This window comes from Ovis aries, chromosome 18, assembly GCF_016772045.2.
Source record: "Ovis aries strain OAR_USU_Benz2616 breed Rambouillet chromosome 18, ARS-UI_Ramb_v3.0, whole genome shotgun sequence".
Classification (NCBI taxonomy): domain Eukaryota; kingdom Metazoa; phylum Chordata; class Mammalia; order Artiodactyla; family Bovidae; genus Ovis; species Ovis aries.
Genome location: NC_056071.1, coordinates 29,385,570 through 29,891,842, shown reverse-complemented (window position 1 = coordinate 29,891,842; position 506,273 = coordinate 29,385,570). Strand labels below are relative to the sequence as shown.

Sequence of the window (506,273 nt, the reverse complement as noted above, 5' to 3'; positions counted from 1 at the left end):
TCCTTTGTCCATGGGGATTCTCCAGGCAAAAATACTGGAGTAGGTTGCCAAGCTCTCCTGCAGGGGATCTTCCTACCCCAGGGGTTGAACCCAGATATCCCACATTGCAGGCGGATTCTTTACCAGCTGAGCCACAAGGGAAGCCCAGAATCCTTACGATCTAGTTAATAAACATCTCCAGCACTGAAAGCACCCCAGTTGGATTTTTTGTTGCTTGTAGCTGAAGACAGCTGACGTATCACCTTGAATGCCGAAGGCCAAAGGCTGAGGCTGAATCTCATCCCAATGGCATCACCACCTCTGATAGCTCCGACTCAGCCTCCCTGGCCTCAGATTTTCCATCTATCAAATGGAGTGATGCTTCTGGTTCTGGAGACAAACAAGAAACCCTCAGGCTCTTGCCCTCTTATTCCCCTGGAGGAGGAAATGGCAACCTGCTCCATTACCCTTGTCTGAAAAAACGAATGGGAAGAGGAGCCTGGTGGGCTACTGTCCCTGGGGTCACAAAGAGTTAGACACGACTTAGCCACTGAGCACACACACACCCTCGTATTAGCAGGAAACTTCAAGTCAGGCTCTCTCCCCTGCCTCTCCAGGGACTCTTCCCATCACCCCTCATAAATTTCTGCTCCAAATAGCCCTCTTCCTTCCCCGCAAAGGTCCCCTCTCTACTCCTACCTCCACGTCTTTGCCTCTCTCTGCTCCCCAGACTCCCTCCTGACATGCCTTCCTTCATTTTCCTTCCCTGCACAAATCCTCCCTTCCCTCAAGGCCTGCCACAAAGCTTGCGCACTTGAGACCTTCCTGTCCCAGCTGCCCTGGGGCAGCCCCAGATGGATGACCATGCAGGTTGCGGGCTGAAGCAATTAGGGAAGGAAGTAATAGGAGGATTCTAAAGAGACTCTAAAGGGCTCTGCTGTAGAGAGGCCTTCCTCCTCCCTCCTCAACTCCCCACTGAGGCTTGGCCACCTCGGTGGCCAGTAGCCAACTCTGCTTTGGTTTACACTTGCTTAGTACTGGGGGCATCATTAAGCCTTTTACACCGACTACCTCATTTAGTCCTCCCTTATCATCATCCTCTCCTCACAGAGAAGCAAACCAAAGATTAAAGAATTTATGTGACTTGGAACTTGCCTGGTGGTCCAGTGGTTAAGCCTGCCCCTTCCAATGCAGGAGGCATGGGTTTGATCCCTGGTCAGGAAACTAAGATCAGCGGGGTATGGCCAAAAAATAAAAAAAGAGAAAAGAAAGAGTTTATCTGATTCATTCAATACCTCACAGTTGGTAAATAGAGTGTTGGGCTTCGACTCAGGTTTTCTGATGCCAAAGCCCATGTCTTAATGTCCCCTCGTGTCTGTTACCAACAACCTCTCTTAACAGTGAGTTTCATCCTTCCTTTCTCCAATTCTGCCTCCAGAACCTCTCACTCTGATCCAGAGCTGGAAAAGGTGAGTCCAGGGAGGCTGTTGGGGCTGATGGCTCTATTGGATGAGAGTCCAGCCCTGGCGCATGATCATTGTCCAATTTCCCTTTGTTAGTTGCACCGCCTAAGGATGCTTTGGCCCCAAGGAACATAAAACCAGAGGGTCTGATGTGGACAACATGTGTTATCATCCATACAAGGGGTCTGGAGGCAGCATGGCCTGGGTGAAATTCATTAGGGCCCCAGCTCAGTTTCTCTGTGATTCTTCTCATTTACTGTCTCCCTTAACTTACTGTGCCTCAAAGAGTTGGACATGACTGAGCAACTGAACTGAACTGTCTCCCTTCTCCAGCTCCAATGGCTCTGGTCTACGACCGCACACACAGCCACAGAGGAAGAAAAGTGATTCCTCTCCTTTTGTCTCATTTTCTTCAAAGTCCTCCCTGCCCAGGCTCCGAGGAGACCTCCCTTCACGTCTCATTGGCCAGAATGAGACAGAATCATATGCACAGGTATGGCCATCACCGGCCTCAGGAAGGGGATGTCTTGATTGGGGTGATGGGGATGTTGAGAGCCAGCCACTGTGGCCACCACAGCCCTCTGTCCACCAGGTCCACAGACACTGCTAGGTACCAATTCCTGGCAGGCCCTGCTGGGACTGGGGCTCAGAGAGGACACAGACTGGTCTCTGCGCTGGAGGACCCACTTATGGGTTCTAGAAAGATCTCTCCAGATGGGAAGTGGTTGGGAGAGAGTGAGACCAGAAGAGGGTGTTATAATAACTCTGAGAGAGGACTGAGCCCTAGGTGGGCAGGCCAGGAGGAAGGCATGGACTGGTGGGACATTACAGAGACAGAGGAGAAGGAGGGAGACATCTGAGTGCCTCTGAGAAGAAAAGGAACTGCTCTCAGGCCTCCCTTCATCACCAGTTTCCCTGGGGAAGGGAATCCAGTCTTGAAAATCATAATCACAGTTGCATCAAAACACCATTCACCTTGAAGTCCAGGCAGCTGCGCTTGGAGCCAGACTTTGCTCCTATTTAAGGAGGGAGTCCCTCCATGAAGGCTGAGCCCCATCCTATTTTGCATGACATTTGAATACATTTCCTTGAGGAACTCAAACTCAAGAAGTAGTAGGTCCATGGATTGAGAACAAAGCGCAAAATCAGTTATTACAACATTGCCACAGCCAGCCCCTTGGAGGGGTTTGGCTCCTGAAGCCAGTTCATCCATCCTCTTGAGCCAAATAAACAACAAAAACAATAATACAAGCCAGCATCAAGGGAGTATTACTGCCTGCAGGGTCTGCATGTACTTTACATGCTTGATCTCACTGATGGCTCTCTGCCAGGATCAGCTATGTCATTTGCAGCATCAATGCAAAATGAAAGTGTGGGGCCTCTAATTAACAAGGCAAGGGACAAATTGCCATTAAAGTTTCTAAAATATAGTCTTTCCCTTTCCCATGTTCTGTCAACTTGCTTCATTTGCTATTTAATGTTGCACCCCGTTGGGCATGGGAACACTTGAGGGACAAGTGCCCTCCGTCTCTTGACTCACTTTCAGAGGAAATCCACCAGCTGCTGGGTTTCCCCTCCTGCCAGTCACGAGACTGCATTCTCCGGCTGGGGGCAGGGAAGTCAAGCCAGGCATCTCCCTTTCTCATGGTAGAGGGTGATCCCCAAGACTACTGCAAGCTCATACCAGGACGCCCTCGGTACATGGGTCAGGAGTGGGCAGGAGACCTGAGTCACCTGCCGAATGTGCCACGGTGCCATCAGCTCAGTGCGGGGACTGCCATGCCCCGTGCTGAAATGCTGCCAGGCAACACTGAGCCTCCCCACACCTATGCCCGGGCCCTGCTGTGGGCAGAGGGTGACAGTGGTTGCTAGGCAGGAGGGGGGAGGGGAAAGCTGAGAACTCATCAGGGGAGGTGGTAGGAGATGGGGCCATGCATGAGCCAAGCCCTGAATCCATGCCTCATTGTCCCATCAGACTTCACTTAAAAACAGAAATCCGAAGATAGCATTATAAAGGGTTTCAAGATGTACATCCTTGTGGGAAACCCTGCTCACTACCGCCTGTTCTCCACACATCAGGATGACATTTTCAGACCAAATTAGATCATATACTTTCCATGGTCACCTTAGCTATGATTTCTCAATGCACTTTGAACAATAGTCATTGGCCTTACATGGCCTGTAGATACTGCATGATCTGACCCTAGCCCACGATTCAACCTCATCTCAAACAGGAAGAATCTTGAGCAATAGGTTGGAGCCTTCTAGAAAACGGAAGGCGTTGTAGAAAGGAGCATCTCAAAGCTCCTTGGTGACTTTAGGCATTCAGAAGGCCCTTACCATGAATTTTATTCAGAAATAGCATCACCCGTGGTCCAAGGGGCATTTGTCTTGCCCCTCTCTGCCTGCAGTTCAGGAGACCTGGATTCTAACTCTGGGTCAGGAAGATCCTCTGGAGAAGGAAATGGCTACCTGCTCCAGTATTCTTGTCTGGAGAATCCCATGGACAGAAGAGCCTGATGGTGTACAGCCCACGGGGTCGCAGAGCCGGACATGACTGAGTGACTATCACTTTCACATTTGCTTTTCTCACTGTTGTCTTGATAATACCTGCCACTGTCCAAGCAGGCCAGGTGACACACATACCTTTCCTTTCTGGAGAAGCAGAGCACGCTGCCATGATGATGGCATGGCCGTGGGGTGCCTGCTCACTCCATGGTTGAATTGGACTGGTCCTGTACCCAAGCACCATGGCCCACTGTTCCTAGGGGAAATGCATCAGGCTCCTCCAGTTGGCCAGAGGCACATGTCCACCATGCTGGGGCCCCCGCACTCAACCATAGCTACCCTGCCCCGGAATGGAACAAACCCAGCAGCAGAGCACCCACCGGCATTTCCTGAGCCTTCCTATCTTGGGACGTGGAAACAAACAAGGCAGAGCTCCTGCCTGTCTGATGGGGGAGGAAGCCCACGTAGGGAGGTGTGCTGACTGCAGAACAGCGGTGGGTGCAGGAGAGAGGGGAGTCCCCCCTCAGGAGGGGAGCTGGGGCCTGAGTAGCCGGAAGGAGCTGGCTGGTGTGACCAGTCAGCAAGCAGTCTCCAGAATGACAGCCAAGGCCTGCTGGGGTCTCAGCACACAGAGCTGTGTGCTAAGCACACACGCCTGAGACCTCACACCATCCAGCAGATAAGGAAGCTGAGGTTCAGAGAGTTCAGCTAACTTGTCAGTGTGCGCATGCTCAGTCGTGTCCAACTCTGCAACCGCATGGACATAGCCTGCCAGGCTCCTCTGTCCATGGCATTTTCCAGGCAAGAATACTGGAGTGGGTTGCCAGTTCCTGCTCCAGGGGATTTTCCCGACCCAGGGATTGAACCCACATCTCTTGTGTCTCCTGCATGGCAGGAAGATTCTCTACCACTTGAGCTAGAGTTCCACCCTAAGTGGAGTCTTTCCTTCCTAGAGAGTAGGCCTGGAGGTGAGGGGCCAGGGCAGAGTCTGGGGCCGAAGCCTGATGAAGAGGGAGGGGAGTGAGGGGAAGTCAGCAGCTGGGGAGGAAGTTCAGGGACCAGGGGCCCTGTGGGGTGGGGGCGGGGCTCCCAGATGGCCTGTCTGACACCTGGGAACATCCTGGCCCCAGATCTTTGCAGAGGGGCCCATGGATGTGGCCTCTGGCCCTTAGGATGTGCTATAGATTCTACTTTTCAGTTTTCCCCAGAGAAGCAGTTGCAAAAAAATAAAGCTTCTTCCCACTTATGTAGCTCTTCAGAGTTGACAAGGAGCTTTCAGATTTACTAATTTGCAGCCACCAGGGTGTGACTCTAAGTTTCCAGTCATCATCATTCTTCAGAAGCCAGGTGTTGCTGGCCGGAAGGCTTAGAAGACATCACAGAAGTGCTAAGTGGCCAGCAGGTGGCCAGCAGGGTCACCAGGACCCCCCACCCAGCCCTGCAGATGTGGGGGAAGGGCTCCTTCGGTGAAGGCTGAGAACCACCATCGCCAGCTCACCAGTCAGAGGGTGGAGAAATGCAGAGGTGGAAGGGCCCGCAGAGACCCTCTTGAGGGTCTCACATGGCAAGAAGGGGGCCTATCAGAAGACCTGTGGGACTTGGTTAAAAAACATAAGGCCAGATCTCAGCTTAGACTTACTGACTGGGTAGTGGCAGGGAATCTGTCACAGTTTCTAGTCACCGTCTGTGAGTCAGACGCACACGCTTGGAAGGGAACTCCTCTCATTCCCTTACTGCTCCGTTTTACAGATAGGGAAACAGGCCCAGCAGGACAGAACCACTGATCGGATTCTTTTTAATAACAGAGAAGGCAGGGTATAACCACCTCTCACCCCCTATTCCTGCTCTGGTCCTTTCTAGCCTGTTTTGGTTTGTGTTTTCCATAACGGCAGCTGTCTCAAACAAGAGCATCAACAGTTTTTCAAAATCCCCTTCCCAGTTGGGCTGGACTTCATTTGGTCAGAAAGTATCTTTGCTCACAGTAAGGCAAAGCTTGATTTTGGCCCAGCTGCTGTTTAATTATTACTGAGATCCTGGCATTCAAAGGCAGGAGACCTTGACTTCAGTCTTGTCTGGGCCAGGAAATCAGTAAGTTGAGAAATGGGGAAGGGAGCACGGATGCAGCAAAGGAGACAGCATACGCCAAGGCGTGGAAGCAGGGGACGACTGGGCGCATCCAGGTGAGGGGTGGGAGGTGGGGAGAGCACTCAGCTTGGAGACCAAAGAACAGGATTTGAATCCTGGCTCCAGCCTCACCTCACCGACAAAGTTCCTCGTCTGGAACAAGGGGATGATGAGCCTATGTATTTAACAGGGTTGCTCCAAAATTTATACAAGATGTTTCTAACATGCCTCGCCCAGTACTTAAGCGCATGAGGTCATCCAGCTCCGCTCCCATGCACAGAGGCCTGTCAGCCCACGGTGATGACAGCATTTCAGACCTGGCATTGTTGCTGCTAAGGGGCTGTCCTCCCAGGGAGTGACTGGAGAAGATGTACTCCCAGGACTTTAGACAGCAGAACAAAGCCCAGGAGTGGCTGGTGGCCTGAGCAGTGTGGAGGGCATGACAATAGACTCTCATCAGATGGCGAAACCCCACGTTCTTGGGGAGCCGGGGCCCAGCTCTTGAGTTTCTTCCCAAGCCCTGTCCTCAGCAGCACCCCTTTCCAGATATCTCTGAAAGACATGTGTTCTCATATATATATTTTTTATTTTTACATTTTATTTTGACATAGTTTAAAAAGAGTACAAGGAACTCTCATCCTCTTTCTCCAGATTCAGCAGATCATTTACATTTTTACCACAATTCTTTCTTATATCTCTCTCTGTACTTACACAGATATGCAGATAACACCACCCTTATGGCAGAAAGTGAAGAGGAACTAAAAAGCCTCTTGATGAAAGTGAAAGAGGAGAGTGAAAAAGTTGGCTTAAAGCTCAGCATTCAGAAAACAAAGATCATGGCATCTGGTCCCATCACTTCATGGGAAATAGATGGGGAAACAGTGAAAACAGTGTCAGACTTTATTTTTTTGGGCTCCAAAACCACTGCAGATGGTGATTGCAGCCATGAAATCAAAAGACACTTACTCCTTGGAAGGAAAGTTATGACCAACCTAGATAGCATATTCAAAAGCAGAGATATTACTTTGCCAGCAAAGGTCTGTCTAGTCAAGGCTATGGTTTTTCCAGTGGTCATGTATGGATGCGAAAGTTGGACTGTGAAGAAAGCTGAGTGCCGAAGAATTGATGCTTTTGAACTGTGGTGTTGGAGAATACTCTTGAGAGTTCCTTGGACTGCAAGGAGATCCAATCAGTCCATCCTAAAGGAGACCAGCCCTGGGTGTTCTTTGGAAGGACTGATGCTAAAGCTGAAACTCCAATACTTTGACCACCTCATGCGAAGAGTTGACTCATTGGAAGAGACTCTGATGCTGGGAGGGATTGGGGGCAGGAGGAGAAGGGGACGACAGAAGATGAGATGGCTGGATGGCATCACTGACTTGATGGATGTGAGTCTGAGTGAACTCCGGGAGTTGATGATGGACAGGGAGGCCTGGCGTGCTGTGATTCATGGGGTTGCAAAGAGTTGGACACGACTGAGCGACTGAACTGAACTGAACTGAACTGATTACCTATGCTTAGTAATGAAGTAGATATTATCTGAGTAAGCTAGAGACATGGAACCCTTTACCCCTAAATTCTTCAGTGCGTTATTTCCTGTGAACAAGGACATTCTCTTACATAACCACAGCACAAGTTTCAAAACCAAGAAACTGAACACTGTACAATGTTCTTGTCTAGTCCGTCTCCTCAGTCACCTTTGATTCCATCGGTCGTAATGTCCCTTAAGTCTATGCTTCCCTCCTGGTCTCCTTCCATCTCTGGCAGTTCCTCTATCTTCCCTTGACATTCATGACACTGATACTGGGGAAAACGGCAGGCTGCTCATTTTGTAGAATGTCTCTCCATTTGGGTTTGCATCTGGTTCTTCCCTCATGATTACATTCAGATCACACACTTCGTATGACAGGAACACCACACAAGTACTTTTGTGTTCTTCTCAGTGCCTCGTATCAGGAGGCACATGAGGTCAACTTGTTGTTGGTGATGTTAACTTTGGTCACTTGATTTGGGTGGTGTCCACCAGTTTTCCCTTTCATGTTTAAAGAGTATCTTATAGGGAAAATTTTGAGGCTATGTAAATATATGTATCTGTTCCTCATCACAGCTTCGCCTGCTTGTTTTGACATCCATTGACAATTTTCTGACTCCACCCTTCCATCTATATTTATTAGTTGGCAGCCTACTGAACAGAAGTGTTTCCTTTTCCTCATTTATCTATTCATTCATTTATATTAATGAAGACTCGGGAATTTCTATTTCAATAGGTTATAATCTGTTATTACTGTTATCTATGTTGATGCTCAGACTGTCCCAGATTAGAGCAGTTTCTGTTTCCTTTTCATATGACGCTATTTGTTTTTGAGTACTTCTTACTTACCTGCCCCTAGCTCTAGAATCAAGGTTTCTCCAAGGATCCCTGGTTGTTTTCAATAGTGAGTCCAAAGTTTTGCTCTTTTTATTTTTAAAGTCTTTATTGGATTTGTTACAATATTGTTTGTGTTTAGTGTTCTGGTTTTTTGGCCTCAAGGCATGTGGGATCTTAGCTTCCCCACTAGTAATGGAACCTGCACCCTCTGTGCTGGAAGGCGAAGTTCTAACTACTGGATAGCCAGGGAAATCCCTGAAGGTTTGCTCTGAACTCACTGCTCTTTACCTTTGTCTCCCCAAAATGGGTGGAGTAGATTTTTAAAGAGTCATGATTTTGTATGAATAGATGAGCTGAGAAGTTTCAGGTCATTGCTGATCTGAGCCCTGAATGATGGATGGCTGCGGTTTGGAGGAGCCTAGAGAAACATGAATTCTTTTATTATTATTATCATCATCATCACTATTAATGACAATAAGCACTTCCATTCATTCAGTGGTGCTGTGTGCTGGCCTGGGAAGAGGCAGGGCACCTCATGCAGGTGTTGCATACCAGGTTGAGGGTCTGGACTGCAAGCTAGGAGAACTGAGGGACCACCGAAGATCTTAGAGCCAGAGGGTTCCATCTCCTTTCTCCCCGTGAACATCATGCCTCTTTCTAGGGCTGCCTTCTCAGTACCGAAAGTCAAGAACTTGTGGCCAGATCACACAGAAAGCTGATAAGGAGACAAACAGAACAATAATCTGACACCCTTTCCCAGCAGAAAGCATATGACAAGGCCCAGGAGCTAGTGCTGGGGAAGGGGAGGAAGTGGTGAGATACAACAACCCGGACATTTCGAAACTGCCAGGCAAGAAAATCAGGAACCATCGTGGTCAGAGGACGTGACTCTCCTGACGGGACTCCCTTAGTACAAAGACAATGATCTGTCACTTTCCCCCCCCCTCATCCACACTTTTCAAAGCATCTAGAGAAGGCACAGGTTTGTGACCTCTGAAATTTCTCTCCACAGGGCTGCCATGTACAGTTGAGTAGGTGGTTCACTGCTTAAGACGTGAAAGGCATGAAGCCCAGGTCCCCTCCCAAAGGACCTGCTGCCCCGCTGCAGGGAGAGTGCCCAGCACAGAGTCTCCAGCTGTCAATTCCTTCCTTCTCAGTTGCAGGGGGCCGCCTTAGCTGAGGTCACACCTTTCCTGGCATGACTATTGGCAAAAGGATAAAGGCCCCTCCACTGAGATCATATGCTTGGACAACTCTGATGAGCTGGTGCTGTGTTTGCTGAGCTTGACTGAGCCTGAAACACACAGGTTGACTTTTCCTCTGCCCTGTCCTGCTTTCTCCCCCTTCCTTTCAACAGGTGTGAATCTCTAATAAACATCACGTGCTCCAAACTCTGCCTCAGGGTCTGCTTGTGTAGAATACAAACTGCCACACAAGAAGGTCCAGCCAAGGGGATGAGTGAGGGCTGAAAACCAGAGCTTGCTTCTGTAGCCAAGCAGTATGACATGGGACTTCACCCACCAAAGTAGGCACCATTTTCTAATTCTCCTCCAGCCTGCCTCAGGGCTCCCCTGTCCACTGCGCTCCGTGGTCACTCTCTCTGAGTAAGCCCTTTTCCTCTGAGCTCTGCACTTCCCATTTCCAATAATCCTCCAGAAAAGTCTTCCCTTTGGTACAAGAGACCTGGAGCAGTTCTGTCTCCTGTTTGCACCAGAGAAATTGTCTGGTAGATTTAAACTTAGAGGACCAGATGGGGAGTCATTCATCTCTCCAGGGAGCTGCCTACCCAGAGGATGTCAGAGATAGAAGGACCCCAGAGATTTCTGCAGGTGGGCCTGTCAGAGCCAGCAAAGGGTCAAGTGAGCTAGTCATGGAACCAGGTGTGGGCAGCCTGTCAGAGCCCACCCCTGGCCTTGGGACAGCCTGGGTGCTCCTGGTTAGTACCTGGATTCACCTTACTTTCCAGTATAGAACCAGCACTTCCCTTTGGTTCTCATGCCCTTGGTCCTGCCTTTTCCTACGGCCCCTCTTCCCACTTCTCTCCTTCCCACTCCCCTCCTCAGTCAGCCTGGAAATCACTTCCTCCCCCTGTTTGCCCCCAGAGCCTTTTGTTCACTTTCTCTGGCCCCTTCCTTCTGCTCCGTTGCCTGCTGGGCTGCTGGGGCCTCTGGCTTGGCCAGTGTAGGAGAACTTGTGCCTGGGCTGGTGGAAGCTGGAGCTGAGGCCTCACCCTGCAGCCTCTGCTTCCAGAGGGCACTGGGTCCTCCCAGTCCCGACCAGGACACTGTCATCTGTGGTAGTCACCATTACTATGCTCCTACTGTGTGTCAGACGCCGAGCTGAGCTGAGCTCTGCACTTCTCGTCCTCAGAAAGCAACTCAAGGAGAGTGTCATTGCCCCTGTCACAGGAGAACTGTACAGGATGAGGAAATTAAGGGTCTGGGACTGGAATCCCAAGTCTGTATATTCTAATCCCCATCCCCAACCTATCTTTCTATTATAACCTCCTACCTCTACACAGACTTAAGTCCAGCCAGCGCTACAGCAGCCTCTCTAGGGGGCCCCATAAAAACCAATTCAGAAAGACACTTGGCAGTAAATATCAAGGAATTACTGAGGAATTTTTAAAATTTGATACGGTGTGTCCAGGAATTCGAAAACTACCCGGAGGAAATAACAAGAAACATGGGAAACAATTTATGTACAAAGATGTTTGTAAAAGTATTATGTATCATAGGGGAAAAAAATCCCCCAATCTACATGTCTAAGCCTAATTAAATTATGGTGTTGCTCTGCTGAAAATATGCTGCAGCCATTGAAAATATTTATAAAGAGTTTAATAATCACATGGAGAAAACATTTATGACTAACGCCAAATGAAAATAGCAGGTTATAAAATTATACAGCTTGATCTCAACCATGTAAACTTGCTCTGCAATTAAAATGAGAATAAAGAAAGTGCGAGCTTCCGCAGCTCCACTTCTTCCGTGTCCCCTACCCCATGCAGACTCTAAAGCAATTCCCACTCTCGTGGTGTCTCCTTGCTTTGTCTCTCTCCCCACTGGACGATGAGGGTTTCAGACGGGGAGCAGTTGGTTTTCTTCCTCCCTGGTGGAGCAGCAGCCAGACAGAATCCATTGTTGAGTAGACATTCAATCCATCTCTAAGGAACAAATGAGCAAATGAAGAAAAGGAAGGGGTGGGAAGGCTGGCCCAGGCCCCAAGATGCTCACTTCCTCAGAATCAGTCTCCTGACTGGCATAATCTTGCCTTCTCCTGCCCTGGCTCCAAAAGCCTTTGACAGCTTTGTCACCCGAGAAGCAGGGCGGAATTTCCCCTGAGCAGCTCAGGATGTCCAGGAGGGAGCATCCCTATGACCCTGGGTCAGGGGGTTGGAGACGTGCCTGAGCTGCCTCTGGCACCTTACACACACCATTCCCTCCAATCCTCACAGGTGTGCCATATTAGCATTGAAAACTCCCATTAACATGTATGAGCTTCCCCAGTGGCTGAGACCGTAAAGAATCTGCCTATAATGCAGGAGACCTGGGTTCTATCCCTGAGTCAGAAAGATTTCCTGGAGAAGGGAATGGCAATCCACTCTAGTATCCTTGCCTGGAGAATCCCATGGACAGAGGAGCCTGGTGGGCTGCAATCCACGGGGTCACAAAGAGTTGGACACAACTGAGCAACTAACACACACACATTAACATTTACAGAAACTGAGACTTAGAGTTACAATTTGCTCCAGCTCTTACAGGATTAAGCGACAGGGCTGGGTTTCAATCTCCAAAACCCACCCCTGGACTATAAAAGTGACCTCGGCCTGTCCCTTCTCCAGTGTGAGCCTCGGCTTCCTCTCTGGACAGTGAGGCATCTGACTCCGAGGGCTCAGCTGTCCCTTTCCACTCAGATAGCCTGTGATGATAAAATGTCCCAACTCAAACTCAAACTCAAACTCCACTTTCTTTTACACACATCACCCCCCCCCCCCGAAAGTTACTGGAGGCAGCTTGGAACCTTGAGGACCACGGGACTGCAAATGAGCCAAGTGATGCCATGCTCACAGACCCTTCACAGATAGCCTGGGGCTGGAGAACAGCTCGTGCCCGCCCCCACCTCCCTGGATACTGGCAGAATGCCCTGGAGCATTGGAGCATCACATCCAGCCTCAGAAAGACAGGTGTATCAGGTTGCTGGCCATTTCCCCTGCTGAAACTCCTGGGCTGGCAACTGGGGGTCCTGAGAGTGTCCTCCTGCTGTCTTTGCTCAACTCAGCTCTCATGGCCAAAGGGCTCCGAGAAACACAGTCATCTCCCTCCACTGTCAACATATACCCTGCCTACGGGAGAGACCATCGTAGTAACAGCCCACACCTGCACCGTCTCCCGCCCGCTCCAGCCCAGCAAGGTGCCCAGGACAGGATGGCAGTCCCATTTTACAGGTGGGCATCCTGAGGCCCAGAGAAGGACAGTAATTCTCCATGAGCCACACTAGTAAGTGGCAGAGCTGAGACTAACCTCTAGCCTCTCAAGCCAGTGTTTCTAGTGCTTTCCCACCAGAGCCCGTGTTTGTCCCATTCAAGTGGTACACATTTATTAACCCCTGCCACAGGCAGGACACTGTGGGACTGCAAAACAGGCAAGACACAGCCCCTGCCCTTGAAGGGTTTGCAGTTGAATGCAGCAGGGGAAGAAGCAGGGGTGAGGTGTCAGAGATATGGTCTGCGAAGCTGCCTGGAATGGTAGGTGCATAGCAAGATGCCTGGAATACCTGTTGAACAAAAGGTGGATGGACTGAACGAATGAACTGCCTTACTAACAATGGAGAGGGGAGGCAGGGATGGAAGAAATTGCCTGAGCCAATGTGTGACACACACAGTTTGACACACATGCAGGATACACATCTGAAAGAAAGGAGAAACACAGCTAAAAATAGCTCAGGAAGCCCACTGTAAATGCCAGGCCCAGAAGTTTCAAAGATCCTCTACAGATAAGGGCTGCTGTTACAAAACATGTTTTTGGACCTTCGTTTGGCAGCAAGACATGAATGATCAGGCAAACAATGGCAGCTCTGGGAAACAGGGGTGAGGGGAGAGGCTGGAGGCAGAGGGGCAGGGGAGGACTCCAGAGAGACGTGAGGAGGCTGGCCCCGGTCCCGGATGGATGGATGTGGGAGAAAGGTGTATGGGTCTGGCTTCTGACACTGCCTTTCTCTGCTCCTAACAGCTGGGATTCCCTGCTGGCCAGCCTCAGCCTCACCCCATCCCAAGGGTCAGTCCTGACTCAGGAAAGGAGGACAAGAAGGCATCCAGCCGCAGGTATCATTAGCTCTGGCTGGTCGTCAGTTTCGTATCTGGATGAAGCACAATAACACACAGTGGGCACTCAATCCATTACTGTAAGCCTAGACCCTGAGCCACACTTTCCAGATAAATGTCACTCTGGATGTGGGACCGCCCTGCCCACAGCCTGCCAGAGCTGGAGTCATGGACCTGAATCCCAGCACAAGCTGCCTAGAGCCCAACACTAGGAGCCATCTGCCTGCCCAGCCATAACACCCCCTAGGTTGGGATAGTAGAAAGTGGGAGGAAGATTTGAAGCCAGACAAACTGGGGCTTGACTTTAGCTCTGTATTCTTGGAAAGTTACTCGACGTCTCTGAGCTTCGTTTTCCTTATTTATCGGAATCAGCCAACAATACTCATATAACAAGATGTTAAAGACGGGGCTTTTCTGCTCCCACAGAGTTCTGATTGCTGTCCAAAGGTGAAGACATGAAGAGACTTCAGGGAACTACTTGTGCTTGCAGGACCTGCCAAAAGGGGCTCCAAACAGACCATGAATGGCTGCCCAACACCCGCCTTCGGCTCCATATAGAAGTGAGGGCAGAGAGAAGACTGATGAAGACGATTCTGAAGAGAGTTTAGGGGAACGCTGATGTTTCTTTTCCTCTTCCCTCCTGCAGATTCCAAAAATGGCCTTAGGGCTTGATCGAAAGATCTCTCTCTGGAGAAATTCTCATCTCTGCTTTCCTTGAGGTTGGCTGTGCTCCCAGGCACACTCTTTCCATGTGGCCACTCATGGCTGCTCAAGGCTTACATCCTTGTTTTAATATCCTCAAACAAAAAAGAGACAGGTTCTTATTCAAGAGTCCAGTCAAAGTTCCAGCCTGACTTTCCTTTGCCGGATTGGGGTCATGTGCCCATCTATGAACCAATCACTGTGGCCAGTGTGGGATGTGCTGCCATGATTGGCTGGATCTGGGTCACATGTCCTCTCCCAGAGCCTTGTGGATCAAGAGTAGAGGAGGGAAAGGAGAGGGCTGCAGGAGAAAAGGGAAAGGGGTGTTGGGCAGAGGGAGACCTCCATAATCCCTGCTTCAGCCTGGGTGCCGCCTTCCTTGATCAGCATGTCTCCTTCCTCCCCAGTATTCTCTGCCTCAGCACCTTCCCGATTTCCTTCATTGTTCATATTGCTATTTAGAGTTACATAGTTGCTTCCTTGAGCTTCCCAGGTGACTCAGCGGTAAAGAGTTCACCTGTCAATGCAGGAGACGGAAGCGACCCCATGGACTGTAGCCTGCCAGGCTCCTCCGTCCATGGGATTTTCCAGGCAATAGTGCTGGAGTGGATTGCCATTTCCTTCTCCAGGGGATCTTCCCAACCCAAGGATTGAACACGGGTCTCCCGCATTGTAGACAGACGCTTTACCGTCTGAGCCACCAGGGGAGTAAAGAATCCGCCTGCCAGTGCAGGAGACGGAAGAGACGTAGGTTCGGTCCCTGCATCGGGAAGATCCCCTGGAGGAGGAAATGGCAACCCACTCCAGTATTCTTGCCTGGGAAATCCCATAGACAGAGAAGCCTGGCAGGCTACAAGTCAATGGGGTTGCAAAGAGTCGGACATAACTATGCACACACGCATAAATATACTATTTGTCTCTACTCTCCGATATCGGCTCCAGACCATTGGAACCACACAGCTCTTACTGCAACTCGCCCAGTGCCTGACATCTAAGAGATGCTCCGAGAATAGTTGTGGCATGAATGGGTGTTACCCTCATAGTGAGTGCCCTTTCTCCAGGCAGGGACCATGCTTATTTCCTACGAGTCTGTCACCCACCCCTGCCCTAGCTTGCCCCAGAGGTGCTTACACTCGTCTCCCCACACTCCCAGCCCCAAGCTCACTGGCCTGCCCCAGGCTCTCCTTAACTGAGAGTCATGCCCATGGGACAAAGGTCCAGAGGGCAAAGAAAAGTCCTCCCCAACACTGTCCTTCCACTGCTCACTGTGTGTCTGTCATTCACAGAAGCTGTGGCTGTGTCTTTCTGGAGAAGGCCATCTTCAGGTCCTACCAGGGAAGGTCCCTGCTTTCCTGCTAGGAGGTGAGGAGGCAGGAAACAGAAGTGCAGGGCCAGGCACTATGGAGGGAGGGCTCAGCCTCTCTTGGTCTGCATTTTGGAGGGTCTCCTCCAGCAAGGAGGAGCAGGTGGTGCTATTGGAGCAAGGAAAGAGGGAGCCCAGGTACACGCCCAAAGGAGTTTCCGTGTTTCTGCCTAATCCAGTTTCCCTTCATTCTCCCCAAGCCTTTATCTGCAGGGTCTTTACCATCCGTGTGAGGCACCGCTGAGCTGTCACTTGGGAGCTGCCCTTGGTTCTTGCTCAGAATCTCTGATGTTGGAGGAACAGCGCCCCCTGAAGGCTGGCAGTGTGGGGCAGTGAAAATCAGCAAGAGCCCCCTAGCCCCCATCTTATGGCTGGAAGAGCTTTGTGTCAGAGTCAATCTGAGTGTTTCTGAGTGTTTTTTAGTGTGAGAAGCCTGAGCCTCTTGACTTCAGTCCAACAGTTAGTGAAGCTGTCCCCCCTAAAGGATCGCCTGGGGCCATGGGCAGGTGCGAGGGAGTCACCTGACCCCAGAGCGTCCCTGCTCAAGTCTTCTGCCTGTGGAGACCCGGCCCCAGTCACTTCCCAGCCTTGGGGTGAGGGCTGGCTGTCCCCCTATCCAGAGCTGTGCAGGCGGGGCCAACTCAGCATTCAGGACTTGCCAGCAAATTCTTTGGTGATGCTGGGCCTCTCAGCTGGACCCCGCGATGTTGTCTCTGAGAGCAGAGAGGGGGAGAATGGCTGCTCCTCAACTCTGGCATTCCTACCCCAAATCCTGTAGTTTTAGGAGTTCAGCCTAGTGGTGCAGGGAGGATGGGAGGCGTCGTGTCTCTTCAGACTTCCGAAACGTCTCCTCCAGGCACAGGGAAGGGGTTTTGGCACTGGTGTGCTTGTAGGTTTCCAGACTAAAACCTCCATCTCAGTCCTATGACCCAGAAATTCTGTTCCTGTGCCCATGATGGAGAAGGGAGGGGCAGCCTGAGAGTCCTCCAGCGGGGGCGTGAATGAGTAACACGTGGCTGATGCACTGTAGGCAGACTCAGCAACGTGGATCTTAAAATCAAAAGTGTTCAGTGAAAAAAGTAGGAAAGCAGATGAGATTTTATAACAGAATACCATCTCCGTACATTCTTAATACAAGTATAGGTGGATGCTTATTTTTAGCATTGTACTATTGCCTCGGGTATTAATAAAATGAACATGACTATCTGATATCAATGTGTAAAAGATTTCAAAGACTCTAAGGGAACATTTTTCAACCAAAATTTGTATGCTCACTTTGTAGACCAGCATGATCATATGATAGTTCTCCTATGTTAAATTATTTTTATTTTGCAATTTCCCATACTTCTTATAGTTGAAAGGTATTACAGTGGTTACTCTCAATAATTCTGTACTAGTTCAAATGTACCAAAATTATATCAATTGACTTTGGAATAGTACACCTAAGTGGAAATGTAAATTCATGTGTTATTCACAATATATTTTTATCCCTCAAAGTATTTTTCATTTTCACATTGCTCAGGCCCTGAATTTAGAATGATATGCTTATTCAACATTTGGATTAAAGTCCTGATAACGTATGCTTCTAAGTTTCCCCTTATACTTAAGAAAAACAAATTATTTTCTGAGTTAAAAAAATACATTCACACAAAACACATGCAAGAACACATACAAATAAAAAGATATGCATTAAGCACATTAGAGTGCTTACCTATAGTGGATAGGAGAACAGGCGGGAACTATGGGATAAGTGCCTTAGACAGCAAGGAGATCAAGGAGTCCTAAAGGAAATCAACTCTGAATATTCACTGAAGGACTGATGCTGAAGCTGAAGCCCAAAACTTTGGCCACCTGATGTGAAAACCCAACTCATTGAGAAAGACCCTGAGGCTGGGAAAGATTGAGGGCAGAAGAAGAGGGTGACAGAGGATGAGATGGTTGGATGGCATCACTGACTCGATGGACATGAGTTTGAGCAAACTCTGGGAGATAGTGAAGGACAAGGAAGCCTGGTGTGCTGCAGTCCATGGGGTCTCAAGCAGCTGGACACAACAACTGAACAACAATGGGATAAGAAGAAATTCATTAATTCAAAATGAAGGAAGGGGCCTTACTCAAAGATGATAATGGACCATAAGGCTAAGTAACTCAGTCTCCCTGCACACAGCCAAGGGCAAAACTGATGAAAAAGCCTGCAAGCTCCAGTCTCCAAGCCCAGAGTCAAGTCCATCTGCTCCAGCTCTGGGGCAAAGGTCTTCCAAGAGTTTCAGTCAACAGCACAGTGGCATTTGGTTTATCACCCACCCATCCAGAAGATTCCTAGGAACGTGTGGTCAAGGCTCAAGAAATTGCACCCTAAAAAGACTATGAGACTGAGAAATGCGCCCCCTAGAGGCCAGGAGGGTGGTCAGAGGTCTGTTTGAGTTGAACCAAAACTTCAGGAGAATAGAGGCTGGGCAAACTGTCCTGGCCGACCTCTAAGGCCTTGATTGCCTAACAGCTCAGGGCTCGGGCTGCTGTGACTATGATGGCATGGCCCTGGCAGTGCACTGGCCAACTGGAAGCCTGCTGGGCTTTTTGTCCTTACATCCCGCTCCAAAATCAGCCAGGATTCCAAGGACACGAGCCTCAAAAGCACTGCCTTTCTTACAGAGCCCTGAAAAACTACCAACCTTTGATGTCTGTGATTTGTTCTGTATCACATATAGGAGCCCTCAGCACAATTATAGAGAAGACAAACTTGGGTGGAAGTCGGTACCATTCCTAAAGTCCTGTGCTCATTCTTCACTCTTCCATGCAGGGCCAGGGACTCTCTGGCTGCACGAGTCCGTCCTGTGAAAAGACCTGATGCACTTGTTCTCACTAAGGCATAAGGGTTTGAAAAGTTTCCCTTTCTAGAACAAGCAAGATGCTTTAAGAGCCTGGTGTGCACTGTGAAAGGAAAATTAAAATGGAGTCAGTATTGCTAAGAGAGCTCTCTAAAATGAAGCTGGGAGGCACTGAGTGAGTGTGATTTATGCTCACCTCAGCCCAGATGAAATCTGAACTTTGACCCGTTATTGTCTCAACTCGGGCAGTGTTCCAGACAGTCAAAATACCATTTGGACCCTTACCCTAAATAACTCATGACAGCCTTTTCCTCAAGGAGAAATATTTCCTTTCCCGTGTCAGAGTCCATCATAATTCCTGCCAGACCATTTTAACAACTTGTGGTCTTGTCCTTTATAAAACCCTGACTCTTTTTCTTCCCTAGAACCCTCTTTCCATTCTACTCAAATCTGTCTCTCAAATTGCAATTCTTTTATTAAAAAACAACAACAACAACCATTATTTATTTATTTGTCTGTGCCAGGTCTTATTTGCACCACACAGGATGTTAGATCTTTAGTGTAGCATGCAGGATCTTTTTTTTTTTAAGTTGCAAATGAGATCTAGTACCCTGACCAGGGATCGAACCCAGGCCCCCTGCCTTGAGAAGACAGAGTCTTAGCCACTGGACCACCAGGGAAGTCCCTCAAATTGCAGGTCTTCAGACCCACACAAATTTCTTTGTTCTTTGAAGGCTGGATACTGATTATTGTTTGACAACAATGCTACTGATGCCAAAGGGACAAGTACTGAGGGAGGAGTTTTGGGCAGCTGAGAAGCAAAGATTGTTCAAATGAGGCTGAGAGACCTTGGCCAGCCATACCAGTAAATCTTGGGGGGCAACATCCCCTGATGTTTGGTCTTGGAAAGCATGCCAGTTTCATTTTGAAGGCACAATATGAATTCAATTTCAATAAGGGCTGTGACTTTTTTTTAGAAGGTAAGATAGGTACAGTTGATCTTATGATTTCCCCTCAAACTGAACCAAAATGATTGTGTTATTTATAATGTTACTCCAAACAGTCAGATTTTAAATCCTTAAAGGATAAATCAGGCCCTTTAAGATGCCTTCCAGGGAACTCCTTGGTGGTTCAGTGGTTAGGACTCAGTGGTTTCACTGCTGGGGCCTGGGTTTGATCCCTGGTCAGGGAACTAAGATCCCACAAGTCATCTTGCTGTGGGGTTAGGGCTGGGGGCCAAGAATATTATCCTCTTTCCATTATCTCTTAAAGTCAAGCATTTAATTTTGGATTTTGGAAACATCAAGGGCCTCTCAATTTTGCTTCATCTCAGATAAAATTCCCATCCTCCCACCAGCAGTTGCTGGCATCACCCTGAGGACCCATTGACCCTGAGCCCTCCATGGGCCTCCCTCAATCATATGGCTCTCCAAAGCATAAGGAGTCAACAAGACCAAAGACACATAATCACACAGAGCTGTGCATATCTTCTAGAACAAATTTCAGGTCCCCGAGACTCTGGAATAGCATGCCCACATGGCCCCTAAACTTGCAAGGGCCTCTTCCTCACAGCTCTGCCCCACTAAGGGTGAACTGAACTGTTAGTGCGTGTAGCCATTGGCCCAGAGGATGGCCAAGGGGCAGCTTTGGCAGAGGCTATGGATGGAGCTTGGATATGTGAGCCGGGATGGCCACACACATGTGCACAAGGTTCCTTGCAATGTGGGACAAAGCAGGGGGGCGGGGGTAGGAAAAAGGGAGCCCTTTTCAAGGTTCCATGTTCCAGCACAGAGTTCAAGGATTTTTTTTTTGGCTGCTCTGGGTCTTAGCTGTGGCAGGCAGATCTAGTTCCCTGACTATGGATCGAACCTAGGCCTCCTGCATTGGGAGTGGGGAGTCTTAACCACTGCACCACCAGAGAAGTCCCAGAATTCAAGAGTTTTTACCTAAAATCTGGTTTTCCAGGCCTGTAAGAAAACACATTTGTCAGGGTAACAGGATAAAATATGTTTTACTTAGCAATTTGTTAGCTTGATTTATACTCTTATTATGTAGATGTCCCATGGCCAGTGGCCTCCATTTGTATTCTAACCTTGGGCCATGCAAATACTGGGGGCAGGCCTGACCCAGGACTTCTTTTGTGAGGCTGATGTACAATCACCCACTCTCTTGTTCTACAAGGCAGGGAAGTAGAGAAGGAGAGGCAAAGGGGACTTACAGGGTAGAGAAAAACTAGTGCCCCCAAATGTCCCCTCCAGTCCCTCTTCCACAGGCTGCTGCAGGGATCCTTGCATTTCCTCAGTGCTTTATATTTTTAAACATTTGCTTGCGAAAAATCTCAAGCATTTCCAAATGTAAACTAGAAGAATGAATTCTCATGTCCCCATCACTCACCTGCTTTCTTTATACCCCACTCTCAGGTCCATACATGACTACTAGAAAAACCATAGCTTTGACTAGATGAACCTTCATTGGCAAAGTAATGTCTTTGTTTTTTAATATGCTATCTAGGTTGGTTTCAGCTTCAACATCAGCCCTTCCAATGAACAGTCAGGATTGATCTCCCTTAGGATGGACTGGTTGGATCTCCTTGCAGTCCAAGGGACTCTCAAGAGTCTTCTCCAACACCACAGTTCAAAAGCATCAATTCTTCAGCGCTCAGCTTTCTTCACAGTCCAACTCTCACATCCATACATGACCACTGGAAAAACCATAGCCTTGACTATACAGACCTTTGTTAGCAAAGTAATGTCTCTGCTTTTTAATATGCTGTCTAGATTGGTCATAACTTTCATTCCAAGGAGTAAGCGTCTTTTTACTTCATGGCTGCAGTCACCATCTGCAGTGATTTTGGAGCCCAGAAAAGTAAAGTCGGTCACTGTTTCCACTGTTTCCCCATCTATTTCCCATGAAGTGATGGGACCAGATGCCATGATCTTAGTTTTCTGAATGTTGAGTTTTAAGCCAACTTTTTCATTTTCCTCTTTCAAGTTCATCAAAAGGCTCATTAGTTCTTCTTCACTTTCTGCCATAAGGGTGGTGTCATCTGCTTATCGAGGTTATTGATATTTCTCCTGGCAATCTTGATTCCAGCTTGTGCTTCCTCCAGCCCAGTGTTTCTCAAGATGTACCCATATACAGTCTTGACATATTCCTTTCCTGATTTGGAATCAGCCTGTTCATGTTCAGTTCTAACTGTTGCTTCTTGACCTGCATACAGGTTTTTCTAGAGGCAGGTCAGGTGGTCTGGTATTCCCATCTCTTTCAGAATTTTCCACAGTTTATTGTGATCCACACAGTTAAAGGCTTTGGTGTAGTCAATAACACAGAAATAGGTGTTTTTCTGGAACTTTCTTACTTCTTTGATGATCCAGAGGATGTTGGCAATTTGACCTCTGGTTTCTCTGCCTTTTCTAAAACCAGCTTGAACATCTGGAAGCTCATGGTTCACGTACTGTTGAAGCCTGGCATTGAGAATTTTAAGCATTACTTTGCTAGCATGTGAGATGAGTGCATTTATGCAGTAGTTTGAATGTTCTTTGGCATTGCCTTTCTTAGGGATTGGAAAGAAAACTGATCTTTTCCAGTCCTGTGGCTACTGCTGAGTTTTCCAATATGCTGGCATATTGAGTGCAGCACTTTCACAGCATCATCTTTATGGATTTGAAATAGCTCAGCTGAAATTCCATCACCTCCTCTAGTTTTGTTTGTAGTGTTGCTTCCTAAGGCCCACTTGACTTCACATTCCAGGATGTCTGGCTCTAGGTGATCACACCATCGTGGTTATCTGGATCATTCAGTTCTTTTTGTATTGTTTTTCTGTGTATTACGGCCACTTCTTCTTAATATCTTCTGCTTCTGTTAGGTCCATACCATTTCTGTCCTTTATTGAGCCCATCTTTGCATGAAATGTTCCATTGGTATCTCTAATTTTCTTGAACTCTCATCTTTCCCATTCTACTGTTTTCCTCTATTTCTTTGCATTGATCACTGTGGAAGCCTTTCTTATCTCTCCTTGCTCTTCTTTGGAAATCTGCATTCAAATGGGTGTATCTTTCCTTTTCTCTCTATAGATATACAGTCAAATCACTGTGTTTGGAATGGCTCCCCTGCCTGCTTACCCCACTGACAATATGCACACGTATGCTCATTTGTTCCATTTTATTTATTTACTCCTAGAAATTCCTTTTTAAATTTAATTTTGTGTTTTACATGAAATATTTACTTGGTTCCAAAGCCAAATATACAAAACAACATTTATTCCAATAAATTCAGCTTTTATCTCCATCCCTCCCCTCTGTACGGTCCCTCACCCCATCAGTAATCACTTCTCATTGGTCTGTCATTCCATTGTTTATTTTAAATACAAGTAGATACATCTGTATGCTTATACATTTGATCCCTGCCTTTCTTAAATAACTGTTATATACACATTCCCTTTTTACTCAGAATATAAATGGAGAAATTCCTCATTCCCAGCTACAGCTGCCTGATACTTTTTTATTCAACCAGCCTTTTGATAGATATATGGGCTGTTTCCAATACAAAGTCTACCAACTAATTGCTTTTTGTCTTTTGGTCTAAGGTTGCTTGCAGGCTAAGTTGCTTCAGTCGTGTCCAACTCTTTGTGACTCTCTGGACTGTAGCCCACCAGGCTTCTCTGTCCATGGGGTTCTCCGAGGCAAGAGTACTGGAGTGGGTTGCCATTTCCTATTCAGAGGATCTTTCCAACTCAGGGACTGAACCAGTGTCTCATGTCTCCTGCATTGGCAGGCAGGTTCTTTATCATTAGCACTACCTGCGAAGCCTTGGTCTAAGGTTATCTGGATGCAAATCCTAGATGTTGTATCATTTCACAGAGGAGTCTTTCTAAAGTACAGGTGTGATCAGGACCTTCTCCTGCTTGGAACCCATCAACAGCTACTCCTGGTTCTTAGAATAAAGTCTCAACTCCCTAGTTGAGCAGAGAGTGCCCATCAGCTCTTACCTTGCCCAGCTCACCAGGCCACCTGCTGCCCTCTTCTCCCCAGCACCTCTCCTGTTCATCTCCACCCAGGAGAATGGGTCCATACTTCTGTAACCAAGCAAAAAGGGCTCGCATGTATCCACAGCACAGGAAGTCCAACTCTGACAGCGGGTGTTGGCAGCAAAGTGAGGCTTTATTGCAGGGTGCCAAGAGAGGGAGTTGGGAGACAAGCCTCAGACCCACTCACACTTGGTCTTTGAGTTGGAGGCTTTTTAAAGCAGAAGAACAAAGAAGCTGGGCTTACTCATGGCCTTGTGACATTTCTGTGACATTTCTTAATCGTGGTTTCAGGAGTCAGGAAGTCTCTGGCCGGGCGGTGCATGGCTCCGGGGTCTGTTAGCTCATCTTGCCCTGGAGAAACAACCTAAATTTGTAGGTTATCGAGATTACCTACAACAGCAGTTTTAGTCATCTGACTCTGGCTGATTAGTGTTCAGTGAGCACAAGATTGACTTCAGAGAGGACAAGAAAGGAAATAAAATTTTAGATAGAGAGGTCAATCAACTCGGTTTCAATACCCTGACTTCATGCTGCTTACACATTCTCTATTCTCTGCTCACAAGGCTTTTTGAAAGGCTTTTCGTCCTTCTTTTATTCAGCTTGTGTAAACCAATTACCATCAACGCATGGATCCTGGACTGTGATTTTCCCATGTTTATCCCCTGACCTCATGGCTCCTTCAGAACTGAAGCTGCAAATATCCCCAGTGCCCAACAGAATCCCAGCAGCTCCATGGCTTTAGGAAATGTTTGTTGCATGAATAAATATTGTCTTTCCTTTTAAATGAACAAAATCAGCTCCAGGTCACAGCCCTGCCTCTCACTAACCACAGAAGAAGTTGTCCCATAATGAAATCTCCTTGGTGTTTTCTTTCTGTTACTCTTCTGCAGGAAAAAGTTTCAATTAGGTGTTTACAAGACAGATTAAAGCTATCATCACTGGGGGGTGGGAGGGAAGAAGTTATAATCCAGAAAGTCAAGCGGTTCAAGAATTTTATGACAAAAACTCAGTTTCTGTTGGAAAAAAACCAGACTCAGAGAGCCAGCAATGAGAGGGCCTGGCTCCTAGCTCCCCCACAGCGGGTCCCAGGTCCATCTCACATTTGGACCCTTCAGAGTTTTCTGTAGCCACTCGTTCCGGGAAACAAACTCACTCAGAAGGACAATGCAGATAGTGGAGGGCAGTTTATTACACTGGCGGGCCCAAGGCAGTGTCTCCTCTTAGCCAAGGACCCCGACCAGCATTTGTGAAAATCTTTTATAACCCATGTGCACGTGTCTGAACCCACCACCCCAAATTCCTTGAGACTTACATAAACCAAGGAAAATACAACCCCAATAACCCCATCATTTATGTGATATGTGCTCATGTGCTCAAACAGTCAAACAATTAGCCAATAATCAATAAGCCCGAGGTTACACTCCGATAGATACAGAAAAATACATGGCCTGTCTGGAGGAAGGGGTGACTAGTGTATGTTTTCTCTTAGGCGATGAGTAACCTAGGTACGTGGAGAAGGCAATGGCACCCCACTCCAGTGTTCTTGCCTAGAAAATCCCATGGATGGAGGAGCCTGGTGGGCTGCAGTCCATGGGGTCATGAAGAGTAGGGCACGACTGAGCGATTCACTTTCACTTTTCACTTTCATGCATTGGAGAAGGACATGGCAACCCACTCCAGTGTTCTTGCCTGGAGAATCCCAGGGACGGGGGAGCCCGGTGGGCTGCCGTCTATGGGGTCGCACAGGGTCCGACACAACTGAAGCGACTTAGCAGCAGCAGCAGCAGCAGCAGCAACCTAGATACGATCTTCAAGGTTCCCCTGTCTGGAGGGGGTCTTATCCTTCTGTTGTTGTTTTGTTAGGCACTAAACACAGAGTTCAGAGTCCATTGGAAAGGTGGCCGAGCATGATCAGCATGAACAGGCCGAAGATGGAGTCCAGGCCCTATGAATTCCTTCTTCAAGTTAAGGAAACCCCCCTCTTCACTTCTGAGACCCCCCACCAGGGCAGCCTTGGAGAGCATTCTGAGCCAGCTTCAAGATGGGTCTCTCACTGCTTGGAAAACCCATTCTGTTCAGGCCCACCTGTTGGTTCAGACTTTAGGCTGCCTGCCTTTTATCCCTGTCTACACTGAATGTGGCTAAAGACAGGCATGTCCTTCTCAGGTAAGCTCAAATTGGGGCCTCGGCCCACACCTGGCCTCAGGATGGGAAGCCCTCACTGTGTGCACCCCTGGGGAGGGGCCTGTGAGGCGTGGGACTGCATGCACTCATAGGTTTTTCTCATCTTCTGTAACTATTGATATTTTAGTAGCACATATCCAAGGAAGCTTGTGGGCAACAAAAGAGAAGCCTGGGGAGAAGAGAGAGACGTTCTGGTTTGAAAAGAGGTCAAAGAACCACAGAATCAGAGGAGCTCATATCGAAAGGGATTTTGGTACTCACCTGTGCTATGCTATGTCATGCTAAGTCGCTTCAGTGGTGTCCAACTCTGTGTGACCCTATGGACTGTAGCCCCCCAGGCTCTTCTGTCCCTAGGACTCTCCAGGCAAGAATACTGGAGTGGATTGCCATTCCCTTCTCCAGGGGATCTCCAGGCAAGAATACTGGAGTGGATTGCCATCCCCTTCTCCAGGGGATCTCCAGGCAAGAATACTGGAGTGGGTTGCCATTCCCTTCTCCAGGGGATCTTCTTGACCCAGGGATCCAACCCGCATCTCTTACGTCTCCTGTGTTGGCAGAAGGTTCTTTACCCAGCGCCACTTGGGAAGCCCTTGGTACTCACCTAGGATATCCCAAAAAGGACATGTCCCCAGGATCACCAAAGAGGCCCCTCTTTGATCTGTTTTATAAGTATCGTGGTGGACTATCTTGCTTAAAGAAAGAGTTCTGTTTTTTTTTTTTTTTTTTAAATCTGCAGAACATTGACCCTAGAGCAGCTTCTTATGTGATACAAGAATACCCTTTATTATGGTGTTTCTGTCACAGTGCCACCCAGACTTACATGGTCCCAGAGTCAGGGGGCTCCCTTTTACCCCTAAGATGCTGCACCATTGTTGGGCAGCTCTAATGATCCAAAGGAGACACTTCCCCGCACTCCTCCCTGCCACACACCCACACATACCTCTCTGTGGTTCTCTGAATTGGTCCTGATCCTGGTCATCTTCCCCATGGTCTGGGCTGTGGTCTGTTGAAGGCAGAGCCCACATCCTCCTCCCCGCCACCTCCACCTCACCTCTTCTCCTTATTCTGTGTTCTCGGGTCCTTGGTCTACTCCTTTGATAGTTAACAGATCGTTACCTGCCCTAAAGGCATTCTCTGGTCAGAAGTAACAATGTTTTATGGCTATCACTTCAGTTGGCTCTGCTACTGATTCAAAATAGCAGTTGTTTTTCTCTTTAATGGATATTTTCCCCCTTTCCAGTTGTTGAGTGCTCTCCCTTTTTAAAGATGTGAAGATTCCAAGCAGGCCGGAGCATGTCTGAGATTTCCTCCCCAGGCATTTCGCAACACTCACTGCCCTCCTTCCCTCCTGCCGTGGAGGTTGTTGCTGTCAGGGTCCATGAGGTGATTGCAGATGCGTAGACATACACAGCAGACTTTCTAAACTGTAAGCAAAGCAATCTGAGGACCCACAGCCATAGAATAGCAGGCCAGGTAGAGGGTTTTCCCACTTGACCTCTAGAATTACCTGGCTGCTGCTGCTGCTGCTGCTAAGTCGCTTCAGTCGTGTCCGACTCTGTGCGACCCCATAGACAACAGCCCACCAGGCTCCCCGCCCCGGGGATTCTCCAGGCAAGAACACTGGAGTGGGTTGCCATTTCCTTCTCCAATGCATGAAAGTGAAACGTGAAAGTGAAGTCGCTCAGCCGTGTCCGACTCTTCATGACCCCATGGACTGTAGCCTACCAGGCTCCTCCATCCATGGGATTTTCCAGGCAAGAGGACTGGAGTGGGGTGCCATTGCCTTCTCCCAAATTACCTGGAGGGCTTGGTAAAACACAGACTCCTGAGTTTCTGAATCAGAAGATCGGGGTGGGGCCTGAGAATCTGCATGTCTAACCTGTTCCCAGGTGATGCTGATGCTGCTGGTCTCAGAGCTACTCTCTGAGAACCACTGGATGAAATGGAGACGACAGCAAGGTTTCAAGGAATGGAAGTGTTTCTAAGTGTCCAGCAGAAAAGGGTGCAGTGAGACCCACACACTCCACAGGGGCCTGAGTTCACCCCGGTTCCTTCCTCAGGTGCCGCCTCTCCCGCCCACGGCACTGCCCCCACAGGGAGTCTCTCAGGGCTGGGAGCAGGCACATTGTTTTGTGGACACTTCATCTCAGAGACCAAAGGAAGCTGATCCTCTGGACCCAGATTTGGCCCTTGAGGAAAAATTGGCATGAAAACAGTCATTTCGTCTTGGAGGTGGCAGTGATCAAGAGAACAGCCTTCAACAAGCATTTGAACAACACTCCTGTGTATGCCTAAGGGCCCTGCAGACTGTCCTAGCGATCTGAACAAGGGCAATTTCAAAATTCTGGGCCTATTCTGGCGATGAGCTATGGGAACAAAAGAATATTGGAGCTTAGGGAATGAGGAGTCAGTACATAGATGACAGGTTGCAGTTCCACGCCAGGAGATGTGGCTCCTAAGAGATGAGAAACACTTCAATAACAACACTGGCAACCTGACTTTGCAATCCTAGAGGATGCTAGGAAAGAAGAGAAGCTGATCGGAGTGGGGGTGGGGTGGGGGGAACAAAGTAGGAGGCTGGGGTGTCATTCGGGCAAAAGGTGTTAGAGTCTGGGGGGTGGGGTGGGGGTTGTTGTTGGTTTCTAAAATATTTAACACCACCTGAGCATCAAAGACTGACAACAGACTGTGAAACCTCCTAGTCCCAGAGAGACCCCTGGCAATTAAGTTTAAAGGGCAGGAGCTGTCAATTGGCAGCCAATATATGTATAAAAGGAGCCTTCATCTCTGGCATCTTAACTTCAGCTGTGGAATTCATCTCACCTTGCAGCCTTATCAAAGGTTTGCCCTTCTGTTGCTTCAAAAAAATAAATCACTTCATTGAGATTTTGAAATGCCAAAGTTCTCAAACCAGCAGCAGCTATCAAAAATTAAAGGAGCTTTAATCACAAGGTATTTCCTGTTTTAACTTCTAAGAGAAACTGCTACAGCACTCACTGAGGCTTGACAACAAGTGTTTCATGACGGTGGGTTCCAGAGCTTTCCTTCACATTGTGTTTTGGCCATGCCTGCTTCATCTTTATTATTACTTAGCAAGGAAAGAATTTCCTTTTTCTCTAGTCTAAACATTCCCCATGAGAAAAACAGTCTGCCTCTCTGTTGAATAATAGGCCCCAAAGCCTTTTAATAAAAAAATCAACATCCATTTAGGAATTAATGGTAGGTAAGAATCGCATCATTCGTGTTCATCGTATTTCTGCTGCCTGACAGAGTGTAAAAAGTAGATTGCCTTTCTCAGCCTGCTTTGAAGGAGTCGATTCTGTCTCCAAAATGTCTCCACCATCTGTTCCAAGCACAGTTGTCTTACCCAAGGGCTCATTACTCCTTCTGAGATGAGTCAACCCCCTCCTACCTGATCTCCCCACTTCTGCACTCCTTCCCTTCTCATCTTACTTATGATAATTCTGTACACACTTCCCTAACACAGATCTTTCCCTAGGGCCCACACATCAGGTCCACACACCTCTTAGGGGAGGGGATAGCAGGGCGGCACACCGGGCTATCTTCAAGGTGGGTTTCCCGCACCTGGCCTGCCTTTCCAGCTCCAGCTTGCCCAGGCTCACAGTCCAGCTCCTGCCTCGATGCATTGCTTTTTAGTCATGCAGCCAGGAGCACATTCATTCACTCCGCAGATGCTGCGCCCCGATTTCAGTCCTGGGCAACAGTTTAATAATAATAACAACAACAACAACAAAAAACCAGCTAACTGAAACCTTTCTGTATGCCAGGCACTTGTGCTAAGTCTCTTCAGGTAAGAACTCATTTGATTCACACAATGACTCTATTAGGTAAATATAGCAACTCATCACCTCCATATATAAGTAAGGAGACAGAGACTCAGAGAAGCTAAGGAGCTTGCCCAAGTCCAGGCTTCATAGCTCGTCACCCATTTATTCATTCAAATGGTCTCTGGAGTAACTACTATGTTCATGTATTATCCTAGGTACTTGGGAAACAAGAGAGAAGGAAACAAAGAACTCTGCCCTCGTGGAGCTTACTTTCTGGTAGAGGGAAATGGACAAGAGAAGAGATGTTCCAAGTGAATTATCTAGTGTGTTTAAAGGTGATGAGTAGTACGATGGGAACTAAAGAAGAGCAGAGCTTAAGGAATGGGGAGTCAGCATGTAGGTGGCAGTTTTCAGTGTTAATAAGGTGGTCCTGATGGCTGCATTACCCAGGTGACCTTTCACCAAGACCTGGAGGAAGTAGAGGAGACACCCTATGGCTCTCTGGGAGAAGAGCATCCTTGGGAGCAGGAAGAACAAGTGCAAGAGTCCCGAGGCAGGAACATGCCAAGTGCCTGCTCTGTTTAGGAATCATAATGGTGTCCAGTGTGGAGGGAGAGGAGTGAATAAGGGAAAAGAGCAGGGGCAGAATCCTGTAGCTATTCGGTTTCCATTCTGAGTAAAGTGGCAAAGCACGGACTTCCCTGGGGGTCCAGCGGCTGACTCTGCACTCCCAGTGCAGGGGGCCTGGGTTCCATCGCTGAGCAGAGAACTAGGTCCCGCATGCTGCAGTTAAAGATCCCACAGGCTGCAACAAAGATCAAAGACCCTGCATGCGGCAACTAAGACCACTGGTAGACAAGCACTTTTTTCCAAGTGGCAGTGGGCAGTGGGGCCAATTGCGTTCTACGGTCACCTTGTTTGGAAGAGATGATGGAGAAGGGGGTGGTCGGTGGGGGGTGGGGAAGTCAAAAGATGGGTGGAAAGACTAAGAGGCAATTACACGAATTCAGGCAGCAGTAATGAAGGGGTGAGAAGCGGCTGGATTGGACTCTAAAGGTTTTTACTTCAGAGCATGGGGACGGCTCCATGGAGCCTGTTTTACTCCACCTTCGTCCAGAGTACTCTGCCTCCTTTCCAGGTAGTTATACAGGGGTCTCCTTAAATTATCACAGATTCACTTGAAATCACACACCCCAAACTGGAAATACTTCATTTAAATTCATTTGATACAAGCATTACATTAAAAAAAAATAACCTCCACCTTTCAAATTTCCTACAGACATTTTCTGTCTTTGAAAGTTAAATTGTTAAATCCATCATCTCCACTTTTAAATTCCTCTCGTAAAAAGGCAGTGTTTCTTCCTGTCTGTTTAAATCATATTCCACCCTGAAATTGGTTATGTAACTTAGGAATGAAAACAATGTCATGCCTTACTTTTCATCTGTCTCCTGGGAGGTGGCTACAGGAGCTGGAGTGGGAAATCAGTAGAGTCATAACCATAAGGCAATTTCATCTACTTTTTCTTAATTAAATGGGAAATATAAAATTCTTTTCAATGAATGTATTAAATAGAAAACACACTCCAGTTCCAACTGGTTGCCAGGTAAGGCAGGCAAGGACAAAGACTCAGAGCTGAAAGAAAATATAAAGACCCACTCCTTTGAACTCTTCAATCTTCCTCTGATGAGAAACCAGACTGGGAACAAAGAGAGCTGCCCGGATTGCACTGAGGTTAAGTGGCTGAAACTCAGGTCCTCCTTCGGACACCAGCCTAGTGCTTTTCCCAGACACAGTGAGGCAGCTTCCTGTCAGAACCGACCAGAGAAAACAAAATTATGGGCTTTCAAAACTAGACTCTTAAAGTGATATCCAGAGCAACTAGACCAGTGTTTCTACATGGGGTGAGTTTGCCCTCGGGGGAATTTTGGAAATGTCTGAAGACGCTATTTTTTATCTTTACAACTGAAGGGAGGGTGCTACTGGCATCTGATGAGTAGAAGCTGACGATGCTGTTAAACATCCTGCAAAGAATAATTCAGTCCCCAAGGTCAACAGTGCCAAGGTGCAGAAACCCTGAACTAGATCCAGCGACATATTAAGAGTCACCTGGGTGTCTGCAGACCAATTGGGCCAGAATCTCTAGGGGAGGGGGTCAAACAACGGTGTTTCTGAAAAACTCTCCAGGTGAAAGTTTGAAAATGACTGGCTCAACCCCTACCAATTGGAAAATGAATGAAACAGCCAACCAAAGAATGTAGCTACCCCTCACTGTGTGTCCACCAGAAACTGAAGGACATATAAAGCAGTTCACATCACCGTCCTTGCCTCAGGGAGCTTGCAGTTTGCATGCGGAACAGACCAGGAAACACTATCACTTGTTGTGGGTTATTTAGGTGAAGAGTATGTGGAGGAAGGGCTTTAGCAAACAGAAGGCAACACTGAGCACTGAGAAGTCAGAGGGCTGGCTCCTGGGTTGCAACCAGAGGCGAGTTTATTGGTAGGACTACTTCATCCATTTTGTATCTTTGCATTTACTTCTGTGATCAGAAAAAGTCTCATTTTTCCAGTCTGCTAAAATTGGGTTAAATAAGGTACACTATCTTATCCTCCAAACTGTAATTATACATGATTTGATGATATTAAATATAAAGTTACTGAGTCCAGAGAGACTGTTTTATTGCTTTTTAAAAAATTATACAAGCAATTTGATATAATTTATGTATTAAGAAAATAATTGTCCCTCAGCTGTGTTTGGGTTAATTATACCCACCTTTCCCATTGGGAACTGGATTCCTTAAAGATATCATGGGGCTTCCCTCGTTGGGAATAAAGAATCCATCTGCAATGCAGGAGACACAGGAGATGTGGGTTTCATCCCTGGGTCAGGAATATCCCCTAGAGGAGGGCATGGCAACCCACTCCAGCATTCCTGCTTGGAGAAACCCATGGACAGAGGAGCCTGGTAGGCTACAGTCCACAGTGTTGTAAAGAGTTGGAAATGACTGAAGTGACTGAGCATGCATGCAAGGATATCTTGGTCAGATTCCTAAACTTGCCTGTCATTTTCTTGGTTACAGCTCCCCCACTTCACAGTATAGGACACAATATTTAAGATATGGTCTTTTTCATTTTTAAACTAGTGTCTAGTCAAAGCCTGTTTCCCTGCCTCCCTAGAGGCACTGGTGGCTGTTGGCAGTGGTTTTCAATCCTAAACAGACCCCTTGCTCCCTGTAATAATAATAATGTTGTTAACAGCTGCTTTACTGTCTTGAAATAAAACTCATATGTAATATAACTTACCTACATATAAAATTTTTTTGAATCATTATATACTGATTGTCCCCTCCTCCATATATTCTCCATGCCCCTACAGCCTGCTCTGGGCCCAGGGAGGCAACCTCCACAGACTGCATCACCCGGGCTTCCTGCAGCATTAAGCCCATGGAAGGCACTGATACAAAGGCCGCAGCAAAAGGAGAGAGATAAGTGTATTTTCCCCTGCCTCACCGAGCTGCCAACAGTGTTGACACGTCTCTGTACATGCGGTCACAGCTCATGTGTGTGTGGGTGAGGGGTGAGTGCCTGTGTGCCTAGTCGCTTCAGTCGTGTCTGGCTCTTAGCGACCCTGTGGACTGCAGCCCGCCAGCCTCCTCTGTCTGGGGGATTCTCTAGGCAAGAATCCTCAACTGGATTGCCATGTCCTCCTCCAGGGGGTCTTCCCAACCCTGGGATCAAACCCACATCTCTTATGTCCCCTGCAATGCCAGACAGGTTCTTTACCTGTCTAGGAAGCTCAGGAGACTGTATACCAGCCTGTTAACGCTGCCATAACCACAGACGGTGTGGCTTCAACAACAGACATTTACGTTTTCTCACTTCTGGAGGCTGGAAGTCAAGGTCAAGGTGTCTACTCGGTTTATTTCTGGCGAGGCTTCTCTCCTTGGCTTGCAGACAGCTGCCTTCTCTCTCTGTCCTCACTTGGCCTTTCCTCTGTGCACTTGCACCCCTGGGGTCTTTTCTTCTTTGCATATGGACGCCAATCCTATTGGATTAGCGCCCCACCTTGTGACCTCATTTAATGATAATGACCTCTGTAAAGGTGCTAACTCTAAATACAGTCACATCCTGAGGTGATGGGGAGTTAGGACTTCAATGTAAGAATTTGAAAAGGCTATTATCTTAACATGTAAATACTTGGGAATGACTATCCCAGAGGACATCTGGAAGTACTGCTGTCAGATGTTTGTACCAAGAATGAGCTTAGATACAAAAGGAGGATACCAAGGTTTTTATCAGGGACTCAGGTGGCGCTAGTAGTAAAGAACCCACCTGACAATGCAGGAGACATAAGAGATGTGGGTTCAATCCCTGGGTCGGGAAGATTCGCTGGAGGAGAGTATGGCAACCCATTCCAGTATTTCTGCCTGGAGAATCCCATGGACAGAGGAGCCTGGCGGGCTACAGTCCACGGGGTGGCAAAGAGTCGGACACGACTACAGTGACGACGCATGCACGCACGCACATACCACTGGTGGCAATGTCATTTGGGACCTGTTTTTCTGCAATGGTGAACAACTCTTGGAAAAGTTCTAAATCAGAGGAAGCTTTTGATTTACATAGTATTGAATTTCTGGAAACGCAGTATACATTAAAACTATGTGAAAAATAGTTTGCTTAAAGTGGAGTTTGATTCTAGGCTCAGATGATCATAAGCAGGAGTTTCACCTACACGAATGTCCACTGGGACAGTCTAAAACCAGGTGAGACAAAGTACAATTATTTCTTGTACAGGATTGCACCACAAATGGCAAGACGCCTGGGCCCCCGACCTTGCACTTCAAATGCTCAAAAAGTGCCCCCAGGGTGTCCCCCTCCAGCACTGTGTTCAGAGGATGTCAGTGGCGTGGAGTAATTGTGGTCTCTGCTGTCCTCTGACCCTTTCTGGTGCTGGAGTCTGGGAGGAGGGGTGGAGTGGCAGGCAGTGTGGGGAAAGATCACGGTCTGTAGTGAGGAGTCTCTCCTCTCGCAGGTGGTTATGGTGATTCTGTGGCTCAGAGTGACCCATCAGGGAAGTCTTCTGTGAGACTTCCGGTGTGAACTCATATATGAGTTTGTTTTTTTCTTTTTAAAACATTTTAATTTAATTAATTTATTTGGCTGCATTGGGTCTTCGTTATGGCACTCAGGATCTTTAGCTGTGGCATGAGAACTCTTAGTTCCAGCATGTGGGATCTATTTCCCTGACCAGGGATTGAACCCAGGCCCCCTGCATTCGGTGCATGGGGTCATAGCCACTGGCCACTAGGGACTCATTAGCAGTCACTATTCATACCCCTGCATCCAGACCTAGGTGACCGCTAATCTACTTTCTATCTCTCAAGATTTTGGAGTCATATGGATCATGTGGCTTTCGTGACTGACTTCTTTCACTTAGTAGATGATATAGAGGGTCATCCATGTTGTAGTTTGTATTGGTACCTCATTCCTTCCGTAGCCAGATAACATTCCTTTATATGAATACAACACCTTTAATTTATCTATGTGTCAGCTGGTGCACATTTGGATTGATTTCATGCTTTTGACTATTATGGGTAGTGCTGCTATGAACATTTTTGTACAGTTTTTGTGTGTGTATGTTTTCATCTCCTCTGGGTATATAGTGGGTTGGCCAAAAAGCATGTTCCAGGTTTTCTATCGGAGAAGGCAATGGCACCCCACTCCAGTACTCTCGCCTGGAAAATCCCATGGATGGAGGAGCCTGGTAGGCTGCAGTCCATGGGGTCGCTGGGAGTCGGACACGACTGAGCGACTTCCCTTTCACTTTTCACTTTCATGCATTGGAGAAGGAAATGGCAACCCACTCCAGTGTTCTTGCCTGGAGAATCCCAGGGACGGGGGAGCCTGGTGAGCTGCTGTCTATGGAGTGGCACAGAGTCGGACACGACTGAAGCGACTTAGCGGCAGCAGCAGGTTTTCTATAAGATGTTCAGAAAAGCCCAAACACACTTTTCGGCCGACCCAGTACTTAGGAGTGGAATTGCTGGGTCATGTGGTAATTCTCTGTTTAACTTTTTAAGGAACTGCCAGGATGTTTTCCAATACAGCTCCATAATTTTACATTCCCACTGGCAACATACAAATGTTTTAATTTCTCCACTTCTACATAAATGCTCGTTATTATCTGCCTTTTTTATTATATACATACCAAGTAGGTGTGATGTGTTATTTCATTGATTGTGATTTGCATTTCCCTAATGATTAGTGAGGGCTTCCCTGCTGGCTCAGATGATAAAGAATCTGCCTGCAATGCAGTAGACCTGGGTTCAATCCCTGGGTTGGGAAGATCCCTTGGAGGAGGGCATGGCAATCCACTCCAGTGTTCTTGCTGGAAAATCCCAAGGACAGAAGAGCCTGGCGGGCTACAGTCCATGGGGTCGCAAAGAGTCGGACTGAGTGACTAAGCACACAGTGATGAGAGATGTGGGGCATCTTTGCATGTGCTTATTGGTCATTTGTATATATACCTGGAATAAATGTTTATTCAGATAATTTGCCCATATTTTAATTGGATAACCTTGAGTTATTTTATTTTTTATTTTTAAAATTGAGTGGTAAGAGTCCTTTATATATCTTAGATTAAGTTGTTTATCAGGTATGATTTGCAAATATTTTCTCTTATTCTGTGGATTATTTTTTCACTCTCTTAATGTTATCTTTAAAGCACAAAAGTTTTAAATTTTGATGAAATTCAGTTTAGTTTTTTCTTTTGACCATGGTCACAAAGATTTACTTACACAGTTTCTTCAAGAGTTTTATAGTTTCAGCTCATATTTAGGCCTATGTTCCATTTTGAGTTGATTTTCATATATGGTTTGAGGAAGGGGTCCAATTTCATTCTTTTGCATTTAGCTATGCAGTTGTCCCTGCACCATTGGTTGAAGAGACTATTCTTTCCCCACTAAATTGTCTTGGCACCCTTGTCTATCACCGCAGTCTTATTTCTGGACTCTCAATTCTTTTCTCTTATGTCGGTGCTACACTACTTGACTGCTATACCCATATGGGTTCTTAAATGGACATTCCAAGGGCTGCCCCCGTTTCATACTTCCCTTCATATGGGAGACTGGCTCCTGTTCAACTTCTTTAATTCTCTCCATTGCAAACACCACAGGCTTTCACCCATGGCCTCTTACTGCTGGCCCACAAAGCAAACAGTTCTCTTAGATGAGAAAATGTGCCCATTTTCAGGGACTTCTTGTGAAAAGCTCAAGTATTCATATATACCAAAAGTTGATGCACAGGCTCCTTCAACACTGAGCTGTGGACTTTGAAATATCATCTTAGCGATATTCTCCAAGCTATGGGGGTAGTGAAAATAATTTAGGTAAAGTGTGGAAAGAGAAAAAGCCATGGATAAAATGCCAGATGGTGGGGAAAAAAGCCCATAACAGAGTTTGAGAAGCAGTGATCAAATGGGAAGGAGAAAAATTAGAAGAGCATGGCCTCATGAAAACCAAAAGCATTTTTCAGGAGGCTGAAGTCAGGAGACATGTGCTCAAGAAAATTTATGTGAATTCCATAGCTGGGCTTCTGTTTGGACTGTTCAGTTCAGTCACTCAGTTGTGTCCGCCTCTTTGCGACCAGATGAACCGCAGCACCCCAGGCCTCCCTGTCCATCTCCAACTCCTGGAGTCTACCCAAACCCATGTCCATCAAGTCGGTGATGCCATCCAACCATCTCATCCTCTGTCGTCCCCTTCTCCTCCTGCCCTCAATCTTTCCCAGCATCACGGTCTTTTCAAATGAGTCAGTTCTTTGCATTAGGTGGCCAAAGTATTGGAGTTTCGGCTTCAACATCAGTCCTTCCAGTGAACACCCAGAACTGATCTCCTTTAGGATGGGCTGGTTGGATCTCCTTGCAGTCCAAGAACTCTCAAGAGTCTTCTCCAACACCACAGTTCAAAAGCATCAATTATTAAGTGCTCAGCTTTCTTCACAGTCCAACTCTCACATCCATACATGACCACTGGAAAAACCATAGCCTTGACTAGATAATGTCTCTGCTTTTTAATATGCTGTCTAGGTTGGTCATAACTTTCATTCCAAGCGGTAAGTGTCTTTTAATTTCATGGCTGCAGTCAACATCTGCAGTGATTTTGAAGCCCAGAAAAATAAAGTCTGTCACTGTTTCCCCTGTTTCCCCATCTATTTGCTATGAAGTGATGGGACCAGATGCCATGATCTTAGTTTTCTGAATGTTGAGTTTTAAGCCAACTTTTTCCCTCTCCTCTTTCACTTTCATCAAGAGGCTCTTTAGTTCTTCACTCTCTGCCATAAGGGTGGTGTCACCTGCATATCTGAGGTTATTGATATTTCTCCTGGCAATCTTGATACCAGCTTGTGCTTCCTCCTGCCCAATTAAATCCATCTGCAGAAACAACCTTGCTAAATGGTGTATAATCAATCCTACTGTTAGAATGTAATTTAGGGCGAGGGCTAATTCTTAAATTTTCATGTATTTTTGAAACTATAACTTTGACTTAATCAACTGCTTATATTTTGCCCTATTTGCATATTAGTCTGTCTTTCCCCTCCCTCCTCCTCCAGTGGACACAGACTTTTTTGTTTTTCCTGAACTATTTGAAAGTAAGTTGCAGCCATTGTACTCCTTCCTCTTCTAACAATAGTTCAGCATCAGCACGTAAGAACAAGGACATTCTTATAATCACTGTTCAGTTGTCAAAAGTAATGACATTTATCACTGATACAATAATATTAACTACAGTGCATTTTCAAATGTCAGGATTACTCCATTAATATCCTTTATACCTATTTTTCCTTTCTCTAGGACTATGTGGTGTTGACACTTGAACAACACTGGGAAGTAAGGGTGCCAACTCTCTGCAGAGTGGAAAATCTGAGAATAATTTTCACATGACCCTCTCGACGTGCTGTTCCTCTACATCTACAGATTCAACCAACAGTGGATCACATAATGCTGTAAAGTTTACTGTTGAAAAAAATTCCATGTATAAGTGGACCCCATAATTCAAGCCCATGTTATTCAAGGATCAGCTGGAGTTTTTCAGGAATACCATAGAACTGATGGGGTGTCCTTCTCAATGACCATATTAGAAACACACAATGTTGGTTAGTTCCTGTATTGGTGATATTAACTTGGACTACTTGGTTACAGTTTGTCAGTTTTCTCAGCTATAAAGCTACTATTTTTCTCTTTATAATGAGAAAAGTAATTTGTGAGAAGATACCTTTAAATTGTAAATATGTTTCTTATCAAATTTTCACCCATTAGTTCTGGCATCCCTTGATGATTTTTTTAACTCCAGCATTTATAAGTTGACATTCCATTATATGGAAGAGCATTCTTTTCTCACTCATCTATTTTTTAATTCTTTACTTTATTTCACCATGGACTTGGATTTTTATTTTATTCAAAAGCTTATAATCTATTATCATGATTTATTTTGATGTTTAGATTATACTGTATTTGGCCAGTGGGAACCCCTACAAACTGATTCCAGCATCCCTTTGATTTGTCCCCATTCTTCTTCTTTCAAGCAATTTTAAGAATTCCAGTTTAGTCATTTAGTTGACTCACCTGGCCCCTGATTTGCTCTGACCTCATGCGGAGAAGGCAATGGCACCCCACTCCAGTACTCTTGCCTGGAAAATCCCATGGACAGAGGAGCCTGGTAGGCTGTGGTCCATGGGGTCACTACGAGTCGGACACGACTGAGCGACTTCACTTTCACTTTTCACTTTCATGCATCGGAGAAGAAAATGGCAACCCACTCCAGTCTTTGGGCCTGGAGAATCCCAAGGACGGGGGAGCCTGGTGGGCTGCCGTCTATGCCGCACAGAGTTGGACACAACCGACTTAGTAGCAGCAGCAGCAGCAGCAGCACGGCTAAGTCTAAGAAACAAGGCAAATGAGATCTATCTGTGCATTGTTTATTTTTAAAGCATTTAAGATTGCATTATATATTTTGCACAATTTTATGCTATTAGCTTATGGTCACATAAAAAAAAAATCCAGCTCTCTATCAATGTAAATCAATAGTAAGGCTTCTTAGTCATCATAGCTGACTGAAATCCTGCTCCAAACGCACTTAAATGCTAGACAAAATACAATCCAAAACATTTAAGATTATAGATCAGAGTATAAGAGCAATAGAGAAACCTCCATGTGCTAGAAATAATAAAGACGGAATGAACAAGGACATGACGGCTCACAGGGGAATCAGATAGGGCCCCCGAACGTGAACCTCAGCCCCCGGGGCTGAAGTCTTAATGCCAAAGAACAAGAAAGGAGATGATGCTTCTACAGTGGGGAGCTGGCCAGGACCAGAAGGAGGCTCTCTCTGAGATGAAGACTAGAAAAACTCCACTCACTGGTCTAAAGAGGAACAAGGAAGTACAACATCTGCCAACCATCATCGATGAGAAAGTGTTAGTTGCTCAGTCGTGTCTGACTCATTGCTACCCTGTGGATTATAGCCCACCGGGTTCCTCTGTCCATGGGATTCTTCAGGCAAGAATATTGGAGTGGGTAGCCATTCCCTTCTCCAAGGAATCTTCCTGACCTAGAGATCTAACCCAGATCTAACCCAGGCAGATTCTTCACCATATGAGCCACCAGGGATGAGGGAAACTAGTCACCAAAACTGTGCTCGTGCAGATACACAGGGAGTCCAGGTTCATACTACTGTGAAATTAGAAACTTTTAGGCTAAGAAATTTAACACAGAAACCTGTCTAGAACTGATAAAACTGACAAGGCCCAAGGAAGACTTCTACAACCTCGGATATGCAAGTCTCTCCATGCAAACAGATCACTAAACGTGAATTCAGTCAAAATTTGCAAACCATAATGAAGGCGCGTCAGCAGACTGACAAATGGGACAACACCTAGAACCAACAAAATAACCTCAAAGATTACTTAAACATAAATATATTTAAACATCCAAAGTGGGGGGGGGGCGGGAATCTTTCTTAAATGAGACTGCAAGTCAAGAACAGGCTAAGAGACATTAAAAAAAATTACAGTCATTGAAACAAACTGATATTATGTCAGCTTTCTCTCATCTTGTGCCATTAGTAAATTCATTCAGTAACTATCTACTATGTGGTAATCACATACTGGCCACTGGAAACACAAGGATAAAGATACAGGAGTAGTCCTCAAGAAACTTATATTTCATTCCTTTATGCAAGGATTTTTAGATAAAGTGATTTATCTAAATCACATTGATTTGTAGATAAACTGTTATACTTTTCCTCTTTGTCATACAGGAATTTTATAAATGTTTATCATGTTTTTAAATTGAGCAGGAGAGTGGCATTAATACAAACCACCCTCATCTTCCCTTCTCTAGGCTCTCAGTTTGTTGCTTTGCTTTGGCGGGTTGTTTGGGAGTTAGTTTTGCTGAGGTGCTGGGGTATAAAAAGTGGACGGGCAGAAGGAGCACAGCTGGAGTAATTGCTGTAGGACGGTGAGGTGAAATACCTGTAAACAGCTAGTCACAGCTCAGCCTTAGCTTAGCCCAACTGCCCTTTCCTCACCACCACGAATGCAGGATCACAATTAAAGGTAATCAAGAATTTTTTTTTTTTTTTTACAGAGTATGCTAACAAAATCAGTCTCTTGCATGAGGTCATTTGTTGTTAGATGGAACAACAAAACATCAATTCAGACAGGCCGGCACAAAGAAAACCCACCTTTGTTCATGCTTTTACTGTGTTCTTGTGATAGGATGGTCTCTTTACCTGTGTTACCAACCATTATTAATGGGACCACAGAGCAGAAGAGTGATGTCTTCTGTTCTTTGGAAATTGGCCTCAGAAGAGAAGAAAAATAACTTTGTAGAACAGAAAACAAAACTAGGGTGTTTTTTTTTCTTGTTTAATCTTGTTTTTTGGTTTTTTTCCCCACAAAACCAGGATTAAAGGCTATGTGAATTTTTAAATCCCTTTAACCATTTTTAAAATTTCCAGAATTTAAATTGTTTACTTTCTATAGCTCATGAACTGTCTTTGGTTAATTTGCAATAAAGATATGGTGAACTCCAGGTTACAATAAATTTGCCATTAAGATATGGTGAACATGCGTTATGAAAGTGCATTTTCCTTTGTACTTGAATTGAGTACTTTTTTTTTTTCCCAATTAAAACTGAGACTTTTTTTTTTCCAAATAAAACAGACTATGCCAAAGCCTTTGACTGTGTGGATCACAATAAACTGTGGAAAATTCTGAAAGAGATGGGAATACAGACCACCTGACCTGCCTCTTGAGAAATCTGTATGCAGGTCAGGAAGCAACAGTTAGAACTGGACATGGAACAACAGACTGGTTCCAAATAGGAAAAGGAGTACGTCAAGGCTGTATATTGTCACCCTGCTTATTTAACTTATATGCAGAGTACATCATGAGAAACACTGGGCTGGAAGAAGCACAAGCTGAAATCAAGAATGCTGGGAGAAATATCAATAATCTCAGATATGCATGTGACACCACCCTTATGGCAGAAAGTGAAGAGGAACTAAAAATCCTCTTGATGAAAGTGAAAGAGGAGAGGGAAAAAGTTGGCTTAAAGCTCAACATTCAGAATACGAAGATCATAGCATCTGGTTCCATCACTTCATGGCAAATAGATGGGGAAACAGCGTCAGACTTTATATTTTGGGGGCTCCAAAATCACTGCAGATGGTGATTGCAGCCATGAAATTAAAAGATGCTTACTCCTTGGAAGAAAAGTTATGACCAACCTAGAAAGCATATTGAAAAGCAGAGACATTACTTGGCCAACAAAGGTCCGTCTAGTCAAGGCTATGGTTTTTCCAGTGGTCATGTATGGATGTGAGAGTTGGACTGTGAAGAAAGCTGAGCACTTAATAATTGATGCTTTTGAACTGTGGTGTTGGAGAAGACTCTTGAGGGTCCCTTGGACTGCAGGGAGATCCAACCAGTCCATTCTGAAGGAGATCAGCCCTGGGATTTCTTTGGAAGGAATGATGCTAAAGCTGAAAGTCCAGTACTTTGGCCACCTCATGAGAAGAGATGACTCATTGGAAAAGACTCTGATGCTGGGAGGGATTGGGGGCAGGAGGAGAAGGGGATAACAGAGTTTGAGATGGCTGGATGGCATCACTGACTTGATGGACATAAGTCTGAGTGAACTCCAGGAGTTGGTGATGGACAGGGAGGCCTGGCGTGCTGCGATTCATGGGGTCACAAAGAGTCGGACACGGCTGAGCTACTGAACTGAACTGAACTGATGGTGAACATGCATTATGAAAGTGCGTTTTCCTTTGTACTTGAATCGAGTACCTTTTTCTTCCCCCAAATAAAACTGAGACATTTTAGTAGCTGTTCTGGATGCCCTTAAGTAGCTGAGCTACTCACTGATATCAGTTGTAAAAAATTTCATAGCAGTCAGAAAGTCTGGCCAAATATTTATTTGACAAAAACTCAATGTTGAAATGAAGCACATTGGTTATCACACTTGTTTCAAGAACTTGACTTTAATTTGCTTTCCCAAATAATTTTTTAAACTTGAAAAGATCTTATAGAAGTTTTTTAAAGAAGAAATTTCTCACTTAAAAGGAAATACAGTAACACAAAAACCTGAGAGATAAATGCATAATTTAATGCATAAATTTAAAACTGCAAAGGAATCCAAAAAGGACATATACTGTAATAATTCCAACTATGTGATGTTCTGGAAAAGGCAAAACTAAGGAGACAGTAGGTTTAGTGTTTGCCAGGGGTTGGGACGGAGGACGAATGAATAAAGGCAGAGCAGAGAGGATTTTAGGGCAGTGAAACTACCCTGTAGAAAGGTAGATATGTCATTATACATTTGTCCAAACCCACAGAGTGTGCAACATCAAGAACAAATCCTAAACTGTGGTCTTTGAGTGATAATAATGTCCTACAAGACTTCTCTGTCCCTGGGATTCTCCAGGCAAGAATACTGGAGTGGGTTACCATTTCCTTCCCCAATGTGTCATCAGTTGTAACAAATACGCCACTCTGGTAAGGGATTTTGATAGTAGAGGTGGCTGTGTATGTGTGAAGAGCAGAGTTCATGGGAATCACTACCTTTTGCTCAATTTTGTTGTGAATTTAAGACTGCTAAGACTTTAAAATAAGTTGATTAAAAAAAAAAAAAAAAACAAAGGAAAGAACTAAGGCTAACTGAATGTCCTAGCTTTGTTTAAGTTCACATCACAAACTATAAAGTCATTTTCTGTCCTGTATATTTGCCCAATCAGAAACATGTATGAACTGATTTGTGTATATACTGTCAGCTTTTCCATTTTGAAGTAGTTCCTGGAGTCTAACAAAGGAAGTTATTAAGTCCTTCAGCCAGAATCAGCAAATAATTCAAAAAGTCTCATTCTATAAGAATAAATTCAAATTATCCTATTTCTATTAAAATAAAAATAAAAGCTTTATTTTTAAAGAGGCTTGTTTAAAACTTAAATCCCAACAAAAGCATTAAAAATAAACTTTTCTATTTTGAATTAGCAAAAGAAATAAACTTTTCTATTCTGAATTATAGAAACTCTGTTCAAAGCAGATTCTTTTTCTCTGAATGCTTATAAAAGCCAATTATTTAATACTAAATCTTCTCTTAGCAAGGATAGGATGTGCTCTTACCAAAATCTTAGCAGCTTAACATAATAAAAGTCTTATTTTTTGATCATGCAAAGTCCACTGAGGGTCCACCTGAGCTTCCTGGGGTCACTCAGTAATCAAGACTATTTCGGGACTTTCCATAAAGAATCCACCTGCCAGTGCAGGGGACATGGGTTCAATCCCTGGTCTGGGAAGATTTCACGTGCAACTAAGCCGTGCAACATAACTACTGAGCCTGCACTCTAGAGCCCCTGCTCTGCAACAAGAGAAGCCCACACACGGCAAGGATGAGTAGCCCCCAGCTTGCCGCAGCTAGAGAGCGCCTCTGCACAGCAATGACGACCCAGCACAGCCGAAAAGCAAGAAACCTTTAAAAAGACCACTTTGATCTTGTGGCTTCACCATTTCAAGTAAGGCATCCTTTACACCACCAGGGCAAAGGCACGGCAAAGGTTTGTCACTGGTCTGCTTTGGGAATGACACATACTACTTCCACTCACACTTAATTGGTTAGAACCAGCCCTTGTTCACCCACATGGGGACTGGAAAGTATAATTTCTTTATGCCAGGGATTAAAGAAGTACAGATATGGATGACCACTAATAATGTCACCAAAATTCTTATATCCACGTGAAATCAAGGCTGAATGTAGAATGCTAATTCTTAACTCATCAGATTAAAATAAAAGCTGTATCTGATCCTCTAACAATTCTGGTATAGATTTTGGAGAATCTAGTAAGAAAAACAAATGATTATCATGCTAATCAAACTAGTAATTCCAAATATCCTAATTTCAGTAAGGTTGACAAAATGGCAGATGAGTGATAATTGTGTATCTTTTAATTCTTAAAGAACCAGACAAGTATAAGTTAAAATGAAAACCATGTACTTCAGCCACCAGGGTAAGCAAGCTATCATTAAAGTGTGAGAGTTTATAATCTGCATTCACAACTCATATCAGCAAAAATGGGAGCAAGAGAGGTAAGCAGACAGTTAATTCTATCAGAAAAGAGTTTCAGGTTTTCTCTATTACTCATAAAAACTAGCTGAGTCTCCCAATGCTGTGCATGCTATAAAAGAGACAACTTCAGATTGGAAAAAGATTAACAGAATGCATAGCTGGCCTCTTCACCCACAAATATAGATAATTTAAGAAAACAGAAACTGTGAGTTAAAGCTAGGAAAAAAATAAATTTCTCACCTTCTCACTTTTCTTACTCCCCACAAAGGTAACAAGCTAACTTCCTGAATAAGGTTAAAACTGACTGCATAGGTGTGGACAAATGCTTATCAAGTGTGATTTTAATTTCAGTATGACTGATCTCAGGCTCTGCTGGTAATTTCAACCTGTGTAATCCTTATGATTGTTTCCAGGCTGAGAGAGCAAGACCGCATTTGCTATACTAGCAACTGAAATGTGTCAGGTGTACATTCAATCACAATATGATTCTTTTATCCAAAAAAACCAAAATAAGAATATGAAGCAAGAATATAATTTAACAAAGTTTTGAGAGAATTTACTTCTCAAATACAGGAATAAATGAGGTCAGGTAATGTATAATACAACAAAACTTTTGCTGAATTCAAGGTTTACCTGAAAGAACAAAGAAAAATCAAACAAACATATAAAAAGATAGGACATTTCATTTTAATCAGTCAAAAAAAAAAAAAGAAAAGAGTTCTGGACAAAGTCAAATTCCACACACCGTAATGCTATAGTTATACATTAAATATAATTACTATCTATACATATGCAAAAATATAAAGTTCTATTTCATACAATAAAACCCTTTACAGAAACCATTTTAAAATTAAGCAGAACTTCTCAACATTAATATGTGAGGTATAAGTCCTTCTAAGGTTCCTTTAAAGGTTTTAAAACAAAATGCTAAATCTAAAAACAATGTCCTTCTGTCAGTTCCCAAGTTAAACCTACTTAAAACAAAAAATTGATAGCTTAGTCACATACTACTTAAATAATATTGTTCAGGCATCTCTGAAATCCTCTGGTTTTTTTTTTTCAAGTATGGAAACAGAACTCAAATATTTCACAATACAGTACTAAACAGATGGGCTATTTAGGAAAGACTTTTTTGTCATATGGCACAACATTGTTTCATTTCTCCAATGCATTTGGAAATAAATATCAGGCTTTTGTTTTACTTTTCTCCTAAAAGGCCAAAACTATAATGTACATTAAGATAATTTTGACTCTGGTAAGACTTAAGAATGTAAAATATAACATCAACATTTTATCACAAAAGTAAAGCTGGTAACAAACTATAAAAGGAGCCTGTGCTCTACTCAGATACACCCGGGGATCAAAGCTCATCATGATAAAAATATTCATCATGAAGCTGTCTGCCATAATCTGTGGCTTCACTTGTAAGAAACAAGTCCTGGTTCTCCAGAATCTCTTCTTCGGAGAGCTTTCGGTCACTATTCAAATCCATTTCATCAATTAGATGAAGAGCCTTTAAAATAAAACAAAAAGGTGTCAAGCATAATGAGTATTTTTCAGCAAGATGTTCACATTTTAATGGGATCTGATTTGTCAAAATCATTCAGGTATACCAAGTACTCATTATTGTCTAAGTACCTGAAAGTATTAACTATCATGACTGGGTCTGTTTACAGCATTTCTCGTTACCTCCTTTCTTACTTTCTGCTGGGTTCTGTCTCTTCCCAACTCAAATCCAATTCAGGATATCTCAAAGTCAAGAAAAATTAGTATAACCCATTTTGAGCCCCAGAGGTAAATACCAACTTTCATTATTCTATTGTACTATTGAATTCATACATAATACCATCTTAACTTCCTTGTCTCTTTGACAATCTAAAACAGATCATAGATTTAAATCAAGAAATAGCAATGCATCGATCCTAAATAACTCCATTACTTCCTTCTTTGGCTTACGATTCTGAATCTCCTTTACTATAATAGCACAAATCTGGGGATGAGAGAGTCATTCTGTAATACTCACCTCTTCCTGCGCAATGCCCTGGTTATTGGGCACAACCCAGGACAACAGTTCTTGTGGGTCAAGTCTGCCATCAGCATCTTTGTCGTAATCATTCATGAACCTATCTTTCTCAACAAGTATCCACTCTGGATCTTCATTTGCGGCTATTAACATTAAAAAAGAACATAAACATGGATACACAAGAATATCACAGGCATCCCAAAAGAAGTCTGATATAGCCCCAGATAGAGGAAATGAATTTACAGCTTACCACAGAAAGGAGGCCCCAAGAAACAAAGAGCTTAACTCTAAAGGGCTGAAATAAGCGCAAACTCAGTAGTAATTTTCAAAAATGATACTCGAGTTTTAAAACAGTTGCACAGAGGGGTGGGGTAGGGAGGGAGATGAGAGGGAGGTTCAAAAGGTAGGGGACGTATGTAGAACTGTTGCATAGGGACCTCCCTGGCAGACCAGGGGTCGGGCCTCTGTGCTTCCAATGCAGGCACCGTCGATTCAATGCCCTGGTCGGGGAACTAGGATCCCACATGCTGTGTGGCGTGACCAAAAAGAAAAACTAATCAGCTTTGTTATAAAACTGTTCTGGGATAAAACTCAACTGAAAAAGTGAAAAAAAAAAAAAAAAACAACACACAAAGATGAAAGTCTACGTATCATGCATCGAACCTGGAGGTGGGAGGGGGAGTTCAGGATGGGGAACCTGTGCACACCCGTGGCGGATTCATGCTGATGTACGGCAAAACCAATACAGTATTGTAAAGTAATTAGCCTCCAATTAAAATATATAAATTTATATTAAAAAAATAAATAAATAAACAGATGGAGATTTTTTAAAAGTCTATGTAAAAATCTCATGGAGAAAAAAAATTTTTCAACTGTTACATATTATCACAAACTAGTAATTTTGCTAACTGCTGCTACTTGTTCTGATATTGTTGGCCAAAGTCTGAACTGGGTAATGGTTTTATGAACATCATGTGACTAAATCTCCCTGTGTGTTCTTGCAAAGTAATGCCATAGGTAATTTTAAAGTGACATTCACAGTAAGTGATGCTAAGCAAAAATTCTGAAAAGACAGCTGCTTATACGAAAAGCTGCATATGGGGAGGGAGGTGGGAGGGGGGTTCATGTTTGGGAACACATGTAAGAATTAAAGATTTTAAAATTAAAAAAAAAAGCTGCATATAAAACTTCCTTAAATTTTAAACAGTAAGCCACTTTCCATAGTTTTACTCTAGTATTTATAGGATTTTATTTATTTTTTTCTTCTAAGATCTACATGCAAACGTACAGGAGTCTGTTTAAAAATATCAACCTTTACTTCCTCAGGCATTTGAATTGATAATTACATTGTATTTGTTTGAAAAGGAAGAAAAATGCTTGGCTCTACATGTGGAACTAAAACTGAGCAAAACAGCATTCTCAGATAAGCTGTAAGTCTCTTTGTTTCACTAGTATTTTATTGAACTGAACAAGGAGGTATCAGGCCCATTCTTCCATTTTCCTCTGTCAAACAGAGCTCTCAATGAGCAAGACTATCTTTCAATTTCTTCCTTTTTTCCCCCTTCCTTCCACACATCCCCAGCCTACTTACTTGGGTCCCGCCTGTAGTCACCGAGAAATTCTTCCAAACTAACAAATCCATCACCATTTTTGTCATGTTCTTCTAAAGCCTCTTGAATGACAAATTCCTATTCCATGTAAGTTCGCAAAATAAAAAAAAAAAAATCTGTCACAAAAGTTTCAATCCCATCACCATCTGAATCAATCCTACTATAGAATTAATTATTGAATTATTTTTACTATAATTAATTAATCCTACTATGGAAATAATTATCCTAATTATTCTTTAGGAATAATTATTTTGTCTCTACTTGCCACGCAATCTTTCTAAACACTGGAATTTAGAAGCAGGAATAAAACCCCAAATATTAATAGCTTAGAATTTAACATCCTTAAGTTTCTATTATTGAGCACTCTACCTCACCCTCCTGAATAACCTTGGCAATAAACTCACATTTCTATTTTCTGCACATTACCTCCTTCTGAAGAATGATATCTTATACTATCTTTGTCTTTAATTTCACTTTCCTGCCAATCCATTAACAAGCCAAAAGAACCCTCATCTCAGATGTCTCTGCATAGAACTGTTGCCTGAAATGGGTCAGTACCCTATATAACTTCAACTTCCTTGCCTCCTCTTCCACCCTAGACTGCCCTCAAATCGGTTCCCGACTCTTTCTAAGGCTCCTTCCCAACTAATCCCTTTTGACCCAAAGATCACACCCTTTCCAGCTATGCTTTCCCAAGATGACCTGCTCCAGTGCCTGCCTACCTACACTCCTGTGCCCCCTTGGAGACTTTTCTGATTATGGCAGCCCTCATGCTATACAGCAGACCCACATCACTTTCTCCTTTATTCCAGAATCAGAGGAAGATACACAAATATAAACCTAATCCTTATAAATTTATTTTTTGCCACTTCTGTGGGCTCTCACTGCAGCTTGGAAGTCTATCTCTGCCTCAGCTTCCCTAACACTCTATGGCTGGTTTTTGACATCTCTGTTTTCTCTAAGCCTTACCCCAGCTCTCTCCAACATGCTCTTGGCAAAGACTTCCTGTTTTTCTAAGCATGGGAGAAATCCTTCCTTGTTTCCTAGCATTCCATCCTCACCTTTAACCACCTCTTTTTGATGCCTGCTCCTCTCATCCTTCTCTTTGATCTCAGCAGTTAAGGCTCTGCCCCTCAGGATGAAGCCCTCAACTCTCTTCCTAGATCCCATACTTCCTCATTTCCTGAGAGCTTTCTTTTACTCTTAACTCCAGCCTCTCCAACCCTTTCCACTAGCTCCTTCTTCTATGCCTTTAGAAACAGTCAAGTTCCCACGACTCTGTTGCACTCTTTAACCACCATCCTGGTCTTTCTTCTCCTCTCAGAGGTTACATCTACTGTTCTCATTTCCTCATTACCTGCTGCTGCCTGAATACTTTTTCAGCCTGGATTCCAGCACCACAACTACAGTGAAATATATTCTCAAATGTCTCTTATTGTAGTCGAATCCAGGGGCTTTATCTACATCTGCATGAAGCAACACTTAAGTAGAAGTTGTTAGTTTTTTAAAAAAATCAAATACAACAGATTTTTGATACAGAAACCAGGGGATGTTAACCTGGAGACCCAAAGATTAGTTTTGGAGAGAGGATCTGAGAATCTCTTGAGATTATTAATCCAGTATTTTATGTGTATGAACATGGACATGTTCAGGGCTTTTCTGGGGCAGGGTACACAGCTTGCATCATATATTTTTTAAAGGAGTCTGTGATCCAATAAAAGAATCACTGATCAAAATGATTATTCCTCCATTCAAGTAATCCTCTTGGGAAACAGACTTATTTCAAGAATGCTGCCTTGGTTAAAATAATTTTTAATATTATGTGAATCAAAATATTTTTTAAATTCCAACTTTTAATTCAACGTAGAATCACTTAGTTGATCTTATATTCTGCCCTTTCCCATCCTACATACCCTTAAAGGGGAAAAAAAGGAAAAAAGGATCCACAAAGACAATTAAGGTAAACAGAAATTAATGGAGCTGCTCTGAATGAGACACCGTCTTAGGATCACCCATCTTGTGTGCTGCTGTCAACTCCAACTCAGCACAAAGACCATCCTTTCCCATCCTGACATATCCCATTCTGCAATGGTACTGCTTTTGTATCGTTACTCAAGCTTCCAACCTCGGAGTCATTTCTGATTCTTGCCCTCTTCCCCTCCCATGATACATCAGTCAACATTCCTGTCTGTGCTTTCTTCAGAATGTTGGTCATTCATCAATTCATTCCATTGCCACTTTCTACTCCAGGGCCATACACATAATGCCTAAATTATTTCATTGCTGTCACTGGTCATTTCCCTCCTCGGTCTTCAACTGTTCCTTATTCCCCAGATAATCAAGATCCAACATCCTCTGCCTACCATGCTAGGGCTCAATTAGCTTATCTTTACTTAATTCTGGCACTTAAACAAACTGTGCCCAGCAATGTTCTCAAACTAGGTCATGTACTTTGTGGAAAGTAAGAAATCCAAAGCCTCACAATGGCAAGAGAAATGGCACTGATGGTGGTGTGTTGCCACTGAGCTAGAGAGAAAAATGTATCTGCAGTCCTGCTATCAAGGCAGTGGCATCCAACCATGACCCATTAAGCAAAAAGCTGCATCTTCCCTCCCAGAAATGTCCAGGGAACCAAGCCACACAGCTGGGGGCTGATGCCGGGCAACAGACCTCAATGTAAATGTTTCGTCTGTTTTTTAAAAGCCATTTCTTATGTTAATGTTTACTCTCCAATATGATAGTTTCTGCTCTCAAGAAGTTTACCAAGTCATAGCAGGGACTTAATCAGTGTTGAACTATACCTAGAGTTCAACAAAATTTTGAAGAGCTGGTACTTCTTTTAAGTACTAAAGGGATGAGGGGACTCATTATGCCTAAAGTTGCAAAAACATTATTAGTCATTAGCAGTTGCATCCCCCCACCTCATCCCACCTCCATACCCTATGCAAAGGGATCTAAATGTGATAGTGTTCCCAGACCAAAAGTTTTCACAAGTAACCTTGTAAACTAAACAGGAAGTTCTAGTGTTACTGATATTGAAACACCTGCGAAAGTCTGAAAGCTACAAAACAACAAGGAAGGCTGAAGATAACCCAGTTATGAAAGAGAAAGTAGCCAGGGAAAGACTGATACACATACATACTTCAGAGATTAAGAAAACCTCATTCCTTACCTTCTCCCTCCCTGTACACACCCCCACTCCACCCGAAAACCTGCTTCCCATGCCTCTTCTGAAGCAAGGAGAAGTTTAGATCATCTCCTAAAATTCTGTTTTGTATATAATTCATTTTCATTACTGTGTAAAAGTAAGTTTTAAAGTTTGGGCTATTCAATAGTTATCTTGAAATTTTTTCTTCCTTACCGTCATATAATCAACTTCTTCAGGATGCTCAAAAGCAATAAACTCTTCAAGGTTCAAACCAGGGCTTGAATCCTGATTAGCTTTTTCAAATCGCTTCTTGTCCTTTAAATGAAGCTTTGAAAATTAAATATTGAACATTTAAAGGTTTTCTCATTCATCCCATAACGTCATTAAAAATACTTTGAAAAATACAAGCTATGTGAACTCTAAAGTACATTTATATCCATTATCACATTTTATCTTCACATCATCCCTTTGATGGTAAGTTGGGCAAATAACAAGCATTTACTAGAAGCACTACAGGGACACAGAGAGACTCAGATTTGAATCCCAGCAATGCCACTTATTAATTTGTTACTAAGGGCAAACTGCTTAACCTCTTTGGGCTCCTCAAATATACAATTGGGATAATTTGACACCAAAAACAACAGAAGCAAAAATAAACAAGTGGGACTACATCAAACTAAAAGGCTTCTGCACAGCCAAAGAAATCATCAAGAAAATGAAAGCTACTGAATGGGAGAAAATATTTGCAAATCATCTATCTGATAAGGGGTTAATATCCAAAATACATAGAGAACTTGTACAACTCAATAGAAAAATGAACAGTCCAACTAAAAAAATGGGCAGGTCTGAATAGATGTTTTCTGAATACATACAGATGGCCAACAGGCACGTGAAAAGATGCTCAGCATCATAAATCATCAGGGAAATGCAAATCAAAACCACAGTGAGGCACACCTGACACCTGGATGCTATACAACCAGATAATCCAGCAATCCCACTTCTGAGTATTTGTCTAAAGAAAATGAAAATACTAACTCAAAAAGATATACAAGCCTCTATGTTCACTGCAGCATTATTTACAATAGCCAACACATGGGAACAACCTATGTCCACTGATGGATAAATGGATAAAAAAATTATATAATATATTCCATTATATATATATAGTAGAATATTACTCAGTCATAAAGAATAAAATCTTGCCATTTAAGACAACATGTATATATACCTCAAGGGCATTACACTTTGTGAAATAAGTCAGAGAAAGACAAATACTGCATGACTTCTCATATGTAGAATCTAAAAACAAACAAAAAAATCCCTCTAAATCAAAGTTCACAGATAGATAGAGAGAACAGACAAGTGGCTGCCAGAAGTGGCTAGTAGGGAAATGAGAGAAATCAGTGAACTGTTTTTTGTTGTTTTTTTTTTTTAGTTTAAATAAACTGAACAATTCATAATAAGAAAAAAATCTCTATAAAGCAACTGGGATGAGAATTCCTATCAAGCAATTAGAAAACATATTAGGTATTCAATAAATGTTACATGTTACTATTATGGATGGAAAAACTGAGATTAAAATGACTTATTGAAAGGGATGTCAGGAAAACATCTAAAATATATTGAACTTGGATCCTTCCTGTTCTTTCTACAATACTACACACTATCTTCTTTAACAATTGCAGTAATTTTTTGAATGGCCCCAAAGCAATGGATTTAGACTATGTATTAGTTCTTGGTGTGCCTATTTCTGTTTTTGGTCTTCAAAATGACTTTTCAAAAACACTGTAACAGGTTTCAAAAAATAGTCCTCTTATGAGAATACTTTTGGTAAATATTTGGAAGTCTGCTCTTTGTAGGCTCTTTATAGTGCTAATTCTGTATGTCCAGATGAATACATCAAAAGCTGAAAAGCCCCTATCTTGGGGTTGAGTTAAATAATCATACCGTTTTCTACTTTGTCATGCCCATCTTCCTTTCCTTTCCCCTCAAGTACACTCTAGTAGGAAACCAAGCAGCAGCGACTATTCGGGGAAAAGCTGCTTTTAATCAATTTTCTCAAAGGTAATTCTGTAATTAAGAGTACTGGAAGCCAACAGTGGCATATTGCTAATCCTGCATACATTTTATTTTGAGAAATTTCTAGGAATAATTTTCCTTTTTATAAACTGATGTGTATTAAACCGCACATTTTTTAAAAAGCACAATTTCAAATATTTTAGAAACTTTTATGTGTTTCACTGTTGAAAAGAAATGCTCTTTTCAATTTTTTAGAATACTAGTGGTTAGGTAGCACTCGTTTACTGAAACAGTAGTTCTTTTACGATGACTGATTTACAGTGGAGAGGCTCACTTCTTTCCCCAAGGAATTTGTCTTTTAAACACCCAGATTCCACTAGCCAGTTATATTCACCCAGTCACGACAGAGAAAAAAAAATGCTTCCAAATAGCTGCTTTTAACTTAATGTTTCATAATTTTAAATAACTAAATAATGTACATGTTATGTTCAGGTTTAACATGGGGAAAAGTAGAAAAACAAGAACTTGAGGTACTTAGCTGAGTCAATCAAGTTTTTTGAATAAATCACTATTCAAAATACTAAAGTGCTTAGATTTCCTTATGAAAGAACCCTTCAATCTGGAGCAAAAAGGTTCATGTTTCAGCAGAGGGAGCTGAATTTGGCCAAATCTGCCTATAGAAAGAAAGGATCTCTTTCAACAGCTGAGATTTCTTTAAAAAAAAAAAAAAAAAAGTACTTTTCCCATTTACATTTCTCAGGTTTTTAAAAAATAATGTGATTTTTAAAAGTTTTATTTTTGGTCATTTAAAGAACACAATTTATTAGAGACTCATATTAAAGAAGCTAATACACCAAAAAACTTTTTCCAAAGCGGCAAATTTCTAAAAGATGACCACAAAGGACGGTCAGCTTCATAAAACCTCAACACTTTTTTTTTTTTTTTCTGTATAAAACCCTTGTATTCTAGTGCATAGAAAGTGCTATACACAGTAGTAAAAAGATGGAAACTACCATAGTCATTTATTTTTATATTGTAACAGAAACTTGTGAAGAACAAAACTGCCATCTTTTGGTAGACTAAAGATTTTACATGAGGAAATATATAACCTGTGAAAACAGAACAAAAGTCTAGGTCTTAAAACTCTGATTAGCCACGTGCATGATTCTATCTTACACAAATAAATCCTCTTACACATGCACATTCAGCAGCTGGCTTTAGAAGTTACAGGAATTGAGCTTTTGCCAGGTAGGTGCTCAAACTTTAATTATCCTGCTTAAAAGTGCTGACTATACTTGTTCATCAGGTCATAAAGAAATACTTTTTTCCGGCATCTCACAGCCTGCGAGTCATTATTCCAGGTTATCTCTATTCTCTATATGAAAACATTAAAAGTAACATATAATTCAGCTATCAAATTGATTTTTGTTTTTAAATAGGCTTCCATACAGAAACATTTTATTTGGATATCCAATTACTTTTTATGATTATTTTATGGTACAATGTTTAGGCTGTAACTTTAAGATCGATGCATTCTTCATCTTTTTATTTTTTATTTTGCAGAATCATGCAGTTATGTCTGGGTTCATTTTTACATCCCACATCCACTTTTAGTGGGTTATATATGTAAATATATATATAATTCTAACAAAGTATTATAAATAGAATTTCATGTAGAGACATATTCCTATGTTGTTGAAGAATAAGCAATAGGACCAATAGGACTCCCATTGAGAAGTGTTCATTTCAGGGACCCATTAATTCCTTTAGGCTACAAGGTCCATCTAATTCATTCTTTAAAAGTACAGTCTTATAATCAACATGTCCTGAGTACCTGGCTGGGAAACACAGCATTAAAATCAGACATTCTGGGTGAGTGGGCTCCTGCCGGCCGAGGTTTTGGCAGCGCGCAGTGCCCAGGGAGTTGCCAGTTTGGAACTTCAGATCGTAAACTTCCTGTCCTGAACTCTGTGTTCTAGGTTGGGGGTGTCCCGCATCTAAGGCAGGAAGATGGTGGCCGCAAATAAGACAAAAAAGTCACTGGAGTCGATCAACTCTAGGCTCCAGCTGGTTATGAAAAGTGGAAAGTACGTGCTGGGGTACAAACAGACTCTGAAAATGATCAGACAAGGCAAAGCGAAACTGGTCATCCTTGCCAACACCTGCCCAGCCTTGAGGAAATCTGAAATAGAGTATTACGCCATGTTGGCCAAAACGTGTCCATCACTACAGTGGCAATAATATCGAACTGGGCACAGCATGTGGAAAATACTACAGTGTATGCACACTGGCTATCATTGATCTAGGTGATTCTGATATTATTAGAAGCATGCCAGACCAGACTGGCGAAAAGTAAATCATGTACAATTTTTCTTTAGTAAAACTAGCCAGAGCTTGTTTAAAAAATAAATAAATAAAATAAAATCAGACATTCTGAAAAAAAAAAAAAAAAACAACTGCTCATAAACAGTTTATGTAACCAGTCACGTATTTCTTCGAAGTGAAGATTTTCTTCTCAATACCATCATGTATTATTACATTTCACCCTCCACTCTACAAAGAATATAGATTTTAAAAAACTACACAATTTTCCTACTTTTTGGTGGGATAATAATGAAATCTTTTGAATGAAAAACAAACAAACACACACAGAATCTACTTCTGGTAAGATTTTAAAATACTGTATTTAACATTTGTATTAATTCCCTGGCAAAGAAGTCATGAGGTCATACCATGGTTTGGTTTTAGAAAAAATTTTGGAATGTGAACGATGCTTCTAAGATGAGTTAATTCCTACAGTAAAGGAGAATAACTAGCAGCTAGACAAATTCTAGGGCTTATCATCATTTGTTTTCTTTTTAGCACTAAGTAGTGGAAACACTGATCTACACTCTTTTTAGTCTGCTGTAAGATGAAGACCCAACTAAGGAGAAAAAGAGGATATTTTCCCCTATATATTAAATCTTGTCTGTTCTAAAGCTGGTACAGTTAACAAATGCTTAAACAACTTCCAAAAGCTGATTGTATGTAAGTGTTAGAGATAAACATGTGACTCACGTGTTTACTTCAACAATTTTCTTTCAGATTAACATAGAAAGATTTACCAGTTCAACTGCTGCTATTTGTTACTATTTCTCCATACTGTTATCCCCATTTTTAGATGCGAGGAAACTGAGGCATAGGAGGCTTAATTTAAACTAAGGTGCACCAGTCATGTGGTGTTGCATGCATGCTCAGTCCCGTTTGATGCTTTGCGACCCTCTGGACTGTAGCCCACCGGTCCATAGGACTTTCCTGGCAAGAATACCGGAGTGGGTTTCCATTTCTCCTCCAGGGGATCTTCCCAACCCAGGGATTGAACTCGCATCTCCTCCAGCTCCTGAATTGCAAGTGGATTCTTTAGCTGATGAGCCACTGGGGAAGCCCTTGCTGAATGTAAAGCCAAGCTGACTGGCCCCAAAGCTGGAGTCCTTACCCTCCTCACTGGCAGTACAGGCATAGCCAATGCATAATCATGTCAGCCACAAACTAGCACTTGCCACGGGTGCTTGCCATCTACCTCTACAGGATTAAATCCTGTGCTGCTGCAGCTGCTCGCCTCCAGCACCCTCTGAAGGAGCTCAGGACGGACAGCAGAAGCCAGGCACTCTGAGTTCTGGGAAAACTGGCAGGACAGGTCTTCAGATAGTTAGATATTCTCAGGAGATAATTTTATGAGCCCAATTCTTATATCTCCTCATCTCTAGAAAAGCACTAAAATCCTTCATGGTTGACAACTGTTTCTCATGACTAGCAGAAGCTTTATAAGACCAGCAGAAATTTTCTAAAAAAATAAATGTGCTTGACTGTATGTACTCCCCCTTTACCAAAATCACATATATACTGTCCTTTCCTTCCCCCCTACATCTTTGGAGCAGTTTCTCAGAGCTATCTGAGGTGCTGTCTCCTAGGCTGCAGTCCTCATACTGCCTCAAATAAAACTTAACACACAACTCTCAAGCTGTGCATTTTTTTAGTCGATAATCCTTAGAAGAGAAACAACCAATTTTGAGTTAGTGATGACCTACAGAGTTCAAGTGGCCAATATGGTTCTAAAATAAATAGCATATCCAATGCTACACTATGGCCACAGTAAAAACTAAATTGTAGATACCAACAGAGGAAGCTCAAAAGTTTTCAAAGCACCCTTGACTAATATTTTGGGACACAGCCTTTGCAAACAGTTGTTTGAGTTTATTTTTTCCACATACAAATATCTCTTTTTAAAAAAAGTCTTTAAAACTACCTCTGAAATACAAAGTATTCACAATATCAATTTTTAAGGCTTATAATAATGTCTTAAAGAGTTCCTACTAATTACTAAGTCTTTAAAAGTTCCTGTTAATTCCTAAATATGTCTTCTTCAACTATTTTTAAGAAGTATATTTCAACAAATTAAACCATGAGACACACCACAACTCACAGTGATACTAAATTTTTAAAAATACGTTATTTAAAATGGTGCAGCCACTATGGAAGACAGTGTTGCAGTTCCTCAGAAATTTAAAAACAGAATTACTATATATGAACTGGCAATTCCACTTCTGGATGTACCCCCAAAAGAATTAAAGGCAGGATTTCAAACAGATATTTGTACATCCATGTTCATAGCAACATTACTCACAATAGCCAAAAAGATGAAGCAGCTCAACTCACCATTGATTGATGGATGGTTAACAAAATGTGATATATACATATAATGGAATATTATTGTCTTTAAAAGGAAATTTTGACACATACTATGACCTGGACAAATCTTGAGACTGCTAAGTGAAATAAGCTAATCACAAAAAACATACTGTATGATTCCACTTATATGAGGTACCTAGAATACAGTAACTCTCATTCATATGAACCTTCAAGTTGCAAGCTTTCAAAGATGTGAACATGTGTCTTCCTGTCCAATCACTTAAGTTAATTCACATGTCTGGCATCCAGTCACATGCAGGCATCCTCTCCAGGTGCTTATGCTTCTGTGTACCTTACTGTACAGGGTACGGGCTTTGAAGGTGGCATTAAAGGTAAAGAATCAGCCTGCCAAGGCAGAAGACATGAGACGTAGGTTCGATCCCTGGGTCGGAAGATGCCCTAGAGAAGGAAATGGCAACCTACTCCGGTTTTCTTGCCTGGAGAATCCCATGGACAGAGGAGCCTGGCATTGCAAAGTCAGACATGACTGAAGCAACTCAGCATGCATGCAGGCACTGTATAAAATACAGTAGTACAGTCTCCTTATTGCAAGCCCAAGATGTCCAGAGGCAAGCTTAGAAGCAGCAGTGATGTAGCTGGTACTACTTTACTTTTCAAGGTACTATACTGTAAGATTAAAGTTGTTTAATTTTTTTGTATTTTTGTGTATATTATTTGTGCAAAAAATATTATAACCTATTATAATACTGTATAGCTGATTCTGTTTGTTGGGTACAGGCTAACTTTGTTGGACTTATGAATGCATTTTTGGAATGGAACTCGTTCATATGCTGGGGAATTACTGTAGTTGAATTCAGAGACACAAAGTAAAGAGGTGATTGCCAGGGGCTGGGGGAAGTGGAAACGGGGAGTTATTTGAGGCTTCCCTGGTGGCTCAGATGGTAGAGAATCTGCCTGGAATGCAGGGGACCTGGGTTTGATCCCTGGGTGGAAAAGATTCCCCTGGAGAAGTGAATGGCAACCCACTCCAGTATTCTTGCCGGGAGAATTCCATGGACAGAGGAGGCTGGCAGCCTACAGTCCATGGGGTTGCAAAGAGTCAGACATGACTAAGTGACTAACACTTTAATGGGTTTAGAGTTTCAGTTTTGCAAGATGAAATAAATTCTGGAGATTGGTTGCCAACAGTGTGAATATAATAAAAAATATGGAACTGCACACTTAAAAATAGTAAAATGGTAAATTTTATGTGTATCTTACCACAATTCTAAAAATGTTTAGTTATTCTATATAAACCTAGGTACTTAAAAATGGGAATAGGCCTCTATAATCTTCCAATATGATACAAAACCAACCGTTCAATAACACAATAAAATAAAATATTGTGAAACATATTCAAAATACACTAAAAAAGCAAACCAGGAAATGAGAACAAATGATGCAGCTAAGAAAAAGATGCAGGGATAATTGAAGTAGTCCAGAATAAGAGCGCTAAATCTGGCTAGAAAGGAAACATCAAAATGACCACTGAGGTGGAACAGGTGATTGCCTAGAGAACAAGGCAATCCAGTCGATGACCTCAGGCTTCTTGTGCTCACTCATGCAGGAAACTGAACAAATATGATCAAAAGAAAAAGCTTGTGCACATATACTCACCTGCCTAAAAGACTCCTCTTCTGCATCATCAAGAGCAGTGTTCTCATCAAAGTCGATCACCCGATCATACATCTGAATGTTGTATTCATCCCATGACACACTACCATCACTGTTTTTATCATACTCAAGAAACTGCTGTTTCGCTTCTTGCATAGCATAATGTTTAAAAGACATTTGAATCCATGAACTGAGTTCACCTATGAGAATTTCCCAGAACATAATGAATGTGACAGTAATTCTGATACTTAAGAGAAGCGAGGATTTCTAAACATTCTTTAAAACAATAAAAAAAAAAAACTTTAGTGTTTATAAATATTTGAGTGAGAACTGGTTTAGCTGTGTTCATAGAAACAAGAGTAGGAGACGAGGAGAGCTGTTTGGAATCTAAGAATGTTATGTGTGATCTACCCAGTATGTAAGCCCTTTGAGTATGGAGAGTTTTGGTATATTTTTTTCACTGAGGTACTCCAAATGACTAGAAAGCACCGGGCTCAACAAGTATTTATTAAATAAACTACCAATTGGCCAAGAAAGCACTTGACTTTTAAAACATATTATCCAAAAAATTGCAGATAACTTTTGCTAATTGGGCTTTCCTGATAGCTCAGTTGGTAAAGAATCTGTCTGCAGTGCAGGAGACCCTGGTTTGATTCCTGGGTTGGGAAGATCTACTAGGGAAGGGATAGGCTACCCACTCCAGTATTCTTAGACTTCCCTTGTGGCTCAGCTGGTAAAGAATCCACCTACAATGCAGGAGACCTGGGTTTGATCCCTGGGTTGGGAAGATCCCCTGGAGAGGGAAAAGGCTACCCACTCAAGTATTCTGGCCTGGAGAGTTCCATGGACTGTATAGTCCATGGGATCACAAAGAGTTGGACACGACTGAGCAACTTTTCCTTTGCTAATTACCACAGATCTCTCAGGAAGCACAAATATTTGAATAGCTAACCACTTATTTTAATATGTATTAGAAAAAATGTTCTTCATTTACAAAATATAAAGTTTAAAATACATTTTACATTGAGTTGAAGTAAGACTATATCAAGGAAATAATAGTAAGTATGATCTCAATTCTGAAAAATGCACTCAAGTGACGGAAGTTTGAGAAACATTGTTACAGTATATTACCATTAACTATGTCAAATCATCTGGAGGAAATTTTAACAAAGTTATGGGTAGCAATTATGATTTATGTGTGTCTTGTAATTGCTTTGTCTTAACTGGGAATCTGAAAACATGGAGGAAAAGTTTCTAAATCTGAAATGTCCACTTTCAAATCAACTTTTAAAAATCTATCTTAAAATACTTTAAAATATCTATAGAGATATTTTGGAGAAGGAAATGGCAACCCACTCCAGTGCTCTTGCCTTGAGAATCCCAGGGACAGAGGAGCCTGGTGGGCTGTCGTCTATGGGCTCGCACAGAGTCGGACACGACTGAAGCGGCTGAGCAGCAGCAGCAGCAGAGATATTTAGTATATGCATCATAGAGAAAAGGGGGTGAGGGGAGAAAAATCTGCATATTTGTAAGAATAGCAAGAGTACCCATTTGGTTTAAAGATAATACACCATTTAAAGAATGGTATTCCTCTGTTAGCTTGGGGGAAGTCAGGTGAATGCTGCTGCTGCTGCTAAGTCGCTTCAGTCGTGTCCGACTCTGTGTGACCCCATAGACGGCAGCCCACCACGCTCCCCTGTCCCCGGGATTCTCCAGGCAAGAACACTGGAGTGGGTTATCATTTCCTTCTCCAATGCATGAAAGTGGAAAGTGAAAGTGAAGTCGCTCAGTCGTGTCCTACTCTTAGCGACCCCATGGACTGCAGCCCACCAGGCTCCTCCGTCCATGGGATTTTCCAGGCGAGAGTACTGGAGTGGGGTGCCATTGCCTTCTCCAAGTCAGGTGAATAGAGAAAAGTAAAGATACTTTGCCTCTCCTGAAACTTTAAATTGGGGTAGAATAATTATGGTAACCATGGAACAATTACTTTATACTAAGTCCTCTACAGATGCTGTCTTTAATTCTCAAAACAAGGCAATTATAATAATTGCTTTACAGTTGAGGAAATTGACATTAGAAATTGAGGACTCATAACTGATAAGTAGCAGAGTCCAGATTCAAACCCCATGTTTGGCTTCAAAGCCCACACTCCTTCCACTGAACTTTGCTGTCTCTCAAGAACCCGAGTCCAGTCCTGGCCCTTAACGTGCAAATAAGCAAAACTTCCTGAAGAGTCCTCAAGAGGAATGATCATCCAGGCATAACAGGATACAGAATGGAACAGAGGCCAGAAACAGGGCTTCACACTTCAGCTCTGCTATTAGAGCTAAGTTTACCCTCTCAAGGTTTTGTTTTCTCATCTATTAAATGAAGATTTGGACTAAGTTTCTTTTAATTTTTTTAAAGCTTACTATTAAATATTTGAACATATATAGGCCCTTACAGATAAATGCCACCAAGTTTTCCAAATCATCTTGTGCACTCTCTAATGAATCCAAAGTTGGACCTATTCTTATTGGATAATTAGTCTAGAGGCTCTGTTGTTCACATAGAAGGAGCAAAACCTTAATATTGGTGACCACACCTGAGGGCACTTCATTGACAACACATCTTGAATTTACCAATCAGCTTGTAATTCTCTCTAGCAACTTCATTCTTCAGATGTTAAGCAGCATTTAAATGACAGTTATAGCAAAACAGCTCCTGAATTTTTGTTGAGGATCAATTTGGAAAAGTTGATAGGGTTTTTCAACTGAATTAAGCAATGGGGAGAGGCAGGTGCACAGCTATTTATTTAGAATATTCTTTTAATAATCTGTGCATTTCGTTCCTGACTCTAGAACCTATCTAAGAGCACTCTTTTTTTTTTTTTTTTTTTAAGTGAAGGATATTAAAGACTGAATTGAGGGAAGGAGATATGGATTCTAATCCTGGTTTTGCCACTCATTTGAGGAAGGTACTTATGCCTCTGGGTTTCAGTTTCTTCACCCCTACAAAAAGAGGTGGATATAATGATTATATGGTTCCTACCGAGTTATAATAATCTGTCATAAGCACAATTCACATGAAACAGGTCCTTTTCCACTTGCTTATAAAAAGAAGCAAGTTCTTAAGATTCTAATGAAGCATTTATCAAAAGAGCAATAAACTTAATGCCTTAAGGTTTTAGTTTGTTTCTCCAAAATGAATCACATTGTTGACGTTGATAAAAAGTCATGTGAGGAGTCCGGCAATTGCTCTAGGTATGACCTGAACACCAGGGTCAATGATGCTTATGTATTACTGGAGAGAGCACTGAGCTTTACTTGGTATCCTATGTCTAAAGATTTGGAGGTATAAAACCTACTCACCATGTCCTTTTTACCCCTCTCACATAGCATCTCTAATTGATTGCAACACTAGTCATCTACACTCAACAGACACCCTGCTTAAACGTTTGTATTTGTCTCCTACAAAGGGATGTCTCCATTGTTAGTTGTGTAGGACGTCCTTACTTTCGGTGAGAAAGCCATCTGAGTCCAAGTCAATTTTCTTTATGATTGACTTCAGTCTTTTGTGTTGCTCTTCGGGGGAGAGTTTAACATATTCATCGACTTCTTCCTTTGGGAGGTAAGCGATATACAGGGGGGATCAAGCATTACTATCAGGAGGGTAAAATGGTGGAGAAAAACAGAGCTATTAGAGACCTTCCTTGCGGAGGGCTTTTGGGGTGACCCATATCTGCTCTCCAAGGGCCCTGCCCCCAATGATCCCCTCAGTGATCCTGCCCCTTGTAGGAGAGTAGAAGGGATCTGGGTCTTGGGCCGCACTATTTTCACGAGCTTACAGACCCCGGGGTCCATCGGAGAGTGAGCAGCGCCCCGCCCGGCCCCCATTGTCAGGCTGCCCCGACCAGGCCTCGCCCGGCCGCCCCCTTTGTCCCGCGGGGACAAAGCCCGCGGCAGCCGCGCTGCGAGGCCCGGCCCTCCCAGCCCCCGGTCTGGCCGCCTCACCTGGCCGCCCAGCAGCGCCTCGCGGTCGTAGTCTGCGCGGTGCTCGCCCTGCCGGTAGTGCAGCTCCTCGGCTTCCCCGGCGCTGGCTGCCGCGGCGCACAGCAGCAGCAGCCCCAGCGTGGCGGGCCTCGGGCCCAGCTGCATCGCGCCAGCCAGCCGCGGACACACAGTGAGGCGAGGAGGGAAGCAGGCGGGGCCCACGCCAGCGGCGGCGCTCGGATGGGAGCTGCAGAGAGGCGGCGCGGCGACGTACGGAGGTGGGAACGGAATGCGGAGAGGTCCGTGGCCTCAGTTACTAGTGTGCTGTAAGGCTGAGGCCCGAGCCACAACTGCGATGGTGAAACTGGTCCGGCCGAGGCCTATATAGCCCCGGTGGGGGTGGGGGGGGGCGGGGCGAGGCGGGGCGCCAGGCCGCGCCGCTGATTGGGTCGCACGGCGCTGGGGGCGGGCCGCGGCGATGTGGCGATCTGCCGCGGGCCCAGAGGTTCCCGGAGGCTGGCGATCGTGGCCGGGAGGGGAGACCCCCGGGGGAGCCTTTCCTTGCGCCACGACACCCTCCAGAAGACACGCCCTCACTCCACCCTCGCCGTGTCTCTGTCAGTCAGCCTCATTCCTGCCCGAAGATCCCTGTCTAGTCCATGTAACCGACCCTGCTTTCATCAATGAGAAAGGCTGCAGATTTGGATGAAAACAATAGAGTACCTAGGAAAATCTTTGTATTTCCAAATCTTTAATGTATCTCTACTTACTTATTTGACCAGAGCAGAACGAATGAACCCGGGTACTGAAGCCAGATGTTTTGTATCTGATGCTCAGTTTCGCGATTTACAAGTTCTGTGACCTTCGCCAAGTTTGAGGTTGCTTAGTCGCTAAGTCGCTTCCTACTCTTTGCGACCCCATGGACTGTAACCTGCCAGGCTCCTCTGTCCATGGGATTTTTCCAGGCAAGAATACTGGAGTGGGTTGCCGTGCCCTTCTCCAATGCGTCATCCGCACCAGGGTTGGAACCCGCGCCTCCTGCTTTGGCATGCAGATTCTTTACCACTGTCCCTAAGTAAAATGTATAATTCAGTAAATTATGTTTAAGACATAAATTATTCTTTAAGACTAGCATATACTTGGCCTACTTAATATTGCTCTGCAGGAGACCTGAGGCTCCTTCTTACAACCAGTCCCAAACATTCCCTGCCACCTGCCTGGAGAGCTGGCACTCAGGATACTTACCATCCAGGCATTTAAGAAATATTGACACCTTTTGTATAGTTATAACTGGACATGGAACTACAGACCGGTTCCAAATAGAGAAAGGAGTTCATCAAGGCTGTATATTGTCACCCTGCTTATTTCACTTCTATGCAGAGTACATCATGTGAAACACTGGGCTGGATGAAGCAAAAGCCAGAATCAAGATTGCAGGGAGAAATATCAATAACCTCAGATATGCAGAGGACACCACCCTTATGGCAGAAAGTGAAGAACTAAAGAACCTCTCGATGAAAGTGAAAGAGGAGAGTGAAAAAGTTGGCTTAAAACTCAACATTCAGAAAACTAAGATTGTGGCATCTGGTCCCATCACTTCATGGCAAATAGATGGGGAAACAGTGGAAACAGTGACAGACATTTTTTTGGGCTCCAAAGTCACTGCAGATGGTGACTGCAGCCATGAAATTAAAAGACACTTGCTTCTTGGAAGAAAAGTTATGACCAACCTAGATAGCATATTAAAAAACAGAGACATTATTTTGCCAACAAAGGTCCATCTAATCAAAGCTATGGTTTTTCCAGCAGTCATGTATGGATGTGAGAGTTGGACTGTTAAGAAAGCTGAGCACCTAAGAATTGATGCTTTTGAACTATGGTTGGAGAAGACTCTTGAGAGTCCCTTGGACTGCAAGGAGATCTAACCAGTCCATCCTAAAGGAAATCAGTCCTGAATATTCATTGGAAGGACTGATGCTGAAGCTGAAACTCCAATATTTTGGCCTCCTGATGCAAAGAACTGACTCATTTAAAAAGACCCTGATGCTAGGAAAGATTGAAGTGGGAGGAGAAGGGGATGATAGAGGATGAGATGGTTGGATGGCATCACTGACTCGATTGAGATGAGTCTGAGTGAACTCTGGGAGTTGGTGATGGACAGGGAGGCCTGGTCTGCAGTCCATGGGGCTGCATAGAGTCAGACACAACTGAGTGACTGAACTGAATTGAACTTTATATAGTCAAGGTATATGAACATGGGTGTCTGTTTTAAGGCTTATGGTTCACGTTCACTATCTTAGGAAACAAAGTTATAACTTTTTCTTAAAATATTAGCTATAATTTATTTTTGAGACTTTCAACAGGGAAAGAAAGCCTACTTAACATCATTTCTGTGTGAAAGTGGTTTATTATTCAAATATTTGTTGGAAGGTTAATATTATGATTTATTTATAGAAATGCATAATAAAGGAAAGAATGATTTTTCCGTACTTGACCAATGGAGAAGCTCATATAAAAAAGAGGAGAATTATTTTGAGGAGTGCTCAGAATATCCAGTTTAAACAAATTCATGAGGCAATTAGAGTAAAAAGATATTTTAGCTATCTCTTGTCTTGATTTGCATTATAATACTCAACTAAAAATTAAACTTTTAGTAAATTAGAAATTTCAAATTTAACATATTCTAAATTTACAATAGAATTCTAGAATTCGTAAGACAGTCAAAATCTGCCTAAACTGAGGATTTATAATCATGTGTCACAAGAAAAGCTGAACAATAGTAAATAATGACTTGCTTGCCTGCTAAGTCACTTCAGTGGTGTCCAACTCTTTGCAACCCTAAAGGGAGCCCACCAGGCTCCTCTGTCTATGGGATTCTCCAGGCAAGAATACTGGAGGGGGTTGCCATGCCCTCCTTCAGGGGATCTTCTGACCCAGGGATGTAAACCACATCTCTTCCGTCTCCTGCATTGGTAGGTGGGTTATTTACCACTAGCGCCACCTGGGAAGCCCTCAAATAATGACACCGTAATAAATTTTTTGTTACTTGGCCTCTAAAAACCTCTTGACTCATTTATAATATGGGAATAATAATAAGACTACTATAGAAGTTTATTATGAAGATTAAATTAAATAATATGCATTTAGAACAGTAGCTGGCATGTATGGTAAAGTGTTCAATAAATGTAAGTTTACATTATGTGGGGAGAAAAGCAAAAGATGGTTGTGCAGAAGGAACATAGTAAGTACCTAGGAAATTCTTTGCAGACAGAATGCACGTGGAGGTGGTTTTTATTCTAGGCCTACCTACAAGGCTCTGTGGTTTCTGCCCATTATCCTAAGTACACTAAACTAAAAAGAAATTCATAGGCTGCAGCTTGAGCTTTCTTTCATCAATTGCTCCACTTAGGATCAGGCCTTTTCACACAGAAGAAAAGGCTTTCTGGGTCCTCTTTCACTTCTCACAGTCTCTATGTGGATTGGGTGCCAAGAATTCTGTTTCAAACTGAATGGGCACAAATCAGACACATTTCTTGAGTCAGGTTGGAATTTAATTGTTTTTAATCAGAAACTTCTGGGAAGTGTACAGAATGAAGAGTTCAATGGGATCTTTCCAGTGTTATGAAGTTCAACATAGAATAAAGTTTTAAGTTTCAGAATGTGAATAGAGGGAACACCTCAGGATTGATTTCTCTAAAACAATTTTGAAAAAAAGAAAAGAAAAAACTTTTATTACATTTTAAATTTTAGCTTTAGTTCTGGGCTTTGAGGCAGTACATGAAAAAAAAAAAAAAAAAAGACTAATGTCCTCAACTCAGCTTTGCACATATTGTTCTCCAATAAGTACAATGTAAAATTTGGCCAGCTCCTGATGTGATTCCAATTACAAAATGTAGGACACAAGATATTATGGAAGTTCTTCTGAACCCAAGGTCTCCCCAGATGGAGGCTTTGAGGCAAAAGAAATCTAATGATATCTTAAGAGGAGATAGACTGAACAGCATAAACGTGAACAGCACCAGAAGGTCTGGGTTTTATCTTCCTTCAGCCCCTAAGCAGATCTCTTTCCTTTACTGGCCCTTATTTTTCATTTGTAGGAAAATGATTAGGTTAGCTCAGAGAATCTTACTTTAAGATCTTTGCCTGTAAGGTGGATCATAAGTGGTATGATAATCACAAAATCCCGTGCAAAATTTTTTGCACAGTAGATTTCTGGAGAGGAGGGCTATAGTTTTGCTTTCTTTAGCGTCTCAAAAAAATTCAGATGGTAGCACTTGTAGAAGTCTCAAAGCAGCTCTTCATCTCTTAAAATAAATAATTTTATGATCTTGGCAGTTAGGATTGTTAGGAAGCAGATTAAAGACCTACGTTTAAGAGAGGCAAGACTGATCCATTTTCATTAATTGTAATTAATCCATTTTATTTAGTGAAAAATAAATATTTAAAATAAGCAGGCTGTCAATAAAAAAGGCATTATGAGAATCCAGAGGTCAGCTTTCTTGCCCTATAAAAGCCATAGTACATAGCAAATATGTTTGTTTTTTTAATTTACTCATTTGGCTGCATTGGGTCTTAGTTGTGGCACACAGGAGCTTTGTTGTGTCAGGCAAAATATTTTCATTGCAGTGTGTGGGCTCAGTAGTCTTGGCTCATGGGCTTAGTTGCCCTGCTGCATGTGGGATTTTAGTTCCCCCATCAGGGAACAAACCCGGTCCTCTGCTTTACAAGGTAGATCCTTAACTACTGGACTACGAGGGCAGTCCCGCAAATATGTTTTTATTTGTATTTTTGAAGTATAATTTACATACAACAAAGTGCACAAGTCTTACATGTACAGCTCAATGAGTCTATACATATACAAACCTGCAAAACCTGCCCATCGCCCCATAAGTCTCCCTCCTATTCCCCAAATATCACCTCTGCCAAACATAGTTACTATTCTGACCTCTGTCATCATAGGTAAGTTTTGCCTGTTCTAGAACTTTATGTCGATGGCATCATACAGGATGTAAAACTACTAGTCATATACCCTTCTGCTCTGTTGGGAAGCAGTATGGTGCCAGGGAAAGAGGACAGACAATTTTGGAATCAGAAGCACAGTGCTTGAATCAGTCTCTATAGCTCACCCACTTTGTTATCTTGAACAAATGACTTAATCTTTTTAAAATTCTGTAAAAAAAAAAACAAAACTGTAGTAATAAAAACCTGTCTGGTAAGTCTTATGCTGCTGGTGCTAAGTCGCTTTAGTCGTGTCTGACTCTGCGCAACCCAATAGACAGAAGCCCACCAGGCTCCCCCATCCCTGGGATTCTCCAGGCAAGAACACTGGAGTGGGTTGTCATTTCCTTCTCCAATGGATGAAAGTGAAAAGTGAAAGTGAAGTCGCTCAGTCGTGTCCAACTCTCAGCTACCCGACAGACTGCAGCCCACCAGGTTCCTCCGTCCATGGGATTTTCCAGGCAAGAGTACTGGAGTGGGGTGCCACTGCCTTTTCTGGTAAGTCTTATGAGAGTAGCTTATTAAATACTTTATGTAAGGTGTCTGGCTCACTGAAGGGGCTCAAGTTTGTTTAATTTTCCTTTCCTTCTCCCTAGAAAATTTCTATTCCACCTTCTAGATCCTGGGTCTAGGAGTGCTTCCTAAAGGAGGCCTTTTCTAACTTCCTACCAAGCAAAATTGCTATTTTCTTGGGTCTCTTTATTTCATTATTGTGCTTTGTATGTTCCCCTGCTATAGCATTTAGCACAGTCTACTGTCAGACATGACTAAACAAAAACAACAACTGTACCTATTTGTTGGTATTACTACAAGAATTTGAGAGTCTTGAGGTCAGGAACTATGTAATTTCACCTGTATTTCACCAGTGCCCTTACTAATAAGAGAAGTTCAATAAATTTTTGTGGAATAAATTAATTCTGGCATTCTTGTAGAAGTATGTACTGTAGATAGCAGAATTAACTTTGAAACTATTAAGAGAAAGAATGTATAGATTTTGAGTTTATTAAAATGTGTGTTTCAATGATTAGTGGCTTAAAAAACAAAGCAATACTTAGTATACATGGTACAGACACTGTGTTAAAGGTGCGTTTCCATGAAAATAAGTGAAATTTGGCACAATAAACAAATTACATGGAAAGGCTAACAAATGGAATGAATTTGTAGCTTTTCCAAAGTTGGAAGACACAAGACAAAGGAATAGACTACAGGGCAATGAATGAAGGAGCAACCTACACTGAATGGTTACACAATTAGGGGCATTTTGTTGGTTGTTTAATCTTTCATTAGTCTTTTGAGAAGAGAAGATGTGGAAATTCCAGGGTTACAATGGAATCTTAGAAGATGACACAAAATATGTAGGTGGGTGGGTGTCATGTTAAATATACTTAGAATATACTTTCATTTCTAAGGAGTATCTAAAGTGTGTGTTGCTGTTCAGTTGCTAAGTTACATCTGAATCTTTGTGGCCTCTTGGACTGTAGCACCCCAGGCCCCTCTGTCCTCCACCATCTCCTGGAGTTTGCTCAAACTCATGTCCATTGAGTCAGTAATGCCATCTAACCATCTCATTCTCTGCCATCTCCTCCTTTTGCCTTCAATATTTCCCAGGATCAGGGCTTAAGTAGTCATAAAATTGTAATAACCTGTTAGACATAATTGCAACAAATTCAATTTAACTGTTTCTTATTGAATGCGATTTCCCTCAATTAAACAAGGATCTGTCCCAATGATCAAATGTAATGATAGCTCCATCCTGAAGTTGAAGCCATCCTCTACATCCGGCAATTCACATTTATGGCCCTACAGCAGTTACACCCATCTCTGGCCCTAAAGGCAGCCTAAGTGGACAGATATTAGAGTGCCTTCCCTGACTTACTCCCTGCACACATAGAGTGACCATACGTCCTGGTTGACCTGGCATAATTATTAATCCTGTCCACTTTCACACTCAAAAATATTCCGAAATGAATTGACAAATTTTGTCACCTTACCTTTGGGCCTCACACACAAACTGTCCAGTCCTCTCTCAGCCCCCTCTCCCCACATCCCATGTTTTATTAAGCCTCAGAACCCTTTCCCACACTCTTTCCCTCAAGTTCTCATCAATTAGTCCTTGAAGTGTTACTCAAACACATCAGCAGTAAACATCAAGAATGCAAAGCAGGAAGGGATGAAAGTTGGTTAAAGAAGGCAGTGAAAGAAGGAGTAAAAAGAGGAGGAAGACTGTATACTAAAGTTTTCTTACAAATTATCATGAAATTTATTTTCTTTTGGCATTGCGAAACTAGTTTTGAAGATGGTTTTGTGAGAGGAAACCCCAAACAGAGTGCCTTCTTTGAAAGCAGAGTGACTTCTTTGAAAGACGCCACTTCCCGAACCTGTAAGTTTTGGAGTGTTTATGGGAACAAAACACAGGATTGCTTTGTAAGCACATCAGGCATTCGAGACTTACGTGTTGTCAGATCTGCTGACAAAGAGAAAAACGTTCCTACGATTGCAACTCCGTACAAGATGCTGTCTGGGGGCGCTTGTGAGAAATTTGCGCCTCTTTTTTTTTTCTTGGTTCATTATCTGGACACGTTTGAAGTTGATTGCTGTTAAAAAAAAAAAAAAAAGATTTGTCCTACAGTGTAGTACAGAAACAAAGAGTTACACAAGTATGGCATGAGTACTTATTTATTTTAGGGAAATCACTATATACAAATAAACAGAGAAAAAATGATCGGAAATCCCATTCTTTTAAAAAATATATTTTTTGTTTTTAGTTGTGCTGGGTCTTTGTTGTTACACGTGGGCTTTCTCTAGTTGCACTGAGCAGGGGCTACTCTCTAGTTGAGCTGTTCCGGCTTCTCATTGTGGTGGCTTTTCTTGTGGAGCACAGGCTCTAGGGTACACGGGCTTCAGCAGTTGCGGCACATGGGTTCACTAGTTGCCTCTCTTGGACTCTAGAGCTTGGGCTCGGCAGCTGTGGCACATAGGCTTAGCTGGGCTGCAGCATGTGGGATCTTCCCACACCAGAGATCAAACTGTGTCCCCTGCATTACAAGGCAGGTTCTTAACCACTAGATCACCAGGAAAGCCCAGAAATCCCATTCTTATAAATGACTACTATAAACGTTGGTGTTGAACTTTACAGAGGTTTTCTGTATGTATTATATACACTTTTAAAGGCAGATACATCTTATGTAAAAATAGTATTAAAAAGGAAGCTGCTACTATCAATAAAATAGCTCAAGAAAGCCAAGGAGCATAGCCCAGAATGACCTACAAGGTCTAGAGACCCTTAAAAATCCTCAGCAAGTATCCACATTCCATTTCAGAAATATTGATTTATGAAATAATAATAAGAGCAATATCATAACTTATGTCCAATATAGAGCTTAACATACAGAAAGAATTGTAATATATGACAACAGCAGCAGTAAGGTATGTGGTGGGTAGTAACTGTAACTAAAGGTTTCTAAAATCTTTGCATTGTTCAAGAGGTGGTGAAAGTCCTAAAGAAGTTTCCGTAAGTCAAGGATGCATATTATAACCTGTTTTATAACACTGAAAATCAGTAAGAGAATGCATAACTAACAAGCAAGCTAATAGAGGAAAAAATAAAATAATAAAGAGAAATATTTTAATTTTAAAAAGGCAAGGAAAGAGAGAAAAGGGAACATAGAATGTACTGGATAGGTTGAAAAGAAACCATAAGATAGTTGGTTTAAGCCCAATTCTCTCAGTCACTGTATCAAATATGAATGGAATAAATACTCCAATTAGAAAAGCAAAAATTAAAGACTGAATGTAAAACTTCAAATATTTGCTGCTTTCAATAAATATACCTTAAGTATGAAAACACAGTGATGCTGAAAATAAATGAATAGAAAAATATATATCTGCAACCAGTAATCAAAAGAACCCTGATGTTGTTATACTAATATCAGACAAGGTAGTCTTGATGATGAAAGGCTTTAAAAAAGGTAAAGATAACATTTCATAATGTTAAAAGCTCAATATTTCATCTTTCTTAGGCACACAGTGCTCTTTAAATTTGTAGAATATCTGAAGGTGATTGATTTCCTTTAATTTTTCATTTTTGATAAAATGATACAGATGTTCTCATTTAAGTATTATATCTTCATCTCATAAAAAGGTAAAAGAATCCCATAGGACCTTTAGAAATCATAAATTTCTGTTTATTGATTTCATAAATCCATATTTATTTAGAATTAACCCCATATTTATCCTAGCAATTCTGGTAAGAGAGTCATAGTGAAGACCACTTGGATGCTAGAGTAGAGCCACATCTGTAGCAGAGAATTTTATTGAGCAGAGAGTTATACTCTATTTTAACCTTGAAAATCATCTACAGTTGTGCTATTGTGCCTTGCTAAAGAGTGAACATTTGCCTATGAAGACATTTGTGAGGACAGGTCTCTATCTGCTTTTACCTTAAACCAACAGTCACTGTATGGTACTGTATTCATACAATGCACAATACATGAGTCTGAGGATCAAAGAGAGGAAGTAGGAGGGCCAACTCACCATCACTCCCAAAAACTCATTTGAAGAGTTTGTTCTTCCTGGTCCCACAATGTCTAGGTCCTTTGCTTCTGTAGTTCTCAGATTCCGGAAAGAGTACACTTCCACCAGGGAACAAAGAATCCTATTTGACTTAATACTATGACTGCCACCTTGCCACTTTGGGGGTCTTTGTGCCAGTGAAAAGGAGCTACTACCTTGTGGGGGAAAATGACTTTGCTAATCACGAGGAGGTGGACCTGTTGCTATGTATGGAGCAAGCAGGAATATTTGGCACTTGGGTGATCCAGTAAGGAACCTCTTGATATTCCATGGTCAGTTTTAAATGTAAGAGGAAAAATTCAGCAACCATGACCTGATAATGGCATGATAATCAGGAGCTCAGGATACACAGGGATGAGGATTTAGGCAACTCACTGGACAAATCACATTTGGTTGTTGTTCAGTTCCTGAGTTGTGCCTGACTCTTTGCAACCCCATGAACTGCAGCACTCCAGGCTTCCCTGTCCTCTACTGTATCCTGGTATTTGCTCATATTCATGTCTCTTGAGTAGGTGATGCTATGTAACCATCTCATTCTCTGCCGTCCTCTTCTTTTGCCTTCAGTCTTTCCCAGCATCAGGGTCTTTTCCAGTGAATCAGCTCTTCACATCAGGTGGCCAAAGTATAGGAGCTTCAGCTTCAGCATCAGTCCTTCCAATGAATATTCAGGTTTAATTTCCTATAGGATTGACTGATTTCATCTCTTTGCTGTCGATGGGACTCTCAAGAGTCTTCTCTGGCACCACAATTCAAAAGCATCACTTCTTCTGCACTCGGCCTTCTTTATGGTCCAACTCCCACATCCGTACATGAATGACTACTGGAAAAACCATAGCTTTGACTAATGGACCTTTGTCAGCAAAGTGATGTTTCTGCTTTTTAATATGTTATATAGGTTTGTCATAACTTTGCTTCCAAGGAGCAAGCATCTTTTAATGTCATGGCTGCAGTCACAGTCTGCCATGATTTTGAAGCCCCAGAAAGGAAAATCTGTCACTGCTTCCACTTTTGTCCCGTATACTTGCCATGAAGTGATAGGACCAGATGCTATGATCTTAGTTTTCTGAATGTTGAGTTTTAAGCCAGCTTTTTCACTCTCTTCTTTTACCCTCATCAAGAGACTCTTTAGTTCCTCTTCTCTTTCTGCCATTAGAGTGGTGTCATTTACATATCCATGGTATCATCTGATGTTTCCTAGAGATTGTTGATATTTCCCCCAGTAATCTTGATTCTAGCTTGGGATTCATTCAGCCTGGTATTTCACATGATGTACTCTGCATAAACGTTAAATAAGCAGGGGGACAATATTCAGCCTTGTACTCCTGTCCCAATTTTGAACCAGTTAGTCATTCTATGTCCAGTTCTAATTGTTGCTTCTTGACCCACATAATGGTTTCTCAGGAGACAGGTAAGGTGGTCTAGTACTCCTGTCTCTTAAAGAATTTTCCACAGTTTGTTGTGACCCACAGAGTCAAAGGTTTAGTGTAGTCAATGAAGCAGATGTTTTTCTAGAACTTCCTTGCTTTCTCCATGATTCAACAGATGTTGGCAATTTGATCTCTGGTTCCTCTGCCTTTTCTAAACCCATCTTGTACATTTGAAATTTCTCAGCTCATGTACTGCTGAAGCCTAACTTGAAGGATTTTCAACATAATCTTGCTGCTGCTGCTAAGCAGCTTCAGTCATGTCCTACTCTGTGCGACCCCATAGACGGCAGCCCACCAGGCTCCCCCGTCCCTGGGATTCTCCAGGCAAGAACACTGGAGTGGGTTGCCATTTCCTTCTCCAATGCATGAAAGTGAAAAGTGAAAGTGAAGTCGCTCAGTTGTGTCCAACTCTTAGGTACCCCATGGCCTGCAGCCCACCAGGCTCCTCCATCCATGGGATTTTCCAGAAAAGAGTACTGGAGTGGGTTGCCATTGCCTTCTCTGTGTAATCTTGCTAGTAGGTGAAATTAGTGCAATTGTACAGTAGTTTGAACATTCTTTGGCATTGTCCTTCTTTAGAACTGGAATGAAAACTGACCTTTTCCAGTCCTGTGGCCACTGCTGAGTTTTCCAAATTTGCGGGCATGTGAGTGCAGCACTTTCATAGCATCATCTTTTAGAATTTTAAATAGCTTAGCTAGAATTCTGTCACCTCCACTAGCTTTGTTTGTAGTGATGCTTCCTAAGGCCCACTTAACTTCACACTCCAGGATGTCCAGCTTTAGGTGAGTTGACCACATCATGGTGGTTATCCAGATCATTAAGATCTTTTTTGTAAGACACAGTTCTGCGTCTTCTTGCCACCTCTTCTTAATATCTTCTGCTTCTGTTAGGTCCTTACCTTTTCTGTCCTTCATCAAGCCCATCCATGCATGAAATGTTCCCTTGATATCTCCAGTTTTCTCAAAGAGATCTCCAGACTTTCTCATTCTATTGTTTTCCTCTAATTCTTTGCATTGTTCATTGAAGAACGCCTTCTTATCTCTCCTTGCTTCTCTGAAACTCTGCATTCAGTTGGGTATATCTTTCCCTTTCTCCCTTACCTTTTGCTTCTCCTCTTTCTTTGGCTATTTGTAAAGCTTCCTCGGACAGCCACTTTGCCTTCTTGCATTTCTTTTTCTTTGGAATGGCTTTGGTCACTGCCTCCTATACAATGTTATGAACCTCCATCCATAGTTCCTCAGGCACTCTGTCTACCAGGTCTAATCCTTTGAATCTGTCACCTCCACTGTGTACTCATAAGGGATTTGACTTAGGTCATATCTGAATGGCCTAGTGGTTTTCCCTACTTTCTTCAATTTAAGTCTGAATTTTGCAATATGGAATTCATGATCTGAGCCACAGTCAGCTCCAACTCTCGTTTTTGCTGTCTGTATAGAGCTTCTCCATCTTTGGCTGCAAAGAATATAATCAATCTGATTTTGGTATTGACCATCTAGTGATGTCCATGTATAGAGTCAGCTCTTGTGTGATTGGAAGAGGGTGTTTGCTATGACCAGCATGTTCTCTTGACAAAACTGTTTGCCCTGCTTCATTTTGTACTCCAAGGCCAAACCTGCTTGTTACTCCAGGCATCTCTTGACTTCCCACTTTTGCATTCCAATCCCCTGTGATGAAAAAGACATCTTTTTTTGGCATGAGTTCTAGAAGATGTTGTAGGTCTTCATAGAAGCCTTCAAGTTCACCTTCTTTGACATCAGTGGCTGTGGCATAGAGTTGGATTACTGTGATGTTGAATGGTTTGCCTCAGAAAATGAACTGAGATCATGCTGCAGTACCGCATTTCGAGCTCTTTCGTTGACTTTGAGGGCTACTCCATTTCTTCTAAGAAATTCTTGCCCACAGTAGTAGATATAATGGTCATCTGAATTAAATTCACCCATCCCAGTCCATTTTAGTTCACTGATTCCTAAGAAGTCGATGTTCACTTGCCACTTCCTGCTTGACCACATCCAGTCTCCCTGATCCATGGACCTAACATTCCAGGTTCCTATGCAATATTGTTCTTTACAGTATCAGACTTTACTTAACAAAATATGCATAACCGTTAATCATCGCTATAACTGGTCATAAGGTTAGAGGTGATATTTATTACTTCCTTCTTTTACTATTCATTCTGTGCATCTATTGTTCTTTGTCTATGCTGTAGCTGGTTGTGGCCCTTTACCTAGGTAGTCACCCCAACTTTCATTTCTGAATGATTCAAATCTTTAGTGGTCTTGCCTTTTTTGGGTTCTTTCTTTAATCTTTTCTACTAGAGATGGAAAAACAAGGGATGCCCCAGTGATTCCTCCTAGGTACCAGATAGAATCCTCTCTGTCCTCATTGTTAATTGGGACAGTCCACTCCATCCAGTATTGTAACCTCTCCTCTGGCTATTAGATTCGTGGCACGAGGACCCCAAAACAGTCAGGTGGCAGTTTCAATTTCTCACTCAATTGGACCATCATTGTGTCCCGTCATGAAAGCATGCCTCCCTTGGGGGTATGGCAGATGAGGTAGATGCTTCTCTTCATATCCCTTTGGCCCATCTGAGTCACCTGCAGCTGCAGTAGAGGCTACCTGCACAATGAAAGCTTTTCCCCACTTCTCTAGTCTCTCCCTCTAGGTTCTCTCACACTCTGCCACAGGAAAGCCCAGAAATGTGACAGAGTTAATGTCCTTTAGTTGGAGTTGGCAGGTATATGTCCTGCCTTCCTGTCCTCCAAAAGGACAATTCTGAAGTTTATTCCATTAGTTTTTTCAGAGGTTTCTTGGTGATAATGAGCTTCAGTTTCCCATGAGTGATTAATTTCTCATCCTTACACACCTTATTGTCTTTTCTTCTTTCTCTGACTTACTTTCCTCCCTTCATCACTTGTGCTCATTGGAGTGATCTACCAGATAAATTGCCTGGATACAAGGTTCTGTCTTAGGACACGAACACAAACTAAGATAGGAATCAAGACCTATAAAAAAAAAAAAGAGGCATTTATGATTGGGAAGAAGGGAAACTAAATTTTGTCAGCGGCTTATTAGGTATAATAGTTTCCAGAACCTAGGTATTGTGACTGTAAGAGAAACAGCACCATCTGTTGGTCACTGGCTCAGAGCATAAACTGCCTCCTGGTAGCACTGGATCTCACAGATTTGTCCCACAAGTAGTGCTATAATTGGCGCTTCCCAAGTGGTGCTAGTGTTAAAGAACCCGCCTGCCAATGCAGGCAGATGTAAGAGACACAGGTTCAATCCCTGGGTCGGGAAGATCCCCCTGGAGGAGGGCATGGCAACCCACTCCAGTATTCTTGCCTGGAAAATCCCATGGGCAGAGGAGCCTGGTGGGCTACAGGCCATAGGGTCACAAGGTTGGACATGACTGAAGCTACTTAGCACAAATGCAGTGCTGTAATTATGACTTCAGTAGGTCATTCCATCAATCTGTTGGATTAGATGTTCTCAGATGGTGGGGTACGTGATAATAATAGTGAAAAACAAGAGTCTGAGCCAATTTCTCTTGCTTTCAAATGAGGTCTTTGGTGAGAAGCAATCTTATATGGATATAATGATAATGAGTCATGGAATCATCACATTCCATAACTCCACAGATCTTGTTGCTGGTAGAACTATTTTGGATAAGGAAAGAAGAAAGAAGTATCTATTCGAGTGAGAATAAATCTCTGGCCCATTTTGATGGAAACGGTCAAATATAATCAGCATGCCCTCAGTGCCCTGAGGAAGAGTGCCATAACAAGGGTTCAAAGTTGGCTTCTGCTCTTGCAGTCTGAGCTCTCTGCCTTGGGGAGGAAAATCCGCAGTGTGGAGCCCTTATCCCTATTGCCATGGCTACTAGTACACAAGCCTGGTGAACAAAGACTGGAGGCTGAATAATGGAGCCAATAAACACTCACAGAATGGGTCTTCTCCCTGATTATTAACAGCTTTCTCTGTTTTTAAAAATTAATTAACCAACTGAAGTATAGTTGATTTACAATAATGTGTTAGTTTCAGGTGTACAGCAAAGTGATTCAGTTATGCATATTTTCCTTATTTTTCAGGCTCTTTTCCATTATAGATTATTACACAATAGTAAATCCTTGTTTTCCTTCTTTCTTTCATCAGTTTTGTAAATGGTAGTTAGTATCTGCTAATCCCAAGCTCCTAATTTATCCTTCCCTATTCTGTTTTCATTTTCTGCCAATGGGTGAGGGTGAGCACCGAAAAATCGATGCTTTCAAACTGTGGTATTGAAGAAGACTCTTTAGAGTCCCTTGGACTGCAAGGAGAGCCAACCAGTCAATCCTATAGGAAACCAACTCTGAATATTCATTGGAAGGACCAATGCTGAAGCTGAAGCTTCAATACTTTGGCCATCTGATGCAAAGAGCTGACTCACTGGAAAAGACTCTGATACTGGGAAAGATTGAGGGCAGGAGGAGGAGACGACAGAGGATGAGATGGTTGGATGGCATCACCAACTCAATGTACGTGAGTTTGAGCAAGCTCTGGGAGATGGGGAAAGACAGGGAAGCCTGGCATACTGCCATTCATGGGGTCACAAAGAGTCAGACATGACTGAGTGACTGAACAACAACTTCCCTTTCCTCTTTGGTAACCATAACTTTGTTTTCTATGTCTGTGGGTCTATTTCTGTTTTGTAAATAAATTCATTTGCATTATTTTTTAGATTCCACATTTAAGTGATATCATATGATATTTGACTTTCTCTGCCTGACTTACTTCACTGAGTATGATAATCTCTAGGTTCATTAATGCTCCTGCAAATGGCAATATTTCATTCTTTTTATGACTGAGTAAAATTTCATTGTATACACACACACATCTTCTTTATCTGTTCATCTGCTGATGGACATTTAGTTTGCCTCCATGTCTTGGCTTCCATAAATAGTGCTGCTATGAACATTGGGGTGCATGTTCATCTTTTCCAATTAGAGTGTTCATCTTTCCTGGATATTTGACCAGGAGTGGGCTTGCTGAATCATATGGTAGAAGAACTTTCTCTTCAGTGGATGCGTTTGGGTAAGCTTTCAAATAAGAAGCAAAAATCTTCATGCATGCATGCTAAGTCACTTCAGTCTGACTCTTTGCAATCCAATGGACTGTAGTCCACCAGACTCCTCTGTCCATGGGATTATATGGGCAGGAATACTGGAGTGGGTTGCCATTTCCTTCTCCAGGGGATCTTCTCAACCCTGGGATTGAACCTGGGTCTCCTGCATTGCAGGTAGATTCCTTATTGACTGAGCCACCAGGGAAGCCTGCTGAGCCACTAGGAAAGCCCAAAAAGGCCAATTTTGAGAGATCCATTAGTAGCTCAGCTGGTGAGGAACCTGCCTGCCAATGTAGGAGACACAGGAGACACAAGAGACAAGGGTTTGGTCCTTGGGCCAGGAAGAACCCCTGGAGAAGGAAATGGCAACCTGCTCCAGTATTCTTGCCTAAAAAATGCCTTGGATAGAGGAGCCTGGTGGGCTACAGTCCACGGGACTGCTAAGAGTCAGACACAACTGAGCACGCACACATGGTGACTCATGGTATTCATATTCCTCTTCCATAGATTTCCTTGTTACCAATATTTCAATGTTATTCTTTACAAGTCTCTGAGCAATAGGCAAATGTTACTTACTACCTATGAGCCACAGTAGATCTGTACCTCAGACTATGATCCTTATAGGCTAAGCGGACATCCACATGTACTACCCAAAGCTCTCCCCACTGGGAGAGTTGATTTTCACATTTTCTTTCAAACCTGCTCCTGGGTAATATAATAACAATCCACTTCCAGCTGATGCCAACATATGGTGCAGGCCCATCTTTAAACTAGGCCCAAGTTTTATTTTATTCTGCTTTGTTTTCCTCTAAGTGATGGTCATAGGGAACTCCTCATGAGGCCCTAGAGTCCCTGCCATCTGCCTGTGCCACTTACTTGTGTCCTCCTGACCCAATCAAAGGTAATCTTTCTATGCTATTTTTAATTGATGATGGTTTGTTGGTATGTATGTCTAATATTGGGCTTCCCAGGTGGTGCTAGTGTTAAAGAACTCACCTGCCATTGCAGGAGATTTAGGAGACTTGGGTTCGATCCCTGGGTTGGGAAGATCTCCTGCTGGAGGCACAGCAACCCACTCCAGTGTTCTTGCTTGGAGAATCTAATGGACAGAGGAATCTGGTGGGCTATGGTCCATGTGTCACAAAGAGCTGGATATGACTGAAGTGACTTAGCACACAGGCACATATCTTATGTCGTGGCACGTCAAGATCGGCAGATCAGAGAACATCAATCTTTATGTCATCATGATCGTCTATCAGAATCTAGTGCTCTTTTAGCATAAGAGAGCATGGTATAATGTAAAAAACTTGAAGTCCTGTGCTTTGAATCTCTTATTGGGATTTGTGCAAGGGTCCATACAGCATCCTCACTTATCACAGAAACTTAAGATCTTCTGGATTATTAGACTTGATTGGCAGAGCCTGGATGTGCTGCAGAGCTTTTTTATTTTCTGGGAACACAGGTTTCTCAGTAAATGGCTCAGAGAAATACATCCAGATGTGGTGTATGTTGCCTCCAAAATCCAAATGGGCCCACCATGATTGTGCATCTTTCTTAGTGTTCGGGTGCACAAGGTACAGAAACCTGTCTTTAGCTTTAACACAGGGTTTCTTGACTTTTTCATCTTGATGTTTTGAACTTGATAGTTCTTGATTGTGAGGAGGTGCCCTGTACATTGCAGGATGTTTAGCAGCATCCTTGGGTCTCTGCCCACAAGATGCCAATAGCCACTAACTCCCTTCCCTACAGCTGTGACAACCAAAAATGTCTCCAAATAGTGTCTGCTCAATGTTCAGTAGGGGACAAAATTGTCTTTGGTTGAGAACCCCTGCTGTACAGGAATAGTGCAATACTCCTTTCACAGAAGTTGTGTGTCTCTGGCATTCATGTATCTTACTGAGAATATTTGCTACTTCCTGTTCACTGAGTCAGTCAACAGATGCTATTAGTGTCTGGATCAGATGAATGTTCCACAGGATGTCCAGATGGTCAAGGTCCATGTGGGCTACACTGTGACAGTATTTGAGAATTGACATGGACCTGAAGTAAAACTATAAAAGTCAGTTACTGTTCCTGACATACGAAAATGTGTTGCTTTGATTTTCTGTGCTAATTGATTTGAGGGGAAAATGACTTGCCAGATCAACAGCTGCATACTACATGGGCAGGACTAGGTTGATGTGTCTCAGCAAAGATGCCATATCTGGATCAAAAGGTGCAAGTGGAGTCGCTGCCTAGTTTTGTTTTTTTTTTTGACTTGACAAATATTTATTAAGCACCTATCACACATTCAACACTGTTTTAGGTATTAAGAATGTACCTGTGAACAAAGGAATCATGATTTATGTTTACCTATTAACAATAGTTTGATGTAAATCAAAACTACAGTGAGATATCACCTCACACCAACCAGAATGAGTATCATCAAAAAACCCACAAACAACAAATGCTGGAGAGGGTGTGGAGGAAAAGGGAACCCTCTTACACTGTTGGCAGGAATGTAACTTGGTACAACCATGAGAGAACAGTATGGAAGTTCCTTAAAAAGCTAGAAATAGAGCTACTATATAACCCTGCAATCTCACTCCTGGTCATACATCTGGAGAAAAACATGATCCAAAGGATACATGCACCCCAATGTCCATTGCAACACTGTTTACAATAGCCAAAACATGCTGCTGTTGCTGCTAAGTCGCTTCAGTCGTATCCGACTCTGTGCCACCCCATAGACGGCAGCCTACCATCCTCCTCTGTCCCTGGGATTCTCTAGGCAAGAATACTGGAGTGGGTTGTCATTTCTTTCTCCAATGCATGTATGCATGCTAAGTCGGTTCAGTCATGTCTGACTCTCTGCGACCCCATGGAGAGCAGCCGACCAGGCTCCCCTGTCCATGGGATTCTCTAGGCAAGAATACTGGAGTGGGTTGCCATTTCCTTCTCCAGGACATGGAAGCAACCCAAATGTCCACTGACAAAGGAACAGATAAAGATGTGGTACATATAAACAACGTTTCAAAATCTCCTGAGTAGAAGCTTGGATAATCTGAATTTCTGTCTAGTTTTGCCACTGTCAAAAGCAGGAATTATACAGAAGTGAGATGAGACTCATCACTTTTGCATCTATCAAATCTTTGATGGTGGCACCGATCCCTGCAATTCCCAGAGGGCTGTGATACTGCATTTGGCTTGGAGAATTCAATGGACAGTCCAGTCCATGGGGTTGCAAAGAGTTGGAAACGACCGAGTGACTTACACTTTCAGTTTCATTTTACCATTTAATTAGGGAAGGGCAGTTCCAGGGGCCACTTGGCTCTGCCTATCCTAACAGTCCTTTTGCATGGGTCAGGAAGCTAGTGCAGGAAATCTACCAGTTGCCAAGCCTATCTAGTCTAAACATGCATTTAGGACCTGGAAAATTAACTCAGCATGGGTTTACAGAACTCTCTGAGCCCTCTGTGTGATTGACTTGGATATAAGCTTATTATCTGGTTACCCGAAGCCCTCAATCTATCCAGGGGTCCCAAAGGATTAGCATAAATTCAGATCAGTGTCTAATAATCCTTCAAAGTCTGGATATGTCCTTGCCCTCAGTGCATGCTCATTCTTTTAAACGCCACAGGTCCTTTGGGGAAAGTCTTAGAGAAAGATTTATGGTATACAGTTGTGACAATGTTGCAGTGTCCTTCCTCAAGAGGACCCAGTTTCTCCTTTAATCACTGGACCCTGGGTATGTACTATAACCAGGAACTGAATTAGAGGCCAAGACTTCCTCTTGTGACAATTCAAGTGAGGCTTCTGTGTACCAGAATGTTAGTTCTCCGGGTTGTGTATATCACGGAAAACTTTGGTAGGCTACCCATCCATTAATATTTCAGTCCTAGGGATCCTGTCATCAAGTTGGTACCCCTACAGGTCCCTGAGGATCAAAACATTCTGACTACCACTCTGCTCCTGCTGTCCATTGTGGTCCATCATGGTAACTGTGGCTCCCTGTCTCTATGGTTTATTATTGGCACATGGCCCCTGCCACTCTGGCAGCATTCCCACTGAAACCAGGAAACCCATTTCAATCATCCTTGGTCCAAAGTGGAGAGGCATTGCAGAGCTTTCAAGGAGGCCTGTGTTTTTCTAATGTTTTCTCAGTGTCTTAGTGCCCTCTGACCCTTTCTATAAAATATAGTCAGAAGGGTGAGCTGGTTGCACATAATAAATTTACTCCAACATTCCCATCACCTTGACTCTTTCATGTGTGACCCTGTAGCTTGACTTTTTTGTGTGAATCTTTACATTTCTTTCTCCCCGTTATGCATGCTGCCAATTCAGTTGAGTTCAACTCTTTGTGACCCTGTGGATCCATCAGGCTTCTCTGTTCATGGGTTTTCCCAGCAAGAATACTGGAGTGGGCTGCCACGTCCTACTTCAGGGGATCTTCCTGACCCAGGGATCAAACTTGCACTTCCTGTATTGCAGGAAGATTCTTTACGCTGAGCTACCAGGGAAGCCCTCCTTCTCCCCATTATTTGAGTGAAATTCTGACTGCTTAGTTTCATTAAACGTAGGCCACTACTGAATCCTGGTTTCAATCAACCAGATCAGGCAGGTTGCTAGAGGTGCTCCCTTTAGAACATTAAGAGCAGAAAGACACCTGTGTTTAATCTGACATATTATATTCTAGCCTTTCTTTTGTAATATCCTTAGAATCTACTCTGATACAGTTTTCCAGGCTATTGCTAATGCAAATAGAAAAGATACTGTAATTGCTTAGGTGTATAAGCTCATTTATTTATTATCTGGAATATACCTTATAATTCTCTCCTGGTTCCCTGGATTTAACTTTACAAGTGGATTTGGAGGTGGTAGGGGGATAGGATTTGGGGGAGAATAGATTTCTCTTTTCAAGGCAACTGCTGCATATATATTCTTTCAACAGGGGAAGGTCAGTAAGGAGATGGGGCTTGGGGGATATTTATGGGGCTAGTTGGAGGTCACCTCAAATGTCCCCATCTTAAGTCACAGGACCATGCTAGTTTCCAGTTGATGTCCTAACTTTAAGGCAGTGACTTAGGCTGTGAATTCAATGTCATCACATTTTAGCAACTTGAACAAATATATTTGGTTCTGATCCTCAACCATGGTTTGTCCTTAAGTGGTAAGAAACAAGAGATTCTCCACGCTACTGTAGAAGCTTTCTGGTTCTCTGATCACACATTTAGCTGAGAGTTTAAAGCTCTGAATTTAATATTTTCCCTCTCTAAGCTGCCTAATGCTTGTGAAGTTGTCAGCCTACTCTGTAGTCCTTATAATTATCATGACTAACACATAGTGAAGTACAGTAGCTCCAAATTTTATTTCCTTACTTTCATCTGGCATTTTCTTACAAGCAACTGCAGATACTAATTTAAGCAATTATAGTACCATTGCTTGCCCTGGATTACTAGAATTTTATTTTCCACTTGTTGGAAGTGATAAAGGCATTCAAGTTAAACAGGTGAGCAAATTAAACTCCTGGTGAACAATGGAAAGATGTGATGTTTTCAGAACCTCAAAGCTAAGACTGTCAGGCAGAATCTAGAGCCATGGCAGGAGGTTCCCAGGTGGAGTTGGAGCCACAGAGATGTTGTATTAACCACTGGAGATGATGCTCAAGGGAGAGCAAGAGAGAAGAAATCTCTTGGCTTCTCCTTGCCTACTGTTGAAAGCAAAAAGAAGCAGTGAAGCCAGGGGATTCACCTGAGAGAAGCAAGAGTGGCTGGTTTTGTAGTCCTCTGTAATTCAATTCCAGTCTTATGGAAAACTTTACTTTTTACTGAGTGAGTCCTTGTTCCTTGTTTTCAAGGGGATCTAACTATTAGAGTTTGTACAAAGTGCTTTGGAAGCCCAGTGGAGAGAGCAGCTGAGGTGAGAGGGAGTTTGCCAGGTGGAAAAGAAGAGCAGGTGTATACTGGAGGGACCAGCGTGTCAGAAGTCAAGAGGTGGGGCAAGACAGGCAGCTAAAGAAAAAGGGACAGTTGTATGATAGTACTTGCCTGTCACTTCAGTATACTAGGTCACTTCAGTCATGTTTGACTCTTTGCAACCCCCTGAACTATAGCCTGCCAAGCTTCTCTGTCCGTGGGATTCTCCAGGCAAGAACACTGGAGTGGGTTGCCATTTTCTTCTCCAGGAGATCTTCCTGAACCAAGGATCAAACCCATGTCTCCTGCATTGGCAGGCTGGTTTACTACCAGTGTCACCTGGAAAGCCCTATATGACAGAAAAAAGTGAAAGTTAAAGTGTTAGTCACTCAGTTGTGTCTGACTCTTTGCAACCCCATGGACTGTAGCCCACCAGGCTCCTCTGTCCACGAAATTCTCCAGATAAGAACCCTGCAGTGGGTAGCCATTCCCTTCTCCAGCGGATTTTCTTGACCCAGGGATTGAACCCATGTCTCCTGCACTGCAGGCAGATTCTTTACCATCTGAGCCACCAGGGAACCCTCTATATGATAGTACCTACCTCATATTTGTTTTAAGGCTAAATGAAAAAAATAAACAGTCACTGGTACAATCTGAGCTCTAACTGTACACTAACATATTTTAAGTGCTTTCTAAAAATTGATTCATTTAAGACTCACAAAAACTCATTAAAGTGTATCTTAAAACTACATTTTACAGATGAGAAAAAATAAAGTTTAGAGAGTTATTTTCCCAAGATCACACACTTACATGACCTGACCCCAAAGTCAGTCTTTACTTTTGCTGTTCAGTTCAGTTCAGTGGGTTTGGTGAGAGATTTCAAGATGGAAATAGTTGTTTAGATGCTTATGGAAATGAGAGTGAGAGGAGAAAGGGGACAATGATAAGAGGAATAAGGCCCTAACCACCTTTTATGAAAAGGCAATATGTGCTCTCTTTACCCTACTCATTTTATTTAATTATCATCTCTACCCTGCTCTAGGAAGGCAAGGATTTTTATCTATTGTTTACTTATTAACTCCAAGCATCTAGAATAGCATCTGACATACAGTAAGTGCTCAAAAATCACTTGTTAAATGAAAGAGCAAGTTTTCTAAGAAGGCAGGAGGTGGGAACGGCCTGAACCACCAACAGTATGGTTCCTACCCTCACAGCACTTAGAGTCTAGCTGCGAGGTAGACTCCATTGTATTCCATAACTTCCTGCATACTGTGGGTAAAAAAGGGGAGGGAAAGGTATAAAGAGCTTGAGTTTCTCAGCCGGCTGAGAAGTGAATGGGGTAATATTTATGTGATAATTAAGGTCTGAATGGTTCTGACATCGTTGAATTACTTAATTCCTATGTCTTTGAAGTACGGAAAACACAATTGTTAGGTCTTTGTACTTTGATCCTTTCAAGTCTGGCACCCGGGCGGTGCCGAATAAAGCTTTGCGGCAGAGGGTAAGCTGTGTTTCGCTTAGGACTGCACTTTTCTGAAGCAATTTCAGTTACAGATTTCTGAGGCGGACTTCTCGGTTCTTTATCTATGGGACAGACTATGGTGATAAAGGAAGCAGAGGGAAGGGAGGGACTGATTTCGTGAGAGAAACAACTGTGTGGCCAAAAGTGGGATGCAAGCACGGCCTGGGGAAGGGAACAGACCCGAGAAGCAGCCGCGCCCCGGTCACGAAAGAAACCCACGCCCTACCTCCCGCCTGGGCGGCCCGTCGGCGGGAACCTGGCTGCGCTTGCGCGCGGGCTGCCGGTGAGTGGAGCACTGAGGGGCGCGGCCGCAGCTGGGAGTCACGTGGTGCGCCGGCCAGCCGCCCCGCCCCTCCGCAATCGCCCCGCCCCGCCCCTTTCCCGGCGGGACGCTCGGAGCCGCCCCGAACTGCGCAGGGCGGCCAGGGGTGAGTGTCCGCGAGGGGCGCGCGTTACGCAGAGCCGGGAGATCCTGGACTGGGGTGCGGGTCGGCGGAAGGCGTAGAGGGGGCCGAGGGGACAAAATGGCGGCGGGGTACGCCCTTTCACCCCCTCCCCTCACCTGGGAGTGCGAGCGGAGAGGGACAGGGAACACTGCTGGGGGAGGGGAGCCGCGGCAGCTCGGGAGGGCCATGGGGTCCTCCGAGGAGGCCGAGGGACGGGGGTGGGCAGGCTCTGGGCCTGCCCTGCGTACTCATCTAGGGGTGTGAGCGACAGGGGACTCCGCGCACCCCCTGGGCCGAGAGGTGGGCGGGGGGCTGCTTTACTCCATCAGAGGGGCGGCCCAGGGCGGCCGCGGGTCGACGCTTTCGGAATGTCCAAACTGCTAGGGGCTAACGGAGGAGCCGTCCTCCCAGCCTTTCATTTGACAGGTGATCGTCACCGTGTCATTCTCAGCAGGGTTTACCACGCTTTTCCTGCACGTTGACTCGGGTATTAGCTCTGCCCGGGAAGCAGGGCGGGAAAGGTCTCTGCGTCTTACAGATGCGTGAATTGAGGCCTGGAGGGGTAAGGAGTTTAACCAGGGCCTGGCACCTGGGTGTAGTAGAACCTAACCTTCTGCCTCTTTTGGTGCTCCTTGCCCAGCCCTTCATTCGCGCCTTCCCTCCCGTGCCAGTGAGGGACGGGATTGTTTGAAAGCAGACAGAAAACTGGTCCTCCAAGCAGCACCTGCTGCTGTCAAGTGGCTCCCGCTGAGATGGGGCCCGCCCGCTTGAGAGCAGCTTCTTCCTGTTGTTGGTGATCTGTATTCCTCATTCTATTTGTGCCAAGTTATTCTAACATGAAAATAGCTCTTCAGTATAATATCTTATTGAGTCATTCCTTATATATAAGCACATGTTGATTTTACCAGCGTTAGCAATTTCGTTCCCATCAATGTCAACGATCCGAGGTGGAACAATGGGATAAGCATTGTACATTTTACCAGTGGGGAAACTGAGGTCATTCCTCGCCCCAGGTCAGCCGCTGGTAAATGGTTCATCTGGAATTAAGCTTTTTAAACCTAAGGTTGATATTCTGACCAATGCCCCACTCTGGTTTATATTGATGCTCTGGTCCTTGTTTTTTTTTTTTTTTTTTTTTGTCGTTGTTGTTAAATATGACTTTTCTTCAAAATGTGTTCGTCACAGATTGACTTATGCTGCATATTGAAGTGATTTGAATAATATCCATTAAGGAATTAATTACAGAGTCAATTTTTATTATGATTTGAAAAGGTGTCAGTGGAAGTGTGGCTTAATGGCTTTGAAGGCAAACTGATCTGAGTTTGAATCCCAGCTCTCCTGCTTGTCCTTTGACAGACAAATTTTTCTGAGCCTTGGTTTCCTCACCTATAAAATGTGGATATTATTGTCTATCTCACAAGTTTGTTGATAGCAAGTAAATGAGGTGTCTTAAGCTTTAGAACTGCTTCTGGCCCATATTAAGCACTCAGCATATGCTTTTTCCTTTTCTTTCTTTCTCCCCACTCCATTGAGCTGCAATTTTTTTTTTTTCATTTTCTGAACCCTGATGGTTTAGGTCAGTTTACCTGGTGGATATGTATGGAAGCATAATCAGTGTGGCTATATAGATACAGTTATGAAAAAATTGGTTAATTGAGCTCCAAAGGATCTAGTGTTTTAAGCACAGACTTCAAAATTGTTCTTCCAGCTTCATAGATATTTAAGAATCTCTACATGTTTATTTGATACTGACTTCACTGATTCCTTCATTTAACCACTATATGAAGGGGATTGACGTTGTCGTCTTTCACCTTCACACCCAATCACAACCCAACCTAGTTTAAAGAAGAAGCAAAAATTCTTTGGGAAATCATATAGGAACATTCTTTAAACACTTAGAAAGTGGTAGTGGTATTTAATGGGAAGATAAATAGGATTCTCTGTAATGGTACAGTCTAATATCCTTTGTGAAATCAGCATTTCTGAAATTGTAGAAATGAAAACGGCTAATGGCTTGTATAACAAAACAAGTCACTAATAAAAATCTGTTTCCAGTTTTATGCTGGGATGGTAACCTTTTCACAAACGTGTGTCTGGCTTTGGCGGTAGGTCTTACGGAATATAAAGAGAAAGATCTACAGTCCATCAGTGGAGACATCCTTAAAAAATATTAGGAAATATTTTTTTGCTCTGTGACATGAAACACAAAAGATTTCATGAAACTTTACTAAAATAATTTCTACATTTTAGTGATAACTTCCTAAAGTAAGTTTATTATATATTTTGAAAATATATGCAAAGTGGAGAGAATAGAAAAATTAATTTCTATGTACCAATCTATTTCAGCAATTACCTGTGCATGGACAATCTTGCCCCACAAAAGCTGTCACTTCCCATTCTTTTGGAAGAAAATCTCAGACATCATATTTCATTTGTAAAGATTTCTCTATGTGTCAAGCTTGCTTTTAATATATTGTTGGAAAGGAGAGGTAATTTTGATATTTTCAAAGAGGCATGGGTTTATGGAAGAAAATAAATACCTCTTCAATTCAGTTCAGTTCAGTCTCTCAGTCGTGTCCAAATGTTTGCAACCCCATGAACTGCAGCATGCCAGGCCTCCCTGTCCATCACCGACTCCCGGAGCCTACCCAAACTCATATCCATTGAGTTGGTGATGCCATCCAACCATCTCATCCTCTGTTGTCCCCTTCTCCTTGTGCCCTCAGTCTTTCCCAGCATCAGGGTCTTTTCAAATGAGTCAGCTCTTTGTATCAGGTGGCCAAAGTATTGGAGTTTCAGCTTCAACGTCAGTCCTTCCTATGAACACCCAGAACTGATCTCCTTTAGAATGGACTGGTTGGATCTCCTTGCAGTCCAAGGGACTCTCAAGAATCTTCTCCAACACCACAGTTCAAAAGCATCAATTCTCTGGCACTCAGCTTTCTTTATAGTCCAACTCTCACATCCATACATGACTACTGGAAAAACCATAGCCTTGACTAGATGGACCTTTGTTGGCAAAGTAATGTCTCTGCTTTTTTTTATTTTTTTATTTTTTAAATTTTAAAATCTTTAATTCTTACATGCGTTCCCAAACATGAACCCCCCTCCCACCTCCCTCCCCATAACATCTCTCTGGGTCATCCCCATGCACCAGCCCCAAGCATGCTGTATCCTGCGTCAGACATAGACTGGCGATTCAATTCTTACATGATAGTATACATGTTAGAATGCCATTCTCCCAAATCATCCCACCCTCTCCCTCTCCCTCTGAGTCCAAAAGTCCGTTATACACATCTGTGTCTTTTTTCCTGTCTTGCATACAGGGTCGTCATTGCCATCTTCCTAAATTCCATATATATGTGTTAGTATACTGTATTGGTGTTTTTCTTTCTGGCTTACTTCACTCTGTATAATCGGCTCCAGTTTCATCCATCTCATTAGAACTGATTCAAATGAATTCTTTTTAATGGCTCAGTAATACTCCATTGTGTATATGTACCACAGCTTTCTTATCCATTCATCTGCTGATGGACATCTAGGTTGTTTCCATGTCCTGGCTATTATAAACAGTGCTGTGATGAACATTGGGGTACATGTGTCTGCTTTTTAATATGCTGTCTAGGTTGGTCATAACTTTCCTTCCAAGGAGTAAGCATCTTTTAATTTCATGGCTGCAGTCACCATCTGCAGTGATTTTGGAAAGGAAAAGGAAAGGAAAGTGAAGTCGCTCAGTCGTGTCCAACTCTTTGTGACCCCATGAACTGTAGCCTACCAGGCTTCTCCGTCCATGGGATTCTCCAGGCAAGAATACTGGAGTGGGTTTCCTTTCCCGACCCAGGGATCAAACCTGGGTCTCCTGGATTGGAGGCAGACGCTTTAATCTCTGAGCCACCAGGAAAGCAGTGATTTTGGAGCCCCCCGAAAATAAAGTCAGCCACTGTTTCCACTGTTTCCCCATCTATTTGCCATGGAGTGATGGGACTGGATGCCATGATCTTAGTTTTCTGAATGTTGAGCTTTAAGCCAACTTTTTCACTCTCCTCTCTCACTTTCATCAAGAGGCTCTATAGTTCTTCTTCACTTTCTGCCATAAAGGTGGTGTCATTTGCATATCTGAGGTTATTGGTATTTCTCCTTGCAATCTTGATTCCAGCTTATGCTTCTTCCAGCTCAATGTTTCTCATGATGTACTCTGCATATAAGTTAAATAAGCAAGGTGACAATATACAGCCTTGATGTAGTCCTTTTCCTATTTGGAACCAGTCTGTTGTTCCATGTCCAGTTCTAACTGTTGCTTCCTGACCTGCATACAGATTTCTCAAGAGGCAGGTCAGGTGGTCTGTATTCCCATCTCTTTCAGAATTTTCCACAGTTTATTGTGATCCACACAGTCAAAGGCTTTGGCATAGTCAATAAAGCAGAAATAGATGTTTTTCTGGAACTCTCTTGGTTTTTGATGATCCAGCGGACGTTGGCAATTTGATCTCTGGTTCCTCTGCCTTTTCTAAAACCAGCATGAAATACCTCTTAGTTGATATATTCATGGTAATAAATATAGGAGTGATCAGAATTGAAAACTTCATTAAATAACTTGGAATTATAAAATGTCTCTATTGCTTTTCAGAATACTTACTTTACTGTTATACACTTATTTTCCAGTTGGCAAATGTGAAAGATTAACAATAGCTTTGAGTGTGCTGACATCAGGATTGTTTAAGTTCCAGTCTCAAAAAGTAAATACTCAAGATTTTCTTTTATTTTAGAAGAGGCAAAAACACGAGTGATAAATTTTATGAACATGGAAGAGTAACTGATTGAAACCCTAATTTTTCTAGAATTTACTGACAAATACGAGACAGTTCGTGGATAGAAGTACTGTCATTACTTTGGTTAGTTGGGCCTATATTTTTTAGAGTCATGCTGATAGCAGACTTCTTCCTATTTTGGGCATGCCATTTGATTCTTGCCTTTTCAGAACCTGTGCGCCTGAACTCAGAGAGGACAGATGCCTTTCCTGGCACTTGAGCCAGTCTTCACTTTTTTATCTCTAGGACTCTCAGGTGTCTGTACATTCTGGGACTGCAGGGCAGGGTAGGACAAGTGAAACTTCAGTTCCTCACAGGCAGCAACCTGTTCAGAAACCTTGGGCCCAGTTAGTCCTAGTGTTCATTCCCTGCTTACTAACTTTTTGTGTGTGTGTGTACTCTAGTTTCTGCTTGGCCATTGTTTTCCTGTAGCCTGTAGTTCTCAAATTTAATTTGAGTAGCCCTCTCAGTATTTTGCCATATTCATTTTTTTATATTAGCTGATTTTTCATTTATGGTGGTGTTATGGTTCCTTTTAAAATTTAAGTAAAAATGTAGTTTTTTCCATAGAGAAATGTTATGTAGATAATAGTACAGATGGTAGTTAGGACAAGTATGAAAGTAGTAACTGAAATTTTGGAAAGTCTAAGTCCTTTTTTAAAAAAGCTTTATTGAGATATTTCACATAGAAAATTCATCCGTTAAAGTGTACATGTCAGTGGTTTTTTTTTTTTAAAAATTTGCATCTACAAATCAGTTAATGTGACATGCCACTTTAACAAAAAGAAGGCTGAAAATCATGATTATCTCAATAAATGCAGAAAAAAGCACGTGACACCATTTAACACTCATTTATGATAAACACTCTCAAGACAGTGTGTTTAAGAGGAATATATGTCAACATAATAAAGGCCATATATGAAACAAACCTTCAGTTAATATCATATTTAATGGTGAAAAGCTTAAAGCTATCTCTCTAAAATTGGGGCAAGACAAAGATGCCAACTCTTGCTACTGTTATTCAACATAGTATTGGAAATCCTAGCCAGAGCACTCAGGCAGGAAAAGGAAGTAGAAGGCATCCAAATTGGAAAGAAGATGTAAATTCATCACTATTTGTGGATAACATGATTTTATAAATAGAAAACCCTAAAGATGCCACCAAAAAAACTATTAGAAATAAATATAGGGGAATTCCCTGGCAGACCACTTGTTAGGACTCCATACTTCCACTGCAGGGGGCACAGGTTGAGCCCTGGTTGAGGAACTAAGATTCCACTTGTTGATAAGCCAAGAAAAGAAAGAAGAGAAATAATAACTACAGTATAGTTGCAGGATACAAAATAAAAATACAGGAATCTGTTGTATTACTATATGCTAACAATGTGCTAGCAGAAAGAGAAATTAGGAAAAGAATGCTATTTAAATTTGCAATAAAATAATAAAATAGGAATAAAAGTAAGGATTTGAAAGACCTTTAAACTCAAAAATATAAGACATTGTTGAAAGAAATTTAAGAAGACACAAATAAATAGATATTCCATGCTTATGGATTGGATTCAGTGCAATCCTGTCAACATTCCAGGGATATTTTTCAGAGAAATAAAGCCAAAAATTATGAACTTTATATAATATTAAAATTTATATGGAGGCACAAGATACTGAATAGCCAAAGCATCCTGAGAAAAGAACAAAACTGGAGGTATCACACTCCCTGATGGCAAACTATTTTGAAAAGCCATAGTAAGCAATACAGCATGGCATTGGCAGAAAAATAGATACGCTTACCAGTAGAAGAGATTTGAGAAATAAACCCACTCATATATGGACTACTGATTTATGACAAAGGAACAAAGCTCATACAATGGAGGAAGGACGGCTTCTGCAACAGATGCTCCTGGGAAAACTTGACAGCAAGAGGCAAAAAAAAGAAACTAGACTGCTATCTCACAGTGTACACAAAAATCAACTCAAAATGAATTAATGATTTAAATGTAAGACCTGAAACCATAAAACTCCTAGAAGAAACTGTAGGTAGTATGTTCCTTGACATCAGTCTTAGCAATATCTTTCTAGATTAGTTTCTTAAGGCAAGGGGAAACAAAAGCAAAAGTAAACAAATGGTACTACATTAAATTAAAGAACTTATGTGCAGTAAAGGAAACCATCAACAAAACAAAGACAACCTACTGAGTGGAAGAAGGTATTTGCAAATGATGTATCTGATAAGGGGTCAATATCCAAGATGTATAAAGAACTAATACAGCTCAACAGCAACAAAAAGGAACAATTCATTGAAAAGTGGGCAGATGATCTGAATAGTTATTTTTCCAATGAAGACATGCAAATGATGACAGACACATGAAAAGGTGTTTAACATCATTAATTAATAGGGAAATGAAAATCTAAACTATAGTGAGATATCTCTTCATACCAGGTAGAATGGCTATTATTGCAAAGCCAAGAAATAACAAATGTTGGTGAGGATATGGAGAAAAGGGAAACCTTATGCACTGTTGGTGGGACTATAAATTGGTGCAGGCACTTTAGAAGATATTATGGACATTCTTCAAAAATTAGGAATAGATCTACCGTATAATCCAGCTATCCCACTTTCTGGTATTTATTTAAGGAATATGAAAACACTAATCTGGAAAGATAACTGTGCGCCCTATGTTCATTGCCACATTATTTATAATCACCAAGATGTGGAAACAATCTAAGTGCTCATCAACAGATGAATGGATAAAGATGTTTTATATATATATATATTTGTATATACACATAATTAAATACTACTCAGCCATCAAAAGATGAAATCTTGCCATTTGCAACAACAGGGATAGAGCTTGAGTGTACTATGCTCAGTGAAGTAAGTCGCACGGGAGAAAGACAAATACTGTAAGATTTCACTTACGTGAAATATAAAGACAAAAAACAAGTGAACGACCCAAACCAGAAGAAACATGTGGATGCAGAGAACAGAATAATGGTTACCAGAGGAGAAGGGACAGGAGGGGAGTAGGGTACAGTGGATAAAGGTGGTTAACTGTGTTGACAGATGGAATCTAAATTTTTGGTGAGCACACTGTTGGGTATACACAAGTAGAAATATCATGTTGTGTATGTGAAATTATGTAACAGTACAAGCCAAGGTCACCTCAATAAAAAATAAATCTTAGAAAAGGCTCCTGCCAGTGGTTCAGTCCCTGGGGAGTGTTCTAATTGGCTTATGGTCTCTGGCAGATACTTCAAGATTAGAAAGTGGGTCCTCATCACTTATGGTCTATGCACTTTTTAATCAGGTGTTTTTGTGCTGATTCCTGGGTTGAGTAAATCTACCTGTGAGTCAGAAAGCGAAGATCATGGCATCTGGTCCCATCACTTCATGGGAAATAGATGAGGAAACAGTGGAAACAGTGTCAGACTTTATTTTTTTGGGCTCCAAAATCACTGCAGATGGTGACTGCAGCTATGAAATTAAAAGATGCTTACTCCTTGGAAGAAAAGTTATGACCAACCTAGATAGCATGTTCAAAAGCAGAGACATTACTTTGCCAACTAAGGTCTGACTCGTCAAGGCTATGGTTTTTCCAGTGGTCATGTATGGATGTGAGAGTTGGACTGTGAAGAAAGCTGAGCACTGAAGAATTGATGCTTTTGAACTATGGTGTTGGAGAAGACTCTTGAGAGTCCCTTGGACTGCAAGGAGATCCAACCGGTCCATTCTGAAGGAGATCAGCCCTGGGTGTTCTTTGGAAGGAATGATGCTAAAGCTGAAACTCCAGTACTTTGGCCACCTCATGCGAAGAATTGACTCATTGGAAAAGACTCTGATGCTGGGAGGGATTGGGGGCAGGAGGAGAAGGGGACAACAGGATGACATGGCTGGATGGCATCACTGACTCGATGGACATGAGTCTGAGTGAACTCTGGGAGTTGGTGATGGACAGGGAGGCCTGGCGTGCTGCGATTCATGGGGTCACAAAGAGTTGGACACAACTGAACTGAACTGTCCATTCCCAGAAGTTCTGTAGATTTCCTGGACATATTTTCTATTGTTATTTAAAGACAGTTGTTTGGGGGGCTCATCTCTCCTGTGCAGGATCTAGGGGTTGGAGTGCTTGATGTGGAGCTCAGATCCCTCACTTTTCAGAGAAAAGATCCGTACCTTCTGGAACCTCCTGATTGTGAATTGACGCAGCTGGTATTGGGGTTTTCCTTGGCGAAACTATCTCTGCCTATCTTATCCTTTGCCTCTCATATCTGTATTGATGTTCTGCCCTTTGTTGTGGAAGTTCTTTTTACCAAGTTTTTATGTCCCTTTCCAAGGAAATTATTCATGTATAGTTTTCGATTTGTTGTATACATGGGAGGAGTTGAGTTCAGGATCTTCTTGCAGCACTATAAGAACTCTCCCCATCCTTTTTTTTTTTTCCAATATAAATCTTTTCTTAGAGCAGTTTTAGAATTGCAGCAAAATTAGGAGGAAAATACAGAGACTTCCCATGTACTCCCTGTCTCTACTCATGTATAGCCTCCCCATTATCAACATCTGTTGCCAGAGTGGTACATTCGTTACCATTGATGAACCCACACTGGCAAATTATTGTGACCTAGAGTCCATAGTTTACATTACTCTCCACTCTTGGTGTACATTTTATGGGTTAGGACAAACGTATAATGGCATGTGAGGACTTCTCAGGTGGCTCAGTAGTAAAGAATCTGCCTGCCGATGCAGGGAGCAGACCCATGTCTCCCGCGTTGGCAGGTGGGTTCTCCATGACTGAGCCACCAGGGAAGCCTAAGGTAACATTTTTAACCTGATGCAGTGGTGACGTTTAACCTGACATGGGCTCCTGGTGTCACTTCTGTGCTTGCTCGCTCTATTGATTTCTTATTCAAAGGGATGGCTCCTCAGAAATTCTTTGTGGTATTTAAATTTGTGCTACACATGTCCCTTAATGTATTTATTAACCTACAAATTATAGTTCACCCAAGTACGTTTAATTAGGTCACATTTGCTTATTTTTTTTTACATTTGTTTCCTTTGTCTTAGGAGACAGACCCAAAAATATGTTGCCTCAATTTATATCAAAGAGTGTTCTGCCTGCATTTTCTTTTAGGAGTTTTATGGTTTCTGGTCTTACATTTAGGTCTTTAATCCATTTGGGTTTATTTTTATATTTGGAGTGAGAAAATGTCCCAGTTTTTTCTTTTACGTGTAGCTGTCCAGTTTTCCCATCACCAGTTATTAAAGAGACTGTCTTCATTCCTGTTGTATATTCCTTCCTCTTCTGTTGTAAATTGACTGACCATAAGTGCATGGGTTTTTCTCTGGGCTCCCTATTCCATTCCACTGATACACGTGTCTGTTTCTGTGCCATTAGTGTATTGTTTTGGTTATTGTAGTTTTGTAGTGTAGTCTGAAGTCAGGGAGTGTGAATCCAGATTTGTTCTTTTTTCTAAAGATTACTTTTGCTATTCAGTTTCTTTTGTGATTCTAAATGATTTTTAGGATTATTGGTCTAGTTCTGTGCGAACATGTCACAAGTATTTTGACAGGGATTGCATAAATACGTAGATTGCTTTGGGTAATATTAACAATGTGAATTCTTCCAGTCCATAAACATGGGTCATCTTTCCATTTCTTTGTATCATTTTCAGTTTCCTTCATCAGTGTCTTAGAGTTTTCAGAGTGTAGGTCTTTTACCTCCTGGGTTAAGTGTATTCCTATATATATATATATATATATATATATATATATTTTTTTTTTGATGTGATTTTAAATGGGATTTTTTTTTTTTTGCTTTCTGATAATTCATTATTAGTGTGTAGAAAAGCAGCATATTTCTCTGTGTTAGCCTTGTATCCTGTAACTTTACTAAACCTGCTTATCAGTTGTAATATTTTTTTGGTTAGGACCTTAGGGTTTTTTGTATATAGCATCATGTCATTTGCAAATAGGGACAGTTTTACTTATTTCCTTCCAATTTAGGTGTCCTGTTTCTTTTTATTGTCCAATTGCTATGTGTAGGATTTGCAATTCTACTATGTTAAAGAGAAGTTGTAAAGGTGGAAATCCCTGTCTTGTTCCTGATCCCAGAGGAAAAACTTTCAGCTTTTCACCATTGAGTATGATGTTAGCTGTGGATTTGTCATAAATAGCCATTACTATATTCAAATGTGTTCCTTCTGTACCAACTTTGATGAAAGTTTTTGTCATTAATGGATGTTGAATTTTATCAGGTATTTTTTCTGCATCTATGATTATGTGATTTTTATTCTTCCTTTTGTTAATGTTGTGTGTTACATTGATTGATTTACAGATATTGGGTCATCCTTGTATCCCTGGAAAAACCCCTGCTTGGTCATGTGTGTGATCTTTTTATATATTGTTGAAATCAGTTTGCTAGTATTATGTTGAGGAGTTTTACATCTGTATTCATCAGATGTTGCCCTGTAATTTTCTTTTTTTGGAGTATCTGTGTTTCTTTTTGGTATCAGCATGATGGTGACATTGTAGGATGAATTTGGGAGTATTTATTCCTCTTTGACTTTTGGAAATAGTTTGAGAAGGATAAGTATTAGTTCTTCATGTGTTTGGTAGAATTCCACTATGAAACCATCAGTTCCTGAACTTTTGTTTGTTGTTAAGTTTTTTTTGATTACTAATTCAATCTCACTGCTAGTGATTGGTCTATTCAGGTTGTCTATTTCTTCTTGATTCTGTCTTAGAAGTTTGTATGTTTCTAGAAATTTTTCCATTTCTTCTGTTTGTTGCCATATTCTCATATGACTGTAGTATTCTCTTATGATTTTTTTTTGTATCTCCATGATATTAGATGTAGTTTCTTCTCTTAATTTCTCATTTTGTTTATTTGGATCCACTTTCTTTTTTTCTTGATGAGCCTGGCTGAAGGCTTTAAATTTTGTCATTTCAGAAAACCGGGTGCTGATTAAATTGATCTTTTCTATTTTTTGGTCTCTATTTTATTTATTTCCTCTCTGGTCTTTATTATTTTCTTCCTTCTGCTCACTTTGAGCTTTTTGTTCCTTTTTTTTTTTTTTTCTAATTACATTAGATGCTAGATTGGATTATTTGTGAATTTTTTTTCTTTTTGTTTCCTGACATAGGCTTATATTGCTATAAACTTCCCTCTTAGATTTGCTTTTGCTGCATCACATAGGTTTTGGAGAGTTGTGTTTTTATTTTCATTTGTCTGAAGGTAATTTTTCATCTTCTTTTTGATTTGTTCATTAATCCCTTGTTGTTTTTATTAGTGTGCTGCTTGGTCCCCATGTGTCTGTGTTTTTCTCGTTTTTCTTCCTGTAATTGATTCTTTTTTCATACCATTGTGGTTAGAAAATTGCTTGATATAAACTTTCTTCAATTTGTTTAGACTTGTTTTGTGGCCTATCATATGATCTATTCTGGGGAACACTCCTTGTGCACTTGAAAAGAATGTGTTGATGTATATCTACTTGTTTTAAACTGGTAGTCATTTAAATCAAAGAATATTCTAAAAGATCTGCATTTTTCTCACTCCCACTATATTTTATATTCTTTACATTATATTTTACATTTTCATATGTATCCCTTAACTGTTCATTGTAGTTATAGTTGATCTTACAGTTTTTATCTTTTCATTTTTATGCTGAGTTATTTAAATGGTTGATCCTCAGCCTTTGCTGTATATTTACCATACCACAGCCCTTAATAGTAAGGGCTAAATGGTTACTTACTGTAATAGTGGAATTTTCCACTAATAGAAATTCTTACTTCTTGTTGTAGTCTTGTCTTTTCCACTTAGGGAAGACCTTATAACATGTCTTTTAGGATCGGTTTAGAGTTGATGAACTTTTACTTTTTGCTTGTCTGAGAAGTTCTTTATCTCTCTTTCAGTTCTGACTCATAATTTTGCTGGGTAGAGAGTATCCTAGTTTTTCCCTTTCAGCATTTAAAATGTTTCCTGCCACTCCTGTCTGGACTGCAGGCTTTCTGCAGAAGCCTTATGGGTGTTCCCTTGTATATGACTCTGTTTTTCTCTTGTTGCTTTTAGAATTCTCTCTTTAAGTTTTGCCACTTTAATTATGATATGTTTTGGTTTAGGTCTGTTTGGGTTCATCTTGTTGGGACCCTCTGTGCTTCCTGTATCTGATTATCTGTTTCCTTCTTCGGGTTTGGGAAGTTTTCAGCCATAATTTTATCAAATACACTTTTGAATGTTTTCCTTCTCTCTTCTCCCTCTGGGACCCCTATAATGCAAATCTCAGTATGCTTGGTGTTTTCTTAGATGTTGCTTAAACTGTTCTGATTAAAAATTTTTTTTCTTACTGTTGTGGTTGGGTGATTTCCATTTCTCTATCTTCCAGATAACTTGGGAAATCTTCTGTATCACCTAGTCTGCTCTTAATGTCCTTCTAGTTTTTTTTTTTTTAAATTTCATTTATTGCATTCTTCAGATCTGACTGGTTCTTTTTTGTTTTCTAGTTCCTTTTTAAAACCCTCTCTGTGTTCATCTATTCTTCCCCCTAATTTAGTTAGCATTCATATTCCTGTTTTGATCTCTTTTCCTGATAAATTGTTTATGCATATTTTTTTCTTTCACTTTAAATAAATTCTTCTGTCTTCTCATTTTGATCAACTTTCTATCTCTGTAAAATTAGGTGAAACTGTTAAGTATGGTGATCTTAAAGGGGTATCCTTTTGTGGGTGTGTCCTTATGCAGTCTGTGTGAGCCTATTGGCTTTGGTGGGAGAGCTGGATTTGAAGTGAGCACGAGTCACATCTTACCCCAGATTTGCTGGCACCTGTCCCTGTGATGGGAGGTGGGGCTGTAGAGGGAAGAGCAAGAGTCAGAACCAGGTGTGAGCCAGGACTTTGATGCTCAGTAGAGGACACACCAAGGTGCTGGAGCAGAAGCCTTAAGGGTGGGGCCAGACTGCTTCTATTCCCTCTTCGTGTATGCTCTGCTCTCACAGCACTGGCATCATTCCCCAGAAGGGAGCTACACTGGAGCAAGAGGGGTGGGAGCAGCCACTCAGTGTGGGTTGGGGCATGCGCTGGGACTGTCTTGGCACATCAGAGTCCACACTACTTTGCATCTGCTGCCTCTGGGAGTGCCAGTAATAGCTGCCCTTGCCTTATTAAGATGCAGAGCTGGGTCTGAGTCGGCACCATCCCTTCACCTCTGCCCTTCCCCTTGACGGTGTCGACCTTCACCCTAGTGGGGAGCTGTGTGGTGGAGCAAGATGGGCCAGGACGTGCACTGGGGTGGTCGGGAAAAGCAGCTAGAGTCACAGGCAGTCTCAGTCTGCTTCCTCTGCCTTGTTTTGGGAGCAAGGAAGCAAGTGTATGCCTGCCCTTAATGAGTGGAATTCAAGTTTCTCACAGTTCCCCTGCCAATCCCACTGGTCTGCACACCAGTGAAGGAGATTTGTCTTTCTGGTCTCAGACTCTAGGCCTGGGGTGCCCAATATGTGGTCCAAACCCTTCTCTTTCCAAAGAGGATCTCCAAACCCAAGTAATTCCCCTACTTCTGTGTCCCCTCCCTCAGGTGTGGGTTCTCACCTGATCACTTCTCTTTGCTTTCCTTCTTGACTGTGTGGATCTTTCTTTATAGCATTTGTTATGTAAGAGTCTTTCCACCAGGCTCCACATTGCTGCTTGTCTATTTCCAATCTGTTGTCCAGTGCATATGGATCATATAATATTAATACATAAATTTGTGTCTCCCTTAAAAAATTGTTGGTATCTAGCCTACAGTTGTCTTTATTGGAAAGTTCACTAATTGATTCTGGAATGACCAAAAGAAAAAGGTCAAAAGAGGTAATTCTGCTTAATCAACAAGCCAGCCTACTTCCTTCCTTTCCTTAAAAATCTTTGTTCAATGCCTACCATTTTAAACATACTATCTTAAATAGAGGAAAAGGAAGATCACTGAAATGCTGATCTTGTCTTTCAAGATTCTAAAATGTAATAGAGGAGAAAATTGTCATCCAAAGGAAATGGGGGAAAAATATAACACCAGTTGAGCATCTTTATGTGCTGGTCTTTATGTCTTATTTTAAAAACCATTTGGGGACTTGTTATGTAACCAATATTGTGTTAACTAGCAGAAACTCTAGTGTGCTACCATTTAACTGTAAAGTAGATACTATTCTCTTTACTCAAGAGAAAACTGAAGTTCTGAGGGATTCATGACTTGTGCACAAGGTCATGTAATTAGTGGCTGTAATAATTTGCTAAATTGAGATTCAGTCCCATATCATTGTGCTGTCTTTCTCACTGTGTTGTGCTGATTTCAGTACACGTGTTTCTCATCTAATCCTCCTAACAACCTTATAAATTAAGGATAGCCTTCATTCCGCACCCCCCCCCCCCCCCCCCGCCAAACTGTGTGTCCTTTGATCAGTTTTACTGAGGTATAGTTTACAAAAAGCATGCCCACTTTTTAAAAGTGGGCAGTTCAGTGAGTAAGAACACAGTTATACATAATTATGAACCGCTGCTGCAATCCATCTTCCCAGAAAGTTCCCTTGTACTTCTTTCCAGTCCTTCCCCTCCAACTAAGGTAACTCTCTTTTGATATTTCCACCTGGGGTTAGTTTTGCATGTTCTAAAACTTGATATAAATGGAATCATTCAGAATGTATTCTTTTGCATCCAGCTTCTTTTTCTGAGCAGACTGTCTGAGATATCTATTTTATTGTATATTCATTCCTTTGTATTGCTCTCTGTTTTACGATATAGATGTACCAAGATTGGATTATCTTTTCTTTTTGATATTTGAGTTGTTTCCAGTTTGGAGAAATTATGAGTAAAGCCCCATTGAATATTTGTAAATAGGTCTTTGTGTGGAAAAAATTATCTTGGGTAAACAATCTCGCCTTCGTTTTTATGGGTTAGAACAATGGCACCCCACTCCAGTATTCTTGCCTGGAAAATCCCATGGACGAAGGAGCCTGGTAGGCTGCAGTCCATGGGGTCGGGAAGAGTCAGACATGACTGAGCGACTTCACTTTCACTTTTCGCTTTCATGCATTGGAGAAGGAAGTGGCAAGCCACTCCAGTATTCTTGCCTGGAGAATCCCAGGGACGGGGGAGCCTGGTGGGCTGCTGTCTCTGGGGTCGCACAGAGTAGGACACGACTGCAGCGACTTAGCAGCAGCAGCATACCGATATTTGAAGAGGCTGAATAACTTCTCATAGTCACATGACCATTTGGTTGACTCCAGTGCTTGTATACACTTTTTCTACTGTATCACACTTCTCCCTACTTTTCAGAAGTGATGATTATAGGTCAAGTAGTCTTGGAATTCAGATGAAGATCTCTTTCAGCTGGGGATATCAAAATGGGCTTCATAAAGAGGACTTTTTTGAGTTGGTCTTGATGAATTGGTAGGCTTTGAGTATGTATAGAGTGAGAAGAGAGGAACATTTTGAGCAAAGATTCTTTAACATGGGTTTCGTGTGTTAGTAAACAAGTGTTTAGTGAATGCCTCTCAGAAAGCAGACACTGTTCTGTATTCTGAGGCTATAGCAGTAACCAAAGATCATCAAGCCGCTAACTTTCTTGCGGGGAGAGATGGACAGTACACCAAGTAAGTTTAAGTAATGAACGCTCTAGAGAAGCAGTGGGATAGGGAGTGCCAGTAGTGGGAGTCAGAGAAACAGATTGCAATTTTAAAGAAGAGTGCTTTCATAGGCCTCACTGAGAAAGTTACACGTGGGCAAAGATGGAGTCAGTCCTGAGCATTCCCGATGAGGACTTTGAAGTGTAAACCCCTGAGGCAGGAGTGTGTCTGGCATGTTGGGGAACGTACAGAGGCCGTGTCGCTGAGCTGGAAAGAACACCAGAGAAGAGAGGAGGAGGAGACGTGGTCGGAGATGTATGAGGAGTTAGGAAGTTTAGAGTGTGGGGACTTTGACCACTGTGGAGGCTTTGACTTGACTTTTCATGAGACGTAGAGGCATTAGAGAGTTGTGAACAGAGGTGGTGCATTTTTTAAAATGTAACATTTTTATTGAGATATAACCCATATAACCAACAAATCACCCAGTTAAAAAGTGTTTTTTTTAGTATATTCATAAAGTTGTACAATCACCACCATGTTGAATTTTAGAACATTTTCATCATCCCCAAAAGAAATGCTGAACTCATTAGCAGTAACTCCCATTTTACTCTGACTCTATAGCCCTGCTGCTGCTAAGTCGCTTCAGTCGTGTCCAACTCTGTGTGACCCCATAGACGGCAGCCCACCAGGCTCCCCCGTCCCTGGGATTCTCCAGGCAACAACACTGGAGTGGGTTGCCATTTCCTTCTCCAGTGGATGAAAGTGAAAAGTGAAAGTGAAGTTACTCAGCGTTGTCCAACTCATAGCGACCCCATGGACTGCAGCCTACCAGGATCCTCTGTCCATGGGATTTTCCAGGCAAGAGTACTGGAGTGGGTTGCCATTGTGTTCTCTGAACTCTGTAGCCCTAGGCAAGCAATAATCTGTTTTTCTGATTCTACGGATTTGCCTATTTTGGACATTACATATGAGTGGGATTATGTAATGTGTGGTCTTTTATGACCGGCTTCTTTCATTTGGCATCTTGTTTTCAAGATTCATTTATGTGTAGCATGTACAAGCACTTTATTCTTTTTTTAATGGCTGAATAAGATTTCCTTGAATGGATATAGCACATTTTATTTATCCATCAGTTTTTGGACATTTGGGTTGTGTCCACTTTTTGGCTATTAGGAATAACGTTGCTATGAATACTTGTATGTAAGTTTTTGTTTGAACATGTTTTTATTTGCAGTGCTGCATTTAAAAGGGAGTGGATTCACTTGGTGAAGATAAGTGACCAAGACCGTTGTCTCAGAAAGTTGGGTTCCAGTTGCTGCTTATTTTTCTTTGTTCAGCAGCGTTTCTTACAGGATTAAAACACTGTTTCTTGCAATTTCTCTGTTCTCTCTCTTTTTTTTTTAATCTAGTTTCCTAGCTTTGAATGAAGATTTGACCACCATTAAATAGATTCCCTGAAAAGTAGGATCTGTTCTGTGTAGACCCTTCAGTTCAGTTCAGTTGCTCAGTCGTGTCCAACTCTTTGCGACCCTATGAATCGCAGCACGCCAGGCCTCCCTGTCCATCACCAACTCCCGGAGTTCGCTCAGACTCATGTCCATCGAGTCAGTGATGCCATCCAGCCATCTCATGCTCTGTCGTCCCCTTCTCCTCCTGCCCCCAATCCCTCCCAGCATCAGAGTCTTTTCCAATGAGTCAAGTCTCCTCATGAGGTGGCCAAAGTACTGGAGTTTCAGCTTTAGCATCATTCCTTCCAAAGAAATCCCGGGCTGATCTCCTTCAGAATTCATTAGTGGGTCATAATTCAGTGAAAACAGTATTTAAATAATGAAATAGAGCAGGAAATATTAGAGTGCATCTCTCACAATAGAGGTAAATGTAACTTCATGAAACTTTGTTTCAATAAGAAGTATGTATTCGTAGATTATAGTAAAAGAAGTTTCAAGCCTACAGATTAGGATATCAGAGACTGTTTATGTAATTAATACTTTTTCTCTTCTATTTAATTATTTTTGGAGAGCATTGAGGTATTGTTCAGCATAAAACATGCTATAGTATAACCAAATGAAATATAAAGGAGTAATGTTTTTGTTGTTGTTGAATATAATGAGAAACTTAATGGGAATGAAATTTTTATCTTTTTATAAACAAATATGATTTTATGACAGTGTTATGGCTAATAGTATGTACTGTATATATATTTTTTATTATAGGAATCATACTGCATGGATTTGTGTGGTAAATGAGCTTCTTGGCATAGAAAGGAATTAAAAAATGATGGTAAGTGATCAGTTTACCTTAAACATTAACCTTAGTTTTTTTAGCCTCCTTCTACCTTCTTTCCTTCCTTCCCGTTTTTCATTCATCTTCCTTTTTGATGTAATATTTGTTACCTATAAGATACTCTATGGAACATGTGTTATAAAGCACAGCAGTTAAGGTAACTAACAGTGAGTGTACTGTTCAACCCTAGAGGCATAGACTCTCACTCTTAACATTTGTATGACCTAGGGCAAGAATACAGATGGAAGGAAGTTAGCTTTTTTCTTAATGTCTTAATCTTAAAAAGTTATAAATTAGTTTATGTCAGCAGCTTGACCTACTTTCCTACCCAGGGCTCAGCCAGGTCTTAAAGGAGAAATGCTCTCCCTGGGGTTGGCAGGGTGGAAGTTGGGCCAGGATGGTCTCTGAATCTCAGATGGGCACTAATGTGGTGAAACTCCCCAGAAACCCTGGGCAGATGAGTTCTACTTTTTAAACTCAAGATTTATAGGCAGTTCTAAGTATCTACTCAAACTATCTCACTCAAACCCAAGAGGAGGAGGAAATGCAGTTTATGGGATAATCCAGGTGCCTAGAGACTTCTTTAGGAAATGGGGGGTGGCCATTTTTAAGTAAAATTAGATATTTTTATCTTGGTTTCCCAGCACAGAGGCTGTGGTTTGCCTTCTTCCTTCTCTTCCTCATTGTTCGCTCTTAGGGTGGGGAGGCCTCAGTTCAGTGTGTGAATCCCTCTGGATTAATTCCTATATACTCAGTTACTTGCTATCTTTTTGTTTTGACTTTTTTGATGTTTTGATATTTTGATAGGTGTAATCTTCTAAAGTGTAGGACTTAGGGCAGGAGCCTCCTCTTTTGGGTGTAAATGTAGGATTATATTTACTTATATTTTCCTTTCCTATCTCATCCTAGCCCATTCCACACTCCAGTTCCTTTTATATCTTAAAGACATAAATAATAAGTTCTGAGTTTTAAATTTTTAAAATCTGTCATTTGAGATAATTTTTCTTCTGCCTTTTATATTCTGAAAATTTCTTACAGTGAGGGCCGTTCAGTCCTAAGCTCTGTTTTTGTTTGTCTGAATCTTTTTTCCTGCCCTGATTTTCAAAGACGGTGTTGCTGAATGTAGAAGTCTAGATGAAGAAAATTTTCTCTCAGTATTCTGAAAGCATTTATTCCACTGTTTCAGCCTCTTTTTAGTCTTTCAGAAAGTTGTGTGCTTTATTTGTTTAAGGCTGTGCTGCGTCTTCGTTGCTGCACGGGCTTTCCTCTGGCTGCGGACAGTGGGCGCTGCTCTCTAGCTGCGGCGTGCAGGCCTCTCGTCGCTTCTCTGCGGTGGAGCTCAGGCTCCAGGACGCATGGACTTACGTAGCTGTGGAACAGGGGCTCAGTTGCTCTACAGCATGTGGGATTTTCCTGGATCAGGGATCGAACCTATGTCTCCTGCATTGGCAGGCGGGTTCTTTACCACTGTGCCACCAGGGAAGCCTCTCTTTTTGATTTGTTTTGTTTTAATATTATATACAATGTTTCATGCTTGCTTGCTAAGTCAATTTAGTCGTGTCCTACTCTTTGTGACCCTATGGACTGCACGCTGCCAGGCTCCTCTGTCCATGAAAATTTTCCAGGCAATACTAGAATGGATTGCCATGCCCTCCTTCAGGGGCTCTCCCTGACCCAGGGATCGAACCCACATCTCATTGTTTCCTGGGTTGGCAGGTGGGTTCTTTACCACTATACAATGTTTATGTGGTTCAGAATGCAAACTCTTTTTTTTCTTAATATATACATTTTGTTGAAGTATAGTTGACATACAGTGTTTCAGGTACACAGCAAGGTGATTCTGTTATATACATACTATATTTCAAATTATTTTCGGTTATAGGTTATTGCAAGATATTGGCTGTAGTTCCCTTTTATATAGTAACCCTTTCTTGTGTATCTATTTTTTAAATTAGATATCTAGTATTCTGTTCATACTAACTCAAGCAGGTAGAATCAAAATGTCATAAATTTTTTAGCTAGGCAAAAAGTCATACGTTTTCTAAAATATATAATTATACATACTATTTATGTATTTATGTGTAAAGGCTTTTCTGCTATGCTTGATAAAGTCTTGAGAAAGAATAAAAAAAAGAGAGAAATTGGAAAACAAACTAAATGAAATGGGAGCACTGAATATGAAAGAAAAAAATGAAACAGACTAGATAAAAGTAAAAGATCATCATATAGTCCAGTTTTTAAATATGGTTGCTCATTAGAAACACATCTGGAACTTTGTAGAAAAATAGCAATACCTGGGTATTTGTATTTTTCAAAAAATTCCAAGGTAATTCTGGTATGTATCTTGATTTTAAACAGTGATTAGAAGTTTTTCTATTAAATGGTAGCTTTAGTGATATAGAATTCCATTATTTTCTGTTGACTGATCATGATACAATGCTATTAAGTGAGTAATAGTTATATAATTATAATAGTAAAACTTTTTTTTATTTTTTAAAATTTAAATTTATTTAATTGAAGGCTAATTACTTTACAATATTGTATTGGTTTTGCCATACATCAACATGAATCTGCCACGGGTGTACACGTGTTCTCCATCCTGAACTGCCCTCCCTCCTCCCTCCCCGTACCATCCCTCTGGGTCATCCCAGTGCACCAGACCCGAGCATCCTGTATCCTGCATCGAACCTGGACTGGCAATTCGTTTCTTATATGATATTATACATGTTTCAGTGCCATTCCCCCAAATCATCCAAATAAAAGATAATTATATTTGTAAGTTACAATGAAAACATGATTGACTAACAATATAAAATAATTACATACAATTTGAGGGGGTAAGTAGAGTGATGTGGTTAAATGGAAGTACATACATGCACAGGTTTTTATCCACCCAGCCAGTCTAGGTCACTTGTCCATTCTTCTGGCATGTAATCTGTTTGCACTTAAGGTAATTATCCATATGTATGATCTTATTCCCACTCTTAATTGTTTTAGGTTTATTTTGTGTAGGTCTTTTCCTTCTCTTGTGTTTCCTGCCTGAAGAAGGAACTTTATGCCTAGAGAGTTTCCTTTAGCATTTGTTGTAAAGCAGATTGGTGGTGCTATTCATAACTTAAAAGTTAGCTATTCATGACTTTTGTTTGTCTGGAAAGCTTTTGATTTCTTCATCAGTCTTAACAGAGTCTTGCTGGGTGAAGTATTCTTGGTTGTAGTTCTTCCCTTTCATCACTTTAAATATATTGTGCCAATCCCTTCTGGCTTGTAGAGTTTCTCTTGAGAAGTCAGCTGATAACCTGATGGGAGTCCCTTATATGTTATTTGTCATTTTTCCCTTTTTGCTTTTAATATTTTATCTTTGTCTTTAATTTTTGTCAGTTTGATTACTGTGTGTCTTGGTGTGTTCCTCCTTGGGTTTATCCTGCCTGGCACTCTGCTTCCTGGACTTAGTTGAGTATTTCCTTTCCCATGATACGGATTTTTTCAGCTATTATATTTTCAAATATTTTCTCAGGTCCTTTCTCCCTCTCTTCTCCTTCTGGGACCGCTATAATGTGAACGTTGGTGCGTTTAATGTTGTCTCATAGGTCTCTTAGGCTGTCTTCGTTTTTTTTTTTCTCTTCATTCTGTTTTCTATATTCTGTTCTGCGGCACTGATTTCCACCATCTGTCCTCAGGTCACTTGTCCGTTCTTCTGGCTCAGTTGTTCCGCTATTAATTCCTTAGTCTAGTGTGTGGTTCCTATCTGGTTGCTTGTTATTTAGTTCTTCTAGGTCTTCGGTAAATGTTTATTAAATCTCCGTTCTATTTCTGATATCCTTGATCATCTTCACTGCAATTATTCTGAATTCTTTTTCTGGAAGGTTGCCTATCTCCGCTTCGTTTGGTGGTTTTTCTGGGGGTTTATCTTGTCCCTTCATCTGGGACATAACTCTGCTTTTTCATCCTAATGATTAACTTCCTGTAATGTAGTTTTTGTTCTAGCTGCTGTGGGATTGTGGTTCTTCTTCCGTCTTCTCTCTGCCCTCTGGTGGATGAGGCTAAGAGCTTGTGTAAGCTTCCTGATGGGAAGGTTGTTGTTTCTGTTGTTCAGTTGCCAAGTTGCATCTGACTCTTTTTAGCCCCATGGACTGAAGCACACTAGGCTTCCCTGTCCCTCACCTTCTCCCAGAGTTTGTCCAAGTTCATGTCCATTGAATTGGTGATACCATCCAACTATCTCATTCTCTTGTCACGCCCTTCTTCTCCTGCCCTCAGTCTTTCCCAGCAGCAAGGTCTTTTCCAATGAGTCGGCTCTTTACATCAGTTGGCCAAAGTATTGGAGCTGGAGCTTCAGCCTCAGCATCAGTGGTAATGAGTATTTAGGGTTGATTTTCTTTAATATTGACTGGTTTGATTGCCTTGCAATCCAGGGGACTCTCAAGAGTCTTCTCCAGCACCACAGTTCAAAAGCATCAATTCTTCTGCACTCTGCCTTCTTTATGGTCCAGCTCTCACATCTGTATATGATTACCGGAAAGACCATGTCCTTGACTATACAGACCTTTGTCGGCAAAGTGATGTCTTTGCTTTTTAATATACTGTCTGCATTTGTCATAGCTTTTCTTGCAAGGAGCAGTTGTCTTCTAATTTCATGGCTGCAGTCACCATCCACAGTGATTTTTGAGCCCAAGAAGAAGAAATCTGCTACTGCTTCCGCCTTTCCCCCTTCTATTTGCCATGAAGTGAGGGGACCGGATGCCATGATCTTAGTTTTTTTAATATTGAGTTTTAAGCTAGCTTTTTCACCCTTTTTCCACTTTCATCAAGAGGCTCTTTAGTTCCTCTCTGCTTTCTGCCATTAAAGTGGTATCATTTGCATATCTGAGATTGTTGATAATTCTCCTGGAAATCTTGATTCCAGCTTGTAACTTATGTAGCCTGGCATTTTGTATGATGAGCTCTGCATGTAAGTCAGATAAACAGGGTGACAATAAACAGCCTTGCTGTATTCCTTTCTCAATTTTCAACCTGTCAGTTGTTCTGTGTAAGGTTCTAACTGTTGCTTCTTGACCAGCATACAGGTTTCTCAGAAGACAGGTAGGATGGTCTGATATTCCCACCTCTCTAAGAGTTTTCCACAGTTTGTTATGATCCATACAGTCAAAGCCTTTAGAATAGTCAGTGAAACAGAGGTAGATATTTTTCTGGAATTTTCTTGCTTTCTCTATGATCCAGCGATTGTTGACAATTTGATCTCTGGTTCCTCTGCCTTTTCTAATCCAGCTTGAAGATCTGGAAGTTTTCAGTTTCACATAATGCTGAAGCCTCACTTGAAGGATTTTGAGCATAACCTTACTAGCATGGGAGATGAGTGTAATTGTCTGGTAGTTTGAACATTCTTTAGTACTGCCCTTCTTGGAAATTGCAGTGAAGATTGACCTTTTCCTGTCTTGTGGCCACTGCTGGATTTTCCAAACTTGCTGACATATCATGATATCATATCATATCATAAAATCTGATAGGATTTTAAACAGCTCTGCTGAAATTCTGTCAACTCCACTAGCTTTATAGGCAGCATTGCTTCCTAAGGCCCACTTGACTTCACACTCCAGGATGTCTGGTTCTGGGTGAGTGACCTCACCACTGTGATTATCTGGTCATTAAGACCTTTTTTGTACAGTTCTTCTGGGTGTTCTTGCCATCTCTTTTGATCTCTTTATGGCACTAGGTGGCACACTGTGACTTTGGATGAAAATACATATATTTCATTTAAATCTCTCGGAAGAAAAGAACCTATATGAAAATACTGTTCGAAATAGACATCTGGAATATTATGGAGTATCTTGAACTCATTTATTGCATTTCAAACCTGATGCTTAAATAGTTTAAAATTTATGTTAAGTTACTACTGAGATTTTTTTTATAAGAATAGGATTATTAAAATTGATCAAAATATGTGAGTTTTTACTGAAAAGAGTTCATTCAGCTTATGTTGCAGAAGGCAGCTGTCCTTTAAGCCAAAAAATGGTTTTCAATCATGTGTTGTAGTAAGATGAGTGTTACAGTGCTTTTCTTTATAAAGTATTGGAATTAAGAATGATGACAGTCCTGAACTGGTGGTTTTTCTTTGAAAGTGTGTATGTGTACTAAGTATAAAAGAACTAACCTCATAATTTGTAGTAGAACTGAAATGTTTATAGAGTAAGAAAATACTAGGGCTATAAGTATGAAGTCAGTCACCAGCCTATAGGTGACATTTTAAAACATGTGGATAATGTGAAGAAATGAAAATAAATGTTTTCAGTGGCTGCTAAAGTCATTAGGTGAAAGGTTGATAGAGAAATGTTTAGATTTCAAGTTTCCTGGTACTACAACATTGTTATCTTGTAGTCATTTTAGTTCTGAGAAACCCACTATTTTATGAAGTGCATTGTCTCTCAAATCTAATCCCTTTAATCTCTTTGTCACTTCCACTATATAATCATAAGGGATTTGATTTAGGTCATACCTGAATGGCCTAGTGATTTTCCCTACTTTCTTCACTTTAAGTCTGAATTTTGCAATAAGGAGCTCATGATCTGAGCCATAGCTAGCCCCAGGTCTTGATTTTGCTGACTGTATAGAGCTTCTCCATTTTTGGCTGCATGGAATATAATCAATCTGAGTTTTTGGTATTGACCATTTGGGGTCCATGTGGGAAATCATTTCTTGTATTGTTGGAAGAGGGTGTTTGCTCTGACCAGTGTGTTCTCTTGGCATAACTCTGTTAGCCTTTGCCCTTCTTTCTTTTGTACTCCAAGGCCAAACTTGCCTGTTACTCCAGGTATCTCTCAACTTCCTACTTTAGCATTCTAATCCCCTCTGATGAAAAGGACATCTTTTTCTTGGTGTTAGTCCTAAAAGGTCTTGTAGGTCTTCATAGAACCACATGGTACCCCAATAAAAACTGAACTATTAGAAAAGATGCAGGCAGTAAATGCTGGGGAGGAAGCCAATAAATGTACATTGTAGGGTGGCAGAATAGAAGAGAAAATGTTATATAAATGCCCTGAATTAGGAAGGAGCTTGGTGGCTATAGGGAACTGATTAAATGTCAGTGGAGTTGGAGCATGGCAAACGGGAAGAGTAATGGAAGATGAGGCTAGAGAGGTAAATAGAGGCTGGCTTGTGCTTTTAGATAATGCCAGATTTCTTAAGTGGTTGTGTATTAGTTTAACTTTCTGTCAGCAGTGCAAGCAGTTGCCCAACTCCTTGCCATCACATGGTGTTGTCATTTATTTAAAAATGTTTTAATAGTTTCAGTGCTTACTTTTGAGTACCTTTTTATGTGATAGTTGGTTATTTATATGTCTTTTGTGAGTGCCTATTCAATTTTCATTTTCTTGTTGGGTTATCTTTCTTTTTCTAATTGATTTAAGGATTTCTTTATTCTGGGTATAAGACCTTTGTTACTTTTACACATATATCTTCTTTGTGGCTTGCTTTTTTATTCTTTTAATGATGTCTTTTTAATATAAGAATGTGTTCTTAATTCCAGTGAAGTTCAATTCATCATTTTTTTCCTGTATGATTAGTGCTGTTTTATATCCTGATTAAGACTTTTTTCTATACCTGAAGATCATGAAAATATCATCCTTTATTATCATTATTTTTAGGACCTTTTATTTTCCTGTCATTTCAGATTTAAGAAAGGTTGCAAGAGGAGTACAGATAATTCTTTGATATTCTTTCACTAACTTTACCAATTGCTAATTTTGTCTCTTTTCCTTTCTCATATTCTCTCTTTTATTTTATATGTGTATGTGTATATAAAACATACATGCATACACACACATATAAAATCACATATAGGGAATTCCCTGGTGGTCCTGTGCTTAGGACTCTGTGCTTCCACTGTAAGGGGCCTAGGTTCCATCCCTGCTTGGGGAACTAGGATCCCACATGCTGCATGGTATGGCCAAAAAGAAAAACACCTATACAGACAAAGACATATGCATATGTAGCTACACACATGTACAGTTGTTTGTAGACACATCCCTGCATCAAGCAGATCTCCTGGAGAGGGGAATGGCTTCCCACTCTAGTACTGTTGTCTGGAGAATTCCATTGATAGAGGAGCTTGACGGGTTAAAGCCTTTGGGGTTGCAAAGAGTCAGACATAACTGAGCGACTAACTCTTTCACTTTTTCATAAATACATGCATATTACTCTTCCATGAACCACTTAAGAATATTTTGATGTTGAGGAGACAGCAGTGAGCAGTGGTGTGAAGAGATCTTAGTTCCCTGCCCAGGAATTGAACCTGGGTAGCCTGGGTGAGCGATTTTACTTTCACTTTTCACTTTCATGCATTGGAGAAGGAAATGGCAACCCACTCCAGTGTTCTTGCCTGGAGAATCCCAGGGATGGTGGAGCCTGGTGGGCTGCTGTCTGTGGGGTCACACAGAGTCTGACATGACTGAAGCGACTTAGCAGCAGCAGCAGCAGCAGCCTGGGTGAACTCAAGGGACATGAGTTTGAGCAAACTCTGGGACATAATGAAGGACAGGGAATCCTAGCATGATGCGATACATGGGGTCATAGAGAGTCGGATATGACTTAGCAACTGAACAATAACAACAGCCTGGGTGAAAACCAGGAATCGTATCTACTAGACCACCTGTAGGGCTAAAGCAAAGTTGCTTTGGCTCTTGCGCCCGTTGAAAAATGAATTTCTCAAGAAGGTAAAAGCTATAAAAATAGGTACAGAGTTTATTATTAGAGACGTAGCACAGCAAATGGGAGGGCACACAGAGAAACAGTTTATTTCAGATAGAAGCAAGGCAGAGGCATACACCCAGAGAGAAAGGATGTGGGTGTCCTGCCTGCGAGGAGGAGCTCACCGAGGGGTGAGTCAAATCACTTACCCAGGCAGTTCTTTCAGGTCTGTTTTGAAGAATGTCATTTGATTTGGGTCATATTTTCTTCTTATAGACTCAGATTTTGTGTTTTTGGCAGAATATCACGCGAATGGTGGTGTATCCTTCTCAGTATATCACATCAGGAAGCATATGATGTCAGTTTGTCCTACTATTGATCATGTGGACTCTGATCACTTGGTTAATATAGGGTGTTGTCAGGTTTTTCTCATTGAAGTTTGCTTTGTCTTTTGAAGTGAAAGTGAAGTCGCTCAGTCGTGTCTGACTCTTTGCGACCTCATGGACTGTAGCGACGGTAGCCTATCAGGTTGTTCCATCCATGGGATTTTCCAGGCGAGAGTGCTGGAGTGGATTACCATTTCCTTCTCCAGGGGATCTTCCCCAGGAATTGAACCCAGGTCTCCCGCATTGCAGGCAGATGCTTTACCATTTGAGCCAAGTAGTATGTTATTTGTTGAGAGAGACTTTGAGGCCTTGTAAATATCCTGCAACTCATCAAACCATCTACCCACTAGTTTTAGCATTCACTGATGATAATAATTATTAATTATCTACATGCCTATCTATCTGTCTGCCTGTCTTTCAGGCTTCTTGGATTTTTTATTTTATTTAATATTACATTCTACTACTGCCATTTATTTTGATGCTCACATTGTCCTTGACTTAGCTGGTGGAAGTTCCTTCACACCGGCTCTTGTATCTTTTCATATGCTTCTATTATTGTTTGGGTCCTTCTATACTTTCTAGTCTAACAAGCTATTCTAGATTCATCTTATAATTTCCCTCTCCTTCTTTTTCTCACCTTATTACATGGACTAGGAACTTCAGTATCATGATGATGGAAGTGGTGATTGTAGGCATCCTGTCTCTTTCAAGATTGTATCATTTAATATGATATTTGCTGAAATTTGTGAAAAATTTTTATCATAAATGGGTATCCAGGTTTATCACATGCTTTTTTCATCTGTTGAAAAGAATATCAAACTCTTCTCCTTTATTTAGTTAATATGATGAATTGCATTCATTGATTAAAAAATGTTAAATCAGCCTTGCTTCCTGAAATAAAATCAACTTGGTTGTGATGTTTTCACTGGATTCAGTTTGCAGATGTGTGTGTGTGTGTGTGTGTGTGTGTGTGTAGGTATATGTAATGTAAAAGTTCACATTGTTACTTTTGAAGGAGTTTGAACTGCTTATTTCCTTTTCTTGTCCTCTTAGGTTCTAATATTCAGGGTCATGAGTCACTCTGTGACTTGAGATTTGAGCCTTCATGTTTGTCTTTGGAAGAATGTAGTATAATTTCTCCTTCAGTGATTAAGGGAATTCACCAGTGAAACTCATTTAAGCCTGGATTTTCTTTTATGGAATTTCTTCAGTAAATATTTCTTCAGTATTTAAAAATTTTAAATTTCTTTAGTAAATACTCAGATTTTTCCATTTCCTTTTGTGCCAAAGAAAGAAAGAAAGATAGCACTAAGTCGTGTCCAACTCTTGAGATCCCACGAACTGCAGCCTGCCAGGCTCCTTTGTCCATGAGATTCTCCAGGCAAGAATACTGGAGTGGGTTGCCATTTCCTTCTCCAGGGGATCTTCCCAACCCAGGAATTGAACCCAGAGCTCCCTCATTGCAGGCAGATGCTTTACCGACTGAGCTACACAGGAAGCCCCAAGATTTTATGCCAAGATTTGGTTAAATTGTGTTTTTCAAGGAATTTGTGCAAATTATAAAAATTTTCAAATTCATATTTTATTTATAACATTCTTTTATCTTTCTGATGTCTAGAGGCTCTAGAATCTTAGTGATCTTCCTTTTTGTTTTTGGTATTGATAATTGTTGCCTTCTTTCTTCTCTTTGCTTCATCAGTCTTGCTAAGAGGCATATGCATTTCTTGGTAAACATTCTAAACACTTGCTTTCTTAGGTAATATACTGTTAAGAGTCAAACTTAAAAACTTTCCCTCAAGACTGATGTGTATACTTTTTATTGAAACATTTAGTATTTGAACATTCCTCTGTAAAATCTCCTTATGGCACTAGGTGGCACACTGTGACTTTGGATGAAAATACATATATTTTGTTTAAATCTCTTGGAAGAAAAGAACCTATATGAAAATACTGTTTGAAATAGACATCTGGAATATTATGGAGTATCTTGGACTCATTTATTGCATTTCAAACCCTGATACTTAAATTAAAAAGTTTAAAATTATATTAAGTTACTACTGAGATTTTTAAAATAATAGATTACTAAAATTGATAAAAATATATGAGTTTTTACTGAAAAGAGCTCATTCAGCTTATGTTGCAGAAGGCAGGTGTCCTTTAAGCTGAAAAATGGTTTTCAATCGTGTGTTGTAGTAAGATGAGTGTTATAATGTTTTTCTTTATAAAGTATTGGAATTAAGAATGATGACAGTCCTGAACTGGTGAGTTTTTCTTCGAATGTGTATATGTGTACTAAGTATAAAAGAACTAACCTCATAATTTGTAGTAGAACTGAAATGTTTATAGAATAAGAAAATACTAAATTTCAAGTTTTCTGGTACTAAACGTTGCTATCTTGTGGTCATTTTAGTTCTGAGAAACTCACTATGTTATGAAGACTCTTGAGTTATAAAGAATATGATAGTAAATTTTATGATCTGATATATAGCTATGCATATTTACCTATACAGTTTTCTTTGACTGCATAAGAGAATTATCTGAAAAAGAGATGAAAAGTAGGTGACCTACTGACATATAGTCATCTGGCCTGAAAAGAATAGTGATACTTCTTGGTTAAAACAATGCTTAGATAATCTAAATGATAAATGCCAACCTAAGTTATATAAAGCTAATAATCATTGGGAGATGTCTTTAAGCAAAAGGAAGCGATTTTATGATATTACATTGATTGGAAAATATGGGAATAGAAAAGCGATGATTCAAGTGTTTTGCACAGAATGGAGCTGGAACATTGTTCACGAACTAATGAGTTTCAGTGAAAGCTTATGAGTCATATAAGTAGATGTCATGTGTATATCCAGGGTAAGGTCAGAGTAATGAAGAAATGTGAATACAGGTGTTTATTTTAAAAATATCAAAAGTTAAGTTCTGGAGAGGAAAATTTGGGTTAACTTTATAATACAGTATTAGAGTGGAAGGGAACAGTCTTTGTTTTCCTAATAGTTTGAGCTAGTTGTTTCATTTATGTATTTTGAAATTCAGTTCCTGTTACTCACATATTTGTCTTCTTTGATTATTCCCTTTTTCCCTACATATGCAGTTTCACTTTCTGTGGATCATCACCATCGGCATAAAAATACGCTGGCACTCATTTAAAAAACCTCAATTCATTTCTGCTTTCTTCTTTCTCAGTTCACCTTTATTACAATACTCAAAGTTTTTTTTTTTTTTTAATACTTACTGTCTCCATTTTCTTACTCAACATTCTCTTGAACTCTCAAGTTGAGTTTTTGACCCTACTGTTCTACCGAATAGATAGTAATAAGTGACTGATTTATTTATTATAGATTATTTATTTTATCACTGTCTGGACACTGCAGAGCTGCCTATCTTATTGTGCTGTTGCTTCTTTAAAGGTGAACTTTCCGCCCCTCTTCTGTATGCTTTTAAAATTTTCCCTGTGCTTCTGGTTATCATCAGTTTTTCTGTGCTAGTCTCAGCATGGTTTTCTTTGTATTTGTATTTGTCTTGCTTAGAGTTTGTAGAGCTCCTGAAATAATTGAGCTTATATCTCTTGTCAGCTTTATACTATCAAAAGCATTAGTGGAACAGTTGGTGAAATTTAAACAATTACTGTAATTTAGATAATTTGGATCAATGATAATTTTCTGATTTGATAGTCATAGTATAGTTATATGAAGGAGTATCTTTTAGATATATGAAATACACATTGAAGTACTTAAGGGCAAAATGTATCATGATTACAGCTTATTCTCAAATGTAAATTGTTTATTATAGAAGTTGCTTGTGAGCTCCTGCCCTAGCATATAGTGACTTTTTTCTTCTCTCAAAGGCATTTCTGTCGTTCAGTTGCTCAACTGTGTCCTACTCTTTGCAACCCAATGGTCTGAATTACACCAGGCTTCCCTGTCCTTCACCATCTCCTAGAGATTGCTCAAACTCATGTCCATTGAGTTGGTGATGCCATCCAGCCATCTCATCCTCTTTTGTCCCCTTCTCCTCTTGCCTTTGATCTTTCCCAGTCTCAGGCTCTTTTCCAACAAGTTGGCTCTTAGCATCAGGTGACCAAAGTATTAGATTTCAGCTTCAGCATCAGACCTTCCAATGAATATTCAGGGTTGATTTCTTTTAGGATTGACTGGTTTGATCTCCTTGCAGTTCAAGGGACTCTCAAGAATCTTCTCCAGCATCACAATTCAGAAGCATCAATTCTTTGATGCTCAGCCTTCTTTCAGGTCCAGATCTTACATCCATACATAACTACTGGAAAAACAGTAGCTTTGACTATACAGACTTTTGTCGGCAAAGTGATGTCTCTGCTTTTTAAGATGCTGCCTAGGTTGTTATACCTTGTCTTCCAAGGAGCAAGCATCTTTTAATTTCCTGGCTGCAGTCACCGTCCGCAGTGATTTTGGAGCCCAAGAAAATAAAGTCTGTCACTGTTTCCCTTGTTTCCCCATCTAGTTGCCATGAAGTGATGGGACCAGATACCATGACCTTAGTTTTTTGAATGTTGAGTTTTAAGCCAGCTTTTTCACTGTCCTCTTTCACCTTCATCAAGAGGCCCTTTATTCCTCTTGGTTTCTGCCACAATGGTGCTGTTATCTGCATATCTGAGATTGTTGATATTTCTCCTGGCAGTCTTAATTCTGGCTTGTGCTTCATCCAGCCTGGCATTTTGCATGTTGTACTCTGCATGTAAGTTAAATAAGCAGGGTGACCATATAAACCTTGATATACTCCTTTCCCAATTTTCAAAGTCATACTTCTCATTAATAAGTTCCTTTGTTTGAGAATAGTTTGTTGTATTTCTTTCATGTATTTCCCAAATAAGCAAGCAATTAAAATCGACCAGTAGCTGAGGAGAACCCAAAACATAAAGAGTAATGTAAGTGTGTAATGTAACCACACTGAAAGGGTGAAGATGAGAAGAACCAATTTAAGTAATTAAGGAAAATAACAATTTAATGAAGGAAACAACTAATTTAGGTAATTAAGGAAAATACAAAATCTAGTACTTTGGATCCTGTAAGGCTAAAGATAAACCTGTATAGAAATATAATCTTGCTAATAAATGAGTTTCTCACAGATATGGGTTAGCAGTTATGAAACTTTTTTTTATTATTATTTTTTGACTGCACAGCGAAGCTTGTGGGATCTTAGTTCCCTGACCAGGGATTAAACCCAGGCTTTTGACAGTGAAGGGTATTCCCTGGTATCTCAATTGGTAAAAAAAATCTGCCTGCAGTGCAGGAGACCTGGATTCAGTCTCTGGGTCGGGAAGATCCTCTAGAGAAGTAAACGGCTACCCACTCCAGTGTTCTGGCCTGGAAAATCCCATGGTCAGAGGAGCATGACAGGCTACAGTCCATGAGGTTGCAAGAGTCAGACACGACTTAGTGACTAAACCACCCACCTCGGCAGTGAAAGGACAGAGTCCTTACCACTGGACTGGACTGCCAGGGAATCCCCCCTGCCCAACCTTTTTCTAAAACTACATATATATATATATATATATGTGTGTGTATATATATATGAACTGAACAGATAAGTAAATATATTTTAGATGATAAGAGCTGGGTTTCTTACTAATGGAGAAATAAATTACAAGTAAGGAAGGAGGAAGGCTAAAATGAACTTGTGGTGTAGGATTGAAATGAGAGGTTCAATATCTTTCAGTTTCAATATCTCTGTACAGATAAATACAGAAATACAGATTTGTATATTGTGGATTAGTGTGCGTATATATAGTTCCTGTTATCTGTCCTGATTCTGAGGGTTGACTAGGTGGTTTTTCTGCCTGGGGGTGCCTGGGGTGCTGGGATGCCACAGTCATCTGGGGCTTGACTGGGCTGGAATGTCCAGGATGGCTCAGTGGATGTTGTCTGTCAGCTGGGAGTTCAGCTGGGGCTGTCAGCCAGAGTCCTGCCATTATGTGGTATCTCTCCTGGTAACTTTGGCTTCTCATAGCTTGATGGCTGGATTTCTAGAGTGAATATCCCAAGAGGGAGCATTCCAAGAGACCCAGGTGGAGACTGTGAAGCTTCTTATGACCTATTTTCGGAAACTAGCTGTGTCACTTCCGCCTCATTTTACAGGTCAAAAAAGCAGGTCGCAGAGCCAGGTTGTAGGGGAGGGGATCATACAAAGATAGGAACATCAGGAGGAGGAGTTTGTTGAGGGGAAGTGGGGCATCTCTGGAGACTAGGTACCGTACAGGTTAATCCGTATGTTACCTTTTGCTCCTATGGGCTTGGTCCTCTAATGTGGACTGTTATTCTTTGACGACAAGTACACTACCATATGGGCTTCCCTGGTAGCTCCGCTGGTAGAGAATCCACCTGTGGTGCCGGAGACCCCGGTTCGATTCCTGGATTGGCACGATCCCCTGGAGAAGGAAAGAGCAACCCACTCCAGTATTCTTGTCTGGAGAATCCCCATGAACAGAGAAGCCTGGCAGGCTACAGTCCGTGGGGTTGCAAAGAGTAGGACACGACAGAGAGACTAATAAGCACAGCACAGCATCAATTCAGTTCAGTTCAGCCGCTCTGCCGACTCTTCGCAACCCCATGGACTGCAGCACGCCAGGCCTCTCTGTCCATCACCAACTCCCAGAATTTACTCAAACTCATGTCCATTGTGTCAGTGATGCCATCCAGCCATCTCATCCTCTGTCATCATACTACCATATATTTTTGTATTCTTCTCAGTATCTTATACAGTGCTTTGCACGTAGTAATTGCCCAGTAAATGTGTTGTTGCCTAAGGATTCCAAGGATGCTGAGAGTTTAGATTGGCAAGAACCAGAAGAGAAGACAAACACACCATTAATGCTGGACTAGGATTTTGGGTGGACTCAGTAGGGAACTCTCTTCAGAAGGCGGTCAATTGCCCACACGGAGTTGGGGTTGGGCAAGGAGGCTGCATCCTTATGTTCATGGGCATGCTTTAGAGCTCTTTTATTTTCATAGATTCTTGGCTTAGACAAGTGGACTATTTTGGTATAGTGTTCATTTGTGGGAAGGTAATTTGATTTTGGGGCTTTCCCTGTGGCTCAGCTGGTAAAGAATCCACCTGCAATGCAGGAGACCTGGGTTCAATCCCTGGGTTGGGAAGATCCCCTGGAGAAAGGAAAGACTACCCACTCTGGTATTCTGGCCTGGAGAATTCCATGGACTGTATAGTCCATGGGGTTGCAAAGAGTCGGACATGACTGAGCAACAGTTTGGTTTTGGGACTTGGTAATAGGACTTGGCTTCCATTTGCCCAGGGTCTTGGTGCGGCTGAACCTGTAGCCTAGTGTTGTTTCAGCTGTTTGGGACTAGAGAAGCAAGAACACATACACACACACACACACACAACATTGTGTGCAGGAGGGCAGAGTTTTAAATTTTGCAACTTAAATTTGTAAGTTTATAAGAATTATTTGTTTATTATTTAATAATAATTTATTATGTTAATGTTTAGATTCTCAATAACTTAGAGATGAAATTATGCAGTGGAAATTTACAACCGAGTAAAGATTTAGTTTAGCATTATCTGTAAGGAAAAAATAGACATCTTGAAAAACATTTTATGTTGTGGAGAGCTTTCAAAGGAAATATGTAGCATATTTGTAAAAACTATGTCTTAACCTGTTGATACATAATGAGGAGTGGTGCTGAAATGGATACACAGCAGTGTTTGTGCTCCTTAGGACACTTTTTAAAATCTTAGGTGGAATTTATTCTTAAAATGATTTATTTTTGATGTTGTAAAATTCAGTCTTGTAAAATTTTAGAACTGAGAAAGATCTGTGCCTTACTCTTATTTCTGTTTAAGCACCTTTCCAATCCCAAATTAGTTTTAACTGTTTTCTTTCTGAGAAAAGAAGAGTAATGATGAATTTGTTTGCCAACTATATTTTGTATGTTGACTAACAGACTAATGCCATGTTCTCTTATCTGTGCATAGGCTTCATTCCAGCGCTCTAATAGTCACGACAAAGTAAGGAGAATAGTTGCAGAGGAGGGTCGTACAGCAAGAAACCTAATAGCTTGGAGTGTTCCACTAGAAAGCAAAGATGATGATGGTACGTATTTTTAAAAGTTTCATTTTTGTTGTAAATTAGAAGATACATTTAGTCTTGAACAGTAGGCGGACTGAAAACTGTGTATGTATGAAATCAGAAATAATTTTTAACTGCTTTTTAAATCTTACCTAATATGCAAATGTAAATGACATAGTTTCAGTTTCATACGAGGATGAAATTGGGTGTGTGGTTATGACTGGCAGATGGGTTTTCTTTAAAAATATTCATTTATTTCTTTGGCTGCGCTGGGTCTTAGTTACGGCACACAGGATCTTAATTGCATCACGAGAGATGTTGCAGCGCGCGAGCTCCAGAGCATGTGGGCTCAGTAATTGTGGCACATGCATAGGCTTGGTCGCTCTGCAGCATATGGGCTCTTGTAAGACTTCTCAGACCACGGATGGAACCTGCATCCTCTGCGTGGCAAGATGGATTCTTTACCACTGCACCACCAGCGAAGTCCCGCAGATTAGTTTTTTTAAAAGTTATAGGAGATTTAGATTTTTTTTTTTATTAAATCCTTCTTATAATATAGGTTTAAAAAATTCATTGTATTTACTGTGATTAGATACAATTTGATGTAATGGTTTAGAAAATAAAACACATTTCTTTTAGTTCTCATTATTATTTGAACTAGAAAAAGTGTCTTCTCTCTTCAGTCAGTTGAGTTCAATGTCTAGCAGTGTGAGCTTCGCCTAGGTCCTGGAGATCTAGAAGATTGAATAGGGGATACAGGAAACAGAATGTTGGAGTGTGCCAAAGTAGACCTCACTGTGAAATTTTCTGAAGGCTTGCAGGGTAGGCAGTACTGCAGCCTTGGAGTTGTATGATTTTTTTTTTCCTGGTTAGATTAGTTATGTATTTTAGGAGGAAAACTCCAGGAGATGGTGAAGGACAGAGAAACCTGGAGTGCTGCAGTCCGTGGGGCTGCAAAGAGTCAGACACAACTGAGCAACTGAACAACAACAACTACAAAAATTGCGTTGTGTTCTTTCCATTGCCTTATAGGAGCACATGATGGTGGTTTTTCTTGTTGCTAGTGATGTCAGCTTTAGTCACTTGGTTAAGGTTGTTTTACCCAAATTTCTCTGCTGTTAAGTAACAAATTATTTCTTTTGTAGTTAGTAATTTGTGGTAAGATAGTTTTAGAATATGTAAATACCCTGTTTCTCTTGAGATAGTCTACCCACTGCTTTTAGCTTCCTTTGATAATTCTAAATTTGATAAGTTGCTGCTCTGGTGGTTACAAAGTGTGATGTGCTAGTCCCATTGTTCCTTTACTGTTTGTTAGCTGACATTCTAGTGTAAGGAAAAGCTTTCCTTATCCCCCTTTGTATTTAAAAAGCATTTTAATGTATTTTAGAAAGCTTTTTATAGACTCATGGTTTCTTAGTTAATGAATTATAATCCATCACTCTTATTTTGAGGGTTAAATTTTTTCTAGATTTGTCTAGTTGAAGATCTGTTAAGCTGGCTCATTTCTACTTGCCGTATTCTTCTCTCTGAAAATATCCTTACACAGTGGGATGTTTCAAGCTATACGGGAATTCACCTAAGTTTATATTCTTTATTTATGTTTGAATTTTTTACACTTTAGTTTTACTTAAATTTTCTTTAAAATCTTATTTATTAAATTTATTTTATCTTTTTTACATTTATAACTTTGATCCATTTGCAGTTTATTCTTATATATATGGATTTAATTTTATCTTTTTCAATATGGGTAACAAGTTGTCCCAGGATCACTTACTATAAAGTCTGTCTTTGCTCTAGTTACTTGAGATGCCACCTTTATTGTAAACTGAGTTTTCATGTGTACTTACATTCTTTTCTACTAGTTTATCTAATTCATGTGTGAGTGCCGCACTATTTTAATTATATAGGCATTATGGTATTTTAAAATATCTGCTTGGACCAGTCCTTCCTTAGTAGCTTCTCATTGTCAGTCTTCCTAGATATTTTAGAGAGTGGTTATTTTGAATTACAAAAACTATTAAATAGAAGGGAAGTTAAATTTTTCTTTTTAAATTTAGCTTCATACTAGCTAAAGTCTTCCTGTGGAGCTTACTATTACTTCATTTCTTTGATTGAAAAATATGGCAACGTTATTTAGTACAAAAGTAGCATGAATCCTGAACATATGTTATGGTTGCTCTGTGTTATAATTTCATGAAGTTTTATTTTCTCAAAGTAATCCGAAGGTGTTATTTATTAAAATTGCTTCTATTCAAAAAATTGAAAGGAAAGAGAATATAATAATGAATCGAATCCTATATCAGTATATCTATGTATATCCTAATACTGCATGTAAGTATATAAAAAATTGGCCAGTACAGTTTTAAAGCTTCATATATGCTTACTGCAAAATAATGAAAATAAGAGCATAGAGAACTAGAACTTTCTGAATATCTATAATAATGACAAGGGAAGAATGTTAATATCATAATTTTTAATAAGGGTTATTTTATATTGTTAAAATGTTGCCACTTACAGCATAATCTTTATTTTTGCTTTTTAAAAAATAGCTCATTCTTTTATGGCTATATGCAGATATTTCTGAGGCTAATAATTCAATTTTTAAAAGTTTTCTTCTGTTCTTTGTTTTATTCCTGTTTCCTTTGATACTTGTTTTAAGCTGATTATTCTAATGGATATTCTAAAAAGCCTTCTGGTACATTCTTCTCTGTGATGAAAGGATGAATAAACAGCTGTGTAGGGGAGTAAAGAGTTCTCTGCCTCTAACCCTGGTAGAATAGTGAGACAGGCCCATTGATGTGCAGATAAATTGTTTGTAGGTGTTACGGCTCACTTCATTCTTACTGTTTCAACTGTTCTGGTTCAAAATTACTTTGCAGAAAGGAAAGTTATTCTGTTGTACATTACAGAATTTTACTCCTGTTTTGGAATAACTCTCAAGAATAGAATGATTATAAAACAGTAGTGTCTTTCTTAAAAAGAGCAAGTGAGAAAGCTCTAACTGCAGAAATACTAAAGAACCGAGAATCTCCCTTTTCAAAATGAAACTATATTTCATAAATCAGATAAATAAAACAAAATACTGAGTTTTTATTTATTTTTAAATGAAACAAAGATGAATATTTTTAATGATAAAAGGTACAATCCACAAAGAAGATCGATGTCATAAACCAGCAGAAACTAGATACATAAAGCAAAAATCAGAAGAAATATAAGGCAAAAGATATATATAATCATAGTGAGACATATTAACATTTCTCTGAGAATATTTTTATCAAATACAAAAAAATAAGAATAGGAGCATCTTAAATGATGTCATTAATACTTTATAATAGATTTCTATTATCCTCTACAAATATTTTTAACATTTAGTATCTCATTCATTGTAGTTAGATGTCCATAGAACATTTAGAAAAACTGACCAAAAGGTAAATATTACTAAATTTCAAAAAGTAGAATTCTTTTTCTGTGTGTGATTCAGTTATACATATACACATATGTTATTTCTGAAATTATTTTCCATTATAAGTTACAAAATACAGAATATAGTTCCCTGTGAAAGTGAAAGTCACTGAGTCATGTCCAACTCTTTGTAACCCCATGGACTGTAGCCCACCAGGCTCCTCTGTCCATGGAATTCTCCAGGCAAGAATACTGAAGTGGGCTGCCATTTCCTTCTCCAGGGTAACTTCCTGACCCAGGGATCGGACCCGGGTCTCCAGATTCTTTACTGTCTGAGCCACCAGGGAAGCCCTGTGCTATGTAGTAAACCTTTGTTGCTTGTTGCATATCTAATTTTTAAATTAGAACTCTAGCATTCTATTTATGCTAAGTCAAACAAGTGATGAAGGTGAAAAAGGAGAGTGAAAAAGCTGGCTTAAAACTCAACATTCAAAAAACTAAGTTAATGGCATCTGGTCCCCTCACTTCATGGCAAATAGATTGAGAAACATTGGAAACAATGACAGACTTTATTTTCTTGGGCTCTACAGATCACTGTGGATGGTGACTGCAGCCATGAAATTAAAAGACGCTTCCTCTTTGAAAGAAAGTCTATGACAAACCTAGACAGCATATTAAAAAGCAGAGACATCATTTTGCCAGCAAAGGTCCGTCTAGTCAAGGCTGTGGTTTTCCTAGTAGTCATGTACAGATGTGAGAGTTGGACCATAAAGAAAGCTGAGGGCTGAAGAATTGATGTTTTCCAACTGTGATGTTGGAGAAGACTCTTGAGAATACCTTGAATTACAAGGAGATCAAACTAGTCAATCCTAAAGGAAGTCAGTCCTGAATATTCATTGGAAGGCCTGATGCTGAAGCTCTAATACTTGGCCACCTGATGTGAAGAGCTGATTTGTTAGAAAAGACCCTGATGCTGGGAAAGATTGAAGGCAGCAGGAGAAGAGGACAACAAGGATCAGATGGTTGGATGACATCACTGACTCAATGGACATGCTGCTGCTGCTGCTAAGTCGCTTCAGTCGTGTCCGACTCTGTGTGACCCCATAGACGACAGCCCACCAGGCTCTCCGGTCCTTGGGATTCTCCAGGCAAAAATACGGGAGTGGGCTGCCATTTCCTTCTCCAGTGCATGAAAGTGAAAAGTGAAAGTGAAGTTGCTCAGTCGCGTATGACTCCTAGCGACCCCATGGACTGCAGCCTACCAGGCTCCTCCATCCATGGGATTTTCCAGGCAAGAGTACTGAGTTTAGCACAAACTCCAGGAGATGCTGAAGGACAGGGAAGCCTGGTGTGCTGCAGTCCGTGGGGGTCACAAAGAGTCGGACATGACTGAGCAACTGAACAGCAAAAACAAGTGGAATCAAAATGTCACAAATTTTTTGTTAGGCAAAAATTCCTAAGTTTTATAAAATATATATTATGCATATTATTTATACAAGCTTTTCTACTACATTTGATAAAGGCTTCAGAAAGAACATAAAAAAAAGAGATGGAGAAATTGGAAAACATAAACTACATGAAATGGGAGCCCTGAACATGAAATAGAAACGGAAACAAACTAGATAAAATTAAAAGATCCGCATATAGTCTAGTTTTTTAGAAGCACATCTGGAGCTCTGGTGAAGGAAAAACAATGCCTGAGCATTTGTATTTTTCAAAAATTTCCAAGATAATCTGATGTGCATCTGGATTTTAAAAAGTGATTACAGGTTTTTCTATTAAATGGTAGCTTTGGTGGTAAAGAATTCTATTATTTTTCCATTTACCAATCATTATACAATGGTATTAAGTGAGTAATAATTACATAGTCACAATAATGAAAGATATTTATCAGTTTTCAAAATCAATAGCCAGACAAAAAATAAAAGATTATTGTAAGCCATAATGGGAACATGATTAACCTAACAATATAAAATAATTACATACAATTTGGGAGGTCAAGCATAGTGACCAGGAAATACTGAGTTTTTAAATGGTAAAAAATTTATTCTTAATTTTATTGTCAAAATAAAATTTGAATTCAAAAAGTATTTTCAAAAGAGTTGTATGTAAGTTGAAGGGTATCACTCATTTGACTTTGTTTTTAAATTGTCAGACTATCTGATTTTTTCCTGTTCTAAGAAAACCAGTCAATTAAAACAGTCTCTGGTACCTTGGAAATTTGTTTTTTATTGTATCTGTAGTTCATGTTGGCCAGTTCAGTTTAGTCACTCATTCATGTCTGATTCTGTGACCCCATGGACTGCAGAACACCAGGCCTCCCTGTCCATCGCCAGCTCCTGGAGTTTACTGAAACTTATGTCTGTTGAGTCAGTGATGCCATCCAACCATCTCATCCTCCATCTTCCCCTTCTCCTCCCGCCTTCAATCTTTCCCAGCATCAGGATCTTTTCCAGTGAGTTGGTTCTTCGCATCAGGTGGCCAGAGTATTGGAGTTTCAGCTTCAACATCAGTCCTTCCAATGAATACTCAGGACTGATCTCCTTTAGGATAGGCTGGTTGGATCTCCTTGCAGTCCAAGGGAACTCTCAAGAATCTTCTCCAACACCACAGTTCAAAAGCATCAATACTTTGGTGCTTAGCTTTCTTTATAGTCCAACTCTCACATCCATACATGACTACTGGAAAAACCATAGCTTTGACTAGATGGACCTTTGTTGGCAAAGTAATCTCTGCTTTTTAATATGATGTCTAGGTTGGTCATAACTTTTCTTCCAAGGAGTAAGTGTCTTTTAATTTCATGGCTGCAGTTACCATCTGCAGTGATTTTTGAGCCCCCCAAAATAAAGTCTGCCACTGTTTCCACCATGTATAGATTAGTCTATGGTCTGTGGCAGGGGATTAGGTGTTAGCATGCCTGGAAGATTTGCATAGCTCAGTTTTATATTATCTATTTGTTGATCTATATATTTATCTATTTTTGCCTTAAGGAAAATCTAAATGTCAAACTGGTGGAAAATCAAAGAGGACAATTCAAGGCACTCATAAAACAGCAAAACAGGTACAGCATATATAACTTTATATTTTTGTTTTTAATTTCAGTTATAAATCTACTTTTTCAGGATTTGGATATTATGTTTTATCTTCATATAAAAATTTAATGTAACAATTTTATTTAACAAATGTGTATAGCATGTTATGTGTCTAACTTGTACTAAATACTTTACATAGATTAATTTGCTTCTTATGACAACCCTTTGATGTTATAGGAATTATTATTATCTTCATTTACAAATGAGGAAACTGAGGTAGAGAGAGTTTATGTAACTTGCTAGTATGTAACGCAGCCAAGATTTGAACCTATTCCATCAGTTTCTACATTTTACACTCTTAACTCCTCTGTGGCACATGCCATATTTGTGAGTTCTTCTATGATCTATTTTCTCAGTATAATGATGCCTTTCAGTTGTAGGATAATCAAGATGTATTGAATCTAAAATTTTTCAAATTATTCTACTAGGATTTTAGAACACAAGCCTACCTTATTTTAAAAATGTTTTTGCATATTTATAGTTAGCTTTGTAATCTGTAGGTATTTTCTCTGACCTTTTCATACAGTTTTAGTTTGATGTTATCAAATATACCAATATGTATTATGTAAACCAAAAACTATTCATAAGGAAAACATGGACTTCTAATCAAGGTGGCATTGTGAGTGCATAAAATATTCTCCACGTCTTATACACAAGAGGCATAAATGATAAAATATATTTATTTAGTGTATAATATTCCACAGCTAATTTCCACAAGGTTTTTTTCAATTTATTTTTAAATTTGCTCTACCATATTGAGTTGGTTTCTGCCATACAGTATTTTTTTTTTTAATTAAAGAGACAAAGGATTTTCAAAAATGAAATAAAAATCCCAGTGGATCAGGAGTAAAACAAACAAAAATATTCACAGGTAAATGGAGTTAGGGACACACACTTAATAGACAAGTCCTATGGGATAAGGAAGGCTGAAACACCCTGACTGTAGTAGGAAAACAGATCCAGACTCATGGTATAAAACTTCAGGTTTGTGCAGTGTTCTGCACTAGGAGACAAAGAATGCTACAATCTGCCTGGGGTTGTGGCCTGTGATAATTGACATCTGAAGCAATAAAAGAGAGTGGCCCTCCAGCTCATGACTAAGTCTGCTATATTCTTGAAGGGTGAGACCTTTAAGTCCCCAATAAAAGACCTCTGAAAGTGGGACCATGGTGGGCCAGATGATGGTAACCGTAAAACTAGTACACATGTAGTGAGCGTGAGCAAAGTGAAAAACTAAAGTAAAAGAAACAAATGCAAAATAAGGTTGCAAAGTAAAATATCAAAGCACAGGAGGAAAAAATATAAGATGTAAACAACAAATGAGAGATGAGGTAATGAAAAAAGGTCACTTTTTAACCATCTGTTTATTTATTTATTTTTAGCTGAGCCAGGTCTTCATCACTGTGCGGGCTTTTCTCTAGCTGTGGCCGCTGGGGGCTACTCCCCAGTTGTGGTGTGTGGGCTTTTTACTGCAGCGGCTTCTCTTGTTTCAGAGCACAGGCTCTAGAGCACATGGGCTTCAGCAGTTTTGGGCTCTGGAGCATAGGCTAAGTATATAATAAGCCTGTGTGGCACACGGGCTTTGTTCCTCAGAGGCACATGGATCTTCCCCAAACAGGGATTGAACCCATGTCTCCTGCATTGCCAGGTGGATTCTTTACTACTGAGCCATCAGGGAAGGCCCAAAAGGTCATTTTTTGAAAGAGGATTTTCAACTAAATGAGTTTAAATTCCTCAAAGGAAAGATGAAATAAAAAAGGGAAAATTCTGAAATAAAAGATGGATGTTAATTTTGAACATTTATAGATAAAAGTGAACATTTTAGAAATGAAAATGTCAGTGAAATTTTTAAAACCTACAGTTAGTAAGAATAAATGATATATTGGAAAAAGAGATGAAAGAATTTATGAATTGAAAGATATTACTTAAGAGGATTTAGAACATATCTCAGAGAACTGAAGAGATGGAAAATAGGAAAGAGAAATTGATTGAGAAATTCTAATATATGCCTTCTAGGACTTTTGAAATAGAGGATGAATAGTGGACATGCAATATTTGGAGAAAATACTGTTGACATTTTCCTTACTTTGAGTTCTCAAGAGGGTAACTGTAGAGCTGAGCAGGCTAAATGAAAATAGATTTATACTTAGATACATTGTAGAGAAGGGCTGTGGTAAAGAACCTGCCTGCCAGCCCAGGATCCCCTGGAAGAGGAAATGGCAACCCACTCCAGTATACTTGCCTGAAGAATCTCATGGACAGAAAGAGTTGCACAGAGTCAAACATGACTGAGCAACTTAGCATGCATGCACATTGTAGAGAACCCCCAAAATGTTAGAGTTAAGGATAAAACTGTAAACAAAACCACAGAGGAATAACAATAACCCTTGTTATGAACAAAAGAAGAGTGGAGCAATATCTGCGGTTATAAGGTGAAATAACTTTTAATCGAGAATTCTGTGCCCATTCAAATGATAGTTCACATGCAAGAGTGAAATAAAACCATTTTTAGATGTACAAATGCTAAGGGTTTGCCACCTACAGATTGTTAATGAAAGGACCATTAACGATATACTTCAGCAAAGAAGAAAAGGTAACCTGGAGGAGGGAGCTAGATAAAAAGATAGCTGTAAAATATGTCAGTAAATCTCATTAACTATTGATGTTTTAAAAAAACACTGACACAGTTAAATTTAGAAAGGTGGAGCTACAATCTTAAACAATATTAAGACATAGAAGATAGATTGTAGGAGTTTGGAGGGAAGTTAGTGTGATAAAATCCTTGTCTTCTTTAAGGAGTCTTTGTTTAAGGCTGGCTACTAAAGGAAGAAAACAAGTGGGCACGATTTCCAAATAAACAGAGGAAAAGAGAAAGTGAATAAACCAAAGCTTACTCACTCCAGTATTCTTGGGCTTCCCTGGTGGCTCAGATGATAAAGAATCTTTTTGCAATGCAGGAGACCTGGGTTCGATCCCTGGGTTCAATCCCTGGGCTGGGAAGATCCCCTGGAGAAGGGAGTGGCTGCTGACTCCAGTATTCTTGCCTGGAGAATTCCATGGACTGTATAGTCATAGGGTTGCAAAGAGTCAGACATGACTGAGTGACTTTCCCTTTCAACCAAATAGAGGACAAGAGAAAGGGGAAAAAGGAAAAATCATAGTAAGTGAAAAACATGAAAGATAGTGGTAGATATTAAATATAAATATTTTAGCAAGCATAATACATATAAACTGATTAAATTCAGTTCCTAAAAGTCAAGGTGGTTGAATTAAACCTCTCATTTTAAATTGAACTATATACTGCTTAATTTAACATTGCTGGGAGAAATATCAATAACCTCAGATATGCAGATGACACTACCCTTATGGCCGAAAGCAAAGAGGAACTGAAGAGTCTCTTGATGAGGGTGAAAGAGGAGAGTGAAAAAGCTGGCTTCAAATTCAACATTCAAAATACTATTAAGATCATGGCATTTGGTCCCATCACTTCATGGCAGCTAGATGGGGAAAGTGGAGAAACAGTGACAGACTTTATTTTCTTGGGCTCCGCAGATCACTGCAAATGGTGACTGTAGCCAGGAAACTAAAAGACGCTTGCTCCTTGGAAGAAAAGCTATGACAAACCTAGACAGCATGTTAAAAAGCAGAGACATACTTTGCTGACAAAGGTCTGTATAGTTAAAGCTTTGGTTTTTCCAGTAGTTATGTATGGATGTGAGTTGGACCCTAAGGAAGGCTGAGCACTGAAGAATTGATGCTTTTGAATTGTGATGTTGGAGAAGACTCTTCAGAGTCCCTTGGACAGCAAGCAGATCAAAGCAGTCAATCCTAAAGGAAGTCAACCCTGAGTATTCATTGGAAGGACTGATGCTGAAACTGAAGCCCAATACTTTGGCCATCTGATGTGAAGAGGAGAGTCATTAGAAAAGACCCTCATGCTGGGAAAGAGTGAAGGCAGGAGAAGGAGATGGCAGGGGACGAGATGATTGTATGTCATTACCGACTCAATGGACATGAGTTTGAGCAAGCTTCAGGAGATGGTGAAGGACAGGGAAGCCTGGCATGCTGCAGTCCATGGGATCGCAGAGTCAGACATAACTGAGTGACTGAGCAACAGCAAATATACTGCTTATAAGAGACACATTTAAAATGTCAAGGAAAGGTTTGAAACAAAGAGAAAAAAATCCGGGCAAAATACTTTATATTTTAGATGTACTCTAAAGCTAGAATAGTAGTGTTCATATCAAACCGGGTGAAATTCAACATGAAAAGCATTGATAACAGAAAGAAGGAAATTATATAATGGTAAAATGAATAATCATGCAAGGAGTATAAAAGTACAAATCTTTTAGGTACCTAACAGCATAGACTTGAAATATTTAAAGCTCAGTTTAATAGAATTACAAGGGGGAAAGATATATTCATGATCATAGTGGTAAATATTAATATCCTTTACTCAGAAACTGATAGATCAGAAACAATGGCAAGAATATAGAATTAAGATACAATTATACTTGAGCTCATATAAATACACACATGTATGTGTATGTGTGTATATTCATTGGCACTCAGTGTACACAAAGCATATGCAAAAATTGATCACTTCCTAGGTTATAAAGAAGTCTCAGTAAATAGAAGTCAGACAAGAGTATAGAATCCAGGCACAACCTGTTCTCTGACGGTAATGCAATTAAATTACAAATAAACTATGATTATTTTCATATAATATAAAAAATAAATTATTGATGGGTTAAAGAACAAATGAGAAAATAAAAAATTTAAATTATCTGGAAGGATGTATTTATGACATTGAACTACGAGAAGCTTTCTTAGATAAGACAAGCATAATTGATGGATATATTAAAATTTATATACTAAAAAACTTAAGATGAGCTTGACTGGGAGAAGATATCATGTATTAAGACTTTATAAAAGCTAAAATTCATCAGTAAAAGGACAAATAAACCAATAAAAAATGGGGGAAATTTGAATAGCCTGTAAACTTATGAAAAGATGCTCAGTTCAGTAGTTATCAGGGAACTATGTCTGCATTACTCATGAAATTCTACCACTTTGCCCTCTAGAAGTGAGTATCATCAGCAACATCTTCTTTGTTCCTCTTTTCTCTGAACATGCCCTTTCCCTTCTTGCTCTAGCTGAACGCTGACTCACCTGTGGGGATTCTGCTTCCTCCAGTTGTCTAAGTAGTAGTTGTCTCCCTCCCACCTCACCCCCACAGCCCTCCTGCCTCTGACCCTAGAGGTGGGTTATGTTCCCTGCTTCTTCCTCACTGGTATTTTAGGCAGTCTTTCTCCCACCTCCTAAAACTCCTCAGATTTAAAGCGTGTGCCATCAAGCTATGCCACCTGCTTCCCCTTCCCGTGGCAGCACTTAAACAGAATTCCAGGTCACTTCTCCTCATTCCTTGAAGGTATAATTTTCAGGCTCAGTGTGCGTGCTGTACCATTTGCTATCCTCTAAATTTCCTACATTTCTTTCCTCTAGTGGTTTTGTCTTCTGCTCATTCCTGTGGTCTTGCCTTGTTCTCACTAGCAGTGACTCTCCTTCTAGGATCTCAGTCTCAGCTATCCCTCTTCTACCTGTCATCTTTCTTTCTTTCTTTTTCTCTCTGATCATGTGACTCCAATAATTCTTTGCAGTCTGTAGATTCCATGCAATGTATAATTTACTGATCCTACCACCCTTTCATTATCCCTTATACTCCATATAAGGAAAACAATAGAATGGGAAAGACTAGAGCTCTCTTCAAGAAAATTAGACATACTAAAGGAACATTTCATGCAAACATGGGCACAGGAAAGGACAGAAATGGTATGGACCTAAACAGAAGCAGAAGATACTAAGAAGAGGTGGCAAGAATACACAGAAGAACTGTACAAAAAGCATTTTCATGACCCAGATAACCACGATGGTATGATCACTCACCTAGAGCCAAGGATCCTGGAATGCGAAATCAAGTGGGCCTAAGGAAGCATCACTACAAACAAACCTAGTGGAGGTGATGGAATTCCAGCTGAGCTATTTCAAATACTAAAAGATAATGCTGTGAAACTGCTGCACTCAATGTGCCAGCAAATTTGGAAAACTCAGCAGTGGACAAGGACTAGAAAAGGTCAGTTTTCATTCCAGTCCCAAAGAAAGGCAATGCCAAAGAATGCTCAAACTACCACACAATTGTACTCATCTCACATGCTGGTAAAGTAGGCTTTGTCAGATTATCAGGGGGAGTTGACAGAGTTCTAAGAGAGGGAAGTGAGAAATCTCAGTTTTCTCCTTCCCCTTTCCCTCTCTTTTTCTTTCTTTCTTCCTTGTTTTGTCTCAGAAGTGATTGATTAGATTAGTATATAGCATTTGTTATTTTGAATTTTATTTAAAACATGAAGTTCAGTTGTGTTTAACTTTTTCCAGAAATTTAGATCGCTTTGTCTTCTGCTGTATATCTTGGAAACAGGCACAGTAAGCCATAGCAACGAGATCAGTTCAGTCACTCAGTCATGTCCAAATCTTTGCGGCCTCATAGACTACAGCATGCCAGTCCTCCCTGTCCTGTCCTGTTCATCACCAACTCCCGGAGCCTACTCAAACTCAAGTCCATCAAACTAGTGATGCCATCCAACCATCTCATCCTCTGTCATCCCCTTATCATCCAACCTTCAATCTTTCCCAGCATCAGAGTCTTTTCAAATGAGTCAGTTCTTTGCATCAGGTGGCCAAAGTGTTGGCGTTTCAGCTTCAGCATCAGTCCTTCCAAAGAATATTAAGGACTGATTTCCTTTAGGATTGACTGGTTGGATCTCCTTGCAGTCTAAGGGACTTCTCAAGAGTCTTCTCCAACACCACAGTTCAGAAGCATCAATTCTTCAGCGCTCAGCTTCTTTATATAGTCCAGCTCTCACATCCATACATGACTATTGGAAAAACAATAGCTCTGACTAGATGGATCTTTGTTGGCAAAGTAATGTCTCTGCTTTTTAATATGTTGCCTAGGATTTTCATAGCTTTTCTCCCAAGGAGTAAGCATCTTTTAATTTCATGGCTGCAGTCACCATCTGCAGTGATTTTGGAGCCCCCCAAAATAAAGTCTCAAACTGTTTCCATTGTTTCCCCATCTGTTTGCCATGAAGTGATGGGATCAGATGCCATGATCTTAGTTTTCTGAATGTTGAGTTTTAAGGCAACTTTTTCACTGTCCTCTTTCACTTTCATCGAGAGGCTCTTTAGTTCTTCTTAGCTTTCTGCCATGAAGGCGGTGTCATCTGCTTATCTGAGATTATTGATATTTCTCCCAGCAGTCTTGATTCCAGCTTGTGCTTCATCCAGCTCAGCATTTTGCATGATGTCCTCTGCATATAAGTTAAATAAGTAGGGTGACAACACACAGCTTTGACATACTCCTTTCCTGATTTGGAACCAGTCTGTTGTTCCGTGTCCAGTTCTAACTCTTGCTTCTTGACCTGCATACAGATTTCTCAGGAGACAGATCAGGTGGTCTGGTATTCCCATCTCTTTCAGAATTTTCCACAGTTTGTTGTGATCCACACAGACAAAGGGTTTGGTGTAGTCAATAAAGCAGAAGTAGATGTTTTTCTGGAACTCTCTTCCTTTTTGGTGATCCAGCAAATGTTGGCAATGAAATAGTTACCTAATTTTGAATCTTGGCTTTGTCTCTTAGTGTGAGACTTTGGGTTTATCATTTAATTTAGCTACACCTAAGTTTTCTCCTGTAAAAAATGGAGCTAATAGTAGTAACTGTGATGGGCTTCCCTGGTGGCTCAGTGGTAAAGAATCTGCCTGCCAAAGCAGGAGACGTGGGTTCAGTCTCTGGTCTGGAAAGGTCCCACATGTCTTGGGGCAACTAAGCTTGTGTGCCACAACTATTGAGCCTGTACCCAGAACCTGGGAGCTGCGACTACTGAGCTCGCATCCTGCAGCTGCTGAAGCTCTCGTGCCTAGAGCCCCTGTTCTGCAGCAAGAGAAGCCACCGCAGTGAGAAGCCTGCACACCGCAACTAGAGAGCAACCTCTACTTGCCACAACTAGAGAAAAGCCCAAGCAGCAATGAAGACCCAGCACAGCCAAACAATCAGTAAATAAAAAATAGTAACTATGGTAATACTTACTTCAAAGATTAAATGAAATATAGCTATATGGAAAGCACTTAACACTGTGCCTGGCACATAGCAAGCATGCCGTGAATGTTAAGTGCCGCTGCAGTTATTATCATCACTGCTGTTATTTTTATCAGTGGTTGGAAAAGAACCCTATATTTTGAAACTTTATACAGACTTATCAGACAATTTGACATGTCTCTTCTACCTTTCTCCACAAGTTTGGCAGTTTTGCCAGTATTTTATTCACATTTTTCTTTGAGCATATTTCGTTTCCTCTTTATCTTTCCCCCTCTAATCATACCTAACATCATATAGGTACTTACTGTGGGCTAGGTGCTTTGTGAAATGTTCTGTGAACAGTGAAGCAGAAGCTGGAAGTTTAGGTTCTGGTCCCAGTTCTGTCATTCAGCCTTTTGACTGGGTGAACAGATTGACTGTTACTAAGCCTTCGTTTTGTCATGTACAGAATAGGGATAATAATACTTGTCCTGTCTTTATATAATACTTTGTTTTGAATATTAAATGATATGTTTTCAAGAGGTGGGACAAATTCAGAGAGTAGCACTGACATATGTACACTGCAATGGTGAAATAGCTGGCTGGCGGGAAGCAGCTGCAGAGCACAGGGAGCTCAGCTCATGCTTGGATGACCCACAGTGGGGGGTGGGGAGCAGGAGGGAGCCTCAACAGGAAGGGCATATGTGTATACTTACAGCTGGTTCACATTGGTATAAGCAGAAACCGACACAGCACTGTAAAGCAATTGTTGTTTAGTTGCTAAGTTGCTTTACGACCCCATGGACTGTAGCCTTCCAGGCTTCACTGTTCACACAGGATTTCTCAGGCAGAAACACTGGAGCAGGTTACCATTTCCTTCTCCAGGGGATCTTCCTGACCCACGGATTGAACCTGCATCTTCTGCTTGGCAGGCTGATTCTTGACCGCTGAGTCACCAGGGAAAGCATAAAGCCATTATCCTGCAATTTAAAAAAGCCCTTCATAAAATAAAATATGCAAATATAAAGACTGCTATTTTTGTCTAACTTAAATGTCCGATTTGCATAGTACATTGCCCTTCAGATGGAGTTACCTAGATGTAATTTATTCCTTTCTAGAGTCTTTCTTAATAGAAGTCTCACATAGAGCAATCACAGGGAATAGAAACATCTTAACTTGAAAGCAGTTTTGCCTATTATGCATTTTAAGAAAGGCTGGCTAAAGTATTTGAATAATATACATATGGATACATGATAGGGTAAATACATAAATGGGTGAAGATGAGTCACAGTAATTTTGAGAATTTCATACTAAGATTAGTGTCTGAATTCACAGGAAGCTACTAGTGCTTCACTGATTATTCTAGAAAAAGTTTGTGATGGAGGTATAATTCAGGAAAATTCAAGTGAACTTTAAGTTTGTGTGGAATATAGGGAGAGAAATGAGGTGGTCTGGAATATCTGGTAAAGGGCTGTTAGCACAGGGCCTTGGGGTGCAGTGTAATGGGAAGTCAGTGGTGTAATTGTAGAGCTCTAACTGGAAGATGGTCTCCTGTGGCTCTGTGATCTTGGACAAACCAGCCTCTAAATCTCAGTTTTCTAAGCTGTAAAGTACAGCTAATAATACATACTTTAAAATTTGTATAAGGGGATATTTGCCATCATAATTAAATTATTACTACTAGAGTTGGAAAGTACTTGGAGAGCCGTTAAGGCAAAGGTTTTGTGGGTTGTTGATGATTGCTTTAAATTTTGTTGCTTGAGTGTTGAGAATTTGGGCCTGGATTAGGACTGTCAGATAAAATACTTACTAATTTTTATTTGCTGGGTCTGACAGCCTTCATCTGGATGAAGGACTGTGGAAGGAGGATGAGCAGCTCCATTTCAGCCTTTTAAGTGTGTGTGTCTTTGTGTGTGTAAATGTTTTGTTTGCTTGCCTTTTGGTAACGAAGATTCTGTATAAGCCAAAGGCTGGCTATAAAAGAGTTTTCAAGTATAGAAGTCACTGTTACTTTGAAGGCCAAAGCGTAAAACAAAACTGAAGCCTCTTAGCTTCTATTTTGGGTGTTCTTCACTCTGGGACTCTTACATGAAGAAGGGAAAACAAACAAGCTAATAGAAATGGCTTACACACATACAGGACAACCCAAAGAAACTTGGAATTGTTTGCTGTTCTAACTGTAGTACAAGGATTTATTTACTTATCAGTTTAAGTAGCCACAGAGAGAAAAGCAACTTGTTTGTACTTCTAGTGAGAAGGTTCACGTCTTCCTATAAACTACACACTCATGTTTGTGGTGGAATGATTCTTTGGTAGTCTATAAAAGTGTAGAATATAATCTTGTATTTCCAAAATCTGCCTGTGCAAACGAGGAAAGACTGGGTCATATGAATGCTGTAGTTACTTTATTTGGTGAATCTGCTCTACAGCTGATGCTTGGTTTTCTTCATCAGTATTCTTTTCTAGTAAATTGTTTTGTGTTTATATATTGATTTTTACTTGTAGTGGAAAAATGGTTTAAGATAAAGGTAAGTAACAATATAAGTAAAGAATATGTCATTTCTAAGTGAAAAGAATATATGCAGCAATTTCACAGTGATGAAATGGGTATCTGTTATTTGTTAGTGTATTTAAATGTGCCACACATATATTTTAGTAAACCAGGAGCCCTTTTAGTGCTCCTTTTTGACCAAGCGTCTATTCATCATTAAAATCATCCTAGTTTTCAATGAGACATGTAATTGATATTACAAACCTGCTGCTTTTGTTTAAAATGAGAAGCTTTGTTTTGGTGAATTCAGTATGATGTAAGGTGAAAAGAAAGACATCATGTTTTTAAGTATTTATGTTGAAAAGTGTGATTTATAAAAAAATCTAGTTCCTGGAAGCATCAGAAAATTTTTTTTCATGTTTTATTTCATCAGAACACTACAGTAGACTGTAAAATGACATCATCTACAGCTGGAGATAAACACTTTGATAAAAGTCCCACTAAAACAAGACACCCTCGGAAAGTTGATCTAAGAGCTCGATACTGGGCATTTCTTTTTGACAATCTTCGCCGGGCAGTAGATGAAATCTATGTGACTTGTGAATCAGATCAGAGTGTGGTGGAATGTAAGGTAAGGTTTGCTTTAAGTTTTTGTAATCCATTTGACCTCAGATTCGCCAGTTTTTGCTCTATCTAAGTTGATTATTTACCTTCAGTATTAACTATAATCTCCATGCTATACACTACATCCTCAGAACTTACTCATCTTAAAACTGAAAGTCTGTACCCTTAACTGGCATCTCCCTATTTCCCCTATCATTTGCAGCCACTATTCTACTGTCGGCTTCTGTGAATGCGTCAGGTTTTTCTTCGTTTTGATTTTTTAAGATTATCCTTGTTGTTGTTTGCGTTACCTAATTGTGTGCTTTTCTATTCTGTGCAAGACTGGGTAGAAAATTGTCTTGATATATATAGTCTTAGGCGAGAAATTAAAAGATAGGTACACACACACACACACACACACACACACACACACACAGAGTTTATTACAAGGTCTCTCTTGGCTGCATTCTCCGTTGGTACTGTAGGTGGCATTAGTGAGTTTTTCACATTCTTTGGTTTCATGTTTAACGTCTTTAACTGGACATTGCCCCTTTTCTTGGAGAAGGCAATGGCACCCTACTCCAGTGTTCTTGCCTGGAGAATCCCAGGGACGTGGGAGCCTGGTGGGCTGCTGTCTATGGGGTTGCACAGAGTCAGACACGACTGAAGTGACTTAGCAGCAGCAGCAGCCCCTTTTCTATTGAGATCACTCTCATCAACTTTGGTGAGGGGAAAGTGAGATTGATGGCTAACCGTAAACAACTCTGAGTGGGATTTGGAAGTAGTTGTAAGGTGTGTTTTCTAATTTTAGATAACCTTGTGTTTGTAATAGGATGTCAAACAGACACATAGCATAATCTGTCTCTGAAAATGCACTGGAAAGCCCGGACTTTTAGTAGATACAAACTATATGCTGTATCTATACTAAATAAAATTATCTTGAGAAAAATCAGGATGATATATCTTCATAGAAAGATTACAGAGGCAGCTTCTGTTTCTACAGTGAACATGGTTAAAAATCCTGAAAGTCATTATTTAACCTTTGAAATATATGAAGAGTCAAAGCAAAGTTATATGTTGAAACAATAGCTGTTTCCTCTAAAATTGGAAACAGCCAAAATGTGTTTTAAACTAACTTAAAAATATGACTCAACAGAAACAGGTTTCCGAATGAACAGTGATTGAAATCATCCAAGTTTATGCTTTGGTTGTCACAATTAATATTGTTACTATCAGCTTGTAAAACTTTTTTATGTTTTAAGAAAATATTTTTAAGGAAAATCATATTGTTAGGGTGTAGTCTCCACTCCTTGTTTTCCATTTCAACCTGCGGGGAACTGGATGTGTGGCTCTGGGATATTGGGGACCCTGTGGAATATAGAAACTGGTACCTGTATCTCCCTTAGAGATTTCATAGCATTACAAGCTTGCTGGAATAGCTCATGCCAGCTGGGCTTAGAGGGACTTCAGGGTAGTAAGCTTTCTTTGGAAGGAATTAGGATGGGACTTGTCACTGATCGAGTAAAGAGGACCGCCAGTGCATCTCATGATTTCTGTGAGGGAAGGATTGTAGACATCGGTGAAGATGTTGGAGTAATAGGGACTTCCTGTGAGGACACTTGGTTAGGTGTCAGTAGAATACACCAAAGTCTGATAGAGTTGAGGCAGATCTTGCTTTGGGCAGAGGGAGCCAGGGTGGACCTGACCACTGCCTAGAGACCCATGAGTGCTCCCTGTGCAGAAACTACCATGTACTGCAGAGATCAGTGGGGACTGCGCACTCACATTGATCCAGAGAAGGGTCAGGGATGCATCTCTGCCTGGCAGCACTTGACTCTGTTGTTGGTCAGCATCATCTTAGTCCCTGGAGAAGGACTGGCTGATGACTACTGAAGATCCATCACTAATATCTGGTAAGCTCTGTAAGTGGAATATTGCTCTGTTCCCACAACTGCCACTTACGGCAGGGACATAAGTTTGTGAATGTAGGATAGTGTTAAGGGGTACAGAGGAGGAAGAGACGAACGACTCGGTGAAAACAACCCGAATTCCTCCCCCACAACAGGCATCTGCTAAAGGCTGTCCAGTTCTCACCTGTGCTAGGTTGTCAGACAACAATAGGCAGATTGTCTGAAGGTAGGATGTAAAAATCAAACTTTGATAATTGAATGTGACTGAAAAATTGCGGATTTCACTGAGCATACTCAGCAGGTTTAGGATTCAGCTGAGTAGCTAGTTATATGTGGAAAAAGATAAAAGTATTCTGTTTATATCTCAAAAGTTGAGACTTCTCATTTCAACAAGTTAAGTAAGGATCAAAATGATATGTGAGAAAATGCTTAGAAAAGTATAACATACAATAAAAAGAAAATAAATTTTATAATTAGATGAAAGGAGAAGTCACAGATGGAGAAAAGGGAATATAGATCCAGAACAGAAAAGAATCATTATAGAAGCAGGAAGAATATAGGAGAATAGGAATGTCCCAAAGGCCATGGAAGAAGGACTGGTACATAGGTTAAGAATGACTGCAGTTGAGAGAAAGCTTGGCATTCAAGAGGGATAAGAACAGATGGGATCAAGGTGGAAACTTGTGATAAGAATTTGGAATTCCATTTGAGGGGTTCTTTGCCCTTTTATATTTTCAAGAAGTAGGAGGTATGAGGTTGGAAGTTGGAAGAGGGTGGAAAGATCTGAAATGACTGTGATGGAGAATGAAAGGGCAGACTTTTGGAAGCCACAGGGTTGCCCAGCAACCTTGAAGGTCACAGTTGAGACTGGAAATTCTTCTCTTTCCTGTATGTGTAATTTTCCTTATTAGAGTCTTCTCCTATCAGCACACTACTTGCTTATTTCTCTTCCATTCTAAACTACAGCAATAAAAACAATAAAAAGAAACCCCCAAACCCTATCTCTGTTTTACTTATTCTTTCATCTACTGTCCCAGACCCCATTTTCCTCCTCTCCTTCTTAGCCAGGTTTCTTAGAAGACGCCTGCCTTTTTGCGGCCTCCATTTCCTTTTCTCTCAGGAACTCATTTGTCTACTCCAGCCTGGCGTCACGTCCCTATCAGAGCTCCTATTAAACTCTTATTAAAGTCACTCAGCGTTGCTCAGTCCAGTGGGTGTTTTTCTGTCCCTCCCTTGATCTCTGAGTAGCATTTCACACTGTTGAGCACTCCCCTCTTGCAGCACTCTCTCCTTTGGCTTTTATAGAACCACCACTGCTAGTTTTCTTCCTTCTTTGTTGGTTGCTGCCTCTGCTTCCTCTTAGTTGGCTTTTCCTTTTCCACCTGACCTTTAGCTTTTGGGAATTCATTAAGGCTCATCTTAGACCATCTTCTTTTCTCACTATTAGTTTCTCCCTCTGCGATTTCTCCATGCCATGGCTTAATTTATTGTTGCTTTTCTGATGATTCTTAAATTTATATCTCTAGCCTATACTTTTCTTCTGATTTTCAGACTTGTATATCCAAATAGCCTCGTTGGCATCTCCACTTGGATATTTCATAAGCATGTCAAACTGATGTATATAGAAACAAGTTCATGATGACTCCTTCTACCCTAAACCTGGAGATATATTTTTCTTCCCTGAATTGGCAGGTAGTCCCTCCATCTTCCTCCCTTTACCCCACACCAGCCACTGTCCAATGAATGGACCTCTTTGAGTTCAATTCAGTTCTGTTGCTCAGTCGTGTCCGACTCTTGATGACCCAATGGACTGCAGCACACCAGGCTTCCCTGTCCATCACCAGCTCCTGGAGCTTACTCAAACTCATGTCCATTGAGTTGGTGATGCCATCCAACCATTTCATCCTCTGTTGTCCCCTTCTCCTGCCTTCAACCTTTCCCAGCATCAGGGTCTTTTCCAATGAGTTAGTTCTTTGCATCAAGTGGCCAAAGTATTGGAGTTTCAGCTTCGGCGTCAGACCTTCCAATGAATATTCAGGACTTATTTCCTTTAGGATGGACTAGTTTTATCTTCTTGCTGTCTAAAGGACTCTCAAGAGTCTTCTCTATCACCACAGTTCAAAAGTATCAATTCTTTGGTGCTCAGTTTTCTTTATAGTCTAACTCTCACGTCTGTACTGGAAAAGCTATAGCTTTGACTAGATAGACCTTTGTTGGCAAAGTAATGTCTCTGCTTTTAGTACTCTTTGAGTATTACCTCCTAAATCTTTCCAACCTGTCCACTTCTCTTATTCTCTACTGCTACCATTCTAGTCCAAGCTGCCATTATATTAGTAAAATCCCTGGATCACAATTGAAATCTTCTAGCAGGACTCCCTGCATCCTTCCAATCCATTCTCTATACGATAGGCAAACTGATACTTAAACATGAGCTCTGATTTCTTTGATTATAGCTCCTCAAAAGTTTCCCTTAGCTCTGTGCATTAAAATCTCCAGCATGACCTTCAAATCTTGAGTGAGTTGATTTGTGTAAACCTCATTTCACACCACTTTTCTCTCCTCCCTTCTGCCTCATTTAAACCAGCCTTCTTTCGATTACTCAAACATCCCAGGTACCCGCAAGTCTTCAGACCTTTCCACATTCTGATTTTTTTTGCCGAGACACTCATCCTCACTTTTCTTGCCCAGCACCTCTTCACCTCCCCCATCCCTTTTATCTAACTCCCATTCCTAGTATAGGTTTCAATTTAAGTGTCACTTTCTCAGGAGAGCTTATCATGTTTCAGACTAAATCAGGTTCCCTGCTGATATAGAGTTCACCCTCTTATCTGCATGGGATTGATTCCAAGACACCTCTCCTGCCCTTGCCATGTGGATACCAATATCCACAGATGCTCGAGCCCCTTTTATAAAATGATGTAATGCATTCAGCCCTGGATATCCATGGGTTCTGCTTGGGCACGTATGGCCTGACTGTACTCTCATAGCATACTTTCCCTAGAAACATTTTATCACAGTTGAAACTACATAATTGTTTATTTTGTTGTTTTTACATCTGTCTCCCTTACTAGACATGAAGCTCCCAGAAGACAGAAACCACACAGTCTCGTTTACCACTCTGTCATCAGTTCTTGGAACTGGAACTGGAACACAGTAATAGATAAATACTGTGTAGATAAATAGTAACTAGATGTTAAATGTCTGTGTGAAGCAATGAGACCACGTACATTGTTGTGGTAAAGATATGTCTACACAATTATATGGTTCCCTTCTACTCTGATGGAATGCTTACTAGCCATTCAGTCACTTGCTAAAAATGCCCAAAGATGGCGGGTAGATGAATTAGTCATGGGTTGGTATTTTTAAGGCAGATTCAGTGGAATTTCATTAAGTAAAAGATTGAAGAGGTTAAGAGAATAGTTGAAATAATGGACCATGGAACTGAAGTTTCATGGGGAAGGAAATGGCTATCACAGAAGCCTGATAGATGTGGATAAAGTAAAGAAGTTAAGTATTTGCAAATATCCTTTGGACAGATAGGAGTAGGTAAAGTGGACTCTCTATAGATAAAAATTAATGTTTATATTTTTAAAGTCACTGTTTACATACTCTAAATTATTAGCTTGTTTTTTAATGTCCTTGATCTCTCAGGCACTGAAATATTTTAGTCTCCCACTACTATTGCAGTTTCTTCAATATCTCTTTGAATTTTGGGGAATTTTTACTTTACACATTTTACTGTCTTATTATTAATTATAGTGTGTTGTATTTTTTCAGTTTAAGTTTAAACTTTTTATTTTATATTGGAGCATAGTCAATTAGCAAGGGAATGCTCAAAATCCTTCAAGCCAGGTTTTAACAGTACATGAACTGAGAACTTCCAGATGTACAAGCTAGATTTAGAAAGGCAGAGGAACCAGAGATCAAATTGCCAACATATGCTGGATCATAGAAAAAGCAAGGGAATTCCAGAAAAACATCTACTTCTGCTTCATTGACTATGCTAAAGCCTTTGACTGTGTAGATCACAACAAACTGTGGAAAATTCTTAAAGAGATAGGAATACCAGACCACCTTACCTGCCTTCTGAGAAACCTGTATGGAGGTCAAGAAGCAACAGTTAGAACCAGACATGGAACAACAGACTGGTTCAAAGTTGGGAAAGGAGTACATCAAGGCTGTATATTGTCACCCTGCTTACTTAACTTCTGTGCAGAGTACATCATGTGAAATGCCAGGCTGCCTGAAGCTCAAGCTGGACTCAAGATTGCTGGGAGAAACAAGCATAAACTCAGATATGCAGATGACACCACCCTACTGGCAGAAATCGAAGAGCAACTAAAGAGCCACCTAATGAAGGTGAAAGAGGAGAGTGAAAATCTGGTTTAAAACTCAACATTCAGAAAACAAAGGTCATGACATCCAGTCCCATCACTTCATGGCAAATAGATGGGGAAAAATTGGAAACAGTGGCAGACTTTATTTTTTTGGCCTCCAAAATCACTGCAGATGCTGACTGCAGCTATGAAATTAAAAGATGCTTGCTCCTTGGAAGAAAAGCTATGACAATCTTAGACAGCATATTAAAAAGCAGAAACATGACTCTGTCGACAAAGGTTTGTATAGTCAAAGCTATGGTTTTTCCATTAGTCATGTATGGATGTGAGAGTTGGACCATGAGAAAAGCTGGATGCCAAAGAATTGATGCTTTTGAATTGTGGTGTTTGAGAATACTCTTGAGACTCCCTTGGGCTGCACGAACAAATCAGTCAATCCTAAAGGAAATCAACCGTGAATATTCATTGCAAGGACTGATGCTGATGCTGAAGCTTCAGTACTTTGGCCACCCGATGTGAAGAGCCGGCTCACTGGAGAAGACCCTGGTGCTGGGAAAAGTTGAAGGCAGGAGGAGAAGGGGGCGACAGAGGATGAGATGGTTGGATGATGTCGTCAACTCGATGGACATGAGTTTGAGCAATCTCAGGGGGATAGTGAAGGACACGGAAGCCTGGTGTGTTGCAGTCCATGGGGGTAGCAAAGAGTCAGACACGACTGAACAGCAACAGCAATGCTGATTTTGAGCATTATAATAATCATTTTGAGCATTTTTGTCTACTTACACTTAGTCACAATAGGTCTCTAATAATGGGAAATAGCATAAGAAGATCTGGTCCATGTTTCAATGCCATTCTCCCAAATCATCCCGCCCTCTCCCTCACAGTCCAAAAGTCCGTTCTATACATCTGTGTCTCTTGCTGTCTCGCATACAGGGTCATCATTACCATCTTTCTAAATTCCATATATATGTGTCAGTATACTGTATTGGTGTTTTTTTTCTGGCTTACTTCTCTCTGTATAATTGGCTCCAGTTTCATCCATCTCATTAGAACTGATTCAAATGTATTCTTTTTAATGGCTGAGTAATACTCCATTGTGTATATGTACCACAGCTTTCTTATCCATTCATCTGCTGGTTAGGTTGTTTCCATGTCCTGGCTATTATAAACAGTGCTGCGATGAATATTGGGGTACATGTGTCTCTTTCAATTCTGGTTTCCTTGGTGTGTATGCCCAGCAGTGGGATTGCTGGGTCATAAGGCAGTTCTATTTGCAACTTTTTAAGGAATCTCCACTCTGTTTTCCATAGTGAATGTGTATACCATCATGTAAGAAACGAAGCGCCAGTCTATGTTCGATACAAGATACAGGATGCTTGGGACTGGTGCATGGGGATGATCCAGAGAGATGATATGGGGTGGGAGGTGGGAGGGTGATTCAGGATTGGGAGCTCGTATATACCCGTGGCAGATTCATGTCAATGTATGGCAAAACCAATACAGTATTGTAAAGTAAAATAACCTAAAAATAAAATTAAAAAAAAAAAAAAAAGAACATCTGGTCCAGCAACTTCCAAATGAGTTGCAATTAAAAATTAGTTAGCCACTGAAGCAACATATTTGTATTACTACCCAGGCAACTGCAAATTTTATTTATCCAAAAAGATCCTGGTAAGGATTAAATTATAGGAGAGTGCTTTTCATTAGCAGATTTTCATTTGGTAGGCTTTTATTTGTTGAATATATTATGTATGTATTCTTTTTCCAGCTTGCTTATATTGAGAATTAAGGGGAGATATTTGAAAGAGGTAAATGATAACGGAATGAAGATGACTGGGTGAATACTATTATTAGACAGTTTTTGAAAGTGATTTACTTGCCATTTTGCTTTCAGATGATTTCTTTTTTAAACATTATATTAGCAGTTTAAGAAATGCATTTTCTTTTTGTAAGAGTCCCTTCTCATGTGATGGTTATTTCCACTTCTTTCATCATCACAGAGGGCACAACTGTATTCATTCCTGCAGCTGAGTTGGAGGGCTGTATTGATGTCTGGGCCCAAGGGTCTGTGCACCTAGTATTGTGTGTCAGGAGGACAGAGGGATGGCGCCAACCATCCTGCTGTGCGCCAGTAACTAGAATTAGTTACAAACCGATCGAATCCGTTGCAGCCAATTGGTAAACTAATTGGTAATTTTAGCTGTACATCTATATGTAGTTATCTGAATGCCTATAACATTACTTTCAGAGCCACTTTTGTTCCGTTTCGTCCTGCTTAACAAAATAGCCTTCATAGCTGTAAGGAGAAAGATGTGCATCAGTGACTGTGAGGCTGCTCCAGCTGCTTGTCTTGTTTGTATTCCCTTGTTCGTAAAACATGACTCAGGTTACAGCTGCATGGTACCACTCTGATCATTTCTGATAACGGTGAGCTAAACATTCCTTAAAATAGGTTGTTTAAGCCACCAAATGTACTTTCTCTGTGCCAACTTGTATCAGAAGTATAGCTGCTTATATTCTTGCCTTTTTGAAGGTTTCTTCTTTTTTTCTTTCAGTGAAAAGGGAAATCAGTAGACAACTTTTAAAGGAAATTATTGTGAATTAAATCTTTCTGTGCCCTAAAGTAGGTCGCTTAAGTTAATGAATTTAATTAAAGAATTTGAATTGTATTAGTAGAATTGAGAAAAGGAAGTCAACTAAATTTTTAAAATTTTCCTTTTCCTGATCATAGAAAACTTTCATTACCAGTGATTTGACAATAAGATTACCTTAGAAAGAAAATAAACAGTTCTTCTATGTCAGGAGAGTCTTTTAAAGTAGAATATAACTTTTATGACTAAAGTGAGGGTGGTACTATATTTCAATTATGAATAACTTGGCATATATTTATTATTAGTCTTGGGTCTGGTTTCCAAAGTGTACCTGTATGTTTAAAAAAAAAAAACATTGTAAGTGAAAAGTGTTTTTGAGGTCTTTGAGGCCCACTGATACTAAACCATGAGTCCAGTACTTTGTTATGGAAAAGTAATATATTTTTAAAACAAATAACCGTTTTTATAGCTAGCTGTCATTTTCTGATAGTCATCTTCTGGGAGAATTGGAAAGTTGCCTTTTATAGTAAAGTGAGACTGGCATGTCTTTACAGTAAGATGAGAATAGGATGATACTGGTAAAGTGAATACACTTTAAAGTTCTTTTTTTTTAGTTTTTTATTTTTTAAATTTTAAAATCTTTAATTCTTACATGCGTTCCCAAACTTATGCATTTAAATGGCAACTATGGCCAATTAAGCAATGTCTGCACATAGCTAAACTTGACATCGATTCCCTTTTGTCAGACATGGAGTGGATCTTAGTGGCTTATGCGTTTAAATCTTTCTTGTGTAAAATTTTCATTGCCACTCTCATGTAAAACTAGTCAGTGCTAAGAAAAAGGTCTTTGTGAGATGAGTCGAATGTAGTGTCACAGTAATGTGATTTTGGATTTTCTAAAGAGGAAAATTAGAGTGCAGATTAACTGAATTAGAAGTGATTCCTGTGAAATCCAGTCAGTTTTAAATGTATTTTGTTATTGGAGGCTTAGTGTCTGTGCAAATGCTGTATTTGATAAACAGAATGCAGGTGACCCATATTATGAAAACTGGTTTTACATCATGCATAATTATAATGTCCTTTGATATATTCAGCTTTGTATCATTTGCCTTAGAAATGCTGGTAAAATTTTAGACATTTACTTTTCCAAATATATTTCTTTTTAAACTGATGATTTCACATATATGTTAGCAGAATTAAAGATTATTTAAAAGACTAACCAGTATTTTTTTTTTAAATTTGATTTCAGAAAGCTTCAGTTTAGTAGTAAATGTAAAAAAAGTTGATGAGGAACACTGGAGGGAAGCATGCCCTTGATAATGGATTTGCTAGTAACTTTTTTCATTCCTATCTTTTCTTCTTTTTATTTTTCTTGCTGCTGGTATAGAACATCTTGGAGGTATGACTTAGCAGAAAGAGCAGTGGGCCAGGAGTCAATGCAGTGGGGTTTGGGTTCTGTGCTGTCACAACCAGATCACTAAACTCAGTGTTATCTTGAAAATTAAGTGACTGACTGTAGACTATGTGACTTCTTCATTCATTAGATGATCCTCTGACATTTACTCATTATGTAACATCTTTTGTCACTAATGGTTTTACTTATTCAGCCCATTCTTTAGAATAAAAATTTCTATACAAGACTAGAGAGGGTAGAAATTTGCTTTAAGAGGGATTGTAAATTGTAATCAATTTCTGTCATAAAGTACCACTGATAAATGTTACATTGGACATCTGAGGGAATAATCTTCTGTTTAATTCACTCAGGCTAAAGAGCAGCATTTGCTAGCATGCTACTGATGTTTCAAATCACTGAATACGTCTCTCTTGTGGTTTGAATTTATTGATTCAGTGTTTTGACACATAGTGGATTTCTAACACATTTTATTTTGGTGAGTAAATCATAGAATCTTAGAACTGTTAGTAAAGTTGTCTAATCCACCTACCCATTATACAGTTACCCTTGACCATATTCTCTCTGGTAACTAATTCTCTTTTTGAGGCAGCTCTGGCAGGTGAAACTCTGTCATTTTCACTGAGCATTCTTTGTTCTGTAACTTGTATTTATGTGGAAATAATATAATCCCTTTTATGATAACCTCTTTTATGTGAAGATGTTTATCATACCATCCCATTAGTCTTTAAGCCTAGTCATCCAGTTCTTACTGTAGTTCCTACTATGATGTGATGTTAAAATCTTCCTTATTATCACACTTGGTTAATTGTAGTCTACTTTACCTATCTATCCTCCTTAAATTGTGCTTATCATGGCTTAGTGGTTAGCAAGTAGCTAGCAACAGAATTAGACTCTAGGTGATTAAATAGAAAAATTAATTCTTTCAGAGGATAGGCCACAGACTTGATACTAAAACCCATGAATCAGGGTTAGAAAATAGGCAGAAACCAGGGAGGTTTTGCAGAGAAACATCTGGCTAGGATGTATTGCTATTTTTTTTTTTAATACCACCATTTCCTCTTTATCTTTGCCTTGCTTGCTTGAGATTCAGAGTCCCAGGCAAGTGAGTCTGATTGGTTAAGTTCCGATCATATTATGTGCTTAACTGTCAAGTAGTAGAGAGCAGAAAGATCTTCTCCTTTTTCGTTTGTGCAAAAACCCAATTCCCCAAACTAGAAAGAGAGTGGAAATTCTGGTTAGCAGTAAAAAAAAAAAAAAAAATATTTCATGTAGACAGAAAACTCACAGAGGAAGTGGTCTCATTTTACCTTATGCGATCAGACCCCCAGCCTTTTCATAGTTGCTGTTATAATTGTATTATTGAAGTGTGAGGCCATACTCACTCTTTCCTCTGGCTCAGCAAACTATTTACTCAACTTGAGTTTAGTGTCAAGTAAAATTACAGTCTTTTCTATATGTGTCATGTTTTGTTAAGACCAACCTCTGCCTAACATTTTACTTGCACAGTTAGTTACTGGATCAAATGGTAGAATCAGAAACTTATCATTTAAAAATATCTCATCTTTTTAGATTTGCCACATTACTATAACCTGTCCATGCTGCCCAATAGAAATATAACATGAGCCACATATGTACTTCTAAATTTCCTACTTGTTACATTAAAAAGGCAAAAAGAAACATATGAAAATAACTTACATAATATTTTAAATTTAACCCAATACAGCAAAAATTATTTCAACACAATGGTAGCAAGTCAGAAATACGTAAGAGCCAGCATCAACAACTTCCCATTTGCCAAATCTGGAACAATTCAAGTATTAAAATAAATAATGATAGTAATGGATCATTCAAGACTATAGAAATTGATGAATCCATACTATTATGAATAAGTAAATTAATAAATAGTCAAATAAGGGAGAAGAGAAAGCACCTTTTCTATAACAGAATGCTAAGTAATAAATGTATAAGGAATGATGGAATTAGAAAACCATCATTTAGAAATTATTATAATAATTTATCCAGGCAGGAATCACCAATGAATCTTAAATTAGTGAAATTTGTTGAAGAACACGATATTTATAGTTACAGAATATCTCCCTAAAAGATAGTTTTTAAGTACAGAGAAAAATAGGAAGTTTAAGTGGGGAGTTGTTAGATACCACTTATCAAATTATCAAGTTTATTATCATTAGTAATAGGACATATACATAGTGGGTGCCTCTTTATATTAGGCACTGAGAAGACCACAGCATCACTAATGTAGTATTTCTGATAATTCATTTAATTTGACCTTAAATTGATTGACATATTACAAAATAACTGCCTGTATTCTTTAAAAATATGAGGTCATGAATGACTGAGGAAGAGCAGTAATAGAATGAGGAAGACAGGACAATTAAATACAAGCATGATTCTCAGTAGGACCTTGGATTAGATTATTTTTCTTCTCTAAAGCCACCCTGATTATTTAACTTATATGCAGAATACATCACATGAAATGCCAGGCTAGATGGCTCACAAGCTGGAATCAAGATTGAAGGGAGAAGTATCAATAACCTCAGATATTATGCAGATGACACTACCCTGTTGGCAGAAAATGAAAAGGAACTAGAGACTGTTTTTTTTTTTTTTTTTTTTTTTTTAATGAAGGTGAAAGAGTAGAGTGAAAAGCTGGGTTAAAACTCAACATTCAAAAAACGAAGATCATGGCATCCAGTCCCGTCACTTCATGGTAAATGGGTGGGGGATAAATGGAAACAGTGAGAGACTTTATTTTCTTGGGCTCCAAAATCACTGCGGTTGATGACTGCAGGCACAAAATTAAAAGATACTTGCTTCTTGGTAGAAAAGCTATGATAAACCTAGACAGCATATTGAAAAGCAGAGACATCACTTTGCCAAGAAAGGTCCATCTAGTCAAAGCTATGGTTTTTCCAGTAGTCATGTACAGATGTGAGAGTTGGACCCTCAAGAAGGCTGAGCACTGAAGAACTGATGCTTTCAAAGCTGTAGTTCTGGAGAAGACTCTTGAGAGTCCCTTGTTCAGCAAGGAGATTGAACTAGTCAATCCTAAAGGAAATCAACCCCGAATATTCATTGGAAGGACTGATGCTTAAATTGAAGTTCCAATACTTTGGCCACTTGATGCAAAGAGCATCATTGGAAAAGACCCTGATATTGGGAAATATTTAGGGCAGGAGAAGAAGGGGGCGACAGAGGATGAGATGGTTGGATGGCATCACTGACTCAATGGACGTGCTGCTGCTGCTGCTGCTGCGTTGCTTCAGTCTTGTCCGATGCTGTGCAACCCCATAGACGGCAGCCCACCAGGCTCCCCTGTCCCTGGGATTCTCCAGCAAGAACACTGGAATGGGTTGCCATTTCCTTCAGTGCTTCATTTCCTCCAAAGCATCAGTTCTTCAGTGCTCAGCCTTCTTGAGGGTCCAACTCTCACATCTGTACATGACTACTGGAAAAACCATAGCTTTGACTAGATGGACCTTTCTTGGCATAAAGTGAAAAGTGAAATTGAAGTCGCTCAGTCATGTCCGACTTTTGTGACCCCATGGACTGCAGCCTACCAGACTCCCCCGTCCATGGGATTTTCTAGGCAAGAGTACTGGAGTGGGTTGCCATTGCCTTCTTTGCAATGGACATGAGTTTGAGCAAACTCCGGAGGACAGGAAAGCCTGGTGTGCTACAGTCCATGGCGTCACAAAGAGTCAGACATGACTTAGTGACTGAACAACAACAAAAGTATACTAGTGGAACAGTTGGTAAAATCTGAGTGAGCTGGAGGACCCACACTTCCTGAATTCAAGCTTACCTCAAAGCTATAATAATCAAAATGATGAGTTGCCAGGATAAGGATAGGCATATAGATCTATGTCTAAGGATAGACATAGAGATCTTGGCAACAAATCCATAAGATCTGCGGTCACTTTTTTTAGAGTATTTTTATTTATTTATTTATTTTGGGCTATTCTGGTTCTTTGTTGCTGAGCAGACTTTCCTGTAGTTGCAGTAAGTGGGGGCTGCTTTCTCGTCACAGTGTGAAGCCTTCTCATTGTGGTGGCTTCTCGCTGCAGAGAAAGGAAGAGCTCTGTGGTGCACAGGTTTCAGTAGCTGCGTCATGTGGCTTCAGTAGTTGCCATTCCCGGGCTCTAGAGCACAGGCTCAATGGTTGTGACACAGGGGCTTAGTTCCTCCACTGCATGTAGTATCCTCCAGGACCAAGGATCGAACCCATGTCTCCTGCATTGGCAAGTATGCCAACAGGGAAGCCCTGGTCACTGTCTTTTTTGACAAGGGTGCCAAGACTATTTCATGGGGAAAGAATCGCCTTTCAGCAAACGTTGCTGGGACAACTAGATATCCACACACAAAGAATGAATTTGGGTCCCTACCTCACACCATATGCAAAATTTAACTGAAAATGGATCAAAGACCTAAACGTAAGAGCTAAAACTATAGAACTTTGAAGAAAACATAGATGTAAATCTTTGTAACCTTGGAGTAGGCAATACTTTCTCAAATAGTATACCCAGAGCACAAGTAACCAAATAAAAAATATGTAAATTGAACTTCATCTGAATTTAAAACTAATTTGTGTTATTAGGACACTCACAAGTGAAAACACATCTCACAGAATGAGGGAAAATATTTTCAAACCATATGTCTGATAAATCTAATATACAGAATATATGAAAAATGCAGTCCAAAAATAAAAAAGACAAATAGCCCAGTTAAAAAATGGATGAAGAATTTGAATAGAAACTTTTGCTTAGATGATATACAAATGTCCATAAGCACATGAATATGTGCTCAACATTTTTAGTCATCAGGGAAAATCAAATAAAAACAATAATATCACTTTACTGTCATTAGGTTGACTAGAGTCAAGAAGTCAGAAAATAGCAAATGTTGGTAAGGATTGAAGGAGATGCAGCCCTCCCATATTGCTAGTGTGGCAGTGTAAAATGGTACAGCTACTGTGGAAAAAATTTTGGTAGTTAATGTTAAATGTTAGAGTTACCATATGGCCCAGGAAACCCAAATCCTTTTACACACCCAAGAGAATTAGAAACATGTGTTCACATAAAACCTTGTACATGAATGTTCACAGCAGCAGAATTCATAATAGGCAAAAAGTGAGAACAGCCTAAATATCCATCAACTGAAAGTGAATAAAAGAAGTTGTGTTTACATAGTTATTAATTATAGAAAGGAGTGGAGTACAGATGCATGCTACCAGGTAGATGAGCCTTGAAAACATTCAGTTCAGTTCAGTTCAGTTCAGTTGCCCAGTCGTGTCGACTCTTCGCGACCCCATGAACCACAGCACCTCCCTGTGATGGACAGGCCTCCCTGTCCATCACCAACTCCCAGAGCCTCAAACTCATCTTCATTGAGTTGGTGATGCTATCCAACCATCTCATCCTCTGTTGTCACCTTCTCCTCCTGCCTTCAACCTTTCCCAGCATCAGGGTCATTTCAAATGAGTCGGCTCTTTGCATCAGGTGGCCAAAGTATTGGAGTTTTAGCTTCTGCATCAGTCCTTCCAATGAACACCCAGGACTGATCTCCTTTAGGATGGACTGGTTGGATCTCCTTGCAGTCCAAGGGACTCTCAAGAGTCTTCTCCAACACCACAGTTCAAAAGCATCAATTCTTCAGCGTTCAACCTTCTTTTTTAGTCCAACTCTCACATCCATACATGACTACTGGAAAAACCTTAACCTTAACGAGATGGACTTTGTGGGTAAAGTAATGTCTCTCCTTTTTAATGTGCTTTCTAGGTTGGTCATAACTTTCCTTCCAAGGAGTAAGCATCTTTTAATTTCATGGCTGCAATCACCATCTGCAGTGATTTTGGAGCCGAAAAAATTAAAGTTAGCCACTGTTTCCCTATCTATTTGCCATGAAGTGGTAGGACTGGATGCCATGATCTTAGTTTTTTGAATGTTGTGCTTTAAGCCAACTTTTTCACTCTCCTCTTTCACTTTCATCAAGAGGCTTTTAGTTCCTCTTCACTTTCTCCCATAAGCATTTTGTCACCTGCATATCTGAGGTTATTGTTATTTCTCCTGGCAATCTTCCAGCTTGTGCTTCAAGCAGCCCAGCATTTCTCATGAAAACATTATGCTAACTAAAAGAAGCTACCTCAAAAGACCACATATTATATGATTCTGTTTATATGAAATGTCCAGAAGAGGCCAGTCCATAGATATAGAAGGTTATCAGTGGTTTCCAAAGGCTGGGGAAAAGGGAAAATGGGGAGTGACTGCTAAAGGTTTCTTTTGGGGGATGATGAAAATGTTCTGGAATCAGTTGCATAATTCTGTGTATATATGGTGCACAGCTCTGAATTGCATAATTTAAGATGGTGAATTTTATAGTCTGTGAATTATATCTCAGTAAAAATTGAGGGGAAAAAAAGCCTATATTATGCAAATTCTTCTAGAACATAGGGAAATAGGGAATTCCTTTCAGCATAACCTTGATAATCAAAAGTCTTATGAGAAAGGAAAATATAGGCCACACTGAAGTACAGATGCATAAGTCCTAAACCAGATAACGATGTATTGAATCTAGTGATTTGAAAATTGGACAGTACATCACAATCAAGTTAGTTCTTTGCAGTCCTGCAATGTGAAATTAATGTTATTTACCAGATTAGATGAGTGAAGATGAAAAATCATATGATCAGGTCAGTGATTTGAAATTCAGCACCCATTCATGGTAAAACTAGTAAACTGAGAATAACAGGGAATATCCTTAGTGATATAAGGAATCTTCCAAAAATTTTAGAGTAAACATCAAGCTTAATGGTGAGATGTTGAGAGCTTTCCTTCTGAAATTGTGAATGAGACAAGATAGGCCATTGTCTTTATTTCTTTTCAGCCTTGGGCCAGCACAGGAATAAGAGAATAAGACATAAAAGATATGAGACTTGTCATATGGAGAAAAATAAGTTTGTCATTATTTACAGATCACATGTATATGTGAGAAAAATAAGTTTGTCATTATTTACAGATCACATGTATATGTATATGTATACACACACATATAAACACACTTAGGAGATCCAGGAAAATCAACATTAACTGAAAAATTTAAAGCAACTACCATTTATTCTTAGGGTTGAGTCTAACAAAAGACATGTAAGACCTCTACACAGAAAAATATAATACATTATTGAGACACACTGAGTAAGATAAATATATAGAACAATAGGTCTGTAAAGACTGGAAAAACAATGTTATAAGAATATCAGTTTTCTTTCAGTTCATCTATAGAATCAATGCAAATGCAATTAAAATTCTGTTTTTTTTACCCTTGGGAACTTGACAAGCTGATTCTAAAATTTGTATGGAAATGCAAAAAGGGCTGGAATTAGCCTAGACAACTTTGAGGTCAAAGATAAAGTTGGAGAATTTACTGAGTTTTGAGATCTATTTTAGAGCTGTAGCAATGCATTATAATTTACTACTGGTATAAGAATAGACCAGTGTAATAGAAGAGATCCCATAGAAACAGACTCATGCTTTAAAAGATAATTTTGGAGAAATCTTCCTGACCTTGTGATAGGAAAAGAACACTTAAAAATGACACAAATAATATCAGTCTTTAGATAAAACAGTCATAAATTAGACCACCTTAAAATCTGGAGTTTCTGTTCATCAAAAGATTCCATTCCATTCGGAGAGTGAAAAGGTGAGCTTATATGTGCTGCACATATAATTGACAATAGGCACATATCCAAAAGAAGTTCTCCTGCGCATCAAAAAGAGAAAGACACTAGAAAAACCGAATGAGTCTTGAAAAAACACTTTACAAAAAGAGGTTGGCTGATAAGCATATGAAAAAGTGCTGAGAATCATTAATAATCAGAGAAACACATACTAAAACCAAAACGAAACCATTACAGCCCCATCAGCCAGAATGGCTCAGGTTAAAAACACAGAAAGAAGACCCAAAATGGAAATTCCAGGTATAGATGAGGGTGTGCAGGAAGTAGTGTTCACATACACTGCTGCTGGGTGTGGCAACCACTTTGGAAAACAGTTTGTTACTGTGTATGCAAGTGGAACATAGGCTTACTCTGTGACTCAGCAATTATACTCTTGATCATACACTCAACAGAAATAATACATATGTGCAGTGAACATGTACATGAATAATAGCATATAACTTGTAATATCCCAAATTTGGAAATTACTTCAGTGTGCATCAACATTAGATTGTGTAAATATTAGGTAAATAAATATTAAAATAAATACCAACCAATAAATTTTTATAAACTATAAATTGGGTAAGTAAATGTTAATAGAATACTGTTCAGTAGTGACCTTGGAATATGACAGTAAGTGAATGGCAGGTACATTCTGCAATATGGATGAATCCAATAAATAAATGTACGACAGAAACCACAAAATAATACATAGTCAATGAGTTCATGTTATGAATTTCAAAATCAGGCAAAATTATTAGAAGTCAAAGCAGTGGTTACTTTGGAACGGTGATTTGGAGGGGGACATCAAGGAACTTTTATTAGAGACTGATAGTGTTAAATTTTTTGTCTTCGATGGTGGTTGCATGAGTCCTTACTTTGAAATAATTTATCAGTACATTTATGTTTCATGTACTTTTCTGTTTATTAATATAGCAATAATAAGATTAAAAGAATATTCAGTTGAGAAAGTCTTTAGAAGGAATATCAATACCATCTCTTGGTCTTTAGTCTGTGAGCTTCACTAATTTCTTACCAAACAGAATGAAAATAACCCCCCACTCCCCCGATATTGGTAGGTTTTGCTGCTTCATCAATGAGGAGTATTAGTGTAAACATTATTAATTCCTAAGTCCTTTAAAATTTTTTTTCTTGAAGCTCTTTAGTTTCAGAATGGAATCTAATATTTGTTGTCTGTATTGAATTAGGAGGTGCTGATGATGCTGGATAACTATGTAAGAGATTTCAAAGCATTAATTGACTGGATTCAACTTCAGGAAAAGCTAGAGAAGACAGATGCTCAAAGCAGGTAATGAATTCTGGTCTTTATATTTATAGCAGCTGTCAGATTCTAAAGCATTTATTAAAATTGACAATGAACTTGACCTCAGCTTAACTGGAAACTTGTCTAAATCTAAAAGTTGGGAGCTGCATTTCTCAAGTTCAGTAACAAGTATTTTATTGGATACCTACTAGTGCAAGGCACTTGTTATCTTGTACAGAAATGTAACTGCTGAGTAAGATACACTTACTGCTTTCATGAATTTGTAGTCTAAGGGTGGGATAAAATAGAACTGATTACTGTGAAAAAATTGTCAATATTAAAGGTGTTCAGAGGACAGAGTCATATCTCCTTTGGGGAATAGATCAGGAAAGATTTTGAGGAGGTTGTAGAAGTGTTTAAAAAATGTGATGGATTTTAATAAAATTGGCCTTTCAAATGAAGGGATTAAGGACAGCTATAGAAGTTCAGAGTGCATACGAAGTGACAGTAAAGTAGGGAAAAGTATAGTATTTCTTCTTAAGGTAGTAGGCAGTGAGGAAAATTGATGAGATTAGGGGAATAATGAAAGATCAGAGCTGTTTTAGAAACCTTCATTTGGAATCACCACTCTGGGGAGCTGCACACAGCACACCTTCATCTGGAATTGGTCCCAGTGCCAGGCTCTGGGACTCTTGTGATGAAGAAAAACAGACGCAGTCCTGCCCTCATGAAGTGCACAGTGCATTGACAGGAAACACTGAGGTTAAATACTTACCCGTGTACAAAGAGTCATCCCAAAGAAACATACTATACTTTGCGAGTATAATAAAAGGTACCATCAACCAGTTTGTTAAGCCCAGGAGGATTTCCCCCAAGGAGCTTATATTTCAGTGAGGCAGAAATACCAAGAAGCAGTTAGCTTGACAAGGAGAAAAGAAAAACGTAATCCCAGGTAGAGGTGACAGTATAGGATATCCTGGAGGTGCAGGAGAGCACAGAATAGTCCAGGAGTTCAGAGTTTAGCAGGGCTGGAGTGAATAGAACAGGGAAAGAATAGCATGAGATGAACCTAGAGAGGTAGGCTGAGACCAGATTATGTAGGACTTTGTAGACGTGATAAAAACTTTAGTGCTTATTTTGGGCCATAAAGGTTTTTAAGTAAGGAAATTACATATCAGACTTTTTTTTTTTTTTTTAAAGATCTTTCTGACTGTAGTGTGGGAAGGTTGCGATTCAGCAGTATAGTTTATAGATTAGATTCTGGCTACTCAGGCTCGAGGAAAGGCGGTAGGGAGAGCCGAGACATATTCCAGAGACGGATAATCCAACTGTATTTAGTATTTTGGTTATGTGCACAGGCAAAAGAACAATTTGCTATTTAGTTTAGACTTATAAGTGAAGCCTGAACTTTTGTAAAGTGGGTCAGTTCACATGAAGCTACAGTGATGCACTTTTACCCGGAGAAAACAGGCCTAGGCTCTTTTCCTTGGATTTAACCTTGGTTCAGTCTCAGTGAGTGGAGCTGTCCTGTTGAGAAGGCATCTTTTATCCCGTCCTAGTCTGTCAACCCCAGGGGGAAACCAAGAGAATGAAGGAATCCCAAGGGACAAATCCAGGAAGTCTTGGTTCCCAGGAAACCAAATTCAAGGAAACTGGTTGTCTTTGCAATAAGCAGTTTCACCTTTACCCCTGGATAATAGGTGATTAGATCGGGTGGGAGTGAGGGATACATTCTTTAGTGGGGCTGAACCAGATCATCATGCTGATTTGGAGTTGGTGACTGTATTGCCCTTGAAAAGATAAGCAGAGGAAATCAGATTCAGAGAAAACAGAAAAGATGTACAGAGAGGGCAGAAATTAGGGAAATCATCTGGTCTTTCAGAGTTTGAGAGTGTTGCTTTAAAGCCTGCCTCTTCCATACCTAATCCTCATGAGCCACCTTGAGGATGTCCTTATCCTTGTTAAGTTTATATCCTTGCTATAAATCTTTATTTTCTTTTTTATTTAGCTTAATGAAGTTTCTGTTCCTTGTATCCAAAAAAGGTCTGTAATATAAGTGTCAATGCATTATAGAAGTTAACTAGTTTTTTTTTCTTGCTTGCAAACTCCAGGCTAGCAGTGGCTATGTTGAAGATTGTATTGAGAAAGATTCTGAGGCGAACTCCAAGCTTAACAGCTATGCCTATCCAGGCATCATGGTTCAAAAATATACCTGAGGCAACACTTTAAAAAAATACATTTTATTTATTTGGCCGCAGTGGGTCTTAGTTGCAGCATGCAGGATCTTTCATTGTGGCACGTAGACTCTCCAGTTGCAAGGTGTGGGCCCCAGAGCGTGTGGACTTCAGTAGTTGTGACACAGAGCTCTAGGCATGTGAGATCTCAATTCCCTGATAAGGGATAGAACCCATGTCCTCTGCATTGTAAGTCAGATTCTTAACAACTGGACCACCAGAGAAATCCCTGAGGCAACTTTTTTTACCTTAAGAACTTCCCAGCATTTCTTCTCTTTGCCTCTTGAGGCAGCTCACAGATATAAAAAGCAACCTTTAATTGCCTGTAGGTGGCATTATCCATCTTTCATTCATCATCTCTCGCATCAAATTTTATTTGCCATATGATTTGGCAATAAATTATCAAAAGCTTTAGATTTTATTTGGATAAACATCTATATGAATTTTCTTGTTTTCCAGTAATTAGTATCATTTTTTAATGAGAGAAAAAAATCACAGTCACTAGATTGAATAAAGTGTAAGAGGCTAGGAGATTCGGAGAGTTATGGAGGTCTGATTGAGGGCATAGGGTAGAGAAGATACTGCTTGGGGAAAGTTTTTTCAAGTAGAGATTATGCATCCTATCAACTGATTGGTGTGGGGCCAGTGAAGGAGGAGGAATAGGTAGCTTTTCTAGCAAAGAACAGTGAAATGTTTATGATGTTGCTCTTGTGGGTGAGGTAGAGGATGAATGTGTATTCTTCAGTTTAACCCTCAGCACTGTCTGTCTGTCTTGATCTCTGCCCTACACTCTTAACTCTCCAACACTACTGGATACAAGTAGCCAAAATTAGTACCATTGCCTTTTTAATGTGTTTTTAGCTGGGTGTATGGAAGCTTTTAAAATATAAGTAGTTTATGTCATGTCTTTGTAACCCCATAACCTGCTATAGTGGATGGAAAATCCTGGATAATGCATCATCTGGAATTATTTACTGGTAATATGGTAAATAACTTTCTGATAGACAGTGTACCAAGGAAAAGTTGTGATCTGCTTATGTTTTCATGCACTTAACAACAAAGAGAAAAGATGAGATTACCCTACCACCACCACCACTGCCACTGCCTCTTTTCTCTTTTAATCTTCTGTGTGTCTTGAATTGGCAGACCAACTTCGTTGGCATGGGAAGTAAAGAAGATGTCCCCAGGACGTCATGTGATTCCAAGTCCATCAACAGATAGAATAAATGTAACATCAAATGCTCGAAGAAGCTTAAATTTTGGGTGAGATGAACTCAAAAAAGGCTACTAAAGCTTACATTATAGTAAATAAATTTTTTGTGGACAATATACTTGTATTATAAAACTTGCATTTCACTATAAATATATCCTTGTATATGTTTTTGTTTATGTTTGAATAGAAAGTTAAAATCCAGGAGAGTAAAATTTTAACTTTTAGGAAGTATTTTATGTTCAAACGGAAGCCCAAAGTTAAAACTCAGAAATGTATTTCATGCTAAATGATTAGTAGCATGAATTGTCAGTTTCACAACAGATGACCTAAATATATCATAAACTGTATTATATGCCATATGGATAGTAATATATCTTTATACATTATAATCTTATCAGCAGTTTTATAATTACTATTTTATGAAGTTGTCTTTTATATCACGTAAGAGAAGAAAAGAGTTATAAGAAGAAATAAGTTTGTGTTGTATTTTGTATTTACCTACGTAGTTATTTACTTTTGGTGGTTCTCTTTATCTCTTCATGTGGATTCAGGTTACTGTGTAGTGGCCTATCATTCAACTGGAGCTGTCTTTAATATATCTTACTAGGCAGGTCTGCTGGTAGAAGTTTTTCTCAGGTTTTGTTTATCTGAGAATATCTTAGTTTATCTTTCAGGTTTCTGAAGGATAGTTTTGCTGTACATAGAATTCTTGATTGAGAGTGTTTCTGTTTTAGCACTTTGACTATGTCCTCTCACTGCCTGCTGGCTTCCATGGCTTCTGATGAGATATAAGGTGTTACTCTTTCATAAGATACCTCAGTTCTCTCTTGGTGCTCTCAAGATTCTCTCTTTGTCTTTTGTTTTCAATAGTTTGATTATGATGTACTTAGGTGTGGAGTTTCTAGAACTTTTTTAGATTTGTAGATAAATGTTTTTCATCAAATTTGGTAAGTTTTTGTCCATTATTTCTACCAATACCCTTTCTGTCCGTTTTTCTCTCTCCTCTCCTCTGGAAATCCCACTCATACTGGGATTGTGTTACTCATGATGGTGTTCCACAGTCTTCGAGATTCTGTTCAAATTTCTGCATTCATTTTTCTTTCTGTTTTTGGGGTTAGATAGTCTCAATTTACCTCTTTTTAAATTTGCTAATTCTTTATTTTGAAAGCTTAATTCTGCTGTTGAGCCCCTCTGGTGAATTTTTCATTTTCATTATTGTACTTTTCAACTCCAGAACACCTATGTAATTCTTTTAAAGTATTTATTTGTTTATGTATTTGACTGCAACAGGTCTTCGTTGCAGCATGTGGGATCTTCAGTCTTCATTGTGGCATGTGGGATCTTCAGTTGTGGCGTTTGGAGTCTACTTCCTTGACCAGGGATCAAACCTGAGCCCTGTGAATTGGGAGCACAAAATCTTAGCCACTGGACCACTAGGAAAGGCTCTGTGATTATTTTTCATATTTGATTTAATTTTTATTGATACCCTGTATTTGGTGAAACATTTTTCTCATACTTTATTTTTAGATGTGGTTGTGTTTTGTTCTTAAATATTCTTTGAACATATTTATAATAGCTCATTTAAAGTCTTTGTCTAGTAAGTCCAACGTTCAAGCTTCCTTCAGGGCTTGTTTTGGTTGCTTTTCTTTTGTGTGTCCATGAGTAGGCTATACTTTCCTGTTTCTTTGCATGTCTTATGGCTTTTGTTAAAAATCGGATATTTTAAGTAGTATAGTGTGATAGCTCTGGAGATCAGATTGCTACACTTTCCAGGATTTGTTGTCACTATTTAGTGGTGGTGGTTTTGCTACTATTTGTTTGTTATAGTGACTTTCTTGAACTAGTCTTCTGAAGTCTATGTTCTTTGTTATTGTAGTCACTGAAGTCTCTTCTTAGTTATCTTAGTTGTCAGCTAATGATTTGACAGAGATTTCCTTAAATGCCTTGAACCATTAAATCTCCTAGCTCTTTTCTAGTTTTATGTGTGATCACCATCTCTTCAGTGCTCTGGAGTTTACAATTCTAACTTTGCTCTCAATTCTTGCTTCCTCAGAGCCTCAAGGGCAGTCAGAGGTGAGAGATTAGGGCTGTTTCAGACCTTTCCTGAGTTTGCACACAACCCGGCACATGTGTGTGGTCTTCTTGATTTCCAAGAATGTATTAGAACTTTTCAAAGCCCCCCATGGACTTCTCATTCTCCATCTTTGCCTTTGAAGTTAGCCCCTGTTTGCCCAAAATGCTGTTGATACCTCTGGCAGCTATGATGTTGTTCGTGGAAGTTATCACTGTTGTTTTCCTTAAATTTCCATAGCAAAATTCTCTTTTAAAAATAAATATCTGTTTGGACTCTAGTTCTTTAGAGTGAGTCTTAACGTTTGTAGTGTCAGGGTCAGTAAGTAGTTTGCTTGGTCAGTTATCTTTGTTCGGTTAAAACTTACCCTTTCTTCCGTGGCTTCTCATTGCTCCTGTCTCCATGTCCATGGTCAGTTTCATCTCCTGTTACTGCTGGGCCTTGCATATGTGTATATTATTATTAGATTTTCAGTGCGTTAAAGTTTTTAATGTTTATTTTTTGCTCTTACACTATGACCTTCTTTAAGGCAAGATGTTTGTCATATTTTCTGTATCCCAAGCACCTAGCATTGTACTCAGCCCTTAGTAAGAGCTCATTAAGTGTTATTCAGTAGAATCAATTTTTTGTGCCTTAAATGAGATTATTAGATAGTATTGCCCTAGGTGAAGGTTGATAGACTTTGGAGGCTTATAATAATTGAACTTTAATGGAGTTGGGGAAATATATATAAGCAAATAAAAGCAAATGTTTGTATATTCAAACACCATTTTAAGAGAAATTCCCCTATAATGCATTCCATTGGTCTGTAGTGCAGAGAGTCTTATATGGTGCATGGCTTATTTTAACACTGAAAGTCTTTAATGCATGCATAATAAAGTTCTCATATTGATCTTCATGTGTTGTATCATTGAATTAATTGACACCCTTTATTATCATCATAAAATGATAATAAAGCATGCTGAAAAACTGTGGCTTATAGGCTGACTTTAGTATATATGCTCACTTCTCTTCTTACTGGTTGAGTTAAATGCTTTAGACTCTGCAGTTAGTTACCAAACTTGTTTATTTAAGTTGTCTGTATTTTAACTCATAACTTAAATATTAAGTAAACCACTAAAATATGGATGTAAAATGAGTCATTGTTTCTGTGAAAACTAGGATGAGTTTGGGAAGCTTTGATAAAGTGAACTGTTAAAGTTTTGCTGTCAAATGAGAAGTGGATAGGACAACTATAAAAGCTTGGAGAGGTTATTAAAGTTGAGAAGAATTGTGTTCTTATTTAATAGGTGTCACTAAATTATCACTCCATTAAAAAAAACCCAAAATTGGACATTGTCAATGAGGCATCATACTTGAGGTTCATGTAAGAAATAATACACGTGAAAAACCCTGTTTTAATAGTGCCTGTGTTGATATATGGTCAAATTAATGGACATTTATATTATTAATAGATAAGAGTTTTAAATGAAAATAAAAAGTTAAGGGTATATGTGCAGGTATATGTGCATATTTTTTATGATTCTCCATTTCACTGAGATTTTCTTTTAAACTGAACTAGTGACAGCTTTTATGTTTGTTCCCATACTATATGTTATGCTGAACCAATGAAGTATTAGTCCAGGATATTTATGACTATATTTGCCTTAAGTTTCTATGATAGTATGTTATCCTGTATGTGTGGATATACATTCACACATATAATTCATTTAAAATTTAAATATATTAAGTATATATTAAAATTTTTAACGTATATTTGATTTATTAAATTCAGTACTTTTCTCCATAGGGGTTCGTCTGGCACAGTGGCTGCCCCGCGTCTGGCTCCCACAGGGGTCAGTTGGGCTGACAAGGTAAAGGCCCATCATACAGGCTCTACTGCTTCTTCAGAGGTAGCACCTGCCCCGTCTTGCCCACCAGTGGCAGTGCAGAAGCCTTCCCGCAGAAATGGCAAGTGGTTTTGAATCAACCTTTCTATGCAGTAGACAAGTGGATTTACGTGGATCTATTTATTTTATTTGAAATTGGTCATAGTAGCATTATATATTTATCTGGGTGCATCATTTCTGTGATGTTAATTTGCCTTAGTTAAAATCATAAAATAATCTTAAAAACTATATGAAAACTTAGGAAGATCGTTCTAGTCTCAAGTTTGAGAATGATGTCTTTTGTCAATTCATTTATTAAGATCCTTTATAACTCTTTTGACTTAAAGTAGAAAAGAAATATAGTTCATCCTCTACTTTAAAATATCATGCCAGTACTTCATTAATATTTAAATACTATTTAAATGCATTTCATTAATAATTTAAATACTGAAATAATATCCTGTTTATCTTTACTCATTTATCTGTTTTCCATACCATCAGAATAAATAAAGATCAAAAATAAATAGAAGGGCCATTATTCTAAAGACCCATCTTTATGTATTCCATAGGGATTTTCTACATGAATTCAGGGTGGATTTTTAAAAATGTTCAGCTGTATTAGGTCTTCATTGCTGTATGTGGGCTTTCTCTAGTCGTGGCCAGTTGGGGGGCTACTCTTCATTGTGATGTGCAGGCTTCTCATTGAGGTGACTTCTCTCGTTGCAGAGCACAGGCACTGGGGTGCACGGGCTTCAGTAGTTGTGACCCATGTGCTCAGTACTTGTGGCCCGTGGGCTTAGTTGCTTCACAGCATGTGGAATCTTTCTGGACCAGGGATTGAACCCGTGGCCCCTGCATTGCAAGGTGGATTCTTAACCACTGGACCAGCAGGGAAGCCCCAGGGTAGATTTTTTAAAATATATTTTTAGAGACTTGGATTTCAGAGTTATAGTAAGAAATAATGAATTTGTATTGTGACTTAGAGACAACTTGAGAATACTGCTTTCTTTGCTCTGTGATGAAAGATCTGTTTGGAGCTTTTTGGTTCATAAATGTTTTATTGGATATAACAAAGGTAATGCAACATCTTCATTACTGATATTATGTTGTTTTTTTCCATTTTGGTCTCAGTAAGATGTATTGGCTTGTTTCAAATATATGCCTTACTTTTATAGACTATATTGCCTGTGCTTTCTCTATTGAGAAAGTAGAAGATTGAAAGTAGGTATGAGTTATTTCTTAGGAAAAGGTCGGAAAATGTATAATCATAAAGCTTAGTGTCTGTATCTTGAAAGAGTCTAAGAGAAATGTATTAAAAAATCAAAACTACAAGGAATTATATTGGGTTGGCCAAAATGTTCATTTGGGTTTTTCTGTAAGATGTTACAGATGTATTATAGTTTTGTTTAAAGCAGTATTTATGAGTGTGACCCATTTGGTTGAAGTGGAATGGTTGATCTTAATTATGACTAAACTGAAAAATAATATTGTTAATGTACCAGGGAATTTTGTTTTTGACCACTTTAGTTTTCCATTTCGGGGTTTTGATGCACTGTTGTGCACTGTGAGCAAGCTCCAAGAGTTGGTGATGGACAGGGAAGCCTGATCGTGCTGCAGTTCCTGTGGTTGCAGAGTTAGACCTGAGCAACTGAACTGTGCACTGAATTATGGTGTATAACTTAAGTTTAATTTATAACTGCAGTAGCTATAATACTTGAGTTTTTAATAATATGCTATAAAATTGATTTCTGTTAAAGATGACAAAGTGAGCACAGTTACCTTACTCTTTCCCCAAACTCAACTGAAATGATATGGAAGGACTTAAAGAAAAAGAGACAGGAGAAGAGATGATACGAGCAAAATTTGAAAAGTTGGAAAGTAGAAAGACCAGTGGTGACATTTGAGTAAGCTAGCTGAATCCTCAGCTCTGAGAGTAGGCACAACTGTTGTGTCAAGCAATCCAATTTGCTCCACATAACTTCCAAAAGATCAAAAATTGGTGTGAGCAGGTATCTTTGGAAGTGAGAGTATAGATAGAGGTTATAAGTTAAGAAGAAAATCTTGAATCTTCCTCAATTCTTCATTACTCTGAATAGTAGGATGAGAGTAGATGTATCTCACTCACCCTGCAAAATATTGGAGGTTCATTCTCTTGAGAAGGTACAAAAGATAGTATTTGACCTGAGGGATACCAGCTACATTGAAAGATGGGAGTATTATATTGAAAATAAAGACGTTAAGTGAAAGACTATTCATAATGTTAAGACGCCTCAATCTTTCTTCCTCTTCAAACCCTCTCCTCCTACTGAACTGTGAGGTTTCCAGATCAAGAGAACCCACACCTGAGTAACTCATCCAGATCTGGTATAGATCACGAGATACTGGTCTTTGAGGCCAATTCTGTAATTGGATGAATGTCTGGTAGTCCTGGAAGACTTTGGCAGTTGGAAGCTGGCTGTGAATCGTGGCAGACTGTTGTGACAGTGGGTCTGGGCAGTTTCTCTCACCCACGTGCATGCATGCCACTCCCACCGTCAAGCAGTAGACTCTGTTTTTCTCCCCATAAGTCTTTGGTTGGTCCTGTGACTTGATATGATCAATAGAATGTATCTAGAGTGATGTTTAGTAAATTCCCAGCCTAGCTGGTAAAGAGTCCTTGCAGCATCAGTTTTCTCCTTGTTAGAAGCCAGCTGCCCTGTAAAGAAGCCCATGATAGGCTGGTGAATAATGAAAGACCATATGAAGAGAAAGTGGCCAGGAGAACTATCTCAGTCAGTAACTAGTATCAAAACTTTAGGAATGTGGTGAGGCTATCATGAACTCTCTGATTTCAGTTGAATCACCCTAGCTGACACCATGTGGAGATGAGAAGAGTACCCTCCTATACCTCCCCCACAAAAACTGAACACTCTTCAGATTCCTGACTCAAAGACTTTCATGGAAATAAGATGATTAGTATTTTAAGATGTTAAGTGTTAGTCTTCTTTTATAAAAATAGTTAATGAGACTATCCCCTATTTGAATAATGTGTTATAGAAAGATAAAGGAAGAAGTCATGAAATAATTAAAGAAACTTTTGTTTAACATGACGATAATAAGCTTTTAACCATAAAGGCCATCCATTAGATGTCCAATGTAATGGATGAAAGTAGAGTGACATAAAAATTTGTTGGGAAATTTATGAGTAATACAGATGATGAGAGGCTCTAAAAATAGAAAAGAATCAGTTTATATACAAATGACCAAGAATCAGAATTGATTCTGAATCAATAAAAAAAAATCAACTTTTGCAGAATTATTAGAAGCTACAAGAAAAGTGAACAATATCTTCAAAATTCTGGAGGAAGATAATTTGAAAGCTAAAATCCCATGTCCAGCCAAATTATCCATTATATGTAAGAGTAGATTAAAGACATTTTCAAACATGCAAGGTCCTAACATTTTTTTTTAACTTCATCGACACTGTCGCTACTAGAGGGAAGCCAGCACAGAGAAGAGGCAAAGGTAATGATTCTGTGGTGGTGATCCCAGGATGTTTGCTGTGTGCATGTCTAGGGAGCAACCAATCCAGACTTTTTCATGGTCACAGTGCTCTGTAAGAGAGGAATCCAGAAAGATAAGTGAAATTCTTAAAGCAGCTAACGTGGTTGCACATGTTAGAAGAGATTTAAAATTTTAAGAGAGTTAGTATTGAATTAATTCTAAGTCAGTAGAAAATACTGAGGTTAAATCATGGAGAGAAAAGAAATAGAATGCAGAGAAGAGCATAAGAGGCACACATGTAAGTGGAGTCTGTGAAGGGATGGAGTGAATGGGGCAAAAGCAACATTTGAGGAGGTAATACTCACTGAAGATTTTCCCAAACTGCAAAAGACATAAAGTCTTATATTCAAGAAATGCTGTAAACCTCCAAGTAGGAAAAATATAAAATAAATCTCATCTAGATGCAATATACTAAAAATACTAAAAAAAAATACTAGAAAATCTTTGCAAATAATCAGAGTTTTAGAAACAGACTTTACAAAGGAGCAGCAGTAAACTCATGGCAGATAAAAGCCAGATGAGAGTGGAATGAGATCTCTAAGGTGCTGAAAGAAAATAACTGGCAAGATAGAATTCTGCATCCAGCAAAAATAACCTTCAAAATGAAGGTTAAATAAAGCTGATTCTAGATAAATAAAAAATGAAAGAATTTGTAATTAGCAGACTTATACTAAAAGAAATGCTGCAGAGTTCTTCAGGTGGAACATAAATAATCCCAGATAGAAACCCAGAAATACATGAAGGAATGAAGAACACTGGAAGGAGTAAACATGTAGATAACATTAAATGTGTATTGACTGTATGGAACAATGTCTTGTGGAGCTTGACATGTATGTAGAATGAAAATTTATGACAATAATTCAAAAGATAGGAGCAGAAAAATGGAGTTTACATTATCTAGTATTATCTAGCATTATCTAGGAAGTTACAAAATAATTTGTATTAGATATAAGTCAAGGATGTGTTACGAACTCAAGAAAGCCAAAAAGAAGAATAAAAGAATTTTCAACTAATAATCCTTTTGATTAATCCAAAAGAAAACCAGAGAAGAGGAAAAAAGAAACACAAAACAGATAAGACAAATAAAAAACAAATTGTAGTGTATTAGAAGTAAATGCAATTGTATCAGTCCCTACATTAAATGTAAACGGTCTAAATACTAAATTTTAAAAACAAAAATTATAAAGCTGTATTAAAAGTAAACCTGTATTCTACTTAGAAGAGATATACCTTCAATATGAAGACATGGAAAAGTCAAAAGAAAAAGAGAAAGATGAAAGATACTCTATACATATCCTATTCAAATCAAAACTAGTATTTTTAGAATAACCAGACAAAATGGAGTAGACAGGAAGCATTTTAAAGAGAGATTTTTTTTTTCAGTACTAAAGGGTCATCTCATCAGAAAGATAAAGTAATTCTAAGTTGCTTTAGACATACACATGTATATACATATTTTTAAAACATATAAAGCAAAACCAGGCAGGACTGAAAGGAAAAATTGAAGAAAGTCTACATTTATACCGGGAGATTTTAACATAACTATCTCAACTGATAGTACATATAGATAAAGATCAGTAAATTTAAAAATCAAACAACTTGATTAGTTAGCTTTATGTAATTGATACGTCTGACAAATAATGCTTTCTCTTTTCTATTCCGATGCTTCAGTCTGGAAACTTTTTATTGATATGTATTTTAGTTATTGCACTAATCCTCTGTTGTGTATGTCTAATCCATATTTTTTGAATATATTAATAACAGCTATTTAGAAATTTTGTGTCTGAGAAGTAAAATGTCTGAACTATCCATAGATTTATTACTTTGAAAAACATTTTTGGGGAATTTTCAGTTTTTTGTTGTTCATTTATTATTCAGTTATTTTATTAGTATGCCACATATTTAATTGAATGTTTAACATTGTGTATTAAAGGTTACAAGGGCTTTTTCTAAAAATGTATTTTTTTAATGGCGATAAGAGAACAAACAGAGCACCTTAATCCTGTCAGGGTTTGCCTTGAGGTTTTATTAAAGTTGATATGTTTTAGTTTTTTCTTGTTCCTTTTGGGGTCTTAACTGAAAACCTGGGGTGTTTGCCAACACCACTTCATTCCTGAATTCCAGCTTTTGTTTCCTCAGCACTGTACAGTTGCTACAGTATCTGCTTAGCTCATTAGCACCCCAGCTGCTGTTTTCTTCTGGATTTCTTGGAGTCTTGCCTTGTATATGCAAAGCTTAGCAGTTGTCAGACTTCTTAAGGGAAGATTGAATGCAGATTTCTTTTGGCTTTCTCTTCTTCAGTTCCCTGCTCTCCATGATTATTTTTCCTTGAAGTCCCAGTTGCTTTAGATTCAATGAACTCAGTATCTGTCTGAGCTAGATAGGACTGGTGGTTTCTACAAGGAGTCACTTTGCCTGCACTGTGAATTCCAGCAGTCTTCAGGGAAAATTCTAGGGTGAATGTGGATCTCATATTGTTGCCTCTATTCTCAGGAATTGTAATTCCTCAAATCTTGCCTATATTGGTTGCTTTCCAGTGCCTTTAAACAATTCATTTATATATTTTGTCTAGCTCTTGTAGTTGTGTTTGACAGGAAGATTAATTTTAATACAGGCTACTTACTTTCTTACGGCTGTAACTAACTGTAAATTGAAATACATATTCAAGCACACATGGAACATTTACCAAAATTGACATGCTGAGCCATTAAACGTTTCAACAGCTGTTAGATGATTGAACTCATTCTGTCTGAACACGGTGGAATGAAGTTAGAAATTAATTATAAAAAGATAGCTGTGCAATTCTCAAATTTTTATAGCTTTGGAATATATTTCTGAAAAGTCCACACGTCAGGGAAGAAGTCATGATAAAATTAGAAAATGTCAGTTGAAAGAAAATGAACATTTAAAAATCTTTGGGTCTGGTTAAAGCTATGCTTTGAGGAAAATTTCTAGCCTCAATTATACCAACTACAAAGAAGGAAAACCTATAATCCACATTTTGTCCATCTCAAGAAATTAGAAAAGAACAAGTTAGACCCAAGGAACATGGAAATAAAAGGTTTATAGGTGAGAACACAGAGAAATTAACAAAGCCAAAATGTAATTATTCAGATAGACTAATAAAATTAACAGACTTCTAGTAATAGCAAGAAAGAAAGGAGACAAGGCCTAGTACCAGGAATTAAACAAGGGCATTGATAGAGATCCCACAAATATTAAAATTATGACCAATATTATACACTAAATTTAGAAACTTAGAAGAAATTGATAACTTGAAAAATGTAACAAAAATTGCATAGCAAGAATTAGAAAAACTTGAAGGAACTTTTAAGTATAAAAGAGAATGTGGGTTAATAGTGAAACATTTTTTCATAAAGAAAATTCCAAGTCATGATGGCTTCACTTGTGAAGTCTTCCAAAGATTTTAGGTAAAGATAGCTTCAATCTTAAAGAAAATCTTCCTCGGAATAAGAGAGAGATCATTTTATAACCTTAATATCAAAACCTAAAAGGATATTACAATAAAGCAACATTTCATCTTGAACACAAACAAAATATTAGTGAATTAAATATAGTGCTAAATAAAAATGATAACAGCAGTTAGGTTAGGATTATCTCAGTGCTTTTTAAATTATTGGTTTTATTGACTTGAATTTAATACTACTTTATTAATGACATTTGTGAAAATTCTGGAGTGTAAAAACAGTGGTGTGAAATATAGTTTTGAGCTTTGGGCACATCTCTGAAATTATTTTAAGTATTTAGAAGTTCTCTGATAGTTTAAATAATGATTTACTGTTTTTAAGAAGTATCCTTATTTATGGGAATGATTTTTCAATATAGTTTTTACTGAAGTTTTCATTAAAAATGTAATTTGTCCACAACTAATTTTGTAGTGTTTAACAGACCTATGTTATAGTTTCTGTTTTGATATGCTCTTCTTTTTTATTTTATTTATTTATTTATTTATTTTTTACTTTATTTTACTTTTACAATACTGTATTGGTTTTGCCATACATTGACATGACTCCACCACAGGTGTACATGCATTCCTAAACATGAACCCCCCTCCCACCTCCCTCCCCATAACATCTCTCTGGGTCATTACCATGCACCAGCCCCAAGCATGCTGTATCCTGCGTCGGACATAGACTGGCGATTCGATTCTTACATGATAGTATACATATTACAATGCCATTCTCCCAAATCATCCCACCCTCTCCCTCTCCCTCTGAGTCCAAAAGTCCGCTATACACATCTGTGTCTTTTTTGCTGTCTTGCATACAGGGTCGTCACTGCCATCTTTCTAAATTCCATATATATGTGTTAGTATACTGTATTGGTGTTTTTCTTTCTGGCTTACTTCACTCTGTATAATCGGCTCCAGTTTCATCCATCTCATCAGAACTGATTCAAATGAATTCTTTTTAACGGCTGAGTAATACTCCATTGTGTATATGTACCACAGCTTTCTTATCCATTCATCTGCTGATGGACATCTAGGTTGTTTCCATGTCCTGGCTATTATAAACAGTGCTGCGGTGAACATTGGGGTACATGTGTCTCTTTCAATTCTGGTTTCCTCGGTGTGTATGCCCAGAAGTGGGATTGCTGGGTCATAAGGTAGTTCTATTTGCAATTTTTAAGGAATCTCCACACTGTTCTCCAAAGTGGCTGTACTAGTTTGCATTCCCACCAACAGTGTAGGAGGGTTCCCTTTTCTCCACACCCTCTCCAGCATTTATTGCTTGCAGATTTTTGGATCGCAGACATTCTGACTGGTATGAAGTGGTACCTCACTGTGGGTTTGATTTGCATTTCTCTAATAATGAGTGATGTTGAGCATCTTTTCATGTGTTTGTTAGCCATCCGTATGTCTTCTTTGGAGAAATGTCTATTTAGTTCTTTGGCCCATTTTTTGATTGGGTCATTTATTTCTCTGGAGTTGAGCTGCAGGAGTTGCTTGTATATTTTTGAGATTAGTTGTTTGTCAGTTGCTTCATTTGCTATTATTTTCTCCCATTCAGAAGGCTGTCTTTTCACCTTGCTTATATTTTCCTTTGTTGTGCAGAAGCTTTTAAATTTAATTAGATCCCATTTGTTTATTTTTGCTTTTATTTCCAGAATTCTGGGAGGTGGATCATAGAGGATCCTGCTGTGATTTATGTCTGAGAGTGTTTTGCCTATATTCTCCTCTAGGAGTTTTATAGTTTCTGGTCTAACATTTAGATCTTTAATCCATTTTGAGTTAATTTTCGTGTGCGGTGTTAGGAAGTGTTCTAATTTCATTCTTTTACAAGTGGTTGACCAGTTTTCCCAGCACCACTTGTTAAAGAGATTGTCTTTACTCCATTGTATATTCTTGCCTCCTTTGTCAAAGATAAGGTGTCCATATGTGTGCGGATTTATCTCTGGGCTTTCTATTTTGTTCCATTGATCTATATGTCTGTCTTTGTGCCAGTACCATACTGTCTTGATGACTGTGGCTTTGTAGTAGAGCCTGAAGTCAGGCAAGTTGATTCCTCCAGTTCCATTCTTCTTTCTCAAGATTGCTTTGGCTATTCGAGGTTTTTTGTATTTCCATACAAATCTTGAAATTATTTGTTCTAGTTCTGTGAAAAATATCGCTGGTAGCTTGATAGGGATTGCATTGAATTTGTAAATTGCTTTGGGTAGTATACTCATTTTCACTATATTGATTCTTCCGATCCATGAACATGGTATATTTCTCCATCTATTAGTGTCCTCTTTGATTTCTTTCATCAGTGTTTTATAGTTTTCTATATATAGGTCTTTAGTTTCTTTAGGTAGATATATTCCTAAGTATTTTATTCTTTTTGTTGCAACGGTGAATGGAATTGTTTCCTTAATTTCTTTTTCTACTTTCTCATTATTCGTGTATAGGAATGCAAGGGATTTCTGTGTGTTGATTTTATATCCTGCAACTTTACTATATTCATTGATTAGCTCTAGTAATTTTCTGGTGGAGTCTTTAGGGTTTTCTATGTAGAGGATCATGTCATCTGCAAACAGTGAGAGTTTTACTTCTTCTTTTCCAATTTGGATTCCTTTTATTTCTTTTTCTGCTCTGATTGCTGTGGCCAAAACTTCCAGAACTATGTTGAATAGTAGTGGTGAAAGTGGGCACCCTTGTCTTGTTCCTGACTTTAGGGGAAATGCTTTCAATTTTTCACCATTGAGGATAATGTTTGCTGTGGGTTTGTCATAGATAGCTTTTATTATGTTGAGGTATGTTCCTTCTATTCCTGCTTTCTGGAGAGTTTTTATCATAAATGGATGTTGAATTTTGTCAAAGGCCTTCTCTGCCTCTATTGAGATAATCATATGGCTTTTATTTTTCAATTTGTTAATGTGGTGAATTACATTGATTGATTTGCAGATATTGTAGAATCCTTGCATCCCTGGGATAAAGCCCACTTGGTCATGGTGTATGATCTTTTTAATGTGTTGTTGGATTCTGATTGCTAGAATTTTGTTGAGGATTTTTGCATCTATGTTCATCAGTGATATTGGCCTGTAGTTTTCTTTTTTTTTGTGGCATCTTTGTCAGGTTTTGGTATTAGGGTGATGGTGGCCTCATAGAATGAGTTTGGAAGTTTACCTTCCTCTGCAGTTTTCTGGAAGAGTTTGAGTAGGATAGGTGTTAGCTCGTCTCGAAATTTTTGGTAGAATTCAGCTGTGAAGCCGTCTGGACCTGGGCTTTTGTTTGCTGGAAGATTTCTGATTACAGTTTCAATTTCCGTGCTTGTGATGGGTCTGTTAAGAGTTTCTATTTCTTCCTGGTTCAGTTTTGGAAAATTGTACTTTTCTAGGAATTTGTCCATTTCTTCCACGTTGTCCACTTTATTGGCATATAACTGCTGATAGTAGTCTCTTATGATCCTTTGTATTTCTGTGTTGTCTGTTGTGATCTCTCCATTTTCATTTCTAATTTTATTGATTTGATTTTTCTCCCTTTGTTTCTTGATGAGTCTGGCTAATGGTTTGTCAATTTTATTTATCCTTTCAAAGACCCAGCTTTTGGCTTTGTTGATTTTTGCTATGGTCTCTTTTGTTTCTTTTGCATTTATTTCTGCCCTAATTTTTAAGATTTCTTTCCTTCTACTAACTCTGGGGTTCTCCAATTCTTCCTTTTCTAGTTGCTTTAGGTGTAGAGTTAGGTTATTTGTTTGACTTTTTTCTTATTTCTTGAGGTATGCCTGTATTGCCATGAACTTTCCTCTTAGCACTGCTTTTATAGTGTCCCACAGGTTTTGGGTTGTTGGGTTTTCATTTTCATTAGTTTCTATGCATATTTTGATTTCTTTTTGATTTCTTCTGTGATTTGTTGGTTATTCAGAAGTGTGTTGTTCAACCTCCATATGTTGGAATTTTTGATAGTTTTTCTCCTGTAATTGAGATCTAATCTTAATGCATTTTGGTCAGAAAAGATGCTTGGAATGATTTTGATTTTTTGAATTTATCAAGTTTAGGTTTATGGCCCAGGATGTGATCTATCCTGGAGAATGTTCCATGAGCACTTGAGAAAAAGGTGGAATTCATTGTTTTGGGGTGAAATGTCCTATAGATATCAATTAGGTCTAACTGATCTAATGTATCATTTAAAGTTTGTGTTTCTTTGTTAATTTTCTGTTTAGTTGATCTGTCCATAGGTGTGAGTGGGGTATTAAAGTCTCCCACTATTATTGTGTTATTGTTGATTTCCCCTTTCATACTTGTTAGCATTTGTCTTACATATTGCGGTGCTCCTATATTGGGTGCATATATATTTATAATTGTTATATCTTCTTCTTGGATTGATCCTTTGATCATTATGTAGTGGCCTTCTTTGTCTCTTTTCACAGCCTTTGTTTTAAAGTCTATTTTATCGGATATGAGTATTGCCACTCCTGCTTTCTTTTGGTCTCTATTTGCGTGGTATATCTTTTTCCAGCCCTTCACTTTCAGTCTGTATGTGTCCCTTGTTTTGAGGTGGGTCTCTTGTAAGCAGCATATAGATGGGTCTTGTTTTTGTATCCATTCGGCCAGTCTTTGCCTTTTGGTTGGGGCGTTCAACCCATTTACGTTTAAGGTACTTATTGATAAGTACGATCCTGTTACCATTTACTTTATTGTTTTGGGTTCGGGTTTATACACCCTTTTTGTGTTTCCTGTCTAGGGAATATCCTTTAGAATTTGTTGGAGAGCTGGTTTGGTGGTGCTGAATTCTCTCAGCTTTTGCTTGTCTGTAAAGCTTTTGATTTCTCCTTCATATTTGAATGAGATCCTTGCTGGGTACAGTAATCTGGGCTGTAGGTTATTTTCTTTCATCACTTTAAGTATGTCTTGCCATTCCCTCCTGGCCTGAAGAGTTTCTATTGAAAGATCAGCTGTTATCCTTATGGGAATCCCCTTGTGTGTTATTTGTTGTTTTTCCCTTGCTGCTTTTAATATTTGTTCTTTGTGTTTGATCTTTGTTAATTGGATTAATATGTGTCTTGGGGTGTTTCGCCTTGGGTTTATCCTATTTGGAACTCTGTGTGTTTCTTGGACTTGGGTGATTATTTCCTTCCCCATTTTAGGGAAGTTTTCAACTATTATCTCCTCAAGGATTTTCTTATGGTTTTTCTTTTTGTCTACTTCTTCTGGGACTCCTATAATTCGAATGTTGGAGCATTTCATATCGTCCTGGAGGTCTCTGAGATTGTCCTCATTTGTTTTAATTCGTTTTTCTTATTTCCTCTCTGATTCATTTATTTCTACCATTCTATCTTCTATTTCACTAATCCTATCTTCTGCCTCCATTATTCTGCTATTTGTTGCCTCCAGAGTGTTTCTGATCTCATTTATTGCGTTATTCATTATATATTGACTCTTTTTTATTTCTTCTAGATCCTTGTTAAACCTTTCTTGCATCTTCTCAATCCTTGTCTCTAGGCTATTTATCTGTGATTCCATTTTGATTTCAAAATTCTGGATCATTTTCACTATCAATATTCGGAATTCTTTCTCAGGTAGATTCCCTACTTCTTCCTCTTTTGTTTGGTTTGGTGGGCAACTCTCCTGTTCCTTTACCTGCTGAGTATTCCTCTGTCTCTTCATCTTGATTATATTGCTGCATTTGGGGTGGCCTTTTTATATTCTGGTAATTTGTGGAGTTCTCTTTATTATGGAGCTTCCCCACTGTGGGTGAGGTTGTATCAGTGGCTTGTCTAGGTTTCCTGGTTAGGGAGGCTTGAGCTGGAGTTCTGGTGGGTGGAGCTGGGTTTCTTCTCTCTGGAGTGCAGTGGAGTGACCAGTAATGGGTTATGAGACGTCAAAGGTTTTGGAGTAACTTTGAGCTGCCTGTATATTGAAGCTCAGGGGTGTGTTCCTGTGTTGCTGGAGAATTTGTGTGGTATGTCTTGTTCTGGAACTTGTTGGTCCTTGGGTGGAGCTTGGTTTCAGTGTAGGTATGGAGGCATTTGATGAGCTCCTATTGCTTAATGTTCCCTGAATTCAGGAGTTCTCTGATGTTTTCAGACTTTGGACTTAAGCCTCCTGCTTCTGGTTTTCAGTTTATTTTTACAGTAGCCTCTAGACTTCTCCATCTTTACAGCACCGATGATAAAACATCTAGGTTAAAGATGAAAAGTTTCTCCACATTGAGGGACACTCAGAGAGGTTCACTGTTTTTGAAGACAATGGTCTACTTTTCTGGTTGCCTGATGTCCTCTGCCAGCCTACAGAAGTTGTTTTGTGGAGTTTGCTCAGTGTTGAAATGTTCTTTTGAGGAATTTGTGAGGGAGAAAGTGGTCTTCCCATCAGTGTGGGTAGGGCGGATCAGTGTCTACCAGTTCTGATTCTCACTACCTCGTTAAGTCTCACTTCTGCTCCATTTCCCACTGACACTAGGGGTGGGGAAAAGTAGAGTGCTGACTAATCCAGTTCCGACTGCCTTGTTTAATGTCATTTGGAGGTAGAAACTCAGCTCACTGTTCAACTTTGCTGACACTGTTTTGGTGAGGGAGTCGGACCATCTATTTCTACCATGTGGGCAATGGAAGTTCAACTCTCTACTTACCCCTATTGAAACCATGAGGTGCAAGTTTTCCACTGATGGTTGGCTGAATAGAAGGAGGTTTGCCAAAATGGTTATTTTCTTAGGTCATCGTTTCCTCTGCCCTTCGGCTTGGCAAAACAAGTTTTGCTGATGCCTATTTTGTGTGTATCACTTGTTCTTTCTGGGTTCGAGGCCTTTGTACCATCCTGTCATATATAGGAAACAATTGGGAAACAACAGAGAACTCATTACTATGCTGCTTTTAACTCCCAGGGTCACAAGGCAGTCCATCTATCTTTCTGTCTTTTAAAATCTTCCTGTGCTTATTTTGTGTGTTTTTCCAGAATTCTTAGTTGTAAGAAGGAGGACCTGGAAATACAAGTCAGTCCACTCCATCTTGGCCAGAACTAGATAGCTTCATATTAATTTTGATATGCTACATTTTAGCCTATAAACTTTTAAAAATTATGGCTATTAACTGTATATGTGTATACCTCAGGTTGTGACACTTTGAACCGTTGTAGTAGAAGATTCATATTTATTTTGGGCTATTTTGCTCTGTGTCTTTGGACATAGGCCCTCATTTTTTTATGTGTATGGTAAAATACTGAACTAGATCGTCGAGTGTTCAATTAACATTCTATAATCTTATGATCATTAAAATAGTTTTATTTTTCCTTTTTTGCTAAGTTAGTGTACTTTTGGTACTAAAGGGAAAAGTACTTGGACTTTGGAGCTAGGCTTATGTTTGGATTCTGAAAGATGGAGAGGCAGTTTTTACATATCCATTAGACCATTGACATCAGAACCAGTTTGCCTGGACTTACATCTTGGCTTTACCTTTTGTCTCAGTTTCCACATTGGTAATATCGGAATGGTAGTACTGATCTTAGGGAAAGATTAAAAGAGTTATATCTAAGGCACTTATAACAGTGGTAGCACATAGTATACATTCAGTTCAGTTCAGTCGCTCAATCATGTCCGACTCTTTGTGACCTCATGGACTGCAGCACGCCAGGCTTCCCTGTCCATCACCAACTCCTAGAGCTTACTCAGACTCATATCCATTGAGTCAGTGATGGCATCCAACCATCTCATCCTCTGTTGTCCCCTTCTCCTCCCACCTGCAATCTTTCCCAGCATCAAGGTCTTTTCCAATGAGTCAGTTCTTCGCATCAGATGGCCAGAGTTTTGGAGTTTCAGCTTCAGTATCAGTCCTTCCAATGAATAGTCAGGACTGATTTCCTTTATGATGAACTGGTTGGATCTCCTTGCAGTCCAAGGGATTCTCAAGAGTCTTCTCCAACACCACAGTTCAAATGCATCAGTTCTTCAGTGCTCAGCTTTCTTTATAGTCCAACTCTCACATCCATACATGACTACTGGAAAAACCATAGCTTTGACTAGACGGTTCTTTATTGGCAAAGTAATGTCTCTGCTTTTTAATATGCTATCTAGGTTGGTCATAGCTTTTCTTCCAAGGAGCAAGTGCTTTTTAATTTCATGGCTGCAGTCACCATCTGCAGTGATTTTTTTTTAGCCCAAGAAAATAAAGTCTCTCACTGTTTCCATTGTTTCCCTGTCTATTTGCCATGAAGTAATGGGACCAGATGCCATGATCTTAGTTTTCTGAATGTTGAGTTTTAAATGAACTTTTTCACTCTCCTCTTTCACTTTCATCAAGAGGGTCTTTAGTTATTCACTTTCTGCCACGGAAAACTAACCAAACTGATCACATGGACAACAGCCTTGTCTAACTCAGTGAAACTATGAATCATGCCGTGTAGGGCTACCCAAGATAGACAGGTCATGGTTGAGAGTTCTGATAAAACGTGGTCTACTGGAGAAGTGAATGGCAAACCACTTTAGTATTCTTGCCTTGAGAACCCCATGAACAGCATGAAAAGGCAAAAAGATAGGACAATGAAAGATGAACTCCCCAGGTCGGTAGGTACCCAATATGCTATGGGAGATCAGTGGAGAAATAACTCCAGAAAGAGTGAAGAGATGGAGCCAAAGCAAAAACAGTACCCAGTTGTGGATGTGACTGGTGATGTAAGTTAAGTCCAATGCCATAAAGAGCAATATTGCATAGGAACCTGGACTGTTAGGTCCATGAATCAAGGCGAATTGGAAGTGGTCAAACAGGAGATGGCAAGAGTGAACATCGACATTTTAGGAATCAGTGAACTAAAATGGACTGGAATGGGTGAATTTAACTCAGATGACAATTATATCTACTACTGTGGGCAAGAATCCCTTAGAAAAAATGGAGTAGCCATCATAGTCAACAAAAGAGTCTGAAATGCAGTACTTGGATGCAGTCTCAAAATCAGCAGAATGATCTCTCTTTGTTTCTAAGGCAAACCATTCAGTATCACAGTAATCCAAGTCTATGCCCTAACCAGTAATGGTATGCATTATATAAATGTTGCTTTCTGACTGTGGGGCCTTAGGTCAGTCTTAATCTCAGTTTTATCATTTGTAAGATAAGGATAATTATACCTACCCTGTGAGGTCATAGGAATTAGATAACACACACGCACATGTGAATACACTTTGAATAGTAATCAGTGTCATGTTTATAGCTTAGTTATAGTCAATGGGAATTAGATTGTAAAATATTTTTATTTTATAGGTTTTTGAAAATTTATATCTTCTAAATAATTCTTGATTTATTTTCTTCCCTCAACCACATAGAACGGAAAGATGCTGAAGGATGGGAAACTGTTCAGAGAGGAAGGCCTGTTCGTTCACGATCAACAGCAGTGATGCCAAAAGCTTCATTACCAACAGAAGCATTAAGATCAAAGGATGACAGTGATAAAGAAAATGTACATCTTTTGCCTGACGAAAGCATACAGAAAAGTGAATTTGTTGGAGATGAACCTTCTAATACTATAGAATCTCGGCCCAAGGACCCAGCACACTCATGTGATCATCCTCTTGCAGAAAGAACCCAGGTAGTACATTCTGAAAGTCCTTTTACTGTTTTTATATGGGATATATGTATATATATGTATGTATATATATATATATATATATATATATATATGTAGGAATGTCTTAATTTTTCTATTTCATTGTGAAAAATTTCAGATCTATAGAAAAGTTACAAGAATAGAATAATGGACCCTCTGGTACCCTTTTCCTAGATTCACAGATTTAACATTTTGCCACAGTTTCTTTTCTCTCTTTATTTACGTGTTACATTTGAAAGTAATGTATAAACATCACAGCCATTCACTTTTAAATTCTACAGCATGTATCTCCAAAGAACAGAAAACTCTTTTCCATAACCACACTATAATAATAAAATTCAGGGAATTTGACGTTTATATAATATTGTTATCTAAACTTGTAGTCTGATTTTCAAAAATTCCAGTTGTCCCAGTAGTTTCTTCACAGAAATTTTTTCCCTGATTCACGGTGCAGTTTAGAATCATACATTGTATTTGACTTTGTTTCTTTAATATCTTTGACTAGCATCAGTTACTCACCCTGTCTTTATTTTCCATGACGTTCGTTTTTTTGAAGAATACATTGCAGATTTTTTTGGTACAATATTCTTCAGTTTCTTTATTCATTATTCACTTTAGCTTATGCATTTTAGGCAAAAATAAAGCGATTGTCAACCTCACATCTAAAGACATGTCATACCAATTTGCCCATGTTTGTTGACTTTGATTACTTGGTTAAAGTGATGTCCTGCTTCATTTGAGGTGTTATTTAAAGTGATGAAAGTAAAAATCATTTTTCACTTGCTCTACTTTTGTTTTCTACAGCCCAAGTATAGAGTGATTTGCTAATATTTAAAACAATTCCTTAAGATTAATATCCCCAGTCCTTTTTCTTTTAGTCAAACTTTTTTTGAAGTTTATTTTACTTGTTTGGTTAAGCAATGCATTTTTGAAAGATATTTGTTTACAGAAAGATTTATGTTCATTTAGTATAGTTTTCTGCAAAATCATTAGTGAAGTATAAGAGATTGTTTGATATGGGTACAGAGACTAAGAAAAAAAATTGTAAAGTAACTGTAATATTTCTCAGTCCAGAATAGTAGCTTTTTAAAATTTTCTTCTTTTTACCTGTAGAATATTTATTTTTAGACTCCCATGTTTTTTTTCTTAATGATAATAATAGCTCTTAATCCTACATTATTCTTAATGTTTTATAACTATTTAATGTGTATATGTTTTATGCCCACATGAGATTGAAAACTCCTTGTGGGTAGAATCTTATGAAAGTGTGAAAGTGAAAGTCACTTAGTCGTGTCCGACTCTTTGCAACGCAATGGACTGTAGCCTGCCAGGCTCCTCTGCCTATGGGATTCTCCAGGCAAGAATACTGGAGTGGGTAATCATTCCCTTCTCCAAGTTATCTTCCCAACCATGGGATCAAACCCTGGTCTCATGCATTGCAGGTGGATTCTTTACCATCTGAGCCACCAGGGAAGCCCATATTGCCTTTTAATTTCCCATAATATGGAGCAGAGTCATAGGCACATAGTAAGTTTATCAGTACATAGTTGTTGGGTAAAACTTTAAGAAACTTTTAAATGTAGGTAAGTTTGATGAAGAAATCACTTTTTACATCACTTAACCAACATTTAGCATTTTTGCTAACATACATTTTAACTATAAGATTTAACATAAAAATGTGCTAATTTTGTGTAAAGAATAAGCTTACATGATTTTGAGATTTTAGACATAGTCTATACATAGAGCTTATGAGTAATTATTGCTGAATTATTTCAGTATAAAAGTTCACTGCTTATGGTGTCCAAGCTAATATTAATAGCTGTGTTTTCTCCACTCTCATTCTGAAAATGGAATTAGCATATTCATATATTTTGACCATTACTTTATAATTTAGCTTTGATTCTGTTATTTATGTTGATACTGGTTTTTTAATAAACAGGATTGACTATATTGTAAAGATCAGTAATGCTAATATAAATATTACCAAAAAGATTATAAACCATGATGACTGATGTATAGATAATGTTGATAGCAATATAAACATTGTGATGCTATTTGAATAATGCGTATGCTAAAATGAACACTTTGGGACACTTTAAAGTTTTAACCAATAGTAGAATTTTTAAAGTAGTTTATAAGACTTGGCCAAGTTTAATATTTACATAAATACTATATCAAACTGGGGTTTTTATGGCCACTGCAGTGTTTATCTGATGTTTATTTAAGTAGTGGTGTGAGTGAGTTTTAAATTCACAACTTTAGATTTTCGTTCTCCTTGGAGTTCATTACTCTGAGTACTGGAAAGCATAGTGCCATTATTTCTGTACTCTGTTAGAAAGTGAAAATAAAGTCCTGTTTCTTTCACTAAACTCTAAAATTTTTAAAAGATGTAACGTATTTTTCCTAAGCAAAAGTTGTATTTGTTCTAGATGTTTTTTGTATTTCTGTTGCTTTTGTGTTAAATATTCTTAAAGGGGAATGGAGAGGCTATTGAAGTCTAAAGAATATGAATTGCTTAAGGAGATTGCTTGCTGACATATGCTCTACTTTTTATGGTGTACTTTTCTTTTAGATCTAAGATTTGGTATTATGTACCATGTGAGTCTTCATGAAAGATGCTTTGAGGTTGTGTGTGTTAATGTTATCTAAAGAGAGTGAGTTCCATGTTTTGAGTAAAATGCCTTTAAAGTACATATTTGATGAGAAGTGCTTTCATTTGATATTAGTTTTCATAAAAACTATGTAAATACCTTTAGTTATTTGAACATAAAGCATAATATTTATTATACTTGTGACTAGATTTCTTTTGTGAAGCATATAGTATAGCCATCAGGAATCAGTCTAATAAAATAAAATGCAATTGCAGCATATATTGCTTAATTTCTTAAAACACTTGAGTATCCTTAAACATAGTACATATGTAAATAAAATTTGTGGCTGCTTAACGTTTCTTTTCTAACACTTGAAATGTACCAAAATAATGAGTGATTGGTCTGTTAGCCAGCCAACTGCTGCTTCACAGTTGGTGGATTAAGCAGAATCAGCTTTTCTAGAGTAAAATAGTTGGTGAGTATTTTTTATTACCTCTGATTCATTCTACAATATGTTTTGTTAGTTCACAGTGAGTACACTGGATGATGTCAAGAACTCTGGGAATAGTTTCTTACCAGACAATTCTGTGCAAACTTCTGAAATACCTGCTGTTCACATTGATACAGAGTGTGTTTCAGTTATTCAGCAAGCTGACACACCTTCTTTGCAAGCAAGTGAAGACAAATTTTCAGGAGAAAAAGCAAGAATAGAAAGTGAAATGGATCCTTCAGATATTTCAAATGTGAGTGCTGCTAACTTGGTAAGAACAACTTCTCAGAATTCTGAGTAGATATATTAAAGAGGCAAAAATTCCAATAATGAAAAATTGTATTGTGCATTTCTCTATACTTTACAGAGCACTTTTAAACTTAGCATTTTATATGTTATTTTATGTTAACATGTTATTCTTATAGCAAACTTTGGATGTAGTTAAGATTCTTCTTATTTTGTAGAGGATGGAAATGAGACTGTGAGAGTCAAGTAACTTGCTCAGAATCATTTAGTTTTTGTATGATTTGGTCAAATGTTCTTTAGCATTAAGAAACTATAACATTAATATCTTCTATGTAGCATCTACCACTCTGTTGGAAAATGGTGCTTAATGAACTTAGTTTTAAAATTCTCTTAACAGAGTACTTTAGATAGTTATCATTTGGAATTGGTCTTTAAGATGAAATTTGTCGTCCCTATTGCTGAATCTTTAAAAATGCATTGACTTGAAATTATTTATAGGATTATGTTTTTGGATGAATAGTTAATTCTGCTCATGTCTTTCTCTTTTCCACTTAAGTAGTAAGATAACTTGACCTGAGGATAGTTCAGAATAGGTCATGCTGGCATTTTTTAAAAGTAATTTTCAAAAGGAGTAGCTCCATATAAAAAGCTGTTGAGAAAAGTCATTCCAATTTTCATTTTTAAATGGCCACCGTATACTATAATTTCCTTTTAAACTGAGTGCTTTATGATGCTAAAAGATGATGTGAGCAGATGGTGTGCGTGTGCGTGCTCAGTAGTTTCAGTTGTGCCTGACTCTTGTGGCCCCATGGTCGCCAACCAGGCTCCTCTGCCTGTGAGATTTTCTTGGCAAGACTACTGGAGTTGGTTGCCATGCTCTCCTCCAAGGGATCTTCCTGACCCAGGGATCAAATCTGTGTCTCCTGTATTGAGGTGGATTCTTTACCACTGAGCCACCAGGATTAGGCCAAATCATATATCCTAGAGTAAGATTAGATATTGATGAAACTTGATATGAGTTGTTTAAGGAAAAATAAGAGTTATAGCAATAAGAAAAACAAATTAATATTTGTTTTTAACTTACATCTTTTAGTGTGAATTTTTTGAAAGTTAAATGTAATTACTGTCATATAAGTGAGTTTAATGTATGGGGTAGAAATTGGTTATATTTATACTTTCTTTTCATAGATATCATTAAATTTCATAGATATCATATTAAATTATTTATTTTGTGAATTGATTCTGTGAGAATCAAATTTCAAAAGAGAAAAAGCATCCTATACTTTAAGCATAAAATAATTAAAAAAAATTCTCTCATCATTTTTATTTTGATCACATAGGTAAAATTAGCTTGTGGTGAAATATTGAAAACCCTTGGTTATTTTGAGTGTGACATTACATACTTGAAAGAAAATAAGTTCTGCTTTACATATGAATATTAATGTATTCTTAGAAGTTTTAGAGGCGTTTTAACTAAACTGAGGTTTTGAAAAAATTTTATATTTTTAATTTGTCTTGGCAGTGATACTTCTGTGGGTTGCTCTAGATAAGCACCTTATTGTTGAGATTCTAAGTGAAGGATTATATAGAAATGTGGTTGTATTGAGAAAACTGTTTCCTTTTTCCCCTTCATATAATATTGTCTCATAGATGGATAGAGTAAAAAAAACCCTGCAGTTCTCATATTTAACAGAAAGCTAAGCAGAAAATGACTGTGAGAACCTTTCTGTTTAAGGTCCACTTTTGCCAGCATTGTAAAAATGTGCTGATATAAATCCTAGCTACCCTGGATTAGTTTTTTTAGATTTACTAAAATTCCAAATTTTAATGAAAATTTAGAAATTTCGGAATGATGATGTATATGGATATTTGTTCGAATTCCACAGTGTGGAAAATAGTAGAAGTTGTATGTGGAAAATTAAATCATTTCATCCATAAGCTGTGTTCAGTTCAGTTGCTCAGTCGTGTCTGACTCTTTGCGACCCCATGAATTGCAGCACGCCAGGCCTCCCTGTCCTATGTTAAAATATTTTCAGGTCTTAAGAGACAAAGTAGAAATGTTCTCTGGAGGAGATAAGATTAGGAAGGAAATAAGCTCACGTGAGAACATACTTTCTACAAAGTTAAATCTATTCAACTTTAATAGCTTTCTAATCTTTGTTATTTGCGATGTTGATGTTGCTCCTTAAGAAGTTATTTTCTGTAATATTCAAGAGTTTATAGAGAAAAAGCTTATGATGCAAAGAAATGATTTCTCATCTAAACTCCCTCATCCCATTCTCTTCCCCAGGGACAATCTTGTGTGTTTTGAGGGGGTAGAGTATCAACAGGGTAGATGAAGTTGGGAGGGGTTGCTTTAAAGAAGCTACCAATGTTTAGGCTTCAGACCAATTCAGTAATAAGCTGAAGCTCAAGCACTTGCATTTTTAATGCCTTTATTGAGGTATTATTGATTTTCAGTAAACTTCACCTATCTAAAGTATATATATTGATATATTTTGACATGTGTTTATACCTATGAAATCATCACTACAATCAAGATAATGAAAGTATCGATTGCCTCCGAAAGCTTTACATTCTCTTCTGTCATCCTTCTTTCCGCTCTTCCCTGTTTCCCCTTCCCAGGTTGTCACTATTCTGCTGCCACTACATCCTAATCAGCATTTTCAGAATTCTCTGTGTATGGAATAATACAATTAATGTAAATTATGTAATGTTCAGCTTCTTTCATGTAGCATAATTATTTTGAGATTCATTGACATCACTGTGTATGTTAATAGTTCCTTCTTTTCCTATTGTCTTTCGGAGTACTCTGTCATATGCGTGTAGCTCAATATGTTCATCCATCCAGTTGTTGACAGATGTTTGTTTCCAGTTTCTCTGTTATGAGTAAAGGCACCATGAACACTTGTCTTTGTTTTGAACATATGTTTTCATTTCTCTTGAGAAAATATCTAGGTCAGTTTTGTTGATAATGTTCAGGTCTCCTTTGCCAATTTTTTGTACCTATTCTATCAGTTGAGAGAGAGGTATTGAAATCTCTGCATGTATCTGTGGGACTACCTTTTTAAAACCAACTTTATTGACATATAACTTGCATAATATATAGTTTATCCATTTAAAGTGTACAGTTCAGTGTATTTTAATATATTCACAGAGTTGTGCAAGCATGACCATGATTAGTTGTAAAACACTTCATCACTTCAGAAGAAACCCAGTGTCCGTGAGCAGGCCTCCCTTTCTCCCCACCCTCCCAGCCGCATACAACCACTCATCTGTCTTTTCTCTCATATACAGTACGTGGTCTTTGTGAATGGTTCCTTTCACTAAGCATGTTATTTTCAAGGTTCACCTGTGTTTTAGCCTGTACCAGTATTTCACTACTTTTTATGGCCAAATAATATTCCATTGTTTGAAAAATGTGAAACGTACCATATTTAATCCATTCATTAGTTTATGAACATTAGGTTTTCTCCACTTCTTGGCATTTGTGAATAATGCTGCTTTAGGTATTTGTGTACAAGTGTTTGTGTGAATGTATGGTTTCATTTCTTCTGGGTGTACATCTAGGATTGGAATTTTTGGGTCATATGATAACTTTCATATGGGCTTCCCTGGTGGCTCAGATGGTAAAGAATCTGCCTGCAACGCAGGAGAACTGGGTTTGATACATGGGAAGATCCCCCTGGAGAAGGGAGTGGCTAACCACTCCAGTGTTCTTGCCTGGACAATTCCATGGACAGAGGAGCCTGGTGGGCTACAGTCCATGGGGTTGCAAAGAGTTGGACACAGCTGAGCAACTAACACATGGTAACTTAATTTTTAACCTTTGTGTGAAACTATCAGAAAGTTTTCTAAAGTGGCTGTACCATTTTACATTCCCATTAGGTTTATTTTGTCTTGCAATTCTGTCAGTTTTTGCTTCCTTTGTTTTGAAGGTATGTTCTTAAATTCACAAACCTTTAGGATTGTTTAAGTCTCTTGCTTTTAAGAAATTTCTGAGTCACAGAGCTGGACCCCAAGTTTTATAGTTCTTTATCAATGCTATTTTTATGTATGTATCATTATGAAATGACCTGCTTTATCCCTTGTCATATTTTTTGTTCTGAAACCTACCGTGTCTGATACTAATAATTCAGCTTTCTTTTGATTAGTGTTAGAATAGTAGCTCTTTTATTTGTAATCTGTTTATACTCTCATATTTAAATTAGGTTTCTTATGTGCAGCATGTGGTTTGGGGTCTTGCTTTTATCCAGATTTGAGTCTGCTAGTTGAGGTGTTTAGACTATTTCTGTTTAATGTGACTATGTATATGGTTCTTTTAAATCTACCATCTTGTTATTTTTCTCTTTGACTCACCTATTCTTTATCCCGCTTTTCCTATTTTTCTCCCCGCTTTTTAATTAATTATATTTTAAAATTTGTCTCCTTTGTTGCTTAGTAGTCATAAATCTTTGTGATTTCAGTGTTTGCCTTAGCATTTCTAGTATACATATTTAGTTTATTATAGGGATTTATCAATTAATTCTGGTACATATTATTTGTATTATATACTTCTAATGCAAAATTTTAAATTAGGTATATATGTTCAAAAAGTATTAATAACACCATTACAACATAATTTTTTTATGTTCCTTTTTAAGAATAGTGTTTTTCTTTTGCTTGTAAGATACTTGGTCTGTAACTGTTTTGAATTTTGGTGCTCAAATGAAATTCACACTTCATCTCTAATAACAATACCTCTTATTTATATAACTTCACAGTTTGTCATACCCAGTGGTCTGGTAAGAAAGTAAGTCATGGATTATTGTATCATTTTATGGAATTCAGAATAGTCTCTTGCTTTTAAGAAATTTCTGAGTCACAGAGCTGGACCCCAAGTTTTATAGTTCTTTATCAATGCTATTTTTATGTATGTGTTGAGTATATGATTATAACATGAAGAGAGAAATAATTACTTGACTTTCCAGTCCACTGATGATTGTTCTTCTTGTTTGTTTTTAACTTTTATAGTCTATGGCAGAAGTTCTTGCTAAAAAAGAAGAGCTAGCAGATCGTCTAGAAAAGGCCAATGAAGAAGCCATTGCCAGTGCTATTGCCGAAGAGGAACAGTTAACTAGAGAAATTGAAGCCGAAGAAAACAACGATATCAACCTTGAAACTGACAACGACAGTGATTTTTCTGTGAGATTTTAGCGTTTTTATTCTCTGGGTGATTGAGACATACAGTAAACAATAGAAAGTCTTTTTTAAAGCACTTTACCAAGTGTTTTTTATATATGATGCAATTGACAAGCTGGAAGTTGGTTTCTCATTTTACAAATGAAGAAATTGAATCTCAGAGTAAGTAAAACATAACATTTCTCAGATTATAAGTGTAAAGATTGAAGAAGAATCTAAGATATCTTTTTCTATTCTACTGATAAAAAGCAAATGATACATTGCTTTGCTGTCACTAAGCACTCATGATATATATGTTGAAGAGAGGGATTTCTTAAAGAATGAAAGTAACTGTAAATCTTTCAAATATTTTTCTATTAAATTTTAATGCCCAATAAGTACTTTTGAGCTTTTCTGATGTATACTCTGAATATTTCAGAGTTTTATGTAGTAATAGTTTAAGGCCAATACTTTTCTTTTAAAATTACTTCATTCATTTCTGCTGTTAATGTTGGTGTTGGACTGTTTGCTAAATGAAATGTATGAGCAATAGATAGGAAATTTTCATATATAGTTCATTTTATAGTTTATAATTGGTTCAACTATTTTTCAATTTTTCTTATTACCTTTTAGGCCAGCATGGGCAGTGGCAGCGTATCTTTCTGTGGTATGAACTGGAATGATGTCCTTGCAGATTATGAAGGTAATTTATGTGTGCATGTTTGTGTGTGTGTGTGTGTGTGTGTGTGTGTGTGTGTGTGTGTGTGTGTTGTATGTATAGGTAGAACAGTACAAAATAGATTATGTTAATACATGTGGTTTTCGTGTAAAATGAATAATTTATTAGAGTAGGATGCCTTTTAAAAGTCGGTTCTCAAAAGTTGCTTTCATAGAATTACGTGGTTAAACAGTAACAGTGGTTTTCTTTTTTCTCAAAATAGCTCGTGAATCTTGGCGCCAAAACACATCCTGGGGGGATATTGTAGAGGAAGAACCTGCTAGGCCTCCAGGACATGGAATTCACATGCATGAAAAACTTTCCTCACCGTCTCGTAAAAGGTCTGGCCTTTGAAAATTAATTTGAAATGTTTCACAGGAAGGGAGCTGCTGCTGCTGCTGCTGCTAAGTCGCTTCAGTCGTGTCCGACTCTGTGTGACCCCATAGACGGCAGCCCACCAGGCTCTCCTGTCCCTGGGATTCTCCAGGCAAGAACGCTGGAGTGGGTTGTCACTTCCTTCTCCAGGAAGGGAGCTAGCCATTCTTAATTATTAAATGGAGTCGTTACATACTGATACTATTTTAAGGTACAGTATTCAGAACAGTTGCAGATCTTTTGAAAAGTGACAATGTTTTCCTGAAATGTTAGGCCAAATTAGTTTTGTGTATTGTTTATATTTATTTTAAGAACTTTGAAGACAAGAAGATATTTTTGGCTTTATCATGTAAACATTTGTGTCTCTTGTCCATTTGTTTGTATTAATAGAACAATTGCAGAATCTAAGAAGAAACATGAAGAAAAACAAATGAAAGCACAGCAGCTAAGGGAAAAGTTACGTGAACAGAAAACATTAAAGCTTCAGAAATTGTTAGAAAGGGTGAGTTTTTAATTTTTAGAGAACCATGATTGCCTTAAATTGCTGGGCTTATTTTCATATTGACTTTTTTCTGGTTTCAGAGAAGCTAAAAGAACAGTAAAAATAAATTCACTAGAAATTAAAAGCATTTCTAGCTACTGAAAATTACCTGTACCTTTCTTAAAAAAGAAATAAGAATTTGTCATTCCTAAAAAAGCTAGTAAATTGATGTTTTGCAGTTTGCATGGATTATTAAAGCTGCACTTTTTCTTTTGCCATTTTCATTGGGGGTTTCCTTAGTCAGTTTTGTGCAAAGTGTTCGATGAATCGGTACGACAGTTTTGAACCTGAGATGGTGAAATTTGAATAAGCAGGGCACTAAGTAAATTCATGGGGCTTCCCTTGTGTCTCAGACAGCAAAGAATCTGCCTGCAGTGTTGGAGAATTTAGAGCAGTATAACTTTTGGTCAGTGTGATGTAGTGGAAAGAACATGGACTCTAGAGATAGCCAGTCTGGTGAAATCTTGATTTTAACCACATGATAGCATGTGGTGGGTGCCCTTGGCAAATAACTCAACAGTATTGCCTTTTAATTTCTTTATCCATAAAATGGCATTTATAACTGTTAACCAGCTGTGTTGATGAATGTAGCAAGTATGTAAAACTGTAGCATGGTACTTGAGTGACTGTTGTTCCATATATATATGGTCATTCTTATTGTTAATTATACATGTTAGATGTGAGTACTGTGTTAGTTTTGTGTGCTCTATAACAAAGGACCTCAAGACTCAGCAGTTTAAAACAACACACATTTATTTGCTCATAATTTCTTGGGCATGGAAACTGGAAGTGGCTTATGTTGTGATTTTTTGTTTGTTCAGAGTCTCTCATGAGGTTGCAGTCAGTGTGTTGGCTCGGGCAGCAGTCATTTGGAGCTGAAAGATCCCTCTTTTGATCCCACTTTTTGTTGGCAGGCCTGGAGTCCTCTTTAGTGGTTGGCTGTGGACCTCCATTTCTTGCCATGTGGGTCTTTCCATAGGCCAGTGTTCTCATGACATGGCTGCTACCATTGCCACAGAATAATCTGAGACAGAAAAAGAGAGAATGAGTGTGAGCTGCCAAAATGGAAGCTGCATTGTCTTTTTATAATAACCTGGTCTTAGAGGTGATGTACTATCACTTTTGCTGAATTATATTGCTCCTTGGAAGGAAAGTTATGACAAACCTTGACAGTGTATTAAAAAGCAGAAATATCACTTTGCTGACAGAGGTCCATCTAGTCAAAGCTACGATTTTTTCCAGTGGTTGTATATGGATGTGAGATTTGGACCATAAAGAAGGCTGAGCACCAAGAATTGATGCTTTGGAATTGTGGTGCTGGAAAAGACTGTTGAGAGTCCCTTGGACAGCAAGGAGATCCAACCAGTCCATCCTAAAGAAAGTCAGTCCTGAATATTCATTGGAAGGACTGATGCTGAAGCTGAAGCTCCAGTACTTTGGCCACCTGATGCAAAGAGCCAACTTACTGGAAAAGATCCTGATGTTGGGAAAGATTGAAAGCAAAAGAAGAGGGCAGCAGAGGATGAGATGGTTAGATAGTGTCACCAACTTAGTAGGCATGAATTTGAGCAAACTCTGGGAGATAGTGGAGGATAGAGGAGCCTGGCATGCTACAGTGCACGGGGTTGCAAAGAGTCTAACACGATTTAGTGACTGAATAGCAACAGATTGGTCGCAGTCCTGATAGAATGTGGGAGGGAAATATGCAAAGATCTGAATACCAGGTGACTGGGATCATTTGGAGCCATCCTGGGGTCTGTGTACTACAATTACTTGATGCAGCACAACAGAAGCCGTGTGCCCCCTATAGTATGTTAGTCACTCAGTCATGCCCGAATCTTGCGACCCCATGGACTGTAGCCCGCTAGGCTTCTCTGTCCATGAGATTCTCCAGGCAAGAATACTGGAGTGGGTTGCCATTTCCTTCTCCAGGGGATCTTCCCAACCCAGGAATGGAACCTGGATCTCCTGCATTGCAGGCAGATTCTTTATCTGACTGAGCTATGAGGGAAGCCCTCCCCTGTAAACTCTTTTGTTTACCTTTTGGTCCTAGAAAGGAGGACTAATATGCATAGGTTAAAAGTATTTTCATTCCTTTTGTGTGTTTTAAAATTGGGAGAGATAATTAGATCAAATAGTTTGATTGTAAAAATGAGGTGACATAAGATTCTTCTTAATGCAGTAGAAAAGTTGATGGGAAAGGAAGAAAATCTGTAATTTTTCTGTTTATCTGAATTTCAAGAATTTAATTATTTTTATTTTAATCATTTAGTTTGGATAAATCAAGTATGAAAAACAGTCTCCTTGTAATGGGGTTCTATAAGAGTTAATATATTTTTTCATTTTAAGCTTCAGAAAAGTGTTCTAACACAATTATACTTTCCCTTCTTATTGTGTTTTTAATACAAACAAAATTATATAGTTTATTTTCTCACTATATAATATAATCTCCAGATAATTCATGCAAACAGAATAATAAATCCTTGAAATTGTGCAAGACATTAGAAGTTCTTAATTTTCCCATCAATGTCAGTATTACTTCAATTAATTCAAATGATAAATCTCACCTTCCATTTGTACAGTGGTTATTGTTTCATTACTGTTCTGACATATATGGTCTCATGATCACAACAGTACTTCTGTGAGGCACACAGAGTTGAACAGATCCTGAACCCCGTTTTATAGATGTGGAAACTGAATCTAGGAGAGACTAAGGGCTGTCTCCAGTGTCACAGGACCAATTATTTGCAGAGATGGGGCCTTAAGGACCTGTTTTTAGCTCCTATTTCAGTGCTCTTTCTGCATCATACTTTTTAAGGTGGTTAAACCCATTATTATGTAGCTAAAATTCAACTTAAATGTTAGTTTTCTTCCCATTCGTGTTAAGTCAGCATTGATTTTCTTTTTTCTTTTTGGTGCTGGCTCTAAAATGTTGAAGCACAGGACAAGTCTTTTACTTCTATTTGATATTGTTTTAAAGGAATTAAATGCAGCTATCATAATTATCTTTATTCTTCTATAAGCAAAACTCTGTGTTCCTTCAGGGAATGTTCTTATGCAGATAATTGTGACTTTTCAAACTTCTCACCATTTTTCAATTTCTAGGGTACTCATTTGTCTTGAATTTGAGTTATAGAGACAACGTTTATAAGGATAAAAAATACTATTTTTAAGTGTGCTCATAGTGCAGTATAATAATAACAGCAAATATTTCTCTTGAGCAATGTCTAATGTACTATTCTAAAAGTTTTACATATATTGACTGACTCAGTCTTTAAAACCTATGAGTTAGATACTACTACTATTCTGTTTATAGATGAAGAAAGTGAGATGTAGGCTAAAAAAGTTGCCCAGTTTACATATCTAGCAAGTGACTGGTAGATTATGAACTGTCAGGCTTTATAGTCTGTGTTCTTAATAATTAGTCATGATCTTTAGATCTTTCTTGGTTCTTCACTTTGTAATTCCTAAGCTGTTTACCTGTTTGCACTTCTTGTCAAATGACTGTGTATGCTGAAATTAATGATGTGATAATTCATTGCATGTAGGAGAAAGAAGTCCGGAAGTGGAAAGAAGGGTTATTAGACCAACGACGTAGGATGATGGAAGAGAAATTACTTCATGCTGAATTCAAACGAGAGGTGCAATTACAAGCAATTGTTAAGAAAGCACAAGAAGAAGAAGCTAAGGTATGTCTTAGGTGTTTTGAACATTGAATTAGTTACTCAGGTACTTTTAATTGTTATATGAGAAGTTAATATTTATCAAGTGTTTATTCGGTACCAGAAAAACAGCATTTTTATAGGCTCATTTGAAATTTATTCTGTACAATATTTTATTCTTAAAATAATCCTATGAGATATATATTATTTTTATAGCTTTATTGAAGTATAATTTGCAGATAATAAATAACACATATGTGAAGTATCAGTTTGATGAGTTTTGACATATGTATTCCTGAAATGATCAGTACAATGAAAATAATAAACAATTCCATCACCCTCAAAAGTTTCTTCATATCTTTGTGTTCATTCCTTCATCCAGCTCTTTTACCGTGCAATTGCTGATCTGCTTTTTGTTACTATGGATGTTAGCATTTTCCAGAATTTTATATGAATGGAATCATAGAGTAGGTACTCTTTCCTCTGGCATCTTTCACTCAGCATAGTTAGTGTGAATTTTATCCATGTTGTTGTGTATATAATTTCTGTTGTGTTGCTGAGAAGTATATCATTGTGTAGAAATACCACAGTTTGTTACTCCAGTCACTTGTTGATGGCCATTTGTTTTCATTACAGTTTTTGGCTATTATAGATATAGCTGCTGTATAAATTCATGTACAAGCCTTTGTGCAGATGTGTGCTTTTATTTTCTCTGGTGAATACCCAAGAGTGGATTGGTGGAACCCTATGAGACGTTTAACTCTTAAAGAAACAGTTTATATACTTTTACCAGTAGTACATACATGAGTGTTCTAGTTAGCCACATTCTCACCAATACTTGACATGGTTACACATTGTAATTATAACCATTTCATATTAGTCTGTATATAGAGTTCTCATGTGGTTTTAATTTGCTTTTTGAACTTTTTTTATGTGTTTTTTTTTTTCTGTCTGAAGCTCTTATTTGGTACAGTGTTTATTGAGATATCTGTTGATTTTTGAAAGTTAGATTGTTTTATTGTTATTCAAACAGGTATCTTTTTTAGCTTTTTTAAGGTATAATTAACAAATGAAATAGATACTTACATGATGATTTGATATACGTATACATTGTGAGAGGATTCCCCTGATTGAGTTAATTAACATATTTATCACCTCACATATTTATCTTGTGTGTGTGTGAACATTTAAGTTTTCCCGTATCATATTTTAATTATTCAATACAGTGTTATCAACTATAGTTACCATATTATATGTTTGATGCTCAGGTCTTGTTCACTGTATAACACAATCTTATTCACCAGTCTCTTCCTATTGCTGTCTGTCTCCTTCCGGCCCCTGGCAAATACTTTTCTACTCTCTCTTTCTTTGAGTTTTTTTTTTTTTTTTTAAATTGAAGTATCAGTTCAATTCAGTTCAGTTGCTCTGTCGTGTCTGACTCTTTGTGACCCCGTAAACCGCAGCATGCCAGGCCTCTCTGTCCATCACCAGCTCCTGGAGTGTACCCAAACTCATGTCCATTAAGTTGGTGATGCCATCCAACCATCTCATCCTCTGTTGTCCCCTTTTCCTGCCCTCAATATTTTGCAGCATCAGGGTCTTTTCAAATGAGTCAGCTCTTCTCATCAGGTGGCCAAAGTATTGGAGTTTCAGCTTCAACATCATTCCTTCCAGTGAACACCCAGGACTGATCTCCTTTAGGATGGACTGGTTGGATCTCCTTGCAGTCCAGGGGAATCTCAAGAGTCTTCTCCAACACCACAGTTCAAAAGCATCAATTCTTTGGCGCTTAGCTTTCTTTGTAGTCCAACTCTCACAGCCATACACGACTAAAGGAAAAACCACAGCTTTGACTAGGGGGACCTTTGTGGACAAAGTAATGTCTCTGCTTTTTAATATGCTCTCTAGGCTGATGCTCAGACAGTAAAGCATCTGTCTACAATGCAGGAGACCTGGGTTTGATCCCTGGGTTGGGAAGATTTCCTGGAGAAGGAAATGGCAACCCACTCCAGTACTCTTGCCTAGAAAATCCCAAGGGCGGAGGAGTCTGGTATCCATGGGGCTGCAAAGAGTCAGACACGACTGAGCGTCTTCACTTCACTTTCACTAGGTTGGGCATAACTTTCCTTCCAAGGAGTAAGTGTCTTAATTTCATGGCTGAAATCACCATCTGCAGTGATTTTGGAGCCCAAAAAATAAAGTCTGACACTGTTTCCCCATCTATTTCCCAGAAGTGATGGGACCGGATGCCATGATTTAGTTTTCTGAATGTTGAGCTTTAAGCCAACTTTTTCACTCTCCTCTTTAACTTTCATCAAGAGGCTCTTTAGTTCTTCACTTTTTGCCATAAGGGTGGTGTCATCTGCATATCTGAGGTTATTGATATTTCTCCCGGCAATCTTGATTCCAGCTTGTGCTTCTTCCAGCCTAGCGTTTCTCATGATGTACTCTGCATATAAGTTAAATAAGCAGGGTGACAATATACAGCTTTGCTGCTGCTGCTGCTAAGTCACGTCAGTCGTGTCCGACTCTGTGTGACCCCATAGACGGCAGCCCACCAGGCTCCCCCGTCCCTGGGATTCTCCAGGCATTGACGTAGTCCTTTTCCTATTTGGAACCAGTCTGTTGTTCCATGTCCACTTATAACTGTTGCTTCCTGACCTGCATATAGGTTTCTCAAGAGGCAGGTCAGGTGGTCTGGTATGCCCATTTCTTGAAGAATTTTCCACAGTTTATTGTGATCCACACAGTCAAAGGCTTTGGCATAGTCAATAAAGCAGAAATAGATGTTTTTCTAGAACTCTCTTGCATCCTCCATGATCCAGCTGATGTTGGCAATTTGATCTCTGGTTCCTCTGCTTTTTCTAAAACCAGCTTGAAGATCTGGAAGTTCACAGTTCACATACTGTTGAAGCCTGGCTTGGAGAATTTTGAGCATTACTTTACTAGTGTGTGAGATGAGTGCAGTTGTGCGGTAGTTTCAGCATCCTTTGGCATTGCCTTTCTTTGGGATTGAAATGAAAACTGACCTTTTCCAGTCCTGTGGGCACTGCTGCGTTTTCCAAATTTGCTGGCATATTGAGTGCAGCACTTTCACAGCATCATCTTTTAGGATTTAAAATAGCTCGACTGGAATTCCATCACCTCCACTAGCTTTGTTCATAGTGATGCTTCCTAAGGCGCACTTGACTTTACATTCCAGGATATCTGGCTTTAGGTGAGTGATCACACCATCGTGATTATCTTGGTCATGAAGATCTTTTTTGTACAGTTCTTGTATTCTTGCCACCTCTCCTTAATATCTTCTGCTTCTGTTAGGTTCATACCATTTCTTTTATTGAGCCCATCTTTGCATGAAATGTCCCTTGGTACGTTTAATTTTCTTGAAGAGATCTCTAGTCTTTCCCATTCTGTTGTTTTCCTCTATGTCTTTGCATTGATCGCTGAAGAAGGTTTTCTTATCTCTCTTTGCTATTCTCTGGATCTCCACATTCAAATTGAAGTATAGTTGATTTAGAATATTATATTAGTTTCATGTATGCAATATAGTGATTAAGTGTTTTTACAGATATTACTCCATTGTTAGTCATTGCATGATAATGACTGTGATTCCCTACAATAGCAATATATAATTTTTGCTCATCTGTTTTATACATAATAATTTGTATTATTCTGTACAATTTGCCCCTTCCCCCCTTCTTTTTGGTCACCACTTGTTTGTTTTCTATATCTGTTTCTGTTTTTCATATATGTTCATTTGTATTATTTTTTAGATACCTCATAGGAGTGATATATAGTATTTGTCTGTCTTTGTCTGACTTATTTCACTGAACATAATATTCCTTAGGTTCATCCATGGTACTGTAAATGGCAGAATTTCATTCTTCTTATGGTTGAGTAATATTCCATTGTACACGTGCACACCCCACACATCTTCTTTATTCATTCATCTGTTGATGAGCCTTTCAGTTTGTTCCATATCTAAATAGAAATTCAGTAAAACAAGGATACTTTTTGATCCTGTAGACCAGTTGGACTTAATAGATATATACATGACATCATATTCAAAAACAGCAGAATACACATTCTCTTCAAGTGCACATGGAATGTTCTCCAGGATAGATCACATACTAGACCATAAAACAAGTCATCACAAATACAAGAAGATGGAAATTATATCAAGCATTTTTGCTCACCACAGTGGTTAGCAAACTGGAAATCAGCTACAGAAAGAAAAATCTGTTTTGATGAGTTTGACTTTTTCTTTTATATTCCAAATATAACTGGTACAATACAGTATTTTTCTTTCTCTATCTGGCTTATTTCACTTTAGTATAGTACCCTCCATGTTCATCCATGTTGTAGCAAATAGCAGGATTTCTTAAAAGATTTTGTATATTTTAGGTATTAACATCTATGTTTTGTAAATGTTTTTTTCTCAGTCTACGGATGACCTTTTTATTTTCTTAGAAGTGTCTTTTGAAGGTATAAAAATTGGAAAGGTCCAGTATATTGACTTTTTTTCTATACTTTCTGTTTTTTATGCCCTTTAAAAAAATTATTATGTAAAGTTAAGATCACTAAGATTTTCCCTTAAGTTTTCTCTAGACGTTTTAAATTTTATGATGACATCTGTTCCATTTTGAGTTAAATTTTGTATATGGTGTGAAGTAAAGTTGAGGTTCATTTTTTTTTAGATGGATATCAAATGTTCCATTATCATTGTCAAAGAGGCCATCTTTTATATAATGAATTGCCTTGGATACTTGTTGAAAAGCCGTTGGCCATATATGTGTGGGTTTGTTTATGATTTTCTGTTCTGTTACATATATCTTTATGCCTATTTTTTAGACCAATAGCACTTTATTACTCTACCTTTATAAGTCATGCAATCAGGAAGTATAAATCCTTAAGTTATATTTTCTTCTAAAATATTTTTGCTATTTTAGGACAATATTGACTAGTGATGACAGCTGACATTATTGCCATGTTCCCAGTTTTAGGAAGAAAGCATTTGGTCTTTCACCATTAAGTATAATATTAGCTATGGATCTTTCAGAGACGTTCTTTATTAGATTGAGAAACTTCCTTTCTATTTTTAGTTACTAAGTTTTTTTACCATGAAGTTTGAATTTGGCTACTTGCTATTTCTGCATTTATTGAGATAATGTTATGTTTTTATAGGATTTTTAAATGGTGAGTTTCAGTATTTGATTTTCAAATACCAAAATGTATAGTTCTAGGATAAACCTCACATGGTCATGATATAAAAACATTTTTATATTTTGGAGAGCTTGGTTTGCTCAAATTTGAAGAATTGTTGGATCAGTATTTATGAGGGGTTTTGATTTTCCTAGTTTGTTGAGTGCTTTCATCATGAAGGATACTGTATTTTGTTAAGCACTTTTTCTGCATCTGTTGCAAGAATAATGTGGATTTCTCCTTTGTTCTTTTGCTATTTGGTGTATTACATTATTCATGTAATTTATATATTTTCGTCTAATTTTTTAATTGTTTAAGGTAGAAAGGTACATCAGGACCCTTTTACTCCATTATAGCTGGAAGTGGACGTTCTGAACTATGTATTGTTTTTATATTTTAGAGGAGCAATCTGAAAGCAGATTGTTGATGGTCACAGCCAGAATTAAAATCCTGGTGTTTGTGGTTCCAAAGCTCATGCTTTTACCACTGTTCTTATTACTGGTTTAGTATGCTCATTTTGTGGTCTTTTTTCATATGACTTGTATGAATTTTGATTTGTCTAATTGCTTAATATATTTCTTTTCATCACAATCTCATTAAGCCAGAGGTCAGGAAGATCCTCTGAAGGAGGGCATGGCAACTCACTCTAGTATTCTTGCCTGGAGAATCCTATGGACAGAGGAGCCTGGTGGGCTACAGTCCAGAGTCTCAAAGAGTCAGACATGACTGAAATGACTTAGCATGCAGCAAACCAAAGTGACTCCTATAAACATAATAACCCAAGCTGTAGTTTTAAGTAGTTTCCATCAGGATAAATAATTAACTGCTGGTTGTGTTTACATAAAGATATCAGCTGCCATTTGCAGTTTAAAAAATTCTTAATAATCCCAGTTAACTAAGATGAGTGTATACTAAAATTTTTCCTAATATGAAGTACTTCTTTAAAACCCTACTACCAATATGCCCTGTTGGTTTCTCTTCAATAATCTCTGAAATCCTATTTTGAAATGTATTACATATACAAAACCAGGGTTTTTTTTTTGTTCTCTCATTCATATAAATGTTTTATGAATGAATTGTTCTTAGTGTAATTACATAAATATCTTAACAGTTTGTGTGGAATATTATCAGTTATTTTCATTCCCAGACATTTTAATCTATGGAAAAAAACCTCCTCCAACCTTTGGTTTTTACCACATGCCAGTATTTCCCAGTCTTGTCTGATTATAACAGTCATCTGAGTTGTTAAGAAGAGGGATTTCCAGGCTTTGCAGGTTTTTTTCAGTAATGCCAGAGTGACCTCTGAGGAGCTTTTTTGTTTGTAGTAAGCCTTCCACATGATTCTTATGATCAGGAAATTTGGCTCCATATATATCAAAGAGTGGCTCCTTCTTCCTATTTGTTTAGTCACATCACTTTTTCCATACACTGCACAAATCATTTTTTGTGGTTCAGTTGCCTTTTTACCTTTCTTGAAATAATAATAATATGCTGAATATGTTGCTTTTTTCTTCCATCTTCAACATTAAAATGTCTCTGTAAAGTCATCAGTTTTGTTTTTTTTCAAATACGTGTTGATATGACACCTATCACTATATAATCTAACCAAATTGTTTCAAATGAAGTTAAAGACAACTAAACACTACTAGAGCCATCTTATGAAAAAACTGAATGAACCCTTTGGCCAACCCAATATATTGGAATATTTTCTTTGGACTTTCTTAATATAGAAATTATTTTTATATTAGGTCATCTTTACTTGTTCTCCATGTTCAAAAGTTATTACTTATACTTAAATTTTATATTTTTAAAGTTCATAGTAACTGATTGTAACAAGCCTTTCCTCCATTAGTGATTTGATTTTTTACCATCTTTGTTCTGTTTTCATGCTTAATTAACTGAGTTAATTCTATGATCATGTTACCTTTTCCTAAGTTTCCTTAACTTTCTTATCTTCCTTTATTTTATTGTTATATCATTTGTTTTGCACCTTTAAATCCAAGTGCATGTTGACTTCTCTTACATTGCAGAATTTGCCTAAGAAATTTTCTGCTTTTTCTTTGGTTATGTTTTATTCCAGTAATTTTCAGGAAATATCCTATTTATTTACTTACTTATGGTTTTATTGAGATATCACTGACCATCAAAATTATATATATTAAGGTATACAACTTGATATTTTGATAGACATATATATTTTGATATAGTCACTACAATCCAGCTAATTAAAACATCTGTTACTTGTTAGTTACTGTATGTGTGTGTTACGATTTTAGATCTATCTTCTAAGCAAATTCCAAGAATATGTTATAATATTGTTAACTGTTATCACTATGCTGTATGTTACATGGCCAAACATATTCAACTTGTGTAACTAAAACTTTCAACCATTTGACCAGCATTACAGATTGGATTTTTTTACTCTATTTTTGCACATTCTTCCCTCTGAATTTTATTTTATGTATTTTGTTTGGAGCATTAAGATCCCATTTATTTTTCTTTCATCCTGATTATGCTTAACACGTGACCCTTGATACAGTATGATTAATTTTCCTTGAGCATGCCTGTTTGTCTTATACTTTCAGTCTAGTTTGAGAAATGATTATGTTGTTAATTTACTTGTGAAAGTGGCTATATGGCATGGAGATTGGGAAATCTTTTTTAGAACGTCATTCACATGTGAGTTTGACACTTGCTTTAGTTTGAAACATATCTAGTGATAGGTTTTACTACATTTAGCATGGATTCCTGGAGTCTGTACTTCTGTCAGAGAGAGCAGCTCCAGTGTTTAATTCCCTGTTTCACTCTGCCTTTTTCACAATAGCATGCCATCCTTATGGCTTTCAAGAAGGAGGAATTTGATCCCAACTGACGTTTTCCAGTTTTTTATCATTCAGCTCAGTCACTCAGTCGTGTCTGACTCTTTGCGACCACATGAATTGCAGCACGCCAGGCCTCCCTGTTCATCACCAACTCCCGGAGTTCACTCAAACTCACATCCATCGAGTCGGTTTTGCCGTCCAGCCATCTCATCCTCTGTCGTCCCCTTCTGCTCCTGCCCCCAATCCCTCCCAGCATCAGAGTCTTTGCCAGTGAGTCAACTCTTCGCATGAGCTGGCCAAAGTATTGGAGTTTTAGCTTCCTTCCAAAGAATACCCAGGACTGATCTCCTTTAGAATAGACTGGTTGGATCTCTTTGCAGTCCAAGGGACTCTCAAGAGTCTTCTCCAACACCATAGTTCAAAAGCATCAATTTTTCGGCGCTCAGCTTTCTTCACAGTCCAACTTTCACATCCATACATGACCACTGGAAAAACCATAGTCTTGACTAGATGGACCTTAGTCGGCAAAGTAATGTCTCTGCTTTTGGATATGCTATGTAGGTTGGTCATAACTTTCCTTCCAAGGAGTAAGTGTCTTTTAATTTCATGGCTGCAATCACCATCTGCAGTGATTTTGGAGCCCCCCAAAATAAAGTCTGACACTGTTTCCACTGTTTCCCCATCTATTTCCCATAAAGTGATGGGACTGGATGTCATGATCTTAGTTTTCTGAATGTTGAGCTTTAAGCCAACTTTTTCACTCTCCTCTTTCACTTTCATCAAGAGGCTCTTTAGTTCCTCTTCACTTTCTGCCATAAGGGTAGTGTCATCTGCATATATTGACATTTCTCCTGGCAATCTTGATTCCATCTTGTGCTTCTTACAGCCCAGCATTTCTCATGATGTACACTGCATAGAAGTGAAATAAGCAGGGTGACAATATACAGCCTTGACATACTCCTTTTCCTATTTGGAACCAGTCTGTTGTTCCATGTCCACTTATAACTGTTGCTTCCTGACCTGCATATAGGTTTCTCAAGAGGCAGGTCAGGTGGTCTGGTATGCCCATCTCTTGAAGAATTTTCCACAGTTTATTGTGATCCACACAGTCAAAGCTTTGGCATAGTCAATAATGCAGAAATAGATGTTTTTCTGGAACTCTCTTGTGTTCTCCGTGATCCAGCTGATGTTGGCAATTTGATCTCTGATTCCTCTGCCTTTTCTAAAACCAGCTTGAACATTTGGAAGTTCACGGTTCACGTATTGCTGAAGCCTGGCTTGGAGAATTTTGAGCATTACTTTACTATCATTAGCTATACTTTATTCATAAAAACTGTACTCTCTAGCTAAACTTGACTGTTAAGAATCAATATATGTAAAGTTGAGGATGAAGTATATGTAGTCAGTACTTTGTACCTAATTATAACTTATTTGGTGTATGTTGAAGAAAATTGATTTGTACAGTAACTAAGACAGTATGATGCTGGCACAAAACCAGAAATGTAGATCAATGGAACAGGGTAGAAAGACCAGAGATAAACCCGGGCACTTATGGTCACCTAATCTATGGCAGAGGCAAGAATATACAATAGAGAAAAGACAGTCGTTTTAATACGTAGTGCTGGGAAAACTGGACAGCTGCATGCAAAAGAATGAAATTAGAATACTCCCTAACACCATGCACAAAAGCAAAGTCAAAGTGGAATAAAGACCTAAGTGTAAGACTGGACACTATAAAACTTTTAGAGGAAAATAAGAAGAATACTCATCTTTTTGACCCACCTCCTTGAGTAGTGAAAATAAAAACAAAAATAAAGAAAAGGACCTAATTAAATTTAAAAGCTTTTGCACCACAGAGGAAACCATAAACAAGATGTAAAGTCAACTCTCAGAATCGGAAAAAATATTTCCAAACAAAGCAGTTGACAAGGAATTAATCTCTAGAATATATAAACAGCTCATGCCGCTCAATACCAAAAAATATAAAAACAAACAACCCACTCAAAAAATGGGCATAAGACCTAAATAGACATTTCACCAAAGAAGACATACAAATGGCCAAAAAGGACATGAAATGATGTTCAGCATCACTAATTATTAGAGAAATGAAGATCAAAGCTACAGTGATGTATTACTTCACATGGATCAGCATGGCCATAATCAGAAATGCTTTAAATAATGATGGAGAGGGGGTGAAGAAAAAGGAACCATTTTCAACTATTGGTGGGAGTGTAAATTGATACAGCCATGATGGAGAACAGTATGGAAGTTCCTTAAAAATCTAAAGGTAGAACTACTGACTCAGCAATACCACTACTGGACATACACCCTGAGAAAACCATAATTCAAAAAGATACATGCACCCCGATGTTCTTTGCAGCACTATTTCCAATACCCAGGACATGGAAGTAACCTTAATTTCCATCCACTGATGAATGGATAGAGAAGATGTGGTGCATAGAGTCAATGGAATATAACTCAGCTCCAAAAAGGAACGACACTGGGTCATTTGTGGAAATGTGGTTGGACCTAGAGACTGTCATGTACAGTGAAGTAAGTCAGAAAAAGACAAATGCTATATGCTGTCACTTGTATGTGGAGTCTAAAATGTGACACAAAGGAACCTGTCTACAGAACAGAAATAGACTCAAGGACATGGAGAATACACTTGTGGTTGCCAAGAGGAGAGGGTACAGGGGAGGCCTGGGTTGGGAATTTGGGGCTATTAGCCCCATAATAACTATTAGCCCTATAGTAGATGCAAACTATTGTATATAGAATGGATGAATAACAAGGTCATATTGTATCACACAGGGAATTAATACATATATGTGTGTATAACTGAATCATTTTGCCGTATACCAGAAGCTAATAACATTGTAAATCAATTGTATTTCAATAAAAAATTTCAATGGCAGGCCTTTATTTACTCTATTTCACTTCTTGCTATGGCCTATGGATTTGTTATATACACTGGATTATTATCCATTTGGGGAATAAATATTGAAATAAAAGACTGAAAGTCATTCATTTTTTGTTCTGTGCCTTATACAACTGGTTTATATTATTAAATAAAGACTGTTAAATTTCTTAACATGATATGTTAAGAATCTGATGTATCTGATGTGCCTTAGAATGAGCCTAATTTGAAACTTACTTTCTGTGGTTTTTGTTGTTGTTGTTGAAGGTAAACGAAATTGCCTTTATAAATACCCTTGAAGCCCAGAACAAACGCCATGATGTTTTATCAAAATTGAAGGAGTATGAGCAGAGGCTTAATGAGTTACAGGAAGAGCGTCAGAGAAGACAGGAAGAAAAGCAAGCACGTGATGAAGCTGTTCAGGTAGAATTTTATTCAGCAGGCATTTGTGAGCACTGTCCATTTCCTAGGCCTTTCAACATAGAAAAAGAAGTCAGTCCTAGACTCTGTTCCCAAGGGTGTATGGTTTAGTCCAGCATGGCTTGGAATCAGGAAGTCTGATAGCAAAGGCAGTGTGTACTTCTTCAGATAACGTTATCAGTGTCTTTGTCAATTTGAATCTCTAGTCTCAACCAGATGAAGAGCTAAATTGCTCTGGACAGATTATTATCTATTCTTTTCTAATTAGGTTGGGAAAGAATATGTTCCTTTCATCTATTAAAAATGGATTGTGTTTGAACCTGTGTATATAGCCTTAAGGAACTGGGCAATTTTAATGCTTATAACAGGGAACACCTGTCGTATATTGGGCAGTATCATCAGGTACTTAAACCTCTGTAGCATACCGTAAGTCAACTACCATTTTCAGAATGGGAAGAAAGGTTAACACATAAACATGAGTGATGTTTTTTAACTATTTTAGATCTTCCTCAAGATCAAGTATGAATGCAGACACATACTTTATTATAACTAATATTTATTTATTTATTCATTCAGTGATCATGTATTGAATTATTGCTGTTACTCACATGCTAAGCTTTGCTCGTGTGTGTGTTAGTCACTTAGTTGTGTTAACTCTTTGCGACCTGGTGGACTGTAGCCCGCCAGGCTCCTCCGTGTATGGGCTTTTCCAGGCAAGAATACTGGAGTGGGTTGCCATTAGCTTTGCTTAAGGACATGAAAAAGATAACGTCTTTGATCACAATGCAGAGACATATATGTAAATAAATCTTAACCCATTAGGATAAGTGTAACAGTAAAAGCGTTTTGGAAGCACAAAGGAGAACACATTACTCAAATTGAGACATGAGAAAGTCAAGAAAAAGCTTTCTGGAGGAGATGATGCCATAACCAAGATTTGAGTAATGAGATAGTTGCAAATGGTGGAAACAGGCATTCCATGCAGAGAAGGAGATAGGAGCGAGTACAGCATGTAGAGTTATAGACTTGATCATGAAGAGCTTTGTTGTTATGTTAAAAATTAGGGATGTTATTAATATTTTATGCTCCTTTATCTCACTGGTAATTTTAGAAGATTAAAATATCAATACAGCTTTCAAGTTTATTGGTTACTTCATGCTAGCAAACAGTCCCATATTCACCCAGTCTCTGTTCAATTTGTGTTCAGGGTCTTATTTTAATCTTGAGTGCCAAGGTAACTTATGTTTTAAAATACAGAATGTTACTATTAGAGAAAATTTAGCTTTTCCTATCAAAGGGACAGTACAGAGTTTCATTATTATCATTTAAAAGTTAAAGTTGTCCATCAATTAATATTTTTAGATGAATAAATGAAATAGGATATTTGAATTTTTAATCTGTGCCATCTCTTCAGCTTTATTGCTGTTTTTATTTCTGCAGTGGGACCATTTTATACAGATAATCATTTTGAAAATTGTGTGTTACTTTTGAATAAATATTATGCATTAGTAATTCAGAAATAAATAGATAATGATCTTTGCCTTAATGGTAAATAATAGAACGCAGTGTAAAAATGTAATAGAAACCTGTATAGGCTATAGCAGTATCACAGAATAAGGAATAATTAGCTCTGTTGCTGAGAGGGGAATGTCAGGGAAAGTTCTCTGAATGAGGTGACTCCTTAGCTGGATTTTGGGGGAAAATATATGAGTAATATTGTATATTTTTTAATAGACTTCTGTGGTTACTTTTTCTATATTTATTTTGCAGATTTGAAAATACAGCAGTTATTTTCTGTTTAAAAATTACTCATTTCATAATTTGGAACACTTATTAAGGCTTAAAGGAAAGTAGATCTTTTCTGAAAGTAGTAAGGGATTTTTGGTAGTCATTAACACATTTTTTGATTACTCAGAATTTTCTTTTTTAAAATGTTGAAATTTCTGGTGGATTTAATGTTCAATGGAAAATTTAAAACCTATATACATAAGTTTAATCTGTATATTTATAGTAGAAAATTTATTGGTTTTATATACATATATATATAATTTAAAACATTTTTTAATGTATAGTCATTACTAGATGTGCTAGGCACTAAAGCCAAACGTATAAATACAGTAATAGTAAGATACTGACTCAGTGAATAATTTAGAGAGGCCCCCATCTGCTTTAATTGTACTCTCAAAAAACTTCCAAAATTAATTGTTAAAAGAAGTTGTGATTCTTGGGTTTTTTGCAAGTGAAATACTAAGTTAATGCTACCGTTGTATATCCTTAATTTGCCATTTTTGTTATATAAATTATTGATAGGTTAGTTTTAAGCCCAGTTTCCTTAGATAGTCTGCCTTGTCCTCTTGCCATAATCTTTTGATTTGCAGGCATAGAGGGCAGGGTTACAAAATCTGTTCTTTGGCCACCATAAACATATCCTTGACTTTGAAACAAAGTACATGGGAGTCTGAGAGGTTTCAGAAGGCTTGAGAGGTAGATGTCTTTCCAGTTCAGCTGCTGTAGGTTTATACTTTATATTTGTAAGCTTACAGATTTATGATGAATACTATTTTAAAACTTATGCTTCATTTGTTTAATAGGTATTTATCAAACTCCCACTCTGTACAAGATGCTTTTATGGAGTGCAGAGTTTCCTATCTTTAGGAAACTTATATTTTAAAAAGGAAAATACTAGCTGAATTTACTGGTTTTACTCACAGGTACCAATTTTCTTTTCTAGTTATTAAAAACAGAAATTAGAGGATTGGGTTTTTTTTGAAATTCAATTATTTGTTAGTACAATGTTGGAGTATTTCTTATATCCCTAAAAACATTCAACAAGTTTTATTTATGCATATAACTTACATTGCATATACACATAAAGTAACTGTTTTATATAATATTAGTATATTTAATTTATAAGACCAAGTTATAATTTTAAAAACTATATTCCAGAAGATTTTGTTTTTATAAAATATGAAATGAAAAGTTCTGGTTTAATTATACTTAAGCTTTATCTTTTTGCATTTTAGTGTGGCAGTTGTGTTTTCAGATATACTGCAGATTTTAAAAAAAATACTTCAAGTAAATTTGAGGTTAAGAGAAAACTTTATGTTTTACTCTTCAGTTTTTCAGATAATTAATAGCTAAACAAGTTGCTACATATTATACTTAGTAGTGAGAGGTAGATTAATCCATGAATAATATTTCAGAAAGTAATGACTGTTTAAAATCTATTTGGATACCTTTACCAGTCTGCAGTCTGTCAAATATACTCTTCTGGAATCAGTACATTTCCTCTAGCTCCCAGTCCCCTCTCCAAAAAGAAAAAAGAAAGAAAGAAAAGAATTAGGTACCTTTTGGTGGTACTACTTTAAAAAGGTTTTTTTCCCCTGCATACATACAGCTTCTTGTAGAAATAAAGTTACCATTGTGAGTTAAGTTAATTATTAGAAATATTTACTTCTCTCCTCAGTGTTCTTGAGACAGAAACTGCTTTATCTTCAGTCATTTACTGAACACTTTACATCATACTAAACACTTTGTTAGGTACTTACCTATATTAATAATTTAAATCTCACAACAAATGGTGTGTCTCTTTAAGGTAAAATGACTTGCTCAAAATTATCTAAGTAGTTGTTACTAGAGCCTAGATCAGTGTGTTCTATTTATCATAAAGAGTTGTGGCCAGGGAGATGTTGTGTAAGCTACCTAGAGAATGGGGATGAATTGAAAGAAATACATCGGTATATCTAGTAATATGGTGAAATATATACAGAAAGTATATCACAGTATTTTAATGAAGTATCTTCTACCTTAATAATGATTATAATAAATAATTACTGAGAATTTAGTATATGCCAAGGCCTGTGGTAAGTGCTTTTCATGTATTATCTCATACGTTCTTTACAGTATCCTTAAAAGTACTATTGTTATTTTTTGTCTTCTAGAAAACTAATTCAACTAGGCTGGAGTCACCCAACAGTAAATAATGGAATCAGGGAACAAAATTAGAGAGTCTAATGCAGTATCCACTCTCTTATCCACTATGCTATGTTATAATGCCTCTTTCTCCTGGCCACGAACTTTGTGTGTGTGTGTGTGTGTGTGTGTGTGTGTGTGTGTGTGTGTACAGTTGCTCAGTCATGTCTGACTCTTTGCAACTTGTGTGTGTGTGTGTGTGTGTGTGTGTGTGTGTGTGTGTATGTGTATGTACAGTTGCTCAGTCATGTCTGACTCTTTGCAACTACCCCATGGACTGTCATGTCTGACTCTTTGCAACTACCCCATGGACTGTAACCCATCAGGCTTCTCTGTCTGTGGGATTATCCCCTCAAGAATACTAGAGTGGGTTATCATTTCCTCCTCCAGGGGATCTTCCCCACCCAGAGATTAAACCCATATCTCCTGTGGCTGCTACCTTGGCAGGCAGATGCTTTACCACTGAGCCACCTGGGAAGCCCGGCTACAAGCTTTTCTTCAGTTAAGAAGAAAGCTTAGTTCAGAAATAAATTCTGTTAATTATGCTTTCTTCATCATATTCTGTTGTTTCTATAACCATCTAAACACAAGGGTTTAGAAGTGATTAAACATAAAATATTTATCAGATTCTCAAAGAATATAAATAACATAATATCTACTAAAATAACATTATTCTTTTTTTATTAATTTATTTTAATTGAAGGATAATTACAATATTGTGATGGTTTTTTCCATACACTGACATGAATCAGCCATGGGTGCACATGTGTCCCCCCATCCTGAAACCCCCCCCCACCTCTATCCCCACCCCATCCCTCTGTGTTGTCTCAGAGCACTGACTTTGAGTGCTCTGCTTCATGCATTGAACTTGCAGTGGACATCTATTTTACATATGGTAATAAACATGTTTCAGTGCTTAAAATAGCATTTATTCTTATAATTATTTGTAGCACTGATAAATGACGTGTGAAAGCCAGATGTTACTGATACTTGATTTTTGTTTAAATTCTGAGAAACATAATGACAAGTCAGGTATTTGTCTGTCTTGAATATATGTCTATGTCCAAGCTATGTCACCTTTAATCATCTTCATCTTACACATAATTCTAACATCTTTTAAAACACTTCTGATACTAGGAACGTAAGAGAGCTCTAGAAGCAGAACGGCAGGCCCGTGTAGAAGAATTGTTAATGAAGAGGAAAGAACAAGAAGCCCGAATTGAACAACAGAGGCAAGAAAAGGAAAAAGCCCGCGAAGATGCAGCCCGGGAAAGAGCTAGGTACTTCATTTGCTATCTCGATGTTTGGTCCTGATGAACATTTTGTAGTGAGTGTATATTCAGATCAAATTTTGAAGCTATTTACTATCATGTAGATTTTTTAGAAATAGTCACATATACAGAAATGTTTTACTGAATTTTGATTTCCAGGAATTAAGACACCCTACTTAAAATGGAAACCTTTTGAACATTCTGTTGGATGGGAAACTTGAGGTTTCAAGATATTTTCAGTTGTAAGAAATAGAATTTGATACTAGCTAACTTAAGTATTGGGAGGAAAAGTGACAGGAAGTTAGAGGAACAGGTTTGGACTTGGTCAGACATCAAAGGCTAGGTCACAGGAGCTGCAGCAGTGGTCCTTTGATGGAAGTAATCCAGTTAGTATGTTATCTTTCTCATTATAATAAATGACACTTATCCATTCCTACTTTTTAAAATCTCTCGTTTAAGATTCAAAGACCAGGACACTCAAAGCTGGTACTCTGGGGCAACCTAGAGGGATGGGGTGGGTAGGGGGTGGGAAGGGAGTTCAGAATGGGGAGACACATGTACCCGTGGGTGATTCATGTCAATGTATGACAAAAACCACCACAATATTTTAAAGAAATTATCCTCCAATTAAAATAAATTAATTAATTTTAAAAAAAGATTCAAAGACCAAAGACAAAGCATTTAATTGGCCAAATTGATTTGTGCTTTTTGATCTTGTTTATGAAATTTTTTAATATCCCATGTCATAAGATATTCTTCAAAATGTTATGGTTTTCAGTTTGATACACATTTAGGTTTTATATCCTTTTAAGGTAACTTTTAGATATAGTATAAAAAGAAAAATCTAAATTTATTCATTTGCCTATGGTACTCATTTGTTGAATGCACCATTGTTGAAGAGTCTAGCTTTTAACCATTGAACTGCCTTGCTACCTGTTCACGATCAATTAATCATAGATGGGACAGTTTATTTCTGGACTCTGTCCTTTTCTTTTGATGTCTCTTCTTACTTTAGCACCACACTGTTTTAACTACTGTAACTTTATGTCAAGTTTTGAAAACAAGTAATATAAGTACTCCAGTGTTGTTATCCTCTTTCAAAATTGCTTTCCAAATAGTTTTTTAGGGTATGTTCACCATTTTCTTAAAAATAAAATGTTTCCAAGCTTTTTTATAGCAACTGCCTCGAATCTATAGATTGTTGTGGGGAGAATTGCCACCTTTATAATATTGTGTATTATGTACGAATATGGTGTGTGTCTCTGTATCTGCTTTAATTTCTCTCAACAATATTTTGTAGTTTTTAGAAAATAGATCTTGTAATTCATTTCATTTCTTAAATTTAGTTCATTTCTTAAATCTATTAAGTACTCTTTTTGAGGTCATTGAAAATGGAATTATTTCATTTTTGGTAGCATTTTTGCTATTGTATAGAAATACAATAAATTTTTTATTCATCTTATTTTACAGTTTTTTAATGATCTTGCCCAGTTTTCCTATGAAAACTATTAGTGTTTTCTTTTTTGCTGTTTTTGTTCTTTAGGACATTTTCATAAAGGCTCGTGTCATCTGCAAATAGCCCTTGCTTTACTTCTTGCTTTGTAATACAGATGCCTTTAATTTCTTTTTTCTTGCCATATTGCACTGGCTAAATCCTTCAATACTGTGAATATTCTTACTTTTATTGTTTTTGATGAAAATCCAGCCATTAATCATACTGTTTTGCCACTGTATATGGTGAGGGTTTTTTGGGTTTGTTTTCTATTTCTTTTTTACTTTGTTTTTTTCACCAGTTTAATTATGATTTGTCTAGATTGTTTTTCTTCATGATTATCCTACTCTATTACATTAGTGTTTTCATCAAATTTTGAAAGTATTTGGCCACTATTTCTTCAGATATTTAATTGTCATTTCTCTTCAGGTTCTTCTGAATTGTAGCAGTTTCTCAGACTTTCCATGGTTTTGATGACCTTGACAGTTCTGAATAGTGGTCAGGTATTTTGTAGCCTTTTCCTCAATTAGGATTTGTCTGATGTTTTTCTCATGGTTATATTGAGGTTATGATTTGGGGGAGGTGAATGTGAGTTACCATTTTTCAAATGTCAAAAGTTCATGATATCACCTTGTGTTTTCACTGATTTTGTTAGTCTTGATCACCTGGCTAAGGTAGTTTTGTTAGATTTCTACACTGTATACTTTAAATTTCTGATATACTATCATCCTTGGAAGCAAGTCACTAGGCACTGGCTAAGCTGAAGAGATGGGGAGTTATTCTCTACCTCCTTGAGAGAAGAATTCCTACATAAATTGTATGCACTTCTTCTGTACAGGATATTTGTTCTATTTATTAAATTCCTGTTTTATATCAATATGTCATTTATACATCAGTATTATGGCATGTATTCTCTTACTCAAATTGGTTCATCCTTGGACATTGAGAGCTTTTTCATTTGACCCCCATTTGCCTTAGATACACTTCATCATTTTGGTTTTTGAGTATATCCTTACTTCCTGGCACTGAAAGATGCTTCAAATTCATCTTATATTTTCCCTGCTGCACCCCTCGAATCAGCCATTTGTTTAAGGATTCCTAGTTTCTTTTGTTGTAAAGTTTTTTAAAAAATCTTTCTCTATTGAGATTTTCTGTTGAATCATTGTCATGATATTTTTTCCTTAGGTTGGCATACTATCTTTTAATTCTCAATAACATATTTATAAAAGCTGTTATAGTTCTTGTCTACTAAATCCAACATGAGGCTTCATTCAGAAAAGCTTCATTTGACTGCTTTTTTCCTAAGCATGGTCTTACTTCTTTGTACATCTCAGTTTGTGATCGTTTCCTCTCCTGTTCTCTTTGTCTTTGGGAATATTAGCCTTTTCTATCCCTTTCATAATTTATAGACTTTTATACAGGAAAAGAGATAAATGTATATTTTCAATATGCCATAATTAAATTACGATTCCAATGAAGTGAAAGTGAAAGTCGCTCAGTTGTGCCTGACTCTTTGTGACACTGTGGACTACACAGTCCATGGAATTCTCTAGGCCAGAACACTGGAGTGGGTGGCCGATCCCTTCTCCAGTGGATCTTCCTGACCCAGGAATCAAACTGGGGTCTCCTGAATTGCAGGCGGATTCTTTACCAACTGAGCTATCATGGACTGTACAGTTCCTGGGGTCACAAAGATTTGGACACGACTGAGTGACTTTCACTTTCACAATCCCAGAGCTAGTATTTAAACCCATTCCTGGGTCCAGAGCCTATTAGGTTGGTGCAAAAGTAATTGCAGTTTTGCATTGTTGAACTTTGCCCTTTGATATTGGAATATGGTTATGTTATACATCATTTTAATGCACATTTCTCACTTTATGTTTTTTGCTAATGACTTATTACTTGCTGTGTATTTTATATTTATTTTAGACCATAGAAATGATGTTAGACAAAAAACAAATTCAAGCAATTTTTTTATTCAAGTGCAAAATAGATTGTAAAGCAGTGGAGACACTTGCAACATCAACACATTCATCCCAGAAATTGCTTAACAAATGTACAGTGCAGCAGTGGTTCAAGAAGTTTTGCAATGAAGATTGAGAGCCTGGAAGATGAGGAGTGTAGTGGCAAGCTATCGGAAGTTGACAGTGCCCAACTGAGAGACATTGTTGAAGCTGATCCTCTTTCAACTACATGAGAAGTTGCTGAAGAATGCAACATTAACCATTCTATGGTCATTTGGCATTTGAAGCAAATTGGAAAGGTGAAAAAGCTCAATAAGTGGATGCCTTGTGAGGTGACCAAAAGTAAAAAAAAAAAAAATGTTGTTTTGAAGTGTCTTCTTGTCTTGTTCTGCACCACAGCAGCAAACCATTTCTTGATCAAATTGTGACATGCAATGAAAAGGGGTTTTATTCGATGATAGGCAACGACCCTCAGTGGTTGGACCGAGAAGAAGTTCCAGAGCACTTCCCAAAGCCAGACGTGCACCAAGAAAGGTCACAGTCACTATTTGGTGGTTTGTTGGTGGTCTGATCCACTCCAGCTTTCTGAATCCCAGTGAAACCATTACATCTGAGCAGTATGCTCAGCACATCGATGAGACGACTGAAAACTGCATGCCTGCAGCTGGCACTGGTCAACAGAAAGGGCCCAGTTCTTCTCCCTCCATGGCGACACCTGACTGCATGTCACACAACCAAAGCTTCAAAAGGTGAACAGATTGGGCAACGAAGTTTAGCCTCATCTACCATATTCCCCTGACCTCTCGTCAACTGACTACCACTTCTTCAAACATCTCAACAACTTTTGCAGGGTAAACATTTCCACAGAGAATGCAGAAAATGCTCTCCAGGAGTTCATCGAATCCCAAAGCACAGTTTTTTGTACAACAGGAATAAACAAACTTGTTTCTCATTGGCAAAAATGTGTTGATTTTAATGGTTCATAGTTTAATTAATAAAGATGGGTTTGAGCTTAGTTATAATTATTTAAAATTGACGGTCCAAAGCCACAATTACTTTTTCATCAACCTAATATTTGTATAACTAACAATGTCTGTTGCTTCCCAAATGTTAAACGTGCAATAATATATCCAAGACTTAGTAGGCACTGTGAAAAAATAATTTTATTTTTGTATTTTTTTGTATTATTATATTTTTTTAACCTCATGAGATTTGTTACTGTAAACATTGAGTTTATAATTTTTGCTGTCTTCTTACAGGGACAGGGAAGAACGATTGGCAGCACTCACAGCTGCTCAACAAGAAGCTATGGAAGAGCTACAGAAAAAAATCCAGCTCAAGGTAGGAATATTGTATATTTTACTTTGACATTTTAGAGCTGTCTTAATGTAGCATGGGATTAATATTTTTTCTTTTTAATTGTATAAAATTGGATTAATTTGTGTTACTAATTTTTGGAGTTATGTGGTTTGTCTATGATCATTTCCAACTCAGCTATCTGAAACAAATTACTTTAACAACATAAAGCCATTGAGGGAAAAAATTTAAAGAATTTTAGCATTTGGTTTTATTAAGTAATTTGTTAATGAATCGAGGACATTACTATTAAACTTTTAATATTTATAGACCTCTAATACTTTAGAAATAAATTAAAATATTGTTTCAGTGCTTATGAATTGCATAATTATAGCTTGGGAGATGACGATAAGCTGATATTTTCTAGAAAGTCTTTGCCATTGGTGGTTTCTAGCAGTGTGAATATTTTACATTATGTCATAATTATTTACATGTTGGGGTTTCACAAGGGTAGTAAATTCCATAGAGTAGAGGATCCTATATTACTGTTTGTTAAATCTAATGCAGCAAATACTTACTGAATCTGGTGGTAGGTATAGGGATACAGAGGTGAGTAAGACAGGGTTCTAAGTTTTAAGAAACTCATAATCTAGTGTGAGATTCAGATGCTAAGCAGATAATTTCTATATGGAAAAAGATAATCATGGAGTGTCATGAAAATACAGAGGAGGAAACACATAAGTTAACATGGGTTTCAGAAGTCAGGAAAATAATTTTAGAGGATAATTTCTAAGCTGAATCTTGAAAGAAAGATGAGTTGAATAGATAAGATGGGTGGGATGGCACCCAGCCATATAAAATGATATAAGCATGAAGTCAAAAGTCTGAAATAGTATTTTGGGGTTTTTTTTGTTTGTTTGTTTTCTGGGAAGTTGTTGGAGATGATGTGGGTAGAGGTCTGTGTCACAATGGGCCTTTTCTGCTGAGGATAAGCTTGATCTTTATGGTGGGGAAACATTTCCCATAGTATGTTCCATGAAGTGCTTCTCATGTATGTTATGGTCAAAAAGATATGTAAAATGTTGCTCAGTATGAGCTAGGTTTATTACATCAGTGCAGAGTGACAAGCCTAGAGCCAGTAAGTAGCTTTAACTTACTATTTTCCAAAGTTATTTGACCACAGAAACTCTTCTGCAAAATGCTTATTAATAACCCAGAGTATAATTCCATGGAGTACCCTTTAGAAAATGTTGCTATGCATGTAGGGGATGATAAAGGGCTTTATATAAATTCTTATCATCAGCGTCCAATATTGAATTAAGACATTCTGTTATTTTAGAAAGTTTAATGGAAATACTGCTTTTTCAAGTTCTCGGTGTAATGAATAAATTTCTATATTTTTACACTTTAATTTTATTTATAGCATGATGAAAGCATTAGAAGACACATGGAACAGATTGAACAAAGAAAAGAAAAAGCTGCCGAGTTAAGCAGTGGACGACATGCAAATACTGATTATGCCCCCAAATTAACCCCTTATGAAAGAAAGAAGCAATGTTCTCTCTGCAATGTCCTGGTAGGTTGTCAGTATCAGTGTTGTGATGAGACGTTACAATTTATTACTAAAGTTTATTAAACTATGGATATATATTCTCCAGTCTTAAAAGTCATACAAGGCATGTGCTGAGTACCATGAATTTCTTTAATGATTTTTATGCAAAGTAAGTATAGATAGTACAGAAACAGTATCAGCTTTTAGGAGTAGCAATGCAAAGGACCAAAGCATGCAGTTGCTGCTCAAATGGATGTTTACCTAATGATACTAATGATATTTTAGCCTAATGATACCTAGGTCAGTATTTTGGGATATTAGGACCACAAAAGTAAAGCAACATTTTTCAGTGCTGAGACTTGAACCCTTATACTTAGAAGAAATGATACCCTGTTAAGGTTGGCTTTGAAGACAAGCCTTTTTTATCATCTGTCTTCTAGAGGAGTCTTAGAATTGTATTCTAAAGAAAACATTTTTAAGACTAATGTATAAATTGTAGAGCGATTGCAAGTTGAGTATAATATACTGGATAGAATGTATAATATTTTAAATAAAATATAATTAAATGTTCACTACATTGCTTTTATATTATGCTTTTAGATCTCTTCAGAGGTGTATCTTTTTAGTCACATTAAAGGAAAAAAACACCAGCAAGCTGTGAGAGAAAATAGCAGCATCCAAGGGCGTGAACTTTCAGATGAAGAAGTGGTAAGCTTGACTTTGGTTCATTTACGTGTATTTATTGAGTACCTTCTATATTCTCTTCTACTATGAAGAAATCCATGTTCGTATGTATCTCTGTGATTATCTAAAGCTATATTTAGTAACTACTACAATATAATATGGGCTTCCCTGGTAGCTCAGTGGTAAAGAATCTGCCTGCCAATGCAGGAGATGTGGGTTTGATACCTGAGTTGGGAAGATTCCCTAGAGGCAGAAATGGCAACCCTTTCCAGTATTCTTGCCTGGAAAATCCCAGGGACAGAAGGAACCTGGCGGGCTTTAGTCCATGGGGTCACAAAGGAGTTGTACATGACTTAGCGACTAAACAACAATATAGTATACAAATATCTTTTAGTATGTATATTAATAAGAAACATAGAAATAAGAATTTAATGCTGTTTATATAATTTCAGTGCATAAAACGGGTTTATGGATATATATACTACCATGTGTGAAATAGATAGCTTAGTGGGAACCTGCTATATAGCACTGGAAGCTCAACTTGGTGCTCTGTGATGACCGGGAGGGGTGGGGTGGGGGTCAGGTGGGACAGAGGTTCATGAGGGAGGGGATATATGTATACATATAGTTGATTCACTTCGTTGTACAGCAGAAACTAACACAACATTGTAAAAAAATTATACTCCAATAAAAAAAGAAAAAGGTTAATAAAAGGTTTATGATATTTTGATATTTTAATAATTTAAGAGTTGTTCAGTGATACTCTGTGTTTGTTAGAAAATAGCTAACAATATAAAAATCATAGAAATTGATAATTTTGTATCAATACAGTACGTAGGGATTTTTGGAAATGCATTATTTATCTACCTATAATTACTGTTAACATGGAATTTAGATTTGTAGAAGTATTCTTATAAATGTTTTAATTTGGCTGTGATTGAGATATGGATGATACTGCTAACCTCTTAATTTGTTGGTTCTGAATGTACTAAGCAAATTTCTAAAGGTACCCAAAGATGAGAAATTCATGTTTTTCAGGCATCCCTTAAGATATCCAGGAAAGGTTATTATGGTTCTGTGAGGGCAGTACTTGTGTGTAGGTGCTTAACTTAAAAAGTGAAAATATGTGTTTAACTTTTTTGTTTTAATTATGGTATATATTAATAGAACACACAGATTTAAAGTATATGACTCAGTGAATTTTTACATTTGTTCCATTCATGTCAGCACATAAATTGTTTCTTGAATCCTGGAAGGCTCCTTCATCCCCTGTCCCAGTTGTGCCCCACCCCCCAAAGGTTAACTAGTCTCTGACTACCCTCAGATAGTCTTACACTGTTCTTGAATTTCCTATAAATGATGTCATACAGTATATACCTTTTGTGCTTGGGCTTCTTTAACTTATCCTTAAGTCTGTGAGATTGATCCCTAATGTTTATGTGAAGCTATAGATCATTCTCTTCCTTAGCTTTTTGTCAGTGCCTTCCAGACAAAGACCTTCAGGAGCACGTCTGCAGTTGAGCAGAACTGGGCTTATTGATTTGTTACAAAAAGAAAAAGTGCACACTATGGGAAGTTGTAGAGTTTCTCAATAAGGTGTTGGAACGGACTTATTCTAGGAATTGGGTTTTTGCTTAGGTGATTTGGATAGGGGAGAGTATTCAAAGACATGAGATTTTGCTCTGGATTGGATACTGTCAGGAAGTAGAGGTAATTTTGTGGGTTTTTTTTAAATATATTTATTTATTTGGCTGTGTCTGGGTCTCAGTTGTGGCAGGCTGGATCTTCCTGTTGGCTCATGGAATCCTTTGCTGTTGTGCACGGGCTTCTCTCTAGTGGCGGCATGTGGGCTCTAGAGCCCGCAGACTCAGTAGTTGCAGTGTGCAGGCTCTCTAGATGTGGTACATGGCCTGAGTAGCTGTGGCATGGGCCTAGGTGGTCCCCAGCAGTTCCCAACGGACCAGGGACTGAAGCCATGTCCCCGGCATTGGAAGTTGGACTCTTCAACGTTTGGACCACCAGGAGTCCCTTTTGGTTGGTTCTTAATAGATCTTACCTAGGTAGGAGGAACCGGAGAAGGCAGTGGCACCCCACTCCAGTACTCTTGCCTGGAAAATCCCATGGACGGAGGAGCCTGATAAGCTGCAGTCCATGGGGTCGCAAAGAGTCGGACATGACTGAGTAACTTCACTTTCACTTTTCACTTTCATGCGTTGGAGAAGGAAATGGCAACCCACTCCAGTGTTGTTGCCTGGAGAATCCCAGGGACGGGGGAGCCTGGTGGGCTGCTGTCTATGGGGTCACACAGAGTCGGACACGACTGAAGCGACTTAGCAGCAGCAGGTAGGAGGAACAGAGCTGCTGTTTTCTAAGTTTCTGATATGACCAATGTTTGAGGAGAAATTACACCCGGTTAATTTGACTCAATCCTTCTAAGGATTTTTGCCCCTTGAGTTCCAACTATTTTAACAGCTCTAAACTGAATTCTGTCTCCTCAGCTCAGTACGACTGCCACTTTCAGCTTTCACTGTTCTCTCATGCCAAAAATTGGCATAAACACTTAGGGCAAAATCCAGAGTGAATGTGGAGCTCACCTCCTGTGCTTCCCTCCTGTTTAGGGATCATGGTCTCAAGTTCTGGCCGTGTTGGCTGTTTTTAATGCCTTCAAGTAGGTCTTTTGTATGTTATTTGCAACTTTTGGAGTTCACTGTGCCAGTTCACTGTGGCTGAGATTGGAAGTCTTTAAATGTTTAATTTTTGTATATCCTTTGTTTGACATAATGCTTGTTGCATAGTAAGGCATTTGAGAAAAACTTACTGAAATAAGTTGAACTGTAAGGTTATACAGAATGGCTTTAAGTACCAAATAATAAAGGTGAAATAAAAAATGGAACTAATCATCTATTTAGTTTACCAAAAATAATTTTTTACCTTTTACTCAAAGTGGGTATTTTAAGTATTATGGGATTTTTTTTTTTTTTACTTGAATCATTCATGTGCTTGTCCCCATTCTCAACTCTGCTGTTTATAACTAGAGTCATGTGAATGTGTGTTCCACTTTTTAAAAACCCTAAATTGTATCATTAATTAAATTTGTTTTTGGCTCTGCTGGGTCTTCTTTGCGGCGTGGGCTCCCCTTCGTTGCAGTGCGCGGCCTTCTCGTTGCAGTGGCTTCTCCTGTTGTAGCTTCTGGACTGGAGAGCACAGGCTCATCAGCAGTGGTGCACGGGCTAAGCTGCTCCACGCCACGTGAGATCTTCCCGGGCGATGGATCGAATCCACATCCCCTGCATTGGCAGGTGGATTCTTCAACACTGAGCCACCAGGGAAGCCCCATTAATTAGAATGTAATTAGTCTCTTTAAAGAAAATCTTCCACTTATAAAAATTATTTGTAACTAAGTTCTCTTAATAAAAAAGCTAAATATTCTATTTAATTTACCAAAAAATTCTAAAATTTTGTGCAGCACTGCAACTATGTAACCTGAAATCTAAATTTTATGTCTTTTTATCTCATTGAGAAAAATAGAGAAGGAAGGGATGTTTAATTCACACATTTACTTTGGAAGAAAAATATATAGTATTATATAACTTTTGTAGCTACTAAAGCATAGTTTGATGTTTAGCTGTTGTGGTTTGAGGTTTGATTGAAATATTCATTTTGTGTACTGTTTCAGTTTAGAAGTATTACATTTTCTTTAAGTTTTCGCTTCATTCATGTAGTTATTTTTGGTAATAGCCCCTTTTTCCTCAAACCAAGTGTGCATATGAGTTACATGATATATAAAGGGCATTTTATACTTACTCATACACACATTTCATTTTTAATCAGTGAGGGTAACTATAGTAAACATACTTGTCCTACTTAAAGTTATTACTTGTCATCTGTGATGTCTTTATATTATATACACCTTATCTGTGACCCTTCTTCTTTGACATATAAGATTTTATTTATACCACCTCTGACCTAATAAAATTGGACCTTTGACCTTATGCACTTGACATATCAGATAACTTACTCTTGATCTCTGACACATTTTGTTTTAAGCCTGTTAAACATAATAGGTAGCTGCCCAGCAAGAAAGGCTTAATGTTTTGGGTTTTTATTGTAATTTGACCAGGAAATTTTTCTTGTGTTTCTTGAGACTTCACAAAAAAAGCTACTATATGTTCAATTTTTTTTCTCTTTCATCATCTTAGAATCCAAATGTTTAAAGAACATGATTTCTAAAGGACAAAGAAACTGGTACTAGTTTAAATATATTCCAAAATTTAATTTTTTAATGCAATACTAGAGAAATAGTAAACTATTAGTTTTAATAAAACTCTAATTTCTTTTGTAGTCCTGTTTTCACATTCTCTGAAGAAGCTGATAGTGGTTTTCACAGGACTTATATAAAGTACATTTAATTCTGTAAAGAGAGTGAAATTTAAAAGATTTTAAAACTTTTTAAAATTTATGTATTTCTGTGTTTGTGAGACTCCTTGGCTTTAAAAGCATATAAATTACACTTGTTTGTCAACTCGTGTATTCACATATAGAGACAATAATAGTTTATTTTCATTTAATTAATGGAAAATATGAAAAGAACTTTTATGAAGGATCTTAATTGTAATTTATTGGATGTTTGCAATCAAGTGTGATTTTACTATTCCTAAATTGGTGTTTCTGCTTGGTAAACTATACTAGATAGGTGATTGAATGAACATTTTAGGTAGTGAAAATAGAAAGATATCATTGTATTTAATGGAATGTAAGCCAGTCTCTTTGGCTCCAATGTGCCCATGATTGATGTGGAAGATGTAGTAGATGTCTCCCAGAATTGATGGCAGTCTGAGAAATAATAGTAAATACTTGTGTTTCTACAAAGCACAAGTATTTGCTATTACCTCTTTTTATAATCATGTTTAGGAATCTGCCCTTCAACAGCAGATCAAGTCAAATTTTAAAACCTACAACTCATTTAGAAAGGACCTTCATTTTCCCCCTATACCTCAATAAGTACAATTATGTTTGAGAAACGATGTAAAAAGCATCTACTGTTTCTTATAGGACATAGTTTCCATTGCTTTCCTTTTCTCCTTAATAGGATGGGAAATTTTTTATAGTTGTTAATGTATGTATATAATTCACACATACAAACGGCTGATTGTTAATGTGTGTATTTCTTCTAACTTTCAGAATTCTTATGGTAGTAAATTCACTTCCATTATACCTGATATGTGCAGGGAATACGTAGCTAGCTATAGCTGATTCAGTCTTCTTCGTTGATTCAAGGAAGGAATTTTAAGTAGACAGTCAATTTGTTTAAATCTTAGTTTGATCCAGCAATTTAAATAGTTTCCCTGGTTAGTACCCAGCCTCTTTTATAACAGTCCTCAGTCCGCATCCTCTTGCTTGTCCCCTTAAACTGGCATCTCTGCATATCAGAGTAAGAGTACGGCTTATGTAACCCCATGTTAGGAGGAAAAGTTGGGGTCTTACTACGTACTATCTTCTCTTTCCTGGTTTCTAGGATGAGTTCCTAGTTAACCTGGTTACTTAGTGTACTCACGGCCACTGATCCTAAAGGGTAGCTAGTGAATTCCTGGTCCTTTCTTTCCACTTGGACGTGGGCGGAGCATGAGCCATTTATTTGTCTCTTGCTGATCAGGCCACCCCTGAGGTCGCTCTGCCTTCATTTCTCTGAGATTTTATCATAGCCTCCATTCTGGCTCATGGCGTGCCTACTGGCTTCTACCACCTAAGAACTAAGGGCATTTGGGGAAAGCTTTTATTTTAATCAACACCTAATTAGGTTCTTTATCTGAAATTCTGTGGCCAGTGTTTTGGTTCCAAAGTAGTTATTCATAGAGGAGCAGGGAATGCCTATCTGTCTCTGATCAAAGTTACTGCATTTTAGTAATAATTATTCTGTCAACTTGGCTTCTCTTGTATTTGGCAGAGTAGGCACATCTGCAGTATCAGGAAAATCACAAAGCTATAAAACAGAATTTTCACAGTCCTGTAATTTAGGTTCTCTCTCTCAAAAAAAATTTTAAGTTATGAAGTATTTTAGCATCAGAAAGTAATGTAGTAAACCTCATGTTCCTGCTTCCTAGATAATTAGGTAATAGCACCTCTTTTTTTCTTTATATTTGGAAGTATAGGGGAAAACATGAGAGTTCAAAGTGTAGTGGTAGTTTCAGGTTCCGGAATAGAGCTTATATCCTCATGTTCCACAACGAAAAGTCAGGAGCTAATCCTAAAATTGAAAAATGTAGAAATAGCAACACAAAATACATTAGTATAAAAGAAAAAAGATAAACTAATGAGCTAAAATCTTTGCCTCTGGATTTGAGAAAGAAATGGGGAGACCAGTAGGAAATTACTTTCTTTGAACTATTAACTGTGTTGTGTTAATTATGTGTATTGGGTAACTTTGATAAAAGGAAAAGAATTTTAAAAAATTAAAGAAGAAATAGAACAACAGAGATGTGTCCATGTTGCTTGGGACACATTTTTCTTCTTTTGGTTCAAGATTAAAATTAGATAAATGAATGCGTCTGCAAGCATAAGAGACCGCGATAGTGAAGTTGAGTATTTTGGCAAGTTACATCCTTAGTTCTTTGTTCTTTTAAATTGTTGCAATAACTTTTGATGCCATTATAAAAAGGAAAATACTGAATTCCATTTAATGCCACTTTGAGATTTGGTCAGGTAGGTGATGTATTCTTAATTTCAAATTGGCTTTTTAGCTTTGTTGGTATTGTAGAACAAATGAATTAAAGCATGTATTATTGACTTTTGCTAGGGTTTCATCTATTCTAACCATACTATAAGATTTGGGGTACAAAGTAACCTTAGGTTTATGCCAGTAACTAGTTCAGTGACTTGGCATTTTATGTTGAATAAAATTAAGACCAAAAAAAATCTGTTTATTTTCTGATTTGGAGGTTTTTTTTTTTTTTTTGAACAATTTATAAGTTTCATAAATGGCTGTTATCAAGGTAAAGAAGTTCCCTGGTTTTGTAAGATATTAAAAAAATAAGTAGGCATTAATTTTTATTGAAACTTTTTCTTGATCTTTTGGAAGGTCACATTTTCCTTTAATTTTTTTGATGTGATATATTACGTTATGACTTTTCTGATATTAAGCTTACTTGGTCTTGATTTAAAGATATATAGTTGAATTTGTTTTGCAGATATTTAATTTAGATTTTCCTTTCTGAAGATTATATTAGCTTCATAATGTAAACTGGCTAGTTTTTCCTATTTCTTTTTTTTTTTTTTTGTACTCCAGGATAGGTTGCATAAAGTAGAAATAATCTTTATTTGAAGTCTTTGTTTACTTTCGACTGGATAGAGATTTGCAGTTTTATAATTATTTTCTCTAAAGAATTGAGTAGATATCATTTGCTGTCTTTTGCTTCTCCTCTTACTGTGGTCAGTTTGTTCTTCATTATTCTTTTTTCAAAATTGTCATCGTTTTCCCTCTACTTTTCAATTTCTACATAACCTTTACTGTTAACTTGTTAAGAACATCCTGTTTGTGTTTTGATTAAGACTGCATCAAGGTAAGAGTAGACATCTTTTAAATATTCTTTCTAGAAAATTCCCTTATGGTGCAGTGGTTAAAATTTCACCTTCCAATGCAAGGGGCATAGGTTGGATCTCTGGTCGTGGAGCTAGAATCCCACATGCCTCAGGGCCAAAAAACTAAAAACAGAAACACTATTGTAACAAACTCAATACTTTAAAAAATTCTTTCTTTCCATCCAGCTACATTGTTTGTCTACTCATCTATTATATCTGTATGTATGTATCATTTAATACTTTGGCCACCTGATGCAAAGAACCGACTCATTGGAAAAGACCCTGATGCTGGGAAAGATTGAAGGCAGGAGAAAGGGATGCCAGAGGATGAGATGATTGGATGGCATCACCGACTTGATGGACATGAGTTTGAGCAAGCTCTGGGAGTTGGTGATGGGGACAAGGAAGCCTAGCGTGCTGCAGTCCATGGGGTCACAGAGTCGGACACGACTGAGAAACTGAACTGAACTGATCAGTAGGAAAGTACATAGTTTTCTTTATTTAAGCCTTAAGCTTTTCTGCTGGGCTTACTTTGTTTCTAAATAATTACTGAATTTTACAAGTATTTTGAATTTCAGTTCTTCTTTTAAACAAAGATATTTCCAAGGTTACAAATTAGAGTGGTGGTAATGCCGTTTGTACGAATCCTTGTGTGTATTTAAAAGTGTGAAGTGATTCATGAATTTGACTGTTAGATATTTTGCATAGGGACCATGATGCCAAAGATGAGCACTACTTTTTGTTTTTCATTTCAACTTTTATTTCATTGTGGTCATAGATTATGGCTTATATAGGTTCTACTTTGGGAAATTTATTGATATTCTTTATATCTTCATACATTATAAAATTTTAATAATATTTTTTCTCTTTGGACATATATATATCAAATTTGTTCATTGTTATGAAAATAGTCCTACTTTTTTAAACCTGTTTTTGTGCTCATTAATACCCTTTTCTCAAAAATGAAGACTGCCAGTATGCTATTATTATTTATTCATGCTTCCTTGTATTCTTAAAGTCAATTTTTGCAATATATGTATCCTGGAGTTTACTATCATGGTCATAATTATTTATATATTTTTCATCTTACTGATCAATTGTATCTTTAAAGAATATCAAACATCCCTATTTCTTATTTAATGCTTCCAAGATTTTTCTTTTTCTTTTTGGTATCATCTTATTATGGCAAACCTAGTTTGGGTTTTTGATATGTCCTTGTGTATTCTTCCTCTTCCCTCCCCTTTATAGTTTTATTTTTGCATCTAGATCTATTACTATAAAAATATGCTTTTATTTTAGAGGTTTTTGGCTCTATAAAAAAGTACCATGCTGTATGTTATTTCTTTGGACTTAACTCTTTTCTATTCGATATTATAGATTAATACAAATTGGGAATTTCCTGCTGTTTTAAGGCACTTTGAGATATTACTGTTATACCTTAAAATGTACTTATTTTAAGTTTACAGTTCAATAAGTTTTGGCGTATTCATAACCCATGATCAAAATAGTAAACATAATAGTCACCTCAAAAAGTTGCATCATGTGCTATATCTTGCCTGATTTTCTGCCTACTTCTGTTCTGTCAGTTTTTGAGAGAGGGATATGGACTCTTTTATTTTAATTGTTACTTTTTCCATTTCTTTTGACAGTTCAATCGGTTTTTGCTTCATGTAGTTCAGAGCTTTGTTATTAGGTTCATAAGTGTTAATCATTGTTATGTCCACTTGATTAATTGACCCCTTTTTATTATCAAGTGACCTTTATTTCTAATAATACTCTTTGCTACCTTGTGTAATATTAGCATAGCCATTCCAGCTTTCTTTCTTATGCAGTGTTAGAGTAGTATATTCTTTTCTATCTTTTTACTGTAACCAAATATTTATATTTTTGCATGCATCCTTTGGTTAAACATTTAAAAGTTAATAGACATAAAGGAAATGTTTATTCTGGTGCTGTTGACTATGATATGAGGATGTCTACTCTCTTAAGCCCTTGTCACCCCAGGCTGTGAAAATCACTCAACTGGGAGGTCTGATGCTATGAACATTGTCTCTGATTTTGTATTGAAAGGGTGATATTATTTGTGTTCGATGGTAATATTGTTACTAAAATATTATTGAAATGATTTCTAAGGATGAGGCTTGATACTATGTATGTGAAACCTTAGAATTCTGCAAAGACATCTTTCATTATAAGCCTTGGTTCAATACAGCTAAACCATTCTCTGCTGTAGTATTGAGCTCAGACCTCTTCCCATCTTCACAGCATAATAAATTAATAAGCTTGTTGAACTCTGGGCTTTTCTTTGAGTCATCTGTTAAACCTCAGATTAGATCAGAAAGGAACATCAGAGTCTGAAAAAGAAGTCTTTACCTCATTTATCATCTCCACCTACCAGAAACTGATGGAGTGTTTGTAATTGTCCCTGAGTGGCAGGGGGACAGATGGTGGACTATCATTCTATCACAAGACGGCCTTTTCTCTTTTCCATGGTGTCTGTTTCACAGTATGTAATTAGCTTTATTTTTCTCATCCGTCACTTCAAACAATATAATACATAGATTGTAATAGATAAAAACATAAGTGTATCCTACACCTGTAGAAAGGGACCTGGGAAGAGTTGACTCTGTTGTATTATTAAAATAGCCTATCAAGTTTTATAGGTTTCATTGTTGAATGTGTTTAATTTTTCAAAACGGTGCTGCCACAAAGGGTATTATTTTGATTTTTTTAAAGGCATTACATTTTAGATTTTCTTAAATTTACTGTTTGACTAAATTTAAAATTGTATTTAAATATAATGGAACTCTAAAACTTTTTTTTTAAAGCACTTCTTCAGCACCTGCTTGGGCACTCTGCACGAGTCCAGGTGCCAGGGAAGCAGAGATAAATGGCACTTGAGCCTATCTCTTCATTTTGTGTTATCTCTGATAAATTTCATAGTTTCATGAATCTCTAAACATACTTATTTAAATATGAGTGAACTAATTCTTATATATGGTGCTTTCACTTTTGAATCATGTTTGGATGATAATTATAGACATTTTGGTATGGCTAGTGCCATCCAATAGGTCAGTAATTATAAATCAGCTTTCCTCTGAAATCTTTCTGGGGGATAACCTGCTGGAATGGCTTTACGGAAGAGTGTTATAAGCCAAAATAATAGTTTGCTATAGATTCTTTCAGTCTTATTCATAGTAAAACTCTGGCTCTTTAACGTAAGCTGTTAGCATAAGCCCTTGGCACACTTCATATTGAATTAAATGTTAATGAACTAAATGACGGGCTTCCCTGATGGCTCAGACTGTGAAGAATCTGCATACAATGCAGAAGACCCTTGTTCAGTCCTTAGGTCGAGAAGATCCCCTGTAGAAGGGAATGGCAACCCTCCCCAGTATTCTTGCCTGGAGAATCCCATGGACAGAGAAGCCTGGCTGGCTACGGTCCACAGGGTTGCAAGGAGTTGTTCACAACTGAGTGACTGATGCTTTCTCTTTTTCACTCTCAAACTAAATGTTACTGAGCTAACCTGTCATGTATTATTTTCAATATACTATATCTGTGAGGGTGGTATTCAAGATATATGGTAAAGTGCTGTCTAAAAATGCCATGTTGTTTGTAGTTGAGGATGTTTTTATTTCTTCCCTTCTTTCAGCTGCTTCTCCTTTTTCTCCTGATTTTCCTTTTTCTTCTTCCCTTCCCAAACACCTTCATTTCCCCAGTCTGCCATCTCTTCTTCACCTCTCATTTTTCTTACCATCATTCTCTAAAGAAGCAAGAAACCAAGTTCCTACCCTCCGGGCCCCTACACTTGCCCAGTTTTTGTAGAAGACAATGAGGAAATATTGTAAAATGCCTTGTATTTATCTTACTTGTTGTTGTCCCAGGCAGGCTTAAAAGATTGGAGTGCCTCATAATATTTTAAGAATTTAAGAGAAAACATTATTTGTTTCTGAAATTGATTAATATCATTGGATTTTAGATTACAAGTTGAGAAAGTACAGGATGAGGTTGAGAGAAAAATGTTTTTCCAAACAAAATGTTGAAAACCCTTGCATTAATTTCTCATCTATTTAGATTTGTAACTTGGCATCCACCCTGCTCTTTTTTTTTTTTATTCCCATCCTGCTCTTGAAAGTAAACTTTTGGCTCCAGAGAAATATGCCTTTTGAGCATGACATTGGATTTCTATAAAGAAACAGTTTTCGTTTTCAAGTAAAAACACATTTTGTATTACTGTAATGAAACTGTGGTTCTTTTTATTCAGAGAAGACATATTTAAATCTTTCGATCTAGGAAGAGTAATATCCTTAAAAATTCTCATTTCTATATTACAATATTTTTAAATACTGGGAAGCAACTTGTTTTCTTCAGTGTAGCATATTTTATGAAATGTATTTATTGTGAGGTGTAACACTTGAGAGAGCTCTAAAAATTATAGTTTAATAAAATCCTATGTGTGTCATTTATATTTTCTAGCTCATCAACTATTTTTAGAACTTTGACATTGTTTCCCAAAGATCATGAACCTATCTATAGCTTAATTTTTTCCTGTCTCTTTTAAAAAATAAAGAACCTTCAGGAGGAGTCTGATAGAATATCAAGGTCATAAACCTCATTATGAATTATTTCGTTGAATATAGTAAATTATGTTAGAAAGGCCAGTGCTTTGGTCTAGTATGCCATAAAAGGTAATTAAAAGAATAAGAAGGGTATAAACTTTGATGAGATCATCTGTATAGGTATTAGTTTCCTTATATGCATTGCTAATATTTCATATTACATTAATGTTATTTAAATAAGAAGTCACAATTATGACTTTAAAACTAGATTTAAATGTGTGTGTGTGTGTGTGGAGTTAGCCATACTTAATTAGATTTTGGACTTGAGACATTGATTTATTTTGTTTTATTATTTTTTTAATTGGAGTGCAATTACCTTACAGTGTTGTGTTTCTGCTGTACAACAGTGATCAACTATACATATACATTGATTTTTAGAATGTTAGAAAATGGGGAGCTTTAGAATTTTTTGTCTAATGCTTTTATTTTACTAGTGAGGAAACTGAGGCTCAGAGAAGTGACTTAGCCATGAGTTGTAGAATTTATCCTGGGATAGCTCTCTTGACTCATAGTTCAGTGCTGTTTCCACAGCACCAATTTGCTTTTCTGTTCCTAAGGAAAAAAACAGTATCTCTTACTAATGCATATGTAGAATTAGCAGTCAAATAGAATGGCCAATGAAGACTCATTTCTGACTTGTTAGTAGTAAAGTAGTGCTTGCACTGAGCAGGATTCCATAAGGCTAGAAGTTGTGTTTTTAAAAATTCTTATAAGAAAGAAGGCTATGCAGAGGCCTTCAGATGATTTTTGGTCCTGATAATTCATATTTTGGAAATGAGTCATAGGCACATTTGAGACACACTGCATCCCGAAGTGTATACTTTGCTTTTCCTTGTGCCTGTGGTGTAATAATTAGGATTGTGAGTAGATACCAAAAGATGAGTGTATTTTTACATAGTTCTATCTATTCTTTTTGTGGTACAAATGAGCCTGTAGAAACTGTAACCTTATACAAATCAATCCTCTTTAAATAACTTGCTTTTTCCTTACATTTCCTTATTAGCATTAATTTTACAGTGATTACAATATTAATATATATCAATTGTGGAAAATTTAAGAAAAACTGAGGTTTGCCTACTGTTAATATGTTGATCTAATTTTCTGCTCTTTACCTGTGAATATCTTAAACACTTGCTTATATATAAACTGCATTACAAGGATTAAAATTTGAATTTTTATTTACCATTACTAGTGCTTAAAACTAATCTAACCTTTCTACTACCATGTTAATACATGTGCCATAATTTAGGTAATCAGTTCCCTACTGCTGATATTTTGTTTTAAATCTCACTGCAATGAATATATTTGTAGAGAAATATTGTTGTACCTTTATATTTCCTTATGGTAATTTTGTGGAAGTAAGTTATTCAAAGTTTATTTTTTTACTGAGCATTTTATTAAATATTAAGTAGACTGGACTGTGAAACTGTTTGGTTGTTCATATTAGAATGGAGGCAGGAATATCAGTCTCTTAAAAGCTCAATTTTCAGATGACCAGAACTATAGATAACTTTAAGCAAGCAATATTTCAGGTAAAAGGAGATGAAATTGCTGTATTTGTCTTATCGTAGACAGTTCCTTGGGATTTTAAGAAAGGATGTCATCAAGGATTATTTTTTTGCAGGATATTGTCTCCTTCTGTCATTAAAATAGATGTCAAACTGGGAGTCCACTCTCTTTAGCAATTGAGTAGTGCACAAACATGTAAATTTCATTATGAGAATAGTTCTTGGACGCTTGAGAGATAAGAATATTGTAATTTCATTTACTACTATTGGCAAGCCAAACATATAATTTTTAAATTCGTGTGTGTAAATTATTTTTCTTTACAAGATTTTCTAAACTGATGGAGAATTTTATAAACTGATGGAGAATTTAAAACACTTATAATTGTAGACAGAATAAGATGACAAACCTCCATGTACGCATCACTCACCCCTAATACTGATAAACTCATGATGCATCCTGCCTTATTGAACTTTTCCAATCACTTTGCCCAAATACTGTTTTGACATCAGCTCTAAATATCATTTCATAAGAGCTATTTTAAAATGATTTACTTTCTACTTACACATTTACTATAAATGAGAAAATTAAAAATGCGTCAGTCATCTAGTGACAGGTTTTAGTATTTTGCCATATTTTCTTATAGTCATTTTACGTACACATGCATACACATATAAAAATGCAAAGATATAAACATAATTAATATAAATTTTGTGCATAATTACATCAAGTGGGAAAGACAAAAGACTAACCTTCTGTAATAGTGACAAAAATACAATTTTTTTTTTAAACATAGATCTTTATTCCTTACAATAGAGTCCTGAGGTAAGCAGTTCTAAGTGGTCAGCATGGCTTTATGCCATGTAGTTTTTTCAGAGAGTTATCTTCTGTTGCTATCATTCTCTAATATAGTTCTAATATTCAGAGCTATGTTACAGGCCTTTTTGTGTTCCAGTTTGCAGAAGGGGAAGAAAGTGAATGGGTCTTCAAACATTAAACATGTATTCATAGTCCACTGGTGAGAATTCAGTCACATGGCTACCACTAGCTACAAGAAGAAAGGGTGGACTTCCCTGGTGGTCAGTCGTTAAGACTTCGTCTTCCAGTGCAGGGGGTGCAGGTTTGATCCCTGGTCAGGGAGCTAAGATCCCACATGCCTCATGGCCAGAAAACCAAAACATAGAAACAGTGTTGTGACAAATTCAATAAAAGACTTTAAAAATGGTCCATGTTTAAAAAAAAAAAATCTTAAAAACAAAGAAGAATTGGGAAATCTCGTCCCTAGCAGAAGAATTATGTGACTTGCTAAAGCTCTGTTACTCTGCAGTGTGTAGTAATTCCTCTATACTGTCTATTGCCTGCTCACAGGTAGGCAAATCTAGAGACTTGCTCAAACTAGGCATTCAGCCCATTTGGAAAAACTGTATTTGGTGTGAGTTCTTTCATCAAGATGAGCATAATGTCTCATAGACTTTCTTTTTGTGGTACTGACATATTAGCTTTTGATGCTTTTAGCTTTTGATTTTAATGGATACCTAAATCCGTTAATTCATAAATATGGGGCTATTCAAATTCTACATTTCACTTTCACTTATTATTTGGAATACATTTATAAAGATATTCCTTCCCTCATCTACTATTTGGTTACTGATTAGTAGGTTAAATTTTTTCATTTTTACCTGTTTCCAGTATAATGAATTCCCTATTATCCTAGGAAACAGTTATTTTAAAATATATAGCATTATAAACTCTGGAAATTTTGATGGCTTTCCTTCATTGAAAATTTTTCTTTTTTTTAAAGCTCAAATTATGCTATCTGTTGGTCAGTGGCAGTCTCTTAGAGTTTGCTCTCAAGTTCTTTTGACATAAGGCTGGTAGAATTTGTTAGTTACTTTGCTACTTGATATGGCAAGACGTTTAGTTTATAGTTAGCTGTTTCATTAAGATGTCTTGATTACTTTTATTGTGAAATGATATTTCAAGAGCACAAAATATATGTGATGTGTGTGTATTTTATACACACACATGCATGCATGCGTGAATGTGTACTAAGTCACTTCAGTCACGTCTGACTCTTTGTGACCCCATGGACTATAGCCTGTGAGGCTCCTCTGTCTATGGGATTCTCCAGGCAAGCATACTGGAGTGGGTTGCCATGCCCTCCTCCAGATACACATACATATATACGTTTACATAACATACGTTTTGGAACCCAAGAAGAGAAAATGTGTCACTGTGTTCCACTTTGCCCCTTTTTGTTTGCCCTGAAGTGATGGGACTGGATGCCATGATCATCGTTTTTTGAATGTTGAGTTTTAAGCTGGCCTTTTCACTTTCCTCCTTCACCTTTATCAAGAGGCTCTTTAGTTCCTCTTCACTTTCTGCCATGAGGGTGGTATCACTTGTATATCTCAGGTTGTTGATATTTCTCCTGGCAATCTTAATTCCAGTTTCTGCTTCATCCAGTCCGACAGTCCGAAGCAGTCCGTTGTTCCATGTCCTGTTCTAACTGTTGCTTCATGACCTGCATACAGGTTTCTCAGGAGAAATGCTATCTCCTTTACTTCATCCGACATTATGTACACGGCAATCTTAGAATAACATTACTAATAATCCTACTGCCGGTGTTAATTACTGAGAACAGGTTAGAATTCTGTTCATGTTTTCCTCATTCTCATCTTTTTTAATAGTAATTCTGTGTAAAGTCTGACATACAACCATTTTAAAAGTCTATTTCCTTAGCTTTTAATCACTAGCTTAGTCTTAGTTCTGTAAGTATATATGAAATATTTACCACTAGTCCTCATGTCTCTGTCTCTATGTTGATTTTCGAGGCGTGTTCTATAGTAGTTTCTTCAAGGAAGGTCTTATGAAAATAATATTCTCTTTAGATTTTTTTAATGTTAATAACAATTTATCTGTGCTTTCTATACCTGAAAGCTGGTTTTACTGGGTATAAAATCCTTAGTTCACATTTCTTCCTTTGACAATTCTAAATAAATTTATAGTAGTCCCCTCCCAACCTTGGAGGATATATTCCAAGACCCCAGTCCCAGTGGATGTCTGAAACCATGGATAGTTCTGAATGCTATATATACAGTCAATCCTTGAACAACACAGATTTTAATTATGTGAGCCTATTTAGACATGAATTATTTTCAATAAACACAGTACTGCATGATTGTGGCTGGTTGCATCTATGAACATGAAAGGCCAAATGTAAGATTATGTGTAGATTTTTGACTGTGTGGGGATCAGCATCCCTAACTCATATTTTTCAAAGGTCAGCTGTATTGTCTTTTTCCTATGCATAAATACCCATGATAAAGTTTAATTCATAAATTAGGCAAGTTAGAGAATATTGAAATTGCCAGTGTCACTATTCTCATGCTTAGAAGTAATTTTTAAATAAAATAGGATTACTTGAACACAAGCACTGCCGTACTACAATCCATGTGATAACCTAGATGGGTACTATGTGACTAATGGGTGAGTAGCATATACAGTGTGGAAACACTGGAAGGGGAAGATTTACATCCAGGCCATGTAGTGGGGTAGTGTACGTTTTCATCCTAGTTCCCAGAACAGTACCCAATTTAAAACTTCGTTTATTTCTGGAATTTTCCATTTAATATTTTTAGACCATGGTTGACCACAGGTAATTAAAACCACAGAAAGTGAAACCAAGGATAAGAGGAAACTACTATACTTCATTTTGTTCTGGCATAAAATATTGCTGTCAAAAGGCCTGGTGATAATCTAACTTTTTATAGATTTTATTTTTAGGTTTTATAGTATTATATGTTTTGTTATTAGCCAGTCTGGGTCAGTATTTTCAGATATGTGGTGTACTCTTTCAACATTCAGTTGTATTCTTTTTTAGGAAAGTTTTCTTGAATTGTATTATAGTCCTTAACATTCGATTTGTTGCCTTGTTTTGGTTTTCTTTTTCAGGTGCTCCTGTTTGCTGTATATCTTTGCCTGTCTTCTGTATTTCCACTTACTCTCAAATCATTTTTATTTCTTTTAAGTATTTTTCTCCCTTTTGTATTTTTAGTTGTCTGAGGAATTATTTGCTGTGTTTGTTCACTCTTTTGTCTTCTATTTTATCTTCATTTCTTAAATGATATATTTTCTCTTGCCATCTTCACTGAGTTTTGTGACTTAAATTCTGAGTCTTTGAAATGGTGGTCTGTGTTAGAACATTTTCTATATTTGTTTTAGCTTATTTTGAAATAGAAGGTTACATACTTATCTTTTCTGTGTATTTTTTTGGGGGGGTGTTTTCATTGTTTGTAGTGTTGCTATTCTACTTATTTGTTTTTAATAATTTTGTCATATGAACTTGATACCTTTGTATTGCTTATTTTTATGTGGAATTTGTTTTATAAGACCTTTATAATGAGTTGTGATTCAGGGTACCTATTCTAACTTCTTAGAGCTCCTTCTATTGTTTTTGTAAAAAATATAGTGACTTGCTTCCTTAAATTTCCTAGTTCTGTTTGTATCCAGGCATTTCCTCCCTTTGTTTCTGTTATTCCTAGTTTGCTTAATTAAATTCCTTCTTTAGCAGTTTTCTTTGTGGCTTAGCTTTGAGAGGTCATAGGGCTTAGCCTGGGCTTCCCAGGTGGCACTAGTGGTAAGAACCCACCTGCCAATGCAGGAGACAGAAGAGATGCTGGTTCGATCCCTGGCTCGGGAAGATCCCCAGGAGGAGGGCATGGAAACCCACTCCAGTATTCTTGCCTGGAGAATCCCCATGGACAGAGGAGCCTGCTGGCCTACAGTCCATGGGGTCACAAAGAGCTGGACACGACTGAGCAACTAAGCAGGGCTTAGCCTTCACAGACTGTTCTGACCTTAATGCAGGCACCTTTCACTCACTTGCCATTTCAGTGATCAAACCTCTCTCTCTTTTAGATGCTGTACTCAGATTGGCCTGTTGAACTCTACAGTGAAAAATGATTTCCTTTTTAGAGTTCTGTTCTCAGGTTCATGATTCACTCTGACTGTTTCCCTCTGATTTCTCCTTCAGAAACACTGAAACCCTGCTGATCTGTTGGTGGTTTGTCCTAATCCACTCCTGCTTGGAGGCTGTGGGGATCCCTTGCCACTTACTTGTTGTAAATATTTGCTGTGGGTTTTGATTTTGCTGTCCAGTTGCTCTTTCTGTTTTATATGGTGATTCAAAGAGAATCTATGACTTTATTACCACTGCCATCATCTTCCCAGAATCCTCATTATAAGTGCTTTAATGGCTAATACTTCACAAGTAGAAATGCATTATAATTTTCTAAACCACTTCTTAGTGTTGAAAACCTCCTTTATGCATGTTCTCCCTCTTCAGAAACCATCTCAAAACCTTCCTGTGTAGTCTTCATGGTTTTAATGGAAATATAACAATTAATTATCCTGTGTCACATCCAACAGTGCGTCACCAAAAGGTAGTCTCTTTCTTACAGAAGGTGAAAACGTAATGCAACCCACTAGAAGCAAATCTATGAAACCTTGAAAATTAGAAAAGAGACATATTTTAAGTCACATAAGACAAAATACAAACAAATGGTTAAGCATATTAATATAAGTTTTTCAGCTAACAAATTGACTGATTTACAAAACAAAACAGAAATACTAGGTACTGGCAAACCACTTGTGGGGACTTATTCTCATTTTGGTTGTTTCGGAATACATATGAAAAGCCTCAAAAATGTGTGTAATCTGTAGCCCAGAAATTGCAGTTCTGTGCTTTGATCATAAAGGGATAATTTAAATTTGTTAATGCTTGTTTATTTGGCCGCATCAGATCTTAGTTGCGGCATATGGGTGCTCAGTAGTTGTGGCATGTGGGCTCACCAGCTGCTGTGTGTGGGCTTAGTTGCCCCGCGGCGTGTGGGATCTTTTCCCAGCCAGGGATCACACCCATGTCCCCTCCATTGCAAGGTGGATTCCTAAGCAGTGGACCACCAAGGAAGTCCCTAAAAGTTTAGCTATATTTGTTTCCCTAGTATTTATCATATTGAAAATAAAAATTCAAATGTTTAACAAAAAAGCATTTAGTAAAATTAGATATACTGTAAATAATCAGTAGATTATGTTGTAGAACATTATTTCATGGAATGAATATATTTGCAATATTAAATTTAAAAACAGATTGTAAAATATTATAAAAAGTATATACATTTTAATAAAAATGTATGTGAATAAAAATGTCTGGATGATTACTCAGTTATTTTTAGGTGTTAAAATTAAAGGAGATTTTTATTTCTTAATTTTATTTATATTATTTATAATTAACATGTGTTGAGTTATATTTTAAAAAATTGATTAATTTTAATTGGAGGCTGATTACTTTACAGCATTGTGGTGGTTTTTGTCATGCATCCATATGAATCAGCCGCGGGTGTACATATGTCCCCCCTCCTACCTCCTGAACCACCCCCCCATCTCCCTCCCCACCCCATCCCTCTGGGTTGTCCCTGAGTACTGGCTTTGAGCGCCCTGCCTCATGCATCGAACTTGCACTGGTCATCTGTTTTCCATGTGATAATATGCAAGTTTCAATGTTATTGTCTCAAATCATCCCACCTTCACCTTCTCCCATAGAATCCAAAAGTCTGTTCTTTACATCTGTGTCTCTTTTGCTGTCTCTCATATAGGGTCCTTGTTACTGTCTTTCTAAATTCCATATATATGCGTTAATATACTGTATTGCCGTTTCTCTTTCAGACTGACTTCACTGTTTATTTTTTATGATTAACGTGTTGAATTGTATTAAAAAATTAAGTCAAACAGAAATAGAGATATATTCTTATTTGGTTTTAGTTTAGAGATTGTTTTAAAAAGTTAATGAGAGTTCAGGATGCATGCTGTGTGTATGATTTTAATGTCTTTTCAAAAGATGCAGTTTTTGTTAATTCTGTATGGAATCCAAATTTTTCTGTGTAATGTCTGCATTTTAGACCATTAATAGATTCTATTAGATATGTAAATAGCATTTGTATGCAACTGAAAATAGTATAATTAAGCATTTCACAAAATTAAAAATGCCATTTAAAATACTCCTTTTCCTTAGTGTGGTGATAGAAATTAGATGTCAGAGACTTAGCCCACTTGAGCAGTGTTAGAGGGAGGGAATGTGGAGTGGGAAAAAAGCTTGGTCTTGCGTGTGTGCACGCTAAGTTGCTTCAGTCATGTCTGACTCTTTGCGATGCTGTGAGCTGTAACCCGCCAGGTTCCCCTGTCTGTTCTTCAGGCAAGAATACTGGAGTGCTTTGCCATGCCCTCCTCCAGGGGATCCTCCCAACCCAGGGATGAAACCCACACCTCTTATGTCTCCCGCGTTGGCAGGCAAGTTGCCAGTGCCACCTGGGAAGCCCTTTTGAACTTGAGTTTTATGATCATGAACATAATATTGAACCTTTTTGAGCCTTTGTTAAACATCTGTAAAATATAAACATTTTCCCACCTTTCTATGGGGTTGTGAAGACTTTAGCCCTTTGCTGATCACAGCAAGTATTTAATAAATGATAACTTGGATGGTGGTTTTACATGACTTGCTTTGTGTTATGTGTCTTTAGAATATATGTTAAGGGAGTTTTCTTTATTTACTTATGTGATTGCTTTCATTTGACTTGAGACCTAGGTTATTTTTTCAAGTTGCATGTATATGTATATTATATATACTTATCACTTAAGTAATTGCCTTTGTTTAGTGCCAGAGTATAAAGATGTTATATACAACAGGCCTAATTTATCAATGAAAATAATTACTTCCACTTTTGAGAATATTTTCTGCCTTTGTTTGGGGTGATTTTGTTTTACTGTTTTGGTAAGTTTATGATTTGAAAAGTTTCTGCTTTTTGTTGAAGTATGGTTGGTTTACAGTATTATATTAGTTTCAGTTGTTCAACACTGTGATTCAGTATTTTTATAGATTATATTCATTTAAAGTTATTATAAAACACTGATTATATACCCTATCTTGTACATTGCATCCTTGATCTTATTTATTTAATAATTAGTAGTTTGTACCTGGAGAAGGCAATGGCACCCCACTCCAGTACTCTTGCCTGGAAAAGCCCATGGACGGAGGAGCCTGGTAGGCTGCAGTCCATGAGGTCGCTAAGAGTCGGACACGACTGAGCGACTTCACTTTGACTTTTCACTTTCATGAATTGGAGAAGGAAATGGCAACTCACTCCAGTATTCTTGCCTGGAGAATCCCAGGGACAGGGGAGCCTGGTGGGCTGCCGTCTATGGAGTCGCACAGAGTCGGACACGACTAAAGCGACTTAGCAGCAGCAGCAGCAGCAACAGTTTGTACCTGTTAATCCTCTTCCATTATCTTGCTCCTCTCTTATCCCTCTTCCCAATGATAACTGCTAGTTTGTTCTCTGTGACTATAAGTCTGTTTCTGTTTTATTATATCCATTTGTTTGCTTTATTTGGTGGATTCCTTATACAAGAGAAAATATACAGGATTTGGCTTTTTCCCTCTGACCTCACTAAGTACAGATGTTTAATAATAAGCACAACTCTATGGCTCAACTCATTTTCTAACCATATCTGTAAAGTACTAGCCAAAAATACAGACTCCATAATCATATTGTCTGGATTTAAATTAGGCTGTATCACTACTATCTATAAAACTGCTAATCGTCATGATCTTGACTTTCTAACTTCAGGAAAGTTATTTGATTCTGTGTCTGTTTCCTAATAGTTAAAACGAAAGTAATAGCAATATATACCTTTTAGTATAGTTCAAAGGACTAAATCAATGATCATATGTAAAGGACTTACCTCAGTATACATTGTATAATAAGCCCTCAGAATACTATTTTTGCCCTTTTTTTATCAAGATATGATTGACAGAGAACATCTGTGTTAGTCTTAGGTATGCAACATAATGTTTGATTTTATATATATATATTTATATATCTGTATATAGTGAAATGATTTCCATAGTTTAGTTACAGTCTATGACCACTCAGAGTTATAATTTTTTTCTTGTAATGAGAACTTTTAAGATCTACTCTCTTAGCAACTTTCAAATATACAGTACAGTATTGTTAACTATACTCACTATGTTGTACATTACAATCTGAAGATTTACTTAATCTCATAACTGAAAGTTTGTATGTTTTGACCACCTTCATTCATTTGACCACCGATATTGTGTTAGATCTTGTTACCTTCATTTCATCATTCATTTAACCTATACTTATTGAGTGCCTACTGTATGCCAAGCACAGTACCAGACACCAAACCATCACCGAACAAAACAAAGTCAGTGCCCTCATGAAACTGATATTCTAGTGCAGGAAATTACAAATAAATATTGATATCAGGCACTGATGATACACAAGTCCTATGCAGAAAAATGAAAAGATGGCAAATAATAGAAGGTGTTATGTAAGGTTGGATGTTCATTTTAGCTGAGACCATGCAAGTACCTGGAGAAGAATATTCTTGGCTAAGGAAACAAGAGTCTTGAGGCAGTACCATTCCTGATGAATGTGAAGAACAACAACATCCTGAACTCCACTCCTATATCAGACTGTCTCCTGGAACTCTCCACTTGTGTTTCCACCATAAGCATTTACAAAATAACATTCTACAACAACACCCTTATGCTCCTTGTATACATAAAATTTGCTGTTAGAGTGTTCAGTAACTTTGCACAACTGCTCAATCTAATATATCAGTAAACCCTGTCAGTTCTACTGTTTAATATGCCCACTCCATCCACAGTGGAGTGAGCAAAGGAGAGAGCAATGTCAGATGAGGTCAGAGAGGCTGATGATGTGGGGCTTAGTAGACCATGATAAGGACTGTGGATTTTATCCTAAACGTGATGAGAATGCAAGATTTTGATAAGAGGAATGATATGATGTAATTTATGTTTTTTTAAATTGCTAATTTTGTAAAGAAAAGATTTTGAGGCCATAGAAGCTGGAAGAATATTTAAGAAGCTATTTTATAATCCAAATGAAAGCTACAGAGGCCTTAGATTAAGTGATGGTGGTGAGGAGAAGTGATTGGATTGAGATTAATATGGGTGTATTTGAAAGTAGAGCTGATAGGATTTACTGATGTACTAGATGTGAGCAGTTATGCAAATAGTGGCACCACTTACTAAACACTCTAAGGTCAATTTTTAATGTATATTAGCAGCATAAGAGCTATGTTGTAGAGTATTATTTTGGAAATGCTTATGTTGGAAATACTCCACTTAAGTGGAGATTTTCAGTAGATAGTTTGATACAGGAATAGAGTTCAGGGGAGAAGTCTGGATTAGAGATAAAAATTTGGGAATTGCCTCTTGATAAATAAGTTTGAATAGAGAAGAAGGAAGTTATAAGTCTGAGATGTTCAATATTTATCAGTCAAGAAGAGGAAAAGGATCCACCAAAGAAGACTTAAAAGGTACATGGAGTTAGGAGGAGAGTGTGATATCTAGAAACCTAGTGAAAAAAGTGTGTCAGGGAGGAAGAAGTGATCTATAGTTCTAATGATGTTGGAAATTTAAGGAGAGGGTCTAAAATAATTTCTGGGAGGGAGAATGTAGACAAAGTAGACTAAGGTTGCTCGATTGCCTGGCAGTTCTAGAGCCCATTTGAGGTGTAATGTCATAAATTTAAACTGAGATCTTGTCACCATGGTTTGTAATTATAGCCGTATTAATCTGCTCAGTTATGAGTACAAAGTAGAGAAAGAGTTAGCTTGAGGGTTGAGGTTCTTCCATGAGGGTATGAAAGAGGAATAGAGGGACAAGGGAGTTGTGTACATGCAGGAGAGTAATAATAATGAGGTGCCATAAAATCCAAGATGGCTAAGGAGGGAAGTGGGGCCAAACTGTACTTGAGCCAGACCAAATTTCTGCTGCCACTAGCCACGTTCTGCTTTCTCACCTCTGCCTGTTTTCTGGAATGCCTACTCCTTTCTCCTTCCTGCCACCTTTTGCAACTACCAGCCCAAACACAGACACACATACCCAATATCCATATGTTCAAATTCAATCCATCCTTCAAGGGATAGCAGACATGGTGCTTCCTTCTTAAAATCTTTCCTCCTCGCCCCAAGTGATCTTGTTTCCCCTTTTGCGCTCCTGTAGGACCAAGCTGGGTTTTATAGATTTGAGTATGGTATTTTACCTCTCCTATTGCAGTGTGGAGTTGCAGGGCACTTGAGTGTGTCCCTGTATCCTTAGCATTTAGCTCAGTTGATGTGCAGCAAAGTTTGACAGGTCAATGAAAGTCTCAAGTAAAATGGTTTCTTCAGTGTTTACCAAAGAAGTTTTTGAAGCCAGTATTTCCTAGAGATTACTTTTACTTTCATCTGTGTATTCTTTTATAGTCACTGTAGTCTGTAGCAGTGCTATTGTTGTTTTTAATCATTATTTCATTTATTTATCTTGCAGGAGCACCTTTCCTTAAAGAAATATGTTATTGACATTGTGGTTGAAAGTACAGCTCCACCAGAGCCTTTGAAAGATGGAGAAGAGAGGCAGAAAAATAAGAAGAAAGCCAAAAAGATAAAAGCACGGATGAACTTCAGGTACCATGAAAAGAAAAAAGTGAAATTGTTAGTCTGTCGGTCATGTCTGACTCCTTGTGACCCCGTGGACTGTAGCTCACCGGACTCCTCTGTCCATGGAATTCTCCAGGCAAGAATACTGGAGTTGGTAGCCACTTCATCTCTAGAGGATCTTCCTAATCTAGGGATCAAACCTGGGTGTCCTGCATGGCAGGTGGATTCTTTACTGGCCAAGCCACCAGGGAAGCCCCCAGGTGCTATAAATATGCTTAAAAACAAGCAAAAAGTTTTAGTGGTGTAACATTTTTAATGTAAATCCAAGGAAGACTCTCTGCCCCTCCCCAAAAGTTTAAACTTGTTTGCTTCAAGAAAGCCTTGAAAATAATACTGATGAGCCTAATTTATAGCCACTTTCTTTGATTGAGAAAGAAAACTGAATATCGATCTAAAGCCCTTGCTTTCACCTGTTAAGAGCTCTTCTTATAATTGGATGCCAAAGCCCTGCCAAACTTGTGCCTCCTTCAGCATACAATAGTATGTTTAAGTATGTGTAAACCAAGCCTATTTTTCTTTCCAACTATTGATTTTTAAATGAAGTATCAAAGAAAATCAATAGCAATCAACAAATAGAAGTCTGCTGGCTGTAGTGTCAAATCCCATGACTAGGTTTAATCAATTTGGTTGCCTGTCACAACAAGAGAAAGTTCAAGAAATATCTTGAAATGGAAAGTGAGTTGTCAGACCTGTAGTTTATCATCAGCCTCCAAAGTGACATCTGAGGATCAGACAGCTGTGTAGTACATCATTACCTCACAAGCTCTGAGCATTATTTGATGACTGATGAGTCTTGTTCCAGGACGCAAGTATAGTTCCTCCTTAGAAAATAATTATTTGCTATTTGAAGAAAGGTTGTCTGAATATGTTGTTATACCTTTATTCCTAAGTGGTTAGAAAAAGAGAAGCTTGACCTATGGAATTATAGAAACACAGGTCTAGAATAATGGTGAACAGGTACTCTCTCTCCATCGTTTCCAATTTCAGATTGTAATTAAAAGAAGATGTCCATTTCATCTTACATAATCAGTGGAAACTTGAGAGTACTCATTCAAGCAAAGAATAGAAAAGGCTTTTTTGGTTGGTTTTTTTTTTTTTGTAGTTCCTTGAAGTTTCTAAGAATAGTTTTACAGTATATACTTTAGGGTGTTGCTGACCTTCGTTTCTAGTTTATGCTGAGAACTTGCTGACCTCCAGAAATGGTATTGAGTCCATTCTTTGGACCTTTCTCTTTTTCCTCTAGGTACACATTCCTTTGGTTAGTTCACCAGGTATTTGTCTTTCAATATTCTCCACCAGTTGATGACTACTAGTTTTATATCTCTTCAACTGTACTCAAATTTAGTGTGTCCAAAACAAGTTCCTGCTTTCTTCTCTGCATCTGCCCTCCAAAACCTCTCCTTTCTAGTTTTCTCTATATTAATAACCAGGTAACTCTATTCTAGTCGTGTATGCCAGAACCCTTGAAATTGTCCTTGACCTTTTTCTCTCTCCCGCGTCTCATCCAGCCTAACTGCAAATCATGTTAGCTTTGCGGTAAAGTACATTCAGAGGCTCTTTCTGTAGCATCACTACCTCCCCCCTCAGTCAAGCCTCCGTCATATCTCACCTGGGTTATTGCAGCACTTCCCTGACTAGTCTCTGTTTCTGTCCTTGGCTTTCACAGTCTATTCTAAACATGCTGGCCAAAGGGCACCTGTTCACATGTCAGATCATGTCACTTCTCTTCTCAAAGCCTCAGGGCTTTTACACTGCAGTTTTCCTCTTTCTGGACAGCTCTCCCACATATATCCATAGAGCTTCGCACTGTTACCTCCTTCAGGTCTTTGCTCAAATGCTAACCTTTTCAGTGAGGCTGTCCTTCAGGCCCTGATATATATATATATAGTAATGCTAGGTTATTAAAGGAAATCTTTAAATTATAGGAAAAATCCTATAATTCTGATGCTGCTAATTTTTTGGCATATGTGTATCACTTTTATGCTTACATACCTATATCAGTAACTTTTTTATTGCAGTATGATTTACATAAGTGAATGTAGAGATCTCTAATATATAGTTTGTTGAGTTTTGTCAAACCTGCATACTCACGTATAATCTGTAAGAGCCTTTGCATTGTTTCACAGTGTCTTTGTGTCTCTTTCCAGTCAGTTTTCACCACCCTTGGCTCTTGGTCACCACTGACCTGCTTTCTCTCATCATAGGTTAGTTTTTCCTATTCTAGAAATACATGCAAATGAAGCCTTTGTGGCTGACTTCTCTTACTAAGTACAGTTGATCCTTGAACAATGAGAGTGTTAGGAGCACTGACTCTCCATTCAGTCAAAAAATCCACACATAGCTTACAGTTGGTGCTCCATATCTGCAGTTCCTCTGTTGGTTAAACCTCCGCACATATGATGGACGCCTGACTGAAGGGGGAGGTAGCGGTGCTGGAGAAAGACAGTCTCTGAATGTACTTTACAGCAAAGCTAATATGATTTGCAGTTAGGCTGCATGATTTGCAGTTTGACCAACTGGGCATTGTGTAGTTCTGTGGTATTTACTCTTGAAAGCAATCCAAGTATAAGTAGACGCATGTAGTTCAGTGCCGTGTTGTTCAAGGGTCAACTGTATACCATTTTTGAGATATATCTGACTTGTGTGTAGTTTGTTTTTTTTCATTGCTGAACATACCATTGTGTGCATATTCCATAAATTTTTATCTGTTCATCTGTTAATAGACATTTGAGTTTTCACTTATTTGGCATTGATAAATTAACCTTCTGTCAAGTCTTTAGGTGTATTTGCATTCTCCTTTCTCTTGGATAAATACTTAAAACTGAAACTCCACATTTTTTTCACAGTGGTGGTACTATTTTACACTTCCATCAGCAACCTGGTGGACTCCCAGTAGCTCAACATTTGTCAATACTTGGTATTTTTAATTTTTAAAATTTTAATCTTAATTCCAGTGTGAGCATAGTTGTATCTTGTGATTCTAATTTGCACTTCCTTAGTGATTAATAATATGTATTGAGTATCTTTCCAGGTAATTTTTCACCATTCATATCTTCCCTTATGACGTGTCTTTGAAGGTTTTTGCCCATTTTAAAAGTTGAGTTGTTTGTCATTTTATCTTTGAGTTGTTTATATATTCTAGATACATGTTCTTTGCCAGTTATGTGTTATGTGAATTTTTTTCTGAATCTGGAGCTTGGCTATACATTTTGTTAGCAGTAGCTGTTGATAAGCAAATGTATTTTTAATCGTGATGATGTCTATTTTATCAATATGTTCTTTTTAGGTCTTGTGCTTTCTGGGTTCTAAGAGATTTTTGTCTGACGAAAAGTTAAAAATCCTTTGCATTTTTTTTTCTAGAAGCCTTGTAATTTTAGTTTTGGCATTTAGATTTATGATCCAGCTCTAACAAGTTAGTGGGTATGATATGAAGAATAGGCCCAAATTTCTTTTTCTCTATAGCTAGTCAGTTGTTCCAACACTATCCACAGAAAAGATTTCCATTCCCATTACAATGTTTTAATACTTTGGTTAAAAAAAAATCTCCCCTCGTGAGTAAGTCTATTTCTGGACTCTCCTATTCTACCCTGGTTTTCTATTTTGACACCTCATAAAAAATATAAATCACCCCATGAAGTCTGAATCTACTTCTGGTCTGTTCTCTTCCATTATTTTGTTCCTTTTCACACTGTCTTGATTACGGTAGCTTTGTAGTAGGTCTTAAAATAAAGCAATAGAAGTCTTCAACTTTGTTTTCTTTTTGAAGTTTTGTTTTTCAGTGCAGTTCAGTTCAGTCGCTCAATCGTGTCTGACTCTTTGCGACCCCATGAATCACAGCATGCCAGGCCTCCCTGTCCATCACCAACTCCAGAGTTCACGCAAACTCACGTTCATTGAGTCGGTGATGCCATCCAGCCATCTCATCTTCTGTTGTCCCCTTCTCCTCCTGCCCCTAATCCCTCCCAGCATCAGAGTCTTTTCCAATGAGTCAACTCTTCGCATGAGGTGGCCACAGTACTGGAGTTTCAGCTTTAGCATCATTCCTTCCAAGGAACACCCAGGGCTGATCTCCTTTAGGATGGACTGGTTGGATCTCCTTGCAGTCCAAGAGACTCTCAAGAGTCTTCTCCAACACTACAGTTCAAAAGCATCAATTCTTTGGCACTTAGCTTTCTTCACAGTCCAACTCTCGCATCTATACATGACCACTGGAAAACCGTAGCCTTGACTATACAGACCTTTGTTGGCCAAGTAATGTCTCTGCTTTTGAATATGCTATCTAGGTTGGTCATAACGTTTCTTCCAATGAGTAAGCATCTTTTAAGGTCTTGGATTTTCACAAAAATATTAAGATCAATTTTTAATATCTAAAATTAAAAAGTCTCTTGGGATTTTGATTGGCATTAGACTGATCTGTAGATAAACTTAGGAAGAAAGGATATCCTGATAATTTTGGATCTTCCAATTCATGATGAGATATGTATCTGCATTTGTTTAGAGCTTATTTAATTTCTTCAGTAGTTTTTTATAATTTTCAGTTTAAATGCTTTACAAATACTTCATTAAATTTATCCCTAATATTTTAAGTTTTTGTTGCTATTGAAAATTATATTTGTAATATTTTTTGTTGTGAGCATATAGACAGAATTACTATTTGTATATTCACTAGATATTGGGACCTTTCCAAATAGACTTATGAGCTCTAATAGTTTTATAAATTTATAAGATTTCTTTATGTACATAAACATATCAGAATAAAATCAATTTTATTTGTTTTTTTTTCTACTTAGTATACTGTTTATTTTTTTCTATTGTCTATTGCACTGTGTTGTACCTTCTACAAAATATGAAACAGAAGCTTTGGTGCTGATCTTAGGGAGAAAGCAGTAGGGTTTTCACTATGTTATATTAGCTATAACATCATACCTTACAGTTTGTGTAGATGTCATTTCTCAGATTGAGGGAGCTTTATTCTATTCTTAACTTCCTGAGTGTTTTTTTCTTAGAGTGATATACCATATTCTCAAATGCCTTTTCTACATCTGTTGAAATGCACTCTTTCATTTTATCAGTTTGGTGCATTATGTTGACTTGTTATGGCAGCTTTAGTGAGATATAATTTGCATCCTCTGTGGAAATCAGTACTGGGGTAGGGAAACCTGAACTATAGTTGATGACTCTCCAGATGTTCAAGGTGGACGAATATGGGAGTCAGAACTACACGAGATCCCCACACTTCTGTGTACTTCACTTCTAAGAGCTTGATCAGGTTCTCAAAGTGAGTATCACAGCAAAATGCTTTTGCTTCCAGCAGGGAATAAGGAGCTGTTTTGAAATACGCCAGAGCATTTTGTTCTTCTTAAAAATGTCTGCCTTCCCACCATCACCCTGTTACCAATATGAGACTGAAATAAAATAACAGGCCAATACCACTGATGAACATAGATGCAAAAATCCTCAACAAAATTCTATCAAGCTGAATCCAACAATACATTAAAAGGAGATTAAGTGGGTTTAATCTCACAGATTTAAGGATTTTTTAGCATCCCTAAATCAATCAGTGTGGTACAACATATTAACAAATTGAAGAGTAGAAATCATTATGATCATCTCAGTAGATGCAGAAAAAGCTTTTACTAAAATCCAGCATCCATTTATGATAGAAAAAAATGCTCTTCACAAAGTGGGCATAGAGGAAACCTACCTCAACATAATAAAGGCAACATATGACAAACCCATAACTAACATCATACGCAATGGTGAAAATCTGAAAGCATTTCTTCTAATATAAGGAACAAAACAGGGTGTCCATTCTTGCCATTTTTATTCAGCATAGTTTTGGAAGTCCTAGCTATAGCAGTCAGAGAAGAAAAAGGAATCCAACCTGGAAAAGAAGTAAAACAGTCAATGTTTGCAGGTGACATCATGGTATACGTAGAGAAAGATGCTACCAGAAAACTGCTAGAGTCCATCAGTGAATTTGATAAAGTTGCAGCATACACAGTTAATACACAGAAATCTATTGCTTTTCCATCCACTGACAATGAAAAATCAGAAAGAGAAATTAAAGAAACAATCCCATTTATCATTGCATCAAAAATAATACCTTGGAATAAATCTGCCTAAGGAGGCAAAAGACCTATACTCTGAACAGCATAAGGCACTGACGAAAGAAATCAAAGATGACACAAGCAGATGGAAAGATATACCATGTTCTTGGATTGGAAGAGTCAATATTGTCAAAATGACTGTGCTTCCCAAGGCAATCTGCAGATTCAGTGTGGTTCTTATCAAATTACCAGTAACATTTTTCACAGAACTAGAATCAAAATTTTTTAATTTGCATTTTGATACAAAAGACCCTGAATAGACAAAGCAATCTTGAAAAAGAAAAATGGAGCTGTAGGAATCAGGCGCCTTCAGACTATACTATATAGCTACAGTAATCAAGACAATATTGTACTGGCACAGAAACAAAAATAAGGTCAATGATGCAGAAAGGAAAAGTCCAGAGACAGTCTCATGCACCTGTGGTCACCTAATCTGTGACAAATGAGGCAAGAATATACAGTGGAGAAAAGACAGACTCTTCAATAAATGTTTCTTGGAAAGCTAACCACTATATGTAAAAGAATGAAATTAAAACACTCCCTAACACTATACACCAAATTAAATTCAAAATGGATAAAAGATCTAAATGTAGGATGTGACACTATAAAACTCCTAGAGAAAAACATAGGAAAAACACTTTTTGATGTAAATGGGACCTACTTAAATGTGAAAGCTTTTGCACAGCAAAGGAAAGCATAAACAAGAGGAAAAGACAGTCTACAGAATGGGAGAAAATATTTGCAAACAAAGCAATGGACAAAAGATTAATCTCCAAAGTATACAAACAGCTCATGCAGCTTAGTGTCAGGACATTTTATCGAAGAAGACATACTGGTGGCCAAGAAACACATGAAAAAGATGCTCAACATTACTAATTTTATTACAGAAATGCAAATCAAAACTACAATGAGGCATCACCTCACACCAATCAGAATGGCCATCAACAAAAAATCTACAAACGATAAATGCTGGTGAGGGTGCAGAGAAAAGGAAACCCTCTTGCACTGTTGGTGGGAATGTAAATTGATATGCCACTGTGGAGAATAGTAATGTGCTGCTGCTGCTAAGTTGCTTCAGTCGTGTCTGACTCTGTGTGGCTCCTCTGTCCCTGGGATTCTCCGGGCAAGAATGCTGGAGTGGGTTGCCATTTCCTCCTCCAATGTATGCATGCATGCTAAGTCACTTCAGCCATGTCTGACTCTATGGACAGCACCAGGCTCCTCTGTCCACAGGATTCAGGATTCTGAAGAATACTGGAGTGGGTTGCCATTTCCTTCTCCCGAACAGTAATGTAGTTTCCTTTAAAAAGCGAAAAATGGAACTACCATATGACCCACTACCAATCCCACTACTGGACATATAACTGAGAAAGCCATAATCGAAAAAGACGCATGTACCCCAGGGTTCACTGAAGCACTGTTTACCATAACCAGGGTACGGAAAAAAACTAAATTTCCATTGACAGATGAATGGATAAAGAAGATGTGGTACATATATATAATGGAATTTTAATCAACCGTAAAAAGAATGAAATTGGGTCCTTTGTAGAGATGTGGACGGACCTAGAGTATATCATACAAAGTGAAATAAGTTAGAGGAAAAAAAATATCATATAGTAACACATATATGTGGAGTCTAGAGAAATGGTACTGATGCACCTATTTGCAGGGCAGAAGAGAAACGCCGATGCAGAGAACATGTGAACACAGTCGGGGAGGGGGAGAGTGCGATGAACTGAGAGGTTAAGTTTGACATAAATACACCATCGTGTGTAAAATGGTTAGGTAGTGGGAACATGATGTATAGAACACCACAGCTTGGTGTTCTGTGATGACTTGGATGGTGGAATGTGAGGGAAGGAAGATCAGGAGGGAGGGTATATATGTATACAGATAGCTGATTCACTTCATTGTACAGCAGAGATTAACACAACATTGGAAAGCAATTATACTGCAGTTAAAAAAAGAAAGAATGAAATAATGCTACTTGCAGCAACACAGATGGACCTAGAGATTATCATACTAAGTGAGTGATGTAAGTCAGAGAAAGACAGATCTCATATATCACTTATGTGTAGAATCTAAAAAATGATACAAGTGAACATATTTATGAAACAGAAAGGAACTCACAGACATAGAAAAGAAACTTATGGTTTTCAAATGCGATAGTAGTGGGGGGGATAGATTAGTAGTTTGAGATTAACATTTACATAACTATTATATATAAAATAAACTATAAGGATCTACAGTATAGCACAGGAAACTGTACTCAATATCTTGTAATAACCAATAATATAAAATAATCTGAAAAAGAAAAAATACATTATGTGTATCACTGAGTCATTTTGTTGTACAAAATTATAGAGTAACTATAATTCAATTTTTAAAAAGAGGGTGAAAGTGAAAGTTGCTCAGTCATGTCCAGCTCTTTGCAACCCCATGGACTGAAGCCTGCCAGGCTCCTCTGTCCATGGAATTCTCTAAGCAAGAATAATGGAATGGGTTGCCATTCCCTTCTCTAGGGCATCTTCCCGACCCAGGGATCAAACCTAGGTCTTCTGCTTTGCAGGCAGATTCTTTACTGTCTGAGCCACCAGGGAAGCCCATCAAAGAGGGTAGTGGCATTTTAGCTTACCCTGATCATATCTCAACTTCCCAACTCAGCAGAAGCTTTGAAGACAATCAACTGCATCCCTGTTACAGGAACCTAATACTAGAGAAGAACAGATCTTGTACTCAAAGAACCATAGCTGTTTTGACCTCTCTAATGGTTCTCTGAAAGGTTAGTTTTAAGAGTTTGTCCTACTTTTGCCTAACTCGGAATTGTCCCAGAGCTGAGGAGGTTACCTGGGGATAATTGTCAAAAACAATTTGAAGACAAATGTATTAATTGATGATACCTGGTGCAAGGAGGGCATGGCAAGCCACTCCAGTATTCTTGCCTGGAGAATCCCCATGGACAGAGGAGCCTGGCGGGCTATAGTCCATGGGGTTGTGAAGAGTTGGACTTGACTGAGCGACTAAGCACAGCACACAAGTACAAGGATATACAACTAGGATAAATAATTGACTAATAAAAACTTGCAGGGAAAGGTTGAGGATTAAGATGCTTTGGGAAACAAAGGCTTTGAAAATCTCCCACATACTTTGAGAAATCTAGAAGGCCACATGTATCCCCAGGGATGGGTACATGATTAGAAAAGACCCAAGACAACCCTGGAGTCTTTTCCCTACCTGACCATCAGGCTTTTATGCAAGCAGGAAGTGAGGGCTAAGACAGTGTTGTAATCTGCCTGACTGTTGGCTTGCCGCAACACAGTCACACAGCTCATCTGCAAATACTAGATTGGGACTTTTTGTTGTTATTATTTATGGTGTTCAAAGAAATCTCTTGGATCACTAGCTGATTCCTAAAATAATGGAACCAAGACTTTAGGGGTCATAATGACAAAGAATATAAACTTTAGAATATTAGTTCAGAAAAGTCACTAAACAAGTATACAACAAGCAAAACCAAACCCTGAGAGGAAAGAGAATCTGATTTCCAGAGTTCCCACATTATAATGATTAGAATATCTGCTTTTTTAATATGGCATTGATCTTTTTTTTTTTTTTTTGGTAACTTTAAACACTTTATTTTGTATTGGGGTATAGCCAGTTAACAATGTGGTGGTAGTTTCAGGTAAACAGTGAAAGGGATCAGCCATACATATACATGTATCCATTTTCCCCCAAACCCCCTTTCCATCCAGACTGGCATGTAACATTGAGGAGAGTTCCATGTGCTATACAGTAGGTCTTTGTTGATTATCCATTTTAAATATAGGAGTGTGTTCTTAAGGAAAAGTTGCAAGGCAAGCAAAGAAAAAGAAAATTGGCCCATACTTTGAGGGAGGAGGAATTATAGAAAGTGTCCTTGGGGAAGCCCAGACATTGGCCTTCCTAGACAAAGACTTTAAAAATTTTTAATGTACTCAGAGAGGTAAAGGAAACCATGTGGATGATATCTAACCAACTGGAAAAGGTTAATAATGAGATTTAAAAAAATTTAAAGGAACTAATAAATTTTGTATCTGTAAAGTACAAAAATTGAAATGAAAAATTACTTGAAGGGTTCATCAGGTTATTTGAGCAGGTAGAAGAAAGAATTGGTGACCTTGAAAATTATCAATTGAGATTTTCTATAGAAGAGAAAGAAAAATGAATGGGTAAAAGTCAGAGACCTGTGGGACACTACCTAGCATACCAACATAAACATAAGGGGCATCCCAGGAGGAGATCAGAGAGAGCAAAGGGCAGAGGACATTTGAAGAAATATATCTGAAAATTTTCCAAATTTAATGAAGCATATGAATCTGCAGATCCAGGAAGTTCAACAAACTCAAAGTAGAAGAAATGCAGAGATCCACCTTATGACACATAATCAAGCACTGGGAGCTAATGACAAAGAAAGTCTTAAAAGAGAAATAATTCTCCATATATAAAATATCTGTAGTATAATAACAGTTTATTTCTGTAGGAAAATATGAAGGTCAGAAGCTAGTAGGATAAACATATTCAGTTTCCTGGTAGAAGAAAACAAATTGTCAACCAAAAATTCTATACTTGGCAAAATTTCAAAAATGAAGGAGAAATTCATACATTTTATGACAAACAAAAGCCAAGTGTTTGTCTGTAGTAGACCTGCACTTCAAGATGCACTAAAGGAAATCTTCAGTCTGAGATCGAAAAAAAAAATGTAGACAGTAACCTGAATACACGCAAAGAAATAAAAAACACTATAGAAATAACTAGTGTAAATGTAGTATTTTTGTAACTTCTCATTTTTCCTATTTGAATTAAAAGTCAACTGCACAAAATAATAATTATAAACCTATGTTTATGGGCACACACTGTGTAAATCTGTAATTTATAATTTTAGCATAAAGGATAAGTGCTATATTGTTGTTTAGTCACTAAGTCGTGACTGACCCTTTTGCGATCCCATGGACTATACTCCATCAGGCCCCTCTGTCCATTGGATTTCCCAGCCAAGTATACTGAAGTGGATTACGATTTCCTTCTCCAAGGGATCTGCATGACCCAGGAATTGAACCCGAATCTTCTGCTTGGCTGGCATCTTCTTTGCCACTGAGCCACCTGGCAAGTCAAATACTATACAGGAACACTTTTGTATACTACGGAAACTAAGCTGATATTAATTCTAGCTAGATTGTTATGAAATAAGATGTTGATTATAATTTAGGTCACCTACAAAGAAAATAAATAACTAAACAAATATATATGTACATATATATGTGTGAGGAAATGAGAATGGAATGAAGATGGTACATTTAACACAAGATAAAGCGGTAATGAAGGAAATGGGGGACAAAAGAGAGATTACATAAAATAGCAAAATGGCAGAAGTAAATCTGTCCTTCTTAGTAATTATGTTAAATATAGGTGCATTAAAGACTCCAGTGCTTCCCTGGTGGCTCAGACAGTAAAGAATCTGTTTGCAATACAGGAAATTTGAGTTTGATCCCTGGATCAGGAAGATTCCCTGGATAAGGGAATGGCAACACACTCCAGTGTTCTTTCCTGGGAAATCCCATGGACAGAGGAGCCAGGCAGGCTAGAGTCCATGGGGTCACAAAGAGTCAGACACGACTGAGTGACTCACACTTTCACTTCAAAGACTCCAGTGAAAGATACAGGTTGGCAGAATGAATTTTTTTTTAAATGATTCGACTATATGCTATCTACAAGGGAATCACTTAATATATAAGAACCCAGCTGGCTTAATGTGAAATGAAAGAAACAGATATTCATGAGAAGAATAACCTCTGCAAGATAATGTAGCTAAACTGTATTAATATAATACAACATATACATTAAGATCAAAATTGTACAGTAAAAGAAGAAGGACATTTTGTAGTGATGAAAGAATGAATCCATCAAAAATATGTAACAATTACAAACATATATGCATGTGAGAAAGCCACAAAATACATGAAGGGAAAACTGACAGAATTGAGGGGAGAAATAGGCTGTTCATCAGTAATAGTTGGAGATTAAAGCAACTGAAACTCTATACTGGTAGAAGTACAAATTGGAATGACCCATTTGATAAATATTTTGTAAATTAGGGTTAAGCAGGTGCTTGTCATATAGCTCAGCAATCCTACTTCTGTATTTATCTAAGAGAAATTAAGACATTTATCTATGCAGTGGTTTGTCTACAAATGTTCATAGTAGGTAGTAGCCCCAGATTGGAAAGTAAAATATCCAAATGGTAGTGGATAAACAAATTATGGTATCCAAAGAATGGAACACTGTAAAGCAGTGGAAGGGAATAAACTAATAATATATTCAACATTATGAGAGACTCTCAAGAGATTTATTCTAAATGAATTAATTCAGACACAAGAGAGTATGTGTGATTGTACTGATTTGATATTCATAAAGCTTTAGGGGTAGAAAGTAGATAGCTGGTTGCTAGGAACGAAAGGGTAGGGGAAGGGGAAAGAGGGTTACTGCAAAAACAAATGAAAAAACTTTGTTGGTGGTAGAAATGCTTTATATCATGATTACGGTTTCATTTACATTGTAGGCCCAATTGTGAAAGCTCATCAAAATTATGGGTTTAAAACTTCAAGTACTTATTGTATGCAAATTATACTTCAATAAAGCTGACTCAATGAAAAAAATTATAAAGACAAAAAATGAACATTTTGGAACCAAAGCATGGGGGTGGGGCAGAAAATATTTGAAGTAACGAGTTTTGGGGGGGGGTTTTTGAGTAAGAAAAAATGGAAATAAACTATTTGAAATCTGTGACAATGAGAAAATGAAACTTATGGGGATATAGTTTAAAAAAAATTACTCAGAATGAAATTATAGCCTTAAGTTACTTTATCAGTTGAAGTAGAAATGATCTAAACAACTCAAGGATTAGAACAGTGTTCATATCTCCTTCCTGGAAAATGGTATGGATTTATTTATTTTTATTTAACAAATACACATACGGCACTTAAAATGTACTTTATCTTTATAAAGATAAAAACAAGTTAAATAGAAGTTGATAAGATCTAATTCTTTGAGCATATTGGTAACAAAAGAGCCTATGAAAAGACTAGCCAAAAAAATGGAGTAGATAAATAACCCACATTATGGCTGAGAAAAAATAGAATCGTGATAACAAGGATACTAAAAGTGAGGAAACATAGTATACAACGTGACACTAATTTAAAATATTAATAAAGTGAGTCATTATCTTAAAAAGTAAATAATCAGAATTGTAATATTCAGTCTTATCTCTCATTATTCCCATCTTTTAACCTTTTGCTCCAAGCAAAGGGATCTGCACACAGTTCCCTTAATGTAACTTGTGTTTCCCTCTGTGTCTTCATTATTGCTCACTTCTTTCTCCTGTTAATGGCATTTTCTTTTTGTGTATTCAGATGCTACCTATCTTTCAAGCAGGTACACTTCCCATTGCCTTGAGGAAACTCCCCCTAGCATCTTAGGTGGTAATAAGCACTTGTGACAGTTAACATCTGTTACCTACTCAGCTTTGAGAATTATGTGCCTTTTAATGCTGTATCTTCCTCTTCCTTGTGGAGTATAAATATCTTGAGTAGCTCCACTATGTATATACCTCATCCCTGCTATATATAACTTATTATCCCCCATATTCTATCTTGTTTAGTTTATACAGAGTATGAACTTTGGAAATAAGTATTTAATTGATTGTTAAAAGTGAATCAAGACAAGATTCAAGTTAGGAAGAAGTGCTTAACTACCATTTCATGTAGAGTTAGGATATCTTTGGATAGTATTATAATTTACTAGTTAAGTGTGCACAAATGGGAGAATGTATTCAGTCTTTTCCACTTGAAGCCTCAGATGAAGAAATGTGTTGATACAATAGACAACTTCTTAAGCCTCAATTTCTTTTCTGTAAAATGAGGAAAAGACATTTTTTAAGATTTCACAAGACAGTGAGTGTATAGCTCCTGGCATGTGTGCTTGGAATGCATTGAACCCTACATAATTGCAGTTTTTCCTGCCTTCATATGAGGTCACAGTTGCAAGTACAGTGTGGATATTTCCCCATTTTGATATGCCTTAATATTTTGGCTGAGAGCAATGAGCACATTGAGAGTGTCCCTGGCTCAGGCGGTAAAGAATCTGCTGGCAATGCAAGAGACTTGACTTCAATCACTGGATTGGGAAGATCCCCTGGAGAAGGGAATGGCAACCCACTCTATCATTCTTGCCTGTAGATGGACAGAGGAGCCTGATGGGCTACAGTCCATGGGGTCACAGAGTTGGACATGACAAAGTGACTAACACTCACTTTCAATGAGTGTATCATAGAATCTGCCTGCAATGCAGAAGACTCAGGTTCAATCCCTGGATCAGGAAGATCCCCTGGAGAAGGGAATGGCAACCCACTCCAGTATTCTTGCCTGGGAAATCCTGTGTGCAGAGGAGCCTGGCAGGCTATAGTACATGGGGTTGCAGAGAGTTGGACATGACTGAGTGATTAACAGTTTCACTTTCAATGTGTACATGTAGGTTGAAACATACATAATTTAATGTTTAATTCTAATTTAGTTATTTCTTCATTCCCAAGCATAACCTATGCTAGATTGATTTTTTCTCTCATTAGGCCTGTTGTAATTTGCATCTTTCAGGTTTTTATGAAGCAGTTGTTATTTTTTTCACCAGTCATTGCTGTCTGGATTGGTGTACATTGTAATTAGTTCTTTCACAGATCACTAATTAGAGACTAAACCCTTGGATGAATGGTCAAAATTTAAATGTTGACCTCTGAAAAGAGAAATTGAAAAATTAAATCATTGTTAATATATTGTCGAAGTGACATTTGCTGATTGTTGAACTATTGATGGCTCTTAAGTGCTGGAACATGCAAGCCGGAGCATAGTTGAACAATGACAGAGAAGTGTTATTAGATTTTTGCAGGCTTTTGGCATTTAGTCAATATAAACAACAAAAGCAGAACAAAACAAATCTTTGAGTATCTGATCATCATTTCCACTGCCTTTTAAAATTACTTCCAGGCTTCAATGACTATTCTTTACACAGAAGAACTGTACCAAAAAGAGCCAAAGAATGTTCAAACTACCACACAATTGCACTCATTTCACCTGCTAGTAAGGTAATGCTCAGAATCCTTCTGGCTAGGCTTCAGCAGTATGTGAATCAAAAAATTCCAGATGTACAATCTGGGTTTAGAAAAGGCAGAGGAACCAGACATCAAATTGCCAACATCTATTGGATCATAGAAAAAGCAAGGAAACTCAAAAACCATCTACTTCTGCTTCATTGACCCTCTAAAGCCTTTGACTGTGTGGATCACAACAAACTGGAAAATTCTGAAAGAGGTGGGAATACCTGTCTTACTTGTCTCCTGAGAAACCTGTATACAGGTCAAGAAGCAACAGTTAGAACAGGACCTGGAACAACAAACAGATTCACAGTTGGGAAAGGAGTACATCAAGGCTGCATATTGTCACCCGGCTTATTTAACTTTATGCAGACACATCATGCGAAATGCTGGACTGGATGAATCACAAGCTAGAATCAAGATTGCCAGGAGAAATAACTGTAGCCTCACATATGCAGGTGATACCACCCTAAGAGCAGAAAGCAAAGAGGAGCTAAAGAGCCTCTTGATAAAGATGAAAGAGGAGAGTGAAAAAGCTGTCTTAAAACTCAGCATTCAAAAAACGAAGATCATGGCATCCAGTCCCATCACTTCATGGCAAATAGATAGAGAAACAATGGGAAAAGTGGCAGATTTTATTTTCTTGGGCTCCAAAATCACTGTGGATAGTGACTGCAGCCTCAGAATGAAAAGACTCTTGCTCCTTGGTAAGTGTCTCCTTGGAAAAACTGTATCAAACCTAGATGGCATATTAAAAATCAGAGACATCACTGTGCCAACAAAGGTCCAAATAGTCAAAGCTATGGTTTTTCCAGTAGTCATGTACAGATGTGAAAGTTGGACCATAAAGAAGGCTGAGCACAGAAGAACTGATGCTTTTTAATTGTGCTGTTAGAGAAGACTTTTGAGAGTCCCCTGGACTTCAAGGAGATCAAACCAGTCAATCTTGAAGGAAATCAACCCTAAATATTCACTGGAAGGACTGATGCTGAAGCTCCAGTACTTTGGCCACCTGATGCAAAGAGCCAGCTCTTTGGAAAAGACTTTCATGCTGGGAAAGATTGAGGGCAGAAGGAGAAGGGGGCATCAGAGGATGAGACGGTTGGATGGCATCACCAACTCAATGGACATGTGTTTTTGCAAACTCTGGGAGATGGTGAAGGACAGGGAAGTCTTGCGTGCTGCAGTCCATGCGGTCACAAAGAGTTGGACGTGACTTAGCAACTGAACAACAACAACAGTAATTTTGCATTGAATACCTCTTGAGGTACATTGATATTCAGCCATCTCAACCACCTTGTAGAAACTTAATATGGTTTCAAGTTTAATTATGATTTTCATTTTTTGAAAAATAAGCACCATTCTGTACCAAATCCCTAACTCAGAAATGTTTTTATGATTTTCTCTCCTATGAGGAAATATGTATTTTTCAATCTTTTTGGATCACATTTATAGTATTGTAAAGAAGCAGTGTCAGAAATGGAATTGTTAAAAATCAGCATAGTAATATTCTTAATACTGGGAGGGGAAAAACATAGCCAAAGTTTTGTTTTGGTATAAAAATTAGCAACAAAATAGCTAACAGTGATAAAACTCTTCTCTCTCCAGGGCCAAGGAATATGAGAGTTTATTGGAAGCAAAAACTTTTGGTTCGGACTCACCCTATAAAGCAAAGTGAGTATTTTAGCCTATATTTTTTTATTTGTCTCTTTAGTCTCTGCCTATAACAAAAGTTTACCTGAACCATTATCGTTCGCTTGTGGTTGTAGACATTTGTATCTGATGTCTAGGATTTTATTCTCCTAACACCATATATCCAACTGGGGACGATTTTGCCAGAGGTCATTTGTCTGCATCTGGGGATATGTGATAATATTTTTGTTATCACAGATTGGAAAAACTGGTGCAGCTGCCATCGAGTGAGTAGAGGCCAGGGATGCCATTACACTTTTTCCAGTGCGTGAGATAGTCCTCTGCAGCAAAGGAGTATCTCATTCAAAACATCAGTAGTGCTGAGGTAGAGAAACCCTATTGAACAAAGCAAGTTTCGCCAGGGCTGTACTGATTCTTACTCTGAGGAGATCTCATTCAGGATTGTTGCAGAGGCCACTTGACAGATAAGGATTTAGACTCCACCATTGGGTGTAAGTGTAATTTCTAGGTATACTAGCTAAAGAAACAAAAACATCATCATTTTGTTTGTCTCAAATAGACTGCCAATAGCGGTGCAGCGAGAGAAGGGTACTCATATAATACTGCTGTTGGGAGTGCAGATCGGTATAGTCTTACTGGAAGGCCATGTGAATCTGGAGCGCAGGATGTCCACTTTGGTTTTCTTTTACTTTTAAGATCTTTTATTCATTATATATAAGATTAAGTTCCAGTACTTAAAGTTTTATTTTTTAATTATAGTTGTTTACAATGTTATGTTAGTTTCTGATGTACAGAAAAGTAATCCAGTTATACATACATTGTTTTCAGATTATTTTCCATTATAATTTATTAGAAGATACTGAATGTAGTTCCCTGTGCTGTACAGTAGGACATTGTTGTTTCTTTTGTATAGTTTGCTGGTCCCAAACTCATCTAATTTATCCCCCTGCTACTTTGGACATCCACTTTAGACTTCATACTGCCCAGTGAAATAATGAAAAATGTGTGCAAATATTTATATACAAAGATAACTATTTTTGTTACTTTCAATAGTGAAAAACTCAAGAAACAACTTACATGCCACAGATGGAGGAATATCTATAAGCAGTGGTTGGTATAGATTATGCAACAGCATTTTAATGTAGCTGTTATTTACATTTGTAATAGAAATATTCTTCCCTGTCAGAACTAAGACACCCATAAGAAATACTTTATTACAGTTTTGGAGCTATGAGCCATTGTTATTTTAAAAGAAAAACAGAAGTATAAAATATTAAAGGCATTAACAAAATTGTCAAGATTACGATCATACTGTATATCTGTAAAACCCAAGAGAATCAAATGAAGAGCTAGTCAAAACAAGAGAATCAATTCAGTAAAATGGCTGATTTCCAAATTTATGTGACACTGTTAATAATAGGTGAGGTTTATGAACCTTTACCTTATGCCAGGCTCTTTACATGTGTTGACTCATTTATTACTCACATCAACACAGTGAATTTCATGAGGAAACTAAGCCCTAAATAGAGTAAGTAACTTGCCTAAGGTTAGGCAGCAGCATATCTAGGATACGAAAGTAGTAGCTTTTCTTTATGATAATCAGAAAATATAAATATCATTTATAATAGCAATAAAAACAAACTTTTAAGAATAAACAAGAAATATGAAGGCTCTACAAAAATAAAAGCATAAAATGCTAGGGATATAAAAAAATGACTAATAAAAGTTAAAAGACAAATTATACTCTTGGATAGAAGACAAAGTATAGTAAATTCTCTTTAAATTCTCCTATAAATATGTGATTTCAATAAAAGAACAACCTTCTTAAAGCTAGAGATAGAAGCATTTTAAAAAACATACAGAAAAATAAAATTTCCAGGAAAAATATTTTTAAAGAGGGGAAATGAAGTAGGATTCAGCTAACAGATGGTTAAAATAGTTTTGCATTGGCATGTAAATAGTAATACAAATTAATGAACTCGGTTTTTAAAAACAATCTAGAAATGGATCCAAAATTTGAGGAAATTTAATATATGACACAATATAGTGTTGGCAGAGATGGCCAGAAGTTGCTGAGCCGTTCCTGAAGGCATGGCCCTTTGCAATATAACTTTGCCACCTCTCCATCAACGAGTGGACTCTTATTAACCTTACTCTTGAATTTGGCCTTTTGACTTGTTCTGATCCCTAGTCTACTACAGAAGCAGTATGTGACTTCTGAGCCTTCAGAAGTCTTGAAGCTCTTGCTCACAACTTTGCTTTCTTGTTCCCCTCTGACTGCCATGTAAGGAAGCTTGGGTCAGCCTCCCTGATAACAGATCATTTGGTCATGGTGAATAGCCCTTTTAATATGCTGTTGAATTTGTTCAGCTTGTTCTGTTGAGGGTTTTTGCATAGTGTTCATCAGTGATAGGGGATATCAGGCCAGATCAGGCCTCTGCTTGTGATGTCTCATTGGCCAAGGGAAGTCACTTTGTCAAGTCCTTAGTCACTGTATGAGGAGACTATTAAGTCATGGCTGTGCATTGGAGAAGGAAATGGCAACCCACTCTAGTGTTCTTGCCTGGAGAATCCCAGGGACGGGGGAGCCTGGTGGGCTGCTGTCTCTGGGGTCGCACAGAGTCAGACACTACTGAAGTGACTTAGCAGCAGCAAGATATACTTCATGGGGGACCTTTAATGTAGTAGTCTGTTGTACAGCTTTCTCTGGATTCTCCTTTTACTTGACTAACTGCTCTTCTTCATTACCTGTTGCCTCATTGTTTCTTGCCTCTTTGAGCTCTGACATTAGCATGCCTTTGTCCTGAGAGTTCAGGTAGAGAATTACTCTGTTGGCAATCTTATTTATTTTCATGACTTTAAACAACTAGTATCCAGATGGACTTTAAATTCATGTCTCTAATCCAGACCTGTCCCCAGAACTCCGTTATACAATATCCAGCTTTCATGTTAGCATTTCCACTTGGATGTCTCTCTGTTCACTTGAATGCCTCAGGTGAACATGTGTCAAGGTCAACTCCTAAAATTTGTTTCCAAAACTTACCCCTCCTATTTCTGTTTATCTTAAGAAATCGCAGGTCCATCCTTACATTAAGTCATCTAAAACTTTAGAGTCATCCTTTTTCTCAAAAAACTTAATTATTGTAACTGATTGAAATAGGTAATGAGATGAGAAGACATATCTCCTTATAAAGTTATTCTATTTAATAAATGAAAAGGACTTTCTCCAGTTTCCCTTCCCCCTTCCAGAAAAATTCAGTCCTATTATTGTTAGATGAGAGCACCACCACGCAGCCGTCTGCATGGGCTGGGTGACTGGATGCAGCGGGGGCAGAGGGGTGGCTCTCAGAGCCTGAGTGGACCAAGGAGGGGCGGCCCGGAGTGAAGTTCAGAGCCGAGCAGAGTACGGGAGCTTCCGTGTGGGGCAGGACACCATGGCCTGGCGTGGGGAATCAGAGCCCAGTGAGGAGGGCAGAGCCATGGACTGTCATCCTTGCCCAGTCTGTTAGGGGAGCCTCGTAAAGGCTGTGAAACCCATGCATGGGTGAGAAGAGCAGAGGAGACCGGTGTGGGCAGTCAGAGCCACGCAGGCAGATAATAGTGTGCATAGACAAAGATGGGTGATGCGTTAGGTGGGTATGTCAGGATATGCATGGGTGATGTGTTGTTCACATAAGTAAATATATTAAGGACGTTGGAAGACATTGCTCACTGTTAGAGAAGAGAGTTAAAAATTAGACTCAAGGAGAACAGAAAATCCTGCAATGATGAATTGGAATTGTGGATATAAGTTTTAACTTCTATTTTCCAACATATATGTAGAAATAAATATAGATGTAAACTGTAGGGATACACACATACACACACACATGACCTTGGAACAATGCAGAGTGGGGTTTAGAGGTACTGACCCTCTGAGCAGTCAAAAATCTGCCTATAACTTTTACAGTCAACCCTTCTCCTCTGAGGTTTTACATTCATGAATTCAACCAACCATGAATCCTATGGTACACACATAGTGTAAAACATCTGTATAAATGGACCTATACAGTTCAAAGCCCTGTTGCTCGGGCATCATCTTTTTGTATATCTAATTACATATATTTTATACTTATTTATATAAAATAATGTACACACATTTTCTAGATCTTTCCACTATGGGTGAGGGCCTGGGAACAGCAGCACCTTGATAGCATTGAGCACATCAATATGAAGTGTGAGGATGACATAGTTCCCTGAAAGGGTAGATGGGTTCTTTATTCACAAGAAAGGATGCTGGAGGCAACAATGAAAGATGTTCCATATGGGAGGCAATATATGCACACTGGCTTTTTTCATTTTATATGAGGATTTCTTAAACTCTTACATTTAGAAATACAGGCTTAGGCATACAATTTAAAAATGGAAGGGGAACCTGTAGCCTTAAATTTAAACTGTGTACCTCTCAAATAGAGAAGGTTTAAAAGAAAAAACGGAAGTTAATATATTTATGTCTTCCTGTCCATCACACTAAAGAACAATGTTATTTCCTAACATGGACCTAGTTTCCCTTCTTACACTTGTAAATCTTCCCAATGACCCTAATGAACCTCCCCAAACTCTATTGTGATAAAAGATAGGGTTCCTTACAGAGGAGCTGTTACATTTCACATTCACCAGTAACAGATTTGAACTGAGAATTGTTAAAATGTGTTCAAATGTTGAGAAGAAAATATCTGACCTTAAAAAATTCTCCACAAAGCCATTTACCTGTCAGATACTTCTCATGTTCTAGGGTAGGAATTACGAAGCCTTTAGTTTTTCTTTTCATGCTAGAAAAATTATCTGCCAGAATTTACACAAATAGCAGTTTCTGTATTAAAAAACTGCACCCTCTAAACAGCTCCTGTTCTTGCCCTGTAAGGCAACTATAACTTTCAGGAATTGAGTCCTGTGACATTCAATCATTATTTATAGTATGAATCAAAATCGAGTGCTTTTTTTCTTGAGAGGAGCTATGTTATTTGTGGTACTTGGTGGAGGCCAGGAATGAAGCAGAGGTTTAGCTCATGTTACCACAGCATCCCCTTCATTTGGCATTCTTCCTTGAAGGGTAGGTTCATATGAGTCCCAGATTTGATTTACCTCAGGGTGAAATATGAGCCTCTTGTATTCTGTGAATTAAAATGGTCCTTGTGCCTCTCTAAATACCCCTGGTTTTCAGTGGAATGTGAGCATTCTTGGTAAGAGTACTGCTAGATTCATATGCATCTGTTGCCGTGGCTGGATATTTAGTTACATGGTGTGCAGGCTTTATTCAGCCAAGAGCTGAAGTGGCTACTTATCTGTCACACAATGGAGTTTGCTGCCAGTATTCGTCCACATGATAAGGTCAGTTACTTTAATCGGATGGGACTCTAGCCCACATTCGATTAGGAGGAAAAGGACTATGTTGCTCTTAGTCTATTTTTGTATTTTTTGATATTCTCGAAATGTTAGATTGAGACTTTCTGTCAGCAAGTAGTAATAAGAGTTGATTATTTATTGATTATTTATTCAATGTCTACTTTAGTGAATGATGTTAGGTACATTACATTAATTATCTCTAATCTTCAGAAGCTCTGAAGAAAAAAATATATGTATATATAATCTCCACTTTTAAGTTGAAGAAATTGAGATTGAGTATTTAAATAACCTCCCCACAGTTTACATAAAGCCAGAATTTAAGCACAGGTATTTCTGATTTTAGAGTTTGTATTTGTTCTATGACTTATCAAAGTAAACTCCATATGGATAGTTTAGATTTAAATTGGAGTTCACAAGTGCCTTTTGAACTGCAGTTGGTATTGTATTCTTTGAGGAATTAAAGATTTTTATATAAATAGATGAAATTGTGTTCTAGGATATTATTCATTTGTGAATAAAATTTTCTTATTGAATTGGCTAGATGGTGTGGAGATAAAGCATGAAATCTGAAGATGAAAGGCATAGGTTCCTAGTTCCAATAGTGCATTTACTAGCCATGAAGCTTTGGGAAAGTCACTTCATCTTCCTACGCCCTAACATTCAAACAGAGATGGATAATGTTTTTCAGAGGACAAATAAGATCATATACATGGAAGTATTTCATAACATAGAGATTATGGAAATTATTAAGATTAGTATAAAGAAGAAATTTCTTCTTAGACCACGTATCAGTACTTCTAGAGTGTACTTATGTAGCAGTGCTATGGATAAGATGGTGAATGGCTCCACAACAGCCCTCTCTCATAAGGGTGATGTTGTGCTTCTGCACGGTTCAGTATGATAGCTTCTAGCCACACATGGCTGTTTAACTTATTAAAATTAAGTTAAATTAGTTCTTCATACCAAAGCTCCTTCACTCTAGGGCCTGTGAGCCACAACTACTGAGCATGTGTGCTGCATGTATTAAAGTCCTAGAGACCCTGCTTAGGAAAAGGAGTACGTCAAGGCTGTATACTATCACCCTGCTTATTTAACTTATATGCAGAGTACATCATGAGAAACGCTGGGCTGGAAGAAGCACAAGCTGGAATCAAGATTGCCGGGAGAAATATCAATAGCCTCAGATATGCAGATGACACTACCCTTATGGCAGAAAGTGAAGAGGAACTAAAAAGCCTCTTGATGAAAGTGAAAGAGGAGAGTGAAAAAGTTGGCTTAAAGCTCAACATTCAGAAAACGAAGATCATAGCATCCGGTCCTGCCACTTCATGGAAAATAGAAGGGGAAACAGTGTCAGACTTTATTTTGGGGGGCTCCAAAATCACTGCAGATGGTGACGGCAGCCATGAAATTAAAAGATGCTTACTCCTTGGAAGAAAAGTTATGACCAACCTAGATAGCATATTGAAAAGCAGAGACATTACTTTGCCAACAAAGGTCCGACTAGTCAAGGCTATGGTTTTCCAGTGGTCATGTGAGAGTTGGACTGTGAAGAAAGCTGAGCACCAAAGAATTGATGCTTTTGAACTGTGGTGTTGGAGAAGACTCTTGAGAGTCCCTTGGACTGCAAGGAGATCCAACCAGTCCATCCTAAAGGAGATCAGCCCTGGGATTTCTCTGGAAGGAATGATGCTAAAGCTGAAACTCCTGTACTTTGGCCACCTCATGCGAAGAGTTGACTCGGAAAAGATTCTGATGCTGGGAGGGATTGGGGGCAGGAGGAGAAGGGGACGACCCAGGGTGAGATGGCTGGATTGCATCACTGACTCAATGGACGTGAGTCTGGGTGAACTCCGGGAGTTGGTGATGGACAAGGAGGCCTGTTGTGCTATGATTCATGGGGTCGCAAAGAGTTGGACACGACTGAGTGACTGAACTGAACTGAGAGACCCTGCTTAGAAACGAGAACCCACCACAAGGAGAAGCTACCGCAACTAGAGAGTAGCCCCCACTTGCTGCCACTAGAGGAAGCCTACATGCAGCAATGAAGACCCTGTACAACCAAAAATAAATGAAATAAAATGGTTAATTTTTTTCTTAAGTCCTGCATTCATACTAACTGTCTTTCAAGTGCACAATAGGTACATTTGGTCAATAGCCACCAGGTTGTACATAATAGGTATGGAACATTCCCGTCATTACCAAAAATCCTGTTGTCAATCTCTGCATGAGAGAGACTTGTGATAGTGACTTGAAGGAATAGATCAGAGAAAGCAGTGTTTGAGCTAGGAACTTAGGGAAGAATAGGATTTTTCTGGAGGTGGGGCAAGTGTTTCAGAAGGAATTAATAAAAGAGCATTTGCAAAGACACTGAAACAGGGAAAGCAGGATTTAGATCCAGAAAGACCTCATGCATATAGAGCCAGTGTGGTAAGATTAGCCCTACATGGGAGGAATCCGTCTTCCTCGATTGTAATAGGAAAAATAAAGGAGAGTGTGGGTGAAATGCTCACATGCCTATAGATTTTCGGCAGAAAGTGAGGATTTCCTTGTTCCAGTAGCTTCCATTTTCTCTATGAAATGTAAAACCTTCTTACATGAAAGCAAGGGGGAGAAGGAAAAGAGTGAAATTATGAGGAGATGGAGCAATATGTGAAGTCTTTGTGGAAGAGTGCAAGAGTGAGCAGACTTGGACAAACTTATTAGTAAGATTCTGAAGCCATAGTCATACCAGTCTTTTGTATGGTATGAGTTTTTCTCAGTTTCAGAAATGGAAACAGCTGGCAGATGTTCACTAATCCAGCTAAATTAATGTTTGCAAGACACCGAGAGGGATGCCTGGCCCACTAAATAATTGTTGGTGATTGTTACCCTAACTGGGGGTTAGCTGTAGGAGTAACAGAACAACAGAGAAGGAATGTACCACACGTTTACAAGGAAGTGATTATAATGAGGGCCAGTGGAACCAGTCATAGGTAAAAATGGAAGTAGGGTAACAGGGAAATGGCATATAGGGGGAAAGTGGAGAGATCTAGGATGGTGTCTGGTGAGTGTCTGTTGGTAGGATGCTCAGGCGAGTAACAGGATAGGAGGAGAAGATTGCTCAAAGAATGAGGTCTGTGAAACAGAAGAAGTAAAGAATCCTATGAAATATGTGTTATTTTTGTGCGTGCTAAGTCACTTCAGTAGTGTCTAAGTCTTTGCGACCCCATGGACTGTAGCCCGCCAGGCTCCTCTGTCCATGGGATTTTCCAGGCAAAAATACTGGAATGGATTGCCATGCCCTCCTCCAGGGGATCTTCCCCACCCAGGACTGAACCCACATCTCTTACGTCTCCTGCATTGGCAGGCGGGTTTTTTACCACTAGAGCCACCTAGGAAGCCCCAGGTGTGTTACGTGTTATTCTTGGTGAAAAGCAAGTAAAAACAAATGCTCTGTTGTCTAAATGACATCAGCAGTGACAGGAAATCCCCAAATTGCTTATAAACTAGAACATGGGGAATTTGACATTCTGAGGATTTACAGTGCTTATAATTACCCTAAAGATTTACATCAAAATATGAAAACCTGCTCAGGCTCCTCTCCTCATTTTCTCTGCCATCATACTCTGACCTTTCCCCATCATCAAGTCTGTTCTAGTGTAAGAGTAACGCAGAAACTGATGGCAGCAACTGCTCCAGCTGATCCTGTGGACGGACAGTACTGTCCTCTAGGTCTGTTTCGTGTCACAAAGACTAGATTGGTGTTTGTGAATATAGAGTAATACCGGCCTTAGGAGTGGTTTGTTTTTCTTTTCCTTAGGTACTCTATGAAGCAGCTTCTAATATAATAATGAAAGTAACATTTGTTTAACAGTGTTCTGGAAAATGAAATATTGTAGCCTAATTCATTCATGTCATTCTTCTCTTTTATTTTGTATCCAAGGCTTCAGCGTTTAGCCAAAGATCTTCTAAAACAACTACAAGCACAAGACAGTGGCTCATGGGCAAACAATAAGGTTTCTGCTTTAGATCGGACCCTTGGTGAGGTCGCTAGAATATTGGAAAAAGAGGTATGTAATTCATCTCTGGCCTCTGGCCATAATCTGTATGTTTCTTTCTCATTATGACGGGCCATGGTACTACAAGGCAAACTCTAAGTATATGTGTTTCTCTGGTGTTTCCAAAAGCCAGTCAACCATTGGTGGATATTTTTTTCTTTTTGTTAGTATGATATTGAAATTGTTTTTAGTTGTGTTAACTGAAGTCCTCTGTGGCAAAAATATATTCTTTACATTGTAGTTTTCTCAGTCATATTTTTCCTAACATGACATTCTATTTTAAATAGAATCAGAGTAATAAAGATATACAGTTTAAGGGCAGAAAATATAAGACTTTGAATTATAAAGCTCATAAATCACAGATTTTCACAAAACACCAGTTTCCTTCCTGTTTCCAATAGAAGATTTGATAGTTTTCTTTAATGACTTATAGTCATTAAATGTTTCAGTGACCGTTTAAAAAATCCTTAATGGTTTTAAAAGTATTTATTATTCACTATAGAAAATTTTAAAGGAACAAAGAAGAAGTAAAACTCCCTGTAATATCCAATATTGACATTTTATTGTGTTTTTTCTAATTTTTTACTGTACATTTTTATAGTATTTTGTCTTGCTAATTTTATCATAAATATTTTATCATGCCTTATAAATTCTTTTTAACTGAATGAACATATCACAATTTATACAATTTATATCACTTAGGTGGTTTCTAATTTTTTTGTTTAAGATGATGTTCATCTTTGTTTATTAGCTGCAGTTTTTGTTTTCTTGATTTAAACTGTATTGTGTTATACTTTATATATATGAAAAAATGTAATAAAAATTACATAAATGCAATGGGTTATGATTTCATGACCAACCCAAGAACTAAGTTGATCCAAGTATATTTATTATTTATAGTTCCCATTGGATTCCTTCCTTACCCTATCCCCCTGCCTCTGCTCCCTTTCAGGAAATACTGTATAGAATTAAAGGGGTATCCTTTCTTTGTTTTATAAAAATAGTGTTATTGATTTATCACATAAATACATATTTAATTAATATATTATTTTGTTTTGCTTGTATTTGGCCTTTATAAAATATTACACTGCAGACTTCTTGATTTTTTTCAATCAAAATTATGGCTCTTAAGTTTTATTTAAGCTTATAAATGTAGCTATTTTTCATTTATTTTCTCTGTTGTACAGTGAGTACTACATTGTGTTAGTACTACAATTTTTTATATCATTCTCCTGACAATAGATGTTCATTTCAGGATTTGATATGTGTGTGTGTGTGTGTGTGTGTGTGTGTGTAGACGGGGGTGATTGGAGAGAGGGAGAGAGGTAAGGGGCCGTGCTGCTCAAACAATTTCTGTATTAGAACAATTCAAGAAGAATTTCTCTAAAGCAGGGAAGGAGCCTCAGACTTTAGTCTGCATCAGAATCACCTAGAGGACTTGTTAAAACACCTTGGATTTCTGATTCAGTAGATCTGGAGTGGGTCCCAAGAATTTGTGTTTCCAGTAAGTTCCCAAGTGACATTGATGCTGCTGGTCCAAGGACTATACTTTGAGAGCTTGCTCTATTCTAGGCAATATGCCTCACGGGCAGAATTACTGGGTTTTCAGTCATATGAATAACCAACTTTACAAGACAGTGCTCAGCTGCATTTTGGCGTCAAACAACAACCCCTTTAGGAACTGAAAGCAGCGTACTCACTGTGACATGGCCGCAGAGCCACGTGGAGTCAGTTCTTCTATGTAACATGTCCTTTTCAAAGTGTGAGAGCGTTCAGAAACTGGTAGTTGTCCAGCATGTACTGGATGGAATGTTTAGAGGTTTTATATGCCTTGGGGAAATCTCTAATTATTTTAAAATTACAGATACTGATTATTTTCTTTTTGTTTTTAAAAAAGGATACTTATACTTTGAAATAAAAGGCATTGCTTGAAGATACTACCATGTAAACTTTATCTTACAAATATTGTTTTAGATTGAAGTAGTCACGGAATTTTTTAGGAAAAAGTAAAATGATCTGTGTAAGAAAGGTATTCAGTCTGAAAATCTAGGTAAAGTTATTTCATTCACAAAGGGGCAATTTACCAGAATACCACTGATTCCTTATAATTTGAGGGAGAAAAATGTTGTCTGGCTCCCAGTCTAAATGATCTGTGTCAGGAACCTTGCTGTAAAACTGTCCTCAGAGTATACACTGCAGGACCACCTAAGAGTCTAAACTTACCTACAATAAGATCCTTTTGCAACTTTTAGAACTAAAATCCTTTTTACTTTGCCAAAACAGACACACTTTATGTGAAATCCTGTTCACAGAGTTATACTGACATTTCAGTGTAATTCAGCTGATGGTATTTATGATTTCAGTCTAGGAATTATAAATAACCATTTCTTTTTGTTTGGAAAACTGCCTGGAGTAACAAAATCATTAGCGTCAAAGCCAAGTACCCAGTGAAGAATTTGAAGACAGCCTAGAAGTGACAGGGGTGGGACTGGTGGAACTTGGGCAAGCGCTCATTGAGGAATGGTGAGAGATTAATCTTGAGGTCTTTGTCCTCTTAGTTTAGACCTCAACACGCTGATGCTTTCTGTTACTGCTTCGGCACAGTTTCCCTTAGAAAATTTTTCTGAAGTTCTGAGAACTGTTTTAGGGCTAACAGGTTAAAAGTGTGAAGCACAAAAGTGCTCTGTCACAAAAGAGATTTGGAGACTGAGGAGATCTGGGTATTTTTGTGCTTACCGTGTGACTCACGTTCCTTCTGGCTTCTTAGGTTCTCTGATTCCATTCAGAAATAAAACATTTGTAAGCCTTGCTGTGTGATTATGCTTTTTAACAAACTGTGCCACAAGCCGCTGCTTCAAGTATAGAATCTAATAGGAGATTTTCTCTTCGCAAGGACTAAAGCCACCAAGGAGCACACCCTGACATAATCCTGAACGGTCTCACCTGCCCTCAGAGACTGCAGGGAGAGTGCCTCAGCATGGTACAGAAGGGGTGACCGTAATCCAGCCCTGGAGTAGGCTTGCAGTCCAAATTCTCACACCCATACTCTTTCAGATATTGAATTGAGTGTAGACTAGCCCCAGATTGATTAGTAGCATCGCCTAGGAACCTGGCAGAAAGAAATGCAAATCCTAATTGGAAGAGGACACCTTTATCCTAGGCCTCAAGACATTTATGTGAAGTAATTTTATGAGAACAAGTGGCCACAGTCAGTCAAAACACAATCACAAAAGTAGATAAGTCATTATGAGTAAGCTCAAGCAGAAAGCAGAACTGCAAGACTTTATAAATACCAGTCATAGATCATAAAACTGTGTGTTTTATATGTTAGGAAATAAAAGGATTGAAAATATCTACAGGTATGGACCTAACAATAGTGACACAGGAGGTAATTCAGAATAGTCCTCTCACTGATGACAGTTAATAAAGCTGAACAAACTATAAGCTGGTTCCGAACTGCTAATAGAGTAGTAAAGAATTACTGGTCCAAGATCTAGGAACATGGCATTTTGGGGCTGGTTATAGTTGGTGATCCAAAAAAGGTGGATGAGAAGCTTGAGTAGTACTTTTAATAATATTACAGAACTGATGGAGGAGAAACAGGAGCGTCTAGGGCTGTCAGTGCTAACACAGTGGCAAAAAGTCTGTGTTTTGGGTTGAGAGTTTAAAGGACTGAATGAAGAGAGAGGGTAAACAGAAAGTGTGCCAGTCACTGCACAGACTGCAGCTAAAGGTCAAACCATCTGGGTGGCTGGGGAAATCCTGATTATTGGAAAAAAAAAAAAAAAACAGGGAAGTGATCTGGAATTGCTAATACCTGCAGGTACCTAACCAAAGCAAATAGAAAACCTACTCTGAAGGAAGATATTATAATAATCAACCTAAGCCTCAACTTATTTCAATAAAGTGATTTTAAAATATATTTTCTGGCAGAGAAAGATAGTTAAGCATATAAAAGGCAAGACAACATGGATAAAAATCAATAGAAAGAAACAAATAGGGACTCTAGAACTATGCTTACTGTGTTCAAGGATATAAGTATTCATTTTTTAAAAAAAGTATAGTGCATTTGAAAGAAAATAGAAATTTGAGAACTGAATGTAGATGAAATAACAGAATAAACCAACTGGAGAGAGAATTTGTGTACTGTAAGATAGGTCATAGGAAAGAATCCTGACTGAAGCACGGAGAGAAGATATGGAAAATACAGAGAAGAATGTAAGAGGCAAATAATATATGGTGAAAATACCTAATATATGTATAGTTATTCAGAAGGAGAGAAGTAGAAACATTATTTGAAGTAATTATCATTTAGAACTTTCTAAAACTTATAGATCAATCCACAGATTCATGAAACCAAATAAAATTCAAGCAGGGTAAGTTAAAAAGAAATCCACAGTCCACAGACATCATAGTAAAATTGAAGAAAATCATAGTGCAAGCCAATCTCATTCATGAACTTGGATTCAAATTTCCTAAGCAAATTTTGGCAAACCAAATCATGCAGTGTGTTAAATGAATAATATGTAACAACAAAGTTAGGTTTATTCAAGATATGCAAGTTTAGATTATTGTTGGAAAATCAGTCATAGCTTATGTTAGTGGAAGAAAAAGATCATCTCAAAAGATGCAGTTAAAAAGCATTTGATAAAGTCATCACCAAAGCAATTCATGATGGTAAACCAGGAACAGAATGGGATTTCCTAATCTAACAAATTGTATCTGCCCCCCAAAAAAGCATAGCTGATATCATAAACTATTAAACAAGTTTAACAAAGCCACTAGATACAAGGAGAGATATAAAATTGTATTATGATGTCATCAAAAGAATTAAGTATGTAAGAGTAAATCTGTCATGTTCATAGATTAGATTTTTTTGTATCTCTTATTTAAAGCTGCAGAAATTAAGATGGTGTGCTATTGGAGCAAAGGTGGAGAAAAAGAAAAATATGAACAGTCCTATTCTAATGTGTATGCTTGATGCATGACATGCGGGGGATTTGTTTATGTATATATGGAAAAAGGAGGTGGGGTGAAGCATTAGGAGAAAGTATGGTCTATTCTGTGAATGATGCTATGGTGATTAAATATCCTTATTTTTAAAAACTGAAACTTGACCTTAACTCACATCATAAAAAATTCTAGATTGACCTAAATGTAAATGAAAAAATAAAATTAGGAAATAACAGAAGAACGTCTTTTTGACTTTGGGGTTTTGCCTAGATAAGAAAAGTACAAAAAAGACATTAATCATAAAGGAAGGTGTTAATAAATTTGCATTAAAATAGGAACTTTTATTCATCAAGAGACTCCAGGGAAAGAAAAGAATAAAAAAGAAACAGAATGGGAGAAGACATTTATATGTACAACTCACAAAGAAGAGTATCCAGAGCATATAAGGAATTCCTACAAATTAATGAGGAAAGAAAAACCCCAACAACAACCCAATAGGAAAATGGTCAAGAGAATGGCATTCCAAAAGGAGAAATTTAAATAGCCAATAAATAAATGCGAAGATAGTCAGTCTCTTTCGGAGAAGGCAGTGGCAGCCCACTCCAGTACTCTTGCCTGGAAAATCCCATGGCTTGAAGGAGCCTGGTAGGCTGCAGTCCATGGGGTTGTGAAGAGTTGGACACTACTGAGCGACTTCACTTTCACTTTTCACTTTCATGCATTGGAGAAGGAAATGGCAACCCCCTCCAGTGTACTTGCCTGGAGAATCCAGGCGGGAGCCTGGTGGGCTGCCGTCTCGGGTCGCACAGAGTCGGACACAACTGAAGGGACTTAGCAGCAGCAGCAGCAGTTCCAGTTATATGAACTTCAAGAACAGACAAAGCTAACCTTACTGTTTTGAAATGTATACCTAGGTGGTAAAACTATAAAGAAGATTCGGGAAGTGTTTCTCATAAAAATCAGGATAATGATTGTCCAGAGAGGAGAGTGCTTGGTATGATCAGGGAGATTTACCGAAGGGGTTTCCAGATTCTTCTTTTTTCTTGACCAGATGATGATGTTATGCTCAAATTACTCTTCAAATTGTGTTATGTGTTTTCTTTTTTTTCTTTTCTGGCTTTCTGTATGTTATGTTTCACAATAAAAATTACACTGAAAGTTCAAGTTGAATTGCTTCAAAGACACTTTTGTTGCACAAATGTTTAATTATTTCAAATAAGAGTTTTTAAAACATTCTTATGTATGCAAAGGCACTCTCCTCATTCTTGCCATTGTATTAAATTTGTTCTAAGTAAATGTGATTTGTATTTGCATTGACTTTCTCAGTACTCTGCCACACTGAACATTACATTTAAGTTTGGATAGTAACAGCATCCCACAAGCTTTCTGTGGTTTATCAGTAACATGAGACATTTGTATGCTGTTACTATAAGTAAACAGTTTAAGCAGATGGATTGGACATGGATTTTGTCCAGTTGCCTTTCCTGACTTTTTTAGAATCCTGCCAAATTTAAATAGGGATTCAGCTGTAAGTCTCTTCAACCTCAATAAGTAAACCACATAGCTGACAGCATTCATAATTTAACTGAATTGAGAGATGTCAAATCACAGTTGACTTTGTGATAACCTATAGCACACCCTGCCATGCTTTGGTGCTTTTGAAGTTCATCCTGAAAAATTCCACCAACAAAAAACTATAGAAGATAGAAAAGTAGAAACTCAGCCTCACCCCATCCTCTTCTTTCCTACTTTTCACCAACTGAGGTTTGTGGCTATTTCATACATGCCTAGACTCAAAGAAGACAAACCACTAATCCCTAGGAGCTTTTTCACCCCAATTGTGTTCAGGTCCTGCTGGACACTGCCTCTTGTCCAGAACTCATGGTTGCGTTAGGTTTTACTTCTCTTATTTTCAGCTGGAACTCTTCAGTTGTGTGAAACTGGAAAACATTCAGTTGTAGGATCCTTTCATTTCGTTCGCCTCACTTACAGTGTTCTCACTTTATGGAGTTTCCTCATAGCAGCTGCCCAATAACTGTATGTAGCTTGTATGACACCCACATTTTGTCAGAAGGTGTCAAGTACATCATATGGCCCAAAGTAAAATGAAAATGTGTCTCATACCTTCTTCAACTTGCTTGTTTTAGTCAACTAAATGGAATTGTTATTTTAAGAATCATGCGGATCTTTACATGGTTTGTGTTTTTTTTTTTTAAACAGTGAAGGAAAGGGAAGAAGTGTTTATATATTTTGTTTTAGGTGTGGTTATATACGTATGTCCAATTGCCAAAATTCATCAAACCAAATACTTAAATCTCTGCATTTTATGTTAATTATCTCTCAGTAGAAAAAAAAAAATTAGGTGATCATGACCGCAAAATAGTGTATGTTATATTTCAGATGATGAGGCTTGCCTTTATAAAAGCACACTATTTAGTCATCTCGTCTGAAATCACTTACTGTGGTTTCTTTATGAAAAGTCCTCTTAAAAGCAAATAAATTTGTTATAAAAATTCAGTTATGAATATTTGCACTGCTAGTTTACAGCAACATTTTATATGACTTGTGATATTTTCTATTATGATTATGCAAATTATCTCTTTGTGGACTACTCTTAAACTCTTTTTAAGAACCTCTTACATAATATAACATAGGAATTTATATAAAACAGACTTGCACAGAAAATTAATAATTATAACAGCAAAAAACCTGCTGACTACTCCTTGAGAAACATCATTGTCAGCATCTCAGAACCCTCCAACCTACCTACATTTATTTTGCCAATCATACATTTCTCTTAATATTGGGATAAATTATTACTTTGGCTTTTTGGAAACCACTTTTTTTTATTTTATGATTTTGTCCCCTAAAGGCCCAATCTTAAATAATCTATGTTAGTTTAAACATGTCTAGTTTTGAACATTATATAAATGGAATGCTCTTCTCTGTAATTTGATGTTTTGCTTCTATCAAGATTATGTATTTAACAATTTATGTTGTTGTAAGGGGTTTTCCCATTGTTATATATTGTGTCATTATATAAATTTACCACAATAATTTATCCATTTTACCACTAATGGACACTGGGTTGTTTTGATGAAATAAGTGCCTGTAAACATGTATCGCTGAACTCATGTGCAAGAATTTCCCTAGGGAGTGGAATTCCTGGGTCATATGGTATGTATATCTTTAATTTTTCTTGATAATGCTGTATTGTTTCCAAAATTATTACAAACGACTCTACTGCCAGCAAAGTATGAAAGTCCTTTCTCTCTTTCTAACATTTGATGTTATCAGACTTTAATTTTTGCTGATCTTGTAGGTATGTAGTACTCCTTGCTGGAGTTTAGTGCGCATCTCTGTTTTCAGATAGGTTCGAGCACCTGTTTGTACTGCTTGGCCATGTGAGTTTTTTTGTGGCATGCCTGTTCAAATCTTTTGCCCATTTTTCTACTAATTTATTTTTTATGTTCTGGTTACCAATCCTCGGTTGTCAAGTGGATTAAATACATACATTTCTGTTACTCAGCTGTCATTTTACTCTCTTTTGGTTTTTTCTGTTTTAAAATTAAAATATAGTTTATATATTTATAATATTATATGTTACAACTGTACAATATAGTGATGCACAATTTTTAAAGATTTTACTCAGTTTATAATATTGGCTTATTTCCTGTATTGTACAGCGTATCCTTGTAACTTATTTTGTGCATAATGGTTCATACCTCCTACTACCCTACCAAAATATCTCTGCCCCCGCCTCTCTCCTGTAACCACTGATTTGTTCTCTCTATCTGTGTCTCTTTTTTATTATGTTCACTAGTTTGTTGTATTTTAGATTCTAAGTATAAGTGATATCATATAGTATTTCTTGGTTTTAATATGAGAAAAGTTATTAGTATTTTATGGTTAATAGTTTTTGCTTATCTTTATAAACAGTTGCCCCATTCCCGAATCAAGAAGTCTTTTATATTTTCTTGCAGAAGTTTTCTAGTTTTGCTTTTACTTTTAGTTTATTATCCATCTGGAATTAATTTTTTGGCTTATTGTGAAGCTTAATTTCATTTTTTTCCATCTGGGTGCTTAATTTTTTGAGCACCATTTATTAAAAAAACTAGTTTTCCCCTGTTGTTCTTTGGTGTCTCATCTATCATAAATCAAAGTTTTATAGATATGCATTTTTCTTCTATTTTTTGTTTTAATTTATTCTCTCCCCAGTTGTCTCTGATACACTGTTAAAACTGTCCATTAAATTCTCAATTTTAACCACAGTATTTTCCATATCTAGAAAGCCTGTTTACTCTCTTTCACATCTGCTATAGCTTTTTTATAATTCCATGTTCTGTGCAGATATTTTTGAGCTTACTTTTTATATATACACAGAAGATATCATTTTACAGTCTATTTGATAATCTCAATATCTCACATCTTTATTTGATTTTATACATTCTTTTTATGCCTTAGTTCCTTTTTCACCTATTAATTTTTCATTACATACTGATAAATGTAATTGTGGAGGACTTCTGCCTCTATATTCATAGCGTACTAGTCTGGAATTTCTTCTGATGTCTTTGTCTAACTGTGATATCAGGGTGATACCAACTTCATAGAATGAGATAGGAAGTGTTCCCTACTTCTGTTTTTTGGAGTACTTTGAGAAGGACTGGTGTTAATTCTTCTTTAAATGTTTGGTAGAATTGACCAGTGAAACCATCTGGTTCTGAGTTTTTCTTTGTTGAGAGATTTTTGATTACTGATTCAGTCTCTTTACTTGTTACAAATATATTTCAATTTTCTATTTCTTCTTAAGTCTGTTTTAGTAGTTATCATATATCTAGGAATTTGTTCATTTCATCTGGGTTATCTAACTTGTTGGCATATAATTGATCATAGTATGCTCTCATAATCCTTTTATATCTGTAAGATCAGTAGTAATATCCCCACTTTCATTTCTGATTTTAGTTTTTTGAGTCTTCTCTTTTATCATTAGTTAAAAGTTTGTCAATTTTGTTGATCTTTTCAAAGAACCAATGTTAATTTTTCTGTTTGTTTTTCTATTCTCTATTTTATCTCCACTCTAATCTTTATTTCCTTTAGTTTAAGGTTATTAGCTTTGAGGTTAGTTTGCTTTTCTTCTTCTAGTTCCTTAAAGTTTAGAGTTAAGTTATAAATTTGAGATCTTTGTTATTTTTAAAGCAGATATTTACATCTATAAATTTTTCTCTTAAACATCACTTTCAGTGAATTTCATAACTTATATTGTATTCATTTTCATTTATTTCAAAATTTTCTGATTTCCCTTGTGATTTCTTCTTTGACCCATTCATTGTGCACAATGTATTGTTTAATTTCCACATATCTGTGAGTCCTTCAGACTTTCTTCTGTTACTGATTTCTGATTTCATTCTTTTGTGGTTAGAGAATATACTTTGTATAATTTCAGTCTTTTAAAATTTATTTACATTTGTTTATGGTCATTGTTGGAACAATTTTAAAAATAATTGAAAACCTAATATAATGGTGCCTTCCTCTGGAAATATTTTTATTTATTTTTGGTAGGTGCTAAGTATATTAATGTTTCCAGAATATCTTAATTCAGATTCAAGGCCAAAGGTTCCCTAGACCTCTTGGGGTGTCCTAACAAGCTGCAAGTATATGGATTGGCTGGCTATCTTCCATTTCAGACTTATTATGAGGGTGAATCTTTTCAGTCTTTGGTGGAATGGTTAACTTGTGTCATTTTATAAATGTTTCTCATGGATCAGCAAAAGCAACTTTGAGGGCTGTGCTTCTGTGTCTTGATTTTTACCTTTTCCCAGATATTCAACTTGCAGTTCTCTTTCTGGTAGCTTTAATTTGTGTAGAATAATTTTTAAAAGCATTTTATTCAGCTTTTTTTGCCATTTTTCAACAGAGTTTATCTTAATTGCTGGTTTCTCATTTTAGAATGAGATAGTCCTTCTAGTGCCATTTTAAATTATACTTTAAAAATAAATTATAAACTGGAAGGATATTGAAGTAATGTCTATAACATCAGCATTTTGGGAAATGGCTGTTAAATAAGTTAGCTAGTTGTGTAACTGAGGATCAGCTTGTTTCATATTAAGCTATGTTGCAAATATATGAAAACAGCTGTGTGTCCCTTCCACTTAGAAAAGTATCACACAGAGGATTTAGTTTAAAAAGAGAATGCCTTTGCTGATGCATCAGTGAAGGTCCTTATTCAGAAAAGTATTTAGTTCATTGACCAGAACTGTAGATCATTAGAGTTGTTTATAACTAAATCCCAGCTACATATTTTTGATGGTTATTTGTTATTTCTTCTTAGAACTAGGGGCTTCCCTGATGGCTCAGTGGTAGAAAATATCCCTATCAATGCAGGAGACTCCAGTTCAATCCCTAGGTAGGGAAGGTTCCCCTGGAGAAGGAAATGGCAACCCATGCCAGTGTTCTTGCCTGGGAAATCCCACAGACAGAGGAGCCAGACGGGCTACCGTCCATGAGGTCACAAATAGTAGGATGCGACTTACTGACTAAACAACAAAAACAGCTTAGAATTAGATAGAATGTGTTTTGTTGTTGTTGTTGTTGTTGTTGTTTTTAAGGAGAGCTAAGCATCGTGTTGGAGAAGACTCTTGAGAGTCCCTTGGACTGCAAAGAGATCCAACCAGTCCATTCTAAAGGAGATCAGTCCTGGGTGTTCTTTGGAAGGACTGATGCTAAAGCTGAAACTCCAGTACTTTGGCCACCTCATGTGAAGAGTTGACTCATTGGAAAAGACTGTGATGCTGGGAGGGATTGGGGGCAGGAGGAGAAGGGGACGACAGAGGATAAGATAGCTGGATGACATCACCAACTCGATGGATGTGAGTTTGGGTGAACTCTGGGAGTTGGTGATGGACAGGGAGGCCTGGCATGCTGCAATTCATGGGGTCGCAAAGAGTCAGACATGACTGAGCGACTGAACTGAACTGAAGCATGAGAAATCAAAACCAAGTTCACTACTTATCTAGCTAGGTAAATGCCAATATACTGTCATTGCCCACCTTTCCTTAGCTAAGGGAGGCTTCTCAAAGCTATTAGATACAAAAGTACCCTTCCCTGGAATGTCAATTTTATACAAATATTAGAGACCAAAAAATCATTAAAAATTCTTTTACGTGCAGGTTTTTGTGCGAAAGATCATGTGGCAAATAATTGATAATATTTAACCAAGCATGTCATTTATTACATTAGGCAAGAAATGTCATAAAAATGATATTTGAGAGCCAGAAGTAGGACCATGAGTTATTTAATCTATATTTATGTTGCTAAATGCTGCTGCTAATATTAAGAACAAATTATTAGAGTTTTTTCTTCACTAACAAAGTTCTTATTGAGTACATTGTTGTTATGATTTAAGGAGATAGACAACACTGTATAAGAAACCCTTTCAGCCCAGCATATGATAAGAGTGATTTTACCTCTCAATAAGATGTGCTTTTTGAAGTTTCTGCCTGTAGCATCCCAGCAGTATTCCATCATGCTACCTCTCTGGCAGTGTTCTGCTCTTGGGCTCACCTTAGTGATTGATTGCTGGATGCAGTGAGTAAACACTTACTGTTTTTAACTACATTTGTATAAGTCTGGGTTCTCGGAAATAGTGACACTAAAAAACGAGAAATTGCCCGTATAAGGACCTTGATACTAGCTGCCTTCAGTTCAGCTCTTTTTTTTTTTTTTTTTACTTTAATAGACTCCATGGCAAATACCTTGTATGTAAGTAAGACAAGAAGAAAACTATTTTCCTCCTCAATAGTATGTAATATAAAACATTGCTTTCTAGTTAAAATAAGTATAGATGAGATCATGGAAAAGAATGCAAAATTTTTAAATTTTTGAAATAAAATTCTCATGAAGATGTTTCTTGCTGGTACTAAGAATATACTCCCTGTTCCCCTTCATGTCCCTGAAAACTCACTATTTTTCTGACATTAGAAATTCTTAAATGAACATTTTGGAGAAACTCTACCTTGTAATAAATTAAATCATCTAGGTTGTCCTCTATCCCATCCTTAGGAACTGTGAAGAAATAAAGGATTGTTGAAAGTTACATGTGATGTTGGTGAAAATTGCACCATCTGTGGGCAGATACTAAGGAAGCAGATGAGAGCAGTGTTGAAAGCATGGACCTAGAACCTGCTGCCTGTTTACCTGGAAAAATTAATTAAGCAATCTGGGCTTCAGTCTTCCTTATAAGTAAAAAGTATAATGTTGACATGTCCCAAAGGATTGTGTGGCTGTTAAATGAAATAATGTATGTTAAACTCATGGCAACAATTAGGCATTCAGTAGATGTTGATACAATATAATGCAGCTATTAAGACCGCAGGCTTTGTAGTTATAAGCCTGAATTCAAATCACAAATCAGCCATGTAAATAGTAGCTCTGTGAGCTTAGGTAGATTATAACCTTTGTAGGAAACTTCATTTTCTTCCTTTCAAAAATATGAGTAGGATTACATATCTCTTTTGTGAGAATTAAAATTTAGTAGCAACATAATCAACTTATTTATTACAAGAATTAAAATATAGCATCTAAATTAATATAAACCATTTTAAATATTAAAGGAGAAAAACAATAGAAACAGAAAAGACATAAATTAAAATTCAACAATTATTCCTAGCTGTTAATAATTTTAAAGATTTAATTTAAGAAGAGCCTAGTTTAGGGTGGTTACCAAAAAACTGCCAAAGAACATCATATCTAATAATGAAACATTGATTCACTGTCCTGGAGGTCATGGCCAGCTCAATATAACAAGAAAAAGCAGTGCTGATAACTACCTGATGTGCACCAGTATAGCCAAGTGGATTGTTTGAAGTCATTTCTTCCTTTGGATTGGTTGATATCTGGTGAAATATGTTGCTAACATATCTGAACATGCCTGAGTACTCCATTATCTTATCCACACACACCCATATCCCCTGACCAGCTCCCACCGCATGCCCCTGACAGCAATGAGAGGAAACTTCTGCAGATGACTAATGAGCATCACAGAAAGCTGACTCAACTCTGAGGAACTGAGAAATCACCCAAATGTGAACATTCAGCACCACCCTAAGGAAAGCATTGGAAGGACTGATGATGAAGCTGAAGCTCCAATACTTTGGCCACCTGATACGAAGAGCCGACTCATTAGAAAAGACCCTGATGCTGGGAAAGATTGAAGGCAGGAGGAGAAGAGGATGACAGAGGACAAGATGTTTGGATGGCATCACTGACTCAATGGACATGAGTTTGAGCAAGCTCCGGGAGTTGGTGAAGGACAGGGAGCCTGGCGTGCTGCAGTCCATGGGGTCACAAAGGGTCGGACACAACTGAGTGATTGAACAGCAAGGGAAAGCAAAAGGGAGGCTGTCAGCACATGGACTGGCTTTGCAGGATCAAGAGAAGGCATATAATCTTTACAAGTTCCCTCACAAAAGGAACCAAAAGTGTGGAGCAAGTGTATTCATAGAAAAGTTCTGAGAAACCTTAGAATCACTAATAAAACTGACCAAGTTAATTTTTCCCCCAAAACCAGACTACTTTACTGTGATGGCTTCTTTAAATGATAATACAGCGATGGCAAGACATGAAAACAACTGAATGAACACAATTTTCCAGCAACTGACTCCAAAGAGATGGAGACCTAAAATTTAACCCGAGAAAGAATGAAAAAGAGTGAAGAAAACCTAACGAGAACCATGGTCTACCGGTAAGAAAAATAGTCTGCTTTATTGAGGCCTTCCCTGGTGGCTCAGACAGTAAAGCGTCTATCTACAATGCAGGAGACCTGGGTTCGATCCCTGGGTCGGGAAGGTCCCCTGGAGAAGGAAATGGCAATCCACTCCAGTACTATTGCCTGGAAATCCCATGGACGGAGGAGCCTGGTAGGCTATGGTCCATGGGGTCGCAAAGAGTCGGACACGACTGAGCGACTTCACTTTCTTTCTTTCTATTGAAGTACAAGTAGGAGAAGAAAGGGTCTCTTGAGAAGGTTTATTTAAGGAAATAATGCCTGAGAACTTCACAGTTATGGGAATTTGGAAAGAGTTTTGTGTATCTAAATTCATGTAACTCAAATTGCAATCCCAAATAATCTTAAAGACACAAAATATAATACAACTGTTTAAAGTCAAAGACAAAGAAAAATTTTAAAGCAGCTGAAGGAAAAAAAAGATCTTCACATACAAAAGACTGTTCCCCCCACCCCCAACAATAAGGCCATCAGTGCATTACTGTCAAACAAGAATACTGTACCCAGCAAAGCTGTCCTTCAGAAATGAAGGTGAGATAAAGACTTTCCCAAATAAAACCTGAGGGAGTTCATCACATTATCCCTGCATTATAAGAAGTGCCGCAAGGAGTTTTTTAAAGCTGAAATGAAAGAATGCTAATTAGTGACAAGAAAATAGAAAACTGTCTAATAATGTAATGAATGTTAATCACTTAAGTCTTGTATAAAACTTAAAGGACAAAAGTATCAGAAGTAACTACATTAGTCTGTGATAAGAGACTATTATAAGTTGTTTTACACAAATTTCATCGTACCCAAGATGGTACATACCCCTAAAATGGTACATACCAAAAGAGGAAGAAAAGATAAGGGAACTACAAAGTAGCCGGAATACACTAAAATCACTTTAGCAAGTCCTTACCCATCAAGAATTACTTTAAGTGTAAACATTATCAATCAGAAAGCACAGAGTGGCTGAATGGATTAAAAAAAAAAGACTTCAATATATGCTGGCTGCAAGATTGAAAGCTTTCCCTCTAAGATAAGGAATAAGATAAGACTGCTTACTGTCACCACTTTTTTCCAACATAGTACTGGAAGACATAACCAAATAAATTAGGCAAGAAAAAGAAATAAAAATGAATTCAGATCATAAAGGAGGAAGTAACATTGTCTCTGTTGGCAGAAGATACAATCTCATATATAGAAAGTCCCAAGACTCTAAGAAACGCTGTTAGAACTAATAAAATCACTAAAGTTGGAGAATACAAGATGAATATGCAAAGATCTGTAGTTTTTCTATATACTAACAAGGAAGTATTTGAAAAAGAAATAAAGGAATCCTATTTACAATGGCGTGAAAGACAATAAAAGACTTAGGAATAAATTTAACCAAGAAAATGAAAAGATCTGTATACCAAAACTGTAAGAAACTGATGAAAGAAATTGAAGAAGGCACAAATAAATGCAGGGGGGGGAGGAATCTCATGTTCATGGATTAGAAAAATTAATACTGTGAAAAATGTCTGTGTGGTACTTCCTTGCTGTTCCAGTGGTTAAGATTCCACCTGCCAATGGAGGGGACACAGATTTGATCCCTGGTCCAGGGACTAAGATCTCACATGCCACAGGGCAGCTGAACTTGCGCGCCACAACTACTGAAGCGCAGGCACCCTAGAGCCCATGCTCCACAATAGGAGAAGCCACCATAACAAGAAGCCTGCTCACCACAAATAGAGAAAATTCCACATGACACAACAAAGAGCTGTGTGCCACAATGAAGACCCTGTGCAGCCAAAAAAAAAAATTCCGTACTAACCAAAACCATCTGTAGATTGAATGCAATCCCTATGTAAAGCTATAGTAATCAAAAATAGTTTAGTGGGGGCATAAAAACAAACACAAGTGGAATAAAATTGAGAGCCTAAAAATAATACGTAAGAGTCAACTAATATTTGACAAGGGGGCCAAGAATAGTCAACATGGATAAAGATAGTCTCTTCAAAAAGCAGTATTGGAGAAATTGGATAATCACATTCAAAAGAATTAACTCAAAGTGGAATGACGACTTACATGTAAGGCCTGAAGATGTAAAACTTCCAGAAGAAAACAACAAGGGAAAGTTGCTTGACATTGGTCTTGGTCATGATTTTTTTGGATATGACCAAAATTTCAAGCAACAAAAGCAAAACTAAACAAGTCAGACTATATCCAACTTAAAGGCTTCTATGTAGCAAAAGGAACAAGCAACAAAATGAAAAGGCATCTTATGGAATGGTAGAAAATATTTGCAAACCATATATCTAATTAGGGGTTAATATCCAAAAAATATACGAAACTCCTGCCACTCAGTAGCAAACAATAATAATAATAATCTGATTTAAAAATGGGCAAATGTACCTAAAATTGATATTTTTAAGAGCACATGAAATAGGCCAACAGGTTCTTGAAAAGATACATCATCATCATCATCATCAGGAAAGTATAATCGGACTCACAATCAAATACCACCTCAGTCTGTTAAAATGGCTGTTATCAAAAGGATAGCAATTACCAAAGGTTAGCAAGGATGTGGAAAATAGAACCTTATACACTATTGATAATAATATAAATTGTTATAGATTGGTATAGGTATTATGGAAAGCAGTATGGAGATTCCTCAAAAAATTAAAAATAAACCTACTATATGATCTAGCAGTCCCACTTGTGAGTATATAGTCAAAGAGATACCTGCACTCCTGAGTATATTGCAGTTTTATCCACAATAGCTAAGACACTTGCTGTTGTTCAGTTGCTAAGTCATGTCTGACTCTTTGCGACCACAGGAACTGCAACATGCCAGTCTTCCCTGTCACAATCTCCTAGAGTTTGCTCAGAATTATGTCATTGAGTTGGTGATGCTATCAAAACCATCTCATCCTCTGCCACCCTCTTCTCCTTTTGCCTTTAGTTTTTCCCAACATGACGGTCTTTTCCAATGTGTTGCCTCTTCACATCAGGTGGGGAGAGTTTTAGAGCTTCAGCTTTAGCATCAAGAGTCAGTTCTTCCAGTGAATATTCAGGATTGATTTCCTTTAGGATTGTCTGGATTGACCTCCTTGCAGTCCAAGGGACTCTCAAGAGTCTTCACCACCACCACGGTTTGAAGGCATCAATTCTTGGTGCTCAGTTTTCTTTGTGGTACAATTCTCAAACATCCATACATGATTGCTGGAAAAACTATAGCTTTGACTATACAGACTTTTGTCAGCAAAGTGATGTCTTTATTTTTTAATATGCTATCTAGGTTTGTGATAACTTTCCTTCCAAGGAGAAAGTGCCTTTTAATATAATGACTGCAATCACCTTCTGCAGTAATTTTGAAGCCCAAGAGAATAAAATTTGTCACTGTTTTCACTTTTTTCACCATCTGTTTGCCATGAAGTGATAGAACCAGATGCCATGATGTTTTTGAATGTTGAGTTTTAAACTAGTTTTTTCATCCTCCTCTTTTACCCTCATCAAGAGGCTCTTTAGTTCCTCTTCACTTTCTGCCATTTCTTCACTTTCTGGTATCATCTGTATATCTGAGGTTGTTGATATTTCTCCCGGCAATCTTGATTCCAGCTTGTGATTCATCCAGCCCAGCATCTTGCATGATGTACTCTGCACAAAAGTTAAATAGGGTGGCAATATACAGCCTTGACATACTCCTTTCCCAGTTCTGAACCAGTCCATTGTTCCATGTCCAGTTCTAACTGTTGCTGCTTGACCTGCACACAGGTTTCTCAGGAGACAAATAAGGTGGTGTGGTATTCCCATTTCTCGAAGAATTTCCCACAGTTTGTTGTGATCCACAGTCGTGGAAACAACCTAAACATCCATGAGCAGATTAGCGGATAAAGAAAATGTGTGGAAATGTGTAATGAATGTTACTCAACTTATAAAAGGATAAAAGGAAATCCTTGCATTTGTAACAGCATGTATAGAGGACATTCTGTGTGAAATAAGTCAGAGAGAGAACAACAAATACTGTGTGGTCTCATGTGGAATCTAAAAATCAAATTTGTAGAACCAGAGAGTAGAATGGTGTTTGCCAGGGCCTGGGGGTTAAGGTAAATGGGATTGTTGGCCAAAGAGTATAAACTTCAAGTTATAAGAGGAATAAGTTCTGGGATCTAATGTACAGTGTGGTGGCTGAAGTTAACTATACTGTATTATATATTTAAAAGTTACTAAGAGATTAGGTCTTAAAGGTCCCCAATTTCCCCACACATAATGGTAAGTTTGTGAGATAAAGTGAAAGTGAAGTTGCTCAGTCGTGTCCGACTCTTTGCGACCCCATGGACACCAGGCTGCTCCATCCATGGGATTTTCTAGGCAAGAGTACTTCAGTGGGTTGCCATTTCCTTCTCCAGAGAATCTTCCCAACCCAGGGATTGAACCCAGGTCTCCCGCATTGTGAGATAATGAAGGTGTTAATTACCCTTATTGTGATAATCATTTCATAAAATATATGTGTATTGAATCAACATGTTTGATTAAACCAGATACCATAAATGTGTACAATGTTGTGTGTCAATTATATCTCAATAAAACTGACAACTTTTGAAAAGTCCCCTCAGTGACTACTGAGGGGAAAAAAGCCAGGAATTAAATGAGGGTTTTTATTGTTGTTGTTGCTCAGTTGCTCAGTCGTGTCCGACTCTTTGAGACCCCATGGACTGCAGCACGCCAGGCTTCCTTCCGTCACCATCTCCCAGAGCTTGCACAAACTCATGTCCATTGAGTCAGTCATGCCATCCAATCATCTCATCCTGTTTCATCCTCTTCTCCTCCTGCGTTCTATCTTTCCCAGCATCAGGGTCTTTTCTAAGGAGTCTTTTTATAAGGTATAGTAAATGTGTGATGTTGGTACAACTACATAGTAGAAAATATTAGCCCAGAAACTATTTTACATATATAGGAGTGTGTATGTGTGTATAACACATAGATGTACACATATACATACGTATATAGAGGGAATCTTGGTATTGTGACATAAATTGCATATTCAGTAGTAGAGACAGAATGGACCCTTCAGTAAATGGGACTGGAACAATTATTTTTTCATATTAATCAATGAGTGGATGTATGTGTAAGTGAATTAAGTGATGGGATAAGACCACTATCTCACAAATTTGAAAATTGTGTGAAAATTAATTCTAGGATAAGTTAAAGTCCTGTATGTACAAAAGCAGAACTTTTTTTTAATTTAGAAAAAATATAGTATATCTTCATGGGATTAGTTTGAAAATAATTTATTATCTCAAAAGTGTGTATAATTAAGTAATATGATTGACCACATTGATGTGAAAAACAAAATTCTTCGAATAATAGCTTTGATAAATGAAGTTATATGGTATGACTGAAAAGATATTTGCAACACATGTAACCAGAAATTGGACTAGAAGAACCTGTTAGTTTTCCTACAAATCAGTAGGAAAAGGTCAACCCATTAGGAAACTGAGTGAGTCATTAAAAATAAAAAAAATCCAGATGGCCGTTAAATATTTGGAAAGATGCTCAATGTCATTAATAATCAGATTTCTGTAAATTTAAACAAGTTACCATTTTACTCCCAGACTGGTAAAAACTGAAAATGGAAAATACTATGTGTTTGAAAGCATATGGTGAAAGGAATCCCTCATACATACTGGTGGAGTATTAATTGATACACTACTTTGTAGAGCAGTTTGGTGAGATCTGGTAAAGGAGAAACTTTGCAAGGCCCATTTGACCCCCACCCCCGCCAGGATTCTATTTGTAGTTTCATACTTTGGAAAAACTCCTGTACCAGGGTGCAGTGAGATCTATACAGGGATGTGTGTTGCATCCTCATTGTAACAGCAAAAGCCTGAAAATAACCCACATGTCAATAGATGATTGACATCAATAGGGGGATGGCAAGAGTAGAATGAACAAGTTGCAGCTTTGTTGTATAATAGAATACTATGGAGCAGTTCATTGCTTATTTATTTAAGAAACATTAATGAACTTTCAGCTATGTACTATACACTTTGGATACTGAGGACATGATGGTAACCAGCATGAAGTCTTTTAAATCGTCACTTAATTTCGGGCCATTGCAATGAATGGAGGCAAGGAGTACATTCACTTTGTGGAGTCGTTGCACTTTATGCTTATAATTTATGCACTTTTCTATATGTATCATTAAATGAAGCATTTACATTTTAATTTTAAAAATATTTATTCATTTATTTTGGGCTGCGCTGCGTCTTCGTTGCTGTGTGTGGGTTTTCTCTGGTTTCAAAGAGTGAGGCTAGTGTTCCTTGGGGTGTGTAGGCTTCTCACTGCAGGGGCTTCTCTTTTCATGGCGCATGGGCTCTAGGGCTCTCAGGCTTCAGTTGTTGTACTCAAGGGCTCTAGAGCATAGGCTCAGTAGTTATGGTCCATGAGCTTAGTTGCCCTGTGTAATATAGGATTTTAGTTCCTGGACCAAGGATCGAACCCGTGTCCCCTGCCATGGCAGTCTGATTCTTAACCATTGGACCATCAAGGAAGTCCCCAATTCAATGCTTTTTGACATATTTGCAGAGTTGCATAACCATCACCACAAATGGTTTCAGATCTTTTCCGTTACCCTTAAAAGAAACCTTGTACCCATTAGCAGTCACTCCCCGTTTTCCCCTACCCCTTCCATCCCCGGCAACCACTTATCTACTTTCCATCTATATAAATTTGCCAATTTTGGAAATTTCACATAATGCAATCATACAGTTTGTTGACCTTTGTGACTGACTTCTTACACTTAATATTGTCAAGGCCCATCCACATTGTAGCATGTATTAATATTCTGTCCTTTTTTGTTGCCAGATAATACTGCATTCTATAGATATACCACATTTAATTTTGTTGATAAACATTTGAGTTGTTTTTACTTTGGGGCTATTATAAATAATGTTGGTATAAATATTCATGAGTAAGTTTTTGTGTGGCCATATGATTTCATTTTTAAGGGTGTTTGTATGTAGGAATAGAATTGCTTAGTTGTATACTATATTCTAGATTTAACTCTTTGAGAAACTGGCAAACTTTTCCAAATTGTCTGTACCACTTTGCATTCCCACTAGCAACATACGAAGATTCCAGTTTCTTCACATCCTTGTTAATTTCTGTCGGTAGATAGGTACACAAACAAATGTAGATATCCTAGGTCGTGTGGAGTGGAATTTTGTGATTTTAATTTGCATTTCTCTGATAAGTAATAGTATCAGACGTGTGTGTATGTATTGACTGTTCATATATATATTCTTTGAAGAAATGTCTATTCAAATCCTTTGTCCATTTTTAAGCTGGGTTATTTATTATTGTTGAATTGTTAATGTCCGTTATATATTCTGGATCTAAATCCTCTGGATCTAAATCCCTTATCAGTAATAGGACTTAAAAGTATTATAATTTTTCCCATTCTTTACATTGTCTTTTCACTTTGTTATTGGTGTCCTTTGAAGCATAAAATATATTTTATTTTTTTGTGAAGTTCAGATTCTCTGTTTTTTCTCTGGTTGTTTGTGGATTTCATGTCTTAATTCAAAATCATGGCTGAGGTCTTAGTTTTCATGGCTATCTTATGAATACAAGCCTTCCCAAAAGAGAAATTAGAAAATTATCTTTCCAGCCTCTCTGACAGCTTGGCACAGGCATATGATCTAAGTTCTTCCAGTTAGAAGCACACATGCCAGATTTCACATCAGAGTCTAAGGTGGTAAGAAAGAAAGGCACTATCAAGAATTCATTCCAGTAAGAGTATCAGGAGATACCTCCAGTTCTCAGGCTTCAACAGTGGCAGGAATTAGCAGTAGCTCAGTTCCTTCTGTCCACAGTGCAAAGTACATACAGTGCTGTGCCCAGCAATTGCAAGCACAGTGTCTACACTGAAAGTTCCCTCTTGCCATCCTGAAATGAATCCATTTTGTGAGAATAGTAACTGCAAGTCTGTTTCCCATTACTTTAGATGAGGGGGACAAAAATCATATTTTAAACTCCCAATTCCTTAAACTATACTTAAACTATAAAGCACAGTAAAATGCATATATAAATGATAGACACTCACGATGTAAAATATCCAAAACATCATAACAATTAATACGATTGTTAATATTTTGCTTTGCATCCAATAGCATGTTACATATTCCCTTTGTTTCCAGTCAGTGAACTTTTTTGCAATATGTATATGTGCTCTGACATTTTATGAGTTCTGACTGGAGTGTAATTCAACTTGCATATCACTGTATTTAAAACGTACAAAGTTTGGATTAGATATAAATTTTTCTGTGTATATATCAACTGAAAAGCTTATAATTAAAGATAAGTTTGTTCTATAAAGTTTGGATTTTAAAAACCGAGAGACATTGTACTAGGAGAATGTTATCCATAGAAAAGTTGTTCAGAGGCATGCCTGTTTTTATTGAGTACTTGTAACATGCCAGGTACCTTGCAAGGGATATGATTCTTGTATACAGACCCTTTTTTTTTTTTTTCTGGTTCTCATACCTCTTTTCTTTTTTTTACTTTATTTTACTTTACAATACTGTATTGGTTTTGCCATACATCAATATGAATCCGCCATGGGTGTACACGTGTTCCCAGTCCTGAACCCCCCTCCCACCTCCTTCCCCATTTTAAATAAAACATGGTTGTGTTTTCTAACCCTGTCCTAAATACCCAAAAAGTTAGTATAGAGGGGGAAATAAGCAGAAATTCTTCTTTCTTTAACCAGATGGGCTTTCCTACTCCTCTCACTTTATGAAAAATTATAAAACATCTCATCAGATGAGTTCTGGATTCTAATCCTAGCTCTGTTTGGGCATAACCCTAGGCAAGTCACTTCCCTAGGTGACAATTTCTTTGCAATATGAGAAGTAGACTGAATTGGATCTCTGGGGTTCTGTCCAGCTCTAAAATTATCTGACATTTTGCTTCAAACACATATATGTAAGTCATATAAGCAGAAAATACTCAAATGAGTGGAACACTTTTAGAGCTTCTCCCTTCAAAATATTCAGAATTTCCGTCAATAGCTTGTATCCTGTAATTGCTTTCAGAAAAACCCCAGTGTTCCCCTTCTTTAGGAATGTCCTGATCTCATAGGATAGGAAGACAGTGATCAAAAATTGTTTTTTATCTATTTATTTTGTTAATTTAAAATATGTTACCAACAAGTATTAAGAAAAAGCGCATGAACCACAAAATTGATTATTAACTTTTCATCATATATGTTTCTAGGTGAAGGTCTATAATAAGAAAAGGGCAATGAGAAGATAAATTTCACAGTGTTAATAGGCAAGTCCTCTCTGGAGTAGTTTTTTCTTTTTCCAAGCATTACTCTGCCACTAGTGAAGTCTCATTATTTCTAAGTGTCCTAATCAATAAGGTCATGAAAGATTGATGTCAGGAGCTGTCACTGTGTTTATGACAAGAAGCATATAGAGTCATTTATAGGAGTGGGCAGTAATTCTCCTGTTAACTTGTAAGTCAGGGAATCAGTAAGCCCATCTTACATGTCTTTTGGTGGTGAAGAGAATCTCAGTGGTGTCCATCACTGACTGAGAAGGAGGCCAATATTGTTAATTGAATTTCCCTAAAGAGAACAAAAACATACCATCATGTCAGGGGAAAGGAAGAAGTAGAAAATCCATACAAGTCTCTGATATGTCTGAGTTGGTTGCATTGATTTTCCTCTGCTAATGGTATGGGATGGATACAGAATTGTCCTCAGAAAGTAAAAGGTTGATTACAACAGCTCTTTTCCACTTAAGACTTTTAGGAGCAAACTACCAATGTTTCAAATAAAGATACATGTATTTTATTATAATTTTGAAGTAAAACATTTTAGTTTTATTTTACTAAAGTAATGTGTATGGTAGAAAAAGTGTAACACTTAAACATTTTCTTATTTCTTATGAACATGCTTTTTAAGAGCCACAGAGTTTTATATCATATGAGAGTACTATAATTTTGTTGGTTAATTATCTGTTTTGGAGATCTTTAGGTTCACAAGCCTTTTGGAAAGAAAAATAATTTTTATTTCTATAACATGTTCATTGTTGAAAACAAAATTAACTAATGTAGAAACAGAATAAGTGAAAGCTCCTTCCTCTTTCCCTCCTTGGCCCTCTTCTCAGATTTAACAGCTGTTAACAGTTAGGAAAATATCCTTCCGTATTTTTGGTTACTTCATATTCTTATGCATATACATGCATACACATTTTTTTCTAGTTGGAAAATCAAACTATATGTATTGTTAGTCCTTTCTTTTCAGATAGTAGCATATTATCAATATTATTCCACATGAGCACATCATCTACCTGATTGTCACCATTTTAATAAGCTGGGCTTGTTTTTCAATTGAAAAAAATGGCAACACATGGCTTTAGAAAAATTAAAACCATCCAAAAGGGAATTCTATGTAAAGGAAATTTCTCTTTCACTTTACCCTGGAAATTCTTTTTAAAAGACTGAATAGTATTCCATGGAATAGTTGTACCATTAACTTATTTAACCATTTCCCTATTGATAGACTTTTGTTTGGATTTGTGGAGGCGGGGATTTTGCCTTTTCAAATAGTGCTTCAGTGTACATCCTTGTACATATGCCATCGTGGACCTGGGCTTATATTCCAGGATGCATGCCCGTATGCTAAGTCACTTTAATCATGTCCAACTCTTTGAGAGCCTATGGACTGTAGCAATCCAGGCTCCTTTGTCCATGGAATTCTCCAGGCCAGAATACTGTAGTGGGCAGCCTTTCCCTTCTCCAGGGTTTCTTCCCAACCCAGGGATTGAACCCAGGTCTCCTGCATTGTAGGTAGATTCTTTACCAGCTGAGCCACAAGGGAAGCCCTTTAGACCATGAATTTCATATAAATCTTTATAGTGAGGCTGAAACACATCTTTATTAATGAAAGTAGGAACTATTACATGTTTGCCAAGGGGAATAAGTTTGTTTATTCCTGAAGTGTAAAAAATCTACTCTTCCAGATTCGATGAACTCTTGGAAAGCATTTTCTGCCTCCTGCTTGTTGTAGAAGCATTTTCCCTGCAAAAAGTTGTTGTCAAGATGCTTGAAGAAGTTGTATGCTCAAGATGCTCTTGATTGGTGAGAGGTCAGGTGAATCTGGTGGATAAGGCAAAACTTCATAGCCCAATTCATTCAACTTTTGAAGCGTGGATTGTGCAGTGTGTGGTCGATGGGGCACTGTCATGGAGAAGAATTAGGCCCTTTCTGTTGACCAGTGCCAACTGCAGGCATTGCAGTTTTCAGTGCATCTCATCTATTTGCTGAGCATACTTCTCAGATGTAATGGGTTTTGATGGGATTCAGAAAACTCTAGTGGATCAGATCAGCAGCAGACCAACAAACCATGACCGTGGCTCTTTTTGTGGTGCAGGTCTGGCCTTGGGAAGTGCTTTGGAACTTCTTCTTGGTCCAGCCACCAAGCTGGTCATCGCCAGTTGTCGTATACAATCCACTTTTTGTTGCACGTGACAATCCGATTAAAAAATGGTTTGCTGTTGTTGCATAGAGTAAGGGAAGATGACACTGAAATGATGATTTTTTTTTTCAGTCGGCTCATGAGGCACCCACTTACTGAGGATTTTTACCTTTCTAGTTTGCTTCAAGTGCTAAATGACTGTAGAATGGTCAACACTGAGTTCTTCATAAATTCTCATGTAGTTATAAGAGGATCAGCTTTGATGATTACTCTCAGTTGGTCATTCTCAACTTCCAGTGGCCGGCCATTATTGCTCCTCATCTTCAAGGCTCTCATCACGTTTGCAAAACTTCTTGAACCACCACTGCACTACATGTTTGTTAGCAGTTCCTGGGCCAAATGCATTGTTGATATTGCAAGTTGTAATCACTGATTTACAACCCATTTTTAACTTAAATAAGAAAAGTACTTGAATTTTCTTTTTGTCTAACATTATTTCCCTAGTCTAAAGTAAGTATAAAATAAACAGCAAGTAATAAATCATTAGCAAAAAGCAAAGTGAGAAATGCATGTTAAAATGGTGTATAACCACATTTATTTAAGAATGTATTCCATTATCAAGTGGCAAATTTCAATGGTGTAAAACCTCAATTACTTTTGCAACACCCTTATATAACCTTCTTTGCTACGAGAAATATCAGTAACCTCAGATATGTGGATAACACCACCCTTATGGCAGAAGGTAAGGAGGAACTAAAGAGCCTCTTGATGAACGTGAAAGAGGAGAGTGAAAAGCTGGCTTAAAACTTAACATTAAAAAAACTAAGATCATGGCATCTGGTCTCATCACCTCATGGCAAGTAGATGGGGAAACAATGGAAATGGTGACAGACTTTATTTTCTTGGGCTCCAGAATCACTGCAGATGGTGACTGCAGCCATGAAATTAAAAGACGCTTGCTCCTTTTAAGAAAAGCTGTGACAAGCCTACATAGTATATTAAAAAGCAGATTCATTACTTTGCTGACAAAGGTCTGTCTAGTCAGAGCTGTGGTTTTTCCAGTAGTCATGTATGGATGTGAAAGTTGAACCATAAAGAAATATGAGCACCAAAGAATTGATGCCTTTGAGTTGTGGTATCGGAGAAGACTCTTGAGAGTCCCTTGGACGGCAAGGAAATCAAACCAGTCAATCCCAAAGGAAATCAGTTCTGAATATTAATTGGAGGGACTGGTGCTGAAGCTGAAGCCCCAATACTTTGCCACCTGATACAAAGAACTGACTCATTGGAAAAGACCCTGATGCTGGGAAAGATTGAAGGCAAGGGGACAGAGGATGAGATGGTTAGATGGCATCACTGACTCAATGGACCTGAGTTTGAGTAAGTTCCAGGAGATGGTGAAGGACAGGGAAGCCTGGCATGCTGCAGTCCATGGAGTCACAAAGAGCCAGACATGACTGAGTGACTAAAGAGCGACAGGCTGTCATAAAAACTCAGTCGGCAATATTTTAATCTTATAACTGTAAATATTATTTATTATAACCTTATAGTATATAATTATAAAATAATAGAATTTGGTTTGCAGTGCCATCTTAATTAGAAGATAACGTGAAGTCTTCTGGAGAACTGGGCTGGACCTGCATAACTTTTCAGAAAGGTTGTACAGAGAAGTCATAACAATTATCTCCCATAGGACTGAAGAAATGGAAGAATGAAATTCATTCAATTTTATAGAAAATTAGAGTTATAAATTTTATTCCATACTCTTCCACTTAAAGTTATTGAAAAAACAGAAATTAGATCGATTTTAAAATTCAGCTCCAATTAAAAACTATCCTTTAAAGAGACAGTTTCACCCTTTTTCTACTGGTTGAAACTGTCCTTTAGAGTAAAAGAAAAATTTACTCTTTTTCTACTGGTTTGTAGTTCTTTTGTCTCTCATATTACTTATTATTGCCTCAAGTAAGTTGTGACAATACCTTCGGTGCATATTTTTTCAAGACTGATGACAACACTTATGACCTCCCAAAGCTGCTCCCTTGGTGACCACTAATGGTTTATCCAGTGTCAAACAAGATCTTTGTTTTCTTGATTTTAGATAAATTTGCAGGCCACTGCTTCACCAGTCATGAAGTCAGTTGTTTACATTTCAACAAAATGTTTGTCGTAACTTTCAAATACAGAGGAACTGTAGACAGACGGTGTTTATCACATTGTAGAGACTGTCAGAAATGGTTGGCCTCAACATAACTGAGTTGAGCTCAGTGTTTACATTTTCATCTGCAAACTGTCAGGCCTGCTCACTGGAGTGACCAACTGCAGCATAAGAAGATGAATAGCATAGCATTTCTTATACTACTTGCCATATATTGGTCTGAAATAGTCTTTTTCCAAAAAAGAAAAAAAAACACTGTTTTACAGATGATGGCTAAAGGATGAGAAGAAGCCATTCCAGTATTAGAAATTTTAAGATTACTATTTTGGTTAATGACCCTCTTCCAAAAGTGAAATGTGGAAAGTCACATGTAGTATGTGTTTCCTTTGGTGATATTTTTTCTCCTGTCATCTCCAAGTTCCATCAGAAAAATGTGCTGACAAGTAGACAGAGGAGGAGGTTTTAGAACGGAGAAGTGGCCCTTTGCTTGCACTGTGGCCATGTCAACTATCACAGTCAATTAAAGCCTGTTTCTCAATTTTAGGCATTCACTCAGTCTTTTATTGAACAAGAATGGGGATGTATAAATAAATTTGATATTGTCTTAAGATATGTCCAGAGATCATAAATTTGATATTGTCTTAAGATATGTGCAGAGATCATATACATGTGTGTAAATGCTGACATACTGAATTTTTAACATTTCATTCCCGACTGACTGCATGCTACTTCTTCCTCTGAAATACCTACTTCCTGAAGCCATCTCCTACTCATTCTTCAAAACTAATTTCAGTAATCTCCACTTTCAGGAACCTTATCTCAGTCCATTGTTTAGCTTTAAAATCCTTACCAAGTTTTTTCATAGCTGAATAATAAAGTTTGTCATTGCTGCCTCATAATATGATTACCTATTTTCTTGTTTGTCTCCCCTACTAAAATCAAAAGCTTCTAAAAAGTAAGGGCTATTTTATTTGACCAGTGTGCCACTAGAGAAAAGTAGAGTGTTTGGCATACAGTCGGTGCTCAATAAATGTTGAATTATTTAATTTGGATATCATATTTCTGCTTTAGAAGTCTAGCATTCATGGCCCCCCTCACTGGTTCTTTCCTTCCTCCTCCTTGAAGGCCTTCATCCCTTGTTAAACAGAACAGAGTCTTCTGTATTGAGCCTGCACCATCTTTTCCTTCCTGCATTTCCTTGCTTCTGCAGTAGGCCCTCATTTCCTCTGCTTATCTGGGTCTTGTTTTCTTCAGGATCACATTCAAGATGCATTTCCTTTCGAAAACCTGTGATTAATTGATGCCATCCTCGATGCTTTCAAGAATACAGTGAGGAGTATAGGCCCTCAGATACTTAATGAAAAAGCAAATGAGTAATAGATAAATCGAGGAATAGAAAGTCACCATTAGACTCAGATTTAAAAGAGAAAAATATGGTAAACAAAAAAGGAAAAGAAGTGATGGGGAAAATCACCTCAGTGGAGCTTGAAGGTTAGTCATATAGTCATTTCGCTGCCAGTGTGGTCATCTCCGCGGTGAGGGAAAGCAGTGCCACAGAGATGACAAGCCTCAGCTTCCTGCTCCAGATGCGTCAATCCCGGATGCTCGTGCTGGGGAGTGACAGAACCTCTCAGCCTCAGTTTCCTTGCCTGTGAAACAGTAGTCTTAGGGTTCATCCAACTCTCCAGTCTTGGACTCCTACAGATATCTGAAAGTAGCGAAACTGGTTTTGGGTGGAACTGTTTAGACTGATTAAAACTCAGTTAGCATATCTCTCAGGAACCATACTGTGGAGGCTGCTTCCCTGCTGAAAGGGTTGTACAGTCATGGCAAGGGGAGTTTTAAGTTATTATGTGGCTCAAGAAGACAAGCGTTCTAGGATTTCAAGAAAATTGTTACATCATTCAAAGAGAATTTAAATGTAATTTTTCCTCTAATTGCCTCATAGCACAATTATAGAAATGTAAAATATGATTAGAAAGTTTTCAGCAAGCATAGTCAGATGTGAAGTGAAGTGAAGTCACTCAGTTGTGTCTGACTCTTTGCGACCCTGTGGACTGTAGCCAACCAGGCTCTTCCGTCCATGAGATTCTCCTGGCAAGAATACTGGAGCAGGTTGCCATTTCCTTTTCCAGGGGATCTTCCCGATCCAGGGAAGATCGAACCTGGATCTCCCGCATTGCAGGCAGACGCTTTAACCTCTGAGCCACCAGGGGCATAGTCAGAAGGTAGTGAAATCTCAGAATGTACCATCTCTCCAATCGCATATTAATAGTAATAATGCTTATATGTGTAGACTGCATCCTGGTTTCCAAAGAATCTTTCTCATTTCATTCCTCATCCTCCTACAGTAGTTAGAGCAAAGCTAATGGGTCAGTAAGAGTTGGAATGAGGATAAGGAAACCAAGGGTACCATGGGGCTGGCAAGTGGAAGAAAACTTATGTTCTGTCTACTCCATCTTGGAGAAGACGTTTATTCTTGCTAGGGGATGCTTTTGATTATCTGTGTTTCTCTACCATGCCTGATGCCAAAGAGACAAGGAATCTGCTGAGGAAAAGCACATGGACACCATCCAGACATCCAGTTTATTGACTTCACTAGAGATTAGTAGATGGGCCACAAGCTCTCTGTGGGGTGCTGAAGGCTTTCTTTACTCAGAGCAAAAGAAACTGGGAACGTAGAAGACATCTCTGGACAACATGATTAAATAAATGCAGACTAATAATACTTATTTGTGCCAGGTACACATATACTCTTCTTCCCTCGTGGCTCAGTGGTAAAGAATCCACCTGCCGTTATAGGAGACACAGGTTCTGTCCCTGGGACAGGAACCCACTCCAGTATTCTTGCCTTCGAAATCCAATGGACAGAGGAGCCTGGAGGGCTACAGTCCATGGGTTATGAAAGAGTGAGACACAACTTAGCCAGCTGAACAACAACAAAACCAGTATAGTAACACATGTAATCCTCACAGCAGTCTTTTTTATTTTCCCCATTTTACAAATGAGGAAACTGAGGCACTGTTCCAAGGTCCCACAGTAAATAAGTGGTGAACCAAGAGTTGAAAACAAATAAATTACTGCCTGGGTCCATGCTATTAATCACTACCGTGTACTGAGTAAAGCTGATATATCTTTAAGTGAGGTGGTGACAGATTAAAGTAGGTTGACATATGTAGGAATGAGAAATAAATGCATTTGGAAAGTGTTCAAAAGATAGAATCAACACTGGCCATGAGGAGCATGGAAAGGAAAAGCTTAAGGTGAAGTGGATGATTCTGCCTTTTACTTCAAGTTTATAAGACAAACAGGAACAGATTCCACCTTGGACATGTACATGTGCTTGTGGTACATCCGTGTGGTGAAATCTAGTGTGCAGTTAACTGTAAACACAAAGGGCTTAGAAGAGGCATCTAGGTAAAGATAGAGATTGAGTATCATCAGCCCTGGATACAGTGAAAAATAGTAGAAATGGATGATAATCTGTGAAGTAATGAAAGGATAGAGTAGAGGAGAAAAACCGGAAAAAATAAAATTTACTGCAGAGTTTGGCAGACTAATGCCTATGGACCAAAGCTGGCCCACTGCCAGTTTTTTAATGGCCCACAAACTGCGAAGGCTTTTTGCGTTTATTTATGATTGCATTTTATGGATTTCCCTGGTGGCTCAGACGGTAAAGCATCTGTCTACAATGCGGGAAACCCAGGTTCAATCCCTGGGTCAGGAAGATCCTCTGGAGAAGGAAATGGCAACCCAGTCCAGTACCCTTGCCTGGAAAATTGCGTAGACAGAGGAGCATGGTAGGCTGAAGTCCATGTAGTCGCAAAGAGTCGGACATGACTGAGTGACTTAACTTCACTATGATTGCATTATACCTGGGCTTTCCTGGTGGCTTAGTGGTAAAGAATCTGCCCGTCTAAACAGGAGATGCGGGTTCAATCCCTGAGTGGGGAAGATCCCCTGGAGAAGGAAATGGCAACCTATTCCAATATTCTTGCCTGGGAAATCCCATGGACAGAGGACCTTGGTGGGCTACAGTACAAGGAGTTGCAAAAGAATCAGACACAACTTGACAACTAAGCAACAGCATTTTATATTATAGTCTTATTTTTGCCTGTTGACCTGCAAAACTGAAAATATTACTATCTGGTCTGTTGAGAAAACTTTACTAATCCCTGATTGAAGCAAAGGAAGACAAACCTTCTACGATGAAGATAAATGTTAGAGAAGGTGATGGAGAAAATCAGAAAACTAAAGAATCATTTAAGCTAAGAGGAAAGGCAGGTTTTTCAGATAGTCAGGGAAAAGTTGGAAATGTTGGCATAATAAGTTTATATACTGGCACCTCTACATAACAGTAATAAAAGATATTTTAAAACTAAGAGGATGAAACAGGTTGAAAGCAAAATTGGGATTTCTGTTGACCAGAAATGGAATGCATAGAAACCAGCGTATTAAAAAAGGCAGAAGTCACCATTCCATAGCGCTCTCAGTCCAGAGACCCTCGTGACCAGAAGGTGAGCTCCTGTGGGCTAAAAGGGGGTAAACACGCCATTCAAAGTCAGGGTCATAGCCTGAGGACAAAGCTTGAGCTGGGTACTTTTCCACTCCTAAAAGGTGGTTGAAGAAAAACTGCTGCTGAGTATTGGGAGGAGGAGAACACACAGCCTCAATCCAAGCCACCTGCCTGCTCAGTAACAGGTCTGCAGTATCTCCAGGACCGTTACTGGAGTTACAACCTCCGAATTGCCATTTAAGTGACCTTGGAACCATGGATGCCCAGAGGAAACAACTATGAAACTAGATAAGGGAGCATAAAGGGTTAGACATAATAAAACAAAGCTCCTATGCTTAAAAAACAAAATTACAGACATGAGTAAATAAAGTGTTAGGGAAGATGGCTGTGAAACAGATTTTTTAATGGAGCAAGAGTTTATATCAGATGAAACTAATTTTACAGACCTCTCTGAAAGAAATTTTGAAAGAAATATGTTTAGTATGCTCAAGGAGGTAAATGAAAGTACCCTTTTAAAATCAATAGGAAAGCATGGAAAAAATAAGCAGGAGTGAAATAGTAGGTAATATGAGAAAGAACTAAAAGAAATATAGGAAATAAGAATATAACTCTTGAAATGAATATAACTTAATAGAATAAAATATAAACTGAAATTAGACATGCAAAGAGTTAACCAGTAACTTGGGAGGTGGTCATAAGTAACATACCCCAAACACAGAAGAAAAACGAAAGGGGTGAAGGAATGATTAAGAATCATGATTGTAGACTGAGGGTTTCCATAGCATCTATTTGGAGTTCTGAAAGGGAAAAAATAGAAAAATTGAGTTAATATTTGGCATTCGACACCTGAGAATTTTTAGGAATGGAAGAAAGGCATGAATTCACATTACAGGGAGACGCTCGATGATCAAAGAGAAGAACAAAATATGTAAAGCTACCAGAATAGAGACAGATTATCTGAAAAGTACAGTTAGGCTGAAACTTCTTGTCAGCTACGAAGCATGCCAAAAGTCAACAGAATGGTGTCTTCAGATGTGTAATATCAGCCAGGAATTTTATGCCCAGTGAAACATGATTCAGGAATATAGGCAAATTGAAGACATTTTCAAACATTCAAAGGCAAATAAATAGAAGTAGTGCAGGCTTTCACTAAAAGAACAGTTAAAAGTTCAGCAGAAGAAGGCGAGTTCAGAGAGAAGGCACGTGGTACATAAAAATGGTGAGCCTTGAAACTGTAAAAATGCATCAGCTTGCTTTTTTAACTATTTAACTATTTTAATTACATTTAATTAAAATAGGCATCTGTTAAGGGATGCCTATATTTTAGGTATGCATAGAAAATGTAACTTTACAAAAAAAATAAATTCTGTCTTGCGGTCATGTATTAGCTTAATATATGTACCAGTAATTCTATTTAATTTTTCATAAATTAAGGGTCCTTTGATGGATTATTTGAATAGTCCAGGTCTCAGAAGATTTTCCCTTCATGTAAACCTAAAGTTTGCAGAAGCTTTCATGGTTATTCTTGAGAACTTTCAATATTTGGTTGCAGTTCTTATTTCATCCAGAGATCATACTCTCATGTATTGGTAAGTCTCTGAATGAATGATAAAAAATCTCCAGAAACTGTTAAAAATTGTCTTCAGGTCAGTTGCTCAGTCGTATCCGACTCTTTGCGACCCCATGAATCGCAGCACGCCAGGCCTCTCTGTCCATCACCAACTCCTGGAGTTCACTCAGACTTACGTCCATCGAGTCAGTGATGCCATCCAGCCATCTCATGCTCTATCGTCCCCTTCTCCTCCTGCCCCCAATCCCTCCCAGCATCAGAATCTTTTCCAATGAGTCAACTCTCCGCATGAGGTGGCCAAAGTACTGGAGCTTCAGCTTTAGCATCATTCCTTCCAAAGAAATCCCAGGGCTGATCTCTTTCAGAATGGACTGGTTGGATCTCCTCGCAGTCCAAGAGACTCTCAAGAGTCTTCTCCAACACCACAGTTCAAAGGCATCAATTCTTCAGCGCTCAGCTTTCTTCACAGTCCAACTCTCACATCCATCCATGACCACTGGGAAAACCATAGCCTTGACTAGACAGACCTTTGTTGGCAAAGTAATGTCTCTGCTTTTGAATATACTATCTAGGTTGGTCATAACTTTCCTTCCAAGGAGTAAGTGTCTTTCAATTTCATGGCTGTAGTAACCATCTGCAGTGATTTTGGAGCCCAGAAAAATAAATTCTGACACTATTTCCACTGTTTCCTCATCTATTTGCCATGAAGTGATGGGACTGGATGCCATGATCTTCATTTTCTGAATGCTGAGCTTTAAGCCAACTTTTTTACCCTCTTTCACTTTCATCAAGAGGCTTTTTAGTTCCTCTTCACTTTCTGCCATAAGGGTGGTGTCATCTGCATATCTGAGGTTATTAAATATCCCTGAAAGTACAGAATGAACATTTCTCAGCAGAATGTGGGACTGTCCTCATTTCCTATTTCTGAGTATCATAAAAATAATATGGCAGCAAAAATAACTGTGCCGTAGGATGTAAATAATAATAAGTGAAAATATTTTAAAATATTCACTTAGATATGTGGTAATCTTGTTTCTAATGGAACCATTCATAAAAGCCTAGTAATCCAAGTGAAAATATCTTCCTAAGAAGAAATGATCTCCCTCTTCTTTGAACTCTGAAACACTTTGTCTGCACCTCTCTTAGGACAAGTATCAATTTTTGCCTTGGCTTGCATTGACAGCTGCTTGTTCTTTTATCTCCTGTCACGCTAGTCTTTTCAAGGTCTCTACCATGGCTCTCTCTCTTCCACAAGGTAGATGAGAAGTCTATACACACAGCACACACATGTTACATGACCAGTCACTTTGTGTATCTGAATTTTGTGGATTTTTTTTTTTTTTTTACTGTAACAACAAAGCATTTTATAGGAGTATGTTACTGCATGGTTTCTTAAAAGCTATGAAAATTTTACAAATTTGCTGGTAAAATAAGTAAAGTTTCTATTTGAATATTTGGGTCATTAATATAAGAAAAGTTTGTGTAAAGCTAATTATGTTGATGTTTTGAAGGAACTTGAAACCATTGATGTATAAGAGTCTTATTTAAATTGTGACAGTCATTTCAGTCTTATGAGAGTCAGGAATTGATGGTATGTAGGAGGTAGCGATGGCACCCCACTCCAGTACTCTTGCCTGGAAAATCCCATGGACGGAGGAGCCTGGTAGGCTGCAGTCCATGGGGTCACTTAGAGTCGGACACGACTGAGCGACTTCACTTTCACTTTTCACTTTCATGCATTGGAGAAGGAAATGGCAGCCCACTCCAGTGTTCTTACCTGGAGAATCCCAGGGATGGGGGAGCCTGGTGGGCTGCTGTCTATGGGGTCGCACAGAGTCAAACACGACTGAAGCGACCTAGCAGCAGCAGCAGCAGGAGGTAGCTAAGGTAGAAAAGGTTATTTATTTTACCCTGATCACACACAACAGTTGGGATTTTTGATAGTTGATTTATGCATGCTTTTTTTTTTTCACTAAGACACTAAAGTGGAAAGTATATCATCCTGTCCATAATATATGAGAACGTGCTGTAAATGTTATTTTTCATGTATAAAGCATGTACTTCCTTTTTAAAAAATAAGTAGCAATTTCTCTTCTGTGTTCTCAAAACCCTCTGATTATACTTCTGTTACAGCATTAACTGTGGAATTATAGTGATTTGTTTGTTTTCCTAACATAGTATACTTCCCACCTCAGTACTGTCATTGGGTGCATACCCCTAGATTAATAAGGAAACACAGCCTTAGGTGACATGAAACTGTTTACTGAATGAATGAATAAGATGACTGACTAGTTTGTTGTGTTGTTGTTCGATTGCCCAGTAGTTTCCGACTCTTTCTGACCACACGGACTGCAGCATGCCAGGCCTCCCTGTCCCTCACTATCTCCCAGGGTTTGCCCAAGTTCATGTTCATTTCATCAGTGATGCCATCCTCTGACGCCCTCCTCTCTTTCTGCCCTTGATCAGAACTGTAGTTTAATTCCCATGAAATACAGTTGTATATGGTTGCTTGTGTTTTCTGAAGCATGGAGATTCTTAATCTCTTTGTTGATTATTAGTTGGTTCTATCAGATTCTCATAAAGGGTAATCAGTGAACATGCTGAAAACCAGTAACTCAGAATTTCTGGCTTCTGTGAGAGAGAGAGAAAGAAAGAGATTGAGAGAGAAAAACATATCTGTCCATACCAGAACTTTAGGATCAAATTTTTGTCTAAGTTTTCCTCATTTATTGTACAAATATATATTTCTGACCTATTAATTAAGACTTTCTCCAGTCCTGTCAACTTAGTTGGAGTCATTTGTAAAGCAGAAAATATTTCTATAAATGTTCTAATTTGAATTTTATATAGCATGTTTACTTAAAGCAATGTGCTACTCTTAGTAAAGACAATGCTGCATGAGAATTAAGCTAACTGGCTATTCTGCAATTGCTGTAAATATTTCAAACCCAGTATTTCAGTAAATAGTGTGGTTTTTAATTAGACCATTTTGTTATCATTTTAAACAGCTTTATTAAGATACAGTTCCCATTGGATGGAATTCACCCTTTCAACAATATAATTGGCTGTTTTTATATATTCGCAGAGTTGAGTATAATCTTTAGAACATTTTCATCACCCTGAAAAGAAACTTTAATCATCACTCTCTAATCTCCCCCATCCCCCTTAGCATTTTGTTAACATTTTCACTGGAAGTTTCCTGTCTTAATATAATGATCAATGGTTCACACTGCCTATATGTGTATTTCAACCATCTATTTCTCTATTCCAGGTTTTCACATCTTACTGCAAGCTATTAGTTTAATGAATTCCAGATTTAATAATTGAATATTATCATTTTATTCTTTCCTTTCAAGTAATAAAACAAAAATTAGCATACTGCTTGAGGAGCAACTGTTGCTTTATTGACAGAGTTAAAATCACATTTAACTGACTCAATACCAGTGAATCAGTACCTGGTGATTAAATAGATATCTCTCCACCAAATTGAAGTTGGAATAAGTCATACTGAGTGAATGTATCTCTTACAGTTTGGATTATGTGTATTCAATTCATACTTCTTGGCCTAAGTTGTTCTTTATCATAGATTTAGACAGGTCAGTTCAGTTCAGTTCAGCTCAATCGCTCAGTTGTGTCTGACTCTTTGCGACCCCGTGAATCGCAGCATGCCAGGCCTCCCTGTTCATCACCATCTCCCGGAGTTCACTCAGACTCATGTCCATTGAGTCAGTGATGCCATCCAGCCATCCATCCTTGGTCGTCCCCTTCTCCTCCTGCCCCCAATCCCTCCCAGCATCAGAGTCTTTTCCGGTGAGTCAACTCTCCGCATGAGGTGGCCAAAGTACTGGAGTTTCAGCTTCAGCATCATTCCCTCCAAAGAAATCCCAGGACTGATCTCCTTCAGAATGGACTGGTTGGATCTCCTTGCAGTCCAAGGGACTCTCAAGAGTCTTCTCCAACACCACAGTTCAAAAGCATCAATTCTTCAGTGCTCAGCCTTCTTCACAGTCCAACTCTCACATCCATACATCACCACAGGAAAAACCATAGCCTTGACTAGACCAACCTTAGTCAGCAAAGTAATGTCCCTGCTTTTGAATATGCTATCTAGGTTGGTCATAACTTTTCTTCCAAGGAGTAAGCGTCTTTTAATTTCATGGCTGCAGTCACCATCTGCGGTGATTTTGGAGCCCCCAAAAATAAAGTCTGACACTGTTTCCACTGTTTCCCCATCTATTTGCCATGAAGTGATGGGACCGGATGCTATGATCTTCGTTTTCTGAATGTTGAGCTAGAAAATTAAAGTCAGTCATAAAGCATCTTGAATTTTTCAGAATAGAAACCCCATGTGGATGATCCAGGTGCTGCATTTTGGACTCTTTGTTGGCCATGATGGCTGCTCCATTTATTCTAAGGGATTCCTGCCCACAATAGTAGATATAATGGTCATCTGAGCTAAATTCACCCATTCCAATCCATTTTAGTTTGCTGATGCCTAAAATGTCGATGTTCACTCTTGCCATCTCTCCTGTTTGACCACTTCCAATTTGCCCTGATTCATGGACCTAACATTCCAGGTTCCTGTGCAATATTGTTCTTCATGACATTGGACTTTACTTCCATCACCAGTCACATCCACAGATCGGTGTTGTTTTTCTCCACTGATGTCCAGTAGCATGTTGGCCACCTACCATCCTAGGGAGTTCATCTTTCAGTGTCCTGTCTTTTTGCCTTTTCATACTGTTCATGTGGGTCTCATGGCAAGAGTACTGAAGTAGTTTGCCAGTCCCTTCTCCAGTGGACCATGTTTTGTCAGAACTCTCCACCATGACCTGTCCATCTTAGGTGGCCCTAACGGCATGGCTCATGGTTTCATTGAGTTAGACAAGGCCGTGGCCCATGTGAGTAGATTGGTTAGTTTTCTGTGATTGTGGTTTTCATTCTGTCTGCCCTCTGATGGAGAAGGATAAGAGGCTTATGGAAGCTTCCTGATGGGAGAGACTGACTGAGGGGGAAACTGGGTATTGTTCTGATGGGTGGGGCCATGCTCAGTAAATCTTTAATCCAATTATCTGTTGATGGGCAGGGCTGTGTTCCCTCCCTGTTGTTTGACCTGAAGCCAGACTATGGTGGAGGTAATGAAGATAATGGGGACCTCCTTCAAAAAGCCCCATGCACACACTGCTGCATTCAGTGCCCCCAACCCGGCAGCAGGCCACCACCAACCCACGCCTCCACTGGAGACTCCTGGACACTCACAGGAAAGTCTGGGTCAGTCTCTTGTGGGGTCACTGCAGAGTGATTTCTGTTCTTTTCCAAGGCAAACCATTCAATATCACAGTAATCCAAGTCTGTGCCTGACCAGTAATGCTGAAGAAGCTGAAGTTGAACGGTTCTATGAAGACCTACAAGACTTTCTATAACTAACACCCCAAAGAGATGTCCTTTTCATTATAGGGGACTAGAATGCACAAGTAAGAAGTCAAGAGATACCTGGAGTAATAGACAAATTTGGCCTTGGAATACAAAATGAAGCAGGTCAAAGGCTAACAGAGTTTTGCCAAGAGAATGCACTGGTCATAGCAAACACCTTCTTTCAGTGACACAAGAGAATACACAGGGACATCACCAGATGGTCAATACCGAAACCAGATTGATTATATTCTTTGCAGCCAAAGATGAAGAAGCTCTATATGGTCAGTAAAAACAAGACCAGGAGCTGGACAATAATAAAGGCTGAGCATTTTTTAGACTCAATGCTTTTGAACTATGTGTTGGAGAATACTCTTGAGAGTCCCTTGGACTATGAGGTTCAACCAGTCTATCCTAAAGGAAATCAGTCCTGAATATTCATTGGAAGGACTGATGCTGAAGCTGAAACTCCACTACTTTGGCCACCTGATGCAAAGAACTGACTCATTGGAAAAGACCCTGATGCTAGGCAAGACTGAAGGCAAGAGGAGAAGGGGATGACAGAGGATGAGATGGTCGGATGGCATTACCAACTCAATGGACATGAGTGTGAGTAAGCTCCGGGAGTTGGTGAAGGACAGGGAAGCCTGGCATGCTGCAGTCCATGGGGCAGAGTCAGACACGAGTCAGACACGACTGAGCGTCTGGACTGAACTGATGTGGATGATAAGCTATGTTGTATATTAATAGTCTGTTTTGATTAATAGAAGTGTTATATAAATCACTCATCAGAAACATATGAAATGATCTTTTTATTTGTGTCATTTACACTAAGTTCTTGCTAGTACAGAGCATTTCTGAATGAACATCTCTGCAGAAAGCAGTAAAATGTATAATGTACTAATGAATAATACATTAACAGCCTTATAGTCAAGATCACTAATAAGCAAATCGGTAGCCTACTGTCCGGGACACGTTAGGTTGCTGACTCCATTTGATAGAGGACTTTTTGGACTTGTCTACTGTCTGTGTCTCAAGTGCCATAGAAACAAATTTAATAAATTCCTTATCTAATTTAAATGAGGATTTAGGTAAATTCATGATGAGTCTATGCCACTTCTTTCATGTCTTTGTTTATGCTTTGTGTACCTTTTTGGTATCCTTTGTATGCACTTTGTATAAGTTGTATCACATATATATTCCTATTCCTCACTGTAACATTAGGAACAGGAATGGATTACTAAAGTACATCTATGAAGGGTTGACTTCTCTTATCACTCCAATTGGTAAAGGTACTTTTATATTTTGGTTTACTTAAAGCAATAAATTTAAGTTTGAGTAAAGCATTCACCAGTAAGAATTAAGTAGTACTTTATGATCTTACTTTCACTGAGTTTATAATCCTTACATATTTTTTAATAGAAGCTGCTTATACCACTAGAATGCTAGACTGTAAACTTCATTAAAGGATGGGCATGTCTGTTTTATCTGTCCACAGCACCTAATGTAAGAACATAATGGTTGCTTGTTAAATGTTTGTTGAATAAATGAATGAAAATGTCAAGCAACAGTGGGCAGCAAGAAAGTACTCTGTAGTTAAGAAAGTAGTAACTACTCTAGGTATTTCTAAAAGAGATGTGTTTAAAACAAAGATTTCATCATAAAAATTATTGGATGGATTGGAGGAGCGAAAGAAGAGGGTGATGGTACCCAGAGAGTTGTAACTTGAGGAAGCTATTCCTGTCTACCTCAATGCCAGCCAGAGCTGGAGGAGTAAAAGATGGGAAGGTAGAGTTGCCTAGAACCTGTCAATCCATAGCAGCCCCTGGCATTGCTGGATCTCTGCCTCTGCCTTTTCGAAAGTGACATTTCTGATAAATAATAATGTAATACATTGTATGTATATACTGAATAGTGCAAATTCAAGTTCTGGTGTAAGGTTTAGTCGACATAGCGATCTGTATAGAATGTGATTCTTGTGCTGCCTGGGCATTTTGGTATTTCATTTGTTTAGAGACTACAGTTTTTTGATTTATTCCTTTGTAAATTGGGAGGTGTTTTATTAGTATCAACACAGGAATGTACATTTACTTAAGTACCTACTCAGTGCTAGGCACTGTGTTAAGTATTAGGAGTATAAAAATTAATTTTTAAAGTATGACTTGTAATATATAAGTAAGTATACCTGACATAACACTCGTATTTTCATGTAAATATATTCAGACCATGTATGTACTCAACGGTTTAGACCTGCCATTTTACTTTAAATAGCACTAGTTTTTCGTCTCAAGTTGTACTATTCTTGAAGAAAAAGGCAGGATGACATAACTGCGTATCTGATGCAGTCTACTGACTGTTAGGCAGTGCCACTCAGAGGCCATCTGCAATATGATAAGTGTATTTCTCAGCAGACTGGAGAAAAGATGACTTGACAGAAACAGATTTACTTAATATAATGCACATTCTGAGAAGACATAATCATGTCTGTGAGTATGCGGCAGCTTACAAAGGTTAAATATATACTGCTTTCTGAGATTATAGGTATACTTACTTACTAGGGCTTAGAAAACATGAACATAAGATCATACAAAAATCTTACATTCTCATCTCCTCTTTGAACTGTTCTATGTTCAAACTGTTCTAAATTGGCACCTATATGATGATGGCACAGGAATCCTTGTAAGTTCAAATTAAGGAAAAAGAAAAATAGGCTTTTTTGTTCAGAGGCATGGCAACCAATATACGATATCCATTGGAAGAAAAATTACCTTTCCTAGAAAAAGCAGTGTATCTTCATTTCTTCCTTCCCCTCCTCCTTCATATTTTACTCCTTTTTCTTTTGCATGAAATTAATGTTATTGCACAAAGATGGCTGATTAATGATAAATGCAGGTAAAAAAAAATCTGTCCAGCTTTCAGTCCTCTATACAAATACCCAATTGACGCCACTGTTCCGTTTAGCAGGACTATGTATTAAAAGTTAAAATGGTGTTTGAAAGTGTTTTTCGTTTGGCATTATGAGAAGGAGGCACAAGACCTCTCCCTCTCCATGCATGAACCCTGCGTCCTGTGACCGCCACATATTCATTACCTTGAACATCACTACATTCTTTTTAGGCCTCCTGTACTCAGTTGATAGACTCTAAGCTTTTCCGTAGGGTGTGCTAGACCAGTTTGTGTCCTTTCTGCTTCATATGTAGAAGATGATTGGTGAATTTATTCTTCTTTCTTCCACTTCCAATCAGTAGCCAAGGCTGTTGTTGCTTTTACTTGTAAATGTAGATTTTAGCCAGCCATCTTACCTCTCTGTTTGAATTATCACTGATGGTGTTGACTCCCGAATCATTTCTCTTACTTTTTTTTTGTTTTTTCTTAACCCACTCCAGTCTAGCCACGGTGTAGATTCTAGCATGTGCTTTCAAAAGTGGAGGGGGCAGGGGTGGAAAGTGTGTCTGTCACTCTGCTTTAAAACTGTTTGGCAACTCTCTGTTGCTTTAGAATAAGATTTAGATTCTCTGTCTTTGAATACAAGGTCCTCTGAAAAGTTTGTTCTCTCCCTACACCTCAGACATCATCTCTCAACATTTCCCCATCACATCACACTCTTAAACGTTTTCAGCAGCTTATTATCCCTTGAGTAGGCCTTCTACCCTCTAATTTCCATACACCTCATCCCCTAGAACACCTCACTGTCTCCCATTCAGTGCATTTGCCTCCCTCAACCACACACACACACACAGCCACCCCCACCCTGTAATCAGATACTTCTGCCTGGATGACTTCTTTTGAGGTTCACCTCTGGTATCGCCTCCCTGTCATTCTGATCTTCACCCAAGCAGGCTATGTACTTAACTGTGTAAGCCCAAGGTGTACCCTGTACCTCCATCCTACTGTTTAGTCGCTAAGTTGTATCTGGCTCTTTGCGACCTCATTGACTGTAGCCCGCCAGGCTCCACTGTCTGTGGAATTTCCCAGGCAAGAATACTGGAATGGATTCCTATTTCCTTCTCCAGGGAATCTTCCCAACCCAGGAATGGAACCCGCGTCTTTTGCCTTGGCAGGCGGATCCTTTAACACTGACCCTAGGGAAGCCCCATACCTCCATCATACACAATACTCACCCTATGTCACATTCATCTGTTTCTGAGTCTTTCTCAGTAGAATGTGAGGTCCTTGAAGATAGGTCCTGATTCTCTGGGCTTCTGTATTTCTGCCATTTAGCAAACATGCCGATAGCTGACAGGCAATAAATGTTTGTTCAAATAAACTGAATGGTTTGTTGGCTTGTCTTCTCATCCATTCCTTGCCTTAAGACAAGCAGATGCCTGGACATTCAAGAAATGCTTGTCAGGGCCAAATAGCTTACTTTACAGAAGTGGCCAATTTGGCAGATTTGGTAATACCAGGAAAAAGTTCTGGGAATTACCTCACAAAGTCAGTCTATTCAGAGGGAAAAATTGGTGTTATCTTGAAGAGTTGCAACAATGACTTGTGTTTGCGTTCATTTATATATCCCAGTTTTATTTCAACTAAGGACGAAAGGAAGCTGGAGAATATTTTTTATCTTAAAAAAGCCTATATATAATTTACATCATTTACTTCTCGAATACAAATCCAAAGTACAGACATTAGTTATTAGTTAAGTTTGATTCTTTGCTATCCTTCAATTTGGTCTTCTAAAGCACCAACTACAGTTCCTTGTATATTCTGGGTATCAGATAGATAGATTGTCGAATTGATATAACAAGCTTGTTCGTATATGTACCCAAGAAAATAAATTGTAAAATATACCTTAAAAAGCTAGTAAAGTTATAAAGCACATAACATTTGCCAGACTACCCAAAATGGCACTTTAAATAAGGGAACATTTTCAAGTTCCCTCTTAATCCAAAAATCTTAGTTTCTATCATTCTTTTCTGCCTCTTACCATTTACTCTTAGCTTCTTGAGTAACGGCTTTTGTTCAAAGCTTCAGTAACCTTATTCTCAAGAACAATATAGAGCCATTCCTTATCTGGAAGTGTATAGTTTATTATGTCTATAATGCTATCTTCTTGTCTAGGGAAACCTCCTAGCACTAATCTGTATCATTGCACTCACCTTACAGACATTTTAGTTCAGTGAAACAGTTTTGTTTTTCAGTGCACAGTATGCAGAGAAGTAATACGGTGTGATGGTTAAAGCTCAAGATTCTAAAATTAGATCTACCTGAATATGAGTCCTAGATCAACCCTTACTAGTTATATAATCTGAAAGAAGTTACTTATCTTCTCTGAGCTTTCGTTTCTCCATGTAAATAGGGATGGTGATTGTGTTGACCTCATTCTATGAGGCACTGCTTGCAAGGCAGCACTTAGGAGAGTGCCTAGTGCGTGTGTGTACACACTTTAAAATGTTAGTGAAGTTTTCATGTGCCAAGCGCAAGGAAAATCGCAGTAATTAAAGACAGATACAGGCCCTGCCCGTATAGGCAGTTGAACAGTTAATTATTAAAAAAGAGTGTGATGAGTTTTTTTAGGACGTATTAAGGAAATGCCGAGTTGTTTGTGGAAATAGTCAGAAGACTATAGCCTTGAAGCTCTTTGGAGGTAAGAAGGTAGACTCAGATAAAATAAAGATATTTATGAGAGAAATCATACGTTGGTGAAATTATGAGATACCAGAAAGACTCTAGGGTATGTCCTTTCAAGAACTTTAAGGGTCTGCTCTTATGGGTACTGGGGTTTCCCAAGTGGCTCGGTGGTAAATAATTTGCCTGCCAATGCAGGAGACTCAAGAGACGCTGGTTCGATCACTGGATTGGGAAGATCCCTTGGAGTAAGGATATGGCAACTCACTGCAGTATTCTTGCCTGGGAAATCCCATGGGCAGAGGGGTTGCAAAGAGCCAGACACAACTGAGCACACACACACGTGCATGTTATGGGTGTTTAGCACTGAATGAACTGGAAGTGAAATGTGAAGGCTGGGAAAAGCATGAGCCCTCAGCAGGTAGGAACTAATATTTGTTTGATGACGTTATATTAGGTAATTAGCTTAAGAAGCAGGGATAATATAAAGAAGATAATGACAATTACTAACATTTATACAGATCAACTTATTTAATTCTCTTAATCTTTCAAGGTAGAAATTATGTAGCTTCATTTGTAAGAACATGGAGGTATGGAGAGGATAAGTAACTTGTCTGATGTTATGCTTCATAAGTGAAAGAACTGGGATTCAAACCACGGCAGCATTAATCTATAGGCCATGCTAATAGTTTCTAAATGGTAAATAAGACATGGTTTGCATCTAATTCATATACCAAAAATTCACCCTTTTAAAGTATACAGTTCAGTGGGTTTGAGCATATTAGCAAGGTTGTACAGTCATCACCATTGTCTAATTCCATAACATCATCATTCCCATACCCCATTTCCCCTCCCCCAGCCCCTGGCAACAACTAACCTTCTCTTATCTCTATAGATTTGCCTATAGAATTAATTTTTTGCAGTGACTTTATATCGAGGCCTTGTTAAACTCACTTATTATTTTTTTAGAGCTTTTTTGTACACTCATCTGGATTTTCTACGTAAATGTTCAAGTTGTCTGAGAAACGGAATATACAAATAGACAATAGCCAGCCCATCTGTAGCAGTGACCTACAACCCCTGAAGCTGTCAACCCAGAATGGTCAGAAGTTGATCAGTGACTGCCAACTTCACTGGTTTTTGATCCTGCTTCTTGCTCAAGACCAGTCAGACAAAGATGAGTGTGCTCCTCAAGCCACCAATAAGATGCCCCCTTGTAGTTAACCTGCCTCTGGCTTCCCATGCCAACAGCCTCCAAACACTGCATACTTGAAGCCATCTCTTTTCTTCTTTATAAAGCTTTCCCATCCCTCTGTCTGACTTTGAGTCTTTGCCAAGTACAAGTGGTTGACTATCTGTTGTAGCAAACTCTGAATGAATACCCTCTGTTCTTTAAAAGTTAGTCACACAGTCATGTCCCAACTCTTTGTGACCCCATGGACTGTAGCCTGCCCAACTCCTCTGTTCATAGAATTCCCCAGGCAAGAGTGCTAGAATGGGTGGCCTTTTCCTTCTCCAGGGGATCTTCCCGACCCAGGGATTGAACCCCAGTCTCCTGCATTGTAAGCAGATTCTTTACCAACTGCGCCACTAGAGAAGCCCCAGTTCCTTAAAAAACAAGCAAACACACACTATTTGTGCCGCAAGGAACTCACAATCTGAAATATCATTTCTGCCCATCTTTCTCAAAGCCCTCTCCCTGTCCCTGCTGAAAAAGCCTCCTAGGTTGTACGCCTTTTAATGTTTACACATGAATGTCTCCGGAAGTATAGACTCATTTTAGGATCTTTACATTTCTTTTTTAACTGATGACTTTACTTTTCCATAATGGGAGGACATGGACTTGGATGCTGACCTAAAACTAAAACACACCTCACACTAAAGGCTGTGTAAATATAAGTTGATCACCAAATTTCTCTTTAGATGAAATTGAGAATATTCCTTGTAAAAAGAGATAAATATATGCCTTTTTATAAAGAAATAGCATTCTGTAATGGTCTGGTGTTCTCCAGACTTAATGAATCCTCTGAGTTTTGTTGGCCTTGAATAAGCAGACTTTTAAACATCTTAGTTCTTTAGAAAAGGTCTTATCTTATTCATGCTAGCTAAAAGTGGTAGCTCAGAGCATCTCTAGTGTAACAATTCAGTGGGGCAGCATTAACCCTTCAGTAAACATGATCATACTTGCTTTAGCAAAGTCAAGAAGACCAGATACTCTGAAAAAGTCTTTCACACTGTTCTCTACATAAGAACATCTTGTTTGCAACATCTTAATGGGGAATAGAAGCTCTGTGTAGTAAAGCAGTTTTCATTTCATTTAACTAAAGTATGAAAAGAAAAAGTGAAAGTCGCTCAGTCATGTCCAACTCTTTGCAACCCCATGAACTGGTCCATGGAATTCCAGGCCAGAATACTGGAATGGGTAGCCATTCCCTTCTCCAGGGGATCTTCCCAACCCAGGGATCAAACTCAGGTCTCCCAGGTTGCAGGCGGATTTTTTACCAGCTGAGCCACCAGGGAAGCCCACAAATACTAGAGTGGGTAGCCTGTCCCTTCTCCAGCAGATCTTCCTGACCCAGGAATCGAACTGGGGTCTCCTGCATTGCAGGCAGATTCTTTACCAGTTGAGCTACTCGGGAAGCTAACTTAAGTATAAATTAATACAGTCATCTTGAAGTTCAAAATCTGAAAAGCTGCTCATTTTTGCCTTCTTCCTTGCCATGTTTTGTATTGGATAGTCTCTTTAGTAACAGATTTAGCAGTGATTTTATCTCATCTATTTTCCCTCTATACTTGAGATGCTAGAGAACCAGGAGGGGCTGAACCAGAGTGCAGACTCCAGATAATCCATCTGGGAAATGGATTGCCTGTGATCACTAGCTATTTCCCCCCTTTCATTTCCTTCAGACTAAATTAAGCAGGCACAGTGCTTCCTAGCAGGATCATTTCTAAAATCAACTGTGCCTGACTTTCCTAGTACCCTATCGCAAGGTTGTGTGGGTTTTTTTTTAATTGAAGAATAATTGCTTTACAGAATTTTGTTGTTTTCTGTCTGCAAGTTTTTTAACCTTGCTACTTCTTGGGGAAGAAATCTTGCAATAAATATCCTATCCTGGGCACAGGTAGAGAAGGCATGCTTTGAAGACTCTGAAGCAGTATCATGTCTTTGCTGGATTTCACTGATAATCAGAAAGGAAAGGGTTTTGAAAGCCAGCCCTCTGCCATAAAAAAATACTGAAGGCCAGTTGGGACTGGAGCTGCACGGGGAGCCCATCCTGGGCCACCTGGGGTCTCTTCTAACCCTGGTCCCACATTCCCTTCCTCCTCACCCAGGGCCTGCTGCCCTCCTGCTGTGTGCACATTTCTTCCCATTTCCTGACAGTCTCAAGAACTTCGCCACCAGATAAAGCACTACTCGTATTTCAGTCCCTCAGAATCTAGTTAGCTCTCATTTCCTTTTTTATTTACTTGTGATAGTCAAACTTGGCATTCCTTTACATTTTCTGAGTCTGGATTATTTCAAGAATTAAAAAAAATTTGTTTAGTTGCTAGTGAATGTTAATATAAGAGCTCAGGATTCCCTCTCTAATGCTAAAAGTAACCTTACCATGTCTTCACAATAACATGGAGCTCAATGCAACGTGGGTTTCCAGATTTGATCCTAGAACAGGAAAAGGGCATCAATAGAAAAACTAGTAGAACTCCAAATGAGGTTGTAGTTTAGTTAATAGTATAGTGTAATTTCTTAAACTATAAGTTTTGAAAAGTGTGCCATGATATTAATAATGAGGGAAGGCTCAACTAAAGTATATAGGGAGTTTCTACTGTCCTTGTAACTCTTTAAAACTATTTCAAAATAAAATATTCCTTGAAATTTTAAAATAGCATCAAGTCCAAGATGTTACAGAACTGGGATGTTTAGTGCTCAGTGTGCCAAAAGTCCAGCACATTCCTATAGTCACACACTAGATTTTCCCACAGCTTTCTTGATGTAGATACATTGTGCCCTTGGAAGTCAGATAAACCTCGGCTCGATCCCTGGCTCTGCCACTTGCTAGCTGTAAAAATTTAAGCAGTAAAGTAACTGATTCCTCTATTTCACTAATGGGATGATGATTCAGACCTCATCATCATCACATTATACAGGGATGTTTTGAGGGCTTAGATAAGATAACAGCCTACCGCCTACCACATGGTAAGCCCTTGAATTTCTCACTTTCAGCCCTCCACGTTGGCACTTTGAGAAAATTGCTCTCCCCCTCCCTTCTTTAGGACGTAGAGGGCCTGGGTCATTACTTTCCTTGAGAACTGAGGGGAGGGGATGAATGCCAGGTAGGGCAGGACATCAGCAAAGATATCAACAAAGGCCTTGCCATTACCCTTCACATTCCTGGCTTTTCCCCTCTGGACTTGTCCTCTTCAGGCAGGCCTAACCCCACGGCTGGTCTTGCCTTATGTACCATAGCTTCTAGCTTACCCGTATCCTTGCCTTGCCTTTCCCAGGCACGTGAATGTTTCTAAGCCTTTTTCTTTGTCATTGTGGATTCGTGGGTTTTCTTTCCTCTTAAGAGAACTTCTGATGTTGAAGCCCAGAAACTAGACTGTACTTTTATACTCGGCAGGTATTTATGGAAAACCTGTTTTTTGCTAGACCCTGTGTAAACATCCCAACTGTCAAAGAGCTCACAGTCTACCTTGTGATTAGATAATCACTATGATCTACTTTATAATTAAATGTTAATAGAAAAATCAGTCAGGAAGTGCAAGTGTTACCATGGAGTGAGAACAGAGTCCTCTGGGAACACTCATCTCCATGTCCCTGCCATCTCAGTGAGCAAGAGCCTCTGAGCTCTCAAGGTCTTGCTCCTTGGGAGCTGCTGGACTGAAGGAGTTTGTCCTTGTTACTAGCTCTTGTCTGTATCACTCACTTGTCCCAAACAGATTCTCCTTGGTCTCGTAGTCCTGAATTTCTTTTGCTTTCCAACTTTAAAGCATCTAGAATGGATTAGAGGCAGGAACAAGGAAAACAAGGAACTGCTGTAGTTGGACTCTTCAAAATCTCCCATGAAGCACTGGGTAGCCTGGAAGTTGGGAATGGCGGAAGAATAAAGGAGTTGCACAAGGCGCCTCTTATGTAGGTCCTTGACTGAACCCATTGTCTTTTAGTTTGATGGCATGATAACTCAGAAAACTGTTCACGTTGACCCCTGTTGTGTCCTGAAGACCTTGTCCTCTGTGTGCATACGGCTTTTTGTGCATCCCCTCGTCATAGTGCTTACTTCCCAGCACTGCATTGGTCTATGTTAGGTCTGTCCCTCACTGTGGCTATGAGTGCTGGGCCTGACCCAGTGCCTGCCGCTTGGCAGCTTTGTGGAATGTGAAGATGAGAGAAGATCAAAATAACTTTATTGTGAGTTTTGTTGGATTGCAATCATAAACTCTATACACTAATCTTTGGTCATCCGTCTCATAGCGGTTTAAAGAGAAGGAATAAGAGCCCTCAGGCCTTGTGTCCTGCTTTCATCCTTCAATTCCTGAACCACCCCCTCTCACTCACCCTGCTCTCGCCTCAGTCAGACAGATCAAATATGGCACAGTTCAGCTCCCTCAGGGAGAGCCTTCCAAAGGGTCCATGTTCCAATTAGCATCACAAAGGAATGGTTCGTCTCATCTTGAGAAAGCTTTTCCAGCCTCTTTCAGCACCACTTACCTTATTACCCAGACCTTCAAACTGTGGCTTATGATTTTACACCACTTTTTGGCACCACAGTCCCACAGATTTACAATTTCCTTGTGATAATCTTTCAGATGTGACTGTCTATAGCTGAAAAGCTGAGCCAAACCTTTATGTAGATACAGGAATATGAAGAAGCCAACATTAGAAGGCTTAGGAGAGAAAAATCATACACAGTAGAAGGAGTCTCAGTTCATTATGCTTGCTTCTTTGAAGCTGACAATAACCAGTGAAGATCATAGTTGAGTAGAGATGATGTCCTTTAAGTGTTAGGAAACTTTTCCATATGGGAAAACAACCATAAAAAAATTCACCCCTGAATCTTTTTGTTTCTATAAATTGGGCTGCTAAGTTCTGAATTTGTGGACTTGCCAAAACCTACTTGTATTGTCTCTAAACAGGTCTTAAGGTACCACCAGATGCTGCAAACAAATCTAGCCTATCCTGCTAATGAACATGAAAACAGTTTTCCCCATCTGCTGCCTCTGTCTAAAAGGCTAGGAAGGCCTTCCTCTCTGATCACAAAGAACGTAATTACTGTCTATAGAGAAGTCAAGTACAAAGGCCACCAGCCTTTGCAGGCCACCAAAGATTAACAGCTGCCTCTCCTTTAATTGGGAGAGGTAATAACAGTTACTCTAGTCAATAATTGAATGGATTCCTAGGCCATGTAATTCAGATTGAAGCTGTCATTTTTTTGCTGGCCTTTAGCTAAGCTGGGTTATTAGAATGGAGCCTGTAAGCCTATTAGTCAGTTGTCAGTCTCACAGTAGGCGGGAGCAAAGGAAGGCAGAGCTATTAAGGTGTTATGTCAGGTATTGAATATACAAGTAAAGCCACAGGTTTCCATTTTAGAGGCATTTTTTTTTTCTTGCTCAAATCAGAATGATGAAGCTCTTTATGAAAGTTCTGTTTTCATAATTTCTATCTGAATGCAGAGTATTTGAAAAAGGGGTGGCAGAAAAAAAGAAAAATACCTAGTTCACCTTTCTAGATGAGATGTTTTCAATCGGTTAACAAACTTTGCTTGGTGTCTGTAGTATGTGCATCCTGAGTTGGACCCCGACTGAGAATGCAGAGGGAGGAAAGCTTAGGCTTCACATAGTGCACGAACACAGAAAACTCTGGGATAACGTCAGATGTGAGAAGGGCCATGAGAGAAACACAAAGACCAAGACCTTTGACTTTAGTTGAGGGGATCTGGAAAAATGTTATGAATGATTTGATCTGGGTCTAAAAGGATCGAGAGATTGCTGTTTGAACATTATAAGATGAGAAGGGGACAGGATGGATAGAGAGAATTTGTTGTTGTTCAGTCACTCAGTCGTGTCTGACTCTGTGACCCCGTGGACCGCAGCATGCCAGGCTTCCCTATCCTTCACTGTCTATTGGAGTTTGCTCAAACTCATGTCCATTGAGTCGGTGATGCCATCCAACCATCTCGTCCTCATTTTTAGTATATCTGCTTTTTTCTAGACACTGAGAGGCATTGAAACAAGTATATAACTATATTTGAGGAGCATCCAGCCTCATTGTGGCATCCAGGTATATAGAGAGAGCAGTGTATAGGAAGTACCACATGATTGGCACAAAGAGCTGGTGTGGTGGGAATGGAGAGGAAGAGGAAGGCTCTCTGCATCCTTTAGTCTACTTGAATTATTGCGTGAAAGTGATCTTCATTTTTCATTTGCATAGAGTGTTTAATACCATATGCTTAAGAAGGTGTTTTTCCCCCTTGGTTTTAACATTTGGGGAACTGGTCATTGAGCCAGTGTGATTTTTCCCTTTCTGTCAGGCTATCAGAGAATTGCCTCGTCTACCTTATGTACAGAGAGAGGGAGAGCTGTTCATTTGCACTGCGTTAGGCAGTGAGATCCACTGGGAGATGTTCCTGCTTGTTGTGGTCACAGGCCTCTGTGTTGTGATAAACTGTCGTATCTCACAGGACATTTTTGCTGTTTGAGAGAAGGCTTTCTGTTTATTCATCCTTTTGTTCAGCTACTCACCCATCATGAATTTACCATTCGTTTTCTATGCCAACACTGGGGCTGCAGAGATAAGTCAGCTGCCACTCATGAGTTTGCAAAAAGAGAAATGGAGCGCTAAGAAGAGCAGAGATGATGGCATGAATAGGAGTTAATGTGGGGCACGAGGGAGAACTTAGGACACTGACCAGTATGTCCATTTAGTCATGCTCTGTGGAAGAGAATCCAAAAGTGGCTTGTTAGATCTGTAATCCAAAAGTGCATATAATCAGAACTGCCCTTGACTCTGGGGAGAAACTTGTGAGGGTTTGTTTTTTTTTTCCCACAGTTGGTTTTGCTTTTTTGCTTTATTTCTTTGAAAAGTTGCAAATGACAAATTAGAACTTCAATTTTCAATAATACTTCAGTAAAAAATTTGGCTTTCAGTGTCCTTTATGTTCCGGAAGTCAGCTTATTTTTTGCTGCTTAATGTCTGTTAGAGCCCATGTCTTAAGTTTTTTGAGAGGTCACATCCATGTTGTTGGCATTGCATGAAAGACTTTGAGTTTATTTTGTTTTGTTTTTAAGGCATAGATGTGTACATTAAGATGGTCTGCTTTCCCTCAGTCCTTTCCCCTCACTTTTGCAGTGCTGACCCAGTTCCCTCCCCTTGTGGAAAGGTCTACAAGAATGGCAGTGGTGCTGTTTTGTTTCTCTGTGGACAGATTGCATCGATTGGTGCATCTGCTTGGCTTAAAGTATGACATACTTTGTTTTTGAGTTGAGAAGTATCAAAATATAGAGGCTTTGTATTGCAACAGAGTATGAAACAGTGGAGAATGTATTTTCTTAATGGCGCTTAAACAGTTTCAAGGTAAACATGTCTTTCAGTCTTGAAATCCTGAATTTCATTGTTTGGTCTTTTCCATCCTGGTGGAAAACTACTCCATTTGGCTACATGCAATAACAGGAATGGGAATTTTATCCTGGGCTCATACTAGAGCAATTGACTGCCTGTGTTTTCACAGTTAAAATTGTGTTAAAATACCTTTGTGAGTCTTCTTTTTCACAACTGTCATTCAACAACCACTGATGATGCATTTGCCAAGTACTCGCCCATCTGCTAAGTGTTGGGGATGTGATGATAAAACAGACATAGTCCTCCACTGCAAGAAGCTGTAAGTTTAGTGGGATACAAAGAAGAAAAGCTAGAGGGTCATCCCTTCTGAGAAAGGATACCCCAAAAGCACAGAGTCCTGAAAGAGCATGGGCCATATGGGAAATTCGATTGAGAGAGAGGTAGGAGCGTGGCAGGGAAGGAGGCTGTTAGAGAGGGTTCAGATTCTGACGAAGTGTGTAAAAGAATTTGGGCTTCAGTCAGTACACAGTGAGGAGGAAATCGTTCACATGTTCTACCCCCAGAGTAGCGTGATCACGTTCACTCTTGATGATATTGTCTTCGTTGCATATAAAGGCATCCATAGCAGGACTACTGAAAAAGGAGTCCGCAGGCCAGCACCAGGCTGCTGTCACTAGAACATGGTGAGATGAATGCACAATTAAGAGGAGTTTCATGACTTTCATCTAATAGTTTAAAATGTGGGCTCAAACTTAGTATATCTTTTTTCCCTCATTTGTATACTATTTCACAAAAGTATTGGTCACAATGGAGTGAAAATCTTCAAAACAAAGAAACAAACAAAACACCTGACTTGTGTTGGAGGGTTTGGGAAGCCCAGCCCTAGAGAATGGGGCTGCTGTGAGCCTGGATCCAGAGATACTAATTAGGAGGTTGCTGCAGGGAGACCAGGAGAACCTGAACGGACATGGTAAGGTAGGCATGGACAGAGCGGCAAGAGTGAAGAGCTGTAGCAGGAGAGGAGCAGTCGGAACTGGAGCCCGAATCACTGGGAAAGCTGGCGCAGAGTTTAGAAAGGCAGATGTTCTGTTAAGAGTCTGTTGAAAGTCAGCCTCTTGCTCTGCATTTTTTTTTTAAATTTATTTATTTTAATTGGAGGCCAGTTACTTTACAATATTGTATTGGTTTTGCCATACATCAGCATGAATCTGCCACTGTGTACACGTGCTCCCCATCCTGAACCCCCAGAATTACTTATTTATGTATGTATTGGCTGTGGTGGGCCTTTGTTGCTGCACGTGGGCTTTCTTTGGCTGTGGAGAGCATGGGCTACTTTCCAGTTGCAGTGCGCGGGCTTCTCATTGTGGGGGGCTCTCTTGTGGAGCACGGGTTCTAGGGCGCAAGGGCTTCAGCAGTTGCAGGTTGTGGGCTCCAGAGTGCTGGTTCAGTAGTTGTGGCAACAGGCTTAGTTGTTCCTCAGCATGTGGGGTCTTCCCAGAACAGGAATAGAACGTGTGTCCCTTGCATTGCAAGGCAAATTCTTAACCACTGGACCACCAAGGAAGCATTATTATCAGCTCTTCCATCCCTGTTTTACAGCGATGTTTCCTATACTTTTAATGTGGTTATTTTTTAAATATTATTAAATATCTATAATTCCTACTTGAGTACAGAAGAAAGGAGACGAACATAGGTGTTTACTTCCCTCTCGTCACTCAGAGCCCCTCTGCCGTTTTCCCTATGCTGCCCAGGCTACCCTGGGCCTGGCTCTGATGAACTGCTTGTAGGATAACTCATCACTACCTGCTTAAGTATTCGTAGGTACTAGATGATCTCCTCTATATGACACTCTACAGCAGAGAAAGCCAACCTGTGGTAGCATTAATCAAATCAGTGGGTGTTTCAGGGAGGAAGGGTTGGCTGTGGAAAGCACGTGAGGGGACTTTCTAGGGAAATGGAAACGTTCAGAACTTGTGAGCACTCATCAGGTTTAATTGGATGATATCCTTATGATGTGAGCCCTCACTCTATCGTAAAGTGAGCCTCAAAATTTAAAAAAAAAAAAAAGCCAGTAAACAAAAGGTGTTCAACCTCATTATTATCAGGGGAAGACAAACAAAAACCTCACTCAAATGCCAGTATACACCCATTAAAATGACTGAAGGTTTAAAAAAAAAAAAAAACTGGTAAAGCCAAGTTTTGATGTGAATTTAGGATAACTGAAATTATCTCTGCACTGCAGTGTGTACAGGAATTGTTCTGAATATTTTAGAAAGTTGTTGAGCCATAACTAATAACGCTGTACCTGTGCATGCAACATGACCCAGTAGTTCCACCCTTAAGCATATACTCAACACAACTACATGTCACATGTGCCCAAATACGTGTACAGAAATATTGAAAGCAGCATTGTCCAGAGTTTCAAAGTAGGAACAACCCAAATGTCAATCAACAGTGAAACACTGGAACATTTAAATAAGGTGAGGTATATAATTAGATAAGGAAGCCAGGTTTCAACAATATGTGAACCGTGAACTTCCTGATGTTCAAGCTGGTTTTAGAAAAGGCAGAGGAACCAGACACCAAATTGCCAATATCTGCTGGATCACGGAAAAAGCAAGAGAGTTCCAGAAAAACATCTATTTATGCTTTATTGACTATGCCAAAGCCTTTGACTGTGTGGATCACAATAAACTGTGGAAAATTCTGAGAGAGATGGGAATACCAGACCACCTGACCTGCCTCTTGAGAAATCTGTATGCAGGTCAGGAAGCAACAGTTAGAACTGGACATGAAACAACAGACTGGTTCCAAATAGGAAAAGGAGTGCGTCAAGGCTGTATATTGTCAGCCTGCTTATTTAACTTCTATGCAGAGTACATCATGAGAAACGCTGGACCGGAAGAAACACAAACTGGAATCAAGATTGCTGGGAGAAATATCAATAACCTCAGATATGCAGATGATACCACCCTTATGGCAGAAAGTGAAGAGGAACTAAAAGCCTCTTGATGAAAGTGAAAGAGGAGAGTGAACAACTTGGCTTAAAGCTCAACATTCAGAAAACGAAGATCATGGCATCCGATCCCATCACTTCATGGGAAATAGATGGGAAACAGTGGAAACAATGTCAGACTTTATTTTTGGGGGTTCTAGAATCACTGCAGATGGTGACTGCAGCCATGAAATTAAAAGACACTTACTCCTTGTAAGAAAAGTTATGATCAACCTAGATAGCATATTCAAAAGCAGAGACATTACTTTGCCGACTAAGGTCCGTCTAGTCAAGGCTATGGTTTTTCCTGTGGTCATGGATGGATGTGAGAGTTGGACTGTGAAGAAGGCTCAGCGCCGAAGAATTGATACTTTTGAACTGTGGTGTTGGAGAAGACTGTTGTGAGTCCCTTGGACTGTAAAGAGATCCAACCAGTCCATTCTGAAGGAGGTCAGCCCTGGGATTTCTTTGGAAGGAATGATGCTAAAGCTAAAACTCCAGTACTTTGGCCACCTCATGCAAAGAGTTGACTCATTGGAAAAGACTCTGATGCTGGGAGGGATTGGGGGCAGGAGGAGAAGGGGGCGACAGAGGATGAGATGGCTGGATGGCATCACTGACTCAATGGACGTGAGTCTGAGTGAACTCTGGGAGTTGGTGATGGACAGGGAGGCCTGGCGTGCTGCAATTCATGGGGTTGCAAAGAGTCGGACACGACTGAGTGACTGAACTGAACTGAATACTATACAGCAAGGAAGATGAACTAAATACTGCTATAGGCAATAAAATTGATGAATTTAGGGGGGGAAAATAATAGAGCAACATTATTAAAGAAATGCACATCAAAACTTCAATGCGGTATCACCTCACACCAGTCAGAATGGTCATCATCAAAAAAAGCTACACACACATACTCGAAAGGATATGGGAAAAAGGGAACCCTACTGCAATGTTGGAAGAAATGTAAATTGGTACAGCCAATGTGGAGAATAGTATGGAGATTCCTTAACAAGCTAGGACTAAAACTACCGTATAACCCAGAAATCCCACTACTGGGCATATACCCTGAGAAAGCCAGAATTCAAAAAGTCGCATGTACCCCAGTATTCATTGCTACAGGGCAGGAATAGAGATGCAGACATAGAGAACAAACTTGTGCTCCGTTCACACAAGTCTTTGGGAAGGAGACTGGGACAGACTGTGAGAAGAGCATGGACGTGCATGCACTGTCTTGTGTGAAATAGCGAGCTAGTGGGGGCCTGCTACCCAGCACAGGGAGCTCGGCGCCGTGCTCTGTGATGACCGAGAGGGACGGAACAGGGGCTGTGTGGGAGGGGGGACCAAGAGGAAGGATGTGTAGCTGACCCTCGATGGAGGGCTGCAGAAACTAACACTGCATTGTAAAGCAGCTACGCTGCAATTTAAAAAAAATCGAGCTAGAAAAGTTAAATATTATAGAATATGTGGAGTGTGAGCCTGTTTTTATAGAACTGAATAGAAGACAAAAGGAATCTATGATTTCAGAAATCAGGATAGCCTTTACATGTGGCATAGAGGGAGAGAGAATGACTAGTTTGGGTATCAGGGGGACTATGCCATGTTTCAGAGCTTTACTTTTTAATTTTATAATTGTTACATGGTGTGTTCAGTTTGCCATATAGTTATGATATAGCTATATGGTTGTGATTAGTACAGTTTTATCTGTGTATGTGAACATTATTACTATTTTCTATTTATATTGACATCCCAGCATAAGAAGAAAGAATGGTCACAGCATTATGGTTTTAAATAAGTTGCTGAGCACTTAGTTTTTCAGTTTTCTGATTGTTCTATTGCAGGAAACTTTTTTTCATTAATAACATAAATTGTTAATTGTTAATCTTAAAAATTAAGGTTAAAATCTCATCTGGGACTTATAAGTGAAGTCTTATCTGGGATTCATGATAGACTTCGTATAGTCTCTTACTGTATTTTATTCTGTACCAAGAAGGAATAAATGAATGATTAAGATATTATACTGTCCAACTCCAGACATGTTCTAGAACCTGTAACTGTTAGTCTACATAAAGCAGGCAGAGCATTGTGCTTTGAGCATCAGAAGAGTCAGGCAGACATGTTGGGCAGAGCTTGTGAACAGCCCATGTCTCTCTGCCAAGTACTCCCTTCCCCACCGCCCCCACCAAAAGTCCCTCAGTATTTCAGAGACATTTCAAGGCTTGATAACTGTGAGAATACTATTAAAACAAATGCAAGGTGGTGCTGTAATAGAGACATGGACTATTAGTTTGCTAGGACTGCCATAACTAAGTACCACAGACTGGGTGGCTTAAATATAATAGAACTTCTTTCCTCACAGCTCTGGAGGCTGAAGTCCAAGGTCAAGGTGTGGGTAGGTTTCGTTTTTCCTGAGGCCTGTCTCCTTCGTTTGTAAAACATACCTGCTTGCTGTGTGCTCTCGCAGGCTTTTCCTTTGTGCATCCCTGGTGTCTCTTTGATAAGTTCACCAGTCATACTGCACTACTGCCCCACCCTACCAGCCTCATTTGAGTTTAAATCACCTCTTTAAATTCCTATCCTCCAACACAGTTACATCCTGAGTGAGGTCCTGGGGTTGGGACTTCAACATAAGAACTCAGAAGAGGGTGAGGACACGATTCAGCCCACAGCAGGTTGCCATCCTATTTGTCACATATTTGACACAGTGATTCTGTGTATGTTTAAAAACTCTTGCCTTCCTCATGCCAGAGGACGGCAAAGAACTTAGATATCCTTTACACAAGAACTGTATATAATTCAGAAATTGTCTAGAAAAAAATCATAGGTTGAGTTCTAAAATGGTTACTTAATAGTCTCCCTAAAATAGCTGAAGTGGCTTAAAAAAAAAAAAAAGATGCAGCTAACTGCTTAGATATGAAGTTACCTTGTATTACTAAAGAGAAAAGTTCTAGCAAAGGAAATCTTTGTGGAAGTCAATTTGTCTTGTTAGGTGGTAATTAACATTACAAAAAGATCCAAGTTTTAAAAGTATTGTTAAAAAGTTATCTATAAAGTGATTTTTTCCTGTGCTTAAAGTACTTCATCCCTTTCCCTTTCCTTTTGCCTGTCTCAAAACCTCAACTTTCCTGGAAAAGCCTGTGCTGACCTTTTCCCCGATATAGACTTAGTTTCCCCACTGTTCTCATAGAGCATCTTTCCTTCTTCAGAGTACTTGTTATAGTGGAAATTGTTATACGTATTTGATTAATGTTGGTCTCATCCACTACATTTTAAGCTTCACAGGGGACAGCAACCATGATCTTTTTTGTTCACCACTTTTGACCTGTAATTCCTAGCACTGAGTAAGCATTCAGTAAGTGTTTATAGAATGATTGAACCAACAGAATATTTCATGCTACAACTAAGTATTTCATTTGGTTATAATTTTATGTCTGGGAAATTGGGCTAACTTCTCTTTGTGTTTCTATTTAGAATGTAGCAGATCAGATTGCATTTCAAGCCGCTGGTGGATTAACAGCCCTTGAACACATTCTTCAAGCAGTGGTCCCCGTCACAAATGTGAACACTGTTTCACGAATTCCTCCTAAGTAAGTATAGGTTTTTAATCTGTCTTTCACGTTTCATTTGTGAGTCATTTCTGCCTATGGTTTCCATATGGGGGAACCACAAGAAAATTGTATGTGTGTGCAGGTTTGAATAGCAAAAGCTTACACTCCCCATTAGGGAGGAAAACAGAGGTGCTTGACTTCACTTACAAAACTCAAATTGAGCCTAAAAAGCCTTATGAAGGAAATTCCTTTGGTCTGTGACTTTTACTAACCCCAAGTCAAGAAGACCCGATGAACTTGTGAGACGTTCTAACCACTTAACAAAATTTGAACAGAAATGAATACTAATAAGAGAAAACTAACTTTTGTATTGCATACGAAAAAAAGGTGACTAAGGACATTAACAAAGGACTGAGCTGTGAAATTTGAAAAAGGCCCTAACACACAGGAAGAGCAGTCCGGGGCCGAGACTGCCATAGTCTAGAGTGCCAGCCAAATAGTTGGGAACTGAACTGTCATTTGGTCTTTAACTATAAACTGCTCTGTCCTAAGGATCGTGTACCCCCTTTAGACACAAGATCTACTTCCTGATTATTTTAAGTTACCCTCTGGTCCCTGGCCACCAAGGGTGTAGTAGCAGACAACATTATTTCAGAAATATTGTATTCCTGAGTTGTAATGTGCAAACTTTTTGGATATTTTGTGGAGATACTTGTAGAGTTTAAATAAAAAGTTTTGATAAAAGTTCACTTATGTCACTGAGAAGCTTTTAAATATTTAATTAGCTCAGCTAAAGTGAGTGCTTCATTTGTCTGCTGGATACAACAGGGGAAAAAAATTCCTTGAGTATGTTATCTTTTTTTTTCTAAGAGACATTTGGTAAATGAGAAATAGCAGCAGCTTTGGAGTCAAACCAATCTGGGTTCCAGATTTACCTCTGCCAGGTACTAGCTAGGAGATTTGGGACAAGTGCCTTAATCTTGTTATATCTGTTTCCTCATTTGGCCAGACAGGGGCCACAGCATGGGGATCAACTGAAGTGATAATGTATGTGAGAGTTCTTTGTTAACCTTAAAAATGAAAGTGAAAGTCACTCAGTCTGTCCGACTCTTTGCGACCCCATAGCTGCCAGGCTCCTTTGTCCATGGAATTCTCCAGGCCAGAATACTAGAGTGAGCAGCCATTCCTTCTCCAGGGGATCTTTCCAGCCCAGGGATTGAACCCAGGTCTCCCACATTGCAGGCAGATTATTTACCATCTGAGCCACCAGGGAAGCTTATAAGCCTTAAAGTGTTTTATAAATGTTAGGTGACAGTTTTTAAAATAGCAGTCTTGCCTGGTTTAAGACAGTGTTATCAATTTGATGTGAGATATTTCTGTGTACACATTTTGACACTGAGTTAGTTTGGGTTCTTTTGCTTTACTGACAAAGTAGAGATGAATGAAAGAAGGTGTAAGTACCCTGTAAAGTCAGAACATCTTTCTTTGGAGCAGAAAACTCTCGCATAGGGTAGTTACAGTGTACGTACAGATGTTCTGTCCCAAAAGAGTTGCTGTGCCCTATCAAAGTGGACTTCATTGACAGTGTGTTACTTGGCATGTTGTCATCACTCAGTGTATGTTGATTGGCAGAGAGAGAAGAAGGAAGGAATCAAACACACTGTTAGAGATAAGAAAGGAAATGGCATTTGATTGTTTGGGACAGTGCTTTTCCTAACTGTTAATTCGTATTGTTCGCCTTAAATGCACTTGGTAGCATTTGTTTTCTTTCTTTTTTGTTTTATTGCTGTTGTTTGCTGTGTTTTTCGGTAGGCTTCAACATGCGTGACACTGAGGTCCCTTGATGGTAACCTAGATTAAATGCCTGTTCCCAAAAGCTGCCTTTGTCACTGTGGCAAAGGGCATGTTCTGGTGCTTATCTATGCCTCTCGTGTAGAGAACAGAAGAGGTTTTTCCCGCAGTTCCTAAAAAGACCTAACCAAGCATTAGCGCACATGCTTTGGAAAGGAGCCATGGAACCCTGAGAGTCCAGATCAGGGCTTCTCTGATGGCCACCAGCTGCCGAAGTGCCAGGACCGAGAGTGTGTTTCTTCATCTCATCTTAGGCTAATTGATTTGTGTTTTCAACCAGGTACTGCTTACTGAGTGAGGCCAGCCTAAAAGGCTGTGGGCATCTAGCACTGACTCTAAGATTCCCCTGTCCTTAGCACAGCTCAAGATCATGACTCTACTTTCTAACCTAGCCTCCCTTCTTAGGGTGAACAGATTAAGGCTGAGAGTATTATGCTGCTTACTTGGAGACAGGAAAAAGAAATATCACAATTCTATTAAATTTAAATGTAGACTCAAAGCACACTGGTGGGCATCAGTCAGTGATTTAATTGCAAAAATATTCTTTCTCATATTGCTTCTAACAGCTTTCTGGCCTTGGGACTTGCATAGTTGCTGGGCTTGAGCTCCCAGCCCTCAACATCATGAGCTTTCTGCCGCCCTATTAGCACATCTTGTTTTCTGCCTCCTGTGGCATTCCATGGCTCTTGCCTAGAGCAACTGTTGTTGGTTTTGTTTTAACTATCCTTCATTAGTTCATTTTTCTTAGTGATAAACAAAAGGGGCTTTGAAAAAGTTCAGTCACTGTCTAGTAACGTTTATCACGTGGATCATCTCAACAGTTACCATGTGGACCCCCTATGCCTGCAAACCCAATGTTTCACTCCCCCTGCAGCCCAGAGCTCTGTAAATGGGTAAAGGAACTCCCTGATCCTCTTTCCTCACTGTTTTGCCCATCTCCCTTTTTACTCCACATAGTACCTCAGCAGCTGTCCTGTAATTATTGCTAGGTAACTCCCTCTGGGTGAATATTTTGCTTTCAGCAGATTTTTTTAATGTGAAACTGAGGATTCTACCCACTTCTGGAAATTTTAATTTTTGGAATCTTTCTGAATCTTCACTGTGTTGCTTTTCTTTTTTAGAACCAGAGAAAACTCATAAACTTGCTTGAATCCTTTTCAAATTATTATTGATTAGGTCCCATTTGTTTATTTGTGTTTTTATTTGCATTACACTAGGAGATGGATCCGAAAAGATACTTCTGCAATATATGTCAAAGAGTGTTCTGCCTGTGTTTTCCTCTAGGAGTTTTATATTATCCAGTCTTACATTTAAGCCTTTAATCCATTTTGAGTTTACTTTTGTGTATGGTGTTAAGAGAATGTTCTAATTTCATTATTTTACACGTAGCTGTCCAGTTTTCCCAGTACCAGTTATTGAAGAGACTGTCTTTTCTTCATTGGATATTCTTGTCTCTTTTCTTGTAGATTAATTGATCTTAGGTGCATGGGTTTGTTTCTGGGCTTTCTGTCCTGTTCTGTTGATCTATATTTCTGTCTCTGTGCCAGTACCATTCTGTTTTGATTAGTGTGAAACTACAAAGTTTCGTAGTATCGTCTGAAGTCAAGGAGCCTGATTCTTCCAGCTCTGTTTTTCTTTCTCAAGATTGCTTTGACTATTCAGCCTTTTGTGTTTCCATACAGATTTTAAATTTTTTCTTCTAGTTCTGTGAAAAATGCCATTGGTAATTTGATAGGGATTGCATTGAATCTGTATTTTGCCTTGAGTACTATAGTCATTTTAACAGTATTTATTCTTCCAATCTAAGAACATGGTATACCTTTCCATTTATTTCTGTCATCTTAAGATTCTTTCATCTGCATCTTACAGTTGTCTGGGCCTTTGCTTCCTTTGCTAGATTTATTCCTAGATATTTTATTCTTTTTGATGCACTGGTAAATGAAATTATTTTTTAAATTCTTCTTTCTGATCTTTCATTGTTAGTATATAGACATAAAACAGATTTTTTAAAATTAATTTTTTGTTCTGTAACTTTACCGAATTCATTGATGAGTTCTAGTAGTTTTCTGGTAGCATCTTTAGGATTTTCTACGTATCCTATCATGTCATATGCAGACACTGACAGTTTTATTTTTCTGTTCCAGTGTGGATTTTTATATTTCTTTTTCCTCTCTGATTGCTGTGGCTAGGACTTCCAAAACTATGTTGAATAAAAGTAGTGAGAGTGAGCCTCTTTGTCTTGTTTGATCTTAGAGGAAATGCTTTCAGCTTTTCACCGTCGAATGTGATGTTAGCTGTGTGTTTGTCATGTACAATGGAATAGTCAGTTCAGTTCAGTTGCTCAGTCATATCCGAATCTTTGCAACTCCATGAACTGCAACACACCAGGCTTACCTGTCCATCACCAACTGCTGGAGCCTACTTAAACTCATGTCCTTCACATTGGTGATGCCATCCAACCATCTCATCCTCTGTCGTCCCCTTCTCCTCCTGCCCTCAATCTTTCCCAGCATCAGGGTCTTTTCCAATGAGTCAGTTCTTCGCATCAGATGGCTAAAGTATTGGAGTTTCAGCTTCAGCAGAATTTCATGGCTTGCTCCTTGGAAGAAAAGCAATGACTATGGTTTTTCCAGTAGTCATGTATGGATGTGAGAGTTTGACTATAAAGAAAGCTGAGGCCCAAAGAATTGACACTTTTGAACTATAATGTTGGAGAAGACTCTTGAGAGTCCCTTGAACTATATGGAGACCCAACCAGTCCATCCTAAAGGAGATCAGTCCTGAATATTCATTGGAAGGGCTGATGCTAAAGCTGAAACTCTAATACTTTGGCCACCCGATGTGAAGAACTGACTCATTGGAAGACCCTGATGCTGGGAAAGATTGAAGGCAGGAGGAGAAGGGGACGAGGATGAGATCGTTGGATGGCATCACCAACACGACAGACATGAGTTTGATTAGGCTCCAGGAATTGGTGATGGACTGGGAAGGCTGGCATGCTGCAGTTCATGGGGTCACAGAGTCAGACACGACTGAGCAACTGAACTGAACTGAATATTCCATAAAAAAGAATGCAATAATGCCATTTGCAGCAATATGGATGAACTTAAAGATTATCCTATTAAGTGAAGTAAGCCAGACAAAGACAGTTATCATATTATATCACTTATATGTGAAAGCCAAGGGAAAAAAAAAGATACAAATGCACTTATTTACAAAACAGAAATAGGACCACAGACACCAGAAACAGACGGTTCCCAAAGAGGAAAAGAGTAGGGGAGGGATAAATTAATTAGGAGATTGGGATTAGCATGTACACACTAGTTTGTATGAAATATGTACCATCAGGGACCTACTGTATAGCACAGGGAACTATCCTCAGTATTTCATTAAACCTATAAGGGAAAAGAATCTGGAAAAGAAGATATATAGAGGGATTTATAGAGATACAGATATATAAATAAAACTACATCACTGTACTGTACACCTGAAACTAACATGACATTGTTATATTTAAATTATACACACACACACACACACACACACACACATTATTAAAAGGAATTGGCCAGGACTTGGTATTCTTAAGTCAACCTTTTTAACAAATGTGCTCCAATAAAACTGTTTTCAGTGCCAAGAAAGATCACCCTGAAACAAGGCAATTTTTATTTCATGTTGTATCTACTTTTGGAATGACTCATGTTATTCTTCTTCCTAATTTTAATTGGAGAAAACAAATAACAAAATAATGAATGACATAGTCTAAGCTTTTCTTTGGTTTAGGCTAATAACAATTGTTTAACATTGCTTTTTTAAAAAATAGAAGTATACTTTATTTACAGTGTTGTGTTAGTTTCTGCTGTACAGCAAAGTGACTCTGTTATATATATATGTATATAAACACTATTTTGTATATTATTTTTCATTATGGTTTAATCACAAGATATTGACTGTAGTTCCCTGTGCTATTAGGACTTTGTCATTTATCCATTCTATATATACTAGTTTGTCTCTTAACATAGCCCTTAATATTTGAAAATAAATGGCAGTTTGTCATTTTCTTTGGGCATAAAGAATGCCCCATATTATATAAATAAGAAGATGGATCTGCTGTGACTAAGGTTGTGGCCTAAACTTTGTGTTGTGTTTTTGTAGTATAGTTACATTGTGGCCGTGAATAGAAGTTATAGAGTTGAGACAGCATTCCACATCTCCCGGCCCAAATATTGTTGTTCGGTCACTAAGTCATCTCCAACTCTTTGTGACCCCATGGACTGCAGCACACCAGTCTTCCCTGTCCTTCACTATCTCCTTGAGCTTGCTCAAACTCCTGTCCATTGAGTCAGTGATGCCATCCAATCGTCTCATTCTCTGCTGCCCTCTTCTTCTGCCTTCAGTCTTTCCCAGCATCAGGGTCTTTTTCAATGAGTCGGCTCTTCACATCAGGTGGCCAAAGTATTGGAGCTTCAGCTTCAGCATCAGACTGTTTTCAGACAGCAGTAAATGTTCATATTTCATAAAGAAGCCAGCATATCTTTTGGGCCACCAAAAATCATCACAGGGCTGTCTTTCCTAGGTTGCCTTTTACTTGCTTGGAATTCTTAGTCCTTGACAGATAGTTATGAACAATAAAGGGGCCAAATAGTTAAGTTATTCTACTTAACTATTCTAGTCTCCAAGCTACTCTAGGTTGTCCTGCTGCAGAACTAATTAGCCCCTTTTTCTTCTCCATCAGCTTTACTTCTCTTCCTCCACTGTCCCTCTGGACAGAATTTATATATGGAAATAGTCTTATCAGCATGAAGCATTACATGGTATAATGAAGAATAGACAGACTCTGGAGTCAGATCTGAGCTTAAGTCTCTGCTTTTTACTTTGTAACTATGGTATCATGGGCCAAATAGTTATAACAGAGCCTTAATTAAATGTTAATACTACTATGCAGGGTAGGATTTGTTGGCTACTAAAAGTACATCTGTTCATTAAGTGCCCTGCACAAAGAAAGCACTTAGTTAATATCAATGGGTTGGATTTCTTTTCTTTTTCTTTTATTTTTGTGGTTGTTATTGTTTTGACTACACGTTACCCTCCTCTATTTCAGTTCAGTTCAGTCGCTCAGTCGTGTCCAACTGTTTGCGACCCCATGAATGCAGCATGCCAGGCCTCCCTATCCGTCACCAACTCCCGGAGTTCATTCAGACTCACGTCCATCGAGTCCGTGATGCCATCCAGCCATCTCATCCTCTGTCCTCCCCTTCTCCTCCTGCCCCCAATCCCTCCCAGCATCAGAGTCTTTTCCAATGAGTCAACTCTTCGCATACTGAGCTTTAAATCCCTGTGTCTGTGTCACTTTGGGTTCTAAGAATCTGTGATCTATTCATTTTACTCGGTCATTTTTTTTTTCCACCCTAAGTCCAGACTTCATCCTGGTTAATTTTGGCCCAGCCTGTCAAGATTCTCTTTGGACCCGGATTTGGCTGCTTACTTAGTTTTTTTCCTTTAACACCGTGTCACATCTGAGGTTGATGTGTAAAAGATACGTATCTTTATCTAAATCATTGAAGAAATATCAAACAGGTTAGAGAATAGTCCAGTTTAGCCCTGTATTAATGTTCCCAGGTATTCTACTTATGTTATCTTTTTCTCAAAGGGACTCTAATTCCTTGGGATCAGAGACCATAGTAAATGCATTATTTGTTAATCATACGATGTCTTAATAAGTATCATTTCCATATATGAATGAATGAATTTTCTGAGACACTGAAGTAAAGCAGTAAAAGAACACACTATATCAAATACTTGACTCTGTGGACTTAAAATATGATTACATCTCAGTCCTAGATGAATAAGGGCCTGATTTAGACCAGTCTGTTAGCTCGACTTAAGGCAGTATTTTTGTATTCCATCTTTCAGTTTCTGTGAATCTTATATCTGTAACTGCTTTACTTAGAAGGTCAAAGGGAATGCTGGAACTGTATTCTTGGTTTTTGTCCTTATCACAGTTTTAAAATCAGAGCACCCCCATTTTAATCTATGGTGAAAAATAAATTCTTCCCACTGCTGTGGCCTTTATAAACTATACCCATTTATTCATGTCAAACAAATTAATTAAGTTCCCTTTTTTCTTATTTAGAGTATATACATTTATCTATCCATAAATCAGTCTCAGGTAAAACAGTAGTTACTAAATACAGTAAAAGTAAATAAATTTAGAATGACGTGAGTTAGAGCTTGGCTGACTAGGAAGATCACAGATTTATTATCCGAAGGAAGATGAAAATAAACTTGTGCAGTTTATCTACTTGGCCATACTGCATTTACTTGATTCTTTGAAGTTGGTGAGGGGACAGAACTTAACATTTATTGAGCGCACCCTCAGTGACAGTCGCAGGGCCCGAGGCTTAGCATGGTTTCCCTTGTTTGCCCCTCACCGTCACCAGCAGCCATATACATGGCCGTTGCTAGCATCAGGATTGCGAGCAGTCGTGTTTGGGACATGACTACAACCTGAGAGAGAGAGCCATGATACCCTTTCTCAGAGAGTGTGTATTCTTTCCAGATGACAGAATGTTCAGAATTACTCTCCCACGATTATTGAGGTTTCATCCCTAGAGGCTTCTGTTCCTTTCTCTTGGTCTTGTGATGCTCACAGGGTGGCAACTGATGCAGTTCATTTATAGTGGAAAAGGTGTATCCTGGTGGATGCCAGAAGCAGGTAAATGACGTTGGGCTTCTGATTCTGATACCCAGGGAAACTGTTCTCTAGGGATTCCCTTTTTGGGATCAGTTGTATGGACATAGGAATGGGACTGCCACATCTCAGAGCCATTAGAAATAGACCTTGTCCTTAGGGAACTTATAGTAATGGAAAATGAAATGGGTAAATCTCTAAGTATCACTAATATTAGCCTGCCTGTGTTACCTTTGTGGAACAGCCAGCCTGGTGATAACATAAGCTCTTCATAAAAGGAATGCTTTGCTACATGTCTGATGTCTGCAAACTTAGTTTCCCTTAGTTTCCTCCGATGCGTGGCTTCATGTGCCTGGCCTGAGCTTGCTGCTTGCTCCCCTCTCTTGCTTGAGTGCCTTGTCTGTTCTCTTTGGAGCTCATCTACTGTTGGATCTTTGCTTTTCTCTTTGGTTTACAACACAGTCTAAACTGTTAATCCTCTCTTCACCATGAGTTTCCTTCCATGTTACCATTTATCTCTTTTCTTGGCTTGTCATATTCACCTCAACTCCATTGCTGTTTGTTGTGTCCTCCCTTTTTCTGGGTGTTATGATGTTACATGTTCTAGGCTTTACACCTATGCCTCTTCTAAGCTGCTGTATTTTTTGCCATGAGATGTTTCCCTCAATGACCACAGCTGGTTAAACCAAGACTGAACATTTGACTCAAAAGCAGCCAATCTTACAGTCTTAAAACTCAGCCCAAAAAGTTAAACTGGGCCAGTCAAGATTGTCTCTCAGGAATTTGCAGTTGGAAAACCGTAAAACTCCAACCCATTGTGTGTGTGTGTGTGTGTGTGTGTGTGTGTGTGTGTGTGTGTGTGTGTGTGTGTGTGTGTGTGTTTAAATTTGAAAAATCATGCAGAGTAACTTCTGGGATGGTCATTACAGGGTTGTGTTCACTCCAAGTTTAGCAGGACTAATGGAGGCCAGTTGTGGGGGGAAGGAGGAGACTAGAGCTTCATGAGAGATGAGGGGGCTGGAAATGAGAGGAGGCCCAGTCCACAGAGCTGGCATTGTTCCTGCCCTCCTGAAGTCTGGTAGCTTATTTTCTCCTGGATTCACGTGAACGTTCCCAACAGCTTTACAGTAAATGCCTCTTTTTACTTGAAATATTTTGAGTGAATTTCTGTCCCTTCTAACCTAGATTCTGATACTTTTAAATACAAATATTAAAAGATTTGTTTAAACTCCAGATTGAGTTGAAAATATTGGACTATGTAATAGAGCCTTGCTTGCAACCTCATAGCAGTTTTTCTACAATCTTCCATATCAAGAAAGAATGAATGAATGCCCAAAGTTCAAAGCAGAAATAAAGAGAGAAAGCACATTCTACATGTTCTCTAGGGTATCATCCTTTACGAACATTAAATGTTTCCACAAGCTCAGACTGACTGAAGTTTCCTTTTTCCTCCTGAACTTCATTTGGAAAACTTGTATAGAGAATTAAATACTTTAAACGTTCTGTACCTGGATGCTAACGTAAGGTACTCTAGAGTGCAGATCTTACTTTCAGGATCAACAATTAGACAACATATTGTTCTTTAATAAAATACATGAATTCTATAAGAACAAGTAACAACACTACTTATGTTCTTTATAGTCCCCAAATGTTAACTTTCTTGGTGGCCCTTGGGTCACACAGAGTGGTTTCCTCATTATTAACCTTATAATTAGGATTTAGTTTGAATCCCAGTAACATTGTCTTATTTTCATAAAAACTAAAGAATATATTTCTTGGCCTCTGTTTTCTCTGACTTGAGCATAATGGACCATAGTCCAACTTTTTAATATAGAATACGTTTGTTCATGATGAACTTGATCATTTCACTGGTTGTCTTCTGAAATTAGAACCAGTTGCTTTCATGCATTGGAAAAGGTAATGGTAACCCATTCCAGAGTTCTTGCCTGGAAAATCTCGGGGACGGGGGGAGCCTGGTGGGCTGCTGTCTATAGGGTCGCATAGAGTCGGACACGACTGAAGAGACTTGGCAGCAACAGCAGCAGCCTGTTTTGAAGTTGAGATTAAGATGTTTAGAAGGTGAGAAGATTGCAAGAGCAGTTACTCCTACTAGCTCCCCACTCAAATCCTGACAGCCTGATGCAGCTCAGAATGTTAATCCTGTACTACAAAATAAAGCTTTATGATATTTTTAAGAACTGAGTAATTTGCCTTTGTTTTAAGACTCAGTAGTGCAGTTTCAACTGCTAGGTGAAAGATAAAACATTTGTAAAAAAAAAAAAAACAAAAGATTTTTTGTTGCCATTTTTATAGTACTCAAAAGAAGAAAGAAAAGCATTGACTTATTTCAGTCTGAGCTTTTTTGAAATTGCAGTTTTGTTCTTCTCAAGGAAAGCACACAGTATCTCCATATTACTAAACATCTGTCCCAACACGTGACCTAGTCATACACCTGATGCAAGTTTCAGAGCCCTGCCTCATCCTGTGCCTCCCTCTGTCTTGCCTAATAAGAAATGCAAAGCTTCGTTCTAGGTGGGCTGGTTGTATTACCAGACTTACGCTGGTACATTCCGGATTCATGTTTTCTGATAAAGTTTGCAATTCTAAACTTTTTTTCCTAGCCACTCTATGTTAAGGCATTTTCTTTCCATGTAGAATGTTATCAAGTAATAGTTCATTGGTTGAACATTTTTGGTTACCTGTTTACTTAAGAAAATCTTTAACTTGGACTATCACTGTTAGATCACTTCCTGGGACGTTACTAACAACTTATTTGAGGCTCTAACTTTCTTGCTTTTTCCTTTACACTAATGCCTTCTCCAGGGAATCATTTTCATGAAGCCTAGCTATTGATTCAGAGATTGGGTTGTTGCCTTACTGAAAATCAAAATTCATATAAATATTTCTCAGCATGACATTTGAGTTAATATAAATACAAATCGCTCTCCATTTTTCAAATTTATGCATTCCAGCAAAAATGATTGTAAAGCTAATTTCTGTTAAGTGAATCCTGTTTTCTTATTAATTTCCTTCATAAAATCAGCAGTGTATTTCTGTAAGGAAAATGTCACTGACCTAAACAATTGATGTAGAATTTGTGGCCAAGTCCTCTGGGGTTCTAGACAGTGTAACACAGCAGTCTTGCTGAAAACACTCTGTAGCACTTTCAGAATTGTGAACTATATAGGTCTTTGCTAAAGCTGTAACCTCTTTTGTCTTGTCACCTTCTGAGACTTGGATTCTTGAGAAACACCTAAGTAGGATGAAGATTACAATGTCATATTTTGCAAATATATACACAGTCTAACACATAATGTATTTTAGGCTAAAATTTACCTCTGTGTTCAACCATACACTTTTGCTTATTTCATGTGCTAGCAAGATAATGCTCAAACTCATTCAAGCTAGGCTTCAACAGTACGTTAACTGAGAACTTCCAGATGTACAAGCTGGATTTAGAAAAGGCAGAGGAACCAGAGATCAAATTGCCAACATCCATTGGTTCATAGAAAAAGCAAGGGAATTCCAAAAAACCATCTACCTCTGCTTCATTGACTCTGCTAACGCCTTTGACTATGTAGATCACTACAAACTGTGGAAAATTCTTAAAGAAATGGGAATACCAGACTACCTTACCTGTCTCCTGAGAAACCTGTATGCAGATCAAGAAGCAACAGTTAGAACCGGACATGTAACAACAGACTGGTTCCAAACAGGGAAAGGAGTATGACAAGGCTGTGTATTGTCACCCTACTTATTTAACTTCTATGCAAAGTACATCATTTGAAGTGCTGGGCTGAATGACTTGCAAGCTGGAATCAAGATTGCTGGGAGAAATGTCAACAACCTCAGATATGCAGAGGATACTACTCTAATGGCATAAAGCAAAGAGGAACTAAAGAGCCTCTTGATGAAAGTGAAAGAGGTGAGTGAAAAAGCTGGCTTAAAATTCAGCATTCAGAAAGCAAATATCATGGCATCTGGTTCCATCACTTCATGGCAAATAGATGGGGGAAAAGTGAAAACAGTGACATATTTTATTTTTTTGGACTCTGAAACCACTATGGATGGTAACTGCAGCCAGGAAATTAAAAGATGCTTGCTGCTTGGAAGAAAAGCTATGACAAACCTAGACAGTGTTGTAACAAGTAGAGACATCACTTTGCTGACAAAGATCCGTATAGTCAAAGCTATGGCTTTTCCAGTAGTCGTGTATAGGTATGAGAGCTGGACTGTAAAAAAGGCAGAGCACTGAAGAATTGATGCTTTTGGACTGTGATGTTGGAGAAGACTCTTGAGAATTCCTTGGACATTGAGGAGATCAAACCAATCAATCCTAAAGGAAATCAACCTTGAATATTAATTGGAAGGACTAATGCTGAAGCTGAAGCTCCAATACTTTGGCCACCTGATTCGAAGAGCGAATCATTGGAAAAGACCCTGATGCTGGGAAAGATTGAGGGCAAGAGGAGAAGGGAGCGGCCAAGAATGAGATGGTTAGATGGCATCATCAACTCAATGGCCCTGAGCCTGAGCAAGTTCCAGAAGATGGTGAAGGATGAGGAAGCCTGGTGTGCTGCAGTCCATGGAGTTGCAAAGAGGCAAACACGACTTAGTGACTGAACAACAATAAACATATTCACTTTCTCATTTGATTAGCTCTAGGACTCAAGCCAGGATCTATATTTAGAATTCGAGACAAGGGACTATAATGCACTAATGAATTAAACCCAGCTAGGATTTAGAATCTGAGCATTAGAGTTCAAATACCAGCTTTGCCAGTGTTTAATGTGAGACCTGTCTCTAAGACCTTATTGTGCTGTAGGATTTTTCATCTGGGGAATGGGGAAAAGATTTCTATCTTGCAGGGTTGTTATGAAGGTGAAATGCTAACATATATGAAAGGGCTTTGTGAATTGTCACACTCTAGCGTGGGATCCTAATGGCCCTGGTCACAATGCCCTTGCACACTGAATGATGTGTAACATTCCTTGACCCATTAAATACCTCTGCCCCCAGTCTTTGTGACAACCAAATGTGTTATTACACATTTCCACACGCACCTGGGGGATTGGTACCATTGGTTGTGTGCTGAGCAATAGTTGTGGCAATAAAACTGTGTCCATAACCGTCAGCAGGCTCATTCATTAAAAAGTGAACTAAACAGGGGAAGAGGTAATTTGGTGCTAAGTATAACTATACAAGTATGCGCCAAGTGCAGAGACAGTGAAAAGGATGGCATCATTAACAGCCAGAGAAAGACAGAGTCTTTCCTATAGGTTTTAAAAGATAGATTCAGAGTTTGTCCAATTAACAAGTCTTCCTCAGCAGAGAGCGCAGCATGTGCAAGAACATGGAGACCTGAAATAACAGGGTACACTTTTTGGAAGGTGTAAACATTTTGATATTTTTAGGACACTGTCAGTACAGTATAAAAAATAATTAAGTTCGAGTGATTTGGACAAAATGACTAATTCAGGGAAAGGTCAGAGATATTTATTCCTTTTTTTTCCACATTTTGTAGAAAGTTAATATCTTTTTCATTCCTCATCTTTCTGTTATTGTCTCATCTCTCTATTACCTTAATTTAAGCCCTCACTGCTTATGCTGTTTTACCCAAAGAGGAATTCACTCATTTAATATATACTTTTATTGCCATGTGGTTAGCACTTTGTTTAGTATTGTGGGTGAAGGATGAGTGAGAGATAGAGAAAACCTTTACAAAGAAGTTGTAATGAGTCCCAGCAAAACACTTGTCATTGTCAGAAATATAAGAGTAATAAAGCTATTTTATATTAATATATTACATTTATTTAACAGAGTCTTTGACACATGTTCATCAATTTGTCACATTATATAAATGAAGAAACTAAGGCTTAAAAACACTGAATGATTTATCGTCTCTTATCACATTGGCAGCTAGGACTGAGCATTCTATTCTGGTATTCTTCCTTCTCTATCTTATTGCCTACATGGTATCACCAAAGAGGGAGGTTTTCAGTCTGGTAAAGAGCCAAAGGGGGACAAGAAGAATGATCTAACAGAAGTTCAGAAAGATGAACCAAAACCACTTGTAACTATTTGTATGTATGAGACAAAATATTCAGAGAAGATCTAGCAATGAAGTCTACAAAAGCAGTACAACATTTCTGTGTTACCTTCAATACCCTTTTCATGATTTAAATCAGGTGGTAAATATAGAGTAAATTCATCATAAAGCTTATTTCCCATCAATACCAGATATAGATATAGAGGTGGAAACCACATACCACCTTATGTGTCTGCTGCATTACAGCCTCTCATTAAGTGTTAATCAAATGTTATTTGCTGGTGTGGGTGAAGTTTAGGATACAATCCATTGTTAATAAACAATTCCTTATTTCTAGGCAGGATTATTGTAATATAATTCTAAATAGCTATTTTTAGATCAAGATTTACTAAAAGTAAATAACTTTCCTTGAGATAATGAAAGTTTAAAAAGTTATTTTGAAAGCTCATTAGCCGTGTGTGTGTATATGTGTGTGAGTTGTGTGCTCAGTCACGTCCAACTCTTTGTGACCCTGCAACTGTAGCCCATGAGGCTCCTCTGTCCGTGGGATTTTCCCAGCAAGAACACTGGAGTGGGTTGCGATGGTGATTGATAAATACTCTTCTCCATTTGACATATTGAGGCATTTTGTTTGTCTCAAAAGGCAGCACAGAAATGGTTACAGTTGACAGCTGTTATACCACTAATAAGATTAAAGTAAAGAAATTAGTTGTGTCGACTTTAATCTGCTGTTTAACACTGCAAGCCACCTGGGTCTCTTCTCCAGAGCCTACGTGTTTAATTGTGACTTTAAAATTATAAAACCAGATCCTACTTAAGAACATATCTAAAGACTAGCTAATCATAACTGTCTTTTTATTAGACAAGACAGAGTTTAACACTAGACTTCAAATTAATGTTTTAATTTTATGCTCATCCTAATTTTTAAATGTATTTTTGTAATCTTTGCAACAAAACACCATCTCAGTGGGAGGTTAATTTTAGGAAACGCAGGAAGTCTAATTAGGTTGTACTTAAAATATATGTGATTTCTCATTTAAAATTAGAGTATGTCTCTGTGGAATAATTAAACTGCTTATTCTAATTATGCCAAATTCACCAGCTAAACAAGAACCTTTGAAATAATTCATCTAGTTGAAGATTTCTTTCTCCTGCTCTGAGGCATCATTATACTTAGGAAAATCCCTGAATTAAAAAAAATTGATGTTAGTGTTTTTAAAATGTTACATTGTAGAATATGATATGCAGTGTAGCAATCATTTGTAATTGTTACGTTGAGTTTTGATGCAAACTGAGGTGTAGAAGGCGCATAATTTACATCTGCGTAGCAAAGACTGGTTGGTCGGACAGCACTATGAGCATCCCTTCTCTACCCCAGTCTTGAGCTGTCTTTTATTTCCATTTCCTGGATGTTGGCTCCTCAGCTATCCTCACCCACCCTAAGTGTTCTAGCGTCAGAAAGGAGGGAGTCAGAGGTGGAGAAGGCTGTGTGAATTTATGCTAACCATCACAGTGCCAGTGGGGAAAAGTTTTCCTATTTACCTGCAGATCACACTGATTCAAATGTCCACTGCAAAAAGATACCCCGAAATTCTGTCACAAATCCACCTTCTCTGTAGTCAACAAAAATATTAAAATGGAATCATCTGTTTATTGTTAAATTTTCTGCATCATTCATCTGTCCCCAGATTTCTTGCCGAAAAAACATTTTCTTCTTCTTTTTCGAAAGTTTTATTTATTTTAGTTTTTGATTCTGGGTCTCTGATGCTGGCGGGCTTTCTCTTGTTGCAGAGATCAGGGGCTTCTCTTGTTGCGAAGCACAGGCTCTCGGGGGGCAGGCTTCAGTAGTCGAGGTTCCCGGGCTCTAGAGCACAGGCTTAGCAGTTGTGATCCACAGGCTTAGTTGTTCCACAGCAGTTGACATCTTCCTGGACCAGGAATCAAACCCGTGTCTTCTGCCTTGGCAGGCCGACTCTTTACCATTGAGCCACGAGGGAAGCCTGGAAAAGGCATTCTCTTATTAACCAAGACTTGCTTATCTAATTGTACTAGTTCAGTATTTGAATTTTGTTATTCTCCGTGTCAAAGAGAGGAAAAAGGACTGTTATGTAGAAGAGTTTGAAGGAAAAATCCTTTTGAGTCCTGAAATATCAGTATGAAATTAACGAGATACTTTTAGCTAGGGGGATGGGGCTCCCACCGCTCTTCATTCTAATGATTGTTTAAAAGTAGAAAATGTGGCTAATGAATGTATTTGTATGTTCCACAGTTATTTCTTGTATGTTCTGCTTGAAACAAGGAAGACAGTTGTCCCTTCATGTAGACGTCCCTGTGCCCAGCCAGCTCTGTAGTACATACTATGAGGACTCCACAAAGGATGAATCAGGCAAGGACCTGAACTGGAAGTCACTCGAGCAGTTGTATAGTGGAGTTTTCAGTGCTTGGACACTAGTCTGTTTTTAGCCTTTAAACTGGCACATGCAGCTTTGACGTGGGCCAGTCCTACAGGGCCAGGCCTACATCACAGGCCCCATTGCGTGAGCAGCCACTTGCTTGGTGGGTGCAGTTCAGTTCACTTCAGTAGCTCAGTCGTGTCCGACTCTTTGCGACCCCATGAATCACAGCACGCCAGGCCTTCTTGTCCATCACCAACTCCCGGAGTTTATCCAAACTCATCTCCATCAAGTCGGTGATGCCATCTAGCCATCTCCTCCTCTGTCGTCCCCTTCTCCTCCTGTCCCCAATCCCTCCCACAGTCTTTTCCAATGAGTCAACTCTTTGCAAGCATGTTAGAATTCTAGCTGCAGTTGCCTCTCCCTAGTTCAGATAATTCTTTTTGATAGTATCTAAACAAATTGTTTTCGTTTGCAGCTTTATAATGACAAAGCATACTTTGAAAATGGTGAATATAAACTATATACCATTTATTAGATGCTTAATGCAAACAAAATGTACTTGGAGATTATAATATGTTTGGGAGCTCTAGTTTTAATATTCATTTCACCCCTCCCTAGGAAACTGGTATTACTCCAGGTCTGCGTGTTCTGGTTCAGTCCAGATAGTCTTTCCTTAAACCATATCATTAGCTAACCATTCTCTGTGATTTGTAGTATTCTGTCCTTTCCTACACTTATTCACATCAAGCCAGTTCTTTTCTTCCATGAGGGCTGAAGCAATAATTTACAAAAATTCCCAGTTTCTCTTTGCAGCTGTATTGTTGTGACTCTGTTACTTGGCACAGGATTTTGCTCCACAGGAACATAAAGCCTTCGCTCACCTCCATGTATATAAGTGATATGCCATCTATTATGAGTAAATGCTTAATGTAAACCAAAGGCATTTGGTAAATTATAATTTATAAGGGTTCTGGTTTTAAATTGCCAATGGCAGTTGTTTTTAAATGTCTGCTTTCTTGACACTGGTATCGGAAATGGATTTGTGAACAGTGTTTTCTGAAAAGCCATAGTCGCTATGAACCGAGTAAGGTTATAAACTTACGTACTTCCTAAGTGATATTATCAAGTCCTCTTCGGCTGTAGCTCTCTAGGGCTTTTCTGTTTAACTAGTTCATAACATCTTAGATACTAATCTTAATGTCTGAGGTATACTATACTTGGCATTCAAATAATGTTCTTCTTGGATTAAAAAAAAAAAAAAACCCACCTTCGTGATGCCTTTTCTGTCCTCTGTTTTTCAGAGAAAACATTTTCAGTGAGAAAACCTACTGATACAAGATTCACTCATGTATTCATGATTATCTGGGGCAGAAAGCCTTTATCTCCAGCCCCAACCACAGTGTACTTTTGACGGAATGGACAGTAAGATTTTACTGTCTTCTCAGAAGATGCTTTTAAAATCTGGGGCTTTCTGTTTGATGTTAAAAAGTGCTTCCAGTCATTTGGGTTTTAAATTACAAGGAAAGCTACTTGGGCAGACCACCCAAGCTGGGTTCAAAGACGTGATCGTTCTAAGACAGGTGCTCTTCAAATAGAGGTTGTCTTTCAAACAAGTTCTACTGAGTGGACAAGTTTTTCCTGACCCCTGGGATTTTTTATACTCCCCCCGCCCATTTTTTCTCATCAGAAACCAGTTTCTTTGTGGAAGTTTTCTTGGGAAAGTTTTGTAAGCATAAGACTATAGATGTAACATTGCACACTTCACTAGTAAATGCAGTGTCTTTAATGTAAAGCACAGAGGGCGTTAGGACAATAATCCCACACCCTGTGCCGTTTGCTTTTTCATGTGTAGATTTACTTATGCCCTGGGGTATTCCACAAAAGAGTTTAGATAGGCTGTAGGGTTTTCATTGACTAAGAAAAAAGAGAGATTAGAAATCAAGGCTATAAAAATGATAGATCAGAATCAAAGGGAAAAGAGGATACAATTATAGAACTATAAATTCCACATGTCATTCTAAATATAGCACCCTCATTTTTGAAACTTCGAGAGATCTACAGTTGTATATATTAGTCCCACTGTACAGCTGCAATACATAAAGCAGTGTGTTATTGGCTCTATATATTACAGAACTTACATAAATTATCAACTAGACTGGAAAGCCGGGAACACATCCTGTGTATATAGTTATAGTAAAGGTGGCGTTTCAAACCAGTAGAGAGAAGGTGAATTATTCAAGACTTTCTTGGGTAGGAGAGGGAATTTAGGCTTCTGCTTCATGCCACACATCAAAATAAATTTTCAATGATTTGATAGTAAATTATAAAACCATAACATTACCACACACAGTGATGATTAAATAAGTGCAGATGGCTAGATACAAACATGTAGGTACCTCATCTCATGGTAAAGGATAACTTTTTAAAGGAAAAAGGGATAGGAAGAGAAAATAAATCACAAAGAATTGTTTGACTACATAAAATTGTTTAGCTTCAGTATATAAAAAAAGCCTTAAAAATAATGAGCAAAATTATTGGCAGTAGATAAACTGAAAAAAATATTGACAACGTGTATTAACCCTTTGTTATAGATATATAATGAGAAAATCCTTATAAATCATTAAGAAAAAGAGAAAAATCTTCAATAAAAATTTTTAAATAGAGGATAAGAATAATTAACAAAAAGATAAGTGTAAGTGGCTACTTATGTCATACCCAACCCCACAATCAATTTCATATCTTGTATTTAAATGTAAAATCTATGAAAATACCAGAAGTATTTAAATTTAAATTTACCAGAAGTAAATTTAAAAGAATATTTTTGTAATGCTGAAGAAGAAGGTTCTTCTAAGTCTGACACAGTATCCAGATATACTAAAGGGAAAGTTTGACAGATTTTATCAAATAAAAATGAAACCATTCTTTATGACAAAAAGCAAAAAATTTAGATAAGCAACATACAGGAAAATTTATTTGCTGTATATGATGGTGGTCCAGCGGTTAAGAATCTGCCTTGCAATGCAGGGGACGTGGGTTCAAGTCTCTCGTTGGGAACTAAGACCTCACATACCATGCCAGCACACTGCAAATACTAAGCCCGAGTCTAGCCTTTACTGACCCCACACTCTTCAGAGTCCACACACCACAACTTGAGAGTCTGTGCACCACCACAGAGAGCCCACATACTGTAACTAAGACCTGTTGCAGCCAATAAACAAATAAAAAGGTTAATACCTTTGTTATTGGTAAAGTGCCTTATAAATCAATAAGAAAAAGACAAATCCCCCCCATAGAAAAATGGGTAAACGGTTCACAGTGATAATTTAAAAAAATATAAATATACATTGCCAGTCATGAAGTGAAAAGTCCTTAATCACACTAGCAATTAAAGAAATGCAACCTTTAACATTTTTAGCTGTCAGATCAGTAACAGATTTTAAAAATCAAAGTATCTGATGTTAGTGAAAACATGGATGAACTTTTTCTGGGAGTATAAATTGATTTAAAATACTTTTTTTCTGGAGGGCAATTTGAATTCTGCAATGTCTATCAAAAATCTTAAAGTAAATCTTTACATCCTTTGAACCAAATTATTATTACTGAAAATTTATTCTCAGGAAGCAGAAGGATTTGTTCAGTACAGCTGTTGTGAAGGTTGGTTGTGCAGTTGAGCACCTCCTGTATTTATGGAGTTCCCAGGCGCACAGTATGGCCCTCCCTCTATAGTGCATGAGCATACCAGGTGTCCACTTCCCAGCACTCTGTGTCTAGGATATAAACTTGTGACCTAGGCTTCACAGCCCAGCATACCCACTCCAGACTTTTACTCTGAGGCTAATAAACTTAAGAAGCAAGGACATCCCAAACTCTATTCCTTTGACAATTGCAGGCAGCTGCGTCTGTTGTCCAAGGTCATAGTGTGAGTTCAAGCTGTGACATATGGTGCCCGGAGTTTTTGTTTTGTTTTGTTTTGTTTTAGCAGATCAGGTTCATGGTGTGTGATTTGGATATTGGTCCATGCAGTATAACTTTGATGCCTGTGTCTTCTAAATCCTGTGATATACCCAAAGCTTGTCAGTTAATTTCCTTCCTGTTTAAATCAACCAGAGCTTTCTTCCCCTGGCTTATAACTAAGAACTCTGAATATTAAAACAGTGTTGCTTCATTATGTTGAAAATTAGATACAATAGTAAGGAATTGATTGATGTAAAATTTTACATACATTGGATGATCCTGTTCCTTCTTTTAAAAGCTACAGTATTTCTTAGTTTAAGCAGTTTAATCAGAAAAGGAATTTAAAATAAGAAATTGGATGCTTACAAATCTGTTGGAAGAGGTTGCAGACCTCTTTATTGACTCCAGAACAATACCAAACGTATCCACTGGGGGCACTGCTCCCTCTGAGGCCAAAAAAGTTAGGAAGGAAGGAAGAAGCTAATGCCACACACAACTTTCTCTCACACTCAGGAAACCACAACGGATAAGGGAAGCTGCAGATCAGAGATTAGGAAATCAAATCAAATAGTACAAGTTACCCCACTGGTTCTTGACACAGAGAATCTGGAAAAGGGAACCTGAGTCTACTGCAGGGAAGCCTCACATTTCCAGACCTTGCTTGATGACAGCAACAGCCAACCTTGCTTGATGACAGCCAACAGCAAAATATGGCCTTGGCTCACTTCACCCTTCAAATCTTGTATGATACCATTTGTGTAGGGGGAACACTCTTGCATATGCACAGACTCCTGGAAGGATATGTGCACTAGTAACCATGGTGATTTCTAAGGTAGGGAACTGAGGGGCTGAAGGACATAAGTCAGGGGGAGGCACTTTTCACCATACTTCTTGGTGTGTGTTGTACTAAGGTCATCACTCCTAGTCAGAAAGTTCCCAAGTTAAATTGTATTAGTGTTAAAGCTCAGGAGTTTTTACTGTACTCCAAGGGAACACACCCCCAGGTCTCTGAGGAGTATTCCAAGGCTCTTTGAGAGGAGAACAGAGTAGGTCTCTGGGTCTACTTCTGCTTCAGTCAGAGCAACTCTGATTTTATCTGTTCTTTAGTTTAAGCTTTTGAAAAAGATTTCATTAGCTTTTAAACTTCTGAGTAAGAAAGTAAGAAAGCTGCTTTTGTAAAAAATTGAAGACTGGTGTTATGGAAGAATATTAAATGTCATGGAGAAATATTCATTTTACATATATTAACTAAGTGAATATTTCTGAGATGAGAAGACTGGAAGTACAAGTACCAAATCACCTCTTCATAGTTTTTTACTGTTTATTTGTGCTCTCTTTCTCACAGTTATTACAATTATCTTTAAAATTATAATCACAATTACATCTTTTTTTTTAACTGAAAAGAAAAGCACTCTTGCTAAATCTAAATACGTTAGCTAATAAATGGAATAGTGCTGAATTGCATTTGTGGGGGATTTGTTAGGTAGAACCTCCAACTGATGTATCGTAAATGAGTTACACATAGGCCAAGATTTCCTGTACAGTCCTCAGGGGTTAAGTCAGGCTGGAGCTAAGCCTCCTCCTGCTCCCTTCAACTTAGAGTCCTTTCATTGTTCATGCCAGTATACCATGTAAAAATTTATGAAGCATGGTGCTTTATTGTTCTGGAAATTACACCTTTCATAGCATGCTTTAATTTTATTTGATTTTTAACTGCTTTAATTGTGACTTATTCACAATAAGAATAATAAGATTAATAACTCTAAGGAAGCCTATCATTATGAATTATTTAACCATGTGCCAGGCACCATCCTAAGTACTTTGCATCTATTATTTCATTTAATTCTGATGATGACCATATGAAGCTTAGGTATTATTATCTCAGTTTTACAGATAAGAAATTGGATGCTAAGATATAAATGAGTAACTTGCTAAAACCTCAAATGACAGAACTAGGTTTCTAACCTAGTATCTTATTCCAGTCTCTCTCCTCTTAACCAACATACTCTAAAGCTCAAATTTCAGGAACCTATCATTATGTTGAAGCAAGTACCACTATATCAGACAAACAGATGATTACAACAGGGGCTGTCTTTACCATCTTTCTCCCACTAGAGCATCAGCTCCATGAGAACAGAGAGCTTGTCTGTCTTGTCTACCTAGCACAATGCCTGGAAAATCATAGGGAATTACATATTTGTTGAACAAATGAATACTTACATGTTGATTCTTAGACCCATGCTTCTCAACTCTGCCTGTACATCAGAATTGCTCATAGAGCTTTTGAAACATGCAGAATGTCTAGAGCCCTCCCACTCCCGCTAGCATCTCCAGGGGAGGAATTCAGGCAAGTCTGTATCTTTAAAAATATACAGATGATGCTAGTGCTTTGTCAAACTCTAGAGCCCCTATTCCAGAGCAGTGGTCTGGAATTTTGTTTAAAAAAAGTGAAATTCGTTAAAACACACATTGCTGGACTCCACCCCCAAAGTTTCTAGTGTTTAGTAGATCTGGGGTGAAGTCTGAGAATTTGCATTTCTGAAAGTTCCCAGGTGATATTGATGCTACTGGTCCATGGTTCACACTTTAAGAATTATTGTTTTAGAGGATTGGTTGTAAGGGACTAAATCAAAACATTTGTACATAGGACTTAAGCAGGGGATTTAGTGAGGCCAGAATCAACATTGATCACTCAGGCAGTGCAGGTTAATTACAGTTTTCAAAGCACTCACAAGAATGCCCGTTGAGGTTGTTGCTCCAAAAGTTTCTTTGAAAAAATGGGATATGATTTTTTAATCCCCAGGAAAAAGAAAAAAAAAAAGGCACATTTCTTTGATGGGTTTGACCCGAGACTGTTTGACTCTGTAGGTCCTGCCCTGCTGAGGCACTCTGGGTCTGTCCATACAATCTCTGAGCAGGTGTGGTGCTCACTCCCCAGACCTCTGCAGTTCTTGTCTCACAAGGGAAAGCCTGTAGTTTTTCTTCGTGTGTGCTCCTTTCCTCCATCATCTGCCCTTGTCAACCAGGAGACCTGGCAACAGGAGCTTTGGCACACTCTTATTTTCTGGATACTATTCAAAAATTCTAGATCCCAAAATTCCTGGGTAACATCTAATCTTAGATGATTAAGACATTGTCAGTATACTGGTAAGTACATTTCCATTGCTTGTTGCTGCATTAATACGAGGCAAGAATTAGTTTCTAATGAGCACTAGGCTGTGGATAAAAATTAAAAGCTTTTATATCTAGCTGATGGACCTTGCACCTAGTAATATTTGGCTTGGTTTTTTAAGAGTGATTTCTATCCCATGCTTGCTGCTTTTATACCATTCATTTTGCGCATTTCACATTGTTTAGAGAAGAACTGCACAAGTTTTATAAACGGTGTTTTTCTCCTTGTGTTAGGTCTCTTTGCAATGCAATCAATGTTTACAACCTCACCTGCAATAACTGTTCAGAAAACTGCACTGATGTTCTGTTTAGTAACAAGATTACCTTCTTAATGGACCTCCTCATACACCAGTTGACGGTATGTAATATTATTGCTTTGAATTAGAAGCAGTTAAGATTTGAAAAATATCCCCTATGGAGAAAACTAAAAGAAGCCATCTTATTTATTCTCCAGATTGAAAAAAAAAGTGAAGATGATTGGTAGAGTAAAATAGGAACTGGCAGAAAAACCTCTTCGTTTGAAAATCTTATAGTGTGTTCTCCTAAGTCCCAGTATTTGATGGATAATGTACTTGTAGCACTTGCCGAGACCACAGATTTCCACGGTTAGACTGGGACTTTGGAATGAGTTAGGCTGAAAGCCGTATCTCTGAGGTCATAGAAATTAGTCTCATAACCTCTCGTGCCAGCTCAGTTTAAAGGGTCAGTTTATGTTTAACTTGGTAAGAAACATAAAGAAAAGGAAGTAATGCCTCAGTGATGGGGCAGGGTGAATGGTGGGAGAAGATATTAAAGAAATTGATTTTTTTAAAAAAAGGTCAATTTAAGACAGACTTTTTGAGGGCTCTTGATGTATTTTTTGAAGCAAGAAACTCCTCTGTCACAAAGGGGCAAACCTATTATATTTTTGAAATAGAAACAAGCAGCCAATTGTGGCCTTAAATTTTACTTCAGTTCACAGATGTTGAAAGAGGTAAGCTCAGTATAATATCCAAAGGTTTAGGTCTGTCAACTGCAGCCTCCAGAACACAGCCCTGGGACCAGAAGTTTCCTGGTCAAGTTTCTGAGCCCCTGAGGTATTGGCACAAAATCACTCTCAAGCTGCAAGTTTATAACACAGGAGATTTATTTTTCAGAACCGATTTATTTTACTCAGCACGTAGTTCTAATAGCTTTTCCCTAAACTGTGAGCCTTTTGCTCTCTTTCCTTCTCCATCTGGTTAATTTCTACATCCTGAGACCTTTACTAAGCTATAATGGCACTTTCTTCATGAAACCTTCCCCAACCTGACCCTCTCCCCAAGTCCAGGTTAGGTGTTCTTCTTATATGCTCCTGTACATTAGGTCATTCATAGGATTAAAATCACATTGAATTGTAATTAACTGCTTACTTGTCCATTTCCCCAACTAGCCATAAAATCAATGAGGACAGGAGATGATTCATCACTTTCCCCAAGATCCTAAAACAGGGCCTGACACAGTAGCTTCAGCCCATTGTTGATGAATATATAAGTAAACACATGGATTCCCATATGTTTCAAGCTGAAAATCAGAAAGGAAATGAGGCTCATACCTGTTCTTCTCATGACAAAGAGAAGGGACAGCAGTGAAAAAGGACAAAAACACAGACCTAGAACAATACAGTGTAATAAGGGTTGTTTATAGATGACACTGAGTCAGCACTTGAGGGCTAAGTTATATATGGTTTATCTCTAAAATAAGGCATTGAAATACAGGTAATGAATTTTAGCAAAAATTTCTATCAGAAATATGTCAAAGCCAGGGACAAGGAGAAAGACTTAGCATTTGTTATATGACCTTATATTCCAGGCATTTTAATATATATTGCCTCATTTCATTTTTAAAACAGAAAGTCAGTGTTGATATACTGCTTTACAGGTGAAGAAACTTGAGTCTGAGAAAGGTTGACTTGCCCAAGGCTACATGGATGGTCATGGAGTCAAGAGCCCAAGCTAGGTCTGTCAAACCCCAATTGAGGCACATTCTGCACAAAAATTGACTCATATTTTTCAAAAGTGTCAGTGTCATAAAAGACATAGAAAAGCTGAAGAACTGTCACAGATTGGAGGAATCTAAGGAGATCTGACAATGAAATGTAACGTGGGACCCTAGACCAGAAAAAGGATGTTCGTGAGAAAACTTGAAACTTCAAATAAGATCTGTAGAATAGTTAATTTTATTGGCTCGATGTTGATTTCTTGCTTTTGGTAATTATAACATGGTTTTTCAGAATGTTAGCAGTAGGGATATGGGTGAAGGGAATTCTACTATTTTTGCAACATATCCTGTTTTTAAGTCTTCTTGCTTACTCCTTCACATTTCAGAGCCATTCTCTTCTGTTACTTTACCCTGTTCAAAGTATATAATTTCTATGGTTCCGTTACCAATTTTAAATTATTTCAAAATAAGTGGAAAAAAAAAAACACCCCATGCTCTCCGACTATTCCATGCCACATTATCTGAAAGAATATACTGTGTGAAACCTATTCTGTATTGGTAATGGAAGAAGATACATAAATGTACTTTGAACAGAACAAGTAACAAAAGGGAATGGTGTTTGAACTGTGAAGGAATGAGCAAGAAGACTTACAGACAAGATCTTCCATCCTAGCTCTTCATTCTCTTCTGATCAAAACCTGTTCTTATCATATAAGGTAGTTTGTTTATTCTCTCACTTAATAATTATAAGTGCCTACTACTTCCAGTTGCAGAGAAGTGTAGGGTATGATCCTAACCATCCAAGAAATTCCTGCTTTGGAGTAGGAACAGATATGTAAGTTGCACATAAAAATGGTGTGATGTCAGCCTGTATAGAGTATGGTGAAACACAGAGAAAGGAGGTCGGTAGCCTCTGCCTGGGACATCACAAAGCTAGACCTTAGTTCCTCATAATAGCTTTCATTTATTAAGTGCCTACCATGTGCCAGGAGCTTGTAAGTAGCTTGATCCTTTCCCTCTACTTTGAAAGCCCCAGTTTCCTTTGAATAATATTCCCTTACTTGTGACCTCAAGATTTCTTAACACTTGGAAAGCTTTTAATCTCCCAACCAATTAATTTCACCACATTCTGTGTTTATTTTGTTCAGTTTAGAACTTGAATCCTGGGACATTAGTTTGTCAAACACATTTTATCCCTCCTTCCCTTAAACGTGGCACTTCCTGGTCTTTGCTGTTCTTTTTGGCTTTTTATTCTCTGTCAGTTCTAACACTGCTGTGATGGAGTTTGTGATAATTGAAAGAGGTGGGTATGTTTTCTAAGTGGGAGAGGTAGAGGTGGTGGTGGTGATTTTTCCATTTCTGGAAATCACTCGTGCATTTACATTTTTATTGCTAACTTGTTTTGATGTACATGTAACTGAAATATGGATCACTAACTTCTAGTACCCTTTCAGCAAAGGGTAGGAAACTGTTATCACACATTTTCCAGAAGGATTATAAAGAATCATAAAAGAAGTTAATTAAGATCTGGCGGAATTTGTATGACAACTGATTATAGGGCAGTTCGGCCTTTCTTCAGCAAACTGAGATGGTTTAGAAGGCTTTTCTCCCCTAATCTAGCTGTTTGGAGTTTGTTTTAGCATTCTTGTATTGAATCTCAATTATGTGCAAAGCGTTGTACAGATGCCAGGATTATAGAGGTGAATTGGACACAGTTCCTTCATTCTAGAAGCCCACGGTTGAAGAATGAGCAACTTGCATACATTAATATTAAAGAAAAGCTGTGAGAAGTTCTGTAACATAATCAGAGCTACAGAGTAGTGCATACAGCCTAGAAAAGTGCCTGGCACATAAGGAAATGCCTGTTAAATATTTGATGAATGAATGAATGAGTTCTAACTTGGAGCATTGGAGAGACTTTTGGGGAGAATTTGGATTTGCCTATGCCTTGAAGGGTAGAAATTCTACAATTCTGGATTATGAGTTTTACAAAAGCCAAATTAGCATGGGTGGCACTGAAAAGGTATGTGTTTTTTCTTGCAGTATAGATTCAAAGTAGGATTTTTAGGATAAGGTCTTGAGTTTATTTGGAGCCCTATAAAAACAGTACATTTAGATAGGCATTATCTTTAAAAAGTATGAAAACTTTGCTGTTGCTGCTGCTGCCAAGTTGCTTCAGTCGTGTCCAACTCTAAAACTATGTTAAAGCAGATTTCAATAACTGAGTGTTAAGGATCTTCTCTGTGCCTGAGTCATTACACTGCAGAGGAAAGTAGGCCTCTACCTTCAAAATGAACATTAGAAGGCAATAAAAAGACCAGTGAAAAAGAGCAAACTGGCAAAATAGATAGTCCCAGTTCTCATTCCCAAAGAAACACTCAGCAAAATACTGTTATGAACTCGATGACAAATCAAAGCAAGATCCTCTATGACCCACCTCCCAGAGTAAAGAAAATAGAAACAAAATAAACAACTGGGACCTGATTAAACTTAAAAGCTTTTGCACAGCAAAGGAAACCAAAAGCAAGATGAAAAGACAACCCTCAGAATGGGAGAAAATAATAGCAAATGAAACAACTGACAAAGGATTAATTTCCAAAATATACAAGTAGCTCATGCAATTCAAAACCAGAAAAGCAAACAACCCAATCAAAAAGTGGGAAAAAGACCTAAACAGACGTTTCTCCAGAGAAGACATACAGATGGCTAAAAAACACATGAAAAGATGTTCGGCATCTCTCATTATTAGAGAAATGCAAATCAAAGCTACAATGAGATATCACCTCACACCAGTCAGAATGGCCATCATCAAAAAGTCCACAGGCAATATATGCTGGAGAGTGTGTGGAGAAAAGGGAACACTCTTGCACTGTTGCTGGAAATGTAAACTGATACAGCCACTATGGAAGACAGTATAGGGATTCCTTAAGAAACTAGGAATAAAACCACCATATGACCCAGCAATCCCACTCCTAGGCATATACCCCGAGGAAACCAAAATTGAAAGAGACACGTGTCCCATTGTTCATTGCAGCACTATTTACAATAGCTAGAACATGGAAGCAACCTAGATGTCCATCAACAGATGAATGGATAAAGAAGTTGTGGTACAGACACACAGTGGAATATTACTCAGCCTTAAAAAGGAGTGCATTTGAGTCAGTTCTAATGAGGTAAATAAACCTAGAACCTATTATACAGAGTGAAGTAAGTCAGAAAGAGAAAGATAAATATCACATTCTAATGCATATATATATAAATATCACATTCTAATTCATATATATATATATGTGTATATATATATATATACATGGAATCTAGAAAAAATGGTACTGACAGGGCAGCAGTGGAGAAAGACATAGAGAATAGACTTATGGACATGGGAAGAGGGGAGGAGAGGGTGAGATCTATGGAAATAGTATGGAAACTTACATTACCATATGTGAAATAGATAGCCAACAGGAATTTGCTGTATGGCTCAGGAAATTCAAATAGGGGCTCTGTATCAACCTAGATGGATGGGATGGGGAGGGAGATGGGAGGGAGGTTCAAAAGGGAGTGGATATATGTATACCTATGACTGATTCATGTTGAGGTTTGACAGAAAACAACAAAATTCTGTAAAGCAATTATCCTTCAATAAAAAATAAATTAATTTTAAAAAATACTGTTATGAGAACTCCAGAAAACAGTTTAGATATTACAATACCCAAGGTGATCTCAAGGCCAGGAACAACCACGCTGATGTGAGTAAGAAAAACTATTCTGCTTTACTCACAATCTCTCCTCTCTTGAGTTGGCACAGCTTGGCATTGGAAGATGATACCCCAGCTCATGGTTCTCCGCTTTAAAGGGAGAGGAGTTGAGTGTGAGTCCAGCCTTCTGGCTTTTTGGCGGGCTGCCCAAGGGACTTGTATCTGCCTCACCTGACTCATGGCACTGCCAGGAAGCTGGCATACTTTGGATGCCTGGCAGCCCTTGAGAACAGCAGAAAGCAGGGCAGCTTGCTGCTGAGAATCAGAGAACCTGCAGTGCTACAGACAGACACCAGAGGGAGCAAGAGATTACGATCTCCTGAGAAAGAAACCAGCCAGGCCTTTCTAATTGAGAAATTGCACATGCAGGCCCAGAGAAGTCCTATCCCCTATAAAAATGCTTCATAGAACCTCTGACTCTCTAGTCAAGGAAATTGGTGCCTTCCCCTTTACAAAGCCGGTATGTACAGTCTAAAAGTGATACCTCTTTTTTCAAATGTGCAGATTCCAACACAAAGTTACAAGACACACAAAGAAAAAGGGAAGCATGGCCCCTACAAAGAACAAGATAAATCTTCAACCAACCCTAAAGAAGCAGGTATATGAATCACGTGACAGATATTCAAAATAATTATTCTAGAGATGTTCTGTGAACTCAGAAAAATGATATATGAACAAAAGGAAAATTAAAAAGAGATAGAAAATATAAAAAGAACCAAATAGAAGTTTTGGAGCTAAACAATAAGTTATTGAACTGAAAAAATAGAGGAATTCAAGATCAGCCTTGATCAAACAGAAGAAAGAATCATTGAACTAAAAGATAGGTAATTTGAAATTATCCAATCAGGAATAAAAATAAAAAGGAATGAAAAAAAGCCTAAAGGACTTATGCTGTACTGTAAAGTAAACCAATATGTATGTTATGGTGGTCACAAAAGGAAAGAGAGACAAAGAGAAAATGGGGCAGAAAACTTATTTAAATAAATAATGACCTAAAATTTCCCAGTCTAGTGAAGGAAACGGAATCCAACAAGTCCAACAGGTCCTAACGTTGGTGCACCCAAGAAATCTCACAGAGACACATTATACTCAATTATCAGAAGTCAAAGATAGAATTTTGAATGCAGCAAAAGGAAATCAACTTGTCACATGCAGAAGAACTCACATAAAACAATCAGTGTATTTCACACCAGAAAACCTACAGGCCTGAAGGGAGTGGGATGTTATAATCAAAATGATAAAAGAAAAAAATGCCAACCAAGAACACTACATCCAGCAAAACTATCCTTCAAAAAATGAAAGAGAAATAAAAACTTTCCCAGATAAACAAAAGCTAAGGAAATTCATCACCACTATGAGACCTACTTGACAAGAAATTCTGAAAGGAGCCCTTAAAGTAGGAAAAAAAAAAAGACACTAAATAGCAACATGGAAGCATATGATAGTATAAAGCTCACTGACAAATGTAAATATAAAGACAAATACTGGATGCTATAATACTGTAAAGGGAAAGGAAAGTGAAGTTGCTCAGTCATGTCCGACTCTTTGTGACCCCATGGACTGTAGCCTACCAGGCTCTTCCGTCCATGGGATTTTCCAGGCAAGAATACTGGAGTGGGTTGCCGTTTCCTTCTCCAGGAGATCTTCCCAACCCAGGGATTGAACCCGGATCTCCTGCACTGTAGGCAGACGCTTTACCATCTGAGCCACCAGGGAAGTAATACTGTAATGGGGGGGGGGGGGAGTTAAATCAGTGTTAATCCTGACATAGAAATTAAAAGACTAAGCTGTTAAAATAGCCATAAGTATAAAAGTATGTTAATGGATACATGATTTAAAATAATACTTTGTGACATGAATAACATAAAATATTGAGGGGAAAAAAGTAAAAGTATAGCATATTAGTATGCAATTGATATTAAGTTATCAGGTTGAAATAGATTATTATAAATGGCAACCACAAGGAAAAATACCTATAGAAGATACTCAGAAGAAAATAAAGGAATCAAAGCATGTTACTACAAAGGAAGATGGCAGAAGAGGAATGAGGGACAAAATAACTGTATAAGACGTAAAGTAACAAAACAGCAATAGATATTCCTTCTCTATCAGTAATTACTTTCAATGTAAGTGGTTTACTCTCCGGTAAAAAGGCACACACTGGCTGAATGGATAAAAACACAAGATCAACTATCTTTTGTCAACAACAGGCTTACTTTAAATTTAAGGACACACATAAGCTGAAAGTCAAAGAATTGAAAACAGTAATTCATGCAAATGGTAATGAAAAAAGAACAGAGGTAACCATCCCTATATCAGACAAAATAGAATTAAAAGTCAGAAACTCCCAGAAGAGATAAAGAAGGACATTATATAGTAATAAAAGGTCAATTTTTAAGGAAGGTATAACAATTGTAAATACACGTGCACCCATCAGAGCACTCAAATATAAGAAGCAAGTATTGAGGAACTGAAGGAAGAAGATGACAAGAGCTCAGTTAAAGTAGATTTCAATACCACACTTTCAATAATGCATAAACATCTAGAAAGCAAACCATTAAGTAAACAGAGGACTCGAACAATGTTGTAGGCTGCATGGACCTAATACACATATATAAAATATTCCACCCACCAGCAGAATACACATTTTCTCAAGCACACAGGGAACATTCTTCAGGATGGATCACATAATAGGTCACAAAACAAGTAAACAAATTTAAGATGACAGGTGTATTTTCTGACCACGATGGAATGAAAATAGAAATTAATAGCAGAAGGAAAACTGGAAAATTCACAAATATCTGTGGAAATTAAACAACTTGATGAAAAAACAGTGGATGAAAGAAGAAATTAAAAGAGAAACTAAATAGTGTCTTTAAGACAAATTTAAAATATGGCATACAAAAACTTATGGGGTACTGTAAAAGCAGTGCTGAGAGGGAAGTTCATAGCAATAAATAACTGAATTTAAAAGGAAGAAAGATCTCAATCAATTTAACTTTATACCTCAAGAAACTAGAGAAAGAAAAACTAAGCCCAGAGTTAGCAGAAAAAGGAAATAATTAAAGATTAGAACAAACTGTCATAAAAACAGACACATAAACCAATAGAACAGAATAGAGAGCTTGGAAGTAAACCCATAAATATACAGCCAACTAAGATTTGGTAAGACAGAAAATATGAAAAGGAAAAGGTGGTCTCTTTAATAAATACTTTTGGATAATCTTTAGTAAACGCTGTTGGGAAATGGTGGCTATCCACATGCAAATTAATGCTGGACTCTTATCTTACACCATACACAAAAATTAACTGCAAATGGACTTAAAACTTAAATGTAAAACCTGAGCCCATAAAACTCCTAGAAGAAACATAAGAGTAAAGCTCCTTGACATTGCTCCTGGCAGTGATTTTTTTTTTTTTAATGATACGAGAAAGTACAACAAAAGCAAAAATAAACAAATGGCACTACATTAAACTAAAAGGCTTCAGTACAGCAAAGGAAACAATCAACAAAATGAAAAGGCAAACTGCAAAAGGGGAGAAAATATTTGAAAATTATATATCTGATGAAGGGTTAATGACCTAAATACATAAATATAAAAATCAGAAACACAGAAAGTAGCAAGTATTGGCAAGAGTTTGGAGAAATGGGAACTCTTGTTTCCTGGTGGAAATGTGAAGTGGTGCACCTACTTTGGAAAACAATAATGACAGTTCCCCAAGAAATTAAAAATAAAACTACCATATGGGATTACTTCTTGGTATTTACCCAAAAAGAATTGAAATCAGAACCTCTGAGGTCCTTGCACTCTCATGTTCACTGTACCATTATTCCCAGTAACTAAGAGGGAGAGAGAACGGAAATGTCCATTGGCAGTAGAATAAAGAAAACTGTATGTGCATGCACTGGAATATTATTCAGCCATAAAAAAGAAATCCTTCCATTTGTGACAACATGGATAAACCTTGTGAAATAAGCCAGTCACAGAAGGGCAAATACTGTATGATTTTACTTATATGAGATATCTAAAGTAGGCAGACTCACTAAATTGAAAGTCGAGAGCTAGGATGAGGGGAAATGGAAAGTTGCTGTTTAGTGAGTATTGAGTTTCAGTTATGCAAGATGAAAAAGTTCTAGAGATCTGATTTACAACCATGTGCATGTAGATAGACTATGAAATATACTTAAAATTGTTAGATGATAAGTCTATGTTACATGTTTATTACCACCAAAAAAAGACAAGTATGAGTACTGCTGAGTACTGTGAAAATAGATTGATTGACTTTTCAGTTCAGTTCAGTTCAGTCGCTCAGTCATGTCTGACTCTTTGCGACCCCATGAATCGCAGCACGCCAGGCCTCCCTGTCCATCACCAACTCCTGGAGTTCACTCAAACTCATATCCATCGAGTCAGTGATGCCATCCAGCCATCTCATCCTCAGTCGTCCCCTTTTCCTCCTGCCCCCAATTCCTCCCAGCATCAGAGTCTTAATGTGGACAAATTCTACATAAGCCATATTACAGACTGGTAAGTTGAATTATGGCAAAAGAGATCATACAGCTACCCAGTGATAGACTGATGACCTGAATGCAAGTCTCCTGAGTTCTTGTCTAGGACATTCCTTCCTATAACCTAAATTGATGTGTCCTCACTTTATTGAGTTGACAAATGAAATAAAGTAATATTTTTGTGACTTTAATTTATCCATGTTTCGTATTTTCACCTGGGTAATATATACTGAAAAAGCATTTAATTAAAAGATTTATAATTTCTTGATGTTTCATTGCACTTTAAAAAGGCATTCAATATTTTATTAGCATTCTTATTTTTAATTCATAGTGACCTGCTCCTCATGGAATATTTAAAGAATACTCTTATAAATTGTGTGTATATATTTTCTGGAGCCAAAGAAACTGTTAATTGAAAAGTGATGTACAAACCTTAAATAATTGATATGATACTGTTGGATCAGAGACTGTTGGTGAGCACTGCAGAAGATGACAAGAAAGCCCTGTATACTAACAAAGAAAATATAAGTGCAACCTTACAGCAAGGGGATTGTTTTTTACTGAGTCTGGTGTAGAACCATATGGATGCCTATTTTATTTTCATTATAGCAGCAAAGGCCTGGAATTGGCCATTCGCCACATTCTCTTCTTTGTACCAAGGAGGCAGAACATGGATTTCATAGTTAATTACATGAGAATAGAAATCCTTCAACTCTCCATGAGTAACATTGGTCTTCCTGATGCCACTTGCATCTTGCTTCTCCTTTCCTCACTGTGTGGTACTTGCTCAACATGTCAAGGACACCCTACCCATTTCTTCATCAATAATGTGAATTCTGTTTCTCATACACTATGTATATTATATATATTTATTGATATAGAGTGTATCAGAACCAGAGAGGAGGCTTTCATAGTATCTAGTCTGGTCTAGTCCTCCTTGTCTTACAAATGAGGACAATGGAACTCAAAAAACGGGAAGGATAGGAGATGTGTGGGCTGGGTATTTGCCCAGAATTTCACAGCCTGTTTCCAGTGGAATTGGGATACAAATTCAGGTCTCCTAAATCCCAACCTAACTTTTTTCACTATATTACGTGGCACACTGCTCATTTAAGTCTGGTGAGAACAGTTAAAAGGATATTGCGACTGGTAGTTGGAGAAGACTCTTGACAGTCCCTTGGGCTACAAGGAGATCCAACCAGTCCCTTCTAAAGGAGATCAACCCGGGGATTTCTTTGGAAGGAATGATGCTAAAGCTGAAACTCCAGTACTTTGGCCACCTCATGCGAAGAGTTGACTCATTGGAGAAGACTTTGATGCTGGGAGGGATTGGGGCCAGGAGGAGAAGGGGACGACCGAGGATGAGATGGCTGGATGGCATCACGGACTCAATGGACGCAACTCTGAGTGAACTCCAGGAGTTGGTGATGGACAGGGAGGCCTGGCGTGCTGCGATTCATGGGGTTGCAAAGAGTCGGACACGACTGAGCAACTGAACTGAACTGAACTGAATAGAGCTTTACCCTTAAAGCTACATTCAAAATTGATCTAGTGAAAGAATATGGGTCAAATTATAACTCTTATGTGCCATTCTACTGCAGTCATATGAATTCATATCATCATCATTATTATTAGTGTCACCTATAATCACGGAGGAATTGACACATCCAGCATCATAGTGGAGATTTTATCACACTCCTTTCAGATGGTGGGTAAAGCAAACAGAATGGTTAAATATGTACAGAACTGAATAAAGCAATTAGCAAACTTGATACACATAGATAGAACCATATGTGAAACATTAGAGAATATAAATTTTTTATAAATACCCATGGGAAATTTACAAGAATTGACTATGCACTAGGCCGTAAAGCAAGTCTTAACATGCTTGAAAGAGTCAGAATCATGCAGAGGATCTGGTTTTGCTTCCAATATTATTGAATAAGCTCCTACCAGAGTGCCCCTTCTGCAGATGACAGGAGGGGTAAAGCATGAGAAAACCTACCTGAAGGTGGCACAGACCTAGCAAAAGCAGGCAGATTCTGATCGGAAGAAGGGAACAGCATTGAGTAAGTTTCCTGGTTTCATGGCTTTTAGCCTGAGGGTAATACCACATGGGATGGCTAAAACTACCATAGAAAATCCACAGTCTTTCAGGCCTGAAGAACCAGAAGACAGAATTTGGGGCAAAGGTAACTGCGAGAATGTAGGGATGACTTTCAAAAGGGAGAAAACCAGAAAGGAGGATTCCCTAAATTATTTGTAAGTATCTGAATGACCCTGGTACCATATGTTTGTGGGAGACTCCAAGTACTTCCGGAGAAGGCAATGGCACCCCCCTCCAGTATTCTTGCCTGGAGGATCCCAGGGACGGGGGAGCCTGGTGGGCTGCCGTCTATGGAGTCGCACAGAGTCGGACACGACTGAAGCAACTTAGCAGCAGCAGCAGCAGCCAAGTACTTCAGCTAAAGACAAACTGAACTGAGATTTCAACTGCTATCCATGAATAATGTTTTGTAGTTGAGTCCAGCAAAACCATATGCCTGCTTCTTTTTTAAAAAACAAACTGAAAAATATAACTGAAGTCAAAAATTCACTGAATGAATTAAGAAATGATAATGATGAAAAATAGAAAAATAACATGAGACAAACACCACAGTAATACTTATTGCAGGAGAGAATCATCAATGGATGCAAAAATTAGTGAGTAAAAGTATAATTAGGAAAAGGATATTTTTTAAGTTTCAGAATAACTGAATTACAGAGAAGGAAAATAGAAAATTTGTGATGAAGAAACTTGGCAGATACTACCTTAACTGTGTGGTCAAAAGTAGCATCACTAAAAACAATATATCAACATCATTTACCCTCTAATATTATATTCTTAGAAGCTCACACTGTCATTCTGTGACATTTGATACTTTTGTAAAATATGTCATCTAAATATGAGAAAATATGAAACAGTTCCAAATTGAAGATGGTCTACAAGATAGCTGATTAAATCCAGAGATTGAAGAATTCACAGAGACTAGAGAGATTTGACAACTAAATTCAGTGTGGGATTCTGGATTGGATCATGAAGCCAAAAAAAAATTTTTTTAAAGGACTTTACTGAGAAAAACTGGGAAAATTCTAATGAGATCTGTGGATTAGCTCATTGTTTTATATCAATGTTAATTTTCTGCTTTTAGTAATTGTGCTGTAATTATGTAGGGTGTTAACATCAGGGAAGACTGGGAAAGGTGTAAAATTATTTACAAAGTAAGTATAAATTAAAAAAAAAAAACAAACAGTTCACTGGTGGACCTAACAGAGTGGAAGTAACAGAGGAAAGATGATTGAACTTAAAGTTATATGAATAGGAATTAACCAGTCTGATCAGTGTGTGTGGTGGCGAGATTGAGAGAACAAAAGCAAACAGAAAGGAACTGAACCTTAGGGAATTGTGGGCCAGTATTAAACAGTGTAATATGTATATTGGATATCCAGAAGAACAAAGAATGAAGCATTAGAATATTTTGAAAGAATAATGTCTAAGTTTTTTCCAAATTTGATGAAAGTCACAAATATACAGATTCAATAATAAGTTCACCAACCCCCAAAAGGATAAATACAAAGATAATCATGTCAAACTACAAAAAACAAGTATAATAAAAAAAGAAAATGTTGAAAGGTGCCTCATTGCATACAGACAAATAATGATTCAGGTAACACCTGATATCTGTCTCACCAGAGGCCAGAAGACAGAGAACATTTTTAAAATGCTAAAAATTAGGGGAGTTAGGGAAAGATGGCGGAGGAATAGGACGGGAAGACCACTTTCTCCCTCACAAATTCCTCAAAAGAACATTTCGACGTCGAGCAAACTCCACAAAACAACTTCTGTAGGCTGGCAGAGGACATCAGGCAACCAAAAAAGCAGACCATTGTCTTCAAAAACAGATTTTTAATCTTTGCTCTTAGGTTTTTGTTGTCAATTTTGTACATTTAAAAACCCAAACTTCACTACCCAAGTTTACCTGAGAGCGAGATTACTGGCTTGACCACTCTCTCCTCCTCTGAACTCTCCTTTTTCTCCACCAGGTGGCCTCTGTCTCTTTTCTCCCCCATCTCTTCTCTATGCAACTCTGTGAATCTCTGTGTGTTCCAGACGGTGGAGAACACCTAAGGAACTGGTTACTGGCAGGATTTGTCTCTCTCCTACTCATTCCTCTCTCTTATCTTCCTGGTCACCTCTGTCTACTTCCTCCCTCTCCTCTTCCCCGTATAACTCTGTAAATACCTCTGAGCGGTCCAGACTATAGAGCGCACATAAGGAGGTGACTACTGGCTAGCTTGCTCTCTCCTCTTTTGATCTCACCGCATCTCATTCCAGTTACCTCTAACTACCCCCTCCATCTTCTCTTCTCCTTGTAACTCAGTGAACCTCTCTGAGTGTCCCTCAATGTGGAGAAACTTTTCATCTTTAATCTAGATGTTTTATCATCGGTGCTGTATAGATGGAGAAGTCTAGAGGCTACTGTAAAAATAAAACTGAAAACCAGAAGCAGGAGGCTTAAATCCAAAGCCTGAAAACATTAGAGAACTCTTGAATTCAGGGAACATTAAGCAATAGGAGCTCATTAAATGCCTTCATAACTACACCAAAACCAAGCTCCACCCAAGGGCCAACAAGTTCCAAAACAGGACATACCACGCAAATTCTCCAGCAACACAGGAACACTCCCCTGAGCTTCAATATACAGGCAGCTCAAAATTATCCCAAAACCTTTGATGTCTCATAACCAATTACGGGTCACTCCACTGTACTCCAGAGAGAAGAAACCCAGCTCCACCCACCAAAACTCCAACACAAGCCTCCCTAACCAGGAAACCTTGACAAGCCACTGATACAACCCCACCCACAGTGAGGAAGCCCCATAATAAAGAGAACTCCACAAATTACCAGAATATAAAAAGGCCACCCCAAACGCAGCAATATAACCAAGGTGAAGAGACAGAGGAATACTCAGCAGGTAAAGGAACAGGAGAGTTGCCCACCAAACCAAACAAAAGAGGAAGAAGTAGGGAATCTACCGGAGAAGGAATTCCGAATATTGATAGTGAAAATGATCCAGAATCTTGAAATCAAAATGGAATCACAGATAAATAGCCTAGAGACAAGGATTGAGAAGATGCAAGAAAGGTTTAACAAGGACCTAGAAGAAATAAAAAAGAGTCAAAATATAATGAATAACGCAATAAATGAGATCAGAAACACTCTGGAGGCAACAAATAGTAGAATAACAGAGGCAGAAGACAGGATTAGTGAAATAGAAGATAGAATGGTAGAAATAAATGAATCAGAGAGGAAACAAGAAAAATGAATTAAAAGAAATGAGGACAATCTCAGAGACCTCCAGGACAATATGAAACGCTCCAACATTCAAATTATAGGAGTCCCAGAAGAAGAAGACAGAAAGAAAGATCATGAGAAAATCCTTGAGGAGATAATAGTTGAAAACTTCCCTAAAATGGGGAAGGAAATAGTCACCCAAGTCCAAGAAACACACAGAGTTCCAAATAGGATAAACCCAAGGCGAAACACCCCAAGACACATATTAATCAAATTAACAAAGATCAAACACAAAGAACAAATATTAAAAGCAGCAAGGGAAAAACAACAAATAACACACAAGGAGATTCCCATAAGGATAACAGCTGATCTTTCAATAGAAACTCTTCAGGCCAGGAGGGAATGGCAAGGCATACTTAAAGTGATGAAAAACAATAACCTACAGCCCAGATTACTGTACCCAGCAAGGATCTCATTCAAATACGAAGGAGAAATCAAAAGCTTTACAGACAAGCAAAAGCTGAGAGAATTCAGCACCACCAAACCAGCTCTCCAACAAATTCTAAAGGATATTCTCTAGACAGGAAACACGAAAGGGTGTATAAACCCGAACCCAAAACAATAAAGTAAATGGTAACGGGACCGTACTTATCAATAAGTACCTTAAACGTAAATGGGTTGAACGCCCCAACCAAAAGACAAAGACTGGCCGAATGGATACAAAAACAAGACCCATCTATATGCTGCTTACAAGAGACCCACCTCAAAACAAGGGACACATACAGACTGAAAGTGAAGGGCTGGGAAAAGATATACCACGCAACTAGAGACCAAAAGAAAGCAGGAGTGGCAATACTCATATCCGATAAAATAGACTTTAAAACAAAGGCTGTGAAAAGAGACAAAGAAGGCCACTACATAATGATCAAAGGATCAATCCAAGAAGAAGATATAACAATTATAAATATATATGCACCCAATATAGGAGCACCGCAATATGTAAGACAAATGCTAACAAGTATGAAAGGGGAAATCAACAATAACACAATAATAGTGGGAGACTTTAATACCCCACTCACACCTATGGACAGATCAACTAAACAGAAAATCAACAAAGAAACACAAACTTTAAATGATACATTAGATCAGTTAGACCTAATTGATATCTATAGGACATTTCACCCCAAAACAATGAATTCCACCTTTTTCTCAAGTGCTCATGGAACCTTCTCCAGGATAGATCACATCCTGGGCCATAAATCTAAACTTGATAAATTCAAAAAAATCAAAATCATTCCAAGCATCTTTTCTGACCATAATGCATTAAGATTAGATCTCAATTACAGGAGAAAAACTATTAAAAATTCCAACATATGGAGGTTGAACAACACACTTCTGAATAACCAACAAATCACAGAAGAAATCAAAAAAGAAATCAAAATATGCATAGAAACTAATGAAAATGAAAACACAACAACCCAAAACCTGTGGGACACTATAAAAGCAGTGCTAAGAGGAAAGTTCATAGCAATACAGGCATACCTCAAGAAACAAGAAAAAAGTCAAATAAATAACCTAACTCTACACCTAAAGCAACTAGAAAAGGAAGAATTGGAGAACCCCAGAGTTAGTAGAAGGAAAGAAATCTTAAAAATTAGGGCAGAAATAAATGCAAAAGAAACAAAAGAGACCATAGAAAAAATCAACAAAGCCAAAAGCTGGTTCTTTGAAAGGATAAATAAAATTGACAAACCATGAGCCAGACTCATCAAGAAGCAAAGAGAGAAAAATCAAATCAATAAAATTAGAAATGAAAATGGGGAGATCACAACAGACAACACAGAAATACAAAGGATCATAAGAGACTACTATCAGCAGTTGTATGCCAATAAAATGGACAATGTGGAAGAAATGGACAAATTCTTAGAAAAGTACAATTTTCCAAAACTGAACCAGGAAGAAATAGAAAATCTTAACAGACCCATCACAAGTACGGAAATTGAAACTGTAATCAGAAATCTTCCAGCAAACAAAAGCCCAGGTCCAGACGGCTTCACAGCTGAATTCTACCAAAAATTTCAAGAAGAGCTAACACCTATCCTCCTCAAGCTCTTCCAGAAAATTGCAGAGGAAGGTCAACTTCCAAACTCATTCTGTGAGGCCACCATCACCCTAATACCAAAACCTGACAAAGATGTCACAAAAAAAGAAAACTACAGGCCAATATCACTGATGAACATAGATGCAAAAATCCTCAACAAAATTCTAGCAATCAGAATCCAACAACACATTAAAAAGATCATACACCATGACCAAGTGGGCTTTATCCCAGGGATGCAAGGATTCTTCAATATCTGCAAATCAATCAATGTAATTCACCACATTAACAAATTGAAAAATAAAAACCATATGATTATCTCAATAGATACAGAGAAGGCCTTTGACAAAATTCAACATCGATTTATGATTAAAAAAACTCTCCAGAAAGCAGGAATAGAAGGAACATACCTCAACATAATAAAAGCTATCTATGACAAACCCACAGCAAACATTATCCTCAATGGTGAAAAATTGAAAGCATTTCCCCTAAAGTCAGGAACAAGACAAGGGTGTCCACTTTCACCGCTTCTATTCAACATAGTTCTGGAAGTTTTGGCCACAGCAGTCAGAGCAGAAAAAGAAATAAAAGGAATCCAAATTGGAAAAGAAGAAGTAAAACTCTCACTGTTTGCAGATGACATGATCCTCTACATGGAAAACCCTAAAGACTCCACCAGAAAATTACTAGAGCTCATCAATGAATATAGTAAAGTTGCAGGATATAAAATCAACACACAGAAATCCCTTGCATTACTATACACGAATAATGAGAAAGTAGAAAAGGAAATTAAGGAAACAATTCCATTCACCATTGCAACGAAAAGAATAAAATACTTAGGAATATATCTACCTAAAGAAACTAAAGACCTATATATAGAAAACTATAAAACACTGATGAAAGAAATCAAGAGGACACTAATAGATGGAGAAATATACCATGTTCATGGATCGGAAGAATCAATATAGTGAAAATGAGTATACTACCCAAAGCAATTTACAAATTCAATGCAATCCCTATCAAGCTACCAGCCACATTTTTCACAGAACTAGAACAAATAATTTCAAGATTTGTATGGAAATAAAAAAACCTCGAATAGCCAAAGCAATGTTGAGAAAGAAGAATGGAGCTGGAGGAATCAACTTGCCTGACTTCAGGCTCTACTACAAAGCCACAGTCATCAAGACAGTATGGTACTGGCACAAAGACAGACATATAGATCAATGGAACAAAATAGAAAGCCCAGAGATAAATCCACACACATATGGACACCTTATCTTTGACAAAGGAGGCAAGAATATACAGTGGAGTAAAGACAATCTCTTTAACAAGTGGTGCTGGGAAAACTGGTCAACCACTTGTAAAAGAATGAAACTAGATCACTTTCTAACACCGCACACAAAAATAAACTCAAAATGGATTAAAGATCTAAATGTAAGATCAGAAACTATAAAACTCCTAGAGGAGAACATAGGCAAAACACTCTCAGACATAAACCACAGCAGGATCCTCTATGATCCACCTCCCAGAATTCTGGAAATAAAAGCAAAAATAAACAAATGGGATCTAATTAAACTTAAAAGCTGCTGCACAACAAAGGAAAATATAAGCAAGGTGAAAAGACAGCCTTCTGAATGGGAGAAAATAATAGCAAATGAAGCAACTGACAAACAACTAATCTCAAAAATATACAAGCAACTTCTGCAGCTCAATTCCAGAAAATAAACGACCCAATCAAAAAATGGGCCAAAGAACTAAATAGACATTTCTCCAAAGAAGACATACAGATGGCTAACAAACACATGAAAAGATGCTCAACATCACTCATTATTAGAGAAATGCAAATCAAAACCACAATGAGGTACCACTTCACACCAGTCAGAATGGCTGCGATCCAAAAATCTGCAAGCAATAAATGCTGGAGAGGGTGTGGAGAAAGGGAACCCTCCTGCACTGTTGGTGGGAATGCAAACTAGTACAGCCACTATGGAGAACAGTGTGGAGATTCCTTAAAAAATTGCAAATAGAACTACCTTATGACCCAGCAATCCCACTGCTGGGCATACACACCGAGGAAACCAGAATTGAAAGAGACACATGTACCCCAATGTTCATTGCGGCACTGTTTATAATAGCCAGGACATGGAAACAACCTAGATGTCCATCAGCAGATGAATGGATAAGCAAGCTGTGGTACATATACACAATGGAGTATTACTCAGCCGTTAAAAAGAATTCATTTGAATCAGTTGTGATGAGATGGATGAAACTGGAGCCGATTATACAGAGTGAAGTAAGCCAGAAAGAAAAACACCAATACAGTATACTAACACATATATATGGAATTTAGGAAGATGGCAATGATGACCCTGTATGCAAGACAGGAAAAAAGACACAGATGTGTATAACGGACTTTTGGACTCTGAGGGAGAGGAAGAGGGTGGGATGATTTGGGAGAATGGAATTCTAACATGTATACTATCATGTAAGAATTGAATCGCCAGTCTATGTCTGACGCAGGGTGCAGCATGCTTGGGGCTGGTGCATGGGGATGACCCAGAGAGATGTTGTGGGGAGGGAGGTGGGAGGGGGGTTCATGTTTGGGAACGCATGTAAGAATTAAAGATTTTAAAATTTAAAAAATAAAAACTAAAATAAAATAAAATAAAAATAAAAATTAGAAAAATTCAATCCATAATTTCTATATCCAGCACACCAGAAAAATGCTTCAAGAATAAAGGTGAAATAAATACAGTTGACATTTTGAAATATATGCATTAGACAATTAAATGACAAAAGGTTGTACTATAGAAATGATAAAGTTCTTCAAAGTGAAGAAAAATGACACCCAATGAAAATGGCCATGTTTAGGAAGGAACGAAGAACTCTGGAAATGAAGATGTGTTGTTTTTTTTTAACAAAACTTTTAAATATACACGATGGTTTGAACAAAATTTTTAGCATTGTTGTTGTTTAGTTGCTCAGTTTTGTCTGACTCTTTACCACTCCATGGACTGTAGCCCACCAGGCTCCTCTGTCTATGGGATTTCCAAGGCAGGAATACTGGAATGGGTTGCCATTTCCTTCTCCAGAGGATCTTCCCAACCCAGGGATCAGACGCGTGTCTCCTGCTTAGCAGGCAGATTATAATACGTTTAGGTGTACTGCATATGATGCATAGTATAGCTATAATATAAAGGATGGAGAAATTCAGATTTAAACTGAATTAAAAAATTCAGACTTAAACTGAAGAGGTAGGGAAAACCACTAGACCATTCAGGTATGACCAGTAGGTTAAGGGAGTAGATCTGATAGACAGATGCCTGAAGAACTATGGACAGAGGTTCATGACATTGTACAGGAGGAGGTTACCAAGACCATCCCTAAGAAAAAGAAAGGCAAAATGGTTGTCTGAGGAGGCCTTACAAATAGCTGAGAAAAAAAAAGAGAAGCAAAGGCAAAGGAGGAAAGGAAAGATATACCCATCTGAAATGATGCAGAGTTCCAAAGAACAGCAAGCAGAGATAAGAAAGCCTTGCTCAGCGATCAGTGCAGAGAAAAGAGGAAAACAACAGAATGGGAAAGACTAGAGTTCTCTTCAAGAAAATTAGAGATACCAAGGGAACATTTCATGCAAAGATGGGCACAATAAAGGACAGAAATGTATGGACCTAACAGAAGCAGAAGATATTAAGAGGAGGTGGCAAGAATACACAGAAGAACTATACAAAAATATCTTAATGACCCAGATAACCATGATGGTGTGATCACTCACCTAGAGCCAGACATCTTGGAGTGTGAAGTCAAGTGGACCTTAGGAAGCATCACTACAAACAAATCTAGTGGAGGTGATGGAATTCCAGCTGAGCTATTTCAAATCCTAAAAGATGATGCTGTGAGAGTGCTGGACTCAGTATGCCAGCAAATTTGGAAAACTCAGCAGTGGCCACAGGACTGGAAAAGGTCAGTTCTCATTCCAATCGCAAAGAAAGGCAATGTCAAAGAATGTTCAAACTACCATACAATTGCATTCATTTCACATGCTAGCACAGTAATGCTCAAAATTCTGCAAGCGAGGCTTCAATAGTACATGAACCATCAACTTCCAGATGTTCAAGCAGGATTTAGAAAAGGCAGAGGAACAAAGAGATCAAATTGCCAGCATCCACTGGATCATCAAAAAGGCAAGAGAGTTCCAGAAAAACATCTACTTTTGCTTTGTTGACTATGCCAAAACCTCTGACTATATGGATCACAACAAACTGTGGAAAATTATTAAAAAGACGCGAATACCAAACCACCTTACCTGCCTCCTGAGAAGTCTATATGCAAGTCAAGAAGTAACAGAGCCAAACATGGAACAATGGACTGGTTCCAAATTGGGGAAGGAGTACATCAAGGATGTATATTGTCACCAGAGTACATCATGAGAAATGTCAGGCTGGATGAAGCACAAGCTGGAATCAGATTGCCGGGAGAAACATCAATAACCTCATATATGCAGGTGACACCAACCTTATGGCAAAAAGTGAAGAGTAAGTAAAGAGCCTCTTTGTTAAAGGTGAAAGAGAAGAGTGAAAAAGCTAGCTTAAAACTCCACTTTCAATAAATGAAGATCATGGCATCCGGTCCCATCACTCCATGGCAAATAGGTGAGGAAACAGTGGAAATAGGGACAGACTTTATTTTCTTGGGCTCCAGAATCACTGCAGATGGTGACTGCAGCCATGAAATTAAAAGATGCTTCCTGCTTGGAAGAAAAGCTATGACCTACCTAGACAGCATATTAAAAAGCAGAGACATTACTCTGCTGACAAAGGTCCATCTAGTCAAAGCTCTGGTTTTTCCAATTGTCATGTATGGATCTGAGAGTTGGACAATAAAGAAGGCTGAGTGCCAATGAATTGATGCTTTTGAACTGTGGTGTTGGAAAATACTCTTGAGAGTCCCTTGGACGGCCAGGAGATTCAACCAGTCAGTCCTAAAGGAAGTCAGTCCTGAATAGTCAATGGAAGGACTGATGCTGAAACTGAAGCTCCTATACTTTGGCCACCTGATGGGAAGAGCCAACTCGTTGGAAAAACCCTGATGCTGGGAAAGACTGAAGGCAGGAGGAGAAGAGGACGGCAGAGAATGAGATGGTGGGATGGCATCACTGGCTCAATGGACATTTGAGCAATCTCTGGGAGACAGTGAAGGACAGGGAAACCCGGCGTGCTGCAGGGCGTCTCAAAGAGTTGGACATGACTGAGAGACTAAACAGCAACAATATAGTTGAAACATGTTTTTAAATGCTTGGAGAGAAATTTTTAAAACATCTATTTAACTCTTGTTTTGAAAATTCCTTAAACAGGGTGACAGCTGTTCAGTGTATACTTTGTGCCAACTTGAACACACTGTGTTGTCATCTAACATAAAGACTCAGGAAAATGGGTGATCTCAGTGCTCAGACGGGAACTGTAATACTGTGGGTGTCCTATAATAGAAGGTTCTAGCTGCAGGGAGAAAACTAGCGCAGATGAAAAGCACAGAGACCATCACCAACAATTGCAAGGGAATAGTCCTGTTCCTTTGCATCCACCAAGTCTAGATGGGCTTCCCAGGGGCTCAGTGGTAAAGAATCTGCCTGCCAACGCAGGAGACAGGGAGTGGATCCCTGGGTTGGGAAGATCCCCTGGAGAAGGAAATGGCAACCTACTCCAGTATTTTTGCCTGGGAAATCCCATGGACAGAGGAGCCTGGCAGGGTACAGTCCACAGGGTCACAAAAGAGCTGGGCAGGACTGAGCGACTGCATAAGAACATCGAGTCTAGATACAGTCTTGGTGGGTTTTGTTTGTGAGGAGGAAGAGAAGCCTGAAATATACCTAGCGAAGGTGAGAACCACACACATGCACATTTGTATACATACTCAGCAGAAAGAAGAGTGTAAATGGAAGAACCTAAAAGGAAGCCGAGTGGGACCCAAGAAGAGAAGGAAATGGAAACAGGAGATCGAGGGAAGGGGATATAGAATGGAGGAAAAAAGAGACAGCTAGTGGGTCAGGTGTGGGGGGTGAGCAGAAATTATAAATAGAAGCGTAAATACAGAGAAACTGTTCGGGCCTTTCTCAGCACCCTATAAAAGTTCAGTCTCTCTTCCTGTCTTCTTGAAGCTTACATCGCTACATCTTCATGTTTGTTCTTAGACACAGTAGGGCATCAAGCAGAAGGCCTTCTGACTCTTCTAGTAAGTGAAAGAGAACAGGAATACTAGGCATTAAAATGGCCATACACACAGCCAAGTTCCTGTTTCTCTGCCCTTTTCCAGTCCTCTTGGGGTTTTATGAGATGCTGGAAATAGACTAAAAGCATTCTTTATGTTTGGCCTCTGCTTTTGCTTCGTTCATTCTCACCTGTGAAAGCAGTCTGTTCAGAGAGAAAAAAACAGTAATATTAGGTCTCATTAACACCTCTGACTGCAGCAAATGAGAGTCTTAAAGTTGACCACACTTCAGTATGTAGTTTCGTTTCTTGAATGATAACTTGCTTTCTCTTGAATCTTGACAATATAATTGAACAAATCCTGATGCTTTTAAAAGTGTGGTTGAAGTTTAGCAGTTTCTCAGAAACATGCTAGCCCTATGCATGCATGCTAAGTCACTTCAGTCAATTCTGAATCTTTATGACCCTATAGACTGTAGCCCACCAGGCTTCTCTGTCCACAGGATTCTCCAGGCCCAGAATCCTGGAGTGGGTTGCCATGACCTCCATCAGGGGATCTTCCCAAACCAGAGATCGAACCCATGTCTCTTATGTCTCCTCATTGGCAGACACATTCATTACCACTAACACCAGGTGGGAAGCCCCACATACCACCAGTGTCTTTCCTTGCTATTTACCCAAGAAAAATGAAAACATTTCTTCACAAAAACAGCTTGTACAAGAATGACGTTAGCAACTTTATTCATAAATAACTAAAATCCTTAAACAGCATACATATCTACCAACAGGTTATAATAATAAACAAATTGTGGTATATCCACACAATGGAGTAATATCTAGCAATAAAAAGGAATGGACTGATGATACACTGAACAGCATGAATGAATTATTCAGAAGAAAAAAAGCCAGATTCAAAAGTCTACCTACTGTATGATTCCACTTATTTGAAGTTGTAGAAAATACAGAATAATCCATGACACACAGAACAGATCAGCAGTTGCCTAGAATCCTGAAGGTGCTGAAGGACATTGACTTCAGAGGAGCAAAGGGAACTTTGGGGGCTGTTGAAAATGTTCTTTATCATGATGGTCTTACACAGGTACATACATCTGTGAAAACTTACTGAAAGATACACTTAAAATAGTGAAGTTTACAGTAAAATTTATCCTTAAAATGTGCCTTTGAAGATGTAGCAAAATGCTCTCAGCTGATGAATCTAGTAAAGAGTGTAGTTCATTTTTTAATATTCTTTGACTTTTCTAACAGCCTGACATGTTTCAAAACAAGAATTGTGAGAAACGTGCCTTTGTTTCCATACAGAAAGGTCTTCAGCTTTTGGCACTGTAAGCTGAGGGAAATTTAACTTTTTGCCCTAGACTTAGAAGGGGAGAAGTGCTGTTTAAGAGGGAGCAGTGTAAAGACACTGATTACATTACTGAAGGGTGAAAAAGCTAGTACACCATCTTTATATGCTTTTATATCCATTTTCTCTTTTTTTGTTGTTGATAGGAATAACACAGAGGGAATGGCTGTTGATTTTCTCTCCTGTTTTAAGCATATGCAATTTATTCCATTTACTTGTGTGCCTTCTTTAGGCAAAAATATGTTATACTAGGCATCACAAAAAATCAGAGACAGTATGGTGTGGAGCTTGCTTTCAAGAAATCATAGTCTTAATGCAAAGGTCAACAAGCTAGGACCTATAGGCCAAACCATCACCAAGCTAGGACCTATAGGCCAAACCATCACCTGTTTGTAAGTAAAGTTTTATTGAAATAATGCCACACTCCTTTGTTGCATATGACTGTTTTCTCCCTACAATGGTAGAGTAGTTTTGATGGATACTGTATGACTGCAAAGCATAAAATATTTGCTGTCTATCCCTTTATAGAAAAAGTTTGCCATCCTCTAGTCTTGTAAAATGAGACACCAATGCCAAAGCAAAGAGTGCCATAAGCAGAGCAAAGAAGTGGATGTTCTAAAGGTTCAGAGGAAGGAGAGATTCCTTCCTAAGAGGAAGGTTGGAGAAGGCCTCACTGAGGAATTGTTGGAAGCTAAACCTAAGTAGAAATTAGGCAAGTGGGAATGGAGCAGGAGGCTTGGAAGGAACACTTGAATGGGCTCTTGAAAATCAGCAGGTATAGAGAAAAGAATGTCCAATTCAGCATCCTTAGACCTGCTTGTCAACAAATCATAAAATATCAAGAACTATAGAGATCTTTAAGGATTCTCTCATACAGCCAGCCCTTTCAAGTTTCAGGTGAGAGAACAAACTTAAAAAGGTTAAATAACTCATGCAAGGTCACATACAAAGTTAGTGGAGGGAGCTAGCCTAATACCCATTGCTTTTGCCTCCACACCTTGTGTTGGGCGCCCTGAGGCACTTTGATAAGCACTGACTGAATGGAAATGACTTGCCTTCCTGGAAGAAGTCTCATCTAAGGTGTGGGCATGCACGTCAGACTGTCTAGAAGACTTTTGTCAAATCACACTTACTGTCCCTTCCTTTGAGGTTTCCTGCGTGCAGTGAGAAATGTCATTGGGATTTGTCTCCCAAATGAATGCTGTGAAAGAGGAAGACCCAAACCTGTTTTTTAATTGTGCACTTCACATATGGTTTGATAGATGTTTGATAGGTATTTTTAGAAAAACAAATGACATATTTCTGAAAACTACCTGTTGTCGCCTATAATTAACTTTGGAATATGTGGCTTCTATGTTGGATCAGAATACCCATCCTGAGACTGGCACTTTTGTATTTTTCTCTGTTTCATCCCTGCATGTGTTTTTGACCAAGTTGCCAAATGTTAAGGTATCATTTGTAAAATGCCAGCATCATCAGCTTTATTGTGTTACTATTGTTGTTTAGTTGCTAAGTCATGTCTGAGTCTTTGGGACCCTATGGACTGTAGCCCTCCAGGCTTCTCTGTCCAAGGGATTCTCCAGGCAAGAATACTGGAATGGGTTGCCATGCCCTCCTCCAGAGGATCTTCCCAATCCAGGGATCAAACCTGTGTCTCCTACATTGGCAGATGGATTCTTTACCTCTGAGCCACCAGGGAAGCCCTCCTGAAATTTAGCATGCCAAAAACTGGGCCTGTCCTCCCCCCTTTACCATCCTGCTAAATAACACTACCATCTGTGCCAAAAACCTAGGGAATGTTTTAAAACCATACTTCCCCTTCACTCCTCTTCCTCCTCATTCACCAAATATGCAATTAATCAGATTATTCTGTAGCCCCCATCATCTCTCATTTGTAGTAATACGGTAGCCGCCTTCCCTGCCTTCAGTTTTAATCTCTACCATAACACCACATTATGACAAGAGGCCTGTGTCTAAAATGAATCCTTCTTTGGCTCACCCATCACCTTCAAGATTAAGAGCCAAAATCCTTAATGAAGCATACCAGGCATGTGATCCTATAGTCTCATTTCCTGCTGCTCTGGCTACACCCAGCAACCTGCAGCTCTCCGGGGGTCTGCACTCCTCCAGGCCTTCTTTCACGCTGTATTCTTTTGTGTGTTCTACTGCCCCCCACCACCCCACCAAACTCTTTTCACTAAGCTCTTCTCTTCAGTGAGACTCAGCTCAGGAGTTACCTCCTTCTCATGGTGTTCCTTGTGCCAGTCCTCATGGAGATTACTTCTGGGGTTGTACTTACTGCATGGAATTCTAATTATTCTTTACTTACCTATGAACTTTTGAAAGCAAGACTGCTTTTATTTTCATCTATTGAGCTTATCACAGAGCTCTAGGATTTAGTATTGTGAAAATGTTTGATAAGTGAACGAAAGAAAGTATCATAAGCTCATGTGCTTTAGAGAATTATAATGTCATTTCAAATATAGTTGAAATGTAAATGACAGACATTTCCTTTTTCACATGAATTTGTCTGCTTCATGATCTACATACAACTATTTCTGTAATCTAAGGGATTCCTCCAGAACTTAATCTCTTTCCTATAAAGTGGGTAACATGGCTCAGTGATTATCTGTAACATCTCTCTCCTCACATCTTTTATTTAAACATATCTAAAGAGAGAGTCGGACACGACTGAGCGACTGAACTGAGCTGAAAGAGATTAACCCAAAACTCAGCTACCATTTCTATATGTACAAAATGTAAAAAGACCTATGGGAAAATACTCTGTACATGTATTTCCCTAAAGTTCTACCTTTAAAACTTTCATTAAGAGCAGCTTTGCAGCTTTTGCAAAATATGAAACATTGTCTTTTGTGTAGCTACTACAATGGGAGACAGTGTTTAAATGATTCATTAACATTGGATGAAACCTGAATTTTCATTTATCTAATTGTGGTCACTTGTCAGAGTACTCTGAAAAGTGGTAATAAAAATTTCCTCACACTTGTTTAGTGCTTTCTAATTTTCAAATACTTCCACATGTCATCTTAATTAATCCTCACTACAGTATTATAAAGTAGTTTAAGGCCCAGGCTTAGCAATGAGACTGCTTGGATTGAAATCTTGGACTCTACCATAATACAATCTCTCTAAACCCTAGCTTTCTTGTCTGAAAACAGGAGTAGCAATGCTGCTCTGTGGGGATACCATCTGGGTTCAGTTCAGTTCAGTCACTCAGTTGTGTCCGACTCTTTGAGACTCCATGAACTGCAGCACACCAGGCCTCCCTGTCCATCACCCAATCTCGGAGCCGACCCAGACTCATGTCCATTGAGTGTGTGCTGCCATCCAGCCATCTCATCCTCTGTCATCCCCTTCTCCTCCTGCCCTCAATCTTTCCCAGCATCAGGGTCTTTTCAAATAAGTCAGCTCTTCGCATCAGGTGGCCAAAGTATTGGAGTTTCAGCTTCAGCATCAATCCTTCCAATGAATATTCAGGACTGATTTCCTTTAGGATGGACTGGTTGGATCTCCTTGCACTCCAAGGGACTCTCAAGAGTTTTCTCCAATACCACAGTTCAAAAGCATCAATTCTCTGGCACGCGGCTTTCTTTATAGCCCAACTGTCACATCCATACGTGACTACTGGAAAAACCATAGCCTTGACTAGATGGACCTTTGTTGGTAAAGTAATGTCTCTGCTTTTGAATATGCTACCTAGGTTGGTCATAACTTTCCTTCCAAGGACTAAGCGTCTCTTAATTTCATGGCTGCAGTTACCATCTGCAGTGATTTTGGAGCCCAAGAAAATAAAGTCTATCTCTATTTCCATTGTTTGCCCATCTGTTTGCCATGGAGTGATGGGACCGGATGCCATGATCTTAGTTTTCTGAATGTTGAGCTTTAAGCCAACTTTTTCACTCTCCTCTTTCACTTTCATCAAGAGGCTTTTAGTTCTTCTTCACTTTCTGCCATAAGTAAAAGTGAAGTCGCTCAGTCATGTCCAATTCTTTGATCCCATCAACTGTAGCCTACCAGGCTCCTCTGTCCATGGGGTTTTCCAGGCAAGAATACTGAAGTGGGTTACCATTTCCTTCTCCAGGAGATCTTCCTGACCCAGGGATTGAACCCGGGTATCCTGCATTGTAGGCAGATACTTTACCGTCTGAGCCACCAGGGAAGTCTTCTGCCATAAGGGTGGTGTCAAGGCTGTATATTGTCACCCTGCTTATTTAATTTCTGTGCAGAGTACATCTGCATAGAATGTTATGCCCTTCTCCCATAAGGGTGGTGTCATCTGCATGTCTGAGGTTATTGATATTTCTCCCAGCAATCTTGATTCCAGCTTGTGCTTCCTCCAGCCCAGTGTTTCTCATGATTTACTCTGCTGCTGCTAAGTTGCTTCAGTTGTGTCCGACCCTGTGCAACCCCAGAGACGGCAGCCCACCAGGCACCCCCTTCCCTGGGATTCTCCAGGCAAGAACACGAGTGGGTTGCCATTTCCTTCTCCAATGCATGCAAGTGAAAAGTGAAAGTGAAGTCGCTCAGTCATGTCCAACTCCTAGTGACCCCATGGACTGCAGCCTACTAGGCTCCTCCGTCCATGGGATTTTCCAGGCAAGAATACTGGCGTGGGGTGCCATTGCCTTCTCCAGATGTACTCTGCGTAGAAGTTAAATAAGCAGGGTGACAATATATAGCCTTGTACTCCTTTTCCTATTTGGAACCAGTCTGTTATTCCATGTCCAGTTCTAACTGTTGCTGCCTGACCTGCATACAGATTTCTCAAGAGGCAGGTCAAGTGGTCTGGTATTTCCATCTGTTTCAGAATTGTCCACAGTTTATTGTGATCCACACAGTCAAAGGCTTTGGCATAATCAATAAAGCAGAAATAGATGTTTTTCTGGAACTCTCTTGCTTTTTCCATGATCCAGCAGATGTTGGCAATTTGATCTCTGGTTCCTCTGCCTTTTCTAAAACCAGCTTGAACATCAGGAAGTTCACGGATTGCTGAAGCCTGGTTTGGATAAGTGAGATGAGCTGAGTGAAGCCATTAGCACTGGTATCTCACATTGTTAAGTGCTCGCGTTAACTGCTATTATGCTCCCTACTGCCTCTTTCACTACTTCTGTTACCACTGTGAGAAAAATCCCTACATAGTGACAGTGGATATTACTCTCTGGAAGAATCAGAGGCCTTAAGAAGGGGTTAAGCACTCAGGCTGTGCCCTTCTACCATGGTGGTTTCAGAGAAGGCTGAGTGGAAAACTGGAATTTTAATAATCACCTAGCAGTAGTTAGCCCCTCTCTTCCCACCAGGGAGCTTCCCAGGTGCCTCAGGTAAAGAATCCACCTGCCAAGCAGGAGATGTAGGTTCAGTCCCTGAGTCAAAAAGATCTCATGGAGAAGGAAATGGCAACACGCTCCAGGACTCTTGCCTGGGAAGTCCTGTGGACAGAAGAGTGTTGTAGGCTACCATCCATGGGGTCACAAAGAGTTGGACGTGACTTAGAGACCACACAGCCTCCCACCAGGGTCAGTACAGACCATGCTGAGAGCTTGAATTTTCACCTCACCCAGAAATAGTGAGACTCTGTCTTTCTCTTTCTCACCAGAGTGGGATCAGAAAGGGCCAAATAGGATGCCAGGACTTACCACCTTCCTCTAGTAACAAATCCCACCACCCTTACACCTTCCAGTGGTAACCCTCCTGTGGAGGCCATATAGGGAGCAGTAACATCTGCTTCTCCCTCCCCAAACCACCAAGCCAGTATGGTATCAGTGGAGAGCTAAGTGAGAAGCCTGAACTCCTGTTCTCACCCAACAATCACAGGCCGTTGTTCTCCACCAGGGTGTCAGTGAAGGCCCACAGGGCGCCTGCACTTCCGTCCCCACCTGACTGACAAGGTGGTACCCCCAACCCCACACCAACACAGTCTCAGAAAAGGCCTTTTAAAATGCACGATTTCAGTAAGATCCAGAGTCTTAGAATGTAATACCCAAGACATCAAAGATATAATTTAAAAAATCAGTCATCCAACCAAGAGCCTGAATGAGACATGATTTAGTGGCTGAGCAACAACAGTAGTTATAAAATGTTATCATTGGAGGAAACTGGGACATGTATATAGAACTACTCTATACTTTTATTTTCAGTTTCCAATTAATCTAATTATTTTATATTAAAGAGTTAAAAAAATAACAAATGCCAGTTCACCCAGTCGTATTTCTTTGAGTTTCATAGTCCAACATTCTTTCAACATCTTGCCTTGCTGCTCTGTGCTGCCTTACAAATCATCATAGGACCTAGTTAGATATGTAGGTATGTATAAGCCCAACATTCCGTTTATGATGCACATTTATTCTCCTCATTGTACCTCTTACTCTTCACTCCTGACACTTCCATCACAGCAGATGAAATACACTTTTCTGTTCTGTTTGACTTTTATTTAGGCTGTGTTGGTCTCTTGCCATTTACTAGGCTGTATTCCAGAAAGTCCTTTAAATGTCCACTAGAAATTAAATGACTTCACAATACTTAATTCTTATGATTTAGAAATCCCACTCCTGGGTATGTATCCAGATACTAAAATAAGTATCTCGAAGAGATATCTGCACGCTCGTATTCACTGCAGCATCATTCGTAATAGCTAAATTGAAAAAAGTACCAAACTTAAGGGGACTGGCAGAAGTGGTGCGGAGGAGGAGTTTTACAGCTAAAAAGGATTTATTTTAAAAAAAAAAGAAATATCTCAAATCAACAACATACTTTACAACTTGAAGAAATAGAAAAAAAAGAACAACAAACTAAACTCAAAGAAAATAATATAGCTTACAGAAGAAAAAAGCTAAATAAAGAATGGGAAGACAGCATAGACAATAATGAAGCGAAAAGTTGATTTTTTTCAAAAAGATTGACAGAGTTAATAAACCTGTAGTTATGTGGACTGTTTTTTTTAAGGAAAAGAAGTAGAAGACTGAAATTACTAAAATCAGAAGTGAGAGTGAGGCCATTACTACCAATTCTGTGGAAATGAAAAGGATTGTAAGAAAGTACAGTGAACAGTTGTACACCAAAAACTTGGATAACCTAGATGAAATGGATAAATTCCTAGAAGCACAAAATCTACCAAGACTAAATCATGGAGAAATAGAAAATCTGAATAACCTATAACTAAGGAGATGGAATCTGCAATTTAAACTCTTAAAGAAAAGCCATGCACCTGATGATTTCACTGGCAAATTCTAAAAAACATTTAAACAACTACTATCTGTACTTCTCAAACTTCAAAAAAGAGAAGGGAACATTTCCTAACTTACTCTATGAGGCCAGCATACCTTAATATGAAAGCCAGTCAGGACACTACAAAAGAAGAAAACTACAGACCAGTATCCCTTGTGAACATCGATGTAAAAATCCTCAAGAAAATACTACCAAACCAAATTCAGCAGCATATTAAGAGGATTATACACCACTACCAAGTGCCGTTTATCCCTGGAATTCAAGCTTGGTTTAACATACAGACACAAATCAGTGTATGACACCCCCTTGACAGAAGGAAGGAAGAAATACACATGATAATCTCAATTGCTACAGAAAAGCATTTGACCAAATACAGCACCATTTTGTGTCAAAAGAAAAACCGTTGTATAAACTAGAAAGAGAAGGAAAGTATCTTCATATATGAATATATATGAATAACTTTCATATATGAAAATCTATAGTGAACAATATACTCAGTGGTGAAAGACTTAAAAACTTTTCCCCTAAGATCAAAAACAGGCAGTGTGCATACTCACTGCTTGGACTCCACAGAGTACTGAAGCTCTAGCCAGAGGAGTTAGGCAAGAAACAGAAATAAAAGTCATGCAAATTGAAAAGGAAGAAATGATCATTGTTTTTTTCCTGATATGATCTTATATGTAGAAAACCTTCAAGATTCCACACAAAAGGAAAAACTGTTAGAACTAGTAAGTGAATTCAGCAAAGTAGCAGGATACAGAGTCAACAAGCAAATTTAACTACAAAACTACAGTAATCCAGTAGTGTGCATGTGTGTGCGTTCTCAGTCATGTCCAGCTCTTGGACCCCATGAATTGTATTTCACCAGGCACCTCTGTCCACGGGATTTTCTAGGCAAGAATACTGGAGTGGGTGGCCATTTTCTTCTCCAGGGGATCTTCCTGACTCAGGAATCAAACCCACATCTCCTGTGTCTCCTGCATTGGCAGGCGGATTCTAAGACAAAAATGAATCAAGGAACTAAATATAAAAGCTAAAATAATAAAACCTGTGGAAAAACATAGGGCAAGGGTTTCATGAGGTTGGATTTGGCAGTGATTTCTTGTATATGACACAAAAGGCACAGGTAACAAAAGAAAATAGACATATTGGACTGAATGATTTTTTTTAAATTTGTGCATCTATGAATATAATAAAAAGGCAGCCTTCAGACTAGGAGAAAATTATTTGCAAATCATTTATCAGATAGGGGATTAATATCTAGAATATATAGAGACTCCTGCAACTCAGTAGCAACAGCAGCAAAATAAAGCCCAATTAAAATTTGTCGAAAAACTTGGATATTTCTCCAGAGAAGATATGTGAATGACCAATAAGTGCATGAAAAGATACTCAACATCATTAATCATTAGAGAAATGAAATACTATCTCATATTCATTCATAAAGATGGCCATTGGCAAAAAGATTTAAAAAACAAATGGTTTGGTGAAGATATGGAGAAATTGGAACCCTTGTACACTGCTGATGGGAATGTAAAATGGTCACAACCATTGTAGAAAATGGTGTTTTCTTTAAAGTGTCTAAAGGAACTAATTCTTGAAAAAACTAAAAATAAAATTACCATATGGTCCAGTAATTTTGCTTCTGAGCATATACCAAAAAGACTTGCAATCAGAATCTTAAAAAGATATGCATATATTCATAGCCGCATTATTCATAGTAGATAAAATGTGGAAACAAACCCAAATGCTCATCAGTGAATGAGTGGATAAATAAAGTTGTGGTATATCCATACAGGGGAATGTTATTCAGCCTTCAAAAGTTTAGAAGGAAATTCTGCCATGCACTTCAGCATGCATGAACTCTGAGGATATTATGCTTAGTGAAAGAAGCCAGTCACTCAAAGACAAAATATTGTGTGATTCCACTTATATGAGGTGCTTAGCGTAGTCAAAATTATAAAGACAGAATCTTGAATGTTGGTTCCCAGAGGCCCTGGGAAGGAGAGAATGGAGAGTTATTGTTTCGTGGGTATAGAGTTTTACAAGATGAAAAGAATTAAGGGGATGGATGGTGGCGATAGTTGCACAGAAATGTGAATGTATTTATTACCACTGAACTGTGCACTTAAACATGGTGAAGAGGGTAAATATTGCATTGCATGTATTTTGCCACAACTTTTTAAAAAGACATAAAAATGGGTTAAAAAGAGTAGATGTCTCCTGGTAATTGTCTCATATACCTTAGAAGGTGATATAGCCCAGCCTCTGGAATCAGACTACCTGGATACAAATTCTAACTCCATAATTAGCTAACTTCTAATTTTGAACCAATTTCTTTGCTTCTCTAAAACTCAATTTTCTCACCTATAATATGGGGATAAACAATAGTACCATTTTCAAACAATTTTGTAGTTTTTAAAAAATACTTGTTAAGTACATATATGAGGAATTGAACATTAGTTACAAGGGGTAGAACAGTGTATGAAGCACATTTGTCCCAGTCTTCACAGAGCTTCTGTCTTACCAGGTATCAGAAGTAGGCATCATGTGATTAATTACGTGACTAGCGTTGTGACACAGGCTGAAAGAATGTGTACAGGGTACACTAGGAAAGCATAAATGGGAACCGACCAAGTTAGGAGGGTCAAGAAAGGCCTCCCAGAAGAAGTGACATTTATGTTAAAATCCTGAGGCTTTAGTTTTTGCCTGTTAGCTAGGCAGAAAGGGAGGTGAGAGGATAATCTAGGGAGAAAAAATAGCTCCTGAGAGAGCCCTAAGGTGGAAAAGAGCTTGTGGAATTCAGGGAACCAAAGAAAGGCCATTGAGGCTAGATCCTCGTGAGCAAGAAGTGAAGGGAATCAATTTGGGCAAATGAGGTAGATTGGGGCCAAAGCTGGACTTTGTAGGTTCAGTTAAGTTTCTGACTTTAGTCATAAATGTACACTCTGGAAGGATGTCAGGTACAATCAGAAATGGATTTGGGGGAAATAAATATGAATGCAGAGAAACCAGTTAGATTATTAGAGTAGTCTGTAAGAAAGATTATGGTGACTTGGACTAGTATAAGTATGGCCATCAAAATGAAGTCAAGAAACATTCAGGATGTAGAATTGGGGTGTGTCTATCCGCTCAGTTACTTCAGTCATGTCTGACTCTTTGCGACACACTGGACTATGTAGCCCGCCAGGCACCTCTGTGCATGGGATTCTCCAGGCAAGAATACTGGAATGTGTTGCCATGCCCTCCTCCAGGGGATCTTCCTGACCCAGGGATCAAACCTGCGTCTCTTGCATCTTCTGCATCACGGGCAGATTCTTTACTGCTGAGCCACTGGGGAAGCCCTTAAAATTCGTAGGTTTTGGTAATGGATATGTAGATTAAGGGGGACTTCAGGTGGCGCTAGTGATAAAGAACCTTCCTACCAATTTAGGAGACATAAAAGTTGCAGGTTCGATCCCTGGGTTGGGAAGATCCCCTGGAGGAAGGCATGGAAACCCACTATTCGTACTCCAGATAGATGGCTTTATTTGAATAATTTCATGATCATAAATTAGACCTACAGAACCATAGACTCTGAGAATAAAAAGAGGCCTTAGAGATTAACCACTCCATCCTCCTACTAGGAACGATTCAGTGATGTTGGGATAAATCACCATACATGAAATCAGGCGTTCTGAATTTGAGAAGCTGTGTTATCATTTACTGACTTCACAAGCTTGTTCAAGTTGTTTTACCTTTCTGAGCCTCTGTTTTCTCATTTGCACAATAAGGATAATAACAGATATATTTGAGGGTTGCTGTAAACATTTAATGAATTAAAGTACCTCTCATCATCTTACTTCCAACAGACTCAGCAAATTTTAAAGTCGAATGCCCTTAATTTATGCAGAAAGATTGGAGACACACAGGTCATGTTGGTAACAATGGCTAAGGTAGAATGAGACCCTAGCCTCCTAGCTCTCAACACAGTAATCTCAACACATCAGTACTGCTTTGTAAATGCTTCTAGAACCTACTCATTCTTTCATTCCACAAACATCTAAAAGCACCAGGTAGATAGTAGGCACCTTAATTGCAGAGACAAATAGCTTACAGTCCAATAGAAAAGACAGATTGTTACTGTTGTTAGTTACTAAGTCGTGTCTGACTCTTTGCAACCCATGGACTGTAGCCCACCAGGCTTCTCTGTCCATGGGATTTCCCAGGCAAAAATACTGGAGTGGGTGGCCATTTTCTTCTCTAGGGGATTGAACCCAGGTCTCCTGCGTTAGCAGGTGAATTCTTCAGCACTCAGTCACTAGGAAAGCCCAGAAAAGATAGCTAAGAGACATTTAAAATGCACTGCTGTTAGTGCTACAATGAAGCAGAATGTGCAGGGGGTATTTGGAGACTGCAGTGAAGCACATGACTTATGTTGGCAGGTGGGGGAAATAGAAGACATACCCCACAGAGTGCAGCAACTGAAGCAGGAGTAAGAGGTAAAGAAGCAGAAGACTGCATGGAGAAGGGGGTAATGGGCAAATTCCTTTCTGCCTCCTACTCACTTTACAGATTCATCCAGGGTGACTGCATACTGTACATTTTTGATTTTTAAGTGCTGGCTTTATTTTTAACTTGTGAATGAGTCACAATAATATCTTTCTAATTGAAAATCAGTGTCTAAGTGCGTTCAAGATATTTTTCTACATAGCCAGCGGGCTTCCCAAGTGACTCAGTGGGTAAAGAATCTGCCTGCCAGTGCAGGAGATGCAGGTTCAATCCCTGGATAGAGAAGACCCCCTGGAGAAGGAAATGGCAACCCATTCCAGTATTCTTGCCTGGGAAATCCCATAGACAGAGGAGCCTGGGGGGCTATAGTCCATGGGGTCACAGTCAGACATAGCTTAGCGACCAAGCACCCATACACATAACCATATTGTTTTAGGCGCCAGGAACAGAAAGAAAGTGAAGTCGCTCAGTCGCATCCGACTCTTTGCGACCCCATGGACTGTAGCCTGCCAGGCTCTTCCATCAGTGGAATTTTTCAGGCAAGAGTACTGGAGTGGGTTACCATGCCCTCCTCCAGGGGATCTTCCTGACCCAGGGATCTAACCTGGGTCTCCCGCATTGCAGGCAGACGCTTTACCATCTGAGCCACCAGGGAAGCCCAGGAAGTTGTTTTAGGTGCCAGGAACAGAGCAGCGAACAAAACAAAACCTCGCCCTCATGGAGTTTATATTCTAGCTTTGAGGGAGAGGAAATACCAACACATAATAGTTTAGAAGGCGACCATTGCAGTGGGAGAAAAATAAAGCTTGAGGAAACAGGAAAGGGAATTGGGTTTGCGGGAGAAGGCTGTGACTTTTAAAGAGGTGGTCTGGGAAGGCTTATGGATAAGGTGGTGTTTTTTAATAGAGAACTAGCAGAAGAGGGGGAGTGAGTCTGGGATACCTGGGAGGATACCTGGGAGGAGAGTATTCAGGTAGAAGAGATAATAGAGCAAGAGCCAGCAGAGTGAAGCACATGAATTTAGAAAGGTTACTGAAGAAGTATGTCAGGGAGGGGCTCTTTGGCCATGATGCATTTTTGGACTTTAACTTTGCAGAAGATAAGAAGCCAGGGATTCTTTTGAGCAGAAGAATGATATGATTCAACATTAATAAAAAAGAAATTTCCAACCATCAAGACCACTAAGGCATGTACTATAGAGTTTGCTAAAATTATTTTATGTAGGATTTTGACTGCATAAAATATACAAACAGTCTGAAAGGCATAAATGTATTAAAAATACAAATGTATTTGGGATAAAATACAAAATCCTCTAATACTGTCTTAATATTGTTTATGGAATTTTAAAAAGATAACGTTGAAAAACTCTTAGCCATTCCTATGTAATTTCTTTTCATGCGTTCAAGCCAAGTAAATCATCAGGGTAAATATCTTTCATGACTTCTATTTTTATAACATAGCATGTCATAATGTAACATGAGCATAGATGTTTTACAAAATATCAGTGGTGCAAAGACTGTTGTGTGTCTGAAGACAGTTTAGCTAAGGAAGTAAAATGGTGCCAACAATGTAGAAACCTGTGTCTGATGCTGGAGTCCTTCCACACTTTTTTCCTTTTTTGTTTTTTTTTCCTTATACTCTGGCACTGACTTGGTAGGAGCTTTCTAAACAATCTCCTGTTGGTTCTTAGTGAGTTTACTTCATATTCCAACCATTGTGAACACACTGTACAACTTAAAAATACTTAAACCCAACTTCACAATACTGAAAATTAGTTGGATAGTATTACCACTGATTACCAAGTTAATTTTGTCTCTCATGGAATCATATTACAGAGGGATAGATTTATACTACTAATAAAAGCATCTTTCTGGGTTGCAAAAAAGAGTGTAGGAAGTTTTTGAAACATCGTAGGAGGTATTGGGGGGAAAAAAGAATATGAGCTCTTCTTTTAAAAGTGATAGTGACTTTTAATTTAATTTTGCTAAAACACTTTGCTTCAGGGCTTGGCCCTATAGATATTGGGTTTCTCCTTGGAATAGGTTTAGAGAACAGTACTTATTCCAGCCCTGATGGTTTCTTTCTTTTCAGGAAAGTCTCTTTCTCCCCTGGACCATGATTTCCTCAACTATAAAATGAAACAATCTGATTCTAAGTTTCTTTCTAAATCTAAAACTATATGAAATATCTGCAGATTTTGAGAGGGCCAAATGTTTTTTGAGAGGAAGGAGAAATTTAGTAAGCATATGTACATGAAATTAACTTATGGTTTGCTGCTACTGTGAGAGTAAGATAATGACCTAAAGAAATATACTAGAGGAAGAGAAACTGTGGCTTTTTAGATTTCTGCCTCAGAAGTGACTAATTGAGAGGAACCAAAAGCTACATAGCTCTGATTTTTCCCAGGCCAAGCCTGGCACATTCCGGCAGGTGGTAAAGTCACACGCAGGGCTGCATGCTGGGAAGGTAACCTTCCCCTGCCCTCCACAGACCACCCACCCCAGGATGGAATGTTTTCCAGACTCAGGTAAACCAGGTGTGCAATAGACAGTGTGCAGGGGGAGGGGAGAATGTTGCTAAAACACCTTTCGAAAAGGACAGGCCCCTGAACTTGCAGGGTGCCCTTGGCCCAGCAGCGGTATTAGAAGGAAGTTCAAACTCAAGTGTTAGTGTATAAGCATATATCAGAACTCTAGATATGCATTTCATCTAGTAAGTGTCCCAGAAGAGCAGGCCGCTAATGAGTTACTTTACCTCCAGCAAGTAACAGTGATACCCAGCTAGACAAAAGACAGCAGTACAGAGTACTGCTCTGAATAGAATATCCTTTACAGTGTAGATACCTTCTCCTTAAAGTTTCTCTTTATCAAGTCTCATTCTTGAAGACTAGAAAGAACCTTTTGTCTAACTAAAGATAAGCGCTTTCATACCTTAATTCAGGCAGTTTTGAAATTCTTTCTTAGATGAAACATCAGTTTCCTATGAAAGCATTGCAGTAAAATGATTCTAAACCAGCAGAAGAAGAATCTATATAGAAGGATGGAGAAAGCTTCTGTGGTTTTGAGTAAGGTGATGTCCTGATGAGACAGAGTCTTCACCAAAGGTTACAAACGAAAGAAAACTATTCTCAACAGTGAAAGGATCAATGTTAAATGAAGAAATTAGGGAAAAACAGATGTGGGGGGAAATCTGATGAGGTGAGGGGCTTAGACTGTTGGAAAATAAGAAATCAGGATGAGAAAAATAAAACTGTTCAGTACAGTGAGGGCCTTTGGACTCAGGTCCCTGGTCCCAGGGTTCACCATGACAAGCCTAACAAGGGAGGCTTGGCTCCTAAGGAGGAGGAGAGCTCCTTGGCTCCTGCAGACCACAAGGGTTCTTCGTATAACTGGCAAATTGTTAGAGATGTTTTTTCATTTCTGTTTACTTTATAAGAAACTGGTAAAATGGTGTTTCTAAAATTAAGCAGAAATCCTCAATGAAAGACAAAAATCAAAAGTTGTCAGCTGTGGACAAAGAATATAAAAATAGTGCAAACATAAATCTGATTTACTTGACTTTGATTGAGCTTATTTTAGGGGACGGATGAAGAAGTGACATTTGGTCCCTGCACCACATTTATGGTTTCTGAATAAGAGGCTTAGTATATTTCACTCATAATTATTACAACAATCTTTAAATAAAGTATTTTCATGCTCTTTGGTCACGAGTAAAGTTCTTATTAATTAAGAACTTTTAATGGAAAAGACATCAGAAAGGCCGTGTTTGACCTATGATCAGTTTTCACCTCCTTCCACTAGAGACAGTTTCTCCAGAATTCCCAGAAAAAGAGATGGCCAGTGGGAAGTTGGTGTGGGGTGAGAGAAAGCACATGGCTTTAGAGTCTAACAAACTCAGGTTTCAATCCCAGCTCTTTAACTATAGCTGTGAAACTTGGATGTGTTGACTGCTGTCTCTGACCTTTGAGATGTTAATCTACAAAAATTAAATGTGATGGTATAAGTGAAGTGAAAGTGAAATGAAGTCACTCAGTCGTGTCCGACTCTTTGCTGCGACCCCATGGACTGTAGCCTACCAGGCTCCTCCATGCGTGGGATTTTACAGGCAAGAATACTGGAGTGGGTTGCCATTTCCTTCTCCAAATGGTATGGTATAAGGAAAATGCTTAAGTGCTTGGCATAGAAGAAAACCCTAAGAAATGTTAGTTTTCATCATTTTTTCTCTGCACCCCCCCCCCCGCCACCAAATAAGTTGTGGCTCATAATTTAGCCTTTTTTTTTTTTTAATACCTCAAGGTTGTCATTTTGAGCATAAACAGGTATACTGTTTTTAGTAAATAATAATTTCAGTGCAAAAAAGAAAAATGAGTCCAATAAAGGCAATGAGTCTCAGATTGCAGAGCCTTTAGTATTCTTATATCTGTTTTTTTCCTTGAGCTTCAAGAATAGTATCTTGTTTTGCTTCCCTGATAGCTTAGTTGGTGAAGAATCCACCTGCAATGCAGGAGTCCCTGGTTTGATTCCTGGGTCAGGAAGATCCGCTGGAGAAGGGATAGGCTACCCATATCCAGTATTCTTGGGCTTCCCTTGTGGCTCAGCTGGTGAAGAATCCACCTGCAATGCAGGAGAGCTGGGTTCTATCCCTGGGTTGGGCAGATCTCCTGGAGAAGGGAACGGCCACCCACTCTAGTCTTTTGGCATGGAGAATTTCATGGACTGTATAGTCCAAGGAATTACAAAGAGTCAGACACGACTGAGTGACTTTCACTTTTACTTTGCTACCTCTAAAATGGCCACCACTTCTTCATATTGTTCTTTCTGTTCTACTATAAACCAGTAAGCCACAGCTTGCTACACTTACTTGTAAAATCAGAGTCTACAGGGTCTAAATGACCTTACAGTAAACAGAGAATCTCTGTGTCTTTGACCATGGACATACTGGATGTTCAAATGTTAGATGAGCAGGTGATTAAGTAAATGACATTAATTTTGGTATCTCAGAAGTCTTTAATATCTTCATGATTCTCAACTACATTTTTGAAAGATCTGATTACTGGGTTAAAATGCTTCTAGAAAAGGGAAAGGTTGCTAAGAGCACGTGTATAGTGTTTTATTTGAAATATTTAGTATCAGTACAAGGTTTTTGAAATGAAAGGAATATGAAAATTTGTGATGTATGAAGAACCCTGACATTACCCAGAAATGTGTTTCTCATATTCTTTCTGAAGTTTGTAAAAGAAAAGAAAAGTTGTGCCTTTATGGTGATTTGCTGAGTTGTAAATGTGAAGTGTTTACCTAAAGTCATGTGACCTGCTAGAGGAGGAACTGGAACTTGAACACAAAGCCATCTGATTCCACGTTTAAACTTTCTTCCTCCCTAACTCTGGCCTGTTGTCTCTGCCCCTTTCTTGGTAGCAAGGTCTTCAGGAGCCTCTGCTCCTGGGAAGAGTGAACCCTTCAGTAGCCAATATCACATGCCAAAGCACAGAGTTCCCAGCCTGGTGATTACATATCTAGCCACTAAGCTTCCAGTCATCCTTCTCTGTGAGAGCTGCTGTTCATACCCGGTTGTATTTACTCCTGGTAGCAGTAGGAATCATAGTAAGAGTAGCAGTTGCTACTTCTCTTTGGATGTAGCAGATGACACTTCTGTGGGACTTACCTATGAGCCAGACACTGTGCTAAGGCTTTACATATGTTGATTCACTGGATACTGTAATTATCTTCATGTAACAGTTGAGGAAACTGAGACACAGAAAGGTTAAGGAACATGTCTAAGATCATATAGCTCGGGCTGGAACCCAAGCCCACGTTCTGACTCCTTGTCCAACTTTTAACAGCCATAGTACTTCCTGTAAACTATAAGTAAACAGCTCAATATGACTCTGTGTATTAGGGGAAATTCTGGAGAAATACTATTATATTTTACCATTTTGTAATAAATGCAAAATTTTTCCTCATAGAGGAATTTAGATTAGATGTTTTAAAAATCTACTTTGACAAGAAACAGAGCTATTGTGGGAAGGGGGACACCTTCCAGGGCCCAAGGGTGGGCTCTTGTCTAACACTCAGAAATGAACTGTCTGAGGAGACATGTGCTGACAAAATAAGAGACTTTATTGGGAAGGGAGACCCAAGGAGAGCAGGAGGGTAAGGGAACCCAGGGCGACTGCTCTGCCACGTGGCTCGCAGTCTCGGGTTTTGTGGTGGTGGGATTAGTCTCTGGGTTGTCTTTGGCCAGTCATTCTGACTCAGAGTCCCTCCTAATGACACACGCATTGCTCAGCCAAGATGGATGCCAGCAAGAAGGATTCTGGGAGGCGGTTGGACACGTGGTGTCTCTTTTTGACCTTTCCTGAGCTCTTCTGGCTAGTGCTGGCTTATTAGTTCCGTGCTCCTTACTGGGACCTCCTGTTGTAAAATAACTCACACACATGGTTACAGTGGTGCCTGACCAGGATGGATGGTTTCAGTCAGGGTGTGCTTCCCATGACAGTGCTACCAATTAACTAGTTGGCTTATTTTCTGAGTTTACAGAAATTTTTAATACTTTATTCAGTTGAATAAGTAATATTTATTGAGTGCTTATTATATGCTTAGGATGAGATAAGCATTTTATGTTATTAGCTCATTTAGTCCTCACAAGAACCCTCTGTTATCGGTAATGTCATTATCCCTGTTTTATGAGAAAATTGAAAATTGGAAGTAGCGACCTGCCCAAGGACACCTAGCTACTAGGGGCAAAATTGAGATTTGAACTGACAGTCTGACTTTAGAACCAGTACTCAAGCATTCAAATAGCACTTCTAGAATTTCAAAATTATTTATGATTCCAGAAATTTTCCATATCATCTCTGTTCATTTTTGGTGGTTTTATTGAAATACAATACTGTATTTTTTCCATCTAGGTTTATGTTCCAGATGAAAATACTGCTATTTTGGGAAGAAATACAAATAAGCAAGTTTTCGAAGGCTTGACAACTGGACTTCTCAAAGTCAGTGCTGCGGTTTTTGGCTGCCTGATTGCCAATCGACCAGATGGAAACAGCCAGCCAACTACACCAAAAATACCAACACAGGAAATGAAAAGCAAACCCTCACAAGGTGATGCTTTTAACAGCCGAGTTCAGGACCTCATCAGGTACGTTTCTAGATTTCTTAAAACTTGTTTGTTTAAAAAATCATTTTAAAATTATTTTAAGTCTCAGGGCCCATGTGATGGCAATTGTTTTCACACCATCCAAAAATTCCTGATAGAAAATATACCACATTTTGTAGAGAGAAGAAAAGTCCTATTAAGGAAAAGCAGTATAGTTAAAGCTCATCTGTCATTCTTGGTATTTAATATTCAGTATTAGAATTAGAATTTAACTGTTTTTGCTGTCAACTCTTTCCAACTCAAAGAATTTCTAAGAATTCCCCTATCTCAGGTCATCTCTCATAAATATTTTTGGATTTTAAGTACTCAGAATAGCTATCATTAATTGTCACACCCATTATTAGTAACGTATTATGCTGTTGTTTAGTTGCTAAGTTGTGTCTGACTCTTTGCAACCCCATGGACTGCAGTATGGCAGGCTTCATTGTCCTTCACTGTATCCCGGAGTTTGCTCAAACTTGTGCATTGAGTTGGTAACCTCATTTTATCAGAACTCTCCACTATGACAAAGAACTCTTGACTCCCGGTGTGGAAAGGAAGAATCTTTTAGGGGCTTCCCAGGTGGCACTAGTAGTAAAGAACCAGCCTGCCACTCCTGGGGATGCCAGAGACAAGGCTTAAGTCGCTGAGTTGGGAAGATTTCCTGGAGGAGGGCATGGCAACCCACTCCAGTATTCTTGCCTGGAGAATCCCACAGACAAAGGAGCCTGGCGGACTACAGTCCATAGAGTCGCAAAAAGTCTGACACAACTGAAGTGACTTAGCACTCACACAGAAAGTGTAGAAACTCTAGAGGACAATGATATCCTCTGGATCCTCTGTAGTTGTGCCCCAGGTGATGCTATTGGTAAAGAACCTGCCTGCAGTGCAGGAGACATAATGAGATGTGGGTTTCATCCCTGGGTCTTGAAGATCCCCTGGAGAAGGACTTGGCAACACACTCCATTATTCTTGCCTGGAGAATCCCATGGACAGAGGAGCCTGGTGGGCTACAGTCCAGAGGATCACAAAGAACTGGACACGACTGAAGCGACTTAGCTTGCACACACTCCACTATGACCTGTCCGTCTTTGGTGCCCCTGCGAGGCATGGCTTATAGCTTTGTTGAGTTATGCAAGGCTGTGATCCATGAAGGAGAGTAAGGTATTGTAGTAGAGGCGTTGCAGCCCTGTAAGTGTAGGATTTCTAATTCAGACTTTGTTCAGTTCAGTTCAGTCGCTCAGTTGTGTCCAGCTCCTTGCATCCCCATGGACTGCAGCATGCCAGGCCTCCCTGTCCATCACCAACTCCCGGAGTTTCCTCAAACTCATGTCCATTGAGTCAGTGATGCCATCCAACCATCTTATCCTCTGTCATCCCGTTCTCCTCCCACCTTCAATCTTTCCCAGCATCAGGGTCTTAGCAAATGAGTCATTTCTTTGCATCAGGTGGCCAAAGTACTGGAGTTTCAGCTTCAGCATCAGTCCTTCCAATGAATACTCAAGACTGATTTCCTTTAGGATGGACTGGTTGGACCTCCTTGCAGTCCAAGGGACTCTCAAGAGTCTTCTCCAACGCCACAGTTCAAAAGCATCAATTCTGGAAAAACCATAGCCTTGATTAGACGGACTTTTGTTGGCAAAGTAATGTCTCTGCTTTTGAATATGCTATCTAGGTTGGTCATAACTTTTCTTCCAAGGAGTATCTTTTAATTTCATGGCAGCAGTCACCATCTGCAGTGATTTTGGAGTCCCCCCAAAATAAAGTTTGTCAGTTTCCATTGTTTTCCCATCTATTTGCCATGAAGCGATGGGACCAGATGCCATGATCTTCGTTTTATGAATGTTGAACTTTAAGCCAACTTTTTCACTCTCCTCTTTCACATTCATCGAGAGGCTCTTTAGTTTCTCTTCTCTTTCTACCATAAGGGTGGTGTCATCTGCATATCTGAGGTTATTGATATTTCTCCTGGAAATATCAACTGGAATCTTGATTCCAGTTTGTGCTTCATCCAACCCAGTGTTTCTCATGATGTGCTCTGCATATACGTTAAATAAGCAGGATGACAATATACAGCCTTGACGTACTCCTTTTTCTGTCTGGAACCACTCTGTTATTCAAACTTTGTAGGTAAGGAAATTGCTCAGTGGGGTTAAAGGTTATGTAATGAATAAGTTTAAAATTTAAGTAGGAGAATTGAGACTGGAACTCAGGTCTATCTGGACTTCCAACAGCTGTATATTTTCCACTACACAAATGTGGCAATTTCTAACACCTGTTCACGGTCAACCCTGCTTCCTTCCACGGTCACCTTTTCTCCGGGGAAATTTATTCCTACTCTGACATTTAAATTCCTTTTCCCTGGTGAATCTGGAATCAGATAGGACATTTAATTTCCCAAGATTCCATCTGGTGTTAATCAATTACCTGTCCCACCTAGCAGAAACTCCTCTGTGATCTGCACTGATCTCTGACTCCCAAAACCCATGCAATTTGTTACTTTTTGAAGCTTATAGTAGGTTAATAGGAGAAAGAGAATGCCCTCTTCTGCATTCGCTTCTTTCTCAGTTCATAAATTTCATCTGGTCTCTTGTAGTGCTTTCTTGGAAACAGTTGTTTCATTCAGGATCTTTCTTACCCTTGATTACTTTGTTAACTTGTCCCTTGCAGCCGCCTGCCCTCTCTCCCCAAGCATATTTATTGCTCGAGAGTACTAGGCAGGCCCTTTGGGTGCACAAACCATTTATCATGCAGCACTTGACTTTGACCCTCCCTGGCCTTTCTCTCTGTTGCTTGATCTCATTCAATTTCCCCATGTCCTTTTGGTCTGTAGAACCTGGCCCTCCCTGCTGATAAATGCCCAGCATCCTCCCTTGGGCTACTGTGTGATGCAGCGGCCCTGCATTCTTGTCATCCAGACAACTCAGCTACATGCCTCAGCTATAGTGAGGCAGAAGGCCCAGCCAGGTGCTTTAGTGCGATTCCAGTGGGCCTTCCAGGAGAAAGTACCTACATTTTTACACTTATTATTATAGTTGCCAGATCCTTCATTAAGAAAACAGGTTATTCGGGGGAAAAAGATAACAGTGATGATCTGCCAAACCAAATAATTGATGTAACTTAAAAAGGATGATAGGCAATTACAGTGCTTCAGAGCAGAACGATGTCACTCTTTATCTGGCTTGAACCACTTTTGGTAAATAGTGTTTTCTTGTAGATAATGCATTGTTAGCTGGCTTGATGATCCCTATGTGTAGGACCACAAACTTTATCTCAGATCTTCCTAGTGAAGCAAACAGAATATGTGTAAATAGTTTCATGCTTGCTTTCTCACCTTCTCGAATATGAACTGACAGGAAATCTCACTCCACTCCCTGCTACAACCTGGGCCTTTTTTGTCAGTTTATAAATCTCTAGCATTGTAAAGTTGTGAGGGAAGGGTTCCAACACAGTTTTTGGCACTGTTCTCTTGCCTGTACCACTAAGGTAGAGCTGGAAAAAGGTACATTACTCTGACGTATGTCTCTTTTCTCTCCTTATCTGGCATGGAAGAGGCAAGGGGGTGTCTATCCGAGATGAGGTAATAACAGTATTTATTCTCCTTATTTTAGATGATTCAGTCCAGTTCCTAGCCCTAAGGGATCCTCAGAAATATCTATCACCTCAAAATATTGCCACTTGTACTCGCTTTATGCCAGATACTTTACAAGGTCCTGGGATACAAAAACAAATTAAAAAAAAAAAAAAAAACTTTAACAGAATATCCAGATAATAGCTTTTGGCTGTAAAACATTCGAATTTTTTTGTAAGATGCAAATGTTGGTAATTTCATGTGTTTAGCATAGTTCTAGGAAAGCAGTATTATGTATAGGATAGAAGCAGATTGCAATGTGAAAAAACACTGGTTTGAAATTTGCCCAGGAAATGCATCAGTCCTGAAGCTCTGCAGTTTGGTTTTTTTCCTGGCTTTATTGAGATATAGGTGGACATATATAGCACTGTGTAAGTTTAAGATGTACAACGTGATGATTTGTTACACGTATATGTAGGGCAAAATGATAACCACAGTAACTGTTAGTTAACACCTCCATCATCTTACATAATTACCTTTTGCGTGTATGTGTGTGTATTGAAACATTTAAGAGCTACTGTTTAGCAGCTTTCAAGTATGTAGTACAGTGCTGTAGCTTGTAGTCCCTATGCTGTATGTTACAGTCCTAGAACCTACTCATCTTATAAATGTCAGTTTGTACCCTTTAACCAACATCTCCCCATTTCCCCTACCCACCCCCAGCATTGGGCAGCAAGCATTCTACTATTTCTGAGAATTCAACTCTTTCAGATTCCACACAGTATTTGCCCTTTAACTGTCTAACTTATTTCACTTAGCATAATGCCTTCCAGGGCAACCCATATTGTTACAAATTGCATGATTTCCTTATTTTTTATGGCTGAATAATATTTCATTTTATACACACACACACACACACACACCACTTTGCAGGTGTGCTCAGCTGTGTGCAACTCTGTGGAATTTTCCAGGCAAAATTCCTGGAATCAGTTGCCATTTCTTCCTCCACCCGGGGATCAAACCAATGTCTCTTGCATCTCCTGCATTGGTAGGCGGATTCCTTACCACTGAGCCATCTGAGTGTGTGTACTTAGTCGCTCAGTTGTGTCCCGCTGTTTGCGACCTTGTGGACTCTAGCCTGCCAGGCTCCTTTGTCCATGCAGATTCTCCAGGCAAGAATACTGGAGTAGGTTGCCATGCCCTCCTCCAGGGAATCTTCCCAACCCAGGGAGCGAACCCAGGTCACCCACATTGCAGGCAGATTCTTTACCATCTAAGCCAACAGGGAGGGCCATGAGTGCTGGAGTGGGTAGCCTCCAGGGTATCTTCCTGCATTGCAGGTGCATTCTTTACCAGCTGAGCCACAGCTTTACCACTTTTCTTTATCCATTCATCTGAGGATGGACACTTAGCTGCTCTGGATAATGCTGCAGTGAACATGAGAGTGCAAGTATCTCTTTAAGATAGTGATTGATTTCCTTCACAATAATACCCGGAAGTGGAATTGATAGATCATATGGTGTTTCTGTTTGTAATCTCTTGAGGAATGCCGCACTGTTTTTCATAGTGACTATACAAATACACTTTCCCACCAGCAGTGTACAAAGTTTCACTTTTCTCTCTACATCCTGCCAGTATTATTTCCTGGTTTTTAGGATTTCTTTTTCGTTTGTTTTTTTAATAGCCATCTTAACAGGTATTAGGGAGTATGTCATTGTGGTTTTGATTTGTATATCCCTGATGATTAATGATGGTGAACATCTTTTCCTATATCTGCTGGCCATTTGTATCAGTTCTTTGGTAAAATGTCTATTTAGATGTTTTGTCTATTTTTAATTGAATTATTTGTATTTTTACCATTGTGCTATAGGAGTTCCTGCAACAATTTGGAAAACATAGAAGATCACAATGCATTTTTTAATACATAAGCATTATCTTTAATCCCACCACCCAAAGATAATCACTGGTTTTAATTTTGGTTTTGGTGTACATATATGTGGTTATTTTATGAAAACAAATTGTAATACTTACACATACTTTTTATGTCATATTTTTTTTCATTTCTTTTATTCCAAACCAACAGAAACTTGCAAATGACTTTCTGCTGGCTTTCCAAGTATTTAATTATGTGGCAGTGATTTGCTTGTGCATGTGTGCTAAGTCATTTCAGTCATGTCCAACTCTTTGTGACCCTATGGACTATAGCCTCACCCCTCTGTCCACAAGAATTCTCCAGGCAAGAATACTGGAGTAGGTTGCCATGCCCTCCTCCAGGGGATCTTCCCGATCCAGGGAACAAACCCACACCTCTTATATCTCCTGCATTGGTACTTCTTTACCACTAATGCTACCTGGGAAGCCCAAGGTGATTTGCTTCAGGTGACCTATTACTTAAATAGGTTTATCTAGTATTTTACTATTATAGATAGCACTGTAAAGAATATCTTTCCCTATAATTGATTATTGTTTTCTATTAAACTTTGAGAAGTATAATTTGGGGTCAAAAACTGTGTATTAAGGATTTTGATACAAACTGCCAAATTGTCCTACATAGAGAGATCAAATTCCCAGCATCTACTGGATCATGGAAAAAGCAAGAGAGTTCCAGAAAAACATATATTTCTGCTTTATTGACTATGCCAAAGCCTTTGACTGTGTGGACCACAATAAAATGTGGAATATTCTTCAAGAGATGGGAATACAGACCACCTGACCTGCCTCTTGAGAAACCTATATGCAGGTCAGGAAGCAACAGTTAGAACTGGACATGGAACAACAGTACGCCAAGGCTGTATATTGTCACCCTGCTTATTTTACTTATATGCAGAGTACATCATGAGAAACACTGGGCTGGAAGAAGCACAAGCTGGAATCAAGATTGCCGGGAGAAATATCAATAACCTCAGATATGCAGATGACACCACCCTTATGGCAGAAAGTGAAGAGGAACTAAAAGCCTCTTGATGAAAGTGAAAGAGGAGAGTGAACAAGTTGGCTTAAAGCTCAACATTCAGAAAACGAAGATCATGGCATCCGGTCTCATCACTTCATGGGAAATAGATGGGGAAACAGTGGAAACAGTGTCAGACTTCATTTTTCTGGGCTCTAAAATCACTGCAGATGGTGATTGCAGCCATGAAATTAAAAGACGCTTACTCCTTGGAAGGAAAGTTATGACCAACCTAGGTAGCATATTCAAAAGCAGAGATATTACTTTGCCAGCAAAGTTCCATCTAGTCAAGGCTATGGTTTTTCTAGTGGTCATGTATGGATGTAAGAGCTGGACTGTGAAGAAGGCTGAGCACCAAAGAATCGATGCTTTTGAACTGTGGTGTTGGAGAAGGCTCTTGAGAGTCCCTTGGATTGCAAGGAGATCCAGCCAGTCCATTCTAAAGGAGATCAGTCCTGGGTGTTCTTTGGAAGGACTGATGCTAAAGCTGAAACTCCAATACTTTGGCCACCTCATGCGAAGAGTTGACTCATTGGAAAAGACCCTGATGCTGGGAGGGATTGGGGGCAGGAGGAGAAGGGGACAACAGAGGATGAGATGGCTAGATGGCATCACCAACTCGATGAACATGACTTTGGGTGAACTCCAGGAGTTTGTGATGGACAGGGAGGCCTGGCGTGCTGCAATTCATGGGGTCACAAAGAGTCGGACACAACTGAGCAACTGAACTGAACTGAACTGAGAGATTACATATGAGTATGTCCTTGTACCTTCAGCCTAGACAGTGTTGAATAGCATCATTCTTTTGAGTCTTAGCCAGACTGGGAGGTGAAAATGTTTCATTTCTATATATTAGTGATGATACTGCACATTTTTAAATGTTCACTGGCCATTTTAATAGGACTTTCTTGGCGGCTCAGACAGTCTTTTGTGAGTTGCCTATTCATGTACTTGCCCATTTTCCTATTGGAGGTCTTGACTTTTTTAGTTGTAAAAGCTCTTGTTACATGATAAGATCATTAGGCACCTGCATGAGGAACAACCATATGAAGAGATAGCAAGAAGACCGCCATCTGGAAACCAAAAAGAGCAGCCTCAGAGGAATCCAACCCTGCTGGCACCTTAATCTTGGCTTTTTTGGCCTCCAGAACTTTTCTGAGATATGGGTGGAATATACTAAAGAACAGCCAGCCATCTTGTACTGTGAAATGGATTCCAGTGCTGTAGATGATACTCCTATTTGTCAGGATCAGTGTTGATTCCCTGTGGTAAATGCTCCATTTACAAGGTCTTCATTCATTGTGAACTTATTGTGCCATCAAACAGATGGCCTCACTAGAAGCCCAGATAGTAACTATGCATAGACAAGAACCACTGTGAAAATTCAGAATAAAGAAAGTGGGTAAGCCTGAAGCATCTCTTACTGGACCTCAGAGACCAAGAAGTACCTCATTAGAAGGGTAAGAGGAGCAGCTGCTCACTGTGCTCCCACAGGCCAGCATAGTGCTGTATGCAGGGCCCCCCACAAGCCTGTGGTTTCTCCAGTACTAAGAAGGACCCCAAATGGACATCTAGCTCCCCCAGCATTGTGGGACACTTCCACTTTGGTCTCACCTAACAAAGATTACTGGGGGAATCTGCAGGGCCTGACCAGTGGGGAGCAAATAGAACAGGGGAGTGTGGTGCTTCAGCACTCAGATCTTGGTGGACTGTGCTCCTGGCTACCGTGATGCCCAAGCAGAGATCCCAGGCAGCAGCTCTGCCCATATATGAAGTTGAGCTGTAGCCCCATCTGGTCAGGGAATTCAGTTGGCAGTTCTGCTGCTTAGGGTCCCCAGGCTGTACCAGCTACAGAGCTTGTTTTACCATGCAACCTGGGCAGGAAAGCAGGTCATCATCTGTGCCTTCTTGCTCACCATTGCCTTCATTTCTGACCATCCAGGAAGGTCAGCTATGGAACCTAAGCAGCTGCAAAGTCCAAACTACAGCCCTGTTCAGGCAGGGCGTCAAGCCAGCAGCCGTGTCCAACTGTTGAGCTCAGCCTCTGACCCCACATAACCAGGAAGACTGAACAGTAACCTTGGGAAACCTCAGAACCCAGCTATGGTCCCATACTCAACTACAGAGCATAGCCTGCAGCCCCACCCTATAATGGAGCCCAGACAAAATTCTTCTCAACCACAGAGACAGTTTCTAGACCCACCCATCTATGATGTACAACTGGAGACCGCTCCCAACCAGAGAGGCCAGCCAGCAATCTTGCTTAATATCAGAGCACAGCCAGCAGCCTGATCAAGAAGCCCAGCCTATGGCACAGGCTTTCAGAATATCGAAGAAAAAACTGCCAACCAAGAATGCTGTACTCAGCAATGCTGTCCTTCAGGAATGAAGGAGAAATAAAGATTTTCTCAAACAAAAGAAGCAGAGGAAGGTCATCACCACTAGACCTCCCTTACAAGAAATACTATAGGGCATTCTTCAGGTTTAAAGAAAACGGTGATAATTAATAAGATAAAAACATATGGATGTGTAATACTCACTGGTAATGCTAACTATATAATAAAAATCAGATCTCTGGTGTTATAATGGTGATACATAAAATTCACTTACAAGCTAGTTTGAAAGTTAAAAATCAAATGTAATAGATGTAACCATAACCACAGAAATTTGTTAATGAATAAACACTATAAAAACATGTAAACTGTAACACGAATAACCTGAAATATGAGGAAGGAGAAGCAAAAGTACAGCTGACTTTTAAACAACACAGGTCTGAAATGTGCATGTCCACTTGCATGCAAGTTTTTATTTTAATGAATACTATAGTACTACGCAGTCTGTAGTTGGTTGAGTCTGCAGGTGCAGAACCAAGGATATGGAGTCCCAGTGATGGGACTTGAGCATCTATGAATTTTGGTATCCACAGCAGGTCCTGGGACCAATCCCCCACAGATACTAAGGGACAACTGCATAAATTTTCCGTATGCTGTCAAACTTACCAACTTAAAACAGAATGTAATATGCACCACAGCTTCCTTATCCATCATTCATCTGCCAGTGGACATCTAGGTTGCTTCCATGTCCTGGCTATTATAAACAGTGCTGCAGTGAACATTGGGGTTCATGTGCCTCTTTCAAGGCAGTGAAAGAAACACAGATGTAGAGAACAGACTTTTGGACTACATGGGAGAAGGTGAGGGTGGGATGATATGAGACAACAGCATTGAAACATGTATGTTACTATATGTGAAACAGATGGCAAGTACAAGTTTGATGCATGAAGCAGGGCACTCAAAAGTCAGTGCTCTGGGACAACCCAGAGGGGTGGGGAGGGGAGGGAGGTGGGAGGGGGGTTCAGGATGGAGGACACATGTGCACCTGTGGCTGATTCATGTCAATGTATGGCAAAAACCACCACAATATTGTAAATTATTCTCCAATTAAAATTAACTAATTTAAAAAACAGAATTCAAGAAGTACATTTCCCAAAGAAAAACCTATAGTAGATACACTTAGTATAAAGAAGTCAAAGCATACTGTCCCAAAAAGTCATCAGATCACAAAGGAAGACAGCAAGAGGGGGAACACAGGTCGAGGGGGCTAAAAAACAGAAAATAATTAGTGAAATATCAATAGTAAGTTCTTACTGCTAAGTCACTTCAGTCGTGTCCGACTCTGTGCGATGCCATAGATGGCAGCCCACCAGGCTCCCCCGTCCCTGGGATTCTCCAAGCAAGAACACTGGAGTGGGCTGCCATTTCCTTCTCCAGTATATGAAAGTGAAAAGTGAAAGTGAAGTCACTCAGTCGTGTCCTACTCTTGGCGACCCCATGGACTGTAGCCTACCAGGCTCCTCCGTCCATGGGATTTTCCAGGCAAGAGGACTGGAGTGGGGTGCCATTAGTAGCCAGTAATTACTTTAAGGGTAAATGGATTAAATTCTCCAATCAAAAGACACAGAGTGGCTGAAGGATAAAAACAATATCCAACAACATGCTGACTGTAAGAGACTCATTTTAGCTTTAAAGACACAAAGACTGAAAGCAAAGGGGTGTAAGTATTTCAGAGAAATGGTAACCAGAAGAAAGGAAGGGTAGATTTTAAGCTAAAAATGGTTAAAAGAGACAAAGAAGATCATTATATAATGTAGAGGGGTCAATCCACCAAAGATATGACAGTAAGTAATTATTTATGTATCCAATGTTGGAGCCCCTAAATATTTACTGATACTAACAGAACTAAATGGAGAACAACAATACAGTAATATGTGGGGACATTAATACCCCACTCTCGACAATAAATTCCTGGAGAAGGAAATGACAGTCCACTCCAGTATTCTTGCTTGGGAAACACCATGGACAAGGAGCCAGGCAGGCTACAGTCCATGAGGCTGCAAAAGAGTCAGACATGACTTGGCAACTACACAGCAAGAAGAAACACCCAACAATAATAGATTGATCTTCCAGACAGGAAATCAATAAGGAAACAGCAGATTTAAACAGCACTTAGGCCAAAAGGACCTAACAGACATATATAGAGCACTCCATCCAACAGCAGCAAAATATATATTGCTCTCAAACACACATGGAACATTTTCAAGGATGAATCCTATGTTATGCCACAAAAGAAGTCTCAACAATCCAAAAACATAGAAATTATGTCAAGTATCTTCTCTGATCAGTGGTGTGAAACTAGAAAACAGTAATATTTTGTAATCAATACACAAATCATCACATTGTATACCTTAAACTTAAGGAAGTGTATATTAACTGTATCTCAATAAACCTGGGAAATAAAACATTAACCCTTATCTTACAGGTTTCAAATGCTCTTTCGGTTTTATTATTCTCTTCAAAAATATTTAAATTTTCTATGAGTTTATGTAGTGTATCAACCTACACCTTACAAAATTATCAATACCTATGTACCAACTTGACATCATTTTTCAGTAACTGATAACATTTTTCCATATTGTCTTAGATCTTTTTTCATACTGGTAAGAAACCAAATGTGGCAGGTACAGCTAACTCCCCATCTACATTCCTTTCTCTTGCAGTGATTTATCTCTTGAGAGAGAGTTACAGTATGTGTATATAGTTCCCGTGCATTTTTTATATTATTTGTATATATGTATGTGTAATATATATGTGTATAGTATATGTATATATTTTTATATATTCATATAATAAACAAACATTTCTGGTTTTGTATGTGTTTAAAATTTACATAAATGCTATCATACAATTCTCTCAATTTCTATTTTCATATAACATGTTGAGATTTATTTATGTTGATGCATATAATTCTGATTAATTCATCTTAACTGCTCTAGACATTTTTTTTAATGAATAAATTCCCAGTTTGTACACCTATTTGAGGTCAGTAGTTTCTATTTTTTCACTATTTGAAGCAGTGATACAGCGAATATCCTTGTATAAGCTTCTTTTGCACCTGTATGTGAGTTTCTCAAGTGCATATGCCTACAGTAAGAATTTTGAATCCTATGATAAATCCATGTTCAACTTTACCAAGTAACATCAAATTGTTCTCCAAAGAGTACACTTCCCATTAGTAAAGGATAAGAGTCCCATTTCCTCATATCCTTATCAGTGTTTTATGTTAACATACTTAGTGATTTTTAAGCCCTTTCATCAGTCTAATATTAGTGAAATGGTATTTTGTATTGTGTTAATTTCTCATTGTATTTATGACTAGTAAGTATGAATGCATCTGTTTTTATAATACTGCCATTATTACTACTAGTAACAATAAAATTAATAATAAAATATATCAAGTTCTTTGCATGTATTAGCTTATCAGTCACTTATCACAAGAACCTTCTACTAACACTGTTATATCAAAAAGAAAACAGACTAAGAAGGGCAGGGTAATTTGCCCATGGTCATCCAGTAACTTGTGGGACTAGGGTTCAATATGTCAATATGTCATTTTCCTTTATAATAAGATAATAGGGCTGGTGGTCATCATTTCATATTCCAATTTTAAAACTATGGGAGATGATCAGTAACCAGATGAATATATTTCCTAACATAAAAAGAGAAAGGGAACATTATTTTATGCCTTGTAAACAGTAAACTTAAAAGAGGCTACCAACATAAATTATTCATCAGATTCTCCCTCCTTTTACAAAAGAAGTGTGTTAGTAAATGAATAGTGGTAGGGATTTTAGGGCACTTACAAGCAGAAGCATCAGGTCCTTTGCACATATCACTGAAAGCTTGTATGTGCTGATTTTCAGAACTGCTATATTCAGAGTCCTTCACTTTTCATATATGTGAATGCAGTAGCACTGAATTGGTATAAAATCTCTACGCTAAGGCTGATATATGTACAAGGTACTTCATAGTCTTCAGATATTTGCAATTATTTCTGCTTTGTGGACTAAGAGCTACTATTGTTGATCTGGGTTAATAAACAGTTATAGAAAACTGTTTAATAGACTGAAAAGATGAGAGTAACTTCTTAAGTGATATTGTCAACTCTCAGAACTGGTACTTTTCATAACAGAGGGCAATTGGATTCTTGCTGCTTGTTATACTCTTAATGGTGATAAGGTTTTAAAAAGTAAAGAATCTACAGTGGCATTGGAAGTTTAGGTTATAACAAAAGTGCCTGAGTAGCATCATCCTGAATCCTTGCGTTCTAGTGAGTTTAGCTCCTTACTAGGAGCTTTAAGAAGTATTCCTTTTCAAGAGTATAGAGATCCTTATAAATCATTTCAGTTATTGTCAGACTCTAGACTGGTGAGAATGATCAGATAATCTCTTTCTTGAAGAAAATAATATTAGAGTAGCCAACAGAAGTAAACAGAACCATTCATTGAAATAACTGATTATTCAGGGATAAATCTAAGGAAATAGTTGCTTAAGATATTGTACTCAAACCTGTGTTGTCATTTGCTTGTTAGAAAGGCCTAAGCCTGTGTTTCTTAAGTTTCTCTTTGAAGGTGAGGGCTTCCCTGGTGGCTCAGCCAGTAAAGAATCTGCCTGCAATGCGAGAGACCTGGGTTCAATCCCTGGGTTGGGAAGATGCCTGGAGAGGAGAATGGCTACTTACTCCAGTGTTCTAGCCTGGAGAATTCCATGGACAGAGGAGCCTGGGAGGCTACCGTCCATGGGGTGGCAGAGTCGGACATGACTGAGCAACTTTCACTTTCACTTTTTGAAGGGAAAGATGTTACCAGGCTATGCACATTGGTAACACATATTTGTCCCCACATCTAGCTACGTGGTGAACATCGGTCTGATTGACAAGCTTTGTGGCTGCTTCCTCTCGGTGCAAGGCCCCGTGGATGAGAATCCCAAGATGGCTGCGTTCCTGCAGCATGCCGCCGGACTCTTACAGGGAATGTGCACGCTCTGCTTTGCTGTCACCGGAAGGTAAGGCCTCGACTCGATGTCAGTCTGGACTCAACTTTTGAAACATCTCTTGGACTTTGCTCATTCTGGAGTGGTTTCATAGGGATGTACATGGTCATCTTGGCCTCTTTTCCTGTTTGTGCTTCCTCTGTCCTTACTGGCTTCCCATACCGAGACTTGTCTAATGTTTCTCATTTTCCCTGGCTACAAGCTCCTGTCAGAGCCTATTTTTCTTGTTGGTGTCATTAACTTATCTATAATTTCTATAAGAGACCATCCAGTCCCTCTTCCACTGAGATCCAGAGGAATCAAGTGATTTTCCTTGAGTCAGGAGGTCAGTTACAAAACCTAGACCAATCAAGTCAGATCCTCAGCATAACACGGCACAGCCTCCAGTGCCCTGACCATCACATGCTTTCAGTTACAGCCTGCTAGGTTCCTTCTTCCAAGGTATCTCTATGAGTAAGAGAGGAGCCATCCAAAAGCAATAACTCCATGAAGTCACTCATGCCCCGTGGGCATGATTATAGCCAGTGTATCAGGAACTACTAGTAGCCTGGTTGGCTCTCTAAACCCCCCACCCCATCCTGTGCACTGTCCTCAGAAGCAGTAATTTTCTGACAGAGACGGTAACCACCTCGTGTTCTTTTCTCTACCCACCTACCAAGTTACGAATCGTTTACAGTAGTGACTCGGTGTTAATATGACATATCCCTCAGACATATTGAGGATGCTCAGTAAAATAATTTTCTTACAATTAAAATCTAAATAGATTATATATATATATATATATATATATATATATATATATATATATATACTTGCGCTGTGCTGTGCTTGTTGCTCAGTCGTGTCCGACTCTTTGCGACCCCATGGACTGTAGCCCGCCATGCTCCTCTTTGTCCATAGGGATTCTCCAGGCAAGAATACTGGAGTAGGTTGCCATGCCTTCCTCCAGGGGAATCTTCCCAACCCAGGGATCAAACCCAGGTCTCCCGCATTGCAGGCAGAGTCTTTACCCTCTGAGCCACCAGGGAAGCCCAAGAATACTGGAATGAGTAGCCTAACCCTTCTCCAGGGGATCTTCCCTACCCAGGAATCAAACCTGGGTCTCCAGCTAAGCTACCAGAGAAGCCCATACATATATCTGTGTATACATAGACATGTATATATATGTGTATTTATATGTGTATGCATATGTGTATATGTGGGGATTTATCAAGAAAGAAACTATTTGAAGCTAATGAAGTCTAATTACTTAAAGAAATCTTATACAGCCATATTCAGTGTACCACAGTGCTAATGTCTCTATTCAGAATATTTTAAAAGAGATTTTGTTTTCAGAAATTAACTTCCTCAACATGTGTTGGTCTGTTCTACATAGGACCTTGATAACCACCTATTCTTTCTTATTTTTACCCAGTCCCTCCAGCCCCCATCACATTTCTAGGAAGATTAAGACTGAGTGTCAAGGAAGTCAAGCATGGCCTTTAGTCACTATTACACTTAGTCTGTTCTAAGTCTGTTCTTAGTCTCTAGAAATGTAGCCAGAGCCTACCTTCCAGGGACTTGATGAGCACTCGGGAAGGGGCTGTTTGTAGGTCTGTGACCCAGGTAAGTTCTGGGGGCAACAGTAACGGGGATCCATCCAGGGCATTGGCACCTGCCAGCTTAGAGGCCGCCATGCTGCCCAACTCGCTCTGTGCAGTAGCCTGGCCACTCCCTGGGAGGGATCCTCTCACCCAGAAGACCCTTCCAACACTGGCTCTTTCATGTACATGCCATTATAAACCTGCCAGCATCTCAAGTCTTTGTCATCTGTACTCTTCCCTTGAATCCAAGTGAATATCACACATATAAACATTTCCATATATGGGTTATTGTGTAGTTTGTGGGCATCAGCATTCCCTTACACATGGATTCAGTCACTTGAAATCTGTGGGACTTGAAAGAAGCTTAAAGGTCATTCATAGCCACTCATAGGGAAAGCAGCTGAGCCAAAATAATTTGAATTAGGACCCAAGGTTCCTCTGCTGGTGTTCCCTCTTACACACATGGCTTTATATTATTCAGAATATGGGAGCATGCAGTTTGTTTCTTTGAAGACTTTCTCAATTACATATGTGGAGGACAGCATGCTCTTCTTTTTAACACACACAAACATGTCCTTGTTTAGTAGGCATTGACTGAACATCTGCCCTGGGCCAGACTCCAAGCCAAGTACTGAAGCTCCTCAAGGAGCCCAGAGTCTGTCAGAGGGTCAGACTTGTGAATTAACAGCTACAGTGTAATAGCTGCAGCAGAAGAGAGGGTGCACAGCAAAGGAAATAAAGCCCTTCCAAAGGAGGTCAAGAAGGGCTTCAGTGACCTAAATCGTAAAGGATCCAGAAGAGAAGTGCAGTGAAGAATCCATTTGGGAGAAAGGGCATCAGGGTACTGCGTGATATAGCAGGTGTTATTGGTACCTGTGGCCTACTAGGCGGTCACCTGCCAGTGACTTCCCGTGTTTCACTACCTGGGGGTGTTCTCTGGACAAGTAGCTGTTTGCTAGAAGAAAACAGGAGAATTAACACCCAGGAATCACTCTCCAACAATAAATTGGTAGATAACATCCTAGCTCCACCAACCCTCAATGGGACAATCCTGAAGTGTGTTCCTTACAATCTCTCCAAGGGGCCCCTTGGAGAGTGGTAACCTGTTCATTAACACATATTTGATTGACTTTTCTCCCTGCCCTCTTTTCCTTCTCTACTTCCTCACAGGTAAACATCATACAACCATATCTTTGTTTCAGGGTCTGTTCGGGGGACAACCCAAACTAAGAGTTATGGATATAGAAGACGTTGTCTCATGTTCAGTTTGATGTGGTTTATAATAGGGTGACTGTGAAGGGTGGCAGGAGATTCGATATTCAGTGAGCTCCATAAATGTTTACATTTCCAGTATAGGATGATCACTCCTGAAAAGTATAGAAATGGCTGGAATGGCTTGAGTCTAGTAGGCTTGAGCCCACTAGAAGGAGTAGGCTTTTTATTTTTATTTTTTAATTTATTCATTTCAATTGGATGCTAATTACTTTACAGTATTGTAGTGGTTTTGCCATACATTGACATGAATCAGCCATGGGTGTACATGTGTTCCCCATCCTGAACCCCCCTCCCCCACCCATCCCATCCCTCAGGGTCATCCCAGTGCACCAGCCCCGAGTAGCCTGTCTCATGCAACAAACTTGGACTGGCGATCTGTTTCACATATGATAATATACATGTTTCGATGCTATTCTCTCAAATCATCCCACCCTTGCCTTGCTGTGCTGGTAAGTCACTTCAGTCGTGTCTGACTCTGTGCGACCCCATAGACAGCAGCCCACCAGGCTCCCCCATCCCGGGGATTCTCCAGGCAAGAACACTGGAGTGTGTTGCCATTTCCTTCTCCAATGCATGAAAGTGAAAAGTGAAAGGGAAGTCACTCAGTCGTGTCCGACTCTTTGTGACCCCATGGACTGCAGCCTACCAGGCTCCTCCATCCATGGGATTTTCCAGGCAAGAGTACTGGAGTGGGGTGCCATTGCCTTCTCCGACCCTTGCCTTAGGAGTAGGCTTTTTAAATGTTGAGGACCCATGGAGACAGTGAAAACAGAGAGGAACAGATACAGTGGGGACACAGAATAAATGTAAGTGAGATGACATAAAGCTTAATAACATGGGAGGATAAAAGGAAATGAGGAATACAGAATGACTCCCAGGTTTCTGATGAAATTTTTGAGCAGTAGATGAGATGGTCTCCAAATTATAGGATATACACCACCATTTTCCGTGATTCTAGACATGCCTAAGATTATCCAAGCAGACCAGAGTGTGAGTGTGTGTGCATGTGTTCATGTAGGTGTGTGTGCATGAAGTTTATATATAAAATGATAGTCCGTGTGTGTGTGTGTGTGTGTGTGTGTGTGTATGGGCTTCCCAGGTGACACTACTGGTGAAGAACCTACCTACCAGTGCAGGGGACACAGGAGATGAGGGTTCAATCCCTGGGTCAGGAAGATCCCCTGAAGGGGAGGGCATGGCAACCCATTCCAGTATTCTTGCCTGGAAAATCCCATGGACAGAGGAGCTTGGCAGGCTACAGTCCATGGGGTCGCAAAGTGTCCAACACAACTGAAGCAACACACACATGTGTTGTGTGTATGCTCATAAAATGAGCTATAATTATTTATATGTACATATACACCTGGATTTTAAATAAGTCAGTGATTAACCCTTAGTAGTTTTTTGTTGTTGTTGTTCAATCACTAAGTCATGTCTGACTCTGCAACCCCATGAACTGCAGCACACCAGGCTTCCCTGTCCTTCACTATCTCTCTGAGTTTGCTCAAACTCGTGTCCATTGAGTCAGTGATACCATCCAACTATCTCATCCTCTGTCACCCCCTTCTCTTTTTGCCTTAAATCTTTCCCAGCATCAGGGACTTTTCCAGTGAATCAGCTCTTCACATCAGATGGCCAAAGTATTGGAGCTTCAGCACCACTTCTTACACTGAAATTCCAGGTTTATTTCCTGTGGGATTGACTAGTTTGATCTCCTTGCAGTCCAAGGGACTCTCAAGAGTTCTCCAGCACTGCAGTTTGAAAGCATCAATTCTTTGGCAGTCAACCTTCTTTAGGGTCCAACTGCCACATCCATACATGACTACTGGAAAAACCATAGCTTTGACTATATGGACCTTTGTCAGCAAAGTGATGTTTCTAGTAGTTTTTAAGAATTCTTAATCTATTTTTTCCCAGTATAATTTCCTTCCCCAACCTCAGTTACTCAGCAGATTTCTATTAGTAGGCCTTCTTACGAAAGCAGGTCCAGGTAGTTCCCTGGCTCAATTTACCTAAGAAATTCTTAGCAGTATCAGTATAATCTGCTTCTGAGACAGAGAGAAGAATGATCTCTCACCGCTTTTCTTCCTCTTGTCTTTCCATCTTCCAGCATTTCCTGAGCACTGCCGAGCTACAGGAATACAGGGAGTTTTCCTGTCTCTTCTGATTTGTTTACCTCTAATAGTTACAGACCATTTTGTACTACTTCCTCTATCTTCATAGAAATTGTGTTTCTAAATTGTGAACTACAGTGGCCTGTTGAAAGCACTTCAACAGGGTTTTGGCACACAGTCATAGCCGTGCCTGGGGAGAAAGTTAGCGTGGTGGTTGTTCTATTGGAGTAATTCACATAACTCCTGTTTGGGCTGTGTGGAGAAGCCAGCCAGAGCCAGAGTGTCAAGCAAGGCTTGTCCTCAAAGCCCTTTTGTGACCAACAGGAATAAGAGACAAAGGGGAGCCAGAGAAGCCTTCAAAAATTGCCTCTTGTGAACTGGCAGACCTGAGATAATTACGGACACTGATGGATAGCACAGGGCTTTGAGTAAACACTCTGCAGTCTGCCAGTGGCTGGCCTTTGTGGTGGTGATTATAGCAGGTCTGCCTTTGCTCTCCCCTCCTATTGTGCCCTTAATCTTCTAATTTTTTCCTAGGTTTTGTGAAAGACAATTTAGGTGTCAGAATGTACTCTGTTAATCTCTGCTTCAGTGTGGGTGGGGGAAATACTAACTGATTATTTTTGTACCAGGGCTTGGTTTTAGACAATAACTTCCATTTCTTTAGCTAAAATTGAAATTGCAATCTTCGGGTGAAAAGGATTGATTTTATATTAGGAATACGTCAGAATTTTAATATGGGAATTTTTCACCAGCTATAATTTCTTGATCACTTCAACAAACTTCAACAATCTGTAATACAACTTTCTGAAATGCCTGTTTAGCCTTTACTGTTGTCAGTTTTCCATTCTTGGGCCTGCAAGAAGTAAAGAAAAGAGGATAGTTTTCAAATCTTGGGGCAGTGACTCAACTGCCATACTTGGCTGAGGCTCCCTGCGGTGCCCTTAAGGTGCTGGCTCCTTGGCTGAACTAATGGGATCAGAACCATAATGAGTAATTACATGTTGCAACCAACACAGGTTTTTCACTTAGTCAGCAATCATTTCTAAAGTCATGACTATGCAAAGTTGTACAGCAGGTGGGCCAAGAAATAGTGGGATTCAAAGTGAAACAGTTTACAGTCTTTATGACCGCACAGATGAAAGGGAGAAACTTGTGAAAACTAGCTAATTCTGATTGGTTGGAAAAGACTTCTGAATTCTACAGTATTTTTGCATAAAAAGAAGTCTGTTAATATGTGTATTTGCGGTTTTCCACTTTTACATCTGTAAATGACACTGACAAAACAGATTCTAGCCAAGGTCCCTAGAAACCTGGGTCTTAAAAAGATAAGAATGATTTGTAATTTAGCCCATTAATTATGTGGATATAAATGAGTGCTTCTCAAGTGTTTAAGGGTGCTTGAAAACCATTTGTTCGAGCAAAGGTAAACTTTAACTCTGCCTGCCTGAATTATTCATTCATTCATTAGACAAATATTTATATAGTGCTTGCTCTGTGCCAGGCCCCGTGCTAGACTTGGGAGAAAACAAAAATGACTCAGACATTGATCATATCCTCAAGGAACTGGTAAGCTAGTAAAGAAGAGGTGTATACAAATATCCGTGGTATAAGGTAGAGAGCAATACAGAAGATAGCCGATAACATAGAGAAGGCACTCAACATGCTGCTTGGCACATAGTAATTGCTTGATACGTATTGGATTATCATGTCATCATTGATAGAGTTCAGAGGAGGGAGAGACCACTCTTAGTTGCAGGAATCAACTGTTTTCTAGAGCAACTAAAATTTAATCTGGGCCTTGAAAGTTAAAAAGGATTGGAACATTTAGAGTTGAGAAAAACCTAGACAAAGAAAATAGCATAAGCAAAAACATCAAAGCAAAAAAATATGAAGAATGAACTGAGTACGTGCTTTCGCTGGATTTTGAGATGTGTGTAGTGATCTTAGTACCTCCCAGGCTGTTATGATGTTCAAGTGAGATAATAAATATGAAAATACTGTGTGATATATAAAATGACCTGCTGAATGTGGTGGTGACAGTGGCGTCACTAAAGTCCTTTGATCAGGGGATTTCCCTGGTGGTCCAGTGGTTAAGACTGCACATTCCCAGTGCAGGAGGCCACAGTTTGATCCCAGTCGGGAAACTGTTAACAGATCCCATATGCCACGGCTCAGAGTTCACAACTAGGACTTCCCTGGTGCCTCGGTCAGTAAAGAATCTGCCCACAATGTGGGAGACCCGGGTTCGATCCCTGGGTTGGGAAGATCCCGTGGAGAAGGAAATGGCAACCGCACTCCAGTATTCTTGCCTTGGAGAATCCCACAGTTGCAAAGAATCAGACACGACGGAGCGACTAACACAACAGAACACAAGAGTTCACATGCTGCAGCTACAAATCCCACATGCTGCCAAGTGAATAAATAGATCTTTTTTAAAAGCCTTTAATTGGGGCAGTGACCTACTGAGGACCATATTTGGAAGTTTCATGTGAAAATGTAGGGGAGCAGTCACAGACAGTGGGAAAGCCCATTAACACTCATCTGGGCAAGAGATGAGAGGAATGGAAAAGAGTCTTTTTCAGTCCCTCATGGTTTCTCTTTTCATATATGGTGTCGCCGGTGTCCCAGGCATCAGACGCCAGATGTCACCTCTGTCTCATCTGTCTTCCTTGTGACCCAGCTCTAACCTGCTGTCGTGTTCCATGGACTGGAAGGAACCTTACAGTCACCTGATCCCAGTCTTTGGTTCAGATTTGTATCTCTTCAATAACCTTTCTCAGTGTATATTCGAGTATCTTCATTGACAGGGAACTGGGGGAGCCTATTCAGTCACTGGGCAGTTTTAACGCTTTAAAAGCCTCTCCTTATGCCAAGCTGTAGTGTGTCCCCCTAATGCTGCCTGCTAGTACTAGTCTCGCTTACTGCTTGGCAACGTTCAGACTCTTCTAACCCCTCCCTTCTCCGGCCTCACCCTACCACACACTCTCCTTTGCTTTTCTTCTTGTTAAAGTTACTGTGGCTATGTAATAGATTACCCCAAAACTTACTGACATGGGACAACGGTCTGTTCATCTCACAGATTCTGTGTGTCGGGAATTCCATCAGACACAGGGAGAATGACTTTCTTTGTTTCACGGGATCTGGGCCTCAGGTGGAAGGTGGAGACTGGAGGTTGGGATCATCTTTGTGCTTGTTCACACAGGTCTGCTCCCACCTGCGTCCTCTCCTCTCTGCACGCTCCTGCTCACTGTTTGCTAGGGGCCTTTCCCTGTGGTCTCTCTGCACAGGCCAACTTGGGCTTCCTCACAGCATGGTGACAGGCTCAAAGGAGGAGCATCCTGACAAAGCAGAGAGCCAAGTAGAAACCATGTCATGTTTTATGACCTAGGTCAGGGGTCATGTAGTATCCCACCACTGAGTTCTCTTCAGCAAAGTAGCGACAGAGTCCCACCCAGCTTCCAAGGGGAGAGAAATAGACTTCATCTCTTTGTGGGGAACATGAAGGTTCTAGAAGAGCATATGATACCAGAAATACTGCTGTGGCCGTGTTTGAGACACGCAGGCTGCCACGTTCTGGCCTGCCCTGGAGACCAGTGTTCCCCAGCGTCCTGTTCTCATCTGTACTCCTTCCTCTTTGCACTTTCATGCTCACTGTTATCACCCTTCTCTTGGCATCTTTAGCCACTGCCCTCAGAAAAAAGGCTTGTTAGTACGGGGAGATGGGAATTGAAGTAAATACAATAGAATTAAGCAAGTGAAACTAAAGGAAATAGCATTTGTTGAAGACCATTTATGTGCTCCAGGTGAAGGGCACCTCATGAGTTATCTCCCAGCAATCCTCACACTGTCCGTGGGGTCATTACAGCCTCTAGACTTACAAGGAAGAGTGACCATCCTCATCCTTCAGGTTTGGAAAGTGAGAAGAATACAGGAATCTCTGGACTGTCTCTATATTCACAATTAAGCAAATGTTATTAGAGAGATTTCTAAGAGATCTATCCCAGCTGGTAATAAAGCCGTAGTTGACTTGTAAGGACAGAATGTGTGTCTACTGTGTGCTAGGCACTACCCCAGAAAAAGGGGGCTGTCTGGGCCTGACCCACAGGGCCAGCATTTAGGGGCAGCCTTCACTGGCTACGACTCGCAGAGGAGATAGGATATGATGAAGGGATTCTGTCAGTATGTATGCAGGCTCACCAGACTCAGCATAGCAGAATCTGTCTGGGATACACTTGCAGCTAAACCCGCACTGATTCTAGGACTCTGGGGATCAGGATCTCAAGAGGAAGATCCTTTTATAGAGTTGTGTTGAAGAGCATGGGTTTGGGAGTCAGAGAAATATGAATGCTGGTCCTGCTCTCCTAGCTCTGTGACACGTGACAGATTCTTTAGCTTCTCAGTGTCTGTTTCCTCACATTATAAACATGAATTTGCTAATTCTTCTTCAAAGAGTGGGACAAGGAAGGGGGCAGACAGGGACTAACATGTCTGTCAGCCTGACCTCCTGCCCAAGGTAGCTTTTATATATGTATTTATTATACCCCACCCTGTTCCAAAAAGAATTGAGTTGGGTTACAAAGTATGTGTGTCTTTTTATTCATATGTGCAATAGATTGCCAGTCCAGGTTTGATGCATAAGGCAGGGTGCTCAGGGCTGGTGCACTGGGATGACCCTGAGGGATGGGATGGGGAGGGAGGCGGGAGGGAGGGTCAGGATGGGGAACACATGTACACCCATGGCTGATTCATGTGAATGTATGGCAAAAACCACCACAATACTGTAAAGTAATTAGCTTCCAATTAAAAATTTTAAAAATAAATTAATTTTTTAAAACAAAAGAATTATAATAAAAGATAATAGGGAAAAGTAAGTTAAGCCAGAAGCTAGTAAAATTAAGGCATAAACTGTATTCGTAAACAAGGCCCTGATAGACATTTCCTCTTGGAATTCCTACTTGCAATTTCTTCCAGGAACTGATATTTAATATGTCAGATTCTAAGCTCATTGGCTTTCATCCAAAGTTGGCTTTTTTTCTCCTGATTACCTTATGCTTTTCATGGTTCTAGTCATATGAACAGATTTTAGGACCCCAAACCTTTATTATTTTTAACTTCTGTCTTTTCACAATCCAATCCTATCCTATCTAATTGAATAAAAATTAAAAAATACTTGCTTCAGAAATGTGAGAAGGCCCCTACTATTTATACCTATGACTTGATATCTGTCTACTTCTAATTCACTGTATCTTTGTCGTGAGTATGTCTTCAAATGTAAAGATTCCCTTAAAGAGAGAGACTAAATATCCTAGCAGCTCCCCTTTGGGCACCTACCACCTGGGCTAGAAACAAAACAAGAAGCTGGGAAATAGCTATGACTGGCAGCGTTAGCAAATACCAGTGTGTACTAAGGACCTACGCCAGGGCTCCATTTCCTGCACCCATTCTTAACATATAAAGAAGAGTTGCCCACGCCACACGCTCTTCTCCCCATAAGGTAGGAAGGAGACATCCAAGTCCTTCATGCCTTCGGTATACCTTGCTGAAACCAGTTCTCTCCCTCTCTCTGTCTCTGTCTCTCTCTCTTCCATTGCTTTAGCAAATCTTTATTAATTGCTATCTACTGACCATTTATGTGCCAGACATTTATCAAGGTATTAGGGATCCAGTGGGGAACAAAATACTCACTCTGTGGCGCTTGCAGTCTAACAGGAGAAAAAGATGACAAACCAGTAAATGAGTAAGCTAATTTCAGCTAGTGATAGTGATGTGAGAAAATAGAGCAGAGTAGTACAGCAGAGTGACTTGGAGTGGTCAGGGGAGGCTTCTCTGGGAAGGTGATACTGAAGCTAAGAAGGAGCCAACTCTGTAAAGACTGAAGGGAAGAGTATTCCAGCTGAGCAGAACAGAAGTTGATGACTCTAACCATCTGAAGTGGGTGTGTACCAGAAGAGAAGGCAGTGTGCTGGAATGTGATGAGCAAGAATGTGCTAGGAGATGAAGTCAGAGAGTAAGGGCCAAGAGATGAGAACAGAGAGTGAAAGTTTGGCTTTTATTCCAAGTGTGGTAGGAAACCATTGGAGGATTTTAAGCAGGAGAGCAGCATGATCTGATTGTTTTAAAAGTGATGGATTTTTACTCTGTGTAGAATGAACTATAGGGGAGAGAATGGAAGCAGGAAAGATCGGTTAGGATTATACCACATCATGCAACCCAGATATGACATTGTCCCCTCCCTGTTACTCACCCAGAAGAAATAATTGCTTTTTTCAGAACTTCTTCAGCCTAACTGCCAAATACTAAAGGTTAGAGAAACCCAAAATGCCAACTAAACTAGCCAAAATCAGCACTTTTGGCTGATTCTGTAAACCCTTTTGTGTTTACAGTCACTATGAGAACTGAAGATAGAGAGGTCAGAACTGTCCCATCTGAGAAGCACTCTTGCACAACAACCCTAGCATCTAGTTCCAAGATCTTAGGACCATATGCTGTTGTCTGTCATCCAGAGCCTACCACCTTCTCACCTCATGGGCTCCTCCCTGCCCTTTCTCCATCTGTCTTTGGTTGTCCCCAGACTGTCCTGAGCTCATCATCATTTTATTTTGAACTTTCTCGGGCCTCCATTCAGACCTCTGCCAGAGACCAGAGTTTCTTCTGAAGGGCCTCCCCCTTTACCTTCCATTCTCACTGGTGTCCTCCTGGTCTCACCCTTACTCCAGCGGGTTTTAGTTTGTTTATCCCAAACCACAAGAATGGCTGCCTATCTGTTTTCATCGTCCAGCACTTCTCTTCCCAAAAGGGTTTCCTTCTCAAAAGTTCCTGTTTGAATGAAATTGAAATTCATAACCAGATGAAACTCTTCCCAAGTATAAACCAGTCTCCCCTATCTAATATTCTCACTCTTTAATTGCCCATATATTTTTCCTCTTCTCTAACCAAATGTCCAGACAGTCTTATAGCATTTACACATGTATCTTTTTCACTTTGAGCTTTCTCTTGCTCTCATAAATCCACTAAGTCATCCTCATTCCCTTCTACAGGGCTCCAAATTAGGTGTACATTAAACAAGTTATTTTCTCCCTGTAGCGTATACATAACATAGTGTGTGGGAGAGGGGGGAGACTATAATTTTCAAAGTAGATTCACGTCTGTTATAACAAGCCCAGAACTGAACAGAATCTTAGACATCATCCTGTCCAATGGCCAGCCGAGTTCTGATGCCACAGCCCTCTGCCACTTCAGTGAATGTGTTCCTCTACTGACTGCAGAATAGTTACGAAAGTACTACCTCATCAACAGCCCATTTAACACTCGAGTGTTCTAATTGTTAGAAAGTTTTCTGTAAGTTTAATATCTACTTTTGGGTAACATGTCTCATCTGGGATCACAAATAACAGTGTAATACCTCTTCACTTTGAAGATAACCGTTACAGCCCCCAGTTCTGAAATAAATCTCCCGCTTCCTTCAGGTTCTCCTCAGATGACGTTCTCTCATCTACTTTCACCACAGAAATCAGTCTCCTTGGGAGCTTTGTGATGCGCCAGTGTCCTGAGCGTGCCGCTGCACCCAGTGCAGAGCCAGTGCTCCCAGAGCGGCCGCTCAGTGCAGTGCGGCCGGCAAAGCCTTCCTTGCCGCATGCGCTGTCCTCCTGTTAGCTCAGGCAGAACTGAACTATGTTGGTTGGTGATCAGGCAAGACTGTTTCTTCATCTCTATACAACTAACATGCTAAGTCTTTTTTCCCCACTTACTGTTGAAAACTATATTCCAGTCCCCTGCCATCCTAAACATAGGCAGTTAGTTTTTATAATCTAAAAATAGTATTTAATAGTCATTTCTGTAAATTTTACCTTTCTTAGTCCTCATTTTTAATTAAACTTTTTTCTTTATTCCTCCCTTCTCCCTGGCACTATCCTCACTTTGCTTCCAGAGCATCACACTTCCTCGCTTTTACCCCTACCCCACTGGGGTCTGTTTTTCAGTTGTCTTTGCTGATTTAGCCTCATCTTCCCAACTTCCACATGCTGGAATACCCTACAGCTCAGTTCTCAGGCTAATTTATGTTCACTCACTAGATAAGCTGGCTTTAAATACCATCTGTGTGTTGATGACTCCCAAATATCTCAAGCCCAGATCATTCCTCTGAATTCAGACTTGTATATTTATTCACTTATTCAACAAATGTCTACTGAGTGGCTACTCTATGTCAGATACTGTTCTAAGCCTTGGGGATAAGATATACAGAATTCCCTACCCTTGGGAAGCTCATTTTATCCAACTTCCAATCCAGTATCTTCACTTATGTTTAATAGGCACCTTGAATTTAACATGTTTACAGCTAAGCTCCTCATTGTCCTCCCCAGACATTCTCTATCCACTGTCTTCCCTGTTTCTGTAAATAGCTGCCACATTCGCTGAAAATCACTGAGCCATTTTGCACTCCTCTTTTTCTCATACTTACGTCCAATCTGTCAGGAAATCATTTTGCCTTTCCTTTCTGAAGATTTTCAGAATCTACTCACTTCTTACCACATCCATGGCTGCCATCCTGGTTCATCCACCATGATTTCTTACTTAGATGATTAAAACAGTCTCCTAATTGGCCTCTCTGCTTCTGCCTTGACTCTTCCAGAAACTTTAACCAGTTATCTCTAGTGATTATTTTTAAGCCAAAGTCATACTGCATTATCCCTCTGCTCAAAACTTTACAATAACTTTCTGTCACAAGCAGGTAAACCCTTATAATGTCCTTACAATGGTCTGCAAGCCCCTAACTGATCTTTTTCCTGTTTCTTCTCTGACCTCTTCCACCATTGTTCTTCTGCTTGCTCAACCAGGTATAGCCACACTGGCCTTTCTTGAATATGTCATGCATGCTCCTGGCTCCAGGCCTTGGGACTTGATACTCCTCTCCCTAAAACACCCTTATTCCAGGTATCCACATGGTTTCCTTCCTCATTTTCTGTAGAATTCTGTTTATGTAACACTTTAGAAAGGACTTCCCCAACCACTGTGTATAAAATAGCATCACACACTGGCAACCCACTCCAATACTCTTGCCTGGAAAATCCCATGGACGGAGAAGCCTGGTAGGCTGCAGTCCATGGGGTCGCCAAGAGTCGGGCACGACTGAGTGACTTCACTTTCACTTTTCACTTTCATGCATTGGAGAAGGAAATGGTAACCCACTCCAGTGTTCTTGCCTGGAGAATCCCCGGGACGGGGGAGCCTGGTGGGCTGCCGTCTATGGGGTCGCACAGAGTCAGACACAACTAAAGTGACTTAGCAGCAGCACACACCCTACATCTTCATTCCCTACATATCTGCTGCTCCTTTATAGCACTTAGCACACCTGACATACTATATTTATTTGTTCATTGTATCTCCTGTACTAAAAGGTAAACTTTATGAGAAAAAGAACATAGATTTTCCTACTGAATCCTAATGTTTATAAAAGTGCTTGCCACAAAATAGGTCCTCAAAATATTTGTTGAATAAATGAATTATGAATTAATAGGTCTATTGTGGTAGGCAGAATAATGCCCCTCCAGAATATTCTACCCCAAAGCAAAATACACGTTCTTTTTGAGTGTGCATGTGACATTTTAACAGGTAGAATACATGTTAGGTCACTAATTAAGTCTCAGTAGACTAGACATCATACAAAATCTCTTCTCTGACCATAACAGCATGAAGTAAGAAATCAATAATAGAAATAAAGCTAGAAGACTCACAGATTTGTGGAAATTAAATAAAACACTCATAAACAACAAATGGTTTAAGGAATAAATCACAAGGGAGCTTTGAAAATAACAAAAGCCCAGGTCCAGACGGCTTCACAGCTGAATTCTACCAAAAATTTCGAGAAGAGCTAACACCTATCCTACTCAAACTCTTCCAGAAATTGCAGAGGAAGGTAAACTTCCAAACTCATTATATGAGGCCACCATCACCCTAATACCAAAACCTGACAAAGATACTACAAAAAAAAACAAAACTACAGGCCAATATCACTGATGAACATAGATGCAAAAATCCTCAACAAAATTCTAGCATTCAGAATCCAACAACACATTAAAAAGATCATACACCATGACCAAGTGGGCTTTATCCCAGGGATGTAAGGATTCTTCAATATCCGCAAATCAATCAATGTAATTCACCACATTAACAAATTGAAAAATAAAAGCCATATGATTATCTCAATAGAGGCAGAGAAGGCCTTTGACAAAATTCAGCATCCATTTATGATAAAAACTCTCCAGAAAGCAGGAATAGAAGGAACATACCTCAACATAATAAAAGCTATCTATGACAAACCCACAGCAAACATTATCCTCAATGGTGAAAAATTGAAAGCATTTCCCCTAAAGTCAGGAACAAGACAAGGGTGCCCACTTTCACCACTACTATTCAACATAGTTCTGGAAGTTTTGGCCACAGCAATCAGAGCAGAAAAAGAAATAAAAGGAATCCAAATTGGAAAAGAAGAAGTAAAACTCTCACTGTTTGCAGATGACATGATCCTCTACATAGAAAACCCTAAAGACTCCACCAGAAAATTACTAGAGCTAATCAATGAATATAGTAAAGTTGCAGGATATAAAATCAACACACAGAAATCCCTTGCATTCCTATACACTAATAATGAGAAAGTAGAAAAAGAAATGAAGGAAACAATTCCATTCACCGTTGCAATGAAAAGAATAAAATACTTAGAAATATATCTACCTAAAGAAACTAAAGACTTATATATAGAAAACTATAAAACACTGATGAAAGAAATCAAAGAGGACACTAATAGATGGAGAAATATACCATGTTCATGGATCGGAAGAATCAATATAGTGAAAATGAGTATACTACCCAAAGCAATTTACAAATTCAGTGCAATCCCTATCAAGCTACCAGTGATATTTTTCACAGAACTAGAACAAATAATTTCAAGATTTGTATGGAAATACAAAAAACCTCGAATAGCCAAAGCAATCTTGAGAAAGAAGAATGGAACTGGAGGAATCAACTTGCCTGACTTCAGGCTCTACTACAAAGCCACAGTCATCAAGGCAGTATGGTACTGGCACAAAGACAGAAATATAGATCAATGGAACAAAATAGAAAGCCCAGAGATAAATCCACACACATATGGACACCTTATCTTTGACAAAGGAGGCAAGAATATACAATGGAGTAAAGACAATCTCTTTAACAAGTGGTGCTGGGAAAACTGGTCAACCACTTGTAAAAGAATGAAACTAGATCACTGTCTAACACCACACACAAAAATAAACTCAAAATGGATTAAAGATCTAAATGTTAGACCAGAAACTATAAAACTCCTAGAGGAGAACATAGACAAAACACTCTCAGACATAAATCACAGCAGGATCCTCTATCATCCACCTCCCAGAATTCTGGAAATGCAAAAATAAACAAATGGGATCTAATTAAACTTAAAAGCTTCTGCACAACAAAGGAAAATATAAGCAAGGTGAAAAGACAGCCTTCTGAATGGGAGAAAATAATAGCAAATGAAGCAACTGAAAAACAACTAATCTCAAAAATATACAAGCAAATTATGCAGCTCAATTCCAGAAAAATAAATGACCCAATCAAAAAATGGGCCAAAGAACTAAACAGACATTTCTCCAAAGAAGACATACGGATGGCTAACAAACACATGAAAAGATGCTCAACATCACTCATTATTAGAGAAATGCAAATCAAAACCACAGTGAGGTACCACTTCACACCAGTCAGAATGTCTGCGATCCAAAAGTCTGCAAGCAATAAATGCTGGAGAGGGTGTGGAGAAAAGGGAACCCTTCTACACTGTTGGTGGGAATTCAAACTAGTACAGCCACTATGGAGAACAGTGTGGAGATTCCTTAAAAATTGCAAATAAAACTGCCTTATGACCCAGCAATCCCACTGCTGGGCATACACACCGAGGAAACCAGAATTGAAAGAGACACGTGTACCCCAATGTTCATCGCAGCACTGTTTATAATAGCCAGGACATGGAAACAACCTAGATGTCCATCAGCAGATGAATGGATAAGCAAGCTGTGGTACATATACACAATGGAGTATTACTCAGCCATTAAAAAGAATACATTTGAATCAGTTCTGATGAGATGGATGAAACTGGAGCCAATTATACAGAGTGAAGTAAGCCAGAAAGAAAAACATCAATACAGTATACTAACACATATATATGGAATTTAGAAAGATGGCAGTGATGACCCTGTATGCAAGACAGCAAAAAAGACACAGATGTGTATAGCGGACTTTTGGACTCAGAGGGAGAGGGAGAGGGTGGGATGATTTGGGAGAATGGCATTGAAACATGTATACTATCATGTAAGAATCGAATTGCCAGTCTGTGTCCGATGCAGGATACAGCATGTTTGGGGCTGGTGCATGGGGATGACCCAGAGAGATGTTATGGGGAGGGAGGTGGGAGGGCGGTTCATGTTTGAGAACGCATGTACACCCGTGGTGGATTCATGTCAATGTATGGCAAAACCAATACAGTATTGTAAAGTAAAATAAAGTAAAAATTAAAATTAAAAAGAAAGCATTACAATATCAAAAATAATAAAAATAAGTCATTATAATGTGAAAAATAAAGAAAACAAAAACGTAACATATCAAAACTTAAAACCTAAATTGACTGACAAAATGGCAATAGAGTAGCTGAATGAATACAGAAATAAAATCCACATATATACTGTTTACAAGAAACTCACTTCAGATCTAAAAATACACACAGAGAGTAAGTGAGAAGTTGGATAAAGGTCTTCCATGCAAATGGAAATCAAAAGATAAATGAGGTAGAAATACTCATATTAAACAAAATAGACTTTATCCAATGCAGGATACAGCATGCTTGGGGCTGGTGCACGGGGATGACCCAGAGGGATGTTGTGGGGAGGGAGGTGGGAGGGGGTTCATGTTTGGGATCTCATGTACACCCGTGGTGGATTCATGTCAATGTATGGCAAAACCAATACAGTATTGTAAAATAAAGTAAAAATAAAAATTAAAGGAAAAAACCAGACTGTAATAAGAGACAGAGGAATATTACACTGATCAAGGATCAATCCAAGAAGATATAACAGTTGTAAGTATACATGCACCAAATGTAGTAGCTCCTAAATACATAAAGCAAATATTAAAAAACATAAAAGGGGGGGCTTCCATGATGGTCCATTGATTAAAAATTCAGCTGCCAGGACAGAGGACAGAGGTTCAATCCCTGGTCTGAGAAGATCCCACATGCCATGAGCAGCTAAGCCCATGAAGCACAGCACTGAGCTTGTATGCCACAACTACTAAAGCCCACGTACCCGAGAGCCCACGCTTCACAACAGGAAAAAAAGGCACTGCAATGGGAAGCCCACTCATCACAACTAGGACCCAGAGCAGCCAAAAATTTTAAAATAAATAAAAATTAAAGACATATAGGGAGAAATTGACAACACCACAATAGTCGGAAACTTTAATATCCCACTTACATTGATAGACAATCCAGACCAAAAATCAATAAGGAAACACTAGCCTTAAATGATACATAGACCATATGGACCTAACATATATTTAAGAGCCAATCCAAAAGCAGCAGAGTAAACATTCTTTTAAAGTGCACATGGAACATTCTCCAGGATAGATTGCCTGCTAGGCCATAAAATAAGTCTCAGTAAATTTAAGAAAATTGAAATCATATCAAGCATCTTTTCTGACCACAGCTCCATGAAACTAGAAATCAATTACAAGAAAAAAACTGTAAAAATTACAAATAGGTAAGGCCAAACAGTGCTACAAAACTGCCAGTTTCAGTAAGCAAAACATTATGTCACTGCTACAAAATCAGACACAACTCAATGAAACAAAAATCAACCCACACACTTCTGGTCAATTATAAAAGAAGCAAGAATATTCAAGGGTGAAAAAACAGCCTCTTAAATAAATGGTGTGGTAAAAACTGGACAGCTCCATGTTAAAGAATGAAATTAGAGCATTTTTTCACATGATATGCAAAAAACTCAAAATGAATTAAAGACCTGTTCTAAATGTGAAACCCAAAACCATCAAACTCCTAGAAGAAAACAAGCAGAATATTCTGACATAATTCCAATATATTGGGGATCTGACTCATGAGGCAAAGAAAATAAAAACAAAAATAAGCAAATACGATCTAATTAAACTTAAAAGCTTTTGCACACAATGGAAACCATTGACAAAATGAAAAGACAACCTTTTGAATGGGAGAAAAGTTTTGCAATTCATACGACTGATAAGGGGTTAATATTCAAAATACATAACTAGCTCATACAACTAAATGTCAAGAAAACAACCATATTAAAAAATGGTCGGAAGATGTAAAAGGACATTTGTCTCAAAGAAGATATACAGATGGCCGACAAGTACATGAAAATATTGTCAGCATTGCTAATCATCGGAGAAATGCAAATCAAAACCACAATAAAATGAAGCTAGAGCACATCTTCACAGCATACACAAAAATAAACTCAAAATGTCATAAGAACTTAAATATAAGACACAAAACCTTAAAACTCTTAGGTGGGAATGTAAGCAAAACAGTTTCTGACATAAATCTTAACCAGTGTTTTCTTAGGTCAGTCTCCCAAAGCATTAGAAATAAAAGCAAAAGTAGACAGGTGGGACCTAATCAAACTTATAAGCTTTTGCACAGCAAAGGAAACAATAAGACAAAACAGAAAGACATCCTGCAGACTGGCAGAAAATATTTGCAAATGATGCAACCCACAAGGGCTCAAACAGCTTCTTCAGTTCAATAACAGAAAGACAAGACAACCCACCCCAATCAAAAACTGGGCAGAAGACCTAAATAGACATTTCTGCAAAGACATACAGATGGCCAATAGGCACATGAAAAGATGCTCATCATCACTAATTAATAGAGAAATGCAAATCAAAACTGCAATGAGGTACCACCTCATGCCAGTCAGAATGGCCATTATTTACAACTCTATAAATAATAAGTGCTGGAGAAGATATGGAGAAATGGGAGTCCCCTTACACTGTTGGTGGGAGTGTAAATTGGTACAGCCACTACAAAAACAGTATGAAGGTTACTCAAAAAACTAAAAATTGAGTTGCCATATGATCTAGCAGTCCCATTCCTGGGCATATACAGTACCCAGACAGAACTATCATTTGAAAAGATGCATGCACCCCTATATTCATAGCAGCACTATTTACAATAGACAAGACATGGAAACATCCTAAATGTCCATCAACAGATGAGTGGATAAAGAAGGTGTGGTGTATACACACGCGCCTAGAAGCACAATACCTACCAAGATGAAATCACAAAGAAATAGAAGATCTGAATAGACGTGTAACTAGTAAGGAGATTGAATCAGTAATCGAAAGTCTCTAAAGGAAAATCTGGACCTGATGGCTGCAGTGATGAATTTTACCAAACATGTAAAGAACTAGCACCAGTCCTGCTCAAAATTTTCCTCAAAAATTGAAGAGTAGGGATCTTTGTAACTTACTCTATGAAGCCAGCATTACCCTGATTCCAAAACCAGACAAAGACACAAGAGAGAAAATTCCAGATTGATATTTCTTTTGAACACTGATATAAAAATCCTCAACAACGAATGCTACCACACCAAATTCAGCAGCATGTTCAAAGGATTATGCACCATGACCAAGTGGGATTTGTTCCTAGAGTGCAGTAATGGTTCCATATATGTACATCAATCAATTTAATAGATTACATTAACAGAATGCAGGTGGGGGAAACATGGCCATCTCAATCTATACAGAAAAAACATTTGATAAATTTCAACACTCTTTCATGAAAAGAAAATAATACTCAACAAACTAGGAATAGAAAGAAACTGTCTCCACATAATACAGGCTCTTCCTCTAACATCAGGATAAGGCAAGGATGCCCACTTCTGCCACTTCTATTCAACATAGTACTGGAAAATGAAAAGTGAAAGTCACTCAGTCATGTCCAACTCTTTGCGATCCCATGGCCTGTTCTCCAGGCCAGAATACTGGAGTGGGTAGCCCTTTCCTTCTCCAGGGGATCTTCCCAATCCCAGGATCAAACTCAGGTCTCCCGCATTGTAGGCAGATTCTTTACCAGCTGAGCCACAAGGGAAGCCCAGTACTGGAAGTTTGAGCCAAAGCAGTTAGGTGAGAAAAAGATATAAAAGGCATGAAAATTGGAAGGGAAGGAGTACAAATTTTCTGTTTGCAGATGATAAGATCTTATATGTAGAAAACCCTAAAGATTCCACACACAAAAAAACCTGTTAAGACTAATTGGATTCAATAAACAACAATACAAAGCTCACAAGAATTAGTTGCATTTCTATAACAGTGAATAATCTGAAAAGGAAATTATGAAAATTCCATTTATAATAGCATCAAAAAGAATAAAATACTTAGGAATTAACTGAGAAGATGAAAGACTTGTGCAATGAAAAGTACAAAACATTACCAGAAGAAATTAAAGAAGGCATAAATTGGAAACACATCCTATATTCATGGATTACAAAACTTGTTGTTACTACACAAAGCAGTCTCTAGATTACTTGCAGTCTCTCTCAAAATCCCAAAGACTCTCTTTTGCAGAAATAGAAAAGCCCATTCTTAAATTCATATGAAATTTCAAGGAATCTCATATGGAATCTCACATAACCAAAGCAGTTTTGAAAAAAAACAAAGTGGGAGGACTCACACTTCCTGATTTCAAAATTTACTACAATGCTACAGTAACAAAATAGTGTGGTAATGGCATGAATACAGACATATGTAACAGTGGGAATAGGATAGAGAGCCCAAACTTAAACCCTTGCACGTACAGTCAAATGATTTTTGACAAAGGTTCAAAGACCATTGAATAGAAAAGGACAATCTTTTAACTGGATATCCATAAGCAAAACAATGAAGCTGGGCACTTAACCTAATATCTTAATTTAAGATAGATCAGAGACCTAAATGTAAGACATGGAATGATAAACACCTTGAAGAAAAGACAGGGCAAAAACTTCCTGACATTGGGTTTAGCAAGGATTTCTTTGGATATGACACCAGATGCACAGGCAATAAAAGAAAAAGTAGACAAATTGGATTGCATGAAAATTTTTTGATTTGTGCATCAAAAGAATATCAATAGAGTAAGGAAGCAACCCAAAGAATGGAAGGAAATATTTGCAAGTCATATGTCAGTTATATGATAACTGATATCCAGGAACTATGGAAAATTCCTAAAAACAACAGCAAAATAACCATATTTTTTAAATGCAAAGGACTTGAATAGAGATTTCTCCAAAGAAGTAGTACAAATTGGTCAATAAACATGTGACAAGATGCTCAACATCTTTATAGGGAAATGCAAATCAAAACTACAATTAGGTATCACTTCACACCCATTGAAATGGCTACTATAGAAAAAGTACCAAGTTTCGGTGAGGATGTGGAGAAACTGAAACCCTTGTGCATCATTGGTGGGAATGTAAAATGGCATAGCTGCTGTGGAAGATATTATGGCAGTTCCTTAAAAATTAAAAGTAGAATTACCATATGATTAAGGAATTCCGCTTCTGTTTATATATCCAAAAGAATTGAAAACAGGGTTTTGAAGATAAGTTTATACACCCAGGTTCATAGCAGCATTATTCACGATAACTAAAATGGAAGCAACCCAAGTGTCCATCAGTGGATGATTGATAAACTAAATATGATGTATACATATAATGAAATAATGCAAGCCTTAAAAAAGAAGGAAATTCTACCATATGCACAGTGTGGATGAACCTTGAGGACATTATGCTAAGTAAAATAAGCCAGTCACAAAAAGACAAATAGTATATAATGATTCCACTTATCTTACATACATAGAGATCAGAATTATGGACACAAAGTAGAATGGTGGTTGCCAGGGGGAGAAGGAATGGAGAGTTATTATTCAATGAGTTTAGAGTTTCAGTTTTACATAATGAATGAGTTATGGAGATGGTTGGTAGTGACGGTTGTATAACATTATGAATGTGTGTAATACCATTAAATTGTACACTTACAAACAGTTAAGATGGTAGACTTTATGTGTATTTTGCCACAATGGAAAAAAATTGGGGATGGGAGTAGATAGTAGCTCTGCCAAAGATATCTGTATCCTAATCCTCAGAACCTATAAATGTTATCTCACATGGCAGAAGGAATTTTTCAAAAATGATAAATATTTTGAGATAGAGAGTGTAGTCTTGATTACCCAGGTGGGCCCAGTGTAATCATACAGATCCTTATAAGTGAGAAGAAAGCAGGAAAGTCAGTGTTAAGAGAGGGATTTGAAGATGCTGTGCTGCTGACTTTGAAAATGGAAGAAAGGGCCAGGAACCAAGGAATGCACTGTACTATAGAAGTTGTAAAAAGCAAGGAAAAAAATTCTCTCCTACAGCCTCCAAAAGGAACAAAGCCCTGGTAACACTTTGGTTTTAGCCTCAGTTCAGTTCAGTTCAGTTCAGTCGCTCAATTGTGTCCGACTCTTTGCGACTCCATGAATCACAGCACGCCAGGCCTCCTTGTCCATCACCAACTCCCGGAGTTCACTCAGACTCACATCCATCGAGTCCGTGATGCCATCCAGCCATCTCATCCTCTGTCGTCCCCTTCTCCTCCTGCCCCCAGTCCCTCCCAACATCAGAGTCTTTTCCAGTGAGTCAACTCTCCACATGAGGTGGCCCAAGTACTGGAGTTTCAGCTTTAGCATCATTCCTTCTAAAGAAATTCCAGGGCTGATCTCCTTCAGAATGGACTGGTTGGATCTTCTTGCAGTCCAAGGGACTCTCAAGAGTCTTCTCCAACACCACAGTTCAAAAGCATCAGTTCTTCGGTGCTCAGCTTTCTTCACGGTCCAACTCTCACATCCATACATGACTACTGGAAAAACCATAGCCTTGACTAGACAGACCTTAGTCAGCAAAGTAATGTCTCTCCTTTTGAATATACTATCTAGGTTGGTCATAACTTTCCTTCCAAGGAGTAAGCGTCTTTTAATTTCATGGCTGCAGTCACCATCTACAGTGATTTTGGAGCCCAGAAAAATGAAGTCTGACACTGTTTCCACTGTTTCCCCATCTATTTCCCATGAAGTGATGGGACCAGATGCCATGATCTTCGTTTTCTGGATGTTGAGCTTTAAGCCAACTTGTTCACTCTCCTCTTTCACTTTCATCAAGAGGCTTTTAGTTCCTCTTCACTTTCTGCCATAAGGGTGGTGTCATCTGCATATCTGAGGTTATTGATATTTCTCCCGGCAATCTTGATTGCAGCTTGTGCTTCTTCCAGCCCAGCATTTCTCATGATGTACTCTGTATATAAGTGAAATAAGCAGGGTGACAATACACAGCCTTGACGTAGTCCTTTTCCTATTTGGAACCAGTCTGTTGTTCCATGTCCAGTTCTAACTGTTGCTTCCTGACCTGCATATAGGTTTCTCAAGAGGCAGGTCTTGATTTTAGCCTAGTGAGGCTTATTTTGGATTTTTGATTCCCAGAATTTTAAGAGAATAAATTTGCGTTGTTTTTCAACAACTGCTTGCATGCATACCTGCTCAGTCGCTCAGTCTCGTCCAGCTGGACTCCATGGATTGTAGCCCCCCAGGCTCCTCTGTCCACGGAATATTCCAGGCAAAAATGCTGGAGTGGGTTGCCGTTTCCTACTCCATGGGATCTTCCCGACCCAGGAATCAAACTCACATCTCCTGTATTGGCCGGCAGATTCTTTATCACTGTGCCACCTGGGAAACCCTTTGAACAGCTGGTTTGTGATAATTTATTCCAGCAGCGATAGGAAACTGATGCATATACCTGCCTACTTGTTCTTCAGTCACCAAGTCATGTCCGACTCTTTGCGACCCTATGGACTGCTGCATGCCAGGCTTCCTTGTCCTCTGCTCTTTCCCAGAGTTTGCTTAAATTCATGTCCATTGAGTCAGTGATGCTATCTTACCATCTTATCCACTGTCACCCTCTTCTCCTTTTGCCTTCAATCTTTCCCAGCATCAGGGTCTCTACCAGTGAGTCAGCTTGTGGCATCAGGTGGCCAAAGTACTGGAGCTTTAGCTTCAGCATTAGTCCTTCCAGTGAGTATTCAGGGTTGATTTCCTTTAGGATTGACTGGTGTGATCTCCATGCTGTCCAAGGGACTCTCAAGAGTCTTCTTAAGCACCATAGTTCGAAAGCATCACTTCTTTGGTGCTGGGCCTTCTTAATGGTCCAACTCTCATATCTGTATGTGACTACTGGAAAAACCATAGCTTTGACTATTTAGACCTTTGTCAACAAAGTCATGTCTTTGTTTTTTAATATGCTGTCTAGGTTTGTCATAGCTTTCCTTCCAAGGGTGGCTCAGAGGTTAAAAAGTCTGCCTGCAATGTGGGAGACCTGGGTTCAATCCCTGGGTCGAGAAGGTCCCCTGGAGAAGGAAATGGCAACCCACTCCAGTATTCTTGACTGGAGAATCCCATGGACGGAGGAGCCTGGTGGGCTACAGTCCATGGGGTCGCAAAGAGTAGGACATGACTTAGCGACTTCACTTTCTTCACTTCACTTTCCATCCAAGGAGCAAGCATCTTTTAATTTCATATCTTCAGTCACCATCCACAGTGATTTTGGAGTTCAAGAAAATAAAATCTGTCACTGTTTCCACTGTTTCCCCTTCTATTTTCTATGAAGTGATAGGACTGGGTGCTATGGTCTTATTTTTCTGAATGTTGTGTTTTAAGCCAGCTTTTTCACTCTTCTCTTTCCCCTTCATCAAGAGGCTTTTTCATTCCTCTTCACTTTCTGCCATTTGAGTGGTATCATCTGTATATTTGAGTTTGTTGATATTTCTCCCAGCAATCTTGATTCCAGCTTGTGAGTCATCCAGCCTGGTGTTTCACATGACGTACTCTGCATATAAGCTAAAAATAAGCAGAGTGACAATATATAGCCTTGACGTACTCCTTTCCCAATTTTGAACCAGTCAGTTCTTCCATATAAGGTTCTAACTGTTGCTTCTTGACCTGCATACATGCTTCACAGGAGTCAGATAAGATGATCTTGTATTCCCATCTCTTTAAGAATTTTCCACAGTTTGTTGTGATCTATACAAAGGCTTTTGTGTAGTCAGTGAAGCAGAAGTAGATGTTTTCTGGAATTCCTTTGCTTTCTCTATGATCCAAAGGATGTTAGCAATTTGCTGTCTTTCTTCTGCCTTTCCTAAACCCAGCTTGTACATCTAGAAGTTCTTAGTTCACATACTGCTTAAGCCTAGTGTGAAGTATTTTGAACATAACCTTGTTAGCATATAAAATGAGCACAGTTGTATGGTAGTTTGAGCATTCTTTGGCGTTGCCTTTCTTTGGGATTGGAATGAAAACTGACCTTTTCCAGTTCTGTGGCCACTGCTGAATTTTCCAAATTTGCTGACATATTGAGTGACATAGGGGATAGTATGAAAAGGCCCCTATTAGACTATAACTTTCTGTAAGGCAAGGGCCTGGTCTTCCTTGACTTTGCATCACAGGTGGTCATTGTTCCTGGAGCACAGGTACTTTGGCTTTCTAAGCAAAGAGTATATGACAGATAATCATGTCCCTTTTGCTCACCACAGAGTCTGATGAATGATGATATTCCTGGATACAGGTCCACTTTCTCAGACTATTCCAGTACGTAAGAGCCCCCAGCTGGAATACCTCTCTAAGAAATAATTCACTTCTCTTTGAACAGTGAAGTTCACATTCATCATTGGGCGGGACAGTGGCTTAACTCCGTCCACCCCAAGCCCTATGCAAACCTTTGGGCAGAGTGTTCTGGGTTCAGAGACTAAAATAGGAGGTTCTAACAAGATACCTCAGGGATTCTAGATCTAAAGAAGGGAGCAAAGGCCAAATCTCAGAAGCTCAGAGAGCTGTCTAGAAGATCACCAACACTGAAGGGCGTCAGGGTGGTTGTTACCAAACCAGAAATCTGAGACCAGGAATATAAGAACCAAGATACTAGCAAGCCAAGAACAAGTGGGGAAGAGGGGGTTATAGTGCCTGCAACTCTCTCAGCTGCCTTTTTGAGCCAAATAGGACCTAATACATAGTGGTTTAAAATCTCAAAGATGGAATGGATGGCACTTAATTCGTACCCACACAAATTACTGCTTTTTTTTTTTGCCTAGCTATACTCTCCTTTAAAGCAAAGTAAGGTTTTCAAGAACTGTGCAGGAGTACTGATGGCCCAGTTATAGTTTTTCCTAATTGAATGTAACTTTTAATGAACAGAAATGAATATACCTAATTTTAGAGACCAAACAAAAACACTTTAAAATCCAGTAAAATCGAGAAGATCTTAGGGTGTAACGTATAAAATTTCAGATCTGATTTTTCATATCTTCCATGTATTTTGAAAAGAAAACTTTATAACCTGTGCCTGATATGAATAAGGCCTTTTACTTTTTTATTATAAACATTTAGGCTTAAAGTGATTATAACTGACATTTAAGACCAACAGGAGCCAGTGGCCTGTCCATGCACATATTATCTGTATTTCAGACTAAATCAAAAGTAAACATTCTCTAAAGTCCTTTCAGGTCCACATTTGTCCTGTGGAAGTCAAATGAAGTCAACAAGCCCTCTCTCTCCCCTCCACTCTGTATATTCTATAGTCTCACTTTGAAATGAATCATCCTTTCCACAAAGCAATATTATATACATTTTGAACCATTTCCACATCTGAGTTCTTGAATGCTAATTTAATTGATTTTTCTGAATCAGCATTTTTATTTCATCAGAAGAATATTGGAAAAGATCCTAAGCTATGTTGTTTTATAGTTTCATGTTTTCCTAATGGCTGGGGGGTCGGGTGGGGAAGGAGTGGAGAGAAGCGAAACTACTATGATCTTCACTTGGTGCCTTTTTTAAAAATTTGTTCTTTTGAAGAAATAGTAGCAGTGAAGTCATGTCATTTCATAAATCCTTGCAAAGATTAACTGTTATAAAGTGTTCTAAGTGATAATGCTATATCCCTGAATATCTGCATTTAAATATGATGCTAATCAGATTAAAAACAGCAGAGGCAGTAAGAGGGAGGTCACCATGCTGAATCACAGAGCAAATCGCAGAAAAACTCTTGTCACCAGCCATGATGTCACTCAGCTCCAAGCTTCTGAAAGCCTATTAGAAATTAACTTTAGGGCGAAATGTCTTCTGACTTGTCATTGGTTCTAAAAGGCGTTGGTTAAACAAACACAGACCCCTTTTTGGAATCTATATAATAAACTCAGGCTCATTAATCTCCACTTGGAGAGATTAATCTCTACTCAGTCTTTAGTCAGGGTCTGACCCCTAACTCTTAGGGCTAGAATGGAAGGAAGGGCAAACTGAACTGACATTAGCTAACATTTTGTGTAAAGGTTCAAATATATCTCTAAGCAAATAAATAACATTTCTTAACTTTCTGTTTTTATTGAGCCCCATAAGACAGAAAGTGTCCTTCTATGATGATACAGAATTACATTACAATCTGTGTAATTTGTTTAACAGTGTTAAGTTTATCCCAAGATTTTATTGAAGAGAAGACATGGAGATAAAAGAAGAGGTCACCTATTTGGCCTAGATGTTTTGGTGTTTGGACAAAGCACCACCTTTAAAGGGTCAGAATTTTTGGTGGTACCCCTGCCTTTGCCACTGACAAATATTTATGACTTCAGACATCTCACTGAATGTCTGAGGGTCTCAATTGTGTCATGCATGCAATCAGGAGAACCATACATTCTCCACCAACTATGAAGAACTAGGAATGAGGCAAGATGGAAGGTGTGAGTGTAGTTAGCCGGTCCTGCCATGCAGATGAGATGGTAGTATTTCATAAGAGCTGCTTTCTTGAGAAGAGACAAGTGTCAGAGTCATGCCACGTTCTTAGCAATACCAGAAATAGTGCACATTCAGGAAGTGCTTACTATGGTTATGAATAAAACTCTGATGAAACTAGCAAATCAGAATGAATAAAATAATCCCTTTAGGGATAAGTTATGGATTAGAAAACCAGACAAGATACTAGAAACTTGCCAGCCAGCACTTTCAAATTTGTAGTTACTTGGTGGCATCTCTTCTGTGCTTCTGGGCAAGTGTACAAGATAAGCGTAGATCTTCACATGCTAGTAAAGTAATGCTCAACATTCTCCAAGCCAGGCTTCAGCAATACATGAACCGTGAACTTCCTGATGTTCAAGCTGGTTTTAGAAAAGGCAGAGGAACCAGAGATCAAATTGCCAACATCCGCTGGATCATGGAAAAGCAAGAGTGTTCCAGGAAAACATCTATTCCTGCTTTATTGACTATGCCAAAGTCTTTGACTGTGTGGATCACAATAAACTGTGGAAAATTCTGAAAGAGATAGGAATATCAGACCACCTGAACTGCCTCTTGAGAAACATATATGCAGGTCAGGAAGCAACAGTTAGAACTGGACATGGAACAACAGACTGGTTCCAAATAGGAAAAGGAGTACGTCAAGGCTGTATATTGTCACCCTGCTTATTTCACTTCTATGCAGAGTACATCATGAGAAACACTGGGCTGGAAGAAACACAAGCTGGAATCAAGATTGCAGGGAGAAATATCAACAACCTCAGATATGCAGATGACACCACCCTTATGGCAGAAAGTGAAGAGGAACTAAAAGCCTCTTGATGAAAGTGAAAGAGGAGACTGAACAAGTTGGCTTAAAGCTCAACATTCAGAAAACGAAGATCATGGCATCTGGTCCCATCACTTCATGGGAAACAGATGGGGAAACAGTGGAAACAGTGTCAGACTTTATTTTTCTGGGCTCCAAAATCACTGCAGATGGTGATTGCAGCCATGAAATCAAAAGACACTTACTCCTTGGAAGGAAAGTTATGACCAACCTAGATAGTATATTCAAAAGCAGAGACGTTACTTTGCCAACTAAGGTCCGTCTAGTCAAGGCTATGGTTTTTCCAGTGGTCATGTATGGATGTGAGAGTTGGACCGTGAAGAAAGCTGAGCGCCGAAGAATTGATGCTTTTGAACTATGGTGTTGGAGAAGACTCTTGAGAGTCCCTTGGACTGCAAGGAGATCCAACCAGTCCATTCTGAAGGAGATCAACCCTGGATTTCTTTGGAGGGAATGATGCTAAAGCTGAAACTCCCAGTACTTGGGCCACCTCATGCGGAGAGTTGACTCATTGGAAAAGACTTTGATGTTGGGAGGGATTGGGGGCAGGAGAAGAAGGGGACGACAGAGGATGAGATGGCTGGATGGCATCACTGACTCAATGGACATGAGTCTGAGTGAACTCCGGGAGTTGGTGATGGACAGGGAGGCCTGGTGTGCTGCAATTCATGGGGTCGCAAAGAGTCAGATACGACTGAGCGACTGACCTGAAGTGAATTCAGTGCCTCGCTCCCCTTCTAGATTCCTGTTGAAAGGAACAATAACAGTAGAAAAGGGAAGGTCAGCAGGAACCTGAGTTAGTGTTGAAAGTAGGAAAGGGCATCAACCTGTGACAGAAACATAAAGACGTGTTGTCCCATGAAGGAAGGTGACTAACCCACTTGGAACAACACTGAGAGACCTGAGCATTCGTGCAGCGGGTAGAACACACGGCTGCCACAGCTACCGACCTTCCCTCTCCGATTCAGACCCTGGGAGAAAAAGTGAGGCCTTCTTTGCAGGCATTTCAGCTCAAAAATCTCCCTCCATTCCGTCAGCTCTGACAGTGCCGCGTGCCATCCCCAAACCTTGCTGAACCATCAGAGAGATAGAATGTACCCCTTATCTTAGACCTACTCACCCTTGAGCCAGAGCGAATAGGAAGGGGCCCCCACCTGAAGCATGCTGGCTGTGAGAAGGGGAGAGAAACCTGGATGTGGTTTCTAGGGGGCAAAGGGGGTGAATGGATGCTTGCCAGACGCACTTACTTATTAAACTGTAGGCTCGTGGTCACTAGATAGTTCATGTATACCTGAGTTCAAGAGTGAGATAAATTTAACAAACCCTCACCAATGAAATGGGCATGAACGTGGGCAAACTCCAGGAGACGGTGAGGGACAGGGAGGCCTGGTGTGCTGCAGTCCGTGGGATCACAAAGAGTCAGGCACGACTTGGCGCCTGAACAACACCACTTCCCATTGACTTGAGAAATCGTTTGCCACTACCACTGCTGCTTGCTTATCCAGAGCATTGCCTGCCATTGTTGCTAAGCTAACTCCAAGGTGGTTTGTATAAAGCTAGTCCAGCATCAGCTTGTTCTTGGGAATCGGGCCCCTGCAACCTGTCCTTCCAGTGCTCCTTGATGACAGAACTGTGCCTTCAAAAGCAGTTGAAGTGTCTCCGTGTCACAGTATACCAGCACACTGCTGGGTTTTTGAGGCCTCATGCTTTCCTGATAACTGCTTCCCCTGAGAAGACTCCCTTGTGTATCCAAAAAGCAAGCCATGGTGTTCCTGACTTCCGAGTCTCAGCAGCTCTCATGGACTCTTTCCAGTTCTTGCAGACCTGGAGTCTAAACACAGTGGGGCTGCCCAGACTGCAAAGGGCCCAGGGGCGATAGCAGCCCCAGCACTGGCCACAGCGTGCTCCCTTGCCACTGGCGCAGCAGCCTGGCCTCCCAGCTGGAGAAAAGGGCAGGCCACAGTGCACCAGGGCGGGAAGGGCTGCCTTTATTCCGTGAGGTTTCTTGTTACCTCCCTACACAACTCACATGGTTTGCTTTTAACGGTCTGCTTGTCTTGTTCCATTTGACCTGTAAAAATGCTAACATCCTTTAAGTAGATTTCTCTTAAAGAGTTGAATGTTTCTTTGTCAGGTCGTACAGCATATTTGACGATAATCGCCAGGATCCCACAGGGCTGGCAGCTGCTCTTCAGGCCACAGACCTGGCTGGAGTTCTGCACATGCTGTACTGCGTCCTCTTCCACGGCACGATCTCGGACCCCAGCACTGCCAGTCCCAAGGAGAGCTACGCTCAGAGCACAGTCCAAGTGGCCATCCAGAGTCTGCGTTTCTTCAACAGCTTCGCAGCTCTTGATCTGCCTGCTTTCCAGGTACCAGGAGTTGGTTAACCAACTGAGAGTTAATAATTTCATGTGGATACGATGAGAGGTTCTTCTCCTGGAGTGGTGTGTCAGGAATAAGCCACAATAACGGGAATTACAGTACATGCTATTTATTAAGGTGCTATATTCTGGGAACTGTATTAAGTGCTCTGCATATGCTTTCTTATTTATTCTCATGACTACCCTCCAAAATATTATTATACCCATTTTACAGATGGGAAAACTGGCAGTTAAGTAATTTCCCAGGGTTACACATAGCTGAGCCAGGACTGGTACCCATGGTTATATGAACCCAAGCCTATGCCACTCTGCTACATACAAATCTTCTGTCTCGATTTCTTTAGAAAAACCATTATCATCCTATAAACATTTAAATATTAAGGAAAATAATGGTTTCTTATATAAACAGAACCAAAATTAGATAAATTGTTCTGATTGATGGCTTTCTATGGATGATTTAACTGACTGGTGTCCAATGTAAAGTGCATGTGTAGTTAAACGTGCAAACCCCTATAAATTAAGTTTTTATAGCTAAAGAAAGAAAAATTGCTTTGTGCTATAACACCAGACTGTCAGCTTAGAAACAGATTTTTTTTCGTGTAAGAAATTTAATTTTCAAAAACGCTGAACCTTTGGAACAGAGCAAGCCCCAAGGAGTAGACTTTCTCTTTCAGTTTATTAACTGTCAAGTGATTTCATTAAAAAAGGAACAAACTTGGCAGATGATGAACCCATAATTTAGATGAATTGCTTTGCTTAAAGGGAAAAAGGTTACAGAGATACAAACGTATGAAAAGTGTGGGCTTTGGCCCTGGCAAAATGGAAGAAACACTTCTATTTTGTAGCTAGTGACAAATGTGTGATTCTTGTTCTCTTGACAGCTGGAAATTATGAGTCAATTGTACCACTGGATTCAGTATCTTTCAACTTTGTAGAGTTAGTTTATCCCTCCCAAGATCAGAAGTCTCTTCCTTGGGGTTAATGCTTTTCAGTTTTCAAAGCACTTAAACTAGCCTGAGGTGGTAACTACACAATATGTAGAGTTCCGAGAGGTTACAGCTGCACCTTTAACAGGAGAAAATGCCAGTGGCTCTGGCCTCTGGGTTGGACATAACATTTGTTTTTATGAAGACTCAACCCCACTCTGTTGTATCTGGAAACAGCTTGGAAATCAAGATATGCTCATTTTATGTCCTCAGACTATGGAGACCAACAGGCTACCATCAGCTAGATCCAACTAGAGTGATTTCTTTTGTTACCAGGGATTGTGAAAAGCAAATAACAAATAAAAAGTATTCCTCAGTTTCTGGTTTTATGGGTCTTCTGACCAGGGTTTGTATTGCTGCAGGGGGCTCCACTTCATACAGGAGCATTTCCATTAAGCGGGCCATTCCATCAGTCTCTGTGCATGTCAGGGAGCCCCAGGTCCCTGCCCCACCCGCACACCTCTGTGAGCTCACAGCCTGTACAGCCTCACTCAGAAGGAGAACCACACAACTCCCAGCTGTGCTCCCTCGGGGCCTTTAGGCACAATGGCCAGTAATGTGAGAAAAATAAAAAATCTATTTCTGGAGTTCTTTATGCCAAACTAAGATAAAAACCAAGATTTCTCCTCTCCAGCTCCTTGCCTCATCGAGCCCAAAATATACCCCCTACTTGAACCACATTTGCTTCAACCTCAGGAAAGATACCAAGGTGACTCAGGAGTGTTCCAGCCATTCTTGGAGTGAAATACCCGCCTCCTGAGTGTAATGTCTTTTCTTGGCTGGTACCCAACAGTTCTTGTGCTTTTTTCTCCTCTGTCCTTCCTATTACTCTGTACTTCCCTTAATCCATCCCTGCTGTATCTTCTTTTCTTGATCTCTTTCCTGACTCCCCTGTCTTCTTTTATTTTAGTCAATTTTGCCATCACTACTTCTCATTCTCTCCCCAGACACTGTTTCCAGGTTCCCTTTTCCCCTTAACCATGGGCCTGGAAAGCCTACAGGGCCTTTCCTCTTGGCTGCAGTCCTTTTGGTGCTCAGAGCCCAGCACGTGTTTTTCTGTTACTCTCAGACATCAGGATGTGCAGGGACCCAGATGCCTGGAATTGCTAGCCTCAGGGCCTTTAATACATCTACCAGTGATCACCTTATTGCACCAGTTACTTTTATCCATTTAAAAACAAACTTAGTAGGGTAAACAGCAACCATTTTATCGTGATCATAGGTTCTGTGGGTCCGCAATTCCAACAGGGCTTTTAACAGTGGGAGTGGCTTGTCACTACTCACGATGTAGGGCTTCTGCTGAGGGGCTCGAATCCTGGGGTGGAGAGTGTGGAGAGGAGGAGCAGGTTGACTCAGATAGCTGGGAACTGAAATTAGCTGGAGGCTCCTTCACTCTCATATTTTATGCCCAGAAATCCTCAAAGACTAGGTTCACCAGGACTACTGGCCGTAGACTCTGCATATGGCTTCTCTACGTGGCTTGGGCTTCTCAGAACATCATCGTGTCTGTGTTCTCAGTAGGAGTGTCCTGAGAGGAAACTTCTGGAAAACATGTGCTCCCTAAGAACCAGACAGAAGCTGTATGGCTTTTTATGACCTAGCCTCTGAAGTGGTATAGTTATATATCAGCCATACTCTATTGGTTACAGCTTTGCAGATTCAAGAGAAGACATAGGTCCCTTCTCTCAAAGGGAGGACTGGCAAAGATTTGTAGTTGTTTTCTTAACTAACCACTGTAGTCTGTTTAGCATGCTAAAGCAAAAACATCTTTCCACACAGACATTATTGATGTAGACAGACATCTGATCAAGCGTGCAGTGCTCAAGTAAATGTGATACAAATATACAATATTTGCATTGTAAAGCGATGGGTGAGTTCGGGAGAAAAGTATTTTTATGATAGATATGGTCAGAGAAGCTCATATTCTAGTACACTAAAACAACTTATTGTCAAAAGTGAGATTTTAGGAGCTATGTTTATAATAAGCACAGGATCACTTCTCAGCCTTTTGGCTAAGATCAAGTATAACAAACACAGAAAAAGAGATTTTAGATACAATATGGGTCTGACCTCAGAAAAAATCTGGGAGGCAATTTATGAACTGCCCGGAAGGATCAACGGAACTGAAGAAAACTGAAATGAGATCTGTGGTCCGACCCTCTGAAAAGTTAGACAAGACAACGTGAGACATGTCAACAGGTTGAGTCCCAGTGCGTCATAGCAATGCGTCTCTTGTAGAGCTGTTACAGAGAAGCATCCTCATCAAGACCTCTGGGTCTGGAGTCAGACTGACCTGACTTTCAGCCATCCCGCTACCAAGTTGTATGACCTTAGACAACTCATATGAGTCCTTAAACTTCAGTTTCTTATTTTTAAAATAAGATTAAAAACACTTACCTCACAAGCCTAAGGATTAAATGAGCCTACATAAAGGCACTGTGCTAGCTAGCTTGCTCCTTGGAAGGAAAGCTGTGACAAACCTAGACAGCATGTTAATAAGCAGAGACATCACTTTGCTGACAAAGGTCCATATAGTCAAAGCTATGGTTTTTTCAGTAGTCATGTACGGATGTGAATTGTTGTTCAGTTGCTCAGTTGTGTCCAACTCTGCAACCCCAAGGACTACAGCACGCCAGGCTTCCCTGTCCTTCACCATCTCCCAGAGTTTGCTCAAACTCATGTCCATTGAGTCGGTGATGCCATCCAAACATCTCGTCCTCTGTCCTCCCCTTCTCCTCCTATCTGCAGTCTTTCCCAGAATCAAGTCTTTTCCTATGAATCAGTTCTTTGCATCAGGTGGCCAAAGTATTGGAGCCTCAGCTTCAGCATCAGTCCTTCCAATGAATATTCAGGGTTGATTTCTTTTAGGATTGATTGATTTGATCTCCTTGCAGTCCAAGGGACTCTCAAGAGTCTTCTCCAACACCACAGTTCAAAAGCATCAATTCTTCGGTGCTCAGCCTTTTTTATGGTCCAGCTCTCACATCCATAAAGGACTACTGGCAAAACCGTAGCTTTGTCAACACAGACCTTTGTCAGCATAGTAATATGAGAGCTGGACCATGACAAAGGCTGAGCACCAAAGAATTGATGCTTTTGAACTGTGGTGTCGGAAGCTCCAATACTTTGGACACCTGATGCAAAGAGCCAGTTCATCGGAAGAGACCCTGATACTGGGAAAGATTGAAGGCAAGAAAGAAGGGGATGGCAGAGGATGAGATGGTTAGATAGCATCACTGACTTAATGGACAAGAATTTAAGCAAACTCCAGGAGATAGTAAAGGACAGAGGAGCCTCGTGTGCTGCAGCCCTTGGGGTTGCAAAGAGTCAGACACGACCTAATGACCGAACAACAACAACAAAGCTAACACATAGTAGGCCCTGTAGACTGACTCAAATTCCAAAGGGGTGAAGAATTTACCCAAACCATCTTGCAGGTGTTGAATCACAAGGTTAAGTATTGAGTGCCGCATTCCCACTGTTCCTGTACCTTTCTTCAGAGCCATAAACCTACGTAATTGTTTTGTGTGACAACGTGTTGCATAGCAGTAACAAAAGGTTATCCATTAGAATATTTTCTTAACTGGTTCCATTTCATTGTATACTAATAAGGCTGTCAAAATATTTTTCTCCCTTCAGGAAAGACTTCTATTTCACTCTGAATTCATATTGGCACAGATGGCCTTGAGATCCTGGATATTGTATATTGCATACTCTTTGACAGTTTTTACAATTGAAGGTGGTCTCAAGAAACAAATCAATGTACTGACTTGGCAATTAATTCTGGCTAAAAAGGAAATATGGTTTCCTTGAAAAATTGGTTTAATTTTTATATTCAAACTTGCATGCCCCTTGACCTGCTCTTATCAGTAAAGGTTAAACAGAGGGCACTGGGTCACAGCAAGCTGGACACAACTAATTAAATAAGGGCTGAGCTGAGAAGGTGTCACTCCTTGATTTAAAGGATCAGGGCCCTCCTGAAGTCTCTTTGGGGCTTGAAAAACATTTTGTCTCAGTGCAATGAAACTGAGGCAGAAGGCACTCTTAAAATTTAGCAGTAATTTTGTTTCAACAGTATTAATTAAAAAGATTGTGTTTCACAACACTGTTAGGCAGAGTGAATTCATTGAAACTTCCAAGCTGCAACGTATCTGACCTGGTTCAAACCAGCCAAGACCTCCAATCAAGAGATGAGTTTAAAACGCTGCCATATCCCACAGGCCAGCAGTGGTGCTTCATTCCAGTGTGGGCTGCGAGTGTATTCTGTGGGCTTCGCCTCTCCCCTTTGCCCTCCTGTCGCTCTGTCTGTTTGACATGTTTATTAAATAGAAGCTTCAGGCTGCACAGACAGACTCAGGCTCTCCTCCCGCGTTGCCCACCACGGGCAGCCCCTTGCCTGTCTTGAGAAAGGATCCCAGAAGCCTCATAACCGAGGGGGCTTCATTGTTTGTTTTTTGGGGGGGAGGTGTTTGTTGGGGATTTTTTACATTCTTTTGGGAGCTGTGGAGCTATTTGAATAACAACTAGCTATTTGAATAACAAATATTTATATCTATTTTGGTTTTGAATTTAAGTAAATAATTAGAATTGTATTTTAATCCCTGCATATGGGGAAATATTTTTCTCCTTCAAAAAAAAAAAAGTATTGAAAGTTAGCTAAATGGTAGATTTGCAGGTGAATTTTAATATCTTTAAATTTTTCTAAGTTTTCTACAATGAGACTATTTGTGCAATGAGAAAAAAATACCTCATTAAAAATGGGATAAATACTCATGCTTTAGGTGAATAACACCTTGATCCACATAGTTACAGGCATCTGATCTGCTATGCTCTATTTTCTTTTTTTTTTTTTTTTCAGGTTAAGTGTTACATTTATTATGGTCACTTATTAGAGCAAGAATCCTTGAACTGAGCTGTTAAGCACTGTGCTTTCGAAATTTCATATGCTTTCCTGGCAGTGTGGCACAAAGTGCACAGGGCCCAGGCTTGCTTTGTGATTTGCAGCCCTGGCTCTCCCTGGCTGCAGAGTTCTAACTGCTCCTTGTCTTTGTCAGTCTATCGTAGGGGCAGAGGGCTTGTCCCTTGCTTTCCGGCACATCGCCAGCTCCCTGCTGGGCCACTGCAGCCACGTCTCCTGTGAAAGCCTCCTTCATGAGGTCATCGTCTGTGTGGGCTACTTCACTGTCAACCACCCAGATAACCAGGTAAGGGGCCCAGGAACGTTCCTCAGACTTCCCCAGCCCTGAGAGTGTGAGGTATTGGAGTGAGAAAAGGCAGGCGAGCCTGCTGGAACCCATCTGTTCTGTGTGAGGCCTTTGAGGTAGGCTCCAGGGATATGTCTCTGGCTTCTCCTCTCTAGAAAGACGTGATCAGCCCTAGATCAGCACGAGGACCTCCTCTTAGAGCTATAAAAATAAAATATTTTTCATCAAATATTCTTGTTAAGCCACAGAGAAGTGTCTCCTCCCTTACCATGTAGATTCTGATGCTTTATTCATTTTGTTTTTTTGTTTGGATGAAATAGATAACATCTTTCAACTTGCATCACTTTGCAAATAGCATCAGAATCCGCTGCTTTATGAAACTGCTCTTGGTCTTTGGCTTCTGCCGAGGTACTTAAGAGGGTGCCAGGTGGTGTTGGAGGGGAGCCTGAGAAGGCAGGGTTTGGGCCTTACCCCCTTGAATCACCCAGAATACTTTTGCTTTTAACTGTTTTACTTGGTTTCTGAGCAAGATTTCATTTGTAAATAGGGTTCTGTTGCCTTAAAATGTTGGGAAATCTGTTTTACAGATTTTATTTTAAAAATAATAATAAAATACTTTATTTATCCTTATTTTAAAAAACAGAGTTATGGCATAACATATCAGATTGTAATTCCTGACAACCTAATTTATCTAAAGCCTCCTACTCAGCAACTCTAATTGTGTGGATTATATCTGAGAAAAAGGCCAGCAAACAACCCTCACTCCAAGTTTCCTAATTTTTTATTTTAGGCAACTCTGTAATATATGTGCTTACTAGGTTTATTAGCCTGCAGTAATCTAGACCGGGAGAAGGCAATGGCACCCCACTCCAGTTCTCTTGCCTGGAAAATCCCATGGACAAAGGAGCCTGTGTAGGCTGCAGTCCATGGGGTCGCTAGGAGTCAGACATGACTGAGCAACTTCACTTTCACTTTTCATTTTCATGCATTGGAGAAGGAAATGGCAACCCACTCTAGCGTTCTTGCTTGGAGAATCCCAGGGATGGGGGAGCCTGGTGGGCTACCATCTATGGGGTCACACCGAGTCAGACACGACTGAAGCAGCTTAGCAGCAGCAGCAGTAATCTAGACCAGGGCAGGAGAAGGACAGGAGATAGTTGTAGTGCCAGAGCCAAATACAAGGTGAGAACCTACACCCTAAGCACTGATGAAACTGCCTATCTGATAAGGAGAAAGAAGAGAAGAAACAAGACAAGCCCAAGAGCTTAGCAGGTGTAGCCATCGGGGTTCACAGGGACACTAACCCAGGATTTTATTTCCCCAGATGATTGTGGATGCCCCCAGTGCTGACCCTGAGTGAGCATGGAGGCAAAATCTGTGTTGTATACCTTCCCTCTAAGAAGGTTAAAGAATATGCAGTCCATCTCTGAAAGATTTCCATGATGAAAATACAGGAAATGCGGACCCTTGCCAGAATAAGTGTCCTACATAGAAAAATTCCTCTTTTACAGATCTCGTTGCCCAGAGGGCAGACCTTTCTCCTCTCCCACCATGGGAGCACTCACACAGCACGCTCCCTAGCCAGCACCTCTGGATAGATGGTGTGTCCTTCCCACGAACCAGGCCCCACAGGTTCACGAGGCTCTCACAAGCTACTCAAGGAGGAACATCTCCTGTTATGTTATCTTTTCTTCATGTGTATCCATTTGACCTACTAAACTGCATCTCATTTCCCTTCAAAAGTTTGTTTTTTGGTTACAAAAGTGTCTTTTCAGTTCAGTTCAGTCGCTTAGTCGTGTCTGACTCTTTGCGACCCCATGAATCGCAGCATGCCAGGCCTCCCTGTCCATCACCAACTCCCGAATTCACTCAGACTCATGTCCGTTGAGTCAGTGATGCCATCCAGCCATCTCATCCTCTGTCGTCCCCTTCTCCTCCTGCCCCCAATCCCTCCCAGCATCAGAGTCTTTTCCAATGAGTCACCTCTTCGCATGAGGTAGCTAAAGTATTGGAGTCTCAGCTTCAGCATCAGTTCTTCCAGTGAGCACCCAGGATTGATCTCCTTTAGGATGGACTGGTTGGATCTCCTTGCGGTCCAAGAGACTCTCAAGAGTCTTCTCCAACACCACAGTTCAAAAGCATGAATTCTTCGGCGCTCAGCCTTCTTCACAGTCCCACTCTCACATCCATACATGACCACTGGAAAAACCATAGCCTTGACTAGATGGACCTTTGTTGGCAAAGTAATATCTCTGCTTTTCAATATGCTATCTAGGTTGGTCATTTACTCATCATGAAAAAGATAAGCAAGGGTAAAGAAGGAAGCAGAGTCCCATTCATTCCTGATCTCACTGTTGAGATAGCCATTGTTACCATTTTGGCAGGTTCCTTGCAGTCTCTTTTCTGTGAACATTTTGCCAGTTAATATTGTTGAGATATAATTAACATATAATATTGTATGGGTTTTAAGTGTGTACAGTGTGAAGACTGGATCATGGTTATGTTGCAAAATGATTAGCACAATAAATTTAGTTAACAGTTATCACTTCACATAGTTAATTTTTTTATTGTGATGAGAACATTTAGATGTACTCTCTGCAACTTTCAAATATGCAATACAGTATTGCTAACTTTAGTCAGCATGCTGTATATTACATCCCCAGAACTTATTTATCTTATAACTGGAAGTTTGTACCTTTTGACGCCTTCACTCATTTCACCCACATTCTGTCCCTCTATGAACATTTTTACCTAGCTGAGATCATATTGTATATACAGTCCTATCCTGCTTTATACACTTAACATTATATCAGAACTCTTCTTTACAAGTATCACTTTTAATGGCTACATGACTTTATCTTATGTAGCCAGCCCATGGTTTACCTAACAGTTTCCTGCTTTATACCTAAGTCATTTACTATTTATCATGACACTATCTCCTGCCCTTGTAAAGATGTGAGTAATGTGTGTGTGTGATGATATTTTACTGTACAGTTCTACAGCAAAAGGTTTAGTTCCTTCAGCGCACTCATGTTTAGGGATGGTTTGAAACTCTTTGCTTAAATCAACTGTGTTGTGATGAATATACTGAACTGTGTGGGGTTTCAGAGAATCTTTCTGCTACTCCTCCACTGCAGGTAAAACACACGCTCTAAGTATCTCTGGGCTCACCAGAGTCAATGAGAAATGGGGTCGGGGGAACTGGTGTTTGGAAATGGCATGTTAAAACTGACATGGACCTGATAGCAAAGTAACGCCTGGGCATGTTGGCACAAGAGAAAAGCAGATTCAGTGGGCAGAGAGCAGCAAGCAATGCAAGGAGGAGACAGAGACCCTGTGGCTTCTCAGCCAGGGAAGAAGATGCTGTGGGGTTTAGAGATAATTGTGGAGATGTAAGTTCATATGAGTAAGAAGTTAGAAAAGTTAAAAAAAAAAAAAAAAAAGGCCAGACCTCCTTTGTCAACACCTTGCCTCCTAGAAAGATTGAATCTTACCTGAACATCTACTTCTGATTTGATGGAAGGTCAGAGAAGGCAGTTCAGTCCTAATGCAGTTGCTGAAACAGGAAAGTATCTGCCTACGATGCAGGAGACCTGGGTTCGATAAATGAGTTGGGAAGATCCCCTGGAGAAGGGAATGGCAACCCACTCCAGTACTTTTGCCTGGAGAATCCCGTGGACAGAAGAGCCTGGCAGTCTACAGTCTATGAGGTTGCAAAGAGTCAGACACGACTGAGAGACTAAGACTAGAGAAGAAATCAGAAATTGCTAGAAATGATAGTAATTGTCAACCACTGAGACACTGAACCTTAAGGAGATGCTGTTTCTAACCATAACCTCTTATATTCATAGAATTCTTTATTTGTTTTTCAGTCGCTCAGTCGTATCTGACTCTTTGCAGCCCCATGGACTGCAGTACATCAGGCTTCCCTGTCCTTCATCATCTCCCGGAGCTTACTCAGACTCATGTCTATTGAGTTGGTGATGCCATCCAAGAATTCTTTATACTACCCCTCATATCTGTTGTCTCTTGGACCTTCCTCATTAGCGCTTCACTAAGGCTGTAAGCAGAAGAATTATTCCTACCTCACAGACAGGTGAGGTATTGGGATTCAGCAAGGTGAAATAAGCCCCCTGAAATGACATAAAGAATTGGAGAAACTGAGGCTCAGAGAAGGAAAAGGATGCCCAGCAAGAATTCACAGAACCCAGTCTCCTGGTGGGCAGTCCTGATGCCCTTTCTGCCTTACTTCTGTTACTATGAAAGTGAATTTATTTAACCTCATGCCACTTTCTTTAAATCTGAGAAATTTCAGAGCAGAAATTACGATGCTCAACTGATTTAATGTTTCCGTATCATCAGGCAGAAATCATGCTAATTTGCAGGGCTGTTTGTCCACAGAGGATCTTTTATTCCTTCCAGGGAAACAGCTTGTGTCTTTATAAGACAGGAGACCCTGAACTCCTGCTGCAACCGAAGGCTGTTTTATTAGGTAAACTGCTTTGCATGAAGGATTGGCACTTTTTATTTGGCACCATTTAGTCTATTAACTGGAAGGACTGAGCCCCATGATACCAAGGATGACTTTAGAAGAGAAACCTGGATAATAAAAGCAGTGCCTCATCCTTGATAGAACCGATCATCTGTTTCCTGTACGGTTGCAGTTTCTAATTAAAAAAATTTTAATCAAAAGCTTCCTTGTATTTTATAGTACTTTCATGACTCTAAGTTCCTTCCCATTTAATTATTATAATGAACGTAATTAGTATGTGCTGTCAGGCCTTCACTTTATTTACATTTTATATTGGATAATTAAATGTGGTCTGATAATTAAATTAACTCAAATGACAGATGATTTGACTGCCTGCATATTACTGTATTGGGAATAAGCACCTTTGCATATTCATTTTAGTTAGTGACTGACGTTTTCATCTGGTAAGACCCCATAGATTCCCGCTATCAGAGCTGGAATCTCCTGTAATAGTTGAAAGGAGGAAGGATCCCATTGGCCCACCCTCCCCCATCAGCTTCTCTGAAGGGAGTCATGCAGACTGTGTCATCATCTGCTCAGCCATTGATTGTGGGGGGCAGGGGGGTGGTTAGAACTGGCCGGTCAGCTGGACAGCGAGGCTTGTGAAACTAGATTCCGCCCAAGCTGTGTGACACACAGTTTCCAAGTCTTTTGTCGCTTGATGACTTAGTAAGAAAATCAAAAGGTAATTAACTAGACGTTCCTAAAATGTTGTACTCACCTCAGACACTTCCCTGCAAACAAAAACAGGGCCAGTCTCCCAGTTGCATACCACCTGCCCGTGAGGAACGCAGAGTTGTGTTTTAAGAGTGGCAGTTTCCCAGAGCTCCATTTTAGCTTTTAGAACTTTCAGAGGTACCCTAATTCCTGCGCAAACATTCTTGCTTTGCTCCTTGTTTTTCTCAAAGGCAGATGGTCCTAGGTCACACCCATTTGGTAAACTCCTCCAGCCTCATCCAGGTCTAAGACTAGAGTGTGCTATGGTGGGCTCCGAGGGGAAACTCCAGCCTTCAAGGCCTTTCTGTTCTTCCAGTATTGGCAGCTTATTCTTGAGCTGCCACACACACATTCAGCTTTCTGCATTTTCTTTGTGTGACAGATACAGTTCCCTTTCACAAAACAATAATGTATCATGTCTAAGGAAGAGCCTAAGAACTTCAACAATGTAACTATCCTGGAACTACTCTCAGTATTTACAGCAACAAAGGAAGCTATGGGGTTTGTTCCCAAAAGTAGAACAAATAAACTTCCTAATCAAAAATAACTTCTGCCTAAAGATTTATTTCTCTGCATATAAGTTAGCATATTAAAAAGCAGAACTATTACTTTGCCAACAAAGGTCTGTCTAGTCAAGGCTATGGTTTTTCCAGTGGTCATGTATGGATGTGAGAGTTGGACTGTGAAGAAAGCTGAGTGCTGAGGAATTGATGCTTTTGAACTGTGGTGTTGGAGAAGACTCTTGAGAGTCCCTTGGACTGCAAGGAGATCCAACCAGTCCATCCTGAAGGAGATCGGTCCTGAGTGTTCTTTGGAAGGACTGATGCTAAAGCTGAAACTCCAATACTTTGGCCACCTCATGCGAAGAGTTGACTCATTGGAAAAGACCCTGATGCTGAGAGGGATTGAGGGCAGGAGGAGAAGGGGACGACAGAGGATGAGATGGCTGGATGGCATCACTGACTCAATGGACATGAGTTTGAGTTAACTCCGGGAATTGGTGATGGACAGGAAGGCCTGGCATGCTGCGATTCATGGGGTCACAAAGAGTCAGACACAACTGAGCGACTGAACTGAACTGAACTGAAAGATTTATTTGGAGGCCTCCGGTGAGTGACCTGGCTGGTATTAGAATGGAGAAACTTGCCAGTTATCGATTTTGGCCACTTGTTGGAAAAGTCACCAATGACAGAATCCAAACAAAAGACACCTTTGCGGCCCTCATCTCTTTGGCGTCCCATCTTGCTTTTCCTACACAAGGGTAGTTTGAAGTACCTCCTGCTCATAGCAAGTACCTTTTTACTCCAAAACCACCTGAAAGGTTTTCAAGGAAACCCCTCCTTGGCTGAGTGGCTGCATTGCTAGGGAATTAACCGGAGTAATGGACAGGCTCCCCAAGGGAACCTCCTCTGAGTCCTCAGGTTGATACCATCACCACTCAAGGCTGACACTGACCAGGTACAGCACTGGTCAGCACTCAATGAAAGGGATGTTTCCTCACCCCCTCTGTGCAGAATCTTGCCCTGACTCGTAGCTCAGTGTACTCCCACTGATCCCCCTGCCTGGGATTGAAGCAGCAGTAGTTAAGGTGGCACCTGATTAGATTCCCATCGTGAGTCACTCTGCATTTCAGGTTCTGAACTTGATCTCTGACGGCACTAAATGTCAGCTGTCACAGAGGATGAGAGCACAGGCCCTGAAGACAGCTGGCTTTGAAGTCATCTAGTCTGCTCTTTGCTAGCACTGTGGCCTTGGTTTGGTCAAGTTACTAAGTTGTGAGCCTCAGTTTCCTCCCCTGTGAAATGGAGGGCATAATATCACTACTGCGTGTGTTGCTAAGTGAATTAAATGAGACAATACAGGCCCAGGCTCAGAGTGAACGCTCAAGAAAGGCAGACCTTGCTGTCCCAGCGGCCCTCTTACCATCAGCTTTATGGCACTAAATACTACAGCTGAGTCAGCAGTAGGCTGAATTCATAATTCTGGCATGGTGAACTGAAAAAAGCATGGTTATACAGATAATGGTGACTGAAGCCATGAAATTAAAAGACAGTTACTCCTTGGAATAAAAGCTCTGACAAACCCAGACAGTGTATTATAAAGCAGAGACATCACTTTGCTGACAAAGATCTGTCTATTCAAAGCTGTGGTTTTTCCAGTAGTCATGTACAGATGTGAGAGTCGGACCATAAAGAAGGCTGAGCACTGAAGAATTGATGCTTTCGGATTGTGCTGGAGAAGACTCTTGAGAGTCCCTTGGACAGCAAGGAGATCAAACCAGTCAATCCTAAAGGAAATCAACCCCGAATATTCATTGGAAGGACTGATGCTGAAGCTGAAGCTCCAATACTTTGGCCACCTGATGCAAAGAGCCAGCTCATTGGGAAAGACCCTGATGCTGGGAAGGATTGAAGGCAGGAGGAGAAAGGGGTGACAGAGGGTGAGATGGTTGGATGGCATCATCTCAGTGGACATGAGTTTGAGCAAACTCCAGGAGATGGTGAAGGACAGGGAATGGCATGCTGCAGTCATGAGATCTCAAAGAGTTGATATGATTAGCAACTGAACAGCAGAAACAAACTACCCTTCTTTCACCTGTCTTCTCAGTTTCTCAGTTTGAGGGAACTCAGGTTCAGAACACTCCAGTGAAATAACTGTCATGAAATCTAACAATGAAGCTTTGAAACGGAAAGCTCACCATAGTTTCCTCTCCACTCCACTATAAAGGCTGGCAGCCCACTAAACTCCTTCCACAGTGTCTGAGGCGAAGAGCGTAAGGAGGGACATTCTGAGGGCTTGGTTTAGCCGCACAATGACATGAAGTTAATCCTCTGAGATCCATCCCAAGACTGGGCAGAGCAGCAGAAAACGCACAAGGGGAAGAAGCCAGACAACCATCAGCACCCCAGTCCCAGGGACCCAAACCAGGTCCTGTGAGCAAGGGCCAAGGCCGATCACCGCTGCCAGGCGTGGGGGGTGTTTCCAGTCGTCAGTCATCCTTGGCTCAGTTGGAAGTCTTCTACTGGTGTGGAAAATGAGGCCAGAAGGAATATTTGGTCAAAGTTTAACTAATGATCAATCATAAAACTAACTTTTCCTGGGCCTGCCTTGGTGTTCAGACTTAAAGGGTACCTTTTAAAATCACTGAGATAGACTGTAAACACGTCTGTAATCACAGAGAAAACACCTCTTCTGACGTAGGAGATCTTACGTAAAAGCCCGACATCATAGAACAAACACTGGGACGGCAGTCAGGAGGTAAGGGCTTCTCATAACTGTGCGGCTGTGCGGCCCTGAGCAAATCCCTGCCCTTCTCTGGGCTCCGCTTTCCCGTCTGTCAAAAGTTAGGCTGGGTGCTCCCAAGGGCCCTTCCAGCTCCGACGGAAGACCAATGTGTAAGTCTAAGATGAAGTGAGAAGTTATATCCAGGCCAGTATAGGTGCTTGAATTTAATAACTTTCATTTCTAAATGTAGTCATCACAAATGTTCTAGCAGCCACGCTGGTCTCCTTGCTGTTCTGCAAACACACCTCTCAAAACTTTGTTCTTATTGCTTTCTACCTGGGAATCTTTTCCCCCAGAAATCAGCATGGTCTGGGGAGTGGCAGGGGCGGGGCGGGGCGGGGGAGGTGGGGCGGGGCGGGGGAGGCGGGGCAACTTTCAAAGGCTTTTTTCTCAGTTATCATGTTATCAGAGTGGCCTTTCCTGACCATACGATCTAAAATCAGCCCCATGCTTCCTGTTTGCACCTTTACCTAGCTGTATTTTTATTCATATACTTTTGCCCACCCCGACTTTATTTTGTCTGTCTGCCCTCTCCCACCCCATGCTACTAGTGTTAGTATGTCAAGAACAGAGTCTTTGTCTGCAGTGCCTACAGGAGTGTCTGGCACATAGTAATTACTTAATATTTGTTAAATGAATTATTGGATGTTGAGATAATATATCTCTTCTAGACATGATACTGCAGAAAAGGTTAAAATAGCCCCAGATTTTAAAGAATACAGCACTTCTGTTTTAGTGACCAAACCTCCTAAACTGACTTTTAGCTAAAAATTTAAGAGCCATTTCTTTGGCATGGTAAGTTAGTTACATTTGAGTTTATTCTAAGAGAAACTTCTTAGTTTTGTTTTTGCTGGAGCCAGTAGTTCTGAGATCCAAAGGAAACTAGTGTGTTTAAGGTTTGGCAAATCCTATGTTTGAGGAAACAGCAGTGTGTGAGAGAAAACTTTGGAGGCAGACTTAAGTCCATGTCCTAGCGCCGCCCCCCTCACTTGAATGATAAACTTGGGTAGGTTATCCTGAGTGTCGCTTCCCCCAAGCTATAACATAGAGCCAAGAAAATTATGATGATTAAATGTCATCCTCAAAACTTCCCTGATGGTCCAGTGGCTAAGACTCCACGCTCCCAATGCAGGGGCCCCAAGTTCAATCCCTGCTCTGGGGACTAGATCCCACATGTCGCAACTAAGAGTTGGCATGCCACAACTAAAAGTGCCGTGAAGATCCCACATGCCTCATGCTGCACCTAAGACCCAGTGCAGCCAAATAAACTATCTTTTAAATGTCGTCTTTATTACGTAGACCCCAGGTTTACTTGACTCTCAGCTGTGAGAGGAGATGTCTTTCGGATATTTGCTTGTCAAGTTGGTGGCATTGTCACAGCAAGTCTTTTTGATATGTGTGTCCCACTCTGAAAAGCATACACTGTTGGAAAATCTACACTTAAAGACCCCCAAATCACCGTGTCATTCATTTTAATAGCAAGCTTCGGCGGGGTGGGGGGGGGGGTGGTGCGCTGGTTAAAATATTTTTCTCAAGTTTGTTCATGTGTGTGTCATTCCCTTGGGATCATGCACCTTGGGTCTGCATACCTCGTCAAAGAACCTGGTGTGTAGGAGTTCTGTCACGATAGCCATGAGCTGGTCTCTGCGTCAAGGCCCTGGCAGTATGTTTTGTAGCATGAGGAGAGGATTGTGGGCTCTGGAGCCAGGTGACCTACGTTCTGGTCACAACTATACCCCTTACTAGCTCTGTGATCCTGGTCAAAACCCTTACCTTCCTGGTGCCAGTTTCCTTAAATCAGGATAACACTGATAACACCTCATAGGGTTGCTGCGCAGATTAAATTAGGTCATGAGGATAGTGTAAAATTAGTTCATTCCCTGGGCCTGAACAAAGGTTAATTGTGATATGATTGAAATGTCTGCCTTCCGCATTCGCTGCTCTTAATGGGGAGATCTTTGGAGTATCACCCGGTCAGCTCTGACACGTGATTCCACCTTAGATAGGCCATCTCTGCTGTCACAGCCTGTGTCCCCCCGTCTATTGAGAAAACTGAAGAGAACTCTGTGTCTTCGTGGACCCAAAGGATGTAGAAGCATAGGAGGTCCTCCTGTAGGGGTCTCTGGGCCGCCACGCGATGCCCTGCCCCAGCACAGCCGCCAAGGGAGGTCTGGGCGGGCCAGTCTGGCCCTGTCCAGCTGCCAGCTCCCCTCCCCAAGGGGCATGCGTAGTTCAGCCGGACATACCTGACGGGTAATAAACATACGCTTGTCTGGAAGGCAGTGGAGGAGAATCTCTGCTCACCATTTGGGGCTGCAGAAATAAGAGGAAGGGAGACCTCACACCCAAATAACTGTCTTCTATATGGGCAACTGCTAAACTGAAAACACACCACAGAAATAACTCAGAGGTGCACTGAGATGGTGTTAGGAAAAGAAACTGGGAAATGCCTCGCATGAATCAATGTGAGCATTTAATGGACCTTAATTGGAACCTTATCCTACTGTACTTAGAGCAGAGAGATGAAAGCAAAAGGAATCTGAGAGACCATTTATTTCACTTGAGAAAGCAGTAAACTAAAACTACAAAAAGATTTGACTGCTATTATATTTTTTATGATTAAATAAAATTGTCATAGACTGGTGCTGGCGAGCCCATAAGTGCGCCGTGGCTGCTGCTGGGATGTGATCAGAAAATCTATCAGGCTGTGCCCTGCGTTTATTAACTCTGCTATTCTCACACCATCCAAAGGCTCTATGGTGAGGAAGGTTTGACCCAAGTTCAAAATCAAAATAGTTGAGAATATGAGGATAGCATATTTTGTGTGAAGACTTTTCATTCATTCTTAAGAAAAAAAGTATATTCTAAGCTATTTTCACCATATTTAGATGTAGTGTCTGTTCAGGTATAGCCACCAAAAGGTGCTCATGGGTGTGAAACCTTGTAGCGCAGGATTATATTGTTTCTCCAAGTTCACAGGCCTTCAGAGATCACCTAGTCCAGCTCCCCTCCTTGCCAGACAAGAGAAGGACTTGCTCAGGTCCCTGGAGCCAGGCCTCCTGACCCAAGATCTGGGACTTTTTGTGACAGTCTTCTCCCTCCTCTCCCTACCCTCTACCTTGTGGTAGGTGGGACATAGATACTTCAAGTAAAAAAAAAAAAAAAAAAAATCCAAAATAAAGAGGCCCCTCAAATGTATGACAATATAGTGGGTCCGTATCATTTCCAAGGTCTGTGCTCTTTAGACAAAGTTCTTTCTCAAACATAAATTAAAATGAAAAGAGCACTTACGAGTATAGTCCCTGACAAATTATAGAATCCATGACTTTTAGGGTTAGCCAAGTGTTTAAGAGAATCTAGGCCAACCTTCTTGTGCTGCAAGATGTGTTCAAAGGGGATTTAGAACATGCTTCATTTAAAAAGTAACTCTTCTCACAAAACAGACAACATGAAAGAAGGAAAAAGAAGCTCTAACGTGGAGCAGAGGCTGGAGGTGACTTACTCTTGGGGAAACGCCAGTATCGTGAGCTTTGTGTCCACATGAGCGGTCATCATTCACTCCTTCTCTCAGTGATCAGCTTTTACTGAATGTCCGCTCCATCTCAGACCACGTGCTGGAGGATGCAGAAATGAACAGAGCCCCAAGCTTGCCCTTGTGGAGCCCGGAGCCTAGGAGCCGTGCTGTCGATGCTGAGACTCATCCCTTTCTTCCGCAGACATTTCACAAACACCTGCGATGGTCCAGCCGCTGTTCTAGCCACCCAGGAGCCCGAGAGAAACAAAATAGCCTAAGCCCCTGCTCTCAGGCTGCTGACACTCTGGGAGGAAAGGGAGAGACTATCAATAAGCAAACCTGGATGGGTGCTTGAGCTTCGTTTAGAGAGATTTCACAGTGGAGGTGGTGTTGGAGCTGCTATCTGGAGGTGGAATAGATTCTTAGCAGGTAGCAAGGTAGGAAAGACCTTCTGGGCCTAGGAAAGACCATGAGCAAAGGTGTGTGCGTGCGCTTAGTCACTCAGTCATGCCCAACCCTTTGTGACCCCACAGACTATAGCCCGCCAGACTCTTCTCTCCGTGGGATTCTCCAGGCAAGAATACTGGAGTGGGTAGCCATTCCCTTCTCCAGGGGATCTTACTGAGATGTAAAATGGCCTGGCAGGTTTAGGGAACGACAAGCTGTTCCTTCTGTCTGTAGCTTAGGTGGTAGTGGAGAGTATATGAGTTAAGAGTGAAGAAGCTGGCCGGGCCAAGGTCATGAAGAGACCTATGTGCAGTTGGTAGGTCTTAGGGGTTTATTCTCTCAGAGATGATGAGGCGCCCCTAATGTTTCTAGCAGGGGGAGGAGATGTTCAAGCTGTGTCTGAAAGTCCACTCAGGATGTAGAGAGTGGGGAGACAGGCCTCAGGACTTCTGCCATGGAACCCCAGGATGGGAGCTGGTGTCCCTGGTTCTGTAGCTGGTTCTTGTTCATCCCCATAGGAGCAGGGTGGTGTCTGAGGGGGGGCACCTGCCTAGAAGCCTGCTTTGCACCCGTCTGCCAGCAGTACTCAGCAAGCCGCCTGTTACCTATACGAAGCAGCGGACACACGTCAGGGGCCTTGTCACCCAGGTTCCTTGGAGGGACACTGCAGGACAGCCACTCCCCCTCGCTGCGCGAGGAAAGCCCTCGTTTCTGTAGGATAACCTGGTTTCCAAAGCCTCTGTGAGGCCCAGCCCCTAGATACTGGCTTTAACCTCTCCTTCTGCCCCTGACAGCTTCCCTGCCTCCTTCCCTTCTTCCCTCTCTCTCCTTCCTCCTCGACCTTCGGCTGGCGCTAGACACCAATGAATCCCTGGGACCACCAGGAAGAAGGCTAGTGCTCCAAGGGCCTGCCTCCCACACAGTCTGCCAAGATCTCTGCACTTAATCTCAGCCTTGAAATCTATCTTACAGCAGAAGCAAGTTTGGAAAGAGAGGAATGTGTTTGCAGTGCTAGCCAAGGGAATCTTTGTGTTTCTCTGACCCGAATTCGGTTTGATTATGTATGTGGACAGACTCTTCAAATTTTTCTCATGTGATATTTAAATAAAGCCATTTCAGTGCCCAGCCTACTCTACCCATAAGGCATCGGATCAGAGTAACAAGGTGTGTGGGTGGGGGTGTTTGGGACATACCTTTTCCTTTGTATGATTCATAGAGGTCACTGGCCTCAAGGCCCCTCCTATCATATCTTTCCTCTCCTGGGCTTGGGCGTCAGGTGTGATGGGACTTGTCAAAGAGCACTGTGGACAAAGAGGCTTGGCCTCTGCCCCGGCCGGGCCACGAGGACTGCTGCCCCCTGCGCTCCAGCATTGTAGCAGGACCAGGTTCACAGGGAGGAATGCAACAGCTACTTTGTTTCTGCTCTGCTAGAAAAATATTCTTTGTTCCAATGATTTACAGGCCCTCTCGGCTGTCTCTTATAATGAATTTAGATGTCTAGACACCTATTTTCTGCCCCTTTGTTGAGGACATCTTGTCTCTGACAAGAAAAGGGAAAAAGCAAAACAAAAATTCCTAGGCGTAAAGAATTCTCCTTGGTGAGATTTAACTACTTGTGTCCATTTCTGTCTGATCTCATACTCCATTCACCCTACCAGCCTGCCTGATGGAGGTGGTTTGGCCTTTGGCTTGACAGACCAGCTCTTGCTGTCCCTACCCATGCCCTACCTGCGCCTGCTCTCCAGACTGTTGTGCCAAGAGGCTGTTGGAGTCGATGGGGTGCTGCCTGAGGTACTCAGTCAGCTGTTCTTGTAAGTCCAAAGACAGCGACCCTGAGGACCTTGAAAGCCCTGGGAAGCATAGGCCCAGGGCTCTGGTGTGGTGGTGGGTATAGACAGCCCGGCCCCTGGAGTCAGGTTTCGACACCAAAGCTCAGTCCTTGTTCTTTCATTCCCCAGCTGGTTATAGAGCACCTGTGATTTGTCAGGCAGGGTGCTAGGCACTATGCCACACACTAGGGACACAGCAGCAAATAGAAGGGACGTGACTTCTGTTCCCATAGTACTGAAAACTGGAGACTCACATCAGCCTGTCTTTGCCTCAACAACTGCTCATGCTTCTGGAGCCAGACAGGCCACATGTGTATTTCTGTTTTCTGGTCTATGGCAGACGTGGGACTGAGCGTCCAGTGACCCGAGCAGTTAGCAGCTTTCCAGAGAGGGCATTCTGAGGGGGAAAAAAAGAACATAAAAATAAAATGCAAAGCCTTCTCCTAAATAAGGGAGAAATTTAAGATCACTCTTAGATCATAGCAAAATTAGCAAGATTCACAGAGTATAAGTAGATAAGCCAGAAAGTGACCACTTTCTATTTTGTTTCCTTGAATGTAGGTAAATTCTAGAGAGATGGAGATTTTGCTATAGGACACCATGGTTGTGTCTAAGATGCTTGGAAGGATGGTTGGATGGATGGATTTCGAAAGGGGCCAAGAAACTGTCCCACAGAACCTTTCTACTAGTTTATTTCTATTATTTAGTGTTATGGTTTTGGTATGGTCAGGAAGAGAGCTGTTGCCATATAAGTGAATTTTGCAGAGGACTAAACTTACCTTTGGAGAGGGTGATGGCATCCCACTCCAGTACTCTTGCCTGGAAAATCTCATGGACGGAAAAGCCTGGTAGGCTACAGTCCATGGGGTCGCGAAGAGTCAGACACGACTGAGCGACCTCACTTTCACTTCTCATTTTCATGCATTGGAGAAGGAAATGGCAACCCACTCCAGTGTTCTTGCCTGGAGAATCCCAGGGACGGCGGAGCCTAGTGGGCTGTTGTCTGTGGGGTCGCATAGAGTCGGACACAACTGAAGCAACTTAGCAGCAGACTTAGCAGCAAACTTACCTTTAAAACACAGTATTTATTTAACATTAACTACTTGTGTTCTTTTTTAAAATTTTAGTCTATTTCTTAAGCTTAAATCATGCTTCATATATATTTTTGATGCCTTAAGAAATGAACACCTACTATAGTATCAAGTACGTGAGCATTATCATGTATGTGAAGCAAATATTTTTTAAGTATAGAGTACTGAGAGAAGGTCACGGTTATAATCTGTGTTACTACTACAGTACAGTAATGGCACTCAAGACCAACCACTTATGCTAAATGATTCCATGCAACTTTCTCAATTCTTATTTCTTTTTGAAATAATTTTAATTCCCACCCCCTCGCTTATTAGTGTCAGCTGGTGCTTCTTTCTGTCTCCAGCAGTCTCCTAATTTGCTGGTTCCAGTCTGCTTTTGTTAGACTTGCTTCTGAAATGTGAATTGGTAGGCTGAGCTGGAGCTTGCAGAACTTAGCTATAAAGAATTGACGTGGGTTTTCTGGACAGACTGGGCACTCTGTGAGGGCAGGGATGTCTCTGGCTCATTCCCTGCCTCGCCCCCCAAGCCTTGCATAGCACTCTGCCAGGGTAGATGCTCAGTAGTTTTCATGAATGAGCTGCTTTGTCTGATCAGCAGCCTGCTTGCTCACTTCCTGGTTCTTGGCTGCATTCCAGGTGGTCACAGTTGGAGGAAGGGGGCCTTCTGGGTGAGGAGAATCAGGCCGTTTTCCATTTACATATCATGATAGAGTCCCCAGAGGCCTTCCTAGCCACTCTCCTTGGGATCTTTGAAGTGACTACGGCACTTGTCATTTCACAGATGTGAAGTGACTACCGCAGCTGTCATTTCACAGATGTGAAAAACGCAGACTGCCCAGGCCAACTGCATTTCTAGACCAGATGCATACCTACTCGGCAGCTTACCTCCACTTTCCTTTTTTTTGTTCCTGAAATTTAACTGTTGGGAAAAACTGCAGGTCATACCAAGGATTAGCATTATAAATATATCATAGGTGATAGTGGTTGTTTCAAAAACAAGGCTGGGTCTGCAGGCACGCAAAATCCAGAAGGCAGCTAATTACGTCACCATCACAAGAGGGTCCTCATTTAGAAGTTGCTTGTTCCAACAGTTCACTCCTGAGAATCTAGCCCCATCACCAACCGTTCCTCTCTTTCAAGTTCTTGTGTCTGATAGTTTGAGACAAACCCTTGGCACAGCCTAGCACTTAGCCAAGAACTGGTTATTTGATATCTAGCCCAGCAGAATATAGGTTTTTGAAGAAAGGCCTTTTGTGTTGGTTTAATCTGTGTATGTCAGTTGGTTTAGTCTGTTTAGAATGGCAGTATGTCATCCCCCTCTTCATCTGGGCTGGCAAAGTTGTGCGAGAAGCTGGCTGGCAGCCAGTCATTGGAACGAGCTCAGGGCTTGGCGACAGAGAGCCCCTCTGCCTAGGAAGGGGCAGCCCCCTGGGTGTGATAGCCCTGGATGCGCCTGAGAGGCAAGAGAGAAGCCAGCTCTCAGAGTCAGAAGAGTTTTCCAGGTCCAGCTCCATAAATGACTGGCAAATGGACCTATAACAAGTCTCCCAAACTTTCTGAGTTTCAGAGCTCTTCTTATAAAAGAGTATAGCCATCCGTGTCTGCCCTCCTCAAAGGTGTTGAGAGACTCAGATGATGTAGATAGAGGGGCTTCATAGACTACTGAGTACCGTCTCCGCCAGTACTCTCTCCTCGTCCCCAAGGCCCCAGGTCTCCGCCAGTGACAGGCTTTCTGCTGCATTGGATGTTGCTGAGGTTCTGTTGTGCTGCAGTCCGTGGGGTCGCAAAGAATCGGACATGACTCAGTGACTGAACAGCAAGCAACAACTGGCAATGTGATGCCCTAGAAGATTTTGGATTCCTTCACATCAAGTAAGAGACCAGTGTCACCCCACTACCCACAAAGGAGGAGGGTTTTTTCCCAGACCTCTCCTTATAACCGGGCCAGGGACCCCTGCCTGGGATGCTGAGAGTCTCAAGCCCAGTTTCCTTCTAGGGGAGTAGACGAATGATCACAGAATTCATTCTTTAGGGATGTCTTAGTTCAGGCTGCAGTAACAAAGTTCCATAGACTGGGTAGCTTGTGAAACAATAGGAATTTGTTTCTCATTGTTCTGGAGGCTGGAAGTCCAAGGTTAGGGTTCTGGTGAGGGCCCTCTTCCAAGTCACAGACTACCAGCTTCTCATCATATCCTCACAAGGCAGAAAGAGGACTAGAGGGCTCTCTGGGGTCTCTTTTATGAAGATATTAATCTCATTCATGAGGGCTCCACCCTCATGATCTAATCACCTCCTGAAGGCCCCACCTCCTGATGCCATCACATGAGGATTAGGATTCCAACATAAGAATTGAGGGGGGCACACAAACCTTTAATCCATGACAAGGGGCTAGCTGAGCAGACCTAGGAAGATGTGAAATGGAGACCTGCTTCAGAAAATGGCATGTGTACCCATGAGAGGAGATCTCGGCGTGATCCTCCCCCACGGCGAGGTGCAGGGGAAAGTGTGAACTGGGGACCCTGCGTCACTTCGGGTCACTCATCCCAGTAACTCTGAGGTGCCCAGCCCTGTAGCAGAGCAGGGGAGGGCAGAAAAGTAAAGGAAACAGTTCCTGCCCTTCTGGAACTAGGAATTAAGCTGCTCACACAATTTACAGTATAAGAGCTGCTGCCTTGTCTTTGGGTTGAAAAGCAGAAGCAATCTCTAGGCCGTGCTACCTGGGAAGGCTTCCTGGGCTGAAGAATTTCCTTAAGTGCTTGGAGGGAAGCTCCTCCTGGGTCTGAATCAGGAGCCCGCAACACCAGCCTTACTAGCTCTGGCCTTTCTTGCTCTGTTTTCAGATTGGCAGATCTGGCACAACAGCCCCAACACACACACACAGACTAAGCTTAAGACTGTTTCTCTGTACCACTTACCTGTGTTTCTTGGATCACGCTTATGCTAGGATTTTCTTTTCAGAGCTGTCAGAATGCACTTCCTACCCCGCCACCGCAAGATCCTGGCTGGCAGCCCCCGCCTGTTTGCACAGCTCTCTCCTGTGGAGGCAGGGCCAGGGAGAGGCCGCGGCATGGCTTCCCAGATGGCATGAAGCTTGCTGATGAGCCCTAGCCAGAGCAGGGCCCGCTGCTGCCAGGCGCCCTGTTCTGATGAGCACCCCTTAGGAGAGGCGGGGGCGGGATGACAGAAAGCACTCGTTAGGCCTCACACACTGGGAGGGGACTTCTGATTCTGCGAGTGTAGGGAAGCCAGATCCGGCAGGAGGAGACTCAGAGCAGCAGAACTGGTGAGCTAACCGAAGGCTCCTACTGACATTGCCTTTTACATTGTGATCACAGACACTGTTTTGTTTTGTTTGATCCTCATTCATGTAAACGCTGAAAGCTGCCATCTGCCTCCATTTCTTTGAAAGAACACTGTGGCTCAAGCCAGTTAACTGACCAGAGCCAGGGCTACTTAACACCAAGCTCCCTTGAGCCTGCAGATTCATGCTTGTGGCCTGAGAGACAACTGGCCCAGGCATTGTAAAATACACCTGGTTAGTGAGGAAAGCCTGCTAATGAAACTTCATACTGGCCAGGGGTGATGAGGAATCGGACCTGAGCTGTGGATTGAATTGTATTCCCCCAAAATTCATATGTTGAGCCCTAACCCCCAGTGTGACTGTCCTTGGAGATAGGACTTTTAAGAGTTAATGAAGGTCAAATGAGGTCACGAGGGTGGGTCCTAATGTGATAGGATTGGTGGCCTCATGCACACTCACTAAGGACAGGCCACACGAGGACACAGTGAGGTGTCAGCACGCAAACCAGGAAGAGCGCCCCACCAGAGCCTAGCCATGAAGCACTCTGACCTCAGACCGCCAGGCTTCTGAACCGTGCGGAGATAAATTTCTGTCATTTAAGCCACCTAGTCTAGGGCAGTCTGTGATGGCAGCCTGAGAAGACGAAGACAGGCTGCCCTGAATCGAGGTGGTTTCTTCTCTCCACGTGAAGTTCCTCCACCTACAATTCTAGGTGCTCAGATCTGATCTAACCCCGAAGGTCCAACCCAGCTGCTCAGTGCAGCCTTCCTCACCTTAGTGAGGAGTAATCTCTCCCTCCCATGGGATCCCCCAGGACCTGATCCTTCCCTCTCTGGTGACCCAGGCTCCTTTGTATTATTGTCCTTTGTGGACATACCTTATCTCCCTGAGAGGTGAGGCTTGACTCCTCTGCATGTCCCCTTCAGCATTTGGCACAGGAGGCATTCAGTAAATGGCTACTGAATTTAGAGCTCTTTTTTGGCTTCCTCAATTGGGGCATCCAGTTATACTTCACTTGGTAGGAAGTACAAAGATTGGAACCAGAAAGCTTAGTGGGTGTCCAGGGATCAGCAGATGAAAGAATCAACATGTCCCACTTGTCTACTCCAGATTCTTTTATTTTTATTTTTTTCCCAGATGCCTTTTTAGTGCTGGTATTCAGATCCTCCTAGCCCTCTTTCCAAGGATATAGCGCACTTTGGCAGCATGCAACTTTCCTTTTTCTAAAGCCCCTTCCCAGAATTGTTGATAGTTCCAAAAAGAAAAGGAAGTGAGGGTCTCTCGCCCACTTCCTCTCTTACCCTCTCCCTATTCCTTCTCCCAAACCCTTGCCAGTGAAGAAAAAAGGTGGTGAGTGCCAGGGCACACAGGTAAAAGGTGCCTTTCTTCAGTGACCGTGGAACTACTACTGCTGGCCTTTGCTTAGAAGCCCAAAGGAGAATTCTCTCCAGAGGATGACCAAGAACAGGCCCAAGAAAGCCTTGCAGTACTCTCTCATGTTCTGATACAGTCAAGTAGTTTCAGTGTGACTTGTCTTAAATTCAAAATGCGGGAATCTAATTCTCAGTGAGAAAGTATATTAAAGACCCAGAACTCTTGGTCATGTTCATTTTCTTTATTTGAGTGTTAGTGGCTCAGACAGTAAAGAATCTGCCTGCAATTCAGGAGACATGGGTTCAATCCCTGGGTCGGGAAGATCCCCTGGAGAACAGCCTCTAGTATTCTTGCCTAGAAAATTTCATGGGCAGAGGAGTCTGGCAAACTATAGTCCATGGGGTCACAAAGAGTCAGACACGACTGAGCAACTAACACTAACATGTTATGTTAACTTTGTGAAAAATCAGGCTTTTAATTTAAAGGGGATATGTGTTCTGCTTCGTTGAAAAGTATACTTAAAAAAAAATTAAAACCCCAAACAACTGAACAGTTTGCCTAGGTCACACAACTAGTTGGTGACTAGAGTAAAGGCCAGAACTCAGATCTCCAGAATCGCACCCAAGAGCAAGCGGCAAGTTCAGTTTCAGTCGCTTTTGATCTGAAAGTGAAAGTGAAGTCGCTCAGTCGTGTCCGACTCTTTGCAACCCCATGGACTGTAGTCTACCAGGCTCCCCCGTCCATGGGATTTTCCAGGCAAGAATACTGGAGTGGGGTGCCATTTCCTTCACCAGGAGATCTTCCCGACCCAGGGATTGAACCCGGGTCTCCCACATTGTAGGCAGATGCTTTACTGTCTGAGCCACCAGGGAAGTCCTTTCCAATCTGAAGTTGCTGGAAATTCTCTTGGTTTCCTTGGAGTCCTAGTTTGTATCATGAAAATGTACAAAACGGTTGAGAGGAGGTTTCTCATTACTACTGGGGCCACACCAGCTCCCCAGCTGTTGTCTGATGACTGTGGCCACTAAAGAAATCTACAGGCAGGTCACATCATTCCTTGGTTCAGTGCTCAGGAACGAGGCTCTGTGAAAATACCCTTTAATGTTTGTGTTGACCTGTGTGCCCTGAAGGAAGGGGCAGGTGGCCTGGCCAGGCTCAGGGTGGTGCCACCTTAGGCCTTTGTCTGGACACAGGTGACAGATGAGTTACTAATTTAGTTGCAACTCCACGAGGAAGGCATATAGAGAGACATACTTACATCATATGGTAGGAGATTTCTCTTACGTATGTTTCATTCAGCAAGACGTTCATGTCCTGTGATGGCTCCCTATTGACTTTCTACTGATTTTGGACAACTTAAGCAGTCCCAAGTGACATTTGACTCCCCCGTAAAGCCTGGGACTGAGTGACTAGATGAAATAAAACTAAGTCCTGCCTTCATCCCCTAACCTGTCAAAAGCCTCTCAGGCAACTCTCTCCTTGTCCCCAAGGCCCTGAGCATTGAGGTCAGGCTGTTTGCATCCCCAGCCTTGCTTCCCTGCCCCTACAGGAAGTACCTAACCTGATTCAGCTGACTGTTCATCTGTGCTCCTGACATCATGCCACTCCTCTGCGCCCCGAGCCTGCCTGCGTTATCCAGGAGTGGTCTCACTTCCTGGGCCTCGGTGCTACGGGTTGGCCCCTCCCAGGCTCTCCTAGAGCTGTCTCCCCGCAATGTCTGAAATGTGGTTTGAGGGACAGTGCTAACTAGATGTCCTCCTCTGGCTCACTGCCAAGCCAGGGGGATGCTCGCAGCACCCCTCGAGGACCCCTTGCCTGTAATCTGGCCAAGTCCTGTCATGGGTGGTCCTGTAGGTAGAGCTCCTTACCCCCAGGCACCCAAACTGCCGACCTCCATTCGTGTCTTCTGCAGTCAGGAACTTAAAGATAGTGGCCTCTGACAGGTCATCTCACTACCCCGCTGGTGACCTCTGTACACTCACTTTTTCAACAGGCAACTCATAGCCAGCTCTGTTCCCAGAGGGGACTGACGCCCCTGGTCCCCAGCGAGGGTCAGGAGTCCAGGTGGAATAAGCTACGGTTAAGCGCGCATGTTCTGTGCTGATTTACCAGGAACCAGGAGTCGCCATCTTTGAGTTTAGCATTGTGCCTGTGCCAGCCAGACTGTCCAGTTTAATATCTTTTCAATTAGTGAGGCTTCCAGTAATAGCATTTTAACAGTGAAGTTCCAAAGAAAAAACTTGTTCTTAATTTTTGTCCAAAGAGGGGAAAAGAGGCTTCTAATAATGGTATCATTATAAATTCTAAAGTGATGATCATTTGGCTGTGCGACAAAATTTGTAGCTAATAATTAAAATAAAGATTTAAGTAAATGCTTTATCAATAAAGTGGATGATAGGGGCACATTTTTCTCAGCCAGTGTCAGGGATGGCAGCCCATAGCCATGTGCTGAATTGTCACACTGCAAGTCTTTAAAATTCCTGCTGGATTTGAAGGTATTAACAAGTCCCTATCAACATTCTCTAAAGGTTTTTGATGTCATTTCAGCTATTGAACTAAAATATGTGAACTATTACTTTGTTGATTTTGTTCTTAAACCAAACTGCATTATCATCTGAGAGTATGTTCTTAAAGTATTGTTAAAAGTACTTTGAAAACTTGTAAATCCCTGTAATTTATGTTTCTCCTGCCTCTGCTGTTTCATTCTGTCCTTCTGGTTTTAATTTGAATGCAGTCCTGTCTGGGTGTGTACCTGTAAAATTGTGTTTTTCCAAGTACAATTTACAGTCTTGACCTTAGATTTTACAGTGTTCCTAACCTTCCGTGAGCTTCCTCCTATACCAAGAAATGGGGCTTCGGGTCACCCAGCTCTTTTATATTAGAACAGTCTAATCAAGGTTACTTGAAACAGATCTGATTTTGACATTTCTTAGTTTATCATATAGGCCTAGGGAGTAAGTTCGGAGGGCTTCCCTGCAAGCCCATTAATTGCCTTGCCCCATTTCTTAAAATGTACACAGTTGTAAACCTAGACTGCTTCAGGACAACAGTCTCGTTTATCTAAACAATTCTCCTTTTAGACTCAATGGCACTGATGGAAACACAGATAAGCAGTATGGATTGGAGGAAGGAACTTTTGGAGCTTTTTTTTTTTTTGGCTGAAACTGTTCCCATTCCCCTAACAAACCCCCTTTTTCTTTCCAGGGGCTTCTCTGCGTATGGAGTAAATTGATCTGTGTTCAATATATTCCATGAGCTAGGGTAGGGGAAGACTGCAGTGGGAGGGTATAAGAGAGGGTATCATTCTTCTGAGTGAGCTCTTGGCAGGTTTTAAGGAATATGGCTATTTTGCTTTAAGGGGAAGAGTGAAGGGTGAGGCACTGTTAAAGTAGTGCGTATCCTGAATCCATTTCGTGGGCATCCTCTCTCCATGATGAATCCATGGTTCCTCGTGGATTATAAGAATTTTTAAATGGATGTAGAACTTGTGGCAGCTTTTCCTTCAGTTAGGAAATGAGATTTCTTTCTTTTCTGCTCCTTTCAAATATCACTTAAATTAAGCTCTGATAAGGAGTTAGGAGTATTTTTTTTTTCCCTCCTTACACTTCTTCAGCACGTTTTCTGTGATTCTTACTGGTACTGCTGGCTGAGGAAGCGGGACATGGGCCAGGCCAGGGCTCTATGGCAGCTGACCTGGGGTTCTGCCTCTGTTGCAGGTCATCGTGCAGTCCGGCCGCCACCCCACAGTACTGCAGAAGCTTTGCCAGCTGCCCTTCCAGTATTTCAGTGACCCACGGCTGATCAAAGTGCTGTTCCCATCACTTATCGCTGCTTGTTACAACAACCTTCAGAACAAGATCATTCTGGAGCAAGAGATGAGCTGTGTTCTACTGGCCACATTTATTCAGGTACCTTCTATATTTACGCCAAATTCTCTGACTCTGTGTGAAAGCTAATGCGACTGAAAAATAAAAGTGAACCAGCTGTTTACCCCTGCCATCCACACCACCCCAAAATTTCACCTATTTATGTGCTTGACTGTCGTGATAGTAAAACTGGGATTTGAGTATTGTATATAATTTCTGTTTGAAGGATTTCAAGAAAAAGGTATTTTTCCAGTTAAGCCTATACTAAGGAAATGTTTTCAAAAGACTTCTTTAAGGCTTTAACTGTTACTTCATCTTGCTTTTTGTCTATTTATAGGGAATAGATAATGACTACTGAAGCAAGATTAAAACTGCAATTTATTTGTAAATTTTTAAATAAATATTCATACGTATATACACACAGTTAGTGTGTATATAAGAAAAAAAACATCTTGTTGCTTTTTCTCAAATCTAAAACTTTTAATTATGGCCTTACATTTTTCTGATCCGGTGAAATTCTGTAGGACTCGAATCAGAATCAGTACTGTAGCAAAGCAGTATTTCCATATCTAAATTAACCCAGTCAACTGACAATAGAGAATCAATTTGGTTATTCTTTAACATTAGCTAATAGCTAATTCTGTTATTTCTTTTCTGTCATTACACAATGACATTATTTGCTGAAAATCTTCCATTCTTTTTTCAAATGTTGCACCCTAAAGCCAATATGTTATTGTTCCATGACGTACATATGCTTAATAGACAGTGTTTTCTGTTCATAATAATAATGAAACAGAAAGCAGAACTTTGTATTGTTATTGTTCCTTATTCTGGCTAATATACATGTATCACTTTTGAAAGGGCGTAACAGTGCCCACCTGGTTAGGATGGCTAAAGGATCCCCCAAGCTTTCTTCACCTTAGAAGTGGTTTTACATTTCTTAAACTATCCTCTATTAGGTGATCAGCTAATAAACACACTAGATCAGTTATTCTTAGAAATGTTTTGTTTTCAGCTTCTTTTTGAGTCTAGATTCCAGTTTCCAAAAAAAATTTTCAAAAATATTCAGATTTATAGGTAGGGTATATATATTCAAAAAAAATTATAGTTAATAATTAAAATGTTAACAAAGTTTTATATAACCATCATATCAATGTATAGGATTCTTCATATATTCTTACAGCCTTAGGATTAAACAGGAAATACATTATAGAGAATTTTAAGACCATGATCTTAAAATTCAATTATTTCATTCCACAGGTAAATTTTTAGTGCCTCTGGTGTGCTGAGCACTGCTCCAGGCACTGGAAATACAGCAGCGAGCAACACAGATACAAATTCCTGCCTTGAAATTTAGAGTCGGGGGAGTCAAACAAAAAACAAATAAGTGAGCAAAATAAATAGCATGTCAGATTGTGTTAAATGCTGTGGAGAAAAGTAAGGCAAGAAAGGAAAGGGGGACAGGGACCTCCAGAGAGATGACATGCAGCTTTTTGCGGCCTGTGCAAAGAGGCCTCAACCAAGACAGTGAGTATCGAGCAAAGACAATTTTGTAGCTGTACCATCTTAGTCCCTTACAGTTTTTCAACTGCTTGGAAAACAATTTATAAAAATATAAATGGTATCAGAATCTAAAGTAAGGATCATATATAGTATTTCATCTGGTGTTGATCTCAGAGTACTTCTAATTTGACTCCTCTCCATTATAGTTAATACACAATTAAATATAATTTAATATAAGTTTAACACATTAACCGTATATTTTACCACAGATTTTATAAATAACTGTGGAAATTTCTTATAATGCTTATTTGGGATAGGATGTTAAAAACAAGTTTGGTTTTTTTCTATAAATTATTGTGCTCAAGAGAATGAAAGTACATTGGACTTTCGTTTATATAATGATTCTTCAAGGTCCCCTGTGTTAGATTACTAGTAGTCACTAGAAAATATTAAAAATAAGAGCTAGCAGTTTGTCCTAGGTTCCTGAAATTTCACATATTATAGATGACCTTTTTCGTGTTCCACTGAAGAGTAAAATTGCTGGACTTTAAGATTTAGCTACAAAATGGATGGACCTAAAGAATATTATACTACATGAAAGAAGTCAGAGAAAGACAATTGCCGTGTGATTTCACTTATATATGAAATCCAAAAAATGAGACAAACATAGCAAAACAGAAACAAACTCACAAATACAGAGCACTGGTGGTTTGGAAAGTGGGATGGGGAGGTGGGCAAAACATGTGAAGGGAATTAAGAGGTACAGACTTCCAGCTATAAAATCAATGTCATAGGAACTTAACGTACAGCGCAGGGAATACAGTCAGCAAATAATAACATTGTACGGTGACAGCTGATAACTAGACATATCATGGTGACCGTTCTAAAATGTAGATGACTGTGGAATCACTGAGCCTCACACCTGAGACTAATGTGATAGTGTGCGTCAATTATACTTCAATTTAAAACTTTAGCTGCGGAATACATAAGGGCTTTTATACTTGTGGGTTTTGTTTAATGTTAAAAGTCTGTCAGTATGTTAAGACAGTATTTGACTAAAGAATTCAGTTTGTTAGATATAAAACAAAGTTATACTTTCCACAGCAGGCAACGACTGGCTGTTGGCGATACTTAGATTTGAGTCATCATTATTTGATATAAATATGAGAACCTGAATTACATAACATCAGTTTCTTAAGCTTTTATATTTGGGCTCCAAAGTATTCATGGTAAAAATAGTTATCTCAGAATTCAGAGGCATTTTTAAAGCCACTCTCAGCAAAGTTCTCTGTTCGTAGCATTGATATATAAACACTTTTCTCGTTTCACACAGGATTTTGCACAGACTTCAGGTCAGGCAGATAACCAGTCTTATCAGCCCAAAGGTATGTCTCTATTGAAATTAAATGTCATTTGTTTGTTAGCTGGACATTTCTCACTCCACCCTTTTCAACTGTCAAGAAATCAATTTATTTCACCACCTAAAATATTTGAAGTTCAGATACAAAGTATATTTCAGAGAATAAAGAAATTGATTTTGTCATCAAACATGAGTGTATCAGAATATACAGAGAAATCCATGGAAAAAAGAAAAGCACAAAACATCTTTATATAATTTATACTCACCTCATGCAAGTTATAATAAATGGTGAATAATTACTAAAGAGCTACCTTGTAATAGAAGAGACAATCAGATCATTAATATTGGCCTACATTACTCATATAAATGCTGAAATTACATACATTTAGTTCCCTACCAGTGTTCAGAATACAATTGTCATTGATAGTAGCCCATATGTTCCCGTAAAATTCAAGCACTTGAATTTTTTATTTAAAATAAAAATTGTAAAATTGTTTTACATGAAGAAAGAGCACAGTTCAGGGGCCAAAAGATTTACAAAAAAGGTGTTTTTCCCTGTAGCATTTCTGCTGAGGTGAGTCCTGTGATCAGAGCTGAGATGTAGAATTTTCAAGTGCGTTTTTACTTTTTTAAATATTCTGCTACCCACACTGTAATTGAGAAGTGCAAGTTGCTCTTTGTCTGACTGTCATGTCAGCATCTCTGATTAATGAGACCTTCATCCAGATTTTCCCCAATTCTTCCATTAGTTTGATAGTCTTTAAAGTGGCCAGAGGTCTAGTCCCAGCAAGATCCTCTGGGGCACCCACTCAGTAGCCCTCACTGTGGGGGAGGAGGAGGTCACCCTAGGCAGGGGGTGTATGTGTGTCTCACAGTTCTTTACAATGGACAGGTGCTGAAAAGTATGTAAATGAGAATATAACTAAAACTGTAACAGTATCATGAGAAAATGTCATGTTTTATTGGCTCAGACACTCACAAGTAAACAGAAAGCTATGCCCCTTTTTAGAAATTCAAGTCACCATCATAGTTGGCATCATTTGCCTAAGTCAGAATTAGTGTGCAAGTTCACTTCTGCCCTGACTCGGTCACAGCCTTTTTTTTAAGTTGTTGGAGGCTAGGAAAAAAATCATAATTTGTAATCGTAATTTGTTTCTATATCTTAAAAACAATGGTTTAAATTTTGAAAATGCCTAGAGAAATCTTCTTCTACTGTATTTATTTTTAATTGTACAGCGGTTTTTTGGGTTTGTTTGTTTGTTTTTCTTGGCCAGTAAGAAGTATAGACATTCTTTTTCTTCCTCTTCCTCCTGACATAAGGATGAGTCACCATTTGCTGTCTATCTGTCAGGCATGTCCCAAGGCTGCCTCTATCTGCTTAGTTTCAACCTCTCTTTTCCAAAGGATCATCTTCTCTGACTTTCATGCTTTCCCCAATTACTATGGGATTAATCTTCAAAACAGTAAATGGGGAACTGTTCTCTACTTTGCTTAGGAAAGTCATCTCTATACTGGTGACAGCTCATAATATGCATACCTGATTTTAAAAAATGATGATGCCACACTGTTGCTAGTTTGCACCTGGACATCTGTTCCCCTGTTGCTTAGAATGTCCCCATAAAATGTTTCAAGATGTTTTGAGTTCATTGCCCAGGTGAACCTCTAAATTCTAATATGAAGTGGCTCCTGACACACCACATTCTTATTGCTAAGGAAGAATCTGGGTTTCCAAATCCTCACTGCTGGCCAGGAAACTGTTTATTTCAGTAGCCAGTAAAGTGCCTGATAGTTCCCTCTGCTTTGTTGGACAACTGAATGCCAGATTTGAGCATTTTTTAAAGTTATGTTTAAACTAAAATCATGTTTTAGATCAAATGGACTATTTTAGAAAACAACCATCAAGTTTATGTACAGATATAGCCTTTCCACGCTAACTTAAGGATGGAATACGTAACTGTCAGAAAACAACCATCAAGTTTATGTACAGATACAGCCTTTCCAGGCTAACATAAAGATGGAATATGCAACTCATTTTGTTCACCATTCTTATTTTCCCTATTTTCTTACTCCAGAGTCCAAAAACGGTGTTTTTCATAATATTTTACCTAGAGGTTAATGTCTGAGTAGCTTAGAAGCATGAAATAGATTATAATTAAAATATATATTATATGTTTCATACTACAGATATAGATGAGTTACCTTTACTGAAATTTGCATCGTGGTTTATTTGAAATGTATGTCTCCATTTTGAACTCAGATATCAAAGTAATTTTCATTTCTTAAATGTTGAAGACTTTAACTTGTTTACTGTTCTCTTCTTTTTTCCCCTCTCAGGAAAATGCCTTGGTTCCCAAGACTATCTTGAACTGGCTAACAGATTTCCTCAGCAGGCCTGGGAAGAAGCTCGACAGTTTTTCTTAAAAAAAGAGAAAAAATAAAGGTTTTGGTTGGTTGTGTATTTGAGTACACTCATTTATATTTTAAATTGTTCAAAACATTGTAACTATTCCTTAAGAAGTTCATTTTCACATGTTTATACTCTGTAGATATGGTATATACTTTACACTATTTATAAAGACTGTAGATACTTTAATGTTCTTTCTAATTCTGCGAGTTTATTTCATTTATGCACAATAGTTTGGAGTTTGGTAACTTACATTCTATGATAATATATACTTTGCATTTGTAATATGGGTGAAATTAGACAAAAAGTTAGCAAGTCTGTTTTGTTCTTGTAATAAAATAACTTATTCTGTTTGCAGTGGTGACTTTTCTTGTGAAGGCAATGCAGATTTGAAAGAAAAACTAATTCCAACTCCGGAAGTATCTTAAAGACTTACTCAAAGTTAACCTGCTTTAAATTTCCCTTATTAGGTTTGAGTAGAAGATGTTTGTAACAGTTTTACACTCTAATTACATAATATGTTCTAGCAGCTATCTGAAATTAACTCAGAGCATTGTATTCCTCTGCCTAAACTTTCCCAGCAGCCGATACCGAGAGTCTCCTATAGAAATAGGATTGCTGAATTGAAATTCTCCAAAATAAAAATTAGGGGTCCTAAAAAGATCAAACATAGTGAACCACTCTGAAGTATTTTCTCAAATAACTGCAATGAAGCCGAAGTAAAAATAAAACAGACGGTCACAAAGGTCCTGAATAGACATTTTCACTCCAGTGCATGGCTCACAGCTGAACGGGAGGAGTGTCTGCCAGGAAATGTTGACCTTTCCATATCTTGTTCTCATCGTTTCTCCACCGTAAGCCGACGGTCAGTGCTAAGCCGTTCACTGAGTGACACTGGGAATTATTTCTGTCAGATAAGGATCAAACATTAGCAAGAAAACAGATCTGATGAGGGGGGTGGGATTGGTATTAATACTATAAGATTCAAGACTGGGGGCAGAGGGGACGGAAAATACAGAAGTTACACCGGATTGTTAAAAGCAAACTTACCTCTTGTTCAGGACACTTATTTTTGGATCCTCCCAAGGCTGTCGAGTTATGTGTATGCTGTTTTTACTTCTTTGCAAATAGAAAATAAAGAGGTCCAATTTCAAACGAAAGAGAAAGAAAGCAAACGCAATCCCTGTGCGTTCTGTGCTCCTACCGCCCGGCCCCCGGGGTCTTCCGCGCGCTCGGGCTGCGGGGCCCGGCTGGGCTCGGGGCTCGGGGCTCGGGGCTCGGGGCGGGGAAAACCCCTCCCGCTCCAGCGGAGCCCGCTCCCAGGGCTTGGCGGTGACTTGGACCGGGGCGCCAGACTCAGGGCCCGGGGCCCTCGCCGCGGCGCGCGTAGAAGCACCTCGAGCGCCGCACACCGGGAAGCCGAGTGGGCTCGGCCCTGGCGCCCGCACCTCCCCTCCGGCCGGCGGCCCGGGGCTCCTCTGTGGCCAGAGGGCCTGGGAGCCAGGTACCGGCGGCCGGCTTCTTGAGCGACCCGTTGCCGCCTGGGGAGCCCCATCCAGGGGAGGCGTTCCCAAATTCCGCTTTTCCCCGCATCTTGGGGCGTGGATACAGAATCCTTGTAGCTGAAATGAATAATCAAATATTTATAAGATTTCCTACAAGACGCTTCACAATAGAAATATGCTTATCTGGTCGGAAATTTGCCAAAAAGCCGTAAGTAATTGAGACAGCTGTGATTAACCTTCCAGAAACCATACCAGAATTCGCAATTAAACATTTAATTGAATGGTATCATTTGGTCCGCCCCGCTCTCCCCTCGCCCCCCACCCCCCTGTCCGGGAGGGGAGGAGGTTTGATTGAGACAAACCCCGGCCCCACCCGGCTGGGGAGCCTGCGAGGATCGGGCCCGGGGGCTCCTCGGGGGGTGACCCCCGACCCGCGCGGTTTCTGGAGGTCTCAAGTTCCCTACTTTATTATTGCGCGCTCCGCCGGGCCAGAATGATTGAAGCTCTAACTCCCCTGGGTTTTACGACTTCTAAACTCTCCCGGGATGGGGAAAGAACAGCGCGCAGGTGAGCGCAGGCACATCTTGCTCCAATCTACAGGGACGAGTGCCACCCACTGGCGTTCTCCTGGGGGCGGGGGCCCGATCCCCGGTCCCCCGAGGCTCAGGGGTCACAGGTGGGCCCGCTGGGCCGAAGCGAAAGGCCTCGGCTGGGTCCAGCCTCTAAAGCTGACGGTGCGACTGGGCCCAGCCGGAACGTAGGTAACCATTGCGCCCGGGCCTTAAAGCTCAGAATTGGCCGCCCGAGGCCCGAGAGCAGCGGCATTTGAATGCCCAACGCCGTTGCCCAACCGAACTTCCCGCTCTCGGCTGCAGCTCGCTGGCCCGGAGCTGTACGCGGCTAGTCCTTCCGAAGCCCAGCACGATCTCGAGCCCGCGGCTTCCTGCCGAGTTCCAGAGACTCTCTCGCTCTAGGCAGTCGGGGGCGCTGTGAGCCTCGAACCTGAACCTAGGTCCGGAACTCGCCTCCTCTACCGTTTTTCCTTCCTTCCTTCCCCAGGAAAGAAGCCACCTGGGCCAGTTCTTCCAGAGCTCCTTGCCAAGCTTTCTGAATTCTTGGGTCTCAATACTCTGGGAAGGGATTACTTGTCACTACCCCTCTTCTTCCACTTCCATTTCCCTGCTCCCACACCCGGAACCCAGAGGTCTCCCGCCTTCCATATGATACCCCCGCCTTAAAGATCCTGTTTCCCACTGAGGAAGCTCTCTGCCTTTCTCAACTCCTGCCCCTCCGCTCACTCCCTGACCCACTCTCTCACCAGCCCTTGACCTTATCGATCGGGCGGTGCCCTGATCCAAAAGATGGACTCACCTAGCACTCTAGCCTTTCTGGCGTGATTTCTTCGAGGCGCCAAACTTGCTTTACAAATTGAACCACTCCCCCACAGCACTCCACATCTGGTTCCCAATGGAGTATTTCTCTGTGCCCTTTTTCGCTCCTATTACTGCTCTCAGCCTGACTCCATTTATCAGCATCTTCCATGCACAGTCTCCATCAACAAGGTGCTAGCCTGTAATTGGTCACACAATCCTCCTTATTGCACTGAATGCCAGTATCTTGAGGAAAGTTTACCTTTACATCAATCAGACCCATATTTAAAAGCCTCTAATCTTCCCTACATCAGCTTAATAAACTCTCTGAATTTCCTGCTTTTATCACAAGTCCATTGGGACTCTGCTGCATATAGTTTATATTCATTCATTGTTTCCCATCTCTAGCATGCTGCTATTCAAGCAAATTCCCTTGCTCTCTTTGGTGAATACTTGTATGGGAAAACACAGCTAACTAAATATGTGGCAGCTTATGCCCTCCCCCAGACAGCAGTGGCAGAATCTCACATTTTTTAAGAGAACAATCTTAGACAATCTCTTACTTAAACCTAGTCTTTGCAGCTCTGACAAAACTAAGCTTTAAAGCTATTTCATATTCAAAACTGAAAGGCTGATTTCTGTTACAAAACTCATTAAAAATTAAAGTCCATTGGGAATACTGCCACAGGGACTCTAAATTTCCCAGAACTGTGTAGCCTTTCAATATGTATTGAATTTTGTGGTAGGGTAGCCATAAACTTCTCCATCTCTGGGAATCTCTTTCCTGCTTCAATTACATAGAGCTACCCAAATTATTAGATAAATCTGCTAAGAAAATCTTATTCTAAGGTGAATCTACTTAAATAACTAACTCCCATTTCCCACCTTATGGCCTCTTTTATTGAACTGACTTTTTTACTACACAACTGGCTATCTCACTTTAAAAGTTCAGTAAGCATAAAATACACTTGTAATTGTTACAGGTAATTTAATTTACAAGGAAATCCCTACTGTATTACAGAAGATGTTTAAAGATGACCTGGGAGCCAGTAAAATTGATATTTATTAATGTAACTAACCAACCATAGATCTGACACCTCACCAGGGACCATCATAATAAGGCTTTAGAGTCAAACTCCCCTCTTGGAAACCCACACAGAAAACGATGTGCCCCTTTGGGTGGCTAGCAACAATCTACAGCAGAAGAGCTTCTAATGTTTTATGCCGCAGTACACACAGATACGGGGCTTCCCAGGTGTCTCAGTGGCAAAGAATCTGCCTGCCAATGCAGGAGACTCAGATTCGATCCCTGGGTCTGAAAGATCCCCTGGAGAAGGAAATGGCTACCCACACAGTATTCTTGCCTGGAGAATCCCATGGACAGAGGAGCCTGGTATGCTATATAGTCCTCGGGGTCAGTCATAGGCAACTTAGCAACTAAACAACATCAACACATAGCTACAGGTATCCTAAATACACAGTAACCACTTTGATCAGAATAATTTCCCAATATTCAAAAACAGACACACTCATAAAAATATCCAAAAAGGAATTAGATTTTTGATCTATGGATGGCCAAGGAAGAAGTGACTGTAATTAGACAGGCAGATGTTTCCATCTGTAGCATTAAAATACTGCAATCTGTCAAAAGCAAAAATTCAAAGCTAATTAACAACCATAATGAAATTTTTCAAATTCAAGAACCTGTTATTTCCTTTTTAAAAAAGACAAAACCCAATATTCTGGATCAATCAAAATTTTCGAAAGTAAGACTTTTGAAAGTTTAGCCCCCTATCCAGTGGCCAACCAGAAGGTAAAAGGAAATATCTGTATTTCTGTTTGGGAGGGAAGAATTTAAGTTAAGGGAACAAACCCTCAAAGTCTCTAACTCTGATTATTAAAACCGTTTCTGGGCACTTGAGAGGTAAAGCTGGTCCTCATTAACCCTAAATATCTCTTCCTTTATCTCTAAGTTTGCAGCACCATTTCCTAAATCCTGAAGGAGAACAGTCTCTTTAACGTCTGTGCTAGCATCACCTTGACTTTCAGGAAGTAAAATATAAATGTGGCCCAATTTTCCCACCACCTCCCATTTTCTTTCAGTAATTGCCAGCTTTGCTGCCAGCCTCCCATTACTAATGGACGAGGGGGGGGGGGTGAGGCGGGGGGGGGGCGGGGGAAGGGGAGAAATTCGCTTTCAGAATTCCGCCATCAGCTCAGCTGAAACACCTACAGTGGCCTCTGGCCATCCAAGCAGCCCATGGCTTTTTAACAGCAGGCATCGACTTCTGTGTCCAACGACCAAAGATGCCCCCTCCGACACATTTTTCCTTACCAGGCCCTACCTGAGCTAAGATGGCAACAATAGTAAGGGCGTTGCCCTCTTTCAAAACAATTCCTGGACAAAGGATATACCTTTGGGATCTTTTAACTTGGTAGGACAAGGAAACAGAAACCCAATGCCAGAGATTCTTCAAGAGTAGTGCAATCACTGGTAGGCTGGCAGCTTTCTGAGTCCAAGTGAGGGCTGGTCTAGGAAAAGAATTATCCCAGGCTGCCAAAGGGTTAAATATTTGTGAAGGGTAAAACCTGAGCCTCCCGGTTTTTTTTTTTTGTGCTTGCCCGGGGGCCTGCTAGAGATTCAGTATCTCCCGGTTATTTCCTGCGATCACTAAAGCCAGTTTTCAAGAAAACAAGTCGCAGGGGTTTGAAATGTCACACCAAGTGACCTGGGCACGGCATATCCAGGGGCCATTCCCAGCCCCCTCCCACCCGAGCCAGCTCCCGCCCCCTGCATTTCGGGTCTGGAAAGAAAATAAACCAACGACACGCCAGACTGGTTCTGGGTGGACTTATTTTCCCCGGCAGCCGCGATCCTAGCGGGGGCTTGTTGTGGCTCCTTCAGTGTATCGCTTGCAGGTGATGCCAAATTCAGATAAGGAGCCGCCGCCCGGCCTTCTCTTCTGTCTAGACGGGGGAATTAATAAATGCAGCGAGATTGATCACGTCGCGCATCCACTCTGGGGACAGCGCCGAGGATGAGCCGTTAAGGCCCCCCCTTTCGACCCCAGGGCCCGCTGGCTAGCCTCGTGGCTCGGTGGCAGGGCCCGCGTGGCAGGCGAGCGAGGGTTCTGGATGTGGGGGTTCGGGCATCCAGACCCGCGGGAAGAGAACCGCACGCATGTAGGGCTCGAGTGCACCGGGCCGAAAAGAGTCGGAGGACCTTGAAGAACTCCAGGTTGGGTTCGGCTCCGGGAGCTAAGGCAAGGTTGAGACGGAACCGCTCGCCCCAACAATCGGAACAGTCGACAACTGGATCATCTCAGGTTTCCCGGCCGAACAGTCACCCCGCTGCCCCGCGGGCTTCTGCGGCGAAACGCCAGGGACAAGGAAAGAGCAGGGGGCGCGCCGGCTTTCGGAGAGCCTGGGCGCTGGAGCGCTTCGCAGGCCTGGCGGGGCCGCAAGGGGCGCACGGAGCGCAGACACCCAGCCCCGCCCCCCTCGCGACGCCCAATCCCCGCCGGGCCCGCCCCCGGGCGGCGCGGGAGCACGCGGGCCGGCGGTGCGCGAGGCGCGGGCACGCGCCGTGGGCCCTGGGCCGAGTGTCATTTTCGTTGAAAGAAGCTCCAAGCTGCAACCTGCTTTCGTCGAGCCCTCCCGCTGCACCAACAGCACACAGGAGCAGCATCACATAGGGTTATTATTTCTTTTTTATTAAGATCAAAATATTTGTCCCACTATGAACTGGCTGTCCTCACAATAAATAACAATAACTTACGTTTTGTTCGGCAAAGGCTCACACACTCTGTCCTCCGTCGACTGATAATTTAAAACATTTTCAAGGAAAGTCTCGTTTCTACTTTTTTCCGGCAATCATGCGCTTTGGGGGATTGAGTGTCTGTTCCTTTGGATTGCCCCCGTCCTCTTCCCCGCTGGAGAGCGGGCGAAGCCACCAGGAAGCGCGGGGCCGGGCCGGGGCAGGAGCCATGGTCCGCGCGGGCGAGCGCGAGGCTTGGCGGGCGCGGGACCTACCCCGCGCGAGCTCCACGCACCGGTGGGTACGTGGACTGGGGGCGCCGCGGACCGAGGGAGAGGAGAGGGCAGAGCTAACGCTAGTCAACCCAAATTCTGGTTTTGTAAAAATAAAAGTCCTCGGAGCGGGGCTCTCCAGTCTGGTGAAAGCAGGTTGCGTCCAGGCGATTTTGGCTGTCCCGACCTCCTCTCTCAGTCCTTTCTCTCTTTAAATAACAACAATCATAGTTACAAAGGCGAGAGAGTTTTCGGAGCTGGTATGGCCTGAGCATGGGTGAGTCTCATGCAGGGAGCATGCGAGGTCCGCGGGCTGGCGGGGAAGGGTCCCCCCCTCACGTCTCCACGGGACTCGGCACCATGCTGTTGGGGGTGTCCGGGAGCTGCGAGGACAGAGAGGTCACGTCGCTGCCGGAGGAGTTGCCTAGGGAGCCGGACTCAGAAAAGGAGACCTGGGGCATGGGAGACACCGGCAAGGAGCGGGTGAAGACGTGCCCGAGCTGGTTTTCCCGGGCCGCCAGCTCCCTAAGGTATCCTTGGGACAAGTCTTCGGGTGGGAGCGTGCCCTTGGAGAAGTCGCCCGGCCCCCAGGCAGGAGTATTAGGGCGGGTGGGGGCACGGGTGGGTTAATCCCTCGACCTCTCCTCCCGGTGCTTTAATCCAGGGAGACCTGGTTTAGAACCAATTATGGGCCGGGTGCGGTTACAGCTACCAACCTCCCCCTTCTCCCAGCCCCTGTTCCCCTGAAAGCCCCCCACCCCTTCCCACCTTGGTTAAGTGACTAAATCCACCCCACCTCCCCCGGAGTCCAGCCGTCCGGGCGGGTAGAGCAGGTCCTCACCAGCTGCTGGAAGGCGGGTTGATCCAGGTCACTCTGGAGTGCGAACTCGCTGAGCGCTTTCCACGGCGGCTGGTACGTCTGCACCTCGACTGCACTGCCCTGCACCGCGCTCTCGTGGCGGATGGGGCTGCCTGCCACCAGGGGCGTCCCGGTCAGTCCCTGGAGACTCTGCGGAACAAGCAGAAGAGGGGAGGCAGAAGAATTAGGTCTTGCGTTTCCCGCCACCTTTGAGACCGGGACCCCAGGCCCTGGCACATGATTTGGAGCCTGAAACTGTTTGGGGAGGCATGCACTTGTCCGCAGCAGCCGAGTGAGCCTGCCTTCTCCACTGGAAGACACCCCGGGCCCCAAAACAGCCACCACGGGCCAGTCAGTGCTGGAAGCCAACACCGCAAGGGAACAAAACGCGAGGGCTGCATTCCACCCCCTCTCCGGGTTTGCAGAGGGAAAGTGTTCAAACTGAGTCCCGCTGAGATCGACACAACCCGCCCCTACATGCTGGAGCTCAAAACCAGGCTGCCTTGGGCTCCGAACTGAGCCCCCGACCCCAACTCCGATCTACCGCTGGGTCTGGGGAAGACCTGACCTCAGATACAATAATTAAGGTGCCTTCCAACCCCAAGGTAAGCCTCGCTCTGAAAGCACAAAGACACGCTATTTGGAGGAAACAGTTCCGCCCTGGATCTCCCGAGAGCCGGCCCAGAAAAGGGAGCGATGCGGCGCGCGAACCCAAAGCTCCACCCGACCCGACCTCCAGCTCCCCGACCCGACCTCCAGCTCCCCGACCCGACCTCCAGCTCCCCGACGCTCACCGTCTTGTCGTTGTGCTGCTGCTGCTGCAGTTGTTTCATGAGGATGGATTTCTTCTTGTCCTTGCACCGCTTGTTCTGGAACCAGACGCGGATGACCCGCGGGCTCAGGCCGGTCATCTCCACCAGCTGCTCCTTCATGAGCGCGTCGGGCCGCGGGTTGGCGGCGTAGCACGTCCGCAGAGTGTGCAGCTGCTTCTCGTTCAGCACGGTTCGCACGCGGGTTGTCTTCTCGGTCTGTTTGTGCACGTGCGGGCGCAGCGAGGGCTGCCGGCCGGATCCTGGGTCTGCGAGGGAGCGAGAGGTGAGCCAGCGGCCGCCACCCACTCCCCATGCGCCCTGCCCCGCGGCGGCCGAGCCCCGCGGGGCCCGATCTCGTTGTCTTTTCTTCAGTTTTCTGGTTGTCTGTTCTCCCTTTCTGTCTGTTCGCCCTACCCGGAGAAAGATGTGCACTTTCGTCCCTTCCCTAGTACCTCCACCGGGCTCCCCGCCGCGATCCCCGCAGAGCAAGCAGGGCCTGGGAGCTCCGAGCGAGGCCTGTGCAGGACAGAAGTGGCTGCACCCTGCTGTGCCTCCTCCGCTTAACCCGACCGTCGGAATACCCGCAAGGGTTCCGCGGGACTAAGTTTCAGAAGAGGAAGGAGGCGCGCCTGGGACGCTGGAAGGGGAAGGGGCCCGAGCGCCGCGCTGCATCGGGACAAGGGGGCCTGTCTGCCTCTCCCCGAAGAGACCGTCTCCCTGATTCTGGGGCCGCTCAGACAGGGCCAGACCGTGTGTTATTGAGACCTGGCCTGGGGTCAGGAATGGGTCTCCCGGACCTGGAAGAGTTCCTTTCTAACAGCCCTTGGACTTCGGCCCCAGGATCTCCTTTCTTGAGGTTCTAGTTTCCCTGTCCAGCGGCCGTTTTCCCGGCTGGCCCACAACCGCTGGCACTCTCCTCACTTGGCCTTGGGTTCTCTCAACCCCAGGCTGGGTAGAGTCAGGTACTTATTTAGGGCCCTATTGCGGTGGCCGGAAACCTTCAACAAACAAAGGAGAGACCAGGGTTCACTCAACACTGGCATCACACCCCCATCTGAACCAGGTCTACCTACCCTTGGATACAAGTCGCACTGTTTCAAATTATATCCCCTTCCAGGCATTTCTAGGTCTGGATAAATATTCACAAACAGCCCTTCTAACTCAATGTCCTCATTCTATACTAAAGAGAGGGCCAGCAAAAAGCTCGATCCCTTGGAGCACACAACGCCCAGAGGCTCAGCCTGGTCTGCAGACTGACGCTTCAGGTCTGCAGCTACTCGCTGGTAACTGCTCAGCTGGAGTCACCATTCCCACCGGCTCACCACACACTTAGAACCAGCCTCTGGCCATCTTCTGATTATGACCTAGAGCATCCCCTGGGGTGTTTGCCATTATCCCTGAATCCAGTGTGCTTCCACTTCTTTCCCACCAAGAAACGTTTGGCTACATTGTTCATCAGACTGGGCCTCAAAAGAAAAACGCAGACATTTCACTCCCTGTTGGCTGGTGAGCCTTCAGAGCTGTGCCGGTGGACTTCTGCCTGGCTGAGCCCAGCTCTAGGCTGGGAACTGTATTCCTTACACACATACCCCCAGGCAAACCTGTCTTTTCTCTCCGGCAACACACAGACTGCTTGAAATTCCCAGTATGAGGTCCTTAGAGTCACCACTTGAGATGCCCCGGTGTCATTTACCTTCCTCCTCCTACTACTACCGTGTCCCACACATTCCTGAGAACACAAATCTCCACAATTCCGAACACTCATACACACAACCCCGGCTCACGTTTACCCACACGCAATTTTCCCGGTCACACACGAACATACACTCCGTCACGTTCCAAGCAGAGTTCTGCACTCACCCAGAAACCCCCGCAATGCTGGCAAACGGAAACACACCCCAGTGACAAGTTTTCGTCCGAGCACAAGCACCCGTCTAAGAACACACACACCCACATGTGCACTGCACCCCGGAGCTGGCGGCGCAGTGCCGGCTTACCTGGCAGATGCAGGCCGCGGGCGCCGGGAAGTGGGCCGGGGCTGCGCGGGCTGCCGGCCGCCGCGCGCTCGAGCAGGAGGCCGTGGTCGGCGCGGCAGAGCAGCTCGTGCTCCCGCAGCGAGAATTCGTCTCCGGGCAGCAGCTGGCGGCTGCACACTGAGCAGCGGAAACATTCGATGTGGTACACGCTGTCCCGCGCCCGCATCACCAGATCGCTGCTGCTGAAGCCCACCTGGCACTTGGCGCACTTGATGCCGAAGAGCCTGCGGGCCCAAGGCACGGGCGTTGTCAGCATAGGGCCTGTGGCCGGCCTCGCCTGCCGCGCTGCTACCCGCCCAGGGCACACGCGCCCAGGAGGCTTTGTGGTCGCGAGGGTGGCTGCGGGGACCAGCCCTCGGCGGTTCCCAGGCCGGGAGACGAGTGGCGGCGCGCGTTCGGGGCGGGGGCATGCAGGCGGCCTGCCATTCTCGAGCCCCGGCCCCAGCGGGCAGTGGCGCAGCCCGGACACTTGCGGGCCTCACCTGACGTAGTCCCGCTTGCAGTAGGTCTTCCCGTCTCTCACGAAGCACGTGCACGTCTCGTCCAGGTACTGGCTGCACTCGGCGCACTTGAGGCAGGCGGCGTGCCACTCGAGGTCTGGCGACACCCGCAGGATAAACTGATCGTGGATCTGACTCCCGCAGCCCACGCACATGGCCGTCCCGGGCTTCTCTGCCGGGGAAGGGCGCGGAGCCCGCGTCAGGCCTGGCTGCCCGGACCCCGGCCGAGGCCGCTCCAGCCCCAACCCAACCCGCTCGCTCGCTCTTTCAAGAATTGGGACCACAAGATAAAAAGGAAATGGGCTTTGCAAAGGTCCAGATAATTGTAAACGAAAAAAGAAACAAAACACGAAGAAACACAATCTTCTGAATCTGTGAAGGCTTTTAGTCTCTCCCCACCCCTTCCTCAGTTTGGGTTTGTTTTTTTTTTTTTTTTACGGTATTACACTCACTTGGACACAGGCGTTTTATTGATATCTCCTGTAACTAAAAGCTAAGATGTAAGTGAGAAGAAAGGGTAAATAGACATTTAAGCCCTGCGGACGCCACCCCATCATACTGAACGGTGATGTTCCGGCATTTCCGTCCGCACACTCCCTCTCTCCGCGACTCCCTCCTATCCCAACACAGACACATCAGCTTTTAGCAGAGTCTCTGCTCATCCTCCTTGACATTTTTTAGCTTAAACATCCCAGATTAAGCTAAAGAAATCTTCCTTATTTGAAAGGCCGAAAGACAAGCAAGCAAAAAAAAAAAAAAAAACAACCCACATCCCTAAATCAAACTATTGCCCTAGCGCAAAACAGAAGCAGATTTCACAGCCCGAGGTCAGCCTAGCAGGCTTGAGAAAGAATGTTTAATTATAAACTAAAACAACAGGATTCCAAAGGATAAGCGGTCCTGCAGGAAAATCTATTCGTTTTGATTTTTTCTCTCAGTGTTCTGTCAAATAGAAGCCACTTGTAGAATCCGCTAAACATTCTTCTGCATTAGAAATATTGCATATTAAGCGCGCACACACACACCACACACATATACAGAGAAAGACTTACTCTTGGAATGATCCCCCATAGTACCTAGAAAAGGATAGTGAAAAATAATATCCACCATGCAGAAAAGAGATGTGCGCAAAGCGTGCGGCCAGGGGCAGAAGGACGAGGGTCGTGCGCCCAGCCTCGGCTCTTTGCTAACTAACTCCTCCTGCCCCGCGGAGTTGAAGGAGCGATTCCGCACCGGCCCGCACGCAGCATGACGTCAGCACGCACTCGCCCGTGGCCGGAGCTGGGGGCGGAACCTGTGGCGTCACGAAGCTTCCCCAGAACCGCGGGGTATGCGGGGGAGGTGTTAGGGACTTGGGGGCTGATGGGCGGGGTGGGGTGGAAGGCGGGAGTGACAGGGGATTGGCTGGAAGGAAATGAGCCAACCCTGATTGGCCCAGAGTGAACAATGGAGCGCGGCCCCCTCCCCGGAAACCTACAAGGATCCTCATTCTGGCCCCGGGTCGGGCTATCCCGGCTGGATCTTGCGTCACTGCTGAGCTGTCTCCGCGACCGCTGCAGCTCTTAGCTTCCTCTTATACTTGCGGGGCGGTCTCCCCAGGCGTGCTCGAGCAGGGTGATGAATACCTGGGGGAGTAAAGGGCGGAGGTGTCTCTTTTAAATGCTCCTTTCTTTCATTAACAACAGCAAAAAATTCTCCCTCTTGTGAGGAGAGCTGGGGAGAAGGTGGTCTGTTTGGACAAGACCTTCACCGTCCAGGCGGTGAGCGTTCTTCTCTCAGGCGCCTTTGTTCTCAGGGTCCAAGCTAGAGAGAGAGGTTAAGGGTTTGGGTAAACTCTATTTAGACGTTCCCCACCCATCCGCCTGCAGAAAACTTCTAGTTGGAGCGTTAGGTGGATAGCATCAGAACGCAGAATCCGAAGACCCTCGCCAGATCCAGACTCCAGCCTTGACTTGCATTTGGGGCGAGGGTGTAATTTGACACGGACTCCCTCATTCTTTTCCCCACTCGAATAGCACAGCTCCTTCTAGGAACAAGACTGGGGTCGAATGTGTGTCTCACTTCTAGAATAAACGATATTTATAAACTCTTCTGTTTTATTTCACAAACGAACTGCAATGCAAATAATTAGAAACAAATGTGGTGCGCAGGGTGATTTACTATCCGTGCAGTGGCTTGTCGTTCCTTAGAAAACCTGCGACTTCTGAGCAAAGTCTAGGCATTTCTTTCTTTCAAAGAAATTGCTGTGGGTTTTGTCTGAAAGGGTTCAAAGACTGGCCCATGAATTATAAATCACATTTACCCAACCAGGGTGGCTGTTGTTGTTTTTCCCATTAAAAGGTGTACCAAGAACTTGGTGTACACTTGAGTGGGGCGCAGGTGGGCTCCTAGGCTTTATAAAATGCCTCCACGGGAATCTCAGATCCGACCCATGTCGGCCTGAGGGCACCGTGGAGCTCCGCGGCCCTTCTGCTAAAAACGTAAGGCTTGTCGGCCTCACGCTCTGGACTGCTTGCCGGGAAATGGGTGCAGTCAAGTACGCAGGGAGAGGCTTTGCTGAGAGCTGGAGCTAGACCCTCAGCGCACACTGAACTCGCTATCCGAGGACGATCCCCACACGGCCTGCGAGCGCCCCTCCGCCGGCCAGCGCTGTGCTGAGCGCTTCACGTGGTAGCCCGGTCGGGCTTGTAAGACTTTTAACCACCGCCGCTGCCTTTGTAACTTCTGGTCTTCTCACTACCCGGTTTTTCAGCACAGCTTACCAGCTGCTGTGCCCACATGCCATTTCTTGAGTCTTTGGCCACTTAGCGCCCCGAACAGCACTCACCTTCAGGGTATGTGGAGCACGTCGGGGTGGGAAGAATGCTGCGTTTGAATAACGTGTCTATGAAAATAAACGGGGTTGAGGAAGGAGGGAGCCGGTATGGGTGTATATGGCTGCCCGCAGCCACTCTGTGACCGCAGGCATGTTATTTACTTCTCTGACCTTCAGTTTCCTCATCTGTAAAATGGGGTCAGTCAGTTAAGTCGCTCAGTCGTGTCGGACTCTTTGCTACCCCATGAATCACAGCACGCCAGGCCTCCCTGTCCATCACCAACTCCCGGAGTTCACCCAAACTCATGTCCACCAAGTCGGTGATGCCATCCAGCCATCTCATCCTCTGTCGTCCCCTTCTCTTCCTGCCTCCAATCCCTCCCAGCCTCAGGGTCTTTTCCAATGAGTCAACTCTTCACATGAGGTGGCCAAAATATTGGAGTTTCAGCTTCAGCATCATTCCTTGCAAAGAACACCCAGGACTGATCTCCTTTAGACTGGACTGGTTGGATCTCCTTGCAGTCCAAGAGACTCTCAAGAGTCTTCTCCAACACCACAGTTCAAAAGCATCAATTCTTCGGCGATCAACTTTCTTCACAGTCCAACTCTCACATCCATACATAACCATTGGAAAAACCATAGCCTTGCTTTTGAATATGCTATCTAGGTTGGTCATAACTTTCCTTCCAAGGAATAAGCGTCTTTTAATTTCATGGCTGTAGTCACCATCTGCAGTGATTTTGGAGCCCCCCAAAATAAATTCTGACACTGTTTCCACTGTTTCCCCATCTATTTCCCGTGAAGTGATGGGACCAGATGCCATGATCTTAGTTTTCTGAATGTTGAGCCTTAAGCCAACTTTTTCACTCTCCTCTTTCACTTGCATCAAGAGGCTCTTTAGTTCTTCACTTTCTGCCATAAGTGGTGTCATCTGCATATCTGAGGTTATTGATATTTCTCCCGGCAATCTTGATTCCAGCTTGTGCTTCTTCCAGCCCAGCGTTTCTCATGATGTACTCTGCACATAAGTGAAATAAGCAGGGTGACAATATACAGCCTTGACGTACTCCTTTTCCTATTTGGAACCAGTCTGTTGTTCCATGTCCAGTTCTAACTGTTGCTTCCTGACCTGCATATAGGTTTCTCAAGAGGCAGGTCAGGTGGTCTGGTATGCCCATCTCTTGAGGAATTTTCCACAGTTTATTGTGATCCACACAGTCAAAGGCTTTGGCATAGTCAACAAAGCAGAAATAGATGTTTTTCTGGAACTCTCTTGCTTTTTCCATGATCCAGCAGATGTTGGCAATTTGATCTCTGGTTCCTCTGCCTTTTCTAAAACCAGCTTGAATGTCTGGAAGTTCACAGTTCACGTATTGCTGAAGCCTGGCTTCGAGAATGTTGAGCGTGTGAGAAGAGTGCAATTGTGCAGTAGTTTGAGCATTCTTTGGGATTGGAATGAAAACTGACCTTTTCCAGTCCTGTTGCCACTGCTGAGTTTTTCAAATTTGCTGGCATTTGTTAGCAGAACTTTCACAGCATCATCTTTCAGGATTTGAAATAGCTCAACTGGAATTCCATCACGTCCACTAGCTTTGTTCATAGTGATGCTTTCTAAGGCCCACTTAACTTCTCATTCCAGGATGTCTTGCTCTAGGTGAGTGATCACACCATCGTGATTATCTGGGTCATGAAGCTCTCTTTTGTACTGTTCTTCTGTATATTCTTACCACCTCTTCTTAATATCTTCTGCTTCTGTTAGGTCCATACCATTTCTGTCCTTTATCGAGCCCGTCTTTGCATGAAATGTTCCCTGGTAAAATGGGGTAGGGGGGTAAAAATCATATCTACCTCTACAGTTGTAAGAATTATTCTCTGGAAAAGGTTAGAACAATATCTGGCACATAGTGCTGCTGCTGCTGCTGCTGCTAAGTCGCTTCAGTCGTGTCTGACTCTGTGCGACCCCATAGACAGAAGCCCACCAGGCTCCTCCGTCCCTGGGATTCTCCAGGCAAGAACACTGGAGTGGGTTGCCACCTCCTTCTCCAATGCATGAAAGTGAAAAGTGAAAGGGAAGTGCAATAGTGGTAAATATGACACTTATCATTATGGCTTTATATCGGGAGCGTGTGTGTACACTGTGCCTGACCTGTTCCCGGTGCCTGCCTGCCTCTGGGTGTGGAGGGGAAGTCTATCTGTGTGTATGTGTCACCTGATGGTTTCTTTGTGCATTTCCATGTATGCTTGTTCTGTGTGTCGCTTCTGTGGGGATGGAGGCTCAGAAAGTGTGGTCTGAGTGAAGAGTCTGTGTACAGATGATGTCTGTGTAGTTGGGCACAGTCTCAGAACTGAGAGGCGGTATGTGGTAGGTACCCTTCTGTAGTGAACTGAAAAAGGTGCTCTTGGCTGCTTCTCCTCCTTCCCCAACGGCTCTGGGCCTGGCCAGACTTTCAGCACCCAGCTAGGAGGAAGCAAATCAATTAACTCAATGGCTCAGGCAGCCAGGAGGGGGCGGCTCTGGGCTGGAATCCTAGGTCTAGACTGTTAATCTCTTGGGCCAAGAGAAATTCCTCCTACAACCCAGAAATACCAATTGTTTGAGACCTTGTTAGGGAAGGGGGTGTCTGGGGGACCGTGGGCAGGGGTGGGAAGGAGGGCAGGTGTTGAGGGGGCAGTAGGATGAGTAGTGGATCTCTCCTGGGATATCAGGTAGCCGGGTCATAAACCAGTATTTCTTTCAGTCTCCATCATGTGCTGCTGCTGTTTAGTCGCTTCAGTCGTGTCCGACTCTGTGCGACCCCATGGGCTGCAGCCTACCAGGCTCCTCCGTCCTTGGGATTTTCCAGGCAAGAGTACTGGAGTGGGTTATGTGCTAAGGCCCTGTTATTAGCCTATTAGGTCTTTACAGCAATGTGATGAGGTGGGTGGGCCTCCCAGGGGGCTCTAGTGGTAAAAAAAAAAACCCACCTGCCAATGCAGGATGACACAGGAGAAATGGGTTCCATCCCTGGGTCAGGAAAATCTCCTGGAGGAGGGCATGGCAACCCACTCCAGTATTCTTGCCTGGAGAATCCCATGGACAGAGGAGCCTGGTGGGCTACAGTCCACGGGGTCACAAAGAATCAGACATGACCGAAGTGACTTAGCACACATGCACACGATGAGGTGGGTAGTGCTAGATTCCTTCAATCCCCGAGGAAACTGAAACTTAGGGAGGTGACATGATTGCTTCTGGTCACAAGATGAATCAGAACTGGCGTTCACAGCAGGTCTGCTCGGCTCCATAGGCTTTGCTGCTTCCGCTGTGGTCGGAGGCCTACGAGTGTGGGTCCCTCTGTCACCAGCTTCGGTTCTCTGCAGCTAGAAAATCAAGGACTGTTTTCAAGACCCCTCCACCTGGGTCTCCTGGGTCACAGCCATCCTTGAGAGATAGCACAAGAGTGAGAGAAGCAAAAATCCTTTTCCCCTGGCATAGCCACAAGGTGCCGTTGATCTGACCCTGCCTTGGGTATCTGTTTTCCAGATACTCCCACAGTCCCCTTCTCCATGTCCCAAACTACAGACCACAGGAGATCTGGGGGCCCTCCATTTCTGGGCTTTAGAGCACCCTCTACCCTTACAGGGAATAGCAGCTTGAGCTCCAGAGCTCTATATATTCCATAAAACTAGCCCCGGCTATGACTCTCCTCCTGGGAAGATTCTGGAAGCACAGAGAAGTCTCTCTGGATTCCTTTTCCCCAGACCTCCCCCACCCCACCATTGCTGCCTTAAACTCTACTCACAATTCCCCTAAAAGATAGGCTTACTTTTCAAAAATCCTTGAGAAAGCACAGAACAGGTGCTCACTCACAATACAGGGACGGCCGCTCCTACCCTGAAAACAAAACCTGAAAGAAGGAGCAGGAAGGAATCTGGGGCCTGGGAGTGGATCACAAAGCAGGCTTTATTATCTTCCAGTTTTGCTTAGTCGAGCCTCCCTTCTTTCCTTCTAGAACACCCGAATGAAAAAGCGGCAAGACCCTTTGGAGACTTTCTCTTTCAGGCGTTTGTCTGACAGACAAAAAGCTGCAGGCCAGAGAGGTGGTCATCCTTGCCTGGCCTCCTCCTCCTCAAGCACAGAGCTCACAGACAGCTCCCACAGGCCTGGACGTGCACACACACTCGGCTTCCTTCCCCACTACCTGCCTTCCTGTTCTTACCCACTCAGGAGACATTTACCTGCCTCGAGATGTTTTGTCTCCTATTCATCATCATGGAACCACATATATGGGGAAGAATGTAGGGCTTAACCTTCATGTTCAGAATCATCTTTATCACAGCTAACATACAGGACTCTAACTTGGACCCACCTTCACACACAGGACTGCTAGTGTGTCACAACAATTCTAGGAAGGAGTTACTATTGTTAAAATTATCCCTGTGTCTGGGACTTCCCTGGTCATCGAATGATTAAGAATTCCCCTTGCAATGCAGCGGATGTGGATTTGATCCCTGGTTAGGAACCTAAGATTCCACATGCCACATAGCAACTAAATCTACACACTGCAACTACTGAGCCCCCGTGCCACAGCTAGAGAGTCCATGCAGTGGAACGGAAGATCCTGCAGGACGCAGCAAAAATCTTGCATGCTGCAACTAAGATCCAATGCAGCCAAGTAGATAAAAGTTATCCCTGTTTCACAGATGAAGACCTTGAGGCTTGGAGATATTAGGTAATTTGTTCCAGGTTTCATAGCCAGTGGAGCCAGGGTTTAAACCAGACTCTCTGCCCCCTGACTTGCTGGTAGTATCACTACACTATATGGCCTCTGAATCACTCACAAAGGGCATGTCACAGACACACTGTCCACCCAACACAAAGGAAGCTGTTGCTAGCAATGGGAGCGTTAATCCCCCTGTGAGTAGCAGAGAGGAAACTGAAGGCCAATGACCTGTCTTCTAGCATGTAAGTGAAAGAGATGGAGCTGGAAGCCAGGCCCCTTGACCCAGGCCAGGGGTCTTCCTGCTGGAGTTCTTTGGGATGGGATTTCTCTTTGCCCACCTGAGGACCTGGGCTCTCCTCTGGCTCCTGCCTCCATCCCCTTCCCAGCCCACACCCTTGTCTCCAAAGGCAGCTGGAGGCATTGTACTGAGGAGGCCAGAAGGGGTCTCACCACCATATCATCACCACCATAGGCTTCTGAGAGCTTGACTTTGGGGGAAGTTGGGCACCATGTTTCAGACAGCAGCTCAGGCCTGGGAAGAGCAAGAAACTTGGCAAATCAGAGTCAGATTCCAGGTCTCCTGATATCCAGACCCATCCTCTCTCCCCAGGCTCTCTTGCCTGACCCCCACCAGCTTCCTCTGAGCCAAGGCACCCAGTGACATGGGGCGGGCCCATCCCTCCCTAACATTCACTGAACACTTGCTTCTGGCCAAGCCTTGGGCTAAGCCATCTTAAGAGGTCTCATTTAAAGTTCCCAACAACCCCCAGGACAGACTGGATTACATGATATGTGGATGCCAGTGCAAAATGAAATGTGGTGTCCCTTGCTCAAAAATTAGTAAGAATTTCAAGATGGCAGTGTCAAAACATGAAACCAAGGATGGGGCCCCACATGGTGAATCTCATGAAGCTGACTCTACATCTAAGGTATTGAGACAGGTCTTTCTACCATCTTTCAGCAGCTCAGAAACAAATAAATTAATAACCTAAGTGAGTTAATACATCTAGCAAGAGGTGAGACTGAGACTTAAACCCACTAGTCCATGAAACTAGTTATCAGCTTTTGCTATGTGAGTCTGTCCAGATGGGATGAGCTTACTTGTTGGTTACTTTGTTTATAGTGGACATGTGAAAAGGTCGTTCTGTGTTAAGAAGCTGTCTGTAGCACTCTTGTCCTTGCGGGATCAATACAACCGTTATAGAAGGATGAGAAGAAGTAGCCCTTTAAAAAGGAAACCACCTGGAAGCCTTTGTTTCTTTCCAAATCACACCCTCATAGCTGCAGGGGATAACCTGCCAAGCATCCCAGGAGGGGAAGTGAAGTGAAGTGAAGTCATTCAGTCGTGTCCGACTCTTTGCGACCCCATGGGCTATAGCCTATCAGGCTCCTCCATCCATGGGGTTTTCCAGGCAAGAGTACTGGAGTGGGTTACCATTTCCTTCTCCAGGGGATCTTCCCTACCCAGGGATTGAACCCAGGTCTCCCGCATTGTGGGCAGATGCTTTATCCTCTAAGCCACCAGGAGGGGAGGAAATCATAAAAAATGACCCATGCTGATGGCTTTAGGGACAGTTGTGTTTTTCCTAGCTTTCCAGAATCCCCAGCTGGCTCAGGTGGCCCGGATGTGGTTCTGAGCAGTCTGGCCCCAGGCACTGGCATTCCTGGCTGACTTCTGTCAGCCAGCAGCCTCTAGAAGGGTCTACCTTCCAGAGTGTGGCTTCATCCTATCACTATCCCTCCCTTTGCCAAGATCAGGATACTGAGCAAAGTGAGAAAGAAAGGGAGAGAAGGAAAGAGGGAAAGACTGAGCTCCAAAAGGAATAGAATCACCAAACCAAGATTGGGTGGTTTTGCAGAAAGGCTGGCCTCGTACCAAATGGTCCAGGCTAAGGCTAGGGCCCCTGGTTGGACACGGTGCCTTCACTGAAACAAGGCTAAGGAGCAGAGGAGGATGAAGGGAGGTGACACAGTCTCTCCTTGACCAAACTTTAGCCAGGCTTCTCTGAGCCCTTTCTCAACTAGACCTCAGTCTTAGCCTGTAGATTTGAGCAAAACACTAACATAGTCTCTCACATCTCAAGTCCACATCCCTAGGATCACCCCAGCCCCACTTAAAGTGTCTACCTGAAAATACTCGAGAGTGCTGAAAGAATTTACTTTTCGTTCCAACCAACACCTAAAGATAGGGCCAGCCTCCTATCTTCCAGCCTTTTGCAATTTTTCACCTCGCTGACTCTTATGAGCCCTCCTTACTCCCTCACTCTCCCTTTAAGATGTCTGGTCACCTCTGTACAAATTGCAGTTGAGTTCAGTTCATGAGTCTCTTCTCCCTGATGCAAAAGATATCATTAGTTAAAATCTGTCCTCCCCACTTTACCTCATGTCTGACTTTGTTCACCTTTGACTTATGATCAGCACTGGGAAGAGAGCTACCAAACCTGGAACAGTAACACCAGGGAGGGGCACAGAATGGGATGGCTGGAGAGACTTCTTGGAGCCTGTGGCATCTTATCTGAGCCCTGTAGGATGAGTGCCAAGAAGAAAAGGATCAGGGAAGTCTGCTTGGAAGAGGAAATTGTCTCAAAGATAGAGAGAGGAGATGAATGACGCAAATGCGTTTGGGGGGAAAGGTGAGCAGCTGGGAGAGGGAGAATGACCCAGGACAGTGACATGAGCAAAGCCCTAGAGACAGGAGACAGGAAAGACCCTGTAGCCACCTAAGGCAGGTCCACGTGGCTGGACTTCCGTGGAGGAGTCAGCAAGAGTGAAAGACTGAAAGGGAAGCTCATGTCAGACTGCGTGGAGCCTCAAACTTCCACTGCGGAGTCTCAGGGATCCTCTTGGCCAAAGGGAACCTCCATGATCCTGTTGCCTGGCTGGAGTGATTCAGACGGAAAATAGCATGAGCATAGTGTGCTGCGGAAAGAGTGGGTGCATCAAGCAAGGGAAGAGAAAACAAGGATGTGAGTCGGGGTGGGAGGGGGCGGGGGTAAGGGGCCAGGAGATGAAGGAAGAGATCCTATGGATGGACAGCTCCTCTCTCCACCCAGAAACCTAGAAAGAGCAGGTTGGCAGCAGGCTAGTTTGGGGAGAGTTGGCTGGTGCTCAGTTCCTGGGCCACCATTTCCAGGGGATACAGGGAAGCATTTCTACTCGTGGTCCCAAAGAATGAGGGAAAGAGTACCACTCACTCGTAACTTACTTGTTAAAGATATTGAAAAATAACATCTGGTTTGAGATACAGACACCAATACTGTGGGCAACAGTCCTATTATGTGGGTTGTATCCTTCCTGGGGCTGGCTTTCTCTGCTGTGCTCCCGCACCAGAGGTCTGAGAATGTGGGCACCGGAACTGGTTTGCCTTGACTCGTTTGGTCCTAGCATTTCCCTTGAGCGGT

At 39.9% G+C, this 506,273-nt stretch overlaps 4 protein-coding genes, 1 long non-coding RNA gene and 1 pseudogene across 18 annotated transcripts; 2 read left to right on the top strand and 4 right to left on the bottom strand.

Annotated features, from left to right (window-relative positions):
• Positions 1-11,257: 11,257 nt before the first annotated feature.
• Positions 11,258-23,919, bottom strand: LOC121817101 (uncharacterized). The gene is made up of 2 exons (XR_006056850.1): positions 23,643-23,919; positions 11,258-11,605 (listed from the first exon to the last, which is right to left on the bottom strand). It is a non-coding gene; the product is annotated as an uncharacterized LOC121817101 (long non-coding RNA).
• Positions 23,920-43,113: 19,194 nt separating this feature from the next.
• Positions 43,114-64,746, bottom strand: RCN2 (reticulocalbin 2). 2 transcript variants are annotated; one of them, XM_015101966.4, is made up of 7 exons: positions 64,411-64,746; positions 63,913-64,018; positions 60,422-60,618; positions 52,271-52,384; positions 48,891-48,987; positions 47,300-47,442; positions 43,114-46,789 (listed from the first exon to the last, which is right to left on the bottom strand). In XM_015101966.4, exons 1-7 carry the CDS (start codon positions 64,552-64,554, stop codon positions 46,637-46,639), a joined length of 954 nt encoding a protein of 317 aa, XP_014957452.2. In that variant the 5' UTR covers positions 64,555-64,746; the 3' UTR covers positions 43,114-46,636. The 2 variants fall into 2 exon arrangements, with proteins under 2 accessions (XP_014957452.2, XP_027812958.1); XM_027957157.3 differs by having other exon boundaries at positions 52,271-52,372.
• LOC105603148 (large ribosomal subunit protein eL30-like) lies at positions 56,006-56,532 on the top strand (annotated as a pseudogene).
• Positions 64,747-88,304: 23,558 nt separating the features above from the next.
• Positions 88,305-484,603, top strand: SCAPER (S-phase cyclin A associated protein in the ER). Of its 13 annotated transcripts, none has more exons than XM_042235193.1 (32): positions 88,305-88,337; positions 106,957-107,023; positions 124,066-124,183; positions 130,552-130,622; positions 141,706-141,903; positions 161,068-161,168; positions 164,504-164,620; positions 168,431-168,591; positions 184,798-185,060; positions 188,194-188,412; positions 193,419-193,589; positions 194,199-194,268; positions 194,507-194,624; positions 195,049-195,160; positions 198,748-198,888; positions 210,073-210,228; positions 215,335-215,477; positions 220,184-220,265; positions 221,644-221,796; positions 222,373-222,480; positions 247,579-247,715; positions 264,645-264,710; positions 274,000-274,126; positions 334,545-334,660; positions 358,968-359,091; positions 402,597-402,829; positions 416,592-416,747; positions 448,585-448,822; positions 454,875-455,024; positions 478,830-479,021; positions 481,816-481,867; positions 484,177-484,603. In XM_042235193.1, the coding sequence occupies exons 2-32, from the start codon at positions 107,018-107,020 to the stop codon at positions 484,278-484,280; spliced, it is 4,203 nt and encodes a 1,400-aa protein (XP_042091127.1). In that variant the 5' UTR covers positions 88,305-88,337; positions 106,957-107,017; the 3' UTR covers positions 484,281-484,603. The 13 variants fall into 13 exon arrangements, with proteins under 13 accessions (XP_042091127.1, XP_011954041.1, XP_060257699.1 ...); XM_012098651.4 differs by having other exon boundaries at positions 188,194-188,430; XM_060401716.1 differs by having other exon boundaries at positions 88,305-88,444.
• LOC132658148 (uncharacterized) lies at positions 481,929-486,001 on the bottom strand. The gene is made up of 3 exons (XM_060401960.1): positions 485,906-486,001; positions 485,297-485,868; positions 481,929-485,153 (listed from the first exon to the last, which is right to left on the bottom strand). Exons 1-3 carry the CDS (start codon positions 485,999-486,001, stop codon positions 485,027-485,029), a joined length of 795 nt encoding a protein of 264 aa, XP_060257943.1. The 3' UTR covers positions 481,929-485,026.
• A 4,812-nt stretch (positions 486,002-490,813) lies between these two features.
• On the bottom strand, positions 490,814-496,624 carry ISL2 (ISL LIM homeobox 2). The gene is made up of 6 exons (XM_004017828.6): positions 496,410-496,624; positions 495,340-495,529; positions 494,819-495,081; positions 492,804-493,087; positions 491,992-492,159; positions 490,814-491,602 (listed from the first exon to the last, which is right to left on the bottom strand). The coding sequence occupies exons 1-6, from the start codon at positions 496,465-496,467 to the stop codon at positions 491,486-491,488; spliced, it is 1,080 nt and encodes a 359-aa protein (XP_004017877.2). The 5' UTR covers positions 496,468-496,624; the 3' UTR covers positions 490,814-491,485.
• Positions 496,625-506,273: the final 9,649 nt, after the last annotated feature.

Coding starts and splice junctions, on each gene's coding strand:
- RCN2 (XM_015101966.4), bottom strand. CDS start 64,554: ATGCAGCTGGGCCCGAGGCCCGCCACGCTGGGGCTGCTGCTGCTGTGC. Junction 60,619..63,912: donor AGATGGCTTTCTCACCGAAA/GTAAGGACGTCC, acceptor AAATTCTCATAG/GTGAACTCAGTTCATGGATT. Junction 48,988..52,270: donor AAGAAGTTGATTATATGACG/GTAAGGAAGAAA, acceptor TACATGGAATAG/GAATTTGTCATTCAAGAGGC.
- SCAPER (XM_060401712.1), top strand. Junction 141,904..161,067: donor AGAGTGTGGTGGAATGTAAG/GTAAGGTTTGCT, acceptor GTATTGAATTAG/GAGGTGCTGATGATGCTGGA. Junction 194,625..195,048: donor TCCTCACCGTCTCGTAAAAG/GTCTGGCCTTTG, acceptor TTGTATTAATAG/AACAATTGCAGAATCTAAGA.
- LOC132658148 (XM_060401960.1), bottom strand. CDS start 486,001: ATGGTTTCTGGAAGGTTAATCACAGCTGTCTCAATTACTTACGGCTTT. Junction 485,869..485,905: donor TTTCTATTGTGAAGCGTCTT/GTAGGAAATCTT, acceptor TATTCATTTCAG/CTACAAGGATTCTGTATCCA. Junction 485,154..485,296: donor ATAAGTGTCCTGAACAAGAG/GTAAGTTTGCTT, acceptor CTTATCTGACAG/AAATAATTCCCAGTGTCACT.
- ISL2 (XM_004017828.6), bottom strand. CDS start 496,467: ATGGTGGATATTATTTTTCACTATCCTTTTCTAGGTACTATGGGGGAT. Junction 492,160..492,803: donor AGCAGCACAACGACAAGACG/GTGAGCGTCGGG, acceptor CTTGTTCCGCAG/AGTCTCCAGGGACTGACCGG. Junction 491,603..491,991: donor AACCCGCCTTCCAGCAGCTG/GTGAGGACCTGC, acceptor CCCATGCCCCAG/GTCTCCTTTTCTGAGTCCGG.